Below are 438,903 nucleotides of genomic sequence, written 5' to 3' on the forward strand. Positions count from 1 at the left end.
CTCAGATCATGATCTCACGGTTCATGGGTTCCGGCCCCGCATTGGGCTCTGTGCTGACAGCTCAGAGCCTGGAGCCTGCTTCAGATTCTGTGTCTCCCACTCTCTCTGCCCCTCCCCACTCACGTTCTGTCTCTCTCTGTCTCTCAAAAATAAATGTTTAAAAATTTAAAGTTTATTTATTTATTTTGAGAGAGAGAGAGAGAGGGAGAGAGTGCATGGGGGAGGGGCAGAGAGAGAGGGAGAGAGAGAATCCCAAGCAGGTCAGCACAGAGCCAGACATAGGGCTGCATCTCACAAACCATGAGATCACAACCTGAGCTGAAATCAACAGTTGGGCGCTCAACCAACTGAGCCACCCAGGCACCCCTACTTTTGAAAGGTACTTGAATAAACACTTATCTTTGGAAATCTCCAAGCACGTAGGTTTCCTTGATTCCTCTTCCCTGTGGCATTTGGCTTGTGGGAAGAGATAGGAAGATGAAGACCAGAAAGGTGACTCAACAGAGTCCTGGCACAGCCTCATTGGACCCACCCAGGGGAGCTGAGGGAAAGCGGTTAAGAAACCTCACTTGGAAGGTAAGATTGTCTCTCCTGGGGTAAGGTTCCTCCATCACCTGGTAAGATTTGGCCATAGATGGAAGGAAGGGTACGGTGATCGACAAGGCTCAATTTGATCACAAATTTACTAACAAAAAGAAAAGGATTTTATTTTTAAGTAATCTCTAAAACCAACGTGGGGCTCAAACTCATGACCCCGAGATCAAGAGTCGCATGCTCCTTGGACTGAGTCCCCCTTTTTTTTTTTTTTTTTTAGTAGGCTACACGTGGAACGTGGAGCCCAACGTGGGGTTTGAACTAACGACCCTGAAATGGAGACCTGGGCTGAGCTCAAGAGTCAGACACTTAGCAGACTGAGCACCCAGGTGCCCCATATCTACTTTTTTTTTTTTAATGTGTTTTTTTAGAAGATTTTATTTTATTTCTTTTTAAATTTTATTTATTTATTTTGAGAGAGTGAGAGAGAGAGAGCAGGAGGGGCAGAGAAGGAATCCCAAGCAGGTTCTGAGACAGCACCCAGCCTGATTCGGGGCTTAAACCCAGGAACTGCAAGATCATGACCTGAGCTGAAATCAAGAGTCTGATGCTTAACCCCTCTGCTTTTTTTTAAATGCAAGTTTTTAAAAACCAAAATTATAGTAGGCATGACATACGATTTCTGCTGTCTGTGCTAGTCCCATGAATTTAAAATGGCATCTTGTCTTATTTGAACTTAACTGTTAGTGAGGTTGAGTATTTTTTGTTGTGTTTATTGACCAACTGGGATCCCAAATCTGTGAATTGCCCAGTCGTAGCACTTACTTGTTTTTTTTATTAGATTCTCTGACATTATCTACAGATAAAATCAGTCTTTAATATTGCAAACATCTTCTCCCTGCCTGGGGGTTAGGGCTTCAAATAATGAATCTGTGGGGCACAGTTTAGTCCATAGCAACTTGAAAGAGACATTTAGAACAGATGTAATTGACAAAGGATTCATTTCCAGAATACACAAAGAATTCCTCAAAACCCAAAAGAACAGCATCCCAGCAGAAACATGAGCAAAGAATAACAATAAGCAGTTTCAGAAGAGGAAACTCAAGCGGCCATAGACACATAAAAAAGATGCTCACCCCATTGGAAATCAAGGGAATTAGTAAAGGTGTCCTTGGACACCAATCAGTAAGGATCAAGTCTGAACCCGGCAGAGCATGGGGAGTCGCATTACCGACCCAGCTGAGGGTCTCCGTGCCCTTCGATTCCACACTTTCACCTCCAGTGCCTCAGGGGAGAAGTTTGCACAAGCCCATGAGGAGGCAGGAAAGGGGTGTTTGACAGCACTGGTGTTCATGCTCGCACGAAGAGACTGCTGAATGGCTGAGGTGTCGTCGATGGTGAGGGAATGCTTTGTAGCAGGTCTGATGGATGAACCACAGGTGCACACGTCAGCTTGTGCCGACTTCCAAAATGCACTGCTGATAAAAGCAAGTTATGGAACAGAGACTGTGTAATACCATTTCTGCAAAGGTTAAAAATGTGGTCAATGACCACAAATTGCTGCAAATGCGTTCATTTGTAGTAAAAATAACAAAACAAGAGTGGGAGTTATGTTGAGGGGCTGGAAGAGGAAAGGGGCACAGGGTAAAATTTTAGCTATATTGCTATGTCCCTGCAAGACACAAAGGCTGAGAACACATAGGACAAAGGATCAGCATCTGGTAAATGTGGGTAGGGAATACCTGCATGTCTTGTGCTATTTTCCAGGCTGGTCCATATGTTTTAAGAATTTCACTGGGGCGCCTGGGTGATTCAGTCGGTTGAGTGTCCGACTTCAGCTCAGGTCGTTCACGAGTTTGAGTCCCACGTTGGGCTCTCTGCTGACTGCTCAGAGCCTGGAGCCTGGTTCGGATTCTTTGTCTCCCTTGCCCTCTCTGCCCCTCCCCTGCGCTCGCTCTCTCTCTCTCTCAGAAATAAACAAACATTTAAAAAAATCAAAGTTGTAAACAGTTAAAATTAGGTAAATAAATATTTTACCCAAAGTCTCAAAGATACCTGTCTATGGGGGCGCCTGGCTGGCTTGGTTGGTAAAGCATGTGACTTTTGATCTTGGGGCGGTGAGTTTGAGCCCCATGTTGGGTATACAGATTACTTAAAATATTTTATTTTTTTTAATGTTTATTTTTATTTTTGAGAGAGACAGTACACTAGCAGGGGAGGGGCAAAGAGAGGGGGGTGGAGGGCCCAAAGGAGGCTCTGAGTTGACAACGGAGAGCCCAATGTGGGGCTCAAACTCACAGTGAGATCATGACCTGAGCCAAAGTCAGATGCTTAACTAACTGAGTCACCCAGGTGCCCCTTAAAAAATATATATATAAAGATATCTGCCTGTATTTATAGTTTTTCCTTTCGCAAGTATGTCTTTAATTCATTTGGAATTTTTTTATTTTGATGTGATGTGAGATAGAGACCCAGCTTTATTTTTTTCACTTAATAGCCAGTTTCATCAAAACTATCTGTTCTTTCCCCACCCTTGTGAGGTCTTCTCTATCAGCCATTTTATTTTCTTTTTAAAAAATTTTTTTAATCTTTATTTATTTTTGAGAGAGAGACAGGGCAAGAGTGGGGGAGGGGCAGAGAGAGAGAGAGGGAAACACAGAATCTGAAGCAGGTTCCAGGCTCGGAGCTGTCAGCACAGAGCCCGACGCGGGGCTCAAACTCATGAACCATGAGATCATGACCTGAGCCGAAGTCGGACGCTCAACCGGCTGAGCCACCCAGACGCCCCGTATCAGCCATTTCATTTTAATATTGGAAAGTAATTTGTGTAACTTGCTGGGGAATAAGGAGGCGTCAAAAGTGAAGGGATGATGAGAACACGGATCAGAGAACTGGGAAGCAGGCTCTTGGGCAGTGAAGGCTCTTCCCAAGGTCCTTCCCTCAGTGAGCTCTGGGGGCCAGGCTGCTGCACATCTGTGCTCAGAGCCAGCCCTGAGTCCCAGAGCTCAAAGTCCAGGCTGGAGCCAGCCAGTGGTCAAGTGAGAGCCTTGTGCAGGGCATCATGGGGCAGCTGGCACCCCAGGAAGGCCATGAGGGTGGCCTGGAGATGGGCACAGGAGGAGGGCGAAGCTCTATTCTGGGGAAAGAAGGGACCGGCCACAGACCTATGATGGGGCCAGGGTGACAAAGGAGCAGGACCACCAAGCAGACCTACCCTTGGTGCTCCCGAAAAGGGCCCAGCACCTCTTCCTACTGTCCCCACCTTTCTCCTGAGAGGCTCCCCTCCTTTCTGTCTGGTCTCGCCTTGTCCTCCCATGCCCTGAGCTGTCATTCCGGACAGGTCATCTAAGGACAGGGGCATAGGTAGAGGTGAGAGAGGACTAACAAGGGGTGGGAGGAAACTTCTGCAGGTGACGGTGATTGTGGTAATATTTTCATGGATATAGACCTAGAGAAATCTTCAAATTATACACTTCACATACAATTTATTGTATGTCAGTTACACCTCAATCAAGCCATAAACAAAAACTTCAGGCCAACGATTTCTAATTCTCAGTGTTGAAAACTAGATTAACATTTTGCACTTGGTAAGTAAACTTGGAAGTAAATTTTCGGTCTAGATCACTCCCTCCCCCGCTAGCCTCCAGCAGTGGAGAGCACAGAGCCACACTCGTGTTTACTGATATTTTATTCAGTGGGGAAGGATTTTTTTCATCACTTTCAAATTTAGTAAAGTACATTCCTCAGAGTAAAAATAGAACATGAGTTTGTAAAAGCACAGTCTAATTCCTCCTGACTCGGCGGAGGTTTGGATGGTTTTCTTATTTAAACATTTCACTCTGACGTTGTCGTTACCTGCTCGCATCTTCCTGTGATGACGGGCCTCGCCAGTCCCCGCAGCCGTGCCCAGACCGCTTTGTAGCCTACGGTCTGCACCCACCTCACCTCCCCCCGGGGCCCAAAGCATGGCTGGGGGATGGGCGTGAGGAGCTAGCAGGGAGAGTTTTGTGCGGGATTCAGAGCTTCTTTTCTTTGGCCACAGGTCATGCTTTTTGAAGAGTTGAAGATGTAATTTCCATCATTCTTCTCCCATCACGTAAAAATTGTCCAAGTTACACGTGGTGGCAGAAGAGATAATTCTGCGTATTTCTTTTTTTTTAATGTTTATTTATTTGGGGGGGGGGGCAGGGAGAGAATCCCAAGCAGGCTCTTTGCTCGATCTTGCAAACTGTGAGATCATGACCTGAGCCAAAATCAAGAGTCTAGGGCTTAATCAACTGAGCCACGCAGGCGCCCCCCAATTCTGCAGATTTATGACAGACACCTCTCATCCCTCAACCGACACCTGTCAGGTACTGTCTCCTCGAGATGCTCTGACGTTTGGATCTGATGAGGTGCCCCTCAAACTCCAAGAATTGGCAATAAAAGTATCCTCTGAGAGTTCAGTTAGTGAGACCCATATTGATTACATTTATTACTGGAAGAAATAATACAAGAGGTAATCGAAACAAATGAATAAAGAGTCATAGAATCCTCTGCTTGTTGAGAAAGTTATGTGGGTCTGCTCCCAACAATCTGCACCAGAGTCCAGGGAGAAGCCTGTGAAATCCATCAACTCCCTGTCTGGGGGGTGGGGGTGGGGGGGTACTGTTTCACCAAAGAACCGAGTTACAAAGGGCAAGGAAAAGGAAAGTCCAAAGAAAGATTCAGTCTCCGCCATGGTCCCCAGGACAGAAAGGTTGAGTAGGGCAGAGCCCTGGCCCTGAGATAGGGGCGGGGAGTGTGGATAGAGCACAGACTTAGGCAATCTCTGTCATCTTCCACCCGGCCTTTGGATTTCACCAGAAGGAGACCTAAGACTCACCTGGTCACTGGAAAAGAGTACACACACACACACATCAGCACGCTAGGCGACACATTGGTCTTTAGTGAGTTTCCTTGGTGTCAGTCAGGATCCACATGGGATGGTCTGCTAACACACTTTCTAGAAGCAGCTCCTGTCCAAGCCCGTGGCGGTAATGGGAGTTGCCGTGTTCATATGTGTGATCAAACCTTGGCTGCGGCTTATTGAAAAGCGCCAGACTCCTGATCCGAACGGAGTGAATGGGTACCTTTCCTCAGGACTGGGGATGTGACTCTGAGGGAAGGAAGGTAGCCCTTCTCTCCAGGGGTTGGGCTGCAGCTTGAACACACAGTGGCTGGGACCTGGCCGTAGAGAGAGCTGATGTGCAGCGAGGGGAATGTGCAGGTTCCCAGGGAGAGGGAGAGCCGGAAGAAGGAAGGGGTGCTCACCCCTGGGCCCTAGAGCCCTAACACACCCACCGTTGGAGCCAGTGAAGGAGCCCAGGAGCGTTCTCACACATTCCCTCTCTTTGGATCTGAACAGCCAGAGTAAGAGTAGATTTCTTTTGTTTTTTTTTTTAAGATGCAATTAAAAAAATGTTTTTAAGGTTTATTTCTGAGAGAGACAGAGTGCTAGCGGGGGAGGGGCACAGAGAGAGGAAGAGAGGCACAGAATCCAAAGCAGGCTCCAGGCTCTGAGCTGTCAGCACAGAGCCCCACGCGGAGCTTGACATCGTGATCTTCGAGATCATGACCTGAGCTGAGCCGAAGTTGGACGCTCAACCGTCAGAGCCACCCAGGCGCCCCCAGAGCAGATTTCTGAGGCCAGCATCCAACACAGACTAGCCTCAGGATCCTGAGGGAGATGCCTGAGGGGGCCCATGTGCCACCAGGGAAACCCTACCCTGGAGAGTTCATCGACCCTCCTCCAGGGGACCTAGCTGCAGCGTGACTGGGCCTCTATGCGGGGCAGGAAGGAGCAAGGCCCTCCCCCTCCCGGGGACCTGCTATGTAGGGCGGGGGCTTGACTGCGAGAAGCGGGCTTGCTCTAATCCATAGGATAAGGACACGGTGATGGGAGGGTCAGAGGAGAGAGGAACATCTACTGAGCCTCCAATTGTGGGGGTTCTTGGGACTCCTCATTCTTCCCGCTTTACTCAGCGAGCCCACGTGCACAGATGCCGAGGCAGAGAGCGCAGAAGTTCAGGAGACTCGGGGGTGCCCACGCCTCGGTCCTCAGCCAGGGTGCCGGGCACAAGCAGGAGCTCGGTGTGGTGGATAGTGTGTGAGCGAAGAGGGGGATGGGGAGGGGCGACGTGAACGACCCAGAGCGACCAGAGACAAACACGGGGAGGGCGTGCCAACGCAGGGACCAAGAGAAGGGCACGGCTCACGTCTGGCTTTTGGGAAACCAGCCTTAGTGCCTGGTGCTGACCTCTGGGCCTTTCTAAGGTGACACCAAGGACACAGCCAGCTCATACAAGCCACCGCCGAATTCTACCAAGTTACCATGACGACAGGAGGAGTGAGCAGAGAGAAACTCCCCAAATCAGCACTCCTTATTTCAGACCATTTCGAGGTTTCCTTTGCCTTCTGTGTTACAAGGGCGAGAACACCCGAACGTCCGTTGCATGGTGGGATGTCTCGGGAATGATCTGTGTGGCTCACACGGCATAGGGTGAATAAGCTGGGATTGGTTCATTTATTCATTCAACAGATAAGGCACGCAGAGCTTTTCAAAAATGCCTATCTGCTCCCTGAGACGCTGGTGAAGGAACGGGAGAGGCTGGAAGGCTGCACTGCCTCTGTGGCTGGCAGTCCTCTGCTTTGGCTCCTGGTCTCACGTGGTTCGAAGGGATGAAAGCGGGACCCCCTCACCATCGAACGGGGAGCTCAGGGCGGCCCGGAGATCAGCTTCTATGGCGAAGGTTGCAGGAAACTCTGACCAGGGTTCACGTGCACGGAATTACCCATCCTTTCAAAGAACCTGACACTTCCTGAGGGAATCTAGAGATGGCTAATGTGAAAGAGGACAACTTAGTTCTCTGTCAATCGCCACAGAGCCTGAGCGCCACTGCTGGGGCCGTCTGCCCGCACCCCCTGGTCCTCTCGCCAGCCTGTGCGTGGGGCCCACCCGCCTCACCACCAAGCAAGTGGCACCGCTGACTGTGCCTGTGACCCAGGGGCCGCCAGCAGCCTCCCAAGACCCAAGGGACAACCTGGGTGGGTGCAGGGAGCCAAACAGAGAGGGTCTATCTCACAGCCAAATGACCACCACATGCAGGCAATCAACGACAGAGTAAAACAGTTTTTCTGGGTGTTTCTGGAAGAGACTGGCGTTGGATTTGGTAGACTGAGTGAAGATTATCTGCCGTCACCAGAGTGGGCGGCATCACTGATGCCATCCACTGATGGCCCCAGGAGAACAGACGGGCAGAGGAAGGACGACGCCCTCTCCCTCTGCTCGAGCTGGAACATCCATCCTTTCCTACCCTTGGCCACCAGAGTGCCTGTTTCTCAGGCCTTCGGACTCGGACTGAATCATACCGCCAGCTTTCCTGGGTCTCCAGCTCGTACACAGAGAACGTGGGACTTCTTGGGGCTCCACAGTGGTGTGAGCCACCCCCCTAACAAACCCCCTCAGGTGTACCTCTATATATCCTATTGGTCCTGCTCCTTCGGAGAACGCTGACGCAGCAGTAAAAGGCCTGGTCCTGCAACCTTCTTTCCAGACTCTGTCCCCCTGGAAGTAAGCCATTGTTGAGTCCCAGCAAGTGGTTTGTTTTTGTTTTTGTTTTTGTTTTTGGCCAGATCCCCTGTGGGAGGGAGTCTGCACCTCAGCTGCGCGCCCCAGCCTTCAAAGGCAGCAGAGACCCTGGCCGTCAGCCTACCTCTGGCCACCACCCAGGTCCTTCCTCAAGGAAAGACTGCAACCCGAGCTCGGCCGGCGGGGGGGCAGGGGGGGGTGTCTGATGACAGCCTCTGCCTTTCACTGGCCAGCCTGCCCAGTAACCACTCTCACTGCTTTGTGTTCCCACCCAGCTGCATGAGAAGGACCCATTCGTCTGCCTTGCTGGCGGACACGATGCCACCACATTCCGGTCTCCGTGACAAGAAGCACCTTTAAAGCAAGTAGAGCACCCTCTGCCAGGTGGCTTCTCAGCCAGTGTGGTTCTGGGGCCTCCTTACCACTCCCCTGCACCCTCAAAGACAGGTACAGTCTCTTTCCACGGAACAAAGGCTCCGGGACAAGGGACGTGTGATGTGGCACCTGGGGCAGAGAACTGAAGCTCCATGCTCTAACGGCGGCCAGCACTGTCCAGGAGCAAACCGGGACTTGCAGGGCAAGGCAGCCCCCTTGGGGACCTGGCTGGTCTGAGCACACCCCCTCCCACCAGGGAAGCAGGCAGCCTCCCAGTGCCTGTGCCTCAGGAAGTATCAGGTAGGAGGCGGGAGGCGGCCTCTAAGCCCCTCACCAGAGGAGGACAGGAAGGAAGCACCCCCCACTCCAAATGACCGGATCACCCATGATTCTTTTCAAGCATCACCCTCTTCCCCCTAAAAATTTTTGCGGGGGCGCCTGGGTGGCTCCATCGGTTAAGCGTCCGACTTCGGCTCAGGTCATGATCTCACGGTTTGTGAGTTTGAGCCCGTGTTGGGCTCTGTGCTGACAGCTCAGAGTCTGGAGCCTGCTTCAGATTCTGTGTCTCTCTGTCTCTGTCTCTCTCTCTCTGTTCCTCCCCCACTTGTACTGTCTCGCTGTCTCTCAAAAATAAGCGAAGAATAAAAAAACGTTCGCAAAATCCAACAAATAGATGTTTCATAGTAAAAAGAGTAGTTTTTAAAATTTGTTTATTTATTTATCCTGAGAGAGAGAGAAAGCGGGGGAGGGGAAAAAAGAGAGAGAGAGAGAGAGAGAGAGAGAGAGAGAGAGAGAATCCCAAGCAGGCTCCACTGTCAGCACAGGGCTGGATCCCACGAACCGTGAACTCCCGACCTGAGCCAAAATCAAGAGTCAGACCCTCAACCGACTGAGCCCCCGAGGTACCCGAGGCCAGAATTTCTGAGCCCTTTGGAACTATGGGAGGTGCTGATGAAGACAATGGCCAGCTGGAGGACCTAGAAAGTAGTCTCTGAATGGCAAAGGACTAAGTCCACTAGGACGTCCCAGCAAAGGACAGACTGGCTCCAGAACAGGTGGGGAGCAACCCAGCCCGTGTCACCAGAGGCTGATAGGGATGGGTGACCCCCAGGCGGGGGATCCCGTATGCAGCCCGACACCCTGGTAAGGGGATCCAGGATACCAGGCCTGGGGTGGGAGGGGTCAAAGATGCTTTTCTAGTCTCCCTGGTTTGGCTTCCTGGTTTGGCCGAATAAGATCCCAAAATGGAAGAGCCAGGAAGGGAAGACAGGGAGCCTGAAAGGCCCGCTTTCTGCAGCAGGGCTGCCTCGGGACACCCATGGGACACCCGCTTTCTGCAGCAGCAGAATGAAGGCCTCCCAGGCCGGGGTGAGGCAGGGCAGGCACGTGGGGCAGCACCTTGGCTGCATCCCCACTCCTGGGGCAGCTCTGGAATGTCAAAGCCCCTCTGGCGACACCCGCGTGGTGCGGGCAGCTCAGCGGGCAGCATCATAGTCTGGTTGGTCACTCCTGCCCGAGCACGGGAGATGGGGCCGGGGGGAGGGAAGGTGGACACAGCATGGCCCCCCGGGGGAGAGGCCAGTCTCGGATTCAGATGCCGCTGCACTGTCCAGTTTGATGCTCTCTGTGGGTGGGAGGCAGGTCCTGGAAAGAGCACCGCAGGAGGCGTCCCAAGAGGGGTTGTGGACGAGATTCCCTTCAGAAGGCCTCCTTTGCTTCAGACACCTGTCTGGAATTGCAGCAGATGCCAAGGTCACGGGGGAAGACCGAGGGGCGCCAGCGTCTGCCTCCTGCGCAGCCCCTGGCAGCACCCAGGAAGCATGCCGCAGATCCCCGTCAGCGCCGGGCCACGAGAGCAGGCTGCCGGGCCCCATGCGTCTCCCAGGGGGATGGACGCCAGCAACCCCTTGTGCAACCTTCCAGAGCTCCCCAAGATGAGTGTCCCTCAGCCCAGTGACTGTGGTGCCAGCCCGGGGCGCACTTCCTCCCACTGCCCGGTCACCCGCGTGCCCCGGGCACTGAGAACGTGTGTGCCGGCAAGCAAACCACAGAGGGCCTCAGAAGAGGGGCTTCTCAGCCTCACCTGTGCCCACCAACAAAGCCACCTCCAGGGTGGATGGGGGTCATTACGGAACCAACCATGCCTCCATGCTGTAACCATACGCTGTGAGCTCCTGGGGTATCCCTCCACCACATCCACCCCTCAGACAGGACAGGAGTCAGCAACGACCCTAGAATGTTCCTGCCCTCAGCCTGAAGTTGGGGACCCAGGAGGCTTGGGGGACAGAGGGGCTCAGAGGCAGAGCCACCTCCTCAGCCTTTCTCAGAGGAATATGCTGCTCAGGGAACTAGGGTGAGCAGGCCTCAGAGGCTGGCCGCAGCACGGAGATTAGTGGAAGAGAAGGGGAAGGCAGAGAGCAAGGGTACCCTCTCCCCATGCCTGCATGGGCCCAGCAGGCCCCCAGGCCTCCAGAGAAGGTCATCCAGGGGAGCTCCCAAAGAGAGGGGTTCCCATCTGCTGCAGGCAAGCATGCCCGTCCTGACTTGCAGAGAGGCCCCGAGGTCTGGGGTGCAACTACGTTGGGCCGGGCCCCCTCCCAGCACCACCCCACCAGCTCAAAAAGACGCCTCCCTGGCCTTGCCCTACCCACGGCTTGGCCTCCTGGGGTAGTCGAAACCCAAAAGTTCCCAAGAACACATCTGGAAATACACCCAAAGGACGGAGGTGAAACACAACAGGGCCCAGCAGTGCCCATCAGCCCCCCGGGTGGGGGTTTCGGGGAGGGGGTCAAGGACACGGGTGAACCCTAAAGGTGGGAGCAGCACATCACCTAGAGCTTAGCAGAGAAGGATTCAAAATCTGCCAGTAACTTGATGTCGTTAGGGAGTGTCAGCCACGCCCCGCCGTCCACCACCAGCACAGCGCCGGTCACGTGGGATGCCAAAGGGCTGGCCAGGAACAGCGCGCTGTGGGCAACGTCTGTCTTATTGCCCAGCCTCTGCAGGGGGATGGCCAGAACCTTCGTGCTGACACTGGCTTGGGGGCCACCTGGAAGGGCAGCAGGTGGCTTAGCACCATGAGCCCTGGGACCCAGGGCCCTCCACTCCCTTCTGCCCAGCTTTCCCTAAACCACATCTAGGAACACCGAGGGCAGGGCTGGCACAGGCAAGGTAAGAAAGAACATGGCTACAGAAGCAGCACGGGGCTTTCTGCCACACACAGGGTCAGGGTTCCGGAAGCTCTAACGGGTATCCCACTTTGTGTCTGGCTCACACGTCGAGGCCAGCAGCCGTGTAGCCTCTACCTCCGAGGAACAGCTGCCCACGTCTGGCTGACCGTTAGTCTGTCACAGGTGTGCTCACCAATAACGGCCCAGACTTGGCTTGGGGACAGACTCTTTGCCAGCCCTGGGAACCATGAGGAATCGGCCCTCATCGTGCGCCTGTCCCAGCCAGGTGGGAGGGGAGCCCACAGAGGTACTGGGGGGCACGAAGCTCCGGAAGGGGCTTACCCAGCCGCCAGAACCCCTCTGTGCCGCTGATGAGGCCAGGGGCGAGGCTGTTGACACGGATGTTCTGGGGACCCCACTCCACAGCCAAGTGCCGTGTCATTGCATCTGCACAGAAGGAAGGTAGGCATGAGGAGGGGTGCAGGGCTGCTCCGCTTTCTGGGGCGGCTGGGGTATGAGTTGGGGCTCAGGGCCAGGGCCGGCCCTCTCCACTGCCCACCACTGTGCTTAGCTTTACCAGGACACTGTGGGCCTCCAGGGACAGGCCGGAGAGGGACCCAACGGGAGCCCAGGCAGGCAGACCAGAGGGTGTGCCCGTACCCACAGCCGCCTTGGCAGAGCCTGCGTGCACTTGAAGCACCTGCCCCCGGCTGCCCAGGGTCGCGGTGATGTTCACGATCACCCCTCCGTGGTCCTGGAACACACGGGGGAGCACAGTGAGCAGGTGGCCAGAAGACGCCTTTCCCACGTGGAAAGGACGCTCACCCGGAAGAACTTCTCATAAAGCACACGAGACGTGTTGAAGGTGCCCAAGGTGTCAATGTCCATCACGGTCTTGAAGGCGTTGAAGGACAATGTGCTGGCAGGGCACAGGAAGTTTCCGGCCGCACCTGCGGGGTGCAAGGAGACAGTGGCTGGTGCTGGAGCTCCAGGCAGTTAGGACACAGGGACCCTCAGGATGGTCCAGGCTAGACGGGGGAGGGGCCCAAGCAGTTGGGTAAATTCTTGCATGACAGGGCAGGATGGATCTCCTGGGTTGGATTGTGCTCCTCAAACAGACACATGAAGGGCTAATCCCTGGCACCTGTGAGTGAGAATTATCTGGAAATGAGCTCTTTTGGAGGCAATCAAGTTAAGATGACATCATCTTAGGGGGGGCCTACATCCAAGGACCGGTGTCCCCCTGAGGAAAGGAGAAAAGACACAGAGAAACACGAGGGAGGCCATGCAAAGAGGCAGGCAGAGACTGGAGCGACGCGGCCCCAAGCCAACGAGCACCGAGGGTCGCCAGCAACACCAGAAGCTGAGAGAGAGGCCGGGGACTGACTCTCCCCGGGGCCCGTCCGAGGGGCCGGCCCTGCCGACACCTTGGTTTTGGATCTGTGACCTCCACAAGTGTGAGAGAATGTATTTCCATTGTTTTAAGCCACTCAGCTCGTGGTACTTCGTTAGCTGCAGGAGATTTATATACCCCATGTTTCTAAGAGGGAATTTCAGCAAAAAGTGAACCTTGACGTGAACTACAGACTGGCTAATGATACCTATCATTCTGGTTCACCGACTGTGACAAGTGCAGGATGTTAACAAGAGGCCCCTGTGTGTGTGTGCGGGGGGGGGGGGGGGTGCAATTCTGCGTACCAGCTTCTTGATTGTTCTGTACATCTTGAACCCTACTAAAAAACATTAAGCCTATCTTTTTTTTAAAGGGAGAAGTTTGAGACACGAGAGTGCCCCAGCTCTGTGATCCAGCCAAGTTCATAGGATGTCCAACCTCCTCCGTGATTGCACTGACCCAGAAGGAGCCAGGGGCCCAGGACAGGAGTCCTGAGGCCCCCGCAACAGGGAGGTCTGGTACTGTGACCCATCAGAGGCCCCCGGGCCTCACCCAGCAGCCACTCACAGTTAATGAGAATGTCAATTTTCCCAAACTCCTTCAGCGCCTGGTCCACAGCAGCTGTGATGGCCGGGGGAGCGCGAACGTCCAGAGACAAAGGCAGGCATCGCTGGCCAGTGGCAGCAGCCAGCTTTCTGGCAGCCTAGAAGCCAGATGGGAAGAGAGGTGGACAGCGGCCCAGTGGCCTTGGCCTGGAGCCAGGATCCTCCTTCCACATTACCCTCCAGGCCACTGGTCACTGGTCATGGGTCGACAATGGCCCCCGCTGACTTCTCGTCCCCGAGACCAGCTGTGGCAGGGGTGAGACTCTCCTCCCAGGTGGACGGGACCTGTGAACCACCCTCAAAATCCATATGAGCTGAGATCTCTCTTGGGGCAACAATACCACCCAACATGAGGGCCTCCTCACAAAAATTAGGTTTTGTAAAAAGCCAGGGGTGTCCCTGGGAGGAGGCCACTTCCACTGAGGTTCCCTATCTGGGGGAGGAACAGGTTTTAGTGTCACCATCCTCTGGGCCTCAGGACCCTCCAGGCACAGGCTCTGGGCCCCCACAGCTAGCCACGGATGGGGTGGGCACAGGAGAAACCCACTCACCATTGACACTCTTGGAAGGCTTCTGCTGGCAATGACAGTGTGGCAGCCGTGCCTGTAAAGCGTGAGAGCATCAAGGCACAAGGGACACGTCCAGGTGGGCTCCTGCCCGGTGCTCTAGGCAGAGCTCCCTTCCCCCAAGGCTCTCTTGGGCTGAAGCTTCAGCCCCGGGCTGAAGGCACAGCGGGCAGAGAACACAGGCGTCTGAGCAGAGCCAGCCGCACCAATGGTGTCCACCCTGGGGTCTCCTGTCTGGGTCCCTCTGGCAATAGGGTATCCCAGCCACAGAGACACGTGGGCCGTGCCCCAAACACCATGCGCACAGCACTGAGGCAGCTGTGAGCCTCAGATGCACAGCCCAGGCATCTGTATGGGCCCTGCTGGGTCCCCCTGGCTTGGTCCCATGTGCCCTGGCCTCTCCCTGTGAAGTTGGAGTGAAGGACAGAGAGAGCCCCTTCTGAGGCCAGGGTCCCTGCGTTGCCTCGCCTCCTGACAAACTCAGCCTCACAGTAACAACAGCAGCTACTACCCGCTGAGTAGGTCCCATCTAATCCTCAAAAGGCCCCTCAGCACAGCTGGCTACACTCTGCTCAGAGCAGCAACATGCACAAAGTCACCAGCTCGGAAAATAAATTCACCTGGAATGGATGAATCCCCAAATCTCACCCAGTGAGACTCACCTCTCTGGTATGAAAAGTGGGGGCCTGGGGAAAACCGGGGAGGGTCTCTAGGATATCAGCAGGCTTCCTGTTCCTCAACCCCAGCCTAACCCTGGTCCTTTCCTGGGGTGGGGGTGGGGGCACAAGTGGTTGACCTGGGCCTGAAATCAAGATCTCCTGTCCCAAGAGACACTGTGCTGTCCACACTACTGGCGTCAACTCAGCTCATCCTGACCCTGGCTCCACGAGGCCCCAGGGAGCTTGGCAGCAGTTACCTCAACCTGCTGAACCCTCCCTCTTTGTATAAACAAGGGTGCTGGGGCCAGAGTCATCGGCTCAACTAATCTCTAGGACAAGACCCTAGAGTTCTGCCTCCTTCAGGAAAGCGCATGACCCCTTTCAGATGCTCTCTGATGCCCTGTGGCCTAGAGGGGTTCCCACCTCCCCCCAGCATCTTGCCCAGGGATCTCAGGATCCGGCGGGGTCCAGGCAAAGTGGAACAAGTTTCAGGGGGCTGGGAGTGCACAGAGTACACAGAGCAGTGCTCACCGCATGAAAATCTCAGCAATTCGGAACCCAATCCCAGAGCCACCGCCTGTGATGAAGGCCACTTTGTCCCTAAGAAAACAGGAAGCACTTTATTTACTTATCTTTTTTAACAGGAAGAACTTTAAAGAGATGCTTGTTGACTTAGTGGGTGGGAGGAAGCCAGTGGTTCTGGGAAGATTTTGGCTGCCTGCACTGGGCACTTCTATCAGATTTGAATTGTTAGTAAGTAACAGGGATGACTTTTGTAAGAAAATGAAACGCTACTTTTTAAAGGCTGCATTCCTATGCTTTCCGGGTTTTCAGGGAAAAGATTATTTCAACCTAAAAACCTCTATTCGGAAAGTTATCAGTTAAGGGGCTCCTAACTGGCTCAGTCAGTAAAGCCTGCGAATCTTGATCTGTGTCAGGAGTTCAAGCCCACGTTGGGCAAGGCATGGAGCCTACTTTAAAAAACAAAAAACAAAAAAAAAAAAAAAAAAAAAAAAAAAAAACAAGAAACTTATCAGTGAGAAATATTTTCAAGACACACAAGCCTTCCTCCACCTGCCCCTCACTCCACCGCCACTGACCAAGACAAACAGAACGTGCTCCCAACAAGGCGAATGTCAAAATACCAGAGCACTTGCGTCCCCAGCGCGCAGGTCCCCGAGCCACCCCTGCAGAGGCTGCACGCCCCTAGGGAGCCCCCGACTCGGCCCTCACCGTAGCAGGTCCGGGCAGAAGAGATGGCGGTACTCGGGAAGACACTCGTCCTCACTGACGTCGGGCGGCGGCTGGGCCATGGCTCTCGGTGCGGGTTAAGGGCGGCGAGCACAACAGGGACCTACCCAGGATCCGACAGCAGCGGAGACCCACCGCCGGATACAAGCGTAGGCGCTTAGCACTCGCCCGGACCCAGATCCGGAGGCCCCGCTAGGCCAGCCCACAGCCGCCTTCTTGCTCCTCCCAGACGCCCCCGCCCGAGTCGGCCCTCGCCTCTCCGGGACGCTCCGCCCACAGCGGCCTCCACTCTCCTCCCAGGATGCCCTGCCCACAGCGGCCCTCGCCTCTTCCGTGACGCTCATCCCACTGGGCCGACCGCCCCGCTAGCCCCGCCCACAGCTCCATCCAAGCTCTTTCCAGGACGCTCCGCCTACAGCATCCACCGCCCTCCTCCCAAGACACCCCGCCCACAGCGGCCCTCGCCTCTCCCGTGACGCTCCGCCCACTGGGCCGACCGCCCCGCTAACCCCGCCCACAGCTCCATCCAAGCTCTTTCCAGGACGCTCCGCCTACAGCATCCACCGCCCTCCTCCCAAGACACCCCGCCCACAGCGGCCTTCGCCGCTCCCGTGACGCTCCGCCCACAGCGGCCGCGCGACCCGCTGGGACTGGAGGTAGGTCTCGGGGAACACCGCGCGGCCGGCGGGTTCCCGCCGTGGAGACTAAATGGGCACGGTTCTGAACCGTCTCCGTCCCTGAGTCCTTTTGACGATATTGGGAGTCAGTGCCGTGGTCGGAGCCAACCAGACACTGCGGACGTTTGGTGCCCGAGTTAAGGCGGTGCTCGCATGCCCCGCTGTGCATTTAAAACATCTGGTTTGGGGGGCACTTAGCGTTTAAAGGCCCCCGCCACCCGGGCACTTCTCTTCAAAGATGTCAAAAAGTAGAGTGAGGACCAAGGCGGCCTCAGCAGATGTAATGATATGCAATGTTCAGTACCTGTGACAAGTGACCCGGGACACACATGAGGACCGGGGGTGAAGTGTAAGGTATATGGTGCTAACGTGAAAACAAGGAGACATGAGGCAATTCCAGTCTCCACGTGAAGCCACCTAGAGGGGAGGGGGCCGTGGTTACCAGGCCTTCTGCCCTGGGGGTGGTCTCAGTGGGTCCCCTCCACACCCCTTCTTGCCACCTTCCAGTCCTGCCCAAGGCAGTCGGGTCCTCATTCAGCATGATCAGACGAATGGGCAGCACCAGCTCCAGGGCTCACCTCAGATTCCTCCCCATTTCAGGCTGTGGGTCTTTGGACCCCTGCCTGTCTGATACATTCAATGAAGTTAATTGATCCCCTACTGATGTGTGAGAAGGTACGCTTTATTTCAACACTCAAACTCATAACTTTGCATAAAGTCCTCGTCCTCATCCCTACCTCAGAGATGGCACAAACTAACAAGCAATCCACCCCATACACAACACAGTGAATTTTAATGTCGCCCCCCCACCCCCCAGCCCCCGGCTTTGGGGGAAGGGAGGTCACAGTACCCACTCTTGGAGATGCCCCAAAGACTGTCAGTCTGGCACTTTGGTACAGAAAGAACTTGGTCCAAGTTGTTACTGGCTAGGATATTAAAAGGCACATAAAGTTGGTTATTCAACCCCTCTGGGCTGGGGTGGGGCAGAAGGTAGACAGGGAGGTGGTCTGGGACAGAAGGGCAGACCGCGGTGTGGGCTCAAGTTCTTGTCGACAGAGGTAGTTGATCCCGGGTGGCTGAGGGCAGCCCGGGTGCTCAGGCTGGGTAGGTGCTGCTCTGGTGGCCTTCTTCTGCCCAGTCCACGAGCTCACTGCTCTGAAACCATAGCTGGATCTCCCTCTGGGCCCCCTCCACGGAGTCGCTGGCGTGGACGATGTTCCTGTGCCAAGTGATAGGTGGCAAAGGTAAGGCACAGAGTTCAGTGTGCACCTTGGGGGTCCCGGGGACTATCTGCCGATTCCGTACTGTTAAGAGGAACAAGCCCGGTATTGTGCAGAGGGGAAAGCAAGAACAGGAATGGAAGACTGGCTCCAGCCTGGCCTTGGCCTCTTACCCACAACCTCACGACCTGCCCTGACCATTCTGGGAGCCTCACGTTCCCACCAATCATCCAGTGCCAACCCTGTGGGGTGTCTGGCAACACAGAGTCAGGAAACAAAATGACGGCAGAGTTCACACACAGCACACAGAGAATGCATTATCATCTCCTGTGTGCAAGGGGCTTCGAAAAACCTGTTCTTGCAAACGTGAGGTGTGTGCGACATCCCAGCATCGAAAATCTCTTCTGGCTTTACTTTGGCCCAGGTCCCATGGATCTGCCTTGGGAGCAGACTGCCACCCCACACTGAGGCCCTCCTCAACCCTGATGAGCTGGCCCATCAGCTCCAGTGGCTGAGTGTGTCAGGGTCCCCAGACCTGCTGATGTGGACGCTGAAGTCCCCCCTGATGGTGCCGGGGGCAGCCTCAGCTGAGTTGGTGTGTCCTATCATGGCCCTCGAGGAGCAGACCACGTTGGGGCCTTCCCAGACCTGCGGCACAGAGATAAGGGAGGTTGGGAGACGTGGCGACCGCCAAGGACTCAGCAGGTCTGGGCTCAGTCCAGGGACCTCCACCCCTTCCGCCACCCCTGCCTGCCGTACCATGGCCACCACGGGGCCGGAGGTCATGTAGCTGATGAGGGCTGGGTAGAAGGGCTTCCTCCGCAGGTCATGGTAGTGCTCGGCAAGGACTGTCTCTGGCGCCTGGGTGGCATTGGGGTAAGGGGTGAGAGGAGCCCCTGGACTGGGAACCCCGCTGGACGCTAGGGCAGTGACCACGGTACCTTGACCTCAGGGCACCTTGCAAACAGCAGCAAAACGGGTTGGCCCACCAGCAGACACCTCCCCACCGTTCCCCTTCTGCCAATACCAGGACGCTCCTGACGCAGGGCTGAGATGTGAAGGGCTGGGGTCCAGGAGAAGTCCCCCACTCCCAGTCCCCTCGAGGGCACCCCTGGATCGAGAGCCCGGGTACCTGCAGCATCTTCATCCCCACCAGCTTGAAGCCCCTCCTCTCAAAGCGCTGGATCACATCCCCAACGAGTCGCCGCTGCACCCCATCTGGCTTCACTGCAACCAGGGTCCGCTCCCGGGTCCAGGAAGACCCTCCTTGAGAAGATGGGGAATCAGGTGCCTGACCCTTTCACATCTCCCTGAACCCGGATTCCCCTGCCCGGGTCCAGGTGTCAGCTGGGCCTCAGAGTGTCTGCCTCTCCAGAACAGCTCTGGAGGGGAGAAGTGCCGGGTCCACAGCCAACTAATGCCCGGCATGGCGCTGCCTTTCAGGGACAAGCAGGACAGTGGGTCCCCCGTGCTTCCAGCCTGTCAGAGGGGCCGTGGCTCCTCCCATGCAGTGGCAGGAGCACCCATGATGGACACAGCGTGCCTGAGAAGGCATCTTCAAGACTTGGGGAGGCATAGCTCCGCTCACTGGCCACCCAGAGGCCCAGAGATGCCACGCTGGAAAGAAGACACAACTCTCGGCCTTGCTTATGACTCCCACCCTTGGGAGTGATGGCCAACACTGTCTCAACTCCCAGCCTGCCACACAAGGAAGGACCCAAAGCCCATCTCTTCTAGGTTCAAGGTGCAGGAACGGCGGGGAACCAGGGACCAGTGAGGTGCACCTTCCCTGCACACACTGGGACAAAAGGGAGCTGGGGGCTGAGGAGGAAGGTGGAAGGTAGAGGGTGTCTGTAGGTGGGGAGACAGGAGAGGGTTCCTCCTCGCACACCCTCACTGGCCAAACAGGAACTCTGTGCTGCTGGCGGGTTTCAAGACAGGACGCTTCCAGACCCAAATACGGGACTGGGCTGGGCCCCAGTCTTCTCTAGAGGACACTGCCAGGGAGACAGGAGGCGTCATCACCCATCACCCATCAGCCCCCTGCCACATTGTTACGCTGACCCTCAGCACTAGGTCCAGGGTCAAATGTGCCTTTGAGAGAAGCCTAAACCCTGGATGTCTCACAAAGACGGAGAACAGAACTGGAAGAGAAAGGATAGGATGGGGACAGGCCAGTGTCCCTGGAGGGGTCTGCATCTGCGGCTTCCCCCCTCCGGGGGGAAAATCAACCACAAGGTGTGCAGAGACTGGAAAGCAGGCAGTAGGCGGCCCCCCACTTCTCTTCAGGACTGAATGAAGCCTCCTGGAAGAAGCCCCCCTGGCTTGTCTGTCCCCCCCAAACCCAGTGCCTAGGGGCCGTCTGTGCAGCCTGGCCGGCTGCCAGCTGACTTGTCCCTGAGAACGGGGCAGTTCACTCTTTCCAGAGTTTGGAACACGAAGACATCTGGCTCTCGGGAGCACCCTGTGGGTCGCAATTACGGGGAGAACCCGCTACAGATACGGGCCCCAGGACCCCAGGCGGGGATGAGCCGGATGGAGTTAGGGCCTGCAGAAAAACGCTCCGAGGGCAGCGGCTCCGTGTGGGACTGTTCATCTGCTCAGAATGCCCCCCACAGCCGCCCCAGGTCCGCTGCAACCCTCATCACTGCCTCTCGTGGCCACCAGGCCTCTGGTTTCCTCCTGCTCTGGAGCCTTGAGGGCACCCCCCCGCTCCGGCCCCCAAGCAAGCCGGGACGGTGGGCGGATGGCGGGGGGGGGGGGGGGGGGAGCAGCGAGCGGTGAAGAAAGACGTGCAGGGCGCCCCCGGCCCGCCCGGCGGGAACCCGAGGCCATCTAGACAGCCAGGCGGCCAGCGGCCACACGCGCGCCAACAAAGGCCGGGCTACGCCCCCGCCCGTCTCCCCCCTCCGCCGGTCGCCGACGGGCGGGACCACTCACCCGAGCTGGGGCGTGCGAGCAGGCTTGGGCCTGCGGCCCGCGGGCCGCTCAGCAACCCCGGCAGCGCCGCGCGCCCCAAGAGGCCGCCCATTACCCTCGGCCCGCGGGCCGCTGGCGGAGCGCGGAAAGAAGGCGGGCAACGGAGCCCGCAGGGAGAAAGGGCGGAGCGGAGGGAAGGGGAGGGCGGGGCGGAAGAGAGAGGCAGGGGCAGAGGGGAGGATGGGGAGAAGGGCGGGGAGTAGTGGAGAGCGGGGCGGAGCGGAGCTGAGAAGGGCGGGGCGGAGGGGAGAAAAGGAAGGGGAGGGCGGGGCGGAAGAGAGAGGGAGGGGCGGAGGGGAGGGAGGGAAGGGGAGGGCGGAGCGGAGGGGAGGATGGGGAGAAGGGCGGGGAGTAGTGGAGGGTGGGGGCGGGGCGGAGGTGAGAGGGGCGGGGCGGGGGCGGGGCCGGAGAGGGAGGGGCGGAGGGGAGGGCGGGAAGGGGAGGGCGGAGTTGAGAAAGAAACAGGTATTTTGTTCCAATAGTGTAGGGGTGGTGATGGTGGCCGGCTCCAGTTTGAAATCGTATATCTTACTAGATCTTATTTAATGAACTTTTGAAAAACTATATATGCTGTTAATGGAAAAGGAGAAGAACTTGATTTTACAGAGATGGAGGCGGAATTTAGGAGGGGTTGTTTTCAAGAATAGTCCATTGGAGAAAAAAAGATACCGGGGTGCTGAGAGTTTATTTTTGACTGAGTTGCAGGGGTGATTTATTCCTTTTTTTTTTTTTTAATTTATTTGTAATGTTTATTTATTTTTGAGAGAGAGAGAGAGACAGACAGACAGAGGGTGAGCAGGGGAGGGGCAGAGAGAGAGGGGGCACAGAATCCGAAGCAGCTGCAGGCTCTGAGCTGTCAGCACAGAGCCCCACGCGGGGCTCGAACCCACGAACCGTGAGATCATGACCTGAGCCGAAGTCAGACACTCAACTGACTGAGCCACCCAGGAGTCCCTTAAATGTTTAAATGTTTTTATTTATTTTTGGTAGAGACAGAGCGTGAGCAGGGGAGGGACAGAGAAGGGGAGACACAGAATCGGAAGCAGGACCCAGGCTCCGAGCTGTGAGCACAGAGCCCCACGCGGGGCTCAAACCCCCGAACCTTGAGATCATGACCTGAGGGGAAGTCGGAGGCTTAACCACCTGCGCTAGCCAGGCGCCCCGAGGGGTGATTTATTCTTATATCATATTATCTTCGTATTCTTATTCAATGCACATCTCGCCCTAGTGGGGCTTTATGTTTATTCATTTCTGAGAAAGAGACAGAGCGTGAGTAGGGGAGGAGCAGAGAGAGAGAGACATGAGCGTCGGCACAGAGCCCGACGCGGGGCTCGAACTCAGAAACCGCGAGATCACGACCTGAGCCGAAGTCGGAGGCTCAACCGACTGAACCAACCAGGTGTCCCTCCCTATTGGGGCTTTTGCTTGATGATTCTTTCTCGGAGATTATTTTTCTATTGAAATGTAATTGACAGTTGTGTTGGAGTCTGTAATTGGCAATCCCTCCTGTAATGGAGGTTGAGTGACAGGTCCCACTTCCGACCTCCTGACTCCACTTTAATGAGGTTTCCCTTCATTAATTTTTACAAGACAGTTTTTCACTCTTAGTGTAGACATTTACAGATATAAATCTCCCTCGAAACACTGCTTCTGCTCTATTGCATAACTTTTTATTTATTTTAAAACATATTTTTAATGTTTATTTATTTTTGAGAGAGAGAGACAGAGACAGAGACAGAGTGCGAGCAGGGGAGGGGCAGAGAGGGAGGGACACACAGAATCCGAAGTAGACTCCAGGCTCTGAGCGGTCAGCACAGAGCCCGACGCGGGGCTCGAACCAACAATGAGATCATGACCTGAGCCGAAGTCGGACACTTAACCGACTGAGCCACCCAGCGCCCCTCTATTGTATAACTTTTTATATGTGTGCCTTCATTTGCATTCATCTCAAAGTATTTCTCAGATTTCCCTTTTGATTTCTTACACCCTGAAAGCTACAAATCATTGTCGACAGAAATTAAAGAAGACTTAAATAAATGAGGAAAATCCCACGTTCATGGTTTGGAAGACTTAACCTTGTTAAGGTGGCAATACTCCTTACCCGATCTAGATGTACATAAAAATAAGTTCCAGGCATATGAAAGACCGAAATATGAAAGGAAAATCTATATAAACCTTTTAGAAGATGGGAAAATATGTTCACAGTCTGCTGTGGGGAAGAGTTTCTTTAGGCACAAAAAGCACTCATTATAAAGGAAAAGAGTGACACCATGAAGATATCACAAGAGACAAAATCCAAACACTGACAACACCAATTGTTGATAAAAAATGTGGAACAGCAGGAATTCTCCCTGGCTGCTGGTGGAAATGAAGGGTGGTGGTGCGGCCGCTCTGCAAGATAGTTTGGCAGTTTCTTAGGAAACTAAACACGTGATCCAGCAATCATGCTCCCTGGTGTTTATTCAAATGAGTTGAAAATTTACATACACAAAAATCTGCACATAGTTATTTATAGCGGCTTTATTCACAATTGCCAAACTTGGAAGCAACCAAGGTGTCCTTCGGTGGGGTGAATGGATACACATTCTGTGATGCATCCCTACCAGCGATATTATTCAGCAATAAAAAGCATGAGCTATCAGGGTGCCTGGGGGGCTCAGTTGGTTGAGCGTCCAACTTGGTTCAGGTCACGGTCTCACAGTTCGTGGGTTGGAGCCCCGCGTGGGGCTCTGTGCTGACAGCTCGGAGCCTGGAGCCTGCTTCGGATTCTGTGTCTCCCTCTCTCTCTGCCCCTCCCCACTCACGCTCTGTCTCTCTCTCTCTCTCTCTCTCAAAAATAAACATAAATAAATAAATAAATAAATAAATAAATAAATAAAAGGGTAACCCTATACCCAACGTGGGGCTCAAACTCATGATTCTGAGATCCAGTGTCACACGTTCCACCAACTCAACCAGGGGGCACCCCATCTATTCATCTATCGATGGACACTTGGGCTGCTTCCATATCTTGGCTATTCTTGTTTTGTTTTGTTTTATTTTTTTAATTTGATTTGAGAGAGAGGGAGAACGAACGGGGGACAGAAAGAGAAGGGGTCAGAAGATCTGTGCTGACAGCAGAGAGCCCCATGTGGGGCTCAAACTCAGGAACCGTGAGATCATGACCTGAGCAAAAGTCAGACACCCAACCGGCTGAGCCACTGAGGTGCTCTTATTTTCTTTTTAGTAGGCTCCACACCCAACATGGGGCTTGAACTCACAACCCTGAGACCATGAGTTGCATGCTCTACCAACTGAGCCTGCCAGACATGCATCTTGGCTATTGTATATAATGTTGCAATAAACTTAGGGGTGCATGTATCTTTTTAAGTGAGTATATTCATTTTCTTTAGGTAAATACCCAGCGGTGGATGTATGGGATCACATTAATTTTAGGGGGGGAAACTCCATACTGTTTTTTTTTTTTTAAGTTTGTTTATTCATTTTGAGAGAGACAGAGAGAGCATGCACGGGAGGGGCAGAGAGAGAGAGAGAGAGAGAGAGAGAGAATCGCAGGCAGGCTCCACCATCAGCACAGAGCCCAACACGGGGCTTGGTCCCATGAACCATGAGATTGTGACCTGAGCCAAAACCAACAGTTGGACACCTAACCATGTGAGCCACCCAGGCGCCCCTCCATACTGTTTTCCACACTGATTGCATCAGTTTGCATTCCAACCAACGGTGCACGAGGGTTCCCTTGTCTCCACATCCTCATCAACGCTTATTATTTCTTGTCTTTTTGATTCTGGCCATTCTGATAGGTGTGAGGAGATATCTCACTGTTGTTTTAATTAGTATTTCCCTGATGATGAATGATGTTGGGCACCTTTTCATGTATCTGTTGCCCAGCTGTATGTCTTCCTTGGAAAACTGTCTATTCAGGTCCTCTGCCCATTTTTAAATCCGATTATTATTATAAGTTTTTTGGTATTGAGTTGTATAAATTCTTTTTTCCTTCAAGTTTATTTGAGAGAGAGTGACAGAGCACGAGTGAGGCAGAGGGGCAGAGAGAGAGGGACAGAGAATCCCAAGCAGCCTCTGCACTGTCAGCGCAGAGCCTGATGTGGGGCTCGATCACCAGACCATGAGATCATGACCTGAGCCGAAGTCAAGAGTTGGATGCTTAACCGACTGAGCCCCCCAGGTGCCCCTAAATTCTTCATATATTTTGGACATTAACCTCTTATCAGATATGTCATTGGCAAATATCTTCTCTCATTCAGTAGATTATCTTGTTGTCATGTTGATGTTTTAGCCTGCTGTGCAAAAGCTTTTTATTTTGGTGTGGTCTCAATCGTTTATTTTTGCTTTTATTTCCCTCACTCGCAGAGACAGATCTAGAAAAATGTTGCCACGGCTGACGTCAAAGAAATTACTGCCTGTGTTCTCTTCTAGGGGCTTTTTGGTTTCACATCTCACATTTAGGTCTTTAATCCATTGTGAGTTTGTGTGTGGTGTAAGAAAGCGGTCCAGGTTCATTCCTGTGCATACAGCTGTCCAGTTTTCCCAGCACCATTTATTGAAAATGTTATCTTTACCCCGTTGTATATTTTTGCCTCCTTTTGTTGTAGATTAGTTGACCATACAAGCATGGGTTTATTTCCGGGCTTTCTATTCCATTTCATTGGTGTATGCATCTATTTTCGTCAGCATCATACCGTTTGAACCAAAAAAGACCCTGAGGAGCCAAAGTAATCTTAAGTGGGGGGGCGGGGTGGAGAGGGGCGGCGCCTGGGTGGCTCAGTTGGTTAAAGCGTCCGACTCTTTTTTTTTTTAAAATTTTTTTTTTAACGTTTATTTATTTTTGAGACAGAGAGAGATAGAGCATGAACGGGGGAGGGTCAGAGAGAGGGAGACACAGAATCTGAAACAGGCTCCAGGCTCTGAGCCGTCAGCCCAGAGCCCGACGCGGGGCTCGAACTCACGGACCGCGAGATCGTGACCTGAGCCGAAGTCGGCCGCTTAACCGACGGAGCCACCCAGGCGCCCCAAAAAGCGTCCGACTCTTGATTTCAGCTCAGGTCATGATTTCACAGTTTGTGAGTTGGAGCCCTGCGCTGAGCTCCGCGATGACATCGTGGAGCCTACTTGAGATTCTGTCTCTCTCCCTCTCTCTCTGCCCTTCCCCTGCTCACACACTCTCTCTGTCTCTCAAAATAAATAAATAAACTTAAAACAAAAAGAAAGAAAGAAGGCAGGAGATATCACAATCCGAGATTTCAAGATACACCTCAAAGTGGTAATAACAATAACAATAACAATATAATTAAATATATTTATTATTGTTACTGTATGTGTTAAGAAACCATCTATCTTTTTAGCATTTCTTATCATTCTACTTTTCTGGCAACACCCTATTCACTTTCTTTTATTTGAAAATGCCTTTATTCTGTTTTTTAGAGTTTATTTACGTTTTTAGCGATCTCTGCGCCCAACATGGGGCTTAAAATCACAAGCCTGAGATCAAGAGTTGCACGCTCCACCGACTGAGCCAGCCAGGCACCCCTGTTTTATCTATTCTTAAAGGATATTTTTGCTAGATATAGAGCTTTGGGTTGACAAGTGTGTTTTTCCCTGTTTCCCTGTTTTCCCCTGTGTTTTGTTCTGCATTGTTTCTGACTTCTGAGAAGTTATCTATTATTCAAACTGCCTTCCCTCGAATGCCATTCTTCTGGCTGCTTTCAATATTTTCTGCTCTAGTTTGCGTTCCGTAGTTGTGCCTGGGTGTGGTTTTCTTTGTATTCATTCTTCTCGTGGTCACTGAGCTGCTTGAATCTGGAAAAGTAACGTCTTTTACCAAATTTGAGAATTTGGGGCTATTAATTTTTCACATTTTTTTTCCTGCCTCCTTCTCTCTTTCCACTCCTCTTAGGACTCCAACACTTTTTAAAAATTTTATTAGTTTTTTAAAGGCTTTATTTTTAAGTAGCCTCTACACCCAACGTGGGCTCGAACTCACAACCCCAAGACCAAGAGTGGCACATGCCACTGACTGAGCCAGCCAGGAGGCCCTTGGGATTCCAGCTTGGGAGATGTCAACGCACCCCCCCCTTTGCCCCTGCTCCAGCGGCCGGCCGCAGGCCGGAACCAGGACAAGGGGGCTCCTTCTCCCAGGAGGGCCCCCTGCTAGCCTTGCCTCCATCTGTAGCTCAGGGAGACTGAGGAGGAGTGCCAAGGGGAGCCCTCAAACCAGGGCACAACTCTTGGTTCCTCCTGCCCTGTCCCCCTCTGCACCTTAGAAGGGGACCAAGAATTCACTCCAGTTACCTGCCCCAGTGCATTTGGGTTTCCTCCCAGGCTCACTGTAGGCCAAGAGCCTGAGGGCATGGCCTGTGCCCTTCATCTTCCTGTTCAGGGGTGTCCAACGCCCTAGACAGGAGGTGTTCATTTGCCCAGATAAAATGGGAATAAATAAGAATCACCTGCAGAACTTTAAAACAATAAAAATAAAAACAAAAACGAACATTTATTTATACACAATTCTAAGAGTATGTACTTCCTACTTTCTTGGTTGGAAAATGATTTTTCTAATAACAGATGGTATTTGAACTGAAAAAAAAAAAAAAAAAACAACTTCATCTTGGTAAGATATTCAAAATTCTTATGTTGTTGCCAAAACTTTTGGGTAAACTATTCCTGTGAAACCCAGATGTCTGGGCCCCCGGGTCCAGTTTATGCTGACAAGCTGGGGCGGGCACGGAGACAAGAAGGAAGCGTGACTGCACCCCCAGACCAGAGGGTTGACCGCGCTCCTGCCTCTATGATCTGCCATGGGGTGGCGTGAAGGGAGGCCAGGGACACACAGAGCGGGGAGCGCCTTCTGACCTGACGTCTTCACAGGCCCTCCTACACAGGAGGCGCTTGGAGGAGGGACCCATGCGGGTTCTGGAAGACAGGCAGGATGGAAGAGAGCAGCCAGGGTGTCTGAGGACCTCAAGCATCCCCACCGTGTGTGCAGGGCTGAGCACCTGCCTCTAGCTGCAAGGGAAGCCATGGGAGTCGAGGCCAGATGTCAGCAGCACCACTTGCCTGCAACCATCATGAAGGGAGGAAGGGAGGAAGAGAAGTGAGGAAGTGAGAAAGGGAGGGGAAAAGGAAGGAAGAGAAAAAGGGAGGGAGGGAGGGAGGGAGGGAAAAAGGAAGGAGGAGAAGTGAGGGAGGAAGGCAGGCAGGGGGCGGTGATAGGAGACAGCTGGAAGTACCTCCTCCCCCCACTGGGTAGGTCCTGAGGCCCATCCTCAAAATGCAGGCGCCGCAGCCCTTCCTCTCATTATTTGAATAAAATTGAATTAGAGGTGTTTTTTTCCTTCTGTTAAGTTTTGGCATTTTTATCCAAAGCAAAGATCATAATGCTTCTTGTGGCCAGACGCAGGCTGTGTGTGAGGAAGACTCCCCTCTACTGCCCCTCTGCCTTCCCCCCTGTGTGAGTGGACAGCAGGCCACTCCATCCACACTCACAGAGCTGGCAAGAGGACCCGAGAGCTTTCCAGTCCGGAAAGGGGATGTATCCGTGTTATCCAGCAACTGGATTTTTCCACTCCGTCAATATTCCCGCAGAGGTCCCATAGACCAGAACAAAACTTGTGCGGAAATTCATACACTTCTGTGTCATAATCTGTCACGGGTGAGTAGAGTCACACAGCTCTCAAGCTCCTGCCGGTACACAGCCTTGTGCAGTCAACTCCCTGGGTGTCTGTCCTTAGGCTCCTGTGTTTTTGTTACATTTTAGTGCTGCCACAGTAACCTTCAAAAGGTTGAGGCAGCGTGCACTCCCTTGGGCGCCGCGCAAGGCATCCAGAGAGGGCTGCCGGTCTGCTTTGGACAGGTATCTTGTTTTCGTGTGAAAATCACACGAGCAGTGCCCTGCCCGCCAGAGCTTCTGAACGGCCTGTGCTGGACTCTGGCAACTCCTCTCACCTTCAACTGTATAAAGCATGAGTCTATTTTGCTTTTGGTTTCAATGTGTAAATTGTCTATCTTAGGTATAAAATAACCCTTTATCATATGGATGGCACATATAATCTCCCATTTGTCTTTTGACTTGATGACTCTTATCCTACTTTTTACTTTCACGGTTTTTATTCTTACATAAGAGTTTTAAAAGGTAACCTCTACCCCCAAAGTGGGACTCGAACTCATAACCCAGAGATCAAGAGTCAAGTGCTCGGGGCACCTGGGTGGCTCAGTTGGTTAGGCATCCAGCTCTTGATTTGGGCACAGGTCATGATCTCATAGTTCCTGAGGTCTAGTCTGCTTGGGATTCTCTCTGTTTCCCCTCTCTCTCTGCCCCTCCTCCCCTCACTCTCAAAAAAAAAAAAGAAAAAAGAAAAGAAAAGAGTCTTGTGTTCTACGGACTGAGCCACCTAGGTGCCCCTACTTACATAACATTTTTATAAAAATAAACAATGATTTTTTTTTTAATTTTTCTAAATGTTTACTTATTTTGAGAGACAGAGAACAAGTGGGGGAGGGGCAGAGAGAGAGAAGGAGAGAATCCCAAGCAGGCTCTGAGCTGTCAGTGCAGAGCCAGATGCAGGGATCCAACCCATGAACTAACCGTGAGATCATGATCTGAGCTGAAATCAAGAGTGGGCCACCCGGGTGTCCCTTCTACATAACATTTTTAAAAAGTAGTCAAACGAGTAACTTTTCCTTCATGATTCCCCAATTTCCTGTCCATGTTGCTTAATTATTTCCCACCCTTTTATTCTAAGGGCTGTGTTCTAAGTCCCTTAGAATTAATTTTTCTGTGTGATTTGAGGCGGAATATAAGAGCCCCTCTTGGGACAGGACCCTCCGCGGTGGGGGCCTCAGCTTCCTGTCTTTAAACTGAAGCCCTCTGAGGTGGGTCCTAGGGTTCTTCCCACTGCTAATGCTTTGGTCCTTAGCACAGATCTCCTGACTCCAGACCAGGGCTCCAGGTCTGTCTACAAACTCACTTGCCCCCAGACACAGCCCTGGGACAGGGTGTCTGTCACGTCCCCTCCTACCTGTGGAGCCTCATACTGCAGTGACACACTCAGGGGAGGCCCCTGGAGTGCATAGCCCAGCCCAGGGCAGGAACAGCCTCCAGTGCTCAGTGCTGACCACAGCTGCTGTCCCAGCACGACTGACCCTGGGTCAGCACAGTGCTTGAAATCACGGCTCAGCAAAATCCCAGAATTGACCTCTGTCCCTTTAAATTGAGAACAGCCAGGGGTGAGGAGGGCTCAGCCTAGATCCCAAAGGAACAAAGAGTCTCTGTGATGGCTTCACACCTTGGCCTTTGTCCTCCCGGGGTCTCCACTCTCCACCCCACTTTCCAGCTCTCTGCGTCAGTTTCTTCCTGCCTCCCTTCTTTAAACTCTCAACAACCCCCACCCCCCTGTCCCCAGCAGTACAAAATGCAAAAGATACAAACAGGTAAAGCCCCTCCTTCCAACCCTTGGCCCTCAGGCTCCCTCCCTCAGAGTCATTCAGCATAACCTGCTGCCCGATGCATTCTATGCCTTTGGTGCATGCAAATTAAAACCATTTTCCTACAAATACGGTAGCTTTCTGGACACATTGTTCTGCCCTTTTCTTTTTTTTTTTTTTTTTCAACGTTTATTTATTTTTGGGACAGAGAGAGACAGAGCATGAACGGGGGAGGGGCAGAGAGAGAGGGAGACACAGAATCGGAAACAGGCTCCAGGCTCTGAGCCATCAGCCCAGAGCCTGACGCGGGGCTCGAACTCACGGACCGCGAGATCGTGACCTGGCTGAAGTCGGACGCTTAACCGACTGCGCCACCCAGGCGCCCCTCTGCCCTTTTCTTTTATCAGCTAAAGGTGAGTCAGGTAGACCACCCCCAATCGGTACACAGAGCTTCCTGGTTTTCCTCTCCCAGCCACACCGTATCAGGGTTTGGACAGCGATGTGTTTCTGGTTTGAATACGCCATTCCCTAATGAGCAATACCGGTCTGTGTACTGAACCATATGTAGCCTCACACCGTGTGAGCACCTCTGCAGGGAAGGCGCACAAAGGTGACCGAGGCAAAGCTATGTGCTCTTGTCACTCTGGTAGCTGAGTCCAGAGACTTCTGGAAGCTGTCACTGCCGCTTACTGAATACAGGGATGACTGTGGGCCCACAATCTCACCCTGCCAGGTGATCAAACTTTTCAACTCTGCAGGTTTGTTGGGTATAAATAAGACAGGCATCTAGGTGCTTTTCAATTTGCATTTCTTGAAGGAGGGAGGTTGGAGCCCAGTCCTGTTCATTTGCATACCCTTTCCAGGAGGGTCCTTGGATTTATTGGAGGGTGGCACTTTGTTAGTGATTTGTAGGGGCTCTGCATTATTAAACTCTTTATTGTCAATCGTGTTAAGATTGGCCCTTTGCGATCGGAGTTGCAAGCCTGTCCTTCCCAATTCGTGGATTGTTTTTTTGACCTTGCTTAACGCAGTTTTGCTCCGCCGAAAGCTTTGAAAGCTTTGGTTTCAGGTAGTTGAATTTCTCAGGCTGCTTCTGGTCTTCGGGTTGGAGGTCATGTTCAGAAATGCCTTCCCTTCCACGGGACTCTGAAAAAGTTCCCCCAAGTTTCTTCTAGTCTCTCCATCTTTCTTTTTAATGCCTAAATCTAACTTGTTTGGAATCTAAGCCAATGTGAAGGGTGAGGGGTGAATCCCACTCACTGATGTGAATCGCCACCTTAGAGTCCGAAATTCCCACATGTACACGAAGCCTTTTCATCTTTCCAGAAAAGTTTTCTTCACACACACTTGTAGCGGCTTCCTGGTGTGAAGGGCGACCCTTGTAGCGGCGGGAAGGCCTGGCCTGGGGAGCCCAGCTCTGAGGGGCTGGAGGCGCAGAGTCAAGGCCCACGGAGGCAGAAAGGCGCGCAGGGCTCACCTCTTGGTGGGCGCGAGTTTCCGCCTGCTTCCTGCGCGCCGGGCCCCGCGCCCCACATCGCGCATCTCCCCCCTCACGGTTCAGGGAACCCAGACACGCGTAGCCTGGACCCCTAGAGACTGCAGGAAGCGTTTGCGCCCCCCCCCCCCCCCCCCCCCCCCCCCCGCCTCGCGTTCCAATTCACGTCCTGCCACTTTCCCTTCTGAATCCCTCGGTCCTGCCCTCTGCCCCCCGCCACGTGCCCCTTAGGTCCCATGTCCCCGCGCGCCCACCGTCCCACGTCCCCCTCGCGTCCTCCTTCCCACGTCTCCAGCGCCCCCTCGGTCCAACGTCCCCGCGTGTCCTCCGTCCCTCGTCCCCGTGCCCCCTCGGTCCCACGTCCCCCGCGCCCCCTCCTTCCCTCCTTCCCACGTCCCCCTGCCCCCTCGGTCCCTCGTCCCCCGCGTCCTCTCCGTCCCACGTCCCCGTGCCCCCTCGGTCTGACGCACGTCCCCCACGCCTTCTCCTTCCCACGCCCCCAGCGTCCCCTCATTCCCACGTCCCCCGCGCCTCCTCGGTCCCACGTCCCCCTCGCGCCCTCCGTCCCACGTCAGCCGCGCGCCCCACTCGGTCCCGCTCCAGCCCTCTGCCCGCCCACCCGCGTCCCCTCGGTCCTCTGCCCCCGCGCGCCCCCTCGGTCCCACGTCCCTCGCGCCCCCTCCCTCCCGCGACTCCCCCGCGCCCTCGGTCCCACGTCCCCCGCGCGCCCCGCGTGACCCTCCACCCTATCTCGCCCTGCCTCCCGCATCTGCGCGCACGGCCGTGGGTCGGCGTTCCCCTAAGTCGGCGACCTCCCCCAGCGCCCCCTCCGTCCCCACGTTGCCCTCCGCCCGCCTCGGCCCCCCAGCCCGCATCCTTTCTGCGACCCCGGTCCCCCGGTCAGGCTCGGGCAGGGCACCCGCGGGGCGGGGCCTCGCAGGCGGAAGTGCCCGGGGCGCCGGCGGCTGGGACCGGCCGGGACGATGGGAGCCCGGGGCAGAAGCGGCGGCGGGGGCCGCAGTGGCGGCGGAGGCTGCCCGGGCGGCGGCGGGGGCGGGCGGCCGGGGACGCGGTCCGGTTAGCGCCGGGCCGAGCGCGGAGCCATGGGCCGGGCTGGGACCGGGACCCGGGGCGCGGCGGTGGCGGTCGCAGTGGCGGGGCCGCTGCTGCTGCTGCTGCTCGCCGGGGCCCCGCCTGCGGCTGCCGGCGACGCCAAGAAGAGCGGTGAGCCCGCGCGGACCTGAGGGCGCCGTGGGGCGGGGGGAGGCGGGGGGCGGCCGGCGGCAGCCGGGAAGGGGGCGGGGTCGGGATTGTGACTCACCTGGGGTCGCCTGTGCGCTCACCTGGCGCGGGCCCGGGGCCCAGGTCCCCACGCCGGGCTGGGAGCTAAGGACAAGCCCTTGTGAGCATCCCCTGGTGGGCAGTCGGGGTGGCAAGGACGCCAGCGCCCCCTGCACTGTCCCCAGGGCCGGGTTCGGCCAGACGGGCCCCTCGTAGTGCGCTCTCCCTTTCTGCTTCCTCCCAACGCCTTTCGGTAGGGCACGACTGCCGCGCGGAGGGACGCGGAGGTGGAGGGGTGCAGGGGGACTCAACCCAGGGTCTGGCCGCAAGGCCCGCTGGGAAGAAGGGCTGTGTGGTGGGATCCAGGGCCCCCATGTGGCCTCTGAGAAGGGCGGAGTTGGGAGAAAGTTGCTTAGATCCTGGAGTGGAGCCGCGTCTTCACCCCTCCCACGGCGACAAGTGCAGTGACTTTGAACACCTGGCACTGCTTCTTGGAGGCTGGCCTCCCCGGTGGACCTGAGGGGCCTGGTGGGCCAGGTGGTTCTGCCCCTTGAGAGTCCGCACCCTGGGCTGAGCCCCCCATAGACCTGGAGACGCTGCCCCTCTGACCCGCCTGAGATAAGACCCTGGGAGTGCCCAGTGGTCTCCCCTGACTGTGGCCTGGGTCTTCCTGAGGGCCGCTGGCTGGGCTGGCTGGGTTAGGGGGGCCCAGATGCCCCTCTGGGCAGCAGGTGGCTTATCCGGCACAGCCTGGAGCTCTCTCCCTCCACTCCCTGGCTCCCTGCCTCTCCCCCCCCCCCTTCTCTGAAACCCTCCAAGCTCCTATTTCCTTGAGGGCTGTGCCTCCGGTTTCTGAGCTTGGCACAGCTTGAAATGAAAGGTGTTTTCCCCTGAGACTGGCCCCCGATTCAACTGCTCCATTGGATTGCATATTGTCACCCTCACATGCACCTTTTTCTCCATCCTGGGTTCAGGGCTGGATGAGGGCTCACTGGTGAGGGGCTTAGGGAGATGGAAAACTTGGGGCAGCCCCTCACCTCCCAGGCCTGCTGAGGGGGCAGGCAGCTGTGTGGCCCTGGCTTCTGGGGTCTGTGCACTGGGTCCCTGCCCTGCTTCAGAGTGTGTGGGGTAGTGTGCCCTCACTTGGGTTCCCAGGACAGGCTCAGGGACTTTCTTTCCTTTCCCCGTAACCCTGTGTCCTTGGAGGGGACGGTGGGGCAGGGCTGGTGTGCATGAAGCCTGTGCTCCCTGATATCAGAGGTAATGTGCTAATCGCCTGGTATTCAGCAAGATGAGTGCCTGGGTATCTTGGGAAGGGAGGTCGGGCTGTAGAGCTGGGGTGCTGAGGGGCTGGAAGGGTTCTGCTTCTTAGGGTGACCTTGAGCAGGTCTCGTCTCTCATGCACCTGCTGAAACTTCAGAGCTACCAACTGCATTCCAGGTGTGCTCAGGCTGGCACCCCAGGGCTGGTGGGGGCCAGAAGGCCTTGCACTTTTAGGTCAAGGTGCCGGGGGCCCAGCTGGCTGCCTGTTTCTCTCAGGCCCCCTGGTCCTGAGGTGGGGGTGGGGGCTGTCCTGCCCCAGCTCCCTAGCACTTTTCTCGGCCCCTCTCATCATGTTATCCTAAGGGCCACAGCCACCTCAGGGGGAAGTTTGTGTTAGTTCAGTAGCTCCTGGCCTCCTAGTATTCAGGCCACAGACCGCTGGATGGGACCATGTGGCCAGCAGCCACATGGCAAGTCTGGAGCTCGTCCTGCATGGAGCCCACCTCTTCACACCCCACTGTGGGGAGGTCCTCTGGAACTCAGACTGACTTCATAAGTGGGTTACTATCTTTTCTTGAGGTGACTTCATGGGAAGGTCAGCAGGCTGGCAGAAGGGTTGGTCACCTGGCCCCCTGACCTGCTCCTCCAGCTTACCTTGAGGGGCCCGGCCTGCTCTGCTGGGGTGGTGTCAGCCAGCCACTCTCCTGGTGGGGCAGAGAGAGGTCAGCTTGGAGGAGAGGAAGCCACACCCTACTGTGTCCACAGTGCATTTCTTCCAGAAGCACTTTAATATCCATTAACTTTGGAGGGCAGGGCACCTGAGAGGGGGTGGTGCCATCCACCTCGGCCAACTCACGGGGAAGCTGGAACCCAGAGAAAGGAAGGGACACTCAAGGTCACAGGAGGCATGAGGTCTGAGCTGCTGCTGGGCCTGGACTCCCCGGCACGCAACCCGGGCGCCTCGTGGCCGGACCCCACATCTGCTTGTCTGCCCCCAAGAGCACAGAGAACACCCAGGGTGGGAACCCCAAGAGGGAGGGTTTGGGGGGCACATTCATGGTGTCGGGCACCGGTCCTGGTGCAGGTTGTACTCAGTGAGTGGACACTCCCAGGAGGGGCCTAGTCTAGGCTGGGGCCTCAGGCCTCTGTGCCGAGCCCCCGGACACTGAGCCGGTCCTCGAAAGGTTGGTGTGACAACAACTGAGTGTCAGTGCACATGTGTAGAGGGGGGAGGGGAGGGGAGCCAGGGAGCCACCGTGGTGGAGACCTGAGAGGTGTTCCGAGGGTGGGCACAGGGGCGCCCCAGGCTGGGGCCGCAGGCAGTCTGCTGCCAGGGGCCCCTGCCTTGTCCGTGCCACTCTGCATGGACACATGCCCACTAGAGCATGGGAACCAGCTGCCCCCCCTCCGTCTTCACGGCTGGCCAGGCTTCCGGTCCAGGGTTCCCCTCCCCCCAGGGTCTCCGCTTGCTACCTCTCTGGGTTGGTGGGGATTCAGGCTCAAGTCGTCATGGGCCTGAACAGGTGGCCAGCCTCCAGACTTGAGGCAGGCCCCACAGGCTCCACGGAACGGGGCAGGGAGGATCCGAGGAGGTGGGGGGACCATCCCGGTATCCGGGGCCCAGGGCAGATGTGAGGCTGGGGCTGGGCTCCCACCCCGAACGCTCCCGACGTCCCTCAGCCTCCACCTCTTGGCCCCAGATCTGCCAGAGCTGCGGTGTGAGGGGGACTGAGTGAGGCCATGACCTTGTGCAGAAGGTGGGGGTCGGGGGACAGGCAGGGTGAGGTCTGTCCTGCTTCTAAGGTCTGAGGCATTTGGGGTGACATGCTGGGGGACTCGTTCAGGAAGCTGCTACAGTGGTAAGGGGTGCCCGGTGGGCGGGATGTGGGTGGTCTGGGCAGAGGTGGCAGAGAAATGGCTTCAGGGTCAGAGCCCGAGCCGCGGAGAGATGGATGGCAGGGGCGGAGACTTTGGATGCGTGGAAGCTGAGCGGGAGTGTGATGGCAGAGGGACACCTCGTGAGTCCCGGGCCCCTGCCGAGCGAGAGCCAGCCGCCGGGGCTGCCGGGGACAGCGAGAGGTCAGAGTCAGCGCGCCGGGCGCCTGTCGCGGCCTCCGTGAGGACGTGGGGGCCTGGCCTGGCTGACGGCGCCGTGTCCCCGCAGACGTCAGGCTGGTGTCGGAGCAGTTCTCGCAGTCCCCGCAGAAGCTGTCTTTCTACAGCTGGTACGGAAGCGCCAGGCTCTTCCATTTCCGCGTGCCCCCGGACACCGTGCTGCTGCGCTGGCTGCTGCAAGTGTCCCGGGGCGGCGGCCCTGCGTGCACAGACGTGGAGATCACTGTGTAGGTGCCCGCCCGCCCGCCCGCCCGCCTGCCCGCCCAGGCTCTCCCAGGCTCCACGCCCGACGCCTGTCCTGCTCTCCCTGCCTCCAGGTACTTCCGTTATGGCGCCCCTCCTGTCATCAACCCTCTGGACACCAGCTTCCCCGCCAACACCTCCGTGCAGCCCTCCTTCCTCATCAAGATGCTTCAGAGCAACGCGTCCGTCAACATCTCCCACCCAGCACCCGGGGACTGGTTTGTGGCCGCCCACCTGCCGCCCTCATCCCAGAAGATCGAGGTGAAGGTAAGGGGGCTGCCTTCCGGCGGTGGGGGGACAGGACTCTCAGTGCATGAGTGCCCAGTGGCCGCCATTGCCCTCCTCAGGGCAGACTTCTCTCTGGGTTCTGCTGCCCTGCTCCGGTCCAGTCCTGCCTGCCCCCTGTTCCACACCTGGGCCCTCTGGTCTGGCCCTGACCGCCCCATGTCTGCCTTTTCTTCTCCCCCGGACTTGACTCTCTCCCTAGGGTTTTGTGCCCACCTGTGCCTACATCTTCCAGCCGGACATGCTTGTCCTGCGGGCAGTCGAGGTGTTCATCCTGGAGCCTGATGTCCCCCTTCCACAGACTCTCCTGTCCCACCCCAGCTACCTCAAGTGAGTGGGGCCCTTGGGGAGGCCGAGCCTCCAGGTTGGGTAGAGTGGGTGCTCCCACCGTCCTCAGTGTGTGGGCCTGGGTCTCGGGGCCGGATGCCCAGCCCCCTTTGGGCAACATCCCGGGTGAGAGTGACACAGGAGGGCGCTGGGGGCCACGGGGCCTGAGCGAGACCGCATCCCCTTGGCCGCAGAATCTTCATCCCTGAGAATACCCGGGAGCTGCGGCTGGAGCTGCAGGGCTGTGCGACCAACGGGAGTCTGGGCTGCCCTGTTCGCCTTACTGTGGGCTCGGCCACCCTGCCCAGGAACTTCCAGAAGGTGCTCACGTGCGTTAGCCCCAGTTGGGCCTGCCACCTGCTGTTGCCTTCGCCGCCCTGGGACCGGTGGCTGCAAGTGACAGCCAGGAGCCTGGCCGGGCCTCACGTGTCGGTGGCCTTCAGGGCTGTAGCTGCACTCACAGGTGGGCCGCGTGGAGGGGGCAGGGTGCGGGTGACTCTGCCCCCTGCCACCAACCCCCCCGGGCCTTCCTGCGCCTGAGCCCCTTGTCCTCCTGACAGCCTGCAGGCCGTGGACCCTGAACTCCCAGCACCTCTTGCCGAGCGGCACAAACCAGAGCTGTGACGCCTCCGCTGGCCTGCTGCCCCCAGGCCCCGGCTCCCGTGGCCCGGGCAGGAGCAGCAGGCTGGGCAGCGGGCCCTTCTGCCTCATGAGCTACCCGGTCCTTCGGGAAGACATGGACGTGGTGTCTGTACGCTTCCGGCCCGTGGACAGGGTCTCCGTGCTGGTGCAGTCAGCCGTGCCCTCGGTGCTGCGGCTGCACCTCAACACTGGCATGGACAGCGGGGGCTCCCTCACCGTCTCCCTGCAGGCCAACCAGGTACCTTTGTCTGGGAGCGCCCCGTGGCCTGCCTCAGTTCCGGGCTCGCACCTGGCCGGGCTGAGGGATGCGGCTCAGGTCTTCCTGCGCTGACTTTGGCGCGGGGACGAGGTCAGCCTTTCAGGCAACAAGATGACCCCAACGGGGTGTTGGGGCAGAATAGGGGTTCTTTTTCAGGAAAGGAAGGCCTGTTCTATAGGCTGTATCTAAGGGAATGGGGCTGTGTGTGGGATCAGCCTGGGTGTCCGCAGGCCTGTAAGGAAGGGTCCCGGCGGGGCCCCGGGCCAGCAGGAGCCACAGACAATGGTGCCCAGCACCAGACAGAGCGGGAACTTTGGGCAGCTGCCCCGGGGCTGGGGCTGACTGTGCACGGCCTCTCCTTCCAGACCGCGGTCACCAACAACACCTTGGTCGTGGTCTGCGTGAATGCGGCCTCGCCCTTCCTCAGCTTCAACACGTCGCTCAACTGCACTACAGGTACGGGCGGGCAGCATCTGGCCAAGCAACCCAGGCCAGCCCCTCTGGCCACCTCTGATCACGCCTTCCCACTTCCCTACAGCCTTCTTCCACGGCTACCCCCTGTCTCTGAGTGCCTCATCACGCCAGGCCGACCTCGTCATCCCCTATCCAGAGACAGACAACTGGTACCTCTCCCTGCAGCTCGTATGCCCCGAGAGTCCTGAGTAAGTACACGCGGGGGCTACCGGCTGGGGCAGGCAGCTGTATCATTGCATCAGGACCATGCCTGGGGCCGCCCAGGTCCAAGTCTGGGAGTGACCAAGCTTTCTACAAGCCCCATGGGGTCGGTTGCCCTCTGGGGGTAGTGAAGCGTCCCTCTCCTCCATCTGGTCACTCTCCTTGCTGCAGCCCTGGGCATCAGGACACGAGGGGGGGTACCAGTCCCGGCACAGCCCTGGGAGACTGGGACTCAGGGAATAGCAATGGGGACAGGGCCTCTCGGCCTCAGCAGAGCTCACAGCTGCCGACCTCTGAGGCTTGGAGCCTGGGGGCCTCGAGTCTGGGGTCGTGCGTCCGAGAGCCTGCTGGGAGCAGTGACAGGGGACTGGCTGCTACCAGCTGTCAGCAGCTAGCCCTCCTGTGGCTCCTTCCTCACAGGGAGTGTGAGCAGACCTCGGTCCTTGTGGAGACCGCCTTGTACTTGGTGCCTTGCCTGAATGACTGTGGACCGTATGGCCAGTGTCTTCTGCTGCGCAGACACAGCTATTTGTATGCAGGCTGCAGCTGCAAGGCAGGTGAGCGCCAGGCCTGGGTGCTTCCAGACACTTTCTTTGTCAAGTTTATTGATTTATTTTGGGAGAGAGAGAGAGAGAGAGAGAGCCTGAGTGGGGGAGGGGAGAGACAGAGAGGGAGAGAGAGAAAATCCCAAGCAGGCTCTACACTGTCAGCACCCAGCCCGACGCGGGGCTTGAACTGACGAACCGTGAGATGGTGACTCTAGCCAACATCAGGAGTCGGTCACTTCACCGACTTAGCCACAGGGCGCCCCCACTTTTTTTTTTAAGTGTATTTATTTAAGTAATCTCTACACGTGGGGCTCAAACTCATGACCTTGAGATCAAGAGTTGCATGTTCCTCTGGCTGAGCCAGCCGGGCGCCCTGCCTGCAGACATTTTCCCCTTGGCCTCTGAGCCCGGCGCCGTCCTCTGGGAGCCCACGTCAGCTCCGCCGCGGCTGGAGAGTGACCCTCCAGGACAAGTGCAAACGCCCCCTCCCCGTTCCTACCATGTCTCCTCAATCCCCCCACAGGCACAGAGTGGCACCCCCAGACATAGTGCTGCCTCCTGACCTTGGACTCCCCTGCCCACACCTGCCCCAGCCTGTCCCAGCCTGCTCCTGGGTGAGGAGGGGGCTTCTGTGCAGAGCTCTAGGTGAGGGGTACGCCCCCTCTCCTGGCCTCAGCCCCCTTGGCGTCACATTGGCCCACAGGCTGGCGTGGGTGGAGCTGCACGGACAACAGCACAGCCCAGACGGTGGCCCAGCAGAGGGTGGCCACCCTCCTTCTCACCCTCAGCAACCTCATGTTCCTGGCTCCCATTGCCATCTCCGTGCACCGCCTCCTCCTGGTGGAGGCCTCCGTCTATGCCTACACCATGTTCTTCTCCACGGTAGGCTGGCCTCGCTCCCCCGGGGACTTGGGCGGGGGCAGGGCGGGGGGGGGGGGGGGGGGGATGGGCTGCCGCTCACCGGCCTGCTCCGCAGTTCTACCATGCCTGTGACCAGCCCGGGGAGGCGGTGCTGTGCATCCTCAGCTATGACACATTGCAGTACTGCGACTTTCTGGGCTCTGGGGTGTCCATCTGGGTCACCATCCTCTGCATGGCGCGGCTGAAGGCGGCCTTGAAACATGTGAGTGGCTCCTGACACCCGAGTCTGGGCTCTAGGGGAGCAGAGGCCCGGCATGCAGCACGTTGAAGAAGACCCCAGAAAGCAGGCTCAGCTCTTAGAAACTTCTCATCTCTTGTGATGACCATTTGCCTGCTGGCAGAAGCTGCCGGTAGCGGTGAGGGGGCTGCTGCTTGGAGGCCGCCAGGAAAGAAAGGTGGTGGGCAGGGTGCAGTGAGGGCCCCAGCCGGTCTCTCCCAGAGCCCCATTCGGAGAGGAGGCCTAGAGCCCCACCCCTAGGCCAGACCTCCCCAATAAGCCTCAGCTCTCCTCCTGCAGTCCCTGGTGCTCGGGACATTTTGGGGACTTTTCTGCGTCAGCTGGCCCTGGCTGATAGAGACACGTGCCCCCGGTACCTTGCCTGGCCAAGTTTGCGCCTGAGAAATCCACCTGTGGACAGATCGGTGGGAGCGCGGGGTCCCGGCAATGCGCGAGCTGGACGAGAGGCCCCTCCCTCCCAGCCAGCAGAGCAGGACGGAGCGGGGCAGCAGCCTGGGCGGGGCGGGGGGCGGGGGGATGACACACATGCCCGGTCCACCTGTCCTGCTAGACCTTGTTCTGTCAGGAATGACTCTGGCTGAGGGTCCATGTGACCCTGCGGTCATCCCTGTGTCTTGCCCAGGTCCTGTTTCTCCTGGGCACACTGGTCTTCGCCATGTCCTTGCAGCTGGACCGCAGGGGTGCCTGGAATATGATGGGGCCTTGTCTCTTTGCCTTTGTGGTTATGGTCACCATGTGGGTAAGGAGCTGGGGCAGGTCCTGCCCAGCCCCCCGCTGGCCCCGGCGGCGGGGGGGGGGGGGGCGGGATTGGAGAGAATCGTGGCTCCCCACAGACTCTTTCCCCGGGGGAAGAGAGCCTGGCCCTTCGTTCTGGCCATGTCTCTGGGCCTGGGCCCGAGTCCTGGCCTTGAGTCCTCTCCAAGCAGCCACACACGGCCCCACTGCCCAGACCCGGTGGGCCCCTGGGAACTGTGTCCACAGCCTCCTGCGCCGTCGCTCACGGGGCGGTTTCCTCCAGGTGTACCGCTGCGGGCACCGGCGCCAGTGCTACCCGACCTCCTGGCAGCGCTGGGGCTTTTTCCTCCTGCCCGGCATCTCCATGGCCGCTGTGGCTGTGGCCATCTACACCTCTATGATGACCAGTGACAACTATTACTACACCCACAGCATCTGGCACATGCTGCTGGCGGGAAGTGCGGCCTTCCTGCTGCCGCCGCGAGAGGAGCACACCGAGCCCTGGGCCTGCTCGCAGAAGCTCACGTGCCGCTATCAGATCTGTAAGAGCCACCGAGAGGAGCTGTACGCGGTGACGTGACATGGCCGGCTCGGGGACGCCTGCGGCTGTGATGATGACCTCACTGGCCAGGGATATGACCGAAGAACGAGTCTGTCCGGACCGATTTCCAACTGAATAAAATTGCCCTGTGCACCCTTTTGCTTCCTCCTGGGGAGAGGACCACACCTCCCACCTGCCTTGTGCCTGCCAGGTGCTGGCTCCCGTGGCCCCTCCACAGGTCCCAGCTGGTGTCTGCAGGGGCCCCTGGGGCCTGGGCCTGGCTGCCTGGAGACCACAGGTACCATATAGGGCCAGGTCCTGTGTTCTTCTGGCGTAGAGATGCTCGGACGTGTAGAGAAAGACTCCCCCGTTGCCCCATTCCCCTGTGAGGTTGTGATGTGACACCCAAGGGGACAAGGGACACCTGAGCTCACCTCCCACAGGCCCCGCCCCACTGGGCCTGGGAGCTGTGCCCTCCCTGCCTCCCTGATGCCAGCCTTCCTCAAGCATGGGGATGCTTCCCACCGATGCAGTGGTGTGGGGGGAGGTGTCCGTAGTCCCCAGGGAGCTGATGGGCACTGGGGCTGCCATGAGTGACATGGAGAGGCTGGCATTTGGCTGTCTGGTCCTGCCCTGCCCCTCCCTTTGGCTCTCAGCTTTGGAGCTGCAGGCCCTTGAGAAGGGCTTCTTTGGGAGGGGCTGCCGAGCTGCTCTAGGGGTGTGACACCACCTGGCACACTTTGCCCCAGGTCCGTGCCTTCAGCCTTCCCTGGGGTTCCTGGGACCTTGTCTGGAACTCAGAAGGATGAGTTGCTCCCCGGAGAGGAGGTGATGAGTGCAGCCCCGCACCGGGCTCAACTGTGTGTTTGGGGAGGGGCTTCCCAGAGATCTGGCTGGGCCTTTATGCCTCCTCTGTGGGAGAAGCAGGATAAGGGGGATTGACTGCCCCAGGGTCAGTGCCCTGCCCCTCCCCTAAGACAAAACTGCAGTGGGCTGCTGCTATAGGACCAGGGGTGTGGGACGTGGCCACAGGAAGCGAGGCCGCTGAGGGTGGGGTGCGGGCATGCAGCCCAGCCCATCCTGCCTACTGGCTGCGGGGGTTTCCCTTCTTGGTCCTGTCCAAGGTGTGGCCTCCCTGGAGGCCTCCCCCACCCCTTTCACCCTGCCCTTGGCCACTAGGTCACTCAAGGCTTGTAAAGGGGAGACATTTATATATGGTGTTTTGGGGGGTAAAAAAATTTAAGACAAGAGGACATATTTTTATGTAGCCCTTCTTTCGCTGTGATTGATGAATTTAATATTCTACAGTGATATTTCAAGACACAAGCGTTTTTCATTGATTTCTGCTCTCCTTCGGGGAGGAGGGGGAGTGGGACCTGGGATGACAAGCTCCGCCCCGCCCTGCCCCCGGCTCCGCTCGAGGCAAAAGGGGCCTCATTTGCTGACGGTGCCTGGAGCCGCCGCCGTCACTACAGGACGTTTTGCACGGTCCCTAAAGGCGGGAAAGGGGGCGGGACGAGGGTAGACGGACGGGCTTTTCAGCCAGTCAGCGGCGGATAGCGGGCCAAGCTCTGCGTCAGGACTTCTGGTTCCGGTGGGGCGCGGAACTTGGAGAGGTAGGCGGTGCAGGGGTCGGAGGGTCCGCGGTTCGGGTCACTGGGGCGGAGTAGGGGCCGCAGGTCGCGGCCAGGGTCTAGAGTCAGGGGACGGGGGGCGAAGCCGCGCGGGTAGTCCGGGTCGGGGTCAGAAGTCAAGAGGCCGGCGTCGAGGGTCAGGGCCGCGCCGGTAGTCTGGGTCGGAGGTCGGGGTCGGGGTCGGAGGTCGAGGCCGCGCGGGGGGAGGGGGGGGCGGGGGCGGGAGTCAGGGGTCTGGTGTCGGAGGTCTGGGTCGGGATCGGGAGTCTACCAGCTGGCGTCGGGGGTCAGGGCCGGAGTGCGGCCGGGCTGCGGAGTGACGGCGGCCCGCCCCCCGCCCCTTGCCCCCCTGCCCCCTTCCAGGCTCGCCGCGATGCCCCTGCACAAGGTCCCGGTTGGCCTTTGGAAACAGCTCCGGCTGCGGGAGGGTATCTGCTCCCGCTTGCCCCGGCACTACCTGCGCTCGCAGGAGCCTGCGCGAACGCCCACTCCTGTGCACTACAGGCCGCACGGGGTGAAGTTCAAGATCAACCCCAAGAATGGGCAGCGGGAGCGTGTGGAGGATGTGCCCGTTCCCATTTACTACCCGCCAGAGTCCCAGCTGGGGCTCTGGGGTGGGGAGGGCTGGGTCCTGGGTCACAGATACACCAACAACGACAAGGTACGTGAGCAGGACAGGCTGGGGGTGGGGGCGGGGGGCCGCTCCTCTGGGTTTTGCTGCTCCGGGCTCAGTGCTGTGCTCCAAAGGTGGGCGTGGAGGGCCGGGGGCGGGGTGGTGCGCTTACAGTACGGTGCAGACACCGCTCTGTTGAAGAGGCATGCTCATTTGTGAAGACGCGTTTCTGGCAAACGTTACTCTGCGAAGCCAGTTGGGCATCCTGAGACAGGGCGGTGGTCTGTACCAGAAACAGTAAGTGCAGAGACCCTGGGGTGGGTACAAGATCAAGTGTAGGGATTAGGAGTGAGGGGATCTGTGCGTGAGAGGAGGTAGGGGGAGGTCAGGTCTTCAGTCACCTGTTTGCTTGACATGCCACAGTGTGTCTGTGACACGTACAGGGCTGGCACGACCACCTTGTCATCGCAATTAGGACGTCAGCCCTGCGCACGGTGCAGTCTCCAGTGGGCAGTCTGGAGGGGCTGCTGAGCCCCCTGCCCGGTGGCTCTCAGGCTGACATCTCCCTTTGCCCTTGGTCCCTTGGTCCCTGGTTTGGAATGTGATGGCCTGTAAACCACGGGGTTATGGTCGTACGTGTGGAACACGCACCAGCAACCCAGGCAGGGTCAGGAGGTGCCAGACTGGCTGAGGAGAAGCTGATCTCTGGGTCCACAGGTGGGGGCTGGTCCTCTGGCTCCGTGTCCTGAGTCTCAGGTAGGTTCTCTGTTGTTCCTTTAGCTCTCCAAGAGGGTGAAGAAGGTGTGGAAACCACAGCTGTTTCAGCGCCAGCTCTACAGTGAGATACTGGACACGAAATTCACGGTCACGGTGACCATGCGGACCCTGGACCTTATTGACGAGGCTTACGGGTTCGACTTCTACATCCTCAAGGCAAGCGGGGAGGGGGGTCAGGGCTCTGCGGGTCAGCACACAGTGGAGTCTCCTGGCTAGTGAGAGACTTGGTGGGGCACACCTGTGTCCGCTCACAGTCCTTTGTCCTGTGACGGCCTGGGGCCCTCCACCTGCCCGGGAGGCGCCTGGTGGGGTCAGCCCTCGGGTGGGCGGGGCATGGCCAGCCACACCTGGCCCCACGCGTAGCCTCCTGCCAGACTCCGAAGGAGGACCTGTGTTCCAAGTTCGGGATGGACCTGAAGCGAGGGATGCTGCTGCGGCTGGCCCGACAGGACCCCCAGCTGCACCCAGACGACCCCAAGAAGCGGGCGGCCATCTACGAAAAGTACAAGGTAAGGGCTTTGGCTCGTACTTCCTGCTCCTTGAGGGCCCCGTTGGCTGGTGCCTCTGGCCTCATCGTGGGCCTGGTCCCTCCTGTGCAGGAGTTTGTCATCCCCGAGGCAGAGGCTGAGTGGGTCGGCCTGACGCTAGACGAGGCTTTGGAGAAGCAGAGGCTCCTGGAGGCGCAGGTGAGCATGTGTGAGCACCAACCGCTGAGCACTAGCAGGCAGATGGGGTGGGGGCAGGGCCGCCTTGGGGAACCTGGGCTGGTGGCCACTGCCCTGGGTGGGTCTGGGGAGGAGCCGCCCCAATGGAGCCATGGTCTCGGGTTCCCTGTAGCGCGTGCCCTCCCCTCGAGGGTCTGACCCTCTCCTGTCTACCACCCCCACCCCGCCCCCGGCTAGCTTCATAAGTTTATGGACAGAAAGACTCTTGGTGGCACCTTTGGTTTATTTGGCTGCCTAACGCCTTCTTGCCCTGTGGTCTGCCTGTTAGCGAGTCGAGGTCTTTCTTTTTTTTTCTTTTTTTCTTTTTTAATGTTTATTTGAGAGAGAGAGAGAAAGAGCGTGAGCAGGGGAGGGGCAGAGAGACAGACTCCAAAGCAGGGTCCAGGCTGTGAGATGTCAGCACAGAGCTTGACACGGGGCTCGAACTCGTGAGCCATGAGATCATGACCTGAGTGGAAGCCAGAAGCTTGACCGACTAAGCCCCTAGGCGCCCCTAGTTGAGGTCTTTTTGTGTGTGTACCCTAGAAGGGTCTGAGCTTGTGGTCGCTACTGGAAAAGGGAACCCACACGGCACAGCAGCCACTGCCCCTGTTCTCTGCCACCTTAACTGTAGCCACAGATGCCTGATCCCTATGTCCCAAGGGAAGGTGGCCCCTGTCTCATGGACAGGGTCACTGTCCTCTGGACCGGTGGCTGTAGCCAAGCCTGAGGGGTCCAGTCTTCTTGTGCCAGATTCCTCTTGGTGTTTGGCCAACTGGATTCGGACCTTCCCCAGAGCAACTTATCCTGACCCTGTCTCCCTCCCATAGGACCCGACTCCTCTGTTCAAGGTCTACGTGGAGAGGCTGATTGAGCGGCTTCAGCACCAGACACTGTCTGAGCCAGTGGTAGTGCAGAAGAGAGCCACCAAGAACTGACCGCACAGTGACCCACGCCAGACAGCCGCGCTCAGCCACCCCGCCCTGCGGCACCGTGGACACTGAGCCTGGGGTGGTGGCGAGGGCCGTATTTGGGTAGTGGATGAACTCGTTCTTGTGTGCTGACTCAGTAGCTCCCAGGGTTGGGTGAGCTTTGTGGAGGCCCCAAGGGGTCTTTTGCCCCAGGATCCTAAGAGGTCTGGGGCCGTCTTGCTGCCTCTGTGGCACCCCCTCCCCCCTGAAGTGGGGGCAGCACAAGTAAAGTCTGAGCCGGGCCATGTGTGCGCTGCTTTGCTGGGAGGAGCGGAGCTCTCCTGAGTAGTCCTCGACCTCGTCACGCCCTGCCCCAGGGACCCGGGATGTGGCCGAGCTCTTTTCCTCTGGGAGAGAGTCTAGTGTAGTTGAAGACGTCTTGCGATAGGTCCTTCCCCGGTTGCACTTCTCCAGCCATCCGGAGTGTTCTCCAGAGCGGGGGCAGGGAGGCTGTGGCCTGACTTGGGGTGACAGGGAAAGATCTGTGCTGGCCATTCAGGGTGGCAAGTGCCCCTACCGGGTCGGGAGGTGCAGGGATGCGATTCCCAGGGGGAGGCTGGGCCAGGTACCTGAGCCCACTCCTGCCCTGAAATTTGGGGGTGCTTTGACCCTCTTCCGCAACCCTTCCTTGGGAGTACTGAGCATTGAGACCCATTCAGATCTCTTGGGAGCACAGGGAGGGACTCCCCTGATCTGGTTCTGGCAGCTGACCAAGGAACACCCAGATCTTCTGAGGGCTGTTGTGGAAGTGAGGACATCTGGGCTGTGTTCACGGAGGTGGAGGCCAGAGGGAGCATGCAGCTGGCCCAGTGGGCAGGGCTGGGCAGCGAACGCAGCCTCAGGAGGGTCCTGGAGCTCCCACAGCATAGGGAGGTCATCTAGGGTCGGGGCCTGCCCTCTGTGGAGTGATCCTGAGGTGTCTACGAAGCCGGGAAATGCCGTCATCAGTCCCGACTCCTCTGGGACACGCCTCTGGACCCGTGTTTTGATGCACATGATTGTTTCTTCACGTGATGCTCTAACACTGAACGGTTTTTAATTTTTCTAAAATTTTACCAAAAGCTGACGGTGCCCAGCCCACCTGTGCCCCGGCTCTGGGTGGCCTCAAGGCCCAGCCTAGCTACGCGAACCAGAGCCCCCGGCTCCAGCTCGGTCGGTGGTGGTCTGAACCCGGCAGCCCTCCTGGCCCCCACTTCACGGTTCCCATGGTCAGCCCTGAACTGAATGAAATGGATGCCTTGGTAGCCCTGCCTGAGGCCACCCCCACCCGCCCCCATGCTGTGTACCCAGGACGTCCCCAGTTCACTGGCCGTGGCTCTCAGTCACGCCTTGCTCTTCTGCTCTTTCCTGCCCCCAGTAAGGGTACAGGTCAAGGTTGGGGGAGCTCCTACCAGGACCTGTAGTGTTTGTAATTGCTGGCACAAGGTGTGGGGCTGGAGCAGGGTGGGGGCCACAGTCGAGGAGGGTGGACTCTGGCCTGGGTCCCCCTGTCAGCACTGACGGGCCAGGCAAGAGTATCTGAAGCAGAGACGCACCGGCAGTGGGTCACCGCGCTTGGGGGCAGCACAGAGAAAAACAAGGCCGCCCCTCTGCCCTCCCTGGGGACATGGGGTTTCCACAAGGACAGCCCAGACCGGCCTCCGGTGCTGCTGGTCAGCAGAGCTTGATGCGACTCAGCGGTGCTCACCTCCCCATACCCTGCAGCGGGCCTGGCTGTGGCTTTGGCCCTTTTCTGGTAGAGTCAGTGTCAGTTTCATCAAATTCCCACAAATAGCCTTGACTCAGGCAAGGTCAGGAACTGTCGGTGAGTGACAGATTCCCCTCCCCTCCCCACCCCAAATGAAACAATAACTTGGGTGGGAAGGCCCCTAGCAGGGAGAATCTGCCACACTCTTCCCCCTTCCAGAAGGTGGGAAGGGGACACAGGGACTGTACGTGCTCTCTCTCTGTCACACACACACACACACACACACACACACACACCCACACACCAACCGGGAGCTTAGCTGTGGGAGCCCAGCAGGCTCCATTTCCCCTCCAGCCCTCTTCCTCCTTACTTTTCCCCCGTGGGCCACACCTCTGCTAGTCAGCTGTGTCTGTGTCCCTGACGGTCTCCAGTCCCCTCATGGAGTCCCTGCAGCCCCTCGGGCCTCTGTGGCGGGCTGGGTAGTTGTACCGACCCAGGTCCAGCCCGCCGAAGCCAGAGCTGCCTTGCGCTGGCCCCTAGTGGGAAGACGGGCTGTGCCCCTGTCCCTGCCCCGCCCCTCCAGGAGCTCGGGCAAGTCCCCTTGCTCCCCAAGTAGCCCTGCGGTTGGCCGAGTCCCTATGTGTCCGTGACAGCCCATCCATTCCAGGGCCACGAGGGCCAACCATCACTAGCTGTAGATGGAGAGGTCCCTTGACACCTGGACGGTGGAGGGCCCCGACGAGTGCGACCATCAACACCGCGATGTCTCGAGGCCCAGGAAGGACAGCTGAGGTCAGGAGAGGTGTGGCCCAGGCCCCTCGCCTTGAGGGTCTTAATGGGGTCCTGTCCAGGGGTGCGCTGGCTTGCAGGTGGCGGGTGTGGAGACCACAGGCAGGTGGGCTTCACATCTTGGCCCTGTGCCAGCTGGCTGCGTCGGGGTGCTAGGAGCCCGAAGGAGCTGTAGTGAGGCCCAGCCACGTGGACTGTCCTTCTCCCTCAGCCCCTGAACACCTCTCCCTCCTACCCCTGCCAGCCGCCTGCCCCAAAGCTGGAGCCCTGGGTCAGCTGAAGTTGCTCCACAGAACCAGTCCTACGCCATCCAGCACCCTCTGGCACAGCATGCTGGAGCCCTCCCCGACCTCTCCCCCAGCCCCTGGACCCTCCGCCACCTCCAGCTGACCCTGGCCTATGTCCTCACCGACAGCCTGTCCTCGGGGCTGTGACTGAGCAGCTTAGGGAGGGACGAGCCAGCGTGGAGAAGTCTGGGACCAAGGTGGGGGCGGGGGGCTGGCTGAGCCACGTGGCTCTATGCCCAGCCCAGCCCACCCTGAGCCCACTCCCGCTGTTTTCTGCGTCCCTCTGACCCGGGCAGTGGCTTCCTCAGCAGTCCCTGGCCTCTTCCTGGGGACTTGGGACTCACACCGGCTCATAGGCCTGTGGCTGTTACTCACTTCCTCATATGTGCAGCAGGTGTGGGCTGGGCCTGGGCCGGAAGGGGGAGGCGACTTCCCAGGGCTCTCCCTTGGATTTCATGGGAGCCTTGACTAGTTTGTGCTGAGCCGAGGATGTTCGGACTCTCGCGGAGATAGGGGTAGGTCGGCTCCCGGGTGTTCACTGCCTTGCAGCTCCCAGGATGGTCAGTCCTTGGGGTACTGCTGCGTTGCGCCCTTGATGAGAACCCTGTCTTGAGACACCTGGGAAGGCTTTGCCAAGGGGCCGGTGGTGAGAGACCCTAGGAGTTGAGACCAAGGGAAGAGCCGGTAGCGTCACAGGTGTGTACTTAGTTCCTGCAGGGTTGGAAAGTGCTGGGTTTGACCGAAGTCTCGGAGTCCTGCATGGTTGGGGACACAGACACTGGGTCTGTGAAGCAGCAGGGCCAGCCTGGGGCCTCTAAAGTCTCTTGATTGGGGATTGTGTGAGCCTGTGTGTTCAGTAGGTCTGTGAAAGTGTGGAGGAGGGGTTGGCAGGCAGAGAAGAGGCTGGAAGGACCTTTGGGGTCTGAGGTGGATTGAGAGCCCGGCTCTGTCTCCCTTATGATGGGAAATTGCCCCTGCCCTTCCTCCTACCGCCGTCATCCATTGTTTTCTCACCAGAGGGGCTGGCCTTCAGCCCCTGGGGCAAGCCTGACCTGAAATCCTCGTGGAAGTAGAGGCTAAAAAGACATTGTTCCTGCCTCCACCAGGTGGTGAGACAGGACACGTCCCAAGAGAGGGACAGGGACCCTTCAAACTGGACATACAAGAAACACACACACACACACACACACACACACACTCAACAGCTGGTATAGGAGCACGGTCCACTCATGCTTGACCCTACTCTCCAAGGGGACCCTGGTGTGGGCCCACGTCGGCACTGCCTGCTCCCTCGGCAGTCAGGAGTGGCTCCGGGTGGCGGTGTCTAAAGGGGCTGGTTGCCATGGCTACCATAGGGTTCTGAGGCCGTCATCTGGTCCCTGCCTCAGCCAATCGGCGGTGGGAGCCCGAGCTGCAGCCCAGAGTCACACTTCTTCCTCCCAGCCACACAGTGGCCAAGAGCAGGGACCCGCGTCCTGGAGTGGCTGAAAGTGCTCAGACGGACGGCCAAGCCCATCATGGCGGACCGCGGGATGGTGGGGCGCGAGCAGGCACACGGAGCCAGGCAGGTGAGGTAAGCCGGGCAGGCAGATGGACGGACGGACGAACGGGCGGACAGGTGGATGTGCTCCCTGCTGCCCATTGTTCTTACGGTTGAGGCCCTGCCCTCACTCAGCCCACCCTGCCCTCTGCACCCTCATGCGCACGCTTGCACACACGCCCGCACCTGCCCTGGGACCCTCTCCCCAAACGTCCCAAAGAAGGGTCACGGGAAGGGAGACAAAGGGAAACGCACAAGGCAGGATGAATCCCACGGCACCGTGGTCCCGAAATCGTTCTCCTGCGTCTTTCACTCAGATTTCACATGGAAGCCGCATCAAAGACCCCCAACTGGCCGGGCCCTCGGTGTGCCGGCCACCTGGCCCCTCTCCTGGCCCCGCTGGTAGGGCTGGGCGACAAGCCACGTCAAGTCAGTGCAGTTTCAGGAGCGTTTTATTTTTGAAAAGGAAAAAAAAAAAGAAGTGCAAAAGAGGAAAAAAAAACGTCCACCTGTCCTGGGGCACGGCCAGACCAAGATGGATCAGAAGTGCCAAATCCCATTACTCGGGACTTTAGCGGACAGGCCCTGAAAAGGCAGCTGCGATTAAGAGCTTGTAAATGAAGCGTCCTTTGGAGATCAAAGAGGGACACGCTTGTGTGTGTGTGTGTGTGTGTGTGTGTGTGCGCGCGCGCGCGTGCGCAAGCGCGCATGCACGCGTGTGCAGGAACGTGCACCACGGGGTGGCAGTAGTGCGGCCATGCGCTGCAGCATGGTGGAGCCTGGCGTGTCCCTGCCCACCACGGCCACCCTCCATGTTGCTCGTGGCCTTATTGCCATGTGCAGTGTGTGCACGTGCCCGGGGGGTAGGGCTGGGGGAGGCAAGGCCTGGTCCCCACCATGCCTGGGCCCTGGGCGGCAGGCCCTCTGGAAGGTGGTCCTGGCTGGGCCTCGTTCCCCTACCTCAGCCTCCTCCACCTTGTCCCGGAGTCTGGTCTCGCCCCCAAAGTTTGACCCGGACGGGCCTGCCAAGAGCACAGGCCATGAGCACAGGCCACAAGCACAGGCCTGGCTGCAGACAGAGCAGAGTGTGAGGGGCAGTAGCTGCCTGTAATCACCCTGACCGCCATCCTGTTGCCCGCAGAAGCCGAGAGCTCCCAGATGGCCTGCTGAGCACGTCCTGAGGTTCAAAGCCTCCGCAGGCAGGACTGTCGGGTTGTTAGGTAAACTCTGAGAAGCAAATCTTTTAATCCACTGTGGCTAATCCAGTGCACTTTTGTTTGCTGGGACAGATTCTGCAGCAACAAAGGGCCGGAGGGACCTCGGCATACATAATCACATACTTATAACTTGGCCACAGCGGCCGCAGGGCTCCTAGGCAGCCAAAAGAGACATCTCTGGACAGCACGGTGGGAGGCAGGTGGCCGAGAGGCCAGGGGCTGGCAGAGGCTGACCCGGAGGGTGTGGGTGTGGCCGTGGGCAAAGGCAGCCAGCCAGCCTGGGCTGGCGCCTCCCTGCCTCCCGTGACCAAGTCCCCTAGCTGCCAGCCCGCGGGGCTGCCCCTGGTTCCTGGACCTGCATAGGCCTGCTGGAGCCGAATGAGGTGTGTCGGACAGAAAGAGAAAAGATAGCCAACGGAGGGGCAATGTGAGCTCCTGGTGCTGAGAGAGGCCTTCGGGGGTGGGGTGGTCAGGTCACGGAAGGACATTCCAGGTGAAGGAATGGCGGGGACAAAGGTGCAAGTCTGCCTGGTGTAAGGGTCAGTACGGCAAGAGGGCAGGTGTGCCCGAGACCAGAAGGGGAAGTGACCTGAGGCCACCTGGGAAGGTGGGACTTCAAGCTCGGCTGAAGGCCCCTGCACTCAGATGCTACAGTAGTTCCTGGGAAAACAGTGCTGGGGTTGGGGGGAGGTCAGCAGGCCCTTCCTTCTTTGACCTGGGCCACTGCCAGCCATTGGCCCCACCCTGAGACTGAGGCTCATTCTCGGAGGGTTGCCACAGACCTCTGGGGCCAGCGGGGTCGGGTCAGGACCCTCCCTTGCCAAGAGAGAGGTACCCACCTTGCCATAGACAGATGTGTCTTCAGGGAGGTGGGAGCTGGGTCAGCCCTGGCTGCACCCCTATGTCCCCGAGGCTCCCGACCCGGTGAGGCGCTCTTCCCTCTTGTCTCCCAGGCCCCTGTGGCTGGCAGGGCCCACTCAGAACTCACTCAAGGACTGCCCTCTAATCATGAGCCTACTCGACTGTGTCCTAGACCTCCAGGACACATCCCCACCAAAGGGTCAGAATCCTCCATAGAGGCAGTATGGGAAGGTGTCCTGCTATGCCCTTCTGCCTGGAGTGACAGGAACCCCTCAGGACGCTGGAGGTGAGACCCAAGTTGGGCTGGGTGTGGATGGCACCCTGGGATGGAGTGTGCTGCCCAGGGGCTACATGCCTGCTACCATGCCACGGCTTTCCTGGTGGCCTTGAGGCCTGACCCTTGACACGTGGGGGCCAGCCGAGCTGTGGGGGGGGCCATGTCAGGTCTGCTGGGTGAGTTGTCTATGCAGGGGACATGGGACAATCACAGCATTGGCCAGCTGGGCCTGGCACCCTGGAATGCTAAGCAAGTGGGGAAAAAGCACAGTGACCATAGTGGCTGTCTCTGAGGGGACTGCCACATGGCTGACAATGGCTGAGTGCTTCACTCTGCCCACCTCTGCCATGGGACCCCCTCACCTATGAAAGGGGAGCGCACAATAATGTGTGACAAACCCCGAATGCAGCTGATGACGGCTCCTAGGAGCAGGGACCATCAGGCCACGGTGACACGCAGCAGCAGGGTTAGAAGGTGACAGTCACGCCAAGTGTCAACACCGAGCTGACTCTGGAGCCGGCTGGTTTGAGGCACAGCCCTGACTTTATATCCCCCTACCTTCCCAGCTTGGCACTGGGACCTGGGTCACTTCGGGGGTGTCCGCCTGAGGCAGCTTTAGCTGAAGAGCTGTGAGAGAACCCCAAACAGGAAGAGGGGTGTGAAATGCCAGCGTGGACGACACACCTGCCCCAAGGTGTGCACAGGGAGGAGAGAGGCGGGGGCCGGGGGGGCCCCAGCCTGGAATGGCCACAGCGAGCTGGGCTGGCCCGCCCTGGAAGCTAGACTTGGCACCTTCTCACTGGTCCTGGGGCCACAGGCCTGCCTGAGTCTGCCCAGCGGTCAGCTCCGCACTCTCCCCCAGGGTCCTCGCTCCCCTGGGTTAGTTTACACTGATCACGGGTAGGAAGATGGCGTCTGCCGCACACCTTTGTGATTTCCATGCGTTGGTGACAGTCACATGGCCACAGAACGTCTCCTTGAATGCGGAAAGAAGATAACAGAACCCAGCCCGTAACTGCACTCCGACAGTGGCCCGTATTAATGCCCTGGAATAGTTTTTTAGTCTTCTCGCCTTTACGTGCACATTTTCTGTGTTCACAAAAACGGGCACCCGGTGTGTGTGGTCTTGTGGCCTTTTCCTTGGTGTTCTATCTCACGGCCTTGTTGTCACATCTCTGCCTCCTTCTTTGGGCTTGGGATGGGGACACAAACAACACTGGGCCGTCCTCCTGGGCTCAGAACCGGTGAGAAAAGGACACTTGGGGAAGAGGGATGGAACCCAGGGGCTTGGCTTATGGCCAGGAAGGTGGCTGGCCAGTGCGGCTGGGGCTGTGCCTCCAAAGGGGAGACCAGGCCTCACTCATCGTAACTGGATGAGCCTCCCTCCCCCCTTCAGGGCCTCACCCGCCCCCCCCCCCCCGCCACCTCTGACACCTGTGGACAGGGCAGAGGGGCAGGGAAGGGAGCCCAGAAGGGGTTCAGCCTGAGTCTCCTATCTCCCTCCAGAAGCCCAAATGAGAACCGGCACTCCTGTCCTCCCCTCCCGGAAGACAATGGGGACGTGCCCCTCACAGTACCCTATTTCTGCAGCTTGCTCTCTGCTGCTGGTTTTCATCCCATGCCAGGCCTTGCTGGACGTGCCTTAGCCTACTCCTTGGTGCATCCAAGGAGTCATCCAAAGATGACTTCTTTGGATCGCTTTTTATAAGTGGTCTTCCTCAGCCAAGTGGACATGCACGTGTAGGCCGCCAAAGTCCACTTTATTTCAGAGTATTCGTCTTGTGTCTAAGTTGAAGAAAAGGATTTCATTTCTGGTCTTAAGTTCTTCACGTGGCTCCTGGAACTCCTGAACAAATATCATCCACAGTTAAACCCAAGCCTCTGCTGGCAAACTCCAGCGCCCCTCACTGGGAAAGCGAAAAGCGGGTGCTCCGTCGAGGAACTCAGCCGTTCAGAAGGGGGGCCCCTGTGGCTGTTTGTCTGGTTTCATCTGTGGGTGGCTGACACAGTCCCCGTCAGGTCTCCCTCTCCACCGCAGGCCCCCACTTTTGCCCTCTCCGCCTCCTCCTCTTCAGAGCCTTCCCTGAGCTCCCTCCTCGGTCTGTCCCCACTCCCGCCCTGCTCACTCTCCCCTTCATGCCCCCAGTTGTAATCCACTGTAGCAGGCCTTCTGACTCCCTTCCTGTCCCTGCAGGGCTGGGGCCCCAAGGAGCCAGGGGCCCGAGGGCCCTGTTGTGGTCCCAGGGCCTGGGGACACCTGCCGCCGTGGGCCAGGAGGAGGATGGACATGCACACAACCCCGGGAGCCTGGTCTGGCCACAGCAGCAGCTCCGCAGAACCAAGGCAAGCACTGGGGACCTGTGCCTGGGTGCGGGGAGGCAACCTGAGGGCCAGTATCTGGGAATTCTTGCCGTCTCTCCAGCCCACCCAGGACTCCCACACCCCAGAGAGACCTTGCTGCGCCTTGAAGGCCACCCGCTCTGCCTTGTCTCCTCTAAGACTCCTAGGCTGAGCAGGGTGGGGCCTGGGGCCATCCCAGCTAGATGTGGGTGAGAGTGACCCCCCCCAGGGCCATGACCCTAGTGGGGCCAGTGTGCATTCAGTACTGCAGGCTCCTCATCTACAGCCCCAGCCAGCCTTGCCCAGCCTGCCCTGAGGCATAGTGATGGCCCTGGGTGGCCCGGGCTCTTGGAAGGCTGGGGATGCTTCCCCAGTGGCCCTCATCCCTTGCTGCCCCCCCTTTCCTACAAAACCCCGGGTATCGGATGCTCTTTGAGACTTGGCAGGCTGGCAATGGCTGGGTGCTGGCTCTGCCTCCATACCTGCTCACCCCAGGCAAGGCACCACCGGTGGGCAGCTGGGTGGGAGCATGGCCCATGGCTCATGGAGCCCCCAGTCAGGACTTCTGCTCTGGTCTGGAGACGAGAAGGATGAGGGTGCGCAGTGAGGGCGAGCAGTATCCAGAAGATGTGCTGGCCTATAGAATGGGGGTATAGCCATCCTCTGGGGGCTGCTGGGAGCATTTCTTGAGGTACCAAGCCCAGCGTGGCTCCGTGGAGCACAGGGTCCTGTGTGTCATGGGGGACACCAGAAGCAATTGCTTAGGGGCAGTGATCAATATCTGGTGCTCACGTCCTTAGGGAGGGGCCAGCTGGGTTTGCAGGTTGGGCAAGAGCTGCCGTGGTGACAGGGATGGGGAGATGGGGAGAGCTGTGGTGGGTATAGGAAGCCCTTGCTCTCAGGCTGGCCTGTGCGCTTGTGACCCGAAGGCAGTGGTAGGAAGGAGAGCCCTTGTCCACACTCTGGATGGTGCCTGGGAGCAGTTGAGCAGGCAAGCCCAACATGGTGGAATCTCAGCACACAGTTCTTTGCAGGTGGGGGCTCCTGTCCAAGTGACAACCAGCATTTACCACCACTCAGCCCTGGCCTCGAGTCCAGACCCACTGGGGACTAAGGGAGGGTGGAGCCCTAACCCACTTTCTCAGGGACTGGGCCAGCTGAGCGGTAACAAGCAGAGGGACAGAGGGACTGGACGTTACCGAGGGTCAGCTCCAGGTCAGCCTGGCTGTGCCTTCCAACCGCCCGACTCCCGCACACCTGCTTCCTTCAATGCTGTGGGCAGTTGTTGGACGTCCTGCGAGGGTTCTCCTGTGCAGGGCCGGCCAGGCAGTCCCCGAGCGAGGTCTCCAGTCCCCCTGGCCACCCTGCCCGCCCGTGCACGAGATGCTCCCTCTGCAGGGGTGGGAGACCGGTTGGGTGCGGGCCTGGCCTGTGGGTGCTAACTTGGGGAGACCCGGGCTGGTGGACACCCGTGTGGGCAGCAGAAAAGGGCTGAGACGTGGTGTGCGCCTCGCAGTGCCCAAGAGAGCCGCCTGACCGCTCAGTGCACCAGGCCAGGTCTCCCTGGTGGCCACAGTCCCTCAGGGATCTTCGCAGGGGTGTCTCCACAGACCACCCTCCCGGACGCAGCTGCCCTGCTGGGAGGGGAGTGCAATTTCGCATAGCCTGCTCCCGGGTCCTCGTCCCGCCCCACGCTCGAGGCACTGGACGCACACCAGCAATTTGGCCACACCCACTCCTTTGACTCCGCCTCACGCTCGAGGCCCTCCAGGGCGCTTTTGGCTCCGCCTCCGAGCTCAGGGCCCACCCTTACGCCCAGGTATAGCCTTCTCCTCTTCGCCCTTCCCAGTACTCAGGCTCCAAGTCTCGGCTCTGCCCCAACCCTCTCGGACGGCCCCACGCTCCGGCCCTACCCACAGCGCTGCGGCCGCGCCCCACGTTGCTATCCTCGCCCGTCGTCCCCGTCCCGCCCCATGCTACTGGCCCCGCCCCACGCCTTGGGCCCGCCTCCCACTCTCGGCCCGCCCCACGTTCTCGGTTCCGCTCCCACGCTCCAAGCCCCGCCCCACGCTCCTGGCGGTGTCCCTAGTCCCTGTCCCGCCCTCACGTTTCGATCCCACCCCATGCTCTCGGCTCCGCCCCACGCCCCGGTCTCGCCTCCTGTCCGTATCACATCCCCACGCTCCAAGGCCCGCCTCAAGCCCCGGGATCCGCCTCACAATACAGCTCCGCCTGGTGCTTCGGCCCAGCCGCACGCTCACGGCCCCGCCCCAAGCCCCTGCCTCGCCCCGCGCTTCGGCCCGCCGCACGCTCTGGGTAGCGCTTCACGTTCCAGCCCCGCCCCACGGTCTAGGGACCGCCTGCGTCCTGGTCCCGCCTCGAGCCTTCGGCCCCGCCCCACGCTCCGGTCGCGCCGCACGTCCGGCCCCGCCCCGCACGCCCGGCCCCGCCCCGCCCCGCCCCGCCCCGCCCCGCGCTCTCGGCCCGCCTCACGCGCTTGGCCCCGCCTCACGTTGTCGGCCTCGCCCCCACGCTCCCGGCCTCGCCCCCACGCTCCCGGCCTCGCCCCCACGCTCCCGGCCCCGCCCCGCGCTCCGGCCCCGCCCCCGCACTTCCGGGCGGCGCCGGCGGGGGCGCTCCGGCCTGGGCTTCGGCGCTCTGGGCTCGGGCTCCCCGCTCGGGGAAGCGTTCGCGGCCGCCGTCGCCGCCCGCAGGACCGGCCGGAGTCGGGCCGGAGCCGCGTTCCCCGGTGCAGGCGGGTGAGAGCGGGCGGCCGGCCTCGGCGGCGCCCCCGCGGCCTGCCCCGCGCCCGCCTCCGGGCCGCCGCGCCGCCGCTGCCATGGGGGCCGCCCGGGGCCGCGCCCCCGCCCCGTCCCGCCCGCCTCGCCGCCGCTGAGCGCATGGGCCGCGCCGCGCCGCTCCGCGAGCAGGGCCGGGGCCCTGCCGTCGCCGCCGCCGACGCGCGCGGGTGAGTAGTGCGGGCCGGGCGCGCGGTACTGCGGGGCGCGGGCCCGTGCGGCCGCTCATTGTAGGCCGCGTAGGCCGGGCCGGGCGGGCCCGGCGCGGGACCCGGAAGACGGGCTCGGAGGGTGCGGGCTGGGGGCGCGTGCGGGGAGGCTTGCAGCACTGAGCAGGTTGTGCGGGCCGGGTGTACAGACCGTGTGGTGTGCGAGGAAGGTGTGTGGGGTTCCAGGCTGTGAGGGCAGGTGTGTCAGAGGGGATGCTAGCAAGGGCCGTTGATACAGGGCTGTGTGAACCCGGAAAAGTGCGGGGTTCGGTTCCGAAAGGGCAGTCCCTTGCTCTAGGTGAGTGGAAGAGCGTAAGGAAGAACCAGGGTTGTGTGAGAGGGGGTGGGGAACGGTCTTCCTGGAGGAGGCCAGGGCGCGCAGCTGATGTGTTTGGTTGGTTGGTGTCAGTCGCGGGCCTGGAGCCTGTTTCGGGTGTGTGTGGGGTGCAGAGGAGCCGCCGTGTGCAGAGACCCTGGACGGAGGCTGGACAGTAGTAGCACATCCCTTCTCTCTCCCCCGCAGCAGAAAGTAGGAATGAGTGAGTCTGAAACCCAAGGAGGGCACTCCCTCCGAGGCAGAGGTGCCTGAGCTGGTTCCAGGCTGTGGTTTGGCTGCTCTGAGTGGCTGTACTCTTTCAGGTTGATGCCTTGCCCCCAGAACTCTCTTTTGGGTGTAGGTCTTAGCTTCTTTCTCCACCCCACATTTTGGAATTCAGTCCCCCCACGAAGCTAGAGCTGCATGGCCAGGGCAGTGAAACTTTTAGCTGGGCACCGAGGACGTTAGAGGAAACACACATACAGAACCAGTTCTCCGGGGACTTTTCTCAGCTCCTCTCTAAGATAATGTAAGAAGACTCCTTGCCGTGCATCTCAGCCCCTCCCATTTGCTTGCATTTATGCTCTGTGCTTCTAAAAGAAGAATCTCACGCGTACTTGGATCTACAGGCCCTGTTTTGAAGAACACACATGGTCCAACCTGACCTTTCAGGATAGCAGCGTTTGGGTTTCAGTTTTAAGAACTTCTCTTGAGGGACAGGGTTGGACAGGCATACAAAACACGATGTTTCTGTTGGATTTTCAGCAGGTGTGGGTGTTTCTTGGGTTTCTAGCCTCAGGAAAGCTAAGTGGACTTTTGTGGGCTACATCAGTCATTGAGAATTTAGGTGGTGGAGGCATGGATTACATTGTAAAACAGTGGCCCTAACCCTTTCCGAGTTTAACGATGGGCAGTTAGGAGAATGTCACAGTCACGCTCTGTTGTTTTCACACCGCACGTAAATTAAGAGTTAAAAAGCTATATTGGAGTGAAATAAGTAAGCATCTATATTTCTGTAGTATGGAGCTGGCTGCCGTGGAACCCAGGGGTTTGCCTCCGCAGTGACTACGGGAGACTTCAAGTCTGGTATCACAGTCGTACATTACTTTTATGGAATCCTTTTATTGATGGTGGTTACAGGCTGTTGGCTGTATTCGATGCTCGTGGGCATTTGACTCTGTGAATTAATAGAGCTGCTTTATGTGTGGTATGTACGTGTGTAGACGCTGAACGCCTGGTGTGCTTCTGTGTGGGAACCCAGAGACTGCAGGAATTAGGGGGCGTTTCGATAATGCCAGTGATTCCGAGAGGTGTTCACGTCCTTCCAGGGACACCAGACGTCTTGTGTCAGTTGACAGCCAAAAATAGATGTGAATTATAAGAACCGTTTCTTCAGGACAATGGAAAATAGTTTAGAATGACTAGGGGGACTTGTTCATACATGAATTAAAATGTTAGCTTTTAACGACAACCACAGTTTTGTAATAAAGGGCTAGAATCTTGAGTTTCTTGCTGTTTTTGTAGCACAGTGGTTCAGCATCTATGAAGGGCTAACGTTTGGCTTTTCTGACAATTGTCGTTTGCCTTCATGTCGATGAATTAAATATTCATTGGTGCCTGTTAGTTGCAAGACCTTGTGTTAGGTGCTGCAGATCTTGTGGAAAATGTTTAATCAGGTTGCTGCTAATAACGTACGTAGGAGACATCAGCGTCTTCAGAGCAGGTGACGGCGACATGTAATTAACCTCCCATCGGAACACAGGGACTCGGATCTTTGTCAAGGCTTGTGAACTAAAGGGTATCTCTCAGGGTAAGGCTCAGGCCAGGCATGGGCCCTCCCTCCTGAGAAGGCATCCTGGACAAGAGGACGTTAGCCGTCCGTGAGCTGGGCTGGAGCTGCGACACCACAGGTGCTCATTCATGTTGAGGGGGCTCAAAGAAAGCGCCTTTGCAGTTGAAGCGGTCCGTGACAGCAGGGTGCCACAGCCCACGGGCCTTGACCTTAAGAAGCAGGCTATTCCTGCTGAGATTACAGCCTCCCCAGTAGTTTTTATAAAAAGTCATTAGCTGCAGAAATGTCATCTGGGGCACGTTATTGTGACCCATTCCCTTCTGCCTTCTAGCCATCAGCAGCCGCGGGCAGGTGCGGTACGTACAGCGTGACAGCCCAGGGGTGGGGGCAGATCCCGTGTCGGCCGTGGCCCAGAGTGTGGGGTGGTGGCCAGGAAGAGCCACCCTTTGTGAGGGACCAGGTTTTAGGAGTTAATTTTTCTCCCTCTGGCTTGTTTGGTGCCCTCGGCGTTTGGACTTGACACGCTTCTCCCCAACCTACTTGTAGCCAGACCATTTGGATCCTGGTAGGCCGAGTTGTGGTCACCTGTCCGGCCAGGTCGGGACGTGTAGCTCAGCTCGCGGGCTCTGTGAGCTCCTGTAGGGTACGGCAGCGGGGACGGAAGGCCGCGGACGAGTTCTGACCCAGGGTTGCCTCCTTCGCACCTGAGGCAGGCTTGCAGCAGCAGCAGCAACAACGCCTGCAACACTCTGGTCTCTGAGCGGGTGGGTGGTTTGGTTTTGAGCTCACGGAGTGGAATCGTGAGCTGTGTGCTTCCTTAGCTAAAAGGTATAACTGTGTTTGGATTTCATTTTTTTTTTCCTATGCCTTCTCTTTTCCTCAGAGTACTAAATTGCCACTTGCTATCTGAAGGACGCTTTCCTTAGAAGCAAGGTCAAGTGCAGCTTTCTGGTGGGAGCATTTTAAAGATTGTCCACACTGGTGACATGAGAAGGCCGCTCTGTGAGGGGGAGGGGGTGTCCTTGGATCACTTGGGCGAAGGCACCGAAGGTGACCCATCCTTGTTCGTATAGTTGTGTGTTGGGAAGTAAGGGAACACCTGTGTGTTTGCACATGTTAGGAGGCACACGACGTGTGAAGTGATGGGGTGGGCAGAAGGCATCGTGGCTGTGGGCCTAGGGAATGTGGGGAGCAGATGCGACACCCCGCTTCTGCTGTGTGACGTGTCTACCTTTTGGTATCTGAGTGTGGCAGCAACCTGCAGTGCTGGTGGGGCCGCCCCCTCTTAACACGTGAGGAGCCAGCCCTCACCCGAGTTTACACGGCCACGAGGATCACAGGGCACGTTTCCTTCCTCCAGTCCTGTCTCCCTGGAGCTTGCAGAGCAGGACTGGTTGTGGCTGAGACTGGAGGTCCCCAGGCTGCCGGTCTCCATAACGTTCTCGGAGAACGACCCTTGACGGGAGAGGCGCTCTCCCTGTCCTGGGCATTCATTTTTTAGATCCAGAGGCATTCCTGTAGTTGTAAGAGTTCCCAGAAATGGTTTTTTGTTTTTTTTTTTTCAACGTTTATTTATTTTTGGGACAGAGAGAGACAGAGCATGACCGGGGGAGGGGCAGAGAGAGAGGGAGACACAGAATCGGAAACAGGCTCCAGGCCCTGAGCCATCAGCCCAGAGCCCGACGCGGGGCTCGAACTCACGGACCGCGAGATCGTGACCTGGCTGAAGTCGGACGCTTAACCGACTGCGCCACCCAGGCGCCCCCAGAAATGGTTTTAACGTAGCACAAACCTTGTGACAATGATTGAAACATATACTGAATTTCTGGCTTTGAGTTCGAGCGGGAGGGCGTCATGGCGAGTCTTGTCTTGAGAAAACCTCTGTGGTCATGTTTCCATGGACCCACCTTTCCTAATCCTTGTCCTCTTAATGGTTTCAACAGGACAGATTGATTCACTTGGGAGCTGTAAGTACTGATTATTAGGGTGCGGCGCTCATTGTACAGTGACGCAGGATCCCACAATGAGTATCCAAGAGCAGGGTTTCCCTTTGGACCTTGGAGCGAGTTTCACCGAAGATGCCCCCCGACCCCCAGTGCCTGGTGAGGAGGGTGAACTGGTGTCCACAGACCCCAGGCCCATCAGCCACAGCTTCTGCTCCGGGAAGGGTGCCGGGGCCAAAGGTGAGACTTCAGCAGCCACACCAAGGCGCTCGGATCTGGACCTGGGGTATGAGCCTGAGGGCAGCGCCTCCCCCACCCCGCCATACTTGAAGTGGGCTGAGTCGTTGCACTCGTTACTGGACGATCAAGATGGGATAAACCTGTTTAGGACTTTCCTGAAGCAGGAGGACTGTGCTGACCTGCTGGACTTCTGGTTCGCCTGCAGCGGCTTCAGGAAGCTGGAGCCCTGTGACTCGAATGAGGAAAAGAGGCTGAAGTTGGCCAAAGCCATTTACCGCAAATACATCCTCGATAACAACGGCATCGTATCCAGGCAAACTAAGCCAGCTACCAAGAGCTTCATAAAGGACTGCATCATGAAGCAGCTGATAGATCCTGCCATGTTTGACCAGGCCCAGACGGAGATCCAGTCCACCATGGAAGAAAACACCTACCCCTCCTTCCTCAAGTCTGATATTTATTTGGAATATACGAGGACAGGCTCGGAGAGCCCAAAGCTCTGTAGTGACCAGAGCTCTGGGTCGGGGACAGGGAAGGGCATACCTGGATACCTGCCCACTTTGAATGAAGATGAGGAATGGAAGTGTGACCAGGACCTGCATGAAGACAGCGGCAGAGACGCTGCTCCCCCCGGCAGGCTCACGCAGAAGCTGCTTCTGGAGACGGCTGCCCCGCGGGCCTCCTCAAGTAGACGGTCCAGCGAAGGCAGAGAATTCAGGTGAGTCAGGTACCAGGCGTCCGCGTCTATGCGCACGTCCGAGACCCGGAGAACCCGCAGGGGAGAGGTGTGGGTAAGGAGTGGTCTTGTCTTCCAGCCCCTAGGTGGATATGCTCCTGCTGCTGTGGGTGACTTGTGGTTTGAGTCCTTACTCGTGACACCTGCACATTTGTCCCTAAATGTGTTTGACATTTGTAAGTTGAGACTTTTATCAAGAACAGTCTAAAATATGTGGCTTTGTAAGTCATTGAGAACATGGGAAGTCTTAGAAATCGTTGAAACTCAGAAAGACGCTGAAACTTACCCTTTAGCAGTGAAATTTGTATCGTCTTGCATAGAAGTTGGATTTACGCGATAGACATAATCCTTTTGGCTTCATGGAGAGGAGTGAACATCTGAAAGCATCAATCCTTAGAGAATTCTGGATTGTTGCATTTTGTATGGGTTTTCTGAGATTCTTCCTGGAGGTTGGGGAGGGGTGGGGGAGGACACTACCATGCAGCAGAGTATCAGAGCACTTGGGGAACGTCCTCTGGATGGAATTCTAGGGGCAGCCTTTTCCTCCTGCTGCTGCGTGGTCCGTTCCCAGCATCGTGTGAAGTGTGAAGTCGTGGGGGGAGCCTTTGCCTACAGGCTCCTTGCAACTTTGGAAGCACCAGTGGTGTTAATCGAGAAGTTGTTACAGCTTGGGAAACCTGTGTCTTCATCCTGTTTTCTTGGTGGTTCCCCCTGCGGTTACTGGAGATTTTGGCCGTGGGTTGGAGCCTCTGGCCGACGTTAGCACATGTTGGTAGGCCACTCCCGTGTCCCGTCATTTCCCTGTAGCTGGTCCTGGGGACTTGTGCCTCGAAACCTTCAAAGCGTGGCATCTGTGTGACCCTGCTGACCACACTGACTTAATCAGGAGTCAGAAACTTCGTGCTGTGGCTCTCCCGTGGAGTTATTCAAAACCTGGATCGTTTCTTCAAGCTCACTGTGGCGGAGAAACTGGCTACTTGCTTAATAAGCACAGGATTAAACGTTTCTAAGTTTTATTTTTTTTTTATTTTTTTTTATTTTTTAACGTTTATTTATTTTTGAGACAGAGAGAGACAGAGCATGAACGGGGGAGGGTCAGAGAGAGAGGGAGACACAGAATCGGAAACAGGCTCCAGGCTCTGAGCCATCAGCCCACAGCCCGACGCGGGGCTTGAACTCACGGACTGTGAGATCGTGACCTGGCTGAAGTCGGACGCTCAACTGACTGAGCCACCCAGGCGCCCTTGCAGTCACTGCTGGTTTTAATGACTGACGTTGGCAAGCGCTTTCCGTTTCTGTCTGCTACCCTTACCGTCTTCATCCGGTGGGAAGTTCCCCAAGGACAGGGTCCCACATTTTTTTTTGTGTCTTCCTGGTGGGCCAGCCCAGTAGGGTGCTTTTGGTCAGGGCTGGTCATCATGATCATGGCCAGAGAGTGGACCGTGGATGCCGTTTATAGCAGGAGCGGCTCCACATTTAAAGGGCAGACAGCTGGTCCTTTCCAGGGCCCCTTCATATTTTGACTAAGGAACTGTCTGTCCTGATGGTTGGCTCATTGACTGTATTTAAAAGGTCAAGAGAAAAATGTAAAAAGAGGAAATGCCCCAAATGTATATAATTTCCACGGAATGCAGAAAAGCAAGATTGGTTTTGGATTTCTGATTGGAGTTCAAGTGGAGCGGGGTGTGGTTCAGGCTGTGGCTCTGGGGACGGCGGCCTGTCTGTGGAGGGTACAGTCTGGGGACGGTGGCCTGGCTGCAGAGGGTACAGTGTGTGCATTTGTCTGCTTAATAGTGAGCCTGTTCGCTTTGACCACCAGCAAATTCTCTTCGCCATTGAATTTTTAGACCATCTGTTATGGAGTGTAGCGAGCGTCTGGCTCTCCCTAAAGCCCTCCCCCTGCTTCTACTGCAGTGCTGGTAGTTCCTTTCAGTAGGGGCATGAAGCTTAGGGAGAGACCGGGGCCCGTTGGCATTCCCTCGTCATCTTCTAGATGTGTGACCCGTTCAACTAGATGAATTCTTCCAACTGAACAGATGATCCCAGAGGAGGTGACTGGAGACGTTTTCGGACAGCCCTTGGTGTGCGGCTGTGCGTTCCTGGGTCTGGAGTTTGCACGTCGTCTCACTCACCTTGCCAGCTGGACGGGGAGAACGTGAAGCTTGGTGGTTTAGCTTAATGACTCCTCACTTGGTGACTTCTCCACTAGACAGTGTGTTGTGAGGTCAGTCTCCTGTTTTGTGACGGAGGGAAAGTTGCTGTACCTCTCTGTGCTAATGTGTGAGATGGGGAGGATGAGGTGATACCTGCCGAATGAGGTTGTCACCGGGTCCCGTGCGATCGCGCCTGAGGGTGCGGCCTATGCCTGCCCCATTCCCCTCCTTCGTCATCTGAATTTCACCAACAGTGCTAGATGTTGGTGGAATTCGTATCTGGGTTACAAATGGTTTCAAGGATAGGAATGCCATGTCCAGATTTTAATAATATATTCCCTTCATGGGGCGCCTGGGTGGCTCAGTTGGTTGAGTATCCGACTTCGGCTCAGGTCACGATCTCATGGTTCGTGGGTTTGAGCCCTGCTTCGGGCTGTGTGCTGACAGCTCGGAGCCTGACGCCTGCTTCATATTCTGTGTCTCCCTCTCTCTCTGCCCCTCCCCTGCTAGTGCTCTGCCTCTCTCTCTCAAAAATAAAATAAACATTGAAAAAAAAATTAAAGAAAAAATTCCCTTCAGGGGAGGCATAGTGCCTCCCCGCCCCAAACCTGTCCCTCTCGTAACCACTCCAACCTGCGGAAGTGGTACCGGCATCTACCGGGCCAACCAAGCGCTCTGATCCCTGCTTTGTTCACCTGTGTATCCAGCGCCCAGTCCTGGTTCCCCACCAAGTGTGTGTCGAATCCCTCTGCTTCCTGCTTTCTGCGTGCTGGCTCCCACCACCTCTTCCTGGGCCACCACAGAACCTTCTGTCTGGGCCTCTGTCTCTTCTCCCCGCAGCACCAAAGCAGTCCCTCCTAAGTGCGAGCGTGACCGCGTCTTCCCTTTCTCCAGCGCCGCCGGGACTTCCCACGGCACCTGACTTGACCCCAAGCTCCTGTGATACGCGTGTGCCCGTGCTGGACTCCGTCACAGAGGCACGATCATGCTGTATGCGTTTCCTCTACCTGTCAGTGGTGTACATGGCCACTGAAATTTTTAAGCGAGTTAAAGAGAGTCAAAGTGTTTTTCGGTCCGCTAAAGTCATGTAAAACTCCATGGTCTTTGACAGGTTTCAACAGAGTCTGGGAAGGTATCTGCAGATAGCCATCAGACTGGAGAATTCTGGAATAGAGAGGCCCCTTTGCTTGGGCCTTTGCGTCAGTGGGCTTATGACAGGGAAGTGCTTGCAGAGAGCCCATGAGCAATGTTGTTGACCAGACCCTTTGCACGGACGGCGCTGCCCGTGGCTCTGACGTGCCGCTATTTCAGGACGATTTCAGGAGAGCGTGGGGCTGGTGTGCTTGGCTTGGGTGCACTTCTTGGAACTGAGCCATACCTATAGGTCAGCCGCCTGCCGTGACCAGCGCATTCCCGTGTTTGTGCCCTGGTGTCACAGAGATTTGAATTTGACCGTAGTCACCAGCCCTCTTAATCTGTTCTAGAATCCCGGCTGCATTACATCAGTTTACCCCGCAGCTACTGGAAGGAGACTTGGGTGAGTAGTGGTAGGTAGCTCAGTCGGAAAGAAGGGCAGTCGAAGTCCGCGGCCTGCTTGAGGCTGCATACCTGTGTGTGGGGAAGGAAGTCTGTGTTGCTGTATTTTCCCTTTGTGTCGTGTCGGTACAGATGGTCGGTTCTGTGAGCCACTCAGGGCCCTCTTAGAGCCCGTTAATTCCAAGAAGCGTTTGATCTGAAGAAACAACTCAGTGTATCTATCTCTTCAGTCCCTTCCCGGGACCCGGGCTGGTTGCCTTTGTTAAAATGAACCACTTGGGCGTCTTCAGAGAGCTCACAGGAGAGGCCGTGCACAGGGCCTGCTGCACCCCTGTGGGCAGCCCCCCATCGCTGGGTGTGTTCCAGTGCTGGCCCTTGAGCCTTCTCTGTGAGCCAGGGAAATTTCTGGTAGCAGCTGGGGTTGGCTCTTCCAGTTTCAGGGGACAGAGGTGGTTAGGTGGTCTGGTGGGCGCCATCGGTCTGTTCCCGAGCCCTCAGCTCATCCAGCTTTGTGCACTTTGAGTTATTTAAATGCTTTTTGGTTTCGTTTGTTTGTTTGTTTTTGGCATTGACCCTCTCTGGATCTTAACTAACTCACCTTCGGTGTAGGGCCAGTGTCTTCTCTTGAACCAACATTTTAAAGTAACCGTAATGGGTGCCCTGCTGGCTCAGTCGGAGCGTGTGACTCTTGATCTCAGGGTCGTGAATTCAAGCCCCACGCTGAGTGTAGAGCCTACTTAAAAAAAAAAAAAAAAAAAAAAGCCATAAAGAATGTTGCTGGCAGCACTGCTCGTGACAGCTAACAGAGTAACTTGAATGTCCAGTAGCACGGGTGGTCGCACAGGGATTGTGTCTGTTCAGCTGGAGAACGTAGGCTTTTGGCTTCACTGCGTTTTCCAAGTTTCTTCAAAACATATTTATAGAAGTCAGGTGTATAGAAACAGGTTGCATGGAGGCCTGAATTATCTGCTTTTCAAAAGTCTATATTTTCTTTAAGAAGGATGCATGAAATGTTTCCTTTTAATAGGATCTTAGATTTATTTATTTATTTATATTATTTTTTTAATGTCATTAAAATTTTTTTTAACGTTTATTTTTGAGAATGAGAGAGAGCGAGCGAGTGAATGTGCGCGAGTGGGAGAGAGGGAGACACGGAGTCCGACGCGGGGCTTGAACTCACGGACCGTGAAATCATGACCTGAACCGAAGTCGGACGCTCAACCGACTGAGCCACCCAGGCGCCCCCTTAAAAAAAACCTTAAAAAAGACCCCAAAACCCTTAGCAGTCCCATGTCCTTCCTCCCAGCCTCTCCAGGACGGCCACTTCCGTCTGTGTCTGAGCCTCCTGTGTGTCCGCTCTGCCGCCACAACAAAACACCGTGCACTTGGGGCTTAGATGGCAGACATTTATTTCTCAGTGTTGGGGGGCTGGAGGTGCCACATCAAGGCCCCAGCAGGGCCACTGTCTCACCATTTCACCCTGCGGGTGGTGAGGGAGCAGGCCCCCCCCACCCCTGCTGTGTCCGAGTAAGGGGTGCTAAGTCCTGTCGAGTCAGGGCTCTTACGACCTTGTGTAGCCCTCACAACTTCTGTAGAGGCACCCCCTCTAAATGCAGAAATGCCGGGGGCCGGGACTCCAACATAGGGTTTGGGGTGATGTAGGCTTTCAGGCCCTCACAGCCGCCTTGAGTCCTGTGTCCCTACTGCTGTCTGTAGGCCACCTGCTATTAGACCATCTCTGTTGGGGTTCTGGCTCCCTGCCACCCACCCTATTTGTTGGTACACCCTAGGTTTGGCTTCCATCCATATTTGGTGTATTCATTGCTGAGCTGGGCCAAGCTTTTTCTTTCTTTCTTTTAAAAAAAAATCTTTAATTTTTAAAATGTTTCTTAGGGAGAGAGAGAGCGGGCGAGCGCATGCACGCGGGGGAGGGGCAGAGAGAGAGGGAGACACAGAATCCGAAGCAGGCTCCAGGCACTGAGCCATTAGCACAACGCCTGATGTGGGGCTCCAACCCACGAATCGTGAGATCATCACGAAGTGATGCCACTGAAGTGAAGTGAAGCCACTGAAGTCAGAGGCTTAACTGACTGAGCCACCCAGGTGCCCCTAAACGTTTTTTTTTTGTTAAGAAGTATCACTTTTTTGTGTTTTTTGAATTTTAAGAGCTGCATTTTTCCCTTCGATTAGTTATTTGACTTTGTGACGTACATTTTCCCTTACTCTGTATCAGCTTAAGAAATGCCTTGCGTATATATGTCTCTGCAGTATAAAACCTGTCAGACAAACTGTTTTTCTCCAAGAGACGTGTCTCCTAAAACCCTCCCTCTTCCCACTTCCCTTCAGGTGGTTCTTCATTCACTGCTGTGTAGACTGCTGTGACTGCCGTGTGACTGCCGTGTGGTGCCCTGTGACTGGGGCGCGGTACCCTGTGACTGCTGTGAGTGGGGGAGAGGTCGAATGGGCTTCGAATTCCAGTTGGGGCGGTGGTGTCTCCTTCAGAAATTAAAGGGTTTGCGCCTCGTCTTCTTTCTTAGGGCCTTGTGCTGGGGAAGCCTGAGTCCATTCTATTCACAACCCTTGCTCGTGGGTCCCCTCTCTGTGAGCATTTCTGGGTGCCCCGTCAGCAGCACTGTCTCATCGCACTGTGCCCGCTCTGTGGTTTTTGTTTCGTCGTGCTGGACAAACTAGTCCTTCAATTCTGGGAATTTGTTAAATGTTACTTCTTTGATAATTTCCTATTTTCCACGTTCACAGTTTCTTCGTTTCAGGGTTCCTATTATTTAGATGTTGGACCATCTGGAACGAGCCTTTAAATTTTAAATCTTTCTCCTATTTTCCATTTCTTTTTGTTGTGTTTTCTGATCTATTAGATTTTTCTGCCCTTGTTTTTTGAATGCACACTCTAAAAAAACAAAAACAAAACATTTGTCTTTGTTCTTGTTGTTGTGTTCATGGGTCAACATCTGTTAAAAATCTTTCTGGAGATGTCAGTTATAACTTCTTAATTATTGTTTTGCCCAGCTTTCTGGGTAAGGTAGTCTCTGTGTCCTCTGAGTTCCTTTCTTATGGGTTTGCTGTGGTTCCTGTCTTCCTTGCTGGAAGTTCTACCCGAGTGGTGATCCTTGGCTGTTCCTTCGTGTTTCACAGTGAGGCACTACAGATGCTGGTTGAAAGCTGTGTGCAAGGCGGCCTTTTGGAGCAGTGTGCTCAGAGCGTTCACGCCACCTGTGGACTTTGTTTGTCGTGGTCTTTTCTCTGGGTGATTTGCTTCTCCTTGACAGGGATGCTTCATGTCTCCTTTTTGTGGGGGCTGTCTGTTGGATTCTGGCGCTAAGTAGGTACGGGAGTTCGGGGTTTCCTAGGTGAGAATACAGACTTTCGCCTGGTCTCTCAGTTTTCGGTCCTGAGCCCCCTAATGTCTTCCCTGTACCCGATTTCCCCAGATCAGGAGCCTTTTGCCTTCCTTTTATTTATTTATTTATTTATTTATTTATTTATTTTTTTGACATTTATTTATTTTTGAGACAGAGACAGAGCATGAACAGGGGAGGGTCAGAGAAAGGGAGACACAGAATCTGAAACAGGCTCCAGGCTCTGAGCTGTCAGCACAGAGCCCGACGCGGGGCTCGAACTCACAGACCGCGAGATCATGACCCGAGCCGAAGCTGGCCACTCAACCGACTGAGCCACCCAGGTGCCCCTCGTCTTCATTTTTACAGAGACTGTTTGTCCAGCGTCCTCCAGGAGTGTGTGATGGAGGGCTGTGTCTTCATGCTGGAGGGGTGTGAGGACCGGGCCCTGCAGGTCTAACTAGCCCTTCCCTGGTGCTCAACAACCTGTATTTAGCGTCATGCCCTCTACCCAGCCCTCGGTAGGGAGGTACGGTTGGTTATTGCCGAGAAGCCCTGCACGTGTGTGGGGGAAGCCTGCTCCTTGTTTCTGTAGAGCTGGGCCTTATTTGCACAGGTAAGAGAACTCTGAGAAGAAATCCGTGAAGGATATGTGAACCTGCTGTTTGGGGGAGGTCTGATGTAATTACCTTGAAATATGTAATTTGGAGGCGGCAGCATCGTGAAAGGATTCTTTCTTTTTTAATACAAATTCATTCAGGACACCTTTAATGATCTGAGATCACTCAGTGGGTAAAAGTTGTATGCGGACGTGGAGCTTCTCGGGGGAACGTTTATCCCGGGTGTGAGGCTTGTCTGTACTGGGATGTAGCTGGAGGGGTTGGTGTCTGCGGGGGATGTGGGTACTGTTTCTCCCTCTGGTGTGACTGGGTTTCTTACCGCACCTTCTTGAGGACCCTTGGTTCATCTCAGGACAATTGGTCCCTGTTCTGGTGGTGGACTATGATACGATCGTGGTGTTTGGAGAACAGGAGGAGAGTATAAACACCGTGGGGCACGCATGTCCGAGAAAAGCTGCGTGTGAGCAGATGGGAACAGATGTTTCTACTGTGTGGCCTGATGCGCTGCCCCTCTAAAAGGAGAGTTGACAGAAATACAGACACGTTCATTCGTTGAGAGCCCTCTGTGTCAGATACTCTTCTAGAAGCCAGAGATTCACCAGTGAAGAGAGCAGACAAAAATCCCTCCGCCCGCGGAGCTTACAGTTTCTTTTAACAGGGAGCAGTAAAAGATGAATAAAACGTAGAATGTTCCAGATGGTGACAAGTAGTGTGGTGAAGTATAAGAGGGGAAAGGGCAGTAAGGGGCAGAGGAAGGGTTGTGATTTTAACAAAGTGTTGCCAGAGAGGGTCCCATTTGAGAGGATGACTTTCGAGCAAGACCTCAAGAAAGTGAGAGCACAAACCGTGTACCTGGAGGAGGAAGAAGAGGGGAAGCCAGCGGGGCAGCATGGCTGGAGCAGAGCCCTCAAATGGAGAGCCGTGGGGAGGTGAGCCCAGAGAGGTGGTGGGACATTCTGATGGGCTTAGAAAAGCCGCTGCAGCTTCTGCTTCGGCCCCTCTCTCAGGTCGTCAGTGTACTGATGGTATCTAGAGCTGTGAGCATTGTTGACATCCCCAGGAGTCAAGTGACACTCCGCGGCTGAGGCTTTGGGGATGGATAGGAAGCAAGAAGGAGACGAGGAAGGAAGAAACCGGTTGAGGGTGGTGCCTTGGAAGCCAGATGGAAGGATGGAATGATTAGCTCTCGAATGCTGCCGGTAGGTGAAGTGAGACGGGGACTGATAGTCATGAGGTTTAACAATGTGGAGGTTATTGGGTGATCCTGGGTGATTCTGGCTGGTGGGGGTGGGCGTGGGGGTGATGGTGAGAGTGGTGGTGGGGGTGGGAGATGGGGGGGTGGGGGTGATGGTGATGGTGAGAGTGGGGGTGGGGTGGGGAGGGGTGGGGGTGGTGGTGGTGGTGGGGGGTGGGTGTGGGGGTGATGGTGAGAGTGGTGGGGGGGTGGGGGTGATGGTGGGGGTGGGGGTGGGGAGGGGTGGGTGGGGGGTGATGATGGTAGTGATGGTGGGGGTGAGGGTGATGGTGGTGGGAAATGGTAAAGGTATATTGAAACAACTTTCAAGTTTAACTTTCAACCTCTCAAAGCCCTTTGAGAAGGGACTGTACCTTTGCCATATTTCTGTCTCTTGGCTTAAAATAGCGGTTTGCAGGTCTGCTGTTGATAAATATGCGTTGAGTTGAAATGATTGTAGCCATTAGAAATCATTTGCGGGACTTGCAGGATTTGATAGCTTTATGCACTTGAGCCATTGCTGTCACTTCGTCTTTTGGGTTCCTATCTTTTATTAAGGAAGCTGCTACCCAAATTGTGGTTTGTAGTCACGGCCAGCCACAACCTCTGCATTGGTTTTACCTTTTGGACCTTTAACTTTTGATGAAGAAGTCAACATGTTTTTAAAAAATAGGTAAACTGGGGCGCCTGGGTGGCGCAGTCGGTTAAGCGTCCGACTTGAGCCAGGTCACGATCTCGCGGTCCGTGAGTTCGAGCCCCGCGTCGGGCTCTGGGCTGATGGCTCAGAGCCTGGAGCCTGTTTCCGATTCTGTGTCTCCCTCTCTCTCTGCCCCTCCCCCGTTCATGCCCTGTCTCTCTCTGTCCCCCAAAAAATAAATAAACGTTGAAAAAAAAAATAGGTAAACTAAGAAATTCTGTCTGATTTACTAAGTGTACAGAAACAAGCCGTGGCTTGTATGTACCACTGCTAGTGAATGTTGAGGCTGAATTGATTGGCTAAAATCTCCCATCGTGAATGTGAATATCTGTTTCTGATTTTGTTAGTTGTTTTTTTTTTTTTTTTTTTTAAGTATAATTAACACACAGTGTTTTATTAGTTTCGGGTGTACTGTTGCTCTTGGGTTTTGCTTTATGTGTTTTGAACCCGTAGTTTGCATGCATACAAATTTAGAGTCGTTATATTTTCTTTGTGGACTGGTCTTTTTATTATTATGAAATTTCTCTCTTTATATCTGACAAAGCTTCTTGTTTTAAAATCTACTTTGATATTGCTAATGCTACCCAAAATTTTCTTTTGTTAATATGTGCATGACTGTGTTTCTAATCTTTTACTTTCAATTTTTCTATATTCTTTTATATAAGTTGTTTCTTTTATAAGCTGGATATGGTTTTGTATATGGATATTCCTTTTTTAAATGTTTTATTTACTTTTGAGAGAGACAGACAGAGTATGAGCAGGGAAGGGGCAGAGAGAGAGGGAGACACAGAATCTGAAGCAGGCTCCAGGACCCGAGCTGTCAGCACAGAGCCCAACACGGGGCTCGAACCCACGAACCACGAGATCATGACCTGAGCCAAAGTTGGACACTCAACCGACGGAGCCACCCCGGCGCCCCAAGATTGTATTTTTTATTACTATTATTATATTTATTATTTATTTATTTATTTTTAAAAATGTATTTATTTTGAGAGAGCGAGAGCATGTGCACACACAAGCAGGGGAGGGGCAGAGAGAAGGAGAGACGGAATCCTAAGCTGGTTCTGCACCATCAGTGCAGAGCCCTACGCGGGGCTTGAACTCATGAACTGTCAGATCGTGACCTGAGCCGAGATCAAGAGTCGGACGCTGAACTGACTGTGCCACCCAGGCGCCCTAGAGCTTATTTTTGATGAACCCTTGTGTCAGATGTGTCTGTGTGATTTTGAACTAGGTAGGAGTCAGAAGAGAAGAGTCTGAAAAGATGAGTGGGTGCTGATAGGTGTCCCTGTTTCTCTGGATGTGACTTGAAATGGCCTCTAGCAGGGAGGCTGTTCGGCCTTGCAGTGACTGTCTTTCTCGTCCTGAGAGCTGTCTTCAGTGGCATTTCTTCTGCAGACTGTGTCATAGCCTGCTGTGGTCAGGTACACGAGCAGGCACTGAAGTCCATGCCCCACAGTTTGTAAAATGCAAATATATCTCGAAAGATGGAACCCTCCTCTTCCCCAGTCTCCACCTCATCACTCTTGGCCTACGTGCCCTGCAAGCACTGACTGCGTGGAGGTAAATAATGTGAGTAATTTATTGGGTGTCCTTCCACAATGTCTTTACGCATGTTCGTATTAACATAAGCATATTACATTTTTAATACTTAATACACTTTATTTAAAAATTTTTAATGTTTATTTTTGAGAGAGAGTGAGCGTGAGCAGGAGAGGGCCAGAAAGAGGGAGACAGAGGATCCGAAGCAGGCTCCGTGCAGTGAGCGCGGAGCCTGATGTGGGGCTTGAACTCAAGAGCCATGAGATCATGACTTAAACCAAAATCAAGAGTCGACCACTTCACCAACTGAGCTACCCAGACTCCCCAATACCTAATACACTTTAAAGTAGAGATTTTCTCGGGGAGCCTGGGTGGCTCAGTCGGTTAAGCGGCCGACTTCAGCTCGGGTCATGATCTTGCGGTTCGTGAGTTGAAGCCTCGCGTCAGGCTCTGTGCTGTCAGCTCGGAGTCTGGAGCCTGCTTCGGATTCTGTGTCTCCCTCTCTCTCTCTGTCCCTCCCCCACTTGCGCTCTGTCTCTCAAAAATGAATAAACATCAAAAAAAAAAATTTAAAGTAAGGGCGCTTGGGTGGCTCAGTCGGCTAAGCTTCAGCTCAGGTCACGATTTCATGGTCCGTGAGTTTGAGCCCTGCGTCGGGCTCTTTGCTGACAGCTCGAAGCCTGGAGCCTGCTTCAGATTCTTTGTCTCCCTCTCTCTCTGCCCTTCCCCCACTCTCTGTCTCTTTCTCTCTCTGTCAAAAGTAAATAAACATTAAAAAACGTTGAGATTTTCATATGAGAAATCGATATGACCTGGGGTGCCTGCATGGCTCAGCCAGTTAAGCATCCAACCTCGGCTCAGGTGACAATCTCATAGCGGGTTCGAGCCCCATGTTGGGGTCTCTGCTGCCCGTACAAAGGCCGCTTTGAATCCTTTGTTCCCCTCTCTCTCTGTGCCTCCTATCCCTCTCTGAAAAATAAATAAACATTAAGAAAAAACAAAAAAAGAAACGGATATGGCCGAAAATAATCAGATCGTTCACAGAGAGTATGGTATGTATCGAGTACACACTCTGGATCTATTGAATGTGTGTTCATTTTTCAGTTATAAAGGTGACTGTAGTAAGTACTGCAAATGTTTCTAGGATTTTCTTTGTGTTTTGAATTCCGTAGCTTTTATGCACCTAGTTTTTGCCCCATTCCCCATGTGACAAAGGGGATTGGATGGATTAGTGGCCAGGTTCGCCATAGGGGAAGAGGACGGACACAGCTGGCCGGCCTAAATGAGGAGCGTGCCCAGGGGCTTGGCGCGTGTAGGCTTGCCCAGCAAACACAGGCCAGGGAGGTTCAGCCCCACGTGTCCTGTGTGTATCGGACGTGTGTGCACGCCACCACGCGAAGATGCAGGGCTCGGCTTTTGGTTCTCCGCAGCAGGCTACGTGTCATTGATCGCCTTGCCGGGGGCGCAGGAGACAGAGGCCCACAGCCGCACCTGTGAGGGAGTCCTCCCCATCCTTACCTGGAGCACTCGTCTGTGGCGCCCGGCATTGCGGCCCTGTCCCACCTTCCAGGCGGCCTCTGCAGTTCACGGGTGTGGAAGTGGCAGCGTCGAGTCGGGCCTCATCAGCCCTGGCGCTCTCTTCTGAGCCAGAGATCGGTGTGGGGTGAGGCCAGCAGCACGGATGCCTCGACGGAGATCCCGACGACGGAGGGGGCTCGCACCTTGGTCCTTTGAAACTTCGTTCGCTTTGGAATGTGAAGTTGTGTGGGGCCGCGTGGGGCTGCGCCGAGGGTACTTTAAAGACAACACCGTTTCCGTGGTGAACAAAGACTGGCGAACGAAAGCAGCCCAGGCCGTGCTCTCCCATGCTCAGTTATCACTATACGTTCTCTTTACATACGGAAACATGGGATGGATCCTTTGTGGTTCGGCTTTTGCACAGGTGGTCATGCTAAGTTCATCTGGGTAAAGTAAAACCCCTCGAAAAAGAAAAACCTTTTGAAACATTGTGAAAGAAAACGCATAAGCAGAGAAATCAAATAGCTCAGGCCACCCAGAGGTTTTCTGTTTCTCCTCCAGGTCTTCAGTCTTTGCACGGAGGCTGCTTCTCGGTGCTCAGGCAAGGAAAGACCAGTGTCCTGCAGGTGTGGGGACTGTCAGGCGACCTGTGAGCTCGGAGAAGGTCTTGAGGGTTGCCCGATGACGTGAAGAAGTAAAGAGGGCAACCCGAGGCTGGGAGTCCTTAGTGGTTCCTAAGTCACTTCAAGGGAACAGAGTTTGCGACTAGACTCCTAAGTGCTTTTTAAAGGTGATTTTCAATAAGCCTTGTTTTTCTAAAGCCACTGTTCCGGGCTTGTAGCTCCAGCGCTGAGAACCGGGCTGCTGAGCAGTTTTGTGGGATCGTAGGATTGCAGCATAAGCCTCCGCGCCTCGTTTCGGGTTATTGACTGGTGGGACCTGTGCTAAGGAGATTATCGGTCCGACGCGTGATCTGCCATTTTGACGTCAGTAAGGACCCAGGTCCAGAGCGTCCTGTAGTTCTCTAGCTCATGTTTGAAAGACCTTAGGGGGGTAGGTACAGATAGTATCACAGTAAATTACTCTAAACGACCTGCAATTAATTGGGAGTCGCTATTGCTAAATGTGTGTTGCAGCCTTCACTGAGTTTGTGAAGTGTGATTGGCACTTCTTCTTGGCAACTGGTAAATTCCCTGGAGCTCTGGTTTGAGGGCTCAAGGCTGGAGTAAGGGGTTGGGGTCTCCTGGAGAAGGCACTACCAGGCAGGCTGACCTGCCTCAGTGCACCGTTGCACTGAGAAAGGTTGAGTTAAAACTACAATGGGAGATTCTGTAAAATGTTTTTTCTCCACTTTTGAAACGCTACTACCCCAGCGTTCCCTTCCTCAGATCCACGAGAATCTAAAATCAGTTGTGGAACGTTTATGTAAGTCTAGGCCCTGAAGAGAATTGCCCTGACCTGTAACACACTGGCAGTGAGCGGGGTAAAGCTGGTTTACGCTGAGCAGAGAGGATCAGGGTCTCCGGTTTTGCTAGCTCATCACGCGGGAGCTCCCACTGGGAAGTTGCATCAGTGATTTCTGTGTCCTGTTTCACAGTTGTCAAAGCATTCTTCGTGTGTGTTGTTCTACGCATTTCAGTAACTGTTCTGCAGAGATAATATATTGGGACACGTCGTTGTCAAAATTATATAAGAGATACATTTGGTGAGGCGCCCGAGTGGCTCAGACTCTTGACATTACTGGTTCAGGTCGTGATTCACGGCCCTAGGCGCGTGGAGCCTGCTTAGGATCCTTCCTCCCTCCCTCCCTCTCTCTCGCTCTGTCTCCCTCTCTCCCTCCCCCCCCCCCCCACTCTCACACACTGTCTCTGAAAGAAATATCCCACTGCTCAGAGATAGCACTGTTCTGTCTAGATCCCTGTAGATCTTGGCACATACATAACCTTTGTTTTCCCCCAGGAAGATGGGACCCTAATCCACGTTACCCACAATGTGTGTCTCCAGCAGTCATTGTGAAGAGCTGGTTTCAACAGCACAGCTACACGTAAGATGGGAGCAGAGAGGAAGTGATGCCGTGGGGGGCGGGGGAGGGCTGCCCTGCCTGCCCCCTCTTCCGTGAATCTGTGTGTGAATCTGTCTTTCCAGCTGGGAGTCTTTCCAGCTCATGAGCACTTGGGCTCCCGTGGGCATGATTCTTCTGACTTTAGAGCCTTGAGTCTGGTTTGTTCAGCGTTCGTATTGACTCTCCTAATAAGTAAGTTAGGTGGAATCGTGGGTTCTAACTGCAGCCTGCGGGCTTTACCATCTAGTCCTTCTGTCTCTGGATGCGAGGGGCACGGTGCGAGGGCAGCATGGTTGTGGTCTCTCCTGACGGCTTTCTGCTTCATATTCTAGCCCCCAGCAGATGCTTTATGAGTACTATTCCTTAGGACACTTGGAACCTTTATTCTTTAATTTTTTTTAAATATATTTTTAATGTTTTATTTATTTTTGAGAGAGGGAGTGTGAGCCAGGGGAGGGGGAGGGAAGGGGACAGAGGATCCGAAGCGGGCATTGATAGCGAGCGAGCCTGATGTGGGTCTCGAACCCAGGAGCGGTGAGATTGTGACCTGAGCTGAAGTCGGACGCTTAACTGAGCCACCCAGGTGCCCCGACTCTCGGAACCTTTGTAAAGAATTGAGTGGCCATTGTCGTTGTACTTGGCAGGGGATGAATGGCAACCTGATCAAGGTCAGACAAGTGGTGGAGAGGTGGGATTTGGCCCCGGGGACCATTCTAGAGTCAGGGTTCTCTTCTGTCCACGCCTGGCACTGGGGGGCAAGTGGAGAGGTCACCCAGCGGCCACCAGTGTGCCTGTGCCACAGAACGCACGTCCCCTGTCTCACTGTTTGATTCTGACCAGAAGGGCCTTTTATATGTTACGTAGTCCAGAGTTCGTGCACAGTGTTGGGCGGGGCGCACCGCTGTATAATAAAAATAAATAGAATGCCTGCAGGAGTGTGAGAGCAGGGGCCACCTCATGCACAGGTAGCAAAGTGAGTGATCAGGAAGCTCTTACCTGGTCCTGCCAGGTGACTCAGTTAGCTGTCATCTGCTCCCACCCTGTTCCCTCTGAGCTCTGTCAGGGGCAGTGCGTGTGCTTGATGGTCTATGGGTGGCCCCTCACTGCACCTGCTCCTGCCCCCAGTGGTGCCCCAGGTGTCTGACACTAAAGCTCGTGATGGGCGTGTCAGTTGGGGAGTGTAGGGGAGCCAGCACAGGGTGCCGTTAACCTTGGCTCATGGTTTGTGTAGAGACCGAATTCCTGATTGTTTGATTTCTGCACAGAGCATGTAAGATAGAGATTTTTATAGCTGACATTGGCCTGATTTCTGTCATTTTTATTTCTTTTCGTTCTCTCTCTCTCTCTCTTTTTTTTTTTTAAAGAGAGAGAGAGAGCGAGCAAGCACGAGCGGGGGAGGGGGGAGAGAGAGAGGGAAGGAGGCTCTTAAGCAGGCTCCATGCTCAGCATGGAGTCTGACATGGGACTCGATCCCATGAACCGTGAGATCATGACCTGATCTGAACTCAAGAGCCAGAAGCTTAACCGATTGAGCCACCCAGGAGTCCCTCTGTCATTTTTAATATAAACGTTTTGATGTTTGGATGCAAAGATCAGTTATTTGTTTTGTGAGTGAGTGTGGGCCCTGTGCCCTGAAATGGTGTCTGCGGCTGCAGAAACACAGAAATGTGTCATTTCTGGGGGCCGGTGCGCTGCAGTTTGTGAAGACTTTGATTTGAAATGAGGAAACGTCCGTCCTAAACCTTCTCGCTCCTTTGTCTTGGTCATTTCTTTGTGATGTTGAAGTCTCTGTAGCGTGAGAAGACAGAGCTGTTACTGCTTTGTTAGGAGGCCGGCCCTCCTTTCTTCTTCCTGAGGGCTGACCCTGTGCGTGCCAGGCAGGTGCTGGGCAGAAGCTGGGCCAGGGGCCCAGCCATGCCACTCTGGGTTTGGGTGATGGTCTTCTCACTCGGTGGTTGGCTCCTTCAGGGCAGTGGGACAGAGTCTGCTGGTGGCCTCCTGCTCAGATGCGGTTCTAGACTCGCGCTCCCTCCCCTCAGTAAACTGGGGCCGTGGGGAGGGTGTTGCTCTTTGGCAGAAGGAACCTGTGTCACTGCGGGAACAGCTAGGGTGGCCCTTGCCAGGCGGGTGTAGAAACAAGCCATGGGGCCTCTGTGCCACGCAGTGTCACCCACAGACTACCGATGGGAGCAGAGCCTGCACAGATCTCAGAACAGATGTGCCCAGTAGTGACAGAGGAGTTCCAGAGGGGCACAGATGTGCCCACTGGTGACGGCGGGGGTGGAGGGGCTGAACAGAGGAGCTCCAGAGGGGCACAAGGAAACTTCAGGGTGATAGGTGCCTTTATGATCTGGGTTGTGCTGATGGTTTCATGGGTGTGGACACGTCACAGAAGCCATTACGTTCTGTGCCTTAATTACGTGCAGTGGATTGTGTGGCGCACTTCGTATGGCTGTCACGTGCTTTCTCGTAAGGGAACGAGGCTTTCACACGCCGGGGGACGGCAGTACCCGAAGGTAGAAGGGCTTGGGCAGAGCCCACCCGTTTGCTTCCGCAGGACTGTGACAGGCGTGGGCTCCTGTGCGTAGCCGCCGTCACTGGGGTCTTGGTGAGGACCAGGCTCCAGGGAGGGGCCGGGGACACGGGAGGCTGCTTGTGGCATCTGGCAGGAGGTTGCTCGGTAGCGTGCCCCTGCTGTCCTCGCCTGCCCTGACTGTGGGCTGCTGACTCCGAGGGTGCAGATTGGTGTCTGCCCTGGCAGGGTCAGGGCTCAGCCAGGTCGTCCCTCCCCTTGGTTCTGCAGAGGTGAAGTGAGTAACACTGACGCGTTGCTTTGTTTCTGGTGTAAATTATTACTTGTCTTCTCACAATAGCTATCAGGTGAATTGATGCATCTCATAACCTAATGTGTGGTTTGTGGGTCTATGACCTCACAGTGTAAACTTGTGTTGACGTTGTTTCCAGTTGTTTGTATTAAGCTGCCGTGGACAAGTCCGTCTGGGAGCTGCTGGTCATGACCCAGCCACGGTCACGTGGTCCCTGCAGGTCCGCCAGAGGACCTTCTGCTAAGTAGCGCTTTGGGCCTGCGTCTCCTTCCGGTGATGGCTTGTTTCCTTAGCTGCTTTCCGGCCTCCCCCTGGTGCGTGTGTCCACACCGCCACCCTCTTCCCCAGGAGGCTCAGGGAGGCTCACCCGGGAAGTACCCTCGATGGAACCAGCATCCTTGGGGCCGTGGCTGTGTGTGTTTGCACCGAGCCAGGATATGACCGAGAAGTACCCGCTGGGACAGGCCAAATGGGTGAAGGCGAGTAGGGGATCCAGGCTTGCAGTTCCGGGATGAACGTGTCACCGGGTTCAAAGGCACAGTGCGTGGCGAAGATGCTGGCTACTCTTGTAATGAGCACAGCATGTCATGTAGGCGTGTGGAGTCACAGTGTCGTGCATGTGAAATTACTATAACGTGGTGTGTCAACTATGTTTAAGCAGAAAAAAAGGTTTAATATATGTATATATGTGTATATTTCTTAAGTTTATTTATTTATTTTGACAGAGAGAGCGAGTGGTGGAGGGTCAGAGAGAGGAGAGAATCTCAGGCAGGGTCCCCACCGTTAGCGCAGAGCCTGATGTGGTGGGATCATGACCTGACCGTGGGATCATGACCTGACCCGAAATCAAGAGCCGGACGCTCAGCTGACTGAGCCACCCAGGTGCCCCTAAAGGAAACAGATTTAAACACCCAAAAACACCACACCACCACCTCTGACACTTGCCTGAAAGTCTCCACCCTGTGGAGGCTGCTGGTTAGTACAGAGGGTGCTGGGCATTGTGGGTTCGCCCCCCCACGGGTTGGCCGTCCACTCAGGCTCTTTGCTCCGCAGTGTTGATGGAGTTAGGGCAGCTTATGCCTGTTCCCCCTGGTCGTCAAGGTGATGAAGGCCGTGTGCCTTCTGGGGTACGGGACAGCACACGCCAAAGCCCTTGGCTTGCCCTTCTGGAAGCCAGCAGTGGTGGCATCCGTGGTTTCCTGTCTGCCCCATGACTCTTCGCTGCCCATCTGCTGCCAGAGCCCTTTCCCTGGACCCCAGGGGTGGGGGGATTGTGAGGCAGGGGACGTGGCTGAGGCCCATCTGCGAACTGAGGTCGAGTGCGGGCTCTAGGCTTGGGCAGGAACTGGTCTGAGGCCAGTGCTCAGGAAGGGGCAGGCCGTGGGCTCATCAGCTTTCTCCAGACCCACTCACCCGCCTTCTGTGCCAAACCCCTTTCTGCCTGTGTTGTTTGAAGGTGGGTTTTCCGTGTCTCGCGGACAGTGGGGTTCTGACCACGGCGCCTGTCCTTGCCATGGCTCTCTGGGTGCCAGAACGCTGACATGTCACAGCCGGCAATTCTGTGATCGCATCCCTCTGACCTGACAGGTCCCAGGGGCCCCTGGGAAGGGGCCGGCTGGGGGGCACACACGGGCCGACTGCGGCCCGCTGCCGCCAGCCCCCCGGCACCCCTAGCCCCGTGGCAGAGCTCAGGTCGCGGGCTCGGGTCGCGGTGACAGGCCGAGGCCTGGGTCAGAGCTCAGGCAGAAGCCGCAAGAGAGGCGTGAGGGGCCGGGGCTGCCTCCACAGGTGCTCCTCGGAAAGCGGGCGTCTCCTGTGGACGTGGGCGCGTGGTCTTCCCGGAGGCCCGTGTTCACCGTCTGGTCTGGGCGCCCGTGTGTCCTGGGAACTGCCGTGGTGGCCGCATCTCATCCCTGACCTGTCTTCCAGTGCTCGCTCACAGGTGAGCGTTCTAGGAGAGTTGACTGTTAACTCCAGAGCCCAGGTTTCAGAATGGTAGCAGGGGAAGGCAACCTGCCTCCAGAATGGCTGGGAGTGCTTTAGGGAACCAGTGACACTCTGTCCTGGGCACATGGTCTGCTGTTTCTCCGCAGCGATGTCCGCCCACTGAAGTGGCATGGCAGGCAGCAGCTGCTTGCTGAGGATGGGGGGGGGAGGGGGGCGGGGACCTTGGGGACAGGAGGCAGAGAGGGGGAGGGGGAGGGACAGGGTAAGGTCTGGTCACTGCTTGTAGCGATACCCAGGGAGCAGACCTCCCCCTGGCTACCGAGAGGCCCCCCTCACACCCAGGGGCAGTGGGCTGGCCATTTATTTTTTGGCTTTTTGCTGTTAAGTTTTTTTGCCATTAATTTTTATATCCTTAAATGAACTTAACAGTATTCTCTTCAAGTATTTGATGAGAAAGGCCTGATTTCCAGGCATGCGGTTTTAAAGGCCGAAAACCTCTTGAATTTATGGGTGTGTGTTTAAGGGCTGTTGTGGAATGCCTTGAAGCTTGACCTATTTCTCAATTTCTATTTTATTTTTATTCGCTTTTTTAAAAAAATTATTTATTTTTGAGAGAGAGAGAGAAAACAAGTGGGGGATGGACAGAGAGAGGAGACACAGAATCCGGAGCAGGCTCCAGGCTTTGATCTGTCAACACAGAGCCTGACGTGGGGCTCCAACTCACGCGTGGTGAGATCATGACCTGAACTGAAGTCGGTCGCTTAACTGACTGAGCCACACAGATGCCCTTCACTTACTTTCTAAGTTAAGCTCTGGGCCCAACATGGGACTTGAAATCACAACCCCAAGATCAAGAGCCACACGTTCCACTGACTGAGCTCCCTGGTGTGTTCTTACTTTGCGGGAATCATCTTAGGCATTTGTTCATTTGTGCTGAACTTTCATTAAAATTAGCTGATGGGGGCGTTTGGCTGGCTTAGTGGAGCAGCGACTCTTGAAGTTGAGGTCATGAGTTTGAGCCCCGCGTTGGGCCTTGAACTTACTTTTGATAGATGCTAGATGCTAGATGTTAGATAGATTAATAGATAAAGCCAGCTTAAAACCAGCGGATGTGGCCTGTGAGTCCCCTTAACTGAGCGCACACACCTCTGCAGTTCGCTGACAGCAGGTGGACACCAGTTTGCCAAGTAGTTTTCAGGGTGGAGACTGTTCTCATGAATTCTTAATAGAAGGTCACCGGGGAAGCTGAGAGTGTTTGGGACCAGCGAGTGACGCTGAGAGAGGGCAGAGGGAGCTTGGAGCAGGGACGGAGTGTCCGCACATGCCAGCGGCATCTGCCTGCTCGTGGGGCTCACGGCCATGGTGAGCGTCCCGCGTCGCGGCCCCGAAGGCCGTCCCGGCGCAGCGTGCTGGCGTGGGAATGAGCCCCGTCAGGCTCTCTCCGCGGGTCACGTCCTCACACTTCAGTCAGGGATGCTCCAGGCGGGAGGCGGCTCAGGTCAGCCCGGAGCGGATGAACAGAGTGTCGAGACGTTGTCCCGGGTCGGCGGCCCAAGGAGCGGTCTGCGCCCGGGCTGCCCGTGTCGTCTGTGAGCCACCTGAGTGCAGGCACAGACGGCGAGTCCTGGGATGCTGGCCGTTCCAGCGTGGTGGCCTCACCGAGGTCAGCGAGTGGCCTCGACTCCAGGCCTCACTGAGGAGCACAGCCAGGCAGCGCTCTGGGTCAGGGCTTGTCCCTCAGCACACGAGGACAGGGGAGCCGCACACGGCGGGGGGGGGTGGGGGGGGGCAGGCTCTGTCAGAGCGAGGCAGACAAGCTGACACCAGGCCTCCTCCTTGGCCCTTCCTGCCTGTCAGAGGCTTTTCCGTTCAATAAAGAGACGACCGTTTTCAAGTGTGAGTACTTCTCCCTGACTCCAGTCCCCACCTGCCCGCTGTTGGCTGCCGGGTCTCTGGCCTCTCACGCCTTCCAGGCCAGGCCACCCCACCTCACTCTGTCCCCTGCTCTCACTTCCATAGAAGAAGCCACATCTCCAAACCCTTTGGTGAGGCCCATTGCACTCAGAATAAAAAGTGAAGCCCCCAGTGTGGTCCCTGGTGGGAGGGCCTGGCCTGGGCTTTGCCTTCTAACTTTCTGCGCCCCCCCACCCCACCCCACCCCCCGCTTCCTGCGTTTCTTCAGTGTCTCACGGGCCTCGGCACCTGAGGTATTTAACTTCCCTTAGTCTCAGTCCCTCGTCTCTGGAATGGGGATGGTAAACTTACCTGTTTATGTGGGGAGTACATCTTCTTATCTTCTTAACCTTTCTTATTCTTGACCGTACGCTTGCGTTACGAAGGAAAGCTCTGGGGCAGAAGCAGTGCGCCAAAGCCTGCCACCTTCTCCTCTTTCCACTCGTTCCATTGTTACTGTTCCTTCCCAGAAGTTCTGTCACTGTTCAGTTTTCCGCAGAATTTTTAGAAACACAGAAACAAACAAAAACCCCCGAAAACAAAGAGCACAGAAACAGAAACCAAATTCCCACTTCTCTCCGGGCGTTTTCCCAGGAGCACTCTGCTCTGCGGGGGTGAGGCCCCAACGTGCTCCCACTACCCGTGTGTGTGGGCCTGTGAGGCCTGCCGTGTGTTTTGTCTCTGGTTTGCAGGTGAGGAGACCAGGCCCGGCCACAGGACTAGCAGAGGGTGAGCAGGGAAGGTCCTGCTGCAAATGGAGAGGCCAGAGCACAGCGCTGTCTGGGCCCCAGCTCCAGGCTGTAGCTGCCCTCACGCGGGCGGCTGTGTGTGAGCAGGCCACGCAGGAGAGGGAGCCGGCGTTGGCCGCCATTCACGCAATGATGAGGTCTTCCGGCTTTCCTGACACCTTGCGGAGTATGAGGGAAGACACCCGAGAGAAGGCGTGCGTGGCCCCCGCTCCCCGCCCGCACAACCACAGGACTTCGTGCTTCCAGCCGGGGCCAGGTCTCCTGACCTCCCTTCTGTTGAAACGGCTACAGCAGTCGAGGGCATGCGCGTGGCCGGGCTCTGCACCCCCAGGGGCGACGGGGCTGAGCAAGGTGTGCAAGGGCCAGGGGAGACGGGCTGGCCGTGAAGCGGTCACTGTGGAGGTGAGCCTTGGGTTCATACACTGTTCCGTCTACTTGTCCACAAGGTCGACATTTCCTAGGATAAAAAATGTGTTCGGGGCGTCTGGGTGGCTCGATCGGTTAGGCGTCTGTCTTGATACTGGCTCAGGTCGTGATCCCGAGGTCGTGGGTCCGAGCCCAGAATCAGGTTGCGTGCTGACAGCGCAGAGCCTGCTTGGGATCCTCTGTCTCCCTGTCTCTCTGCCCCTACCCTTCACTCTTTTTCTCAAAATGAATAAACGTTAAAAAAAAAAAAAATGTGTTGTAGGGGCACCTGGGTGGCTCAGTTGGTTGGGTGACCCGCTTCAGCTCAGGTCATGACCTTGTGGTCGGTGAGTTCGAGCCCCGTGTCGGGCTCTGTGCTGACGGCTCAGAGCCTGGAGCCTGGAACCTGCTTCGGATTCTCTGTCTCCCCATCCTGCACTCTGTCTGTCTCTCCCTCTCAAAAGTAAATAAACATTAGAAAAAAAACAACGTGTTCCAGAACTGATCAGACTAAACATATAGAGGAAAATCCAACAAGCAAAAGTATCAGGGAGGATCTTTGACCCTGAGGTCAAATTTGGGGACATTTGGGAGTTTCCTTCGTCACCTCACAGGGCTGGGTGGCACAGACCCCAGCCTCAGACCAGGGATGCTTCTGGACTGGGCTGGGCGGCCCAGAAGCATGGACTCAAAGCCACAGTCACCCCAGGAGCACGGGCCTCAAACTGGGTGCAGGCGAGTCTGGCTTCTGGCAGAAGGCACGTTATCCTAGCCCATAGCGACTCCTGCGGAAAACTTTGTAACAAAACAGCCAGTCCGCAGCGACAGGTGAGCAGATACGCAGAGGGTGAGCCACCGGAAGCAGAGGCCAGAGTGACCCTCGGGAAGGCTACGGACAGGGGGTCTCAGACAGCCTGTAAAACGTAAGCGCTCTCAAGTCCAGAAGGTCACAGTTTACCCGACAGGTTCTCCAGGGGACAGGAAACAGTGATGCAGCAGCTTTGAAGCAGCCAATCAGATCTTGTGGGCCGGTGCCTTGTGAGGGTGGAGCGGCCCTCGCCGGCCGCCCGGCTCACCAGCCCTGGGCGTACCGTGCAGGAGCACCCGTAATGTGGCCAGTGTGCCTGAGGAGGCGCACTTTCCACGTAGATAATTTTGATAAAATTTAAGTGGCACACGAAGCTAGTATCCACCGCAGCGGACGATTTAAGAAATTAAGATCGACAGCAGCCGTAGTAAAAGTCCCGTGGACAGACTTAGCAGATGAGTCATTTAGAAGAGGGTGAGCCGGAAGAAATGATCCACAAGGCGGCAGGGAAGAAGAAGGATGGATCAGGCTTCACGTTGAGGGCGCGCAGGGACGTCGGAGAACGCCAGCCGCGGAGGGAGAAAAGACCTTCGAGGAGCAGTGGTTGGTCTCACGCTTGGGAGTGAAAGCTGGCCACGGCCACGAGGGCTCTGTGCACGATGCCGGAGGATACTGCGCGCCGACTGAAAGGCCCCCAGCGGACACCTGAAATGCTGAAGTGGTCAGCGCGGGTCAGTAAGAACTAATAAGCGTATAGGTCACGACACTCACGTCTTGGGCTTAAGGATGCACCCACAGGGAATTAAATTCTGTGCTGCAGCAATTGCCTGCCAGCTGGGGACGCACGAGTCAGTGCTGCCACACCGCCCTGAGGCCCTAGGATTGCCCAGAAGGAGAAGGCCGGGGCACCAGCCCACTTCACCGTCTGCTCAGGGAGGACCTCTGCTCTGATCTCTGTGGCGGTAGAACTCCTCTACTGATTGACCTGTGCGCGCAGTCTAGAATTGCTTGCGCTGGTAGGGTGTAGGTGTTCAGCAAAGGGACAGGTCTGGACACAGCAGTGACTCTGCTAGGGGCAGGGCTTGGCCAAGCCCGGCAGGTGGCACCGAGCAGAGGGCTTTCAGGTTGAGACTTAGACGCCAAGCTGACCGGGGTCAGGAGGTGGGTGGCATGGTGCTTGGTACCCGCGGTCGGTACCGACGGCTTGTTTATTGTCTCTGTGCCGGCCGCTGCCGAGCACGCAGCCAGTGAGCCAGCGTGGATGGGGGGTCGGAGCAGGGGCCGTAACAAGGATTAGCGTCATTTCAGATGAAGAAAATAAACAGAGGAGAGAGCGAGCCTGTGTGGCCTCCTTGACTCATTAGCTGGGAGGCCCGTCTGTCACCTCAGCAGCTGACCAGAGACCGCCTGGCTCGCTAGGAAGGGCCTGGTGGGGTGTGCGTGTCTGGCCCCCGACAGTCCCCGCAGACCAGCGTGGACACAGGAGGCACAGTGGGGCCAGCTGGTCACAGGAGCGTGGCGGTGTTGCCTCCCCACCTGAGCCGGCAGAGCTGCGGCCGGACAGACACCCGAGCGCTCCTCTGGAGCGCCGAGCGGACTCACTGCTAAATCACTCAGGGCGTTACCTTTGTGTCTCCAAAGACGGGCACGTCGCGTGAAGCAGAACGCAGTGTGCACCTGCACTTCCGAGTAAAAATCGCAAGCCTCTTCCTCGGGGCGTTTGACTGAGGTCGACGGGAGCTTCCCTGTGGGGCGAGGGCGCACGTTTGCGCTCCGGGCAGTCGGGCAGGGGGACAGGCCTAATCTCCATTTCACGTTTCGCCTGGGTAGAGTGCTAGTTAGGGGACATCCTTCATCACAGGATTTCTAGGAGATCAGAGGTCTCCCTACGCGGAGAGGTTAGGCCGTTCAGGGCAGACATCCTACTGAGCATAACTAGAAATGTTGAGACCTGGTTTTGTTCTTCTGTCTTTATTTATTTATTAAAAAAAAAATTTTTTTTTTAACGTTTGTTTATTTTTGAGACAGAGAGAGACAGAGCATGAACAGGAGGGGCAGAGAGAGAGGGAGACACAGAATCCGAGGCAGGCTCCAGGCTCTGAGCTGTCAGCACAGAGCCCGACGCGGGGCTCGAACTCACGGACCGCGAGATCATGACCTGAGCCAAAGTTGGACGCCCAACCTACCGAGCCACCCAGGCGCCCCTGTTCTTCTGTCTTTAATCTGGCTGAAGGCTTTGCAGAGCTACCCAAGCAGCAAGGCTCGCAGCCCCGTTCAGGGAGGAGGGAGCCCAGGTGGGCGAGCCTGGCAGTATGGCTCTTGGGCCCCAGCAGGCCGGGGCCTGCCTAGGAGGGAGGTGCCCTGCCCTCGAGGAGGGACACACTTGCAGGACGCGAGCCCTCCCGCCTCCCCGGTCTGCAGCCTCACCCAACATCTCTCAGTTCCTGACACTGGATTAAGGTGGCTGGGGACCCTGGTGCCCCAGCCACATGCCCTGTCACACGTATGTGCTCTGGAGAAGGATGTGTCATCCCAGGCTGCCGCGGTGGAAGGGTTTTCCCACACAGTGTCTGGCCCTCTGTCCAAAATAACCAGATGCTGAATGAAAAATAACCACGTGCTCAGGGATATACGACAATGGGATGATAAAAAGAGAGGGAGGGGACATCTGGGGGGCTCAGTCGGTTAGGCATCTGACTTTGGCTCACATCACGATCTCAGGGTCCCTGAGTTCGAGCCCCGCATCGGGCTCTGTGCTGACAGCTCCAAGCCTGGAGCCTGCCTTGGATTCTGTGTCTCCCTCTCTCTTTCTCCCTTTCTCTCAAAAATAAGCATTAAAAAGAAAGAAAGAAAACCACGGGAATCCAGATAACACCGTTAACAGACACCTTCTTGGTGAAAATCCCAGTGCTGGGGCAGGGAGTGCCAGAGAGTGCGGGCGTGTTCCTAGGCCGACAGGGCTGTGCCGAGTATGAGCAGAAAAGAAGTGAATGGGTTGTAATCCATTGGATGAAGCCATCTGAGGTCCACACGGATGTAAATAAATGCAGACGGAGAGAACCTCTTCCTTACGGTAGAACACCAGCCAGCTGTGGGTGTGCGGTCAAATGAAGGGGTTGGAAAATCACCGGGTGGTGACAGTTCGTATGTATCTCAGTATCTCCCCGCGACTGCCTATCGATAACAAAAGGAAAATAATGAAGTGGAAAAAATTGGCTGGCACTTGGTTCGCTACCAGTACTGGGACGAGCCCACCTGGTGTTCTTGATGGGATTCAGCATCACTTCTGTGACATTCCTGCCCAAAAGTGCCCAGTGAGTGTCACCACAAGGAAATAGTGAACCGTTGTGCAGGGTAACTGCCTGGACTCTCGAGAACGTCGTGTTGGTAAGGATGAGGGCCCAGGCTGAAGGAGGCAGGAGGGAGAAAAGCACTCTACGGTCCATAACCGGACAGTGAAACACATCTGAGCTTGTCTTCTGGGTCGGCAGGCCGCGTCACGTCGGTGTTGAACCGCCTCTGCCCCTGTTCCGGGGGCACGTCTGGGCTCGGCGCAGGGAGCAAGGCCTTATGGGCGAGGGGTTGGTGTGCGCCTGGCCTGAGCGCCGGGAGTGGGAGAGGCTGCCGGCAGCCAGCCTGGGAAGGCCCCTGGCCTTCCGTGGAGCGGGCCACGTTTCCCGGTGTCCCCGGGGGACGGGTCTCTGGTCCAGACCCGGGGCTTGATGCCATGATCCTGGGATTGTGTTGCGATGTGTACAGTAACTACTGACCGAAGGGTTACTTTATTAGAGAGAGGAGATGGAAAATAAACAGCCAGAAGAAGGCAAGAAAGAAGCAAAGAACACGGAATAGGAGGACAACAGCAGATAACAAGGTGGTGGACCACCCCTGTTCCCTTAGTAGTCCCACCAGATGCAGCAGGACCAAATTGTTTGATTGGAAGAAAGATTGTCCAGCTGGATCTTAACAAGGCTAGCTTTCCCAGCAGACACACGGAAGTAGAATAACAAGTTAAACATGAAAAGATGGAAAACCCAAGTCCTGCAAACGGCATCCCAGGAGAAAAGGCAGCACAGAGGCAGGGTGTTCCCGGTTGGGCATATGTGGGCCCGTCCAGGTTTTATTCTGAGAACATCGAAAGGGACAGAGCAGTGGGCATTTTCTCTGGCCGCAGCACCTGGGAGGTTGGCTACGTTTGCTGTGCCCGTGTGTGTGTGTGCATGTGTGTGAGCACACGCACACTCTGTCTCCGTTTCTGGCTGTCTTGTAGAGACATGGGCTCCCCCACATCACATTTCCTCTCGCAGGTCATTGGCCAGAACTTTGGTCATTGGCAGGTCATTGGCCTGAGCGAAGGCCCAGGGCACTAACGGTCTTGATTCCAAGAGCCAGCTTTATTGTCTACAAGTTTAAAAAGGGAAAAGATAACCGATAGCTCTTCCTCCCTACTTTTTTATTATTTAAAAAAATTTATTTATATATTTTGAAAGAACGAGCGGGTGAGGGGCAGAGAGAGAGAGAGAGAGAGAGAGAGAGAGAATCTTAAGCAGGCTCAGAGCTGTCAGTGCAGACCCCGACGTTGGGCTCAAACTTGGGAACCGTGAGATCATGACCTGAGCTAAAGTCGGACGCTCAACTGACTGAGCCCCCCAGGCACCCCTTCCTCTTCTGTTCTGTCTGGTGTGGCTCTTTCTTCTCTTTTGCCTTTGTCATCTGGACTCAGAGCTCATGTACGTAGTGGGCTTGGCTCTGTGCTGCAGGCTGTGGAAAATTAAACCATGTTGTTCTTGCTTTTCACCTAAAGATGGACTTTTTTTGTTGAATTTTTTTTTTTTACATTTATTTATTTTTGAGACACAGAGACAGAGCACAAGTGGGGGAGGGGCAGAGAGAGAGAGAGAGAGAGAGAGAGAGAGAGACAAAGAATCTGAAGCCGGCTCCAGACTCCGAGCTGTCAGCATGGAGCCCGACGCGGGGCCAAACTCACGAACTGTGAGATCATGACCCAAGCCGAAGTCAGATGCTCAACCGACTGAGCCACCCAGGCACCCCAAGATGGACTTTTTTATACATGTGGGAGGCACGCTGGGGACCTGTCTGAGGCGTAAGACACACAGTCTTGGACACATCAGAGTCGAAGGCTATGTCCTGCTGGACGGGGTTCTTGCATAGGGGGAGGGCAAAGGTGAGCAGGTGCAGGGGTGGAGCGCGTGCTCTGCGGGCTTGGGCTTCGGATGCCTTTTCCTCTTTAAGTTGGAGTTTTTTTTCTCGTTTGACCAAATGAGTGTTTACAGAAAGTAACCAAAGTTTAATATTCCTTACTCGTAATGGGGAAACTGAAAAAACAGTTTAGCACTTAGCCTGGGATCTGGATTCCAGTACTGTGGTTATTATGGTGACGATATTGGTGGTTTTATGTTTTTAAGTATAGAAGAGGAATAACAGTGTCATTTAAAAATAATGTTTTATGGTGGGACGGCTGGCTGGCTCCGTCGTTGCACTTGATCTCCAGGTCATGAGTTTGAGCCCCATGTTGGGTGTAGAGCCTACTTTTTACAAAAATTGTTTAAAGTAATAAAAATGAAATTGTATGATTTTTTTTTTTAATTTTTTTTTTTTTAACATTTATTTATTTTTGAGACAGAGACAGAGCATGAACAGGGGAGGGGCAGAGAGAGAGGAAGACACTGAATCAGAAGCAGGCTCCAGGCTCTGAGCCATCAGCCCAGAGCCTGACGCGGGGCTCGAACTCACGGACCGTGAGATTGTGACCTGAGCTGAAGTCAGACGCTCAACCGACTGAGCCACCCAGGCGCCCCTGAAATTGTATGATTCTTAAAGAGTTTTGATGTGGCAAGCTCCCATCATTCTGTCTGCTTCACGGTAGGAATGATCTAGATAAGGAAATGTACACAGGCGCAAGACCAGGGACAGGCATCGGTGTCTCTGTCCTTGTCCCCATCCCTTCCTATGGGCCCTTGGACGGTACATGTTGTGTACTAGGAGCCTTTGGGCCCTGCCCCTGCCCCCAGCTGGCTGGAACCCGTTAGTGGCCTCTCCAGAGGCTTTGGCGGCTGTGGGTGGGTGGGTCAGAGAAACCGCGTGGTGTTGGACGGTGACCTACTCCTTTCTGGAGACGGACGTGGAGCACATGTTTCCTGAGCCAGCGCGGAACTTCGGTGGCTGTGTCTCCATACGGTGCTGTGGCCCCATTGGCCAGAATAGGAGGACCACCTGGCTGGCCCTTTTCTCATTTTCGTGGCCTCAGGTGCCACCTCTCCTGAGACCGGATGCCAAGGCCCCCGGAGAGTTGGTCCCCCTTCTGTCGGGCCTCTCTTCTGGCCGTGCTGCCTGGCCCTGCACGTCCTGCGTGATGGGTGTTCAGGGTACCGAGGGGCCTGGTCCCCAGTCTCGTTAGGGCACCTTTTTCTGAGTCTGCGTGGCACGAATCGGGCCCGGTGAGGCGATGGTTGTCCACAGGGGTTCCATCCCCGTAGAGACGGTCTCCTCTCCCTCTCTGCACTGAGGACACTGGAGTCTGAGGGCCGCCGTGATGCGCCCCAGGTCCCCGCGCTTGGCGCACGCTGGGCACTGTGGGTCGTGGTGCACTCGACAGAGTGAGGCCGGGGCTCCCGACGGGGCGACAGTCGGGCGGGTCCTGCGAGGCCCCCATATCCCGGCAGCCATCACAGAACGTCTTCGCTTTCCCTGAGCCCCTTGTCGCCACTGGAGGGCAGTCTGGGAGGAGGAGGTGCCTGGCGGGGCGTGGGGGGGGGGTACCTTGACGGGAGAACAGCACGGCCCCCAGAAGTCATTGCGGTGCGACCGGTCCCGAGGGTGCCCGGGAGCTCGGTCCAATGAGCATCCAACTCCTGGTTTCGCCACACCCGGCGGGCAGCTTGCAGCCTCCGTAGACGCACGTGCACCTTCACCCCGGCTCCCGCCTGCGTCCCGTGAGCCTTGTCACACTCGTGCGCCAGTGTCCCGGCTGGCTCCTTGAAGGGATCGTGGCCTCCTGTGGCCTCAGACTCTGGGGAGAAGCAGCGGGGGTAGGGGCACCGGTGTCGCTGCTGCTGGTGGTGGAGGTGCGCCCCGCTGTGCGGCAAGTAAGCCTGCCAGCAGCGTTCTTTAGAAGACCCGAGAGCAGAATGGCACACGTCCCATTTGTAGTGACGTGCATAAAAGCGCAAACCGAGGTGACAAGTGTGTGCGCACTTACACGTCTGCCTAAATGCACGCCAAAGATCCGGAAGATGCCCGGGGCTTAACCGATCCCTCTGGGAAGAGCAGAAGGGCCGGAGGCAGGACGGAGGCACCGGCCCCTTGTGCTGTGTTTTCTGGATTCTTTACATGCGCGGTTCATAAATCTGTATCTGCACGGATACTCGCCCGTGGATGTGGGTGACTGCGCACGTGGCCTTGGGCTGCTGCTGACCTTTGATCCCTGTTCACAGGTGCGGGTCCTGGCGGGAGCCTGCCAACCCCTACTACGTCAGCTCCGGCTATGCCCTCGCCCCGGCCACCAGTGCCAACGACAGTGAGCAGCAGAGCCTATCCAGTGATGCCGACAGCCTGTCCCTCACCGACAGCAGCGTGTGAGTCCCCTCTTCTTGGGCGAACCCCGGCAGGCCCCCCGCTGCTGCACGGACAGTCCGCGCTGCGGGACGTGTCCTTGATGGTCCCCGGGGCTGCAGCCACTGCTTCTCCCCAGGCCAAGGCTGCTGGGACCTTTGAAAGAGAAGAAACTAAGGAAGCAGATTCCAGAGCTGCCCACCTCTCATGCCGTGGTTCAGTTTTGTCTTCGGCATTCGGTCTGGGGTTCGCTTTACAGACAGGTGGCCAAGCAGGGTGGGCGGTGGGGGTGCGGGCCTCCTCTGGCAGGGCTGCTTCCTGGGCAGGGGTGCCTCTCCGTACTTGTCACTGTTCAAAATCTACTCCCTGTCACCTACTTGGCATAGGGGATGGGAAGACAGGAGCCGGAGGGGAGTCGTTACAGCTGGTTCCGGGCCAGCCCCACTGCCTGGTCGATTCAGGGACAGCTACTGGGGCTGCAACACATCTCTGAGGCCTCAGTGACCGTCAAGAACCACCTTGAGCCTTAGCGGCCCTCGGTGGTGACAGTGGACCGTATTCTCCCATCGTCCTCCCCAGGGAAGCCCTCCCTTTGTGAGAAAGTACTTATTTTCCAACACTCTTCCTTTGCTTTGGTAGGTGGCTTTTTGGGACCACCCAAAGAGTGGTGTCAAACACCCTGTTGTTATATCAGGGCATTGCCCAACCAGCCTGTCAACGTCATGTGGGCTCTTGGCCACCCATGAACATCAGACGTACCCAGCTCTAAAACTGTGTGCCATTCGCCATCTGACCACCACTGATGGCAAGTCCCCGGCCAGGGCCAGGGGCTGGGGGCCGAACCGCGGGCACCCTCCCCGCGCAGAGGCTGCAGGGGTGTGGGCCAGGACCACCAGCAGCGGGGGGGTGCAGCAACTGTCAACCGGTCGCTGGGGGATTTCTTTCCCAGCCAGCTTGTTTCTTCACAGGAAACATTTTGGAAAATCAGGTAGGGTTAAATAAGAAAGAAAAAAAGGGTTACTAAACCCTTTTTTAAATTTGTGGTCCCACTTTCCGTGCCGTTTTCATACTTGCTGCCTCCCCTTTGCCTGCGCCCCTGCCTGTGGTGTGCACTCGCCGCTTCTGCAGGCTACCCTGCGTCCCCGTGCATCCGGGGCCCCTTTCTCTTTTCCTTTTTGGTGGCCACATGGTGGTGACGTCACAAGACGGGTCTGTCCCTTTGGGTTCAACTTGTGTGTGTATATTGACTATTTCATCCTTCTTTGTGTCACATCTTTTTTTTTTTTTTAACGTTTATTTATTATAGAGAGACAGAGAGAGACAGAAAAGAGCATGGGAGGGGCAGAGAGAGGGGGAGACACAGAATCTGAAGCAGGCTCCAGGCTCTGAACTGTCAGCACAGAGCCTGACGCGGGGCTTGAACTCACAAATCACAAGATCGTGACCTGAGCCGAAGTCGGATGCCCAACCGACTGAACCACCCAGGTGCCCCCCCCCCTTTTTTTTAGTTTATTTTTAGAGAGAGAGAGAGCAAGCAGGGGAGGGGCAGAGAGAGGGAAAAAGAGAATCGTAAGTAGGCTCAACCGACTGAGCCCCTCAGCCCTCAGCCCCCCCCTTTGCGTCACATCTTTAAGATAAAATGTTGACGTGTTTTTAGCAGTTTGTTACTTGAAATGACTGTGCTTTTAGCAGTGCCCACTGTGACCCCCACTCGCAGCTGACGGCTCGGGATCGTGTCCTCATGCTGTTTGGTTTTCTCCTCCCAGAAATCGGTTACTACAATGAAGATTCATTTGCTAGCATATTTTTCTCGTAAAGTCTGTTAATTCACTCTAAGAAAAGGCCATATGTTTGCTAAAGGGAAGATCTAAAGTTTTTAAAGTATTTTTTTCCTGATATTCTGTTCATGTTGGCTTACTCTAAGACTGAGAAACATAGGAATAGTAGGGGCGCCTGGGTGGCTATTGGTTAAGCGTCCGACTTTGGCTCAGGTCATGATCTCATGGTTCGTGAGTTTGAAGCCCGTGTTGGGCCCTGTGCTGACAGCACAGAGCCCGCTTGGGATCCTGTGGCCCCCTGTCTCCCTGCCCCTCCCCTACTTGTGTGCACTCCCTGTCTCCCTCTCTCCCTCTCTCCATCTCAAAAAATAAACATTAAAAACATTTTCCTCCTCTTTCCTTCTGCTCCCTCCCCTGTGTGTGTGTTCTCTCTCTTTCTCTCAAGTAAAAAAAAAACAAAAACAAAAACATAATAATAATAATAAATAAATAAATATATGCTTTTTTTTTTATTTTTTCAAAAAAACGTAGGAATAAATTTAGAATGTATTTGAATATATGTCAGAGGCAAAAAGTAGCATGGTGCATTTCTTCTACGTTATTTCTCCTGGGCACAGCCGCCCTCGGCACGTCAACCACACGGCAAAAACGGTGGCATGGCTCACTAGACTCTGGATGTGGGCGTCCAAGGACGGTGCCTCATCCGGAGGCATGTGGGACCTTTAACCAGTGCCTGGTCAAAGCGTATGAGAAACAAGTTGGTGGCTCGGGACACCTGGGCAAAACCCTCCGGACAGATGACGTCATCTTTTAATGCATTTGACTCGCCTGCTGCTTGACAGCTGTCCCCTGAGGTGCCCCTGCTGGAGTGCTGAGCCAGTCACACTGCACACCCAGCTGGTGCCCTGATAGCCGGGACACCGAGGCAGTGACAGGAGAGGTGGGCTGTCCCAGCCTCATTCTGCCTCGTTCAGCCAAAGTCTACCCTTTCCACCCAGACCAGGGCTCTCAGGAATATGATTTTAAGAGGAGAATGTTGCATCCCTGCCCGTAAGCAAAGCCGCCGAGCTGGGGGCCCAGCAGTTAAGAAATGAGATCAGAATTGTGTGCACGTGTGGATCCTGCTGGCAAGTAGGAGCACTGCTCTGAGAGCGCCCCAGTCCTGTCCCCCCACACCCCCTTCCCTGGGCCGTGCTTGGGAAGGAGGCCAGGGGACACAGATCTTCACCCACTGGAGGCCAGGGAGGCCGAGGTCTTTCAACAGCCAGATGGTTTACAGACCCCTCCCTTCCAGCTGTCAGAGCTGGGAACCCGCTCAGGAGTTCTTCGGTGACGAGGAGGTGGGGACCCAGAGGAGCCACTCTCTCTAGGCATCCTGCTCTGGCGGGCGTCGTCCCGTCACAGTGGTTCCTGTTGGCCACTGCGCTTCTTAGCGTAGATTTAGAGCGCGGAGAGGACTGGAGAGCTGGAGGGGTCGGGTCCGTGCAGTGGGTGAGGTGTTAGAGCTGGCATGTGTCTTGAGTAGGTACATTCAGTCATGTACAGACAACGTGTGATTTGATTCATACCTTTATTACAATCTTCAAGAGGGTTTATGACTAAAACTTACGTCAAGGAAGCTAATTTGAGTACCCGCAGAGAGAGAACGCTGCCTTTCCAGTCTACCTTGGAAGACAGCAGGTAACATAGAACCTGGGAGATCTGTTCCAGTGGGATCTAAATTGTCTTGGCTGTCCATGTTTTGGTCTGTTTACAGCACCCCTGCCAGACAGGCACCTGGGCGTTCAGTGACAGGTCAGTGAATGTTTCAGGCTTTGTGGCCACCTACGGTCTCTGTCACATATTCCTTTCCTGCTTTTCTTCCCCCCCAATGTTATTTTATTTTTTTTTTATGTTTTTATTTTTGAGACAGATAGAGACAGAGCATAAGCAGGGGAGGGGCAGAGAGAGAGGGAGACACAGAATCTGAAGCAGGCTCCAGGCTCTGAGCTGTCAGCACAGAACCCGACGCGGGGCTCAAACTCACACACCGCGAGATTGCGACCTGAGCCGAAGTCAGATGCTTAACCGACGGAGCCACCCAGGCGCCCCTTCCCCTTCAAGTTTTGAGAGAGGACATAAGTGGGGGAGGGGCAGAGGGAGAGAGCGAGAATCTTCAGCAGGCTCGATGCTCAGCGTGGGACCCGACAGGGGCTCGATCCCACGACTCCGGGATCATGACTTGAGCTGAAATGCAGAATAAAATGAAATGCTGCTCATCCTACTGAGCCGCCGAGGTGCCCCTTGTCCACTGCTTTAGAAAACGGAGAAACCCTTGTTAGCTCTCCGGCTATAGGGAGCAGGCCTCGCCGGCTGCCCTTCCCTGAGCTGTTTGTCTTGCACTCACGCCGGGCTCTCTCTCCTCCGGACAGGGATGGAGTCCCGCCGTACCGGACCCGTAAGCAGCACCGCCGGGAGATGCAAGAGAGCGTCCAGGCCAACGGGCGGGTGCCCCTACCTCACATCCCTGTAAGTTCTGGCCACGCAGCCCTGCGCCGTCTCCTGGGCCCTCTGGGACCGTGCCCACCCTTTCTCCCTCCACCCCCGGCCACTGTGGCACTGGGCAGCGGGAAGGGCATTGCTTCCTGCGGGCTCAGCTCACGTCCAGGCATGGCGTGTGGTCAACACGAGGTCACGCCCCGCAGGCTGGCGAGGACAGCGTGGGCGACTTGTAGGCCCACACGTTCCCTTCACAGGGGCAGGGAGGGCCTCATGTAGCATCTGCTGTGCAGTCTTCCCGTCCTGCTAAGTGACGTGCTGCTCCTCGATGTGGGAGAGCAGCTCTGAGCCCCTGTCCCTGGCTCGACGCCGGGCCCGGCCCCTGCACGGGCCACCTCACTGTGGCTCCCTGCGGAAGCCTGACGGCGGCGATGCTCAGCGCCTCTGATCCCAGGTTACTGTGAGCATTTGCTGTGGGAGGTGCCTCAGCTTCACCTCCTGGGAGGAAATAGTGAGGTGACAGTAGTCCCCCCGACTGTGGGCGCCGGAGGGGGGGCTTCGCAGAGCAGGCAGGCAGCCCGCCCCCACCTGCAGAGACCTCTTTATCTTGGCGTGCCGAGCGAACGGGAAGGACTTCTCAGGGAAGAGAAGGAGGGCTTGCAGGAGTCTCAAACTGTTGGTGCTGCGAGCAGCTGTCCGCGGTTCCTGTGCGGGTGAAGGGGACGTCTCTCGGGGTCACCGCACACTCATCCGTGGCCAGTTCTTTGCTTGGAGTCTTTTAGCTAATTTCCAGGTAAGAGAGGTGATTTTTATGGTTGAGCAGAAAGGTTGTGGGTATGTTCTTGCTTCTGAGAAGAGGATGGGTGGTCAGTGTTAGGGGCACCCAGGGGACTCGGTCGGTTCAGTGTCATGACCTCACTGCTGGCGGAGTCGGGCCCCGTGTCGGGCTCTGTGCTGACAGCGCGGAGCCTGCCTGTGATTCTCTTCCTCTCTCTCTCTCTCTCTCTCTCTCTCTGTGCCTCTCCCTGCTTGTGTGCTCTCTAAATAAATAAATAAATGTTTAAAAAAAGGAAAAAAACAGAAAAGCCTGGTCAAGCATCTTGTCACCTCCCAGCACAGACTTGACCTAAGCCAGGCACCGACAGCGTGTGCTCGGGAGGAGTGGATGCTGCTGCTGGTGGTCTGTGTGCGTGTGTGTGCCTGCGTGTGCGTGCACGGTGCCGGGGCCCCTCAGGGCCCCCCCGTAGGGAGCACCAGCCAACTCGTGCTGTCGGAGCACAGCCGGGGCCTGCACACGTCTTCACCTCGCTGTAGGCTGGTGCGTGTGTCTCCTAGCTCTCTTCAGAGATCTTTTTTGTTTTTTGTGTTTTGTGGTTTTTTAAAGGGTTATTTATTTATTTTCAGAGAGGGGGCAGGGAGTGGGGGAGGGGCAGGGAGAGAGGGAGACAGAGAATCCCAAGTAGGCTCCGCACTGTCAGCACGGAGCCTGATGCAGGGCTCGGTCTCAGATGGTGACCTGAGTCGGTACCGAGTCAGACGCTTAACTGACTGACCCCCCAGGTTCCTCTCTTCATGGATGTGTAAACTCAGGACTGGGCCTGGGCAGGGGGAGCAGTAGGGGTGCCTGGGTACCCTGTGTCCCAGAAAGGAAGGGGGTGAGTGGACACAGGAGCCACGTGGAGGTGCTCCCTCCCACCAGGCCACCAAAGCGTGAGGGTCAGTGGCGGTGAGGCGGGAACGTGCGCGTCTCCGCTGACGGAGTGTGATGAGCAGCAGGACACCTGCACCGGCCCAGGTGAAGCTGTCGCTCCCATGGGAAAAAGTGACTTCGGGGCAGGGGTGCCATCTTCGGCCGTGAGGGGACCCATGGATGCTGCCCCCTCAAGGACCATGAGAGGCCGGGGGCCTCTTGCCGGAGAAATCAGCAGGACACAGCCCACGTGAGGGCCACCCTGCCCAAGAACTGGGTTCAGATTTTCAAAAGTCACAAGGTCACAAAAGTCCAGAGGAGACAGCCTCGTTCCAGACTGAGGGAGTGCAGAGAAACGGTCCGGCTGAGCGCCGTGGCCGTGCAGGGCCTGTGGGGCCTCCGGGTCCAGGGATGCTCATGCCAGGGAGCCCACCAACCAATTCTGGCGGTAGGATCTGATTCAAACAATTAAACGGCATATTCAAGAAAACCAAAAGAGAAAGTTGGTGAGCTGGAATATAGACCTGGAAAGATGTCTCAGAATGCGGCACAGAGAATCAGGAAGAGACAAGAGTCAGAGTGTCATTGGGGGAATGTTCCAGAATCGAGGAAAGCAAGGCATCTTCAGTCTCTGGAAGGTCCTGGCCAAGTCAGCGTGAAGGCAGAGCTGAGAGAGGCAGGCATGGCAGCGAGAGCCTGGCTTTACCGTGCGGTGTGGACAGTGCTGTGGCCTCACAGGCTTCCAGCCTCGGCTGCCCAGCCCCCCGGCAGGGCTAAGAGCGTTCTTGGGCACCACGCTGACCCTCGGGCCTGACCCTGTGCAACCATTCGCTGAAAGCAGGAGTCCTGTGCGTCCTGGTGACTTCTGAGTGCTGGTTACCTTCCAGGGGGGGCTTAATGAGCCCTGCTCCTTGAGCTGTTCACACGTTCAGGGGAACAGGTCATGGCTGGGATGGACTGGGCACGGCCAGGCGGTTGGTGCAGATGCCGGGGGCGGTGAGGGGGGGCAGAGGTCACCGGCCTCCTCACCCGCCTGGGCTTCGTTTTCCGGGGACCAGCGTTAGAAGATGTCGCCCGCGTGCTTCTCGGCGGCGTGGGGAGCTTCGTGGTCTCTCCAGGGGCCCCTCTGCATCTGTCTGATAGCTCAGCAGAGGGGCCTGGCGGGGGTGTGCTTGGGTAGCCCGTTGAGGCGGTGGGGCGCAGGGGGGGGGGGATCTCAGCAGAAGCACTGCCTGGGTGAGCTGGCGTCTGCCGTCAGCACTGGGCGCAGCCTGGAGCCCAGCCTGGCTGTGTGGTCAGGTCAGACAGGCCAGCACGTGGCTCGGAGTTAAGAGCGCAGAGAGGGCATGCTGCCTCCGTTCTGTCCGGCGTGGAAATGAAGCAGGAGAAACCTCACCGAAGGGGAGTTGGGAAGCCAGTGGGGGGAGCTCTCGTGCCAACCCAGCAGGAGCGTCCGTTACAGGGAAGGACACGCTGCGTCCCCTACCCCCTGCGTCCCACCCCTGCAGCTCAGCCAAAGAGAAGCCTTTTCACCCCAGACGCTTGCTTCTCTCCAGTGGACTTGCATTCACAGCAGCCCTCCGAACTCCCCTTCTCCGTAAGATGACGTCTTTGCCTTTGTTTGTGGGAGTAGTCTATCACTTTTGCCATACAATGCTTGTCCCCAGTTGCAGTTCGTTACTCCTAAATAAAACCATTTTTGCTGGTAGAATGACTGACTTTTATTTTTAAGGGCAACATTTTTTATCTAACAAACCAGAAGAAAATGTTTCCCATCTTGGCCGAGGTCGTGGGGTCCTGTGATTGGGGTGTCTCTTCTGTGGCTGGTGACACCCGCCTGCTCCAGGAACCTGTGCGTGTCTACTTTGTCGTCGGGCCGGAGACTTGGGGCGGGTCTCAGGGGAGGCAGGTCCGGGGAGCGCGGGCGAGAGGCAGACGCTGTGCTGCCCCGAGGTAGGCGGGTGGGCTGTGCCTGGTGGTCCTTGCTGCGTGACTCCCAGGGGATCAGGCCCAGGACGAGGGGCTGTGTGTGGGTGTCGGCGCAGGGGCACAGAGGCACCACCACGTGGGGGACCCCGCTGACTTTCCAGTCATGAAAGGTCTACTTAATGCCCGAGGGAGGAGCCATCTGAACTCCCCAGAAGGTCCACAGTTGTAATTACTGGGACTTTTTCCTTTGTGACTTCTCTTGTTCCTCCACAGCCGGAAGGTTACCCGTTTTTCCACAGAGCTGGTAATTATTGTCATTTCTGACAGTTTGCCATTTTCAGAAGCACGGCCATGCAGCCTAGAGGCTCTTTTCCAGAACACCTGACTTGGGGGCAGGCATCTGCTGCAGGGCCGAGCCCCGCATGCGTCCTCACTCCCCGTGGGTGCGTTTCCGTCTCGTGGGGACTTCTCACTCTGCCCTTTCTCTGAGTGTGCCGTCTCACGGTCAGCACTGCTCAGCGCTTGCCACCTGGACGTCTGGCCTGCTCTCTCAGTCCCATGCAGGTCACTGCCCTCTGCTCAGTTCAGTCCCCGGGGAAGCCAGCCTGCTGGCCTCGGGCCTTTCTTCTCCACTGGGATATGCTGTCCGCAAAGACTCCCTTCCGGGTCTCGGCCTCATGGCTGTCCCTACTGCCCAGGCTCTTCTGAGAACACTGGGCACCCCCGGACCTTGCGCACCAGCTCTCTCTGTTGAAGCGTTAGCTTGTGTCCTGGGCTTGCCCTCCCCTGCTTCCCTCTCCAGACCCTTCTGAGCTTTCTGCAGCTGCCCCTGAGCTCATCGAGGCCAGTGATAGCCCCACACGTGGGCATTTGTCCCCGAGCCCTTCCCATGATTTTCTCACCTAAGCTTACCTGTTTCTGAGGTTCTGTCGTTTTGTAGATGAGAAACATAGAGTCAAAACTGTGCCCAGGGGCACTGCCCCCGCTCAGGCTCCTGCCCCACGTGAGTCCTCCCTGCTCAGCTTGCTGTACATCTGAAGTCCAGGGTTCTAGATCGCCACTCTCCATCCAGGAGATCAGAGAGGACTCCTGTGTGTCACCCTGTCTTGGGCTGCTCCCTCCTCCGTCTGCCCTCCTGCCCCGTCCGAGCCCCCTGGGCTCTCTCCCCTCCTCTTGGCAGCTCCCCGGTGACCCCATCCCCCTCAACAGGGGGGTGGTGGCTTACATTTTAAAAAATATGTATATTTTTTTTAATTTTTGGGAGAGAGACTGAGTGCAAGCTGGAGAGTGGCAGAGAGAGAGGGGGACAGAGGGCTCGAAGCTGGGCTCTCCGCTGTCAGCACAGAGCCCAGTGTGGTGCTTGAACTCAGGAACCTTGAGATTGGAACCTGAGCTGAAATCAGGGTTTGGATGCTTAACTGACTGAGCCACCCAGGCGCCCAAGTGGCTTAGAGTTTTAAAACATGTTTGCTCTAAAAGCTATTGTTAGGACAGCTGATCAAATTGAAATAAGGCCTGATTAGGTAACAGTAATGTTAGACTTTTAAAACATGTAGTGACCTAACACAGACCTCATGTGATGGTCACCAGGGCTCTGTTGTCCCTCCCGGCTCAGTGCTGGGTAAAGGAGACCTTAGACAAGAAAAGAGGGCAGTGAGGAACCCAGCAGAAGGGGCAAGTGTGAACACTCGTTTTAAGAGAAAACGCAGGTTTCTGGGAAGGCAAAGTGGTGTAGCCACTCTGGAAAACAGTATGGTGGTTCCTCAAAAACCTAAACATAGAACTACCCTTCGACCCAGCAATTGCACTAGTAGGCATTTATCCAAGGGATACAGGTGTGCTGTTTCAAAGGGACACGTGCACCCCCATGTTTATAGCAGCACTATCGACAACAGCCCAAGTATGGAAAGAGTCCAAATGTCCATTGCCGGAGGAATGGATAAAGAAGATGCGATATATGGGGCGCCTGGGTAGCTCAGTCGGTTGAGTGGCTGACTTCAGCTCAGGTCATGATCTCACGGTCTGTGAGTTTGAGCCCCGCGTCGGGCTCTGTGCTGCCAGCTCGGAGCCTGGAGCCTGCTTCAGGTTCTGTGTCTCCCTCTCTCTCTGCCCCTCCCCTGCTCATGCTCTGTCTCTCTGTCTCAAAAATAAATAAAAACAAATTAAAAAAAAAAAGATGTATATTTACACGATGGAGTATTACTTGGCAATCAAAAAGAATGAAATCTTGCCATTTGCAACTATGTGGATGGAACTGGAGGGTGTTATGCTCAGTGAAATTAGAGAAAGACAAAAATCATGACTTCACCCCTATGAGGACTTTAAGGGACAAAACGGATGAACATTAGGGAAGGGAAACACAAGTAATATAGAAACAGGGAGGAGGACAAAAGAGAAGAGACTCATAAATATGGAGAACAAACGGAGGGTTGCTGGAGGGGGTGTGGGAGGGGGGATGGGCTAAATGGGGAAGGGGCACTAAGGAATCTACTGAAATCATTGTTGCGCTCCATGCTGACTAATTTGGATATAAATTTAAAGAAATAAAAAATAAAACAAGTTAAAAAGACGAAACGAAACGCACGTTTCGGGGCTCGTCCTGGTCACCCACAGAGTGCCCGTGTGCCATCTCGACGGGGCTGGCTAATCAGTGTCTCCTTGCAGCGCACTTACCGAATGCCAAAGGAAGTCCGCGTGGAGCCCCAGAAGTTCGCCGCGGAGCTCATCCACCGCCTGGAGGCCATCCAGCGGACACGGGAGGCCGAGGAGAAGCTGGAGGAGCGGCTGAAACGCGTCCGGATGGTGAGTGAGCCTTCTGGGAGGGGCCACAGTGCGGCTCGGGTTCCGGATGATCTTACTGCGTTTTGGTGGAGTTAAGGGCAGCTTCGGGCTCCCATGAGCTCCCTCCTGGGTCTCCCAGAGTGCTGGCTCCCGACGCCCTCTGACCCTGCCCTGGTGGCTGGCCGCTCTCCTGTGACGGGGGCCCGTCTGAAGCCGCCACCGCTCCTGTGCGGTCTCCTGGGGAGGAGGTGCCCCTGGCGGGGACCCCGAGCCCGGTCTGGGAGCAACCAGTAGGCACTCAGCAGCCGCTCCTTGGCCTGCGGGGAGCTGGGGTTCCCGTGCCACCTGCTTCTGGGGAGGTGTGGAGAGGCGGGCAGAGACCATGCCCTGCTGTCATCCCCAGGCGGTGGCCACACTGGAGCTACATCGGCTCGGCTCAGGAAGGCAGTTTTGGCAGACGACCCGACGCGTACCACGTGCATACTGACCTCTCCTTTCAGCCCAACCCCCTTCCTGCTCCCTCCCGTGTCCCACATGCCCCTGTGGCCCCGCCAGGTCCCAGGGGCGCCGGGCACACGTGTGGAGCAGAGTGTGCCCTTGGCACGGGGCCTGGGGGCTCCCGCCTGTCATCCCGAGTGCAGAAAGGGCCACGTTCAGAAATAGGCTCCTGTGCCTTGTTTTCTGACCCGTGGCCTTGCCGGGCAGAACGTGGAGTGCTGGGACAATTACGTGTGGTTTGTGACTTACCTGCTCTGATACTTCTCGGCCTGTAGCTGTCAAAGAGACATGCGGCTTATGTGGCCTGTGGGCGTCATCCTGCAAGACTCATTCCCACGTGTGCTCCGGTGTCCGTCCTGAGATGTTGATGACAGACATGTCCCTTGAGCACGGCCTTCCCCGTGCTCCTCACACCTCACCAGGTTGTGTGTCCCCGAGGCCCCAGTGCCCCGTGCTCCCGGAGCCAGGCGCCACTGTGTCGCTGGAGACAGGCCTTTGCTTTTCTCCAGCAGGTAGGAATCTCCTTCTGAAACTAGGAAAGGTCACCACTGGCAGCACCCGGCTGGCTCGGTCGGTGGAGCGTACGACTCGTCCTCTCAGGGTTGTGAGTTCAAACCCCACGTTGGGTGTGGAGTTTGCTTTAAAAAAAAGAAAAAGGAAAAACAGTCACCAACAAGTGGTGTCTTGCATTTTTTCCCTCAATACCTCATGCCCGATGCCCGAAACCCAAACCATGACTGTTGTGGGGGTGCCTGGCACATCGCTTGGTAGAGCATCCGACTCTTGATTTTGGCTCAGGTCATGATCCTAGGGTCATGGGATCGAGCCCCACATAGGACTCTGTGCTGAACGTGGAGCCTGGTGGGATTCTCTCTTCCCCTCTCTCTCTCTGCCCCTCTTGCAGGCTTGCTCTCTCTCTCTCTTTCTCTCTTTCTCTGTCTCAAAACACAACACAAAGAAAAACACACCCAAAACAGGATTGTTCGTGAAGGAATTGTTTCTCTACCTGATCACCCGATACTCATTTACAACACAGACCTGAGCCCTGCTCAGACTCTGTCCGAACCCCCAGGAGGGGCCTGCTGTCTCACCTTCCGTGTTCCCCCGGTGAGTCATGTGCACCTGAAGTCTGGAGATGCCATCGTAAGGGTAGTCATGGGGCCCAGCCACAGTCACACCTGGCGGTTTCCTGTCCTGCCCTCCATGCATCACACACGGTGCTGTGCCCTTGCCGTCCAGGGTTCCGGAGCCCCTTCATACGACACCCAGGTTTGAAATGAGGGCCCAGCCCACCCCCCACATTTTTCAGATTTCGAATAGCGTTTTAAAACCTGGGGTTCGTTGGGGCGCTTGGGTGGCGCAGTCGGTTAAGCGTCCGACTTCAGCCAGGTCACGATCTCGCGGTCTGTGAGTTCGAGCCCCGCGTCAGGCTCTGGGCTGATGGCTCAGGGCCTGGAGTCTGTTTCCGATTCTGTGTCTCCCTCTCTCTCTGCCCCTCCCCCGTTCATGCTCTGTCTCTCTCTGTCCTAAAAATAAATAAACGTTGAAAAAAAAAATTTTTTTAAACCTGGGGTTCGCGGTGGGCACCAGGAAGGCTGGGGTGGTCACCGAGGTGAATGGCCAGATGGCGTGCTCTCCGAGAGGGAGCCCGCATGAAAGTTTTTGGTTTTTTTTTTTTTTTTTTTTTAACATTTATTCATTTTTGAAAGGCAGAGAGAGACAGAGCGTGAATGGGGGAGGGGCAGAGAGAGAGGGAGATACAGAAACAGAAGCAGGCTCTAGGCTCCGAGCTGTCAGCACAGAGCCCGGCATGGGGCTTGAACTCACGGACCGAGAGATCATGACCTGAGCCGAAGTCGGCCGCTCAACTGACTGAGCCACCCAGGCGCCCCTATGAAAGTATTTTTAAGCACCTGTGCAGGGACACTAGATTTTTCTTACCGGCATCTTCTTGTCTCCCTCCCTCGTAGTGACCCGGTGACTCCCGTGTAGGCAGCGCAGTGCTGGCCTGGGCGCCGGGCGTGTGCTGACCCGCTGCCTGTTTGCCAGTCTGGGTTGCAGCGAGGGTGGGGGCGGACGTTCAGTGGGCATCCACGGAGGCCACCTTCCCCGTCAGGGTCCAGCAGAGGCCTCCGTGAGTGAAGGGACTGTCAGGGCGTGGCCTGTCAGGTAACCTTTGAGAAATCAGTGTCGGACACAGAGTTGCCGTGAGGCACGGCGGGTTTTACAGGAGCCAAGCCCTGGTTTGTGTGCCGTCGGGGGGCTGGCACCGTGGCGCGTCCGCGGCCCAAGCACGCCTCCGTCAGTGCCTCCTGAGTACGCTCACGAAGTAAAAGTACCCTGTGGTTTGTGAAAGAAGCTTAAGGCAGGAGACTTTCGAACCTTCTTGCCGTAGAACCCAGCTGTGGTAATTGTGTCAGGTTTGTCCTCGTGGCTCCGTGTGCCCGTGGCCCTGCAGGTCACTGTGCGGGACGGGCATTTTAACAGCCGTCGGTATTCGGTGTATTTTTCTCATGTCTGAGTCTTAGTCTCCTGTTGTCTGCGGCCTCCCTGTCGGGGGCGTGCGGTTGTGCCTGGATCTCCCAGGAGCTGTCACGGGGGGCTGGGCCCGGCCGCAGAGGTTCCCCAGTGCCTGTGACTTAACACAAGATGTTCAAACGAGTAGCCCCTCGTATTTCCGGGGTATCGATTCGGGAACGAGTCGGCAGGCCCGCGGTGGCGTCTGGACAGGATTGCCGGGCTCCGGGTCACGGTCTCTGGCCTGTAGCCACTCTGTCCCCATAGGCTTCCCTCGGACCCTGGGGGGCTCGCTCCCCCACAGCTGGCTGTGCGGTTCCATCGGATGCCCTGAGTGTTTAAAAACAAAACAGGAGAAAGTCGATTTTAATTACATATGTACAGGGAATGCGCATGGACGTGAGAGTCCCTGTCTTGTATGATTTTACAAAATAAGGCTCGTATAAATAAGCCATAAACTATAGTCTTTTTTTAAAGAAGAATAACTACAAATTTTTCAATAAGACTTTTGTTGTAAAATTCGGAAAATCAGAACAAAGAAGGAAGTGAAAATTCTTAGCTAGACAGTTTGGTGAACCTGTAACATTTCAAAACCGTAAAACCGATTTCCTGCATGTGCAGAGCCACCGAGACAAGCTGGCTCTCAGCCCAAGCTGTCCGTCACCACCCCGTGCCGCCCCCCGGGGACTGCAAGGGCCCCTCTTCCTTAACCGTAGGGGTCAGTGTCCGTCGAGGGCAGAGTGGGGGGTCCGGCATGGGACGTGGGGTGGGGAGCCCAGGGCCCCGTGTGCCCGAGAGGGGCGTGTTCGCCCTCCCCGCAGCCATGCGCCTGCCCTCTGTCCTGCTCCGTGCCACCTGCGACCTGAGCGTGGACTGAAGTGTCTGCAGCTGACAGCCTGTCCTGGTGACGTGTGACGCTTTCCCATAAGTGAAAAGTTTCTTGTGGATTTTGTGAGATTTGTTTCTGGTACAGTACAGGGGTAGCTGTCCCATCCTTCCTGGTCACTACCAGATGTACCCACCATTATTCTGGTGTCCACAATTCAGCGAGATGAGAAAATAAATACAAGATTTGGCTGGTCAGATGTTATATTTACAGATAGGGTCCTGTTGGCTGCCAGAGACTCCAGAGAAACCCAACTGGATTTAGTGTGACAGTTGACCCAGAATCACAGAGCAGAGCAATTAAGCAGAAAACGAGCTCTTCTGTACAAGGGCGTATTCCCTTTGAAAATGTAATGGGAAAGGGACGATCGGGTTGCACAGTCGGTTAAGCGTCTGACTCTTGATGTCGACTCAGGTCATGATCTCCCGGTTTGTGAGTTTGGGCCCCATGTCAGGCTCTGTGCTGACAGAGTGGAGCCTGCCTAGGATTCTGTGTCTCTCCCTCTCTCCCTGCCCCTCCCCCCCCCCCAAATAAATAAACTTTAAAAGCAAACAAAAGAAAATATAGTGGAAAACATGGAAATAAAATTGAGGACTAGGAAAATCAACTGAAGAAATAAAAATATCTTTATTGAGAAGCGTAAAAGAACTAAGTCCCTCTGGAGGTTTCTCAGTGGGCGGGATTGGGTGGGCGTTGTGGTCCTACAGCTCCTGGTGCGTGGCGGGCGTGCTCACTCTCTCACGCTCCCCAGCGCCCAGTGCCTCACCTTGCCTGCTCATCCTGGGCTCGGTGCTTCCGGCCCCCGAGATGGAGCGTCGCGGGCCTATTTCTTTGTTTCCGCGAGGGCGAGGTTTCTGTGACTCGGCCGGTGCCAAGAGGTGACTCGTGACCTTGTCCTGCAGGAGGAAGAAGGTGAGGATGGTGACATGCCCTCTGGTCCCCCGGGGGCCACTCATAAGCTGCCTTTGGCCACAGCCTGGCACCACTTCCCGCCCCGCTATGCAGACGTGGGCTGCGTGGGTCTGCGGGACGCGCACGAGGAGAACCCTGAGAGCATCCTGGATGAGCATGTGCAGCGGGTCATGAGGACGCCGGGCTGTCAGTCGCCGGGGCCCGGCCACCGTTCCCCTGACAGCGGGCACGTGCCCAAGATTGTGGGGGTCCTAGGGGGCGTGCCCCCTGGGCACAGTAAGCACGCACCTAAGTCCGGGGTGAAGCTGGACGCAGCCGGCCCACACCTGCACAGGCACGGCCACCACCACGGTCACCACGGGGCGGCCAGGCCCAAGGAGCAGGCTGAGGCTGAGGCCGCCCGCCGCATTCCGGGCAGCTTCTCTTGGGGCCCGGAGCTGCACGGCCACACAGCCAAGCCCCGTAGCCACTCAGAGAGCGTGGGCACCGCCCCCAATGCCAGCGACAGCCTGGCCTACAGGTGAGTGTCTGTGGCAGCCTGGGCCTTGCTTTGGGATCGGGGCTGTGGTTTCTTCATCCCTGAACCTGTATCAGTAAGGGCCACGTGCGCCTTCCCGGGGAGGAAGGGGTCACAGTGAGAGGCTGTGTCTCCTGAGGGTTCTGTTCAGTTTTCTGGGCCACAGTTCCCCTTTAAAAGTCGTCCAGCCGGGGTTGCCTGCACAGACCGTGGGCATGTGGTGGCCAGAGGGCCCCAGCGCCCAGCATGAGTGCCTGGTCCTGCCTGGGGTCCCGGGCCACCCAGGGCTCTGGCCTTGAAGGGTGCATGGAGAGAGAGGTACCTGTTTCGGGGGAGGCGTCTGGGTGAGGGGTGACTGGGTCCCGGTGCTGCTGCCACCAGGTGGGTGGCGGGGCTGGGAGGGCGAAGGACAGGTGCTCCTGCCCTCCCAGCTGGTGCTGCCTGGACGCCTTGTGCTCCCCACCAGACCAACCTCAGAGAACCCCCTGGCATTGGGGCGGAGCCCGCGAGGACACACAGCTCTGTCAAAGCCACCACGTTCAGGTAGCCGCTTTCCGGCAACAGGCCACAAAGTAAAGGCAGCAGGTGACTCCCGGCCCCTTGCTTTTGTAGCGGGAAGTCTGGCACTGCCTCCAGAAGAAACGCCAAGAAGGCGGAGTCAGGGAAGAGCGCGGGAGCCGAGGTGCCTGGCCCCTCGGAAGACGCGGAGAAGAACCAAAAGATCATGCAGTGGATCATCGAGGGGGAGAAGGAGATCAGCCGGCACCGCAAGGCTGGCCACGGGTGAGAGGCGCCAGCGTCCCGGGTGGGTGTGGCCACACAAGCCGCGGGTAAAAGGCACCCGGCGTCCTGGGTGGCGCGGGCACCAGCGTGTGGCACTAATTGACGAGCCTACGGCACGGTTCCGCCAGGGTCTTTGAAGCTGCGGCCTGGCCCCACCCACCTGTCCTTATACCCCGTGGCCGTGGCCGTGGCCGTCCGTGTGAGCTCGCTGACTCCCGCCCCGAGTGGGGCCCTGTGCCGGCCTTGGGGTCCTGACACAGCTTCGGTGTCCTGGGCAGGAGTGTCCGCTGCTGAGCTTGTTCTCAAGTCACCACGTTTCTGCCTGATCTCCTCTTGCTGTGCCCAGCCCGCCGAGGGGGGGCCCCGCTTTCACACAGCTGCCCTCACGAGCTGCTTTCTGGGTGGCTGACGCCTCCACACGACAGTGACCTAAGTTACTGGGGCAGTTAGGCAGGTACCTGGACGCCACTCCAGACAGACCGCGCAGGACAAGTCTTCTCTGATCGCACCTGGTCACCCCCCAGCCGTCGGTGGTGTCTGCACCCTCTGAACTCTGTACTGGCCCCACAGAGCCCGAGGCTGCTCTGGAGGGTGTGGAGCCAGGACCCCAGACGTGCCATTGCCGCCTCGCGTGGGTCCGTCCATTTTGGGGGGACCATGGGGGACGGGGGCTGGCCCGGACTGCACGCCTCACCGCCAGACCAGCTGTCTGGGCCGTGGGGCTGGTGCCCGTGGGTGGGCTGGCCACCCCTCCTTCCTCAGTCTCCTGCTTCGCTGACTCTCTGTTTTGGATATGGCTGGGGACGGCAGAGTGCGCGTGTGTGGCGGCGGTGGGGGGGGGCTCGGGGTGGGGAGGGGAGAAAGGGAGAAGTGGGTAACCACCGGCCAGCCAGCCCATCCTGAGCAGAGACGTGGGACTCGCCCCCCGTGGGTCCCTGTGTCTGGTCTCCACGTGACTGTGGGAACAAGGCTCCCGCCAGTGTTCGGACATCTTTGCGGTCACAAAACCTGTCCTGGGTGAGGGTCTTTCCAGAGCCCCTCTCCTGCTTTGGTTGGGTTTCTCTGGATTTCCTTTTCGGGTTTCCAAAAGGAGTGGCTCTGTTCTGGCCGTTCCTCCCACGCCAGATGGAGGGTTTCTGTGGTGGAAGAATAAAAGGCCCATCTGGAAACAGTCTCAGGTTGGAAGGTGCTTGATGTCAGGATGGGCCATTTTAAATGGTGGCGTTTCAGTATCCCTGCCAGGTCTCCCTGGCCTCCCTGGAGTTGGGGGACAGTGTGCCTCTGTCTTTGTTGCTCTTACATCATACAACAGGTAGGCGGGGGGGTGGAGGCATGCGGCGGCGAGAGAGGGAGGACGTGGGGGGGCCAGGCGATGGGAGGTGGGTGGGGGGCAAGGAGAGGCTGGGGATGGGCCCCAGAGCCAAGGTCTCCCTGTGGCTGGCCCCGTGGGCTCTTTAGGAGGGAGATGCCATCTTTCCTGGGGCAGTTCCGGGACTGCGAGGGCACTGAGCCTGGGGGCCCTCTTCGAGGGTTCCCTCCTGGTGCTAAACCCCCCTTTCCAAGGGCTCCAGCCAAGGCTAAGAGAGGCTGATGTTTTCGGTATAATTCAGCCGTGCAGCAAAGGCGTACTGCACAGCTCTAGAGCATTTTGTGTTGGGTAATGAAGGCAGAGAGAGGTGTGTGATCCCATGGGGGAAACATTTGAAAAAATGAAAAACTGTATGTTTAGAGTTACGCTGATTGTTTTTAAGGGGAAGGAGAATATACCAATATAATGAGAGTAGGTACTTCTAAATTAAGATTTTTAGATTGTTTTTACTTTGGAATTTCCGATATGGTTCAGCTTTCCCACAAAGAGCATTTATTTTGATACTAAAATGTTTTTTAAAAACAGCGAAAAGTTTTTTTTTTTTTTAAGTTTTTATATAGGGTATGACATAGTTCAGTAAAGTTGTTAAAAATTAGTTACAAAAGGGGCACCTGGGTGACTCAGTCAGTGAAGCATCCGACTTCAGCTCAGGTCGTGATCTTGCGGTCTGAGAGTTCAAGCCCCGTGTCAGGCTCTGTGCTGACAGCTCAGAGCCGGGGGCCTGCCTCGGATTCTGTGTCTCCCTCTCTCTCTGCTCCTCCTCCACTCACACTTTCTGAAAATAAACAACCTTTAAACAATTCTTCAAAAATGAGTTACAGGGGCACCTGGGTGACTCAGTCAGTCAAGCGTCCAACTTGGGCTCAGGTCGTGATCTCACAGTTTGTGAGTTCAAGCCCCGCGTTGGGCTCTGTGTTGACAGCTCAGAGCCTGGAGCCTGCTTGGGATTCTGTGTCTCCCTCTCTCTCTGCCCCTCCCCTGCTTGTGCTCTGTCTCTCTGAGATGAATAAATGTTAAAAAAATAATAATAATAAACTTAAAAAAATAAATAAATAAATAAATAAATAAATAAATAAATAAAAATGAGTTACAAAAGGAGCGTGCAGCGGAGGAGCACGGTGTCATGTGGTGTGGTGGGAGGGGTGGCAGGTGTGCCCCTGGTGGCCTCCACTGGCCCCGCCTGTGGCCAGGGTTCCAGATGCTGCCACACTCGCTCTTTTGCTCCCAAAGGTCTTCCGGTGCCAAGAAGCAGCAGGTGCACGAGAGCCCCAGGCCCTTGTCCGTGGAGCGTCCCGGGGCTGTGCACCCTTGGGTCAGCGCTCAGCTTCGCAACTCCGTCCAGCCCTCTCACCTCTTCGTTCAAGACCCCACCATGCCACCCAACCCAGCCCCCAACCCTCTGACCCAGCTGGAGGAGGCCCGCAGGCGCCTGGAGGAGGAAGAGAAGAGAGCCAGCAAATTACCCTCAAAGCAGAGGTAGGGGGGCAGCGGGGAGGGCAGGCCACACTCCCAATCAGGGCTGCCTTGGCACTGCTTTGGGGCTGTAGCCCCCCGAGGCCTGGGCACCCCCCAGCAGCCCTGGTTTCTTCTTTCACTGAGCGCCACCCGGGGCACGGCACGTGGCCTTGCTGTGTGACAAGGGGCTGGGAGGGTCCTCCTGGGGTAGAGAGGGAGCCGTCTCCCCTCTGTGAGCGTGCACTCGCCCCGGGGCTCCACGGAGCCTCTAGACACTACGGTCAGGATCCCCCTGGCCGCTGTGCAGGCTACAGAGTGGGGGTCCTGGGGGGGGTCCTTGGGCGGGGAGCCATAAACGGTGCCACGCACAGGTGGGACGGTGAACGTTGCTGAAGTACGCGTAGAGGTACAGTCTTCTCTGCAAGGGACCCCAAGCCCCATCGGCCCCAGCGCCATGCCCTCCTGGGCCTTGAGGGCCAGAGAGGCCCCGCCCACTGCTGACGCAGCCTCAGGCCAACGCGGCTCCCCACCCCCTGCCGCTCACCCTAGGGAGAACCCCTTTGTGGTTGGCGGTCTTCTCTCCAGGCCAGAATGTGCCTTCCCCTGCCCTTTCTGCTGGGCCTTGAGGTCACTTTTCCCCGAATGTACCAGCGCGTTGGGATTCCCGGACAGATCCGGGAAATCTGCATTTTCCACCGAGGCCCCGGAGCATGGTCACACGGTGGCCCTGTTCTTGGACGTTGCCAGCGCCCCTTGCCCAGTCATGGTCACTGGACATGTTTCCTGGGGACCTCACTGTGTGGGGGGCCATCCAGCTCTTGGGAGGCTGGTGTCAGGATGCAGGCCATCCCTGGTGCCTGTCTTATCGGGCAGAGCCAGGAGCCTGACTGCGTCCCCTGGTCATTGAGTGTGACCACGTTTATGGCCACCTGTCTCACACCCTGTGACCCTGTCAACATAGAACCAGAGAGCCGGCTCGGGGCTGCGGATGCTGCTTCGTCTGACGGGGCCTGTGACCTGGAGGCGGACAGGGCGGCAGAGGGGCCGGCGGGGAAGGGGCTGGGGCATACGGGTAGGAAGTCTTCCCTGCTGCCCAGAGCCTGGGAACGTCGTCCTTGCCACGCACTGGGGGTGTAGGGCTCACGTCTGCTCTTCTCGGCAGCACCCGGCAGGCCCTGCGTGGGCTCGTGCCGGCCAGAGACGCCAAACTGGTCCACACAAGCCTCTTGGGAATCCGTATTTGGGCCGTGAGGCTCCCGACAGGGTTTTGGCCACCGGCTCCGGCGTCTCCATTTGTCGCCGGTCCAGAACGTGGGCCTTTTGTAAGCGACCGCAGACACGGATGGAGGTCCGAGTTCCTTGTGGGGTGACCCACCCCCACCCCGCCCCGGCTGGCGGAAGAGAAGTCACCGTCAGGGCTGCACAACGTCGCGTCCGGGGCGGACAGCTGTTGGGAGAGCTGCTCGGGATGGAGCGGCAGCAGAGCGCGGACGAGGACGAGCACGCGGACGAGGCCAGAGCCAGGCCGTCCCCGAAGGCTCTTTTCAGTGTGGAGGAAGGGTCGGTGGCTCCCCGGAGTGTCATCCGCCGAGGAGTCCAGGAACTCTGGATTAACCGGAGCCTCGTGTTTCCTGACCGGCCCCGACGGAGCCCTGGACGCCCCCGTCGTGTGGTGTGGTGTGGTGTTCTGTCCGCCCCACACGGTGGGAGCCTGGTTCGGCGGTGACGGACCCTCCCCGGGGCCCCTGCTCCGTCTGCCTGTCTGTGGCCCCACTGTCACGGCGGAGCCTTGGCGGAGGCCCGACCCCAGCACGCGCAGCTCACCGCCGTGGTTGTTCCCTAGGTATGTGCAGGAGGTCATCCAGCGGGGGCGCTCCTGTGTCAGGCCAGCGTGCACACCTGTGCTGAGCGTGGTGCCAGCCGTGTCCGACTTGGAGCTCTCGGAGACAGAGTACGTGCGCCCCCCGAGGGTCTCGGTACCGCTTACCCCGCCTCCCGCGGGGGAGCCGCTGTTCCCAGGATCTGGGGCGTCGCGCCGCAAGAGCTGGAGCCGGCCTCAAGCTTCCGGTCTCTGTCCGAGGAGACGTGGGCCGTCCTGTGTGACACGTGGCCACCGGGCCAGGGAGGGAGCTCTGACCTGCTGCCTCCGCTCTGGCCCCGTGTGCCCACCCGCCTTTACTTTCCTGAGCTTCCCGGCCGGCCGTTGGGGCTCGGTGGTCTGCGACTGGTGGTGCCTCTCCTGGCCCAGCGCCGCGGGCGTGTGTGTCCGGGTGCCGTGAGACCACGGAGTCTGTCCAGCTCTGTTCTTGCGTGGAACGTGGGAACGGGTGCTTGGCGCGTCCGCTCCCCAGGCAGGCGTGGTGCAGGGCAGGTGTTGGGGACCTCGTGTAGACGGTGCCGGCCACCCAACCCCCGTGCCTCTGCTCAGAACAGAGCAGAAACGGGGTCCCCCACCTCATCCCACACAGTGGCTCATCACGTCCAGCCGGATGCCTGAGTGACTCAGAGCTTCCCCACCAGGTCACTCCTCGAGGGTGGTCTCCCGGCGGGGAGGGGCCCTGCATCCCTTCTGCAGAGGACCCCCGCCACCATGTTAGGTTGCAGCACTCAGGGAAGGAAAGCAGGCGCCCAGGGGCCCGGCTTGAGCAGCAGACGGCCAGCTAGCCCGAGGAACCGCCCCCTCTATCCCCCGGAACACCAGGGAGACACGGGGTCCCGTTGTGAGCTCAGGAGGCCTTCCCGACATGACGCTGCACCCGCTCCTGGCAGGGCGGCTGGTGGGGGCCAGGGGCTGTGTCCGAGCACACCTGGGCAGCTCCGGGGCGGTCACAGGGACGGGGACCACTACGGGACGGAGGGCGCGCTGCCTGTGCGGTCTCGTCACCCATCAGGACAGATGGCCCTTCGGAGTGGTCCCGGGCCGGAGACCGTGCTGGCCTCACGGCCCTCCCTGCAAATCTGGCCGGCCACTGCCTCTGCTCTTCAGACCAGCTGTCTGCGGTGGGGGTAGGGGGGCGGGCAGGTTCATTTCCAGACCCATGCACGGTGCCATTCGCCCAGCCTCTGGCGTTCAGAGTTTCTGAAGCTTTAGGGCTTCAGGCCTCTCCTAAGGTGCAGGTAGCGTAGCCCAGCCTAGAGGTGGGGGCTGCATTTTTTCCAGTAACCTAGGCGTTTTTTTCCCACGCCTCGCGATGGGATCCACCATGGGTTCTGGCCCTGAGAAGCCACGTTCGTGTGGTCTGGGTAGGAGGTGACGTGCTCCAGCCAGCTCAGGACACAGGGAGGCTGGAGGCCACGGGCACGAGGGGAGATGAGCTGGCATCCATGCTGTAGGTTTCGGAGAGTGTGGCCGGACCGGAGCCTCTGGTTGAGGCCCCACACGGAGTGAGGCCACAGGGCGCTGCGGGTGAGGGGTATCCGGGCTTTCGCACTCGTGGTGTTTGCGCACGGCCAGGCCGGCTCATCCTCTCTAGTCCTTATCCCCTGTTTGTAGGGGGCCCGAAGCCCTTTGGGGTATGTCCTGTGTGACCCCGAGCCCAGCGGTCACCGCTGCGCCTCTGCCCCCAGGTCGAAGTCGCAGAGGAAGGCGGGCAGTGGGAGCGCCCAGCCGTGTGACAGCATCGTGGTGGCCTATTACTTCTGCGGGGAGCCCATCCCGTACCGGACCCTGGTGCGGGGCCGAGCCGTCACTCTGGGCCAGTTCAAGGAGCTGCTGACCAGGAAGGGCAACTACAGGTGAGGGCCGCGCGGCGCGGGAGACCCTGCGGTGGGCAGCACGCGTGTTGGTGGCCGGAGCCCTGCGGCGTCTGTGTGCACGGGAGGGGAGATGAGGCCGCTGGGCCAGCAGAGGAGGGGACGAGGCCCTCACCTCCTCTCGCCGCCTCTGGCCCGCGTCCTCCAGATACTACTTCAAGAAGGTGAGCGACGAGTTTGACTGCGGCGTGGTGTTTGAGGAGGTTCGGGAAGATGAGACCGTCCTGCCGGTCTTCGAGGAGAAGATCATCGGCAAGGTGGAGAAGGTGGACTGACCCGCCAGCCGGGCCTCCGCGCCAGGTTGGGCCCTCGTCAGGCAGGGGCCGGGGCGGCCTCCGAGGGTCCTGTGGGTCACCTGCTTGGCGTGTATGCAGACGACACAACTACTGGCAGAAGGCCACCCGCCTCTTCGGGCCATCTGTGTCCAGACGGGCAGGGGTCCCTCTGCGGGTCCCACAGGCCTCCGTCCTGCAGCTGACGAGGAGGGTGCGCGGTCCACTCCTCAGCAATACTCGGTCCGCCTGGGCGGGGAGCCCGCCCCGGGGCCACCTCGACCGCCCTCCGTGTCGCCCTGCTGCTGACCGCGGGCGAGCCCGCCCGCTCCTCGCCCCGCGCTCACACTGCAGGCTCTGCCCCTCCCCCTGGGACTCGTCCGCCGCGCCCTGCCCCGCTCGGGCCTGGCCCGGGCCTGGGGGGCCAGGGGCCCCGCGGGGGCCTCTGTAAATTGTACATGTCACCGAGTGCCTTCAACACAGCTTGTCTCTTGCCTGCCACTGTGTGGATCCGGCGCCGGAGCCCGGAGCGCTCTCCCTCCTCCACCCTCCGTTTCCAGAGCGCGGGCTCAGCGGGTCCCGGGCCCCCCCACCTCCCCTTTAAGGGCCCGTGTAAATATGTACATTTCTCAGGCCAGGGCCAGCGGGGTGGAGGGGGCTGCCCCAGCCCATTTTTCATGCGCTGACTTGTACAATTATCTTTTCAAAGGTACTTGGATAATAATGGAATAAAATCATTTTTGAACCTTCTTCGGCGATGGAGACCCCTGTTTTCTGTGGGTGGAGCCTGGTGGCCTGCTTGCCATCGTCCACCACGGCGCTTCAGGCCTCTGAGGGTCCCCTGTGTGTGGAGGGGGTGTCCGGTGGAGGCACACTGACAGCTCTGGGGAGGGTGGGTTCCCAGACCCAGATCTGGGTCAGAGACCCACCCAGAAGGGCTGGGGGCAAGGGCTAGGATGCATTCAAGACGGAACGGGCCCAGGAGGTTCTTGGGGGGCCGGGGGGCCGGCCGTGCTCAGGAACCACACACACCGTGCAGGATCAAAAGCTCTTTATTCACCGGCTCCTCAGTGAACCATCTGGGGTGGGGGCACCAGACGGTGATGTTGGGGGGGCGACTACAGCTCCTCTCTGGGCTCCGTGGTGGAACTGGCTGGGGTCTCCTGGAAAGGGTCACAGAGCCCCGGCTAGAAGCTGTGCCCTGGACTCACCCCAGCCCCGGGCACCCTCACTGCCACGTCCAGAGACTGGGAACCCTGGGAAAGAGGCACCCACCGGGAAGGGGGCTGCGGGCCCCTCTGTGGGCTCCTCTGCGGGCAGCTCGCCTCCGTTGTCCAGGAACTTGGAGAAGGTCTCCAGGTCCCTGGTGCTTTTGTATTCAATCACCTAAGGAGGGACACGGGGCGCTGGAGAACACGCCTCACCCAGCCCTGCACCCTGGCCACATCCTCCCCGGCCCTGCCGCTGGAGGCCCTGCCCTATCTCTTGGCCGTGGCCGAGGCCCGAGGAAGGCGCGGACCAAGCCGCAGACCGAGGAAGACGGGGTCTCTTGCCCCGCCTCACCTTGCGACCCGGCCCGGCGGGGAAGAACTTGAGGGTAGGGAAGCCGTGCACAGGGAAAGCCTCCAGCTCGTTGGCTGTGGCGTCCAGTTCCGCAATGACGATGTCCTCGTGGTCCTCGTACTTCGCGGCCAGGGCCTCCCAGGCCGCGGCCATCTCCTTGCAGTGGGTGCACCAAGGGGCGTCTAGGACAGCGGGGCGTTGGCACAGCCGGCAGGGGCCCCCGCCTGCCCGCCGCCCACCACCCGTGGCCCGCTCCACTCACAAAACTTGACAAACACGTTCTTGGTTTCGTCGAAAGCCACCTGCTCAAAATTCTTGCCCACGAGGGTCTTGACCGGCCGCTGATCCCAGTCAGGGGGCAGCTCCTGGCTCAGGAGGTAGGGCTGGGGGAAACCAGGCCGGGTGCTTCACCGGGGGGCCTCTCCTGGGCACTGCTGCTCCCCTCCCGCCCCCCCATTTCCCGGGTGGGCAGTTCAGCAGCAGACCTTGACCTCGCCGCCGAGGACCGCGCGGCAGAAGGCGGTGACGGAGGCGGCGGTGAGCGGCCCCCCGTGCGCAGGCGCGTACTTCTTGGTGGTCTCCATGTTGATGAAGCGCAGGGTGGGGGCCTCCTCAGCCTTGAGGCCGAAGTACTGCAGCACGTGGCCATTGTCGGCACCGACGTCCACGACCACGAACAGCACCTGCCGGCAGGGAGTCGGTGCCGGTCAGCCCGCATCCCCACCACCCTGCCTCCCCCCGTCCCAGCCGGTACCTGCCCCCGGAACGGGGGAGCTGCCTCCCCGAAGCCAGCCAGCAGCTCCCGGTGGGAGGCCAGCGTCTGGTTGACAAACAGCAGCAGGTGGTTGAGGATCCCGGCCGAAAAGATCCTCGGCGACGTCTGCAAGGGCAAACCGCACTCGCGGGGGCCGGCTCCCCCGGACACGACCCCACCCCTGCAAACGCACCCACAGTCCAACTCACCCGGCTGTTGAACTCTGTGACCAGACGCATGCTGTGCGTGAGGAGGAAGTGCGACAGGTCGCCCTGATCCAGGCCCAGCTCTTCGTCCACCGGGAAGTCTGCCCGGCCCTCGTCAAACTGGACGACGCAGCGGGGGTCAGCAGGAGCCACGGCCCTGAGCCCCGACCCCCGCCTTGGCCCTGCCCCACCTTCTTGAAGAGCACCACGGTGTCCTTGGTGAGGCCAAACTTCTGAAAGAGCTCTGGCCGGTCAGTGAGGCCAAAGGTCATGTCCAGGGCATCCTGGGCCAGGGCCAGGAAGGTAGCCACGTCCTCGTCCTGCAGGTCCTAAGGAGCCCCAAGCCTGTGAGGTCAGCCGGCACCGCGGGCCCTGCTCCCATGGCCTGGACCCCAGTACCACCAGCTCACCTGGAAGAAGCCAATGACCACGACATCCCGGCCGTCGATCAGTGCCTGGGCACCGTCCTCGTCCTCCAGCCGGGTGGCACTGGGCCCCGCCCGCCGCCTCAGCCATTCAGCGATGCCCTCAGCCTCTCTGGGGCCTGCAAAGAGTCCCCTCAGCCCAGGCCCAGCCCCCCGCCCCCGCCCCCGCCCCCGCCCGCCTCGTGCCTGCTCCCCCTACCGGTGTACTCCTCCGGGTGTGTGCGGTTCCCATCGCGGAAGAACTTGAGCGTGGGGTATGCGGTCACAGCAAACTCCTCCGTCAGCTCTGTCTCTGCAGGCCCGTCCACCTTGGCCAGCCTGGCTTTGGCTGACTCTGCCGCCAGCAGGGCTGCGGCCTTGCTGTATTCGGGGGCCAGTGCCTTGCAGTGCCCACACCATGGGGCATCTGGGGGACAGGGCCATGAGTGTCCCCGACCGGCCTCCACAGCCCCAGCCTCGGCTCCTGCTCCCTCCCGGCCAGAACCTTGGGATCAGTCAGGTCTGGCAGAGAGCACTCCTATCCACGCTTCCCGAATCCTTTGGGGGCCCATCTGACCCTCTGCAGCAGAGCCAGACTCAAGGTCCCACACCGGGGGGCGGCGGGCGGTGGGGGTGGGGGTGGGGGGCGTGCAGCGGCCAGCACCGCCCTGACAGTGAGTTTGAGAAGAGCCCTCCAGCTGCTGCTCCCTGGCCACCTGTGCCTGCTTGCGGAAGCCTGCCATCTAGGAATGGCTTTCACGTGTGTAAAGTTTTGCAAGAATCCACCAAAGAGGGGCGCCTGGGGGGCTCAGGTGGTTGACTGTCTGACTCTTGAATTTGGCCGGGGTCATGATCTCACGATTCATGAGATCGAGCCCCACATCGGGCTCTGAGATAACAGTGCAAAGCCTGCTTGGGATTCTCTCTCTCCCTCTCTCTCTTCCCCTCTCCTGCTCACGTGCCTGCTCTCTCAACGTAAATAAACATTAAAAACATGTCTTCTTTAATGTTTATTTATTTAATGTTTATTTAGAGAGAGAGAGAGAGAGAGAGAGCGCGCGCGCGCACTCTCAAGTTGGGGAGGGGCAGAGGGGGAGACACAGAATCCGAAGCAGGATCCAGGCTCCGAGCTGTCAGCACAGAGCCCCACACAGGGTTCGAATTCACAAACTGTGAGATCATGACCTGAGCCAAAGTCAGACGCCTAACCGACTGAGCCCCCCCAGGCGCCCCTATTCTTTTTCTAATCCGTAGCAGAATACGCAAGGCCTGAATGCTATGTGGCCCCTCGCAGAAAGAGTTGCAGATGGATGGTGACCTAGGGGCTTCCCTGCACCTGCGCCTCCCTCCCCAGCCCCACCCTCCCCTGCTCAGGCTGGACGCCCCCAGGCCCAGCTCAGTCCCAGGGCTTTGCTTCAGGTGCCCTTCCATGGAGCCCCAGGAGCACAGCGGGGGGCCGAGTGCCCACAGGGGAAGCCCCTCATGTGCACAAGCCCCGGATACACAGGGTGGGGAGTTGAACCCCCCCCCCCCCGCCCCGGGGGGCCCCTGTGGGTCCTCCAGCCCTCTGGCCCGGTGCACTCACAGAACTGCACCAGCAGAGTGCGGTGCTCCCGCAAGGCCAGGCCGAGGTTGCGCCGGCTCAGCACCAAGATCCCATCCTCCTCAGGGATTTCCTCCTTGGGGGGCTCCTCCTCGGGCTCCCCGGGCCCTGGCCCCTGGCCCTCTGGGCCCGAGGCCCCAAGCAGCAGCAGCAGCAGCACAAGCAGGAGCTGGCCGTCCATGGCAGTGCTGGGCCCACGACGCGGGGGGCAGATAAGGGGGCCGGGGGCCAAGCAGCAGCTGCCACGTGGCACCCAGTCCTAGTCCCAGGAAGATAAGGCCGCGAGGCTCCCCCCACCCCCGGGGGAGGGGAGGCAGACAGAGGCAACACCAAGGGCACCGAGACAAGGTGACGTTTAATAGGACTGTTCAGGGCACAGTGCCAGCCCAGGAAGGGGGTGTCCCAGGACCGGAGCAGAGGGGGTGGGGGTGTGGTCACTGACTGCAGGGGCAGGGGAAACAAGGACCCCAGGTGGGCTGAGGACAGCCCCCGGGGTAGGGGACGTTCAGCTCTTCCAGTCTTGGCAGATGTGGAGGCCCCACTCCCAGGACACGTGGTCTGTCCTGTCATCGTCAGTGAAGAAGGACGTGACCACGTAGGCACCCCGCACCAAGGCTCCTCGAGGCACCTCCTCCACCGGGGTCACAAACTCATACTCCTGGGCGCTAGGGCCATAACTGCCCACCATGTACACCGCCTTGTCCACTGGGGGAGGGGGAGGTTGTCAGGGGCCACCCTCTGCCGCAGCCGCCACCCCCCCCCCCACAGCCCCCCAGGCCAGCCCTCCTCGCTGCCCTCACCACGCAGGCCCTGGCGGTAGGTGTGATGCAGACACTTGAGGCCACTGACGATCTCCTTATTGACCTGGGGGACAGAAGGTGTTAAGGGCCCCTCTGGGGGGGGGGCTGGCCCTGTGCTGGCAGGTGTCCCCCGCGACCGCTGCCCTCACCTTAAAGGTGATCTTCACTTTGTAATCCACACCCTCCTTCAGGACAAACACCTGGTTTTTCAGCGCAGCCAGCTCCCCTGCGAAGGAAAGTGCGGCTAAGTGTGACGGTGGAGACCCTGCCCCAGGAGCCCCACGGCGGGCGAGGCGGGGGCAGTACCTGTGAGGTCCATGGTGATGGGCCCTGGAGCCTGCTCAGACATCAACGTCAGCCTGGTCACCTGCACATTGGGCAGGCTCGGGTCTGAGGAGAAACCGGAAGTCACCAGGACGGCTCCCCCCCCACCAACCACCCCCGCCCCGCCCCAGCCGCCCGGCCTCCGCCCCTCCCCTCCGGGCCCAGAGCCCTACATACCCACGAGGGGTGGCAGGGGCCCCAGCAGTGCCCGCTTGTACTTGACCAGGCTCTCGTCATCAGGGTCCAGCCGCTGGATCTCCTGGAGGCTCTTCCTCCCCGGGGCCCGGTACTCAGGCACGGCCTCATCCAGGGCCTCGTCGGGCGACAGCTGTCTCCCCTCCTTGTCGGTCAGGAGGACTGAGGGTTGGGGAGGTGCATGAGCAGCTGTGACCAGCTGACCCTGGCATTCACTCAGCAAACCGAAGCCCCCCCACCTGGCCAGCTGTGCCTCTCAGTGCCCAGAGGGACTTGGTTCAGGGAGGGGGGTGGGTTAGGGAAAGGGATGTGTGCTCAGAGAGGGAGGGGTGCATGGGGGGTCGGGGCAGAGAGGTGGGCTGGGAAGAAACAGAGCAGCATCTGCACCCAAACCTTTTAGGAGGAGGCTGGGGGGTTGGAGCAGGCTCCTGAGAGAGGGAGCCAAGCGACACCCCGGAGGCACCAGCTGCCTTTTCTGGCCCAGCAACCCATCCATCCCGGGCTCCTCCCTGACTCTGAGGCCAAAGGTGGGGGGAAGGAAGACCCTGAATGGGGCACAGCCCCAAGGACGGGAGGCCACCACTGTGGAGTGGTGACCTCCGAGGTCTTCCCTGGGGCAGAGGCCCTGCCCTTCACATCTCGGAAAGCCTTCCTGCTGTCCCAGGGGTTCCTCTCGGTAGTGTTCCTGGGGCACAGAGGGGGCTCTCTCTAAACCCCTGCCTGCGCTCATGCTCTGAGGTTACCTCCCTGGGCGCCTTCAGACTCAGAGTCTCCTCGAGCCCCTTCCCATGGTGCCTGGGAGCAGGGGTCTCGCTAAACCCCTTCCCACAGTGTTTTGGGACAGGATCTTTTCCAGTCCGTGCTCTCTGCACTCCAGGCTCCTCAATGATCACCACACGCCCTGAAGGAGCCCTCGCCCCACCCAAGGGAGGGGGGATCTCAGGGGCAGGTTCCCAAGGGGAGAGGGTCTCGCAGCCACCCTGGCTTCACAAACAGACCCGCCCACTCTTGGCTCCTTCTTCCGCCTCCCCCCCGCCCCGGCCACCCCCCCCCCCCCAGCCAAGGTCTACCCTGGACGAAGCCCTCCACCCCCGCCCCACCCCGCCAGAGCCCAGGCGGGGGACCACGCCACGATTTCCCCTCCAGTGCCCCCAAAGTTTCCGCGGGGGAGGGCGAGCCCCCGCCCCGGGCCGAAGCCTCCTCACCCCACCCCCCGCCCGAGACCCCCGCCCACGTGGCCGCCCTGGCCCCAGCCCAGCCCGCTCACCTCGGGCGCACAGCGCCAGCCGGAGCAGCTCCAGCAGCTGCGCCCCCAGCTCACACGCGTCCAGGCCCAGCATGGTGGCCCGCGGCCCGGCTCCGCCGCGGAGCCGCCGAGGAGCCGCCGCCCGCCCCGCCGCCGCCCGGCTCGGCGCTCAGCCCCGGCGCGACTGCGGTGAGCTCATCCCGGCCGGGAGCGCCCCCCGCGCCCAGCGCCGCGCCCGCGCCGCGCGCCCCCAGCCGCTCCGCGGACCCCGCGCAGCCCCGCAGAGACGCGCTTGTCGCCCGCACGGCGCCGGCACCTGGGCGTCCCCGCCGTGGGCGCACCAGGAGCCCGCACAGCCGCCGCGGTCACGGACCCAGCCGCCGGCCCAGCCTGCACCCCGCTCTGTCCGTCAGAGCTGCCCCACCCCTACGGCGCCCGCGAGAGCCTGGGGGATTCTCCGGGGAAGCCCTCTGGGAGGGGCGGGTGGGGGTGGGGCGCCCAGTGGAGCCGGCGTGCCCCTCCTCCCCCAGGTCCCCAGGCTCTCGTTACCTGCAGGCGGTACAGGCCGCACCTGGGGCTCCACAGTCCCCCGCCCCACCCCCACCCCCACCCATCTTCTGTCTGGGCAGAGGGGACTCCTGGAGTCTGCCCAGCCTGTGTGTGTGTGTGTGTGTGTGTGTGTGTGTGTGCGCGCGCGCGTGTGTGTGTGTCTGTGTCTGCTCAGTCTTCTGGCTCCACATCCCAGAGGCTCACAGGGGACCCGTGTCCGCATACCCAGAGACTGGAGGTCCCACCCACAGAGCGAGATGCAACATGGAGGCACACAGCCATTCCCCTAGTGTTTATGGACTGGGCTGTGTGAATGTGCCCTGGTCTCTGCAGGCTCTGTGCACCCAGGCCGGAAGGAAGGGCCCTGTCCTTGAGGAGGAACGGACACTGACCCAAAGTAGAGTCCTGGTGGTGGAGAGCCGAGATGGGGGCATAAAAGGGGCTTCTGGTCTTGATGCCTGGACAAACTTTGGGGTTAGGCAGATGGGAGCAGCCAGTGCAGGGAACAAGGGTGAGCTGGGTCTCAGGCTGGGGACAGCCAGATCCAAGAGACGTGAGTGGAGCACGTGGAGGAGACAGAACACCGGCCTGAGTCCCCCTTCTTCCTTATGCCTTTCTGCGCCACACCCCATTTCTGAAAATACCCAGGGATCCGACCCACCTTTGCCCAAAACAAGAGGGAGAGTGTCCCTGCCACCCTGGCTTCACAAACAGGCCTGCCCATGCTTGGCTCCTTTGTTGCTGAAGCCCCCGTACCCCCACCAGAGCCCCGGTGGGGGACCATGTGACAATTTCCCCACCTGCACCCCCAACATTTACACAGAGGAGGACCATGGATGCTAGGGGCACTTGGGCTTGGGTGGGGACTGTCCCCTCTGGAGCGCCATCTGTCCACAATCTTCCCAAGGCAGGATTCCCCCAGCTGGGGTCCAGGCCATTCTAGGGCCCCACCCCTGCTGCCCTTTCCCTGTGGCAGGGGCTAGTTGGTTAGGGAAACGACTTGTCCCCAGGTGCACAGCTATGGCCGCTGGTGGCCTTCAGCTTCTGTGGATGCCCACTCATCCAGAGAGGACGGGCAGGCCAGGCACCAGCCTGACCCCACCTGTGTGGGTGGGGATGGTTGGGAGAAGGTCACTGGGATCTGAGGGAGATCCCTGGCGGAGGCAGGACTCCCCAGCCCATCCTGGACCTGGCCTTGCTAGCAGTGGCCATAAATCGGTCTGAGGCTGCAGGACAAAGGCCAACCCCCCATCCTGCTCTGTCCCCAGCATCCCTGAGGCAGGAGGGGAGGACAGAGACTCTATCTCCAAAAAGCAGAGATAGACCTGGTTGGACTTTTTTTTAAGTTTATTTGTTTTGAGAGAGAGAGAGAAAGAGAGCGAGCGCGCGCGCACAAGCACACGCGCTCAAGTGGGGGAGGGTCAGAGACAGAGGGAGAGAGAAAATCCCAAGCAGGCTCCATGCTGTCAGCGCAGAGCCCCACATGGGGCTCCATCCCACAAACCGTGAGATCATGACCTGGGCTGAAACCAAGAGTCGGACCTTGACCACCCGGGCCTCAACCACCCAGGCGCCCCTTGTTTGAATTTCTTATAAATGTCCAGCAAAGGGGTTCCGAGGTGTAGTGGCCAAGCTGCTGGGTGGCGTAGGGGGAGGAAGGGCCGGGACAGGGCCCTGAGCCTAGAGGCTGCAAAGGAACCATGAGTGGGGCGGGCGGGTTGAGATCCCCCCTCCCCAGTAAAGGTCCTCTCCCACAGTCTCAGATATCCTGTAATCTGTGGAGTCTCTGCCAGTTCCCCAACTGGTCCTGCCCAGGCCTCTGTGCAGCTGGGGGGAGAGTGAGCCTTCTGCCACCTTTCCCCCCACCCAGCACACCTGCAACAGCCAACCTGAGGCACCAACATGGTGTGACGCATGGTGTCACGATCACAGAAACACACTCCTAGGACAGTCAAGCCCTTTGCCCTGACCTCACAGCCCCCTCCACCACTGGGGCTGCCGCATCCTGAGGAGGTCACACGTGGGCTGGCTGGGGGAGGGGGGGTAGGGATTACAAGAGACCTTGAACTGCTGTCCCCACCCACCCCACAAGGACCCTCTCCTGGAGACCCTCCTCCCTCTGAGCCCCCCACCCTGTCCCAGCTGAGCCCGGATTCCCTCATTGACCTCCGCGCCCTGGGGCCATGGCGCGCATCTCCACGGCCCATCTCGCGGCCCCTCCCGCAGGCGCAGGCCTCAGTTTCTCCCGTCGTAGGGGGAGATTCCTCCAGACTTCAGACCCCAGACCCCGTGTGCCCTGAGGGCTGACACCGCCGGGGCAACCCCCCCCCCTCCCCCGCAACCACCCCGGGGGTTGCGCAGGGCGGGTCTTCCGGGGCGTGGGGGCGGATCTCGTGGGGAGGGGCGTGTCTTGCGAGGACGTGAGGGCGGGTCTTGCGGGGCGTGGGCGGAGAGGGGCGTGAGGCGGGCCTTGCGGGGCGTGGGGGCGGGGAGGGGTGGGGCGTGCGGACCGCGGGGCGGGGGGAGGGGGGGCGGCTCCCGCCCCCACCCGCCATCTGGCCTTCCCGCCGCCATGGCCGGCGTTCGCGCCGGTGCGCAGATGCCGCATCTGAGCAAGGTGGGTGCCGGTTGGGGGTCCCGCCGTGCCCCCGATTTCCCGGCATCCGAGGCCGGGAGCCGAAGAGGGGTGGGCGTGGGTGCGCGCCAGTGTGGCCGCGGGTTTGGGGGCGACAGCGCTGTGTGAGGCGAGGCGGGGCGAGGCGGCGGAGACCTGGGGGTGCGGGGGCGGGAGTCGCCTCTAGCCTCCGCCCCCGCCCCCACTCCGCCGCCGCCCGCCGCGGCCTCAGATGCCACCGTCGTGCGTGCGCGTTAATCTTCTCTGAGCGCACTGATCCCGGGCTCTCGGCCCTTTCCGGGGAATCGGGGTCTGGGGCGGGGCGGGGGAGGCGGGCCGGAACAGTCCCTCAAGGCCCCCCTTCGCCCAGATGGAGCGGGTGGTCGTGAGTATGCAGGACCCCGACCAGGGCGTGAAGATGCGGAGCCAGCGCCTGCTCATCACCGTCATTCCGCACATGGTGGCTGGTGAGGCGCCGCGGGGGCTGGGGTGGATGGAGGCCCTGCCCGAGCCTACCCCCCACCCCATGCCAATCTCTGCTGTGCAGGCAGCGACCTCGTGGAGTGGTTGATCCAGAAGTACTGCATCTCAGAGGAGGGTAAGGGGGTCAGCCCCTTGCTCATCCGGTGCCCCACCCCTGCCGCGCCTCCTGTCCCCTGCCCCCTGCCCTGGGGTCGCTGTGCTGATGGCCTAGGCTGGGCTCACAGGTGTCAGGGCCCAGCCAAGTGTGCTGGGGAGGGAGAGCCCCGGGACTGGTTCTCCCAGGCTGAGCACTCCCCACCCTGCCGCCGGCAGAGGCCCTGCACCTGGGCACTCTCCTGGTGCAACACGGCTACTTGTACCCGCTGCGAGACCCCCGCTGTCTTGTGCTCCGGCCGGACGACACACCCTACAGATTTCAGGTCAGGTGCAACTGGGAGCAGGTGGAAAGCACAAACCCAGCAGCCCAGCTAGAGGGGAAGGGGTTGGAGTAGGGCGTGGTGATGTCACCACAGGTCTGGGTCCACTGCCCCTCCCCCAGCCCTTGGGGAGTGGTCCGCTGCCCCAACCCACACGTGCCCTGTGATAGGAGGACCAGGATAAGGGGAGAGACCCGCAGTTTCTCTGAGGCCGCAGCAGGGGACCCATAAAGGGTATAGCACCTGTGTTGGATTCTGATGGTTTCCCTGAGAATCCTTAAACCCCCACCCAGGAAGAAGTCTGTGTGGGGCCTGAGGACAGGATTCTAGCGTCTCAGTGTGTAACCTCAATCACGACGGACCTGTCCTGCCTGGCCTCCCTGGCAGTCCCCACACAGAGTCTTTAGTACAGACTGGAGCAGGCCCCACCCCCACCCCCCACCAGGTAGTAGGGACTCAGGGAGCCCAGTCCAGGAGGCAGTGCCTGCAGGGGGCCCCAAGGGGTGAGTGGAGCTTGGTTCCAGGTGGGGAAGATGGCCAGGGGTGTGTGAGTCTCCAGGCTGTGGGCAGACAGGCAGATTCGGAGGCTGCCCAGTCTCTTCCCAAGGGGCCTGGGGAGGGGGACAACTCCTGGGGTGAGGAAGGTCCAGCGGGTCCCAGAAACGCTGTCCTTGCACCGTACCAGACGCCCTATTTCTGGACGAGCACGCTGTGGCCAGCTACTGAGCTGGACTATGGTGAGTGAGGAGGAGCAGGCCAACCTGGGACAGCTTCCTGCCCTCTGAAGTGATGTCGCAAGGGACGAGGGGCAGAGATTTCTCCTCTGCAGCCTGGCCCCCTGTCCTTCCAGCCATCTACCTGGCGAAGAAGAACATCCGAAAGCAGGGGGCCCTGGTCGGCCACGAGAAGGTGGGACGCTCCCCTAGGCTGAGGCCAGCCAGAGGAACCCAAGCCCTGCCCTTGACCCCGGGGCCTCAGTTTGCCCTGGAGCACACACACAGCCCGGGCCCCAGGATGGTGCAGACACAAACATGGGATCCCTATACGTCTCAGTGGGGATGTGGGTGGTCCCTAACCCAGAGCTGGACGGGAGAGGGGGTGCCCAGGGTCGACCTCAACACCCTCCAGGAACACTATGGCCAGCTGCACAGGAAGATCAACCACGCGTGGGACCTGGTGGTGATGCAAGCGAGAGAGCAGCTTCGGTGAGACCCTGCCCCACCCGTGACTGTGGGCGTCGAGTGGGAACTGCCCGGGAGGCCCAGCAGTCCCAAGCCCTGGCTCTTTTCCCAGGCTCTGGCCTGAGGGTGGGGACGGGGTGCTGTTGTGGGCACCCTGTCCCCCAGCTCCACCTACCCTCCCTCCAGGGCAGCTAAGCAGCGCAGGAAGGGGGACAGGCTGGTCATGGCGTGCCAGGAGCAGACGTACTGGCTGGTGAATAGGCCTCCGGTAATACCCTTGTATGTGTGTGTTGCCGGGGGGGCAGTTCCTTGTGTCGCAGCGGGATCTTGCCAGAAGGCAGTGTGTTGCCCTCAAATGCTCGCTCCGAACCTGCATTTTGAGCCTGTGATAAGGATGCGGCTTTCGGGATCCCAGCAGTGAGTTCTATTTCTGGGGCCCATGAGAACTGAGGCCCGGGCCTGAGTCCGCCTCCCATGCACACAGCCCAGGACAAACCAGCTTCTTTCTGGGTCTAAAGGAGGAGGCAAAGTGGAGTCAGGCTTAGTTACAGCTCTGAGGAACTGAGGCCACAGACCAAGAATTGTGGGGGGTGCTGGCCTGTAGCTAGGCTGTACCCAGAACCACGGTCTGAGCAGGCGGTGTGCTAGTCCTCTGCTGTGGAGAGATGAGGCTGACCGGCTATCTTGGTCTGTGGGGGCGGTCAGAGCCAGCATGAATGCAAGTTCTTGTGGGAAAAATCCATGGGAAAGAAAAATGAGAGCGATCCACAGGCCTGTAACTCATCAAGTGTGTGTCTGGGGGGGCGGGGTCTCTGGGAAATGACTCCTCCTCTTCCACCTGAGCGCCAGGTGGGCAGGATCGGGAGGTGGAAAGGCAGAGCAGACGTGGCCCCGAGGCCGTGCACAGGGGCTGAGGGCAGGGCAGCGGGGGCCTCCGGGCGAACGGGCGTGAGGGCTCTGCCGGGTCCGAGGTGAGGAAGAGACCAGACGTGCAGATGCATTTGAGGATAGGGCAGCAAGATGTGGGGCGGGTGAGCATCTCGAGAAGGCTGGTTAGGAGGGGGCTCCTGCAGCACATGACGCTTGATCTTGGGGTAGTGAGTTCGAGCCCCATTAGGCACAGAGCCTACTTAAAAAAAAAAAAAAAAAGGAGTCTCAGGTTTGTGGTTTGAGTAGTCAGGAGCAGGGAGGTGAGCTCAGCTGAGGTGAGGTAATCACGGGGGTGAGGATGGGTAGAGAGCAGGCTTAGGGACTGGAGACTCCGGTTCTTAATTTTCTCTGAATGACGGTTTCTAATGTTTTGTTTTTTTGATTTAAGACAGAGAGAGAGAGACGGGGCACGAGTGGGGGAGGGGCAGGGAGAAGGAGACAGACACAGAATCTGAAGCAGGCTCCAGAGCCTGACGCAGGGCTCGAACTCACGAACAGTAAGGTCGTGACCTCCGCTGAAGTCAGACGCTTCACCAACGGAGCCCCCCCAGGTCCCCTGTAGTTTCCACTGAAGGAGGACGTGTGGGTGCTGGGCTTCCGTATATGAAGCTGGTGGGGGGCAGGAACACAAGACTAGGACGGGTCTCACCAGCCCACTTGGGCTGCACCCCTCACCTCATCTCAGCCTCCCCTCTGCAGCCAGGGGTCCCCAGCGTCCTGGAGCAGGGTCCAGAGCGCGGTTCCTGCACTGCCGGGCAAGCGCAGATGGTGAGGACCCCACACATACCCCCAGACCACCCCCCACCCTGCACACATGTCTCCCCCACCCCAACTTGGGGGCTGCTCACCCATCCATCCGGTTTTTCAAATGGCACTTGACCCTGCCGTCATGCCCCACTGCCTGTATCCCCGCTCCCAGGCCTCTGCTAACTCTCACCTCTTGCCTCCCACCTGCTGCACTGGGTGCAAGTAAGTGCGATGGGGCCCTGGGAAGAGTGGGAGCTCCTCCCCAGGCCGGGACAGCATCGGAACCCGGGAGTTGGAGGTGTGCCATCGGTGGGGCCACAGGCCTGAGGGGTCTGGGCCGAGCCAGCCAACACCCTGCATGGACTCCAGTGGCCTCTGGAACCAGAGGGAACTGAGCCAGGACAGACGTGGCCACGCTTGGTGGCAGCCGAGCCCTCTGTTTCAGTTCCACAAAATGCAAAACATCCCACATCTAGTACCTTACAGATAAAACTTTTTCCTGACTTCAAAGTCCTAGTTCAGGATGGCGGGCTTGTAATTTTCTTGTTATAAAGTCAGCTGAAGAGAGCCGAGGCGAAAATTGAAGATCTCGGGCATCCTGAGGGTTTGCAGGTGTTGGGAAGGGTCAGTCCATCCACCTGGCCCGGAAGATGTGGCAGGCAGGTTCTGAGCTCTGAACAGGCTGAGATCACCCTGGAGCATAAGTTAGCGAGACTGACTTCCTGAGTGGGATTCTGTTGCAGTATTTCTCCTGTATCTGCTATTAAAAAAAAAAAAACAAAAACAAAAAAAAAAACCCTAAATACATTCGAAAATATGAAATAGTGACAGTTGGGGAACTGCAAGGTAACTTTGGAAACCTGAGGGCTCCATGGAACATTCTGGAAACCTTTAGACTAGAGGCCCCCAGAAGCTTCTTGGAAAGCCAGACCCCTCCATTGAGGAGGGGGCTTCAAGGGGCAAGGCGGGGGGCCTGAGCCATTCTCTATCAGCCCAGGGATGGACTCTTGAACTACGGTGGGTTTTCAGTCCCCACAGGGCCTGCCTTCTAATTGCAGCCCGCCCGGCCCTTTCCAGACCAAGAATATAGATTTCTACAAGCGGGAGGTAGGTCCTAGGAGTGGGTGGGAGAGAGGGGCCTGGGCTGGCTGACCCCCAGGCCAGGCCCCACTTCATAGGCCTCACGTCCTAGATGGAGCTGTGCAGAAAAGCCCTGGGCAGGGCCCGGGTGAAGTCCTCTGTCTGCCTTGAGGCGTGAGTGGGCCGAAGGGCACCGGCTGGGGACCCCCGCCCAGAGCCCAGACCCTTCCTCGAGTGCCGTTGTCCCCACAGCCTGTCCCTGCACTGGCCCCTGGCACCGTCCCCCCACTCCCCAGGTACCTGAAGTTCAGCAGCCAACGTGAGCTGCATGATCCCATCATGTCAGGGTGCCTGCCTGGCAACCCCTGGGTCACAGATGATGACACCTACTGGGCCATGAACGCACCCAGGTAAGCCCGGGGGGGGCAGGGGGCACTGCCCCCCACCTCCCTTCCCGCCGGGGCACTGCCCCCCCCCCACCCCCCGGCTGCCGGCACATCCCTGTGCCCTGTCCCTCCAGCGTGGCTGTGCCCACGAAGCTCCGCGTGGAGCGATGGGGCTTCAGCTTCCAGGAGCTCTTGGAGGACCCTGTGGGACGGGCGCATTTCATGGCCTTTCTTGGGACAGAGTTCAGCGGTGAGAAGCCCCCCGCCTTGCTCGAGGCCCCTGTGAGGGATGCTGCTGCCTAGGACCGTCCCCCGCCCCCCCCCCCTCCGCCCCGCCCCCGCCACATTTCTGCCGGCATGGCCACGGCTCAGGTGGGCCTGACCTGGCGTGTGGACCCCTAGCTGAGAACCTGAGCTTCTGGGAGGCATGCGAGGAGCTGCGCCATGGAGGGCAGGCCCAGGTCCGCGCCATGGTGGACGCCGTGTACCAGTGAGTGCCGAGGGGCAGGTGCCGGCTGGCCGCTAGGCCTGCGTGCGGAACCCGGACCCACGGGGCCTGTCTCCCGTCCGCCTTCTGCCGACACAGGCAGTTCCTGGCCCCTGGCGCCGCCCGGTGGGTCAACATCGACAGCCGGACGATGGAGCGGACCCTGGAGGGTCTGCACCAGCCCCACCGCTACGTGCTGGATGACGCCCAGCTGCACATCTACATGCTGATGAAGAAGGTGAGTGTGCAGGGGCGCCTGGGTGGCGCAGTCGGTTAAGCGTCCGGCTTCAGCCAGGTCACGATCTCGCGGTCCGTGAGTTCGAGCCCCGCGTCGGGCTCTGGGCTGATGGCTCAGAGCCTGGAGCCTGTTTCCGATTCTGTGTCTCCCTCTCTCTCTGCCCCTCCCCCGTTCATGCTCTGTCTCTCTCTGTCCCAAAAATAGATAAACGTTGAAAAAAAAAAAAATTTAAAAAAAATTAAAAAAAAAAAAAAAAAAAAAAAGAAGGTGAGTGTGCAGGCCGGGAGGGCTCGGGGAGCGCCTGGCCCCGTGACAGCTGGGTCTGCACACCTGCTTCCCACCGGCTGCTGGCATGCTTAGACCTGCGGCCCAGGCTCCACTTTCACAGAGGGGCCGACTGAGGCTCAGAAGGGCTGAGGGCTTGCCCAAGCCACAGGCCTAAGGAGAGAGGTCCAGTCGTGATTTTAGAAAGGGTTTTAATAGGGGGCGCCTGGGTGGCTCAGTTGGATGGGCATCCGACTCTTGATTTCGGCTCAGGTCCTGCTCCCAGGGTCATGGGATCAAGCGCCATGTCAGGCTCTGTGCTGGGCATGGAGCCTGCTGGAGATTCTCTCTGTTTCTCTCTCGCTCTCTGCCCCTCCCCCACTCATGCTCATGCTCTCTTCCTCAAAAGAGAAGTATTTTAACATGGAAAATCCAAAACGTGAACAAAAATATAGTAAGATGAACCCCCACATACCTACTGCCTGGCTTCAAAAACAGTCAGCTCAGGGCCTATCCTGATTCATTGTCTGTCCCTGCCCCCTGCCCCCCACCCCGTGACTTTAAAGCCATTTCCAGACTCCCTATCTGTAGATACTTCAGGATCCTCTAAAAGACATGGACCCCCTCCCTCCCTTTTCAACGTGACCCCAGATGCCAGTATCACATACTGAAGACAGGATCACTCAGTGTCCTCAAAGAGCCAGTCGGGGTCAAAACTTCCTCACTTGGCGTCTGTGTTTAGTTCCCTGTTGTTGCTGTAAAAAACACCACAGACTTGGCTTAAAGCAACACGAATTTATTCTCTTAAAGTTTTGGAGGTCAGAAGTCTGACACAGGTCTCCTGGGGTAAAGTCAAGGTGTGGGTGGCACTGGTTCCTTCTGGAGTCTCCAGGGGGAGAATCCCATGTCCTGCCTTTTCTAGCTTCTGCAGACGCCTGCCTTCCTTGGCACCTCCTCCTCCTGCGTCTTTATGCCGGTAGTCTAGCATCTCTGACCTGTGTCTCTGGTCCTCCTGCAGCCCCCTCTTTGACTTATAAGGGCCTGTGGTGACACTGAGCCCAGCTGGACAATTGAGGACATCTCCCCACCTCAAGATCGTCGACTTAACTCACATCTGCAAAATCCCTTTGCCTTATAAGAGACACCATCACAGTTCCAGAGGTTAGGGTATGGACATCTCTGGCATCTTCCCCTCTGAATGCCACAGCCAAAAACACTTACCTGCTTTTTCAGTTTGCTTGAATTTGGGTCCAAACGAAGTCCATATGTCAGAATGGGTTAATAAATCTCTTAAACCCCCTTTTATTTATTTATTTTTATTGCTTAAGTTTTTTTATCTTGAGAGCGCGTGAACAGGGGAGAAGCAGAGAGAGAGAGGGAGAGAGAGAGAGAGAGAAAGAGAATCCCAAGCAGTCTCCACACTCAGTGCAGAGACCACCTCGGGGCTTGATCCCACAAAGCCCCCAGATCGTGACCTGAGACAAAATCAAGAGTCGGATGCTCAACTGACTGAGCCACCCAGGTGCCCCTTAAACCTCTTTTTAAAGCAGAGGCTTCTTCTCTACCCTTTTCTTCTTTTTTTGTTTTGTTTTAAAGAAACTGGAGGTCCTTTGTCCTGTGATTTGCCACAGTCTGGGTTTTACTAATGGCGCCCTCGTGGTGTCCTTGTGTGTTTCTGCAGATTGGTAGTTACGTTTAAGACTTGATCGGATTCATCTTCAGTTTTTTCGTGTATTTGGTTTTGCCAAGGGTCTTTACTTCAGAGATGGTGTTCGGTGTGTTCTCCCATCGGGAGGTACGTGGGGCCCGGGCGCCTCTCCTTTTGTGACGGGAGCAGCCTGTGGCTTCGGTGCAGGCAAGGAGCTGGCCCGTCCCTGCCTCTGTTTAAGAGGGGGGACGCTGCTCTGAGACACCTCTTCTCGCCTGCTCTTTGTGGCACAGGCGTCCAGGGAAGGCAGGATCAGTGCTTGACCCCTTCTTTTAGTCACCAGTTTTCACAATAATGCATCGTACCCACGGTGTCTGCCAAGGGTGGTCAGTAAGTCTGAGATAGTTTTAACCCCGTTGTAAATCCACACTCCCACCAGATGACGGGTTTCGTTCCGCTCTGGTTCTTACGCTTAATTCCCGTGCAGAGGTCCAGCCTGCCAGCTGTTGGCTCCTGGGGCATTTGATGTGTTCTGACATCGTGCTGGCTTTCTTGCCTTCCGGCGTGGTGGCTTGTCCCCGGCTCCGCCTGTGCCAGAACTGGAGTCAGCCGTTTCCATGGGAAGCCCCGGCTCTTTTTCAAGGGTGTTTAGGAACCTTGACGCGCACGCTGATGTGTCCACTGTAACCTGAACTGTTTCGGGCCCTTTCAGTGAACAGAAGTAGGAATATCAGTGTTGTAAACAGGATACATCGGGAGCTCGTACTGACACTTGCTTTTTTTATTATTAATTTTTAGTTTATTTGGGAGAGAGAGACACAGTACGAGTGGGGGAGGGGCAGGGAGAGCGAGAGAGGGAGACACAGAATCTGAAGCAGGCTCCAGGCTCTGAGCTGTCAGCACAGCATCTGATGTGGGGCTCAAACTTACGAACCGTGAGATCATGACCTGAGCCCGAGTCGGACGCTTAACCAACTGAGCCATCCAGGCACCTCTACCTTTTTTTTTTTTTTTAAAGGTGCATTTATTTATTTGTGACAGAGAGAGCGCGTGCCCGTGTGCGTGTGGGGGGAGGGGCAGAGAGACTCCCAAGCAGGCTCCGTGCTGTCAGCATGGAGCCTGACTCGGGCTCGAACTCACGAACCATGAGATCATGACCCGAACAGCGATCAAGAGTTCGATACCCCGCCTACTGATCCGCCCCGGCGCCTCGTGACACTGCTAATTCAGGTTCAGGATTAGAGAATTTCCTTAACGTTGTTGACTTCCATCTCTTTCCTCACTAACCCGCTGAAAATCTTGGTTCTCGACGATGCTAACGTAATGACTCACTTGCTTTTTTCCCACACTTCACTCAGGAGTCTCAACAACACAGCATTACCATTTACCATGCAGTCGCTGAAAATGGTTTACTTTTTCCTCGGCTTGGTCCTCTGCACATACCCTCCTGGGGACGCCCCCTCCAACAGCTATATTCCGTGTGGCCAGGGGGGTGTCACCGGCTGGGTGCCTGGCTCACTTGTCCCACGTGACTTCCAGTGTTTGGGAATTGACTATTTGTTGTTTTATTTTATAATTATGTAAAGTGTCCACACGGTTTCAAAATCCAATCAGCAAAGAAGGTACATTCAAGTAAATGTGGTTCTGTCCTGATCCTTCTGCTGTCTTCCCTTCTTCCCACTAAAATTAACTATTTGAAATTTATTTTTTTCTTTTAAATATAATAAGCAGTTGGGTTCATAGATTTCTCTCTCTCTTTATTGTATACTATGCAGTTTTACAGTTTTTCTCGACCTTGCTTTTTATTTTGCTCTGTGTCCTCCCCCTCACTCTCGGGGTACACAGAGAACGCGGGGGGGGGGGGGGCACCACTTGGCATTTCCCGCTGTAGGTACCACGGTTCACTCCTAGCACGGGCACCCGGCCCCTGCCCAGCTTTCGTGGGTAAACTGGATAGGAGCCTAGGTCTCCCCAAGTCCGTCTGACTTGTTCTGGGGAGGTCTGGGGTGGTCGCCTCCAGCACTGTCCGCTGGGGCGGGGTGGGGGGGGGGGGGGACCTGGGGCTGGCGGAGGCCCCAGCAGTGGCAGCCTGGACTGGCGGGGGAAGCCGTCTGGGCGCGGTCTCTTGCAGGACTCCTACCCGAGGTTCCTGAAGTCTGCCGCCTACAAAGACCTGCTGGCCGAAGCCGTGATTCCCCCAGAGGCCAAGAAACGGTGAGCTTGTCCGGGCCCGGAGCAGTGCAGACCCGCAGTGAGGCGGGCAGGACCTCACGGCTGCCCCGTGCTCAGGTCCCGTCTTGCCCACAGGGTGTTCCCGTTCATGCGGAAGCTGCCGCACTCAAGCCCCAGCCCCGCTCTGCTTCCTGCCGCCACCTCTGGGGAGCCTGCGGCGGCCGCCGGTGGCCCCGAGTGTGGTGAGGGGGGCGCCTAAGTGGGCAGAAGCGCCACCCTCACCTCTTGCCCAGGGTCCTGGCCACTTTTGAGAGCCCTGGCACGGGCGTCCCCTCATGCCCAGAGGCCCCGGCCTTGCTGTGGGGCAGACGGACCTCTTGGGCTCCCCCCTTTGCCCTTGTCCAGCCCTCTCGACGCCTCCCCACGTCCAGAACCGTAGACTGCTGGCAGATACCAGGTGGGCCTCCGGCAGGTGGCACTTGTCATAGGAGGAGATGCAGGCCGCCGGGTGGATTTCCCCCGGGGCGCTGCGCCCAGTGTGACCCTGTGGGGACCCCACAGCACATCCCCGCTTCTGCCGGGGGCGCCTCAGCCTTCCGGTCGGCCTAGAGCCATCCTCCTCCGTCTCGCCTACACTGTGGCCGCCACTGTGCACGTCCCAGGCCTCATGCCCCAGGGGCGCCTCTGGCCGGTGTCCTGGAGGCTGTGGCTTCTCCAGCAGAGTTGCACAGGGACGGCCCCAACGGCCCCACCCTGGTGACAACTGGTGCCAGTTCCCAGCAGGGGCAGGTGGCGCCCTTGGGGGAGGAGGGGACGCCAGACCCGGGGCGAAGGCCAGTTGGTCCTCCGGGAGCGCAGCTCTGTGGGGCCCGAGGGAGCGGGAGCGGCGCCCCCCTTCCTGCTCCCACCCACGCCCGACGCGGTAATAAAAGACCCGCAGACCCGCACTCTGAGCCCACTTTATTGTCCAAATCGCGGAGCGTGTGCTGTGAGGCCCACTGGTGGGGCGTGTCCGTGAGGCGTGTGCGTGGGGCGTGCACGTGGGGCGTGTCCGTGAGGCGTGTGCGTGGGGCGTGCGCGTGGGGCGTGTTGGAGAGGCGTACCCGGTGAGGCGTGCGCGTGGGCCGTGCACGTGGGGCGTGTCCGTGAGGCGTGCGCGTGGGGCGTGTCCGTGGGGCGTGTCCGTGGGGCGTGTGCGTGGGGCGTGTCCGTGAGGCGTGCGCGTGGGGCGTGTCGGAGAGGCGTACCCGGTGAGGCGTGCGCGTGGGCCGTGCACGTGGGGCGTGTCCGTGAGGCGTGCGCGTGGGGCGTGTCCGTGAGGCGTGTGCGTGGGGCGTGTCCGTGAGGCGTGCGCGTGGGGCGTGTCCGTGAGGCGTGTCGGAGAGGCGTATCCGGTGAGGCGTGTGCGTGGGCCGTGCACGTGGGGCGTGTCCGTGAGGCGTGCGCGTGGGGCGTGTCCGTGAGGCGTGTGCGTGGGGCGTGTCCGTGAGGCGTGCGCGTGGGGCGTGTCCGTGAGGCGTGTCGGAGAGGCGTATCCGGTGAGGCGTGTGCGTGGGCCGTGCACGTGGGGCGTGTGCGTGGGGCGTGTCTGTGGGGCGTGCACGTGAGGCGTGTCCGTGAGGGTGCCGGTGAGGCGTGTCGGAGAGGCGTGTCGGAGAGGCGTACCCGGTGAGGCGTGCGCGTGGGCCGTGCACGTGGGGCGTGCGCGTGGGGCGTGTCCGTGGGGCGTGCGCGTGGGGCGTGTGCGTGAGGCGTGCGCGTGGGGCGTGTGCGTAGGGCGTGTCCGTGGGGCGTGCACGTGAGGCGTGTCCGTGAGGGTGCCGGTGAGGCGTGTCGGAGAGGCGTACCCGGTGAGGCGTGTGCGTGGGCCGTGCACGTGGGGCGTGTTCGTGAGGGTGCCGGCTAGGCGTGTCGGAGAGGCGTACCCGGTGAGGCGTGTACGTGGGGCGTGTCCGTGAGGCGTGTGCGTGGGGCGTGCGCGTGGGGCGTGTCTGTGAGGCGTGCGCGTGGGGCGTGTCCGTGAGGCGTGCGCATGGGGCGTGTCCGTGAGGGTGCCGGTGAGGCGTGTGCGTGGGCCGTGCACGTGTGGCGTGTCCGTGAGGGTGCCGGTGAGGCGTGTCGTAGAGGCGTACCCCGTGAGGCGTGTACGTGGGGCGTGTCCGTGAGACGTGTGGCGCATGAGGCGTCTGCGAGGCGGGCAGCGGCGGGGGACGGGGGGGGGGGGGGGGGGGGGACGTCCAGGCGTCAAAGACGTCGGCACGCAGGGTGCCACGTGGGGAGCAGAGGACTCAGGCGCAGACTCGCGGGTCTTCAGAGGAGACGGTGGGGAACGGCGTCCGTGCTCTGGCAGGACAAGGATGGCCGAGTGCTCCAGCGGGGAGGGCGGGCCCTTGGTGCCGGTCAGCAACTCCTGGCCAGGCCCGAGTCCCAGGGAGCCTGGCGTGGGTCAGGGCCTCAGAGCGATCGGAGGCACAAGTCCGCGGAGCGAGATGCCCCCCAGTGCGGGCCTCTCCTGGAGCCCGCGCCTAACCCCTGCCCCCGGCCCCGGGCCCTGCGGGGGTGGGGGATGGGGGGTGGGCGGGGGTCCCTCCTCCCGCTCAGGCTCCTCCGGCACTGCTGCGGGCGGCCCCCAGCCCTGCAGCACTCTCGGGGATTCTCATCCGTGGACTTGCCAGCACAACCCTGCGGGGCCTGAGGCTGTGCGGACTGGGCGGCTTCTCTCGCAACGAGGGGCCTGCTCCGTGGCAGAGGGTGCCCCCCGCGTTGTCCCTCCCAGGCTCCTGTCTGTGCAGCCGGGAAATGGGGCACACAGGAGGTTCCCGCAGGATTCTCGGATAACCGCCCTCACCTCGGTTCCAGAGCTGTGTCTCCCTGAAGCCCCCCCTGCCCAGGCTCCTGCTGCCTGCACAGCTGCCCTTGGAGCACACAGGGGTGCTCAGGGGACCCTGCCTGTCCTGCTGGGGGCATATCCACGTCCACAGGCTGGGTTCCTGACTTGAACTGGAGAGACCAGGCAGGGGTCTTCAACGTTTATTTATTTTTGGGACAGAGGAACAGAGCATGAACGGGGGAGGGGCAGAGAGAGAGGGAGACACAGAATCGGAAACAGGCTCCAGGCTCTGAGCCATCAGCCCAGAGCCCGACGCGGGGCTCGAACTCACGGACCGCGAGATCGTGACCTGGCTGAAGTCGGAGGCTTGACCGACTGCACCACCCAGGCGCCCCCAGGGAGGGGTCTTCGAACCTGAGCTGCACTTACAGGCCAAGAAGCAAAGCTCCTCGTGCCCCCACTGCTGATCTGGACGGGAACCGGGTAGAGGGTCCCCCACCTCTTCCGCGATCCAGCAGCCTGACCAGCACCGAATCCCCTTCACCCCTTTGGAGCAGACACACATGAGGCGCATGCTCTCAGACAGTGCAAATCATTTATTCCGGCTTCTTCCGGTGGTACTCAGGGTCATCAGGGCACACTGAGCCCCACACAGCACCGCGGTAGGCCTGGGGCACAGCAAGGCACAGAGGTGAGTCCTGCATCAGGTGACACTGCCGGCCAAGGACTTCTGAGCACCAGGAGGAGGCCAGGCACTGGCCAGGGGTGTGGGGACCCCCGAGGGACAAGCAGCTCCAGTGTGTGTTGACGGGGTACAGACTGACCCCAGTGTGGGCCTTACGGCCGGTTCCTCGCGACATTCACAACACAGGGGTGAAAATGCCCCTCGGCGCATCCACGAGCAGCAGGCCAGCCTCACGGCTCCAAGGCATCCCATTCCCCACGGGCCTGTCAGAGGGGCCCCCAGGGCAAGTGTCCACCAACCACACCAGAGTCTAGCCCCCCCCTTTGCTCTGAGAAAGGCCAGAAGCTGGAATGGCCTCAGGGCCCGGCTGTTGCCCTGAGGCCACCGCAGGCCCCAGGGAGATGTGCAGACAGGGTGGGTGCAGATGGGACGAGGGAGGGGACTTCTGTAGGCTGGGGCTCTTCCCAAAGCCCCGGCCCCTCCAGCCAGGTGTGGACAAGTGAGAGTGGTGCTGTAGGGCCCAGCTGTGCCCAAGGCAGCCCAGAGAGGCCACGGTGAAGGCAGCCGGCCATGAGCAGGACCCCAGTGGGGCAGAGCGAGGACCTGCGGGGACGTGGTGTGCGGCGCATGAGGGAGAGGCCCGGCCGTCCCCTCACCCACGCACGTCCCTGGGCACGACGGAGACGAGAGGGGTCAGCATGCAAACCGAGCGAGAGACCGATGTCCCACGGTGTTTAATCTCAGCAGCTGGAGCCTCTCGCACCTCGCTGGCCACCAGGCGTCTAGGCCTCGCTGCGGTACCGCAGGCGGGAGAACCGGTCCCGGACCGCCTGGTCACTGTCGGGCCCGCCCTCGGCCAGGCGAACCACCCTACTGCTCGGGACGAGGTCCCGCACCTTGTGCTTGGCTACAGAGACCACGCCGGGAGCGTCTTGGCGAGTGGGGCCCGTCAGGAGGACGTAGGCAGCGTGGCGGCTTGGCTCAAACAGGACCGCTACAGGAGACACAGCCGTCGCGGCAATCAGGACCAGCCAGAGGAGACCCGACAGGAGGCAGGCCCTCGGCCCACACGAGGCCGCGCTCACCTTGGAAGGCAACGATGTTGGCGGAGATGTTGGCCAGCTCCAGCAGGACGCCGGGCACAGTGGGGTGGAACATGTACAGGCTGTGCTGGGTGTCTCCGGGCTCCTAGAGCAAGAAACGGCAATGGAGCGTGAAGCCGATGAGGCCCGTGGCTGTCACCAGCGCCAGATCGGAGAAACTAAGCGTCCCTGGCTCACTGCCGGGCCACGTTGTGCCTGCCGTCACAGGACACCGTGACAGAGTGACCCTGCCCAGAGCTGTGTCCACAGGGTCCTCCGCTCTGCACCCACCTGCCATTCCTTTCCTCCTGACCTGACCCTGATCCTTCTCAGGAATGCCCCGGTTGGAAATCTGCGCCTGCCCTCCGTGACGTACCCCCGCTTCTTCCCCAATCCCCATCACCTGCTTGAGGCTGACGTCGGCCCACCCACCGTCCCATGGCTTCTATTTCTGTGTGCACATGCAGCCACCCATTTAGCTCCCGGGTGCCTCACGGCAGCACCCAAGCCTGGCCTCTGGTCTCTGGCCCTGGCATGGGCGTGTCCCCTCTGCGCCTGCCCCACCTGTACTGTCTGGTTGGTGCCCGTCAGCTCGTGGAGACCCCAGAAGAAGAAGGCTGAGCGGTGGTCTGCGGTTGGCAGGCTGGCGGACTGCGGGTCCCCGGGGAGGCCCGGGAGGGCCTGGTTCCACAGGACGGCCCCTGTGCTGAGGTCCAGGAGCAGGATCTAGGGTGGGAGGGGGACAGTGTAGAGGGTTGCAGGTGGGGCTTGCACAGGCCCACGGGCCCCAGCTAGGCCAGCCCCGGAGGAGCTACTCCCCGAGGGCCACCAAGGTATCTCGCTGAGGCCTCTCCTGTTCCGGCTCTGTCTTCCAGAGCGGCCCCGTGGGCTGTGCAGACTGACGTCCCTCAACTATGAACAAAGGTGGGGCCTCGAAAGCAGGTGCAGCCAACCTGTCTGTCAATGCCGGTTCCATTTTCAATGACCACAGCCAAGGTGTCAGGTTTGTAGTAGCCAAGGATGGGTCTTCTGCAAGAAGACAAGGCAGGAGAGCTCGCACAGGACCTCTGTGAGGAAATACCTGGGAACTGGTATACCCCCCGGTCTTCCCCTTGGCCACACCTGCCCACAGCAGGGCCAGCATGGAGGCTGAGGCCAGGGCTGGAAGGACTGCACCGGCTCCTCCAGTGCAGGAGGGGTGACACGGTGTCACCAGGTGATGGGCAAGAGGCTTTGGGCAGAAGCACACAGGCATCCCCCCAACCTGCAGCAGGCCTCGTCCCAGGGCTGCAACCAAGGGACAGGCTGAGCGCGCCTGGCCTGCAATCGCTGCGCGGTTCCCGGAGAAAGACGCCGTACCTCAGGACCCGGGCTGCGCTGAAGATCCACCTGGGTGCCAGCTCCTGCCCGTCCAACAGCACACAGGCTTCTGAACTCACGAGGAGGAGGTCCTCACCCACTTTCCCTGGAACGGTCATCAGGTAGCGGATGGCTCCAGGGCTAAGGGAGGAGAGAGCCAGAGGCATGCGGCTGGGACACAGAGGCAGGCAGGACCCACACCCACGGGCTGCTTGCTGGGCTGAGTCTCTCCAGCTCCCGGCTCAGCCCACGCTGCCTCCTTCTCTGGTTTAAGAGGAGTCAAGACCCTGGCTGTGTACAGAGATGAGGGTGAGCCCACTGTCGGGGACCTACCTTCCCATTGGCCTTTTCCGAGATGCTGTAGCCCCGCTTCCTGAGTCTGAGCCCAGGGCAGCCCTGGAGCCCAGCACCAGGCAGGGCCTCGCCCCTTGGCCTGCTCGACGGCTCCAAGCACTGGGACGGGACCACCTGTGCCATCCGCCACCCAGACCAACCTGCGCCAAAGCAGCCCGTGGGTGGTGGCGTTGAGCATGCCCTCCCAGAGCGGGTCTCTCTTCAGTGGGCTCCCTCTCCCGGTCACCGTCTCATGGAGACCCTTCACAGAGCGACCACAGAGGGAGCTTGCTGTTGGAAACACAGAAGTGCCTCGAGTTGCTGCTGGCAGGAAGGAGTCCCCTCACGAGCCCTGCTGCCGGGACACAGGTGTCCTCCTTGAGCCTTGGGTGCGGAGACCCTCTGGTTTCTGAGCCTGTCAGTGACCAACTCGTGTCTCTCCTGTAAGGGTAGGAGTTGATATGCCTCCCCACGGTCCCAACCCCACCCCCAGGCTGCTTTCTCAGAGGGGCGTGGCTTCCGTGAGAGGGACAGTCCTGGAAACGGCAGGCACGACATACCGCAAGGGAAAAGGATGTAGTGAGCACCCATCCTGGTGACGTGGAGGAGGGAGCCACTGGTCCCACCCACACCAAGGCTGCCTCGGTGGCCGATCTGGTGACCAGTGCTGCCGGAATAGATGTAGCCGCTGACCTGTAGCACAGAAGGGGGGGGGTAAAACCTTCCTGGGAGACGCTGGCAGCCCCACGCCAGCCTACAGGGCCCCACCCCCGAGGCTGCACTGGTCCACATGGCTCTGCCGTTCTTGGGAAGGCCCCGAAGCTGCCCAGCAGGGACAGAGCCGCCCCGGCCTGCCGGTCGGCAGGTGCCAAGAGCACAGGGCCCTGAGTGAGGCCCCTGACCGATGGTGAGACCCGAGTTCTGCCAAGAAGTGCGAGCGGACCAAGGGCAGAGAAGAGGCCTGATGGGGAGTGGGCCGCGGTGAGCCAGCTGGTGGGGGGAGCGGTACCTCCTTCCCCTCCTGGGTGAGAACCAGCAGGTCTGGGGCCCCATCAGCATCGACGTCGGGCAGTCGGAGTAAAGAGCTCAGGATGGAAGCGTTCCCTCCGAAGCTACTGGGGTGGCTCCACAGGGTCTCCCCTAAAACCAAACACGTCGCTTGAGCGCTGGCCTCCAAACCCCCTTCTGCCTCGTCCTGGCAGTCGCACAGCACCCACACGGAGAAACAGAAACGCCCGCCGGTGGGAAGGCAAAGGCAAGTGCAGCGTGCACACCACTGGCTGTCCAAGATGCGGTCGTGCCCCAGGGTGTCAGAAGCATTGTTTCTGGAACCAAAGAGCTCCGTCTTCCTTTGTTTTTCATCCATGTCTTCTCACGTTTGGTTCTAGAACATCTGAAGGCCAATCCTGACCCTCCCGCCTGGATGGACAGGGCTTGACCTCGACACTTCCCAAGCGCCTCAGGACCCCTGACTACCGCTGGGATCACAGGTGGACCCTTGGCCTCCATGAAGGCGCCTGCGCACAGGAGGCAGAGAAGGAAGGTGTGTGCTTATGGCTGGACCCACAGAAGCCCAGCTCTGACAGAACAGCTTCTTTCTTACCCAGGTACAATCTTGTCCACGCTCTTTCTTAAGACGAATTCCTCTGTTCTTAAACTTTTCCAGGCTGCTCTTTGTTTTCCTCTATACCCTCAAAACCACAACTGGTAAGGGAAATGCTAATGCTCAGCACATCTAGTGTCAAGGCGCAGAATTCCAGAAGACCCTGGTGAGGGATGGAGCTAACCACAGCCTGTTACATTAAGGCCCGGGTACAGACACCGTGCATCCAGAGCCCTGGGAGGCCAGGACCTCCCCTGTGGGCTCAACCCAGGCGCTGGCCTGGGTGCTGCGAAGGGCAGCCCCTCTGAGCTCCTCGTCTCTGCTGGCCTGGCAAGACTGAACCAGGAGGTGCCAAGACAGGGTGAAACGTGACGGCTACATCAGGGTAGCAGGGCGTGACTGCCAGGAGGCAGCGTCCCCACGGAGGCTCCCTCCCACTCCGGGAACCGTCTTCCCTATCCCGCCCACTGGCCCCGAGAACACGGCTGAACCTCCTGAGGGCTGCCTGGCGTGGGACCTCCCGTGTGGAGCCGCCTACCTGTGAACACGTCCACAGCGACGAAGGAACTGGGTCTGCCCACGAGGATGCAGGCAGACGATGTCCTGCCGCCCTGTGGCTGTGGGACAGCACACTGCACAAGGGCGCCGTCCTGGGCTGCGGGCCTCTCCCAGAGCACGCTGCCATTGGCCCCTGACACAGCGGCCACAAAGGTGCAGGGGGAAGAAAAGCCTGGAGGGGAGAGACCCAACTCTGTGGGGCGCGACAGGCCCTCTTCCCCACACCCCACTCCCGGGCCCAGGCCGCTACCACTGGGCTCACGGGGACCCTAGTCCTGGCCCCATGGGGTCAGGAGCCGCACGGAGGCCAGGGTGCTGGGACCAGGGCTGCCCCCTTGTCTCCTCCTAGTCCTGCTGGGAAGGGCAACGTGCTGGGTTACAGCAACGCCACCATCTGTTTTCCTCAAAGGTGGCAAAGGGGGGGAGGATCCCTCCACCCACAGCAAGTTCCTCCTTTTTCAGATAAAAACAGTTACCTTCGTCAGCGCAGGACAGGTTGGAATTGTTGCTGCTGTTGGTATTTTTATATAGAAAGAGAACGTCTTGGATCCTGTCCCTGTTTATGTCTTCTGTAGCCAGAAAGTCATAGGTGACTGAGAAAGAAAACCACAGAGTATAGTCCTCAGGCCATGCCCGGTGTAAAGGCCAGGCCAAGTCTGACATGACTCACTTCTTTTTTTTTTTTTTTTTTTTAATTTTTCTTTTCTTTCCTAAGTCATCTCTACGCACAACATGGGCTGGGGCTTGAACTCACAACCCTAAGATCAAGAGTCGCACACTCTTCCAACTGAGTCAGCTGCACGCCCCTGGCTCAACCTACTTCTGTGCTCCCTGAGGCTTGGCGCCAGTTAGCACCTGCCAGCGTGAGGCCGCCATAAGAGCAGCGGCTTCTTCCGAGCACATGTGTCCTTCACGAACACGACAGATGAAATGTCAGGCATCAGCAGGACGCTGGGGTGCACAAATGCGTCCTCTGAACACCTTTTATTCAGGAAGGAATCCCTCCCGACATCAGTCTGGGGTCCAGGAGTCCGCACCCCACTACTCGTAAGGGTCTACGTCTTCCCTTCGTTCAAGGACTCCAATCAAACACCAAAAGAATGAAGCTGGGCCCTTATCCTACACCATATACAAAAATGAACTCCAAATGGATCAAAGACCTAAATTTAAGAGCTTCCTAGAAGAAAATATAGAGAAAAGTCTTCCTGACACTGGACTTGGTAATGATTTCTTGGATGTGACACCAAAGGCACAGGCAACAAAAGAAAAATTAGACAAATTGGAGTTCATCAAAATTTAGAACTTCCGTGCATCAAAGGACACTGGCAAGAGTGTGAAAAGACAACCCACAGAGTGGGAGAGAATATTTGCAAATCAGATATCTGATGAGGGACTGATACACGGGAGAGAGAACTCCTGTCACTCCACAACCCAGTGTAAAAACAGGCAAAGGACTCGAAGAGACATGTCTCCTAAGAAGAGAGAGAAATAGCCATGGCACCCGAAAGATGCTCAACATCAGCAGCAATTAGGGAAATTAAATCAAAACCATAAGGAGACACTACCTCATACTTTTACCCAAAATAACCGACAACAGGGACTCGATTCCCACACAGCCAAGTTCACTGCATTACTCACAGCAGCCACCAGGTGGAAACATGCCAAGTGTCCACCAAGAGAAGAAGGGATAAACCAGATGCAGTCCACACACAGTATATAAGATTCTCCCATAAAATGGAAGGAGATTCTGACACCTGTTACGACACGGACAAGCTCGAAGGGCATTAGACTCCGTGAAAGCAGCCAGATACAAACGGGAAAATACCGTACGTACAGAGTTTCTGTTGAGATGATTAGAACTTCTGGAAAGGGGCACCTGGGTGGCTCAGTTGGTTAAGTGTCTGACTTAGGCTCAGGTCATAATCTCAAGGTTTGTGATCATGCCAGCAATGTGGAACCTGCTTGGGATTCTCTCTCTCCCTTTCCCTCTTCCCCTCCCCTGCTCGCATGCTCGCTCTCTCTCTCTCTCGAGATAAATAAATATATAAACTTTAGGGGGAAATGTGGACTAGGGACCTAAGGTGAAGCGCTAAAACTATAAAGTTTCTGGAAGAAAATACAGGAAAAAAAAATCTTCACGGCTTTAAATTAGGCAGAGTTCTTGGCACCAAAAGCACGATCCATAATAGAAAATATACACCTGACTACATCAAAATTTACATCTTTTGTGCTTTTTTGGAAGACACCTTCACAAAAGTGCAAAGACAAGCCACAGACTGGTTGCAAATATTTGCAGATCATGTATCTCATAAAAGACTTACATCGACAATATATAAAGAACTTGTATAACTCAAAAATTAAAAAATCCTATCTTTTAAATGAGCAAAAGATTTGAATAGACGTATACCAGAGAAGATTCAAGAATGGCAGACACCCTGTGAAGAGATGCTCAGCATCGCTGGTCACGAGAGAAATTCAAATTAAAACCACGACGGGACACCACTTTATACCCTCTGCTGGAACCAGAAAGGCAGATAACCACGAGTATTACCAAGGACGTGGAGAATCTAGAATCCTCTCCAGCCCGATATAACTATACCGCTCGCCATTTACCAGGAAAGCTAAGCATGAACTTACCATCAGCGTCAACAGTTTCACCTCTAGCAACCTACCCAAGAGACATGAGAACACGTGTCCGTGCAAAGACTGTCCGTAAATGTTCACAGCAGCGTTAGCAAAGCCAAACGATGAACAACCCAATCCCCGCCAGTGGGTGAACAGATGAACGATGCGGCCCACCCCCATGGAGGAGCCCTGCTCAGCACCAGAAAGAACAGGGGGACATGCCGTGAATAGGGGGACAGACTTGTCTCCGTGCGGGAGGCCAGGCTCCCAGATACAGGTCTAGTGGCTTTGTTCACGTGAAGTATCCAGAAAAGGCAAGTGTGTGGACACAGACAGCGAACAGTGGCTGCCTACGATGGGGGAAGGGGAGTGGGGAGGACAGGAAATCTTGTCGGGATGACGGAAATCTGCCACAACGGGAATGTGCTGATAGGTGCACAGGTGCTCTGTGAATTGACTAAAAATCACTGAGTCCTATACTTCAAACAAGTGAATCTTTTGACATAGAAATTATACCTCCACAAAAGCTGCAAAAATAAACACAGAGCCATACATTATTCCTCCTTCTCAAAATTAAGCATGAAACCCGAATAAAACGGGCTGTGGGGGTTAGATGAGAAACCCCCTCTTCCACCCCCGGCAGCGGTCACGGAGCCTCGGCGGTGCCCACTCGTGTGCCCGCTGCAGGCGCCCCCACTGTGAGATGAGGCAGAGTGTCGAGTGGGGCTGACTCGATGGCTTTTCCTAAAGGCCACGATTCCACACTGTGGATTTCATGAGAGACACCGAGTGTGCTGGATCCGGCTCAGCCGCCCGCAAGTTAGCCGGAGTGCTTCAGGAGACCGGGCTCCCAGATCTGAGGATTTCAGTTCACCACGGCCTCCCCTCTATCTGTGCTGCCCGGTGCTGTTTTATTAATTTTTAAAAATTCCAAAATGTAACCAAATGGGCGGCTTTCCTTGATTGACCCAACCCATCCTTCTTGAAACGAGAGCCGGCCACCACGCTGCCAGGGTCGTGCTCTACAGGCCTTACGGTCCCAAGAAAAACCTGGACGCGGGACTGGCAGCCGCTTCGGGCTGATTCTTGCTTGCAGGCCACCCTGGACTTCAACGCTCCCCTCCGCCCACCCCCAGGCACACCTGCTGCGTTGTAGTAGACCCTCCATGTCCCCTGGGACGCGGGCCGGTCCGGACAGGGGATGATGAACGAGACCACGAACACCACAAAAAGGCAGACAAACAGTGAAAGAAAAAACGCCACTGTCCGGCAGCCGGAGAGGCCGGGCTGCCGAGGCAAGCCTTTCAGGTTGTCCTCCTTTGTCGTTTGGCTTCCCAGATTCTCCTGCAACCTCTTGTCTTCGTTCTTCAGGGGATGGATTTCAGCTTCTAAGTCCTTGCTGCCCATCATCGCGTGCACATCCCAGAGTGCGACTCCTGGTCACTGCGTCAACAAAACAGGGACAGTCAAAAGGTTGCCGCACCGGACAGCCGTCTGGGACTCCGCTGCGTTTGGCCTCTCAGCCCGGCTGCAGCCGTGACTGCGGGCCACCGGCCCAAGAAACAAAAGCTCCACGAATGTTTAGGGTGTCACAAATGCCACCTAAGAAAATCTTTAATTGGCAGACCGGTTGTGTGGAGCCAGCGGGCAGGGAAAACTTTCACCCCTCACACTCCAGTGTCTCCTGCCTGCTGACGCCGCGGCAAGCCCAGGGAGGGCAGGGCGGGGCTGGGGCCGAGGCTGACAATAATAAACCCATGTGTCACACATTAACAAGCCTGGCCAGCGCAGGTCTGGGCACGCCCGACCTGCCTCCCACCAGCCTGAGGTACCGATGGAAATGGTGGCCCATGTGGGAAGGTTGGGGTAGCTTTAATTAAAAAAAAAAGAGAGAGAGAGAGAGAGAGAGGGAGAGAGGGGTGCCTGGGTGGCTCAGTCCGTTGAGCATCTAACTCTTTTTTTTTTTTTTTTTGATGTTTATTTATTTTTGAGACAGAGAGAGACAGAGCATGAACGGGGGAGGGGCAGAGAGAGAGGGAGACACAGAATCGGAAACAGGCTCCAGGCTCTGAGCCATCAGCCCAGAGCCCGACGCGGGGCTCGAACTCACGGACCGTGAGATCGTGACCTGAGCTGAAGTTGGACGCTTAACCGACTGCGCCACCCAGGCGCCCCAACATCTAACTCTTGATACCAGCTCAGGTCGTGATCTCGCAGTCATGAGATCGGGCCCGGCACCGGGCTCCACGCTGAGCACAGAGCCTGCTTGGGATTCTCTTTCTCCCCCTCTCTCTCGCTGCCCCTCCCACTCCCGCATTCTCTCCCTGAAAATAAATAAGTAAACATTAAAAAAGAAAAGAAAAGGAAGATGGCAAGGGTCGGTGAGGATGTGGAGAACGTGGGACCTGGTGCAGCTACTGTGGAGAACAGTCTGACAGCTCCTCAGACGTCTACACAGAATTACCCTATGATGCAGCAACGCCCCTTGTAGGTATACACCCGACAGAACCGAAACCAGACTCACACAAAAACTTGTAAACAAGCGTTCGTGGCTTCGTAATTTGTAACGACCCTAATGTCCCTCAACAGATGGATGCAGCAAACGCGCAAATCCACACAATGGAATAGTATTCGGCGGTAAAAAGCAATCAGCACCGACGCCTGTTGCAACATGGATGAACCTTGGAAACATCGAGGCTCCGTGAGGTGCCCAGACTCCAGACTCGGCACGTGGTAGGACTCCGTTTACGTGAAATTGTTCGCAACAGGCCAACCCATAATGGCAGAAAGGAGATGGCTGGGTACCAGGGCTGGGGACAGGCAAACAGGGGAAGACTGCTAGTGGGTGCAGGGTTTCCCACTGGGGTGATAAAAACGGTGGCCATGACTGCAAAACACCGTGAATGTATTCCATGTCACTAATGGTAAATTCTAGGTGTTAAATGGTAAGTGTATTTTGCCCCAATTTAAAAAGGAAACCAAACGAATCTGTGTGCATTCTCCTTAGTGTAGAGACATGACTTTTAAGGTCTTGGAAGTCAGAAAAGGTGTGCCTGTCCAAGGTAATGAGTTGGACACAAGAGAATCAAACAATGACTCATGACCAAGGACCTCATTAAACGCAAGCAGCTGGCATGGGGTGGGGGAGTGGGGCAGGAGCGTCTGGAGGAGTAGCTAGGGAAAGAGCGGAAGCAGAACCTGGGATCAGGCCTGACCTTCGGGAAAGATCTAGATGCTGTGTCCGCAAGGGAAGGATAGTGGACGCATTTACAACACACATTCCTTTGGCAAAGGACAGAAGACCGAATGAGACATCGGAATGCTAAAATACTCCATTTTACAAGCTCTATCTGTGACGTTCTCTTACTTCAGAGCTTCAACACACAGGGCAGGAAGCTCAGGGTCTCTGAGCTGTAGCTGCCCTTATCTGTCAGAAGCAGGGTGTCCAGCAGGGCACAGTGGGAAGGCACCCCAAGACTATGTAAGAGCGAGCCTCCATTCAGAGTGACACAACTACTCACACCCAGCCTACAGCCCTGGTTTCCCAGACCCACCTTGTGGGAGGAGCCTCTGGACAGCCATGGGCCCGACTGCTGACCAGTCTGCCCAGGGAAACTGCTTTCAGCAGCCCGGGCGACTAAGGAGCGTGAAGCCGCTGGCGACATGCTCTGGCTGAGGGACGCAGGTCCTCCCTGGCCCCGGTTCCTGGCCGCGCTTCCACCCGAGAACCACTTTCACAATCCTGATGCCACACCCTGACCACACCCCGAGTAAATCAATGTGGGCAGTGGCTCCAGGCAGGAGCTGTGGTTAAATGCTACGCAGGAGATCCCAGAGAGCAGCCAAGTGGAGCAGTACTGGCCACGAAGTCTGCCTTTTTCTGGCTCTGGTCACTCCCCTTCGCCACTGGTGACAATGGGATGTTGTCTCCTGTCTTCTGGCCCCTGAAGCAGAGGGGGACCCCACCTCCCACTGCCAGCCTTCAGGGAAAGCACAAACAAGGGCGAAGGAGGCGGGACTGCTCCTTCCCTGATCAGTCTCTGAATCCCTAAGCTACAGGGGTCCCTAAGACTAACAACAGAAGACGGTGGCAAACAACGATTACAGATGTCGTTTGGGGTTTTAAGTCAGCAGTAAATACACATGATACCTCTCCGAAAGGTGCAGAAGTATAAAGCTCACTCCCTTCCGCGGCCCTCAGGCTTGAGGGGAAGCGTGCTACTGGTTTCTTACGGCTCCCTCCAGAAACATTCTGTGCCCTGTCAGGCATAAAGTGTGTTTTTAAAATGTGACTGGAGCAGTTGGCCTGTTAGCGCAGTTGGTTAGAAGAGCCGAGTGATAAATCCGAAAATTATGTGGAAACTAAGCCCAGACTATTCCCTTGTTTCTCCTGCATGGTTTACGTTGCTAAATGAGACCAAATGGTGCATCTCATGGCAAGAACAGAGGGAATATTGTCATTTTCTCAATGACCTGGCTTTTGATTGGGAGCCCAGCTGAAAGAACACACATTTCTCCCACACCACTGCCTGTTTCCATGACAAGACTTAGAAGCAGAAAGGGGAAAAACCCTCCATATGGTCACCAGTAACAGGAGGTCGGGTGATGTGCCTCTTGTCGGCATCTACAACCTGGCCGTGCATCAGAGACGCGGGAACAGGAGCCCAGGGCTTCCAGAGGTGAGCTCCCCTCCCCAGAGGCTCAGCCGGGAGTAAACCATTACCGCTGTGGGCTAGGGAAGCAGCTGTAGGAGACATTTTTGTGGGAAGCATCATTTGAAATGACAGATGTTGGCGTCTAAAACTGAACCAGCCACTAAGACATGTGCAAGGGCACAAACTGATCTGAAACTGGGGTGCCTAGAGGGCTCCATAGGTTAAGCATCCAACTCCTGATTTCGGCTTGGGTCGTGATCTCACGGTTCATGAGTTCAAGCCCCACGTTGGGCCCTACACTGACAGCACAGCCTGCTTAGGATTCTCTCTCTCTGCCCCTCTCCAGCTCTGTCTACATAAAACAAACAAACAAACAAACAGCAGCTTTCTCTGCTGTTGTTTTTAAAACGTAGCCATTTGACTATTTTGACTTTTTATTTTTTTTAAAGTAATCTGTGTCTGACATGGGGCTCTAACTCACGACCCTGAGATCAAGAGTCACACACTCCACCAACTGTTATAAGTCATTGGACTGAGATAAGCACTGTAACAGTACATGTTGTTAGTTATGAAATCATCATAGAGGGGGCTTGTGGGTGGCTCAGGCAGTTGAGTGTCCGATTCTTGACTGTGGCTCAGGTCATGATCCCAGGGTCGTGGGATTGAGCCCTGCACTGCGCTCCATGCTAAGCATGGAGCCTGCTTGGGAGTCTCTCTCTCTCTCTCTCTCTCTCTCTCTCTCTCTCTCTCTCCTCTGCCCCTCTCTCTGCTCATGCTCTCACTCTCTCAAAACAAAACAAAACAAAACAAAACAAAACAAAACAAAACAAAAATCATAATCATAAAGAGAACATTCTGTCATGCTCCAGAACCTGTATGTACTTTGGGCCGTAAGAACTGACAGTTTTGGGGCACCTGGGTGGCTCAGTCAGGTAAGCGTCCGACTTTGGCTCAGGTCATGATCTCATGGCTCATGAGTCTGAGCCCCTTGTTGGGCTCTGTGCTGACAGCTTGGAGCCTGGAGCCTGGAGCCTGGAGCCTGCTTTGGGTTCTGTGTCTCCCTCTCTCTCTGCCCCTCCTCTGCTCATGCTTTGTCTCTCTGTCAAAAATAGATACACATTAAAAAAATTAAAAAAACTGATAGTTTTATAACTTTGTAAACCGCTATTTATGTGTGAAACAAAGCAGGAAAACATATTGAAAAGGGGTTATGTTTACATAGGACTTACATAATGTGTGATTTTTCTTAAATGTAAACATTTTTAGTGCATATCTATGGACATTAAGTAAAATAACACAATTCCAGTGTTGTGCATGTTGTCGATGACAAAAATAAAACCAATATGATAGTTTAAAAAAAGAGAAAGATTATTAGCACCAAAATAAAAGAATTAATTTCTTTCTTCTTAATTTAAGTCACGAGGAAGGGCACAGTCCAGCGGAGCGGCTGGACCTGGAGGTTCACCCCCTATCTGGGGCATATTACCTCGCCTCTGTGTCTGCAAGCTTCTTCCTTGCTCAAGAGATCTTAGCAAATTTAGATAGAAAGGCACTTTGTTGAAAAGAGATTGGACTGTACCCAGATTGATGGGAAGACTGGAGAACCACGTTCAGGACATGAGTGGACGTCCAGGGACACCAGGTGCCCAAGACCACAATGAGACCACGGCCACGGGAGCGGTCCAGCTGGGATAAGGCTCCCTGGCCCCCGGACACTGCATGGCCCCTCACTGTGGGCTCCTCCCAAGACAGGCTGGGCACCCCTCAAACCATCGGCTCTGCACGTCTCGGGCTGGGCTTTCCGGCATCGCAGGTGCCCTTCCCCTCCCCCATGCCTTCGCCCGGGGCCCCAGAGAGGCCTGGAGACGGCAGCAGGCACACACAGCACAAAGTCCTACAGAAAAAGAGAACAAACCCTATCTGGTATCCCGAAGGAAAAACTTCTTTCAAACGTGGAGAAGTAACACAAAAATGGTACATGTGGGCTACCTAGTCCTAGGCTGAGCCACCTCATTGCCTGGCGACATTGTTACACTGTGAGCAACACCAAGGCCTCACCTTGAGCAAAGGGTTACAAGGGTCATGTTTATACTGGGATCAATTAATAAACAGTCCTGAAAAGTGAGATTTAAATTCGCCTTGTGACGTCTTTGAAAATTCAAAAGGCTTCGTATGGAGCGGGTGTCGGTAGGGCTGGGGCCAATGCAGAGGAAACACAAGCAGCTGTGAATGGAGGGTTCAAGTGCAGGGTGCCGGGACCACCTGGCTGGAATGTCCCGGGACATTCCAACCCCAATCCTTTATGACTCGAGGCTGAACCGGCTCCAGCTGCCGTCTCTGTAAGAGCAAGCAGCCGCTGAATGTTCCTATATCCACCACCGGCTCCCTTGGATTACTCTGAACAATTTCTTTCTTCTTCTTTCCTTAATCATTAATAGAGTTCCAAGACTTTGTCCCAGTGAAATTAAAGATACTTTATAACAAGAGCACCTGGGTGGCTCAGTGGGTTAAGTGTCCGACTGGAATTCGGCTCGGGTCATGATCTCCTGGTTCGTGAGATAGAGCCCCATGTCGGGCTCTGTGCTGATAGTGCTGAGTCAGCTTGGGATTCTCTTTCTCTCTCTCCCGGCACCCCTCCACTCCCTCTCTGCCCCTCCTCCGCTTGGAGACACACACATTCTCTCTCTCTACATAAATAAACTTAAAAAAAAAACAAAAGGGGCGCCTGGGTGGCGCAGTCGGTTAAGCGTCCGACTTCAGCCAGGTCACGATCTCGCGGTCCGTGAGTTCGAGCCCCGCGTCGGGCTCTGGGCTGATGGCTCGGAGCCTGGAGCCTGTTTCCAATTCTGTGTCTCCCTCTCTCTCTGCCCCTCCCCCGTTCATGCTCTGTCTCTCTCTGTCCCAAAAATAAATAAACGTTGAAAAAAAAATTAAAAAAAAAAAAAAAAAGCCACTTCATTAACAAATAAAAGTTACTGTGATCCTTCTCTGAAGGTTTCCATTCTTTGAGAGAGAACTAAGTAGGGACCGCATACCCAACCCAATAATGTGAGTTTATTTACCTAAAAACAGCTGAGGTGGACAGACGGAGAGAGGATAACCCCACTGTCGACTCTTTCAGGAAATGACAGTAAATTACATCCAGCAGCTCTTCGCCTCTAGAACCCTGGAGCTGAGCTGGGGTCTCTAGGGCACAGCACAGGCACAGCCGCCTCGTGCATCAACTGGGTGACTAGGAAGGGATGGGGGAGCAGGTATGGAGCAGTGGTCTGGGAGTCTTTTGTCCTGATGGGTCAGTTCTATATCTGGATTGTCCTGCTGGCTGCACAAATACCTACCGGTGATAAAAATTCGCACAGACACACATACAAACGAGTGCATGTAAAAACTGGTGAGATGGGAGGGAGTGAGGTCTGCACCCTAGCTAAGTGCTTTGTGCCAAGGTCAATTTCCTGCTTTTGATAACTGTTCAGTTATGTAAGACCTTTGGAGGGCATGAGGACGACTCTGCATGATTTTTGTAACATTTTGTGCGTCTATAATTAGTTCAAAACAAACAGTTAAAAAAAGAAAGCCTTTGGCGAGAGGGCGGGGGTCAGAGCATCATACGCGCCAAGAGGAAGAGCCAGCTTCCCCACAGGCGGCCATGGTGACGCCTCTAAGCTCCCTTACACGGAGCTCTTTTGTTCTAACGCCAGGGAAGTCTCTGTGCTTTGTTTGGTTTGGTTTTGGTGGAACGTCAACAGCAGTGGAGTTCTGCGGTGCCTCTGATCCAACAGCGGAATCTCTGACCTGCCACAGTTCTCTATTTCAAGACAATGCCCTAAAAAAACACAAACAAAAACAAAAACAAAAACAAAACAGAATAACGCCCAGCTTTCTGAAAACCACCGCAAGCAACCCTCTCCCTTCCCACAGTGGCAAAGGAAGATACGTGTAGTTCTTCAGCCTAACTCGCTTACAGAGGTTCCCCAAAACACGCAGAGCGCAAAGCAAATGCCGGAGTTCGTAAGGGTCATGAAAGCCCAACAACATAGTGACAATGTAAGTGCCCAAAGGACGCGAGTTTTCGCTGCCGAGTATCCTGTATCCTCTACCCAGCACACGAAGGCTTGCTTCAGAAAGGGGGTGTGGAAAAGAAAAGAAAGAAAGAGTGTGTGCACTCTGGAAGATTAAAATCAGGCATAAGCCAATAGCCCAAAGGTTTCTCAATCCCAGTGTAACCCTAACATGACGTATGGGTGGGCTCCCAGAGTGAGTACTTTGCACTTTCCTATGACTTCTGGACACTTCTCAGGCTTTCTTGTCCCGAAGGAGAAAACCTTCAGAGGAAAGAACATAGTGTTTCTCGATGCAGTCTTACCCCAACCGGACGCCCCGCCTGGTCTGCAGCCTCGTCTGACTGCATACCTGCACCCTTCCCTGACTCAGACGTGCCTTCAGCCCTCCACCACCCGGAGACCCTGCAGGGCGAACAGAGATCTGGCGGAGGATCCGGAATACGATACCAGATTCTTCTCTGCTGGAAGCAGAGAAGCTTCCGGACTCCGCAGAGCGTGTACTCACTCTGGCCTGCCTTTAGGAGCAGGGTCAGCAGAGAAGCCTCAAAGCACCGGCAGGCAGTGCCGGGCGGGGTCTGCGTGTCACCTGTGGAGAGCCGAGGACAACGCTGGAGCCGAGGGGCCCACTTAGAAGGACAAACCTCCTCCCTCCCAGCTCGGAGTCTGGGGCACGGTGGGACACCTGGTCACAACCTAAGTAGGAGAAGCGGCTCAAAGTGCCACCCTGATCTGAACAGACTGAAAAATAAAGCACCCAAGATTTCTCCCCAAGCCATGTATGTCTATGAACTCCAGGCTTTTTTCCCTTTTTCAAAGTGCAACTTCTGTTGTTAAACTCTGCCTAAAGAGAGAATAAGAGGGGTGCCTGGGTGGTCAGTCATTTGAGTGTCCAAGTCTTGATTTCGGCTCAGGTCATGGTCTCACGGTTTGTGAGCTGGAGCCCAGTGTTGGGCTATGTGCTGACAGCATGGAGCCTGCTTGGGATTCTCTCTCTCTCCCCCCCCCTCTCTCTTTCTCATTTGCTAGCACAGACTGATGGGTTTTAAATAGCCACACCCACTTAGCAGAGGCCTCTGCCAAGTCCCACCTGGGGTCAAAATGTTCATCTAGATGCCAGTGAAATTAAATGTGAGAAGCAGAAGGGAAGTCCTTGGGGACTGTTAACATATGTTAGCACCAATTCAGTAAATTCAAAAGGAAAACATTCCGTATTTGTGTGCGTATGTGTGAGAGGGAGAAATTAAATGAACACTTTCCAGCTACCAAAATGGAATTAAGACCCTTTTTTCTAAAATAAAAGCTGTTGGACACCCGGGTGGCTCAGTCGGTTAAGCGTCCGACTTCGGCTCAGGTCATGATCTCACGGTTCGTGGATTCAAGCCCCGCGTCGGAGGCTCTGTGCTGACAGCTCAGAGCCTGGGGCCTGCTTCGGAGTCTGTCTCCCTCTCTCTCTGCCCCTCCCCTGTTCACACTTTGTCTCTCTCTTTCAAAAATAAATAAACATTAAAAACACAAAAAGAGATCTGCATCTTTATCTCACTTGCATCCGATATTCTTTTCTGTTACATCTAACAAGTTGGTGATCCTGAGGACAGAAAACAGAAAATGACTCACAGTATTTTTGAGACTGTCATTGACTGGAATCTTCTCCCATAAATTCTGAGTTATCCATGGTAACTACAATCCTACTTTTTAATTTAATTTCAAGTAAAAAGCAAAGCAACGAAGAGAAATGTGAGAGATAAAAAAGAAAATATATCAATATGAGACACATCAAGGAAGAAGGTACTCTAGGACAGCCTGGAGTGACGTGAACATGTCTGGTTTCTCCCACACATCACTCTCGTGGCTCCAGGGAGCCACTGTGGGTGTGTCTGTTCAAGGCCACCGTGGCCGCCACCCCTGTCCTCCACCTGAACACGGGCTTTCCATCCAGGTGGAAACTCTGATCACAGGGAAGAATGAAGTCAAACAACAGTTCAGGCAGATCATCAACTCTTCAAGGGGGCAGGAAAACTACAGTATTTGCAGAAAAGGCGCCTCCTTATCCTGCAAAGGCTCTTTCTCTAGGAACAGTTTGCTGAGTCAGAGAGAAAAGAAAACTTAAATTAGAAAAGTCTCACCCTAATTGTTTTTTTAATGGACAAAGAAAGCATTAAAATTCTAGCAAGGGCTTGGGCGCCTGGGTGGCTCCGTAGGTTAAGCGCCCAACTCTTGATTTCTGCTTCAGATCTAAAAGGTAGTTTGTGCACTTAAAAAATCGTTTTAGGGGCGCCTGGGTGGCGCAGTCGGTTAAGCGTCCGACTTCGGCCAGGTCACGATCTCGCGGTCCGTGAGTTCGAGCCCCGCGTCGGGCTCCGGGCTGATGGCTCGGAGCCTGGAGCCTGTTTCCGATTCTGTGTCTCCCTCTCTCTCTGCCCCTCCCCCGTTCATGCTCTGCTCTCTCTGTCCCAAAAATAAATAAAAAACGTTGAAAGAGAAAAAAAAAAAAAATCGTTTTAAACTAAGTAAAATTTTTGTTTAGTTTTAACTGCATGTCTTAAAGTCATAACTTTGGTTTTATAGGAGAATTTTGAGAATAACTTGGTACTACAGTTTTGTCTCTGCGAGGGAATAAGGAAGAGTGAGGGCCATTTCCATTTGCCCATAACTTAGCACAGCCAAACGCATGCCACCCATCACTCAGAAGAGTATCTCCTTCTGCCGTTACTCAGCCTCACTAGGGCGACAATTTTACAAAGGGGACATTATTTTAATCAAGGGCATCTGCAAACTTAAATAAATAAAACAAGAGGAAGAAAGTGTCCTGGCACATTAAACAATGAGAGGGAAAGAGAGAGAGAGAAATGCATTTCAGAGAGCAGAGGTGAGGCTTCGAGGGAACAGATAAGTTTTTGTTCGGTTTTGTTTTGTTTTTTTTAATTTGAGAGAGAAAGAGAGCAAGAATGAGCCCCCGTGTGGGAGAGGAGCAGAGAGAGAGAGGGAGAGAGAGATTCCTAAGCAGGCTCCACACTGTCAGTGCAGAGCCCAATGAGGGGCTTGATCCCATGACCCTGGGATCATGACCTGAGTTGAAATTAAGAGTTGGATGCTCAACTGACTGAGCCACCCAGGCACCTCAGATGAGCTTTTTAAATGAAGAAAACATGTAGGGAAAACTTGGGGAAAAGCTCGGATTATAGATGGACTTTACCATCTAGCTTCACCAGTCACAGAAACTGAAAGGATGTGTAAAACGGACAGCTTAAAAGAAACTGAAAGATCACCCCCCACTGTATCACTAGAATTTTTTGCTCTTAAAGTCTGGGTGGGAGTACAGTACATTCATGTCTTTCTGCTAGGGCCCTCTTGCCCTAATTCATGCTCCATTAGATTATCTTAAAATTTTTTTTCTTTTTAATGTTTATTTCTGAGAGAGAGACACAGAGTGCAAGCAGGGAGGGGCAGAGAGAGAGGGAGACACAGAATCCGAAGCAGGCTCCAGGCTCCGAGCGGTCAGCACAGAGCCCGATGTGGGGCTCGAACTCACAAACCACGAGATCATGACCCGAGCCAAATTCGGACACTTAACCGACTGAGCCACCCAAGCACCCTCCGTGAGATTATCTTAAAGGTAAGAATCATACAGAACAGAATATTCTGTATCTCGTCACATATTCACTGAGCCTTTGTGCCGTCTGGCTTGTGAACTGCCTTTGCCCTCTTGGCTTGTGCTGTGACTTGACCAGGAAGGGTTACTGATTGTCAACACTTCCCATGCACTGGTCCTCCTGCCTGGGAAGCCCTGTCTCTCCAAGCCCCAGCTAGACCAGCGTCTACCCTTAGGAAGTTCTTTTTTTTTTTTAAATTTTTTTTTTCCAACGTTTATTTATTTTTGGGACAGAGAGAGACAGAGCATGAACGGGGGAGGGGCAGAGAGAGAGGGAGACACAGAATCGGAAACAGGCTCCAGGCTCTGAGCCATCAGCCCAGAGCCCGACGCGGGGCTCGAACTCCCGGACCGCGAGATCGTGACCTGGCTGAAGTCGGACGTTTAACCGACTGCGCCACCCAGGCGCCCCAACCCTTAGGAAGTTCTATGTGAGCACCACTGATCCGGGTTAGCCGCCTTCCACCCCAGAGCACTCACGACGCCCCCAGGGCAGACGGAGAACCTTCTAGGGCCGGAAGGCTCTGTGGCACTCGCCCACTCGCCGTACAAACACACGGTAGATGCAGCAAAGGTCAGTTAGATGGGATGGGAGCTCTTTGTGGGCCCCGTCCCTGGGCCAGAAGAGGCGGTAATGCAGCACGACTGTCTTCTGTATTTCAGGGACCATCTCTGCTGACGCTTCAGGGTCTGTGATCGCTAACCAACTCTATAGCAAGTGTCCGTAAAGCTGCTTGTTAGACACACAAGTCGTTTACGAACGTCTTTCCCATTAGGGAGCCTGTGTCATGGCCAAGAGTGGGCCAAATATTCTGGCAGCAGTTCAGCATGAGGCATTTGAAAGGCACCCACAATATCCAGCCAGGCAGCATGGAATGTTTGGCTGAGCCAAGCAGAAGCCAGACAATGACAGCTACAGTGTTCTGTTGTTTACAGATGAACAAGTATTTCCTCTCTTCACCAAGTAAGCAATCTGAAAACCCAGAACAGGCCCTCACTCATCTTATAATGAGAACAAATTTTAAGGTCACAGTTCCTGGATAAAGGCAAATGTATCACAGCATATGCGGCCAGCGCACACAAGCCTCCACACACAGGTCCCTTCCTTCACAACCGCACAGATTTTTAAAGTGATTCAGCACAGTTCACAGTGCCTCCCAAGCATAAGTTAAGGGTGAACACCTCTGTGCATTTCGGACAAGTAACTATTACACAAAATAATTTTTATTTATTTATTTATTTTTTTTTTAAAATTTTTTTTTTCAACGTTTATTTTTGGGACAGAGAGAGACAGAGCATGAACGGGGGAGGGGCAGAGAGAGAGGGAGACACAGAATCGGAAACAGGCTCCAGGCTCTGAGCCATCAGCCCAGAGCCCGACGCGGGGCTCGAACTCACAGACCGCGAGATCGTGACCTGGCTGAAGTCGGACGCTTAACCGACTGCGCCACCCAGGCGCCCCTACACAAAATAATTTTTATAGTTTGTCCGGAAAATAGCACGGAGCAGCCTTTTTCCTGAACTCTAAGGCAGATTTTATTTCCTTTGACTGCCACACCAGGCAGGACAAGCATTCTAATCAGTGCAAAAAAGGACCAGAGAACGGGTAAAAACACACAAACATCCACTCGATAGTCGGGGCATTTCCATTTCATCCTTCTCTGCTCTGTATTTTGTCTTTAGCATGCTCTATATTTCGCTTATTATCTGTATCCTTCCGTAGAAATGGGAGCTCATTGAGGGCAGGAATTCTGTTTTGTTGAGGGCTACACCCTCAGCACCTAGAACAATGCCGGGCACCCAACAGGCACTCGGTATTTGTTAACAGAAGCTGCTCTAACTGCATGCTCCCCGTGAGATCCTTCCAATGAAGGAAGTGGGGCAATCCGGTGGTGGCGTCGAAAAGACATTGCCAGCCAGTGCGTGGAGGTGAGCGCATAACACAAGCTCCTTAGCTGAAATCACACGGTTTCTAACAGCACCCGAAAGTAATTGCAATGACCTATTCTGATACCTGATCAGTGTGCTCAAGGTCAGACTGTCACCGCCAGTCGGTTCACAGGGCAGCAAGGAACTCTTTCACAGCCGCAGTGCCCCTTTCCGTTTCAAACTGTGCTTTGCTTCTTCTGTTCAGTAAGACAGACTGGGTCTGGGTGAGTGATCTCCCCCATACAAGGGTAGATGTCAGCTGAGCTTTGGGTTGCTTTGCCGGTCTAACAGGCAGGTCCTGATGAGAGGACCTAGGGGATTTCTGACTCTGGCGAGAGAATTCTCACGCCCATTCTGTTTTCGTATTTTTAATTATATTCAGGCAACCGATGCAGCACCCTCAGTAACACAAACAGTAAAGGCTGGCTTACTTACTGTGCCGCCAACGTGGGACGGGCAGTTTCTTACTGGGAGCAAATCTTGTCTTTGGGAAAACTGGGGCTTGAGCTGACGGCCACTGAAGCCCGGGCTGCGGGAGTCGGACCTGCTGACCCGCTGGGGGGAGGACTGGAGGGCTGATTGGCTCCGGCGGCAGCCTTTCCACCCACACCGCTGCACGAACACGCGTGGGCCCGGTGCTGAGAGAGCGGGCCACAGCGTGGGCAGGGCCCCTCTGGGCTGCAGTCTCTCGGGGCCCGATCGCCGAGGCGGAGAGGTGCGATCGCCAGCGAAGAGGCGGGGCCCCGCGCGAGCCCCACCGCGCGCACGCGCGAGGAGGACGAGGCCGCGCTCACTCACCTGCTGGCGCACTCCTCAGTCCCGCCCCCGGACGTCACTTCCGGCCGGCTGGAGCGGAGGCGGAAGCGCGCCGACCGGCTTCCGACCCTGCGGCGGGGCGCTGTGGAGGAGCAACGGGTCATGGCCGCGGCCCAGCCGAGTCGAGTGGGCCTGGGGCCGCGCGTGGAGCCGGCTCGCGTGGGGGTCGGGCGCCGCGGCCGCGCGGGCCTCGTGGGTCCCTGGCTTTGAGGTGGGACCTCCTGTGGCTTTATTCTGCCTCGTCGGGTTTGAGTATCTGTGCCCGCGTTCTGCCGGCCACGACGTTTCCCCTGCAGTGCCTGCTCTTGCCGTTGCTGCACTTTTTGTGCGCCTTCCTCTGTGGTTTCGTTGCGCTGGGTTTAGGGTAAGAAGCCTCCGCCCTTGATGCGCGTGGTGAATGTCGCCGTTGGCGTCTTGGTGCTTATGGTGCCTTTGGTGGCCACAAGTTTCTATTTTAATATAGAAAAATGTGTCAATCTTTTATGATTAGTGCTTTTTGTGCCTTGTTTAAGGAACCTTTCCCTACCCCCAATAAGTCTCCCCGTTTTTTCTAATGGTTTTAAAGTACTCATTTTAACATTTAAGTTTTAAATTCGATTTAGAATAGATTTAGTGTGGTGTAAGGAGGTAATTTCATTTTCTTCATCATTCGGATAACTTGGAGTTCTAGTGACATTTATTGAGTTAGTGTCTCTTTTCCCCAGCAATGTGCAGAGGCACCGGCCATATTTTTTAAAAATCTGGATATGCACGAGTGTCTTTATTAATTAATTTCATCCTAATGCTCACAGGAGGTGTTCTGGATCAGATAAGATTTCTTACTACTTGCCCCCTTGTAATAATAAGCATGTTGAGTCCCTCACACCTCCTCCTTCCAAGCCTTACCCCCCAGGGAAATACAAGGATAACCAGTGGAATTTTTTCTTACAGGAGTGGCCCTGCAACACAGGTGAGGGATGAGGAAAAGTAACTTTTCTGCTTTTATTAAGGGGAAGAGGTAGATGCCCTCCTCCCCTCTAGAAAGGGGTCTCCGCCCTACTCCGCTCCTTGTAAATCCATGTAAATGAGTTTCTCCAGGGGCCAGAGAGCCCTACTGTCTCTTGTCTAGACTTTTAGGACCTGGAGCTGTCTCCAAGTTCCTGGTTCTCATTCCTTGAAATGTAAATAGCTGGAAAGAGAACACTCTGTTCCCCCCAGTACCTAGGCACCTAATCCAAGGTTTAGCCACTTGGCTCTCTCAGAGAGATACAGGAAGTTATGCTTCTGGAGCAGAGTAATTAACTGGACAAGTAAATGCTTGCAGATCGAATTCTCAATTCTCATATAGGGGAAGGGTCTAAGGAGACCAGGGCTTTTTACAGGAGCACTGGGAACTCGAGGGAGTTTCCCCATAGCTTCTTTCTGGGACCTTTACTCTGTTATTGTTCTCTCCATCTTTGTGCTAAAGAGAATCTCAGTTATACAATTTCAATTACAGTGTCCTTATAATAACTCGTGAGATTTAGTTGGACAGATACCTCCACCTTTTTCTTACGTTAATGAGCTTGAGCCATTCTTGAGGAAAATTTTACCATCGGGCAAGTTTAACAAAATAACCCCACAGGGTTTTGTTTTTTTTTTTTAAATGTTTATTTATTTTTGAGACAGAGAGTGCGAGCAGAGGAAGCACAGAGAGAGGGGAACAGAGGATCCAAAGCAGGCTCCATGCTGTCAGCACAGAGCCCAGTCAGTAAGGCTCAAACTCAACGAACCTCAAGATCGTGACCTGAGCCGAGTCGGATCCTCAACCGACCGAGCCACCCCGAGCACCCCTAGATAATTGTATTTTTAAGCAAGAGCACAGACTGACCATCCACTTAATTTAAGCTCTCTGTGATGCCTTCCAGTAAGATATTTTATTTCCAGCATACAAGTCTTTTGAATCTTTTGTTAGATTTACTTGTAGGCATTTTGTGGTTCTCAGTACTATTGAAAATGGTGTCTATAGGGGCACTTGGCTGACTCAGTCACAAGTAGAGCATGGGACTCTGGATTTCAGGGTTTTGAGTTCAAGCCTCATGTTGGGTGTAGCGATTACTTAAAATCTTAAAAAAAAAGAAGAAAATGGTGTCTTTAAAAAAATAATGTCTTTCATTGTAGTTGCCACATGGAAATAGTGTCTACCTTTCTGTAGAGGATGCATTTAGTCAACAGGCTTGAGCAGTGGAAACTTGATCAAGGTGAAAGGGCCCACTGGGACCACCACCAAGTTGATTGCAAACAGTCTTGTTAATAATGCAACCCGCCTTGAAATTGCCTTAGGCCCTAACTGACCAATAACTACCAGGCACAGTTCCTAAGATTACCCAAAAAGGGAAAATTCCACGCATTCCCATACTCTCACTCCACCTGTGGCCTCCACCACCTCCCTTGAAGACAGTCTCTCCTCTGCTGTCCCACCTGTTGCTCCCTTGTGGTGTATTCAATAAATTCAATAAACTTCTATCTCTTTTGTTCTGCTTTGGGTGAATTTTTTATTTTTTTGAGAGATAGAAAGGGCGTGTGCGAGGGGCAGAGGGAGAAGGAGAGAGAGAATCAAGCAGGCTCCAGGCCCAGTGTGGAGCCTGACTCAGGGCTCCATCTCATGATCGTGATATCATGACCTGAGCTGAGATCGAGAGTCAGACCCTTAACCTACAGAGTCACGCAGGGGCCCCTTGGGTGAATTCTTTCACTGCCTGTGCTACCGGCCCCCACCTTATTGGGATGCCCCACTTGTGGTGGCCCCATCTGATCAGGAGATCCCACATTGGGTCCATACATTGGTTTGTGTATTTATTTACTTAAATGTTTATTTAAATAATGTTTATTTAAATGTTTAAATGTTTATTTTTGAGAGAGAGAGAGAGAGTGTGTGTATACATAAGTGGAGGAGGGGCAAAGGGAGAGGGAGACACAGAACCTGAAGCAGGTTCCAGGCTCTGAGCTGTCCGTGCAGAGCCCCACCCAGTGCTGGAACTCACGAATTGTGAGATCATTGCCTAAGCCCAAGTCGGACCTTCACCAACTGCGCCACCCAGGTGCCCCTCCATACATTGTTTTTTAACCAGCAACCATGTTAAATTCATTTTTAATATCTTTTGGTGGATTCTTTTGAATTCTCTATCAACATAATCATCGTCTGAAAAAAGACGATTTTGTTTTTTCCTCCTCAATTCTTGTGTCTCTAATTTCTTTTTCTTGCTCTTCCGAGCTGACTGTGAAGTAGAAGCAATTGTGGGCATCGTTGTTTCTAGTTTTAAAGGGAATACTTTTTTAAGTTTATTAATTTTGAGAGAGAGGATCCGAAGCACACTCTTAAGTACCAGCTCAGAGCCTGACCCGGGCCTTGATCACATGAACCGTGAGATGATGACCTGACCAAAATCAAAAGTCCTGACCAAAACCGACTGAGCCACCCAGGCGCTCCAAGCTAATTTTTTATGCACCAGCTTTAAGATCATCATAAATCTTACTTTAATTGATTATTTTATTTGAGAGAGAAAGCATGTGCATGCTCACAGGAGTAGGGGCAGAAGGAGAGAAAGAGAATCTTAAGCAGGCTCTGAGCCAAGCCTTGACCGAAGGCTCAATCCCATGACCCTGGGATCATGACCTGAACTGAAATCAAAAGTCGGACACTCAACCGACTGAGCCATCCAGGCACCACGATAAATCTTACTTTAAATTTCTTCCTCAAAGAACACATCAGGCCCACATAGTTTTGCTGGTGAATTGTACCAACTTTTAAAGAAACATCATTCCAATGTTATACAAACATCCAAAAAATAGGGAAAGATTAAATTTGAGGTCAATTTAACCTTGATACCAAAACTAGAAGAGATTAGTAAAATAAAGTGACATTATAATCCAATTATAAACACAGAGGCAAACATCCTAAACAATATCAGCAAATGGAATCTAGCAATATGCACAAACTAAACAAGCCATGAGCAAATTGTTTTATTCCAGGAATATAAAGACCATTTATCATCAGAAAGTTCATGGCATTTACTACATTAAAAGCTTAAAGGAAAAAAACAAAATCATCTCAAGATATGCTGAAAAATCACTCAATAAAATTCAATGCACATTGATGTAAAAAGTTTTAGGAGATTATGAATAGAAGGAAACAGGCACCTGGGTGGATCAGTCAGTTAAGTGTCTGACTTCGGCTCAGGTCATGATCTCCGGGCTCACAAGTTCAAGCCCCGTGTGGGGCTCTGTGCTGACAGCTCAGAGCCTGGAGCCTGATTCGGATTCTGTGTCTCCCGCTCTATCCCTCCCGACTCACATTCTGTCTCTTTCTCAAAAATAAATAAATAAATAAAAATAAAGAATAGGAGGTAACATTGCTAGCTTGTTAAAAAAATAACTACCAAAAAATCCTACAGGAGCCAAAATAGGCAGAAATTGAAAGTATTCCCTTTAGAGGTGCCTGAGTGGCTCAGTTGGTTAATCATCTGACTCATGATATCTGATGTTGCAGAGCCTTCTGGAGACTCTCTTTCTCTCTCTCTCTCTGCCCTACCCCCACTCATACGTGTGGGCGCGCGTGCTCTCTCTCTTTCCCTTTCAAAATAAATAAATAAACATTAAAAAAAAAAAAAAAGCTTCGGGATGCCTGAGTGGCTCACTTGGTTAAAAGTCCAACTTCTGCTCAGGTCATATCTCGAGGTTTGTGCGTTTTTTATTTTATAAGTGGGCTCTACGCCCAGCACAGAGCCCAACATAGGGCTTGAACTTACGATCAAGGCTTGAGCTGAGATCAACAGTCAGACAGTTACCTGTACTATCCAGGTGCTTCTCTACTTCTTATTTTTATTTACCTATTTTATTTATTTATTTATTTATTTATTTATTTATTTATTTGCATTTATCCGAGCCCAATGTGGGGCTTGAGGGGCTTGAACTCAGGACCCTGAGATCAAGAGTCACATGCTGTACTCACTGAGCCAGCCAGGCACCCTATACTGTATTGCCTTTTTCTTTTTTTACCTTTATTTATGTATTTTGTGAGAGACAGACCTCGAGAGGGGGAAGGGCAGAAAGAGAGGGAGAATCCCAAGCAGACTCTCAGCACAGAGCCCGACATGGGGCTTGAAATTGCAAAACTGTGAGATCATGATGTGAGCCAAAACCAAGAGCTGGACACACAACCAAGTGAGCCACTCAGGTGCCCCACCATACTGCTTCTTAAATAAACTTTATATTTTGGAACAATTTGACAGAAAACTTGCAAAGACAATAAAAGAGTTCCTATATACCTTTCAGTCAGTTTCCGCTAAGAGTAACAGCTTCCAGAACTATGGTACATTTGTCAAAACTAAGAAATTAATATTAGTACTTCATGATTAACTAAATCACAGACTTTATTCAGTTTCACCAATTTTGCCACTACTGTCCCCCCCTTTTTTTTCATGTTTATTTATTTTTCACAGAGACAGGCAGGGTATGAGCAGGGAGGGAGCAGATAGAGAGGGAGGCACAGAATCTGAAGCAGGCTCCAGGCTCCGAGCTGTCAGCACAGAGCCTAACATGGGCTTGAACCCACAAACCACAAGGTCATGACCTGAGCCGAAGTTGAACACTTAGCCAACTGAGCCGCCTAGGCACCCCACTACTGTCCCTTCTCTGTTCAAGGATCTAATCCAGGCTGCCAATTTGCATTTAGCCTTATTATTGTTATTATTATCATTATTATTATTTTAGAGAAAGAGAAAGCAAGTGGTAGAGAGGGGCTGAGGGGGAGAGAGGGAGGGGGGAGAGAGAGAATCTCAAGCAGGCTTCATGCTCAGCACTGAGCCCAACAGGGTATTGATTGATTCCAAACCCTGGGATCATGACCGAAGCCGAAGTCAACGGTTGGGCACTCAACCAACTGAGCCACGCAGGTGCCCTTACTACCTTTTTTAAGGAAGATTTTTTTGAGATTTTATTCGTAAGTAATCTGTATATCCAACATAGGGATTGAATTTACAACCCTGAGATCAAGACTCCCATACTCTACCAACGGAGCCAGCCAGACACCCCTAGCCATTTCATTTTTAATCTTTTTCTTTCTTATTTTCAAAAGGGAGACAAGAGATGGTGCCTGCAGGGGTGGGGAGGGGCAGAGAGAGGGAGACAAAGGATGTGAAGCAGGCTCTGTGGTGACAGCAGAGAGTCCAATGCCGGGCACACACTCAGGAACAGTGAGATTATGACCTGGGCTGAAATTGGGCGCTTAACTGACTGAGCCACCCAGGCGTCCCTCATTTTTAATTTTTATTTGTCTCACTTTTCAATACCTCTTGCATGCTTCAGGTTGATTAACTTTGTTAATGTTCTTGTTCCATTTTTTCCCATCTACCTGCCTGCAATTTTTATAATCCACTTATACTTTTAAAGTGATTATCCTTGAAATTTTACAATGAATATTTAACCAAATCTAAATTTAAACAATTTTTTTAAGTTTATTTATTTATTTGGAGAGAGAGAGAGAGAGAGAGTGTGCATACATGGGAGCGAGGCAGAGAGAGAGAATCCCAAGCAGAGAGAGAGCCGAACTGGGGGCCTTGATCCCACGAACGCTGAGATCATGACCCGAGTCGAAGCCAAGAGTTGGAGGGGTACCTGGGTGGCTCAGTTGGTTAAGCTTCTGACTTTGGCTCAGGTCATAATCTCCTGGTTCTTGGGTTCAAGCCCCCCCCCATCAGGCTCTGTGCTGTCAACTCAGAGCCTGGAGCCTGCTTCAGATTCTGTGTCTCCTCTCTTTGCCCCTCCCCTGCTTGCGCTCTCTCTTCTCTCCCTCTCAAAAATAAATAAACATTAAAACATTTTTTAAATAAATAGTTTATTTATTTTTAAAGATTTAGTTATTTTTATTTTTTTAGAGAAAGAATCTTTTTTTTTTTTTAAGTGTATATATTTTGGGAGAGACAGTGTGAGTGGGGGAGGGACAGAGAAAGAGGGAGAATCTCAAGCAGGCTCCATGCTGCCAGTACAGAGACCAGCACGAGGCTTGAACTCACAAACCGTGAGGTCATGACACGAGCTGAAATCAAGAGATGGAGGCCTAACCACCTGAGCCACCCAGGTGCCCCGAGAGAGAATCGTAAGCAAGCTCCTGCTCAGCCCAGAGCCTGACATGGGACTCGATCCCAGGACCCTTGGATCACGACCCAAGCTGAAATCAAGCGTTGGGACACTTTCTGGGCTGAGCCATGCAGGCACCCTAAGGTTTTATTTTTAAGTAATCCCTACACTGATGTGGGGCTCGAATTCATAACTGCAAGTTCAAGAGTTGCATGCTCCACTGACTGAGCCAGCCAGGCGCCCCTATTCTCTTTTGCTAAATCCCACAAACTAATATTATTATTATCATTTTATACAGGCAGTGTTTTTTCAATTTTTACATGTTCACTTTTTTGTTTCCCATCTGCCATACTATAAAGCAGCTTGTGCTAGACTTTTGAGTGACGTGATCTCTGTACAGAGAGAGAGGCCATGTGGAGCATTACAGAGGAACCAGACATATCAATGAAGCTTTGGACCTTAGCCCAGTTCCATACAAGCAATTTTGTGAATGCGGCCAACACCACCTAGAGTAGTAGAGCCTAGGCCCAGCTAAGCCCTGCCTGAATTCCACAGAATGATGAGAAATAATAAATCATCTCTTTTACACCACTAAGTTTTTTAAGTGGCTTGCTATACAGAAATAAATACCTGATCTGCTTTACCATGAAACATATTTCTTGATATGAGGCAGTGTTGTGCAGGATCCCAGGTCAATGAATCAGGCATTCTGCAAGCTTTTGGATGTGTGTGCCAGTGTAGAGGCACTGTTGTCTGGAAAAACAAACACGTATCTGTGTAAGTTGACAGTTCCATAGGGATGAATCACTGTCCGCCTAGAGTAAAAAGGATCCAATGTAATCAACCTACCTTCATGTGACTGGCTGTTCTACTCAAGGAATAGTACCTCATGGCCAATCTCTGGTGTGGCTGGAGCTAGAATAGAATAGCCTTGGTGGATGGCCGACTGACCTCACAGATGGACTGCCATAAAATTGTAATCACAGAATCTAACATTAATACCAGGCTTGACTTAACTCTCACAAGTCATAGGACAGGCACCATTAGAATCCCCATTTCACAGTAGAGAAAAACTGGAGTCTGGGAGTAAAAGGGTTTCATCGCCAGCAAGAAAACACATAAGATTTATTTTTTCGTTTTGTATTGTCCATATTCATTTTATTTTATTGCAGTTTAGTCCCAGTAGAACATATAGGTCTTGGGCCCTAGAATAAAATCAGGGTGGGGACTTTTTTGGCTTCCCCTTTTGGGCAACTTGTTTGGACCCCTCCCACCTGTCTCTTACAGGGCGGAGGTTGCTTCCCTATCCCGCCTTAGAAACTACATTTCCCAGCAGGCTCAACACCGGCACTGACGCACTTCCTCCCGGCGTCCCCCGCGGCGGGAAGGAGCTAAGTGGGCTCGAGGCCGACGCGACCAGCGTTCGTCGCCGCTGCCGCCACCGCTGCCCGTGCGCTGAGAGGAGTCGTCGCGGCCGTCCCTGCCGCCCTCGCCGGCCATCATGTCCGCCCAGGCGCAGATGCGGGCCCTGCTGGACCAGCTCATGGGCACGGCCCGGGACGGTGAGTCCGGGCGACAGGCCTGGCGAGGGGCTGGGCAGGAGTGAGGCGAGGCCGCCGGGCGGCCTGAGGCGGGGGCCGCGACCGTCTGCGCCTGCGCCGGGCACCCTTCCCTCCCCCGCGCGCCGACCGCCGGCGCCGGGCCTTTGTCTGAGCCGGTTCGCCTTGGAGGCGGCCGCGGCCGGGCCCTCCCTTGCTGGCGATGGGTCCCCTCCCCATTTGCGGTTGCGACTTTCTCCCTGGCCGGCGCCGCGCGACTCCTTCCCGCTCCCGCGGCCCCGCGCCGCGAAGCGGGGAGTCGGCGGAGGGCTGGCGCCAGCGTGGGCTCCAGGTCGCTGACAGCCGGGTGGTGGAGCTCCTCCGAGGCTCCTCGGGGAAGAAGCTACATACACCCGAGGGAGCCGGATGGGCCTTGAAACCCCCGCCGTTCCTCTTCTGTACCAAGGGGAGCTGTGAATTGAGCTTTTCTAACGTGGGTTCCTGCCGAGTGCTTTTCCAGCCCCCTTTCCCCCTAGTCACACAGGAGAGCCTCTGTTTAGCCAGCGCTTGGCAGTCGTTAGGTAGGTCTTGCAATGATTGTCGTAGGGAGGAGTGAAAGATCACGATGGTTGTCTTCAGGAGAAAGCGGTTGCACCTCGCAAAGGTGTATACCTGCTGTGGTTTGTGTTTTCTTTTCTACTGAAGTAATGAAGTTGTAAGTTCACATGGACACATTCGCAGGGCTGTGCAGATTCTTTGCACTTTATTTCATAGGCGAATAAGTGCTCTTTTAGCTTTCTTTGTATATTGAGTTGCTTTTGAATTGCTTCCCATATTTTTATTTCATACAAACTGAACAATTGTGGCCCCTCTATTTTATTTATAAAGGTTCAGTGTATCTTTGCCTGCCTACATCAATCTGCAAGGGAGTTGCAGAAAAGCCTCATGTTCATCGAGCCGTGAGTCACAACCAATTTCTAAGCTGTTATAACAAAAAAGTGTTTGCTTTTTTTCACAAATAACTTTAAAAGTGTAGTTTAGAAAGAAAACATTTTCAATAAAAAGACACAACATTAATCCTGGATGCTTGCAAATCCTAAAATATATTCCTCCTTTAGTATTACACAGCTCTGTGGATACACAGATTAGCTTTAAAATTTGTCACATTCCACTTTGCCTTTACTTTTATGTATCATTCCCCTGACTTCCTTACTGCAGGTTGGGCAAGAAAACTTTTCCTTTAAAACTTTTCAACAGCGGGCATAAAATTCTGCAGCTGAGGTCTTGAAGAATGCAGATGGGTACAGTATGTGTTGGAACTCACAGTGTGTATTGACTAACCTAGTTCCTTTTTTTTTTTTTTTTTTTTTTTTTCCGGTATTGTCTTGTTAAAAGTGACTCCCAGGTGCCAACTCTCTTTTTTAAGGGTGGGGGTGACGGGGCATAGGAAGACTAGGTCTAGGTTATTTATCAGTCAGTGGTAGAGTTTGAAAGCTTTCTCCTTCATGTGACTTTGGGCAAAATACTGCCTATGCATTTGTCCATAGCAAAACGATAAGACTAATATGTAGCTTCTGTTGGTGGAGAAACTACCAGCTATAAGTCATATGTGGTGATTCATGGGCCTCTGAGTAGCATGGGTTTTGGTATCATTCCCCACATGTATGTGCGGGGTTAATGGCCTTTTGGTGCTCAGTCTCTCACTTCAGATTCCTTGACTTCTTTGGCACAATGATGGAGTCAGATCTCATTAAGTGTGATTCTTCATGATACATTCAGCATCAAAAAACATCTGTATTCCGCTCCAGTTGTAAATTATCTCTAGATCAGCTTTTCATTGTATTTGGTAGTCTGCCAATCATCCAGGTGAATTGTTGTACCAGATATGCTTTTGTGTTTAACGTGATAATATTGTCTTATTTAAAACCACAAATGAATTTCAGGAGACGAAACCAGACAGAGGGTCAAGTTTACAGATGACCGTGTCTGCAAGAGTCACCTTCTGGACTGCTGCCCCCATGATATCCTGGCTGGGACGGTAGGTGTATTTGGGTTTGGGAGAATATCATCAAACACTCAGATGAGGGCTGTGCAGGCAGTGAAGGGCTTACAGCTTGAATTCTCTTTTCCTTTACCATGCAGAAATCATCTATTGTCCTTCAAATGATAGACTCGTGGCATTAGTTTGGTGGCATTTGATGTTACGAGACATATGTTATTGCTCTAAAGTTCATTTTGTAAGTTAGCAGATTTTCATAGAATCATTTATATGGAGATATTCATAACTAAGTACTGTGACTAGTGTCATTTGGCCAAACCTGAAAGTATGCTTCAGGTCAGCCTATACTTTGAAAATTCTGGGTTGGTTTGTTTTCACATCAGACATCTGGTAAATTTTTGGTACAACAAAGTACATTTCTTCCCCAAGTTTTTAGGGGTGTGTGTGTGTGTGTGTGTGTGTGTGTGTGTGTGTGTAGGGAGAGAGACAGAATCCCAAGCAGGCTCTGTGATGTCAGCAAAGAGCCCGACGTGGGTCTTGAACTCATAAACCGCTGAGATCATGACCTGAGCTGAAATCAAGAGCAGGATACTTAACCCCCTGAGCCACCCAGGTACACCCCAAATTTTTAGATTTTTAAAAAATCAGTTGGGTTTAGGGGCGCCTGGGTGGCGCAGTCGGTTAAGCGTCCGACTTCAGCCAGGTCACGATCTCGCGGTCTGTGAGTTCGAGCCCCGCGTCAGGCTCTGGGCTGATGGCTCAGAGCCTGGAGCCTGTTTCCAATTCTGTGTCTCCCTCTCTCTCTGCCCCTCCCCCGTTCATGCTCTGTCTCTCTCTGTCCCAAAAATAAATAAACGTTGAAAAAAAAATTAAAAAAAAAAAAAAAAAATCAGTTGGGTTTAACACTGAGGTTTTAGTGTTTTGTTTGAATATGAGTTTTAGGCTTGTGTTATGCTACCCTCTCAAGAAATCAGCACATGCTCCAGTGAATATAAACCCTAAAGTTTTATGTTCACTTGAGACAACCCAAACAAATAAATGCTAGTGTTACGGAATGTATGTTTCTTCAGAGTCAGATAGGATCGAAAAAGACTAAAGAGTGGAGAATTACCTGCCGTGATTCAGCTACTTACAGAAAAGGAGTCCGATAAAGATGACCACCATTTTTATTTTTTATTTATTTTATTTTATTATTATTATTTTTTTTCAATTTTTTTTTAACGTTTGTTTATTTTTGAGAGAGAGAGAGACAGAGTGTGAGCATGGGAGGGGCGGGGAGAGAGGGAGACACAGAATCGGAAGCAGGCTCCAGGCTCCCGAGCTGTCAGTGCGGAGCCCGACGCGGGGCTCGAACTCACAGACTGTGAGGTCATGACCTGGGCTGAAGTCAGATGCTTAACCGACTGAGCCACCCAGGCGCCCCGACGACCACCATTTTTAGATTGCATAGCTACTTTGTGGAATATAAAAACTGTACTCATTTTATTTGATATTATTTTTTCATTTTAAGGGTCAAATGTGCGTCCACTAGGGAACATTTTCTTCATGATTACTTTTGTTATTACACTTGTGGGGGGAGTAGCCTGTGGAAAACCACTCATGTATTAAATTCTCAAGCTCACTCTTCAGAGAACAGAGAAGAAATGAATGTCAAACCCTGTGCTTTTGTTACCTGAGGTTTTACCTGTAGTTTGACCTGGGTAGGGATACCTTTTGCTGCTAATTGTTTTGGGTACCGTCAGTGTAGATTAATGGTTTCCAGTAGTTAAAAGTAGTTCAGCTGAAGGAAAATCCTGTTGGGGGGGGGGGGTGGGCATCACAACCTGGAGTTGTTGACTGATCTTAGTGGGAGAAGCCAGAAGGAGCAGAGGGGGATGGATGTGCCTGAGTAACGCATTTCAGTACTTCGAGCAGGGAGGTCAGATCCCTGGGTAGCATTGTTCCTGAATGCCAGTGAGAAAAATAGTGAGAATGAGCGCGTTTCTTACAAGTGTGTATTGTGGTAGGTACAGATTAACTCACCAGGTATTCATTGGACACCAGCTGTGTGCCAGGCACTGGGGAAATGGTACCAGTAAGACAGAGTCTTTATTCCAGTGGAGGAAGAGGACAGACATTAAATGGATAATGGATGGTTTTAGGTAGAGTGATAAGAAAGGCTTCTCAGGACATTGAATGGTGAGAAGGAACACCTGCACAGTTGGGGGTTATAATGCTCTGGGTGGAAGTTGGAACTGAAGGACAGTGGGAATGCTGCTGGTGTGTCTGAGGTGGGAGTGAGGGGGAGAGGCAGGCAGAGACTGTCGAATCAGATGAGTTATGAGAAGGCATGGAATGAGCAGGGTCACTCCTGGGTAGAGTTGGCCAAGGGCGGCTCTGCAAGGGGAGTCTACGAAGCAGCAGACTAAGGAGGAGGAGAAAACCCAGGAGAATCCATGGTACTGTGAAAATGCAAATAAACAAATGTCAGGGGCTGCTGAGGGATGACTAGGATGAGGGTTGGAAAATCGGAGGAAAGTGGTTGTAAGGGTTGGGCCTCACTGATGTGGACTGTATCGGAGTGGGAAGTGAGGGGTAGAGTTGAATGATGGGTCTTCTGAGGAGTTTGTGTTTTGTGTCAAATTTTAATGGAATGAATATGATTATTTAAAATATAGTGGCTAGAGGTGCCTGGGTGGCTCAGTCAGTTAAGCATCCGACTCTGGTTCAGGTCTTGATCTCACAGTTCCCAAGCCTGCTTGGGATTCTGTCTCTTTGCCCCTTCTCCGCTCATATCCTCTCCCTCTCAAAAATAAAACATGTAAAAAAAAAAAATTAGAGCGGCTGAATGAAGGTGGTTGTAACCTTCAATCTTCCATGGGCTGCTCCAGGCCCAAGTTGTTGCTCAGAACCATCTCCTGTCATTGGTAGGCCTGAGGCAAGGTGGAATGGATGTTACAGTTTTGTTAAGGCTGTTGGGCCCTTGGGTGGCTCAATCAGTTAAGTGTCTGACTCGATCTCAGCTCAGGTCATGATCTCACAGTTCATGAGTTCAAACCCCGCATCAGGCTCGGTGCTGACAGTATGGAGCCTGCTTGGGATTCTCTTTTTCCCTCTCTCCCTCTGTTCCAATCCCAAGCAGCAAGAGCAATCCCTCCAATTTTTAAGTTTATTTATTTTGAGAGAGGTTGAGACAGTGCAAATGGGGGAGGGGCAGAGAGGGAGAGGGAGAATCCCAAGCAGGCTCCATGCCACCAGCGCAGAGCCCAACGCAGGGCTCGACCCCATGAAACCGTGAGATTATGACCTGAGTGAAAACCAAGAGTTGACGCTTAATTGACTGAGCCACCCAGGCACCTCAAAATAAATAAATAAACTTGAAAAAAACAGCTGAATGGGAAAATACAGTATTGGTTGTTAAGTTTGGGAGAGTAAGATAACTGGAGGGAAGGTAGTGTAACTTGCCTCAGTGGAAGAACTTGTTTTCCACATGTTCTGGAAAGAGCCTTTAGTTCCCTGCCCAGCGTGAGACCACTAGGAGGTAGCGAACACAGATATTTGTTCAGTAAAAAAGATCTGACAAGCTGGATTGAACAGCCATTTGAAATCTTCTGGAAGGGCCTAATGTGACATTGCAGCTCTGCTTGGTGTTCAGCTGCCAGGGAAATTAGCCAGTACTTTGTTCCCTCCTTGGCAAAGCTGAAAATATATAGACAGGGAGTAACCATGGAACCCAGCCCTGTCCACTGCTTGCATTAGCAGTGGCTGCCTGAGAGTTCTCACCCAAAGGAAGACAGCAGTGAATTTCTTCCTGTGTGGTTCACAAATGTCAAAATTTTCCTGACAATTAAAATTTTTGTTTTCTTAAATTATTTTTTATTTTTTGAGAGAGAGAGAAAGAAAGAGAGAATCCCAAGTAGGCTCTGCACTGTTCATGCAGAGCCCATTGCGGGGTTCGAACTCATGAACCGTGAGATTGTGACCTGAGCAGAAGTCAGAGGCTTAACCAGCTGAGCCACCCACGCACCCCGTGACAATTTAAATTTTTAGAATGGAGGTTGATTTGTACTTAAGATGCTTAGTACTTAATCCTACAACCCAGCAATTGCACTGCTAGGTATTTATCCAAAGGATACAAAAATGCTTATTCGAAGGGGCACATGCACCCCAATGTTTATAGCGGCACTAAAGACGATAGCCAAAATATGGAAAGAGCCGAAATGTCCATCTACTGATGAATGGATAAGGAAGCTGTGGTATACATACAACGGAATGTCATCGGATGATCAAAAAGAATGAGATCTTGCCATTTGCAAAAATGTGGATGGAACCAGAGTGTATTATGCTAAGCAAAATAAGTCAAAGACAAATACTGTATGGTTTCGTTCCTATGTGTAATTGAAGAAAGAAAACAGATGAACATAGGAGAGGGGAAACAAAAATAAGATAAAAACAGAGAAGGGGCGCCTGGGTGGCTCAGTCGGTTGGGTGTTTGACTTTGGCTCCGGTCATGATCTCAGAGCTTGTGGGTTCGAGCCCGGCATCGGGCTCTGTGCTGACGGCTTCGGATTCTGCTTTGGAGCCTGCTTCAGATTCTGTGTCTCCCTCTCTCTCTGTGCCCTTCCCTTGCTCACACTCTGTGTCTCTCTCTCTCTCTCTCTCTCTCTCTCTCTCAAAAATAAATAAACATTAAAAAAATTTTTTAAAAAGATTAAAACAGAGAGGGAGACAAACCATAAGAGACTCTTAAATACAGAGAACAAACTGGGTTGCTGCCTGGGGTGTTGGTTGGGGGGATGGGCGAAATGGCCAATGTGCATTAAGGAGGGCACTTGTTGGGATGAGCACTGGGTGTTCTACATAAGTAGAATGAGTAAATTCCATTCCTGAAATTATATTACATTACATGTACTGAAGGCTTAGTACTTGAGGTTTTAGCATTTCCTCTGATGGTAGGTTTTCTTTGAAAGAAAGAACTTGCATTAGCTTTTAAGTATTCCTGGTGTTTGCCAGTTATCTTGCAGCTATAGTGCTTCCCTTTCTCTTGTGGAGACTATATTGTAAAAAATTGTATTGATACGTAAGAGTGAATGAAGCAAAAGTTGTCTGCAGTACAGGGACAGCGATTCTATTTGCAACTTTGGCTTCTAGAACTACTATTGCCCTGCCTCTAGATGCCCCTGTGAACCAACATACGTGAGCTACATATGACTTCACGATAATAACAATGAAGGAGAAAAAAGGTCATCAGCATTTAAATGCAGAAGATGATCAAAATGAAGATCAAATGAAGATAAGCTCTACACCAGGGAGCCCACTGTTGGTTCTCACTGGTGATTCTAAAGGACGTTTCGTTAGTGAGCATGGCACGCACCTTCTGTGAGACTGTGGTTCAAGAGTTAGGTACCGCGAGACTCCCTAATTTGCCTAAGATGTTAAGGACTTTATAATCCACGAAGGTTTTGAACTCATTTTGGACATAGTTGTAGTTTGAGCTTACAGGAGGTCCTGGACTGCCATCATTCTTTGTTTGCTAGTTATGTATACCTGTGCTTTTGTCCCAAGTGCTTGGGTTTCAGAGATGTCTCCTCACTGTGGTATTGGCTTTTGTTAACCTGCCCTGTCTGACTTGATAGCATGATCCTCAGCATACAAACTTTCCTTGTGCTCTCGTGATGGCCAGAGGTGGAGGGTGCCATCACAGAGTCCCACACTCCGAATTTAGTTAAGGAGTGTGCCCTGTTGTTTGTTTTACATATGTGTACAACACATGATAGCATGTCACGTCAGGCTAATGTTACCGGTAACACAAATCATTTGTTTTAGTAAAAGAGCCTTTTGTGGCGCAATCTATGTCCCCAGTTATGTCAAGGGTCATTTACTAGGTTAGGAGAATGTTTGGAAGATTCTTTTGGCTCTGAATTGGCCTGTTCTGCTTTGTGCCTTCTGGTATACAAAGAGCTACACAAAACTAAGCGTTAGGTTCTGTTAGAATTGCCAAAACCTGATTGCTATCTGCTCTTTCCTTTTCCTTATCTCTGCACCCGAAGCATTGATCATCTTGAGTAGTGAGGATTATAGGAAGGAATGCCTAGAAATTTGTATTGATGGCATCTTGTTTTCTGGCCTTTTCCTTGCCAACTTCCCCTCCCCCATTCTGATATTCACTGAATAGACGTTTCTTCTATGACTGATGCAAAAATAAAACTAGCAAAAGCTAATTAATGTGGTTTTCATTGTTACTCTATTTCTGGCTTTGAAAGAGATACAAACGTTCACACTTAAATGCATACAAGTGCCACATAATCGTGGTGAAAGAAAAGTAAGGCTTCTTGGCTATGGATGGTTTCTTAATGTATTCTAGTTTAGTATTCAAAGAGGTATTGTTTGTTTTGGTGACAGTTGAAACACCAGGTCATGTGCTTTCTACAATGAGTAGATGCTCACGTGTAAATTTTTGTTTCTTTCTTACAGCGCATGGATTTAGGAGAATGTACCAAAATCCACGACTTGGCCCTCCGAGCAGACTATGAGATTGCAAGTAAAGAAAGGGACCTGTTTTTTGAATTAGATGTAAGTTTTTTTTGGTGTTAATTCATCCCTACTGTGAAGAGCCAAATATCAACTAATGAGAATAATGTGAGATTTGTAAGTTATGAAGCAAAATAATTGAAGAGCTACTTACTATGCCACCACTCTCCTTTAGAGTTAGAACATGGCCAGTGTCATTTGGTATCTACCGTATGTCTGCCACCCCGACACTGTTGTGCGTTTCCTTTTCAAGGTGTTTTTTATTACGTATTATTATGATTCTTTGAACATTATATTTTTGCCTGTTTTTAAGCTTTAGAAAAATTGTTTCATAATATATATATTTGGTAATCTTGTTTTTTCATTCAGTATGTCTCTTTTTACCCATTTTGTTGGATATGGTTTATTTTCATTGCTGCTTGACTATTCCCCAAACTCCATTCATTATTCACAGACAGGTTGATTCTAGGTTTTTTTTGCTGTTACAAACAGTATCATGAATGTTCTTGAATATCTTTTTGGCGCACACGTATTAGGATTTATCTAGGGTCTATTCCGAGGAAGGAAATTGCTGGCTTGTAGGGGATGCATGTGTTGATCCTTGCAGGATAGTTCTGTAATGTCCTTTTTCTGTATGTTGTTTTTATTGTTACTCTCTTGTTGATGAAGCCATGATACCAGTTTATACCCCTTTAGTGTTAAATTTTTGCAATTTAGTGGTAATAAAATGGAACTTCGCAACTTTAAAAAAAGTGTTGCCTCCCGAAGGAGCCCTTTTAGACCTTTATTCCTAATTTGTCTGTCCCTTGCCCCTCCATGAAATTTTGTTACCATAGATACCCTGCATATTAGCTTACATGCTGTGGTCATTTCCAGGCCACAAACCATTGTGATGTCTAAGATTTTTTTTCATCCTTTAAGCCGTTTTCACCCCTTTCTCCATTGAGAATGCAGGATTTAGAGTCACTCTATTTAAGTTTTTTCTTCTCTCTAATCATCCATCGCTAGTATGACTAGAGGTCAGTGAAGGGGTTTGATGTAGGGGCCTCTGAGGGGCTCAGTCGGTTGAGCAGCCAACTCTTGGTTTCGGCTCAGGTCATGATCTCACAGTTTTGTGAGTTCGAGCCCTGCTTTGGGCTTTGCACTGGCGCCTCCCTTTATCTTTGCCCCTGTCCCACTCATACACTGTCTGTCTCTAAATAACTAAAGGGTGGGGTGGCGTTGATGCCATTCAGAATGGTTTCTGAGTGAAGACTGGGAAGGGACAGAACTTGGTGTGAGGGAGTCAGGGAAAAACAAAACCCAAGGAAAGGCATTTCCTCCTCACCAGAGGCCATTTTGAAGGATGTATTATAACTTGAGTAAACCAGTAGCTTTTAAAGTGATGAAAATTAACAATTCTTTTTCAGATTCATTCTTTAGCCACAGCGTGTTCTCAGTGTTGAATCTTGGAATTAACTAAAAATAAAAATACCTTTAGCAACAGCTCACCTAACAGAAGAGGCTCAGAAAGGGAATTTTTCTGTATTGTGAGTTTCATTCTTCAGTAAACTGCAAATGCTTATGTGAAGAGGCCATTATCTTGGGATGTCAGGTTTCAGAAACTGGTATGTACACCAGTGTCTGTTTGAAATCTCAGTTTCAGCAATGTTTTCTGGATCATAAGTCTCAGCATTTCTGCTAGATCAGAATGTCCATGCATTTTTTTAAATGACCTGATGAATTTACAACTACGAAATAGATTAGTAGAAGAACTGGAAACAGGCTGAAACACGTAGTCATGTAGTGTATTTTGAAGGAGGTGTGTTCTGCCAGTGTGGAGAAACTGGATTTGTTTTTAACGAACAGTAAACTATGTACCAACCAGTAGTAAAATACCCAGGTGGATCCCCCCAAAATAGATTTTGTTTTGTCATCTCGGTGCTGTAAAGTCTAGAAGCTATAAGAGAAAGATGTGTGCATTTGTGTAAAAACGTAAAAATTTAGTGTATCAAAAATACCCATATGCGGGGTGCCTGGCCTGCTCACTTGGAAGAGCATGTGACTGCTGATCTGAGTCATGAGTTTCAGCCCCACGTTGGTTGTAGAGGTTACTAAAAAAAATTGTCTTACATACAATGAGAATAAGCCGGGATAGAATATTTGCAGTGTGGATGACAACAAGCTAGTTCTATGTAAAATTCATCGTAATTGACTAGAATGGTATTAGTGGCTCAATAGAAAATGAGTAAAGAATGGAAAAGGACATTTGCTAGCGGGCATCTAATCCTCTGGTAGGTGCTCTCCCTCATTCAGAACTGAAGAGAGGAAGAATTAAGTAATCCTGATAATACACCTCGTGGGTAATTCAACATCTGAAGATGTGAAAGCACATCCCAGGATGGCCAGTTCTAAGATTATATCTCACTGGTAATACTTCCCATACGTACAAAGATAAATTTGTTCTGGAATATTCCTACAGCATTTGTAACTGTAGAAAACAGGAACCAAGTAGACTTCCTCAATAAGGGACTGGCTAAATCATAGTTGCTCTTTCGGATGGAATGAAGTAGAGCTGTGAAAAGAGAATGGAGTTAGTTCACTGTATCACTGAAGTGAATTTATCTGCAAGGTAGATTAAGTGGATAAGCAAAGTGTGATGTGATGCTTCCATAGTGTGGTTTGTTTTTTGTTTTTTTTTTAAACGCTGTTGTAAATCGCATACAGTATTTAGTTATTTGTGAGCTCTGTGCCTAATATGGGGCATGAACTCATGACCCTGAGATTAAGAGTTGCATGCTCTACTGACCAAGCCAGCCAGGCACCCCTCCATAGTGTGTATTTTTTTTTTTTTTTAACAGGGAAGGGTGGTGTACACTTGTTGACATGTTTAGATGTGCAGAGAGGTGTTTTAGAGATTATGAACACTCTTAACTTGGTTGGAGGGCTAGAGTGGGTCAGGAGACTTTTTTGTGCTATGAGAAAATTTATCACACATAGGAATTTTTCAGTGAAAAAGGAAACTACCCCTCCCCCCAACTCCTTAAAAATAATTTTTGATTTTACAGGTGGCTCAAATTAAAATGTTTGATAGCCAGGGGATGCCTGGGTGGCTCAGTCGGTTAAGCGTTTGACTCTTGATTTTGGCTCAGGTCATGATCTCATGGTTCGTGGGATCAAGCCCTGCATTGGGCTTTGCGCCGACAGTGCGGAGCCTGCTTGGGATTCTCTCCCCCTCTCTCTACCCCTCCCCCATGCACACATGTGTGATTTCTCTCTCTCTCAAAAAACTTTAAAAAACTATGCTCTTGGGAACATATCTTAGGGATACGTGCAAATGTATATGCAAAAGATGCTCATTGCAACTTTTTTTTTAAAGGGAAAAAAAAGAGGCTGTAATGCAACTATTAATGGAGAACTAGTTATATAAATTGTCACGAAGTACCTGGGTGGCTTAAGTCCATACAGTGTGCACCTTTTGGTCTCTGGGTTGTTAGTTCAAGCCCCACATTGGATATGTGTGTGTGTATTTATTTAATCTATTTATGTATTTATTTTGTGTGAGAGAGAGAGAGAGAGAGAGAGAGGATCCCAAGGGGCTCTGCGCTCTCAGCACAGAGCCTGCCTGACATGGGGCTCGAACCCACAAACTGCGCAATCATGACCTAAGTCGAAACCAAGAGTTGGATGCTTAACTGAGCCACCCAGGCGCCCCACAAAAATAAAATCTTCTTAAAAAAGAAAAAAAATAAATATATTGTTCTGTCACACAGTGGACTGTTGTTCTATGAAGCTAAGAAGACACCTCTAGGTGTTAGGGAGAAGAGGGAGATTTTACCTTAAAAGTTTCTTCATTGGTTTTAAGATAATGATGCCCATGCCCCACCTTTTGAGTTTTTAATTTATACATATCAACGCTGGATGTACACGGATTACTCTAAGTAAAGTAATTAAAAGTGGCCTAACTTTATGATACCAAGCTAAAATAACTTTTTTAAAAATGTTTTTTTCCTCTTGAGGAGCGGGAAGGGCAGAGAGAGGGAGACAGGATCCAAAGTGGGCTCTGCACTTCCAGCAGAGAGCCCGACATAGGGCTTGAATTCATGAAACTGAAAACTGTGAGGTCATGATCTAAGCCAAAGTCTGATGCTTAACTGACTAAGCCACCCAGGTGCCTGTAAAATGACTTTTTTTTTTTTTTTAGCATTTATTCATTTTTGAGAGACAGAGTGTGAGCAAGAGAGGGGCAGAGAGAAAGGGAGACACGGAATCCGAAGCAGGCTCCAGGCTCTGAGCTGTCAGCACACAGCCCAATGCGGGGCTCAAACCCACGAGCTGTGAGATCATGACCTGAGCCGAAGTCGGATGCTCAACTTATCCACAGAGGCGCCTCGCCCCTAAAATAACTTCTCATCTCCTTAGTTTTACAGTATAAACTTTTTAGGGAAGATAAAGGCTTTTCTCAAAATACAGATTTGTTAAGTTAATTTGATGAAAACCAATTTTTAAATCTCTTTGGTAGGTAATACATGTTTACTGTGGGAGATTCCAGAAGTCTAAAAGGCTCTGGTGAAAAGTCTCCCCTTTCTGTGACCAGCCATCCAGTAGCTCTCTCCGGAGGTCACTTTGATCTTTTAAAGATGGTTGATTCAAGATGAACAGATAGGTTTATCAGAAAGGCTAGTTGTGGCACTTCTTGTCAGAATTGCAATTTTGAGAAGCAGAACCCCTCAGAAGCTTTTTGGCCAAATATGGTCAGTATGCTAATTCTTGCTGTCCCTGTTCTGCTGCTGCCCTCTGAAGACCCGATGGTGGTGCTGGCCTCCGAGCCTGCCGTTCGGCCCCTGCACTATGCGAGCCGGAGGCCTGGGGCCAACGGCTCCCAGGTGCCCGTCTTGAGGTTGGTTTCTGGAAAGGCTGCAGTGTGGTGTGGTCATCACTGTTAGGAGATGAATATGGGTTTCATTGTCATAGGTTGTAAACCACCTCTAATCCATGATTTGTTCTGATTTTTCTTTCTTTTTTTTCTTTTCTTTTTGAGAGAGAGAGAATGTGTGTGTGCGAGAGTGGGAAACAGGACAGAGGGAGAGAGAATTTTAAGTGCAGAGCCTAATGTGCAGGTCGATCTCACAATCCTGGGATCATGACTTGAGCCAAAATCAAGAGTCACATGCTCAACCAACTCAGCCACCCAGGCACCCTTTATTCTGCTTTTTCTTAGTAACTTATATTTTTGTGTACCTCATCCAGTGTTTTGGTAGAATCTCCATGTTGGCAATAATTAGATAGGCCAACCATTTACCAAAATCTCTGGAAGTGTCTGAAGCCCACTGTTATTTGCCAGAGTTAATGGTGCTGGCAGAGGGGTCAGACTCCCTGCAGTAGGCCTGTTGGGGGACAACTGACCACAAACTCAGAACATGTGTTTTGTTTTAATGTTGAAAAGTTTATCAAATATATTAAAGATAACAGGTTGTTTGAGTTCTATTTTAAACGATTTTTGTTATGTAAGGAGTGTGTGTGTGTGTCTCCCTCTCTTTTTGCCCCTCCCCTGCTCATGTTGTCTCGCTCTCAAAAATAAAGACACCTTAAAGATAATTAAACTAAAGCGCTTAGAGATTTGAGTCACCTGTAAGCAATTTGTAGCAAGTTGTCCTACAAGAACATTGCGTGTGTATGAGAAGATGGAAGGTGTTCATTGCATCATTTTGAATTAGTGGAAAAATGGAGATACCCAAACATGGATGTTTTTGGAGGGGCTAAAGTAGTTGTGTCACAATAAAGTGAAATACTGCACAGTTGTAGATCATAGAAGATACGTGATGTGAAGAAGAAAATGGAAACTTACCAAATTGTCCTGTTTGGTGGGAATGAAAATTGTGTTCTTGTATATGCATCTTAATGCAATTTTTAAAAGTATATCCCAGTTTTTGGGGCGCCTGGGTGGCTCAGTTGGTTGAGCGTCCGACTTCGGCTCAGGTCATGATCTCACAGTCTGTGGGTTCGAGCCCGGTATAGGGCCCTGTGCAGACAGCTTGGAGCCTGGAGCCTGCTTCTGATTCTGTCTCCTTCTCTCTCTGCCCCTCCCCCACTCATGCTCTGTCTCACTCTCAAAAATGAATAAAAAATTTTTTTTTAAATAAAAGTATATACCAGTTTTTAAGAAAAAAAAATTTTTTTAATGTTTATTTTTAAGAGAGAGACAGAGTGTGAGTGGGGGAGAGGCAGAGAGAGAGGGAGACACAGAATCCAAAGCAGGCTCCAGGCTCTGAGCTGTCAGTACAGCTCAAACTCACAGTGAGATCATGACCTGAGCCAAAGTCGGATACTAACCGACTGAGCCACCCAGACACCCCACCAGATTTTTTTTTAATGTTTATTTATTTTGAAAGGGCAAGCATGTGCACGAGTGGAGGAGGGGCAGAGAGGGAGCGAGAATCCCAAGCAGGCTCTGCTGTCAGCACAGAGCCTGACACAGGGCTCGATCCCATGAACCGTGAGATCATGACCTGAACAGAAATCGAGTCTGATGCTTAACCAACTGAACCACCCAGGCATCCCAGTATATACCAGATTCTTAAGTGATTATTTCTTGTGGGAGGAGAGAAGAAAAAATTACATTTTCGGTGTCACATATAGTCATTAGGTCCAGTTAGCTAACACAATAATAGGCAGAAATGAAAATTCAGAACTATTTTTAGGGGCGCCTGGGTGGCTCAGCCAGTTGGGCAGCCGAAGTCGGCTCAGGGCATGATCTCGAGGTCCGTGAGTTTGAGCCCCGCGTCAGGCTCTGCGCTGACAGCTCAGAGCCTGGAGCCTGTTTCGGATTCTGTGTCTCCCTTTCTCTGACCCTCCCTCGTTCATGCTCTGTCTTTCTGTCTCAAAAAAAATAAATAAACGTTAAAAAAAAAAATTTAAAAAAACCCTATTTTTATCTTGGGGTGCCTTGTTGGCTCAGTTGGTGGAGTGTGCAGCTCGGTCTTGGGGTTGTGGGTTTGAGCCCCACATTGGATATAGAGATTACTTAAGAATAAAATCTTTTTTTTTTTTTTAAATAAGTGGGGGGAGGGTAAGAGGGAGAGAGAGACTCTCAAGCAGGCTCCACACTCAGCACAGAGCCTGATGCAGGGCTCTATCCCACCATCCAGGGATCATGACCTGAGTTGAAATCAAGAGTTAGACGCTCACCTGAGTTACCCAGGCCCCCCCAAAGATAAAATCTTTTTTTTTTTTTTTTTAAGTTTATTTATTTTGAGAAAGAAAGCACAAGCATCTGTGAGCAGAGGAGGGGCAGAGAGAGAGAGCAGGGAGAGAGAATCCCAAGCAGGCTCCATGCTCAGTCTCACTAATCATGAGATCATGACCTGAGTCAGAATCAGTGGTCAGACACTCAACTGAAGCCACCCAGGCACCCCTCAAAACGAAGATCTTAACAAAATGTGTGTGTGTGTGTGTGTGTGTGTGTGTGTGTGTGTGTGTGTGTATGTATTTCTACCTTGTGACTTAGTTTTACAAATCTCCATTCTTAGGAAGTAATTAGAAATATAGGCAGGCATTGGTAAACAAATATGGTAGGATTGTTTATAAGATTGGAAAATTGGACACAGAACTCATGTCATAGACTGCCCTCGAAATTGTATAAAATCTATTTAATGACTTAGAATTGCTATGATGTCACGAGCAAGACAAAGGTACAAAATTGTGTATACTAGAGAGTTCATCTATAGTTTTTTTGGGGGGGCCGCGGGGGGGTTGTTTGATTTTTTTTTTTTTTTTTTTTTTTTTTGTGGTCTCATGGAACACATACTGCTTAATCAGAGAATTGGTAGATCTGGCTTTTAAAACACAGAGTGTGCCCTCCCCTCCCTGGAGGCAGTCACTTAGTACTGCTTTAAAATGCAGGGAAGCAGGGGCACCTGGGCGGCTCAGTTGGTTAATCATTGACTCTTGATTTTGGTTCAGGTCCTGATCCTTGATCTTGAGATCAAGCCCTGCATCAGGCTCCACACTGTCAATTCTCTCTCCCCCCCTCTCTCTGCCTCTCAAGTCTCTTATCTCTCAAAATGCTGAGGCAAACACTTTAAAAGCAACAACTTGGTTCTTTCGTTTCTTGTTTTGATTTAAATGATCTCTATACCCTACTTCAGTCGCATGCTCTTCTGACTAATCTAGCCAGGCGCCTCAAAAGGGACAGCTTGCTGGTTAACTGGCACAAGTTGACCTTGGTGGGTTAGGTTTTTAGCAGACTGTTTCTGGGCATTTGCTGGAAGCCTGTGTGTCAAGGGTTGGCTGTGGGTCAATTCTGAGGCTCTGCTGGCCAAAAGGAGGTAGTGAGTCCTGCTCATCGAACTTCTGACAGTTTAAAGTTATGATTAAATGGATTATTTCTCTACAAAAAAAAGACAAAGGTTGATATACCAGGGAATTTTTTTTAAACTTCTGCGGAGAATCTCAATTATCAAAAGTAGATGTAATCATATAATGAATTTTCTTGTACCCCTCACCAAGCCTTGGGAATGGTGAGTTCACTGCCAGCTGTTTCGTCTTGCCTTAACTTTTCTTCCAAATCTCCCTCCCTCCCTCCCTCCCTCCCTCCCTCTCTCTCTCTCTCTGCCCCTCCCTATTCACACTGTCTCTGTATTTCTCAAAATAAATAAACTTAAAAAATTTTTTTTAAATAATAAAAATTAAAATGTGGTAAGGGAAAGTTCTAAAGATACAGAACTGAACAGAATATTATAATGAAATTTCTGGGTTCTGTCTCCCAGTGCAGCTCCTGTGCAACAGTTCTTTCAGTGATTATTGATATGAAGATTCTTGTTTCATCTTTTTTCTTGTGTTTCCCCAATGGATTTTTTTAAAGACTTTATTTATTTTTTTAATGTTTTTTTTTTTTTAGAGAGAGAGAGAGTGAGTGAGTGAGCAGGGGAGGGGCAGAGAGAGGGAGACAGAATCCCAAGCAGGCTCCGCACTGTCAGTGTAGAGCCTGATACAGAGCCCAAACTCACGAACAAATTATGACCTGAGCCAAAACCAAGAATCAGATGCTTAACCGCCTGAGCCACCCAGATGCCTGTAAGGTTTTATTTATTTGATTTTATTTATTTTTATTTTTTTAATGTTTACTTTTAAAAAAAAAATTTTTTTTTTAACGTTTTATTTATTTTTGAGACAGAGAGAGACAGAACATGAACGGGGGAGGGGCAGAGAGAGAGGGAGACACAGAATCGGAAGCAGGCTCCAGGCTCCGAGCCATCAGCCCAGAGCCTGACATGGGGCTCGAACTCACGGACCGCGAGATCGTGATCTGAGTCGAAGTCGGACGCTTAACCGACTGAGCCACCCAGGCGCCCCTTTAATGTTTACTTTTGAGAGAGAGAGAGCACAATTGGGGTAGGGGCAGATTCAGAGGGAGACACAGAATCAGAAGCAGGCTCCATGCTCTGAGCTGTCAGAACAAAGCCCAGCACACGGCTCGAACCCACGAATTGCAAGATCATGACCTGAGCCAAAGTTGGACACTATCTGACTGAGCCACACAGGCACACCAAGATTTTATTTTTTAAGTAATATCTACCGCCACCATAGGGCTTGAACCCAGAAGCCTGAGATCAGGAGTTGCACACTCCACCAACTGAGCCGGCCAGGTGCCCCCACTGGATTATTTTATAGTAACTCCTAGACATGGAATTTCATTTGTAAATACTGCAAGAGTATATCTAGAAGTTGAAGACTTTATTAAAAACAGTCATTTTAAAAAATAATATACCATTTGATAGTGTTCAAATTTCCCAGATTGCTTCAAAAAGGATTCTTTTACAGTTTTATTTGTTTGACTTAGGATTCAGAATAAGGGCTACACATTAGAGTGCTTTGTAAGTCTTTTTACTTCTTTTTGTAAGTCTTTTTAAATCTTTTTGAAGAAATTAATTTTCTTAAAGTCTCCTCCTGGACTTTGGTGATTGTATCCTCATGATGTTTTTTTAACATGTTTTCCCTTATCTTTGAAATTCCTGTACCCTAGGAGTTAGATCTGGAGGCTTGATAATCAGATTTACTTTCTTTTGTGACTGGAGGATTTCAGAGGTAGAGCTTTGCCCTTCCTGTTGTATCACCTCAGCTGGCACAGTGATCTGTGGGCTTGGTCGTTACAGACACCCTTTATCTCTTGGTCGGGAAGGTCCCCTTCAGCCTTTAGCCTGATGCTTTAAGCACAGTTGAGGATAGTTGCCTAGATCAGTTATTTCACTAAGGTGCAGCATCTCTTAGCAATGTAAAAACATGTAGAACTCTCATAGGGTTCAAAAATTTAAAGTATAGAAGGTACATTGTGAAACCGCTCTCCTGCTCAGTTCTTCAGTCACCTGGTTGCCTCTAGAAGTAACCAGCTAAGTGTTCTGTTTCCTTTAGAGTTTATGTGCATACCTGAGGCAGATAGTATGTCTGTATTCCATTGTTTTTTTCTTTTGTTTTGTTTCGTTTTTCCGCAAATAGCAGTCTACTATACACTTACTCTATCCTTACCCCTTTTTTTTTGTTCTCCTTGTTAGTGTGTCTTTGTATAGAGTTCCTTATTCCTTTTTGTGGCTACGTAGTATTCCAAAGCATGGATATCTACATTATGTGACCAGTCCCCTATTGGTGATCATGATGCTGCATTACACATTGGCCTTGTATACGTGTATCTGGGAGAGATTCCTAGATGCAGAACTGTTGGACCAGAAGGGTATCTTTCATTTTGATGGTGCCATAGTGTTCTCCGGAGGGATGAATGTTCCCACCAGCAGTGTAGAAGAGTTCCATTTCACATCTTTGCCAGCAGTGAGTGGCCAAATTTTGGGGACTTTGCCAGTCAGAGGTATAAAAAGGTATTTATTTGTGGTCCTGATGGGGTTGTTGTAAAAGCATTTCTTTGTGTAGGTATATCCTGCCTAGACCCTCAGCTTGAGCTTGATGGCTGGAGCCTCTGGGAGTTTATCTGGGAGAAGGTGCCTCCCCATTCTCACCACAGGCTCCCAGCCTACCACAGCCTCAGCCTGACATGCGAGGGCCAGGCCTCGACTTCTTGAAAGTGTTCTATTCAGAAATTTCCTAGGAAATGGGTATATAATATGTTCGCTACTAGGTCATCTCTATAAATAACATTTCTCAACTTGAACACTGGCAAATAAACCGCAATATTAACATATTCGCCGATGAAAAAGTTACAGAGCAACACTTTCCTTTAGCATACATATATTGAAAAAACAAAAAATTTTATTTTTTAAATTCAGTAGAGATCATTTTTTCCCCAAATTGTTTCCTATTTAAAAAAAATTTTAAGTTTATTTATTTTGAGAGGGATAGTGTATGCATGCAAGTGGGAGAGGGGCAGGGGAGGGGCAGAGGGAGAGGGACGAAGAATCCCAGGGAGCCTCCACACTACCGGTGCAAAGCCTGACACAGGGCTCCATCTCACGACTTCAAGACCACGACCTGAGCCGACCTCATGAGTCGGATGCTTAACTGACTGAGCCACCCAGGCGCCTTTGTCTTGCTTTTTGATGTTTTACTTCGCAGGTTTCCAAAAACTACACACCATATCAACTAAATTTCCAAGCTATCTTTAATATCCCATAGGAGACCAGTTGTGATTATACCTACTTTTTCTAGCTACAGATGACAGTATAACAGTTGTATTTGCTAAGTCAGATGTTCTGGATTAGAATCCCTTTGTGACCTTGGGCAAGTTCTTTTAACTTTTTCTATTCATCTGTGAACTGGGCTGGTACTGACCGCCTCACAGTTGTGCAGATTGGGTGTAAGGACTTTGGAGCCAAGCCACAAGGGTTCTTGCACCCTGATGCCATTACTTAGTAGTTTGGAAACTGTACCTCAGTTTTTTCACCTGGGAAATGGAGACTTTCAGAGTTTCTATGCAGCTCTTTTAAGGCATGTGTGGACATGTCACACAGTACAGGGGCACATGTGTGCTGTGACCTGTCTCCTTGATGGCACATGCTTGTTTCTGGCCACTGTCATTTCTGCTGGGCTGGGAGCGGCACCAGATGGTCCTGCGTGTGGAGGAATAGCCTTCAGCAGCAGTGAGACTTGTGTGCCAATTGTACACCAGCCCTGTGCTCAGGGTACCCTCAGTAGTTCATATTTCCTCGTACCATTCCTAAGCCACAGAGGTTGGGTCACATTCTGGTCAATGGTGGGCTTTGATTAGGACTTAATTTTTAGACTTGGGTACCTTTTTTTTTTTTTTTTAAGAAAAATTATTTAAACCTCCTCTTTGATATATTTTAGGAATCAATCTGAATTTGACAAGCACTTTGAAGAGAAGAAGCAGTAGAACAAAGCATCGTCTTTTAAAGAATGTGGCAGTTAAAGGATGTCCCCGTGGTCTGCCTATTTTGGGTTGTGAGGTTTCCTATTTAGTTTTTAGCTTATCAGATGTCTGAGTCTGTAGCTAATTGAGGTTCTGCTGAAGCTGCAGTGGGTTGCTTTAATTGGTAAGGCCTTGGCAGGGTTATTAGATGTCTCTTGCCCATTTGACCCCTGATGTGTAGATTCGTGGGTCTGTTTCAGGGGAGATTGCTCTTTTTGGGTATATAACGGAGGGACACTACACCCCAGAGTTGACACCTCTGTGTGGGTGAACCTGGGGCGATTCAGGATGGTCTGCTAGGATCCATTATGCCATGTGAGCACAGGTGGCATGGGACTTGTATCAGATTGCTGGCACTTTGATCCTGGTAAGTTACCACCCTGTCAGCAGAGTTGGTCAACTCTGCATCTTTCCAGGAAGTACACTGCATGCAGACAAATGATGATCATTTGCTTTTCTGATTGTTAGATTGAAATGTAGCAAAACATTGGGGAATATTTGGATGGCCAACAACAGGAAAGAGGTCCTGAATTCCAAAATCATGGAGTGAAATTGGGAATTGGCCTCAGTGGATGATTAGGCTTTAACCTTTCTTCAGCACCTGGGGGGGCTTGGCATCGTCACAGAGCCTCTTCTCTGTCTTGACCTACTTCCAAGTAAGCATTTGTTTGAAAAGAGTACTTAAGATTTCTAGAGGAGACAGTAACCCTCTCCAGTGTCCCTATTATCCATTCCACTGTGGCACTGATCCTTGTAGAGTGGTTTCTTGACAGCTGACCTGCTCTCCCCTGGCCATCTTTGGGCAGAGGGACATAGATTCTCACCACTTGGTCTGTTGGCCTTCCATCTGCTTTCTAGGAACTCTACCCAGAGTTTGTTCTCCTGTATTTTTTGGCGATAGTTCACATGGTCTAGTCATGTCATCCTGTTCTAAACTCTGTTGCTGTCATATTTAACACAATGCCGACATTTGCAAGTTGACTTGTGGGTGTGAGTTAGGAGGTGCTAATCACTGGTCATAGCCTGACACATCTGTTTGTGTGTTTATCTGAAGTTTATCTGAAGGCTGGAGCCTTTGACTGGTCATGACAGATTAACTGCCTAAAACCTACAAAGCAGCTTATTAATTAGTGTATTTTAGTGTTTCCCACAAACTCTTCAGAGTGAGCAATTAGGTATCTAGAGTTTCTTTTCCTTTATCTCTTTGGGTAAGTAGTAACCAGTTTTCCTGCTACTTTAGACCGTAGGCAATAACTAACCCTACTCACAGCTCTCAGTAATATTTGTTCTATTGTTTTGTTTTGAGGTGGAAGGGGGAACTCTACCCTCAGAACATGAGGGAATAATATTTACGTGGCTCACACAGACCAGTGAGTACATCATCTGCATCCCCCACAGCTCACCAGCAGAGGGCCTCTGTTACTAGTCTCAGTCCACCCTTCCTGCCCCTCAGAGAACGCTGTTAATTATGGCCAAGTGTTTTAATTAAAAAAATTCCTGGAAACGTTATTGAGGGATGGGGGTCCTTTTACAAATTTTAGAAATGAACAGATGAGAAGACCATGCTTCTGAGTCTTGGTTTAACAAAGCCCCTTGGTTTAATGTGATTATGGACGTGCTGGCTGTAGTGTAGTTTAAGATTTTCCCGCTGAACTTACAGGCTTTTAAGAAACCAACCCAGGAGTGTATGTCCTATTGAATAAATGGGTTCCAAGGCCCTACATGTAACTGATCATAGCTCACTGCTTCTCCTGAGCTAGGCAATGGATCACTTGGAGTCCTTTATTGCCGAGTGTGATCGGAGAACTGAGCTTGCCAAGAAGCGACTGGCAGAGACGCAGGAGGAGATCAGTGCAGAAGTTTCTGCGAAGGTATGCCTGGGAGACATTAACATTTGTTTTTTTTTTTAACATCACCACGTAAAATAGGAAACGGGGGAAAGCTAGTTGAGAAATGGTTAGTTTGTGGGGCACCTATACCGCAGAATAAAGAAGGTAGATCTTTGTGTAATTGGCCTGTCGGTTCATCCCTCCTCTGCTCCCCCTCTTTCAGCACAACTAAGTCTCTGTGGTGTCCTTTACTTTCAGTTTTGTAAAGGCATCACTTAAGATACGTGTAGTTGATAACTGGACCAGAGGTGCTACTTTATTTCTAAAATTAAATTCCAAATGATTAGGCATTTTGCTTACAGTACAAATTTATACCTTTAAACCTGGATGTTTTATGGCCTTTACCCAGAAGGTTGAGTTGTGATAGAAGTGAGAAGAGACAGCCCAGAAAATGACCACCGTGATGACCCTGACCACCACGTTGGAAGTGACAGACATGCTCTTACTGTCTTACATGCTCTTACTGGGATGCAGTGGCCAGGTTTAGTTTAAGGTCAGGGTCACAACAGTGCTAGTAAGGATGTCAAAATTTCTATATTTTGCATGCGTTCAGTGAGGATCCTTGCTGTTCTCTTTAATTCCAGTGGAACGGAACAGAAGAACAGCGAGAGAACCACTCACTTTCTCTTTGTTCTAGTCTTTTGGTTTTAGATGTCTGCTTACCTGATTATTTCTGTCTTCCCTTAGGCAGAAAAAGTACATGAGTTGAATGAAGAAATCGGAAAACTTCTTGCTAAAGCTGAGCAGCTGGGAGCTGAAGGAAATGTTGATGAATCCCAGAAAATTCTTATGGAAGTGGAAAAAGTCCGTGCAAAGAAAAAAGAAGCTGAGGTTAGTGGGAAATGTCTTTAAGAAAGAGGAAACTTAGTAACCCCAGAAGATTCACCATTTGGGCTAAAATTAAAGCATTCAATTTTTTGAATATTGGAAAGAAGTTGGAAATAAGATGCTGTATGGATAGGATTGTAGGATTTAGAGTCTGTGCACAGTTGGGTTTGTGCCTTTGCTCTGCCCCCCTGTGACACTCGTTTGACATCAGACCAGTCCCTTACCAGCCCTGAGCATAACACCTATATGCAGAATGCAGTCCCGAGAGTGAAGTCACTGGAGTGGTGTCGTCTTTTTTTTTTTTTTTTTTTTTTTTGTAATGTTCATGTATTTATTTTGAGAGAGAGAGAGAGAGTGCTCGAGCATAAGTGGGGAGGGACAGAGAGTCCCAGCTGTACTCTGCACGGTAAGTGCATAGCCCATTGTGGGGCTCGATCCCACAACCATGGGATCATGATCTCAGATCTCAGCCAAAACCAGGAGTAGGACACTTAACCGGCTGAGCCACCCAGGCACCCCCAGAGTGGTGTCATTTTACTCTCTGATCCTCTGGCTCCCTAGGAGGTTGCTGGGCTGTGGTGGTTACTCAGCTGGCATGAGCGGGTCAGAGTTATATTGGAGAATGAAAACTGGGTGTCCTTGGCGACAGTACATCTCTCGTAGGGAGAACCTGTGCAGACTGAGGGTAGCATCCAAGTGGTGTTGGCTGGGATGCCAGGCCAGGATGTGCGGTGGAAAAAATGAGTCAGGGACTCATTGTTTGTATCGCTGACAACCGTGTTCTTCCTAGATTATTGTATCCATCAGATATGCTTTGGATCTCAAGTCCTTACCCCTGGAATGGGAAATGGCTCATGTCGGCTTTGAGAATGGTGGGAACAGTAGAGTCAGAGGGAGGTGGGATGGTTGTGTTCCTGTAACACATGCTTATTAAGCTCCAGCTATGTGCCAGATACTTTCTGGTTGTGAACATGCCAGAGGATGCCCTTCTTGTGGAGACAGTGCTGGAGGCGGGAGGGGGTGCAGAGAGAAGAAGAGTATGTGAACAGATGGATATGTTTCATTCTGAGGAAATCTGGTGCTTAGAAGCAGTGGGGTCTGGGGGCACCTGTGTGGCTCAGTCCATTGAGTGTCCAACTCTTGACTTCGACTCACGTGGTGATCCCAGGGTTGTGAGATCGAGCCCCGTGTTGGGCTTTATATTGGGCATGGAGCTTGCTTGAGATTGTCCATCTCTCTCTCAAAAAACAAATAAATAAAAATTAGAATAAATAAAAGAACTCTTTAAAGAAGAAAAAAAGAAATGGGGTCTGAGTTTGAGAGTGACTTTGTGTTGCCAAGGGTCTCCAGGTAGAGTAATTTGGTCCTGGGAGTCCCCTTAGTGGAGACCTATGAACTGAGACAGTTCTTAGAGTGGTGGGGGCCGGTAGAGGTGAGCAGATGGCATGTAGGTGTCAGGTCCCCTTTGGTTATCTCTGTACACCCCTGGCTCAGCACGGTGATGAACATGCAGTAGGAGCTCGGCAATGACTAACTGAATGCATGGATAGTGCCAGGGGCCTGTTGGTGTTAGAGCGATGCCCACTGAGGCAGTAGTCAGTACAGGGAGCAGAAGGATTACTCAGGACAGGGCTGTGCTGGGGTTGGGGTCATCTCCAACTTTTAAGGTATCTCCTGGAAGGTGGTGCCAAGATAATGCCTCATACCCCTGGCAGGACAGCACCTGCTTAGTGACATATATAGCTGATATGGTCCATTCTTGAACATGAGAGGGAGAAAGTTCACACTACAGATGGATTTTCTTTCAAGTTTGTTTCTTTTGAGAGAAAGAGACCACAAGTGAGGGAGGGGCACAGAGAGAGACTGAATCCCAAGCAGGCTCTGCAGTGTTAGTGCAGAGTACAATTTCGGGCTTGAACTCCTGAACTGCCAGGTCATGACCTGAGCCAAAGTTGAACACTTAGCCAGCTGATCCACCCAGGTGCCCCCAGATGGATGTTTTGTAAACAATTTTTTTTCCCCAGCATTTTTATTTATTTTAAGGGAGACAGATTGAGAAGAGGAGAGGCAGAGAGAATCCCAAGCAGGTTCTGCACTGTCAGCACGGAGCCCGTCATGGGGCTCAAGCTCACCAGCCGTGAGATCATGACCTGAGCTGAAACCAAGAGTCAGATGCTCAACTGACTGAGCCATCCAGGCGTTCTCCCCCACCCCCCACCCCAGATGGATGTTTTGTATGTAAATGCTTAGATGTATTCAAGGTAAAAGATGGATGGGTTGCGATGTGACAGTTGCAGGTGTTACCTTGAGTGGCATTGCCATGTTAGTATGAGTTGGTAGAGTTCCAAACAGTCTTTCCTGGTTTACAGAGTAGATCCATATCCAGGAAATTGCATGTATATTTAAATCTTGCATTCTGCACAGGATTTAAGTCCCTGAGTATCTATACAAATGTAAATCACGTATATACGTCCTTACGTAGGATCTAGACCGATGTATATTGAAATGGGAAATTTTTGTGTACATGTAGGAGAGTCCTGACAGCTCTGTCCAGTGGGAAGCTCTGTCGCCTGTTGGTACGTCCTGTGGCCCAGCTCTTTCAGCTTCTAAGAGCCGAGCAAACACCAGAAATCCTTAGGATGGCTCAGAGATTTGTATGTAGGCATAAAAAATTGTAGATGTGGGGTTCATCGTGTGCATGTCTGCAGACAGCCCACACAGGAGCAGAATGTAGCATGCGTGGCTCTTCGTGCCCAGGACTCCTAGCATCCTTGCCCTGGCTGTTTGTCCTCCATCCGCATCACTGCGGGTGCCCCCAGGAGGCAGCACCACTTTCTTAAAACCACTGGGAAAGACAGGGTGGTGTTGGGCAGGTCTGGGCGGTGCTGACCTAAGGTAATAAGGCACCTGTGGGTTCCTTTCTGCTTTTAGTAGTGGACAAGGGTGGGTGTGTTGGGTAGTCTCAAGAAACTATGCAGAGAGATCCCATGTACCCTTTAGCCAGTTTCCCCCAGTGGTAACATGTTGAAAAACTGTAGTACAGTATCACAAAGGATGTTGATAGTCAAAAGTCCATCACCACTGAGATCCCTCCCACGATCCTTCTGTAGCCACACCCACTTCTCTGACCCCTGGCAACCACCAATCTGTCCTCTATCTGTATATTCTGGTTATTTCAAGAATCTTATGTAGATGGGGTCATACAGTACATAACCTTTTGAGATTGGCTTTTTTTTTTTTTTTTAACTAGGCATAGAGTTTATTTTGAAAGATATGAGGCGGTGGTATTCAAAGTTTTGAAACTAGAAAGGGACAGAATATCACAGATACTCGTGTGCCCACCATATTTACGTTTTTGAGTAAGGTTTTTGGTTTTGTTTAGCAATGGGGCACCTGTGTGGCTCAGTCAGTTTAGCGTCCAACTTCAACTTGGGTCATGATCTCACAGCTTGTGAGTTCGAGCCCCGCGTCGGGCTCTGTGCTGACAGCTCAGAGCCTGGAGCCTGCTTCGGATTTTGTGTCTCCTTCTCTCTCTGTTCCTCCCCCACTTATTCTCTGTCTCTCTCCTTCAAAAATAAATAAAAACATAAAAAAAAAAAAAGTTATAGCACATCATAATGGAAATTCAGGTTCCCAATCCTTCCCCCTCTAGTCCCATTCTCTCCCTCCTCAGAGGCAGACGTTACTGTGCATTCAGTTTTGTCTTTGTCTGGTATTACACATGTGTACCGCCTGTAAACTCTGTGTGTGTGTGTGTGTGTGTGTGTGTGTGTGTGTGTGTGTGTGTGTGTGTCTGCGTTGTGTGCTTTGTGCGTTTAAAAAGTCCCAAATAGGGGCGCTTGGGTGGCTCAGTCGGTTAAGCGTCTGACTTCGGCTCAGGTCATGATCTCACAGTCCGTGAGTTCGAGCCCCGCGTCAGGCTCTGTGCTGACAGCTCAGAGCCTGGAGCCTGTTTCAGCTTCTCTGTCTCCCTCTCTCTCTGCCCCTCCCCTGTTCGTGCTCTGTCTCTCTCTGTCTCAAAAATAAATAAACGTTAAAAAAAAATAAAATAAAAATAAAAAGTCCCAAATAAATGCTGCCTTTTTTTTTTTTTTAATATTTTTAATGTTTGCTTATTTTTGAGAACAAGGGCGCGAATGGGGGTGGTACAGAGAGAGAGGGAGACACAGAACTCAAAGCAGGCTCCAGGCCCTGAGCTGTCAGCACAGAGCCTGACGTGGGGCTTTAACTCATGGCCTCACGGACCTTGAGAACATGACCTGAGCCGAAGTCGGCTGCCCAACCGAGCCGCCCAGGCGCCCCTAAATGCTGCCATTCTATACACATCTCTCACATGCATTCCTCACTTAGCACTATTTGTAAGGTCTCTCCTTGTTGCTACATACAACTTCCTTCAGGTTATTGCTGTAGGCTTCCGCTTCACAGACGTGTTACTGTCCGTTGGCGGTTTCTCATCTTACAGACAGCTCCACAGCAAGTGCCCTTGCACTTGTTTGCTGGCACGTGTATGAGCGTGTTCTAGGACGTACGCCCGGAAGAATTTCTGGTAATGGCATGCACTGTCTTGCTCTCAGATTATTCAGTTGCACCACCTGTTAGTTGCACCAACCTAGTCTCCTCCCCGCAGCGTATGAGAGTGCCCACCAGTTGAATGAATGACATGGTAACTTACGTTAATCTCCATTTGCCAGGGAATTTTGAACGTGTGAATTAATGGAAGATCCCATAAGTAAGGGTCAGTGACTGTTGGAATGCATTTCTTAAACCTGGGTTTGGAAAGAGTGTTTTAGCTTTGGCACAAGCGGCAGGAGCCATGTCCCTCTTTCCTTTTTTTTTTTTTTCTTTTATATTTCATGCATTCCACCTTGAAGCTGAGTGAGTTACTCCTTATAATAGGATTCGGACTGGAGTGGCTGCACTAGGTGGTGTAGTTTGCTCTGTTCTATTATATACTTCCTTCTTTGAAGAGAGGGTCTAATGTATTTGTCCTTCCACATTTTAGTTTTTGGGGTTGCACTGGTATACAGTGTTCTGGATGTTGGGACAGTCTCTATGAGTGGCTCTTGTATGTTTTGCTGGTTTATTTGGTTTGGGTTTTGTGCTTTGTTTTTTCAAAGGCCCCTTTTGAAGGTTCTCCCTTCTTGCTTCTCTGGCCCTCCTAGACTCTCCTCTGTGCGTAGCTGAGACCCCTTTTCTGCTGGCCTCTGAGACCAGCACCTTGCTTGTCAGAGATTTAAATGTTCTTACTGTTTTGGAATCATGACTGTTAGTTCATTTTGTAAATAAACGATGAAAATTGAATTGGTTAGTTCATTTTGTAAATAAACGATGAAAATTGAGTTGGTTACAAATATCTGAGGCTTGTAAGTGGTGTAGTTTTTATTTATTTAAAAGTCATCCCGGGGCGCCTGGGTGGCGCAGTCGGTTAAGCGTCCGACTTCAGCCAGGTCACGATCTCGCAGTCCGTGAGTTCGAGCCCCGCGTCGGGCTCTGGGCTGATGGCTCAGAGCCTGGAGCCTGTTTCCGATTCTGTGTCTCCCTCTCACTCTGCCCCTCCCCCGTTCATGCTCTGTCTCTCTCTGTCCCAAAAATAAATAAACGTTGAAAAAAAAAAATTAAAAAAATAAATAAATAAAAGTCATCCCTATAGTCCCTTGAAATGTATCCATTTTGGGGTTGAATATTTGGTTGTGGTGCTGGGTACCTCACTGTCCTTGATCTGTTCCTGTTGTCCAGGAAGAATACAGAAATTCCATGCCCGCTTCCAGTTTTCAACAGCAGAAGCTGCGCGTCTGTGAGGTCTGTTCAGCCTACCTTGGTCTCCACGACAATGACCGTCGCCTCGCAGACCACTTCGGGGGCAAGTTACACTTGGGGTTCATTCAGATTCGAGAGAAGCTTGATCAATTGAGGGTACGTTAATGTGTTGTGTTTCTGGAGAAACAAGTCTCTTGACTGTCCTCATGTTTCTTGACTTCTAGAAAACCTTGTGTTTTTATCCTCTCTCAAGAACGTGCCTTGAGTTTTATAGCTAAGTATTCTGATTTCATCACTTTGTTCACACGAGAGATCTAAGGTCTTAGAATCCAGAGGGTCCTTGGATATTTATTTAGTCTGCACTTGTTTACAGGAAACAAAGAGTCTCGTCCCCAGGTACAGACTGCTCTTGCCCACCTCTGAAGTAACTTCTGGTTGGAGATCGGAAGAGCCAGTAGTCTCGTTTTTTTCCTTGGGCAGAGGTGGATGTGTGGAGAGTGGTTAGGCTAGACAGAAGATCAGATTTCCCGGCCCTTGCCTTTGAGCCTTCTCTGGAGGATGCGGATGTGGTGGGGCTTTTTTGGATGGTGCTGCTGCACCACTGTCCACCTTTGTCTCTTCCCCAAGACTCCTCATTTTCCTAGGTTAGGCTCTAAAACATATCATGGGTGCAGAACATTCAGAAGGAAGGATGAGCGTGTTTTAGATACTTTGAATGGTTTTTCAGACTGGTGGAGTCCTCCTTGCTGCGTATGGAGACCGTTGGGATGGGGTACTAGGCCTCCTATGCAGGCCTTCCCTCCACGCACGTGAAATTCAGTATAGAGGGACAGACATATGGCCCCTGACTGGGACCCTGTGACCATCGGGGTAGAGAGCCTTGTGTGTCCCCAGAAGGAGCAGGGGGGACAGAGCTCTGCCCCTGAAGAGGGGTTGCCAGCAGGTGCGGTGTGAACGCAACCAGCAGGGGTGGGGCTGGGGTGGCAGCCTCTGCTCTTGAAACATTCAGCTCTGTGCTCCCAATAGAATTTTGAAAAGTGATACACTCCGTCACATATTATTAAGTTGGAATTTTGTCCTTACAAGTTGATGGATACGAAAGGTGTAAAAATATTTGTGTCGCCAATAGAATATAAAACTTTTTTTAATGTTTGTCTATTTTTGAGAGACAGAGTGTGAGCGGGAGAGGGGCAGAGAGAGAGGGAGACACAGAATCTGAAGCACGCTCCAGACTCTGAGCTGTCAGCACAGAGCCGGACAGAGGGCTTGAACCCTCGACTGTGAGATCGTGACCTGAGCCGAAGTCGGACGCCTAACTGACGGAGCCACCCAGGCGCCCCGCCAATAGAACATAAATAGCAGTTTGGTGTCTACTACCATGCCCGCTAAAAATGTACTACTTAGCAGTTGGAAATGGCACCTTTACACTTCTCCTTTAAATTACGTTTCCATTTTCTGTCATCCCATAATTTTGTCCTGGTATTTTTTTTTTAAGTTTATTTATTTATATTGAGAGAGAGCGTGAGGAAGGGAGCAGGAGAGAGAGAGAGAGAGAGAAAGAAAGAATCCCAGGCAGGCTCAACACAGAGAGAGCCCCACATGAGGCTCGATCTCCCAAACCATGACATCATGACCTGAGCTAGAATCAACAGTTGGACGCTTAACTGACTGAGCCACCCAGGTGCCCCTGTCCTGGTATTTTTTTTTTTTTTTTTTTTTATAGCTGAAAGCTATAAAACATATTTCTTAACACATATTTCTCCAACAGAGATGAGAGTATATTGAAAATTTTCCCCCTAAAAACTTTAAGAACTTAAGTATTAACTTGATCTAGAAAGCATGTTTTATCATTGAAGTTACAAGTGGCATGTCGTTGACCAAAGCAACATAAATGTATTTTGATAATAGCTGTTAAACTAACAACAGAAAATGTATTTGGAAGTGCACCTCCTAACAGTAGGGAGGGGTAGAGTTCTGGGCCCTAATCAGAGATGGCTTCCCTTACAGTGGTCCCAGAGGTGTGCCACACACTGAGGGTAAGAGCGAGGCAAGACCATCTTTGTTAGGGGTGGAAGTATAGTGTCTAGGAAGTAGGGAGATGTGGAAAGGAGTTAATGCCAGACCATAGGCCTATGCTCGGTCACATCCCTTTTAGGAAGTTAAGGGGCTGAAACTCCCATCCTTAACCCTAACCGTAACCTGTCCATCGTTGTGTGCCTGCTCAAGTGTAGGACAAGTGAAACCAGGGATGGAGGGCCAGAAGCAACCAGACAGGAAGGTTCTCGTGCCTTGGGAGTGCTTTGAGGACAGCTGGCCCCTCTCTCTCAGTCCTTGCTACGCCTCTCATGCAGTGTCTGGCTGTAGTCTGCAGCAAGGTGGGACCATCCTTTGTGCCATCATGAGCACGAAGACACTGATGACCCTTTGTCTCCCTACTCCACTCTACACAGGGCTTCGTTCCACTCAGCAGAGAGGTGGGGGCACCAAAAGGCTTTGAGTTGACCTTGGGTGGGAGTATGCAGACTGATCCCAGGGCTTTGAGCTAAGCTGTGTCAATTGTGTTCGGGTAGTAACGTTTCTCAAGGCCTCCTCCTGTCTGTGCATTGTCTTTGCTCCGTGTTTACAATCCAGCCTGATGGGCCAAGTATTGAGGGTTCAGGGTCTACCTCCCCTGGCCTACTGTCGCCATGAGGCTGGGTCTAAAGCCAGTGTAGCACGCAGCACCCCCGGGACAAGGAGCAGGATATGTTTGGTTAGAGACGTGTTCTTTTTTACCATAAAGTTTGTGGAGTCTCCTTTGGGTAAAAAAATAACTTTCTGGATTGGTGTGAGGCAAAAGATAGATTTCTGTGACTTAGAACTGTAGCATCTGTTAGAATATACACGTCACTGAATTTGTAAGATATAATGAAAAAAGCGTTATTTTCAGGTATTTCCCATTAAGAAGCTTTAATGGTGATTGTGTTCCTGTTTCTTAAGAGTTGCTATTGGATTTCTCAATTATCAATATTGAGATTACGTAAAAGTGCTTTGTTAAACAGCGTTCACACTCTAGTTGGTGTAACTTGCTCTTCTCTCATTTTCCAATTTCTTGTTTATTTAGAAAACTGTGGCTGAAAAGCAGGAGAAGAGGAATCAGGATCGACTGAGGAGGAGAGAGGAGAGGGAGCGGGAGGAGCGGCTGAGCAGGAGGTGAGTCCACGGCGGATCCACGCCCAGGGAGACCCTGCTCCTTCCTTCAGTCTGGCTCATAGCGCTTGAGCTCAGCTACGGATCTCAGTGGCCCTTAAAAGAAAAATAAGCAGGGGCGCCTGGGTGGCGCAGTCGGTTGAGCGTCCGACTTCAGCCAGGTCACGATCTCGCGGTCCGTGAGTTCGAGCCCCGCGTCGGGCTCTGGGCTGATGGCTCGGAGCCTGGGGCCTGTTTCCGATTCTGTGTCTCCCTCTCTCTCTGCCCCTCCCCCGTTCATGCTCTGTCTCTCTCTGTCCCAAAAATAAATAAACGTTGAGAAAAAAAAATTTAAAAAAAAAAAAAAAGAAAGAAAAATAAGCAATGTGCGGCACGTTTCGGAGAGCAGGGTTTGGGCTGGCGTGGTAGGAGCCTTGCGGTGCGTACACGGCCACCTGAGCTGCAGGAGCAGTTGTGACAACCTCATTTGTACCTGGAAAGGTGTGAGGGAGGGCTGAGCGGTGGCAATGGGAGAGGCACCTGCCGCGCCCCCACGAGGTCAGGGCGGACCAGTCGGCAGGAGCAGAGACTTTTTTTTTTTTTTTTTTTTTGAGCTTTTATTTTTTTTATTCTTCATTTAACTTTTAAAACACTACTATAGTTGAATGTTAAAACAAAAACAATAATAGCAAGTAGTGAGCTATGATTATAGTTCTTCATTCGTTCACTACTGCATATAAAATGCCAGCAGTGTTCTTCAGTGGCCCCATGAAGAGGTCTGACACTGAACACCTCCCCTAGGGTGATGTTCATCATCCTCATACGCTTCTCCATTGTAATGGCGCCTTCTTCCCTGATTTGGCTCAAAGTCCACCAGCTCTACCTGGTCCGTTTCATCAGTCTCTTCTACTTCCTTCCTCTCAGGTAGGAGCTTTTCCAGCCAAGACAGTTTATCAGGAGAGAGAAAGCCATTCTCAGGGAAGTTTACCTTAAATTCGATGATTAGGCGACCCTTTTCGTATGGTCTACGATAAATTGGCATGCCTTCATTCAGCACACACTTGATATCTCCATGCTTGACAGTCTGACCTGGATGAGAGGTAATGACAATGGTTCTGTTGTCTAGAGTACATACTGGTTTTTGAAAGCCGCACGGTGCTTCCGCCAGCTGTATGTCCATGCACATGGAAAGATCCTCTCCTCGCCTAGTAAAAACAGCATGGTCCTTCTGATCTAAAACAGTGATAATGTGTCCTGGTTCCAGTCCAGGTTCTTGGTCTCCTTCACCATGGAATGTTACCTTCTGGCCATCTTTCATGCCTTTGTCAATATGAACTTCTAGAATCTTCTTTTCTCGAACTACCTTCCTTCCGTTGCAGCTTTTACATCTATCTTTAGGACTGATTCGTTCCCCATGGCCCTGGCACTCCGTGCACACAGATTGAATTTGCTGAACCATTCCAGGTCCTATCTGATGAATTCTTATTTGCATTCCAGTACCTCGGCAATTGGGACAACATTCTACCGCTCCTTTCTTACCACCTCGGCCTTCACATTTGTCGCAAATCACATTCTTTTGCAGAGCTAGTTTTCTTGTTGCACCATTATATAAATCTTCTAAGGTTACAGAGAGCTGATGCACAACATTTTTACCTCTCCTCTCTCTCTGCATCCTTCCTCCTCCTCCAAAAGACATATCAAAGATGTCCATGGGGGAGCCAAAACCACCAACTGCTCCACCTTCTTTAATTGCCTGTTCTCCTCCTTTGTCATATAATTCCCTTTACTTTGCATCAGAGAGCACTTCATAAGCTTGAGAAATCTGTTTAAACTTCTCTCCTTCATTTGGATTCTTGTCAGGGTGGTACTTCAAAGCCAATTTCCTGTAAGCCTTTTTTAATTCTTCCTGGGTGGCATTGGGTTTGACCCCCAAAACATCATAGTAAGTAGTTTCTTTCACCATTTTCTACAGCCGGTGAGGGGGCCGAGGCCGGTGTGGGGGAGCAGGAAGGAGCGCGTTGCTGGGCGCAGCTCGGGCAGCCGCCGCTCCTCCGCTTTTCAGCGAGCGTTCTGGCAAGTTCCGCCAGGAGCAGAGACTTTATGGAGCTGGAGCGTGTTCTGTCACACAGCCGTACTGCCCTAGGGGGAATCCACCAAAGGGCCTTAGGGCTGAGTAGACTCCAGTGTTGACTGAGGGTTGTGGGGCCAGTGGACTGGGGCAGAAGCAGTGAGAACTGTGAAGAGCTACCTAGGAGAACCAGGCGAAGGAGCTGCTGGTTGACGGGTGCGAGTGGGAAGGGGGTGGGTGTGTTGTGGGGGGAGAGCTGATGAGGTTTGCTGGTACGAGGCGGCGAGGCAAGCAGAGGGGGATTGCAGTCGGCCTCACTGCTTTCTGGCCTGGCGTGGCCACTTAGGAAAATGCAGAAGACTGGGACCGGTGTATGGGGTGAGAAGGCGCTGCGGGAAATGGGACTTGGCTTTGACCGTATTCACTTTGAGATGCTTAAGAGACATCTGGTCAGAGTTCAGGGAAGAGGCCAGAGGCCGGACCACGCTCTCGTGGGGCACAGCTCGCTGTTCCTTGAAAGGCCTGGATGCTGGAATTCCTGGAGGAATTTCTTAGTATGTAATTCAGAAAGGACAGATCACGTTTCTAGTTTTCTCTGTTTCTTTTCATTACTTTGATCATCTAACAGGTTGTGATTGTAAAGAGACTCACTGAGTATAAAAATGTATTAAGCAAAACATGTAAGTCTCTTTTTACCTGAAACTGACCACTACTCCGGTGGGGTGTGTCTGTGTGTGCGGAAGCACGTGGGACCCTTGCCTCACCTCTGAGATCTTCCCCCAGCAGGGGTGCTCCTGACAGATACACAGTGCCCTTACAGTGATGTGGCAAGGTTAACTACCCTTTTTTCCTCCCCCACCTTCACACTTTTTGCACATCCCACCCCCTGCCTCTGGCAGCCACCAGTCTGATCTCTGTATCTGTGAGGTTTGGGGTTTTTTTAGGTTCCACAGATAACTGAGATCGTACAGTATTTGTCTCTGTCTGACTTATTTTACCTAGCATCATGCCTTGACGGTCCGTCCATGTTGTCACAGATGGCAGCATTTCCTCCTTTTTTGTGGCTGAGTAGTGTTGCGTTGTGTATTTACTTGTTTATCCGTCCATATGTCGGTCTCCATGTCTTGGCCCTTGTAAATAACGATGTGATGAACGTAGAGGCACAGAGGTGTTTTCAAGATCCTGATTTCAGTTTCTTTGGTCCTGTTGTTGAGAGGGGCAGAGGAAGAGAGAACGCGAGAGAAGGAATCTGAAGCAGACTTCACGCTCAGTGCGGAGCCTGACGCGGGGCTTATTCTCACACAACTCTGGAATTGTGACCGGAACTGAAATCAAGAGTCGGGGGCACTTGGAGCTATAGGCCTGAGAACTAGAAAATAACAAGTCTCTGAGAAGCTGACTCTCCTTCACCTTGTAGACTAGGGGCACCTCTCCTCATACGTATGTGCGGGGCGGGGCAGTTTGGGGGAAATTGTTCATCTTTTTTTTTTTCTTTCAGGTCTGGTTCAAGAACCAGAGATCGCAGGAGGTAGGTTTGCAGATCCATTAATGTGTTCTCAGTCAAATGTCCTTTTCCATGTGCATTTTTTCCTTAATAGTTAGCTATTATAGCTTCGCAGTTGTTACCTGGTGGGCAGGGCTGGTTGAGGACACACTCAAACCCTGTCTGTCTTTGTCAGGTTGGTTGGGGCTTAGTGCAGCAGAGGGACCCACTGTCAATGAGAGAAGTCAGGTGGGATTGCTGAGGCCTATGGGGCAGTGAGTGCAGGAAACTTGCAGTTTCCTGGCAAGATGTTTTCAGGAAGCATCAGTGGGAGCATCAGGCCATAATTCTCTTTGACCGGAGATTGACTGGGGGGACTCTTGTGAACCCCAGTTGTATTTTTGTAGGAGGGAGGGGGAGATGCCAGGGAAGCATCAGGTCAGACCTGCTGAGAGAGAAGGGCTGTTGGGATGGGGCCATCACGGCCTTCAGAGCCGTCTGGGTGTCTGCTGCAGGTCGCGCTCCCGGGACCGGCGTCGGAGGAGGTCAAGATCTACCTCCAGGGAGAGACGGAAGTCATCGCGGTCCCGGTCCCGAGACAGACACCGGCGCCACCGCAGCCGTTCCCGGAGCCACAGCCGGGGCCACCGCCGGGCTTCCAGGGACCGGAGTGCGAAATACAAGTAACTACTCTGACTCCTTCAGTAGCTGCAACCGGAGTGAGCCCCTTCTCTTTGTGTTCCCAGGGTCTGCTGGGGGTCTGTCATCGGGGCCCGTTGGCCATACCCGGTAGGGATGGGTCTGAGGCTGTTGCCTCAGGAGCCTGGCTGGGCATCTGTGGGACTGAGTGTTGGAGCCTCGAGAATTGTGAATGGGGCCCAGGGAACAGGGAGCTCTAAGCAGAGGGCAGCCAGGACAGTTGAGAGGCTGTGGGGGTGGTGACATGGGTATGGCTCCCTCTTGTGACCCGCTGCACACTCAGTGTCACCTCCATACACAGATACACAGAGCCCCTGAGATTGGTGTCCTGACCAGGTGCCTCTTGTCTCTGTTTCATTTTGTTTTTGTTGTTGTTCGTTTAAGGAAAAACAAATTAAGGGTTGTTGTTGTTTTTAAGCTTATTTGAGAGAGAGAGAGAGAGAGAGAGAGCATGTACGTGTACATGCACAAGTACAGAAGGGGCAAGAGGGAGAGAGAGAGTCCCAAGCAGGCTCTTCCCTGTGAGTACGGAGCCCGACGTGGGGTTTGAACTCGAGAACCACAGGATAGTGACCTGAGAGAAGTCAGACGCTTAACCAACTGAGCCACCAAGGCACCCCAAGGAAAAACAAATTAAAAACCATTCACACTCACACTTCAAGATAAGCACTGTGTGTGCTTGATTGTAGCCTTTTTTCCATCACGGTTACATAACGGGTCATATTTCTCATATGCACTCTTGGTTTTTGCTCCATTTACACTCTAGCGAAAGCTTACCCTATTGGGAGAAACCTCTGCACATGTTACTTTTTCATGGCTGCCTAACACTCCTTTGTGGCGTGGGCACTAGACGGCTGCCCTCTGGCCTTCTGTGGGCCTCCCCAGGTGTGCTGGGTCTTGGCCTTCCCTAACCTGGTGTTGAGGATCCGAGTTGTCAGCGCCCCAGGAGCCAGCCTGAAGGGGGATGCCAGCCTCCTCTGAGCCTCTGGTTCTCTTTTCCCAGGTTCTCCAGAGAGCGGGCGTCAAGGGAGGAGTCTTGGGAGCACGGGCGCAGTGAGCGAGGGGCCGCTGACTGGAGGCTGGAGAGCTCCAACGGGAAGACAGCTTCGCGGAGATCGGAGGAGAAGGAGGCTGGCGAGATCTAAGCCTACGTCTGGGCCTGTAAATAGTCTGTTAAACGTTTGACACAGCCGAAAGTACCCCTTTATATTTGCTGAATACACCTCATCTTTTGTAGTTTACAATTTCTATTGCTTTGGAGCTAGCTGTGAGTTTCTAGAGATGTACAGAGTTGCTCCTGTGTTCTGGGGTTATGTTGAGTAGGAATAAATAAATCTGACAGACGGCCTCCTTACTGCTGCGGTGGGGTCTCTGCTGTCCCTCCTGTGCTCTAGAGACTTCACCATGGCCTTCCATGGTTGATGACACGCTGGATGTTCTCCGTGAGCTTTATTCACCCTCAGAAACGGTGACCTACTGTTAGACATCCCTTTGAGTGTTGGCATCTGACATGCCTTGCCGCCCTGACCAAGCGGAGCGAGGTGTGCAGAGTTGTCTGCCTGCTGGGCTGGATGTGTCCTTTCTGAGGGTCTGAGCTGCCCGGCCCCGCCCCTCAGTGCAGACCACAGCAGGCTCTGCGGGGGAGGAGGGAGGTGCCCCATCCTGCATCCACTTCTCTGGAAGGACTGCCGGTCTAGTGTGCTGTTAGCATAGCCTCAGCCTGCCTGGCTCCAGTGAACCACACTGCAGTTCCCCCTTCAGGAGTTACTTAAGGACAAAGAAAGGCCTTTGGACAGCATCCACATGGCAGCCACAGGGTCCTCAGAGGCAGGAGTACTGATTTGGGATCAGGTTGTAGTTCGACTCACACTCAGGAGAGGCTAGTGGTGTTCTCGTGCTCTCAGCTGTTCTGTCACACGAACTCAGAGACCAAAATCAGCCCATCAGCCCTTTGGGTTGGTTTATTCTAGGAGGGAGCTTCTGATGGCCAAGTTGTGAAAACTGTCATCCCCACCCCCTTGGTGCAGAGGTTGGCCCAGTGGGCACGTGGTCCCTGGGTCTGGCTCTTGTGCCACCAGCACCGTGAAGTGACTGGTAGCCGTGCTGTGGACTCTGGGATCGCAGTCTGTCCCCTTCTAGGAAGATGTGTGGATAGCCGGGTACTCCTGCAGCGTAGGTTTTCCCTGGCCCCCTGTCTCCACAGGGAGGAAGGGCAGTGTCAGTAGGGTATCCGTGTCCTGCCCGTGTCTGGGGCCCAGGCTGAGCCAGGAAGAAGGGGCCTTGCTGGAACATCCAGTGGGAGGCTGCCAGAGAGCAAGGGGTAAACGTCGGCTTGGTGGGTGGTGTAGACACCAAGCCGGCTGGGTGGTGGAGGTGCGTCTTGGGTTTGGGAAGTAGAGGCAGATTGGTGCAAAGCCACGAATGGGTTAAGGGTGGTCCTAGGAGGGGAGGGGCGGAGGGAATGAGGGCTGGGGTCCTGGGTGCCTGACTCGGCTCTGCAGTCCCGTGTGGGGAATGCAGAGAATGGTCTGAAGCAGGCAGAGGACACCCTAGCTCAGACAGCGTGAGGGTGTGCTGCTAGGAGGCAGAGTGTCAGAAGGACCTCCTGCCTACACCCCCCATCTCCTGGAGGGTTAGGCTTTAGAAAACAAAAGAAAAACAAAACTGTAGAACTGTAGTAAAATACACGCAGTTGACCATTTCAACCTTTTTTGTTGGTTTGTTTATTTACTTTTGAGAGAGAGTACGAGAGGGGTGAGGGCAGAGAGAGGGAGACACAGAATCCGAAGCAGGCTTCAGCCTCCAAGCTGTCAGCACAGAGCCTGATGCAGAGTTCGAACTCAGGAACCACCAGATGATGACCTGAGCCGAAGTCAGATGCTTAACCGACTAAGCCACCCAGGTGCCCCATTTCAACCATTTCGAAGTGTGCATTTGAGTGGTATTGAGTGTGTCACCATCCATGGAGGGGTGGTTTTGAAAGGGCATCCCTGGACTTAGTGAGATCTCAGCCACGAGCATGAGGCTGAGGTCAAGGCTGCAGCTGCTTCCTTCACGTGTGGGCGCTCACCAGTCTGTAGCGGAGCAAGGAGTCTGGAGCTCTTATGCTTGACTCTCCAACCTCGTTACTGGAGGTGCCCACTGCCTCTGGTGCACCCCAGGCCCCTGAGCCTCGTGGCTTTCAAGGGTTCACCAAGCTCCCGTGTGCAGGAGTGCAGCGGACACACCGTCCTGTGTTCCAGGTGGGTGGAGAGGAGGAGGTGATATTGATGGAGGCCACGCACGACACTCCCAGAGCTCCACAGCTCATCCCAGGTGGGTTTCAACAGAGGTGAGCTCCTGGTCGGGGGGATGTGGAGGGTGCCTGGAGAAAGTCACCCATAAATCATGAAGTGGCTGGGACCAGAGTTCACCATCCCACCTTGAGTCCTTGCTAAGAATACAAAAATGTGGGAAATGTTTATGGAGAAGCAGGGATGCAGGTCAGGGGGTAGTTGCAGTCCCTGAGGAGATTTGGGTGGGCCGGGCCAGCAGGTGCAGGGCCTCCAGGACCCCAAGGTCATAGTGGAATCCATGTTCCTTGGGACCACCCCAGGGCTGTGTGGTGCCCTCAGCCCCTCCCAGTTGCTGTTCCTGGAGGGTTTCCCCACTACACACACAGACCTGTCGATGGGCGGAGGACAGAGTGACCAGTACCTAGTGTGGGTTGTGGCACCTTCTTACTGCGTAGAGGTTTGGGGCTACCTTCCAAACTCAAAATGGGGGTCTCTAGCCAGGTCGAGGGCTGCCATCTGATGAGGGGAAGGTTGGAGAGAATCTGTTGGCCTTGTTCCCTGCATGGGAGCCCATAGGATCCACAGCAGGGCCCAGCCTTGGGGAGCACCCACCCTAGGGTTCACTGGCAGGTCCTGGGCTCTCACTGCATTCTGTGGATATGTGGAGATCCTCCCTTAGGGTAATGAGGTGCTCTTGGCTGGGCCTGGGGGCTGGGAGAGCTCCCTGGGCAAGGTGGTACCCATCTGTGATTGGAGTAAAGGGGAGAGGAGCTGTGCACCAGAGTGCCTTGGAAGGGACCCTTAACCTAGAAATGGGATGGTGGCCACAGTGAGGGCTGGGATCCGCATATGGTTACACTCTGGTAAGATTGGGACAGTTGAGTGGTTCTTAGACTTTAACAGGTACCTTAAAACAGGTTGCTACCCTGCCTCCCCGCTTCGATTTTCTGGGGAGGGGCCCCAGAAAGAATGTATTTTCATTATTTTGTAGGTCGATTTTTTTTTTTTTTTTTTTTTTTTTTAACATAAAATTCAACATTTTGACCGCTTGAAAGTGGTTTATAATCTATTCCCAATGTTATGCTATCTAGCACTATGTAGTTGCGGAACATTTTCATCACCCCAAAAGGAAACCTGGTTACCAGTAGGCAGTCACTCTCTCTGACCCAGCCCTAGACCATTGCTCCTCTACCTGCTGTGTCTGTCGATTTACCTATTGTGAACGTTTCCTGTAAGGGGAAGCACGGTAAGTGACCTGTGACCAGCTGCTTTTACTGAGCATAGTGTTTTGCAAGATGGTCCGCACCGTACCATAAACGTAATAACCCTTGAGAGCTGGAATGGGGGCAGCAGGGTGTTGGGGGCCAGGAGTGGCACCAGCTTCAAACCCTGAATGACCTCCCTGGGATGTGAAGTGAGATGCTGACTCAAAGAGGGGCCCCCAGCTCTTGGCATCAGGGCACACGCCAAAGGTAATACTTGGACCTTAGGAAAGGGGGGTTGAGGAGTCATGTCCTCAGTTGATGACACAATTAAATCCTCTGTCCACTGCACAGTCCGTATGCCAGCACCCCAGACAAGCCCTCCCCTGCTTTCCGCACATGCCCTGGGCATCCTCTGGCGCATGAGGCTATGTGGTGCCACGTCGCCCTGCATGTTAGATCACTGCTGACAAAGCTGAGGGCTACTTAATGGATGGGCACAAGGTCTGGTGGGTGGCCATGGTCCCTGACCCAGCCCATGCAGGAGGACTGACCGTCCTCACAGGAGTGCCAGTGCTCCCTGCATAACACAGATCCACAAGGAAGGCTGAGGGGAGACCCTGGGGGTCACCGGATTTCCTGAGCACCTGAAGCTCTCTAGCGCTTTCTGGCCCTTTGTTCCTGCCCTTCACTCTTATCCCTCCCTGGGGCTAATACAGCTGAGCCTGTGGGCTGGGGCTACCCTCCCAAGGCAGTTGTGCAGGGGTCACTGCCAGGGGAGGAGCAGTGGTGAGAGCTCGTAAGAAGACTGCCCCCACCACTGGACCCAGACACCTTTTTGTTTTTATGGAGATATAATTGATAAATGGTGTTCTGTTAATTTCAACAACACACATATATGTTGCAAAATGGTCACCACGGGAAGTCTGCTTAACATCTGTCTTCACAAAGTGTTTTCTGGTGGTGAGGACCGCTAAACTGTACTCTGAGCAGCTTTCAAATATACGCTATGGTGTTATTGTATGTGTAATAATGTAACTATGTAATAAGGTGCAGTATTGTATATATAATGCTGTATATGTAACTAATAATATGTAATATGGTGCCATGTTACTGTATATATGATTTGGCATATATAATTAGGTAATAATATAGTGTGTTATTTGCATAATACTGTATGTAATTATGTAGTATAATACAGTGCAGTATTATATATTACTGTATATGTAATGTAATGATATGTAATACAATGAAGTGTTCTGTATAAAATGCCATATGTAATTACTATATATGGAATACTGTGTATATATATAATTAGGTAACATAATACAGTGCAGTATTATATATGTAATACTATGCATGTAATTATGGAACAATACAGGATAGCATTATACATAATATTGTATATGTAATTACATAACCTATAATACGGTGAAGTATATATATTTGTAATAGATGCATGTAAATATATGATGCAATTATATATAAATATAACTATAATACTGTATATTATGTAATATATAATACAGTATGCTTACTGTATGTGGAATACTGTGTATGTAATTATGTAATAATACACAGTGCAGTATTACATATTGCTAGGCCTTTTCCTGAGGCTGCCGGAACCTTCTTTGGAGCTCTCTGAAGGTCCAGCGTGCCTGGGACTCCAGGCGAGTCAGCTACTGGCTGGGCCCAGCCTCTCTCCCTACAGAAGAGGGCACGGAAGAGTTTAGAGAATAAGAAGCAAGCTCTGCATGTCCACCTGGGTCAGGAAATGGAACGGTGTCTCAGCTCCTGGGAAACCCCCGTCTTTCCTTCGTGGCCCCTCTGTCTTCCCAGAGGTCACAGCCTCCCGACATGTGGCAGTCTTTGACACATTCGTTATTTCATTGGCTTCTGAAGACCAGGAGTCAAGGCACAGCCCAACCAAGTTCTCCCTCACAGGCTGCAATCGAGGGGTCTCCTCTGGGGCTGTTCTGGAGAAGGGTCCACACTCACATGGTTGCTGGCAGCATTTAGCTACCTTCTGGGTGTCAACAAGAGGTCCACTCCATGGGGCAGCCACAGCATGGCAGCTTGCTGCTTCAAGCCAGCAAGGGAGACCGTCTCCAAGCAAGAGAGGCGTTATTAATCATGGAAGCGACATCCAGTCCCCTTTCAGAATTTTGTGGGTTAAAAGCAAGCCGTAGCATCCACTAGCATTGCCACAGTTCAAAAAAGAAAAAAAAGGGAAAAGGAAGAAAGAAAATATAATTGCTAGTGAAGATGTGGAGGAACTGGAACCCTAAATACTGCTGGTGGAACAGAGAATAGGTCAGCTGCTGTGGAGAAGAGTCCGGCAATGAGTTCCTCAACGCGTTGGAATTCTGTAACCCAACAACTACATTCCTAGATACATACCCAAGAGAACTGAAAGCAAGAACTCCGATACTTGTGCACACACGTTTAGAGCTGCATTTTTCACAATAGCCAGAGGGTGAAAACAACCAAATATCCATCAGCAGCTGGATGGATAGACAGAAGGAAGACAAAATATGGAAAACAGTATGGAGGTTCCTCCAAAAATTAAAAAGAAATACCATATGATCCAATCATTCCACTAGTGTGTGTTTATCCAGAGGAAGTGAAAACACTGATTTGAAGAGCTCTCTGCACTCCAGTGTTTTTTGCAGCATTATATATGAACAAAATGTGGTCTCTTCGTGCAATGAAATATTATTCAGCCATAAAAATGACTGAAATTCTGATGCATACTATAGCATGGATGAGCCTTGGGAACATTATGTTAAGTGAAAACGAAGCCAGAGACAAAAGATCACATATATGAACTATCTAGCGTCAGTTCCGTACAGACAGTAGACAAATGATCTTCAGAGGTTCTGGGGGAGGAATGGGAGTGACCTGGGGCACAGGGCTTCTGGGGCGATGAAAAGGTTTGTAACTAGATAGTGGTGTTGGTTGCATAGTATGAATGTGCTAAATGCCACCGAATTGTATGCCCTAAAGTGGTTTAAAGGTTAACTTTGTTTTATTTATTGTTTATATTAAAAACAGCAAAACCCACATTCAAAAGGAGGTGGAGAGACTACAGAAGGGTATGAACACCAGGAGGTGGGGATCCTGAGGTACTTTTCTTACTGACACTTTTTGAGTCTGTGCTTTTTGTCTTTGTCCATCTGTCCAGTCTTTATCCTTTACCGGGATCAATGAAGTCACTTACGGTCAATATAGTTAACATATTGGGTCTTGCTGACACCATCTTATTTTGAGCTTTCCCCTTGTCATGCCCATTCTATTTCCATGTTTGCCCCTTTTTGAGGGGATTGTTTTAGAATATTTTTTAATTGTTTTATTAATTTTTAAACAAATGTTTACTTATTTTTGAAAGAGAGAGAACAAAAGCAGGGGAGGGGCAGAGACACAGAATCCGAAGCAGGCCCCACCGCAGACCCCGACACGGGGCTAGAACTCAAGGACTGTGAGATTGTGGCCTGAGCTGAAGTCAGACGCTTAACCAGTTGAGTCACCCATGCGCTTCAGTGTTTTATTTTTTTATTTTTAAAATTTATTTTTAGAGTGTGTGTGTGTGTGTGTGTGAGCGAGAGAGGGGCAGAGAAAGAGGGAGAGAGAAAATCCCAAGCAGGTTCTGTGCCGTCAGCAAAAAGCCCAACATGGGACTTGATTCCATAAACTGAGATCGTGACCTGAGCTGAAACCAAGAACTGGACCTTAACTGAGCCATCCAGGGGCCCCTGTTTTTAGAGTATTTTAACTTCCTACTTTTTTCTCTCCGTTACTTTGGAAGTCAGACATTCCATTTCTTTTTTTTTTTTTTTTTTTTTCATACATTCCATTTCTATTTCATGGTTGCTGCAGAATTGACAACGTACGTGCTTAATGTATTGTGGTATGCTAGCTGAATAATAGCCACCAAAGATATCCAGGTCCTAATCCCTGGAACCTGTGAATGTGGCTTTATATGGCAAAAGGCTTTGAAAGGTGTGATTAAGAGTTTTGAGATGGGGAGGGGCACCTGGGTGGCTCAATCGGCTAAACGTCTGACTTTGGCTCAGGTCATGATCTCACGGTTCATGGGTTCGAGCCGTATGTTGGGCTCTTCTGACAACTGGGAGCCTGGAGCCTGCTTTGGATTCTGTGTCCCTCTCTCTCTGCCCCTGCCCCATCTCATTTTCTCTCTCTTTCTCTCTCAGAAGTAAACATGGAAAAAAATTTTTTTTTAATTTTTGAGATGGAGAAATTATTTTGGGTTATCCAGAGAGGCCTACTGTGATCACATGGGTCCTTATTAGAGGCAGGCAAGGGGATATGTGACTACAGAAGAAAGCAAGATACTACCAGCTTTACGGCTGGCGGAAGAGGCCCAGGACCAAGGAATGCAATTCTAGGAGCTGGAAAAGCAAGGAAATGGATTTCCCCCCAGAGCTTCCTGAAGGAGGAGCACAATCCATGTGACATACTGATTTCAGCATAGTGAGACTGAGTTTGGACTTCTGCCCTCCCAAACTGTAATACGAGAATGGATTTGTGTTGTTGTTTTAATGTTTATTTTTGAGAGGAAGAGAGCACAGGCAGGGGAGGAGGAGAAAGGGGCAGAGGCAGAATCCCAAGCAGGCTCCTGTCAACACGGAGCTGGGTGTAGAGCTCGAACTCGGGAACTGTGACATCATGGCCTGAGCTGAAATCAAGAGTTGGACACTTGGGGTACCTGGGTGGCTCAGTCGGTTAGGCGTCCAACTTTGGCTCAGGTCATGATCTCATGGTTTGTGGGTTTGAGCCCCACATCGGGCTCTGCACTGTCAGTGCGGGGCCTGCTTGGGATTCTCTCTCCTCTCTCTGCCCCTTCCCCATATGCACTCTCTCTGTATCTCAAAATAAATAAAAAGACTTAAAAAAAAAAAAAAAAAGTTGGACACTTAACCGACTGAGTGACCCAGGCGCCCCAAATTTGTGTTGTTTTAAGTCACTAAGTTTGTTAGCCAGCAATAGGAAAGTAATACAACTAGCAAAATCTAAAGTTAATAAAAACATGTTTCCCTCCCAGATGACATAGGGACTTAAGAGCACTTCACTGCCATTGAGTCATGACTTAATTCTGACTTAGTTATTAATATCTGGTGTTTTATGTCTGTAGGGTTTTTTTTTTTTTTCCTTTCTAATCTCATATGTGATTTTGTATACAATCAGTGTTTGTGTTAGCACGTTGTTTGTTATTCATTCCTTCTTACATCTCAGGCTTCTCCCCAGGCTCACTGTCCTTCTGCCTGTAGTGCATCCTTTAGTAGAGTCAGGATAGGGTGAGGCAGGATCCGGAGAATTTAATTCAGATCTATTTTTAAGTTCACTATTTCTCTCTGTGACTATGTTTTATCTGTTAAACTTAGCCATTGAATATTTATTTATTTAATGTTTACATTAAAAAAAAGTATATTTTAGGGGCTCCTGGGTGGCTCAGTTGGTTAAGTGGCCAACTTTGGCTCATGTCATGATCTTGTGGTTCATGAGTTTGAGCCCCCGCATCAGGCTCTCTACTGTCAGAGTAGAGCCCCATTCAGGTGCTCTGTGTCCCAATCTCTCTGCCCCTCCCCCCCTCTCTCATGCACTCTCTCTCTCTCTCAAAAATAAACTTTTCAAAATAATAAAATTTTATTTTAGAGAGAGAGAACATGGACCGGGGGGGGGGTGGGGGGAGGGGAGAGAGAGAATCCCAAGCAGGCTCCACACTCAGCATGGAGGCTGATGCAGGGCTCCCCATTCCACAACCGTGGGATCATGACCTGAGCCAAAATCAAGAGTCAGACTCTCAACCAACTGCGCCACCCAGGCACCCCGGGATTTTGGGGTTTTTAAAATGTTTTTTAATGTTTACTTTTGAGAGAGAGAGAGTGTGAGCCAAGGAGGGGCTGGGATAGAGGGAGACACAGAAATCTGAAGTAGGCTCCAGGCTCCGAGCTATTAGCACAGAGCCCAATCCGGGGCTTGAACCCACGAACCGTGAGAACATGACTGGAGCCCAAGTTAGATGCTTAACCAACCGAGCCACCCAGGTGCCCTGCCCTTTGTGGCCTATAGTAAAGTGCCTTTATCTAGGAAGGACTTACTTCCTACTGCCAGGTGCCTATGAGGGAGTCCAGGATCGTTTTAAATGAGATCCATAGCCTGAGATTTTGGGGGACCATTCAGGTGATACAAACTTGGGCTGCAGAGCCATGAGTGTCAACATCAGATTTCGATTTATCAGGAAAAGATGTTCCCTTTTCTGCTTACCACCAAGGTATTTTTTTTTAGGCCCCCTTCTTGGGGAAAGGAGAGAATTCTCCAGTAGGTGTAGCCTTTTGGGGCCCGAGCTTTATGGGGAAGAGTCACCTATGGAGCACATCACCTTATACTGCCCCCTTTTTTACCTATGAAGAAGAAAATTCTAGCCCAATGTTGCTAGTTTTGGCAAATACCTCAGGACCCAAGTAGTTTAGGTGTTGTGATAACCTCTCCCTCTCTGAGTCCTCGCCTTTACTTGGTTTCTGGCCAGAAGGTTCCTTATCCTCTTCTTTGCTCTTTGATGCTTTTAGGACTATTTAATCTGGATGTCTGACTGGTTCAGTCAATAGAGCATATGACACTTGATCTCAGGGTTGTAAGTTGAAACCCCACATTGGATATAGAGCTTTATTTTTTATTATTTTTTATTTTTTTAATGTTTATTTGTTATTAAGAGACAGAGGCAGAGCATGAGCATGGGAGGGGCAGAGAGAGGGGGAGACACAATCTGAAGCAGGCTCCAGGCTCCGAGCGATCAGCACAGAGCCCGACGCGGGGCTGGAACTCAGGAACTGTGAGATCATGACCTGAGCTGAAGTCGGTGGCTCAACCAACTGAGACACCCAGGCGCCCCTGGGTATAGAGCTTTAAAACAAAAACAAAAAAACCCATTGAAACCATTTGTCCAGTATTTGTAGTTAGCTGAAGTGAAACTGTGGCCTCTGTTCCCAGGTTGGAAATGCCTGCTCAGAGCAGTCCGTGTTGGAGCCCTGACGAGGCCCCCAGCCCTGAAGGAGGAGCTGAGTGTGTCTGGAAGAAGTATCCCGCTCTCCCCTCCACCCCCCCAGATAAAGACGGAAAAAATGGGCAAGTAATTTCAGTGCATAAGATGAACTAAAAATCGTCTACAGATCTCCAGAGGAAGGCTTCTGTGGGCTAATCTGATGACGGATACCACAGCAGGAAAATAGGGACGGACACAAATGGGCAGTTCACCGGTGCTGGGGCAGGACCCGCCTCCTCCCACCAGGTCCAGAGTCTGGAGGAGAGGCTTTCCTGCCGGGGCCCCCGAGGCCCCGGGACCCCCAGGCCCCCAGGCCCCTCCAGCAGCACACGGGTCGGGATCTGCGCAGGTTCTGCCGGCAGGGGGCGCCGCTCCCTCACGTTCCCAGAGGCCGGGACGGGCCGCGGTTCTGGTCCGGGCCCGCTCGCCTGCACCTGGAAGGAGTCCGGGCCTCGCCCGCTGAGGGTGGGGGCGACCTAAACCTTCCCTCGATCGCCCAGGGCTCCCAGCAGGCAGGCGGGGGCGCGCCCGGGTCTAACGACGGTGGGGTGCGACTCCGGCGTCTCCGAGACCCCCCCCCCCCCACTCCGCAGACCCGCGCACGCCCCCAGAGAGAACACGCGCATGCAGGCCGAGGCTTTCTTGCGGGGACTTTACTCAAACTCTGGAACTCGCGGGAGGGGCGGCTGGGCAGCGGGCGCCCCTCTCCGAGTTTAGCCGTAGCTGGAGGCCAGCGCCGAGATCACGTGGCTCAGAAACTTTTCCAGCGAGGCGTGCATGGCCGGGCTGAAGTCTCCAGGGTAGTGCCGGGCGAGGGTCACCAGCAGGCAGTGGCCCAGGAGCTGCGGAGAGAGGCAGTCGTCCCGCCCGGGGCCGTCCTTCTCCACCCCCTTTCTCGGCGACCGCTGACCCAGCGCTGGCCCGGTGCTCACCTTGAAGTTGACGGGGTCCACACGCAGCTGGCGCACGTGCAGGTCGCTCAGAGCCCACAGGGCGGTAGGCAGGTCGTCCAGGTGGGCCACGGCCCGCGTCAGCGCGTCGGCCACCTTCTGGCCGTGGGCCTTGACCTGGGCGGAGCCGGGGGTCAGGTCCAAGTGGGGGAAGTAGGTCTTGGTGGTCGGGAAGGCCAGGAAGGTCCTGCGGGAGGAATGGCTAGTGAGGTGCGATCCGAGGGCGAGGGTGGGGGGGGAGGCTTGGGGAGGAAGGGCACCAGGAGCGGCGGGGGACGGCATCCGCGGGGCAGGCGCCAAGGCGGGGAGCCGGAGGGGCGCCGGGACCTGTTCGCCCGCACCTCTCCAGGGCCTCGGTCGCGTAGACCCCAACGTTGCTCCCCAGCTTCGTCCACAGCGCGCGCACTGCCGCCCTCTCCGCGGCGGACAGCACCATCGCGGATCCGGCGTTGAGCGGCGAGCGCTCCGCGCCGGATGGCAGCACGGACGCGATTGGTGCGTCCCCGCAGCCTCCAGGGGGCGCCACGCCGCGGCCGCGCCCTGCTTCTGCTCGTAGACTAGTCCTGAGGGGTCCCGGCCCCGGTGCTGAGGGGTCCCAGAGTCTGGGACCTGCCCTATTGCCATGAACCCCGCGGCCCCATTTTTGTACTGTTTATTATATGGAAACTAAGAATTTGTTATTATTATCATCAGGGGACACCGAATTTTATTCTCCCTCCCTTCCTCCCCAGCCTATTATGACATCTCTCTGAGTCTATTTTCGCACTGATTGTAAAAAAGGAACATAAAAATGTCCTCTTCCCAAGGTTGCTGTGAGAATTAAGCAGATAACAACTGTCAAGCTCATGGCATATGTTCCTTTCCGGGCAGTAAACATTTATTAAGTTCCTCCACTGTATCTCAGTCATGATACCTGCCAGGCACCACTCTACGCATTAAATTTTTTTTTTTTTTTTTTGGAAAATTCATATAACATAAAATTTACCGTAGTAGCCATTTTAAAGTGTACAATTCAGTGTCTTTAACCACATTCACACAATGTTGTGCAACCACAACTATCTAGTTCTTGAACTTCATCATCCGAAATGGAAACTTTGTGCCCATTAGCAGTTGCTCCACAACCCTTCCCCTCAGTCCCTGGCGACCACCAGTCTGCTCTCTGTCTCTATGGATTTGCCTATTCTGGATATTTCCTCTATATGGAATCACACACTATATATTCTTTTGTGTCTGCCTTCTTTCATTTAGCATGTTTTCGCTCACGTTGTAGCCTGTGTCAGTGCTTCATAGCTCTTAATAGCTGAATAATATTCCACTCTATGGATAGACTACACTTGATTCCTCCATTCATCCCCTTACGGACATTTGGGTTGTTTCCACCTTTAGCCCAGGCCCTCGTTTTTCCCTAATAACAAAAGAAGGAGACTCCCTCTGACTGGGAGCTCACACTGTGCCACCAGCTCTGTTAAAAGTAGCACAAACTGAGGCAGAGACCTGCCATATCATTTTCCAAGGATGACTCTTAGACAGGGAAGAAAGGACACTGCTGTTAGTTGGGGGCTCAGGCCTGGATGGCTGCCAGGACCAGACCCCTAAGCACTAGCGGCTTGCCGTGAGGGGGGGAAGAGTGTGAGAGTGCAGGCTCCCAGGCCCCGGCTTTTCTCTTTGCTGCCCTGCCAGGGGGAGTCGGTGGGCCTCAGGAGTGCCAGCCTCTGGGCATTGAAGTAAATGCTGAGCTGGGCCCAAAACCAGGCCTCTGGATCCATGGTGCCCCAGGCCATCATCATCTGCAGAGTGAATGTCCTGGAAGTGACACCAGTGAAAGAGATGCCTCCAGGAAATTGCCTGCCCACTGCCATTGCACTGTTTGCCTGCCACAATGTCATCGGCATTGCATGTGTGTTTCGTAAGCGCTTGACAGGTGTGGGGGCACTGCGGGGGACTCTGAGGAGCGTAACTTCTGGTTTTCTCCACCGCCCAACTTCAGGAAGAGCCACGGAGAGCTCAGAGGTCCAGGCTGGAGGCCCACCAGCTCTCAGCCCAAGTGTGTGCCATAAAAAGTACAGATGGAAAATCAGTTCATCATTTGAGCAAATCCGAGCTCCAATGGAAAGGTCTGAAGTGAAACGCAGGAAATAGCACTCATTCCAGAGAGAGGGGTGGGGGGTGGCCCGCAAATCCTGCACTGGCAGCAGGTCCGGCCCCACTCCCCTCCCCTTCCGTCACCTCATGCGGAGTCAGAGAGGTCCCTGGTACCAGTGGAGGAGAATCACCGCTCCCCCCCCCCAACCTCACCCCCCTCCGCGACACGACACGAAGGCCAGTGACAAAGAAGACAGAGGCGGACAGAGGCTGCAGCCCACTCAGACTTTATTCAAAGATCAGGAAGTTCGGGTGCCCGGAGCCCAAGAGGCCCCGGGCCCTCAGGACGATCGCCCCGGCTTCACTCAACGGTATTTGGAGGTCAGCACGGTGCTCACAGCGCTGAAGAACTTGTCCAGGGAGGCGTGGACGGCGGGGGTGAATTCCGCGGGGTGGTGGCAGGCCAGGGTCACCAGCAGGCAGTGGCTCAGGAACTGCGGGGAGGGGGGACGTCAGGGGGCGTCGGGGGACGCGGCTGCCCGCACTCCACCTTCTGGAACCCAAGGGACTCTGCCCTCCTGCCAGCAGGGTCCGGCGAGCCCTCCACCCCAGATGTCCCCCAGCCCGGTGCTCACCTTGAAGTTGACGGGGTCCACGCGCAGCTTGTACGCGTGCAGGTCGCTCAGGGCCGACAGGGCGTTAGGCAGGTCGTCCATGTGGGCCACGGCCTGCGTCAGCGCGTCGGCCACCTTCTGGCCGTGGGCCTTGACCTGGGCGGAGCCGTGGCTCAGGTCGAAGTGGGGGAAGTAGGTCTTGGTGGTGGGGAAGGAGCAGAAGGTCCTGCCGGGGGGAAGAGGTGGGCGAGCCACGGTGAGGCGGGGCGGCGCAGGACAAGGACCGCGAGGGGTCGCTGAGCCCCGGGTGCCGGGTGCCCACAGGGGCAAGTTGGGTGCTCACCTCTCCAGGGCCTCTGCGCCATATTCGCCAGCATGGGACCCAATCTTACCCCAGCAGGCCTTGACGTTGCTCTTGTCGGCGGCAGACAGCACCATGGTTGGTTCTCTCTGAGTCTGTGTCGGGACCAGAAGGTGCGGGGCCGCGAGGGCGCGGAGCCTTTATGCCCGGGGCGCGCGGGGCGCGCCTGCCCGGGCTGCGCTCATTGGCTGGCGCGGGGCCGACTCGGCCGGACGGCAGGGGGCGCCAGCGAGCGGCCAGCGCCAGCCTGGCGCGGTGGGGGCTTTGCTCCCGGCTTTGTAGAGGGTTCGGGTGTCTTCCCCCCATCCGCCTCTTCACGGCCATGGCAGTGGTATCCTAGACCCAGCTAGTGGGGGTCGGTTTGCTGAGGTGGCTCGATGCCCGTTCTTCCACCACGTGAGCTCAGTGACACCCTTCAGGGTCCCCGAGCGCCCCTATCCCCAGGCTGTGCTCTCCTGACGATCGGAAGGGAGTAGTCAGTTTGTGCCACCTACCCTGATCTAGGCTTGGCACTCCCCGGGCGTGTATTAACTTGGGCGGAATCAGTGAAAGAATGGGCGGTTGGTCGTGGAAAGAAAGGCCTCTCCTAGCCCGGGGCGGAAAGAGATGTGTACACGAGGGGTCCTTCCTCACATGTACTGGAGAATTCCCAACAATAGCCCTTCTGCTCCCCTCAGACTTGGTTCTCCCAACCCCCTTTCTTTACACAAATAGCCATCGACTGCCACTGAGTGCCGATCGCAGAAGGAGCAAATACCAAGGGGCAGAGTTTGCAGGGCTGGGTAGGAGAGTTCCAGGCTCAAGCTCCTTCCTCCAGGGTGGCGGCTGCTGCACCCCAGGTCAGGGACGCACAGAGGCAGGCCTCTCCTATCTGAGACCTTGCGTGAACGACTGTCTCTCTCCCCCGCTGTCCTGGGTCACGATGACACATCCGGTGCTGTAAACTGTGCCTGACACAAGACTCATGAGGCAAATAGTAGTTGAATTGGTAACAAAGCGAATGGCTGGACAAGACCTGAGTTTCCAGCCTAGTTAGGGGCAGTGACCAAATCATCACACAAGTACACATACAGTGGAAAACCTTGTTAAAGGACCCAAGGAAGCATGAAGGGAGTGGATGAGGCTTTCAAGGATATCAGGGTTAGTCTGGGGATCATGGTGGGCTTCCCTGAGGAAGTAAGACTGGAAGAGGAGTCAGTAATAGGCAGAGTAGAGTTCAGGGGGAGCTACCCATCACTTGGTGGAGGGGAAGGGGAGAGAAGGCCTCGGTGGCCGCAGAACGGGGGTGGGAGATGCGGGGGTGATCAGGCTGGTCAGACCCCACAGCACGGGGCAGGGGAGAAGCTTCCGGTGGGGTGGTAAGAAGGGGCAGGAACTCCAGCTGGTGACAAGTCCCTTGGGCTAGTAGGTGGTGTGATGGGCCCGATGAGGCGGAATATCAGAGCTTGGCGAGGGGAAAAGGGAGGGAGGGGCCACTGCTACGTCCTTTCCTCCGAAGAAGACTTCCCTTTGGGGACGGGTGGGGGGCACCACCCTCTGCCCCCATCCCTCTCCCAGGGCCCTCCCGCAAGACCTTCCCTGTGTGTCCAGGAGGAAGTAATGGTCAGACGGACTGGGAAGAAAGAAGCTCTGGACAAGTCTCAGCAATTCCCCCTTCTGCTCCACCTCCTGGTGTCTGTTCCTCTAATTTTGTTCACACGGGACCATCCCCCTAGCTCAGTCCACTTTCCCTTCCTACCTCCATGCTTTTCCCGATTCTGTCAGAGCCAGAGGCCCTCTCCTGGCCCCCAAAAAAGTATAAGACACTGGGGGCTTAGAGGCATACAAGACCCACCTCCCAGGCCAGGGACAATCCCCCCTTCTTCATCTTGTTCCAATTCCTCTGCCACTGAGTCCTTTTAAGGCAAGACTGAGGAACATATCTCAGCTAATGGCTTACATTCTTAACACGGGCAGAGCTCCCACATATATATAAAAGGGAGAAACAAATGACTAATGGGAACAATGGACAAAGGATATTAACAGGAAATTAACAGAAATGTAGAAATGACTGGGCGCCTGGATGGCTCAGTTTGTTGAGCCACCAACTCTTTATTTCAGCTCAGGTCGTGATCTCACGTTGCATGGGATTAACCTCCATGTCAGGCTTTGCTCTGATGGCAAGGAGCCTGCTTGGGATTCTCTGTCTCCCCCTCTCTCTCCTCCTCCTCCACCCACACACACCCCCAAACCCACACACACACACACACACACACACACACACACACACTCTTTCTCTCTCACTCTCTGTCTCAAAATAAATAAATAGGCATTAAAAAAAAGAAATGGAGAAATGACCAATAAATCTGTGACATGAGAAAGAGCTGGAGACGCTGCTGGAAGAGATGTAGTGGAGACACAGTTCCACGAGAAAAGCAGGTTGCAGAAAAATGTCTAGGGTATGACGATACTTGTAACCAAAAAGAATGTGGTCATAGATGTAGCTGTGTCCCCTCAGCACAGGATAGAAGCCAGTGGGCTCAGTCCCAAACTGATAACTGTATTACTTCTGCAGAGGTGTGGGACAGGGCACAGCGACTCTCTTTCCCAACTTTGAATGACACAAAAATGGTGTGTGTGGGTGTGCATGTGCACGTGGCTTGTGTGGGAAAGCATGGGCGAATTTTAGTTTATTTGTTTATAGTAGGCTCCATGGCCAGCACAGAGCCCAACAGGGGGCTTGAACTCACAACCATGACCCTGAGATCAAGACCTGAGCTGAGATAAAGAGTTCGACGCTCAATCTACTGAGCTACCCAGGTGCCCCCTTAGTTTACTTCTTCAGTGTTTTCTATATTTAAGTAAAAGTGAATTGGGCTCTGGGGCGAAGGAAAGGTGTGCAGTGCAGAAGGAGAGGCAACCCCCACTGTCCAGAGTGGGGAGCAAGGGGCTCTGTCACTGTCCTGAGACAACCCAGGAGTGCGCGCTGCCCTGAGCTCAGACTGGGCTGGAGGCCCTGGTGGGGTCCCTGAGATGGTTGCAGAGCCCGGGTGGGGTGTGCGAAGTTGAGCCCAGGGCTTCAGCACTGCCGCCAGGGGACTTTCCAAATATTGTTCACAGCACCGAGGCAGAACTTCTGGGAGGCCCCGGGAGCCTTGGGCGTCTGAATAGGGGGAGCAATGAGCTGGGGGACGCCTGGCTGCACAGTGAGCTGTTAGTGTGCCTCACAACCTGCAGGACAAGGGAGCAAGGCGCTCTGCTAAAGGGCTTCCCCAAGTGCACCTTGACCATTCCCCCAGCTCATTGCCCCACTCTTCTTCCCCGACTCTACCCCACCCCTGCCGTCCCCCAGAGGGTTACTGTGACCCAGGAAGGGTGGGAGGGGCTGCAACCCCCTTTCCAGCCCACCTTCCCTCTGATAGGAAGGAAGTGGGAATCTCCAAGAAACTGTCCAGCACCCGCATTTGCACCAGGAGTGCTGTGTTTTTGTGGTTTGTTTTGATCTAGACCGTTTAATGGGTGTTAGACTTCAAAAGAAGGTGGCGATCTTAAGACTCCCCTACCTCTTACCCCAGAGAGGGACCCTTGGAAGTCTGGCCCTTCCCAGGCCTGAACACGGTTCAGCACATTCCTGGAAGCATCAGCCTTACTCCCCTGCCCTCTCCCTCCGAAGTCAGAGAGGTCCCTGGTACCAGTGGAGGAGAATCACCGCTCCCCCCCCCCAACCTCACCCCCCTCCACGACACGACACGAAGGCCAGCGACAAAGAAGACAGAGGCGGACAGAGGCTGCAGCCCACTCAGACTTTATTCAAAGATCAGGAAGTTCGGGTGCCCGGAGCCCAAGAGGCCCCGGGCCCTCAGGACGATCGCCCCGGCTTCACTCAACGGTATTTGGAGGTCAGCACGGTGCTCACAGCGCTGAAGAACTTGTCCAGGGAGGCGTGGACGGCGGGGGTGAATTCCGCGGGGTGGTGGCAGGCCAGGGTCACCAGCAGGCAGTGGCTCAGGAACTGCGGGGAGGGGGGACGTCAGGGGGCGTCGGGGGACGCGGCTGCCCGCACTCCACCTTCTGGAACCCAAGGGACTCTGCCCTCCTGCCAGCAGGGTCCGGCGAGCCCTCCACCCCAGATGTCCCCCAGCCCGGTGCTCACCTTGAAGTTGACGGGGTCCACGCGCAGCTTGTACGCGTGCAGGTCGCTCAGGGCCGACAGGGCGTTAGGCAGGTCGTCCATGTGGGCCACGGCCTGCGTCAGCGCGTCGGCCACCTTCTGGCCGTGGGCCTTGACCTGGGCGGAGCCGTGGCTCAGGTCGAAGTGGGGGAAGTAGGTCTTGGTGGTGGGGAAGGAGCAGAAGGTCCTGCCGGGGGGAAGAGGTGGGCGAGCCACGGTGAGGCGGGGCGGCACAGGACAAGGACCGCGAGGGGTCGCTGAGCCCCGGGTGCCGGGTGCCCACAGGGGCAAGTTGGGTGCTCACCTCTCCAGGGCCTCTGCGCCATATTCGCCAGCATGGGACCCAATCTTACCCCAGCAGGCCTTGACGTTGCTCTTGTCGGCGGCAGACAGCACCATGGTTGGTTCTCTCTGAGTCTGTGTCGGGACCAGAAGGTGCGGGGCCGCGAGGGCGCGGAGCCTTTATGCTCGGGGCGCGCGGGGCGCGCCTGCCCGGGCTGCGCTCATTGGCTGGCGCGGGGCCAGGAGGTGCGCTGGGCCGGCGGCAGCCCTCCCTCTCCCGGTTCCGCGCAGGCAGAGGTGCCTTCTCCAATCCGTCCCCCGTGATTCTGGGAAGCCTACACAGGCTCCCCACCCATCTGTCGCGCACCCACGTTCGGCCCCGACCTGGGCTGTTTGCCGGTCGGGAAGGGGAGCACGGCTATTTTCTAAAGTAAAACGAGCTGCTTTCGCACCAGACTTTCCCGAGGACCAAGGGCTGTAGATTGTCCGTGTTAAGGTGAAGGTGAAGGAGATAATGAGGGTTGACACCCTCCAAGCCCTCCTGCCGCCACTGGTGGGCCGGCGCTCCTAGGCAGCGCGGGGTTAACAGGTGAAGGCACAGACCTTGGATGGGGGTGGGTAGTTCGGCTTAGGCTCCAGCACCCTTCAGGCTTGAGTGTGGACTGTCACTGGGGCTCAGGGCTCCGGGCAGTGCTCCCCGCACCCGCCGAGACTGCTATCTGGGGAACCTTCCTCATTCCGAGTTGGGAGAGTTTCCAGGGTCCCTGGCCTTATTCCCTGGTCCACCAAGGTTCTGAGCAGACAGCTAAGATTCCTGCCCTGTTGCTGCTGAAGGGGAGAGATTGACCCTGGCGGGCGGGGGTGGGGAGAGCAGGCGAGGAACGGCTTGGCTGGGAGATTTGCAGATACTGAAAGGCATAGGTGGGCCTGGATGGCCAAGTGCCTGCCAGGCACTGAGCCTGCCTCATGATCTTTTAAATTATTTCAAGAGACCCAGCGAGGTAGGGCTTTTTGTTGGTCGTCTGCTCTTTGTTTGCTTTTACATTGATGCGTTAGGCTCCTACGGCCCAGGGACATGTCCAGTGTCACAGAGCTTATCCTGTGAACCGGCTCGGAACCCTGCTGTGTGTGCCTGGTCGTGGCCATCGGGACATCCCACCCCAGTCTCCCACCCCACGAACTTCAGAGAAAGGACCCAACTTGGCCAGGGCAAGGTTTGCTGCAGATTGAGAGTCGCGGGGAGGGGAGAAGGCGCCGGGGGTCAGAGGAGGCCTGGCCCCTAAGTCTGTTTGACCTCAGGCCAGAAACCTGACCCTTGGGCCTGGTGCCCATGTTTGTCTGCAAAAGAGCTGCGAATTCTGAATTCTGGCTCCCAGCTCCCAGTGGGAGGGTTGGAGGAAGAATGAAGGAGTGAGTACGGGAGTGGGTGAGTGCAGACGTGCTTTGGAGCTGGGTGAGAACTGCTCCCAAAGACCCCTGTCATCCTGGTACCCACTTTGCCCCTCCCATTTCCTCGGCAGAGGAGGGCAATTGTTCTGTTCAAGCCTTTAGGGGTCCACACCCTGCCCAAGATCCAGCACCCTCAGCCCAGCAACCGCCCTCATTTCAGGGTTTGGAGAGATCCAAGGACCGGCTCCCGGGCCCCTGATTCTTGGTCTGCGAGGGTTCGTGATGGCGCCCTAAGATTCCAGGAGTCTGCGCGTGGGACCCAGAGCTTCTGCCCAGCTTCTCGGCCCACCTGCTCCCCAAAGAACACACACGTGCAGGGTCCGGCCATTTGAGGCCTGTTTATTGACACGCACAGACCTAAGCCGGTGGGGCAAGGGACTCATCGGTACTTCTCAGTCAGCACCATGGCTACTTCGGTCAAGAACTTGTCCCACGCCGCCTGCATCTGCACGGTGAACTCGCCCTGCAGGTGGGAGGCCAGCACCACATGGAAACACTGGATCAGCAGCTGTGGGAGGAGGGGCGGATGAGAGGGGGGGTCCGCTGCAGCCACTTTCTCCTTTAACCCCAACCCCGGCTGCCGGCGCCAACTCTACCGCGGCGGGGGCGGGCTCACAGGGAAGTTGGCGGGGTCCACGCGTAGCACTTGCGCGTGCAGGTCGGCGAGCGGGCTCAGGGCGGCGCGCAGGTGGTCGATGTGTTGCACGGCCACGCCCACCGCCTGGAGCACGCGTTGTCCGTGGGTCAGCAGCTGAGCCTCGTCGGGGCAGACGCCCAGGTGCTTGAAGTAGATCTTGGTGCTGGGATAGACCGTGAAGAGCCTGGCGGAGCAGGTCGGTGAGTGAGGGTGGCCGCGGGGGGTCCTTCCGGCGCCGGCACCTCCCAGACACCCGGAACCCCAGCCTGGCCCGCCCCTCTGACTCGGGCCCCCAGCCCCTGCGTCCGCCTCCCTGTGACCCTGGAAACCCCGCCTCAACCCACCTGAGCAACAGCTCCGCCCCGAAGGCCGCCTCGTGGCCGGCGATCAGGTCCCAGACCTGCGCTACGTGGGCGCGCTCTTGGGTGCTGAGCATGGCGCCGGCCGGGCGTGCGCTCGCGGCCCCACCCGCCGCTCCCGCCTCCTTATAGCAGCCCCCACGCCTTCCAGGCGCCCCACCCGCCCTTATCTGCGGGACCCTCGGCCAGCTCGGGGAAATGCCTCCAGCCCAGGTCCCGATCGCTGCAGAGGCCACGGCCTGGGGCGGGCGGGGCCGGGGGTTACCGGCACCGACTCACGCCGCTGTGTGTGCGTGCTTTTGCTGCAGACTTGCGCGAAATCGGGAGAGCCTCCCCTGCGGGCAGCGTCAGAGCCTCTGCAGGAGGGAGCCCGTGGAGGGATTGGGAGAAAGAGCGCCGGGCAGGGACGCTTCTTTTCCGCTAGGGGCACGGGAAGCGTATCGTGGGTCCCCGCAGTGCGGGACCTATAGTGTCAGGCTTTGAGGAAAAGCCCCCTGAGTGCCGACACGCACCCCACACGCACGCGACACGCTGAGGAGGGCGACGATCTTTGGGCGATTTGGGAAGCAGGACAGGAGCAAACGCACCTCGGACTCTGGAGAACCAGCCTGGGGCCGATCTGCTCTCTCCCGATTCTGGGGTCCGCAGGCGCAGGGATCGAGCCACAGCGCCCTCGGGGTGGCCTCCAGGCCGGTGGTGACGCTGGGGTCCACCGCCTTCCTGTGGCTTACGCTTTCTATGCCTCACTTTCTCCCCTCCTTCGGCCAATACTGAGAACGCAGGACCCATTCCATCCGCATCCATTTATTGGGGGCAAAATTGAGGGAAGTTGCAGAGGCAGGGGCGGGGTCGCAGCCGGCCCCCGGCCTGGCGGCGGCGCTCAGCGGTACTTCTCGGTCAGGACGCAGGACACGATGGACAGGAACTTGTCCCAGGCGGTATGGGCGTCGGCCGTGAAGTCAGCGGGGAAGTGCGAGGCCACCGTGACCAGCAGACAGTGGGACAGGAGCTGGGGGGCCCGGAGGGCGGCTCAGCGCCAGGCCGGGGTGCTCTGCGGGTGCTCTGGGGTGGGCGGAGCACCTTCGGCGGCCGAGACCCCGCCCCGCCCCGCCCCCCCGCCCCCCCCCCCCCCCGCCTCGTCCCCGCCGGGACCCCGGCCCCCGCGCGCACCTTGAAGTTGACCGGGTCCACGCGCAGAACGTAGGCGTGCATCTCGCTCAGCTTGGACAGGGCGCCCGCGATGTTGTCGATGCTCCTGACCGCGTCGCCCAGGGCGGCCGCCACCTTGGCGCCGTGCGTGCGCAGGTGCGCGGAGCCCGGGCGCAGGTCGAAGTGCGGGAAGTAGGTCTTGGTCTGGGGGTAGCTGGCGAAGAGCCTGCGGGAGGGCGGGACCTGAGCATCGGAGGAACGTGGGCCCCCGTCCGCCTCTCTACGACCCCTGCGTCCTTCTCCGAGCTTGGGGACCCAAGTGCGACCTCACCACCGCCCTGGGGCCTTCCGGCTCAGCAGGCGCACCACCTCCTGAGGTGTGCTGTGCTCCGACTGCTGCCCCTCCCCCAAGCCGCACCCCATGGTCCCGAGGCCTTCCGCCTCCGCACCCCCCCAGCACCCAGGCTCGCCCCTGCTCCCCACCTCAGCCCTCTTCCAGGGGCTCCTTGCTCCCAGCTGGCCCTGCACACCCACCGTAGGCCTCCAGCCCGTTTTCACCTCTCCTCCGGCCACGAAACCTCCTTCCCGACCCCTGACCGGGCTCCTGCTGTACCTACCGGCTGCCAGAAATCATGCCACCTGCAGGCACATTGCGAGGGAGAGCTCGTAGGGAAACCGCCCGGGACCCCCTTGCCCCAGGACGAGAGACCCTGGTGCTCGTAGATGCTTGACTGCCTCCTTAGGCATGTCAGGTGTTGGGGGAAACACATCCACACCCCTCTGGTGAGATGCTGGGCCTGTGCTTGTTCAGGACTCAGTGAGCATAGGGTCAATCAGAAGTCTGTGCAATTCATCTGCCCACCTCGCTGACCCCTTTCTCAGAGAACCCCCACCTCGCTGACCCCTCCTTAGGGACGCTTTGCGCAGAGAGCCCTCTCCTCACTGGCCCCTGTCCTCACCAACCCCACGCTGTCACCCACGGGGCTCCACCCCAGCCCATCTGGCACTCACCTCTCCAGGGCCTGGGTGCCAATGGCATCCGCCTGAGTGGAGATCTTGCCCCACATGGACAGGATGATGGTCTTCTCAGCCTTGGTCAGAGACATGGCGGTGGCCGGGCTGGAGCCGGGTGTGCCCAGGACTGGCCTCGGTGTGCTCAGCCCCCGGGATCCCTTTATATACACAGAGCCGGGGTGGGGGCCAGGCTGTGGCCATTGGTCTGGAGAGGGGAGCGGGCTGTGGGGGTGGGGTCTCTTATCAGGCCCAGTGAGGATGGGTGGTCACCAGTCCCTGGTGGGACTGGTGGGGTGAAGAAGGGCTAACATTCCCCCCCTCCCCGCACTGGGCCACAGCCTGAGTCCAGGCTCCAGGGAGGTAGGGGCCCAGTCCAGTGACTGACCTCTATAATCATGGTCGCTGAGTTCCCTGTCCTTGTGATATTAGGATGATCTAGAAGGTAGCAGGCTTTCACAGAAGCACTCTCTCCTCCTTCTTTTATTTAAGCTTCTGTAGCATCACCTTACAGATGAGTGAATGGAGGTCCACAGAGGGAAACTGAGGCCAGGTGTCACAGGGTGTGAGTGACAGTCTTGGCTTCAGATGCTCTTGCCTCTGCGTATAGCACCTTCCTCACCTGGATAAGGTTCTTCTCCCCCACAGGCCAAGTCCCTCAGCAGCTTGACTGGGGGGGATTCTCCAAGCTGGGCACCCAGGCTGGGAGGAGGCTAGACTCTTCACACAGAGTCTGGGGTCACCCGAGCCTACAATCCTACCTGTCACATTCCCATCACAGCCTGTACTATTTACATCTCTTTGCCTCTTACCTTATTCCATTTCCCCTCTCTACCATAAGGCAACCATTTTAATGTACTTCATATGTGCCTTTAGTTAGTATGTGTTCTTGCAAAGGGTGCATGTATTTTGAGTTCAATTATAGCTAGGGGCGTCTGGGCGGCTCAGTCGGTTAATCGTCCCACTTCGGCTGACGCCCACAGTGCACCATTCAAGCCCCTGTGAGGGAAAGTGTGACAGGAAGAGCCACTGAGGAAGCTCAGCGCGCCCTCCCCCCACCCCCTGCGAAACTCCTTGCTCATCCAAAGATGGCAAGGTCCAGGATGGCTCAGCTCAGCTGCCACCTCACAGCACATAATGGTTTTAGTGACATGTACTCAGCGTGGGAGCCCAGTGAGAACATGGGCACAAGCAAACAAAAGAGAAAAACCCTAACCCTCGTCCCACAGGGGAAGAGATTTACCAGTTTGGTGCGATTGTGTCCAGCCCTTTCTTGTATTTAAAAAACATGATCAGATGGTATGTCCTGCTTTTTTCCCCTTCCTATTAAAAATTCCTGTATTTCAGGGGCGCCTGGGTGGCGCAGGCGGTTAAGCACCTGACTTCAGCCAGGTCACGATCTCGCGGTCCGTGAGTTCGAGCCCCGCGTCGGGCTCTGGGCTGATGGCTCGGAGCCTGGAGCCTGTTTCCGATTCTGTGTCTCCCTCTCTCTCTGCCCCTCCCCCGTTCATGCTCTGTCTCTCTCTGTCCCAAAAATTAAAAAAAAAAAACAAAAAACAAAAAAAAAAAACGTTGAAAAAAATAAAAATTCCTGTATTTCAAAAAAAGGTGTGCTTATGAGGAAATGTTTATTATGTTAAACTTTTAAAATCAAGTTATAATTTAACTTTTAAAAAACGTTTTATTTAATTTTGAGAGAGAGAGAGAGAGAGAGAGAGCACAAGCTGGAGAGGGGCAGAGAGAGAGGGAGACAGAATCAGAAGAAGGCTCCAGGCTCCGAGCTATTCACACAGAGCCCGATGTGGGGCTCGAACTCATGAACCATGAGACCATAACTTGAGCCAAAGTCGGACACTCAACTGACTGAGCCGCCCAGGTGCCCCAGGAGAGAGAATCTTAAGCAGGCTCCACACCCAGGTGCCCCTTTAAAGAGTTAATTGAAAAATTAAACTTGGGGCACTTGGCTGGCTCAGTTGCTAGAGTGTGAGACTCTTGATCTCGGGGTTGCGAGTTCAAGTGCCACATTGGATGTAGAGATCACTTAAAAATCATAAGAGGCGCTTGGGTGGCTCAGTCGGTGGAGTGCCTGACTCCTGATTTCGGCTCAGGTCATGGTCTAATGGTCTGTGAACTTGAGCCCCAAGTGCGGCTCTGTGCTGTCAGTGCAGAGCCTTTTTGGGATTCTCCCTCCGTCTCTCTCTGCTCCTCCCCCGCTTATCTCTCTCTCTCCCTCTTTCTCTCTCCAAAAAAAGGTTCTCTTCTCACCTGCTTGTCTTCAGAGATAACCCTTTAATTATTTTCCTAGGACTCTGCGATAAGTTACGAACATGCATATAAAGGGCTCCCGGCGGCTCAGCTGAGAGCATGCAATGCCTCGTCTTGGGTCCTGAGTTTAGACCCCACACTGGGCATAGAGATTCCTAGTGTGTGTGCACGTGCGTGTAATAACCCAGCCTGTGAGAACTCACGTGGGGGGAGGTTCTCCCTGTTCCCAATCCAGGGCTGCCAGGGTCCTCCCCTCCAGCTCTAGAGGGGGGCAGTTAGCATCTGTCCTCGAAGGGATCCTAAAAGCCACCCTTCCTGTTCGTAAAACAATACGTGGTTCTCGAGACCTTTTGCAGGAGTCTACAGACTACGGAGGTGGATGGACATCACTAGTATCTTGACACTAACGTTTGAGGGTTGTTTTCCTTGCTTAGCCGAACTCCCTCGAAATTGCATCTTTACGTCCTACAACTCAGCAGGGGTGTACCTGTCACAGCTCTGGGTGAATTTGAACCAGTCACCTGGGAAGCCTTGACCTAGGATTCCAAAAGTCGCCATTTGAGGCTCCCTGGGGGTGCCCTTGCTGGCTGGGTGCTCTCACTGTCACTAAGCAAGTCTGAAGTTCAGCAGAAATGATTTCCCTGTCCACGTCTTGACAGAAGGTGGGGACGGTATTCGGGCCCAAATCTGGGGTGAGGAAGGGACCCACAGGAGACTGCCAGCCCCTTACCTTGGAAACTCCTCCCAGGAGAGGGTCTCCAGCCAAATGGAGGGTGGGGAGAGGATTGGAGGAACTCTCAGTGCTCCAGGCCTGGGACGGAATCAGCCTTGATTCAAATCTGGTCTTAGGCGGGGCGCCTGGGTGGCGCAGTCGGTTGGGCGTCCGACTTCAGCCAGGTCGCGATCTCGCGGTCCGTGAGTTCGAGCCCCGCGTCGGGCTCTGGGCAGATGGCTCAGAGCCCGGAGCCTGTTTCCGATTCTGTGTCTCCCTCTCTCTCTCTGCCCCTCCCCCGTTCATGCTCTGTCTCTCTCTGTCCCCCCCCAAAAAAATAAATAAACGTTGAAAAAAAAAAAAACAAACTAGTCTTAGGCTTCCAGCCCTGACCTCCTTCCAACCTCGAATCCCCAGAGGCTCAGGCAGAGGCAGGGACTGCAGATGAGACCGGCCCTTGACCCAAGAGAGCATTGCTGAGAGGAGCAGGGGAGAAGCCAGGGAGGGCCTGAGGGCAGAGCACAGAGACTCTTCCCTAGTCCCCAGGGCATCCACAGCATCCCCTCCTCCTGCGGGCTGGGGCCTCGGATGCCCAGGCCCGTCCCAGACACACCTCCCAGTCTTTACCCGAGTGGTTAGTGCAGCTGGGAGTACACTTTGCCCCCCCCCCCACATTTTCTACCCTTCCTTTCTTCTTGTGGATAGGCTTGTGTCCTCAGCCCTCAAACTTGTGCTGCAGCCCCCATCCTGTCCCCCTCTCTGCCAGCCCTCCGTCCACCTCATGGCCTTAACTTCCATCTGTGACCTGGGACTCCTGCTGGCATCTGTGCACATGTCCTTTCTGAGCTCAGACTTGTACCCAGGGAGTATTTCGCGGCCTCACCTGTGCATCTCACATGAGGCCCTGATCTTCCCTCAAAGCCTCTTCCTCCCTGCTCCTGCCCTTCCCCGGGGCCTGGTGACGAGCGGCACCATGCTCTCTTCCCAAGGCTCGGGCCGGAAACCGCAGTCCTCTTGGACGTTCGTCTCTCATCCCTCAAAACTGCTGTGGTCTCTGAGCCTCTGCGAGCGAGCCGAAGTCTCCTGCCCCCGTCCCGCTCCCTGCCATCCCAGCCCTGCTCCCCACTTTCTGTCCTCCTCGGTCCTGCCTGGGGCCTCTCCCCGGAAGGCCCTTCCCCAACTTGGTCACTCCCTTAAGTGTCACCGTACTAATAGGCCGAAATTGACCACCCCGTTTCAAATTGCAACTCCCCACCCCTGCCTGTGCACTATCTTGCGGGCTCTACTTTTCTCCCCCTCAGAAAGAAAGTTTTTATTTATTTTTCAGTGGACTATGAGATCAGGAAGGCAGAGAATTTTTGTTTTAGTTTTGTTTCCTGGTCTACTCCAAGCTTCTTAAACAACCAGGACTTCCCAGAGCAAGCTCCCCAAAAGTCCTTGAGTGCATTAACGGTCCTCAACCCTCTGAGCTGGTGGCCCTGCCTCCCGGATGCAGAGCCCAGGGCTGGGAGCAGCAGAAACGCTCGGCCACTACCTGCCTGATGGTGGACGGGGAGGCTGGCTTCCTGTCTTCATGGAGCTGACAACACACTCGAGGCTTCGGATCCACCAGAACAGATGGGCACTGGTTTTTTGGAATGTGAAGGATCCCTGGTGTCATCTGGGGCCTTGGGGTGGCCGAGGCCCAGAGTGGGGGAGAGGTTGGCCACAGTCACCAAGCCCACTGGAGGCGGGGTGAGGGCCTCAGGAGACTCCTCGGATTCACGTCTCTCCCTGGGCACCTCCGAGGCTGATGCCAAAGACCCGGCTCCTGGCAGACAGGCGCGCGAGACCACACCTCGTGTCCCACACCCACGCTCCTGGGCAGGAGTCCTTCTGAGTCAGAGTCCTCGCTGGAGAAGGGGGTCCCAACTCGGGCTCCTCCTCCAGAGCAGAGTCTCTCCGGCACCGAGAACCCTAGACCCTAATGTCAGGCAAGCAGCAGGAGCAACCTCAGGCAGGCTCCTGAAACCCCCCGGAAGCTCCGTGCACTCTTCGTGGATTACGTGTGACCACCTATCCCAGGCCGGGCCAGCTTTAACTGCTGGAGACACAGCAGGGGACACCCAGGAACGCCTCCTCTCTGGAACTGACGTTCTGGTGTAGAAGGTCTGCAAGACAGAGTGAGCGCAGGAGGTGAGCACAGCAGTGAGAAACAGTAAAGCAGCCCCCGGTACCTGCGCTGTTGCTGCAAAGCCCGCGTTCCTCCTTGGACCGTGAGCTTGAGACAAAGAGGAACCCCGTGTGAACACGGAGAAGCCACGGGAGTGCCCGACACCCCCATCCTGGCTGCTGAGGGCGACTGCTGCTTTGGCAACGGTGGCTCCAGCCTCCTTTTGCTCTTCTCACCTTCTAGAGAGGAATTATTAAGATACTAGATCCTAGGGCTACTCCCACCTCTCGGCAGCATCCAACCCAGGGCAAAGTCCTGCTTCCTCGAGCCCGAGTTGCTAAATGCCGGCCCCACAGAACCACAGTTCCCTGTGGTGGGCGGCCTCCTCCGTGGCAATGAGTTGACAAAGCCAACTCTGACTACAGGAGTGTTCCCAGGGGTCTCTTTGGCTGGATGGCATTGACCGTAGAAAGAAAATGACAGCAAAGCATGGTGGGTCGTGTTGAGAGGGGTTTCAGTTTTGGATGAGGTGGCCCGGGGAGACGTCACTGAGGTGGCAAACGTAAGCAAGTATTGAGTAGTTCAGAGAGTAATTCATGCGGCATTCAGGGGAAGAGTGCGCAGCACATAGAGGGGGTTGGCCAGCCCAAAGGCCCCGAGAGGGGGCTGTGCCTCCATTGTTCAAGAGAAACCGGGAGGCCAGTGGCTGGGCGGAGTGAGGGTGACAGGAGCAGTATTGAGGTCAGATCTTACAGTATCCCTTAGGTCCCCTTAAAATTTTTTTTTTTAATGTTTATTCTTGAAGGAGAGCAAGACAGAGTGTGAGCGGGGGAGGGGCAGAGAGAGGGAGAGAGAGAGAGAGAGAGAGAGAGAGAGAGAGAGAGAGAGAGAGGAGAGAGACAGAATCTGAAGCAGGCTCCAGGCTCCGAGCTGTCAGAACAGAGCCCGACTCGGGGCTCGAACTCACAAACTGCGAGATCATGACCTGAGCCGACGTCAGATGCTCAACCGACTGAGCCACCCAGGCGCCCCTTTAGGTCTCCTTTATATCCCAGTGTGTCCCAGTGTGGAACGATGGTCCCCTTCACTGTCACCACTGGGGTCCCACAGCTGTGAACATTTGCCATGTTTGCATTATCAGCGCATGTAGGAACATATCTGGGTGTGCCCAACGTTTCTTCCAAAAATATGGAATTGTGTGGCAGTCCTCCTGAAGCTCTGTGTCTACACTTCAGCACGCATCTCCTAGACTAAGGTTTTCCTGCATAAATAACCACAGGTTTATCGCCAATCTAAGTGAATTAACATTCTTTCGCATCACACGTCCTCACCCATCACCAAAATTTGTTCAATCATTCAAATTTAGATCTGACCCAGGCTCACACATAGCTTTCAGTTGTCTCTTTATTCTCTTATTCCAGAAACTTTCCACCCCACACCCACCTTTTCTCCATATCAGTGACTTTTTGGAGAGTCCAGACAAGCTGTCTTACAGAATGTTCTACATTTTGCATTGGTCTGATGGTTCTACTTGAAGGTTTTTTTTGTTGTTGTTTGTTTGTTTGTTTGTTTTAAGACGGTGCCTTGATCCATGCATTTCCTGTGCACTGGAAGTCAGATCTAAAGGCTTGGTTAGAGTCAGGTTAAAAATTATTGGCAATGGAAAGGGTGAAACGCACCCCGATTTCAAAAAGGACAAAGGACTTGGGGCGCCTGGGTGGCGGTGAGGCAGTGGAGAGACTAGCGCGTCACGCACTGCAGCTGGAAACGTGGGTTGGAGCAGCTGCCGTGGAAAACCAGCAGGGTTTTTCAAGTTGTCATTTTTTGCTTTTTTTAATTCTATGTTTGGTGATGGAAAAGATTTACGTGATTGAAAAGTAACACCATCCCGAGAGTTAGACTTGGGGGAGCCCCTTCACCCCTTCTTTATCTCCATCCGTGTTATTATTTGTGATCATTTCCACTTCATCCTTGAAGGATTTCCTTTTGCAAAACTAAGCACACACAAGGGGTGCCTGGCTGGCTCAGTCAGTAGAGCGTGTGACTCTTGATCTCAGGGTCCTGAGTTCAAGTCCCATGCAGGGCATAGCACTTCCTTAAAAAAAAAAAAAAAAAAGAGCAAATGCACACAAACTTATAAACACTCACAAGTGCACACACAAGAGCTATGATCGTAATCATACATGTGTGTCAAAATGTGCACATACTCACACCTGTGAGGACACACAAATGCACACACGCATTTGTATCTCCTCTCACTGTTTTTCTTTTCTTTCTTTTTTTTTTTTAAAGTAAACTCTATGTCCGGTGTGGGACTCCAACACACCACCCAGAGGTCAAGAGTCACATGCTCTACAGACTGAGCCAGCCAGGCTCCCCCTCCTCTCCTTTCTTACAGAAAAACAGAAAAGCCACCATGAGACACGCACACGCACGCACACACACACACACGCACACTTCTGCGTCTTTCTTTTCTCTTTTCCTTTTTACCTGATAAATCCTGGACATCACAGCCACTATTACAAATTGTCTTCATTCTTTTTCCAGGTCACAGTTCTCTGCTGTGTGAGCTTTCATGCTACACTCAGTCAATGCCCGATGATGGACTGGGGTTTTCTAGTGCTGAGAAAACTAACCTTGTGTAGTCTCTGTGGTCGAAGGGACTGCATTGTAGAAGGGACCATCAGTACAGTGTGGTCAAAGTCTGGATATCAGTGAGGTTTCATTTTTACTAGTGTTAATTTGTATTTCTCTAATAATGAGCCAAATGATTTTTTTCTTTCTGTGAGCTGCGATCTGACTGAATATCACATCTGTATCCGGGACTAGACTCTCAGTTCCATGGGGCAGGGGGCTTTGCTTTTTCTAGCTGTTGTATTAGAGTCTACAAAAATGCTTGGGCGTCCCGTGCATCAAAAATGTGTGTGTGTGTGTGTGTGTGTGTGTGTGTGTGTGTGTGTGTGTTTAGTGGAAGGGTGGAAGAATAAATGAGGGACTAGGTACGCTCATTACTCCTTTCTTGCTAAGATCAAGCATAAACTAGGAAATAGGATAAATCCCAGAGGAATCCCATGGTGCGCCCCAGCAGAGTCAGTGGGGCCGGGTGGGCTCGGCGCTGAGCCCAGAAATAAAGGCCGAGGGGTGCACTTTCTGTCACCCCATCCGGACCCCGAGTGCCCTAGCCCCACACACCACGCCCCCGGAGTGCCCTCTGCGGTCGGTCGGAGAGACCCTCGGGTTAGTGCGCAGTGTTCCCGCAGCCCTCCAGGTGTCCCTGTGACTCCCCGACAGCCCCCTCCACCTCTGCCGCCCCCTTGATGGCCCCAGTGACAAGAGGCGAGGTGGGCGTGCATTCGTTTATTGGCGTCTCAGGGGGAAGCTAGAGGGTTTGGAGAAGCCTGGAGCCGCGGAGAGGTCGCAGCCGGCCCCCGGCCTGGCGGCGGCGCTCAGCGGTACTTCTCGGTCAGGACGCAGGACACGATGGACAGGAACTTGTCCCAGGCGGTATGGGCGTCGGCCGTGAAGTCAGCGGGGAAGTGCGAGGCCACCGTGACCAGCAGACAGTGGGACAGGAGCTGGGGGGCCCGGAGGGCGGCTCAGCGCCAGGCCGGGGTGCTCTGCGGGTGCTCTGGGGTGGGCGGAGCACCTTCGGCGGCCGAGACCCCGCCCCGCCCCGCCCCCCCCGCCCCCCCCGCCTCGTCCCCGCCGGGACCCCGGCCCCCGCGCGCACCTTGAAGTTGACCGGGTCCACGCGCAGAACGTAGGCGTGCATCTCGCTCAGCTTGGACAGGGCGCCCGCGATGTTGTCGATGCTCCTGACCGCGTCGCCCAGGGCGGCCGCCACCTTGGCGCCGTGCGTGCGCAGGTGCGCGGAGCCCGGGCGCAGGTCGAAGTGCGGGAAGTAGGTCTTGGTCTGGGGGTAGCTGGCGAAGAGCCTGCGGGAGGGCGGGACCTGAGCATCGGAGGAACGTGGGCCCCCGTCCGCCTCTCTACGACCCCTGCGTCCTTCTCCGAGCTTGGGGACCCAAGTGCGACCTCACCACCGCCCTGGGGCCTTCCGGCTCAGCAGGCGCACCACCTCCTGAGGTGTGCTGTGCTCCGACTGCTGCCCCTCCCCCAAGCCGCACCCCATGGTCCCGAGGCCTTCCGCCTCCGCACCCCCCCAGCACCCAGGCTCGCCCCTGCTCCCCACCTCAGCCCTCTTCCAGGGGCTCCTTGCTCCCAGCTGGCCCTGCACACCCACCGTAGGCCTCCAGCCCGTTTTCACCCCTCCTCCGGCCACGAAACCTCCTTCCCGACCCCTGACCGGGCTCCTGCTGTACCTACCGGCTGCCAGAAATCATGCCACCTGCAGGCACATTGCGAGGGAGAGCTCGTAGGGAAACCGCCCGGGACCCCCTTGCCCCAGGACGAGAGACCCTGGTGCTCGTAGATGCTTGACTGCCTCCTTAGGCATGTCAGGTGTTGGGGGAAACACATCCACACCCCTCTGGTGAGATGCTGGGCCTGTGCTTGTTCAGGACTCAGTGAGCATAGGGTCAATCAGAAGTCTGTGCAATTCATCTGCCCACCTCGCTGACCCCTTTCTCAGAGAACCCCCACCTCGCTGACCCCTCCTTAGGGACGCTTTGCGCAGAGAGCCCTCTCCTCACTGGCCCCTGTCCTCACCAACCCCACGCTGTCACCCACGGGGCTCCACCCCAGCCCATCTGGCACTCACCTCTCCAGGGCCTGGGTGCCAATGGCATCCGCCTGAGTGGAGATCTTGCCCCACATGGACAGGATGATGGTCTTCTCAGCCTTGGTCAGAGACATGGCGGTGGCCGGGCTGGAGCCGGGTGTGCCCAGGACTGGCCTCGGTGTGCTCAGCCCCCGGGATCCCTTTATATACACAGAGCCGGGGTGGGGGCCAGGCTGTGGCCATTGGTCTGGAGAGGGGAGCGGGCTGTGGGGGTGGGGTCTCTTATCAGGCCCAGTGAGGATGGGTGGTCACCAGTCCCTGGTGGGACTGGTGGGGTGAGGGGCTATCACTCCACCCTCCCCTTCGGCCTTAGAGGGGATGTTGGCCACAGCCTGACCAGAGTCCCGGAGAGATAGGGGCCCAGCCAGCCCAGGAGGCCATGCCTGGGCTTATAGCCCAGCTCTGACCATCCCCTTGCACTTCAGAGTCACAGAATGGGGCAAACCAGAGCGTTAGCTCAGCACACTGTCCTTGGGCTGGAGCAGGCCCCATTTCTGCCTGCCGGGCTCCTTAGTGGGATTCTGTGGCTAGCCCAGCCTGGCCACGTGTCAGTCTCCTCTCCCTCTGGCTCTGTGATCCCTGGGTTGCCTCTGAGAGAGCAATGGTTTTGTCCACGTGTTGCTGAGGAGAGATGGACTGACCCCCTCTGAAGAGCTGGATGAAGTATCAGATTAATAAAAGAGAATTCTTGTAATCTGTGCTCATAGGGGTTGCCGTCCTGCTCACCATATCATCGTTGTGACATAATGAGGCAAAGAGTTGTTTACACTTTATTTTCACATCAAACAAAATTGACTTTTTTTAGTATACTGCTCTGTGAGTTTTGACATGCGTAAGTTCATTCAACCCCCCGCCACAATCGGGACATACAACAGCTCTATCCCCCCCGCAAGAAACTCCCACATGCTGGGGGCCCTTGCCATCTGACCCGCCTTACACCTCAACTCTGACAACCACTATAATTTTGTCTTTTTCAAGAATAACATATGATTGAAGTCTATAGCGCGTTATCGTTTAGGACTGGCGTGATACCCTCTATACCTCTCCGTGTTGTCACGTGTGCCAATGGTTCTATTTATCGCTGAGTCATGCTCTGTGGAATGAACCTGACACGGTGTGTGCATTCCTTCGCTTAACGAGAGTTTTCCCACTTTGGGACTATTGCTAAAGCTGCCACCAACGTTGTGCGTAGGTGTTCATGTGAGCGCAAGTTTTCGTTTCTCTAGGGGATCCTTTAACTAGGAGAGGACTGTCGGCTCACGTGCTACGTGTGTGTTTCTATGAAACCGCGAACCTTTTCTAGGGTGGCCGTACCATTTTGCTTTGCGGTCGGCCGTGCGGGACGTTCTGGTCGCCACGTGTCGCTGCTGGCCTCTTTCCACTGCAGTCGTTCTGACGGGCGTGCGAGGGCGTGGTGGTGTGCCTTTACTCCGCGTCTCCCCCCGATTAACCAGCGACGTGAGGGTCTTCTCATGTGCTTCTCTGCCATCCGTACGTCTTCTTGGTGAAATGTCTGTTCTGCTCTTGTGCCCATTTTTACAATAAGCTCTTTGTTTCTTACCGGCGAGCTCTGAGACACACTCTGGAGACATTTGCAGACACGCTGGGTGCAGTCTTTTGTCAGATGCGTGACTAGCGCATATCGTCTCCTAGTCTGTATCTTGTCACTTCCGCCTCTCGATAATGCCGCGTGCAGAGCCAAAGTTTTGATTTTGATCGAGTGCAGGTTACCAAGTTTTTCTTTTATGATTCATGCCTTTAGTGCCACCCCTGAGAGCCCTGTGTCTCATTCCAGGCCACAAAGATTTCGTCAGTGATTTCTTATCAAAGTTAATTGTGTGGGGGCGCCTGGGTGGCGCAGTCGGTTAAGCGTCCGACTTCAGCCAGGTCACGATCTCGCGGTCCGTGAGTTCGAGCCCCGCGTCGGGCTCTGGGCTGATGGCTCAGAGCCTGGAGCCTGTTTCCGATTCTGTGTCTCCCTCTCTCTCTGCCCCTCCCCCGTTCATGCTCTGTCTCTCTCTGTCCCAAAAATAAATAAACGTTGAAAAAAAAAATTAAAAAAAAAAAGTTAATAGTGTGTATTGCATGTTTGGATCAGTGATACGTTTGGAGATAAGTTTTTGTGTATGGGTTACTTTTTGTTCCAGTTTCTTTTGGTTTGGTTTGCCTCTGAGTTGTTGCCACACCATTTATTGAAAAGACCGTACATCCCCTACTGGATTTCCTTCTCATAATCCTTTGTGAGAAATAAATCTGCCGTATTTTTCAGGTCTATTTCTGGACTCTGTATTCTGTTGCATTTATCTGTGTGTCTATCCTTCACCAAAACCATACTATCTTGATTACTGTTGCTTTATGTTAAGTCTTTTTCTTAAAAGATTTTTTTATTCTTTATTATTTTTTAAAAGTTTATTTTACTTATTTTGAGAGAGATAGAGAGCACTGGAGGCAGAGAGAGAGAGACAGAGACAGAGAATCCTAACCAGGCTCCACAGTGTCAGCATGGAGCCCGATGTGGCGCTTGAACTCACGAAATGTGAGATAGAGACCTGACCAGAAATCAGGAGTCGGTCGCTTAACTGGCTGAGCCACCCAGGTGTCCCAGTTTGTGTTAAGTCTTGAAATTAGATACTTCCCAAAGAATAAGAGAAATACTGCAAACCACGTATCTGATAAGACACTGGTCCAAAATATATATATTTTTTTAATTTTTTTTTCAATGTTTATTTATTTTTGGGACAGAGAGAGACAGAACATGAACGGGGGAGGGGCAGAGAGAGAGGGAGACACAGAATCGGAAACAGGCTCCAGGCTCTGAGCCATCAGCCCAGAGCCTGACGCGGGGCTCGAACCCACAGACCGCGAGATCGTGACCTGGCTGAAGTCGGACGCTTAACCGACTGCGCCACCCAGGCGCCCCCCAAAATATTTTTAAAAATCATACAATTCAACACTAAAAAGATAAAAGAATTTTCAATAGACATTTCTCTAAGGTATACAAATGATCAGTCAGTTCATGAAAAGATGCTCAACATCATTACTCATGAGGGAAATGCAAATCAAAACCAAAAACAGGTTCCACTTCACACCCCCGAGGATGGCTATGATCAGAAAGACCAAATGCCAAGTGTGGACCAGGATGTGGAATTGGGATCTTTACGTGCTGTTGGTAAGAATGTTCCCACGTGACCAAACTGACTCTTCTACTCCGAGGTACATCCCCAAGAGAAATGAAAACGTAAGGTCACACAGGAGCTTGTATGTTCGTAGCAGCATCATTCGTAGTAGCCAAAAAGTGGCTCAGTTGGCTCCTGGGTGGCTCAGTCGGTTAGGTGACTGACTTCGGATTGGGTCGTGATCTCGCGCTTTGTGGGTTCGGGCCCCGCGTCGGGCTCTGCGCTGACAGCTCAGAGCCTGGAGCCTGCTTCCGATTCTGTGTCTCCCTCTCTCTCTACCCCTCCCCTAGGGGCTCACGCTCTGTGTCTCTGTGTCTGTCTCTCAGTAATAAATAAACGTTAAAAAAAGTTTTTTTAGAGTGCGAACGACCCAAATGTCCATCAGCTGATGTGGGATAATCCCCGCAAAGAAATAGCGTTCAGTCACAAAAGGGAACGAAGCACCGCTACGTGAACGAACCTTGAAAACACACAAGTTGTATGATTCCATTCATACGAAATGTCCAGAGCAGGGATACCGATAGAGAAGGAAAATAGCTTAGGTAGTTTAGACACGGGGAGTTGGAGGGTGTGGCTGCTAGGGTATGGGGTTTCTTTTGGGGTGATGAGAACATTCTAAAATTGATTGTGGTAATGGTTGCACAATCCTCTGAATATACGAAAACTGCACACCTCTCCTGCTCACAGTCTCTCTCTCTCTCTCTCTCTCTCTCTCTCAAAAAAAAAAAAAAAGGCTTCTGAGTTCTCTCACAGTTCCCAGGAATGGCCCTGAAATGGGAGTAAGGGCACAGAAGCAGGAGGCGAGGCCGAGGAAAGGGAAGGGGTTTGTGTCTGGGGGAGTGGCCAGCTGTGGTCATGGGGGCCTGTCCACAGGGGCCTGGGACTCTGCCCGGTACTCACACGAGAGGTCTAGGACTCTGTCGCAGGCCCCCTTCCTCCAATTTCCCTGGCCGTGTTGCTGCCCCCCATTGGGCAGTCTCTTGACCCCAGAAGTCTGGGGGAAGTCCCCGATTTGGAGGAAACTACCCTCCTCCAATCACCCCCTCGGGGCCTGCTTCCTGCAGCAGCTTCCACAAGAGCATTTGTTGTTTATTTTTCTGGCTATATAGTTAGTATCTTATCAAGTAATGAGTACTGGGATCCATGAAAGGTAAAGGGGGACCTCTAGGACCCAGGCCACAGAGGTCCTGCCTGGATGCCTTCCCAGGCTGCCCTAGCAGGGCTGGACTGGAGAGGGCAGAGGTCCGAATCGCACACCACCCTCACTGGCAGCATCTCAGAGTCCACATCGGCCTGCTTCATTGGGCTGTTACAGAAATCAGAGCTCACTGTCACTTCCTGGACAATCCGGCAGATGCCAGCAGCTGGAGGGACCCGGAGGCTTCGGGCCTCCGTACCTGTAACAGGATTGGGAGCAGGTGGTCTCTAAGTGTGGTCCTACCTCAAAGCCCTCACAGTTTCCTGGACAATGATGTGCCGAGGGCCAACCTTTGCTCACATCTTCCAACTCTTCCCTGCTAACACCCCACACCTCTGTGCCCTCATTATACATTTAAATAACTCTGTTTAGTAACCTAATTTTTGAAGACAACTCGATTCTTGGAAATGAAAATTCCAAACCCGTACACCCAAGCTGGGTCCCCTCTGGCCAGGGCCAGGAGGCCTTATCAGTCCCGCCACTTGTTCTGGGCCCAGTGGAGCCGCCACCGTCTGTCAGAGGGCCAGGCAGGGCTCACACACCCTATCTCGGACCCACCTCGACCCCTCCACCTTCTCGGCAGCAGTGTTCCTGCCCAGAAAGAATCACCCACTCACAGTAGTAGCTACGATAACCTTGAATTCACGCTGCCGTGTTCTGCGGTCCTATGGTGACAGATTATCCCTCCTAGCAGTGAGGTGGGGGCTATTCATACCCCACCTGAGAGGTTGCAAATGTACAACTGGGGTTTACAAGGTTAATTACCCTGCTCAGGACCAGCCAGGGGCTACTCTCGGGAAGGGTCTGTGGACCCCATCGCGGCCTTCGGCTGAGTGACCAGGATCCTCTGAGCTCAGCCCCAACTACACAAGCTCTGAGGGAGCCCAGGCCTTGGAGTTCAGCCAATTCCAGCAGGTCTCAGCGTCCAGCAGGAGCACTGCCCAAGCTCGGGCTCCGTGAGTCACAGGCAGGGGAACCGAGGCCCAGAGACAGAAGAGACTTGCCTGAGCCCCAAAGAGCCCGCGGCCTGGCCCGCACAAAACTTAGGTCTCGTCTACCCACTGGGGTGTTTCCCTCCTTCCCTGAAACTTTAACACTCCATAACTCTCCTGTGCCTCGATTCCCTTATCTTAAAACACGTGACGATAATAAAAGAAAGCTTCTCCCACAGAGACCTGTGAGGGCAAACACACATGGGGAGTGTTTGGTGCTGCATCCAGAACGCAGAAGGCAGGTGATCAATGTCAGTGAGAACCACGGCACTTCTCATGCCCCAGGCCGACTGTTGCCTGACCTAAAAGACTAAATGGTGACGTTCTTAGAAAGCCAGCACGGAAGTTTCTCTTCACCTTGGCCCCATACTTATTTCACTTTGTAGAAAACTGGAGCAAAATTCACATGATGCAAAATTAACCATCTCGCAGTGAACAATTGGGTGCCATTTTGTATGCTCCCAACGGCATGCGACCATCATCACTGTCTGCTTCTGGAGCATGTCCATTATCCCAAAAGGAAACTTAGTACCCTTTATGAATTGCCCCCCCCCCCCAGCCCCTGGCACCCGCTCATCTGCTTTCCTGACATTCCACGCAGATGGAATCACACAGTACGTGTTCTTTGCTGTTTGGCTTTTCACTGAGTATCATGTTTTCAAGGTTCACCCACATTGTAGCAGGTGTCAGTGCCTCATTTTCATGGCTGAGTAATATCTCATCGAATGGAAATATCAGAATTCGTCTACCCATTCATCCATTGATGGACACTTGGCTTTTCTAAATAGAAAGATACAACATTTTTCTTTTACAAGAGAATCTCTCTTCTATTTTAAGTTTATTTATTTATTTTGAGGGAGAGAGACAAAGCACGAGCCAGGGAGGGGCGGAGAGAGAGAGGGAGAGAGAGAGAATCTCAAGCAGGCTCCACACTGTGAGCACAGAGACCGATTTGGGGCTCGAACTCATGAACCATGAGATCATGACCTGAGCTGAAGTTGGACACTTAACCGACTGAGCCACCTAGGTACCCCGAAAGGTACATTTTTTAAAAAGTTTGTTTGTTTATTTAAATGTTTATTTATTTTTGAAATAGAGCACATGAGTGGGGAAGGGACACCCACACCCACACACACACACACACACACACACACACACAGAAGATCCGAAGCTGGCTCTGCACTGACAGCAGAGAGCACGATTTGGGGTTCAAACTCACCAACCGCAAGGTCGTGGTGCTGAAGTCAGATGCCTAACTGACTGAGCTAGCCAGGCACCCCGAATTCATTTATTTTGAAAGGCAGAGGGTGAGAGCATGAGGAAGGGAGGGGCAGAGAGAGAGAGAGGGCGAGAGAGAATCCCAAGAAGGCTCTGCACCGTCAGCCGGGGAGCCCAACATGGGGCTTGGACTCACAAACCGTGAGATCATGACCCAAGCCGACATCAAGAGTCAGATGCTTAAGTGACTGAGCCACTCAGGTGCCCTAGTACAGCATTTTTATTTATTTATTTATTTATTTATTTATTTATTTATTTATTTTAAATGTTTATTTATTTTTGAGAGGGAGAGACAGAGCCTAAACAGGAAAGGGGCAGAGAGAGGGGGAAGATACAGAATCTGAAGCAGGCTCCAGGATCTGAGCTGTCAGCACAGAGCCCGATGTGGGGTTCGAACTCAGGAGCTGTGAGATCATGACCTGAGTGGGTCTGCCACCCAATCGACTGAGCCACCCAGGTGCCCCCAGCATTTTTAAATAGGACCAAAAAATAACAAAATTTGACTGCTAACTAAATAACTAAATGATACACTTCTGTTCAACCAAGAACAGTATTAAGAGAGTGGAGGCAAACAGCAGAGTTGAGGAAGATAATGACAGAAAACTGACCAGGAACTTACATCCAGAATATATTTTAAATTCCTATAAATCAGTAAAACTAGCAACACAGTAGACAAACAGGCATGAGTTGGATACTGCAAAAAACGAAACAAAACAAAACAAAAAAACCAGGGAAATCTTATGCCTGGAACTAATGCAATATTGTGTGTCAACTACACTCAAATTAAAAAAAAAAAATTTTTTTTTTGAAGGGGAAATTCAATTGAACTGCAAATGTGTGAACAGGGGCCCAACCTCATTGGTCACCAGGAAAATGCAAATTAAGACCACATGAGACACTAGTAAATACCCATCAGAAAAGCCAAAAGCTAAGGAGAGCGGCAGACCAACCACAGGAAAGGCTTGGAAGGGTAGCCCATGCACCGCTGGCAGGGCTGCGAGGTGGTATGGCTACCTGGAGAGAAGTCTGGCATCATCCGCTAAAGCTAAACATACGCATGCCCCTAGAACCAGCAATCCTGGGAACGTGCCCCATAGAAGTGCAGGCACGTGGCCATCCAGTGACACGTGCAAGAATGTTCATGGCGTTGTTCCTAACAGCCAAGACCTAACAAGCAACATCCATCCCCAGCACAGCGGATGACCTGAGGTCCGTTCCGACAAGGAGATACAGCACAGCGATGAGAACGTACTCCCCACGATGTGGCTGGCATCTCACAGACACGGGCGAAAGAAGGCAGACGTGAAAGGGGGCACGTGGTATTGTTCCATGTATCTGAAGGCCAAAGGCAGGCAGAAACAACTGACGTGCGGAAGGCTGCATGTTTGTTTGGGCGGTAAAAAGTGATCGAGAAGCAAGAAGGTAAGTCAGGGTGGGATCACCTTTCAGGAGGATTGGGGCGCTCGGTATCTGCTTTATAACAACTCATGGAGCTCCACTGTGTGTCCTGTGCTATAGTTCACAATGAAAGAAAGGAAAAGAGAACGGGACGTTTGCTCACGACGACGCTTTGTGGGGCTTGGAAGTTTCAGGAACAAAGAGGCCTCCTGTGGCTCCCTCTCCTTGCAGAGGCGAAGGGTGGGGTGGGGGTTCTGCCAGGATGGAAAGAGGAGGCCCTGGAGCACCGAAGGGAGGTGAGGATCATCCGCCATAGGGGAGACAGCTGCCTGGGAGCGGGATCCTGGAATCCATGGTCATTACCTACTGTTAGGGGACAGGGCAGCCCCCCAGGGTCTTCTGGCCACAGTTTCCCCAGACGCCACAGCTGGAGAGATTCTCCCAGGCACTTTCCTCACTGACACCTCTCTGTGCTTCACCCCGGGGACTCCAGATTACCTACCTCTGCCTGACCTTCCCTCTGACCCTCAGCCTCTTCTCACTCACACATTCTCTTTTTTTGGCAGTCTGTCTGTCCACCTCCGTCTCTCCCGCTGCCTCTCCCTGCCTCTCCTTTCTAGAAACCGAAAGGAGCAGCACAGCCTTACACACCCTTACACACCCTTATATAGGCCTGCGAGCCTGAGGTGGTGCTGGACTTTCTTTCCGAATCAAGAGACAGCAAGTAAGACCAAGGATGGCTGGGCTCATCTCAGTCTCGGATGAACCCAGAGAGGCACAGCCACACTCCAGGCAAACATCCTGGGGCCCCCTGGGGTTGGCAGCATCACTTCTCAGGACAGTTAGCAAACAATCATAAAGCCAAGGGACGGTTGGGCACACCCCTAGGACAGGGGAACACCGTCTCGTAAAAAGAAGGGGCAGCTGGGACGTCTGGGTGGCTCAGTCTGTTGACTCTTGGTTTCCACTCAGGTCATGATGTCACAATTCGTGAGTTCCAGCCCGTTGTGGGGCTCCACGCTGACAGCAAGGAGCCTGCTTGGGACTCTCTCTCTCCCTTTCTATCTCTCTCTATCAAAACAAATAAACTTAATTTAAAAAAAAAAAGGGGGGGGGCCAGCTGTGAAATGTAAATAAAGGAGAGACCAGGAAGGAGAAGGCCACACTTCAGTCTGGGAAGGCAGACTCTCCCTCCGGGACACACGCAGGGAGAGAGCCTTACCTTGTCTGCAGGGCTGACGGGGCATCCAACAGCTGCTCCCACCCTCAACCCCTGACTCTCTCACCATCTCACATCTCAGGCATAGAAGAAATGAGCACCGCGACACGAATACAACGGCAGCACGGTGCCTGGCGTGCGTGTTTTCCATTTCAAAGGGCTCGTCCAAGCCAAATTTTCTCTAAGAATAGTTTGGCAAAATATCCGTGACGAAAACTCCCTATACAGGAGTTTCTGATCCTATAAAAAAAAGTCCAGCAGGATTTTGTGCGGATACCTCTTTGGCTGCCTCTAAAATTCATACGGAAAGGCAAAGGAACTAGAATAACTAACACCATTTTGGAAATGAAGGATAAAGTGGGAGGAGTGACATTACGCGACCCTTTCACAGCTGTAACGAGGTACAAGTTACGCAGCAGGCACTTCACTTATTTAAAGCGTGCGTTTTTAGATTCAGGGAGTTATACGACCATTACCACGATCTATTTTATTTTATTATTTTTTTAATGCTGATTTATTTTTGAGAGAGTGAGAGAGAGAGAGAGAGAGAGAGACAGAGCATGAGCAGGGGAGGGGCAGAGAGAGGGAGACACAGAATTCGAAGCAGCTCCAGGCTCCGAGCTGTCAGCACAGAGTCCCACACGGGGCTTGAATCCACGAACCGTGAGATCATGACCTGAGCTGAAGTCAGACATTTAACCGACCGAACCACCCAGGCGCTCCTATGTTGGAATGTTCTCATCACCCCAAAAGAAACCCCATACCCTAGCAGCCACACCCTCCAACTCCCCGTGTCTAAACTACCTAAGCTATTTTCCTTCTCTATCGGTATCCCTGCTCTGGACACTTCATATGAATGGAATCATACAACTTGTGTGTTTTCAAGGTTCGTTCACGTAGCGGTGCTTCGTTCCCTTTTGTGACTGAACGCTATTTCTTTGCGGGGATTATCCCACATCAGCTGATGGACATTTGGGTCGTTCGCACTCTAAAAAAACTTTTTTTAACGTTTATTTATTACTGAGAGACAGACACAGAGACACAGAGCGTGAGCCCCTAGGGGAGGGGTAGAGAGAGAGGGAGACACAGAATCGGAAGCAGGCTCCAGGCTCTGAGCTGTCAGCGCAGAGCCCGACGCGGGGCCCGAACCCACAAAGCGCGAGATCACGACCCAATCCGAAGTCAGTCACCTAACCGACTGAGCCACCCAGGAGCCAACTGAGCCACTTTTTGGCTACTACGAATGATGCTGCTACGAACATACAAGCTCCTGTGTGACCTTACGCTTTCATTTCTCTTGGGGATGTACCTCGGAGTAGAAGAGTCGGTTTGGTCATGTGGGAACATTCTTACCAACAGCACGTAAAGATCCCAATTCCACATCCTGGTCCACACTTGGCATTTGGTCTTTCTGATCATAGCCATCCTCGGGGGTGTGAAGTGGAACCTGTTTTTGGTTTTGATTTGCATTTCCCTCATGAGTAATGATGTTGAGCATCTTTTCATGAATTCACTGGCCATTTTTCTGTATTCTTTGGATAAATGTCCTTTCACATCCTTTGCACATTTTTCTTAAGTTTATTTAATTTTATTAATATCTACACCCAACATGGGTCTCAAACTCAGGACTCTGGAGATCAAGTCACACACTACCTGCTGAGCCAGCCGGGCACCTCTCTGCCCATTTTTCAGTTGGTTGTCTTTATTTTGAGTTGTAGTTTTTTTTGTTTTTTTTTGTGTTTTTTTTTTTTAACATTCTGGATACAATTCCCTTATACGATTTGCAAATATTTTCTCTCATTCTGTGCGTGCTCTTTTTACTTTCTTTGGTGGTGCTCTTTGAGGCATAAACGTTTTTAATTTGCTAACTCCAATTAATTTTTTCTTTAGCCACTTGTGCATTTGGTGTCTTATCTAAGAAACCCTTGCCTAGTCCAAGGACAAGAGGGTTTACTCCCACGTTTTCTGCTAAGAGTTTTATGCTGTTAGCTCTTAACTTAGGTCTATGATCCTTGTGAGAAATTTTTTTACTTTCTGACTTTACTACTTTACAAGTCTTAAGTCTGAACTTTCTGTCCAAAGCAAGTGTTAGAGTGAAGAAAGCAACATTTTAGGGGCCTGGATGGCTCAATCCGTTGAGCATCCAACTCTAATGATCGCTTCAGGTGTGGTCTCCCTGTGGTCAGAGGAGCCACTCTCACCATAGAGCCTGCTTGGGAATCTCTCTCCCTCCCTCTGCCCTTTTCCCCCTCATGTGCTCTCTCTCTCTCTCAAATTAAACAAACAAACAAACAAACAAACATTAAAAAAAAAAAGAATGCAACATTTTGATACAGCCTGCTTGAACACCAAAGGCACACCCCAGCCACACCTTCCCTTTCACGCTGGTGGGCGGACCCCGTCTGCACTCTGGACCAACAGGCGGCCTGCAGGGCGCGCCCTGCTTCCCTAGAAGGCCTCGCGCCTGCGCAAAGGTCGCCTGCGCCTGCGCACTCAGCACCCATCTGCGCGCAGGCTCCTTTTGAGCTGTTCCTTGGCCCTGACTCCGAGGCCTTGCGAGCTTCGGAAGACGCGCCGGGTGGTTCGTGGGTTTGGAAGCTCCCGGCGCCCCGCATTTCTGCGACCTCGGGCGCGTCCTGCTCAAGGCCCCTCAGCCCCGTCCTGGCAGCCTCCTCCTCACGCACCCTTACCTGGTCCCAGCCGGTCCTCCTGGGAGCCCCCACCTCGCCTCTGCCCTGGGCCCTGTGGCCCCTCCCCCACCCCGGCCTCCATCCCGGGCCCGGCCCGTCCTCCTCGGAGCCCGCTCCCCGCCTCCGCCCCGGGCCCTCTGGCCCCTCCCCCACCCCGGCCCCCATCCCGGTCCCAGCCTGTCCTCCTCGGAGCCCCCACCCCGTCTCCGCCCACCGCAGGATGGGCGACAACACCAGCCCCATCAGCGTGATTCTGGTGAGCTCGGGCAGCAGGGGCAATAAACTGCTGTTCAGGTATCCCTTCCAGAGAAGCCAGGAGCACCCGGCGTCCCAGACAAGTAAGTGAGCGCCGGCAGAGGGACTGGCGCTCCCGGGCGTGCGCCCGGCGGCCGGATCGGAGCAACGCACGGAGGCGGCTCCCTTCCCTCCCCGCCTCGCACGTTGAAACTGAAGTCGTTGACCTTTTCTTTTCCTGATCGTGTATTCAGTGCCTACTCATTAGAGTATTTGAAAAGTACGGAAGAGTAAAAGCAGAGAAAACTCACTCAGTTCAACATGCCAAAGGCATTATTGCTAACGTTCGTCAGTACCTCCAGCCTTTTAAGAATATGTAGTACTGTATGAATGTATTCAGCTTGGAACAAACACGAAATGACATGTCATCTGAAGTTTCCCCAGTTCTGCTCCTTCCCTATCGCAGGGATAACCACTTGCCATTTTGGCGGTTGTCCCTCCCGTACAGATAGGTATGCAGAGAAAAACAGTGCCTTGTCTTGGGGATTTCCCCCCCGCATGATACATTGTTCTGCAGTTGGTCTTTTTTCCATTAAGCGATCTTCCTTGGAGCACTTTTCCAGTTTAAAAAGAGATCACCCTCACTCATAGAGCTGCACATAAGAACATAATAGACATTTAGGTTACTTGCAATTTTTCACTCTCATGAATGTGCAGTTCCTGATTTATACTTTGTTTTAAATTTACTTTTAAATTTGTTAACATGGTACACAGTTTTAAACGTACAGAGGGGTATAGATGATGAAAAGAAAGTTCTTTCCCACCATCGATCCCTAGCCACTCATTTCCCCTTATAGGGGCAGCTGCTATTACCATTTTCCTGTGTATTTTTCCAGAACCTTCTGTGTGAATATAAGCCTATACACACATTTTCTTTTCTTTGTTTTATTTATTTATTTTTTGTAGTAATCTCTAAACCCAATGTTGGGCTGGAACTCAGGACGCCGAGATCGAGAGTCCCATGTTCTTCAGAGTGAGCCAGCCAGCTGCACCCACGCATTTTATTTTATTTTATTTTATTTTATTTTACTTTTTTATCTTATTTTATTTTTTAAAGTTGATATTATTTTATTTTTGAGAGAGAGGGACAGAGAGGGAGAGTGAGAATCCCAAGCAGCCTCTGCACTGTCAGCGTGGAGCCTGGTGTGGGGCTTGATCTCATGAACCATGAGATCATGACCTGAGCCGAAAGCAAGCGATGGATGCTTAACTGACTCAGCCACCCGGGTGCTCCTACATGTTGCATTTTCTAAGCAGAAGTGAACGCGCTGTGCACACTTTTCTGCCGTGTTGTTTTCATGTTCACTTTACATCTTGGATTTAGGTTCAGAATGATCAGAATCATGGGATGAACACCCTGTGATTTATTCATTTAGGCCTCTGTTGATAGGCTTTGGCTAATACAAACAGTGTGAATGTCTTTTCTGTATACATTATCATTTTTCAGAATATAGGGTCAGTTCCCCACAGTGGGTTGGTTGGATCTAGGGAAAAATGAACATACTGATCTCTAGTAGATCAGATTTTTCTGTCTTTGTTAGTGAGATGGGTGAAGTGTCTGATCGTGATTTACACTTGCGTTTGTCTTAAGGACAGAGAGCATGTTTTCCTCTTTTCACAGCCATTTGGATTTCCTTTTTAGTGAATGACTTACTCATAACCTTTGCCTAATTTCATCTTGGGTTTATTTTTTCCTTATAGATTTGAAGGAGCTCTTTAAATATTTAGGATAAAATAGGCCTTTTTCTGCGACAAAGCCACACATTCGTAGCCAGTTTGCTTCTGTGTGGTTCTTGCTGTATAGAATTTTGATTTTTATGGAGTCAGGTCTTCAGTCTGTTCTTTTGGAGTTTCTGAGTTTTCTTAAATGTAGAAAGGCGTTCTGTTCCTCAAGGTTAATGGAAAGAAACAAGACCTGTCTCGTGTTTTCCTATCTCATATTTACTATATTTGTATTTTTTAATGTGTTTCTCTTGGTGTAAGTTGGACGCTCCTGGTAGGAGTTGGTGTCTTCTGCACACTTGCTGAGTGAGTTGTGTGTGCACCTCCCGGAGCCTTCTGAAGCAGGTGCTGTGATGGGTGAGGAAGGATGTGGGAACCTGGGGCTTCAGAGTGGTTGCTTCAAGAGCCAGCATAATGGTCTCTTCTCTCAGTGACTGGTTCTGCTGCCTTTCTCGCAGACTGAATTCCCTGTTTATTTTTGACCTTTCCTCTTTCCCAGCGCTGTGGGTTCCACACTGATGAATTACTGTAACTTTACACTGTGTTATACTTTCAGATAGGATTAGTCGCTTATCGTTACTTCTCTTTTTCAGCACTATCCTGGGCCCTATCCTGGGCCCTTCTCCCAGACTGTTGGTGGTGGTGTGGGAATCGTGTCAAATGTATGGGTTAACTGCAAAAAAATGACATCTTTGTGTTGAGTCCCCCTACTCAAGTGCATAGCCTGTTTGCTTTCATTCTTGTCTCCCTTGCTAGCATTTCTGATTTCCTCATGGACCTCTTGCCCATAATGAACTTAAAAAAATTTTTTTTAGAGGGAGGGGAGGGTAGGTGATGGGCATTGAAGAGGGCATCTTTTGGGATGAGCACTGGGTGTTGTATGGAAACTAATTTGACAGTTTCATATATTAAAAAAAATAATTAAAAAAAATGCAAAAAAACCCCCTAAAGATCCACATTCAAATAATAAAAAAAAAATTTTTTTTAATGTTTATTTTATTTTAGAGAGAGAGACAGACAGACAGAGTGTGAGCAGGAGAGGGCCAGAGAGAGAGGGAGACACAGAATCCGAAACAGGCTTCAGGCTCTGAGCTGTCATCACAGAGCCCAACACGGGGCTCGAATTCACAAACCAGGAAATCATGACCTGAGCCAAAGCCAGATGCTTAACCCATTGAGCCACCCAGGTGCCCTGCCAATAAGGAACTTCTTAAGTTCATCTCAAGTTCTTTAAACTGTATTACTCTGGTAAGGTATGTGAAGGATATTGGTATATGGACATTGAAAAATTTTTTCTTTAACCTATGATTTTTCCAACCCAGTTGTCATCGTATACTGAGAGGGTGTGTGTGTGTGTGTGTGAGATTCTTTTTTTTTTTTTTTTAAACTAAACGTAGTGGTAGCAAAAACACTTCCTATGGTATAATTCCTTGGAAACCGTAACTTTTGGGAAAAAAAATGTTTGTTATGGTAAAAAATATATATGTGGGGCGCCTGGATGGCTCAGTTGGTTAAGCATCCGACTCTTGATTTTGGCTCAGGTCATGATCTCAGGGTTTGTGAGATCAAGCCCCACAGTTGGCTCTGCACTGATAGCATGGAGCCTGCTTGGGATTCTGTGTCCCTGCCCCTGCTCACACTGTCTCTCTCTTTCTCCAAATAAATACATAAACACACACACACAAAAGGGGTGATATATTAAAATACAAGTGTATATACATATTATAAAAGTTGCCATTTTATCGCTTCTCGGCCTTTTGGCTAAGATCAAGTGTAGTATCTGTTCTTATCAGTTTAAAAGTTGCCATTTTAACCATTTTTAAGTTTACAGTTTGGTGGCATTAGTTTCATTCACCATGATTAATTCACTGCATTATGCACCTATCACCACTGTGTATTTCCAGAATTTTTCTCACCTCAAACTGAAATATGTAACCATTTAGCAATAATCCAATTTCCTCTGCCCTCAGCCTCTGGTAATCTCTAAACTACTTTCTGTCTCTCTTGAGTTTTGCCCACTGTAGGTAGGACAAATAAGTGTAGTATTTGTCCTTTTGTGTCTCATTTCTTTTACTTAGCATAATGTTTTCAAGTTCTTCCATGTTTTAACATGTATCAAAACTCCATTCCTTTTTATGGCCATTGTGTGTATATATGCCACGTTTTTGAAGCCATCACTTTTTTTTTTTACTTGTTTTATTTTTTATTTTCTTAAATTTACATCCAAATTAGTTAGCATTTAGTGCAACAGTGATTTCAGAGTAGATTCCTTAGTGCCCCTTCCCCATTTAGCCCATCCCCCTCCCTCAACCCCTCCAGGAACCCTCAGTTTGTTCTCCACATTTATGAGTCTCCTCTGTTTTGTCCCCCTCCCTGTTTCTATATTATTTTTGTCTCCCTTACCTTATGTTCATCTGTTTTGTCTCTTAAAGTCCTCATAGGAGTGAAGTCATATGATTTTTGTCTTTCTCTGACTGACTAATTTCACTTAGCGTAATACCCTCCAGTTCCATCCATGTAGTTGCAAATGGCCAGATTTCATTCTTTTTGATTGCCGAGTAATATTCCATTGTGTGTATGTATGTATGTGTGTATATATATATACACACCACATCTTCTTTATCCATTCATCCATCGTTGGACATTTGGGCTCTTTCCATACTTTGGCTGTTGTTGATCGTGCTGCTATAAACATGGGGGTGCACGTGTCCCTTCGAAACAGCACACCTGTATCCCTTGGATAAATGCCTAGCAGTGCCATTGCTGGGTCGTAGGGTAGTTCTGTTTTTAGTTTTTTGAGGAACCTCCATACTGTTTTCCAGAGTGGCTGCACCAACTGGCATTCCCACCAGCAGTGCAAAAGATATCCTCTTTCTCCACATCCTCGCCAACATCTGTTGTTGCCTGAGTTGTTAATGTGAGCCATTCTGACAGGTGTGAGGTGGTATCTCATTGTGGTTTTGATTTGTGTTTCCCTGATGGTGAGCGATGTTGAGCATTTTTTCACGTGTCACTTGGCCATCTGGATGTCTTCTTTGGAGAAGTGCCTGTTCATGTCTTTTGCTCTTTTCTTCACTGGATTATTTGTTTTTTGGCTGTTGAGTTGGCTAAGTTCTTTATAGATTTTGGATACTAACCCTTCATCTGATATGTCATTTGCAAATATCTGCTCCCATTCTGTCGGTTGCCTTTTAGTTTTGCTGATTGTTTCCTTCGCTGTGCAGTTTTTTATTTTGGTGAGGTCCCAGGAGTTAGAGACCATTACTTTTAATGTATCCACAAACCTGCGTGTGGATGGATCCTCTTTTCTTAGCCACTCTCCCCCTTTTGCCCTCAGATAAGCCTCGCAGCAGATACGCCGTCAACAGCACTGGAGACCATGCCGACGACCAGGATGGTGATTCCAGGTAAGGGCTTTACAGTCACTCCGTGATGGGGCTGTCGTGCCCCTTGGCCTGGGCAAAGCCCTACCCCCTGTTGACCCAGAGGTTTTCTCCTGCGACAAACCTGGTGTCCTTTTATTCCATTTGTGGGGGTTTCAGGTTGTGCAGAACTGGGATTGTGTTGCCAGTCTCGGCCTTGCTGCGTAGTTTGTTCCATGTTCCAGCTGTGGACTGGTTGGTTGCTCAAGGAGATTGGAAAACAGATGAGGCTAGAGGGAACTTTATCTACCATGAGAGGAAGATGGAGAAAATCAGTCCCCAGTGCTGTCCTGAGACTTGACTTCTCAAGCATGTGCCCAGAGGGCACATGTAGGTGCTTGGGGCAGCCCAGCCTGCTCATGCATGGGGTGATGTGGGCTGAGAGCCAGGGCTGATGTGACCCTTGCTCTTTTAGGGCACGGATGAAAGGTAGGTCCTGGTCCTTCCTGTGTGTGCTCCCCTGCTTGTGCTGGGAGATGCCGTCAGGGTGGCAAACATAAGAAATGACCACGTCTGCTTTACGTTCATTTTAAGGCTTAGTAAATGGTACTACCAGCTAAAGGAGGGTTATAAATTGCCTGCCCTCGGTGCCTCTCAACACAGCTGGGGCCTGCCTGCAGTAAAGGACTCAGCTTCAACTGTTCCATGGCAGAATAGCTGAGGTCCCTTCCTGGGCCTTTGCCATGGAGTGAGCTAGCGCTATCTCCCTCAGGCCTCTTGACAAGACACCATATCCGCCATGGTGTTGTGCAGTTCCACAATTGTGGTTTTTACCCTTTTTTGTGAGGGTATATGGGGCCTCTGGCATGGCCAGTGACTGTCTCTGAGGGGAGCAAGCTTTGGAAGAGAGACCAGCAGGAGAGGGCAGGGGGTGTGGGGGATTATTGGACATCCCATGTTCTGCTTGATGTAGAAGGCTGTGGTCTTCTTGTCCTCTGAGGTCGGCCACTTGGAACAAACTCTTGTTTGTTACAGGTGCGTAGAAAGCACTTTGCTCCTTCTCGTGGGGTGGGTGCATTTTGTCTTCTGCCTGCAGCATAGATTCATTGAGAGCAGGGCTGGCCTGCCCTTCTCCCTCCAAGCTCCATAGGTTTGAGGCTCGGGCTGCTGAAGCAGAAAGTGCCGTTGGAGCAGTCTGTGTGGCTTTCCTAGGAGGCTGGCAGCACCTGAGCCCTGGAGTTAGCTCTCGGAGGCCTGTAATAACAGACTAAGAAGATGTTTTTTAGGGAATTATTTTCATATGTAGCATACAGAAGGGGAAAAACCATAGGAAGGGAGTGAGGCATTGTGGGTCTGTCAGAATTCTCTGATAAGCTTGTTCAGTAAGAAGAGCTGGTTCCTTATACTCTGTCTGATTAAACTTAAGAATTACTTCATTTGGTAATTTTAGCACATGACAGCACTCCCCACCTGCTGTGTTTTCCGAGATACTGGTTAATACCCAGCTTTTTTTTGTCCCATTGGCCTGCCAAAGCCTCTGACACCTGGGGGAACCCTGCTGTGGCTCAGACATCTTCCAAAGCAGTACAATGAAGGTGCATCGTACATTTTGTCTGTGTTCTCCTTGATTGTCCTCTTGAAGGGGCTTTTCTTCTGAAACCAGGAGAATGGTCCTGAGCATTGTTTTGCTAGATTGAAACGATGTTAACAGGCCACTTGTGTAATGTGTGCGTGTGGTGGAAGACGTCCACGGCCTCAGAGAAGTGACAATGTAGACCTTTGGTGCCCTGTGTTAAAGTCATCATTTAAATTGAAATGAAATGAAATTTAGTTCCTCCATTATACTAGCTGCATTTTAATTCTCCGGGGCCACAGGCAACTCATGGCTACTGTGCTGAATGGTTCAGATTTAGAGTATCTCCACCACTGTAGAAACTTCTGTTGGACCGCCCTGGCTTAGAGCGTGTGCTGCTTTTATAAGGTGAATCATTAAGATGATGTGTTTCAGGGGCGCCTGGGTGGCTCAGTCAGTTGAGTGTCTGACTTCAGCTCAGGTCATGATCTCACAGTTTGTGAGTTCAAGCCCCGCATTGGGCTCTGTGCTGACAGCTCAGAGCCTGGAGCCTGCTTCCAATTCTGTGTCTCCCTCCCTCTGCCCTTCCCTGCTCATGCTCTCTCTCTGTCTCTCAAAAATGAATAAACGTTAAGAAAAAATTAAAAAAAAAAAAGATGTGTTTCAGGATATAAAAATTAATTGTCAGGTTAACAAAAACTTATATAGACTTCAGTAGGAAGAGAAGAATAAGATGGATATTGTTCATTATCTTTAAGGTTTGAAATTAAGATTTAGAAACGATATAGTGTTTCTGTTGGATGAGAGTTAGGGACCACGGAGGTCATGCTTCATAGCATTATGCAGCCCCAACACTGGCAGGGCAAAAACCATCAAGAGAGGTCTTGGAGAAAGCCTGGAGTCTGTCACAAAGGCACGATCCCTCCCAATGTGTAGTGTTCTGGGCACTGTCTTAGAAGGAGAAGCTGGTAGCTTGGAGAAGAGTTGACTTTATTTCAGAACACTCAGAAATCATTTTACTTTAAAATGTTTTTGTTTTTTTTTTATTTGTGTTTTTTTGTGTGTGAGAGAGAGACAGAGCGTGAGCAGGGGAGGGGCAGAGAGAGAGGAAGACACAGAATCTGAGGCAGGTTCCAGGCTCTGAGCTGTCAGCACAGAGCCCGACGCGGGGCTCACACTCACAAACCATGAGATCATGACCTGAGCCGAAGTCGGACGCCCAACTGACGGAGCCACCCAGGCGCCCCAGAAATCATTTTACTTTAGACATCATCCAGAAGACCTCGGAACTGTAAAACCTTTTGATTCTCGGTTGGCCTTGAGGGAGTGGTGGGATCGGATGGCACTGCTGCCCTCCTCAGCCTTGGCCACCTTTCTCTAAGCAGTGGGTCCAGCTTTTTGGCATGTTCACACCCTCAGCTGGATGAGAACCTCAGCCAGGCAAGCTGGGTCCTCCACACCAGGTGCACACGGGGCTCCACCGGGCCTCTCTCGACAGCTTTGCTTCTACTGGTGTGCAGCTGGACATGTGTTAGAGCACTGCTGGCGCTTGGAAGCCCCTTGTGCAGGTGGACTGGCGGCTCAGTCGGTTAACCGTCCGACTCTTGATTTCGGCTCAGATCATGGTCTTATGTTTTATGGGTTCGAGTCCCGCATGGGGCTCTGGTGCTGGCAGTACAGAGCCTGCTTGGGATTCTCCCTCCCTCTCTCTCTCTCTCTCTGTCCTCCCTTGCTCATGCTTTCTCTCTCTCTCTCCCCCCACCCCCCCAAGAAATAAATAAATAAATAAGTAAGTAAGTAAGTAAAAAGGTGCCCCTCTTTCCTAGAGCTGAGGTCAGTGTACGGAATGTGGATAAGCAGTGTTGTCCCCAAGCTTGGGCATCCCCCACCCCTTTCCCGACCCAGTCACTGAGTCTACACTGGTGTGTCCACACTGGCACATGCCTGCAGGCAACGTGTTGGGACAAGTGCAGGTTCAGGGTTCCAGGTGTGACTCTCATTTTGCATCCTACGGTATGATCTTGGGCATGTTTCTTAGACCAGGAGCCTCAGTTTTGCCTCTTTGTAAGATGCTGAGGGTGGCAGGGCACCTCTGCCTCCCCCTCCCAGGTCTGGGTATCATGGGAACGTCCGTGCCTTGGGGAGAGTACTTGTTGGTGGCTCTGCCTCCCTCAGAGGTGCAGACACAAGTTCATAAGATAGGCCACTGAAGGGGGGAGGCGGTGGGGGGGCGGCACCTGGGTGGCTCGGTTTGAGTGTCTGACTCTTGATTTCGGCACAAGTCATGATCTCACAGTTTGTGGGATCGAGCCCCACGTCGGGCTCTGTATTGAGTGTGGAGCCTGCTTGGGATTCTCTCTCCCTCTCTCTCTCTGCCCCTTCCCTGGTCACGTTCCTTTCTCTCTCAAAGATAAATAAATGAACTTAAACAAAACAAAACAAAACATGCCAGCAGGGTCTGACCTGTCACCTCCACAGCCCAGGGTGGAAATAGAGCACTGCTGACACTTGGAAGGCCCAGATGCTTCTTCTCTTTTGAAACTAGAGGGATTTCGTTGTGACCTGTTCGATCGTCGGAGATAAAGGTGGTAGGAGTTGCACTAGGGCTTCGAGGGATTCTGACTTGCTGGGTGATCTTGGAAAGTCCACAAAACATCTTACCCCTTTCTCCCTCTGTAAACTGATGAGCTGAAGTTTGGGAGCTGTTGGAAAAAGGAGCTCTTGGTTGTGTGTTTCTGTCGTGTGGGTCTCAGGCACTTCTCAGTGAGAGCCGTGGGGAGCTGCAGGCCCAGCGGGGTGGCCAGCGCTGTGGCAGGCTCTTGTCCCTCCAGTGTTGTCTCCACTCTGGGGTCTGGCCTACTCTCTGTTTGCAGGGGACTGGGAAAGCAGCATGTCCCAGAACACAGGCCTCTGCAGACGAACTTGACTGTCTTGAACATACTCTCTGAAAAACTAAAGTTCATAGCACAGAGGCCTCATCCATCATGTACAGATTTGCTGCCGCAGGGCCTGCCGTCCTGTGCTGTGCAGAGGCACGCCGACTTTGGTTTTGCGGACAGTTACGGCATCTCAAGACGCGGGGCTGCGATGTTCCCTGCATCCTACAGTGTTTATAAGGCTTTTCCCTGTGGCGATCTCCCTGGGTCTTACTGAGATGGTTTCATCAGAAAGGTTAAATGCTTGTGCACGGGTGTCAAGTGAATACGTGTGGTGTTAGGCTCTGACCCGGGTCTTCCAGCCTTGCTCTTGCTTCTGAAGACAGACGCTCACTGGTGCCCAGGCTCTGTTTACACGTGGGAGTTTGAGCTTTTGTGAGAAAACGGTGGTAAGTCTTCAACTTGGCGAGCGTCTGTGTCTTTTTTCTTGTCCGGTAAGTTGCTTAGCCTTGCCCTCAGCAGTTAATGCTTACGGTGGTACTTTTGCTAGACTTTAACACTTGTTTTAATAAAACAGCCTTGTAACTATTCATGATTTTTAAAATCAGTGTGTTTGTTTGGTCTTGATGGTCCTGTTCCCATTCCAGCGAGCCATGTCCTCCAACCGATGAGCGATTGGTTGCAGGGTAAGCCCAAGACTTCTCCGCCACCTTTCTGTCTTGATTCTTGCTGCCTTCTCTTCTTATAATTGTGCTTAACTGATTGCCCTCAGTGTTGAAAAATGACTAACGAGGCACACAGGCTCTGGCTTGGACCTCACTGCCTGATCCCCCATGAGTGCCCCTGCCCTTTCTCCACCTGGAGTTATTTAGCTATTCCACATTACCTGAGAGGCCAAGGCGAGTTTGGCTGGTACCAGGGAGACTTCTGGGACCAGGCATGCACGTAGACCTCCCCTTCTCCAGGCAGGCACCAGTGGCCCCATGAAGGTGGTAGGCAAGCAGAACAGGCTCCTCCTCTCCCTAGCCAGCCTCCAAGAGAGACCTCTGATCGTTGCTTCTTCCCTTCCTTTCTCAGAGGAGTTACAGGAGGCCTCTCTCAAGGGCTGGGTGCTAAATGTGGTCCTTGGGCTTAGATGCTGTCGTGTGTGCCCATTAGAGGCAAAAATGTTCCTGTGGAGTTTATATGGCACTTCTCCAGGAGGGTGTGGGTAAGTGGGTCCCTCTGTCCCCTTGATGGGGCATCCCCCTGGGTGTTGGAGGTGCATAGGATATCCGTGAGCCCCCCAAAACAGGAGGGGGCAGAGTTGAGTTCCCTTCTATGCTGCCTTTCCCTCCCCCCCGGCCCTTTTTCTTTTTCTCTCTTTTTTTTTTTTTGCCAAGGCAGAGAAAAAGTCCTGCTCCTGAATATTCCGGCAGAAGTAGAAGGTTTTCCCTGTTTTCCAGCTGGGCTAATTCATGTTAAGTGCTTTTATTTTTGGAAACAAATATCGTCACTTGTTTTTGTTTTACTTTGCTATTTATGTCAGTTGTGTCCCCTTCCCCTAAATCTCATGACAGACTCTGTGACTTTGGGCATGTTATGTCAGCACACACAGTACAGAAAGTATAAGCCCCTCAAGCATTTGCTAAAATCATAAATGTGTAATGTTAGGCTGCAGTGAGTGGATCCTTGTGTGGTCCAGACCAGCTCAGTCAGGCAGAGCAGCCTAACACCCTCCCACTCGCCACCCTAGAGAGGCCTCCTCGAAGGGCCACTCGGCGCAGTGTGGCTTTTAACTTCAGCAGTACATGGCTCTCCAGTTGGTTCCCTCTGTTCTGTCCTTTCTGAATTTAGAGGGGGAAGTGTTTTTTATTTGGCTCCTGGAAAGACACATTTTGGATTTGGATATTTATAAATGTGAACTGGGCCACTACTGTTTGCCTCTGAATCTCGGGACTCACCTCACAGCCAAACTTAGGTTCCTGGTTTGGTGGCTGAAGGCCAGGGCTGAGGCCTGTCTATGGCTCTTCGTGACAGAGCAGAGGTTTTTAGTGGAAATTGTGGGTATCACAAGAAAAAGCGAACCTTCTGGAATGGTAGGAAGTTGTTTTCCTATCCGTTATCACTGTCCGTGGAGGGGTAGTGTGTGTTCACATAGGGTGTGCAATGTTGGCATTGAATCAGTTACGAGAGCAGAAGTATTTGTTAGGGTTTTATCATTCTGAAGCCCTCCCTCACCGTCACTGTAACCCTCAGATGGGAGTTACAGGGCAGAGTGACCCATTTAGAGTTTTTGAAGAAAGCATGTAATCATGCCTTTGGTCTAATACTCTGGAATCTGCCGTCTCTGGTTTATTCACTCCCGAGAGCGGTATTCCTGGGAAGGAGCGACGCACGCTGGGCAGCCAAGGGCTTGGGCTGTGGGTTCCAAGTTTGCCAGAATGTTTCTGACAACATCGGTGTCAGGAGGTCCAACTGCAGTCCTGACTGTGCAAGAGGCAAGGCAGCCCGTCCTGACCAACCCCCCTGCATCTGGTTTGTGTGGATACCTGGAGGACCGTGTTGGTCCTGGAGGAAGGCTGGCAGCCACCGTGACCAGCCCCCCTTGGCAGTGCTAGGCCCGGCCTGCCTGCTGCGGAGGTGCTGCCTGTCTTGCTCTTGTCCGCGTGGTGGTTGAGCACCACAAGGTTCTTGCTCCAGGCTGGTTCCAAGTTAGCCTCTAGTGTTAGACATTGAGGCCGGCCGAGTGTAAGGAGCCCGAAGCAGCGACCCCCCCTCCCCCCTTCCTAGATCATTTTATATCAAAGTCATTTGCTCTTTCAGGGCTGAACTGCAGCAGCAGTCCACAGCAGACCTTCCCCTTTGGAGTGTTAAGGTGTTAGTTGCCTCTTCCCCCCATTGTGGTTCCTCCAGGAGAGAGACATCTGCTGCAGTCCCTGATTCACTGTAGCTCCTCAGTGAAGGTCCAGGATGCACACTGCGTGTCTGGCCTCGTTGCCCTATTCGGGACTTTAGGGGTCTCCCTGCCCAGGGGTAGAGTGTGGCCTTGGGGGACGTGGAGCCTCCTTCCCCAACACAGTGTGCCCTTCTGACCTGGATGTGAGAAATGCTTTTTCCAGGTGGAGAAGTGAGCACCGGTCTTGTCTCCCTTCTGGCTCCAGATCATATGTGGTTCATCACTGTTTCTAGAGTGCAGGCCCCTGGAGCCTGGGCTCTGAGATAAGACTCGACACTGCACCCCCCAGCAGTCTCCTCCCTGTGGTGCCTTTCCCTTATCCGGACCGCTTTGGGCAGGAAGGAACAGGGCCGCTGGTGGGGAGACACAGGGGTGCAGAAGCGTCTTGAAAAGGAGTGAGCTCTGCAGTTTTACAGAGATTGTATCCAGAGCTGCTGTCGCACTGCAGCCATTCCTCCTTTTCCATGGCATCCAGTCCTGTGTGCCCCCACATTTCTATCATATCGTTGGTTCTGCATATTTTGCCTATCTTAGAAGTTTCATCCCTAGTAAGAACTCAGATGAGGAAACAGCCAGACAGCCGTGCTGTGAGGAAGGTAATTAACACACTGTAGTTAGTGTTGTCCCCTCGCCCTTCACACACCTGGGGATGGGAGGTCCTGGGGGTTGTGGGGTGCAGCCTGGCAAACCTGGGCCAGTTGGGGGAACCCCCCAGTACGTCTGTGAGCCTCAGTGAGTGGCTTCTCAGGGCAGTGCCAGCTCCAGCTGTTGTCCTCCCTTTAAAAGCAAACTGCAACTCGTTTCTGTCCTGAATTTCATAGAGCATGCCGAGAAATGACAGCATGTGCCTTCAGCCTATGCTTCTCATGCCTTTTACCTTGTAATTCTGGTGATTTTATGTCCCTGATCTTGGGGATTGCTTCAAAAGGGAAACTGATAGAAATCTCCAAGTCAGCAGTGGGGGTTGACCACTCCACGCACGAAGCTGCCATGTCCTGAGACCTTTCCTCTCTGAGGGCAGGTGGGTGTGGTGCTGTGACGCTTTGTTTACTTATTTCCACTCTACCCTTTTATAATTTTAAGGTTTTCGGATGTCATTCTGGCAACAATTTTGGCAACCAAGTCTGAAATGTGTGGCCAAAAATTTGAACTGAAGATTGATAACGTGCGGTTTGTTGGGCACCCGACACTGCTGCAGCATGCTCTGGGGCAGGTATGGCCCTCCCCGGGCAGGTAGGGTTCTCCCTGGGCAGGTATGGCCCTCCCCGGGCAGGTAGGGTTCTCCCCGGGCAGGTATCGCCCTCCCCGGACAGCTAGGGTTCTCCCTGTGCAGGTGTGGCTCTCCCCGGGCAGGTAGGGTTCTCCCTGGGCAGGTATCGCCCTCCCCGGACAGGTAGGGTTCTCCCTGGGCAGGTGTGGCCCTCCCCGGGCAGCTAGGGTTCTCCCTGGGCAGGTATGGCCCTTCCTGGGCAGGTATGGCCCTCCCCGGACAGGTATGGCCTTCCCAGGCAGGTATGGCCCTTCCTGGGCAGGTAAGGTTCTCCCCGGGCAGACATGGCCCACACTGTTTCTGAGGCCCTTGGGGAGCCTGTGGCCCACGCTGGCTCCGGTGAAGGCAGCCTTTGTGCGGCAGACCTGACCTGGTGCTTGCTGTCCGCTGCACACTCTCACAGGCCTCCTGTGGTTTCAGTTCTTGCCCCGTTCAGGGTCTCTCCTGAATGTGGCCTTCCCTTTTATATCTCAGATGTCTGTTTCTAAAGTGGTGCAAGTATTTTTTCTTACTGTTGGATGATACCATAGCAAATGTTATTAGTTTAGTTCTTTCTCTTGTGCTCAACCCTCTATGTGCATTCTGTGATGAATGAAATGGTACAGTACTGAGGGGTTTTAACAAGATCCAATGTACCATCACCCAAGGGAATTTGCACACCAGAACCTGCCAGTCAGTCCTTTGCACTCAGGCAGAATCAGGTCTTTGATAAGACAGTGTAAGCTTTAGCTCCATTTATATGACCCAGAAATTGCAGTCCTCAAATCTTTTCCATGAATCAGCCCATGGAAGGAGCTTCTGAGGCAGTTGGGGGTGCCGGGATGTGGGGCCATGCATCAGGCCCCACGGGTGGCATCCTTCCTCTTTACCGAGGCCCCTGGAGACAGGGCCCAGTCCCCACTGATGACCTGTGAGTGACAGAGGGGAGATCTGACAGCTTGTCAGGAGTTATACCCTACAGAACTGGAGTGGCAAGCAGGGATGAAGAGCCCATTTGGGATGACCCAGGGAGATGTGCACTCCCTCCCCTCCCCCGCCCGAACTCCTATGCCCCCTGGTGGCAACACTGGTATTCACCTTGGTGTTTGTGAACTGGGCTGGCTGGCTGGATGACAGAGCGGCAGCTTGGTCTTTGCTGGCTCTGAGCATTCTCTTGTCCCTTAATTGTCCTGAGTGGTTGCCATACCGGGCCGAGACAGCCTGGGAGGACCCAGGTTGACACTGGAAACACCACTGAGTGACGGAGAGTCTTGGCAGAGAACACCCCATTTGCTTGAGCCTCTCCCCACCTTGTCTCGTGTGGACACCTCAGCTCACCTCCACTGACTGGGGTGGTCTTGTCACTTTGGGTCATAGCACTGAGCTTCCCACTCTTGTCTCAACTGTGTCTCAGTCTGTCTCTGCTGCCAGTGCTTGCCTCTACAGGGCTGCTGATCACTTCTCCAAGACCCTAGGGCTCTGTTTTTCTCAGGGTTGGGTATATTCTGGAACCTTTTCCCATGCCTGAAGAATAGCACTAAACAAGATATTTCTTGGAACATGGTAACTCTCATTCATTAGAATTACGTTTCTTCTACAGGTCTCAAAAACAGATCCATCTCCAAAGAGGGAAGCTCCCACCATGATTCTTTTTAATGTGGTGTTTGCCCTGAGGGTGAGTGAGTGTGCAGATGGCTGAAGAGCACAGGTGGGTAGATCAGGGAGGAGGGTCAGGGGAGAGTAGCAGCAGCTCGCTTCTGGTGAGTGGTTGGCTCCGAACTCAGACTGCTGAGCTGACCCAGCTACTGCCAAGCTCCTCCTGAGCTGCTGGAAGAGTTTACCCTTAGTATGCCTCCCCCCTTTTTTTTTCTGGATAAAATACACATAACAAAAATTTACCATTTTGACCATTTTAAAGTGTGGTTTGGTGGCATCTAGTAACCACGTTTTGTAACCACTGTCAGTTCCATCACGTTTTCATTGCCCTAAAGGAGAACACTTATATCTCATTTTCCCTCCTCTCTCAGCCCCTAGAAACCACCAGTTTACTTTCTGTCTGTGGATTTACCTATTCTGCATTTTCATATAAATTGGGTCCTATAATACGTGACCTTTGGTATCTGGCTTCTTTCACTTAGCATAATGATTTTTTTTTTTTAAATTTTTTTTTTAACGTTTATTTATTTTTGAGACAGAGAGAGACAGAGCATGAACGGGGGAGGGGCAGAGAGAGAGGGAGACACAGAATCGGAAACAGGCTCCAGGCTCTGAGCCATCAGCCCAGAGCCCGACGCGGGGCTCGAACTCACGGACCGCGAGATTGTGACCTGGCTGAAGTCGGACGCTTAACCGACTGCGCCACCCAGGTGCCCCTTAGCATAATGATTTTGAGGTTCACCCATGTGGTACCATGTATCAGGACTTTCTTCCTTTTTTTTTTTTTTTTTAATTTTTTTTTAACGTTTATTTATTTTTGAGACAGAGACAGAGCATGAACGGGGAAGGGTCAGAGAGAGGGAGACACAGAATCTGAAACAGGCTCCAGGCTCTGAGCTGTCAGCACAGAGCCCGATGCAGGGCTCGAACTCACGGACCGCGAGATCATGACCTGAGCCGAAGTCGGCCGCTTAACCGACTGAGCCACCCAGGCGCCCCAGGACTTTCTTCCTTTTTATGGCCAAATCGTATGGTGTTATATGGATGAACCACAGTTTATCCATCCATCTGTTGATGAATGTTTATGTTGTCTCTGCTTTTTAGCCATTAAGAACAATATATGTTCAGGGTGCCTGGGTGGCTCAGTTGATAAGCATCTGACTTCAGCTCAGGTCATGATCTCATGGTCTGTGAATTTGAGCCCCGCATTGGACTTTCTGTTGTCAGCACAGAGCCCACTTCATATCCTCTGTCCCTCTCTCTGCACCTTCCCTGCTCGTTCTCTCTCTTTTTCTCTTTCTTTCTCTCTCTCTGTGTCTCTCAAATAAGTAAATAAAAGAATAATATATGTTCAACAATACAATATTGTGAACAGTGCTGTTATAGACATTTGTATCCAAATGTTTGCCTGGACACGTTTTCATTTCTCCTCGGTATACCGTGCACACCTGGGAGTGGGATTCCAGGGTCATATGATAGCCTTTGGAGGAAGCACCAGACTGTTTTCCACCGGGGTGGTCCTGTTTTACATCCCACCAGCAATGTGTGAGCATTCCAACTTCTCGACCTCCTCACCAACATTGTTATTTTCCTTTTTTTTTTTTTTTTTAATTTTTTTTTTCAACGTTTATTTATTTTTGGGACAGAGAGAGACAGAGCATGAACGGGGGAGGGGCAGAGAGAGAGGGAGACACAGAATCGGAAACAGGCTCCAGGCTCTGAGCCATCAGCCCAGAGTCCGACGCGGGGCTGGAACTCACGGACCGCGAGATCGTGACCTGGTTGAAGTCGGACGCTTAACCGGCTGCGCCACCCAGGCGCCCCATTTTCCTTTATGTGTATATATGTTTGTGTGTGTGTGTGTGTGTATATATATATATATACGTATATATATGTATATATATATGTATGTATATGTTTATGTATATATATTTGTATATAAGCTGATAGTTTCTTTAAAAAAATTGTTTTTAATGTTTATTTATTTTTGAGAGAGAAAGCACGAGCAGGGTAGGGGCAGAGAGCGAGGGAGACACAGAATCTGAAGCAGGCTCCAGGCTCTGAGCTGTCAGCACAGAGCCCGATGCGGGGCTCGAACTCACAGACTGCGAGATCATGACCTGAGCCGAAGTCAGACGCTCAACCGACTGAGCCACCCAGGCACCCCTTTAATTAACGTTTTAGTAAACATCTTCAGTTTACCAAGATCACCTTTTCAGAGGTCCATCTATAACTTCACGTGTAACATAAGAACCTTACAACAGTATTCACACGTTTCTCCTCTCTGCTCTCTGTGCTACCTTGTCCTGCGTTTTACTTTGCCTGTATCGTAAACCCCGCAGGACACTGGCATTAACTGTTGAGAGACATACGTAGTAAGAGAGAGAACCTCGTGTTCACCCATGCAGTCGCTATTTGCGCTGCTCATCCGCTTCCGGATCCACATTTCCATTTGCCGTCATCTTCCTTCCGCCCGCAAGACTACACTTCTTGCCGTGGCGGTCTGCTGGTGAGGAGTTCCTTCACCATTTGTGAGTCCTCGTCTGGCACTTGTGCGGGGGCTGGTGGACCCTGTGATGAGGACATCTCATCACAAGATGCGGGACCTTTCCTCTAGTCCTTGTGTGCTGCCCCCAGCTCGCCTCTCGTACAGGTGAGCTTGCGCTCAGGTAACCATCCTGTGCAGCTTCTTGCTTCGCTCCCTTCTTTCTACCTTCCCGTCTTCCTTTGGCCCATGTAGTCGCTTCCCCTTTGCAGAGTGGATGGGGAGAAGGAAAGGGGAAGGCCTGAGACCGCTGGTCTTGTGCATTAGTGCGTCTCCTCGCCCTGCTGGTGCCTCCTTAACCTGCTGTTCTTTGGCTTCACTGTGATGGAGGGAGGGATGGCCAGTCAGCTCACCCAAGCGGTCAGCTTCACCTGAACAGAAGAACCTAGAAGTTCTTCCCAACTGAGTCCCTGGGCTGTGGTGTTTGGGTTTCCTCCCCTGCCAGGGTACAGCTCCTGACGTGGGAGCTCGAACCCGTGAACCGTGAGATCATAACCTGAGCCAAAGTCAGATGCTCAACTGACGGAGCCCCCCAGGCGCCCCGAAACTGATAGTTTCTTAAGGCAGTTGCCAGTGCTGTCTGAAGTTGTGTCAGAGGAAATTTCTTTTCAATAAAGCCGTCAAAATATAAGGGATCCAAATAAGCATAAAAAGTATTTCCGGGTAGAAACTGGCTAATATTATGAAAGGACTTTGAATTACCTAGAAAATTTATTTATATTTAGTAACTGTTAGATAACGGCATTCCTCTGAAATATCTCACTGTCAGTTTTCACCAAAATATTCAGTAGTTCTTTCTGCCTGGGCCCGTGTAATCTGCATGATGGCTTTTTACAGAAGTGTCCCAGACCAAAGTGACTGGATCTCAGTGACAAAGAAAACAGGAAACTTTCAGAGTGGCAGAAATGAGGCTGAGCAGAGAGGGCACCTGTAGAATTGGGTATCATTCTAAGTCTCAAGGTGCTTTTTAATGTGGAGAGTTTTTGTGTGTGTGGCCCATACCACATTCACTGCACGAATGGCTCAAAACCAAAATAATGTCAGAGAAAAGCTCCTTTATAATGGAGCTTAATTAAAAAAATCTTTTTGTTAACATTTATTTATTATTGAGAAACAGAGACAGGGCATGAGCATGGGAGGGGCAGAGAGAGGGGAGACACGGAATCTGAAGCAGGCTCCAGGCTCTGAGCTGTCTGCCCAGAACCTGATGCGGGGCTCGAACCCACAAACCATGAGATCATGACCTGAGCCGAAGTCGACACTTAACCGGCTGAGCCACCCAGGCATCCCGGAGCTTAATTTTTTAAACAGGCCTTCTGGGGCGCCTGGGTGGCTCAGTTGGTTAAGCATCCGACTTTGGCTCAGGTCATGATTTCACCACTTGTGAGTTTGAGCCCTGCATGGGGCTCTGCGCTGACAGCTCAGAGCCTGGAGCCTGCTTCAGATTCTGTGTCTCCCTCTCACTCTGCCCCTCCCCCACTTGCACTGTCTCCCTGTCTGTCTCTCTCTCTCTCTCTCCAAAATAAAACACTAAAAAAAGAAAAAAAAAACCCTGCATGTTAAGACAAAATGATTGCTTAACAGTGGCTGTCCCTGAGGTGTGAGGTGCTAAGAGGAGACTTTCATTTTTATAGTTTTGGCATTTTCGCAGTGTAAGTAGTACAAGGGTCTGCCTTGCGAAATGACATAATGCAGACATCCAGAGAGAGAATTCAAGTAAGAAACCAAAGACCAAAAATCCTGGCGAATGCTCTGCACATGTCAGTACCGGCAGCCTCTGTGAGATGGGTGGTGAGAAGCAGCCACGGCCCCGCCCTGGACATGGGCAGGCGGGCCCTCTTCTTTGGGGAACAGCCCGTGATAGCAGAATGTGTGACACCCTTGGATATAGCAGTCAAGAAAACAAGCCGGTTTTAAAGTTGTGTGAAGGCTTTTGTAATAAAAATGAGGCCGGAGGTTCATTCTGATGTCCAGGAGTTGGGGAACGGTTCGACAAAGTGGCGATTATTTTCCTGGCAATGCTGGGCTGTTAGAGTCGAGGAGTAGGGGAGGCCAGAGCCTGGAGGAGTAGAGAGGACTGCTGCCGGGTAGAAGCACCAGGAAACGAGGTGGTGCAGGGCTTCATGTAGCCTAGGCCATGATGTCGAAGAATGGGAGGAAATTTCAGTAACGTAAAGGTTTGGTATTTTAGGGTAGACAGGTTTTTTTCCTCCTTTTTAGTAGTCTTATAAAAACGTATACTTTTGTTTTTTACTTTGAAAAGTTTTAAACAAACCCCAGATCAGTGACAGTAGTTTGATAACCCTCTTACACCCGTCTCTGATGTCCCACAGCCGTCCCACGGCCACCCTGGCTTCTTTACCCCACCTGTCGCTCATGCGTTTCAAGTCCTAGACCTCATGTCTTTTCACTTCTATGTACTTCGGACAACATCACTGTCAAGTACGGACATTTATTTTATGACGTGATACCCTCTCACACCTGGCAAGATTGGCCATCGTTTGTTGTCACCTGGTGCCTAGTCTATCGAAACTTCCTTCAGTTGCCATATTTTTCCAGTTGGCCTGGACCAGGATGAGAACCTGTAGGTCTCTGCCAGCCTAGGACTGTCCTCTCACATTGTCCCACTGAATGTCCCATGTTGGGATTCATCTCATCCTGCTTCCTCTTCATTTCACGTATTGCTTGCAGATTGGACATTTGCTCCGAAGGCCTCATTACGTTTGGGTACATGTTTTGGGGAGCAAGACAGTCTCACAGGCGATGCCCTCAATTTCCTGCTGTTTCACATCACCTGTGGGGCAAATGTGGCATTTCTCAGAGCTCCCACTCAAGACCGGGCAATTCCGAGGTGCTAGCTTTCCCATCGTGGCCACATAGCCTTGGGCTGTGCAGGTACCTGGAGTGGTACCCGGCCTGTGAGGCCAAACAGGACCCCCCAGCACACGCTGTCAGTGTAGGTCGTCCGGCCTCGCCTGGGTGAACACACCCCCTTGCACGCCTGGGAATATGGCACAGGTGGGCTTGGACATCTGACTTAAAACACGGCCCTGTCCCAGCCAGTGGGATCTTGAGCATAGGGTCGGGCTCTCAGGTGTGAGTTGATTCCTGTTCAAGGGAACAGCCGTGTGCGCAGGATCATTCCCCTTCTTCTCTTGTGCCGCTAAGAGTATTTTGACATGGATTTTTCTAAAAGTGTGTGTTGTTTTAAAGCATGTGTACATACTTTATAACCTAGGCCCTCCAGTTCCAAATCTTGTGGAGGAACATTGTTGAGGGGCTGTCCTTGACACGAAGGGGCAGGGCTTCTGCCCAGCACTGAAAGCAGTGTCCAGTCCTCTCTCCGTCACAGGTGTGCTGCCAGGCGTGAGTTCTCTTTGCGAGCATGAAATCTGCTAGGAGTTTCAAAAATCTCTCCAAGTCCAGGTGATGAGTCTGGGTTGGGTTTTGGTCCAGAAGGCGGGCTGTGAACACCCTGAGGGCAGGGCCCTGCCTGCCAGATAAACAGGAGGGGAGGCAGTTCCAGAGGTTTTAATCAGCAGTACCACGCGTCCCTTCTCCCACCTCCACCCCTAAGATGACTCAGCCGCCCTCTCGGCCTCCTGAAACACTGAGTCATGGTTGGCCAGTTATCTGCTCCGTGGAGCATCTTCAGAGACCCTACAGCTGCCTGCTCCACCCCTGGCCCGGGTGGGTGTGCCTGCCTGGCCTGGCTGCGGTGTCTGATAGGTTCCAGAGTTAGCACAGGGGTGGCAGGGGAGCTTGTGGGGAATGGGTGGCCCGGATCCTGCCGACGACTTCTGTGAGCCATGCTTATTTCTGCTGGAAAGAGCCTCTTTTCCTGCAGACAGCGTGGGTAGTGAACAGTCGGTGTAGTGCTTCTGTTTAGTGCACCCCATGTCACCTGTGTGATCACGTAGCCCGGTCCTGTCTACCAACAGTCAGCAGCACACTGGTGACCACACGCTGCCAGGGCTTGTGCTCTGGGTAGGCTCTCTCAAACTAACTGGAGAGGGAGGTACCGCTGTCGGGCATTGTCTCGGGTCTCACCCGAGAGAATCCCACTCGAGAGAATCCCGCGGCAGGTGGGTGGTGGATCTGTGCCTTCCGCAGCCCCAGTGGGCTACCTCTGTCCGGCCTGGAGTGGATGCCTGATCCGTACCATGCCATCCTGGATGGCCCTGGTGTGGGGCCCTGTAGCACGGGAGCCTTTCTCTGCTTCTAGGAAATGCCTGCGTTCCCCCGCCCCACCAGCCGGGGGACCCCACAGAACCGTCTCTGCATTACCATCTGGGCATCGATTCCCAGGGTAGGGTGCTCAGAGCACTGGTGTTTCTGGGGACAGACCCTAGAGGGGACACGGGAAACCGGGGACAGCCGTGAACCCGGACAGAGTTCTTACACGGTTTGAGTCGGCGGTGCACGTGTGCTACGAGTATGTGTGCTACGTTTGAGTCACGTGTGCCCTCTCTTGCAGGCCAACGCGGACCCATCAGTGATAAACTGCCTGCACAACCTTTCCCGACGCATCGCCACCGTGCTGCAGCACGAGGAGCGCCGCTGCCAGTATCTCACAAGAGAGGCCAAGCTCATCCTGGCGCTGCAGGACGAGGTGTCCGCGGTAGCTGATGGTGAGCGTGACAAGAGTCTCTCCCCCACACAACAGAGCAGGCGGCCTTCTGAGGCAGGGACCCTGATCCAGGTTTGCGGATGTGGAAACTGAGGCACCAGGAGGTTATGTGACCTTCACGTGATCTTCCTGGGGTGCACAGGAGGGTGCCCCCAGGATCACGGTTGGAAAGCAGCTCTCCTGACCTGATGCGCTTAAATGGATTTCCCAGCCTCCACTGCCTCCCTCCCTTGCCCCAGCTGCTGCAGGATGGCTCTTCGTGTAGACTGGGTCTTGCCCACCCAGCCCTGCTCTCGCTGGCCACGTTCACCTGTGGTGGGAAGACATGCAGAGGGGCCAGCGGGATCATCGAGCTGGCAAAGAGGGTGGTTTCCAGTTCTTTGCTTTCAACTAAATTGATGAAGGACCTGATTGAGTTATCAGCTGACCAATTAAAAATAATAATTGCCAGGGGCTTCTGGCTGGCTCAGTTGGTAGAGCATGTGAATCTTGATCTCGGGGTTGTGACTTTGAGCCCCACATTGGGGTTCAAAAGAAAAATCTTTAAAAAATTGGAAAAAAAATTTTTTTTGCCAGTAGATCTTTTTGTGGATTTTGGTATTTTGTAAATACCTCAAAGCACAGAGAAAGGCCTACCTGTTACACGTGCCACGTCCATCTCAGGTCAGCGCCTATATAAAGAGAGAAAGTAGAAATAGATTTGAAGGTGAACCCAGTCTAATTTTAGCAATAAGTAACGATCACCGTACGTGAAGTGTCCAACTCACATGCATTTTCAGTGAAAATTTGCTTTTTATCTTTGATAGCTGTCAAAATGTATAATTATGTTTTGGCAGTTATTCGTTAATAACAATCCAGAAGGGTTTTTTTTTTTTAGTTTACTTATTTATTTTGACAGAGAGAGAGAGAGAGCGAGCAAGCAAGCATGAGTGGGGAAGGGGCAAGAGAGAAGGAGAGAGAATCCCAAGCAGGCTCTGCACTAACAGTGTGGAGCTCACCTCAGGGCTCAAACTCTCAAACCATGAGATCATGAGGTGATCCAAAATCAGGAGTTGGATGGGGAATAACTGACTGGGCCTCCCACACGCTCCTAGAAGTTCTGTTTTTAAAAGAACATTCTCTTTAGGGTCTGTGACTTTATCACAGGAAATTTTAACGTTTATTCATTTTTGAGAGACAAAGCATGAGTGGAGAGGGGCAGAGAGAGAGGGAGACACAGAATCCGAAGCAGCCTCCAGGCTCTTTCGGCACAGAGCCCAACGCGGGGCTCGAACTCACAAACTGTGAGATCATGACCTGAGCCAAAGTCGGACACTTAACCAATTCAGCCACCTAGACGTCCCTATCACAGGAAATTTTGTAAAAATTCAATTTAACTACATATTTTTAAGGCATTTATGAGAAAGGATTAATGAAAGACTTTTGATCATAAAAATAAATTGCATTAGGGGTGCGTGGGTTGCTCAGTTGGTTAAATGTCTGACTCTTGATTTCAGCTCAGGTCATGGTCTCACGATTTGTGAGATCGAGCCCCATGTCGGGCTCTGCACTGAGCCTGAAACCAAGTTGGGATTCTCTCTCTCCTTCTCTGGCCCCTCCAAAATAAGTAAACTTTAAAGAATTGCATTAGTGTGAGTGAGTAGGATGAGGTGTGGCAGCACCCACTCACCAAGTGGGAGGTGGCTCTGGTGGTCTCAGGGGACGCTTTGGGGGCTGCCAGTGACCTGGACTGTTCCAGTGCTGCAGGCTCAGGGGCACCAGTGGTGACGTTTAAACACAAAAGTTCCATATAAAGACTGCAAACAAAGCAGCCTGAGTCTCATCTTCATTCAACTGGATGCACAGATTTTATAAAAAGCAGTAGGGAATGGTGTGATATTTGTTTAAAGTGACTTACAATTTATTTTCAGTTAAATTTGTTTTTAAAGGTATTTTCCATTCCAACCTTGGCAAGTTTTCTTGCTTTGGAGTCTCTAAATTCTCCGTGTTATGATTTTTGCAGCAAACGATGGTCCTCAGTCCCCATTCCATCACATTCTGCCCAAGTGCAAGCTGGCCAGGGACCTTAAGGAAGCTTATGACAGGTAAGACAGGTGGGTGGCATGCTTGGTGCATCTCCCTGTGGGCCTCGTTGTCTGAGCCGTTGTCCTGTGGTGCCACTGAGATGGGGGTGAGAGAGCCCTTCTGCTGGGACAGTCCCTCCCAGAACCGAACCTGAAGTCACATGGGAGAGCCTGAAAGTGTTTTGCATCATTAGATGCAGGGTCAGCATGACACAGTGCCAAGTTCTGGGTCTGTCCTCTAAGACGGTGTCACTGTCACCTCCTCACCCACGAGGAAACTGAAGGTCAGAGGGTGCTCCTCCTGGCTCTGAGGGACTTGGGGCTTGGGGCCTGAGTGTAGGAGGGCAGCAGACATTTGCAGACACGGCAGAAGTTAACAGTTCCAATTATATTGGTGTTCCCAGCACTCTCTTTGTGGACAAGCAGAGAACCTCTTTTTAACGAGGGTCCACCACTCCTTGACCCTGGGTCTGCAGTGCAGGTGGGAGGTGGAGAGTGGGGGTTGGGCAGGTGTCCAAGTGACCGTTCCCCTGAAAGCTTTGCCTTCCCCCTCTACTCCAGGACTGTTGGTTCATGAGGAGCCATCACTCACACCCGAGGGGACCGCTTAGTGCCAGGCATGTTGCTGCACAGACAGCGTGGAGGTGCGGGCTTCTCTGGGCCGTGTCCTTGCGTGCAGCCCAGTGCCCTCTCCTGGCCTTCTTGGGGCTTCGTTCCATCCTGGTAGGCTCCATGCCACCCACTGGAGGTGTGCTGGATCTAAGAGTGTGGCCGGCGATACCACATGTTATTGGAGCGCAGAAGAGGTGGCTTGTCCGGCATCCTCTCCTTTTTTTTGATGTTAATAATTTTCCCGATCTTACCAATAATACGTGTTCATTGTAGATACTTAGGAAACATAGACAAATAAAGAGAAAACAAAGCCCGTCTGTAGTCCCATACCCAGTGATACTTGTTATGAGCATTTTGGAAATTTTCATTCTTTTTGCCGTTTTAACTAAAGCTTTTGAAAGGCCACCCATCCGTCAAGTTTGAAAGTCAGAGTGTTGAGTTTCTTTCCTGCTGTGCCACCACCAGTTCCCATTCCGGTGGCAGGATGCATTTAAGCAGACAGCCGTGTGTCCTGTGCCGTCCCCCACAGGCGGGCCTGAGGCACACGCAGGTGGGCACAGACGGCCTTTCTCCTTTTACGCTGTACATGCGGCCTGCCTTTTGCCTTCGTAGTTGAACCATGTAGCCTAGACTCTCCCTGTATTGGCAAATAAGGACTTTTTCATTTTTCTTTTTTGTAATTTAATTTTTTTATTTTAGAGAGGGAGAGAGCGAGCGCAAGCAAGCATACGCATGAGTCAGGGAGGGGCGGAGGGAGAGGGAGAGAGAATCCCAAGCAGGCTCCATGTTCAGTGCGGAGCCCGGTGTGGGGCTCGATCCCACGACTCTGGGATCGTGACCTGAGCTGAAATCAATAATCAGACGCTCTGCCAACTGAGTCACTCAGGGACTCTTTTTTTTTTTTTTTTCTGCATAGCCAGCCAGCCCTTCCCTTGGGCATTTAGTTGGTACCAGCCTCTGGTGCTCTAAGACCTGCCGGTCGGCTCCGTGCACATGTCACTGTGTACGTGTGCCTATGTATCTACGAGGTAAATTCCCGAGAGTGGAATGGCCGGGCTGAAGAGGTAAAATGCACTTGTAATTTTGGTTATTTCCCCGTTGGGGCTTGTGCCTCAGGCTGTACCCTCCCCCCACTAGCAACACAGGAGACACCTCTTCTCTGGCTTTGCCGGCACAGAGTCTTGGTGAACTTTTGGACCGTACCGGCGTAGTGGGTGGAGAGTGGTGTCCTGGCACAGCTGTCTGCATCTTCACAAGTTCACACATCTCCCTTTTCTCTCTGAGCTCTGCCCAGATCCCAGCTCATCTCTCTCTTGGGAGGAAGGGTGCCCTCGTAAAGGAGGCAGAGCCGTCCTCTGTGACACAGTCAGTTCCTTTGTCCTGATTTTGCTGACCGCTGGGTGTGGGCCTCTGGGCGTTAGGAAGCGGGGTCTCTAGTGTCGTAGCCACCCCGTCCCTTTCTCTCATGACACCGCTTGTGATCACGTTGAAGCTGTCTCTGCAGTAGGAGAAGTGCTGCTCTCTGGCCTTGGGTTGGCTGGTGCCAGAAACCCCTTCTGTGAGAAGTGTTGCCTGCTTCTGCGTGGGACTCTGTACACCTCAGCTAGGGTTAGACCACAAGAAAAATTCAGCCTAACCTGGAGATAAAGTAAACGTCAAACCAGAACCCCACTTACTATGTCTAAAGAAAGAACGGACTGCAATTTCTGATGTTTAAACCGCAAGTTGGAGGGAATGAAGTCCTGGGTAGTTGGCCCGCCTGTAGCGACTCAGAGCTTGAGGTGGCACAGCGCCCCCTGGTGGACATCACTTTAAAGGAGAAGGACCCTTTAAAGGTCCTTCTGGACCCGATTCCCTTGAAAGGAATCTGTTCTGGGGAAGAAAAGGCTCCCAGGGTCCCACTGGTGAGCAGTTGCCCTCCTTCCTCTAGCCCAGGCACCCTGGTGTGTTAGTGTTCAGGATCTTGTTTTCTCAGGGTGAACCCCCATGTACCCTTCCTGTTCTCAGACCCCACCCTGCTCAGGTTGTGGGTCCTGAGGCCCACCTCAGGTAAGCTGGCAACAGTGCCTGTCTGGAGGGAGTCCCAGGGACAGTGGTGCACTCCCCCTGCACCCTGTCCCAGCCTGGCAACAGCAGTGGCTCTGTGACTACCCAGGAGCCCCCCTGGCCTGCGGCCTTCCCTTTGCCTTGAGGTATGGCCTGGCCTGTTGCCGTAGGGTAGGCTTACTTTGGAGCTAAGAAGGGAGACTTGAGTTTACATGACTGATCTGGTAGAACAGATCACAGAGCCACCTTCTCCTATTGTCAACTTCCCAACAGGTTTCCAGAAGACCCCAGGGAGGGTTTTCTCCAAGCAGAAGTGAGAGGCCGGAAGATGTGAGATGTGGAGGCTAGAGGTTGGGGTGAAACTTCTCAAAGGAGTGGTTCTGGATTTGCTGTTTTAATTAAAATCCAGGGTTGTGGTGTGGCCGACTAGCCTGGTGGCCCTGTGCCCTGGGACCCAAGTGTCCATGAGTATAGGCTGGCAGCATGAATCCCTCAGGAGCCTTCCCTGACTGTTCTGGCACCTGTGTCTCTCCATGGAGCTTGGTGATCTCAGTGACAGTGTCCCACTCTTTTGTGTGACTGTTAGGTGGTGTGTCCCATGACGTGAGGTCAGGGATACCCCTTCACTTTCTGTAACACAGACCTTGTGGTTGGCACGTGGGGAAGCACGGCTTGTCCACCGGTGGTCAAAGGAATGAACAAACAGGAGTCGTGCGATTGCGGGTTCCGTGCCTTGATGGAGTGTTTGTTGCACCGTTTTCAGAGTTAATGGGGCCTGTGGTGGGGCCAAGAGTCCTCAGAGCTTGGAGGAGCTGTCCGGGCCCTGGCCAGGCAGGTGGCCCTGGGGACTCTGCGTTTGTTCCTTGCTGCCTCCCACTGCTGCCCCTCCAGAGCAGAGATTGGCTCCCAGACACCTCTGCTAATGTCCCGGGAGTTTTACTCCCTTTGCCCGTAAAAAGCACATACATAGAAACTTCTGTTTGAAGGGTCACGGCGGGCCGCTTGGTGCCTGCTTGCGCCTCTTGGATTGTGAGCAGCATCCGCTCCACGGACTCGGAAGCCGGGCCGCGTCTGGGACCAGAGTGGCCAGCAGGTGCTGGGCGGGCAGGGCGAAGGTTGCCTGCGAGACCAAACAAGGGCGTTTTGGCTGAAGTTCGTCCTCGGGCAGTGAGGTGTGAGGTTAATGGAGCAAGCTTGTACACAGTACATTTCCACCTGGGATAGGAAAGATAAGAGCGTGCCTTAAAGGATATGCACAGTCATCGCTTTAGGACTCGGGGCTCTGGTAAGAGCATCTATCTCGCGCGGCAGCTGGGGCTAGGCGACCCTATCTGGCCCAGAGCTGTGGGACGGGCTGGATAAGCCTTGCTTGGGGGGGGGGAGTGCTTTTTGCGCGCTGTTTCCGGACCAAATGTGACTGCCCTGGAAATAGAAGTACAAGCGTAGCCGGAACCCAGACCCCTGCTCTGCTAAACACTTGTCTTGAAATTGTACTTTATACAGCATAGGAAATATACTCGTTAATAATGGAACCATGTTATTTGGTGACAGACGGTGGTGACTGCTCTTGTGCTGGTGAACACTGAGTGATAAAGAGAACCGTCAAACACCTGAACCTGATACAGCAATGTGTGTCAACTCTATTTCAAAGTCAAGAAATAAATAAATGAACTGTAGCCTCAGAGATTTTCAGAGGGTGGGCTCCCTCTACCCTGGAGGCTTTAGGAAAAAAACAAAGGGTACTTTGAAAACAGAGCCCGACTTCTCTTCCCTCCTCTTGGCAGACTTCAGTGCCGCTCCTGGCTCTTGTCTTGCTGCAGGGGCACCTGCAGGGCTTCCCTGGGGGCTCCGGGTGGGTGGGTGTAGCTCCTCCTCCTGACTCGTCCCAGTGCGAAGTACTCCATGGACGGAAGTTGCCAGTGGGTGAACAGATGCCCGGAAAAGTGGAGTAAAATCCACATGAAAACCAGGGAACCAACACGGGAGCGTCTCTCCCACCCGGAGAAGAGGACCCCACGCCAGTGTGTGCGTGTACATGGCCTTGCCAAGCTCCTGGGGGAGCAAAAACAGCTACCTTTGAAATGGTAGGAATCTCAGTGTTGAATTCTGATTCTGTGGTGTTCCAACTGCTACTTTGAGCCATATCCTAAAGAGGACAGCTCAGAAATAAAAAGACTCTATTTTCAGTTCACCAGCCTTTTTGTCCAGGTACATAGTGAAACGGAGGAGGGGTCTGCACATGTAGCTTTGTCAGTTCATTCTCCCTGCAAGCCCTGCTTTTCCTCACTCTTCTCTTTCCTTTTGTTCACGGATGCTGAGACTCTCATCCACTGGAGCGCTCTCTCATCGTGTGAACTCGGATTCTGTAAGAGGCTGTTTTTCAGAGGTTGATGGGAGCTGTCCACCCGCAAAGACCCTTGCCCAAAACTTGGTGAGGCTCTGGGAGTCTCCATCTGCTCATATTTACTTATTAGCACTCTGTTCTCGAAGAACCCAAGAGTAGTATCCTCCTCTGGGACCTTGGGGAAGGACCCTGGGTCTCTTCCCTAGATCCTGACACTCACAGGGTTCACCCTGAGGGAGTGTGGCATCAGCAGTGACCCAACCTTCACCTTCCACACTCAGCCACAGCCTGTGGCCCCCACCCCTGCTGCCAGGGGGTGCTCTGACCCTCCCTCTGGGGACCACTCGGTGGCGCACGTGTCCTGGGAGTGTGGCGTGAGTCTTCCTGACACCTCCAGGCAGGGCAAGCAGAGGGTGTTCTGGAGCTCTGGGGTGGTTGGCAGTGAGCAGACCGTGGTGTTGGCAGGAATCCTAGGGGTTGTGGAGGTCACAGATGTGCTCTGCATTCTTCACACTTTTTTCTCACTGCACATTCCCTGTTTGAGAAACCTGATGGCCACGATGCTCCTGGCTCTTTGGGCGGACCCACGGGGAAGCTCGTGGTAGTTGGTCTGCTGCTTGAGTTTCGGGGAAGAGATGGTAAGAACAGCCTGTGGGTGCGGGCAGTGAGGGCCATAGCGCCTCCTGGCGGCACTGTGCATTTGTGTGCCCCCGAGGGAGGTGTAAGACCAGGCAGGGCTCCCCCTGAGCCACAGCCTCCCCACACTGGGCCAGATGTGGGCACCTTGGCCTCTCCGGCCAGTTGGGAATGGCAGAGTGGGGTTGGAATGTGATGGGAAGAGCTGGGTCAGAACAGTACAGGCCTTGGCAGTGGGGACACATCCCCTCTCTTGTCCACCTGCCAGGGGCGTGGTGAGCACCAGCCACGGGGGCTTTGCCCAAACAGCCACTTTCTCTCCGTGTCAGACACCGAGTGCTGTTGGCACTTAGCCCCGGGGCTGTGCGCTGGGCTGTGGGCGCATTCTGGCTGGCTGCTCGCTGGAGGGTTTCAGAAACCCCTGCTGAAAGCAAGTCTTCTGTGTGTGGTTCTCTGGCGCAGGGCATATGGGGCCACGTGCCTGCCGTGGGGCCACCATGAGTGTGTTCTCCCGGCAGGGGCTCGCTGAGAGATAGTCCACTCAGAGTCAGTCGCATGTTCCTTGGGCCCCTTTCCTTCCTCCATTCACGAAATGGTTCTCAGTGCCCCCCAGGGACCCCACACTTTGCCGGCCGCGTGAGGAGCAGTTAGTGCAACACAGGAGCACACCTGGTGGCTGAATTCTGGTCGGGGAAACTGCATCCTGTGGTCAGGTGCTCAAGACACACGAATCTGGGGCTAGGGCCGGGTCAGAGCTCACCTCCCGGAGCAGGTAGTGCTTGAGTTGAAACCCGAGACCGGGAAGGAGCCAGGTCACCTGGAGGGAGCGCTTGAGTCAGAGAACAGCGGAGTTGTGGGGACAGTTGCAGGGCCGGACCAGATGGCCTGGGGTAGGAGAGGGCATCAGAGAAAAGTGAGCAGGTCGCGTGGGGCTTCAGGCTGGGACTGCCAAGATGGGACGGGAGCCGCGGGGGTCTGAGTGCGGAGTGCTGAGGGCAGATGGGGGCTGGTGCAGGGAAGGTCTGGACTTTGTACCTCCCTGCAGGTGGGATGGTTGAGGCGGGATCTAAGAGAAAGGAGGAGTCGGGGGCAGGGTTGCGGTGTTCAGCCCTGAAAGAACCAGATTGCCGTCACTGATGAGGTGAGGCCGAGGCCAGCTCGGGCCATTGCCGCGGTTCACCTGGGCGGTGCTGGCATCCACAGCAAGGTGGGCGACGTGTGCTCCTCCCGACAAGACGCTGGGGGGGGACTTGGCACCCCCCGCCCTTCCTGTCCTGCCTACCTCTCCTTTTTGGAGACAGGCCTTGCCCTGCCTGGCTGCTCATGTGTGGTGGGGCCTTCGGCAGGCGTGCAGGGGGCCTGGCTCTCTCCCCTCTGCACAGGAGGCCTTCACAGAGCCCTGGCACTCTGTTTGGACTGCAGATTCCAGGGCTGCCCAGGGATGCAGTTCTGCGTTCCTGATGCGTTTTCTTCTCTTGGGTATACTGAGATCTGCAAAGAGGATTGCTTGCCCCGGAGGGCTTCGCTTGCAGTTTCCTCTGACTGGCAGTGTGCGTGGAAGAAGCACCCTCAGGGGTTTTTGTGTGATCTGTGTGTCTGGTCACAAGTTACCGTGTGGATTCTCAGTAGCACCTGACAGTCGCCGCGCCTGCTCTCTGCAGCCTCTGCACGTCCGGCGTGGTGCGGCTCCACATCAACAGCTGGCTGGAGGTGGGCTTCTGCCTGCCGCATAAGATCCACTACGCTGCTGCGAGCCTCATCCCCCCCGAGGCCATCGAGCGGAGCTTGAAAGCCATCCGGTGAGCCCCTGCCCCTGCACACGCCCCTCGCCCCTCGGGGGCTCTCCTCTTTAGCTTCTGCCTGAGGTTTTACCACTAACTTCTTCCCAAGAACTGTCTTTTCCTCTTCCTGCTGCAGAAACTGGCAGGTAAGGCTCTACTGTTGATAGAAGTAAAAACACACATTTTGGGGTCTGGTTTGGTCCAGAAATTACCAACCCCAGGATTCCCCTGGGCCTTCTCGGGCACGGCCTGGGGTCCTGCGCCAAGGGTCTTCACCTCAGGCCTGGGCAGGGCTGTAGGGGTCAGACATCCTGGCGGGAAGCCAGGGTACGGGAGGGATTTTGTCTTTATTTACAGTGTTTGTTCACCGGACCTCCTGCATTTGAGTCAGAGCTTGTGGGAACTCAGTTACTTAACTGATTTCCTGCAAGGTAAGAGCTCAGCTCAGTTTTCACACACACATCCCACCAAGTCTCCCGTTTCCTTAGAGACTTTTATAACTAAAAAAAGAAATGTGGGCACATGACAGCAAATTTGGGGGTGAGAGAAAGCAAGGCACCCCCTGGCCCGCCCTCCCTCTCTCCCTCACCTAGTCCGTGCCTTCAAGTCCACGTCCTTCCTCCTGGGTTTTCTTGCTGAGTACGTTTTAGTGTGGTTCTGTTCATAGTCTGTGGTGAGGATTTTGCTTTTCCCGCGTCTGGGACTCTTTCCTTAGAAAAGAGTCACGCGTTTTTTTCAGTCAGCAGACATTTGCAGGGCAATCCCAGAGGTGGGGATGGAGTCGGGTCCTTGGGCCTTCTTCAGCTGTGTTCTGATTAGTTTCTTCTGAAGGTGACTGCAATCCTGGTGGCTTCTTAAAGGCCCCTGGGCCTCTCTCATCCTTCCGGCGGCCTCTTCTCCGGGGTTCAGTGTCTGTGTGCTTGAGGCATGTGCCTGGTCGGGGAGGCCTGTGGCTCGCATGCTCTGGTGACCCGTGACTCTACTCCGCAGCCCCTACCACGCCCTGCTGCTTCTCAGTGATGAGAAGTCCCTGCTGGGCGAGCTCCCGCTCGACTGCTCCCCGGCCCTGGTGCGCGTGATCAAGACCACATCTGCCGTGAAGAACCTGCAGCAGCTGGCCCAGGATGCAGATCTGGCCTTGCTTCAGGTAACCCCGGGGGGCCTGGGGAGACACCCCAAACAGGGGGGGATGGGGGAGGGAGGGGTGGGCACGTCAAAGCAGGCTGCCCTTGGTTGAAGGTGGGAGGTCAGGGTGTCAGGAAAGCAGGCTGCCTGTGTGCCACGTACCCAGGTCCACTACGTGGCCTGCCGTGGTGGGATGGGTAGTTCCCGGGTCGGCTCCAAGGTCTGGAATCCGAGTCAGGCCTGGCTTCGGGGCGGGCTTCGTGAACCGGCTTTGGGACTAACGTTGTACTAACCCCTGTGTCCAAGGATTGTGAGGCCTGAGGCCCTCCAGGTGCTGGGTTACTGGGCTCTGAAGGATGGGGTGGCAGGGCTAGGGGCTTGCAGGGGCACGCAGAGTGTCGTCGCGTGAGCAGCCGGTACCACAGCTCCACTTTGCCAATGTGGGGGGTGAGGGCAGGAAGTTGGGTTGAGAGCCTGCCTGTGTGCGGAACCGGGACCTAGCTTCGTGGCCTTGACCTCGACCTTGTATGTGCACCCAGGCCTATGTTCTGTGTGAGGTGCCATCCTCTTGCCAAGCCACGTGCTTGTGGGCTGCAGTTTCTGATGGGGTAGAGGGCCTCTCAGCCCTGGCTGCGATCTGGTTGGAGTCTGGGTGGGGGCCAGAGAGTGAAGAGAAGCATAAAGAGAAGTTGGAGGCCCTGGGGCAGGGTGCCTTCCAGGTGACAGCCCCAGGGCGAGAACGTGGCCACCGTGTGGCCACCAGGGGGCAGCAGGACCTGCCTACAGAGCAGCGGCTTTCTCAGATGGGCTGAGGAAGAGGATCCCAGGTGTGACGCGAGCCTACCTGGCCCTCTGGGAGGCACGTCTTCGGCCTGTGGTCCTTGGCAAGGTGCGGGAGCTTGACTCTGAGGCCTCTGTTTCCCAAAGCAGCCGTTTCAGATTCTGCCATCCAGAATAAGTCCTTCCCCATGACCTTCGTTTACCTGGCCAGAGAGTTTATCCGATTCTGCCTTTGTGTGTCCTATGGGCTCACGGACTAGATGGGACCCAGTGAGGACCACATCCTAGTCACCTTCGTAGCAGCCACAAGACAGAACCTTAAATGTTCTGGCTGTTTTGTATACACTGCAGAGCTTGTGTTCTGGTCAATACAGACTGAGCTGTCAGAGCTTTCAAGTTTCTCGGTCTCTTTGGGCAAAGACAAAGCTTTGATGATAACCCGTTCACGCCCCCCCGCCCCCCACCTTGCCATGGGGAGGCTCTTATTTCCTTCCATAACCCTCCCCACTGAGCTCACTTCAAATCAGGGTTTCCTGCTGGCGTGGCCAGCCTCCCTGGCCTCTGGGACTGCTGCTGCCTGTGGCAGGTCAGGTGGCCCAGTGGAGGCCCCTGGGAGAGCAGGGGAGCAGAGGCTGGCTGAGCCTAGTTGGACCCTCAAGCGTGGATGGCCCCACTAGAGAGACGTCAGCTTACCTCATGTTCCTGAGGCGCCTGGCTGGCTCAGTCAGAAGAGCATGTGAATCTTGATCTTGGGGTCATGAGTTTGAGCCCCGTGTTGGGTATAGAGATTACTGAAGAAAAAAATAAAGTCTTAAATAACTCCTGTTCCATTTTTATTAAAGAAAATTTTTTTTAGATTTATTTTTGGTAGAGACAGAGCACAAGTGGGGGAGGGGCAGAGAGGGAAGGAGACACAGAATCGGAAGCATGCTCCAGGCTCCGAGCTGTCACCTCACAAACCGTGAGATCTTGACCTGAGCCACAGTCGGTCGCTTAACCGACTGAGCCATCCAGGCGCCCCGGGCTTTGTTTTAATCTAATCTATTTTTATTTAATTTATTTATTTTGTGAGAGGGCGAGCGGGGGAGGGGCAGAGAGAGAGGGAGACAGAGAATCCTGAGCAGGCTCCACTCTTGTCAGCGCAGAGCCAGACGTGGCGTTCGATCTCAGGAACCGTGAGATCATGACCTGAGATCATTAACTGACTGAGCCCCCCAGGCCCCCTTTGTTTTTATAAATAAGACACAGCGACAGTTTCAGGCGTGCTGTGTACGGAGTCAGCAGTTCTGTATCAAGATAAGTGGAGTTTGAATCTCCTTCACTATTTCACCCCACCTACCTCCCCTATTTGGGGCTTTTTTTGTCAGGATAGAGTCGATATGCTCTTTCGTATACAACTTGATATGTCTCACAAAGTATAGGCACAGAGAGTGCCTGCAACCCTGTATTTCAGAGGTAAGCACAGTAGATTCCTCCAGATTTTCTGTATGTATAAATTAGGACAGTATCTTTGGTCACAGTGTCCATTCCTTATGATTGGCCTAGTAATGGCTGCACAGACCTTCGCATCCTAACCCTCAGGTCCTGGGGATGCAACCTCACGTGGGACTTTGCAGAGGCGATAAAGGATCTTGAGATGGGCGGCGACCCTGGATCGTCCTTGTAAGACTTGTAAGAAGCGGGCAGGGGATGTGACCCTGGAGGCAGAGGCTGGAGGGATGTGGCCACACGCGCAGGCCAAGGAAGGCTGCCGCTGCAGGAGGCGGAGACTCTGGAGAGGGTCGTCCTGCTGACAGACACTGCAGCCTGGGATCCGAGTTCAGACCTCGGGTCCCCAGGACGGCGCTCGGGCTGCAGGGAGTGGTGGGGGGTGGACGCCACGGGTGAGGGTGATGACAGGTGGAGGAGAGTGGGTGTGTCCTTGCTTTGGAGTGAGCTTCAGTAGGACTTGGGATGAGAGGGAAGAGCGGCAGTGAAGGACCTGAAGTTGCTGCCACGTTGGCCCTGGTGGCGCCACCGGAGGTCCTGTTTGCCCAGATGAGGCGGAGGTGGACTCGGCGGTGTCCCCGGCCTTGCACGTGGGTCGGGGTGTCTCGCCCACTTGGGGACACACAGCGATGGCACGGAGGGGCAGCAGGCTCACCTGGGTGATGCCCAGTGCCAGGGCGCCTGGGTGGCTCAGTCGGTTAGGCGTCCGACTTTGGCTCGGGTCACGATCTCACAGTTCGTGAGTTCAAGCCCCACATCGGGCTCTGTCAGCTCAGAGCCTGGAGCCTGCTTTGGATTCTGTGTCTCCCCTTCTCGCTGCCTCTCCCCTACTGTGTGTATCTCTCTGTAGGTCTCAAAAATAAATAGACGTTAAAAAAAAACTAAAACAAAACCAAAAAAATGAAGTGTCCGGTGCCGTACCCTCAGACCTGGGCTCCCCTCTTGAAGTTGGAAGGAATTTCTGGCATCTGAGTCTGTCTCTGGCCCGTCTTGTCTGAGCGTCCAGGAGAGCCGGGCAGTGGAATGTGGTCCCGGGATACTGGGACACACAGGGATGAGCGCAGGAGGTGTAGGACAGGTTCATTTGACCCACATCCATTACCATGTGGAAACCCATCCCCATGCTGGGCTCCTGGTGGGAGCAGGGTGCTGGCCTCCGCCAGCTTGTTCAGACAAGGCCCTTGTTCAGCTGGGCTGACCCCATGGTCCTGAGCACCTCACATGTCCCCATGCTCGTGGGACTTTTCCTTACTGCCAGCCTGGACCACACCGGGTTCCGTGGGAAGTGACTGTCCCAGACCACACAGCGACCGGTGATACAAAGGCTTGTGTGCTTGCCGTGCCAAGCCCCTGGGTGGGGGGTTGCCGTCAGCTCCCTCTGCCTGCAGGTTTTCCAGCTCGCGGCTCACCTGGTGTACTGGGGCAAGGCCATCATCATCTACCCGCTGTGTGAGAACAACGTCTACATGCTTTCTCCCAACGCCAGCGTGTGTCTGTGAGTACCTCTGGCTGCCAGAGCCCAGGGCCGCGCTCCTCTGCTCAGCCAGGACCTCGCTTGGAGTTGGTTACTGGCCTCTGCTGTGTCCAGGTTCTTATTCTGGCCTGGCCCAGGACCACGTGGCCTGCCCTGGGCGTGTGCTCTTCTGGCATTCAGAGCTTCCACACAGGGTCTGTGCTCCCCCGTGTCTGCTGGCCAGTGGGGTCTGGACGGGGTGCCTGGTGGGGGGTGGGAGCCTCGGTCTTGACTTGGGGGCTCAGAAGGGCTGTGGCCTGTGCCCATTGTTCCTTCTGCCCCTCGGGGGAGAGCATCTGGGCTCTGTCCTCATTGCACCCATCCTAGGCCACCAGCCATGCTGAGCCTTCCTGCTGCCCACCCTGGGCTCATGGTGAGGGCACAGATGTCATGAGATGATGGAGAAGCCTGCTGAGCTCACGGGCATGCCCACCTTACCCATCCCCAGGTACTCTCCACTGGCTGAGCAGTTCTCCCGTCAGTTTCCAGCTCACGACCTGCCGTCTGTCCTTGCTAAGTTCTCCTTGCCCGTCTCCTTGTCAGAATTCAGAAATCCCCTCGCCCCCCCGGTGCAGGAGGTAAGTCACAGGAGTCTTGGGGAGCCCAGGAACCACTCCTCTGGTGTCAGTTTCTCATCCCAGAGCCCTCAGTGCTGCACCCTTAGCCTTGGTTTTGGGGAGGAGGGGGCTTCCTTTGGGGAGTAGGTGGCACATGTTGTGCCAAGGTGATCAAAAGCTGGCTCCCCAGCCAGGCCACCTGCAGACACTTGGGCAGTCCCAAGTCCCCCCACCCCCACTCCAGTGGAGCCCACCCTGGCTATGGTGAGTGGTTCTTGGGGTAGAACAGAGTTAAGAGGCCCAGATGGCGGGAGAGTGGTGACCTTTCCTGGGTTTGGGGGTGTGTGTGTGTGTGTGTGTGTGTGTGTGTGTGTGTGTGTGTAGAATCGGCTTTGTTTTCACTGAACTTGGGCCCTGCCCTCCTGCTCTCTCCCCCTCCACAGTTCAGGTGGCCACAGGGTAAATAGGTCTAAGTTCCGGGCTCACTGGTCCCCAGAATCTCCTCATCCAAGAGGATTTGGAGAGGACAGGCCTGGGGCAAAGTGAGGGCCAGGTGGGATTGCTGGGTGTGGCAAGGGCTCATCCAGGGAGGTATGGGGCTTGTGGTCCACGTGTAGCGTAGACCCGAGAACAAGGCTCTGCCTGCCTCCTCTCCGCTGAATGCCCGGAGCTTTGGAATTCTGGGCAGGGACCCAGCACAGGGCCGAGATGGGGCAGGTGTTGGAGATGGGGCTGGGTGTTCTCAAGGCTTTGTCTTCCAAAGTATTTGTTTTAATAGGCCACAGGTCTGATAAACCAGTCCTTAAAAGCAAATTCTTTCCCTTCTCAAGTTGTGAATGAGATGGAGATCCAGGTTCTTGAGTTCATTTAGATGCTGAGTGTGACAGTTCTAAAGGCCGCCTTTCATGGGGCCTTTGGTTTCCGGGAACTGTGCCAGGCCATGCCAGCCAAATAAAAGACACGCTTTGCATCTGTACCCAGCAGAAGCTTCCTAATGGTCTGGGTGGTGGGTGGATTTTCCAAGCCATGCCTGGGGGGGCCACCCTGTCCCTTGTCAAGGGCCCAGATAGAGCTGGGTTTGGTCCTGCAGAGTCCCGGGCTGAGGCTTTTTTCTTCTCCTTCTGCTTCTGCTTCTGCTGCTTCTGCTTCTTCTCCTCCTCCCCCTCTTCTTCCTCCCCCTCCCCTCCTCTTCCTCCTTCTTCTGTTGCTTCTTTTTATTGTTGTTTATTTATGTTTTAGAGAGAGAGAGAGGGAGACGAAAGTGTGAGCAGGGGAGGGGCAGAGAGAGAGGGAAACACAGAATGTGACGCAGGCTCCAGGCCCCGAGCTGTCAGCATAGAGCCCCATACGGGGCTCGAACTCACAGACCGTGAGATCACGACCTGACTCAAAGTTGGATGCTTAACCGCCTGAGCCGCCCAGGTGCCCCTGAGTCTGCCTTCTTGTCACAGCTCCTATTTCGGGGCCTGGAGTGTGTTCTTGAGGTCTTAAGAAGCCTCTTGGTTTTACTTGTTAATTTTAAGTTTAGTTATATTACAGTCCTTTTCAATTTTATTTGGTTTGACCAGGTCATAACACGCCCATGGTACATCCCTATTTTCATGCCTGGGCAGCCATCCCCTCCCAGGAGGGGACCCCCACAGATCTGATCAGGCAGATGTGTGTGTCTGAGAACATGCACCTTCCTGCTCAGGCATGCGCAAGCCATGCCTGCACAGGCCTCCTCACTGCCCCCGGTCAGGTGGCAGCCCCCGAGGGAGGGGTGGACTCCACGCCCTAGGACTGCACACCGCATTACAGCTCCCTGTCCTTGGGCAGGCTTCCAGTTGACCCAAGGAGAGGACTCCCTGCTCTCAGAGCAGCAGCCTTTTTGTGAACGGTGTCCAGGCCACAGTGGGCCCGGCTCTGTGCGGTGGGGGGCTTGGGCGACAGGGCTGAGTGGCCTGGGGGAGACAAGGCAGAGCAGGGGCCTCCATGTAATCAGTCCTGTTCCTCGGCTCTGGGCACGAAAGCCCAGGTGTGTGGTGGGAGCAGTGCAGGTGTAAGCCCAGTGCCTTTGTGGCCCTGCCGCCTTCCTTGGAGCAGGGAGTTGGGCTTGCAGGCCGGCCAGCAGCCAAGAGCTCCTTTTCTGAGATGTGGAGCCTTGTATTCTAGGGCTGGGCCCCTGAAGCTCATGTGGCCCTTACGTCTGGGATGACTTGTGGGGACCGTGTCTCAGGTCGTGGCTCCCGGATCCTCCCCAGAGGGGAGCAGGGCGGTGGTGGGGGACCAGCCTTCCCCCCACCCCGCCTACCACCCTGGGCCTCACACTGTCTCTTGTGCAGACCCAGCTCATTCAGATGGTCGTGTGGATGCTGCAGCACAGGCTCCTTGTCCAGCTGCACACATACGTGTGCCTGATGGCCTCGCCCAGTGAGGATGAGCCCCACCCTCGAGAGGATGATGTCCCCTTCACCACCCGGGTCAGCGGCCGCAGCCTCAGCACACCCAACGCCCTCAGCTTTGGTTCCCCAAGTAGGAGCCCCCTGCCCAGGGCATGTGTCTGGTGGGTGGGGGTAGCCTTTGGGAGGGTGCTTGGGAGTGGCGGCCAGGATCCCGACATAGGCACGGCTGGGAGTGACTGGAGCACCTTCGCATGGCCATACGTGCGCGCGCACACCCACACCTTGTGTGGGCAATTGGGTCCTCGCACGGAGAGCCCCTGCCCCCTGCTGAGCGGCTCTCCCTTGAAGGAGGACAGGAGACCTCTCTCCCTGACCTCCCTGTACTTCTGTGGCTCTGAGGAGAAAGCCGTGCCTCTGGGCTCCTGAGCTCGAGTCAAGAGCAGCCTGGGATCAGAGCAGATTTCACACCATCACTGGAAGGTCACAGTTGAGACTGCTGTGTCCAGGGCCTGTGAAGAGAAAGTGACTGTCACAGCCCCTTCTTTAAAGAGCCATTGCGGCCACAGCATGCCCCGGGTTCCCAGGCTCGGGGTAGATGAAGGGCTGGAAGGCTCCCTCGACTCAGGCCTGACCTTGGTCTTCAGGTCCAGTCCGAGAACCCTGTCCATGTCGGGTAGGAGGGGCGGGATGGGCAGGCCTGCCTTGTGCTGGGGGGGGGGGGGGGGGGGGGGGCCCTGACCAGAGGGCGTGGCAGTGGATTCCCGGTGGGCACAGATGGCGCAACAGGGGCATGTGTGGGGGGTTGGCTGCTCCCTGACCTACGGCTGCCCACAGCCAGCAGTGACGACATGACCCTCACGAGCCCCAGCATGGACAACTCCAGTGCAGAGCTTCTCCCCAGTGGGGACTCCCCGCTGAACAAGAGGATGACGGAGAACCTGCTGGCCAGCCTTTCGGAGCACGAGCGGGCGGCCATCCTCAGCGTGCCTGCAGCCCAGAACCCCGAGGACCTCCGCATGTTTGCTAGGTGGGGGCGCGGTGACCAGTGGGGCTGGCTCAGTTCTAGGGTCAGAACAGAAAGTGGATGGGGACTTAACCAACACAATCCCAACTGAAATCCATCGATGACAAATGGCAGTTGCTGGTTGAGGTGGCGTCTCAGGCACGGTGGTGTCCCCACCTGTGGTGCCTCTGACGTCGGGGTCCCTCCAGGACTTCCTGGGTGTCTCTCGTCACCTCTCTGGAAGCAGCAGCACGGTCTCCTCCTCACGAGGGTTGGCAGGGACTTTTCCCACGTGGGAAAGCTCTTGGCCGAGGCAGTGGGGGGAAGGGGTGACACACTTTGTCAGACCCGGCTTTGACTTGGGATGGGTGGGGGGCTCTGCAGGCGTATGGTTTTCTGGGTGGGGTGAGGAAACCCTCAGTCACGAACCGCATGCCAGGCAACCCTTTGAAGCAGCCACGTCCAGGCCTCCTACACCAGCCCTGCCACAGATGGCCCCCTAGAGCACTGATCCTCTTTGGGTCCGTAGCCATATGGGACTTCCCCACCCACGTCAGGATGCCGAGGGCGGGAATGGCCCTCAGGCTCGCGTGGCTCCAGGGCTTGAGTAGCCAAGTGTCCTCAAGGACCCACTTGAGGGGACCTTTCCGGCCTCTGCTGGGGATGGAGGTGTGGGTGGCTGCCTCCCCGAGACCCCGAGATCCCCACCAGCGGCCGTGAGGCCAAGGGCCACCTGGGCTCATGGTGTCCTTCCCCCACCCCCCCCAGGCTCCTGCACTACTTCCGGGGCCGCCACCACCTGGAGGAGATCATGTACAATGAGAACACGCGGCGCTCCCAGCTGCTCATGCTCTTTGACAAGTTCCGCAGCGTGCTGGTGGTGACCACCCATGAGGACCCAGTCATCGCGGTGTTCCAGGCACTGCTCCCTTGAGACCAGACCGAAGACGAGGAGGCGGAGAGAGGGTGCTGCCCGCGGCGGGGCCGCTGGGCTCTCCCCAGCCCTGGGCTTCCCACCCCTACCCCGGGCGGAGCCCTCTTGTGCCTGGAGCCGGACCACAGTCCAGCGGCAGCCTTGGGCCTGCTGCACTCCAGGTTCTCGGTCTCGTCTGGTCCTGGAGGCAGCCTCAGTATCTGAGCTGAGGTGAGGTTTCCAGCTGGAGGGCGTGTGCAGGACTCCTGCCTCAGAGGGAGGCCTGCTGCGTTCGTTCCACACGCAAATTCGGGCCGTGCGTTTCTGTCAGACCCTCCCCCCAACCCCGTCCTCGTCCCCTGCCCCCCTCCACTGCTGCCTTCCCTTGGTCACCCTGGGGGATACACGGAAACACGTCTGCCCCCACCCCTCCGCCCTTCCGGGGGCCAGGAACACCTGAGTGGCCCTGCCCTCACCACAGCCCTTGCGTTAACCGCCAGCAGGCTCATGACCAAGCTGTCACTCCCTCTCTGACACCTGATGATACCCAAGGGACTGGGCTCATCCCCATCCGCTGGTACGCGCTCCCCTCCCTCGTGCAGGCCTGAGGAGTGATGCGTTCAGCCTCCTGCCCACACACGGCCCCCAGCGTCCCGTCCTGGAGGAAGGAGGACCGTAAGCGCGTGCCGGCTACCGAGAGGAGCTCTGGCAGAGATACGAGCAGTACCCTCTTCCAGACGTAAAGCATTTATTCGGTCTTTGAACGATTAAAAAGCCTTGTCCGAGCAGGCCTGTGAGTTCCGTTCGGCCGCTCGGTCTACCACACTGACCCAGGGGCTGCCCTGGACGTAGAAGCGCAGGGGCTTCTGGGCCCACTCTCCTGCTTGGCCAATGCCCACTCGGGCTGCTGCCACCACAGCCGGCTCCCTGGAGCCTGGGGGGCTGCGCTCCAGCCACACAGCCTCGTCCTTGGCCAGGTCCCGCTGGTCGAAGCTCTTGTCGATGGCCATGGCCTGGCACAGCTTGGAGGGGCCGCTGCACAGCTCACGGTCTCTGAGGGCTCGGCCCGCGGCGCCCTTGCGGAGGGTGCTGCGAAGCTGCCGCATGGTCTCCAGGCCCCCCAGGGGCTCCAGCGCTCGCAGCAGGACGCATGCCCCATCCCCTGTGGGACAGACAGACAGCCTAGAAAGCCAGGTCTCCCCGGGCCGGTTGCCCTCCTTACCCCGGGGTGCGTGCAGCGCTATGGGTGTGACGCGGCTGCCTTCCTGGGCGCCCCTGCACTCGGTGTCCAGATTCGGCTACCTCCACCTTCTGCACACACGACCTGTGTCACCAGGTGGGGGCTTCCCCCAGGCAGCCTGAATGCCTGAGCACCAGTTAGGGAGAACCTATCCCAAAAAAAGCCTGGAGGGTGCTGGTAGTCAGCCTCCTCTCTGGCTTCCTCTGGCTGGGCGATTGGCAGCAATTGTGAGGCTGGCAAAGGAGAGCGCAGAGAGCCAGGTGTCTGTGAGCATGGCCAGCCCACCAGGAAGCAGGAAGCCTCAGACCTGGCGGATTCTGACCAGGTCCCAGGGCTCCCCATTCACCTCACCTACTGGGAATCTGTGGGGCAAGCTGAAAGGTTGGCTCAGAGCAGCCACCAGTGTGCTCGTGATGTTGGGGGAGCCCCACCCAGCGACACAGGAGACCATGTGGGAAGAGATGCCAACCTAGCCCCTCACCTCCTTCCAGCCCTGGCTCTTCGTGTAGCAGTCCAAGCTACTTAAAGATTTACTATTTTTTTTTAATTTTTAAGTAATCTCTACATCCAACGTGGGACTCAAAACTCACAACCCTGAGAGCAAGAGGCAAATGCTCCAGCCGGCGAGGTGCTCAGGCGAAGCTACTTTAGAGACCGGAGACCACAAATGGATACCCTGGGCCCAGGGGCTCACTCGGGAAGATGCATCTCCCCAAAGTCCTTCAGTCCTTCATGGCTGGGGACAGCGATGACCCTGGTCAGAGGAGCCCTGACCCTCCAGCAAGGCTGTTCTACCGACTTGGCCCACCCCCACCACCAGGGGGTCTGAAGAGGCTCAGGTGGCCAGGCCGGTTTCCACTCTTGGACCTTGGCCACAAGGTTCTCCCCATCGGCACCTGGGAGCCCTGAGTGGTTACAGCAGCCATGCTCTCCCTTGGAGCCAGCACCTGGCAAGTGTTGGGGGTTTTGTGACCAGATGGCCCTTAACCAACCAATTTTTTAAAGTATCTCTCGGGAGCAAGCAAAACCTCAAGTTCCTGAGCCTCTGTTTTTCCTGGGCCCTTCTTAGCCCACCAGGGTGCCCCGTGGGTGCCTCACAAGTCCCTCAGTGTCTCAGTGAGCCCCTGCACACGGGGTGGAGGAGGAGCCTACCCTCTGTCCCCACGCCCCTTTCCTGCAATGCATCTGAGTCCCACGTCCTGATGAAAGCATGACCTCTTCCCACCAAGTCTCCCCATCCTCACCCGCTAGTCCTCTGTCTATACCACCTGCCTTCCTGGTCATTGCTGTGGCACCTCCACACTGATGGCAGGCAGGCAACGACCATGTCCTTGGCCTCCCCTCTCCCTCCCTCTAGCTGGATGACCCTTGGCCCTGTCTGCACCCATGTGGTTTCCTGCCCCCCTGACCTGGATGTTTCCGGGGCATCTTGGTCATGTGTCCAGAAAGTAATGTGCTACCTCCCGTGTCTGCCCTGTCCGCTGCACCCACCCTCCCCCTGCCCCCCGACCCTAGAAATTCCAGGCTTCTCCCCTTCTTTTTTGACCATAGCCCCAGGCATCACCAGACTCCTTCTCTCTCCTTGTCCGAATTCAGTCCCACTTCACAAGAGGGCGCTGGTTCTATTGCCAAAGAAAAGCCAGACAACCAAGATAAGTTTTCCAGGGTGGTAAGAGGACCGACCCTCTGGGGTGGTCCCCACCATCCTCTGATCTCCAGTTACTCAGCTTCGCTCAACACCTGCTTTGTGCCGGGCATGGGACCAATCTTGGGGCCCATGTGGCTCTGACACTGGACAGGCCCAGCTGTCGGCTCTGCACAGTCACAACTTCCAGGCCACTGGAATCGTGTAACACACAGCATACCAGACCCCACGCCTGTCTGTGGTCTCCTCAAGCATTTGCTTTCTTGGGATGGTCAGGGAGGAAGCTCAACACACATACAGATGTTGAGACTGGCTAGTCAGAGTGGGCCAGGCAGACCCTGCTCCTGGTCAGTGGTGCCTCTGGCAGGACGACGCTGTGGGTTCTTCCTTCAGAGCACAGGCCTTCCAGAAAGCAGCCACCTGCTCAGGAAAACCGAAGCCGCCCCAGAGCAGGTCCCACAGGGTGAATGGGTTCTCCTGGGTGCTCTAGACCAGCATCTCTGGGCACTACTGATGTTTGGGGCCCAGTGATTCTGTGTGACGGGGGCCAACGCGTGCCTGTGAGCTATCCAGCATCATGCCTGGCCTCACCCACTAGACGCCAGTAGCACGTTGAGAACAACAGGTTCAGACCCTGTAACTGACCTCTGGCAAGGCTCTGGCCTGAGCCCAGCTCCACCCAAATTGATCTCACCCTTGTTTGCCCACAACCGGCCCCCCACAGGTCTACTCTGGGCCACAGGGGACGCCACCTTTGAGCTCTGTGACCATGGGCGGCCTTGTGGAACCTGTCTGCTCTGTGTTCAGGTCAACCCATGACCTCTATCCCGTGGGGGCCTCTGGCACCTATAACCGCCCTGTCAGTGTAGCCAGGATTCCTAAAACTGCAACCTAGTTTAGCACTGACACCTCCTTGCTCAGATACCTGCCCCAGCCTGGTGTTCCCATGGGTCTCCCAGCTGCCAGCTAAGGGGACTCCGCTCACCTCGGCTGGAGACGTTCATGCAGAAGTACATGCCATAGATGATGTACACGTACAGGGTTCCTGGCTTCATGAACATGCCACGGTTGCGGGGGGTCTGCCGGCCACCCCTCGAATGAGCAGCTGCATCCTCGGGCCCCAAGTATGCCTCCGTCTCCACAATGCGGCCGCGGAGCTCTGTGCCATCATCAAGTCGCCGAACCAAGACCTGTGGGCAGTCAGTCTGCTTAGAGCAGCGAGAAGCAGAGACTCAACTGTGATAGCTCACAGCCTGGGCCTCATCTCCCCGGTTCAGGATGCACCAGGGCACCCAGGTCCAGCCGGGTCCCCTGCTGTCCCCTCTGTCCTGCTCAACCCCGCGGACCACAGGCCCTGCTCACTAAGTGTCCTGGCCACAGCTAGCAGCTATCTCAAGCTCCGGCCCGGGCTGGGTTGGAAAGTCGGCACCACTGAAACCACACACTTCAGAGTCTTCTTGGTAAGGCCTCCATCTCTTTGCCTCCTCCTCCCCAAGTCCCCCTTGGACTGAAATGCTTAGCCTAGTGCAGAGCAGCGTGGGGGGCACAGGGCCCCCATGCTCTTCCCACACAGCTGGACCCCCAGAGCCTGTGTAGCCCCCTCCACCTGGACTAACCCACAAAGGACCATCCTACTTAGCTCCCACCCACCTAGCTCTGGTAGGCATTTCTGAGCAGCAAGACAGGTGCCCGTGGCACCCCTGGCCCGGACCACAGCCCTGGGTGTAGTCAGCTCCACAAGCAGGGGGTCAGTGTGGGCGTTATGCCAGGAAGATGCGCTGGCTGTGGTTGGCTCAGACAGTACCCTGGGCCGGGGGTGGCACCCAGAGGGGACAGGGGCGCCGGCTGAGGACAGGGCAGGGGGCAGTTTCCAGGGGCTATCCAGGGGCGGTGCTTTCAGGTCAACAGAGCACCTAGGAGAGGAGCTCAGGCCGCAGTGGAACCAGGGAGGGCCTGTGAAATGCTGACTGTGCCAGGGAACGGAGTTCTCAGCCTGAAGGCTTTCCACCTGTTCCTCGGCCACATTATATTACCTGGCCCAGAAATGCCCGAGCCAGAGGGACTGCAGGCTGGTCGAAAAACTCAGATCCCAGTTGGGCAGGGTGGCTTTTGGGGCTTGAAAAATAGATGCTGCGCTGGGGTCCCAGGGCTGCAGGCGGCCCCAAGCAGGGCTCCATGGTGGAAGGCATCTGGGCTCCGTCTGTTAGGCTCTGATGCCGTCGTGCCTCCAACAGTCGCTGCTTTTTCTGCCCCATTCTTCGGGAAAGCTGTGATGAAAACAGACAAGATAAATATTCTGAATAGGTTCCGTGGTGAAGTCAGGCTGGTGGAGTTCAAGGACCGTATTTGACTGCCTGCTTCACCTGCAAAATGGAGGCAGGCAGCCCTTTTGGGTTGTTGCAAGGTGCAAGCAGAATGCTATCCTCAGCCCCATGCTGGGCCCCAGGAAGCCTTCGGAAATGAGGACAGGCGGTCGGTGGCAGGGTCAGGGTAGCCATTCTAATCCACACACCCTCCACATGCTGCGGATGCACAGCCTGGTGGCAAAGGGCTGCAGGGCCTGGGGAGGGGAGAGTGGGCATCTGAGCCTAGGACAGGAGGGCTGGTACCCTTATTCCCACTCATCATGTGGACCCCAAACTTTTTTGTATTAATTTTTATTTATTTTTGAGAAAAGGAGAGAGGGCGAACGGAGGCAGAACAGAGAGAGAGGAAGACACAGAATCCGAAGCAGGCTCCAGGCTCCAAGCTGTTAAGCACAGAGCCTGACACGGGCTCAATCGCGAGGACCGTGAGATCATCACCTGAGCTGAAGTCGGACGCCTCACCGACTGAGCCACCCAGGCGCCCCCCCCCCCGCCCCCACCAAACGAACTTTTGACCTTATTTCTTGAACCCAGCCCTTTGCACTGACCCTAACCAGGAGTTTAAAAGCACCGCCATGACCTTGATGGGGCCTGGCCAAGGAATGGGTTTTGTGTTGCTGTGTCATCCACACTCCCCTCCCACCCTGTTGACACGCTGGCAGGGCTCCCACTGTACCATCCCCTCCTCAGAATGGCTCAGAAGGCCACACACAGGTGGATGCGCACCTGCTGACTGTCTTCTCTGCTCCACCCCAAGGGCTCGGGCATGGCCCCTGGTGAGTCCCCAACTATCCCCTCTCATGACCCGGGATATCGTAATGATAAGGAGCAAGCGGGGCAAAGGTGAGGTCTCTCAAGGGACGAGACCCAGCCTCCCACCTGCTGCCACACAGCCTGAGACACCCGACCACACATGCTCAGCTGTTCTGAGACCAGCTGCTCTCCAGCAAGCGGGATAAGGTGAAGGGAGCAGGTGAGCACGGGGGCCTGGGAAACACCCCGCTCAAGGGCTGGTCTTCAGTGGTACCCACATCTCCTTGGCATGTGACAGACCCATTATTTTTAACAGAAGTGCTGACGCTCCACGGCCAAAGGAGACCGCCAGTCTACTGAGAGTGGACACTGACGTGACCGTCTTTGCAGCCCAGCCCATCTGCCAACACCCGCCATGGGCTCAGGCGCTGGGACGCTGCCACTTGGGAGTTTGGCCCCCTGCCTGCCTCATGGCACTTGGGTCATTCTGGGTCAGCACTGGTCCACCCTGGGTGGAGAGGGACTCATAAAGCTGCAAGGGACAGAGGCTGAGAGAGAGGCCTCGGTTTCCCCATCAGAGACCTAGAACCTGAACCTGCCTCACAGGCCTTTGTGGTGATGGACTGGCCCAGGGCTAAGTAGTGGGGTGCCCCTGCTGTTGCACCCAAGAGTGAGCACTGCCTCCAACTTTGTACGTGGGCACTCACATGCTTCCCTGGCACCGGTTAGAAATGACGGTTCCCTGAACAAGGGGCCCCAGAAAATCACCTGAAGTGGCTGTGCTTCTGTTTCCTCATCTGTAGAGAAGTAACCAATATCTGCCACACAAAGTTACGAGGATAAAACGAGAGAAGTCAGGTATGCACTCGGCTGGCATACAGCGGAGCACTCAAAGAATGTTAGGAAGAAACGCCCTCGGGCGCCTGGGTGGCTCAGGTCAGGATCTCACGGTTCCAGGAGATCGAGACACCCCCCCCCCGCCCCCGCCCCTCAGGCTCAGAGCGGACACCCTGGAGCCTGCTTGCATGCCTCCCTCTGCTTCTCTCCGCCCCTCCCCGGCTCGCTCTCACTCTCTCTCTCAAAATAAATAAATCTACTTTAAAAGATTAAAAAGAAACACCCTCCACCTGGGATGTCTCCAGGCAAAACCTGGGGACAAGGGTCTCTTGTCAGAGTAGGTCCGCCCGGCGGAGGGCAGGAAACGGCCTGGCCTGGATGTGGGTGCCCACCAGCCCTCCATCACAACCCGGGCAAACACGAGGTTAGTAAGTATAGAGAGACCATTTATCCGGCTGTGACGGGCACTGAAGCGAGGAGCGTGAGAAAGTGGCCCCCTGGGCCAAGCCAGGGTCATTTCTGTAGCAGGCCGGCCCCTGGGGAGGGAATGTCTGAGCTGGGTCTGAGTGCACGACATTTAACCAAGAAACCGGCGTCGGGGTCTCTCCTCCCAGACTTCACTGGCGACCTCGGCCGGGCCTCAGCTTTTCTACTGGCAGATGGAGCAGCCAAGCCAGGGCCAACACACCGGTGGGCGCCTGTCTGGGAAGTGAGGCCCGCGTTACTGGTTTCCCCCGGGTTCTCGCTCAGCGGTCCGCCGGCTGAACGACTCCGGGGGGCGGGGGGGGGGGGTGGGGAATGATCGCCCCGGAGACCGTCGCTCGGCCGAAGCGCGGGGCAGCCGCGCGCGGAGCGAGAAGCGCGCTCACGTGGGCGCACACTCACCTGGCCCGCCCCGCGCGCGGGCATCCCGCGGCTGGGGCCGGGGTTCCGGGCGTGGGGACCCCCAGCGCGTGGAGCCCACCCGCCCCGCCGAGGCGACCCCGGAAGTGCCGCCGGCGCCTGCGCGCGGGAGGACGGAAGCCCGGCGCAGTGGCGGCGAGCGCGGCGCGGATCCGCCCGCGGAGGAGGAGCCAGGGGGCCTCCGCCCATCCTGGACATAGGCCCGGGGCGGCCGGGACTCTCGTGGCGTTGAGACCCGGGAGAAGGCGTCTGGGGTTGGGGCGAGCACCCCCGCAGCCTGGTGCCTCCCCCAGTGACCGGCCTCCCGCCCCCGTGTGCACCGTGGTCCGTGCACGGCCGCCAGCCAGTAGTCAGACTCCCAAGAGGACTGGTCCGCCCTGTGTCTTCCTGGCCCTCGAGGGGCCCCGGTTGGGGGGTGGGGTGATGCGGCGTGCGCCTTAGGGAGGTGGTGACTGAGTCCCGGTCCTCGGAATGCGCTTCCTGGACGGGGGAGGGGTGTTACTGGCTCCAGACCTCCGGGGGGGCATTTGTGGGGAGAGGACATGGGGAGTGGGCCAGGAAGACTGTCCGGGAAGCGGACGCCAGGCGTATCCGGAAGCCCCTGCCGGGGTCATCATCGCTAGCGGGTCTGAGAATACGGTCTGCAGTGTAGCCTCCAACCCTTCTGCCGCCCAAAGATGCCCAGAGGAGCCTGCCCACGCCCTGGAACGGGCTTGCTGGATCACGGCCAGTCTCCTCTAGAGGCTGAGGCCGGGACTAGGACTTCGGGGACCCGGGAACACCCGGCTGGCGCTTGCAGCCTGCAGCCGGGAAGGGCGGCGGCCGGGGGCCGTATGGGGAACGTGCGGACCTCCACCTCTGATGTTGCTCACCCTGCCTGTAACCTTTCAAGTCGGATTGGAGTCCAGAAGAGGAGGGGAGGGGAATGTGGGGAGGGCAGTGCCTGATCCAGAGGAAGGAAGGGCCATGAGTGGGAAGTGTTCAAGCACAGGGGCTGTTGGCTGGGGACAACCATGGCCGGGAGGGGCACACTGCCGGCTCCTGTGGCTCAGTGGACCAGGAGGGCACGGGCTTCAACACCCAGCAGAATACCGCCCCCCCCCCCCCACACACACACTCTGTAGCTCTAGGGTCTCTTCCTCTGCAGGTCCCCTTTGCTGTGGCTGGCACAGTCCCACCCTCCTGTACCACCCACTCTGGAAAAACCCTTGAGGAGCACCGTCTACGCTTTGATTTCTGTGACCCTGGCCCTGGAAGGGGGTACCTGTGGGGCCTCAGCGACTGGGCATAGGATGATGTCAGGTGGGAAGTGCCCGGATGGGCCATGTGAATGTGAATAGGCCTCAGATGAGCACAGGGTCAGTCCAGCTGGGAGGACTCTGGTCTCCAGCTAGGCCCCTCCTCCGAACAGCCCAGGAGCTGAACTTCAGCCTGGGCCCTGGGCCAGCAGTACTGCTGGCCCCCTCCCCTCAGGGCTCCCATCAGGACTTCCTGGGGAGGGAAGGGCTGCAGCCTTCCAGCTGCCTGCTGGAAGCCACCCAGCTGTTTGTGGCACTCTGTGCCGCTTCCTTCCGGGGGTGGGCAATGTGTCATAAATCCTTGCTTGTAAGGCAGGCTTAGATGTGACTCCCACCCGGTTCTTTCCTCCTTACCCCCTGCAGCCATTCTGCCCAAACAGTAACTCCCCCTTCCTGCCCGCCTTTGTGTCCAGTCCCCCTTCTCTCCTCCCTTTCCAACCTCCCTCTCTCCAGGAGGGAAAGTGAGGCCTCAGTTGGGCCCCCTCCTCCTGGTGAGGGCCGGGGCAGGGTGGATGCCATTTGTATTAATTTTTATTCTCATTTTACAAATGGCTCATGGTCCTTCTAGAAATCAGGGAGGAGCCTGCTTGTTCCCGGAGGGGTGTTTTATCCCCACCTTGAGGATGAGGAGAGAGAGGCTCTAGCGCAGCCCTGGCCCCCAGGAGGAGGAGGCAGGGCCGGTGCCAGCAATGTACTTCTCCAGATGTTTCAGCCTGAGTGCAGGGGCTTGCGAAACCTCTCCAGGGTGGGCCCTCCACCGGCCCGCCCCCATTTCCTGGTTAGTGGTCTGAGGCCCCACCGCAGGCTGCAAGTGGTGGGCTGAGCATTCCCCCTGTGGCCTGCTGGGCAGGCTGGCTGGGGGGTCAGAGAAGGTGGTCCCGGTGGGAGGAGGGTCCTAGGGCCTTCTCTGTCCTCAGTGTGCCTTGCTGCTGGGCCGGTAGACGTGCTGGAGGCTGTCAGTGCGAGACGGAGTTGAGGACACCCTCCGTGCTTTGAAAGGAGTCGGTGCTGGGGCTGGGCCAGCCCACGGAGGGGCCATGACTAAAGCCCTGAAGGGACAGCACAGAGGCCACAGTTCCAGCAGCAGCACTCTTGCAGAGCACCCAGCACACTAGCTCAGTGTCCTTTTCTCTGATGGAGGGATGCTGACACTGTTGAAGGGAGAGTTGGGTCAGGGCCCAGTGGACTCCACGGCAGATAGCAGAGGGCCAGCCCTCTGGCAGCTTCTTAGCGGTTCTGGCATCCCAAGTGGCCTCCAAGGCGCTCTGAATCTGACGGGTTCTGGGCAGGGAAGAGGGATCAGAGCCCCCTTGGGAAGAGAAGGCAGCCCAAGGAGATGTATGGGGGCTGCATCCTCCCTTTCTGGGGCTGTGCCGCCAATGCTGCTGAGCCTTGGCCCGAGGCACTTTACGGGACCCCTTGCCATGCCCTGAGACACAGGGACAGGCAGCTGCCTTGGAAATAGCTCGTGACTTCAGGCCCCCGGCTGGCCTGGCCCACTTCCTTCTCCTCCCCAAATAGCCAGGGGCTGGTGCCAGGCCCATCCAGGCTCCCCAAAGCCCAGGAACGGGCCTGCTGAGTTGAGGATTCCAGGGTAGCTGATGGGGACTCCTGCTGTTGGTCAGGATCTTGCCCCCTCAGGTCCTAGAGTGAGGTCCACAGCCATGGGGGTGGCCCAGATATCCATCCCCACCTGGTCACCTGTCCACAGTTGCAGTTGGTTTCCATTTCTCTAGGGCTCGGACGAAGAGGAGAGAGAAGGACTGGCGGCTGGCTTTCCCCGTAGGGGCTCCTTCCCCAGAGCACAGGGCAGTGGGACAGACATGAAGCAGAACATACAGATGTGAACACATGTGTCCATGTGGACTAGGTCCAGGCCCCTGCTCGCGCCCCCCTTTGATTCCAAGGTCCTTGTTCAGGATGCCGAGCTGGGTTGAGAACATGGGGGGTCCCGGATTTGCCTGCCAGGGTATACTGAGACATGCCTTGGGATCCACACCTGTGAGGGGCAAGGGTTTGCAACGGAGACTGCTGGGGCTCCCACTGAAGCCCAGTGCTGAGAGGGCCCTTCGGAGATGGCTTAAATGAACACAGGGGGAGGCCTTTTACCTGTCACTGAACACATAGACCGCCCTCTCTGGGGAAAGAGTACGACTTTTGGCAAGGCGGCTCTTGTCCACTGAAGGTGACTCCTTGGAGGGGGATTTCCGCTGTGGGCCAGCCATGGCCAGTACTCCTGGCAGCTGGGAATGAGTGTCTGGGTCATGGAGCGGGTCGTGGAGTGGCACCCCGAAGCATCCACCGCAGGAGGGGGACCTGCCAACACCGGATGCCCAGCCGTGGCATGCTTTGGACGCGAGCCCGGGCCCCGGCCTCCAGAACTGACACCACTGCTGGCCCTGCCAGCCCAGTCTGGGCATCCAGGTGGGCGGGGCCCGCTTACCCCTGGCAGGGGTCGAGAATGCCTGGTATGGAGAGACTGTCCTGTTTGGCTGAGAGCCTGGCATGAGAGGAGTGGCACGTGTAGGCTGCAGGAGCCATGGGCAGCGGCACCAGGCAGCCTCCCTCCTGCCTTGTGTCCCCAGTGCACCTGTAGTCACCCCCCCCCCACCAACCCTCGCCCCATGGAGGAGTCCTCCTGGAGCCCTTCCAAAGCTTTCATTGTCTCCCTCTACCTAGGAATTGTGTTGACATGCCTGTGTTCGTAGAGGTCCCAGTATGTGTCGGCACCACTTTGTTCCCTGGTACAGGTGAGGCCAGGACCAAGGGGTTCCGTCCCTTGCCCAGTTTCCAGAGCCCGTACATTGGTTGCCGCCTCAAGCTGTCAACTCGTGGTCAGGAACCAAGTCTGCGGTCAGGCCCAGCGTGGTTGGCCACTGGTGGCAGCAGCTCTGTTTGGGGCAGGCCAGGGCCACCTGGTCCCAGACCAGCAAAGGGCCTGAGGACATATTTGTAGGACACTGCGAGGCTTGATGTGCTGGGCCAGATGTGCCCCAAGGTGTTCTGGCATCTGGTGAAAGGGTCCTTAGGAGACCTGTGGTCCCAGTTCTGCCTTCTCTGAGGCAGTAAGAGAGACCACCCCAAGGAAGCCTGGGCTCGTCCGCCACTCACAGGACCTGGTCAGCCCTACCTATGCCCTGCTGTTGGAACCCCCCTCCCCCATTTCCAGGTCTTTCTCGACCCCACATACTCCTGGGATGTCGAGAGAGAGGGACTCTGGGAAATTCCCATCAGCCTCAAGCAGATGGGTCATTTTGTATCCAACTCAGACAATGCAGGGATGAGCCTATGAGGGGCGGTGGGCAGGCTCTGAAAGAGGGAAGAGCAAGGAGTGGATGCCACAGTGTCGCCTCTGCTCTGAATGTTTCTGGGGTCGTAGGCCCAGCCTGGCCTGGGAGTGCCTGCTGGAGAGCACAGGGGTCCGGGGGGGGGGGGTAACTGCTCTAATCCTTTGCTGTGAGGGTGTGCATCAGTGTGTAAACACACAGATGGGAGTGTACAATTGTGGTTGTGTGCACGTGCATAATATGTGCAAGTTGATATGGTGTGTACGGTTTTTGTGTGTGTGTGTGTGTGAGTCTGTAAACAGGTGTGTGTGAATATGTGAGTCAGGGAGAGTGGTTAGAGCGCGTGGGTGTGTACGTGCTTGAATGCACGAGCGGGAACGTGGGTAAGTGTGAGCGCTCCCGTGGGTCTGGGTGAACCCAGAGGGATTTAGTGTGGGCCTTTGGAGGAGGTTGGTGGTTCGCTTTACAGGAGACCCAAGGACACTGTCCCACACCGCCCCTTCCCCCCTTTCTCAAGCACAAGTCAAGGAGGAGTAAGGTCAGGATTCAGTCTAGAGTCTGGGAGAGGCTGAGGAACACAGGACTGCCCTTGACGCTGAGGCTCTGTCCGGTTGGGCCCCTAGGCCCTCCCTCCCCGGCCGAGGCGTCCAAACCCATCCCCCCCTCCGGCCCCCACCCCCCAGCCACAGGTGTGTCCGAGCGGCGGGACACGGAGAGAGCGGAGCCCAGGGGCCTTCCCGGAGGAGGTGACTCGAGCCGGGCGGGCCGCGCGCATTCCTGAGCCCTTAGTCAGCGCGGCCGCCCCCTCCGGCCGGGCCCGCCCCCGGCGCGCACGCCCCTCGCTCCATGGCATTCCCGGGCGGGCGGGCCGGACAGGCGCGCGGGCGGGGACTCGGCGCGGGCGCCCTCCCGGCCGGCGGTGGCAGCCCCTCCCCGGAGCCCTCAGGACCCCCCGAGGACCCTCGGTGCCAGCGGCGGCTGCGGTGAGTGAGCGCGCCGGGAGCGGGGCGCAGGGCTCCGCGGGCCGGGCGGGTTCCGGGGCTCGCGTCCGCCGCCGCCGGGGCCCGTCCTCAGCCAGCCGTGGCCGGAGCCGCCGGGAGCGACCGGAGTCGGGCTGGCTGAGGGCTCCAGGTCTGGGTCCCGGGTCCGGCGAGTACCCGCCCCGGTCGGCCGGACTTCCCTTCCCGGAGTTTCCCGACTCACCCGCGGAGGCGGCCCAGCCCGGGATTCCTAACCCGGCGCGGCGCAAAAATAGCCCATGGCCGGATTAGCACGTCCCAGCGGCCTGATCGGGCCGGACAGCGCGGCTCCAGCCCCCGCCCAACAGCTGAGGGTCCTGGGGAGGGCTCGGAGTCTGGGGGTGTCCCCAGGCTCCTCCAAGCTGTAACCCTCCCCCCCTGACGTTTTCCTTCCCGGCCGCCACCGGTGGGTGGTGCTCCAAGTCGAAACTCCAGCTCCGAGGGTGGGACTCCTGGGGAATCATCCCTGTCGCAGCCGTCGCCACTGTGGATGGGAATAATATCACCAATAATAGCAGTAGCTGGGGAGGTGGGGGCGGGGACTGACCCTACTTCCCGCTTCCCAACCTTTGTCTCCCTAATCTGTAAATACTGGAGCTGCCGGGGCCCTGGGATCTACTCCCAAAGACACCCCCTATCTTGTGCTTAGTGACCAAGAGCAGCAGGGGGTGGGGTGGGGGAGTGGGGGCGTGCCTAGAGGCTGGCTTTCTGTGGCAGGGAAGATGGCAGGACCCCAGGGGCTCAGGGGACTGGGGGAGGGCCTGGCTGTCTGTCCTGCTGGGGGCAAGTCTGTGGGGCTGGGTGGGGAATGGGCAGGGGATCCCACAGTCATGCCTGCCCAAGGCTCAGCTGGTTCCTGAGCAGAGTTCCTTCCGTGCAGCTTGGGTCCTGTGTCTCTGTGTCTGTTTGGGTGGGCGGGGTCCTGGGTCTGAAGGCCCTAACCTTGTGCTGGGAGCCCCCCTCCCCAACCCTGGGACTTCCCAGCTGAGAAGATTCAAGGATGAAACCAGCTTTTCAGGTTTGGCCCAGCTAGAAGCTGGATTCTCCCCCATCCCACCCCCCCCCGCCCCCCCCCCCCCCCCCGACCGGGAGCCAGTCCCAGGCCCCTAGAGAGTCCCCAGAGATTAGGAGGAAGGTGAGGAACCCGCCACCTGGCTGGGGTCCCAGAGGTCCCTAAGGCTACACACACACACACTCCCCCACCGCCCGCCCCCCCCCCCCCCCCCCCCCCCCCCCCCCGTCACCAGGGGTCATTCTGGGCAAGCTGGGTCCTTTATCCTGAGAACGGGACAGAGGCTAGTAGGTGGGCACAACAGTTGATTGGCCCTAAATTGAAGGCACCAGGCCCCAGGCCCCTTTCCAACCCTTCCAAGCAGCCAACCAGCCTCCCGCTGTGCAGACGGCCCAAGTGAGGGCAGGAGAGCTGGAGCATTGCTGTGACCAACGTTCCTCATCCAGCATTAGTGGCCAAGTTGCTGCCCTTGGGAAGTCATATCCTTTGTTCAGAGGGGATCAGCCAGTTCTCCCCTGCCTTTTGGGGCCCTCCCTCTGGGTCTTCTCGGCTCCCAGCTACTGCTCAGGGCACACCCCTCTGCTCCTCTCTCTGGGTGAGGTGCTCCCCTTGCCAGCCCCAGCTCTCCCACCTCGGTGTCTGTGACAGGATCCACTTTCTGCCCAAGGATCATATTCCTTGGCTCCTGCCTATTTTCTGGGTTGGATGTGTTTGAAGGTGAACCCCTTCTCCCTGAACGGAGATGCTCTGGGTCAGGATAGCGTGAAGTTGGGGGATGGGTTTGACAGCCCTCCACAGCCTGAGGGACCCACGTGGTCTGTCCCTACCCCTGGGGGACTTTGGCCAGGGCCAGCTAGGCAGGCACACAGGTCTCTTGCACCCCAGCTCCTGGGCAGACGTTGCCCAAGGCTTTGAACTCCCTTGGAGGCTCTGTGACCTCAGGTGGTGACCGGCCTCTCTGAGCCTCAGTTTTCTTATCTGTAAGATGATACAGAGGACCCTTTGCTACGGGTTGTGATAGGTCAGCAGGTGTGCCAGGCTTCTGATGACAGGCCATTTCTGCTCTTCGAACAGACTTTGGGACTTGGTTTCCCCTCCTGGGGCCTCTCTAGTACTATCCAGCAGTTGGCCGGTCCTGGGAGGAGGTCACTAAGCCCGAGGGTGTCAAGGCACCAGGGAGTGCCTGCGTCTCAGGGGGGAGCTTCTGGGGGCTCTGGTCGGTGGCCAGGCGACTCATCTGCCCTAGAGCCAGGCAGGGTGGTAGGATGTGGGCCTTTCCCCTCTGCAGGTTGAGGGATGCTTTCACCTAAGTCTCAGCCAGAATCTGCTCTCGCTCAGTCTGTTCCCTTGCGCCCTTGCTGACTGACTGTGGCATGGACCTTCAACCTCTCTGAGCCTTGGGGCTCCCCAGCCCGGGGTGCATCCACCCTGTCAGCCCTTGTCAGAGCCAGTGGGGTCAGGGGCTTTGGCTTTGGTTGTCATATATGCCTGCTGAAACTTTGGGCAGCACTCCTCCCCAGGGCTGGTTAGGTCCCAGAGTGTGATTATTCCTGGGGACTCCTGTGCCTCTGGGGGCCTCCTGTACCAGGGAGCCTTCTGTTGCTCTGTTATGGGCCCTCCACATACATGTCTGGGGTGACATCTGCCCGGTGATGGGTGACAAGGGGAAGGAGGGATTGATGTATCCTCCTGGGGATGGGCAGAGAGCACCGTGCAGGCTATTAGCTGGGTCTCAGGCCTGCCCTGTTCCTCTCTGACCTTATTTCCTGCACAGAAAAGTGGTGAGATTTGGGAGGGTGGAGGAGGGGGGCGGGCCTGGCCATTACCATTCTTAGCATTATGCCATTTATACAGGAGACAAAGAGGCACAGAGAGGCCAGGTGAATTCTGCTTTGCCACACAGTAGCCTGTGTGAAGGATTGGATTCTGGCATGGATGCCAGACAGCTGGTGACCCCTGTTCCCAAGGGATTTCTGGGGATGAGCATCAGATTAGGAGTCAAACAGAAGACCGAGGGTCAGAGAGCAGGGCACTAGTGTGGAGGTTGGAGGATCTGGCCCCTCCTGGGATCATGCTCAGGTGAGCTGGGGACACGTCTGGGCAGGTGTCCTGGGGTGGGGCCCATTGCTCCAGCTGACCTTGGCAGTGGGCGGTCCCCTGGGCAGGGTGGGGCCAGGGCTTGGCGGGTCTTGTCCTGGGGCTGGGCCATTCGGGCTATCCACTAGGCCTCCAGCCGCCCCTGTTGGCATCGTCCTGCCATGTGGCTGAGCGGGCCTGAGTGGATTGGTGGCTGCTGCTCACACCTGAGGATGCAGCCTCACAATGGCTCTGGCCACTGCCCAGGCCGGGGCAGGCCAGAACTGCTCCCCAGTCTCCCCCTGCCTCTTGGTTACACCTTACCAAATCGGGCATCTCTGAAGGGTCCTATCCCCAGGTGCCACCCCCCCTCCCCCACATGCCCCGCACGGCTGTTCTGGTGGTGCATGCTCTGTGGCCCTCCTCCTCCCCCCTCCCCCCTTCCTTTGGCTGTCCTCAGGGGGCTCCACCGAGCCAGCAGGCAGCTCCTCCTCCCAGACTCAATTGCAGGGTCTTTTTCAGCCTGGTGTTTGCGTTAGCTGCTGCTTCTCAAGCACCAACTGTGTGCCAGGCACTGCTACAGCCCCTGATTTTCAGATGAAAAAGTTGGGGCTTGCAGAGGGTTGCAGGTGGTGAAGGTGAGAAGGGTCTGTCCAGTGTCTCAGGCCGGGCTCTCCCCCACGGGCCTCCCTCCATTGGCTTCCTGGCCCCTCTTGTACCTGTGCACCGTGCCAGCCTGAAGGGTCCCCACTCATCCCCAGAGCAGGAACCTGCTTCAGTCGGACCTGGCCTGGCTCCCTACCCAGCCCTCTGCCATGAGGCTGCAGCTACTCCCACCCCTCTCCCTGCACTTAAAGCAGCCCCAGTGGTAACTTTAAAAAAAAAAAAAAAAAGAAGACTTTCCCTCCCTGTCTCTCTAAAATAGATAAATAAACTTAAAAAAAAAAGAAAAAAGAAACAGCCCTAGTGGTCCTGTGACGCTGTGGGGCCTTTGTGCCTCAGCCCCATCTCGGGCCCTCATCACGGGCCCTGCCCTTGTCCTGCGCTGCCTGGAGGTGTAGCACCTGAGGTGCACCCCTGTTTCGTGTCCCCTTGCTGGGCTCGGCCCCCACCCTTAGCATTTGGGAAGCCATTGCCAGCACCTTCTCCTGCACTTCTGGATGCCCATTTGGGGGTCTCCGGGTGGGGCTGGGCCCCGGGTGGGCAGTCTTGATTGCCCATCCAGAGTGACTCAGATGATACGTGGCCCCAGGCAACCAGGCCCTCCCTGGGCTGCGGTCTCTTCCTGCGCTGAGGGGGTCAGCAGAGCAGAGATGCTGTCGGGATTCCCCCCGAGGGGCTGTCTGGGAACAAGAGCCCACTGTGTGCCTGGGGGAGGCCTGGACACAGAGCCACTGTGTCCTCTGCGCAGGCACTGTGCCCCTCCCCAGCCCAGACTCTTTGTCTTCTGGGCCTGCCTCTCCTCCACACCCCTGGGGCCCGCTATGGAGCACTCCCCGCCTTGTGAATCCCACCCACTTGAGGCCCAGATGGGGAACTGTGCCCAGAGGGGTGGGGCAGGCCAGGAACCCACAGCACTGGGGGCAGGGTGGGGATCCTGGAACCCTGTGGGTTACAGAGCACCCTCCAGGTTCTGCCCCAAACACAGGAGGGGTTTGTGTGGAGGGGAGGGACCCTGGGAGATCTGCGCGAACCGGCAGGGCCCTGGTACCTCCCTCAGGAGCTTAACGGCTGTTGTGTTCCTGGGGCTGACTGTCCGGCCAGGCTGGCAGCGGCTGGGGAATGCCAGATTTCCTGTGTACCTTACCACCCTTTTCCCACCTCTCTGCTTGTGCTCTCCCTGCCCTGCCCCGGCCTGTGGTCAGCTCCTCCTCCCAGACTCAACTGAAGGGTCTTTTTCAGGAGCCCCTCCTCCCTCCAGATCATGAGGATGGGCCCTTGTCAGTCCATGCTCAGAAATGGCCAGTGTTGACTGGGCAGTGGCTCTGGAGCAGGCCTGTCTTGCCACTGCAGCCCCGGTGGTAACAGGACAGCATACACGTGGGTGAACTCCTGAGCCGTGCCAGGGGAATCCAGGTCTGGGAGCACCTCTCAGGGGTGGGGCCAGCCTGACTAAGGCTGTGGGTCCTTGAACATGTGGGGATTGGGGCAGAATGCATGTGCAAGGCTGGGGCATGACTAGAGTGCTGAGATGGGAGGCCACCGGGTGTGAGGAGAGGCCATGGGGGCAGTGGGAGCTGGGAGGGTCATGGATGTGTGTGGTGGTGTAAGCCAATCAGCTGGCTGGCAGAGGTTCCTTGCGCTCCTAAGTGGAGAGCCGGCTCATATCACCTGGAGGTGCTGGCAAAGTATAGGGAGGCTCCTGGAGAGGCCTGTGGATTCCCAGCGGTTGGTCCAGGGCCACAAGGATCTGTGAGCAGTACCTGGGGCTACCCCTGTTTTGCAGAGGGGCAGGAGGGGCAGTGCTCAGCATCCCATGCCCTTCCTGGTCTGTGTAGGGGTGAGAACAACATCCTTCGACTTTCCCGGGTCGGTATACAGCTGGGAGTTGCTCTGAACAGAGTTCCTACCTTCCGTGTTCTGTGTGAGTCCAGTGGGAGCTGTGGGCAGCATCCTGGGGCTGTCTGTAGTTACGCTCCCTGAATATGTGACCTTGGGCAAGTCAAGCCCCTGTTCCCCAGGGCTCAGTCTTCCTATTTGTAAAGTGCAGGCGGGGCTTTCTCTATATCTCCTTCGGGGGATTGCAAGGGAGGCTATTTCTAGAGGCGTTCGTGGGTGGATTCCCAAGCCCAAATTTCAGAGTCTGTTTGGGTCTGAAGCTCTTTGATGTAGCGGAGGGAGTTTGGAGTCTCCGCCCTCTCAGTATTGCTTGGCCACTCGCCTGCTATCCATGCCCCACAGTGTGCTTGGGGAACCCTTCCACACTTGGATGTCCTGCTTCCAGACACCTTGTGGTCCTTTGGGGAGGGACAACCAGATCTGTCCTGAAATTGACCTATTTCGTAAGGGGGGAATAGAGTGCCCAAGAGGCCAATGGTCACATGGTCGTTGCCTCACTGTCACCTGGCCACGCAGCGGAGACCCTGATCAAGCCGTGGCCTCTGCTCTGGGTCCTCCCTACTCTGCTTGGGCCCTCGTGCTGTGGCAGGGTCTCCTGTGCTGAGGGAAGTCCTCGGCACTGCAGTGCATCTGTTTTTTGGGCGCATAGCGGCCCCTGGTGGTCATGGCAGCATCCGCATGCCAGTGGTTTTCAGTAGGTCCCCTGCTGGTGGGGGCATCCGTGGCCCGCTGCGAGCCATGTGGCCGTTCCTCTTTGAGATGGAGGGGTCACGCACCCCTGTTGTGGATGCAGTGGGCCCTTTGTCTTTGTAGCAGATGGTAGGACGGTGAGGTATGGGTCAGGCAGACGTGAGACGTGCCCTGCGTGCAGTCTGGAGTGAGCCCCCAGCCTGGCTGTTCCCTGTGTGAGGAGCAACCTTGCCCGCCAACCACTGGCCTCGTTCACCTCATCATAACCTTCGTGTCTTTGGTAGATGTCACCTTACAGGGAGGCATCAGTGCCCCGGCAACTGGAATGTGCTGTTTTCCCTATCGTACTTCCCATGTTTTAACACATCGTATCTATAGGTTTATTGTTTGTCTGGACTCTAAGCTCCAGGAAGTCAGGGGTTTTGTCCGTGTTTGTTTCCTTGTGTCCCCACCAATGTGTCCCTGAGCACCTAGGAGTGACTCATAGTAGATGCTCAAATATCTGTTACGAATTTATATCTTTGGACACGAATGAACGTATATTGGCTGAGGACCTAGTTCATGCCTGCAACGTCTCTAGGGATGAATGAAGCAGGCGCTCAGCAGATTAGTGCTGAGCCTGGAGTAGGACTTCAGCATCAGGGGCCAGGACCATCCCTGGGCCCAGCGATACTTCAGAGTTCTGTCAGCACCGTTACTGAGCCACACGTGACACCCCCCCAGGCCTGCCTTGCCCCACCTGGAACCATGAGCGAGGCCCGCAGGGACAGCACGAGCAGCCTGCAGCGCAAGAAGCCACCCTGGCTGAAGCTGGACATACCAGCTGTAGCACCCCCAGTGACCGAGGAGCCCGGCTTCTTACAGGTAGGCCCTGGCCAGGCGAGGCTGTGGGTATACTCCATCCAGCCTCCTCACCGTGACCCCATTGTCCAGCCCCTGAGACGCCAGGCTTTCTTGCGGAGTGTGAGTATGCCGGCTGAGACAGCCCATATCCCCTCGCCCCACCATGAGGTCCGGCGGCCAGTTTTGCAGCGCCAGACGTCCATCACCCAGACCATCCGCAGGTACTGTATTGCCTTGGCTGCTCCGCTGGTGGGGGGCTGGGGGGACAGAGGCAATCATACAGGGTCCCCTCTGCATACTAGGGCTGGGAACGGAGCAAGGGTCCTTCCTGTCTTGGCTTTCTCCTCGATCTTGTTCCCCACATCACCCTGTCCTCCTCCCGCTCTGGGGACCAACTGCTCTCACCTACTGCCTTCTCTGCTCCCCTCCAGCACTCGCTCTCTCCTTCTCTGTCTCCCCCATCCCAATGCTCTGGCCCCTGAACAGCCGACAGGTGCGCTTTGGGCGTGTCCACACTCTGCCCCTCTTGGGTCCCCCTGGTGCCCGCAGGGCCCTCCCACAGCGCCGGTCTCTCTCTCGGTCCCTGCTCAGGTACCTGGGGCAGGGCATGAGTATGTTGACATGAGCTGGCGTGTGCATGGCTTGTGGCCTCTCGGGAGTTGCCAGTGCAGTTGGTGTTCCCTGGGGTTCCTAACAGCAGGTGCCGGTGGTGTTTTTCCTTGCATGGTCTAAGAGCTATGGGCAGCTTTCCGGGGCTTGCAGTGCCCGCTGCCTGAGTTCTGTGGTGTCCAAGGTCAGGCTGCTGCCTGGGGCCGAGCTCTGTGGCTAAGGGCTGAGCTCTGAGTGCCATCTGTGGACTCGACGTCTCCCCCATGGACCCCCCCCCCCCCCCCCATGATGGGTTGAGGATCTGTGTGAAATACTCACTTGGGCAAGGCCTGCCATCTGCGGTTCTAGTAGGAATTCGGAGTTGGCTAATTGTTTAGGGGGTGGCCAGGGCCGGAACCCACTCATCCCCCTGATTAGACCAAGCCCACCTGGACCCTGGACCCTAGAGTGATTGGAGGCTTGGGTTGGGGCATGCTGCACAAGAGGAGAGCCTCTGAGGCCCCTGCTGGGGTGGGCGGGAGATCTGGCGTTACCCTGCTGAGACCCTCCTGTGGCAGGGGCACAGCTGACTGGTTCGGAGTGAGCAAGGACGGCGACAGCACCCAGAAATGGCAGCGCAAAAGCATCCGCCACTGCAGCCAGCGCTATGGAAAGCTGAAGCCGCAGGTCATCCGGGAGCTAGACCTGCCTAGCCAGGACAGCGCGTCTCTGACCAGCACTGAGACGCCCCCGCCACTGTACGTGGGGCCATGCCAGCTGGGCATGCAGAAGGTATGCCCACCTTCTGCCTCGTGCCAGCTTCTCACTCTGCTCCCTGGACTGGGACTGGGGACACAGCCAGCCTGAGCAGAGGAGGTTCCTCAGAGCTCATGGTGTGGGAGGGTGGTCCGATGGTTCCATCGAGGCACCCAAGATACTCTGGGGATGGGGGCCAGGGGCGAGGGACAAGGTCCTGGGCTTGCACCATGGGCCAGTCTCTAGGTGGGAGAGTATCGCGGGATGAACAGCAGTGTGAAGGCACTACAGGCGAGGATGGGGGCCTCTTTGGGCACCCACACAGCTGTCCAGGGACCCATCGGGGAGTGGGAAGACCAGCAGCTGTGTTCTCTACAGTGGAGTATAGGGTGGAAAAGGATCCCCCCCCCCCCCCCCCCCCCCAGCGATGACCCAGTCCCTGACTCTTACAACCCCTTCCCTCTGCCAGATCATAGATCCCCTGGCCCGGGGCCGGGCCTTCCGAGTGGCAGATGACACGGCTGACGGCCTGAGTGCCCCACACACACCTGTCACGCCTGGTGCTGCTTCCCTCTGCTCCTTCTCCAGCTCCCGCTCGGGCTTCAACCGGCTCCCGCGGCGACGCAAGCGTGAATCGGTGGCCAAGATGAGCTTCCGGGCAGCTGCGGCCCTGGTGAAGGTGGGTGCAGGGGCTGGGGTGAGGTGGGAACTAAGCTGGCCACCACACCGCACGCTCACCTCCTCGCCGGTAGGGCCGCTCTGTTAGGGATGGCACATTGCGCCGGGTGCAGCGCCGAAGCTTCACTCCCGCCAGCTTCCTGGAGGAGGACACAGCTGACTTCCCCGACGAGTTGGACACATCCTTCTTTGCCCGGGTAAGAGCACAGGGGCATCACCCGAGACCCCTCCGCCTACGTATCCCACCCTGACCGTGCGTATTTGCTCAGGAAGGAGTCCTCCACGAGGAGCTGTCCACGTACCCAGACGAGGTGTTTGAGTCCCCTTCGGAGGCAGCACTCAAAGACTGGGAGAAAGCCACAGAACAGGCAGACCTCACGGGTGGGGCCCTGGACCGCAGTGAGCTGGAGCGCAGCCACCTGATGCTGTGAGTGCCACCGGCCAGTGGGGAGGGGGGAGGGCAGGATCCACGGCTGCCCGGAGCATCTGGGCCCTAGGGCACTGATGCCATGGAGGGCCGGGGGAAGGAGTCATCTTGTGGATTGTGAGCCCAGCCTGGTCACTATGGCTGTGGGACCCAGGGCTGGGCACCATTCAAGTCTTGGCTGCCCACCTGTGGGACAGGAACGGAATCCCAGGATCCACAGGCTGGACAGAATCTAGCAGGGAGACGGAGGGTGTTGTAATGCGTACTTGTAGATCGTCCAGGGAACCTCACATAGGTCAGGTTCCACCTCTGCCATCCCCAGGGGGGCGCAGGATTGCTCTTTTTCTGGTGAGGAGGAGGTTGATGGTGGATGACTGCACAGTGCTTTCAGTGTTAGATGGGAGCCAGAGAGGAGAGGCCGTCCTGGTCCTGCTGGGAGGGACTGAGGCGGGCTGGGAGTCTAGGGCGGGAGGTGACTGTGCCCCTTCCCCCAGGCCCCTGGAACGAGGCTGGAGGAAGCAGAAGGAGGGTGGCGCAGCGGCCCCACAGCCCAAGGTGCGGCTGCGGCAGGAGGTAGTGAGCACGGCGGGTCAGCGGCGGGGCCAGCGCATCGCGATGCCCGTGCGCAAGTTCTTTGCCAGGGAGAAGCGGCCGTATGGGCTGGGCATGGTGGGCCGGCTGACCAACCGCACGTACCGCAAGCGTATCGACAGTTACGTCAAGCGCCAGATTGAGGACATGGACGACCACAGGTAGGCACGGGGTGGGAGTGTGGGTGGGACGCAGCTTCCAGCAGGCAAGGCTCCAGGTTGGGGGTGGGTTCTCTGGGCTGGAGACGCGGTCTCTGCTGACGCTCTGCCCTGCAGGCCCTTCTTCACCTACTGGCTCACCTTCGTGCACTCCCTCGTCACCATTCTGGCCGTGTGCATCTACGGCATCGCGCCTGTGGGCTTCTCGCAGCATGAGACTGTGGACTCGGTGAGCCCTGGCACCCTGCCCGGCCCGGATCTGTGGAGTCTGGGCTCTGGACTCCGTCTTTCCTCACTCTGTGAGGAGAGGGCTGGAGCGGGTTCTGTCTGATCTCTCTCCCCAACCTCGCAGGTACTGCGGAACCGCGGGGTCTATGAGAACGTCAAGTACGTGCAGCAGGAGAACTTCTGGATCGGGCCCAGCTCGGTGAGGGCAGGGCCTTGTGGGTGCCGGAGGGTGGGAACCCTGGGCTCGCAGGGGGCCGGATTCTGCAGCTGCACGTCCCAATCCTCCGCAGGAGGCTCTCATTCACCTGGGTGCCAAGTTCTCGCCCTGCATGCGCCAGGACCCGCAGGTACACAGTTTCATCCGCGCTGCGCGTGAGCGGGAGAAGCACTCGGCCTGCTGCGTGCGCAATGACCGGTCGGGCTGCGTGCAGACCTCGGAGGAGGAGTGCTCGGTTTGTGCCCCCACCGCCGTGTGCTTGCGGTTACCTTGGGAGTTCAGATAGAGCCGGCTGAGTCATCACCACCCTAGTTCCGTGCATATTTTGGCGTCCCTCCGTGCGAGGGCCCTCCGCTCACATTTATTCCTTGTATCCCCTGCTCCCCCCATTTCCTGCTCCTCCTGTCACAGAGGACAGTTGTAGCAAGTCTTTGATTTGGGTGTGCCCTTTTTGCACGTCGGTCCTGTTTTTGTGCACGTGTCCTAAGTTTACACAAGTGGCGTTGCCTTATTCTTTCCACTAAACGACTCAAGAAAAAACCAAAAAAAGATTCATGCAAGTTTCTATTACCTCATCTCACGTGGAGGTGCTGACGTTTATACCAGTTCTGATTTTGGACACGGGTTGTTTCTGTTGTTAAGCTAACAGGAATTATGCTGCTGAGCTCCTTTTAATAGTCTCCCGACACGCCTGCACATTTGTGGAGTGTAATTTCATTGAAATTGCATCGTGGGTCAGTGTGAGGGACTCAGTGACTTTACTTTTGATTCCTGCCTCCTGGAGACTGCACTGGCCAAGGGGTGGGCTCTGACCAGGGCCTGACCCTGTGTCCTCCCACAGTCCACGCTGGCAGTGTGGGTGAAGTGGCCCTTCCACCCCAGTGCCCCAGATCTTGCGGGCCGCAAGAGGCAGTTTGGCTCTGTCTGCCACCAGGACCCCAGGTCAGTCCTGCCAGCCCCTCCCTTACTTCCTTTGTCAATGGCTCCATGGGGTGCGTGTGGGGGGAGAGGGTATAGCTGCCCCATGTGTCGTTGAGTCGGACGGGAAGGCATGGATACCAAGGGTACAAGGCAGGGTCTGACCACATCCTGGGTTCCTGCAGGGTGTGTGATGAGCCTTCCTCCGAGGACCCCCACGAGTGGCCAGATGACATCACCAAGTGGCCGGTGAGCCAGAGTGGAGGGGTTGTTTGTGAGTCGCCCTGTTTGGTGAAGGAGGAACCCACGTTCCACCCGTTAGTGATGCCAGAGATCCCCATCATGGGACCACCCTGGGTGTTCAGGCGCTGCGCCTCTGGCCTTTGCTCAGCCTGTCTACCTACCGAACACCTGCCTCTCTGAGCGGGTAGCCAGGACAGGAGAACCAGGTGGAAGCCTAGGAGGTCAAGTGACATTACTCCAACCTGACAGATGGCTCATCTGTGTCTCGGGGTGTGGTAGCCAGCTTGAAGTCCAGGGAGCCTGGCTTCCTACCTTAGGAGCCTGTCCATCCTTGCCCCATTCTCCAAGCAGGGTTGTGGGTCCCAGGGTTGGGGGAGGCCTTGACCCAACTCACCCCCCTTTGTGACCCAGATCTGCACCAAAAACAGCGCCGGGAACCACACCAACCACCCTCACATGGACTGTGTCATCACGGGCCGGCCCTGCTGCATCGGCACAAAGGGCAGGTGGGTGTGCCTGTGCTTGTGGGTGCCGCCAGTCCTGGGTGCAGATCGCCCCGGGGCTGTGCCCTCGTCCCTCGCCAAGTTCCAAAATAACCCGAGATTCCGAGGGGCCTGGGGTGAGAAGGGGTCTGCCTGGACTTGTCCAGAGCCAACAGCGGTGGGCGAGGAGGGCTGAAAGCTGGGCCCGGCTGGCACCGTCGGGTGCCTCTGCCCTTGGGCCACTCTACGAGTCCTTGCCGGTCCTGGCCTGACCTTCCAGGTGTGAGATTACCTCCCGGGAGTACTGTGACTTCATGAGGGGCTACTTCCACGAGGAGGCCACGCTGTGCTCCCAGGTAGGCCTCCAGGGTGAGTGTCCCTCCCCTCTCCCCCCAGCCACTGTGGGTGCTGACGGGCCACTCTGCACAGGTACACTGCATGGATGACGTGTGCGGGCTCCTGCCCTTTCTCAACCCTGAGGTGCCCGACCAGTTCTACCGCCTGTGGCTGTCCCTCTTCTTGCACGCTGGGCAAGTGACACCATGTGGGCTGAGCAGGGGTGGCTGGTCCCGGGTACCCCAGGACGGCCGGAGAGGCTGAAGGGGGCGGCCTCCTTGCTGAGTACCCCTTCACGCCCACCCCACAGGATCCTGCACTGCCTGGTGTCAGTCTGCTTCCAGATGACCGTCCTGCGGGACCTGGAGAAGTTGGCAGGCTGGCACCGAATAGCCATCATCTACCTGCTGAGCGGCGTCACCGGTAACCTGGCCAGTGCCATTTTCCTGCCATACCGCGCAGAGGTAAGCCTGTCACCCAGAGCGGGGACGCCCCCACGTGCACCTGCTGCCTGTCGTAAACCGAGTCCGCGTCCAGCGCGGAGTCTGGGGCCCTGGAGAGTCCAGACTGGGAGCATCTCCTCCTGGCTCCTTAACGTCAGTGTGCTGCAGGCCCCGGGAGGCGGGACGGGGAGACGCGGCTCTGGGCTGGGGCGGGTCTGCTCAGCCCCACCAGCTCACCGCCGCCCACGCTGCCGCCAGGTGGGCCCGGCCGGCTCGCAGTTTGGCATCCTGGCCTGCCTGTTCGTGGAGCTCTTCCAGAGCTGGCAGGTCCTGGCAAGGCCCTGGCGTGCCTTCTTCAAGCTGTCGGCTGTGGTCCTCTTCCTGTTCACCTTTGGGCTGCTGCCCTGGATCGACAACTTCGCTCACATCTCGGGCTTCATCAGCGGCCTCTTCCTCTCCTTTGCCTTCCTGCCCTACATCAGCTTCGGCAAGTTTGACCTATACCGCAAGCGCTGCCAGATCGTCGTCTTTCAGGTGGTCTTCCTGGGCCTCCTGGCCGGCCTGGTGGTCCTCTTCTACTTCTACCCCGTCCGCTGTGAGTGGTGTGAGTTCCTCACCTGCATCCCCTTCACCGACAAGTTCTGTGAGAAGTACGAGCTGGATGCTCAGCTCCACTGAGCCGGCTGGGGCGCTGGGGCCACGCGCTCCAGCAGGCCAGGGCCAGGCGCATGGTCTCCCCCGAGCCCCACAGGCCACAGGACTCGACTCTCAAGCCCCGTGTGCTGCCCTGCCTGCTTCCTCCACACTGACCTCTTGTGCCTTGTTCACCAGCGGTGAACCTCTCGTGCTCCGGGGCATTTATTACACCAGTTCCCGTGATTACCTTCTAACTAGTCTCCTGACGACCACCTCACGTGGCCAATAAATGGACTGGGAGCGTTTTAGCTGCCACTAACTTACCGGAGCTGCCTCGTCTTTCTGGCTTCTGGCTGGGGGCTGTGGAGGGAGAGCCTTCAGGCCACTGGCCACCTTGCTTACAATTGCCCACAGCAGGGAACTGAGTGTCAAACATACCTCCCAGTGAAGTCCCTCAGTCAGGTGGATCGGAGTACACTGTCCCCCTTCCTTACAGAAGCTGGCAGCTGATGATGAAAGAAGAACCCATAGCTGTGCGGTCACCCCCACCCCGGACCAATGAGAAGCATCTCCGACCCCAATACCACCTACCCAGCCGGCAGCTCAGAGTTCAGCCCCAGGCTACCTCCCTTTCCGGAAGCCAAAGGGTGAAGGTGTTGCTGTAGGTGAACCCTGTGAGCTGAGGCTGGGGGCCCCGTCCACATACTCTTGATCCCAGGCGCTGTTTCCCCATAAGCACAAACAGAAAGCCAGCCACTCTGCCTTTATTTCCCCTTGCGGTAGAGATCACAGTAAAAGGGTCTTATGGCCAGGGGGTGGCCACAGGGCTCAGGTGAAGCGTCCTCCACCTTAGCACTCACTCGCGCTATTCTCTGCCCTTGCTTCCCCTCGGGGACTGGGCAGCACCAGTCCCTCCTGCCCCAAGTACTGTGGCTTTTTTGCTTCTCAAGCTAAGAAGCAAACGGATGAATCCTGTACAGAGGGCCAGGCCCATCTGCCACATGATTACGGTGTTCCAGCTAGGTGCAGGCCACCTCAACACTCTTCTGCAAAAAGGGAACGGTTGTCGAAGGCTTCCTCCTGGGGGTGGGGAGAGCTTGGTCAGTAGCACGGTTGTCCTTGTCTGGAGGTTCATTTTTGCCTCAGCTTTTTGATGAAGGACACCTCATCCCGATTCCGGATACCGTAACTGAAAGACAAGGGCTTCAGGGTGAGGTCTGTTTGTGACTCCTCACCAGAGACTCATGTCAGGGACCAAGAAAGGACAAATAGGAAGAGCACTGTGTCCAGGAAGGGGAGGAGGTGGCAGTGGCCATCGCCCCATAGCCCACACTGTGCCAGCGGGCAGCCTTTCTCCTGCACACATGCTGTCGCTGGCCGCCTCTGGCTGTGGGAAGCCCCACACTGCCACTCGTGAGCAGTGCTCACACTGTGCTGACGCCTCCCATTCCGGTAGGAAGGGCCCCCAGGAAGCTCCTTGCAGGAAGGAGTCAGTCCATCCAGGGACTGTGCTGGTCTTGGTTATTCCCCGGTAAGTGATTTAAGACTCCTCCTTCCGGGGAAGAGGCCCCGGCCCTCTGGCAGGGCTTGGGGAACAACAGGGCAACACACTAGAGGCAGCTCAAAATGTGGCCCCAACTTACTCTCGAAGCTTCTTCCTGTCCTCAGTGAGCTTCTCTCCTGCGGAGGTCAGGTAGTATGTCCTCCACACATAGGACCTGAAAGGTTCAGATGGGGATTCAGCTAAACCACAAGCACGGTGACTGGCCAGCTGTGTGTGAGATGAGCTCAAGGTGCTCAGTCCCGGGGGCCCAGGGCAGGTGGCCTCTTCTTGGCCTTTCCTGCACCACGTATGCACCGGGCACGAGGTAGCTCTAAGGAAGCACTGCTCTCAACGGGCTGTGTGGGGTGGCCGGGAGCCAAACACACCTTATTAACACAACAGGCGGCAATACCCACACACAGGCAACAAGACATCTGACCTAGTGGGAGTGAGGCGAGCACCCGCGTCAAGATGGGGTGGGGCTGCCGAAAGCTGCCCCATCCGTAACCAGGGAGACCACTTCCGGCCACTGAAGAGCACGAGAGAGCAGCTGGGCAGGACTCCCAGGCATGGAGGCAGCCACCACGTCTCCATGCTTGGGACAGGGAGCTCGGACCCCGTTGGCACTTTGCAGCACACAGGCAACAGGTGCTCGGGCGGCACCAGCCCTTCCTGTGGCTCCACTTACCAGCTGATGTGCTGAATGCCTCCTTCCCGCTCCTGTCTGAGCTGCACGTATCTCTGAATGGCCTTCTTCAGGTCCAGGACCGTAGCATTCTGCACCACAACCACAGCTGCAACACAAAAGGAGAACAGCCATGGCGGGGAGCCACGGCCTCGGATGGCAGGAAAGGAACCCAGAAGCTCTGTCCGGATGGTTTTGGACGGACACTCAGATCTGGGGAGGGTAGGCTTGTGCTTGCCCCAGTATCCTTGGACGTGGCCCTTGAGTTTCCCACTGAGCAGCCACGTTAGCATCTTGCCTGTGTGAAAACTCAGAGTGCATGGTCCAAAAGGAGAAGGGAGCACTTACGCATTATTTCTCCATCCATCTTGCACACTCGGACCGTCATTGCTTGGCCATATTCTAGTGCTATTTGTGAATTGACCTCTTCTAAAGTAACCTACAAAAAGACCAAGGGTGGAAGTGGGATCCCTGCCTCTCTTTACCATCCCAAACAACAACAAAAGAAAGCAAGCTGATAGTGTCCAAAAAGCAGTACCATATTTTATGAAGAACAAGAAACAACATTTCTTGCTTGTATGTTAGGGTTTTCCCCAGTTCCACCCACATGTTTGTATTTAATGTGCCAAGTGGATAGGATCTCCGGAGAAAGAGGAGTGCAGACACAGGAGGATGAGGATCAGATCCGGGTCCTGGGGCTCGGTAGCAGGAAGAACAATGTCAGTTGAGTCTGAGAGCCCCTAATTACCAGGATTCAGGCCAGGGCCCAGGACAACGTAGACATGAGTCTACCTTTATCTTTACCATCCTTGTTATTTTGCTCATATTGGAGTTTTATTTTTTTTATTATTTTTTATTTATTTTATTTTTTTTTTTTTCAACGTTTATTCATTTATTTTTGGGACAGAGAGAGACAGAGCATGAACGGGGGAGGGGCAGAGAGAGAGGGAGACACAGAATCGGAAACAGGCTCCAGGCTCTGAGCCGTCAGCACAGAGCCCGACGTGGGGCTCGAACTCACGGACCGCGAGATCGTGACCTGGCTGAAGTCGGACGCCCAACCGACTGCGCCACCCAGGCGCCCCTGGAGTTTTATTTTTTAATTGTATTATTTTTTAGTTGTGTTACAATGTTTTATCATTACCGTGTTGTGGTGTCCCGGTAAATCTTGCACGCTTGACTCATGTCTACATTGTCCTGGGCCCTGGCCTGAATCCTGGTAATTAGGGGCTCTCAGACTCAACTGACATTGTTCTTCCTGCTACAAGGATTTAAAGACAGGACCGTCCTGAGGCACACTGAAGGCTGATAAGTGAAAAACCATCAATGCTGATCTGGTCTTTACGTAAAATTTCACTGTTTTGTTTATCACAGACTTATTCACATGACCTTCCAGTTTTTGAAACAGTGTATTAAAAGGTCATATAGCCTGACTGTTTTTTTTTTTTTTTTTTTTTTTTTTTTAATTTTGTTGTGGTTTGTTTGACCCTTTTAAATTCTGCTCGCCAGGTGAGAGCCTCGTTCGCCCACCCAACCCCCACCTCCATCCCCGCCCCGGTTAAGACCTTCGTTTGAGCCCAGAGGCGCCTTCCCCTAGCTCCCCATCAGGACTTCCAGAGGTCCGTCAGCGGCAGCACCGCCCGGCGGGGAACGACCCCCGGCGGCTCCCCGCCCGCGCGCACCTGGATCGGTAGATCGCATAGCAGCGGGTCCTGCACGACCATGGCGAGACCCTCCTGGAACACGTCTACCGCCTCGGAGTGTGGCAGCGCCTCCTCTTCGTCCTCATCGTCCTCGGGCGTCTCGGGCCGCACAGCCACCTCCTCCTCCGCCTGCTCCAGGGCGCCTCTTAGTCCCCAGGCACCGCCCGCACTACCTGTTGCGGTACGCGACGGAGGCGGGGCGCGCACCCGCGGGAACCGCAGCCCAGTCACGGGGTTTGCGAGGGGCGGGGCCGCCACGAGGACCAATGAGAAGCGCGAGGCGGCCTGCCGCAGTGCTCACTGGGAACTCGAAATCGGCGTTTCCATTGGCAGGCCGGGGGGTGGGGCGGATTCCCGAACCAATGTGAGCTGGAGACGGGCCTGGTGTCTGTGCCCAGCGGCCGGCCGCGGGGGTTGCCGGGAGCTTGCGGGACCCAGTCGGCCGCCATGCTGCTCTTCTGCCCTGGTTGCGGGAATGGGCTAATCGTGGAAGAGGGACAGCGCTGCCACCGCTTCGCCTGCAACACCTGCCCCTACGTGCACAACATCACCCGCAAGGTGGGGCCTAGAGGCCGGCGCCGAGCCGGGAGCCTCCCGCTTCCCCGCCCGCCAGCCCCGAGTCCGCCTTCATGCGCCCTTGCTCTCGCAGCCACTTCCCGTCGGATGCAGATCCTGTGGTCCCTACCTTGATCCGGCTGTTTGTCCCGCCCCACTGCCGTCACCTTGGGCTCCGTCCAGTCATCTCCTGGCGTTGCAGTGCTAACCTCGCCCTCGGGCTTCAGGCCCGCGCGCGCGTTCCCTTCACTGTATTCACGGCAGCTGCCCGAGTGATCCTGTCAACGTTTAAGTCAGATCGAGTCCGTCCTGTGCTCGAAAAGTCTCAGTATCTCCCCCGCACATTCCCAGGGCCGGGTAGGCTCTGACGCCAGCACCTCCCCGCGACCTTGCAAGTCTGATGGCACGTCCTAATGTACTCTTCGTCCCCAGCAACTGCAGCCTCTTGGAGGAGCCCCCATTGCGCACGTGCTACCCGGGCTTTTGCACATGCCTTCTGCTCGGCTTACTTTTTCCCTAGATAACTATGCCACTCGTTGGTCGTGTCTTAAGTGACTGCTGCGTTTAAAACTTCAGCTCCTCCCCCCATTTTGTCCGCCTTCCCTTTTTTATTTTAATCCATCGGACTCCTTGCCTTCTAATATACTTTGTAACTTAGGTGCTTTGTCGCTACTAGGACATAAGGTGTAAGGAGAGCAGTGATGTTTGTTTTGTACCCTGTTATGCTCTGGTGTGAACCTGGAATGTAGTGAAATAATGCACTCTCTATTATAAGTTGTTATTTTGCGTTGATGATCACATCCTTATTTATTAGCACGCTTTTACTTTTTAGAAGCAGAGCCCTCCCTCCTAGTGTTTGTGTATTACTCTACCGCAGGGCTGGGTTGTGGGAGTTCAGGATCTGAAACTGGGAAGAGTGACCTCTTAGGTAACCCTGAAATTTCAAGGATGCGTGGTAAAACTTGGGAAGGAAGACCAATGTGATCTGCTTTGAGAGCTCTCTGGCTGGGCTCCCCAGCCAAGTGGTGCGCTTTGGCTTTAGTTGTGTTTCTCTCTTTTCGGGTTATGTAGCACCGTAGAAGTGTGAGACCCCACCCGTGCTGTTTTCCTTCCCGCTCTGGCGTGTCATCCAGCCCTCGCAGAGATTTTTTTTTCTCACCGGTGACTCTTTCTCTCCTTTTGGGGGGTATCCCAAGCCTGGATCCTCTAAATCCCAATGGCAAGTCCTGCTCTGTGAGAGTAGAAACCGTTTTCTTTTAGTAGCCCTCTAGTCTGCCTTGAAGGAAGTCTGGCGAGACACTTGAGGACAGGTACGGTTTGGTGACCCAGGTTTGTAATGTTCCCTTACTTGGAGCCTGAAGACTTGCTGTTGTTTGTTAGGTAACAAATCGGAAATACCCAAAGCTGAAAGAAGTGGATGATGTGCTTGGTGGAGCAGCTGCCTGGGAGAATGTTGACTCTACTGCAGGTGAGAAGGACCCTTTTCTGGTACTGAGCTGTGGAGGGAGATGAGGCTGCTGAGGCTGCTTACGGTGACACTTCCACGTGTCCGAGTCAGTGATGTACTTGGAGGAAGTGAGCTTCTAAAAATAGAAAGTGTGTTAATGGTTTCCTTTGATAATTCGTTACTAAGACAGACAGTATAGGCACAGACCTAGACTAGAGTCTCAGAGTGACCTCTTCATGTTTTAGGACCTTGCTGGGCTCTCTTGACCTTTCTGGGGCTATTCCATATTCCCTGATTATGAGAGCGTGAAGTGAGTCAATCCAACACACTCCATAGCTGTGATGATAGCCACAGTGACAGGACTGAAAGAAGTCAGAGCCTAAGGGAAAAAATTCTGGTGTCGATTTTTAAAAGTTAGTGCCCGAGAGCTTTAAAGTGCTTTTTTTTTTTTTTTTTTTCAATATATGAAATTTATTGTCAAATTGGTTTCCATACGACACCCAGTGCTCATCCCAAAAGGTGCCCTCCTCAATACCCATCACCCACCCTCCCCTCCCTCCCACCCCCCACCAACCCTCAGTTTGTTCTCAGTTTTTAAGAGTCTCTCATGCTTTGGCTCTCTTCCACTCTAACCTCTTTTTTTTTTTTTTTTTTTCCTTCCCCTCCCCCATGGGTTTCTGTTAAGTTTCTCAGGATCCACATAAGAGTGAAAACATAATGGTATCTGTCTTTCTCTGTATGGCTGATTTCACTTAGCATCACACTCTCCAGTTCCACCCACGTTGCTACAAAGGGCCATATTTCGTTCTTTCTCATTGCCCTGTAGTACTCCATTGTGTATATAAACCACAATTTCTTTATCCATTCATCAGTTGATGGACATTTAGGCTCTTTCCATAATTTGGCTATTGTTGAGAGTGCTGCTATGAACATTGGGGTACAAGTGCCCCTGTGCATCAGTACTCCTGTATCCCTTGGGTCAATTCCTAGCAGTGCTATTGCTGGGTCATAGGGTAGGTCTGTTTTTAATTTTCTGAGGAACCTCCACACTGTTTTCCAGAGCGGCTGCACCAATTTGCATTCCCACCAACAGTGCAAGAGGGTTCCCGTAAAGTGCTTTTTTTAAGTCTTGTTTCATATCTGATAGAGGTAAACATGAGCAAGGAAGGAAAGAGGAGAGCCCTAGACACGCCTGTACTTAGTGGAGGAAGAGCCAACTCCTGCTTAGCACCATCTTTTTTCCCCCTCTGGAAGAACGTCCAAATTTGATAGGGTAACATTAGCATTGGCAGAATTTGTCAAAAGGAGATGAATTATGTACCTAGTGTTCAAAATGGTGTTTGAGAGTGTTTGAAGGTGTTATGAAGAGTAGGGTCAGTTTCTCAAAGTGAAATAGCTTTGCCTTGAGGCACTTTGCAAAGGTGTGGGGTGTGTGGTGAGATCTTCATAAGAATAGCCTGAGGAACTGTTGCCAAAAGGGATCCCTAAATTGTCTTTTTTTCTTTTTTTAAGTTTATTTATTTGTTTTGAGAGAGAGAGAGAGAGAGAGAGAGAGAGAGAGAGAGTGTGTGTGTGAATAGGGGAGGGACAGACAGAGAAGGAGAGAGAGAATCCCCAGCAGGCTCTGTGTTGTCAGCACAGAGCCCCACACAGGGCTCAAACTCACGAACCGTGAGATCAGGACCTGAGGCACCCCTGGATCCCTAAATGTAAGGGGAAGTGGACTCATCATACACTGGGGGCTCCTCTGGGAAGATGAGAAGGCGCTGGTGATGGAAACGCACTCAGAAGATGCTTCAGGGAGTGGACCTCATAATGCACCTGGTAGCCATGAGTCAATTTTCGTGTTACATTTCCAACCAGTCTTCAGCCAGATTAGAAAAGAAAAATGGGACCCCGGAAGGATGCAGGAGTGTTTTCCAAGTCGTAGGTATCCTCAGTTCCCTCAGTGTGAGAGCGTAGGGGGAATGTTGCCACTAACTGTAGCCTTACATCATGGTACAAGGTAGCCTAGGCAAAGGGTACCAGATGAATGCAGTGGGAGGAGGGTCTTTGCTACCTTTCCGCAACACCTACTCTTAAGCGGTGTGTTTTGGTCATTAACATCATTTTTTTTAATAATGTGAGTCACTTGTTTTTTCTTGTTGCCAGAGTCCTGCCCGAAATGCGAGCATCCTCGTGCCTATTTCATGCAGCTTCAGACCCGCTCTGCAGATGAGCCAATGACCACTTTCTACAAATGCTGCAATGCTCAGTGTGGACACCGCTGGAGGGACTAGGGCCAGGCTGGCCCAGCTGTGTCAGTGTCTGCTCACCTTGTTCTCCAGGGTAAATTCCCAGTTGGGAGCGTGAACTGGGTCCTGAGTTTTTGCTGCTGTGGCAGAAAGCTAACCCTTTTAGGGTAGCTGCTCAGGATGTCAGCAAATTAGCCTATCTGCCAATGAGCAGGTGAGCTCATTTATGTCCAGGGAGATTTTGTTTGTGGGGGGAAGCGTATCCATAACGTAGTGTACTCTATCTGTGGTCCTGTTGGTTTATCTTTTACGTGAATTGGGTAATTGGTATTCTTTCACCACCAGCTCTCTGAGATATGTACCCTGTTTGCACAACTGATAAAGTTTTACAATTTAGTCCATTAGATGTCCCTAAGTACCTAACTGTTCATTGCAAACTTCATCACAATCTGTTGTGAATATTTAATTAAAATGGAAAACCCAATACTGCTTTTTCAGTGTTTTAAATGCCTTGAGAAGTAGACCTCAAACAACTGCCATACTTAGGGCTTTCCTGGTCACATAATTGCTCATAACATGGATTTCAATGTATCATTTCTGTTCTTGTTTCCTAGGATTGCAGTAAATGTATTAGATAGAGTGTTTTTATATTTTCTTTCATCTTTCCAGTTGCAAAAGAAAAAGGACACCTCAGACTAGATGGGGACAGGATGGCAGTTTGTGGATGGATAAGTTTCTTTCTCAGGACCTCAGACTTAATTATTTTTCCAAATCTCTCTCTTTTTTTTTCTTTTGTTAAAGTTTGTTCATTTATTTAGAGAGAGAGAGAGCGAGCGAGCACACGCGCCATGAACCGGGGAGGGGCAGAGAGAGGATTCCCAGCAGGGAACCTGACGTGGGGCTCAATCTCACAAACCATGATCATGACCTTGAGCCAAAATTAAGAGTTGGATGTTTAACTGAGTCACCCAGGCACCCCTTCCAAATCTCTTAATAATAAAGTCTCACTTGTGAAATCATGAGCTATAAATTTATGCCTCTAAGACAGATTTGTACTTTTTTTGAGACTTGGTATCTTTCCCAGAAGTGATTAATCTTTAAGTTTGACACGATGGTTTTCTTTTTGCCATGACACATAGGCCAGGTCCTGAGCCCATCGTCTCTGATTGGTTAGATTCTAAAACAGCTTGTTCTGGTTGTACCAATGTGATTTTATAACGTGGGTGGTACCTTTAGTATCTCCTACGTATGCCATCAGTTTTATTTCCTCAGATCTTCTCTGTGTGTTTGCTGTTGGGTCAGTGGTGAATATCGTGTGCTCTGATGTTAGCCTGCATGTCCGCTTAGCTGGGAGACCTCAGTCAAATCGCTGAACCTCTGCCTTTATTTTGTCATGTGCAAAATGGTGGTAGTGATTGTCAATTTCAGGGGTTTACAGACTCTTTCTGTAGAGGGCCAGATGGTAAATACACTTTATGGGGCAAGAATCAAAATCTAGGAAAAGAAACTTTTGTAAATTTTTTTATAGACTAAATTCAAAATGTAACTGTGGTAATTGAGTACAGCATTTTATAATGGTGGTCTACTGATGAAAAGAATGGATATCATTTTGCTTGACTGGGGTTCGAAGGTAGCGTTTCTTGTCATCAAAGTAGATTACAAATATGCATCTGGTAAAGGTGGTTAAGTGCCTGAGAGCAAATGAAGTTAACTGTTGATGTTACCAGTAGATTGAATAGAGTCAATACTGATGAGAGACACAATTTCCACAAAGGATTTGCCGTATTACGTTTTAGCAGGTTCTAATCCGTGTTCTACTGAGTTAGTGTTTTCTCAACTTTGAAAATATTCGTGTTTGCCGTTGTTGGGCTGTTCCACAGACCATGCATACAGGCTAATTCTTCAGTTGCATCTCAGCTCAGTGCTGAGGCATTGACTCGTGGAAGAAACAGTTGAGCAGAATCAGTAACATCTGTGGATCCATCATGATTCGAGGAAAATTACTTCAAATCATTTTCCTCATTAAAAAAAATTTTTTTAAGTTTATTGATTTTGAGAGAGAGCGTGCGAGTGGGAGAGGGGCAGAGAGGGAGGGAGGGAGAGTATCCCGAGCAGGCCCCGCGCTGCCAGTGTCGGGCCCCATGTGGGGCTTGATCTCATGATGGTGAGATCCTGACCCAAGCCGAGATCAAAAGTCCAATGTTTAACTGACTGAGCTACCTTGGTGCCCCTCATTTGCCTCATTTTTGTTTGACTATTGCTGTTGCTTTCAGTGTCCTTAGGTTTTAGAACAACTGTTTTCCAAAACGCCTATAGTCTTAAATTCATTTTCTCTGGACCTGACATCTTCAGCTGCTGCAATTAAATGCAAGTCATTGTCAGAAAGTGGTTTTCCTGGCTTGGTTAACAAATGAGGCATTAAGTGATTTAATATGGTTGCTTCATTTTTGTATTTAGTTTTTTTGAAGAAATTCTGTGGTGTATGGAGAATAGTGCCAGTGACTTAGTGCTTAGGCTGATAATGTTGGCCGGCTGAGGTGTCGTTGCATCATAAACAGCCCTTTGCCGTCCAATTGATGATGAAATAATCTACACTGTGCCTTGAAAATGTGACATTCAGGGGTGCCTGGGTGGCGCAGTCGGTTAAGCATCCAACTTCAGCCAGGTCACGATCTCGCGGTCCGGGAGTTCGAGCCCCGCGTCGGGCTCTGGGCTGATGGCTCAGAGCCTGGAGCCTGTTTCCGATTCTGTGTCTCCCTCTCTCTCTGCCCCTCCCCCGTTCATGCTCTGTCTCTCTCTGTCCCAAAAATAAATAAACGTTGAAAATGTGACATTCAGCGTCCACTTTTCTTGTTTTGTAATGATGGAGATGCACTGCTACTAGGTTAAGGAAAAAAAATATATAGGGCTGCTTCATATTTAGGACTCTGACTAATCCTAGTGATTTTCCAGAACTCTCCTTGGCTCCCTGCTGTCATCCAGGAAGGGCACTGTGTTGGCTTTCACTGATGTCCTCTCTTACCTGTTTTCCTAATACTTTGCACTCTTACGACGCATTCTTGTTATTTAAGTTACTGTGTTTGGGGCAGCTGGATGACTCAGTTGGCTGAGTGTCTGATTCTTGATTTCAGCTGAGGTCATGATCCCAGGGTCATGGGATTGAGCCCCAAGTCAGGCTCCATGCCAGCGTGGAGCCTGCTTAAGTTTCTCTCTCTCCCTCTGCCCCTCTCCCCTGCTCATGAACTTGTATTCTCTCTTGAAAATAAAATAAGTAAATAATAGATAGGTAGATAGATAGATAGATAGATAGATAAGAATAATAATACAAAACGAGAGGGGCGTTTGGGTGGCTCAGTCGGTTAAGCGTCTGACTTCTGCTCAGGTCATGATCTCACGGTTTGTGAGTTTGAGCCCCGCGTCGGACTCTGTGCTGACAGCTCAGAGCCTGGAGCTTGCTCCGGATTCTGTGTCTCCCTCTCTCTCTGCCCTTCCCCTGCTCGTGCTGTGTCTCTCTCCCAAAAACAAATAAATGTCATAAAAAAAAATGAGATACTGTATTTTTCTCATACACTTTCCTTGTGGTTCTTTTTTTTTTTTTTTTTTTTATATATATATATATATTTTTTCAACGTTTATTTATTTTTGGGACAGAGAGAGACAGAGCATGAACGGGGGAGGGCAGAGAGAGAGAGAGGGAGACACAGAATCGGAAACAGGCTCCAGGCTCTGAGCCATCAGCCCAGAGCCGGACGCGGGGCTCGAACTCACGGACCGCGAGATCGTGACCTGGCTGAAGTCGGACGCTTAACCGACTGCGCCACCCAGGCGCCCCCCTTGTGGTTCTTTTTTATAGTGTGTGTCTCTCCTCCCATATTTCCTGTTTATCCGTTGGAACCATATTTTCCTTTACATCTTTGAGCATAGTTAGAGTAGCTGCTTTAAAACCTGTGCTGTTTCCAACAACTTAGTCCTGGGAGTCTGTGTGCATTGATTACCTTTCTTCTTAAGTGTGGATCATGTAATTCTGTTCTTATGTCTAATGCTCTTGGATTCATCTTGGAAATTATGAATGATATAGACCATAGATACTAGATTCTGTTAGGTTTCTCTGGAGAGTGTTGATTTTTTAATTTATATATAAAGCAGAGCGTAAACTTTTGTGTCTCTGAGGTAGGTAGCCGCTGAAACTTCTGTTCAGGTTGTTTAACCTTAGCTGGGCTGTTTAGAGTTGGCCTGTATACATATAGTTCAGAGGGTCATCCAGAGATTTTGGTGTAGTGTATATACGTCTGTCTGTCTGTCTGTCTGTACATATGTAGAGTTTAGATGTAGAATTTGGTGCTCTCCTCTCTAGCTTTTTTTCCTTCCAGGATTTCCTCCCTTTCCAGCTTTTGTGGTCTCTACCTTAGGGGTCATGGTGTGGATGGTGTGGTCTGCTGGACTTAAGGTCGCAAATCCTAGTTTCAACAAGGTGAGAGAGGGACCCTGACAGAGAGAAGGAAGCTCTCTTTCTAAGGATACTAGAGAAGCTTCAGTCAATATACACATATATGCTTGTCGTAGGGAAGATGTGGGCCAAGCTGATTAAATTTTAAAGTGGAAAGATGTATGATTTATGTTTCTGGCCGTTCCTAAGGTGTTGTGTGAGCTGGAGCCTTTGAGTTCATCTCTCTGTGGGTCCTGGTGTCCTCAGACCCCAGAGCTACAGCTCTGGGGTATCTGAAACTTGCCCAAGATGTTTTGATGCACAGAGCACACACATGCACGTTGAACTGTGACCTTATTTGGTACCCCAAGGAGCACAGACCCGATAAGTAAATGAAAAGATGCATATCTCCACTAATAATCAGTGAAGTGTAAATGAAAGCAACCCTGAGGTATCTGCCTATCAGACAGGCAAAGATTTAAAAGATTGATAATGTACACGGCTGGCGACAGGCATTCTTACATTTCTGTTGTGAGTAGAAGTTGGTACGTTTTTGGAATGTCACTTGGCAGGATCAGTATTTTTAAATGCTGAACCTAAGACCCCACAGTTCCACCTCTAGCAATTATTATTATTTTTTTTAGTGTTCATTTATTTTTGAGAGAGAGAGAGAGAGAATGAACGGGGGAAGGGTAGAGAGAGAGGGAGACAACAGAATCCAAAGCGAGCTCCAGCCTCTGGGCTGTCAGCACAGAGCCTGACGTGGCATTTGAACCCACAAACCGTGAGATCATGACCTGAGCTGAAGTCAGACGCTTAACCAATTGAGCCACCCAGGCACCCCTTACCTCTAGCAATGATTTGTATAGAAGTACTCATTCTGACGAGTTAAGGTCCGTGCCTAGACTTGTTCACTGCCTTGTTTAAAGTTGCATATGTGCACTGGAAATATATGCACATATGCACATATGGAATATATGCATATATTCCATTATGGAATATAATGGTATATATCTCAAGAAACAAAAAACACATAGGCAGCAATCCACAGGTCCATCAGCGGGATTATTGAGCCATGGCATGTGCTACCCGTAAAGGCATATGAAAGGCTTTTATGTGCTGACCTAGAAGGATGTTGAGAATAGCCAGAGGAACAAAGAGCCTGCAAAGCTCAGCACAGTATGAATCCATTAAAAATGTCCTGGGTGGCTCAGTCAGTTAAGCATCCATTTTGGCTCGGGTCATGATCTCTCATTTCGTGGGTTCGAGCCCCGTGTCGGGCTCTGTGCTGACAGCTCAGAGCCTGGATCCTGCTTCGGATTCTCTGTCTCCCTCTCTCTCTGCCCCTCCCCTGCTCACGCTCTCTGTTTCTCTCTCTCTCTCTCAAAAATAAATAAACATTGAAAATAAAAAATCTTTACAAATGTCCATTTGTTTGAGCTTCAGCTTTGTCTGGAAGGACTTGTGCCTAATGTCTCGCAGAGGCTCCCTCTGGGGTGAAATAAAGGGGAGTCTTGTTTTTACTTTTCTTTTGTATCATTTGTTTTTCTTTAACTGAGAAGATACTAATTTTGTGTTTAACAATCTCTCCAGTGGTGTTTCTTGGGAGGAATGCAGCAGACACTCCACCAGTCAAAGGTCGAATCACCAAAGCCTACCTTTGGTGTCAAGGGGAAAGAAGGATCATCCCACCTTCTAGTTCCCGGGTTTATGATTAGTGGTAGCAGTTGTCTCTCAACCCCACTTGGGACAGCTGCTCTGATCTGCATCGTGGTTTCAGATGTGGGCGGCCTGTGTCAGCCTGCCGTGGGAGGCTCACGTCACTGCTCACTGCAGTTATATCCTGAATCAGGCAGAGAGACTTTGCTGCAAACGCAGGAGCGGTCACCTCCAGGTCTGGAGGTTGGTGGGGGGGGGCCCTCCGACTTGCCATGGGACGCAGCAGATGCATCTGGGAAGGTGAGTCTGTGATTTGGACTTCTCAACACTCAAGTCAGCATGAGTGATGGCGGAGAGTGGCAGACAGCAGGCCATCCCTGGGCCCTGGGAGGAGCCTGTGGATGGACTTTGAAACGGTTGGGAGCATCGCCCTAGTTTTACCTCCTCGGGTGTCCTGGTCTTGGATGTCTCCAAGAGACAGCATATTGGCAGTATTTGCTGAAGAATGCAGGCTATCACTACCTGGCCTGAGTACCATTGGGCAGAGGGAAGGATCTGAGTTTGTCTCGTTGAGTTTTAGGTATGGAAGACTTTGCTTCCTCAATAACTGAGCGAGGGGTGGTTCTGGGGCCAGATGGTCTGAGATTGCGATGGCCATGAGTGGAGATGAAGACCAGGCCCTGCTGCTGGCAAAACCTCTTCAAACCCCCATGCCCTTGGGGGGCCTTCGGGCAGAAGAGAAGCCAGAGTCTTGGGATCGCCCCTTTGGAGCTATGGGTGGCAGCGCGTGAGGGTGGGGTTCCAGAAGGAGGATCAACTCTGCCAAGCAGAAGAAGGGGAGATGAGGATTTGTGCTCAAGTAACATCCAGAGTCCTGCTCCCAGGGGCCCAAAGCATCAACACCATTTAAAGGCAAGGTCAGTGTCTGTAGGGAGATTCGGGATGCGTTTCTTATCCTGTTGGGGCTCGGTGCAGGGGGCACAACATAAATCAGACAGTGTCTCACCCTGGAAGAGCCTTGTGTAAAGAGGCAGCTTAGCAGTGAGCTTTGCTGACATGGCCGCAAAGGTGCTATGAGGGAGTTTCTGGGCAGAGGAGGTCAGTTAACACGTGCAGGAAGAGAAGGTGCATCGTTTTTTCTCCATTTAACCCCCAGGCCCCCCAAAGAGAACTGTATCAACACCCTTATCCTGTGCTGCTCCCACAGCACTACCTGCTACCCTGCTTCTGTCATGAGCTGACTGGCTTTGCTTTGTCACGTCTGGTCTGGCCAGAGAGACCCTAGGGAGCTTGGGGAGTGCTTCGTGAAGGAAGGGGCATGTGATACGGAAGGAAGTCGGGCAGAGGAGACAGTGTGAGGTGGATTAGACCAGCAGGAGACCTAGAGTGAGTTCCATTTAAAAAAAAAAAAAAAAAAAAAAAATATATATATATATATATATATAGTCTGGGAGCCTGGATGGCTCAGTTGGTTAAGCATCTGACTTGGTTTTATCTCAGGTAATGACCTCACAGTTGATACACGGAGCCCCATGTTGGGGCCTGTCCTGGGTGTGGAGTCTGCTCGGGATTCTCTCTCTCGCTCCCTCTCTCTGCCCCTCCCTTGCTCACTCTCATGCTCTCTCGCTCGCTCTCTCTCTCCCCCCTCCCTCCCCCCAAATAAATAAATAAGTAAACTTAAAAAAATAAAAATATAGACTGTTTAAGAGGGGACACTGAGTGGATGCAGTAATCTGCATGAAGCCAACTTGGAGGATGGTCTGCAGGCACCCTGATCTGGCAGGGATTCCTCTGGCATCAGGTGAGTGCTCAGGGTGTGAGGGCCAGGGAAGGTGAGGGTCTGAGTCTGTCTGGAAACCTTTCCCTGCAGCATACTTCCTTGTGGCAGTGTGTGAAGGTCCTGATGCAGGAGTCCAGCTATAAGGCAGCCCTTAACTTGGTGGCGGGCCAGGAAACCAGGGCAGGAAATCTGGGAGGCCCTAGTGGTCAGACCTCATGGACTTGACCCTGAGGAGGGTCATGGAGGAGATGTGTCCTGAGAAGGGACCAGAGTGCTTGTGGGCTGAAGGCGGTGGCCGCAGACCTGATGGGGGAGGGGCAGGGCTGGGTGCTGGCGTCAGCCACGCTCCCTGGCAAGACTGTCGCGAGGGACAGACACTGGCTCTGCCGGCCGTCCTGTGAGATGGTCTGGGGTTGTCTGAGCTGTGATTAGATCTCCCTCGTGTCATCCCAGTGCCTGTTCCAGGACCACGGAGCATGCGGATGGGGGTTTCTACACTGCCTGGCCCAGTTTCTGTTGTCAAGGACGTGGGTAGCCCAGAGGAGACAGAGGCCAGCGGTGCCCAGGCTTTCGTGGCAACTGGCTGGACGCATGCTAAGAACAGAGGTACCAGGTGCCAGGTGTTGGGCGGCACGCCACCCTGCCCAGCTCACTTTGTAGAGACAGAAGCATTCTCTGTGGGAAGAGTTCTCAGAGGAGAAGCAGGGACCATCCCCCCAGGTGGCCCTGCATAGGTCTCCGCTGCTCCCACAGGGTGGGTCCTGGCCCTGGTAGCTCTCAGCTGTCCCTGCTCTGGGGCCTGTTGAGCTTGGAGCCACCCCACCCTGTGCTCTCGAACCATCTGGGATGGTCTGGCAGAGCTGGCCCAATTCCGCGTAGACAGAGGGCTCCTTCCGCTGGGGCCTGGGTTAGCTCTTCAGCTTGAAGTGGCTGCTGTGCCTCAGGCCCCCCGACCTGGTGCTCGCTCGCTCTGATCCTGTCACTACACACCCCGACCGTGGGCTGTTGTCCGGCTGCTCCCCCCGTCTCCACCCAATCACTGTGCAGGAGGGGACAGTGTGGGGGGGGGGTAAACTCGCTACAGCCTCCCATGCTGTGGCTGGTGCTGCTAGGTGACGCTGTTTGCTAGGAAAGGGTGCCGTCTTCCTGAGCATGGGTCTTAACAGGGGTCAGTCCTGTGGGTACATGGCCAGGCTGCCGGGGTGTTGGGGTGGTGTCTGCCCCCCTGCGTGTGTGCAGGCTCCTTGAAGGTTTACGTGCTGTGGTCTGTGCTGCTTTTGTGCCTCCTTATCACCCATCAGGCTTGCATAACCAGGCTGGCCCTGCTTCCTGCTTAGGAACTATCAGCGCACCATCTGGAGCTACAAATAGGGTGATAGGAAGTCAGCAGCCTCCCAGCACCCAGGCACTTGTGAACACCCGGTCCCTTCGTCTCCAGCTCACCCCTGGTCGCCCCAGGGATCCGGTTGCTCAGGCTGGCACTCCTCTCTTGGGGTGCTCTCCTTCGCAGGACCGGCACCTTCTAAACGGGGATGCGATCGACAGAGCTGAGGGAGTGCAGTTTTGTTGCAAGGACATGCCACTGCGATCCTCCTACCTAATCCTGGGTCAGAACATTGGGTTGGGTCTTTGTTTAAGGAGACAGGATGTGTAGACGTTGGCTGTGTGACCCTGGGCAAGGCATTTCCCCTCCTTGGGACTCAGCTTGCTTGTCTGTGTGTAGGGACGGTCTTTCTACCTCACAGGGCTGCTGTGGGAACTCAAGTGTATGAGGCAAGCTACGCAGTCGGCACAAAGTTACCCTTACCCTGCCTTCCTTGCACGACAGGACCGGGGCCCAGCAACAGGGGGCTGTATTGGCAGAGGATGCCTGTCCCAGAGAAGAAACGTGTAGGCAGACTCAGACACATAGCTGGTTCAGAGTCCAGGGCCCACCAGAAGATCTGGGTTGGAGGGCACCATGCTATATGCTGTAGCCACGAATCTTTGGTCTGGCCAATGTATCTTTCTGAGCTTCAGTTTCTTATGGGAGCAGCTCAGGCAGTGGTGTCCGATCCCTGGCACGAGACATGGTGAGGGTATTGGTGGTGACCCACTCAGAGCGGTCCGTGAGGAGCACCCTCCATAGGGAGTGGACCTCATGGGGAGCATGCCTCACAGGGGGAGCCCTCACGGGGGAGTTCTCCCCACAGGGAGCAGCCCTCATGGTGAGTGTCCCCAGGGGGGTGCTCTCAGCCCAGTTCCTTGCAGGATGGACCTTGGAGACTGAGGCCCTGATGCGAGAGTTGAGTACCTGGCTCCTGATCTGCACGTGCATCAGCCCTTGGGTTGGCTTGGGAGTCTCCATCCACGGGGAAGGAGGAGGTGAGGGCTGGGCACTGGCGTCTGTGTGAGGCCAGGGGGTGGAGGACTTGGGGGGCAGGGCTGTCATCTGTCTCACTCCACAGGGAAGGCTTTGGCTCGAGCTGTGCTTGGGGCTGTCCTCCAGCGACCAGCCTGGACTTCATTCCCACCCATGCACCATGGGTCAGAGCCCATCACCTCCCAGGCCTGCCCTTGATGCATTGTCCTGGGATCATTCTCAGGGGACTGCCCTGTCAGGGTGTCAGCTGCTAGGTACTAATCCTGCCCTGAAGCAGCCGTCGTGAGCTCCCAAACGTCCCTGTTCCCAGGGCTCGGGGCTGGATCTTTCATCTGCCTCAACAACAACATCCTAAGGATCGACTGCCACTGGTCGGCTGTGGAGCTGGGTCAGGGCCCCAGTCCCTGGCTCCTCTTCACCAGGTGAGGCTGGAGGGCCAGGCCCACCTGGGCAGGGGCCAGGGGCCAGTGGTGAGAATGGGTCCCCATGACAGCAGCAGTAGGGGCTGGGCTGGCGCAGTGGCCCCTTGGTGGCGACACGTACCCTTTCCAGCAACCACGCCGTGGGCGGCAATCACAGATGTGTCTTCCGGGCCAGCGAGTGTACTCTGGTGCTGCCGCCTGAGGAGGTGCTTGTGCCTTCTGACAACTTCACCATCACTTTCCACCGTTACGTCTCTGGGAAGGAGCAGGTCAGCCTGGTGGACCCACAGTACCTGCCCCGGAGACATGGTGAGGCCTGGGGTAGGGTGCTTGGGTGGGGAGCGTCCTGGCTTCATGGGGATCGGGGGCAGGGTCCCATTGCCCTTAACCTCCACGGCTCAGCGGGTGCTCTCTGTCCCTGCTAAGAGACACCCAGGGCTATGAGCGAGCAGGGCCCCTGGGAGGGAGGGGCCCACTGGTTAGTGGAGAGGTAGGGGTCAGGAGGAGGACGAAGACTCAGGGCCGTAAGTTGGGGCAAGGGGACGACTTGAGTCACTTGAGATACACTTCAGTCACAGTAGGAAGAAGTCCGGTAAGACCCTGGGAAGCTTATGGCTGCAGGGGCCGTAGGAACTGCCTGTCATCTCGTCCCACCTGAGGCCTCACTGGGAGACAGCAGCAGGGAGGAGACGGAGACCTGCCTCCCAGTGAGGCCCCTTGTCTGGAAGGGCCTTGGCCATTCCCTGCCCCCAGCCCTTTTCAGACCCCCGGTGCTGGGCACGCTGACACGCACACCCTCGCGTGGCCTCATTCTGTTTCAGTGAAGCTGGACCCTCCCTCCGATTTGCAGAGCAACGTCAGCTCTGACTACTGTGTCCTGACCTGGAGCGTCAGTCCCGCTTTGGAGCCTCTGATCTCCATGCTCAGCTATGAGCTGGCCTTCAAGAGGCAGGGGGAGACCTGGGAGGTAACGCTGGGCTGACTGCTCCAGGGGCCTCTCTCTTCTGGGAGCAGCAGCCAAGGGCCACTCGGGAGATGCCAACTTGGAATAATGAGGAGGGGAGGTGGCCAGAGTCAGGAGTGTGACTGTGCACGTGTGCATTTGTCTGTGAGTGTACCTGTGTGTACGTGAATATGTGTCTTTATATGTGTGATGAGCACCGGGTATGCCTGTATATATGAGTGTGAGTGTAGTGAGCGTGTTTGTGTGTGCAAGCGCACATGGGGGTAGATGAGTGTCAGTGTGTGTACGTGTGCCTGCGTGTGTGGTTGTGTGTGTGCGTGTGTGTTCTTGAGGGCTGATGGACCCTGTCACCCTCAGCAAATGATAACTGTTCTCTACCCCACAGCAGGCCCAGCACAGGGATCACATTTTTGGGGTGACCTGGCTCAGGCTTGAAGCCATCGAGCTGGACCCCGGTTCCAGCTACGAGGCCAGGCTGCGCGTCCAGATGGCCTCACCGGAGGATGACCTGGCGGAGGAACAGCACTATGCGGGCCAGTGGAGTGACTGGAGCCAGCCTGTGTGCTTCCCCTCTCCCCAGACCTCTGCCCGAGGTGGGGGTCTCCCCCCTCCCAGAGCACCTCCCTTCCCGTGTTTGTCACACCCTCCCACCTTCTCACCTCCCTGGAACTTCCTCCCTGAGGCAGTTGTACCCCGGTTGACCACCTTCCCCTGGAAGTCTGAGATTTTTAACTTGCCAAGCATTGGGCTTCTTGGAAACTATAGTTACTGTCTGTCACTGGGAGTGAGTGTGGCCCACCAGGCCTCTGCTTCTGGCTCTGGAGGCTGGACATGGTCTCATCTCCCTAGGAAGGGCTGGGCTGACCTTTGTAACCTGCTAGGAAGGGTGGCTGACACTGATGACCTTGCCGATGGAGGAGGTGAGGCCCAGGGGTAGGTGATTCATTAGCAGGCATGACACAAACCTCTGTGGCCTATGAGAAAATTTCCACCGTGGCCCGGGGCGCTCCCAGGGGTGCTTTGCCATGTGGACTGGGAGGAACATCCTGCTGCCAAGGAGGCTCACGACCCTGGGCCCTTCCTACCCACAGGCCCCCTGTTATCACCTCGGGGGCAGCCTGACGGCACCCTTGTCGCTGTACCTGTCTTTCTGCTACTGACCAGCCTGACCTGCCTCCTGTTCAAGCTTTCACCCAGGTGGGTAGCCAAGGGGTGTGTGTGTGTGTGTGTGTGCACGCGTGTGTGCGTGATTGTGTTCATGTGACTCTGGGGGAGTTTCCGTGTGCATGTCAATGTGTGTGCATGTGAGTCAGTATGTCTGTGTGTAGGTATGTGGTAGGTGGGGCATCTCGGGCCAAACCTCTGGCCCTGGATGGGGCGGGGGGTTTTGAACCCTCTGCCCTGGACCTGTGGGGGAGTTCCTCAGTTGCCAGGTGAGGAAGCGGGTGCTTGGTGGGGCTGTGGAGGCCAGGCTCGACCTGGGAGCAGAAGAAAATGCCCGAAGCGTGTGAAACTGTGTGCGACCAGATCTGGTTTATATTTCGAGAATACATTTTGGGGGTACGAGGATATGCAGAGGACCTGCTGGGAGGCCAGTGGTGGTGTCCGGAAGGAGGAGAGACAAGCAGAGGGGGAGCAAAGTGGAGGAAATTGCCAGGTCTTAGGAAGAGAAACCTAGGGGTCAGAGGAGGTGGGACTGGGGACTCGAGGTGGGGAGCTGGAGAGGCCACTTCCTCCCCTGGGAGGCTGGTGAGGCTGCTGGGGACCTGTTGTGTTGGAGCCCTGTGCCACATCCTCGTGGCAGGGCCAGTGGGTCTGTTGCTCAGTGAGGCGTCAGGTGGGGTAGGAAGCTGCCCCCTGTGTGCCAGGAGCACAAGTGTGGTTCCCGAAGGTGCCAGCTCCCTCTGTGGGCTGTGGACACAGTGGTCACCTTGGAGCCCTGAACCCACCATGACAGCTCACCCTGTAAAGGACACGCGTCTTTGTATAAGTCAGTTCTACGGGGCCCTTAGCCAGGGAGGCCACAGGGGCAAGCGTCGGGTCTTGGAGCCAACAAGAGGTAAGAATGGCAGCAGCCCAGGTGAAGCAGGGCCACCTCTGGCTGGAAGGGAGCAAAGCTCCTGCAGGGACATCATGCCTCCTGGAGCCGGGCCTCCAAGGGCCCCTCCTCGGGCGTGCATAGGCCTCCAGGTCCTCTCTTGGCCCCAGGGTGAAGAGAAGCTTCTACCAGAACGTGCCGTCCCCAGTGGCCTTCTTCCAGTCCCTGTACAGTGTGCACAATGGGGACTTCCAGGTGCGTGCACAGCTCACGGCAGGGGTTGAGGGGGAGTCTGGGCTTGCCTCCATTCCGACCCGACAGAGATGTGGGCTTCTGGCGAGAGTCGGGGGCTCGCATGGGGCCTTTGTCAGTGCTTTGAGCTTTTTTTGGTGTATGTAGTCGGTTTACATTTACACGCTGTGTCTCAAATGCATCAGAACGATTAGCTTTATTCTCTGTTGTGGCTTTCTTTTCATTTCTGAGTAGCAGCCCCTGTGAGGTGTATGGTCAGTTTAAGGTGCAAACAATGGTGCTGTCTGCAGCTGCCACATGTCTCGTCCCCGCTGCTTCTCTGAAGGTTTCTGCGGGGAGGGTCTGGTGCTTATACTATCCCTGGGGACTTCGGTGGTCTCTGGGCTACCGCAGCGCTCTGGTGGCCGCTGTGGAGTGCCTGGCCTCTCCTGTTCCCCTGGGTAGCATGCTGGCACCGTGAGCACTGAGTACACTCCACACGTGTCTCTTTGTGGTGCCACGGTGAGTACTACCTGGAGGGTCGCCTCAGACACCTCCCCCTCCCCCCCAGCCCCCCACTGGCGCGGAGGCTCCTGCCCCTCCCCGGGCAGGAGGGGGGCAGGGAGCAGCCCCAGCAGGTGGTCTCAGGTTCCCCACTGTGGGTGGTGGATGGGAGGTGATGCTTCCTGGTGCCCTCGGACCTGCTCTTCCCTGATGCCCTTGCCGTTGCCGGGTTTCCCTCTGCCTCGTCCTTGTGATTCTCAAAAGGGAGCCCAGAAAATTAAAAAAAAAAAAAAAAATTAAAGAGGGAAACCCAGTTCTCAAGATTGTTGCCCAAAAGTATAACTCAAAGCTTAAAGCTGAGCATTTTGTGCTGGGTGGAGGCCACCCCCTTTTCTCAGGCAGTGGCCATCACTGTCAAGACCCCTGGGGTGTCTGGGCACGAAGGCAGATTCCGTCACCCTGGAATGTACCTTCTGGGTCGTGGACACCCAGCCCTCCTCTGTAGACCCATGTCACCAGCCAGGGTATTTAGACCCCTCCAGTGGTGATATGGAGCCGTGGGTCGGCTGTCCAGGGAGCAGGGCAGTAACAGAGGGTGAGGTATGTGTGGTCCATTTGGTGGTGATTCCTGGTCCCACATAGGAAATACTTTCCTGTAGGAGGTGGGGGCCTCCTGTGGCTCCACGGATGGGTCCAGGTCTGCTGCCCTTAGCCCAAGGGTGCTGGTTCCAACAGCATCTCAGTGTGTGTGTGATGGGGGTTCAAGAGGGGGTGCCCAGTCTCTGTAGCTGATGGAAGTGCCTAGAGCAGCGGCCAGGGGTTCTCTCTGTCCTCGACACCTGTCGCCAGCACGGATTACTGAGGGTCCTGAAGAGACTCAGGGCCCTGTGCTGAGGCAGGGCTGGCACATGGAGGGTGAGACAACATGTTCCAAGCACAGTCGTTGCTTGGACTCTGGGTGAGGATGTCTGGAGAGCTTCTTGGAGGAGCAGGGGAAGCTCCTTCCGGGGAGAGGCCTGAACATGCTGCCTGAGCCCTTCCCCCCACCCCCCATGCTCTGTTCTAGACCTGGATAGGGGCCCACAGAACCGGTCTGCTGCCGAGCCAGGACTGTGTCGGTTCCCCGCGAAGAGCCTCGGAGTCTAGTGTCCAGGAGGCCATCGCGTGGCTGACCTACGGCCCAGTGGATCCCTGGCAGTCAGTGGTCCTGGAGGAAGAGGAGAAAGGCCCACGTCCTGGCCTCCCAGAGGCTGTGTTGTTAGCAGGTCGTGTGGCACAGGGAGAGCAGCCACCTGCCTACCTGCCACAGGAGGACTGGGTCCCTGGGAGCCCCACCAGGCCAGCTCTCCCACAGGCAGAGGGCAGCAGTGGTGACTACTGTGCCTTGGGCTGTCCCGGGGCGTGCCACCCCTCGGCCTTCCCAGGAAGCGTGCAGAGCTCTGGGCCCAGCCTGGCTTTGGCCCGTGGCCTTTCCTGTGACCAGCAGAGCCTGGATGCCACGCAAGGAGGGACCTGTGTGGGAGCTGGTCACAGAGAGGAGCAAGACCCTGGTGAATGTGTCGCATGAGGCCCTCAGGGCACTTTCTTCGCTCCTACCCTTGGCAGACGCTGGCTTTGATTTAGAGCCCTGACGGGGCCAGCTGCATAATGTCCATCATGTGGAAAATGGACTACAGTCTCTGAGAATGAAGCCCCGGCACAGATCTCCTGTCCAGACGGAGGCCGAAAACCCCTCCTCTCTCCCCTCCCCTCAGCATCCTACCACGCAGCTCCCACTCCCGGGCTCGCCACTTCCCTCCCCGCTTGCGGGCTCCACCCTGGTCCCTCACAGAAGTGGGGGTGTTGGCTCCACGGCCTGTTCTGCCCTCGCTCCCTTAAAGGGCCAGCCGGCACCCAGCAGACACAGATGAGGTGCTGTGACCAGGCGGAGTGTTGTCTTTCTGGGCCTCCCTGAGGTACCTCTGCTACTGAGATTAAAGGGGATTCAGTGGTTGTTTCAAACTGCTGCTGACCGGGAGAGGGGCCCACAGGAAGTGCGGGGGGTGGGGGTCTGTCGACTCTCGGGTTTTCTGGGGTTGGAGATGCTGACATTTTGAAGTTAGCATCCAAATGGAGACCAACCAGAGAGGGCACCTCTGCATGAGTCTCTGGTGTCCCCTGAGGCCTGTACAGAAACACACACACACACACACACACACACACACACACACACACACACACTTGTGGACCCAGGCTCCCAAAGGCAAAGGCTTCCTCTGCCTCAGACAGACATCCCCCTCCCCTCTGCGTGCCTGCGGAGGCCCCTGGGGTTTTGTGGGGAGCCTCAGCTGAGCCAGATCATGGTCAGAAGGGGTGAGGCAGGACCCAGAATGTATTTTTAGTGTGTAGAGAGAGGAGGGGTGTGGACGGAAGTGAGGTGTAGGCATGTTCAGCTGTAACCAAGGATAGAAAAATAGCATGAGTCACCCGCCCCTTGGGGAGCCCTGGCCTGGGGTATTATTATAGCAGCATCTGCGTGGCTTCTGTGGCTTCACAGGGAACCTGGGCCACCTGCCTATGACGAGTGACCCCCACAGCGGGGATGCCTCTTGTGCGTGGCCAGAGACATTGTTCCTGTGAGTCACACATCTTCTCTCGGTGGCGCCCGGAGACCTGGCTTTGGGAGTGTGCAGCCTTAGAGGCTGTGTGATGGTACGTGAGACACTCCTGCCCCTTCAGCCTGTGGGACTAACAGTCCCTCGTAAGTGTTGCTGTGAGTTCACCTGAGCAAGCTGCCTGCATATCTTGGTGCCCAGAAAACGCGTTTCCCTTTTTTGTGATGAGATGACCCTTGGACGCTTGTGCTGTGATCCGGTTTCCAGCAGAGCAAGGTTTGAAGACCTTGGGATGAGGAAGTCGCCGAGCGCTGGGCACTGAAGGAGTCAGAGAGCAGGCGGCCGGCAGCTGGAGCCCTCACACAGCTGGTGGTTTGAGGGATTGGCCGCACGGCATGGGCTGGAGCTCAGATGTCCAAAATTTGGCCCGCTGGGCTGCAGAGGGTCTGGAAAGCCAGGCTGAGAGCAGTGAGGGAAGGGGACTCTCCCTGGCGAGGGAGGATGCACAGTGGCTTCTCTTTCTTTCTTTTTCTCTCTCTCTTCCTTCCTTCCTTCCTTCTTTCTCTCTCTCTCTCTCTCTCTCTTTCTCTCTCCCTTTCTTTCTTTCTTTCTTTCTTTCTTTCTTTCTTTCTTTCTTTCTTTCTTTCTTTTCTTAAAGATTTTTTAGGGGCGCCTGGGTGGCGCAGTCGGTTAAGCGTCCGACTTCAGCCAGGTCACGATCTCACGGTCCGTGAGTTCGAGCCCCGCGTCGGGCTCTGGGCTGATGGCTCAGAGCCTGGAGCCTGTTTCCGATTCTGTGTCTCTCTCTCTCTCTCTGCCCCTCCCCCGTTCATGCTCTGTCTCTCTCTGTCCCAAAAATAAATAAACGTTGAAAAAAAACTTAAAAGATTTTTTATTTTTAAGTAATCTCTGCACCCAACGTAGGGCTAGAACCCGTAACTCCAAGATCAAGATTCGCATGCTCCAGAGACTGAGCCAGCCAGGTGGCCCTCTTTCTTTAATTTTCAATGTGGTGAAATTCACGTAATCTAAACATAACTCTTCTAAAGTGTTCAATTCAGTGACAGTTAGTACATGCATAATATTGTCCAACTGTCATCACTCTCAAAGGAAATCCCCTTCCCATTAAGCGGTCCCCCCTGCACCCCCCACACTGTGCCCTGTGCAGCTCTTTGCCTGCTTCCGGTCTCTGTGGCTTTGCCTATTCTGGACACTTTGTATAAATACAGTCATATAATATGTGACTTTCTGCACAGTTTTCCCCCAACATAGTGTTTTTGAGGTTTATCCACTTTAGAGAATGGACACCTCAGTCCTTATTGTGGCCAAATATTACTCCATTGTGTGGGTAGACCACATGTAGTTCATTCATCCTTCTGGAGGGCATTTGGGTGGTTTCCACTCTTTCACTGTCGTGAACAGTACTGCTGTGAACATCCGTGTACAAGTTTTTGTTCCTATACCCGTTGTCTACGTTTTTGTGTATATTTCTTGGAGGGGCATTGCTAGATCGTGTTAACTATGTTTAGACTTTTTGAGGAATCACTGAACCGTTCTCCACAGTGACTTCAACATTTTACATCGGTAATGTACTCCAGTTCCAATTTCTGCATATCCTCACCAACTATTGGTAGTGTCCTTTTTTTTTTTTTTTTAAGTCGCTCTTCTGATGGGTACAAAGTGGTACCTCTGCGTGATTTTGCCTTGCATTTCCCTGATGGCTGGTGATGTTGAGTATCTTTTCATGTGCTACTTGTGTATTTTCTTTGGAGACAAGCTTGTTCAAGTCCTTTGCCTATTTTTTAATCGGGTTGCTTGTGCCTGTGCTGTTGTAGGAGCTCTTTCTTTATTCTGGACACTAAACTCATATCAGATATTCCATTTGCAAATACTTTCTTACATTCTGCATGTTATTTGGTGTCATACACAATAGATTATTGCCTAATCCAACCCCAAGAAACACATAAAATTATGCTTAACATCTTTAAATTTTTTTTTTCAACATTTTTTATTTATTTTTGGGACAGAGAGAGACAGAGCATGAACGGGGGAGGGGCAGAGAGAGAGGGAGACACAGAATCGGAAACAGGCTCCAGGCTCTGAGCCATCAGCCCAGAGCCTGACGCGGGGCTCGAACTCACGGACCGCGAGATCATGACCTGGCTGAAGTCGGACGCTTAACCGACTGCGCCACCCAGGCGCCCCTTAACATCTTTAGACATCAGAAAAATGAAAATGAAAACCACACTGAGTTGCCACTTCACACCCATTAGAATGGCTGTTATCTAAAAATTGGAAGCTAGTTTCGGTGAGGATGTGAAGAAGTGAGAACTGTCGTGCATTGCCGATGGAAATGAAAAATGATAGTGGTGATGGTTATACACCATTATGAATATTCATTTAAAAATGGTGAAAATGGGCCACCCGGGTGATTCAGTCGGTTAAATACCTGACTCTTGATTTCGGCTCAGATCATGGCACTGGGCAGGGAGCCTGCTTGGGGCTCTCTCTCTCTCCCTCCCTCTGCCCATCTCCCTCACTCCCCCACACACTCTCTCTCAAGATGAATAAAGAAACATTAAAAAAGTGGTGAAGGGCTCCTGGATGGCTCAGTCAGTTGAGCGTCTGACTCTTGATTTCTGCTCAGGTTGTGATCCCAGAGTCAAGCCCAGAGATCGAGCCCTGTGTTGGGCTCCGAGCTTTGTGTGGAGCCTGCTTGGGATTCTCTTCTCTCTCTCTCTCTCTCTCTTCCTCTGCCCCTCTCCCCCACTCACACACTCTCTCTAAAATAGAAAGAAATAAGAAAAATAAATTAAAAATGGTGAAAGTGGTAAATTTTATGTCATGTATATTTTACTATGTTTAAAAATAAAAAGTAATGAAAGGAAATTTTATGTTATTTTTGTTACCACACCCTCAAAGAAATTTCCCTAAGAACTGGTCCTGAAATAGTGACACTTGTGATGGAGGAAGACCTTTGTCCCCTGGAGCGAGAAGGACTTTTCTTATGGACACTGCTACTTCAGACCAGATTTGCTCACACGCACCAAGCAGATCTCACCAAGCAGAGGCGAACACTCCCACCTGGCCCTTCAGCACCTCTTTTCATCAACCCATTCTCCTGGTCAACCTGCCCTCAAAAGACGCTCAATCACTGTTGTCTACCATGTCTGTAATTTTTCCTTTCCCACATGTCATACAAGTGGGATTGTAGAGTGTGTCGTGTATTCAGATTGTCTTCTGTTCCTCAGTAGCATGCATGTAAGCCTCATCCTTGTCTTGGCCTTGCTCGATAGATCATTCCTTTCTGTTGATGACTAATATTCCATTGCATGCATGCATCTCTCTTGGTTTTTCACTCACCTATTGAGAGGTATCCTGTTTTGTTAAAATATTTGGCCCTTTTGAAGAAAGATGCTGTACATAACTGCAGGCTGGTTTTTGCTTGAACATGTTTTCAGAGCACTTGTCCAGATACCCATGAATGTGACTATTGGCTTATATGGTGAGACTATGTTTAGTTTGGGAAATAACCGCCAAAGTGTCTTCCAAAATGGCTGTACCAGTATACATTCCATCAGCAATGAATTCAAGTTCCTGTTGCTATCGCTATTAGTTTTTCTTAAGACCTTAGCCTCTTCTTTTTTTATTTTTTAAGTTTATTTATTTTGAGAGATTTAGAGAGCATGAGCAGGGGAGGGGCAGAGAGGGTGAGAACCAAGCAGGCTCTGCACTGTCAGAGTGGAGCCCAACGTGGGGCTCGAACTCACGAACCTCGAGACCATGACCTGAGCCAAAACCAAGAGGCCGACGCTTAACTGACTGAGACACCCAGGCGCCCCAAAACTTTAGGCACTTCTATAGATAAGCAGCGCTTGCTGGTTGTTTTCACTTGCTTTTCCCTCATGACAAGTAATGTTGAGCAACATTCTGTATGCTTATTTTTCATCTGTGCATCCTTTAAAAAATTTTTATTATTGCTTTTATTCGAGACAGAGAGAAAGAGAGAGGTAGTGTGCAAGAGGTGAGGGGGAGAGGAGCAAAGGGAGAGGGAGAGAAGGAATCCTAAGCGGGCTCCATGCATAGTGTGGAGCCCAAGGCAGGGCTCCATCCCACCACCCTGAGATCATGACATGAGCTGAAATTAAGAGTTGGACGCTCGGGGTGCCTGGGTGGCTCAGTCGGTTAAGCAGCCGACTTCAGCTCAGGTCATGATCTCGCGGTCCGTGAGTTCGAGCCCCGCGTCGGGCTCTGTGCTGACAGCTCAGAGCCTGGAGCCTGTTTCAGATTCTGTGTCTCCCTCTCTCTGACCCTCCCCTGTTCATGCTCTGTCTCTCCCTGTCTCAAAAATAAATAAAACGTTAAAAAAAATTAAAAAAAAAAAAAAAGAGTTGGACGCTCAACCAACTGAGCGTCCCTCATCTGTATATCTTGTTTGCTTTGGTGTGTTTAGATCTTTACTCATATTTATGGGTTGTTGGTCATTTTTCAGTTTTGGAGTTTCTTTGTATATTTTGCATAAACGTCCTTTTTTAGATGTGTTTTGCAAACATTTTCTCCCCATCTGTGGCTTTTCTTTTTGTTCTCTTTAGTGGATCTTTCACAGAGCAGATAGTTTACATTTTACTATGGTAACCATCAGCAATTTTTTCTTTCATGGACTGGCTTTTCATGTTCTATTTAAAAACTCATCACTGAATCCAAGGTTATGTAGATCTTTAATTTTCACAGGTTTGCATTTGAAAATATGTGTGTGTACCATTTTTAAATGTTTATTCATTAATTTTGAGATAGAGATAGAGAAAGAGAGAGAGGGAGGTAGGGAGGGAGAGAAAGAGAGAGAGTGTGGGAGGGTAGAGCGAAGGTTGTGGTTCTTGGAGAGGAGCAGCACCTGAAGCATCTAATTGCAGGTGTGCCAGGGCCCGCTGCAGATGCTTGTAGGGTGGGAGCAGGTGTGCATGATGCCGGCCGCTTGGCCACCCTGGGGCTGTCCGGGGTCCTCTCTGTTCCGGTGTTGACACAGTTGGATGCACATTGAAAAGTAGGTGTGTTAGGGGCACCTGGTTGGCTCAGTCGGCTAAGTGTTGCACTTGTGATTTCGGCTGAGGTCAGGATCTCATGATTCCTGAGTTTGAGCCTTGCATCGGGCTCTGGGCTGACATCACAGAGCCTGCCTGGGATTCTCTCTTTCCCTCTCTTTCTGCCCCTCCCCTGCTTACGTGCTCTCTCTTTCAAAATAAAGAAACTTAAAAAAAAACCCGCATTATTTAAGTAAATACATAATTTATACCAAAACTGAATTAAAATTATTAACTTTTAAAAATTAAAAATTTCTGGCTTTAATGGAAGTAAACTCATCAATCACTTTATTTTCCTTTTGTTGGGAAACTCACAGTTGAATTGGCAGCACATTTGTGATGGTACATAAAATGTTTATTTTGAGTCCCCGGGGCCCCTGGGTGGCTCAGTCGGTCGGGCGTCCGACTTCGGCTCAGGTCACGACCTCACAGTCTGTGAGTTCGAGCCCCACGTCGGGCTCTGTGCTGACAGCTCAGAGCCTGGAGCCTGTTTCGGATTCTGTGTCTCCCTCTCTCTCTGACCCTCCCCCGTTCATACTCTGTCTCTCTCTGTCTCAAAGATAAATAACCGTTAAAAAAAAATTAAAATGTTTATTTTGGAATCACTGGCATCCTACATTAGATGAACTATGAAAATATGTCAATAGTGTATTTATTATTATATTTATGTCTTTAATATTAAAATCAGAATCTGTTAAATGTTGGTTAACACTCAGGTGTTTACTATGAGCCCATCGGTTCCTAGGGAATTTTCCAGTGGAAGATGTCTAAACGTTACTGTGATCTTTGCTCATTCGTCCGTTTCTATGTTTCATTATTTCAAAGTCCATTTTGTTAATGTGCATTTGTAATTAGAAATCACCCATTTCTTCCAGTCTTTCAGTTTTCTCTCTTTTGATTTTTTGAAAAAGTGCATTTATTTATATTGAGCATGCATGTGACAGAGAGAGAGAGAGAGAGAGAGAGAGAGCATGAGCTGGGGAGGAGCAGAAAGGGAGAGGGAGAGTGAGGGAACCCAATCAGGCTCTGTGCTGACAGTGCAGAGCCCCACACTGGGCTTGATCCCATGAACCATGAGATCATGACCTGAGCTGACGTCAAGAGTTGGATGCTCAACTGATTGTGCCAGCCAGGCACCCCGCTGTCTTATTTGACCTTTAATTTCTATTCTCTTTCTGGTTCTTTTCAGAATTGTTACAGTTAATGAGCCAATATTGATATTATTTATTATTATTTTTTAGAGACACAGAGAGAGAGCATGGGCAGGGGATAGTGGGGGGGGGGGAGAGAGAGAGAGAGAGAGAGAGAGAGAGAGAGAGAGAGAATCTTAGTGGGCCCCATGCTCAGTGCAGAGCCCAATATGGGGCTCGATCTCACAACCCTGGGATCACGACCTGAGCCAAAATCAAGAGTTGGGTGCCTAATGGACTGAGCCACCCAGGTGCCCCTTGGTATCTTATGATTAACCGAAGTCCAGATTGTATCTAGTTTCTTTCTGTTCTACCTTCAGTGCTCTAGGATCCCATGCAGGTTTCAGTGACCTTGACAGTGTTGAGGAGGAATGGTCAGGTGTTTTGCAGAGTTAGTTCCACCTCTGTGATGGATGGCTGAGTGTCTACATCAAGCATTTGGAATTCTTGTACATTGCTTTCTACTAATTACAAAAAGAAATGTATGTAATAAGTTCTTTTTACCAGTGTGGACACCTGAGTAGTTAACGTAGTGTTTGGTTTTATTCCAGCAGTAGGGCGTTTGGTTGATCAGTTTATTCCTGTCGTGGCTCTATCTGTTGCCCTGTTTCCACTGACATAATTTCAACTTGGGTGGGATTTTTATTATTGGCACTGACTTCCTTTCTGATACTTCAGGGTTATCCCGGCTCCCGTATTCATTGTCTCAGCCCTTAGTGCCAGATATCTCTTCTAAGAGCCCCTTTTTATAGAGAATGGCATAAAAAACTTATACACTGTGGGAACTCAATCTGCTCAGTTGACAATGCCAGGAAATATATGTATGTATTCCAGCTTATGTCTACACATGTAATTTAAAATATTTTGTGTATAATAAAGAAAGGAATCCTTCCTTAAAATGGAGCCAGGAAGCCCGAAGGGGGAGCTCTCACACACGTAACATCAGTTGGGATACAACTATAATAGGAAGATAGGATTTAGTAGGCAGAGAGGGAAAGGTTACAACCTGAGGTCCCTGGGTGGGGAAAAACACATGTTTTGGAACGATGCTGGGAGCGTCTGACCGCAGCAAACTCCTTCGGGTGTAAGGTTCCCGTTAAGAATGTAACAGACCCCACCTACTCCTCCTCAGGTTTCCCTCAGGAATTTGACAAAAGGCCTAACTAGAAATAAGTAGTAGACCATAAAACCTATTACCCACAAGGAACGGTAGGGCCATAGACCACCCCTCATACAATGGAAATGAGCCAATCAAAAAGGAATGACTGGGCATTTAGAGTTACCTAGCCAATAAGGGTAGAACCTGAGAAGAAACCAGAGAGAAGGAACAAGGGAGAAGAGAAGGAGGGGCCAACCAAACCTTATACAACAAAGACCCTTGCCTATAGTCCTGGGCATTCACTTTCGAATGCCCCTTGTCTGCCAAGAGAGCTTTCATACTATTCTTACTTTGTAACCTTATATTCTAATAGTATAAGAGAGCTCTAGAGTATACTCTAATAGTATAATGAGAGCTTTCCCTGCTGCTCATTTTATTTCTGTGTCCACCTCTTTATTTGAGGCAACGAAATCCGGGTATTGAGGTAAAGAATCCAGCAACACAGCCAGCAGAAAGAACTTGGTCAAAGTGACATCGTTTTGGGCCTCTGGTTTTCTTTTCTTCTTCTTCTTCTTTTTTTTAATCACAAGTGATGTTTATTCTCATGATTTATTCATTTTTTAATGTTTTATTTATGTTTGAGGGAGAGCAAGCGTGTGAGTGGGGGAGGGGCAGAGAGAAAGGGGGACAGAGGGTCTGAAGCAGGTTCTATGCTGATAGCAACGAGCCCAATGTGGGGCTCAAACTCGTGAACCCTGAGATCATGATCTGAGTTGAAGTCACATGCTCAACCCACTGAGTAACCCAAGTGCCACCCCTCCTCCCCAGGGGTTTCTTTTTAACAGTTCATAACAATACTCTGAAATTTCCTAATCAATCAGTTAATTATTATTTTTAAATATTTATTATTTATTGTTTTAATTAAAATTATTATGTTTACTTATTAAAAATTTTTTTTTAATGTTTATTTATTTTTGAGACAGAGAGAGACAGCACATGAACGGGAGAGGGAGACACAGAATCCGAAACAGGCTCCAGGCTCTGAGCTGTCAGCACAGAGACCGACGCGGGGCTCGAACTCATGGACCGTGAGATCCTGACCTGAGCCGAGGTTGGCCGCTCAACCAACTGAGCCACCAAGGCGCCCCTGTTTACTTATTTTGAGTGAGAGAGGGAGAGTGTGAGAGGGAGAGGGGGAGAGAGAGAATCTCAAGCAGGCTCTGCGCTATCAGCCCAGAGAGAGACACAGGGCTCCATCCCACGATCTGTGAGATCATGACCTGAACCATAACCGACTGAGCCACCAGGATGCCCCCCTCCCCACCCCCACCCCCACTTTCTCTATAAACCCAACACAAACTGACCTTTCCTTTGTCTTTTTGGAGTTGTCTGTGGTTTGCCATAGTTTTCTTGTCCTGAATTGCGATTCCTCAGGCGTTCCCAAAGAAACTCATGTTGCTGGTAAAGTAAATGGCAATTCTATTCTTTTTTTTTTTTTTTTTTTTTGAAAGAGCAAGAGAGGGCTCAAGCAGGGGAGAGGGACAGAGGGAGAGAGAGAGGCAAGCTTCACGCTCAACACAGAGCTCCGCACGTAGATTGATCCCCAACTGGGTTCATGACCTGAGCTAAAATCAAGAGTCAGATGCCCAAGGGACTGAGCCACCGAGGCGCCCCATGTCAGTTTCCATATTAAGCTAAAGATGAGTTTATGCTGATGTCTCCAATTGCATCCACTATCACATGGATATGGTAACCTGATCCTCTTACTTATTTATAACTTCCCACTCCAAGGGAGATAAACCTGTCATTAAGAAACAAAATCCATCTGGGGCACCTGGGCAGCTCCATCTGGTTAAGCCTCTGACTTTGGCTCAGGTTGGCTCAGGTTGTAAGGGTTAAATTGTAGTAGGGCTAACCTGTACTCTTGAGAAATAATAGCTTTGTTTTGACGCTGTGGGTTAAGAGATAACAGCCTTGTCCTATCAATCAAGGGAACAAAAGTTCAAGGAAAGTCAACTGGATTGGTGATTGGTTGGATTGGGGCAAGGGCGTGTTGAGAACTTTGAAAAAGTGGCGCCAGAGGCAGGGTCAAGGAGGTCAACTGGTTGCTGCTTAGCGGCAGAAGGTCTGAACTGTTTCCACCCCCATCTGGGAACTATTTCTTTGTTCTGTTCCCAGGTGATGATAAGACGATGTGGTCGGCTATAAAAACTCCGTACCCCAGCTGTTCAAGGCCGCACTCTGATCAAGAGTGTCGGTCCCCATCGGTCGGCCTTGCCTCTCGTTGCAATAAACTTTGCTGTGACTGTCACTGCTGCCCATAGCATTCTGTTTCAGGAGTCGTGTGGATGCAACAAGGTCATGATCTCACAGTTTGTGGGTTCGAGCCCTGCAGTGGGCTCTGAGCTGACAGCTCGGAGCTTGGAGCCTGCTTCAGATTCTGTCTCCCTCTGTCTCTCTGTCCCACCCCTGCTTGTGCTCTCTCTCTCTCTCTCAAAGTTAAACAGTTAACAAATAAAGAGAAACAAAATCCATCTGTGTACACTTAAAGATCCAATTGGCTTTATTTAAATTTATTTATTTTTGCGAGAGAGACAGAGAGAGAGAGAGAGACAGCACGAGCAGGGGAGGAGAGGGGCAGAGAGAGAGGGAGACTCAGAATCTGAAGCAGGCTTCAGGCTCTGAGCTGTCAGCACAGAGACCGACGCGGGGCTTGAACTCACAAAATGTGAGATCATGACCTAAGCCAAAGTTGGATGCCTAACTGAATCCGACTGAACCACCCGGGTGCCCCCAATTGGCTTTATTTAATGATTCATGAATCTGGCAGCCTCTGACCTAGCAAATAAGAAACATCTCCATCAAACTGTAGAAAAGGAAAGGCTTTTAAAGTGTAAGGGTTAAATTGTAGTGTAGGGCTAAGGCTTAGCTTGAAAAATAACAGCTTTGTTCTGACACTGAAGGTCAAAAGATAACAGCCTTGCTTTTGCTCTGGTAAATCAGGCTTCACCAATGAAGGAAACAAAAGTTCAAAGAAAAGAGCATCAAAGACAAGGTCAAGGAGATCCACTGGTTGCAACTTAGAGGCAGAAAGTCTAAAATAAACACCTCATTAGGCAACTGTTTCTAACTCATCTGGCAACTGTTTCTAATTCATCTGGGAACTGTTTCTCTGTTCCGTTCCCAGGAATTCATAAAACGATGTGATTGGGTTTAAAAATTGTGTACCCCGGCTGTTCGGGGCGCACTCTTATCAAGAGTGTTGGTCTTGGGGCGCCTGGGTGGCGCAGTCGGTTAAGCGTCCGACTTCAGCCAGGTCACGATCTCGCGGTCCGTGAGTTCGAGCCCCGTGTCAGGCTCTGGGCTGATGGCTCAGAGCCTGGAGCCTGTTTCTGAATCTGTGTCTCCCTCTCTCTCTGCCCCTCCCCTGTTCATGCTCTGTCTCTCTCTGTCCCAAAAATAAATAAACGTTGAAAAAAAAATTAAAAAAAAAAAAGAGTGTTGGTCCCGATTGGTCGGCCTTGCCTCTCATTGTAATAAACTTTGTTGTGACTGTCACTGGTGCCCGTAGCATTCTGCTTCAGGAGTCGTGTGGATGCAACAAAAGGAAGGGAAAGCATGGAAAAAAAGAAATTATTGGCAACGAATGTGTTTTAGGCAAGATAGTCTTCCTAAGGAAAATAGAGGGGTATATTCATAAATCTCCTGGTCAGTCCATTTTTGTCCTGTGGTTTTCTTTTTCACCCTTGGCTCCCACCTTTTTTCGTTTATTTAATTCATTTCTCCATTCTAGATTGCAGATGTAATGGTTTCGGAATTGTTAGCTACTATCCCCACCGGAAAGAACTTTGTAAAATAGAGTCCATTGTTTATGTATGCTATATTTTTTGTATTTATTTATTTTTTATTTTTATTTATTTACTTTTAACGTTTATTTATTTTTGAGAGAGAGAGAAACAGAGCGTGAGTGGAGGAGGGGCAGAGAGAGAGACACACACAGAATCTGAAGCAGGCTCCAGGCTCCAAGCTTGTCAGCACGGAGCCCGACGCTGGCTTGAACTCATCAACCACGAGATCATGACCGGACCCAAAGTAGGACGCTTAACCGACTGAGCCACCCAGGTGCCCCTACATTTTTTGTATTTAGTCTAGATGCCCTTTATTTCCAAAGTTTCTCAGGTCAGATTGATGTCAAATATTGGGTTACAGGGGTTTATTGAGACGTGTTTACTGCAGAAAAGTTGGTTTTAGAGTGCGGGGACAGATCTTGTGGGCAGAAAGAGCTGCACTGAGGTTGTGAGGAGTGACTGGTTACATATTTTCAAGTTGGGAGGGGGTTAGGGTTAGTGTAAGTCTGTAAGGAATTTGGAAACAGGGTTTCCAGGAACCTGTGTGGTCATTTACTACTGTCTAGTAAAACCTCGAGACCCTCCATATGTATATCAGCGGGCCATATATTTGGAGGATGATTGCTAATACATATCTTGGTGGTGGGGAAGTAGAGATAAAAGAAGTTTCCAAAGCGATTTTTATATGTTAAAGGAGACTTACAGGATCCTGGAGGTTGGACTAATGTTAAGATAAGGTTGCCTTTTGCCCCTACCTAAGTATTAACATTGAGGCAGCTGAGCTCCCAGAAGAAGGTCATTCTGCCTGTCTCAAGGACCTGTCAATGGGCTGCAAGTGGTAAGGAAATTTAGTTTTTTTTCCCCCTTTTCCTTTGTTCTCCACATCATTAAGTACTTGTCAATGGTCTGCAAAGAAAATTTAATTTTTTATTTCTTTTGCCTTTGTTCTCCACATCAAGATCAGCACTTTTGCCCAGCAGCTACAGTCAGGTCCCCCCCCCCCCCCCCATACATTTCTACTACAGTTAGGTTATTTGTCACATTCTGTATTCCATCCTGTGACAATCACACATTTTAGATTACCGTATTTGAATAGAATATGATTTACTCTTTGGGCTATAGAAATCTATGAGTTTTGACAAATGCACAGAGGCAGGTATCCATCATTAAAGTATTCGATGCAAAACTTTGAACCTCAGTCTCGTAATCTGTTTATCATCTGTTTAGTTTGCTTTTTCCATAATGTCACATAAATGGGTTCATGCTTTATGTAGCCTCTTCAGACTGATTTGTTTTTCACTTAGCAAAATCCACGTAAAATTTATCCATGCCTTTGCATGGGTTGGTCATTCTTTTATATTATTTAATAGTATTGCTTTACATGTGCAGGTGAGCACAAATAATTTTCCCTGTACTCTTCTAGGTTCTTGGCTGAGACACCCCCCCCCCCCAACAAATAAAAGATTAAAAGGAGAAGAACAAACAAAAGTTTAATAACATGTATACATCCTGTGCATGTGGGAGATACCTAGGAAAATGGAATAACTCTCCTATATGGCTCAAGTCATCACTTTATTTTATTTTTTTAGTGTGAAATTTATTGTCACATTGGTTTCCAGACAACACCCAGTGCTCATCCCAATCAAGCCATCACTTTAAGTATCATCTTCAGGTAAAGACAAAAGAAAGATCTTGGGTAATGGGAAAGCCAGTTAAGGGACATTACCAGGCCAAGCACAGTAAATGAGGTATGGTTGTTATGCAGGTTTAAGTCTGTGCCTTCTCTTTTGATATGGATTTCTTGAGATTTAGTCATTCTGTTCCTGGTACTGAGAGACAAATGGAGCTTCCCTTTGTAGGTGTAAATTTCTCTCACCAAAGGACAACTTCTACCGGGTTGTCAGAGATTCTCCTGTGTCTGTTGTTACTTAAAATTAATCAGCCCAAGTCATCCTTGTTGCAAATAGGCATATCTTGGGGTGGCGTATTCTGCTTCCTTCACGCGCATGTACCTGTTTGCTTATGGATCCATCTACTGAAGGATATCTACCGATTTCTTCAGATTTGTAACTATTATGAATAGAGCTGCTGTGCATAACCACTTGCTAGTGTTTGTTTGGAAATAGTTTTTCAAAGCAGTTGTCTAAATACCAGAAACACAATTGTTGGATGCTGAGGTGGGACCTATAAGCGTTGGGAAAAAAAAGCAAAACTGTCTTCCAATGTGGCGCTATTGATAGGGAAAGATAGGATTCAGTAGGCGGAAAGGGAGAGAGGTGAGGCCTTGAAGGTCCCTGGATGGGGAAGAACACGTATTTTCAAAGACATTTTTCTGGGAACGTGTGACCTTGAGCAAACTCCTTCAGGTGTAAAGTTCCTCTTAAGAATGTAACAGAGCGGCACCTGGGTGGCTCAGCTGGCTAAACGGTGGGCTCTTGGTTTTCGCTCAGGTCATGATCTCTGGGTTTGTGCGTTCAAGCTCCACCTTGGGCTCCATGCTGATGGTGTGGATACTGCTTGGGATTTTTTTCTCTTTCTCTCTCTCTGTTTCTCAAAATAAATAACTATACTTAAAAAAATTAAAAAAGAATGAAACAAACACCACATACTCCCCCCCCAGTTTCCTTCCGGAATTTGACAAAAGACCTGAGTAAAGGTAAGTAGATCGTAAAACATATGACCCCCAGGGCCATAGACCATCCCTCATACAATGGAAATGAGTGATTCAAAAAGGAATGGCCAGGCATTTAGAGTTACCTAGCCAATAAGGTAGAACCTGAGAAGGAACAAAGGGGAAGGAAAGGGGCTGACCCAAACCCTCTAAAACAAAGTCCCTTGCCTGTAGTTGAGGGTATTCACTTTAGAATGCCCCCTCTCTGCTGTAAAGAGATTCCATACTATTCTTACTTTCTAATCTTAGACTCTAATAAACTTTCGCCTGCTGCTCGTTTAGTTCTGTGACCACTTCTTCATTCTTCGAGGAGGCGAGACAACGAACCCCTGTCATTGAGGTAAAGAATCCTGCCACGGTATTTGCATCCCCCAGGGTGAAGGAGCATTCCCGTCATACCCCACCCTTCACCAGGGGGTGTTCTCATCTTTTGGAATTTAGCTTTTCTAATAGGTGTGCAGTAGTATTTCATTGTTGTTTACATTTCTAACTTTCTAATGATCCAGGATGTGGAGCATATTTTTGAATGCTTATTTACTATGTGTATACCTTCTTTGCCCAGGTGTCTGTTCAGATATTTGCCCATTATCAATTAGTTTTTTTTTTTTTATTGTTGACTTCTGATAGGTTTTTGTATGTTTTGAATACAAATGCTTGATCACATGTGTGTGTTGCAGAAATTTTCTTGCAGTTTGTAGGTTGTCTTTTAGTTCTCTGAGCAAGGTCTGTCAGAGTAGAAGTTTTAATTTCATAAACCTCACATTATCATTTAGTTTTCTTTGTGGATGGGCGTTTGGTGTTGTGTGTTAAAACTCATCACCAAACCCAAGGCCATGTAGATTTCTTTCATGTTTTCTTTTTGATATTTTGACAGTTGTATTTTATTTTTTTAAAGTTTATGTATTGAGAGAGAGAGAGAGAGGGAGAGAGAGAGATGTGGAGGGGCAGAGACAGAGGGAGAGAGAGAATTCCATGCAGGCTCCTTGCTGTCAGCGCAGGGCCGAACTCACCAACGGTGAGATCATGACGTGAGTCAAAACCAAGAGGCCAACGCTCAACCGAATGAGCCACCCAGGTGCCTGGTAGTTGTGTATTTTAAATGTATATAAAAGTTTGAGTGAATTGTGGTGTAAGTTATAAAGTTCTTGTCCACACTGCATTTTATGTTTTCCAATTATTTATATTATATATATATATATATATATATATATATATATATATATATATATATATAATATTTCTGGAGAAGTCAGCATTTGACTGGAGACTCCATTCATTTGAAAATTTCCAAAATGTGGGGCTCAGTCCGTTAAGCCCCCGACTTCAGCTCAGGGTTCCCGAGTTCAAGCGCCATGTCTGGTCGTACGCTGACAGCACGGAGCCCGCTTCAAATCCTCTGTCTCCCGCTCTTTCTGCCCCTCCCACCACCCGCTCTCACTCTCTTTCTCTCAAAAATAGAGAAATATTAATTTTTTTTTCTCTAATGTAATGGGAGGGGGGCGCCTGGGTAGCTCAGTGGGTTAAGCGCCCTACTTCAGCTCAGGTCATGATCTCAATGTGTGTGGGTTCGAGTCCCGTGTAGGGCTTTATGCTGACAGCTCAGAGCCTGGAGCCTGCTTTGCGTTCTCTCCTCCTCTCTCTCTCTCTCTCTCTCTCTCTCTCTGCCTCTCCCCCACTTGTGCTCTGTCTCTCGAAAATAAATAAATGTAAAAAAAAAAAAAAAGAAAAATGTAATGGGGCCGTGGATGTGTCAGTGCCTCCGTGGAACCGAGTGCACCGCATCCTGCACTGCCTCCACCGCCCGCAGGGGGCGCCCAAGTCCGGCTCCATGACTCACGCCGGGCATGCGCGCTCTGCCGGTGCCTTCTGCCTGCGTTCGCAGGACCCCGGCCTCCTCGGGACCAGCTGTGGAGGCTCTGGGAGGATGTCGGGCCGTGTTCACGCTGACGGAAATTCAGTCTTCCTTAGGACCCCCTGTGGAAGGTTGGGGGGACGGAGAGCCGCGTCCACGCTGACGGGAGCCCGGACTCCTCATGACCCTCTGTGGGGGATTTGGAGGGACATGGGCCCGCGCCCACGCTGGGGGGAGCACGGGCTCCTCCGGACCCGCTCTGGTGACTTTGGGAGGACGTGGGGCCGCGTCCACGCCGACAAGAACCCGTCTCCTCAGGACCCGCCGCGGGAGGAGCAGGTGAGGAGAAGGCGAGGCCCGGTGAGGAGGAGCTTCCGAAGCGGTGAAGCTGGGCGGGTCGGTGTTCAGGGGACGCGGCGGCGAAGGGCCCGGCATGGCTTGGTGCGCGGTGACACTGTGTCCCCCGCGGGGCTGTGCGCGCGGCCGTCGGGTCTTCCCGCTCCGGGCTCCGGGGCCGCGGGGCCGCGGGGCCGCGCGTGCGTGTTCCTGCTCCGCGCCGACTCGGTTCCCGCCGCGTCCTCCCGCTGTTCGCGGTCCGGGAGCAGGTGTCGGGGCGGTGCTCGCGCTCCCGCCACTCGGGCCGCGCGGGGTCCGTCCCGCCTCCGCGCGCGGCTCGGGGTGTCGGCCCTGTGTCCGCGACGGCGTCGTGGGGAGTTCGGTGCGATGGCCCCGGGTCTGCAGATCGCTCTGGGCGGGGCGGACGCGGTCACAGGGTCGATTCCTCCAGGTCCGGGAGCACAGATTGGCTTTTCATCCCTGTGCGTCTTCCTCCGTTTCTGTCCCCAGTGTCCTGTCCTCAGAGAGCAGGTCTGTCACCTGCTTGCTTAGATTCCCAACCCCCCAACCCCCGCCCCCCGCCGGCACATCGTTCCTTCTGATGCGGTTGTAAATGGGACCGTCTCTTCGCTTCTCTTTCCGACGGGTCGTCGGGAGTGTGTCGATGTGCACGTGGTGTTTCTGTGTTGATCTCGTGCCCTGCGGGTGCGCTTCCTTATTAGTTCCGTTTACCTTAAATAGAACGCCGCCGGTCCCCACCAGCAAAAATGGGTTGATTTGGGAAGAAGAGAGCATTTCCCCCCCCGTGACTGGCGTATTTCCCTCGGCACGACGACTGCAAGGTTCAGTCCGTGTCGTGGCAGGTGTCAGAATTCCCGCCTTTGGTGAGGCCGAGGCTATTCCGTCGCGTAGAGACCGCATCGTGTTTGTTTATTCGTCCGGCGGCGGTCGCTCGGGTGGCTTCCTCTTCACAAAGAGGCTGCTATGAACACGGAACAGGAATGTCGGCTCAGGGCTTCGCTTTCGATTTCTGGGCGTGTGTGCAGAGGTGGAGTCTGTGTTGCTTTCCTGAGGAGCCACGTGCTGTTCTCTGCGGCCGCGCCATGTTGCTTCATTCCTTTCTAGGACAGAATAATATTGCTGTTCGTGGGTCTGCCCCAGTTTGTCTATCCCTTCGCCCCCAAGGGTCATTTGCATACTTTCTACCATTCGGCTACCGTGAGCAGTGCTGCTGTGTGTGTTTGTGCACGTGCTCTTTTTTCAAACTACTGTTTTCAATTCATCTGGATACACATCTAGGAGTAGAGTTGTTGAGTCCCGTGGTAATTCTACGTCTTCATCTTTTTGAGGAAATGCCAAACTATTTTACACATAGGCTCCACCCTGTTACCTTTCCACAAGTTCGGTTTAAGGGCTCCAATTTGTCCACATCTTTGCCAACATTTGTTGTTTTGTAGTTTTCTTGATTATAGCAATTTTAGTGTGTGTAAAAGAGTAACTGTGGTTTAAATCTTCATTTCCATAAGGATTAATGATGTTTAACATATTTCCATGTCTAATCACTATTCCTATGATCTCCCTGGGGAAAGGTATATCCAAGTGCTTTGTCCATTTTAAAAATTGGGTGTTTTGTTGTTGTGGTTGGTGATGTTGAGTTGTACGAACTATTTATGTATCCTATAAAACAGACTCTTACCAGACAAATAATGTGCATGTATTTTCTTCCATTATAGACGTTGTCTTTTCACTTTTGGGATAGCACCTTTTGCTGTCCAGAGGTTTTTAATTTGGGGGAAATTAAATTCATCTATTTTTCTTTCCTTGATTGTGCTTTGGTGTCAGCTCTAAGAGCATTGTTAAAGTCAATGGTCATGAACCTGTATCTCCATTTATTTCTTCCAGAGTTTATGTAAGTTTACCTCTTACATTCAAGCTTTTGGTCCACTTTGAGTTAATGTTTTTATGTGGTGTGAGGGTAAGGGTCCAATTTCATTCCTCTGCGCATGGATAGCCAGTTGTCTAGCACCCTTTGTTGCAAAGACCATTGTTTCCCCAGCACCATGTTGTCCACCCTTGTCAAAATTCGGTTGATGATTGATGAAAGGGTATATTTCTGGGTTTTCATTTAAATCCCACTGATCTGTATGTATATCTTTATGACAGTATCACATTGTTTATTTATTGTTGCTTTGTTTTGAAGATCTGAAATGGGGAAGTATGCGCTTCTACCTTTGATTTTTTTCGATTAGAGTTAGGGTTTTAGGGTTTAGGGATTAGGGGTTAGGGGTTAGGGTGAGTGGTTAGGGTTTGGGGTTTGGGGTTCAGGGTTAGGGGGTTAGGGTGTTAGGGTGTTAAGGTTTGGGGTTTGGGTTCGGGTTCAGTGATCAGGGTTCGGGTTTTGGGTTTGGGTTTGGGGTTCGGGTTCGGGTTGGGATTGGGTTCAGGTTTAGGGTTTAGGGTTAGGGTTTAGTGTTAGGGTTAAGGTTAGGGTTTAGAGTTAGAGTTTAGGGTTCGGGTTCCAGTTTATGATTCGGGTTAGGGTAAGAGTTTGGGTTAGGGTTAGGGTTTAGGGTTTAGGTTAGGTTTAGGTTAGGGTTTAGGGTTAGGGTTAGGGTTATGGTTAGAGTGTTAGGGTTGGAGGAGGAGGGTTAGTGATAGGTGTTAGGTTTAGAAGTTGGGTTAGAGGTTCGAGTTAGGATTTAGCGGTCGGTAGGGGATAGGTTTCAGTTCAGGGTTTAGGTGATTTTCTGGATCAGGGGTTTTCCGGTTAGGGTCAGTGGTCAGTGTTAGGGGTTAAGATTAGGGGTTAGTGTTAGGGTTCGTGTTATGTTAGGGTGATGGTTCGGGTTTGGGATTAAGGATTGGTGTTAATTTGTATGGTTTAGGTTTTAGGGTATAGGATTACGTTAGAGGTTAAAGTTAGGGATACCTCCCCTGAGGTTCCATGTCCTAAATCTACAGCAGTGCAGTTGTCTCCCCAAAGGGCTCAGTGGAGGTTACATGGGATGGTGTTGGTTAAGATTAGTCTTTTGTTTGCAAGGGAGGACAAATATATTGGACACTGGTCTGGTAGCTCCCAGGAATCCTCTCGGCCAGCTGCAGGATAGCCCGGGAAACGACATAGTGATGTTCCAGGTTCCATCCCGAGTGACCCTGCACCACTTCTGGACCCCAGGCGTGTGGTGTTGTCAGACTTTGGTATTGGGTCCCCATGGGGAGAGAGCCTTAAATAGGGCTAGTTGTCGTTCCAGGTATGTTGCCAGGGCTGAATCGACTCCTGTCTCGTGATCTCCCTCGAGGTCTGAAGTGAGTGTCCATGCTACGGTGCAGATCAAGTGTAGGGTTAGGGTTTGAGATAGGGTTAGGTTTTGGTTGAGGGTTGTGGTTACTGCTAGGGCTAGGGTTAGGGTTAGTTCCCAGTAGGGTTAGGGTTAGGTCCCAGGAGGCTCCAGGCGATGAACCCACAGCAGGGCAGTGGTCTCCCCGAAGGGGTGAGTAGAGGGCACAAGGGAGGGTGCCGGTCAGGATCAGTCTTTGGCTGCCAAGACCACACACGTCGATGGAACCCTGGTCGGGTAGGCCTCAGGAATCCTATCGGGCAGCTGAAGCTGGGCCTGGGTAACGACATGGTCAGCTTCCAGCTTCCATGACAAGTGAGACTGCACCGCTTGTGAACCCTAGGCACATGGCATTGTCAGATTTTGGTATTGGGTCCCCATGGGGAGAGTGCCTTAGCTAGGGTTAGGGTTCGGTCCATGCATATCGCCAGGGCCGAAGCGACTGTGGTCTCGTGATCTCCCTCGAGGGTTGAAGTGAGGGCCCATGCAGCAAGGCGGCTCAAGTGTAGGGTTAGGGTTCGAGGCAGGCTTAGGTTTCGGTGGAGGGTACGGTTCGGGGTAGGGTTAGGGTTAGGATTAGGTCCCAGGAGGCTCCAGGCGATGAACCCACAGCAGTCCAGTGGTCTCCCCGACGGCTGAGTTGAGGGCACACGGGTGAGTGCCGATCAGGATTAGTCTTTGGGTTCCAAGGTCAGAGAACTCTATGGGCCACTGGTCGGGTAGGCCTCACGATTCCTCTGGTGCAGCTTTAGTCGTTGTTTGGAAATGACATGGTAATGTTCCAAATTCCATGCCGATTATATCTGCATCGATTCTTGGACCCTTGTGTGTGCTGTTGTCAGAAATTTGAACTGGGTCCCCGTGAGGAAAGAATTATAGCCAGGGTTAGGGTTAGGGTTAGTTCCCAGTAGGGTTAGGGTTAGGCAGCCACCACTAGGGAGGGTGCCAATCAGAATTAGTCTTTGGGTTCCTAGGCCAGACAAAAGTGTGGGCCACCCTGCGGTGAGGCCTCAGGAATCCTCTCTTGCAGCTGCAGTTGCGCTTTGAAAGAGACATGGTGATGTTCCACATTCCATGCCACGTATTTCTGCATTGATTCTCGAACCCATGTATGTGCTGTTGTCAGGTTTGGAATTTGGTCCCCATGGGGAGATAGCCTTAGCTAGGGTTAGGGTTCATTCCTGGATGTCGCCAGGGCTGAAGCGACTCAAGTTTCGTGATTTCCCTCATGGGCTCAGTTGAGGGGCCATGCCAGTGTGTGGGTCATGTGTTGGTTAAGGTTTAGAGATAGGGTTAGGTGTAGGTTGAGGGTTAAGGTTTAGGGTTAAGGTTAGGGTTAGGGTTAGGTCCCACTAGGCTCCAGACACTGGAGCTGAGCAGTTGTCTCCATGAAGTGCTGAGTGGAGGACACAAGGGAGGGTGCCTGTCAGGAGTAGTCTTTGGGTTTCTAGGCTAGACAAATGTATGGGCCACCTTCAGGTAGGTTCAGGAATCCTCTCGTGCCGCTGCAGTCACGCTTCGCAACTTACATGAGGATGTTCCATGTTCCATGCCAAGTATTCCTGCACTGATTCTCGAACCCATGTGCGTGTTGTTGTCAGACTTTGGAATTGGGTCCTCATGGGGAGAGAGCCTATACTAGGGTTAGGGTTTGGTCCTGGGAAGTCGCCTGGGCTAAAGCGACCCCAGTTTCGTGGATCCCTCGAGGGCTGAATTGAGGGCCCATGCGAGGGTACAGTTCAAGTGTACGGTTCAAGTGTATGGTTGGGATTAGAGATAGGGTTAGGTGTAGGATGAGGTTTATGGTTAGGGTTACGGTTAGGGTTATTGGTAGGTCCCACGAGGCTCCAGGCACTGACCCCACAGCAGAGCAGTTGTCTACCTGAAGGGCTAAGTTGACTACAGAAGGAGGGTGCCAGTCAGGGTTAGTCTTCGGTTCCAAGGCCAGACAAATATATGGGCCACCCTTTGGGTAGGCCTCAGGAATCCACTTGTGCAGCTGCAGTCACGCTTTGCAAATGACTTGGTGATGTTCCACGTTCCATGCCAAGTATTTCTGCACCGAGTCTCGAACCGGTGATCGTGTGGTTGTCAGACTTTGGAATTGGGTCCTCATGGGGAGAGAGCCTTAGCTAGGGTTAGAGTTCGGTCCATGGACGTAGCCAGTGCTGAAGCGACATCACTGGTGTGAATTCCATGGAGGGCTGATGTGAAGGCCCATGGGCGGTTGTGGGTCTGGTTTAGTTATAGTGTGATAGATAGGGTTAGGTGTAGGGTGAGGGTTATGGTTATGTTTATGGTTAGGGTTAGGGTTAGGTCCCAGGAGGCTCTAGGGACTGAACCCACAGCAGTGCAGTTGTCTCTCAGAGTGGCTACATCGAGTGCACTAGGGAGGGTGCCAGATCGGATTAGTCTTTGGGTTCCAAGGCAGACACTTAATGGGTCGCTCTTCAGGTAGGCCTGAGAAATCCTCTTTTGTAGCTGCAGTCGCGTTTTTGAAATGACATGGTCATGTTCAAGGTTCCATGCCAAGTTTTTCTGCACCGATTCAGGAACCAAATTCACCTGCACCAATTCAGGGTTAGGGTGAGAGGTAGGGTTAGGTCTCGGTTGAGAGTTATGGTTAGGGTCCGGGTTAGGTCCCAGGAACCTCCAGGTACTGAACACACAAGAGTGCAGTTGTCTCCACAAATGGCTGTATCGAGTCCACTAGGGAGGGTGCCAGGTAGGATTACTCTTTGTGTCCAAGCCAGAGAAGTGTATGAGACAGTCTTCGGGTAGGCCTCAGAAATCCGCTTTGTAGCTGAGGTCGCGCTTTCGAAATTACATGGTGATGTTCCCGGTTCCATGCCGAGTATTTCTGCACTGATTCTCGAACCTGTGTGCGTGCTGTTGTCAGACTTTTAAATTGTGTTCCCATGGGTAAAGAGTCTTCACTAGAGTTACAGTTCGGTCCAGGCATATCGCCAGGGCCGAAGCGACACCAGTGTTGTGAAATCCATGGAAGGCTGACATGAGGGCACATGTGCGGCTGTGGGTCTGGGTTAGTGTGATAGATAGGGTTATGTGTAGGTTGAGGGTCATGGTTAGGGTTACGGTTAGGGTTAGGGCTAGGTCCTAGGAGCTCCAGGCACTGAACCCACAGCAGAGCAGTTGTCTCCCCGAAGAGCTGAGTGGAGTACACTAGGGAGGGTGCTGGTCAGGATTAGTCTTTGGGTTCTAAGGCCAGACAAATGCATGGGCCACCCTTTGGGTAGGCCTCAGGAATCCTCTCGTGCAACTGCAGTCATGCTTTGGAAATGGCATGGAGATGTTCCATGTTCCGTGCCAAGTATTTCATCACCGATTCTCTTACCCTTGTGAGTGCTGTTGTCAGACTTTGGAATTGGGTCCCCGTGGGGAGATAGCCTTACCTAGGGTTAGGGTTCGGTTCCAGGAAGGCAATAGGGCCAAAGCGACTCCAGATTCGTGATCTCCCTCAGGGGCTGAATTGAGGGCCCATGGGAGAGTGCGGGTCAATTGTAGGGTTAGGTTTAGAGACAGGATTAGGTATACGTTCAGGGTATGGTTAGGGTTATGGTTAGGTGAGGTGTAGGTCCCAGGAGGCTCCAGGCACTGAACCCACAACAATGCCGTTGTCTCCATGAAGGGCTGCGTTGAGTGCACTAGGAAGGGTTCCAGTCAGGATTAGTCTTTGGGTTCCAAGGCCAGACAACTTTTTGGTATGCTCTTCAGTTAGTCCTCAGAAATCCTCTCTTGTAGCTGCAGTTGTGCTTTGGAAATGACATGGTGATTTTCCAAGTTCCATGCCGAGTTATTCTGCACTGATTCTCAAACGTGTGTGTGCTCTTGTCAGAGTTTGGAATTGGGTCCCCATGAGGAGAGATCCTTAGCTAGGATTAGGGTTCGGTCCAGGGACATCTCCAGGTTTGTATTGTCATCAGTGTTGTGAAATCGATGGAGGGCTGAAGTAAGTGCACATGCTCAGATGTGGGTCTGGTGTAGAGTTAGTGTGATAGACAGTGTTAGGTGTAGGGTGAGTGTTCTGGTTAGGGTTATGGTTAGGTCCCAGGAGGCTCCAGGCAATTACCCCACAGCAGAGCCATTTTCTCCCTGAAGGGCTGAGTGGAGTACACAAGGGAGGGTGCTGGTCAGGATTAATCTCTGGGTTCCAAGCCGAGACACGTGTATGGGCCACCCTTTGGGTAGGCTTCAGGAATCCTCTCGTGCAGCTGCAGTCGCGCTTTGGAAATGACATGTTGATATTCCACGTTCTGTGCCGAGTATTTCTTCACCGATTCTCTAAACCATGTGTGTGCTGTTGGTGGAAAATATACAAATGTATATTTTCTGATGGAATGATATCTACATTGATGTCATTCGTGTGTTAAAGTGCACTAGTATGATTGTATGACTATCAAGTCTTTAAGTTCTTACTTTTTTGTGTATTGGATGCTCTCAAGTTGAGCGCATTTATGTTCACAATTGGATCTTTTTGTTGGAGTGTACCTTTTAGTATTATAGTGTCCTTCTTTGTCTCTTGTTGCAGTTTTATTTTTAAATCTATTTTGTCTGATATAGGTATGGCTACTGCTGTTTTCTTTTGAGACTTTAGTTCTATAATTAGTCTCTTTTAGGTAGAAGATTGATGAGTCCTATATCTTATTCATTCTATCACCCAGTGCCTTTTATTATGAGGAGAGAGAGCACAGGCATGGGAGGGCAGGGTGGGGGAATGGGGGAAGATAGAAAGAGAGAGAATGAGAATGAGGATGTATCTTAAGCAGGTTCCATGCTCAGTGCAGAGTCCACTTGGGGCTCAATCCCATGATCCTGGCATTATAGCCTGAGCCGAAATCAAGAGTAGAAATCTCGGGGTGCCTGGGTGGCTCAGTTGGTTAAGTGTCCGACTTCGGCTCAGGTCATGATCTCATGGTTCACGAGTTCAAGCCCCGTGTCGGGCTCTGTGCTGACAGCTCAGAGACTGGAGCCTGCTTCCGATTCTGTGTCTCCCTCTCTCTCTGACCCTCCCCCCATTCATGCTCTGTCTCTCTCTGTCTCAAAAATAAATAAACGTTAAAAAAATTTAAAAACAAAAAGATTAGGGGCGCCTGGGTGGCGCAGTCGGTTAAGCGTCCGACTTCAGCCAGGTCACGATCTCGCGGTCCGTGAGTTCGAGCCCCACGTCGGGCTCTGGGCTGATGGCTCGGAGCCTGGAGCCTGTTTCCGATTCTGTGTCTCCCTCTCTCTCTGCCCCTCCCCCGTTCATGCTCTGTCTCTCTCTGTCCCAAAAATAAATAAACGTTAAAAAACAAAAAGATTAGAAATCTCAAGCTATTGAGCCATCCAGGTGCCCCTATTTGTCACCCAGTGCCTTTTTTTTGAGCATTTATTGTTTCCATTCAAAGTAATTGATAGACATGTACTTGTCTTTTATTACTTGATGTTGGTTGTTTCTGAATCTTTCTGATCCTTTCTTCTTTTTCTCTTTTTTATGGTTTGCTGGGTTTCTTTAGTAGCACAGTTGAAATTGCTTGTCTTTGTACACTGCATATGTATTATGGTGTTTGATTTGTGGTTATTATTAGGTTTGTACCTAACCACTTCTTCATATAGAAGTCTATATTAAGTTGATAGTTGTTTAAGTTTGCACCAGTTCTTTACTCCTCCTCTCCTCTCCGTGTTGTAGATATGTAGTGTCATATTTCAAAACCTTTCATATCGCGAATACCTTGGCTGATGTTTTATAGATATACTCATTTTTATTGCTTGTGCGTTTCGCATTTTAGTACTGTCACTTTAGGTATTTCTTTTCCACTTAAAGAGTCCCCTTTAACATTTCTTGCAGGGGTGGTTTGTTGGTTATGAACTCGCTTAGTATTTATTTGGGAACATCTTGATCTCTCCTTCCATCTGGGTGATATTGTGCTGGATAGACTCTCTTTGGCTGCAGATGTTTTCCATTTGGCACCTTTACCATACCGTGCTGCTCACTTACGGTTTCAAAGTTTCTTCCGAAAAACATCCAGTGATAGCCTTATGGGGTTTCCCTTGCAGGTAACTGCCATCTTTTGTTTTCCTGCTGTTAAAATTTTGCTTTATCACGACATTCTGCATTTTCATTACTATATGATTTGGTGTGGATCTGCTTCTGTTGAATATATTGGGGGTTCTTTGTGCCTCCTGCTTCTGGATCTGTTTCCTTCCCGCATTAGGGAAATTTTCATCTATTGTGTCTTCAAATAAATTTTTTGGTTCTATTTCTTGGAGTTCTGAGAATGAGAGATAGGACAGGAAAGACCTATTGAAGGTTCTCTGATGAATCACTAGATTTGCATGTGTGGAGGATAGATTTGGGACTCAAATGAATAACCTACCTTTAACTTCAAAGAACTAGAAAAAAACTACAGTCTACGTCCAATGTTCTCAAAAGGGACAAAGTAATCCATATGAGAGTAGAAACCAATGAAACTGAGATCATGAAATCAATAGAAAATATGAAGAAGACCAAAAGTGGGTTTTCTGAAGAGTGAAACAAAATTGTCAATACTATACATAGACTATGCTAAGACAGAGGACCTTATTCAAAAGAATTATAAATAAAAAAGTAGACATTACACCTGATACCAAAGAAACATAAAGGAGACAAAGAGGCGACTACGGCCAAATTAGATGCCAGCAAACCGCCTACCTAGAAGAAATGGATAGATTCTTAGAAACACACAACCTACCAAGACTGTATCAGGAAGAAATAGAAGGTTTGCACAGACCCATTAAAGGAAGACTGCATCAATACAAGAAGATAACCAATGCAAGTATATTGAATCAGTAATCGAAATTCTCTCAGGGAAGAAAAGCCCAGGACCAGGTGGATTCACTGGTGAATGTGAATAAACGTTTGTAGAAGAAACTAACAGCAGTCCTCTCACTGATTCAAAAGGAATGAACACCACCAAACTCATTTCATGATACTGGAATTAGCCTGGTAGGAGCCAGAAAAGGATACTACCTGAACAGAAAACTATAGGCCAGTATTCCCGTGATGAATATAGATGACATGTAACATAGTGTGTCAGCTATTCCCAAATAACATGATTTTTAAAAATAAGGTAAAGGAATGAAATAAAAAGTTTAATGTAAAAGAACCTGTTAATATCTAATCAAGAAATGCAGTAAAGTTCCAAACTAGAAAGTCACCATATCAAATTCTATAGCATTCCTATACACTAACCAAATTATCTAAGAAGTAAAGAAAACAATCCCATTTACAATAGCATCAAAAACAATAAAATTTATAGGAATAAATTTAGTCAAGGAAGTGAAAGATCTCTCTACAGAAAACTATAACACCTGTGTACAGAAATGGAAGAAATTCAATTTGGATGAAAGAAACAGGAGAACACACAAGTCAGTGAAATGCCATCCCACGTCCATCTTTTGCAGGAATTAATATAGATACAATGCCCATACTACCCAAAGCCATCTAGAGATTCAGTGCAATCTTTATCAAGACTCCGATGCAATTTGTATGCAATTAGAAAATCATATCCTAAAATGTATTTGGAACCACAAAAAGACCCCAAGTAGCCAATGCAAGAAAGAACAAAACAGGAGGCATCACACTTCTTGATTTCAAGCTGCATTCTAACACAAAGAAATCAGATATATCACTGGCATAAGCACACACACAAGACAAGGGAATGGAAATTGAGAGCCCAAACTAAACCCTTGCATGCACAGTCAACTAGTATTTGACAAGGGAGTCAAGAATACACAGTGGAGAAGGGTAGTCTCTTTTTTAAAAAAATTTTTTAACGTTTATTTATTTTTGAGACAGAGAGAGAGAGACAGCATGAACAGGGGAGGGTAGAGAAAGAGGGAGACACAGAATCTGAAACAGGCTCCAGGCTCTGAGCTGTCAGCACAGAGCCTGATGAGGGGCTCAAACTCACGGACCGCAAGATCATGACCCGAGCCGAAGTCGGACGCTTAACCGACTGAGCCACCCAGGTGCCCCGGAGAAGAGTAGTCTCTTGAATAACTGGTGCTGAGAAAAATGGATATTCACATGTGTAATGTGTAAAGCTTAGCACCTTATGTTATACCACTCCAAGAATTAACTAGAAATGGATTAAAGATGTAAATGAATGATACAGAAACAAAATTCTTCCTCATCATTTCAGCTCTTACTATGCCAACATGGAGCTGTTGAGGTGGTGAAGGGCTGGGTGGAGAGTAGTCCTGGAAATAGAAGACTGTGTGTGTAGAACAGACTTTCTTTAGTAGTCTGGAGTTATCCCTCTGATCCTTTAAGACTAGCCACTTCCTTCCCTACATTTGCAGACACAGCTAGTACCATGCATGCTGCCAGCAATGCACTGCTTTGTCTCCTCCAACTCCTAAAAGCTCTAGGTGGGACCCAGTGGGAAGGGTGGAGTTTAGTGGCACCAATGATGCCCTGTTGAAGCCAGATGGAGGGGAAGGAGACAGGTACCATTCCAGCTTCATTGGGGTTCAGGTATGTTAATATTGGTGTTGGATTTTTCACCTTTTAGCCTAACACATCTCAAAAGTTTAATTTCTGTCCTGCAGGTCCACGTGGTTTCCAGAACATTTCCTCCTTTTCCAGAAGTGCCCTCCATGTCCTACTCCATGGGCTGCCCTTTATCACTATCTGTGGGCTTTGGGCCACCTCCACCTTCTCCAAATTGGGGTCCTCTGGGACCTCACCTTCCACCTTCACCATCTGGAAAGATGATATGACCAGTATGAGTTGACTTATAAAACACGTTTTGTCTTTTACTTGTTATGTGTTTGGAGAAGATGCAGTGACGGCACCACAGGGCTTACAGGCCAGCCTGAGTGAGGCTGTTGTAACGTGATTCGGGTTTCTCAGGACATGCATGAAATGGGCAGTCATTTCCACATAGTGAGCTGGGCAACACGTGTCTCTGATAGAGAAGGAAAGAGGCCTTATACATGCTGACAGACATAGCACTCCCTAGGATGTCGCTTGTACAGAGACCATGTGCTGGGCTCTCTGAGGGATGAGACACACCACTAACTTAGTTTCTAGTGAGTTGAGACCTGAGCTGTTCACAGCTGCTTGATTAGTTATAAAAACACCCGAACCAGGGTCCTGTAAACCTTCCTCAAGAGACAGGATCAGATCTCCCTCTTGTCCTCAAGGGTCACCCGAGACACCTGAAAAACCCTCTGCCCCTGGTAAGGGACCCGAGAGTGTGAATGAGTTGAATATAATGAAACATGTTCAGGATGGTTTGTTTTTCTTCCACACAGTCTATGCAGGTCAGAATCAACCTCCATCAACCTCCATCCTTTATGAGACCTAGGACGTGGTGCAGCTCCCATGGGGACTATCAGTTGTGTCTCTACCAAGGATGCAGAGAAAGACAAGGTAAATTCTGTTGCCCGTTTCAGTTGCAATGATTTCTGGAAAATTTTATCTGGCCTTGTCTGGTTTTCTATGTCCTCTAGTGTCTTTACTGCTTGATTTACATCCTCACAAGCCTCCAGGCTTCTCCAGTTTAAGATCATCATGTTAGCTAGAGCCTCTGGAAGCCACAAGTGCATGGAGGCTGAGGACCACGTGGCTCTCACTTTGTGTTTTTGGAAATAACTTGAGGAGGATAACATTTCATTGCACCCTCAAGTCTTCTGGAGCATCTGACTCCTTCCGCACCTTCTTTACATGGGATTATCCTTATTATTTTCATTTTTTCCTATGTTAGTGTAGGTGATGAATTTGTTCAGAAGGTCTGCTATGAGCCTCGTGACTGGAATAGATAAAAACTCTTTCCAACATTATATTGTGTGCTTTGTGCAGTGCTGAGGGTTTTTAGAAAAATTTCAGAATTCATTACTGGTCCTTCTGTGTTGGTAAACATACAATAGAGAATTTCTCCAGTTGTCCCCTTCGTGGAAATACTCTGAATTTTTAGAAGCGGCATGTGTAATCAAAAATGTATATGGAACTGCAGTCATGAAGGGAGAGAATCAGTGATTACCTGCAGGGCCAGTATCTCACAGAGTTCTTCAGTTCTGTTTATATGAGCAGGTTCTCTTGTGTCCCGGGAGCAGTTGTAATTGGTACTTTGTCTCATGTTACCTTATGGGAGTTTTACACCTGAAATTGAGACATGTTTCTGTTCATTCTTTTATGTAGAATTTCTACCTCCCTTTTACAATGGGACAAAATAGCTCTGCAATTCATATTGTATTTAAAATCTGAATTACCTGTGAATTAAGATAAACATATTTGAGACCAATGAATATGCACAGATAATGTGTTTCCCTCAGAAAACACATTTTCAGGCCCCCTGCAGGACTCCAGGAATCCCCATCTCCTCAGAGGTCTCTGTGGCCTTGCACAGAAGATGTCTTGTTCAGGGAGGGAAGCAGAGTGAGGACAGGCATGGGATGGCAGGTTGAGCTTTGACCCTGGGGTGGCCCTGAATCTCTGTGTGGTGGTGGGCTTTTCTTTCATTCCTTCATGTTCTGTCTGTTCTCAGTGTGCAAATAAAAAGTCTGCAGATCTGGTGGAAGAGGACACCAGAGGGGTCCTGGACGCAGATGCCTGCCTCCTGGAATACGCTCCTTTATTAGACCGGCATTACTGCCATCAATCTTCTAGAATAGGACTCCTTGGCTTTCTGCATTTGTAGACATGGGCAGTGACGTGTGGCGACAGTAGTTTTTCCTTGTGCTATCTGGTACCTTCAGGCTGTAGGTGGGACCTCGTGGGAGGGTAGAGTTTTCTGGCACTGATGCTCCATTCTGCTAGAACCCGTGAATGAACAAGGGGCCAGGTGCTGACACCTGCTTCATTCTGTTTCAGCTCCTGTGGGCGTTCTGCTTCTGTCATACCAACATACCTATCGCTTCTGTTCTGTAGGTCCCTATGGATTCAAGAGGACCTCCTCCTTTCCCAGGTCCACTCTGCAGGCCCTTCCCCACAGATCCCCTTTATCACTGTTCAGTGGCTCTCTGAGCCACCTCCAGCTCTTTGGTGTTCTCATGGACAGGACTCACCACTTCCACCTCGACTATTTGTGAGATGATCTGAACAGTATGAGTTGACATGTTCAGCTTCTGTGTGTTGAGTCTTTGAGAAGATGTAGAGATGGCCTCACAGGCTTTGTAATGCAAGGGTGCTGCTGGATGAGGACACTGTTAAAATTCCTCAAATTCCTCAGGACATGCATATGTTGGGCTGTGTCATTTTCCGTTGCTGAGCTGGGCTATGTATGTCTCTTGTGGAGAAGGGAAGAGTCTTTTAATAGAAAAGCAGGCATATCAGTTCTGCATATGTGCCTTGTACACAGTCCATGTCCCTGGCTCTGTGAGAGATGAGGCAAACCCTTACCATCAGGGGCTTCAAGTGTCCTAATGGGGAGAGAGTGACATGCATTAAATGACATGGAGCTTCTGATCTGCAATAGTGGAAGCTCCAGTAACGGGTCCTCAAGTACAAAAGACGGAGACATGAATCTCATGGGAATGAATTGGAGGCTGTGCATGAGAAGGGAGAGCTGAGATGGTGCAGAGGGGAGGGTGTTGGACTCAGTGAGATGGAGTTGGAGGCCATTTGTGGCAGGGCCCACAACCTGGGCAGGGAGAGTGAGTGCAGCATGAAGTTCACACAGAGCTGCTGCATGGGTTCAAGGACAGTTCGTGCAGGTATCATCTCTGAAATGTCATGTGGCAAAAGTTTACCTAGTTCATTATCTAAATAAAGACTGTTGTTTCCCTTCGTTTTCTGAAGGTTCTGGATCCGTGTGAAAGAATGCCCTGGAGAATTGTATTTTAACTTGGTTCTTATGGGATGCTTGTCTGCCTAAGTTTGTGTGCCGCTGTGAGACTAAGTGTGACGAAAGGTTGATCAGCTGTGTGGCTTCCTTGGCCTTCAGCCTGAGTCAGACTCTTAGCGGGGAATTCAGGGTTGATCAGGAAACTCCCCTGCTGGACTCTTGTCACCGCACCCCTGAACGTACTGTCACCACCCTCCATGAAGGTTTGCATCTCTGAAACTTCCCTCACAATTTCCTGAGGCATTGCCTGGGATGCTGCTGTCTCAGCCCTAATGCCAGCTCTCAGTGGGGCCATCTCAGAGCCTCAGCTTTGTAATCTGAGAAGCAGGGACAGTGTTGGTCTCTGAGGTCAGTGCGATGAAGAGGTGGTTAAGCACATAAGGAATTTGTAAAAAGTATGGGATGAGCGGGCATTCACCCTTCTCAGGGTGGAAATGAATGTATCTGCACACAGAAGATCATCAGATGTTCATTCAATTTCATGAAACTAAGGGTATAATGCCTAAGGCTGGGAGATTGGCAATTCCTGTTTCAAAAGATACAGCAAAGACCCCTGTGTTTTTTCTATTAAAATTCAGGTCCTACTTTACAAAGAAGGAAAAGATAAGTATGAGAATGTGTATATTCAGGCATCTACATCTAAGATCTGAGGTAGACACACAAATGCAGCCACACAAATACGTGCTCATTCAAGGCCAAGATGTATTGTAGAAGAAAAATGTATAGAGGAGAAGAGAAGATCCCTTTGCAATAACTCAAAATCACTTTGACAATAGAGGGCAATCAGTTTGAAATTTATTTTTTTTTTTAAGTTTTTTTTTTTTAACGTTTATTTATTTTTGAGACAGAGAGAGACACAGCACAAACGGGGGGAGGGTCAGAGAGAGAGGGAGTCACAGAATCTGAAACAGGCTCCAGGCTCTGAGCTGTCAGCACAGAGCCTGACGCGGAGCTCAAACTCACGGACCGCGAGATCATGACCTGAGCCGAAGTTGGACACGTAACCGACTGAGCCGCCCAGGCGCCCCTGAAATTTGAATAGGACACTGAACCATTACAAACCATCTGTGGTTATTATATATTTAGAGATGGTGTGTAATCTGCCCCTTGGTCTGAATGCTTTCCCTGCCCATCCCATCCCCTCCACTTTGTCCTTTCTAATGTCCCCTAATATACTTGTCACAGTTGTGTTTCTGTGTCAGCGTCTGCTTCCAGGAAAATCGACACTCATTCCCCATCAAGTGTACACTTTGAGGTTCCTATATAGGCAGTTGACCAACACATCGTATGTACAGTATTGGTGGAAGAAGACAGATCATTCTTTGGGGTTGTATTGCCTGGAAGGGACCTATAGTTCCATCTGAGGAGTTAGATGCATCCTTTAGGGAGCTCTGGTGGTGGTGGTTAATTCTGTAGATAGATACTCATGAGCACACGGCATGCATGCTAGTTGTTGGGGTTTGTGCTGATGAGCAGGGCAGGTATCTGTCTCCAGGAAAGGGTCTACTTTGATGGTGAGGAATGGATTCAGGAGACCAGTAAGGAGGCCCTGCATTAATTCAGCTCTTGTCCCCTTGAGCACCTTACCAGCTGCCCTCAATAGCACCAATCCAGGTGGCCTCCAAGGGGGCAAATGGCGCAATTTTTGTGGTGAGTCACATGATGTCCCACAAAGCTTCCCCTGTTGCCTTATTGAGGGATGGGGAGGGCAGAGGTCCATGGTCTGAGATAGGTTCCTTCGACACCACCCAGGAGAGTTGTGTGTAAGCCTATGGCTCCATCTACATCGGCAAATCCAATCCACTTTGCCCCAGGGACCCTGAACCCTGCGAGCCCCTTTTTCCTCCCAGCTTAGGGAAACAGCCGTCCAGCAGGTTTTGGATCATGGCTGGAACACCAAAGGTAAATGTCTGGCTGTCCACATGCTGCCAGCATTGCTCTAGCAAATGTCAACGTGAGCAACTGCTGTACAGGGGATTCTCCTCCATTGTGATCGGGGCCTGGGACAAAACATGACAGGAGAAAGGGAGAGACAGGAGTGCCCTGTGCTCCTGGACAGGGCTGCATGCACAGAGCAGATATCCTGAAGCCTGGGGAGAGGTGGAGAAAGAGGCAGGCAGGGAGAGAGACACTGAACAAGTGATAGGGGAACTGGGCAAGTCCTGGAGAGCGAAAGGAAGAAACAGAGAGAGATGTGGTTAGAGAGAAACAGAGACAAAGAAGAAGTACAAGGAGAAAATAGAGACCTGGTCCAGGAATGTGGATGGGGTGAGGTGGGCCAGGAGAGAGGGGATGTATGAAGTGTCTCTGAGTGCTGGGGCAGAAATGGCTGGTATCACGGGCATCAGCGTTCCATGACTCCAAGACTCCAACATCCCTGGGGCCAAGCTTTGCAGAGGTCATTGCATTTGAAAAGATGGTATCCTTCATTTCTCCTAGAATTGTGGGGCTCAGCCTCATGTTCTGTCATGGAGAGGGATGTCTTGAGAGAGAATGTGCTGCTCTTTGGCAGGTAAACTCCAGAGCCCGCCCTGTGGGGAGGGGACCCGGACCCATCTCTCTCACTGCCCCAGGCCCTGTTGGATTTCCCCGCCGCTCCCTACCAGCTGGTCTTCCTCATGTTCTGAACCCAGGCATCAGGCATTGTGTTGCCCCCAGGTCCGGCAGTCTGGATCTGGCAGAGTTGAACTGCTGATATTGATAAAAAGTATTTGACAAGAAGGTCCATATTCTCCCTCTGGAACTAGCGGTGTGCATCAAGATCATGGGTTTCTATCCTCCTGTCCACTGCCAAACTGAGGATGCCAGATGGTAGGTGAACCCTTTAAAACACCGTAGTCTTCTCTTACATCAAATTCAAAGACATTTTCTTCTCCCAGCTTTAATTCTGAAGAGATGGCAATTAGTAACTGAAGGCATAATGATCCTATAGGAATTTGACCTATATGACCAATGGACATTATTTCATCCATCTGTATCCCTAAAGCACATTTCATTAGAAATATTAGCCAAGGGGCGCCTGGGTGGCGCAGTCGGTTAAGCGTCCGACTTCAGCCAGGTCACGATCTCGCGGTCCGTGAGTTCGAGCCCCGCGTCAGGCTCTGGGCTGATGTCTCAGAGCCTCGAGCCTGTTTCCGATTCTGTGTCTCCCTCTCTCTCTGCCCCTCCCCCGTTCATACTCTGTCTCTCTCTGTCCCAAAAATAAATAAATGTTGAAAAAAAAATAAAAAAAAAAAAAGAAATATTAGCCAAGGATAAATACAGTAAATTCATAACAGATGTGTAGCTCCCTGTAAGTTGCATTCTGACCTTGTAACGTATGTGTCATCAAAGATATCATTAGTGACTTTTCAGGTAAGCTTTCAACATCAAGATGGTGATGTTAGAGAATCTGGTGTAAGTGGAATTTCACAGATTCTAAATTAGGAATGATTTTTTAATATATAATGTTTCTGTTTTTCTTTTTTTTGGGAGAGCCTGAGCGGGGAAGGGGTGGAGAGAGCAGGAGACACCAAATCTGAGGCAGGCTCCAGGCTCTGAGCTGTCAGTACAGAGCCTGATGCAGGGCTCAAACTCATGGACTGCAAGATCATGACCTGAGTGGAAGTCGGACACTTAACTGACTAAGCCACCCAAGCGCCCCAGGAATGATAGTTTATTGTTCACACATTTGTTGTATTAGTTTCAGGCATACATTGTAGTCATTTCATATATCTATAAATTATGTTGTACTTAAGCACAAGTGTAGCTATCATGTAGAAGCATGCAACAGTATTATTACAGGATGGACTCTTTTCCATTGGCTGTCCCTTGTATCCCTAGGACTCATTCATTCCATAGCTGGAAGCAGTTATCTCTCTCTCAAAGGTGTCAATTCTTTATTTAATCTAAACACTATGGTGGTAAACACGATGACCTCTTGTTCAGCTAGTGTAAATTGCTGGTCTGTTTTTCTGGGAACGTTACATAAAGCATTACAAAGGATGTCATTACATTAATAAATTCGGTTTCATTCTTCACTCACAAGAAAGGAGAAGGAAAAGATTTTTTGTGTCCCAGGCCCTGTCACTAAGACCCTTCCCAATGTGGAGAACAGGCTGGGTTGCCCATAGCACCTTCCATCCCTCAGCTGAGCGACCAGGGCTTTCAACATTGCAGGAATTCCCGTGGTGGCCAGCAGAGAGAGCTCGAGCACCGCAGACCCAGAGGGGCGGGTTCCTCTGCCTGGGCAGTGATGGCCAGCAGAGGGCGCATCATTGGCTTTTCTGACCCAGGAAACCTCAGAGCAGGAAGGGTTGCTGTTGCTCCCAGAGGACACAGGGCCTCTGCCGCTGCCTCAGGACAGACAGCAGAGCTGCGTTTCCAGCCGGTTCTGCCGCCCGCCACAGGGGAGACTTTGGGAGCTTTGCAGCAACTTGGCATCTCCTGAGTCACCGGAGAGAAGCTGCCTTGTTGTACTGAGTGCTGAGGAGGGGGTGCCGGGTGGCTTCCCTGGGCAAGCTGGTTGCTAAGCAGCACAGGCCTTTGCATTTTCTGGGTTCCCGTGTTTAATTCCTCAACTTCCTGGACAGTATTTGAACAAGTCGTATTTTACTAAAGGACTCGTGGATTGCGGGGTCCCACGACATCACCTCATCGATGCAGTCGATGGTTTGTTCCAGATTCAGGCTTGTATCCGGGAAGAAACCCTGACAGAAATTCAGAAGAACGGGAGCCGCATTCCGTTAGGACGTGAATACATGAAATGCTCATCTCAGGACCTTCCAGAAGAATGAGCTGGGACCCAGTTTCTGCGTCCTGCTGGAACCAGAGACGGAGGTAAGGGCACAAACTGTCCCTCACATCATACATGCTTTTTAAAAAATTTCATGGTTATTTTTCCAACCTAGTGAAGTGATTGAAAACTACAGAAAACCTGGTAGGTGTCATTAACCTTATGTGACCTTTTAATTTAAATTCCATGAGTGAAGACCTAGCGTAATATTAGTTTCAGGTGTCCGATAGAGAGTAACACTTGCACGTGTCACCTGGTGCTCATCCCAGGTGCATTCTTAATCCCCAGCAGCTGTTTCACCCATTCCCCACCTCGCTGTGGAAGCCCGCAGTTTGTTTCCCAGTGAAGAGTCTGTTTGTCACTCCCCCCCCCCCCCCCCCCCCGTGTTGTTTCATTTCCACGTGTTAGTGAAATAATCTGGTATTTGTCTTTCTCTGACAGGCTTATTTCACCCAGTATAACGTTCTCTCGCTCCATCCACCTCGTGGCAAATGACAAGATTTCCTGTTTTTATGGCTAAATAATATTACATTCCATACACTACATCTCAGTTTATTCATCAGTTGATGGATGCTTGGGAAGTTTCCGTAATTTGGCTGTTGTAGAAAATGCTGCTGTAAACATCATGGTGCATGTATCCCTTTGAAGAATTATTTTTGTATTCTTTGTGGAAATACTTCGTAGTGAAATTGTTGGATCGTAAGGTAGTTCTATTTCCATTTTTTTTTTTTTTAACGAATCTCCGTGATGTTTTCCAGAGTGGCTCCACGTGTGTGCATTCCTACCCACAGTGCAAGAGGGTTTCTCTTTCCCCTTATCCTTGCAACACCTGCTGTTTCATCATTCATTGATTTTAGTCATTCTGACAGATGTCATGTGTTATCTCATTGTAGTTTTGAATTGTGTTTCCCTGAAGATGAGTAATGTTGAGCATCTTTACATGTGTCTCTTGGCTCTGTGTATATCTTCCTTGGGAAAATGTCCATTCAGGTCGTCTGCCCATTTTTGATTGGATTTTTCATTTCTTGGGTGCTGTATAACTTTATATATTTTGGACACTAACCCTTTATCAGATGTCGTTTACAAATATTATTCTTGTAGGTGTTTTAGTTTTGTTGACTATTTCCTTGGTGACAGAAGCTTTTTATTTTTATGAAGTCCCATTATTTTTGCTTGTGTTTCCCGTACCTCAGGAGATAGATCTACAAAGACGTTTGCAGACAAAGTCAAATAAGATACTGCCTGTGTTAGGTATCCTCTGGGATTTTTATGGTTTCAGGTTTCACACATAGGTATTTATCCGAGTTGGATTTATTTTTGTGTACATTGTAAGGAAGTGGTCCGTTGTTGTTTTTGTTTTGTTTTGCAGGTTGCTGTCTAGTTTTTACAAAACCATATGTTGAGGAGACTTTTTTAAAGTTTATGTATTTATTTTTGAGAGAGAGAGAGAGCATGCAATAGAGGGGCAGAGAGAAATGGAGAGAGAATCCCACGCATGCTCTGCACTGCCCTGAGATCATAAACTGAGCTGAATCCACAATCACATGCTTTGGAGCCACCCATGTGTCCCAAGACTATCTTTTTTTTTCCCATTGGATATACTTTCCTGCCGTGTTGAGAATTAATTGACCATATAAGTGTGAATTCATTTCTGGGTTTCCATTCTATTGATCTCTGCGTCTGTATTTTTGTTGTTGTTTGCCGGTACCATACTGTTATATTCAGTACAGCTTTGTAATATAACCTAAAGTCTGGAAGTGTGATGTCTGCAGCTTTAGTTTTCTTCTTCAAGTTTTTTTTGGTTGTTTGGGGTCTTTGTCGTTCCATACAAATTTTGGGATTATTTGTTCTAGTTCTTTGACACATGTTTTTTTTTAGTGTGATAGGTATTTCATTACATGTGCAGATTGTTTTGAGGAGTGTAGACATTTTAACAGTGTTTTGTTCTTCCCATCCATGAACATGAAATGTATTTCCTTTTCTTTGTGTCCTCTTCCATTTCTTTCATGAGTGTTTCACAGCCTTGAGAGTACAGGTCTTTCACCTCTTTGGTTAAGTATATTCCTGGTATCTTGTGGTATTTGTGAACCTGTCAATGGGATTGATCCCTTACTTTCTCTCTGTGTTAATTCATGATTTGTATATAGAAATGCAATACATTTTTGTACATTGATTTCTGAATATTGTGACTTGTCGAATTCATATATCAATTCTAGCAATTGTTAAGGGAGTCTTTCATGTTTCTTATAGAACACATCATGTCAGTTCCAAATAGCGAAAGTGCTACTTCTTCCTTGCCGATTTGGATTCCTCTTATTTCTTTTTGTTGTCTGAGTGCTGTGGTTAGGGTTTCCCGTACTATGTGGAATAACAGTGGTGCGAGGGGTCATCCCTGTTTTGTCGCTGACCTTGGAGGAAAAACTTTCAATTTTTCCCCATTGAGGATGAGATGAGCTGTGGGTTTTTCCTAGATGACCTTTATTATGTGCAGGTAGGTTGAGTCTCAATGTACTTTCCTGAGGGTTTTTATCATGAATGGATGTGACATTTTGTCAAATGGTTTTCCTGCATCTGTTGAAAGTATCATATTGTTCGTATCCTTTCTTCTACTACTGTGGTGCATCATGTTGATTGATCTGTGAATGTGGAACCACCCTTGCAGCCCAGGAATATGTCCCTCTTGATTATGGTATTCTAATAATGTATTGTTGACTTTAATTTGAAGGTATTTTAATGAGAATTTGTGCATACACACTCATCAGGCTATTGGTCTGCAGTTTTATTAAAAAATTTTTTTAACATTTTTTAAATGTTTATTTCTTTACTTAGAGTACATAAAAGTGAGGTAGGGGCAGAGAGACAGGGAGAGAGAGAATCCTGGCCATGTCCCACACTGTCATGGCAGGGTTCAATGTGGGACTGGAACCCACGCACCGCAAGATAATGTCCTAGTCCGAAATTAAGAGTTGGACAGTAAACACCCCGAGCCACACAGGCGCCCCGCCAGTTTTCGGTTTTAGTGGAGGCTTTATCTGGTTTTGGTATCAGGGTAATGATGGCCTCCTAAGATGAATTTGTACGTTTTACTTCTTTTTTATTTTTTGTAATAATTCGAGGAGAATACATATTACCTCTTCTTTAAATGGATGGTAGAATTCATGAGTGAAGCCATCTAGCCCTGAACTCTTGTGTTTGGGGGGAGATTTTCTTAATTACTGATTTGATTTCTTTCTGTTTTCAGATTTTATGTATCTTCCTGTTTCAGTTTTGGTAGTTTGTATGTTTCTAGGAATTTGTCCTTTTTTCTCAGAGTGTCCAATTTGTTGCATATAGTTTTTCATAGTATTATCTTCTAATTATATTTTTGTGGTGTTGACTCTTATTTCTCCTTTCTTATTTGTGATTTTATTTACTTGAGTCCTTTCTCTCTTCTTTGTGAAAAGTCTGCCTAGGAGGTTTTCAAGTTGATTACTGCTTGCTAGGAACCAGCCCCTGGTTTCATTGATTTGGTCTAGTGTCTTTTTGGTTTCTATATTCCTTATTTCTGCCTTAATCTCTATTATTTCCTTCCTTCTGCCATTCTTCTTCTCATTCCTTTAATTGTAAGTTAGGATTGTTTGAGATTTTTCTTGCTCTTTAAGGTAGGCTTGTATTGCTATATACTTCCATTGTAGACTGCTTTTGCCACATTCCAAAGGTTTTTACCAGTGTATTTTCATTTTCATTTGTTTCAGTGTATTTTCTCAGTGATTTCCTGTTTGGCTCATTCATTTAGTAGCATGTTATTTAACCTCCTTTTATTTGTGGCCTTTTCCCCCTTCCCCCCTCCCCCCCCTGCTTTTTTGTGGTGGACTTCAAGTTTCCTCGCTTTGTGGTCAGAAAAGATGCTTGGTCTGATCTCTGTCTTTGGGTACCTCTTGAGGCCTGATGTGTGACCTAGAATGTGATCAATTCTGGAGAATGCCCCATGTGCGCTCGAAAAGAATGTGTACTCTGCCATTTTAGTATGGAGTGTTCTGAATATATCTGTTAAACCTGTCTGGTCCAGTGTGTCATTCAAAGCCATTGTTTCCTTGTTGATTTTCTGTTTACAGTTTCTGTCCATTGATGTGAGTGATGTGTTAAAGTCCTCTATTATCGATATATTATTATAAAAGAGTTCCTTTATGGTTGTTGTTAAATGTATTATATACTTGGTGATCGCATGTTGGGTGCATCAAAATTTACAATGATTGGATATTCTTGTTTGGCCGTCCCCTTTAGTATGAGATAGTGTCCGTCTGCATCCCTTATTATAGCTTTATTTATTTATTTATTTATTTATTTATTTATTTTTATTTAAGTCTTAGTTGACATACAGTGCATTCTCGAATTCGAGAGTAGAATTCGGTGATTCATCCCTTACATACAACACCCAGTGCTCATCACAACAAGTGCTCTCCTTAATACTCGTCCCACATCTAGCCCAGCGCTGACCCATCTCCCTCCATCAACCTTCAGTTTTTTCCTCTAACATTAAGAGACTCATGTAGTTTGTTACCACTCTTCTCTTTTCCTGCCCCCTTCCCATGTTTTCATCTGTTTTGTTTCTTACATTCCACATGAGTGAAATCATATATTTGTCTTTCTCTGATTGACATATTTCACTTAAAATAACACATTCTAGCTCCATCCACATTGTTGCCAATGGCAAGATTTCATTCTTCTTGAAGCTGAGTTATATTTCATTGTATATACATAAATATGTATATATGAACATAGATATGCGTATACATATGTATACACACACACACACACACACACACACACACCACAACTTTATACCTTCATCAATTGATGGATACTTGGGCTTTTCCATAGTTTGGCTACTGTTAATGCTGCTATAAATACTGGGTGCATGCAATGTCACTATTAGGTATTTTTTACCCAAAGGGTACCAAAATAGAGCCTGGTTTTAAAGTTTATTTTTCCTGATATAAGTATTGCTACTGGTTTTCTTTTGACATTATTGGCATAATAAATGTTTCTTCATTCCCTCTCTTTAAATCTGCAGGTGACTTAAGTCCAAATAAGGCTTTGTAGGCAGCATCTAGATAGGTGTTGTTTTTGTTTGTTTGTTTTGTCCATTTTGACGCCCTATCCAATGTCTTTTTATTGGAGCATTTAGTCCATGAACATTCAGAGTGATTATTGATAGGTATATACTTAGTCCCATTCTACTAGTTGTTTTGCCATTGTTTCTTGATGTTTTCTCTGATCCTTTCTTGTCTGTAACACTTTTAGTCTTTCATTTCCACTCAAAGAGCCCGATTTAAATATTCCTTTCTTTTGACTGGTAGTACATTTCTTTACTTCTTTTTAATATTTCTTCTTTTTTAAATTTAAGCCCAAGTTAGTTACCTTATAGTCGAATACAGTTTCAGCAGTAGAATTTAGTGATCCGTCAAGTACAAAATATACCCAAATACTCATCCCAAGTGCTGCCCGTAATGCCTATCACCCATTTAGCCCATAGCCCTATTCAGTAACCCTCCTGAAACCCTGAGTTTCTTCTCTGTATTTAAGAGTCTCTTAGATCGTTTGAATCCCTCTCTGTATCTTATTTTTGCTTTCCTTTCACTACGTTCATCAGTTGTATTAAATTCCACAGAAGAGAGAAATCATATGATATGTGTCTTTCTCTGACATATTTTGCTTAGCATAATACAGTAAGGTTCCATTCACATTGTTGCAAAGAGCAAGATTTCATTGTTTTTGATCGCCGAGTAATAGTCCATTGTATGCATATACCACATCTTTATCCATTCATCTATCAATGGACATTTGGGCTCTTTGCATAATTTAGCTATTGTTGATAATGCTGCTATAAACATTGGAGTGCATGTGCCACTTCGAGTCAGTTAGTGTATCCTTTGGATAAATACCTAGTAGTGCAATTGCTGGGTCCTAGTGTAGTTCTATTTTTAGTTTTTTGACGAATCTCCATACTATTTCCCAGAGTGGCTACACCACTTTGCATCCCATCAGCATTTCAAAAACATTCCCTTTCCCTGCATCCTTGCCAACATCTGTCCTTTCCTGAGATGTTAATTTTAGCCATTCTGATAGGTGTGAGGGGATATCTCATTGTGGTTTCAATGTGTATTTCAGTGATGATGAGTGAGATTGAGCATCTTTTCATGTGTGACCATTCTGGATGTCATCTTTGTTGAAGTGTCTCTTCATGTCTTTTGCCCATTTCTTCACTGGATTATTTGTTTTTTGGGTGTTGGGTGTGATAATTTTTTATAGATTTTGGATACTAACCCTTTATCTGATATGTCACCTGCAAATATCTTCTCCCATTTCATTCAGTTGCCTGTTAGTTTTGCTGACAGTGTCCTCTGCTGTGCAGAAGCTTTTTATCTTGATGTCTCAATAGTTCATTTTGGTTTTTATTGCCCTTGCTTCAGAGACATGACAAACAAGAAGTTGCTGTGGCCAGGATCAAGGAGGTAGATTGCCTCTTTTCTCCTCTAGGATTTTGATGGTTCCTTTCTTACATTTAGATCTTTCATCCATTTTGAGGTGTGTGTGTGTGTGTGTGTGTGTGTGTGTGTGTGTGTGTGTGTGTGGTTTAAGAACACAGTCCAGGTTCATTCTTCTCACTGTCCCGTTTTCCCAGTACCATTTGCTGAAGAGACTTTTGTTTTTCCATTGGATATTCTTTCCTGCGTTATCAAAGATTACTCGGCCATATGTTTGAGGGCCCATTTCTGGGTTCCCTATTCTGTTCCATTGATGTCTGTGTCCGTTTTTGTGCCCGTACCATACTGTCTTGATGATTGTGGCTTTCTAATACACCATAAAGTCCAGAATTGTAATGTCGCCAGCTTTGTTTTCTTTTTCAACATGACTTTGGCTATTTGGGGTCTTTTCTGGCTCCCTACAAATTTTAGGGTTGTTTGTTCTAGCTCTGTGAATAATGCTGTTGTCATTTTGATAAGGATTGCATTGAATGTGTCGATTGCTTTGGATAGTATTGATATTTTAACAATATTTCTTCTTCTAATCCATGCGCATGGAATGTTTTTCCATTTCTTTGTATTTCTTCAGTTTCTTTTGTAGATGTTGTATGGTTTGTTCCTTTATTTTATTAATGTTTTTTTTGAGACAGAGCGACAGAGAGAAAGAGAGAGCGCATGAGCAGGGGAGGGGCAGAGAGACGGAGAGACACATACTCGGAAGCAGGCTCCAGGCTCTGAGCTTCCAGCACAGAGCCCATAGCGGGACTCCAACCCACAAGTGAGGGATCATGACCTGAGCTGAAGTCAGCGCTTGACTGACTGAGCAACCCAGGCTTCCCTCTGTTGTTTTAAGTGTACTGATCTTTTACCTCTTTGGTTAGGTTTAATCCCTGGGTATTTTATGTTTTTCAGTGCAGTTGTAAAGTATATCAATCCTAGATTTCTCTCTGCTGATTATTGGTGTATAGAAATACAATCAACTTCTGTATATTGATTTTATATCCTGAGACTTTCCTGAATTCCTGTATCAGTCCTAAGAGTTCTTCCATGGAGTCTTTGGATTTCCATGGAAAATATCATGTCTGCGAAGAGGGGAACTTTGACTCCTTCTTGCCAATTTGGACACCTTGTATTTCTTTTTGTTGTCTGATTGCTGAGGCTAGGACTTCCAACAGTATGTTGAATAACAGTGGTGAGAGTGGACATTCCAGTCGTGTTCCTGACCTTAGGGGGAAAGCTCTCAGTTTTTCCTCATTGAAGATGATACTAGCTGTAGGACTTTTGTATCTGGACATACTGATATTGAGGCAAGATCTTTCTATCCCTCCTTTCATGAGTGCTTTCTTTTCATCAAGAAAGGATGCTGCATTTTGTCAAATGCTTTTACTGCATCTATTGAGAGGATCATGTGGTTGTTATCCTTTTTTTATCAATGTGATGTATCACATCAGTTGATTTGCAGATATTGAATCGGTTGTGCATCCCAGGAATAAATCCAATTCATTGTGGTGAATAATTATTTGTATGTATTGTTGGATCCGGTTTGCTACTTTTTGTTGAGAATTTTTACATTCAGGTTCATCAGGGAAATTGGTCTGTAGTTTTCCTTTTTGGTGGGATCTTTGTCCAGTTTGGACTCAAGGCCGTGCTGGCCTCATAGAATGAGTTTGGAAGTGTTCCTTCCATTTCTCTGGCTATGACCTTATCTTGTTCTTTCATTTGGGATGCATTCCTCTTGTCTTGGAATTTTGGCTATTTGCTTCTCTGTGTTACAAAAGCTCATTATGTTACCTGCCTGTGAGATGAATGGCTTTATGAAGAGGAAGTCATCTAGTGTCCAGGGCCTGGCACATCAGGGAGTGTCTGTGGTGTGTGTTGCATGCACTGTTTTGTCTTCTTGCTGCACTATCCTTCAGGCCAGTTGTATGGGAAGTGTATGGTCCTTGGCCAGAATGTGCTGAGTTTTATCTAGGTCAGCTCCGATCTACTGGTTAAATGAGACTTGAAACGACTGCCACTCGAAGTGAAGCCCTGTGGAACTGTCTGGTCAAGAGAGGTGGTGTGGTCACGGGCTTCTGCTGGTCTCTGGGGAACCAGAAGGGGACACCTCCATTGGGACTGAGGCAAGCCTGATTGACCTAGAAGGCCAGTCTCACCAGAGCACAGGAATGTGGGGTTGGTGTAAGCAGCTTAGGCAGCCAGTGTGGGGATGGAACTGTTTCCAGCAGATGGCTCTGTGTTTATGCTGTGGGGAAGAGGAGGAAAATGGCGCCACCCAGCTCCTCTGTCCTAGCGCCTTTGTCCCCTTGTTGTGAACACTGCCTCTCAGGGATGCTCTCCATGATCAGTGTATAATCTCCCCACTGTGTGCACCAGGCAATGTACAGACCACTGTTTCCATGCCATCTGCCTGCAAGTAATTTGCTGCCTTCTCTCAAGGAGTAGGCCAGTGCTCCTAGGGCTGTATCCCAGCCAAGCCTGCTAAATTTTGAAAAGCCAAATTCTCGGGGTGTCTGGATGGCTTGGTTAAGTGTCCGAGTCTTGATCCTGGTTCAGATCATGACCTCGTTGTCGTGGGATTCTCTCTCTCCCTCTATTCCTGCCCCTCCCTTGCATGTGGTCTCTTTCTGTCTCTCTCAAAATAAATAAACTTAAAACAAATTTAGTGGCATGGAATATCTTATTTAGGCAAGATTTCCTCCCTGAGGGGAATGGCAGGGGTCTATCAGTTAAATTTCCAGCACCGACTAGGAAATTCTTTGCTGACTGGTTAAAGGTTACATTCCTACAGGAATGAAATTAGGTTTAGTGACATGGGGCCTTAGCATAAGTAACTCCATGATGGGCCTGTGATTTTTCTTAACATTCCAAACCCAAATGTTTACACATCCGTTTTTTTAAATTAAAATACAGCCCTACATAATATTTTAGCCATCTACTGCCGGCCCGATGATCATATCCTGTAAAACTGTGACCATCTCCTAATCATAGATGAAGATCAACTCTGTGGCTCTAAGATCTTTCTGAGTCTGGGATATTGCTGGCCTTCTGAAATCTTTGACCCAGGGACCCCCAGCCAGGTTGCTGAGCCATCACTTAGGCACAGAAGCACCCTTTCCAAGTCACCTCTTCCTAAAGCGTTGTCTTTCCCTCTGGTACTTCTGGGTCTTACCCTTTTGTAGATCACATGCTGTGATGGACATCCCCTCCTGAAAACCTGTCACAGTGGACCAGAGAAAACTGCTTGCCTGTGACTGCCACTTCATGGTCACATCTTTTCCTTCTGAAACCCCTTGAACTCCGTATCATTCTTCCAGTCTTTGAATATCTCTTTGATTTGGAAATATTTCATTCTCTTGTATTCCTGCTAAAAATATGCATGAAAATATTAAAGCAAGGATTCTTTACAATAAGTGAGCCAGTCACAATGATCCATCTGGCCGTGTGTACATGTTTTTTTTTTTTTTTTTGTTTTTGACAATGTTCAGGCATGATGTGAAGTACATCCTGTAAAATCTGAGTATCATTCATTATCTAGGATAACCACCTTTATGGAAAGCCTTTCAATGACATGCTTGTTCAAGATCAGAAAAAACACTTAATTTACATACCACGTAATACAGTGGTATATACATACATTATCTTAAAATATGTCAAGTATATGTTTCTATGAAGTGTATATCATGCATTCAGTTTTCTGTACCATGAATGATATTTAAATTACACAATAGTAAGAACAAGAATAGGTACATGGCCATCACTAGTAACTAATACTAGAACTAGTCATATATTATGTGTTGAAAACATAAAACCATGATTACTAATAATCTGTTCATTCGTGATGGGTTTCTTGTTACCAGAAAAATTGGGAAGACATTATTGAGTCTCCACATACATCAGACTGTTTTCTGACTATTGATGTCTTATGAGTTGTTACGTGATCACAATCAATATCCCGAAGAGATATGGTAGTATTAACTAAAGTTTATATTTGTATTCAGATTGGTTCGGTTTTAACCTCTTCTGTCCCAGACTCATCCCAGCTGGCACATTACAGTCATCCTGTCTCCTTAGGCTCCACTTGACCATGACGATGTTTAGATTTTTCCATATTTTTCATAATCTGCAAAGTTTTGAGGGTACATCTGTAGAATGTATTTTGTAGAATGATCCCTGGTTGGGATATGTCTACTTTTTGTTCAAATGCTTAGGCCAGAGTTACCGTGTTTTGGAGAAGATCCAGAGGCATAATGCCATCCATAATTATCACTTCACATGAAGGTTGTTTACTCTGAAGCCTGGGGTCTTTATGGTTCCGTACAAATTTTAGGACTGTTCTAGTTGTATGAAAAATGTTGTTGCTATTTTGATGGCCATTGCATTAATTGTGTCAGTTGCTTTGGGAAGTGTAGACATTTTCATGAAATTTGTACTTCTGATCCATGAGTATGGAATATCCTTCATTTCTTTCATCACTGTTTTACAGTTTTCAGAGTATAGGTCGCTCACCACTTTGGTTAGATTTATTCATAGATACCTTATTATTTGGTGTACAACTCTAAATGGGACTGTTTTCTTCATTTCTCTTTCTACTGCTTCATTGTTGTTTAGAAATGCAACAGATTTCTGTACAACGATTTTGTATCCTGTGACATTGCTGAATTCATTTATCAGTTCTAGCAGTTATTGCACCGTGAGATCATGACCTGAGCCGAAGTCGGATGTTCAACCGACTAAGCCACACAGGCGCCCCCATCTTAACTTTTAGTAGGCACTTTTCTTTGTTTATAGAATTCTTCCAGGTTATGTGCTTTCTCCTTCAGCTGTTTGACTTTTGCTTCCTTTGTGGCTTTCACAGACCTCAATGCATTACACTTGTCTTTCAGGGCCTTTTTATTTTCTGGAAAAAGAAAAAGTGTTTTCTTGATAAATGTGCACATGACCTGAGTCTTGATTTTGGTGAGACAGAAAAAGGGCTAGAACCATGAAGGCATGAAAGTATTCTTTCCCTTACCAATGCCAAGTCATTGCCATCATATGGGGATTTCTCCCCAACAGAAAATATAACTTGTAGTTGACAGTTACTGGACCTCAAGGGTCTTAGCTCTACATCCTCGAATTCAACATTTGCATCTTGTGGTTAAGGCAGATATGAGGAAAGACTTTCACGGAAAACTGATCACACAACAATTTGTACCTCACACAGCAAGATCGTGCATTGCAATGGACAAAGACCTTGAGGCATGAATATAACTAGAAGACAAAGATGGTGGAAAATAGTTCATGTCTAACAACTCATAAATGGCTTTCTTAGTGGTATACTAATGTATGTGTGCATGTTTATCCCCCCATTCACATTGAAAACTCACTATTCAGCCTTCAGAGAGAGAGACTATGGAGCACCTGGGTGGCTCAGTCATTTGAGCCTCAGACTCTTGATTTTGGGTCAGGTCATGATTGTAGGATCATGTGATCCATACCTGTGTTGGGCTCCACACTGAGTGTGAATCCTGCTTAAGATTCTCTCTCTTTTCCTCTGCCCCTCTCCCCTGCTTGCATGCCCCCCTCACTAAAATTAAAAAAAAAAATCATAAAGAATAATTTAAACATATTTTTTAAAAGGGAAAGGATTATACACTTTGGCTATCACCCTTTCTCTCTCAACTATATTTGGGTATTTTCTACATATCTTGGAGAGCATAGTTGAATGATGTGAAAATAAAAGATAACTCGTAGTCCCTGAAATAACAAAACTCATTTTGGCGGTCCCAGTAAAATTCCAACTGATTGGTCAGAAAGAGGTTTGGCTCCCAGAGGCCCACTCTCTACTGTGGTAAAGGGCAAGCAAATATGCTGTGCTCACTTCACCCAATGAACAAAAAGCCTCCAAAGCCAACTTACGGTAAAACTCAGCAGCCAACCCTTACCACTTCCTGATTCTTCACATTTCTTTCTATGAGTTTGCAAGGTAGCAAGTGCACTTTGAAGGGTATCATTTAAAATTTCATTAAAGTGGGTGCCTGGGGGCTTAGTCAGTTGAGCATCCAACTTCAGCTCAGGTCGTCAATTCGTGGTTTGAGCCCTGTGTCAGACTCTCTGCTGACAGCTCAGAGCCTGAGGCCTGCGTCGGATTCTGTGTCTCCCTCTCTCTCTGCCCCTCCTCCACTCACGCTCTGTCTAAAATAAATAAACATAAATAATTTTATGTTTCCTTGTACTCAACAAGTACAAAAAGATAGAGATCATACCATGCATATTTTCAGACCCCAATGCTATGAAACTCAAAATCAACCACAAGAAAAAATTGGGAAAGATAACCAATACTTGAAGACTAAAGAACATCCCACTAGGGGCGCCTGGGTGGCGCAGTCGGTTAAGCGTCCGACTTCAGCCAGGTCACGATCTCGCCGTCCGTGAGTTTGAGCCCCGCGTCGGGCTCTGGGCTGATGGCTCAGAGCCTGGAGCCTGCTTCCGATTCTGTGTCTCCCTCTCTCTCTGCCCCTCCCCCGTTCATGCTCTGTCTCTCTCTGTCCCAAAAATAAACGTTGAAAAAAAAAATTAAAAAAAAAAAAAAAAGAACATCCCACTAAAAATTGAATGGTGGAATGCAAGCTGGTGCAGCCACTCTGGAAAACAGTATGGAGGCTCCTCAAAAAGCTAAAAAGAGAACTACCCTATGACACAGCAATTGCAATACTAGGTATTTATCCGAGGGATACAGGTGTGCTGTTTAGAAGGGACACATGCACCCCCATGATTATAGCATCACTATCAACAATAGCCAGTTGGAATCTCATTGGTCAGAAAGAGGTTTGGCTCCCAGAGACCCCCTCTCTACTGTGGTAAAGGGCAAGCAAATATGCTGTGCTCACTTCACCCAATGAACAAAAAGCCTCCAAAGCCAAATTACAGTAAAACTCAATATGAAAGAAGCCCAAATGTCCACTGATGGATGAATGGATAAAGAAGATGTGTGTGTGTGTGTGTGTGTGTGTGTGTATAATGGAGTATTACTCAGCAATCAAAAAGAATGAAATCTTGCCATTTGCAACTACATGGATTGAACTGGAGGGTATTATGCTAAGTGAAATTAGTAGTCAGAGAAAGACAAAAATCATATGACTTCACTCATAGGAGGACTTTAAGAGACAAAACAGATGAACATAATGGAAGGGAAACAAAAATAATATAAAAACAGGGAGGGGTACAAAACAGAAGTGTACACATAAATATGGAGAACAAACAGAGCGTTACTGGAGAGTTTGTGGGGGGGGGGGTGATGGGCTAAATGCGTAAGGGGCACTAAGGAATCTACTCAAGAAATAACTATTGCACTGTATGGTAACTAATTTGGATGTAAATTGTAAATAATAAAAACTGAAATTAAAAAAAATTAGTGGGTGAAAGAAGAAGTTAAAGAGAAAATTAAAAAGTACATGGAAGCCAGTGAAACTGATAACACCACAGCCCAAAACCTCTGGGATGCAGCAAACGTAGTCATAAGAGAAAGCTTATAGCAATCCAGGCCTTCCTAGAGAGGGAAGAAAGGTCTCAGATACAAACCTAACCTTATACATTAAATAGATGGAAAAAAGATCAACAAATAAAAACCAAATCCAGCAGAAGACAAGCAATAATAAAGATTACAGCAAAAATCAATGCTATCGAAGCTGAAAACAAAAATAAAAACAAACAATAACCCCCCCCCCCCAAACACACAAACAGTAGAAGAGATCAATGTAACCAGAAGCTGGTTCTTTGAAATAATTAATAAAATTGATAAACCACCAGCCAGTTGGATCCAAAAGAAAAAGGGAAGGACCCAAATAAAATCAAGAATGAAAGAGGAGAGATCACAACCAACACAGCAGAAATACAAACAATAATAAGAGAATATTATCAGCAATTATATACCAGTAAAATGGGCAATGTGGAAGAAATGGAGAAATTCCTAGAAATATATAAACTATGAAAACTGAAAGAGGAAGAAAGAAAATTTGAACAGACCCATAACCAGTAAAGAATTAGTAATCAAAAATCTCCCAGAAAAACAGGAGCCCAGGGCCAGATGTCTCTCCAGGGGAATTCTATCAAACATTTAAGGAAGAATTAATACCTAGTCTCTTGAAGCTGTCCCAAAAACAGAAATGGAAGGAAAACTTTCCAAACTCTTCCTATGAATCAGCATTACCTGGATTCCAAAACCAGACAAAGACCCCACTAAAAAGGAGAGTACAGACCAATTTTCATGATGAACATGGACGCAAAAATCTTCCATAAGATATTAGCCAACCAGATCCAACAATACATTTAAACTTTATTCACCACGACCAAGTGGGATTTATATGCCTGGAATGCAAGGCTGGATCCATATCAACAAAACAATCAATGTGATTCATCACATCAATAAAAGAAGGGACAAGAACCACATGATGCACTCAGTAGATGCAGAGAAAGCATTTGACAAAATACAGCATCCTTTCTTGATAAAAGGATTCCACCAAAAAACTGCTAGAAATGATCCATGAATTCAGCAAAGTGGCAGGATATAAAATCAACGCACAGAAATTAGTTGCATTCTTGTACACAATGAAGCAACAGAAAGAGAAATCACAGAATCAATCCCGTCGACAATTGCACCAAAACCCATAAAATACCTAGGAATATATCTAACCAAAGAGGTGAAAAATCTATACTGAAATCTATAGAAAGATTATGAAAAAATTGAAGATGACAAACACACAAAAACGAAAAACATTCCATGCTCCTGGATAGCAAGAACAAATATTGTTAAAATGTCCATAGTACCAAGCAATCTACATATTTGTTAAAATGTCCATAGTACCAAGCAATCTACATATTCAATGCAATACCTCTCAAAATAACACCAGCAATCTTCACAGAGCTACAACAAACAATCCTCCAATTTGTATGGAACCAGAGAAGACCCTCAATAGCCAAAGCAATCTTGAAAAGAAAACCAAAGTAGGAGGTATCACAATCCTGGACTTCAAGCTGTATTACAAAGCTGTAATCATCAAGACAGTATGGTACTGGCACAAGAACAGACATTCAGATCAGTGGAACAGAATAGGAACACAGAATTGGACCCACAGATGTATAGCCAACTAATCTTTGAAAAAAAGAAAGAATATCAATGGAATAAAGACAGTCTCCTCAGCAAGTGTGCTGGGAAAACTGTGATATGCAGAAGAATGAGCCTGGACCACTTTCTCACACAAAAAGACACTCAAAACGGATGAAAGACCTAAATGTAAGATAGGAAGGCATCAAAATCCTCAAGGAGAAAGCAGGCAAAGCCTCTTAATGTTGGCTTCCACAACTTCTTACACAACACGTCTCCAGAGGCAAGGGAAACAAAAGCAAAAATGAACAATTAGGACCTCATCAAAATAAAAAGGCTTCTGCACAGAGAAGGAAACCATCAACAAAACTAAAAGGCAACCAACAGAATGGGAGAAGATATTTGCAAACGACATATGAGATAAAGGATTAGTATTCAATATCTGTAAAGAACATACCAAACTCAACACCCCCAAAAAAGGTTATCCAGTGAAGAAATGGGCAAAGACATAAGCAAACATTCCTCCAAGGAAGACATCCAGATGGCCAACCGACACATGAAAAAATGCTCAACATCACTTATCATCAGGGAAATACAAACTAAACCACAATGAAACACCCCCTCACCCCTGTGAGAATGGCTAACATTAACAACTCAGGCAACAACAGATGTTGGCAAGGAAATGGAGAAAGAGGAACTCTTGAACTGCTGGTGGGAATGCAAACTGGTGCAGCCACTCTGGAAAACAGTATGTAGGTTCCTCAAAAAATGAAAAAGAGGACTATCCTACAACCCAGAAGTTGCACTACTAGATATTTATCCACGGGATACAGATATGCTATTTCAAAGGGACACGTGAACCCCAAAGTTTATAGCAGTACTATCAACAATAGGTAAAGTATGGAAAAAGCCCTAATCTCCATCAATGGATGAATGGATAAAGATGTGGTGTGTGTGTATATATATATACATACACATATATACACACACACACACACACATATATATACATACACACACAAATATACATATATATACATACACATATATAGTATAAATATGTATATGTATATATGTATATGTGTGTATAAATATATATATATACTTAGCCATCAAAAAGAATAAAATTTGTCCTTTGAAACTACGTGGATGGAGAGCCTCCTGGGACCTAACATTAAACGTCACCATAACCCTAACCATAAGCCTCATCCTACACCTAACCCTATCTAGCACACTAACACTAAACCAGATCCACAGCCCCGCATGTGCCCTCACTTCAGCCCTACATGGAATTCACAACACTGGTGTCACTTTGGCCTGGGCGACTTCCCTATACCAAACCCTGACCCTAGCTGAGTGTCTATCCCATGGGGACCCAATTCCAAAGTCTCACAACAGCATGCACACGGGTTCAAGAATCGGTGAATACTCGGCATGGAACGTGGAACATCACCATGTCATTTGCAAAGTGTGTTTGCAGCTGAACGACAGGATTCCTGAGGCCTATTCCAAGGGTGGCCCATGTATCTCTCTGGCCTTGGATCCTAAGAACTGATACTGACCGGCACCCTCCCTATGTACTCCACTCAGCCCTTCAGGGAGGCAACTGCACTATTGTGGGTTCAGTGCCTGGAACCTCCCGGGACCTAACACTAACCTTAACCCTAACCATAACAGTCAACCACACATAACCCTATCTCTAACTGAACCCTATACTTGAACCCCACCCTTGTAAGGGCCCTCACTCAGCCCTTGAGGGAGATCATGAGACTGAAGTCGCTTCGGCCCTGTCGGTGTTGCTTGACTGAACCCTAAGCTTGGCTAAGGCTCTCTCCCTATGGGGACCCAATTCCAAAATCTAACAACAGCACCCACATGGGTTTGAAAGTCGGTGCAACAATACTCAGCATGGAATGTGGAACATCACCATGTCATTTCCAAAGTGCGACTGCAGCTGCACGAGAGGATTCCTGAGGCCTACCGGAAGAGTAACCCATACATTTGTCTGGCCTTGGAACCCAAAGACTAATCCTGACCAGCACCCTCCTTTGTGTCCTCCACTCAGCCCTTCGGGGAGACAATATCTCTACTGTGGGTTCAGTGCCTGGAGCCTCCTGGGACCTGACACTAACCCAAACTGTAACCCAACTGTAAACCTCAACCTACACCTAACCCTATCTCTAATCTGAACACTACACTTGACCCGCACCCTCGCATGGGCACTCAATTCATCCCTCCAGCAAGATCATGAGACTAGAGTCTCTGGCCATGGTGACATCCCTGGAGCAAACCCTAACCCTAGCTAAGGCTCTCACCCCATGGGGACCCAATACCAAAGTCTGTCAACACCACACGCCTGGGCTCCAGAAGCAGTGCAGGAAAACTCGGCATAGAACCTGGAACATCACCATGTCTTTTCCAAAGCGTGACTGCAGCTGCACGAGAGGATTCCTGAGGCCTACCCAAAGGGTGGCCCATACATCTGGTTGGCCTTGGAACCCAAATACTAAGACTGACGGGCACCCTCCCGTGTGTACTACACTCAGCTCTTAAGGTTAACACCTGCTCTGGGGTCAGTGCTTGAAGTCTCGTGGGACTTAACCCTAACAGTAACTCTAACCGTAAAATCACCCTACACCGAACCCTATCTATCTCATTAAGTCTACACCAGACCCACAGCTGCGCATGTGCTCTCACTTCAGCCCTCCATGGAATTCACAAGACTGGTGCCACTAAGGCCCTGGTGACATCCGTGATCCAAAACTAACCGTATCTAAGTCTCTCTCCCCATGGGGAACCAAACCCAAAGTTTGACAACAGCATGCACAAGAGTTCGAAAATAGGTGCAGAATTACTTGGCATGGGAACCCAATTCCAAATTTGACAAGAGCAGGCACACTGGTTCGAGAATCGGTGCAGAAATACCCGGCATGGAACGTGGAACATCACCATGTCATTTCCAAAGTGCAAGTGCAGTTGCACGAGAGGATTCCTGAGGCCTATGGGAAGGGTGGCCCATACACGTGTCTGGCTTTGGACCCAAAGACTATTCCTGACCGGTACCCTACCTTGTATACTCCAGTCAGCCCTTCAGGGAGACATCTGCTTTGCTGTGGGGTCAATGCCTGGAGCCTCCTGGATGTAAACCTAACCCTAACCTTAATCCTAAACATAAAGCTCACCCTACATCTAACCCTATCAATTTCACTAAGCTACACCAGACCCACAGCCGCGCACGTGCCCTCACTTCAGCCCTCCAAAGAATTCACAACACTGATGTCGCTTTGGCCCTGGGGACATCCTGGACTGAAAACAAACCCTATCTGGGGCTCTGTCCCCATGGGGACCCAATTCCAAAGTCTGACAAGAGCACGCACATGGTTTTGAAAATTGGTGCAGAAATACTCAGCATGGAACGTGGAAATTCACCATGTCACTTGCAAAGTGCGACTGCAACTTCAAAAGAGGATTCCAGAGGCTGACCTGAAGTGTGGCCCATATATCTGTCTGGCCTAGGAAGACAAAGACTAATCCTGACCGGCAACCTACCTAATGTAGTCCATTCAGCCCTATGGGGAGACAACTGCTCTGCTGTGGGTTCAGTGCTTGGAGTCTCCTGGGACCTAACCCAAACCCTAAACATAACCCTAACCATAACCCTCACCCTACACCTAACCCTAACCAGAACGCTAACTCTACACGAGATCCGCAGCTGCCCATGTGCTCTCACTTCAGCCCACCAAGGAATTCACAACACTGGTGTCGCTTCATCCCTGGCGACTTCCCTAGACCAAAGCCTAACCGTAGCTAAGACTCTCTCCCCATGGGGACCCATTTCCAAAGTCTGAAAACAGCACACACACGAGTTCGAGAATCGGTGCAGAAATACTTGGCATGGAACGTGGAACATCACCATTTCATTTCCAAAGCGCGACTGCAGCTGCAAGAGACGAATCCTGAGGCCCACCTGAAGGGTGGCCCATACATTTGTCTAGCCTTGGAACCCAAAGACTAATTCTGACTGGCACCCTCCCTTGTAAACTTCACTCAGCCCTTTGGGGAGACAACTGCTCTGGTTTGAGTTCAGAACCTGGGCCCTCCTGGGACCTAACCTTAAGCCCAATCGTAACCCTAACCATAACTCTCACCCTACACTGAAACCTATGTAGCCCACTTGCTCTACACCAGACCCACAACTGCACATGTTCCCTCACTTCAGCCCTCCATTTAATTCACAACACTGGTGTCACTTCAGCCCTGGCGACTTCCCTGGAATGAACCCTAACCCTAGCTAAGGCGTTCTCCCCATAGGGACCCAATTCCAATGTCAGACAACAGCACACACACACAGGTTAGATAATCAATGCAGAAATACTTGGCATGGAATGTTGAACATCACCATGTCATTTGCAAAGCGTGACTGCAGCTGCACGAGAGGACTGCTGAGCCCTACCCTAAGGGTGGTCCATACATTTGTCTGGCCCATACATGTGTCTGGCCTTGGAACCCAAAGACTTACCCTGACTGACACCCTCCCTTGGGGACACCACCTCAGCCCTTCGTGGGGACAACAGCACTGTTGTGGTTTCAGTGCCTAGACCCCCCTGGGACCTAAACCTAACTGTAACTGTAAACCTAACTATAACCCTCACCCTACACCTAACCCTATCTAGCACACTAACTCTAAACAAGATCTACAGCCACCCATGGGCCCTCACTTCAGTCCTCCATGGAATTCAAAACACTGGTTTTGCTTCAGCCTTGGCGAATGCCCTGTACCGAAACCTGACCCTAGCTAAGTGCCTATCCCCATGGAGACCCAATTCCAAAATCTAACAACAGCACACAAACGGGCTTGAGAATCGGAGCAAAAATACTCGGCAAGGAACATGGAATATCGCCATGTCATTTGCAAAGTGCGATTGCACCTGCACAACGGGATTCCTGAGGCCATTTCCAAGGATGGCCCATACATCTCTCTGGCCTTGGATCCTATGAACTGATACTGACCGGTACCCTCCGTTGTGTACTCCACTCAGCCATTCAGGGAGAGAACTGCTCTGTGTGTGTTCAGTGCCTGGAGCTTCCTGGGACCCAAACCTGACCCTAATGGTACCCTAAGCATAACCCTCAACCTACACCTAGCCTTATCTCTAAACCTAACCCTACACTTGACACGCACCCTCGCATGGGTCTTCAATTCAGGCCTCAAGTAAGATCACGAAATGAGTCGCTTCGGACCTGGTGACTTCCCTGGACTGAACCCTAACCCTATCTAAGGCTCTCTCCCCATGTGGAACGAATTCCAAAGTCGGACAACAGCATGCGCATGGGTTTGAGAATTGGTGGAGAAATACTGAGCATGGAACGTGGAAATCGCCATGGCATTTGCAAAGCGCGACTGCAGCTGCACGAGATGAATACTGAGGCCTAAATGAATGGTGGCCCAACTTTCATCTAGCCATGGAACCCAAAGACTAACCCTGACCAGCACCCTTCCTTGTGTACTCCACTAAGCCCTTAGGGGAGACAACAACTCTGCTGTGAGGTCAGTGCCTGGAACCTGCTGGGACCTAAACATAAACCTAACCCTAAACATAAACCTAACCATAAACCTCACGCTACATCTAAACCTATCTCCAACCCTAACCCTATACTTTACCCGCACCCTCTTATGGGCACTCAATTCAGGCCTCGAGGAAGATCACAAAACTGGAGTCACTTCGTCCCTGGTGACCTTCGTGGACCGAACCCTAACCCTAGCTAAGGCTCTCTCCCCCTGGGGACCAATTCCAAAGTCTGACAACAGCACGCACACGGGTTTGAGAATCGGCGCATACTTGGAATGGAAGGTGGAACATCATGTCATTTGAAAAGCATGACTGCAGCTACATGAGAGGATTCCTGAGTCCTACAAGAAGGGTGGCCCATCCATCGTTCTGGCCTTGGAACCCAAAGACTATTCCTGACCGGGACCCTCCCTTGCAAACTCCACTCACCTCTTTGGGTAGACAACTGCTCTGGTGTTGTTCAGAGCTTGGAGACTCCTGGGACCTAACCCTAACTGTAGCCGTAATGCTAACCATAACACTTACCATACATCTAACCCTAACTAGAACACTAACTCTATACTAGACCCGCAGCCGCCCATGTACCCTCACTTCAGCCCTGCATGGAATTCAAAACACTGGTGTTGCTTCATCCCTGGCGACTTCCCTGGACCGAAGCCTAACCGTAGCTAAGGCTCTCTCCCCATGGGGACCCAATTCCAAAGTCTGACAACAGCACACACACGAGTTCGAGAATCGGTGCAGAAATACTCGGCATGAAATGTGGAACATCACCATTGCATTTGCAAAGAGCGACTGAAACTGCACGAGACGAATCCTGAGGCCTACCTGAAGGGTGGCCCATACATTTGTCTAGCCTTGGAACCCAAAGACTAACCGTGACCGGCACCCTCCCTTGTGTACTCCACTAAGCCCTTTGGGGAGACAACAAGTCTGCTGTGAGGTCAGTGCCTGGAACCTGCTGGGACCTAACCCTAACCCTAAACTTAAATGTAACCATAAACCTCACACTACACCTAAACCTGTCTCTAACCCTAACCCTATACTTGTCCCGCATCCTCTCATGGGCCCTCAATTTAGAACTCGAGGAAGATCACGAAACTGGGGTCTCGTCAGCCCTGGGACTTCCCTGGACCAAACCCTAACCTTATCTAAGTGTCTATCCCCATGGGGACCCCATTCCAAAGTCTGACAACAACACGCACATGGGTTCGAGAATTGGTGCAGAAATATTCAGCATGGAATGTGGAAATTCACTATGTCATTTGAAAAGCGCGACAGCAGGTGCACGAGGGGATTCCTGAGGCCTACCTGAAGGGTGGCCCGTACATTTGTCTGGCCTTGGACAAAAAAGACTAATGCTGACTGACACCCTTTCTTCTACACTGCACTCAGCCCTTCAGGGAGACAAATGCTCTGCTGTGGGTTAGGTGCCTGAAGTCTCCTGGTACCTATCCAAACCCTAAACGTAACCCTAACCATAACCTTCACCCTACACTGAACTGTATGTAGCACATTAATTCCACACCAGACCCACAGCCACCCATGTACCCTCACTTCAGCCCTCCAAGGAATTCACAATACTGGTGTCACTTCATCCCTGGTGACTTCCCTGGACCAAACCCTAAACGTAGCTAAGACTCTCTGCCCATGGGGACCCAATTCCAAAGTCTGACACCAGCACGCACACGGGTTCGAGAATCGGTGCAGAAATACTCGGCATGGAACGTGGAATATCACCATGTCATTTCCAAAGCGTGACTGCAGCTGCACGAGAAATCCTTAGGCCTACCTGAAGGGTGGCTCATACATTTCTCTAGCTTTGGAACCCAAAGCCTAATTCTGATGTGGACCCTCACTTGTGTACTCCACTAAGCCCTTTGGGGAGACAACTGCTCGGCTGTAGGGTCCGTGCCTGGAACCTGCTGGGACCTAACCCTAACCATAAACCTAACAATAAACCTCACACTACATCTAAACCTATCTCTAACCCAAACCCTATACTTGACAGGGACCCTCATATGGGCACTCAATACAGCCCTCGAGGAAGATCATGAAACTGGAGTCGCTTTGGCCCTGGTGACTTCCCTGGACCGAACTCTAATCCTAGGTAAGTCTCTCTCCCCATTGGGACCCAATACCAATGTCTGACAACACTACGCGCCTGGTGGCCAGAAGCGATGCAAGATCACTCAGCATAAAACCTGGAACATCACCATGTCGTTTTAAAGGCCTGGCTGCAGCTGCCCGAGAGGATTCCTCAGGCCTACCTGAACAGTGACCCAAAGAGTTGTCTGGCCTTGGAACACAAAGAATAATCCTGACCGGCAGCCTCCCTTGTGCCCTCCACTCAGGAGTTGGGGGAAAAAGCTGCACTGCTACGGGTTCGCCGCATGGAGTGTCCTGGGACGTAACCTTAACCCTAACTTACCCCTAAGCAGAACCCTCAACCGAAACCAAACCTCATATTGAACTATAACTCTCCACTTGACCTGCACCGTCAAATGGGCCCTCACTTCAGCCTTCGAGGGACATCACGAGACTGGAGTCTCTTGGGCCATGGCGATGTCCCTGGACCAAACCCTAACCCCACTTAAGGTACTCTCCCCATGGGGACCCAATCCCAAAGTCTGACAACACCACACGCCTGGGGTCATGAAGCGGTGCAGGATTACTCATCATAGACCTGGAACATCACCATGTTGTTTCCAAGGTGCGTCTGCAGCTGCCTGAGAGAATTCCTGAGGCCTTCCGGACCAGTGGACCATAGAGTTGTGTGGCATTGGAAAACAAACATTAATCCTGAACAGAACCCTCCCTTGTACCCTCCACTCAGTCTTTCAGGGAGACAACTGCACTGCTGTGGGTTAAATGCCTGGAACCTCCTGGGACCTAACCCTAACCCTAATCTTAATCCTAACTAGAACACTCAACCGAAATTTAACCCAATATGGAACCATAACCCTACATTTGACCCGCACCATCACATGGGCCCTCATTTCATACCTCGAGGGAGACCATGAGACAGGAGTCAATTCAGCCCTGGCGACATCCCTGGACCGAACCCTATCCCTAGGTAAAGCTCTCTCCCCCTGGGTCCCAATAACAAAGTCTGACAAAACCATGGGCCTGGGGTCCAGAAGAGGTGCAGGATCACTCGGCATAGATCCTGGAACATAACCATGTGTTTCCAAGGCCCATCTGCACCTGCCGTTGAGGATACCTAAGACCTACAAAACCACTGGCCAATAGAGTTGTCTGGTCTGGGGATCCAAGACTAATCCTGACCAGCACACTCCATTGTGCCCTCAACTCAAACCTTCGGGGAGACAACTACACTCCTGTGGTTTCAGCACCTAGAGCCTTCTGGGACTTAACCGTAAACCTACGCTAACACTAAACAGAACCCTCAACCGAAACCTAACCCCATCTCGAAAACTAACCCTACACTTGACCTGCACCTTCGCATGGTCCCTCACTTCAGCCCACAAGGGAGATCACAAGACTGGAGTCGCTTCAGCCCTGGGGACATACCTGTAAGGAACCCTAATCCTAGGTAAAGATGTCTCCCCATGGCGACCCAATACCAAGGGCTGACAACACCACGCTCCTGGGGTCATGAAAAGGTGCAGGATCACTCGGCATAGAACCTCAAACAACACCATGTCCTTTCCAAGGCCCAGCTGAAGCTGCCCGAGAGGATTCCTGACACTACCCGACAATTGCCCATAGAGATGTCTTGCCTTGGAACCCAAAGGCTAATGGTAACCGGCACCCTACCTTGTTTGCTCCACTCAGCCCTTCTGGGAGACAACTACACTGCTGTGTGTTCAGTGCCTGGAGCCTCCTGGAACATAAACCTAACCCTAACCAGAACCCTCAACCAAACCCTAACATTATCTCGAAAACTATTCCTAAACTAGACCTGCACCGTCGCATGGGCCCTCACTTCAGACCTCGAGGGAGATCAAGAGACTGTGTTTGCTTTGGCCTTGGCGATGTCCCTGGACCGTAACCTAAACCTAGCTAAGGTTCTCTCCCCATGGTGAACCAATACCAAAGTCTGACAACACTACACGCCTGGGGTCACGAAGAGGTGCAGGATCACTCGGCATAGAACCTGGAACTTCACCATGTTCTTTCCAAGGCCCGGCTTCAGCTGCCTGAGAGGGTCCTGAGGCCTGCCCGAAAATTGGCCCATAGATTTGTGTGCCTGGAAACCAAAGACTAATCCTGACCAACACCCTCATATTTGTCCTCCACTCAGCCTTTCGGAAATACAACTGCACTGCTGTGGGTTTAGCGCCTGGAGCCTTCTGGGACCTCACCCTAACCCTAATACTAACCTTAACCCTAACCCTAACCATAACCCTAACCAGAATCCTCAACCGAATCGTAACCCTATCTGAAAACCTAATCCTAAACTAGACCCGCATGGTCACATGGGCCCTCACTTGAGACCTCGAGGGATATCACGAGACTGAAGTTGCAGTGGCCTTGGTGAGGTCCCTGGACCAAACCCTAATGCTAGATAAGGTTCTCTCCCCATGGGGAACAAATACCAATGTCTGACAACACCACACCCCTTGTGGTCCAGTGCAGGATTACTTGGCATGAACCTGAACATCACCATGTCGTTTCCAAGGCCCAGCTGCAGCTGCCCGAGAGGATTCCTGAGGCCTACCCGACCAGTTGCCCATATAGTTGTCGGTTTGTGGAACCCAAAAACTGATCCTGACTGGCACACTCCATGTACTCTCCACTCAGCCCTTCAGGGAGACAAATGCACTGCTGTGGGTTCAGCGTCTGGAGTCTCATGGGACCTAACACTAAACTTAACCCCAATCAGAACCCTCAACAGAACCCTAACACTATCTCAAAACTTAACCCTACACTCGACCCACGTCACATGGGCCCTCACTTAAGCTCTGAAGGGACATCACGAGCCTGGTGTCGCTTCAGCCATGGCGATGTCCCTGGATGGAACCCTAACCATAGCTAAGGCTCTCTCCCCAGGCAGACCCAATACCAAAGTCTGACAACCCCACACTCCTGGGGTCCAGAAGCGGTACAAGATCACTTGGCATAAAACCTGGAACATCACCATATCGTTCCAATGCACGTCTTCAGATGCCCCAGAGGATTCCTGAGGCCGACCCGACCATGGCCCATAGAGTTGTGTGGCCTTCAAACCCAAAGGCTAATCCTGACTGGCACCCTCCCTTGTACCCTCCACTCAGCCCTTTGGGGAGGAAACTGCACTGCTGAGGATTCAGGATCAGGAGCCTCTTGGGACTTAACCGTAACCCTACTCTAACCTTACACAGAACCCTCAACAGAAACCTAACCCCATCTCCAATCCTAACCCGACACTTGACCCGCACCATCGCATGGGCCCTCACTTCATCCCTCGAGGGACATCACGAGACTGGAGTCGCTTCGGCCCTGGCAACGTCCCTGGACCGAATCCTAACCCTAGCTAAGGCTCTCTCCCCACGGGGACCCAATACCAAAGTCTGACAACACCACATGCCTGGTGTCATAAATCCATGCAGGATCACTCAGCATAGAACCTGGAACATCACCATGTCATTTCCAAGGCCCAGCTGCAGCAGCCCGAGAGGATTACTGAGGCCTACCTGACCAGTGGCCCATAGAGTTGTGTGGCCTTGGAACCCAAAGACTAATCTTGACCGGCACCCTCCCTCCACTCAGCCCTTCAGGGAGACAAGTGCACTGCTGTGGGTTCAGCCGCTGGGCTCTCCTGGGACCTAACCCTAACCAGATCCCTCAACTGAACCCTAACCCTATCTCGAACGCTAACCCTACACTTGGTGTCCAGAAGAGGAGCAAGATTACTCAGCCTGGAACGTGGAATATCACCATGTAATATCCAAAGCCCAGATGTCCTTGCAGAAGGGGGCTGCCTGAGAGGCTTCCTGAGGCCTACCCGAAGGTTGGCCCATATATTTATCTGGCCTTGGAATCCAAAGACTATTGTCAACACTTTAGCACTTTATCTCGTTTGGAAAAGACCTAGATGTCCAATGAATTCAATTTCAATTTTTCATCCTAGCAAAACTGATACATTTCAGGTTACCAAATACTTTGGAAGCTATCTTCACAATTATCCATGAAAAATTTGAGAAAGAATTAACCATCATTTTAAGTTACCTTTTTTCTAACAAATTGCAACACAGATAACATGAGCGTATTTGACCTTTATTAAACCTAGATAAAGTTTTCTATTTAATGCTCAACTCTACTTTTAATTAAGCCAACAAACTTACATTTATATACCTAATTAAGTTTCTCTTGCATCCACTTAAAAGACACTCAGTTGTTCCCTATTGTCAGTTTTTACCTGGGACACTGGTGGGGAGATCTGAATTGGGTGGTCTAAGGGAATGCTCTTCACTCCCTGACATTAGAAGTGGGAGGCGAAACCAATGGTGCCTGAGGCACCGAGGATGATATAGGAGCCAGTTATGCAGGCCTCACCAAAGGTGGTGCAGATACAGGAGGGGGGGGGGAAGGAAGAAGAGGCAAGGTTCTGCCTAAAAGCCTGAGGCAGATAAAAGCCTAGAGGGCAGAGAGAGAGGTCTCCTGGTCCTCAAGTCTGTCAACTTGAACAGATGACAGATGTCAGGGTTTTTTCCACCAACAAGTGGAATTAGGCAGTCCGTGTAGGGCTAGAGAAGACCAAGAACTTCCACCGATTAAAAGGAGTTTTGGCAGCGGCTTGGGAATAGCCTGAAAGCCTCCAATCTGAGGTAGACTAAGTAGAGACAGTTGGCTCTAATCACCATAGTCATTGACCCAGGAAATGAATGAGTGAGAGGCCCCCACATACAGTTACAGTAACTGGAATCTATTAGGAAAAACAGTGAAAGAGTGTTAGAGTCCTCTTTACTAGGGATGGCCTGTGTCTTTTTCTTCCCCCACACTCTGGGATAGGTTTTGGAACACTTCTATATATTGATCAGGGTTGTCTGCACCTTTGCTCAGGTCTTATTTGCTTAGGATATTCCAATGAAAATGGAACCTTCATGGGATCAAATTCACCATGAAGCATTTTAGTTAACAGATACATTGAATGTGTCTTCCTTTCGAGGGGAAGATTTTTCATCTCTGACAATCCTGGATAAGGAGGGCATGAGGGTCTCACAGGTGGCTTTTCCTGAGAAGAGCCCTCAGAGGGCAAGTCTGCAAGAACTTGCTTTTATCAGCCCCTTTATGGGCCAGAAGGTTGGCACCTAACTTGCAACGCTTACACAAGGAAATTTTGACCATTTACCCTCCCCTTAACAATATAGATTGAACTTTAAGATAGTACTGGCTGAATGCCTGCCTCAGGAGACCAGGAATCTCCATTCTCCAGAAGGTATTTCAGGCACCTCTTAGCATTGGCAGGTCCAGTATCAAGTCCTGACCCAGATAAGACTCCCGAGGAATTCTGACACCGCCTTAAGCCATATTGGTCACCAGAGAACCACGGATTGGGATTCAGCATTCGCTTTAGCCGCCTCATCAGGTCGGAAACTTTCCACTGTCCATCTCATTCACACACAGTCATAGAGTGACTCGAGCCTGTTGCCCGGTGCCCAGGGCCTTAGAGTTGCGGCTTATTCCTTATTCGTTATGGAACTACTCAGGCATCTCTGGGAGGTGATCAGGCTCCCCTTCTGACTCTTAGGGGCAGGTCTACCAAACGAACCTGGGTTTTTACCGGTCTGACCACTCGCACTCCCTGAGCTGATTCCTGGGCCTCACCAGGTTCTGTTATGCATCTGGGGTCCTTGCCCCAGTGGGTCGGGAGGGGCTAGTCTCCTAAGAATCAAGTGGTCTGCTGGCACCAGGCGAGGCCACTTCTCCTGGTGATTCAAGGTTCATACCCCAGTGATAAAGGAGGTGGAAACACACCATCCCCGAGTCCCACAAGTAAGCCCCCAAGAAATATAGCAGGATTCTCGCACAGAGACAGGACACTGAGGCTTTCTTTGTCCCGGAAGCAATTTTTTGCGTCATGCTTGCCCAGGCTCAGTGGGTTCATACTCGAAAAACTGAACCCCGAGTACAGCGGGGTGTAGCCTTTTATGCAATTTCTACTTCCTTGTCTCCCATATGTGCTGACACATATAGTCTGATTGGATCCAGTCCAAGTTACAAAGTTATGTCAGAGCTATGCATATGTGTGTGGGAGTTCATGGGGCCGTATTGCCTTCCTTTGTTCTGAGAAGTCCTCTATCACATTCCTTAGGGAGGGACTCTACCTCATAGCTACCACCTATCTCATTACATCACTATTACAGTATCACATTATTATATATTATATTACATATTATATTAATATCATAATAAGTATTCCTTATGCTCTGCTTTTTATTCCCATGACTTACTCCATTCACAAATGGAGGCCTGTATCTCCTTCTCCCCTTCCATTTTGGACCCCCTAGCCATCTGGCAACCATCATTTTATTCTTTGTATTTATAGTTCTGATTCTGCTTATTATTCATTATTTTAGATTCTATATATGAGTGGAATCATATGGTATTTGTCTTTCTCAGCATGACTTATTTCACTCCATATAATGCCCTGCGGGTCCTTCTATGTTGTCTCAGATGGCATGATCTCATGCTTTTTAAAGCTGCATATTATTCCATCATGTACATATGCATTTTCCCTTATCCTTTTGTCTACTAATGGGCACTAAGGTTGCTTCCATATCTTGGCTATTGTAAATAGTGCTGCAATAAACATAATGGTGTGTATCTTTTCTAGTTAGTGTTTTCCTTTTCCTTGAGTAAAGATCAAGAGGGGTACTATTGGGTCATGTGGTATTTGCGTTATTAATTTTGCGTGTAAATACCGTACTGTTTTCCCCAGCGGCTGTAACAACTTAAATTCCCAACAACAGTGCATGAGGTTCTCCTTTCTCCACATCCTCACCAACACTTGTTTTCTGTGTTATTGATTTTAGCCATTCTAACAGGTTTGAGGTGGTATCAATGCAGTTTTGATTTGCATTTCCCTGTTGATGAATGATATTGAGCATCTGATCTTTTCATGTGTCTGTTGGCCATCAGTATGACTTCTTTGGAAAAGTGTCTTTTCAGGTCCTCTGTCCATTTCTTAATTGGGTTGTTTTTTGGTGTTACCTTCTCCCATTCAGTAGGTTGTGTTTTGTTTTGATGATGGTATCCTTTGTAGTGCAAAAGTTCTTCATGAGAGGTGAAAGACATGCATTCTGACAACTATAAAACACTGATGAAATCACAGATAACACAAATGGAATGATATTCCCTGCTCATGGATTGGAATAATGAGCATTGTTGGGACGTCCATATTACCCAAAGCAATCTACAGATTCAATGCAACCCCTATCAAAATAGCAAAAGGATTTTTGTGCAAAACTAGAATAATCCTAAAATACGTATGGAACCACAGAAAACCCCAAGTAGCCAAAGCAATAATGAGAAAGAAGAAGAAAGCTGGAGATAGCACAATCCAGATTTGAAGATATACTATAAAGCTGTAATAATCAAAGCAGGATGGTACTAGATCAAAAACAGACACAGAGATCAATGGAACAGAATAGTGAACCCAGAAATAAACCCACAGGTAGATGTCCAATCTATGACTAAGGAGACAAGGATATACAATAGGGAAAAGAAAGCCTTTTTAATAACTTCTGCTGGGGAAACTAGACAGCTACATATAAAACAATTAAACTGGACTACTTTCTAACACCATACACAAAAATAAACTCAAAATTGATTAAAGACATAAATCCATACAAATCCTAGAAGAAAACACAGGCAGTCATTTCTCTGACATCAGTTACAGCAACAATTTTCTAGATACATCTCCTAAGGCAAAGGAATCAAAAGCAAAAATAAGCTATTGGGAATTCATCAAAATAAACAGACCCCAAGTATTTTATGTGCATAAGACTAAAGCTGAATTTCAAGCCAGAGTTAGAGCATACCCTAAAGTGACTGAAGACCACGATACATTTGCTGAAAAATTTAACATATTCATTCCAACTTACCAACCTGGTTTCTCAGATTTTTATCAGTTGGCTCACATGCTTTTTGCTGAGGGCTGGGCCAAATATTGCATAAAACTCTCCCACTGGTAACATCCTGAACTAGATTTAGAGAAACAGAAACTTCTCGGGGTGGGGCCAAGATGGCAGAGTAGCATGGAAGGTCTCAGCTTCTCTCATCCTTGAAATGCAGCATGATCAGCACCAAACCATTTTTGCAAACTTAGGAAATTGATCTGAGGATTAACACAACAATGTGCATTATTTGAGCCACAGGACTTGGCAGGTACGTGGTGCAGAGAGGTTATGTGGGGGAGAGAGAAGCCGCTGATGGTAAGGAGCTGTTTTGGGGGAGAGAGGACAGAGAAACTGGGGGAGAGTGTGGTGCATTGGGAAAGAACAGGAAAAACACTCCCCTGAAAGCTGCTTGAGAGAAAGAGTGGAAACACCCATAAGGGACTGAACAAGAAATCTGTTCCCCAAACAGAAATCTCCCCATTGATGGGGAGAAAGGAGAGGGTTTCAATACCATTAGGACTCTATAAACAGGGGAGCACAGAGTTGGAAATTCCAGAGCTCAATACCTGGCGGTGCTCTGGTGGGATGGGTGAATCCCCAATAGCAGAGAGTGAGGCTCGAGGGGTCTGTGGGCCACATGTGGAGAAGTGGTTCCCCTGCTTGGAGGGCCTTTGGTAGAGGCCATACAGCCTCCCCACAGGCAAAGGTCCCAGTGGACCCTAGAGAGCAGCCATATTTCCTGGTATTAGAACAAAGATGCCAGAGTGGAGTGAAACCTGGTACCAGCTATGTGTTGTAATTTGCCATAATCTCTGAACCTTTGCCACTACAAGGATCGCATGAACATTTTCTGGGGTAAGCTAGCATCCAGCCATTGCTCAGTGAGACCCTTCACGAGATGGTCGGAGTGGGTCCAAGCAGCAGAGTTCTCAGAAGTGAGGGGTTGGAAACACAACCCCATCTGAGATAAAATTCGATAGAGAAAGCTGACCGCTTGGACATGGACAGTGTAGAAGCGGGGAGTGGATGGAAGCCAGAGACAAAGGAGGAGTACCTGACTGCCGGTGGGTGAGAGCACAGGGTTCCTGTGCCAGAAACTAGGAAGCTGGGTGATGCCAGTTTCACCTGTCTCATGCATGTGCATGCACGTGCTCACATGCCACAACAATCCAGCCCAGTAAGCAAAGCAGCACCACCTAGTGGAAAATGGAGCCATTATATCAAGCCCTGCTCAACTGTGCCCTCTAAGCACATGCCCTAGAGGATGACCACAAACGTCTCTGCCTGCTTAGAGTATGGATTACAGAGTGCTTCATAGTTGGAGTTCTAGGGGAAACTGAATGTAACTTGATGCAGGTTTCATTCTGTCTGCTGGTTCATGTGTTCGATTTTTTTTTTCCTTTTCCACCTTTCTTTTCTTTTTCTTGCATACAGAAAGGAAAAAAATATTTTTATTTTCCTCTTTTAAAAAAAATTAGTTTTACCATGTTTAAAAAAATTTTTTGGTAAATATTTTTATTCTATTTAATTTCTTCATTTAATTTTATTCTGTTTTGTTATATATATTTGTTTTAAATTTTTAAACTTTTTCTTACTTTTTTAAATTTTTAAATTTTTTTCACTTATTTCCTTTATTCCTCTATTCTATCAAACTTCAACCACCAGACTGAAATACACGTAGGATATAGCTACCTTTACTTGATTTTTTTGTGTTTTTAATTTTTTAATTTAATTTTTATTTTGTTAATGTTTTTACTTCCTCCAAAATGACAAAGTGAAGGAATTCAAACTAAAAGAAATAACAGGAAGAAATGGCAGCCAGGGGCTTATTCAACAAAGATATGGTAAGATGTCTGAACTAGAATTTAGAACCACAATAATAAGAATACTAGCACAGGCTGAGAAAAGCATACAATCCATTTCCCTTCCTGTGGAGATAAAGGAAGTAAAATCTAGTTAGGATGAAATTAAAACTACTATAACCGAGATGCAATCTTGAATGGATGCCATGGTGGAAAAAGTGGACAAAGCGGAGTTGTGAATCAGCATTACAGAAGACAAAATTATGGATAATAAGTAAGCATGAAAAAAAATAGGGAAACAAAGGCAAAAGAGCATAATGCAAGAAGTAGAGAAATCAGTCTTAAAAAAAGAAAAAAAGGGATAACATCTGAATCATAGGAGTCCCAGAAGATGAAAAGAGAGAAAAAGGGGCAGAAGGTTTATGTGAGCAAATTGTAGGGGAAAACTTCTAATCTGGGACGGACACAGACATCACCATTCAAGGAGCACAGAGAACTCCCATTAGAGTGAACAAAAACCGACCATCAAAAAGGCATATCATAGTCAAATTCAGGAAAGGAAAGAAATATGAAAGCAGCAAGGGAAAAAAAGTCCTTAATCTACAAGGGAAGACAGGTCAGGTTGACAGCAGACCTGTAAACAGAAACTTGGCAGGCCAGAAAAGAGTGGCAGAATATATTCACCGTGCTGAATCGGAAAAATATGCAGCCAAGAATTCTTTCTCCAGCAAGGCTGTCATTCAAGATAAGGGAGAGATAAAGGATTTTCCAGACAAACAAAAACTAAAGGAGTTTGTGACCACTAAACCAGCCTTGCAAGAAATGTTAAGGGGGCCCTCTGAGGGGAGAAAAGATGAAACAGAAAGACCAAAAGCAAGAAAGAATAGAAAGGACCAGAGACCACCACCAGAAACTCCAACTCTACAGGCAACACAATGCAATAAATTTATATCTTTCAGTACTCACTCTAAATGTCAATGGACTAAACGCTCCAATCAAACACGTAGGGTATGAGAACAGATAAGAAAATAAAATCTCTGTATAGGCTGTTTACAAGAGACCCATTTTAGACCTAAAGTCACCTTCAGATTGAAAGTAAGGGGATTGAGAACACCTTCAGATAGAAAGTAAGGGGGTCTATCATGCTGATGGTCGCCAAAAGAAACAGCGAGCAGCCATACTGATACCAGACAAACTAGATTTTAAAATAAAGACTGTGCAAAGAGATGAAGAAGGGCATTATATCATAATTAAGAGGACTACCCACCAAGAAGAGCTAACAAATGTAAACATTTAAACCCCCAACGTGAGATCACCCAAATATATAAATCAATTAATCACAAACACAAAGACACTTTTTGATAATAATACCATAATAGTAGGGGACTTCAACTCCCCAGTTACAACAATGAACAGATCATCTAAGTAGAAAATCAACAAGGAAACAATGGCTTTGAATGACACACTGGACCAGATGGACTTATCAGACATATTCAGAACATTTCTTCCTAAAGGAGAAGAATACACATTCTTCTTCAGTGTACATGGAACATTCTCCAGAATGGATTACTTTACTGGGTCACAAATCAGCCCTCAACAAGGATAAAAGGATCAAGATCATACCATGCATAGTTTCAGATCACAATGTTATGAATCTCAAAATCAACCATAAGATAAAAGTTGGAAACCCCACAAAAACTTTGAGAGTAAAGAACATCCTACTAAAGAATGAATGGGCTAACCAAGAAATTAAGGAGGAAATTAAAACGTACATGGAAGCCAATGAAAATGATAATACAACAGCCTGAAACCTCTGGGATGCAGCAAAGACAGTCATAAGAGGGAAGTATATAGAAATCCAGGCCTTCCTAAAGAAGGAAGGTCTCAAATACACAATCTAACCGTACACATTAAAGAGTTGGAGAAAGAACAGAAAATAAAGCCCAAAATAGGTAGAAGAAGGGAAAAAATAAAGATTTGAGCAGAAACCAATGATACCAAAGTCAATAAACAGAACCGATCAGTAAAACCAGGAGCTGGTTCCTTGAAAGAAGCAACAAAATTGATAAAAACCTAGCCAGAATGATGACAACAAAAAAAGGAAAGGACCCAAATACAGTTAAGAATGAAAGAGAAGAGGTGGCGCAGTCGGTTGAGCGTCCGACTTCAGCCAGGTCACGATCTCGCCGTCCGTGAGTTCGAGTGGGCTGATGGCTCAGAGCCTGGAGAGTTCATGCTCTGTCTCTCTCTGTTCCAAAAATAAATAAACGTTGAAAAAAAAATTAAAAAAAAAAAGAATGAAAGAGAAGAGATCACAACACTACAGAAATAAAAAAACAATCTTAAGAGAATATGATGAGTAATTATATGCCATTTAATTGGGAAATCTAGAAGAAATGGAGAAATTCCCAGAAACATATAAGCTACCAAAAGTGAAACAGGAAGAAATAGAACATTTGAATAGACCCATCACCAGTAAAGAAAGTGGATTATTAATCAAAAATCTCCCAAAACCAAGAGTCCAGGGCCGCCGGATGGCTTTCCAGGGGAACTCTACCAAACATTTAAAGAAGAGTTAACACCTAATTTTTGGAAGCTTTCCCAAAAAATAGAAATGGAGGACAAGCTACCAAACTCATTCTCTGAGGCCAGCATTACCTTGATTCCAAAACCAGACAAAGACCCCACTTAAAAGAACTACAGACCAATTTCCCTGATTAACATGGATGCAAAAATTCTCAACAAGATACTAGCCAAGCAGATCCAACAATACTTTAAAAGAATTATTCACAACGACAAAGTGGGATTTATGCCTGGGATGCAAGGCTGGTTCAATATCTGCAAATCAACCTATATGATACATAACATTAATAAAAGAAAGAAAAAGAACCACTTGATCCTCTCAATATATGCAGAGAATGAATCTGACAAAATACAGCATCCTCTCTTGATAAATACCCTCAAGAAAGGAGGCATAGAAGGATCATACCTCAAGATCATAAAAGCTAGATACAAAAGACCCACTTCTAATATCACACTCAATGCGGAAAAACTGAGACCTTTCCCCTTAAGGTCAGGAACCTGACAAGGATGTCCATGCTCACCACTCTTATTCAGTGTAGTGTTGGAAATCCTAGCCTCAGCAATCAGACAACACAAAGAAATAAAAGGCAGCCAAATCGGCGAGGAGGAAGTCAAAATTTCAGTCTTTGCAGTTGATAAGATATTCTTTGTGGAAAATCCAAAAGATTCCACCAAAAACACTGCCAGAACTGACCCACGAATTCAGCAAAGTCGCAGAATATAAAATCAATGCACAGAAATCAGTTGAATTCCTATACACCAATAAAGAAGCAGCAGAAAGAGAATCAAGAAATTGATTCCGTTTACAATTGCACCAAAAACCATAAAATATCTAGGGATAAACCTAACCACAGGGGTGAAAAATCCATACACTGAAAACTATAGAAAGCTTATGAAAGAAATTGGAGAAGACACCAAAAAATGGAAAAATATTCCATGCTTATGGATTGGAAGAATAAATATTGTTAAAGTGTTGACACTGTGCAAAGAAATCTACATATTCAATGTGATCCCTATCAAAATAACTCCAGCATTCTTCATAGAGCTACAACAAAATCCCTAAAATTTATATGGAACCAGAAAAGACCCCAAATATCCGAAGCAATCCTGACAAAGAAAGGAGAATGGAGGTACCACAAGTCCGGACCTAAGGATGTATCACAAAGCTGTAATCATCAACACAGTATGGTACTGGCACAAAAGCAGATACATAGATCAACGGAAACAAATAGAGAACCCAGAAACGGACACACAAACGTATGGCCAACTAATCTTTGACAAAGCAGGAAAGAAGATCCAATGGAAAAAAGTCTCTCCAGCAAATGGTGCTGGGAAAACTGGAGAGCAACATGCAAAAGATGAAACTGGACCACTTCCTTACACCATACACAAAAGCAAACTCAGAACGGATGGAAGACCTCAACGTAACTCAGGAAGCCATCAAAATCCTAGAGGAGAAAGCAGGCAAAAACCTCTTTGACCTTGGCCATAGCAACTACTAACTTGACATGTCTCTGGAGGCAAGGGAAATAAAAGCAAAAATGAACTATTGGGACCTCAACAAGATAAAGAGCTTAACCGACTGAGCCACCCAGATGCCCCTCCACTGAACAATTTTAACGGCTTTTCCTAAGCCTGAAGGTTGAAAGAAAGTTCAGTTTTATACCAAAAAAGCCTCATGAATCTGTTCACGATTATCACCTTTGACTCTAAATTGTCTTTAATTAACTCTGCTCCTCCTTTAGATCTATGTTTATTAATGTGCTAGTCTGGGACCTTTCCCTTTTAGTTAAAAGGACCAAGAATAGAATGGGAAACTATGTCCACTCCAGGTTTAATTAACCTGGAAAATCACTTTGCTCAGACCCAAGATGAGTCATCTAGTGGAAAGACTGTTAAATTTTCAATGCTCAACTCCAGCAAACAAAGACCCCCCGAAACTAGAAGTCTAGTTCCTGCTGTGACCGCAAGAACTAGGATATTGAAAAACGATCTTTATAAATTTAAGAGCTTCAAGGCCCCGCAGCCCTCTTTCCAACCTTTTCAATGTCCTCCCAATTCCCAAAGACGGGATTCCAAGGAACCACGGAGCCCTTCCCAAGCCTCCATCTTAATCTCTTTGGCGAAACTACTCTCCAGATTGGGAATGAATGTATCTCTGTCTTTACTGAAGCTGCAACTAACCCGAGTGCTATAAAGCAGCCTTAGCCTTGGGGTACAAAAACAGCTCAATTAGGGGGGATCTATTAGATTTCAACACGTTCCTACCTCTGAACCTATTCCCTTTGATCAAGGCCCTTTGAGAGATATACACCCTATTCTCCTTAGTTCTTCGACCCGTATTGATTACCTGGACTGAGATTTCTTAGAAAAATACCATGCTGGAATTTCTTATGCCCAAAAGGGAAAAATAATTCTAGAATTTGACAACAGTAACCAAAATAGCAAAAAGGGATAACAGGATCCTTTGGCACCTTTTCTGTGCCGTGTCTGTGCTGGTACTATAGCTGAGTCTGGAGGTACTGATCATTTGTTCCTATTGGATCAGCTCCCATCCTCGTTATGGGCAAAATCTCCAACTGATCTTGGCAGAATCCACCGTGTACCCCCCGTCAAGATTCAAATCGATCCTGCAAAACTTCTCCCTAGAATTAATCAATATCCTATAATTTAAGAAGGCCTTCAATGCATCAACACCATAATAGAATGTTACAAGGCTCATGGCCTCATAATCCCCTGCAGTAGTCCATATAACACCTCTATTATACCTGTGAGAAAACCCAACTGCTGAGGATATTATTTTGTCCAAGACCTCCGAGAAATAAATAGCACTGTAATCCCTCGACATCCCCTGTTTCCCAAACTTCACACTCTACCTACATCGACTCCCATTGAAAGCAAAGTTCAATGTACTTGACCTATGTGGTGTAGTTTTTAGCATTCCAGTTTATAAGGATAGCCGGTATCTTTTTGCCTTCAGTTGCAGGGAATGAATGACAATACATCTGGACTGCAACCTTCCTGGGTTTCACAGAGTGCTTCATGTTTCCCACAATCCTTAAAGGTTCTTTTGGATGATGGAAAGTGTTCTGCAGGCTCTACTTTGTTACAATGTGTAGATGATTTGTTTCTCTGCTTCCCTGCTCATGCCTCTTCACACGAAGACAGCACCCCCCTGGGAAAACTTTTTGTTTTACAACTTAAGCCCATAAAGTCTCCAAAGAAAAACTGCAGTTTGCTCAAACTCAGGTTAGGTATTTAGCTCACCTGTTCTCAGAACAAGGCCCACATCTGGACCCAGGCAGACTGAAGGCATCTACAATCTCTCACAACCTAAAACTAAGAGCCAATTACAAGGCTTTCTTGGATGGCTGTCTACTCTCAAAACTGAATTCCAAACTTCTCTCTTAAGGCTCAGCACCTAAATGCTCTACTGAAAAAACGAGAATGCTAATCCTACTATTCGGAAAGAGGGGGATGACACAGCCTCGTAAACGTCATATACCTTTAATTTATGTTCTGTGGGCCATTATGTATACAAGAGAGCCTGGTCCTTACCCATGACCGCTTTGCATGTCCTACCCTATGGACCATCCTTCATCACCAGTCATGGGCTATGACCCCCCCCCCCTCCTCCATTTGGTAAGATGACCTGAAGTGGATGAGGGACTTGTAAAGCATATTCATCTTTTTCGGGAAAGACTTGGTGGGAATGTTGTAGAGATGGTTGTGAGGGCTTGGCAATTGAATTGCAAACCTGCCTGAGGACAGTGTAACATATCTCAAGCTTCTCAGGATGTATGTACAATGTGCTGTGTCATTTCCCCGTAATGAGGTCAGCTTTAGGTTTCTCCTGTCAAAAAGAAAGAGGATTTTTACACAAAGGCAGATGTATCATGAGTAGTTGTGCACACTTTACAGACACAATGTTTTGAGTTCTGTGAAGGATGAGATACACCCCTAAGTGTAGGTGCCTCAGGTGTCCTGTGTGAAATGGGGCACATGCATTATATAACACAGACCTTGTGTTCACCACCTGGGAGCACCAGTGAAGGAATGGGGGAAACTTGAATCACACAGGAATAGAAGGGAAATTGAGTGCAGTAAGCAGAGTTTGAGGAGGTGAAGAGGGGAGGGTCTTGGGGTCAGTGAGATGCAGTTGCAGGCCATTCCTGACCACAGCCTGAGCAGGGAGCATGAGTTCCACACGGAGCTGCTATGTGGGATCACTCTCAGTGCACAGTGCAGGGTTCATCTCCGAAATGTCATTTTTGTCAAAGTGCACCTAGGTGATCATCTAAAAAGGTTGTTGTCTCCCCGTGTTGTCTGAAGGTTCTGGATATTTATGGGTGAGAAAGTGCCCTGGACATATAGGAAATTTAGCTTGGTCTTAAGGAAATCCTTGTCTGCCTAAGTTCACATCCCTCAGTGAGACTAAAAGTGAAGACAGGATCTAGATCAGCTGAGAGCCTGCATTAGCCTTCAACCTCGGTCAACCTACAATTCAGGGCTGGCCAGATGCCACCCCTGCTGGACCCCTGACATCACCCTGACTACAGCTTTGCATCTATCTCCTTAAACTTTTCTCACAATATCCCGAGATTTACCTGTGTTTCTGCTGTCTCAGCCAGAATACCAATTCTCACTGGGACCTACACAGAGCCTGAGCTGTGTTATCTGTGAAACAGAGGTAATATTTGTTTCTAAGGGCATAATAAAAAGAAGACATTTAACACAGAATACATCTGCAAAATGCCTGTGAAATGTCCACTCATCCTTCTCACAGTTTCAATTAAGATATCTCCACACAAATGATCATCAAAAACAGATGGTCACGGTCATACTCCTAGGCTTTTTGGACTTGGGTGGTTGCGTTTTGTGCGCTATCCAACTGAAAGAGTGCCGGCACCACTAGGATGAAGCTCGTAAGATTTTTGATGAAACTGAGTCATGAAACCGTAACCATTGAATTAAAGAATGGAACACAGGTCCATGGAACAATCACAGATGTAGATGTCAGCATGAATACACATCTTAAAGCAGTGAAAATGACTTTGAAGGATAGAGAACCAGTATAACTGGAAACACTGAGTATTCGAGGAAATAACATTTGATATTTTATACTGCCAGACAGCTTACCTCTGGATACACTACTTGTGGATGTTGAACCGAAGGTGAAATCTAAGAAAAGGGAAGCTGTTGCAGGAAGAGGCCGACCGAGGAAGAGGAAGAGGACGTGGTCGGGGTAGAGGAAGAGGGGGTCCTAGGCGATAATGTCTCTCAAGATTACTATTTCAAAGTGATACGTGATTTGGAATATTTTTTGTACAGGCTTTGTTTGTTTATGTCAGTTTTTATTTTATTTTTATTTTTATTTTTTTTTCAATGTTTATTTATTTTTGGGACAGAGAGAGACAGAGCATGAACAGGGGAGGGGCAGAGAGAGAGGGAGACACAGAATCGGAAACAGGCTCCAGGCTCTGAGCCATCAGCCCAGAGCCTGATGCGGGGCTTGAACTCACGGACCGCGAGACCGTGACCTGGCTGAAGTCGGACGCTTAACCGACTGCGCCACCCAGGCGCCCCTGTCAGTTTTTAATAAACATAAATGTAGGACACAGTTGTCTACTGACTGTCAAATTTTAATAGTTCATATAGATTCATGATATTTACATAGTAGGAGCTAAGCATTTCTACTAGGCAATCACAGACTGATTTCATTTTAGATCAGACTTTTAACTTTTGAACTAAAGTTTTTGTATGAATGTATGTAGAATATGTACCTATTTCACATGCACTGAATATGCATTTTATTGTTTTACTTTGACTCCATTCTGTAGAACCTGCCTACAAGTGAAATAATAAGTTCATTTTGGTAGTTCAGGAAAAAAAAAAAAACAGATGGTCACGGAAGTTCATTAAACTAAGACTGTTAACACCTCAGCCTAGGGATTGGGAATTGCCATTTTAAACATTAAGACAAAGACCTGCTTTTTCTATTAAAATTCAGGCCCTACCAGGCAAAGAAAGAAAACGATAATTACGAGAATGTGTGTATCAGAGTTCTACATCTGAGATCTGAAGACAATCATATTCCATTACATATAGACTTGCAGATGCATCCACACTCCAAAGTGTTCATCTGAGGCCACAGATTAACTATCGAAGAGGGAATGCAGGTAGGAAAACATAAAACCATAGGGAAATAACCCCAAGTCTCATAAATCTCACTGCCTTATATGACAACTATTTTGAAATTTGAAGAGGACTGTGTGAGCTGACAGAGTATGGTGATTATATATCTTAAAAATGTGTCAGATCTGCCTGCATGCTTTCTCTGCCCACCCGGTGCTCTCCACTTTGTTTTTCTTAGTATCCCTTAATAGTACTTTCACTGTTCTGTCTCTGTTTCAGTGTTTGCTTCTAGGAGGACCTACTCTCACTCCCCATCGAATGCACACAGTGCGGTTCCTATACACACAGGTAACAAACTAGCAGAAATTGAGGTGATGGAGGATAGTAGCAAGATCGCCCTTTTTGCAGAGGAGCCCAAGAGAGTTTTCTGGGGGTGATGGTAAGTTCCTATATCTAGATGCATGGGGTCCTTGTGCTCATTTATTTTATAAATACTCACTGACTCCTGGTGCTTCGGGTCAGATAGACAGGTTCCTGACCCTAGAATATGGCTGATTTGTAATGGTGGGTAAGGATCAGGGACCAGCAGTGACTGTGGGAGATGAGTGAGGAGGCTACACATAGAGTCAGATCCTCACCCAGGATGCCATGTCTCCACAGACAGCAACCTTGTGCAGGAGGGCTCTGAGGATCACATATTTCTTGATCAGTCCTGTGAACTCCATAATCCTACTCCAGATTTCCCACTGAGGGATGGACAGGGCAGAGGCCAGCAGCTGGAGGACACCCTGATCATGGCTGGAGTGGAGCAGTGGGCCTGGGAGATTGAGTCAGAGAAAGGGAAGGCAGAAGGTAGTGAAGAGGAGTTTGAGAGATAAAGGGAAGAGGAGAGAAGGCAGTGTTTTCTACTGACTTCACTCACATTTCTGTGTGAACAAAAGGAGATTCTTGTCTTCAAGGGAAGGGAAGAGGGCTGGCAAAAAGACAGAGTGACATTCTCAGCTCAAGTGCTCAGGATATCTGGCTTGCTCTTGAATGCCTAACACAGGAAGCCTGCACTTTGTCATAAGTGGAACTGCAGCTCATACCATTTAGTGAAAATTAAAGTGATGATGAAGGCCTCATCATTAAAGTGGTGCAACAAAAGTATGTGAACATACAGAGAGATACAATAGAAGCAAAAGTCCAAAGTAGACCGACTGCAAAACTTATGGGAATATAGACTATTGGAAAAGGAGGTACCCCAATGCAGGCTTTCAGACACCTGGGCAATATCTGAAAAAAAAAAAAAAGTAGTCCTTACTTCAAAAGCAACATTACTTTAGACACAAAGGGATCGTGATGGAAGGTTTAGGGAGAAACCATATGATTTCATGGTCCTGTACCCATGGTCCTGTACCCTCATGTCTCACCAAATTATATCCTTTAACTTGAGGCTATTTGTTATATGTAAATTATCCTTCATTAAAGAGAGTTTCAAAACATAAAATACTAGAAGCACATGTTGGAAAGTTCCTTTCAAATCCTGAAGTGCATGGGTGATATGAGTCTGCCTGCCCATGTCTCAAAAATACAAAATAATAAGACATTTAAAAACTTAATAATAGCAGAGTAAGAGGACCCTGAGCTCACCCTGTCCCATGTGTTCAACTACATAACATCCACATCCAAGTCCATGAACCAGAGAGCGATCCAAAGACTGGTAGAACAAACTCCACACCTAAGTAGAGAGAAGCTGCATCAGAAAGGTTAGAAATGTCAGAAAGGTGGAGCCTGGCTGCCCGCAGAGAGGGCAGAGAAAGTGAGCCCTCACACCAGGGAGCTCACACAGAGAAGACTAATCTCCATAACATTTGGCATTAAAACCCAGAGGGGCTGAATTTCCTTGAGTTTAGATCCAGGAGCTTTGGAGGTCAGCTGACCCAGCACTGGGTGATCCAGGAGGATGAGTGCTAGCCAGGTCCCTGCCTGTGTAGAGAGGCAATGTAAACGTGGCATTTTACACAATGCTGAGGCAACAGGAGAAGATGTATTCATGCTGATTCCTGAGTGTGTTGGAGGACTTCAACAATGAGGGAGCTCACAGGCACCATTCTTCTCCCCCAGCTTCCCAGAACAAGCATAGAAGCACCCACCAGTGGGTGAGGCTGCACAGACACATGCTACCTAACCCGTTACCAGTGCGCCAGTCCCAGGGGTTCACGGGGGGACTCACCACACCAAGCCTCCTGATCTCAGGGCAAACATTCTTAAAACCACAACGGCACCCTGTCCGACAAGCATGCATAGCTGCCACAGTACCCTGTGCACATCTGCACCTCACCCAGCTGTGCACATCCAGGCACCCTCATCTGTCTCACCCAGCCACATGTCCCCAGGCACAGACATGCTCTGTGCATATCCTCAAGCCCCTAGCTTCCACCACTGGTCCACAGCCCCCAGCCACCAAAGGATATTGGGAAATCTGGCATAGGACTAGTAGCGTTGTGCAATTTTGCTAACACTCCTGCCCTGCTCCCAAGTTACCCAGTGGGCATACCACCCCACAGCTGGCCTGCCTGGGTCCCACTAACACCACTGAGAGCAAGCACAGCCCACAACAGACACGCAATCAGTGCAGACACCTGCACTGAAAGGAAAAGTAACCCAGACACAACAGCAGGGAGTGAGCAATACCCATGCGATATCCTCCTGAAGGTCCAGGTCCTATAAATGGAGACGTGCACTGCTGAGGACTCCAGGACCTCTTCTTCATACAGTCGTTAATTTCAAGATCAGAAGGCACTGCTGACTTTCTTAACACAGAGAAATAGAGCCAGAGAGAAGACATACTGGACACACTGAGATGTTTTTCCACAATGAAAGACCTAGTCAAAGCCACAGCCAGAGATGTAAGCCAAAGAGATATAAGTAATATACCTGATACAGAATTTAAAGCAATGATCATAAGGATACTCATTGGAGTTGCGAAATGAGAAGAGTGAGACCCCTGACATAGAGATAAGATATAACACAGTAGACACTGAGGACACAATAAAGGAGAAACATGCTTGCTGGAACGAACAGAGGGATGGAAGAAGCAGAGGAACAAACCAGTGACCTCAAAGACTGGCTAATGGAAATTAATCACACTGAACCAAAGAGAGAGAACAGAATTCTGCAACGTGAGATGAGACTAAGGGAACTCAGTGACTACAGCAAATGTAATAATATTCATATTGTAGGAGTCCCAGAAGAAAGAGAAAAGGGGGCAGAAAATTTATTTGAGGAAATAATAGCTGAAAACTTCCCTAATTGGGGGAGGGAAACAAACATCCACATCCCAGAGACTAGAGAACTCCCATCAAAATCAACAAAATCAGGCCAACACCCAGACATATTGTAAGCAAACTTGCAAATTACAATGACAATAAAGAAAAACTCTTAAGAGGAGCAAGACAAAAGAGACCTTAACTTAGAAGGCAAGACCCATAAGGCTAGCTACAGATTTCTGAACAGAAACTTGGCAAGTCAGAAGCGAGTGACATCACATATTCAAAGTGCTGAATGGAAAAATCAGCAGCCAACAATATTCTATCCAGCAAGGCTATCCTTCAGAATGGAAGTAGACACAGACTTTCCCAAACAAAAACTAAAGGTGTTTGTACCACTAAACCAATCCTGCAAGAAATATTAAGAGGGACTCTTTAGTGGAAAGGAGAGACCAAAAGTGACAGTATAAAGGTAAAAGACACAAATCAGTAAAACATGAATATTTCTGTAAAAAATCAGTTAAGGAACTCAGAGAAATGGATTTGAAATATAATAACATCTACCAAAAGCCTAGGGAGGAGAAAATAATGGGTTCAAAGGTAAATGACCATCAACTTAATACAAACTGCTAAATGCAGAAGAGGTTATATAAACACCTAACAGTAACGATATACTAAAACCAGTCATAAATATGCTAAGAATAAAGATAAAGAAATCAAATATACCAAAGAAAATAAGCAAAACATGAAAGACAGACAAGAAAGGATCGGAGAAAATCATTAGAAACCACAAGAAAACAGGTAATAAAATGGCAATACATACATACATATCAACCATTTCTTTGAAGGTAAATGGAATGAATGCTCCAATCTAGAGACGTAGGGTGTAAGAATGGATGAAAAAACAAAAGCTGGAGTAACAATACTTGTATCAGAAAAAATACACTTAAAAAAAAGTACATAACAAGAGACAGAGGAGGACACTATATAACAGTAAAGGGTACAATCCAAAAAGAAGATATAACGACTGTAAATATATCCCACAATTAAATGGGATTTTTTCCCAAGGTGCAAGGGTGGTTCAATATTCGCAAACAATCAATGCAATACAATACATCAACAGGAGAAGGGATAAGAACCATACGATCTGGGCACCTGGGTGGCTCAATCTTTTAACAGTCCGACATCAGCTCAGGTCATGACCTCATGATTTGTGAGTTCAAGTCCCGCATCGGACTCCGTGCTGAAAGCTCAGAGCCAAGAGCCTCCATCGAATTCTGTGTCTCCCACTCTCTTTCTGCCCCTCCACTCCTCACGCTCTCTCTCAAAATTAATAAACGTTTAAAGAAACGTCATTTCAATACGTGCAGAAAAAAGTATTTGACACACTACAACATCCATTCATGATTATAACCCCCTAATATAGGTTTACAGGGAACATACATCAATGTAATAACAGTTATATATGAAAACCCTGCAGTGAAAATCAACCTTAATGGGGAAAATCTGAGAGCTTTTCCTGTAAGGTCAGGAAGAAGAGAAGGATGTTTACTCTTACCACTTTTAATAAACATAGTACTGGAAGTCCAAGCCACAGCCAGCAGATAAATGAAACGAAACGAAAGAAACAAAACAAAACAAAATAAAGTAAAATAAAATAAAAATAAAATAAAATCAAAACAAATCCTAATCTGGAAGAAGTGAAACTTTCACACTTTGCAGAGTACATGACACTATATATAAAAAACCCTAAAGAGTCCACCCAATAACTGCTAGAACTGATAAATGAATTCAGCAATGTCACAGGATACGAAATCATTGTACAGAAATCTGTTGCATTTCTAAACAACAATAATGAAGCAGTAGAAAGAGAAATTAAGAAAACAGTCCCATTTACAGTTGTACAGCAAATAATAAGATATCTATGAATAAATCTAACCAGAGTGGTGAGTGACCTATACTCTGAAAACTATAAAACAGTGGTGAAAGAAATTCAAGATGACACAAAGAAATGGATACTCATGGATCAGAGGTACAAATATAGCGAAAATGTCTATACTTCCCAAAGCAATTGACACAATTAATGCAATTTCCACCAAAATACCAATAACATTTTTCACAGAACCAGAACAGTTCTAAAATTTGTATGGAACCACAAAAGACCCCAGGCTTCAGAGTAAACAACCTTTATGTGAAGTGATAATTATAGATGTCATTATGCCTCTGGAGCTTCTGCTCCAAAACACGGTAACTCTGCCCTAAGCATTTGAACAAACGGTAGACATATCCCAACCAGGGATCATTCTACAAAATACATTCTACAGATGTACCCTCAAAACTTTGCAGATTATGAAAAATATGGAAAAATCTAAACATCGTCATGGTCAAGTGGAGCCTAAGGAGACGGGATGACTGTAATGTGCCAGCTGGGATGAGTCTGGGACAGAAGAGGTTAAAACTGAAACAATCTGAATACAAATATAACATACAAACTTCAGTTAATACTACCATATCACTTCGGGATACTGATTGTGATCATGTACCAATTCATATGACATCAATAGTGAGGAGACAGTCTGATGTATGTGGAGACTCAATAATATCTTCCCAATTTTTCTGGTAACAAGAAACCCATCACGAATGAACAGATTATTAGTAATCATGGTTTTATGTTTTCAACACATAATATATGACTAGTTCTAGTATTAGTTACTAGTGATGGCCATGTACCTATTCTGGTTGTTCTTACTATTGTTTAATTTAAATAATATCATTCATGGTACAGAAAACTGAATACTGATATACGATTCATAGAAACATCTACTTTACATATTTTAAGATCATAATGTATGTATATACCACTGTATTATGTGGTATGTAAATTAAGTGTTTTTCTGATCTTGAACGAGCATGTCATTGAATGGCTTTCCATAAAGGTGGTTATCCTAGATAAGGAATGATACTCAGATTTTACAGGATGTACTTCACATCATGCCTGAACATTGTGAAAACAAAAAAAAAAATGTACACACGGCCAGATGGATAACTGTGGCTCAATTATTGTAAATAATCCTTGCTTTAATATTTTCACACATATTTTTAGCAGCAGTATAAGAGAATAGAATTATTCCAAGTCAAAGAGATATTCAAAGACTGGAAGAATGATACGGAGTTCAAAGGATTTCAGAAGGAAAAGATGTGACCATGAAGTGGCAGTCACAGGCAAGCAGTTTTCTCTGGTCCACTGTGACAGGTTTTCAGGAGGGGATGTCCATCACAGCATGTGATCTACAAAAAGGTAAGACCCAGAAGTACCAGAGGGAAAGACAATGCTTTAGGAAGAGGTGACTTGGAAAGGGTGCTTCTGTGCATAAGTGATGGCTCAGCAACCTGGCTGGGGGTCCCTGGGTCAAAGATTTCAGAAGGCCAGCAATAACCCAGACTCACAAAGATCTTAGAGCCACAGAGTTGATCTTCATCTATGATTAGGAGATGGTCACAGTTTTACAGGATATGATCATCGGGCCGGCAGTAGATGGCTAAAATATTATTTAGGGCTGTATTTAAAAATTTTTTTTTAACATTTATTTATTTTTGAGACAGAGACAGAGCATGAACGGGGGAGGGTCAGAGAGAGAGGGAGACACAGAATCTGAAACAGGCTCCAGGCTCTGAGCCATCAGCACAGAGCCCGAAGCGGGGCTGGAACTCATGGACCGTGAGATCATGACTTGAGCCGAAGTCGGACGCTCAAACGACTGAGCCACCTGAGCGCCCTTTAGGACTATATTTTAATAAAAAAATGGATGTGTAAAAATTTGGGTTTGGAATGTTAAGAAAAATCACAGGCCCATCATGGAGTTACTTATGCTAAGGCCCCATGTCACTAAACCTAATTTCATTCCTGTAGGAATGTAACCTTTAACCAGTCAGCAAAGAATTTCCTAGTCGGTGCTGGAAATTTAACTGATAGACCCCTGCCATTCCCCTCAGGGAGGAAATCTTGCCTAAATAAGATATTCCATGCCACTAAATTTGTTTTAAGTTTATTTATTTTGAGAGAGACAGAAAGAGACCACATGCAAGGGAGGGGCAGGAATAGAGGGAGAGAGAGAATTCCACGACAACGAGGTCATGATCTGAGCCAGGATCAAGACTCGGACACTTAACCAAGCCATCCAGACACCCTGAGAATTTGGCTTTTCAAAATTTAGCAGGCTTGGCTGGGATACAGCCCTAGGAGCACTGGCCTACTCCTTGAGAGAAGGCAGCAAATTACTTGCAGGCAGATGGCATGGAAACAGTGATCTGTACATTTCCTGGTGCACACAGTGGGGAGATTATACACTGATCATGGAGAGCATCCCTGAGAGGCAGTGTTCACAACAAGGGGACAAAGGCGCTAGGACAGAGGAGCTGGGTGGCGCCATTTTCCTCCTCTTCCCCACAGCATAAACACAGAGCCATCTGCTGGAAACAGTTCCATCCCCACACTGGCTGCCTAAGCTGCTTACACCAACCCCACATTCCTGTGCTTTGGTGAGACTGGCCTTCTAGGTCAATCAGGCTTGCCTCAGTCCCAATGGAGGTGTCCCCTTCTGGTTCCCCAGAGACCAGCAGAAGCCCGTGACCACACCACCTCTCTTGACCAGACAGTTCCGCAGGGCTTCACTTCGAGTGGCAGTCGTTTCAAGTCTCATTTAACCAGTAGATCGGAGCTGACCTAGATAAAACTCAGCACATTCTGGCCAAGGACCATACACTTCCCATACAACTGGCCTGAAGGATAGTGCAGCAAGAAGACAAAACAGTGCATGCAACACACACCACAGACACTCCCTGATGTGCCAGGCCCTGGACACTAGATGACTTCCTCTTCATAAAGCCATTCATCTCACAGGCAGGTTACATAATGAGCTTTTGTAACACAGAGAAGCAAATACTCAGCCAAAATTCCAAGACAAGAGGAATGCATCCCAAATGAAAGAACAAGATAAGGTCATAGCCAGAGAAATGGAAGGAACACTTCCAAACTCATTCTATGAGGCCAGCATGGCCTTGAGTCCAAACTGGACAAAGACCCCACCAAAAAGGAAAACTACAGACCAATTTCCCTGATGAACCTGAATGTAAAAATTCTCAACAAAAAGTAGCAAACTGGATCCAACAATACATACAAATAATTATTCACCACAATGAATTGGATTTATTCCTGGGATGCACAACCGATTCAATATCTGCAGATCAACTGATGTGATACATCACATTGATAAAAGAAAGGATAACAACCACACGATCTTCTCAATAGATGTAGAAAACGCATTTGACAAAACGCAGCATCCTTTCTTGATGAAAAAAAAAAAAAAAAAAACAAACACTCATGAAAGGAGGGATAGAAAGATCTTGCCTCAATATCAGTATGTCCAGATACGAAAGTCCCACAGCTAATATCATCTTCAATGAGGAAAAACTGAGAGCCTTCCCCTTAAGGTCAGGAACACGACTGGGATGTCCACTCTCACCAGTTATTCAACATACTGTTGGAAGTCCTAGCCTCAGCAATCAGACAACAAAAAGAAATACAAGGTGTCCAAATTGGCAAGTAGGAGTCAAACCTTCCCTCTTCACAGGCATGATACATTCCATGGAAAATCCAAAAGACTCCACCGAAAAACTGCTAGGACTGATACAGGAATTCAGGAAAGTCTCAGGATATAAAATAAATATACAGAAGTTGGTTTCATTTCTAAACACTAATAATGAATAATGAATAATGAAAGAGAAATCAAGGAACTGGTCTCATTTAAAACTGCTTTAAAACCATAAAATACCCAGGGATAAACCTAACCAAAGAGGTAAAAGATCAGTACACTTAAAACAATAGAGGGGCGCCTAGGTGGCTCAGTTGGTTAAACACTGACTTCAGGACAGGTCATGATCCCTCATTTGTGGGTTCGAGTCCTGCGACAGGCTCTGTGCTGACAGCTCGAAGCCTGGGGCCTGCTTCAGAGTCTGTGTCTCCCTCTCTCTCTCTCTCTCTCTCTGCCCCTCACCTGCTCATGTGGTCTCTCTTTCTCTCTCTCAAAAATAAACAAACATTAAAAAAAATAAAGGAACAAACCATACAACGTCTATGAGAGAAATTGAAGAAACACAAAGAAAGGGAAAAACTTTATGCTCATGGATTAGAAGAACAAATATTGTTAAAATGTCAGTACTACCCAAAGCAATTGACACATTCAATGCAATCCCTATCAAAATAACAACACCATTCTTCACAGAGCTAGAACAAACGACCCTAAAATTTTTAAGGAGCCAGAAGAGACCCCAAATAGCCAAAGTCATGTTGAAAAAGAAAACAAAGCTGGCGACATTACAATTCTGGACTTTATGGTGTATTAGAAAGCCACAATCATCAAGACAGTATGGTACGGGCACAAAAACGGACACAGACATCAATGGATCGGAATAGGGAACACAGAAATGGACCCTCAAACATAGGGCTGAGTAATCTTTGATAACGCAGGAAAGAATATCCAATTGGAAAAAAAAAATAGTCTCTTCAGCAAATGGTACTGGGAAAACTGGACAGTGAGAATGAATTTGGACTATGTTCATAAACCACACACACGCACGCACGCACACACACACACACACACACACAACACTCACACACACCCTCAAAATGGATGAAAGATCTAAATGTAAGAAAGGAACCATCAAAATCCTAGAGGAGAAAAGAGGCAATCTACCTCCTTGATCCTGGCCACAGCAACTTCTTGCTTGTCATG

General features: G+C 52.4%; 23 protein-coding genes, 4 long non-coding RNA genes and 2 pseudogenes across 81 annotated transcripts; 13 read left to right on the plus strand and 16 right to left on the minus strand.

Moving 5' to 3' along the window:
• Positions 1-1,444: 1,444 nt before the first annotated feature.
• Positions 1,445-16,442, minus strand: DECR2 (2,4-dienoyl-CoA reductase 2). 8 transcript variants are annotated; one of them, XM_045460790.1, is made up of 9 exons: positions 16,145-16,442; positions 15,443-15,511; positions 14,238-14,289; positions 13,649-13,784; positions 12,514-12,638; positions 12,349-12,442; positions 12,031-12,135; positions 8,027-8,119; positions 1,445-2,009 (listed from the first exon to the last, which is right to left on the minus strand). In XM_045460790.1, the coding sequence occupies exons 1-9, from the start codon at positions 16,222-16,224 to the stop codon at positions 1,885-1,887; spliced, it is 879 nt and encodes a 292-aa protein (XP_045316746.1). In that variant the 5' UTR covers positions 16,225-16,442; the 3' UTR covers positions 1,445-1,884. The 8 variants fall into 8 exon arrangements, with proteins under 8 accessions (XP_045316746.1, XP_045316742.1, XP_045316747.1 ...); XM_045460786.1 differs by having other exon boundaries at positions 1,445-2,012; XM_045460791.1 differs by lacking the exon at positions 1,445-2,009 and adding an exon at positions 7,051-7,393 and having other exon boundaries at positions 16,145-16,440.
• A 1,058-nt stretch (positions 16,443-17,500) lies between these two features.
• Positions 17,501-21,168, minus strand: NME4 (NME/NM23 nucleoside diphosphate kinase 4). The gene is made up of 5 exons (XM_045460793.1): positions 21,000-21,168; positions 19,192-19,325; positions 18,819-18,920; positions 18,595-18,707; positions 17,501-18,058 (listed from the first exon to the last, which is right to left on the minus strand). The coding sequence occupies exons 1-5, from the start codon at positions 21,088-21,090 to the stop codon at positions 17,935-17,937; spliced, it is 564 nt and encodes a 187-aa protein (XP_045316749.1). The 5' UTR covers positions 21,091-21,168; the 3' UTR covers positions 17,501-17,934.
• An 11,759-nt stretch (positions 21,169-32,927) lies between these two features.
• On the plus strand, positions 32,928-42,197 carry PGAP6 (post-glycosylphosphatidylinositol attachment to proteins 6). 3 transcript variants are annotated; one of them, XM_045460219.1, is made up of 13 exons: positions 32,928-33,195; positions 36,680-36,857; positions 36,948-37,140; positions 37,361-37,488; positions 37,680-37,948; positions 38,046-38,365; positions 38,752-38,842; positions 38,925-39,048; positions 39,482-39,618; positions 40,313-40,491; positions 40,586-40,732; positions 41,391-41,507; positions 41,936-42,197. In XM_045460219.1, the coding sequence occupies exons 1-13, from the start codon at positions 33,075-33,077 to the stop codon at positions 42,047-42,049; spliced, it is 2,118 nt and encodes a 705-aa protein (XP_045316175.1). In that variant the 5' UTR covers positions 32,928-33,074; the 3' UTR covers positions 42,050-42,197. The 3 variants fall into 3 exon arrangements, with proteins under 3 accessions (XP_045316175.1, XP_045316174.1, XP_045316176.1); XM_045460218.1 differs by having other exon boundaries at positions 32,929-33,195; positions 41,787-42,197; XM_045460220.1 differs by lacking the exon at positions 32,928-33,195 and adding an exon at positions 33,336-33,505 and having other exon boundaries at positions 41,787-42,197.
• Positions 42,198-43,528: 1,331 nt separating this feature from the next.
• MRPL28 (mitochondrial ribosomal protein L28) lies at positions 43,529-46,986 on the plus strand. Of its 3 annotated transcripts, none has more exons than XM_045460222.1 (6): positions 43,529-43,660; positions 44,042-44,339; positions 45,072-45,224; positions 45,443-45,577; positions 45,668-45,754; positions 46,603-46,986. In XM_045460222.1, exons 2-6 carry the CDS (start codon positions 44,052-44,054, stop codon positions 46,708-46,710), a joined length of 771 nt encoding a protein of 256 aa, XP_045316178.1. In that variant the 5' UTR covers positions 43,529-43,660; positions 44,042-44,051; the 3' UTR covers positions 46,711-46,986. The 3 variants fall into 3 exon arrangements, with proteins under 3 accessions (XP_045316178.1, XP_045316180.1, XP_045316179.1); XM_045460224.1 differs by having other exon boundaries at positions 43,654-43,829; XM_045460223.1 differs by having other exon boundaries at positions 43,654-43,723.
• An 8,159-nt stretch (positions 46,987-55,145) lies between these two features.
• On the minus strand, positions 55,146-56,910 carry LOC123588793. Its single transcript, XR_006708007.1, has 2 exons — positions 56,224-56,910; positions 55,146-55,401 (listed from the first exon to the last, which is right to left on the minus strand). It is a non-coding gene; the product is annotated as an uncharacterized LOC123588793 (long non-coding RNA).
• Positions 56,911-58,634: 1,724 nt separating this feature from the next.
• Positions 58,635-119,117, plus strand: AXIN1 (axin 1). 2 transcript variants are annotated; one of them, XM_045459965.1, is made up of 11 exons: positions 58,635-58,709; positions 62,800-63,757; positions 94,632-94,772; positions 98,939-99,035; positions 105,289-105,426; positions 110,209-110,738; positions 111,348-111,518; positions 114,118-114,363; positions 116,186-116,293; positions 117,910-118,077; positions 118,244-119,117. In XM_045459965.1, the coding sequence occupies exons 2-11, from the start codon at positions 62,880-62,882 to the stop codon at positions 118,368-118,370; spliced, it is 2,604 nt and encodes an 867-aa protein (XP_045315921.1). In that variant the 5' UTR covers positions 58,635-58,709; positions 62,800-62,879; the 3' UTR covers positions 118,371-119,117. The 2 variants fall into 2 exon arrangements, with proteins under 2 accessions (XP_045315921.1, XP_045315922.1); XM_045459966.1 differs by lacking the exon at positions 116,186-116,293.
• A 284-nt stretch (positions 119,118-119,401) lies between these two features.
• Positions 119,402-123,192, minus strand: PDIA2 (protein disulfide isomerase family A member 2). Of its 2 annotated transcripts, XM_045459988.1 has the most exons (11): positions 122,880-123,192; positions 121,515-121,721; positions 121,301-121,434; positions 121,082-121,219; positions 120,894-121,010; positions 120,685-120,810; positions 120,416-120,613; positions 120,193-120,313; positions 119,931-120,112; positions 119,643-119,753; positions 119,402-119,530 (listed from the first exon to the last, which is right to left on the minus strand). In XM_045459988.1, the coding sequence occupies exons 1-11, from the start codon at positions 123,076-123,078 to the stop codon at positions 119,486-119,488; spliced, it is 1,578 nt and encodes a 525-aa protein (XP_045315944.1). In that variant the 5' UTR covers positions 123,079-123,192; the 3' UTR covers positions 119,402-119,485. The 2 variants fall into 2 exon arrangements, with proteins under 2 accessions (XP_045315944.1, XP_045315946.1); XM_045459990.1 differs by lacking the exon at positions 120,685-120,810.
• Positions 123,193-123,234: 42 nt separating this feature from the next.
• Positions 123,235-125,904, minus strand: ARHGDIG (Rho GDP dissociation inhibitor gamma). Its single transcript, XM_045459997.1, has 6 exons — positions 125,484-125,904; positions 124,199-124,378; positions 124,004-124,087; positions 123,847-123,923; positions 123,698-123,761; positions 123,235-123,602 (listed from the first exon to the last, which is right to left on the minus strand). The coding sequence occupies exons 1-6, from the start codon at positions 125,554-125,556 to the stop codon at positions 123,403-123,405; spliced, it is 678 nt and encodes a 225-aa protein (XP_045315953.1). The 5' UTR covers positions 125,557-125,904; the 3' UTR covers positions 123,235-123,402.
• Positions 125,905-128,521: 2,617 nt separating this feature from the next.
• RGS11 (regulator of G protein signaling 11) lies at positions 128,522-139,597 on the plus strand. 11 transcript variants are annotated; one of them, XM_045459985.1, is made up of 17 exons: positions 128,522-128,628; positions 128,996-129,092; positions 129,173-129,223; positions 129,421-129,527; positions 130,210-130,261; positions 130,375-130,433; positions 130,653-130,729; positions 130,892-130,973; positions 132,335-132,403; positions 133,460-133,489; positions 133,575-133,636; positions 133,759-133,872; positions 133,983-134,098; positions 134,251-134,338; positions 134,435-134,573; positions 138,617-138,699; positions 138,793-139,597. In XM_045459985.1, the coding sequence occupies exons 1-17, from the start codon at positions 128,584-128,586 to the stop codon at positions 138,914-138,916; spliced, it is 1,395 nt and encodes a 464-aa protein (XP_045315941.1). In that variant the 5' UTR covers positions 128,522-128,583; the 3' UTR covers positions 138,917-139,597. The 11 variants fall into 11 exon arrangements, with proteins under 11 accessions (XP_045315941.1, XP_045315932.1, XP_045315936.1 ...); XM_045459984.1 differs by having other exon boundaries at positions 128,530-128,628; positions 133,412-133,489; XM_045459976.1 differs by having other exon boundaries at positions 130,375-130,729; positions 133,412-133,489.
• A 2,471-nt stretch (positions 139,598-142,068) lies between these two features.
• On the minus strand, positions 142,069-164,855 carry FAM234A (family with sequence similarity 234 member A). Of its 9 annotated transcripts, none has more exons than XM_045459968.1 (13): positions 164,462-164,811; positions 164,112-164,223; positions 150,875-151,175; positions 147,584-147,700; positions 147,088-147,279; positions 145,890-146,086; positions 145,507-145,639; positions 145,108-145,237; positions 144,614-144,754; positions 144,208-144,283; positions 143,819-143,980; positions 143,258-143,360; positions 142,069-143,166 (listed from the first exon to the last, which is right to left on the minus strand). In XM_045459968.1, the coding sequence occupies exons 3-13, from the start codon at positions 151,140-151,142 to the stop codon at positions 142,955-142,957; spliced, it is 1,731 nt and encodes a 576-aa protein (XP_045315924.1). In that variant the 5' UTR covers positions 151,143-151,175; positions 164,112-164,223; positions 164,462-164,811; the 3' UTR covers positions 142,069-142,954. The 9 variants fall into 9 exon arrangements, with proteins under 9 accessions (XP_045315924.1, XP_045315928.1, XP_045315931.1 ...); XM_045459972.1 differs by having other exon boundaries at positions 145,956-146,086; positions 164,462-164,809; XM_045459975.1 differs by lacking the exons at positions 164,112-164,223; positions 164,462-164,811 and adding an exon at positions 164,825-164,855 and having other exon boundaries at positions 145,956-146,086.
• Positions 164,856-164,879: 24 nt separating this feature from the next.
• On the plus strand, positions 164,880-211,582 carry LUC7L (LUC7 like). Of its 5 annotated transcripts, XM_045459994.1 has the most exons (12): positions 164,952-165,206; positions 173,274-173,499; positions 174,364-174,434; positions 175,419-175,513; positions 181,928-182,026; positions 196,097-196,207; positions 196,913-197,056; positions 202,790-202,966; positions 205,914-206,002; positions 209,545-209,574; positions 210,045-210,212; positions 211,232-211,582. In XM_045459994.1, exons 5-12 carry the CDS (start codon positions 181,931-181,933, stop codon positions 211,371-211,373), a joined length of 957 nt encoding a protein of 318 aa, XP_045315950.1. In that variant the 5' UTR covers positions 164,952-165,206; positions 173,274-173,499; positions 174,364-174,434; positions 175,419-175,513; positions 181,928-181,930; the 3' UTR covers positions 211,374-211,582. The 5 variants fall into 5 exon arrangements, with proteins under 5 accessions (XP_045315947.1, XP_045315949.1, XP_045315951.1 ...); XM_045459991.1 differs by lacking the exon at positions 174,364-174,434 and having other exon boundaries at positions 164,880-165,206; XM_045459993.1 differs by lacking the exon at positions 174,364-174,434 and having other exon boundaries at positions 164,945-165,206; positions 210,045-210,248; positions 211,232-211,435.
• LOC123588774 (dnaJ homolog subfamily A member 1-like) lies at positions 206,574-207,751 on the minus strand. The gene has a single exon (XM_045459996.1). It carries the CDS (start codon positions 207,687-207,689, stop codon positions 206,736-206,738), a length of 954 nt encoding a protein of 317 aa, XP_045315952.1. The 5' UTR covers positions 207,690-207,751; the 3' UTR covers positions 206,574-206,735.
• Positions 211,583-213,048: 1,466 nt separating the features above from the next.
• Positions 213,049-217,240, plus strand: LOC123588778. Its single transcript, XR_006708004.1, has 2 exons — positions 213,049-213,543; positions 216,308-217,240. It is a non-coding gene; the product is annotated as an uncharacterized LOC123588778 (long non-coding RNA).
• Positions 217,241-222,398: 5,158 nt separating this feature from the next.
• Positions 222,399-223,213, minus strand: LOC123588777 (hemoglobin subunit theta-1-like). Its single transcript, XM_045460000.1, has 3 exons — positions 223,057-223,213; positions 222,698-222,902; positions 222,399-222,607 (listed from the first exon to the last, which is right to left on the minus strand). Exons 1-3 carry the CDS (start codon positions 223,149-223,151, stop codon positions 222,479-222,481), a joined length of 429 nt encoding a protein of 142 aa, XP_045315956.1. The 5' UTR covers positions 223,152-223,213; the 3' UTR covers positions 222,399-222,478.
• Positions 223,214-225,068: 1,855 nt separating this feature from the next.
• LOC123588776 (hemoglobin subunit alpha) lies at positions 225,069-225,894 on the minus strand. The gene is made up of 3 exons (XM_045459999.1): positions 225,755-225,894; positions 225,433-225,637; positions 225,069-225,291 (listed from the first exon to the last, which is right to left on the minus strand). Exons 1-3 carry the CDS (start codon positions 225,847-225,849, stop codon positions 225,163-225,165), a joined length of 429 nt encoding a protein of 142 aa, XP_045315955.1. The 5' UTR covers positions 225,850-225,894; the 3' UTR covers positions 225,069-225,162.
• Positions 225,895-227,483: 1,589 nt separating this feature from the next.
• LOC123588783 lies at positions 227,484-229,663 on the plus strand. Its single transcript, XR_006708005.1, has 3 exons — positions 227,484-227,531; positions 228,441-228,447; positions 229,539-229,663. It is a non-coding gene; the product is annotated as an uncharacterized LOC123588783 (long non-coding RNA).
• On the minus strand, positions 229,541-230,366 carry LOC123588779 (hemoglobin subunit alpha). The gene is made up of 3 exons (XM_045460001.1): positions 230,227-230,366; positions 229,905-230,109; positions 229,541-229,763 (listed from the first exon to the last, which is right to left on the minus strand). Exons 1-3 carry the CDS (start codon positions 230,319-230,321, stop codon positions 229,635-229,637), a joined length of 429 nt encoding a protein of 142 aa, XP_045315957.1. The 5' UTR covers positions 230,322-230,366; the 3' UTR covers positions 229,541-229,634.
• A 1,601-nt stretch (positions 230,367-231,967) lies between these two features.
• HBM (hemoglobin subunit mu) lies at positions 231,968-232,770 on the minus strand. Its single transcript, XM_045460004.1, has 3 exons — positions 232,635-232,770; positions 232,270-232,474; positions 231,968-232,161 (listed from the first exon to the last, which is right to left on the minus strand). Exons 1-3 carry the CDS (start codon positions 232,724-232,726, stop codon positions 232,033-232,035), a joined length of 426 nt encoding a protein of 141 aa, XP_045315960.1. The 5' UTR covers positions 232,727-232,770; the 3' UTR covers positions 231,968-232,032.
• Positions 232,771-233,437: 667 nt separating this feature from the next.
• On the minus strand, positions 233,438-234,960 carry LOC123588780 (hemoglobin subunit zeta-like). Its single transcript, XM_045460002.1, has 3 exons — positions 234,810-234,960; positions 233,820-234,024; positions 233,438-233,658 (listed from the first exon to the last, which is right to left on the minus strand). Exons 1-3 carry the CDS (start codon positions 234,902-234,904, stop codon positions 233,530-233,532), a joined length of 429 nt encoding a protein of 142 aa, XP_045315958.1. The 5' UTR covers positions 234,905-234,960; the 3' UTR covers positions 233,438-233,529.
• An 8,320-nt stretch (positions 234,961-243,280) lies between these two features.
• On the minus strand, positions 243,281-244,809 carry LOC123588781 (hemoglobin subunit zeta-like). Its single transcript, XM_045460003.1, has 3 exons — positions 244,659-244,809; positions 243,669-243,873; positions 243,281-243,513 (listed from the first exon to the last, which is right to left on the minus strand). Exons 1-3 carry the CDS (start codon positions 244,751-244,753, stop codon positions 243,385-243,387), a joined length of 429 nt encoding a protein of 142 aa, XP_045315959.1. The 5' UTR covers positions 244,754-244,809; the 3' UTR covers positions 243,281-243,384.
• Positions 244,810-256,446: 11,637 nt separating this feature from the next.
• On the plus strand, positions 256,447-299,505 carry NPRL3 (NPR3 like, GATOR1 complex subunit). 6 transcript variants are annotated; one of them, XR_006708242.1, is made up of 15 exons: positions 256,447-256,968; positions 261,984-262,053; positions 267,105-267,143; positions 270,479-270,608; positions 272,245-272,319; positions 279,323-279,476; positions 281,478-281,559; positions 288,838-288,975; positions 289,948-290,104; positions 293,739-293,845; positions 294,312-294,441; positions 296,745-296,934; positions 297,639-297,831; positions 298,576-298,951; positions 299,323-299,505. XR_006708242.1 is itself a non-coding variant. In XM_045461163.1 (14 exons), exons 1-14 carry the CDS (start codon positions 256,851-256,853, stop codon positions 298,739-298,741), a joined length of 1,749 nt encoding a protein of 582 aa, XP_045317119.1. In that variant the 5' UTR covers positions 256,447-256,850; the 3' UTR covers positions 298,742-299,505. The 6 variants fall into 6 exon arrangements, 5 of the variants coding, with proteins under 5 accessions (XP_045317119.1, XP_045317120.1, XP_045317121.1 ...); XM_045461163.1 differs by having other exon boundaries at positions 298,576-299,505; XM_045461165.1 differs by lacking the exon at positions 256,447-256,968 and adding an exon at positions 257,119-257,288 and having other exon boundaries at positions 298,576-299,505.
• LOC123589827 lies at positions 260,388-260,558 on the plus strand (annotated as a pseudogene).
• LOC123589283 lies at positions 277,889-283,466 on the minus strand. The gene is made up of 3 exons (XR_006708243.1): positions 283,303-283,466; positions 280,112-280,146; positions 277,889-278,338 (listed from the first exon to the last, which is right to left on the minus strand). It is a non-coding gene; the product is annotated as an uncharacterized LOC123589283 (long non-coding RNA).
• Positions 299,452-312,442, minus strand: MPG (N-methylpurine DNA glycosylase). Of its 3 annotated transcripts, XM_045461175.1 has the most exons (5): positions 306,447-307,023; positions 303,969-304,165; positions 303,639-303,872; positions 302,591-302,795; positions 299,452-299,882 (listed from the first exon to the last, which is right to left on the minus strand). In XM_045461175.1, the coding sequence occupies exons 1-5, from the start codon at positions 307,006-307,008 to the stop codon at positions 299,488-299,490; spliced, it is 1,593 nt and encodes a 530-aa protein (XP_045317131.1). In that variant the 5' UTR covers positions 307,009-307,023; the 3' UTR covers positions 299,452-299,487. The 3 variants fall into 3 exon arrangements, with proteins under 3 accessions (XP_045317131.1, XP_045317134.1, XP_045317133.1); XM_045461178.1 differs by lacking the exons at positions 303,969-304,165; positions 306,447-307,023 and adding an exon at positions 312,253-312,442; XM_045461177.1 differs by lacking the exon at positions 303,969-304,165 and having other exon boundaries at positions 306,447-306,863.
• On the plus strand, positions 311,868-326,272 carry RHBDF1 (rhomboid 5 homolog 1). 8 transcript variants are annotated; one of them, XM_045461155.1, is made up of 19 exons: positions 311,890-312,032; positions 319,129-319,269; positions 319,339-319,469; positions 319,735-319,839; positions 320,415-320,628; positions 321,062-321,271; positions 321,345-321,467; positions 321,540-321,697; positions 322,192-322,449; positions 322,564-322,675; positions 322,799-322,873; positions 322,965-323,126; positions 323,733-323,833; positions 323,995-324,058; positions 324,464-324,558; positions 324,815-324,890; positions 324,964-325,064; positions 325,181-325,334; positions 325,572-326,272. In XM_045461155.1, exons 2-19 carry the CDS (start codon positions 319,153-319,155, stop codon positions 325,989-325,991), a joined length of 2,676 nt encoding a protein of 891 aa, XP_045317111.1. In that variant the 5' UTR covers positions 311,890-312,032; positions 319,129-319,152; the 3' UTR covers positions 325,992-326,272. The 8 variants fall into 8 exon arrangements, with proteins under 8 accessions (XP_045317113.1, XP_045317114.1, XP_045317115.1 ...); XM_045461160.1 differs by having other exon boundaries at positions 325,796-326,272; XM_045461158.1 differs by lacking the exon at positions 319,735-319,839 and having other exon boundaries at positions 311,887-312,032.
• Positions 326,273-326,697: 425 nt separating this feature from the next.
• SNRNP25 (small nuclear ribonucleoprotein U11/U12 subunit 25) lies at positions 326,698-330,695 on the minus strand. Its single transcript, XM_045461180.1, has 6 exons — positions 330,566-330,695; positions 329,860-330,053; positions 328,526-328,616; positions 328,181-328,286; positions 327,593-327,667; positions 326,698-327,138 (listed from the first exon to the last, which is right to left on the minus strand). Exons 2-6 carry the CDS (start codon positions 329,899-329,901, stop codon positions 327,081-327,083), a joined length of 372 nt encoding a protein of 123 aa, XP_045317136.1. The 5' UTR covers positions 329,902-330,053; positions 330,566-330,695; the 3' UTR covers positions 326,698-327,080.
• Positions 330,235-334,600, plus strand: POLR3K (RNA polymerase III subunit K). The gene is made up of 3 exons (XM_045461179.1): positions 330,235-330,438; positions 331,816-331,903; positions 334,034-334,600. Exons 1-3 carry the CDS (start codon positions 330,328-330,330, stop codon positions 334,159-334,161), a joined length of 327 nt encoding a protein of 108 aa, XP_045317135.1. The 5' UTR covers positions 330,235-330,327; the 3' UTR covers positions 334,162-334,600.
• A 5,274-nt stretch (positions 334,601-339,874) lies between these two features.
• On the plus strand, positions 339,875-389,799 carry IL9R (interleukin 9 receptor). Of its 6 annotated transcripts, none has more exons than XM_045461172.1 (9): positions 339,875-341,118; positions 344,232-344,345; positions 344,654-344,765; positions 344,896-345,074; positions 345,587-345,732; positions 346,115-346,322; positions 346,821-346,926; positions 347,938-348,022; positions 349,569-350,687. In XM_045461172.1, exons 2-9 carry the CDS (start codon positions 344,258-344,260, stop codon positions 350,067-350,069), a joined length of 1,425 nt encoding a protein of 474 aa, XP_045317128.1. In that variant the 5' UTR covers positions 339,875-341,118; positions 344,232-344,257; the 3' UTR covers positions 350,070-350,687. The 6 variants fall into 6 exon arrangements, with proteins under 6 accessions (XP_045317128.1, XP_045317127.1, XP_045317129.1 ...); XM_045461171.1 differs by having other exon boundaries at positions 339,875-340,501; XM_045461174.1 differs by lacking the exons at positions 339,875-341,118; positions 349,569-350,687 and adding exons at positions 387,001-387,157; positions 389,461-389,799 and having other exon boundaries at positions 342,339-344,345.
• Positions 389,800-427,218: 37,419 nt separating this feature from the next.
• LOC123589168 lies at positions 427,219-428,077 on the plus strand (annotated as a pseudogene).
• The last annotated feature ends 10,826 nt before the right edge of the window (positions 428,078-438,903 follow it).

The sequence above is a fragment of the Leopardus geoffroyi genome, chromosome E3, assembly GCF_018350155.1.
Source record: "Leopardus geoffroyi isolate Oge1 chromosome E3, O.geoffroyi_Oge1_pat1.0, whole genome shotgun sequence".
Classification (NCBI taxonomy): domain Eukaryota; kingdom Metazoa; phylum Chordata; class Mammalia; order Carnivora; family Felidae; genus Leopardus; species Leopardus geoffroyi.

Excerpts from the sequence above, each read along its gene's own strand:
- POLR3K (XM_045461179.1), top strand. The coding sequence starts at position 330,328 with ATGCTGCTCTTCTGCCCTGGTTGCGGGAATGGGCTAATCGTGGAAGAG. Across the intron at positions 330,439-331,815 it reads TGCACAACATCACCCGCAAG|GTAACAAATCGGAAATACCC; the intron begins GTGGGGCCTAGA and ends GTTGTTTGTTAG. Across the intron at positions 331,904-334,033 it reads GAATGTTGACTCTACTGCAG|AGTCCTGCCCGAAATGCGAG; the intron begins GTGAGAAGGACC and ends TCTTGTTGCCAG.
- NME4 (XM_045460793.1), bottom strand. The coding sequence starts at position 21,090 with ATGGGCGGCCTCTTGGGGCGCGCGGCGCTGCCGGGGTTGCTGAGCGGC. Across the intron at positions 18,921-19,191 it reads TGGGGATGAAGATGCTGCAG|GCGCCAGAGACAGTCCTTGC; the intron begins GTACCCGGGCTC and ends AATGCCACCCAG. Across the intron at positions 18,708-18,818 it reads CCGGCCCCGTGGTGGCCATG|GTCTGGGAAGGCCCCAACGT; the intron begins GTACGGCAGGCA and ends TCTGTGCCGCAG.
- LOC123588777 (XM_045460000.1), bottom strand. The coding sequence starts at position 223,151 with ATGGTGCTGTCCGCCGCGGAGAGGGCGGCAGTGCGCGCGCTGTGGACG. Across the intron at positions 222,903-223,056 it reads GCGACCGAGGCCCTGGAGAG|GACCTTCCTGGCCTTCCCGA; the intron begins GTGCGGGCGAAC and ends TTCCTCCCGCAG. Across the intron at positions 222,608-222,697 it reads TGGACCCCGTCAACTTCAAG|CTCCTGGGCCACTGCCTGCT; the intron begins GTGAGCACCGGG and ends CTCTCTCCGCAG.
- SNRNP25 (XM_045461180.1), bottom strand. The coding sequence starts at position 329,901 with ATGGTCGTGCAGGACCCGCTGCTATGCGATCTACCGATCCAG. Across the intron at positions 328,287-328,525 it reads GATGGATGGAGAAATAATGC|CTGTGGTTGTGGTGCAGAAT; the intron begins GTAAGTGCTCCC and ends TTTGTGTTGCAG. Across the intron at positions 327,139-327,592 it reads GACAGGAAGAAGCTTCGAGA|TTACGGTATCCGGAATCGGG; the intron begins GTAAGTTGGGGC and ends CTTGTCTTTCAG.
- RHBDF1 (XM_045461154.1), top strand. The coding sequence starts at position 319,153 with ATGAGCGAGGCCCGCAGGGACAGCACGAGCAGCCTGCAGCGCAAGAAG. Across the intron at positions 319,470-319,734 it reads ATCACCCAGACCATCCGCAG|CCGACAGGTGCGCTTTGGGC; the intron begins GTACTGTATTGC and ends GCCCCTGAACAG. Across the intron at positions 320,629-321,061 it reads GCCAGCTGGGCATGCAGAAG|ATCATAGATCCCCTGGCCCG; the intron begins GTATGCCCACCT and ends TCCCTCTGCCAG.
- HBM (XM_045460004.1), bottom strand. The coding sequence starts at position 232,726 with ATGCTCAGCACCCAAGAGCGCGCCCACGTAGCGCAGGTCTGGGACCTG. Across the intron at positions 232,475-232,634 it reads GGGGCGGAGCTGTTGCTCAG|GCTCTTCACGGTCTATCCCA; the intron begins GTGGGTTGAGGC and ends CTGCTCCGCCAG. Across the intron at positions 232,162-232,269 it reads TGGACCCCGCCAACTTCCCT|CTGCTGATCCAGTGTTTCCA; the intron begins GTGAGCCCGCCC and ends CTCCTCCCACAG.
- MRPL28 (XM_045460222.1), top strand. The coding sequence starts at position 44,052 with ATGCCCCTGCACAAGGTCCCGGTTGGCCTTTGGAAACAGCTCCGGCTG. Across the intron at positions 44,340-45,071 it reads GATACACCAACAACGACAAG|CTCTCCAAGAGGGTGAAGAA; the intron begins GTACGTGAGCAG and ends TTGTTCCTTTAG. Across the intron at positions 45,755-46,602 it reads AGAGGCTCCTGGAGGCGCAG|GACCCGACTCCTCTGTTCAA; the intron begins GTGAGCATGTGT and ends TCCCTCCCATAG.
- PDIA2 (XM_045459988.1), bottom strand. The coding sequence starts at position 123,078 with ATGGACGGCCAGCTCCTGCTTGTGCTGCTGCTGCTGCTGCTTGGGGCC. Across the intron at positions 120,314-120,415 it reads TCCTCGGCGGCGAGGTCAAG|CCCTACCTCCTGAGCCAGGA; the intron begins GTCTGCTGCTGA and ends GGTTTCCCCCAG. Across the intron at positions 119,531-119,642 it reads GGCCCGCAGCCCCCTTCCCG|GAGACCCCAGCCAGTTCCAC; the intron begins GTGGGTGCCTCT and ends GACCCTTTCCAG.
- LOC123588774 (XM_045459996.1), bottom strand. The coding sequence starts at position 207,689 with ATGGACATCTTTGATATGTCTTTTGGAGGAGGAGGAAGGATGCAGAGA.
- MPG (XM_045461175.1), bottom strand. The coding sequence starts at position 307,008 with ATGTCCTCTCCCCACAAATGCCCCCCCGGAGGTCTGGAGCCAGTAACA. Across the intron at positions 304,166-306,446 it reads CCGCGCGCGGGGCGGGCCAG|GCCCTGCAGCCCTTTGCCAC; the intron begins GTGAGTGTGCGC and ends TCCCCTCCCCAG. Across the intron at positions 303,873-303,968 it reads TGCCTGCCTCCATTTTGCAG|CTTTCCCGAAGAATGGGGCA; the intron begins GTGAAGCAGGCA and ends TTTTCATCACAG.
- PGAP6 (XM_045460218.1), top strand. The coding sequence starts at position 33,075 with ATGGGCCGGGCTGGGACCGGGACCCGGGGCGCGGCGGTGGCGGTCGCA. Across the intron at positions 38,843-38,924 it reads GTCGCTCAACTGCACTACAG|CCTTCTTCCACGGCTACCCC; the intron begins GTACGGGCGGGC and ends ACTTCCCTACAG. Across the intron at positions 41,508-41,786 it reads TGGTTATGGTCACCATGTGG|GTGTACCGCTGCGGGCACCG; the intron begins GTAAGGAGCTGG and ends GGTTTCCTCCAG.
- ARHGDIG (XM_045459997.1), bottom strand. The coding sequence starts at position 125,556 with ATGCTGGGCCTGGACGCGTGTGAGCTGGGGGCGCAGCTGCTGGAGCTG. Across the intron at positions 123,762-123,846 it reads AAGTGAAGATCACCTTTAAG|GTCAATAAGGAGATCGTCAG; the intron begins GTGAGGGCAGCG and ends TCTGTCCCCCAG. Across the intron at positions 123,603-123,697 it reads CTACCGCCAGGGCCTGCGTG|TGGACAAGGCGGTGTACATG; the intron begins GTGAGGGCAGCG and ends CCCCTCCCCCAG.
- LOC123588779 (XM_045460001.1), bottom strand. The coding sequence starts at position 230,321 with ATGGTGCTGTCTGCCGCCGACAAGAGCAACGTCAAGGCCTGCTGGGGT. Across the intron at positions 230,110-230,226 it reads GGCGCAGAGGCCCTGGAGAG|GACCTTCTGCTCCTTCCCCA; the intron begins GTGAGCACCCAA and ends TCCCCCCGGCAG. Across the intron at positions 229,764-229,904 it reads TGGACCCCGTCAACTTCAAG|TTCCTGAGCCACTGCCTGCT; the intron begins GTGAGCACCGGG and ends CCCTCCCCGCAG.
- NPRL3 (XM_045461163.1), top strand. The coding sequence starts at position 256,851 with ATGGGCGACAACACCAGCCCCATCAGCGTGATTCTGGTGAGCTCGGGC. Across the intron at positions 279,477-281,477 it reads GGTGTCCGCGGTAGCTGATG|CAAACGATGGTCCTCAGTCC; the intron begins GTGAGCGTGACA and ends TGATTTTTGCAG. Across the intron at positions 294,442-296,744 it reads TCGCCCCCCCGGTGCAGGAG|ACCCAGCTCATTCAGATGGT; the intron begins GTAAGTCACAGG and ends TCTCTTGTGCAG.
- DECR2 (XM_045460784.1), bottom strand. The coding sequence starts at position 16,224 with ATGGCCCAGCCGCCGCCCGACGTCAGTGAGGACGAGTGTCTTCCCGAG. Across the intron at positions 14,290-15,442 it reads ATTGCTGAGATTTTCATGCG|GCACGGCTGCCACACTGTCA; the intron begins GTGAGCACTGCT and ends CACGCTTTACAG. Across the intron at positions 12,443-12,513 it reads TTTATGAGAAGTTCTTCCGG|GACCACGGAGGGGTGATCGT; the intron begins GTGAGCGTCCTT and ends CGTGTGTTCCAG.
- LOC123588781 (XM_045460003.1), bottom strand. The coding sequence starts at position 244,753 with ATGTCTCTGACCAAGGCTGAGAAGACCATCATCCTGTCCATGTGGGGC. Across the intron at positions 243,874-244,658 it reads GGCACCCAGGCCCTGGAGAG|GCTCTTCGCCAGCTACCCCC; the intron begins GTGAGTGCCAGA and ends GCCCTCCCGCAG. Across the intron at positions 243,514-243,668 it reads TGGACCCGGTCAACTTCAAG|CTCCTGTCCCACTGTCTGCT; the intron begins GTGCGCGCGGGG and ends CGGGCCCCCCAG.
- IL9R (XM_045461169.1), top strand. The coding sequence starts at position 344,051 with ATGGTGAGGGTATTGGTGGTGACCCACTCAGAGCGGTCCGTGAGGAGC. Across the intron at positions 344,766-344,895 it reads CCCTGGCTCCTCTTCACCAG|CAACCACGCCGTGGGCGGCA; the intron begins GTGAGGCTGGAG and ends TACCCTTTCCAG. Across the intron at positions 346,323-346,820 it reads TCCCCAGACCTCTGCCCGAG|GCCCCCTGTTATCACCTCGG; the intron begins GTGGGGGTCTCC and ends TCCTACCCACAG.
- LUC7L (XM_045459991.1), top strand. The coding sequence starts at position 173,439 with ATGTCCGCCCAGGCGCAGATGCGGGCCCTGCTGGACCAGCTCATGGGC. Across the intron at positions 182,027-196,096 it reads ACCTGTTTTTTGAATTAGAT|GCAATGGATCACTTGGAGTC; the intron begins GTAAGTTTTTTT and ends CTCCTGAGCTAG. Across the intron at positions 196,208-196,912 it reads GTGCAGAAGTTTCTGCGAAG|GCAGAAAAAGTACATGAGTT; the intron begins GTATGCCTGGGA and ends GTCTTCCCTTAG.
- LOC123588776 (XM_045459999.1), bottom strand. The coding sequence starts at position 225,849 with ATGGTGCTGTCTGCCGCCGACAAGAGCAACGTCAAGGCCTGCTGGGGT. Across the intron at positions 225,638-225,754 it reads GGCGCAGAGGCCCTGGAGAG|GACCTTCTGCTCCTTCCCCA; the intron begins GTGAGCACCCAA and ends TCCCCCCGGCAG. Across the intron at positions 225,292-225,432 it reads TGGACCCCGTCAACTTCAAG|TTCCTGAGCCACTGCCTGCT; the intron begins GTGAGCACCGGG and ends CCCTCCCCGCAG.
- RGS11 (XM_045459976.1), top strand. The coding sequence starts at position 128,584 with ATGGCCGGCGTTCGCGCCGGTGCGCAGATGCCGCATCTGAGCAAG. Across the intron at positions 130,262-130,374 it reads AGCTACTGAGCTGGACTATG|CCATCTACCTGGCGAAGAAG; the intron begins GTGAGTGAGGAG and ends CTGTCCTTCCAG. Across the intron at positions 133,490-133,574 it reads TAGATTTCTACAAGCGGGAG|ATGGAGCTGTGCAGAAAAGC; the intron begins GTAGGTCCTAGG and ends CTCACGTCCTAG.
- AXIN1 (XM_045459965.1), top strand. The coding sequence starts at position 62,880 with ATGAGTATCCAAGAGCAGGGTTTCCCTTTGGACCTTGGAGCGAGTTTC. Across the intron at positions 110,739-111,347 it reads AGCGACAGCCTGGCCTACAG|CGGGAAGTCTGGCACTGCCT; the intron begins GTGAGTGTCTGT and ends TTGCTTTTGTAG. Across the intron at positions 116,294-117,909 it reads TTGGAGCTCTCGGAGACAGA|GTCGAAGTCGCAGAGGAAGG; the intron begins GTACGTGCGCCC and ends CTCTGCCCCCAG.
- FAM234A (XM_045459968.1), bottom strand. The coding sequence starts at position 151,142 with ATGATGGGCAGCAAGGACTTAGAAGCTGAAATCCATCCCCTGAAGAAC. Across the intron at positions 145,238-145,506 it reads CTACATCCTTTTCCCTTGCG|CAAGCTCCCTCTGTGGTCGC; the intron begins GTATGTCGTGCC and ends TGTTTCCAACAG. Across the intron at positions 143,981-144,207 it reads GAACCGGCATTGACAGACAG|ATCCTGCTCCTGGACCTCAG; the intron begins GTTGGCTGCACC and ends CTCCCACCCTAG.
- LOC123588780 (XM_045460002.1), bottom strand. The coding sequence starts at position 234,904 with ATGTCTCTGACCAAGGCTGAGAAGACCATCATCCTGTCCATGTGGGGC. Across the intron at positions 234,025-234,809 it reads GGCACCCAGGCCCTGGAGAG|GCTCTTCGCCAGCTACCCCC; the intron begins GTGAGTGCCAGA and ends GCCCTCCCGCAG. Across the intron at positions 233,659-233,819 it reads TGGACCCGGTCAACTTCAAG|CTCCTGTCCCACTGTCTGCT; the intron begins GTGCGCGCGGGG and ends CGGGCCCCCCAG.